At 35.5% G+C, this 524296-nt stretch overlaps 37 protein-coding genes, 1 long non-coding RNA gene and 1 other non-coding gene across 54 annotated transcripts; 15 read left to right on the forward strand and 24 right to left on the reverse strand.

The window, feature by feature from the left end:
* Positions 1-5343: 5343 nt before the first annotated feature.
* Positions 5344-11752, forward strand: LOC136418439 (uncharacterized). The gene is made up of 4 exons (XM_066404509.1): positions 5344-6203; positions 10431-10637; positions 10997-11188; positions 11241-11752. The coding sequence occupies exons 1-4, from the start codon at positions 5351-5353 to the stop codon at positions 11450-11452; spliced, it is 1464 nt and encodes a 487-aa protein (XP_066260606.1). The 5' UTR covers positions 5344-5350; the 3' UTR covers positions 11453-11752.
* Positions 11753-15217: 3465 nt separating this feature from the next.
* Positions 15218-16836, forward strand: LOC136418440 (arylalkylamine N-acetyltransferase 1-like). The gene is made up of 5 exons (XM_066404510.1): positions 15218-15343; positions 15407-15590; positions 15644-15840; positions 16470-16600; positions 16647-16836. The coding sequence occupies exons 1-5, from the start codon at positions 15230-15232 to the stop codon at positions 16834-16836; spliced, it is 816 nt and encodes a 271-aa protein (XP_066260607.1). The 5' UTR covers positions 15218-15229.
* A 3639-nt stretch (positions 16837-20475) lies between these two features.
* On the reverse strand, positions 20476-25251 carry LOC136418513 (protein Malvolio-like). The gene is made up of 10 exons (XM_066404594.1): positions 24861-25251; positions 23958-24062; positions 23382-23571; positions 23169-23328; positions 22922-23116; positions 22595-22853; positions 22482-22541; positions 22224-22383; positions 21089-21311; positions 20476-21034 (listed from the first exon to the last, which is right to left on the reverse strand). Exons 1-10 carry the CDS (start codon positions 24897-24899, stop codon positions 20776-20778), a joined length of 1650 nt encoding a protein of 549 aa, XP_066260691.1. The 5' UTR covers positions 24900-25251; the 3' UTR covers positions 20476-20775.
* Positions 25252-27367: 2116 nt separating this feature from the next.
* On the reverse strand, positions 27368-32890 carry LOC136418474 (uncharacterized). The gene is made up of 6 exons (XM_066404539.1): positions 32781-32890; positions 30725-30915; positions 30289-30525; positions 29282-29336; positions 28297-28451; positions 27368-27810 (listed from the first exon to the last, which is right to left on the reverse strand). The coding sequence occupies exons 2-6, from the start codon at positions 30888-30890 to the stop codon at positions 27713-27715; spliced, it is 711 nt and encodes a 236-aa protein (XP_066260636.1). The 5' UTR covers positions 30891-30915; positions 32781-32890; the 3' UTR covers positions 27368-27712.
* TRNAI-AAU (transfer RNA isoleucine (anticodon AAU)) lies at positions 28764-28837 on the reverse strand. Its single transcript has one exon. It is a non-coding gene; the product is annotated as a tRNA-Ile (tRNA).
* Positions 32891-36695: 3805 nt separating the features above from the next.
* LOC136418520 (beta-1,4-glucuronyltransferase 1) lies at positions 36696-43227 on the forward strand. Of its 2 annotated transcripts, XM_066404603.1 has the most exons (8): positions 36696-36853; positions 40276-40444; positions 40642-40920; positions 40969-41216; positions 41271-41421; positions 41472-41646; positions 41708-41861; positions 41914-43227. In XM_066404603.1, the coding sequence occupies exons 1-8, from the start codon at positions 36743-36745 to the stop codon at positions 42112-42114; spliced, it is 1488 nt and encodes a 495-aa protein (XP_066260700.1). In that variant the 5' UTR covers positions 36696-36742; the 3' UTR covers positions 42115-43227. The 2 variants fall into 2 exon arrangements, with proteins under 2 accessions (XP_066260700.1, XP_066260699.1); XM_066404602.1 differs by having other exon boundaries at positions 40969-41421.
* A 1920-nt stretch (positions 43228-45147) lies between these two features.
* LOC136418552 (tyrosine-protein phosphatase non-receptor type 11-like) lies at positions 45148-68034 on the reverse strand. 3 transcript variants are annotated; one of them, XR_010752936.1, is made up of 11 exons: positions 67889-68034; positions 67364-67486; positions 66926-67120; positions 52850-53015; positions 52411-52587; positions 51589-51739; positions 49854-50118; positions 49292-49802; positions 48546-48757; positions 47911-48019; positions 45148-46586 (listed from the first exon to the last, which is right to left on the reverse strand). XR_010752936.1 is itself a non-coding variant. In XM_066404647.1 (10 exons), the coding sequence occupies exons 1-10, from the start codon at positions 67900-67902 to the stop codon at positions 46484-46486; spliced, it is 1917 nt and encodes a 638-aa protein (XP_066260744.1). In that variant the 5' UTR covers positions 67903-68034; the 3' UTR covers positions 45148-46483. The 3 variants fall into 3 exon arrangements, 2 of the variants coding, with proteins under 2 accessions (XP_066260744.1, XP_066260745.1); XM_066404647.1 differs by lacking the exon at positions 47911-48019; XM_066404648.1 differs by lacking the exons at positions 47911-48019; positions 66926-67120; positions 67364-67486; positions 67889-68034 and adding an exon at positions 58939-59193.
* A 663-nt stretch (positions 68035-68697) lies between these two features.
* On the forward strand, positions 68698-69908 carry RpL8 (ribosomal protein L8). The gene is made up of 3 exons (XM_066404554.1): positions 68698-68788; positions 68898-69406; positions 69594-69908. Exons 2-3 carry the CDS (start codon positions 68908-68910, stop codon positions 69866-69868), a joined length of 774 nt encoding a protein of 257 aa, XP_066260651.1. The 5' UTR covers positions 68698-68788; positions 68898-68907; the 3' UTR covers positions 69869-69908.
* Positions 69909-70401: 493 nt separating this feature from the next.
* LOC136418485 (sorting nexin-13-like) lies at positions 70402-76370 on the reverse strand. 2 transcript variants are annotated; one of them, XM_066404552.1, is made up of 13 exons: positions 75994-76370; positions 75613-75936; positions 75307-75548; positions 74464-74613; positions 74242-74414; positions 74075-74191; positions 73748-74021; positions 73064-73699; positions 72858-73000; positions 72584-72802; positions 71224-71391; positions 70949-71163; positions 70402-70895 (listed from the first exon to the last, which is right to left on the reverse strand). In XM_066404552.1, exons 1-13 carry the CDS (start codon positions 76104-76106, stop codon positions 70565-70567), a joined length of 3105 nt encoding a protein of 1034 aa, XP_066260649.1. In that variant the 5' UTR covers positions 76107-76370; the 3' UTR covers positions 70402-70564. The 2 variants fall into 2 exon arrangements, with proteins under 2 accessions (XP_066260649.1, XP_066260650.1); XM_066404553.1 differs by lacking the exon at positions 75613-75936.
* Positions 76371-77223: 853 nt separating this feature from the next.
* Positions 77224-83901, forward strand: LOC136418534 (transmembrane protein 26). The gene is made up of 7 exons (XM_066404623.1): positions 77224-77417; positions 78034-78196; positions 78431-78587; positions 79225-79318; positions 79391-79480; positions 82998-83366; positions 83423-83901. The coding sequence occupies exons 1-7, from the start codon at positions 77224-77226 to the stop codon at positions 83736-83738; spliced, it is 1383 nt and encodes a 460-aa protein (XP_066260720.1). The 3' UTR covers positions 83739-83901.
* Positions 83902-84154: 253 nt separating this feature from the next.
* On the reverse strand, positions 84155-94628 carry LOC136418475 (uncharacterized). Of its 2 annotated transcripts, none has more exons than XM_066404541.1 (3): positions 94453-94628; positions 84613-85428; positions 84155-84548 (listed from the first exon to the last, which is right to left on the reverse strand). In XM_066404541.1, the coding sequence occupies exons 2-3, from the start codon at positions 85393-85395 to the stop codon at positions 84231-84233; spliced, it is 1101 nt and encodes a 366-aa protein (XP_066260638.1). In that variant the 5' UTR covers positions 85396-85428; positions 94453-94628; the 3' UTR covers positions 84155-84230. The 2 variants fall into 2 exon arrangements, with proteins under 2 accessions (XP_066260638.1, XP_066260637.1); XM_066404540.1 differs by lacking the exon at positions 94453-94628 and adding an exon at positions 93169-93262.
* On the forward strand, positions 92273-96129 carry LOC136418476 (actin-binding Rho-activating protein-like). Its single transcript, XM_066404542.1, has 5 exons — positions 92273-92464; positions 94744-94889; positions 94942-95113; positions 95179-95271; positions 95331-96129. The coding sequence occupies exons 1-5, from the start codon at positions 92432-92434 to the stop codon at positions 95475-95477; spliced, it is 591 nt and encodes a 196-aa protein (XP_066260639.1). The 5' UTR covers positions 92273-92431; the 3' UTR covers positions 95478-96129.
* Positions 96130-99340: 3211 nt separating this feature from the next.
* On the reverse strand, positions 99341-103789 carry Cdc42 (Cell division cycle 42). The gene is made up of 5 exons (XM_066404521.1): positions 103604-103789; positions 103320-103398; positions 103073-103185; positions 99965-100074; positions 99341-99903 (listed from the first exon to the last, which is right to left on the reverse strand). Exons 2-5 carry the CDS (start codon positions 103382-103384, stop codon positions 99616-99618), a joined length of 576 nt encoding a protein of 191 aa, XP_066260618.1. The 5' UTR covers positions 103385-103398; positions 103604-103789; the 3' UTR covers positions 99341-99615.
* A 1264-nt stretch (positions 103790-105053) lies between these two features.
* On the forward strand, positions 105054-110687 carry LOC136418550 (integral membrane protein 2C). 2 transcript variants are annotated; one of them, XM_066404644.1, is made up of 6 exons: positions 105055-105254; positions 105712-105947; positions 106611-106697; positions 107812-107996; positions 108122-108355; positions 108407-110687. In XM_066404644.1, exons 1-6 carry the CDS (start codon positions 105171-105173, stop codon positions 108547-108549), a joined length of 969 nt encoding a protein of 322 aa, XP_066260741.1. In that variant the 5' UTR covers positions 105055-105170; the 3' UTR covers positions 108550-110687. The 2 variants fall into 2 exon arrangements, with proteins under 2 accessions (XP_066260742.1, XP_066260741.1); XM_066404645.1 differs by lacking the exon at positions 106611-106697 and having other exon boundaries at positions 105054-105254.
* Positions 110688-110745: 58 nt separating this feature from the next.
* On the reverse strand, positions 110746-115259 carry Arglu1 (Arginine and glutamate rich 1). The gene is made up of 4 exons (XM_066404646.1): positions 114955-115259; positions 114525-114885; positions 112692-112775; positions 110746-111121 (listed from the first exon to the last, which is right to left on the reverse strand). Exons 1-4 carry the CDS (start codon positions 115110-115112, stop codon positions 110957-110959), a joined length of 768 nt encoding a protein of 255 aa, XP_066260743.1. The 5' UTR covers positions 115113-115259; the 3' UTR covers positions 110746-110956.
* Positions 115260-115648: 389 nt separating this feature from the next.
* dock (SH2/SH3 adaptor protein dock) lies at positions 115649-123908 on the forward strand. 2 transcript variants are annotated; one of them, XM_066404473.1, is made up of 7 exons: positions 115651-115811; positions 118109-118274; positions 119970-120190; positions 120248-120684; positions 120740-120878; positions 121065-121199; positions 121956-123908. In XM_066404473.1, the coding sequence occupies exons 2-7, from the start codon at positions 118163-118165 to the stop codon at positions 122157-122159; spliced, it is 1248 nt and encodes a 415-aa protein (XP_066260570.1). In that variant the 5' UTR covers positions 115651-115811; positions 118109-118162; the 3' UTR covers positions 122160-123908. The 2 variants fall into 2 exon arrangements, with proteins under 2 accessions (XP_066260571.1, XP_066260570.1); XM_066404474.1 differs by lacking the exon at positions 118109-118274 and having other exon boundaries at positions 115649-115811.
* A 40-nt stretch (positions 123909-123948) lies between these two features.
* Arr1 (arrestin 1) lies at positions 123949-125641 on the reverse strand. Its single transcript, XM_066404475.1, has 7 exons — positions 125461-125641; positions 125023-125295; positions 124740-124963; positions 124528-124685; positions 124326-124469; positions 124143-124272; positions 123949-124090 (listed from the first exon to the last, which is right to left on the reverse strand). The coding sequence occupies exons 1-7, from the start codon at positions 125567-125569 to the stop codon at positions 123989-123991; spliced, it is 1140 nt and encodes a 379-aa protein (XP_066260572.1). The 5' UTR covers positions 125570-125641; the 3' UTR covers positions 123949-123988.
* Positions 125642-125807: 166 nt separating this feature from the next.
* Positions 125808-154891, reverse strand: kis (kismet). 4 transcript variants are annotated; one of them, XM_066404606.1, is made up of 15 exons: positions 154698-154891; positions 141317-148136; positions 138894-139180; positions 138617-138706; positions 136689-136910; positions 135758-136043; positions 135322-135480; positions 132247-133976; positions 131345-131495; positions 130873-131265; positions 129930-130305; positions 128164-129105; positions 127457-127884; positions 126819-127050; positions 125808-126752 (listed from the first exon to the last, which is right to left on the reverse strand). In XM_066404606.1, the coding sequence occupies exons 2-15, from the start codon at positions 148082-148084 to the stop codon at positions 126595-126597; spliced, it is 12222 nt and encodes a 4073-aa protein (XP_066260703.1). In that variant the 5' UTR covers positions 148085-148136; positions 154698-154891; the 3' UTR covers positions 125808-126594. The 4 variants fall into 4 exon arrangements, with proteins under 4 accessions (XP_066260703.1, XP_066260701.1, XP_066260702.1 ...); XM_066404604.1 differs by having other exon boundaries at positions 132247-133979; XM_066404605.1 differs by lacking the exon at positions 154698-154891 and adding an exon at positions 153998-154290 and having other exon boundaries at positions 132247-133979.
* Positions 154892-155496: 605 nt separating this feature from the next.
* On the reverse strand, positions 155497-156740 carry LOC136418511 (divergent protein kinase domain 2A). The gene is made up of 4 exons (XM_066404592.1): positions 156453-156740; positions 155989-156391; positions 155810-155922; positions 155497-155739 (listed from the first exon to the last, which is right to left on the reverse strand). The coding sequence occupies exons 1-4, from the start codon at positions 156738-156740 to the stop codon at positions 155530-155532; spliced, it is 1014 nt and encodes a 337-aa protein (XP_066260689.1). The 3' UTR covers positions 155497-155529.
* Positions 156627-157924, reverse strand: LOC136418512 (serine/Arginine-related protein 53-like). Its single transcript, XM_066404593.1, has 5 exons — positions 157770-157924; positions 157595-157693; positions 157260-157537; positions 156967-157202; positions 156627-156901 (listed from the first exon to the last, which is right to left on the reverse strand). Exons 1-5 carry the CDS (start codon positions 157841-157843, stop codon positions 156803-156805), a joined length of 786 nt encoding a protein of 261 aa, XP_066260690.1. The 5' UTR covers positions 157844-157924; the 3' UTR covers positions 156627-156802.
* Positions 157925-159535: 1611 nt separating this feature from the next.
* On the reverse strand, positions 159536-163104 carry LOC136418532 (uncharacterized). The gene is made up of 4 exons (XM_066404621.1): positions 162600-163104; positions 162339-162544; positions 162076-162277; positions 159536-160464 (listed from the first exon to the last, which is right to left on the reverse strand). Exons 1-4 carry the CDS (start codon positions 162953-162955, stop codon positions 159687-159689), a joined length of 1542 nt encoding a protein of 513 aa, XP_066260718.1. The 5' UTR covers positions 162956-163104; the 3' UTR covers positions 159536-159686.
* A 3919-nt stretch (positions 163105-167023) lies between these two features.
* On the reverse strand, positions 167024-174547 carry Kap-alpha3 (karyopherin alpha3). The gene is made up of 7 exons (XM_066404624.1): positions 174288-174547; positions 170278-170638; positions 169886-170223; positions 169499-169829; positions 169259-169443; positions 168247-168423; positions 167024-168191 (listed from the first exon to the last, which is right to left on the reverse strand). The coding sequence occupies exons 1-7, from the start codon at positions 174348-174350 to the stop codon at positions 168096-168098; spliced, it is 1551 nt and encodes a 516-aa protein (XP_066260721.1). The 5' UTR covers positions 174351-174547; the 3' UTR covers positions 167024-168095.
* Positions 174548-174702: 155 nt separating this feature from the next.
* GatA (glutamyl-tRNA(Gln) amidotransferase subunit A, mitochondrial) lies at positions 174703-176720 on the forward strand. Its single transcript, XM_066404625.1, has 7 exons — positions 174703-174875; positions 174949-175436; positions 175487-175726; positions 175778-175925; positions 175975-176192; positions 176268-176470; positions 176557-176720. The coding sequence occupies exons 1-7, from the start codon at positions 174843-174845 to the stop codon at positions 176715-176717; spliced, it is 1491 nt and encodes a 496-aa protein (XP_066260722.1). The 5' UTR covers positions 174703-174842; the 3' UTR covers positions 176718-176720.
* Positions 176533-177516, reverse strand: LOC136418540 (uncharacterized). The gene is made up of 2 exons (XR_010752933.1): positions 177293-177516; positions 176533-177211 (listed from the first exon to the last, which is right to left on the reverse strand). It is a non-coding gene; the product is annotated as an uncharacterized lncRNA (long non-coding RNA).
* A 526-nt stretch (positions 177517-178042) lies between these two features.
* On the reverse strand, positions 178043-185764 carry LOC136418539 (protein RCC2 homolog). Its single transcript, XM_066404626.1, has 7 exons — positions 185620-185764; positions 181061-181245; positions 180495-180708; positions 179984-180435; positions 179061-179195; positions 178785-178964; positions 178043-178730 (listed from the first exon to the last, which is right to left on the reverse strand). Exons 1-7 carry the CDS (start codon positions 185762-185764, stop codon positions 178602-178604), a joined length of 1440 nt encoding a protein of 479 aa, XP_066260723.1. The 3' UTR covers positions 178043-178601.
* A 658-nt stretch (positions 185765-186422) lies between these two features.
* Positions 186423-282070, forward strand: Pi4KIIIalpha (phosphatidylinositol 4-kinase III alpha). 5 transcript variants are annotated; one of them, XR_010752925.1, is made up of 27 exons: positions 186423-186624; positions 188023-188236; positions 188362-188629; positions 188677-189248; positions 189306-189470; positions 189542-189595; positions 189781-190035; positions 190089-190287; positions 190341-190460; positions 190883-191047; positions 192832-192980; positions 193504-193674; positions 193727-194309; positions 195203-195459; positions 195834-196012; positions 196536-196920; positions 196976-197183; positions 197236-197465; positions 197522-197786; positions 197839-198148; positions 198501-198759; positions 198811-199178; positions 199234-199413; positions 199461-199707; positions 199775-199934; positions 199989-200339; positions 282060-282070. XR_010752925.1 is itself a non-coding variant. In XM_066404579.1 (26 exons), exons 1-26 carry the CDS (start codon positions 186535-186537, stop codon positions 200212-200214), a joined length of 6279 nt encoding a protein of 2092 aa, XP_066260676.1. In that variant the 5' UTR covers positions 186423-186534; the 3' UTR covers positions 200215-200392. The 5 variants fall into 5 exon arrangements, 4 of the variants coding, with proteins under 4 accessions (XP_066260676.1, XP_066260677.1, XP_066260678.1 ...); XM_066404579.1 differs by lacking the exon at positions 282060-282070 and having other exon boundaries at positions 199989-200392; XM_066404580.1 differs by lacking the exon at positions 282060-282070 and having other exon boundaries at positions 198814-199178; positions 199989-200392.
* Glo1 (Glyoxalase 1) lies at positions 201050-201973 on the reverse strand. The gene is made up of 4 exons (XM_066404590.1): positions 201833-201973; positions 201474-201697; positions 201353-201423; positions 201050-201304 (listed from the first exon to the last, which is right to left on the reverse strand). The coding sequence occupies exons 1-4, from the start codon at positions 201902-201904 to the stop codon at positions 201126-201128; spliced, it is 546 nt and encodes a 181-aa protein (XP_066260687.1). The 5' UTR covers positions 201905-201973; the 3' UTR covers positions 201050-201125.
* RpII18 (RNA polymerase II subunit RpII18) lies at positions 202082-202819 on the reverse strand. The gene is made up of 2 exons (XM_066404537.1): positions 202469-202819; positions 202082-202389 (listed from the first exon to the last, which is right to left on the reverse strand). The coding sequence occupies exons 1-2, from the start codon at positions 202593-202595 to the stop codon at positions 202121-202123; spliced, it is 396 nt and encodes a 131-aa protein (XP_066260634.1). The 5' UTR covers positions 202596-202819; the 3' UTR covers positions 202082-202120.
* On the forward strand, positions 203003-203817 carry LOC136418498 (calcium load-activated calcium channel). Its single transcript, XM_066404569.1, has 3 exons — positions 203003-203251; positions 203304-203478; positions 203531-203817. Exons 1-3 carry the CDS (start codon positions 203113-203115, stop codon positions 203766-203768), a joined length of 552 nt encoding a protein of 183 aa, XP_066260666.1. The 5' UTR covers positions 203003-203112; the 3' UTR covers positions 203769-203817.
* Positions 203846-205246, reverse strand: mRpL3 (mitochondrial ribosomal protein L3). The gene is made up of 5 exons (XM_066404568.1): positions 205098-205246; positions 204948-205038; positions 204677-204892; positions 204336-204625; positions 203846-204283 (listed from the first exon to the last, which is right to left on the reverse strand). Exons 1-5 carry the CDS (start codon positions 205169-205171, stop codon positions 203860-203862), a joined length of 1095 nt encoding a protein of 364 aa, XP_066260665.1. The 5' UTR covers positions 205172-205246; the 3' UTR covers positions 203846-203859.
* Set2 (SET domain containing 2) lies at positions 205931-213436 on the reverse strand. The gene is made up of 12 exons (XM_066404465.1): positions 210530-213436; positions 209699-209852; positions 209236-209566; positions 208698-209185; positions 208430-208636; positions 208022-208320; positions 207691-207780; positions 207407-207552; positions 207155-207353; positions 206723-207099; positions 206321-206674; positions 205931-206270 (listed from the first exon to the last, which is right to left on the reverse strand). Exons 1-12 carry the CDS (start codon positions 213342-213344, stop codon positions 206103-206105), a joined length of 5628 nt encoding a protein of 1875 aa, XP_066260562.1. The 5' UTR covers positions 213345-213436; the 3' UTR covers positions 205931-206102.
* neb (nebbish) lies at positions 214176-217597 on the reverse strand. Its single transcript, XM_066404578.1, has 2 exons — positions 216273-217597; positions 214176-215950 (listed from the first exon to the last, which is right to left on the reverse strand). Exons 1-2 carry the CDS (start codon positions 217407-217409, stop codon positions 215027-215029), a joined length of 2061 nt encoding a protein of 686 aa, XP_066260675.1. The 5' UTR covers positions 217410-217597; the 3' UTR covers positions 214176-215026.
* Positions 219643-221203, forward strand: shv (DnaJ homolog shv). Its single transcript, XM_066404573.1, has 4 exons — positions 219643-220407; positions 220462-220619; positions 220671-220881; positions 220936-221203. Exons 1-4 carry the CDS (start codon positions 219771-219773, stop codon positions 220998-221000), a joined length of 1071 nt encoding a protein of 356 aa, XP_066260670.1. The 5' UTR covers positions 219643-219770; the 3' UTR covers positions 221001-221203.
* RpL35 (Ribosomal protein L35) lies at positions 221956-223076 on the forward strand. Its single transcript, XM_066404511.1, has 3 exons — positions 221956-221985; positions 222513-222649; positions 222812-223076. Exons 1-3 carry the CDS (start codon positions 221956-221958, stop codon positions 223041-223043), a joined length of 399 nt encoding a protein of 132 aa, XP_066260608.1. The 3' UTR covers positions 223044-223076.
* Positions 223131-224555, reverse strand: Pyroxd1 (pyridine nucleotide-disulfide oxidoreductase domain 1). The gene has a single exon (XM_066404532.1). The coding sequence runs from the start codon at positions 224553-224555 to the stop codon at positions 223173-223175; it is 1383 nt and encodes a 460-aa protein (XP_066260629.1). The 3' UTR covers positions 223131-223172.
* On the reverse strand, positions 224555-225188 carry mRpS18B (mitochondrial ribosomal protein S18B). Its single transcript, XM_066404533.1, has one exon. The coding sequence runs from the start codon at positions 225104-225106 to the stop codon at positions 224555-224557; it is 552 nt and encodes a 183-aa protein (XP_066260630.1). The 5' UTR covers positions 225107-225188.
* PNUTS (Phosphatase 1 nuclear targeting subunit) lies at positions 226458-251452 on the forward strand. The gene is made up of 5 exons (XM_066404586.1): positions 226458-226870; positions 230058-230155; positions 236693-236967; positions 237102-238172; positions 249739-251452. Exons 1-5 carry the CDS (start codon positions 226868-226870, stop codon positions 251205-251207), a joined length of 2916 nt encoding a protein of 971 aa, XP_066260683.1. The 5' UTR covers positions 226458-226867; the 3' UTR covers positions 251208-251452.
* Positions 253315-259607, forward strand: LOC136418479 (glycerophosphocholine phosphodiesterase GPCPD1). 2 transcript variants are annotated; one of them, XM_066404546.1, is made up of 5 exons: positions 253315-254844; positions 255080-255309; positions 255367-255604; positions 256215-256412; positions 257106-259607. In XM_066404546.1, exons 1-5 carry the CDS (start codon positions 253513-253515, stop codon positions 257283-257285), a joined length of 2178 nt encoding a protein of 725 aa, XP_066260643.1. In that variant the 5' UTR covers positions 253315-253512; the 3' UTR covers positions 257286-259607. The 2 variants fall into 2 exon arrangements, with proteins under 2 accessions (XP_066260643.1, XP_066260644.1); XM_066404547.1 differs by lacking the exon at positions 257106-259607 and adding an exon at positions 256550-256996.
* Positions 259652-261082, reverse strand: LOC136418480 (uncharacterized). Its single transcript, XM_066404548.1, has 4 exons — positions 260934-261082; positions 260657-260787; positions 260332-260529; positions 259652-260093 (listed from the first exon to the last, which is right to left on the reverse strand). The coding sequence occupies exons 1-4, from the start codon at positions 261056-261058 to the stop codon at positions 259780-259782; spliced, it is 768 nt and encodes a 255-aa protein (XP_066260645.1). The 5' UTR covers positions 261059-261082; the 3' UTR covers positions 259652-259779.
* Positions 282071-524296: the final 242226 nt, after the last annotated feature.

The following is a 524296-nucleotide window of genomic DNA, read 5'->3' on the forward strand; positions in this document are numbered from 1 at the left end:
GCAGAAAATAGTAAAAATTATATCAAATAAAGTAAAATAATACGTTTTGTAAATGAGTTTTTATGCGAACGCAATTTATGTTATTTAACAAACAGGGCTTAATCCCAAAATTTCAAAATAAAATTTTAAAATTTTTAGTCCACCTTTTGTGACATCAATCGGGGAACACCCGATATAACGCGATACCAGTTCATTGTGAATATTCACAAATTTAATCATGGCTTAGTATAATAAAAGGTATCGTCAAAATGAACTCTTAACCACCAATTTTTTTGAACAGCGTTAAAGCACATTTTTTTTTCGATTTAATAGCTTAGCCTCTAATGTATTTTTTTTTAATGAATGGCTTCTAGAAAAATTGACGATAATAAAAAAAGTTTAAAACTAAACTTGTTATAAAACTAGTGTACCTTAATTGTAAATTAAGTTAAAGTTAAAAATATTCATAGAATTTTAACAATAATCCACCCCAAGCCATCTTTTCATGAACTGGCGCTCACTTCCAGCTTTTAACAACTAAAGATATCAATAAAAGAAAAATATTTTTTTAATTTGGTTGGTTTATGTTAGGGCACTACTGAACTACATAGTTTTTTTAAATTTTTTAAGACATCTTTAGAGGTCAATACCTCAGCAACCATAGGGATGAACGAAAAAATCATGCAAAAAAATCGACTTGTTTTGAGATGCCTTGCACGAACTTGTTCTGTGTGCATTGCATTGCGAATCGCTCTGTATAGCAATAGGTTTTTTATTTTACATGAAAGCCAATTTTAAGCATTTTTTATGCCTTGGCAGTCTTTAATTCGCAATCCTTCTAGCAATTTTTACCTGAATTTGATATTACCACACTTAACTTACTCCTTAACATTCATAAATGAAATTATCGAATTTTCTTCTCTGGACTAATAGAATTAGAAAAAATATATATTCGGCATGTTTTCTGAGAAGCTGATTAGTCACAACAGTGAGCAAAAACTCACTGACTTTTAGAATCCACGCCCATATCAATCAAAAGCGAGGCCGTGATGAGTCATCACGTGTAGGCAACAGTTTAAGGTTGGAATTAAACAAAGTATAAAGTAATTTAAGTAAGTGCAATGAATTAATTGTCTCTAAAATACTGCGTAAACGTTAAAGTAGGCAATAATTGTTGCGTCTGTTAATTATTATTCTTTGGTTTTTGTTAGATTTCCGGCAAGCAACACAGTCACACGTGCTTTATCTACGCCCCAGAAATTGACTAGACTGAGGCGAGATATTTCCAATTTTCTAATTGCAAATCTGAATTAGTTAATGTTAAACCCGCGAAAGGTTATGATAAGAACGATGTGACGAGTATTGAATTAGAAATTTCTTTTGAAATTTCAAAAACGCCCTTATTGGGAAATAAATGGGCGACAAATGTACTAAACCTCTGGTTTTTGGTTCTGTTAATCGCAGTCAAGGTTAAAATGTTTAGGTAACTTAAAGGCAGTGTTCCTAATTTTTTTTTTGTTTTTACGTGATATATCAATGAAGTAAACGATACATTCCTGCAGATGAATTACAAAATTGCAGATTACAACAGATCCCAAAACCGTTTGAATTTCAAATAGTTTTGATTGAGACTTCAAGGTCCCATGATAATAAGGGAGGTCGATATGGTCTGGTTCCTTTGGTATGCGGCAACATGTTTCACTTAAAAATATGTGCTTTCAGTTAATATGCGAGAATAAAATAATAGAAATAAAAGAAATTTAAATAGGGCTGCTTGAAGGTACCATCATTACACAAAGGACCCCGTTAAAATTATGCAGGTTAGTCCAGGTTAGTGCTTTGAATTAATCATTTTTTGTTATTTGAGAAACGGCGGAGTTGCAAGGTTGATTAAAATAAACGAAAGTTACTGTTTTGCACAGCTTATTTAGAGTCAAGTTATTAATGTGCTGTTAACTTCAAGGGAACGTTTGCATGTAGCCCACACTTGTACTGAACAGACGCTGTGAAATGTAGATTCTATCTTTGAAAACTAGTTTGAGGTTAAAGTTAACAGGACATTAATAATTTGGCCCTTACGAAACCCTAACAGTATTGCCACATTTTGAGCGATTCCTCGGATTGAGATATTTGGGGAAATAGTTTGCGAAACCGGCAGGGGCATAAAAAGCAGTGTGCGGAATGTTTGAGATTTCTTCATGAGGTGCGTCATACTTCTCGCAAATGATTTCCTCAAATCTCTAAGAAAATTCTCGACGTTTGGCAACGTTGCGAAAATTTTCTAAGAGCCGAATTATGAATGTGCCAGCAAATTTAACAGCAGCATAAAATTGTTATTCACTTGGAATTATCTCATGGTGGGTCTAAAGTCTTACCTTTGGTTCAGTGCGCCATTTCCAAGGAAATTACCTGTCTGTTAAACTTACCAGCATTATAACAATTTGACTACTAATTGAAATTAACTCTATAAACGGCAACTGTTGTCTAATTTATCCAACCTTATAACTCTAGCGTTTCGGAAATATATCAATAGTAAACATATGGACTAAAAAAATACACTTAATGCAGAGTTATTGGTAATTTGACGTATCCCTTTGGGGAGGTGATAGGGCATGAGATTAGGAATAAATTGAACTTATACTATATGCATATTTAAAAACTCACTAAATTTTGAGTAATTTATTTTTTTTTAATTCGGGGTCATAATGATTTCAGAGTGATTTTTCAAGAAATCCTTTTTGGATTTTTTTACTTTGGCTACTCGATCACTTGTCTAACGTTACGATTTTCGGTATAGAATGAAATGTATCCGGAAACATTTGCATTGTGTGAAGATTTTGAGTAAAAATTTCATAAAATAATCTTTGAAGATTAACTATTTCAAGGTCTCGTGATCAGTTTTCAAAAAATGTTCAAGGTAACATTCGTACAAATAGCTCTAAAAACCTCTCAATTTCAATAGCCATCCAATGAGGTATTACATGTTCAATAAATCATTTGCGGTTTCAAAAAAAAAATAGTCGAAATGCTTTAGATGAACGATTCAACTTAAATTTGTAATTGGACAATTTACAAAAAAATGTTGTGCCTTTAAAACTAAACACATAAAAACAATACAAGAAAGACATTTAAATTGAATTACTGTTTATTCTCAATGTGAACACCTCTGTTCCTAATGCACCTTCGACATCTTCTTCTATTTGCCATTCTTGATACTTTTGTCGTTAATGTATTTCTCAATTTGTTAGCTGCTTTAATGATTCTCTGCCTTAGAACATCAATATTTGCTATAGCTCCAAGAATATCACTATACACTAACGCTTCTATTTGTCCCAAATGAAAAAGTCCATGGGTCTCAAGTCTGAGCTTATTATTTTATGAAACTTTTTACTGAAAATCTTCACATATGTAAATGTTTCCAAACATATTTCATTTCGTAGGGAAGATCATAATGTTAGACAAGTGATCGAGTAGCCAAAGTGAAAAAATCCAAAAAGGATTTTTCGAAAAATCACTCTGAAATCATTAAGACCGCGAATTAAAAAAAAATTAATAACTCAAAATTTAGTGAGTTTTGGACTATGCATATATAGGTTTAATTTTCTCCTTATCTCATGCCCTATCATTTCTCCAAAAGAATACATCGAATAATCAGTAACCCTGTATATAGAACTTTCTGGTCGGAGAGGACTGGCGTTCGTCCGCTTCTTGGAGAGACCATATGGTTTGTGGTCATCAGGCAGTAAATTCATGTCAAGGTCTTCGCCCTGTTACCCGTTTAGGGGCGATAGGGAGAATTCACGAGCAATGCTCGCGGTTCCCCGACAAGAACCAGACCAGCTATAGATATTGGTTTAGCCAACCCTCTGCCACACAGCACAATTACATCACGACACCCTCACGTCCGAGTCGCCCTTCAATGGAGGATAACCGCCCGCGGAGCTGGGACTTCTCCCAGTCATTGGTGCAGCGTTGCATTGTCCGGCCCCATTGTCGACCGGTGCACCAACTAAACCTTGGATCTCCATTTCAAGAGTAGAGAGTGTCTAGCGTGCCTACCGGGAGTAGGAAATGCCTCCTGGGGTCCTGTGCTCGTCAGTCGTTTTCCAAGAAGGACTGCCATCTTAGCTAATTTTTCTTGGAAGATCCTGGGAAAAGCTCTGTTTTTTAGGGATAACTCGGATTTTCTTGGACAAAGTGGTGAATGGGATTTATTCACTGAATCCACGAAATTCGGGAAAATTAACAAGTATAGGGAAGAACCGAAATTGCGAGGTCCTGGAAGGGGTCGAACTGGAACCAGAGACGACGAATTTCGAAGATTTAGCAACTAGATGCCTCTGAAAATTCCTAAGAAACTCGGCAGGACCCCGAAACCGAATAGGGCTAAAACTGATCAGTGGAGCTAAGATTTCTTCTGGATGTTGAGGCATACTGGAAAAACGGCTTAGGGAAAAAAACATTCGACAAGTCAAGTGAGAAGTAAAGATTGCAGCACGGAGGTTCAGTAGCCCGATCGGTGGTGTTAAAAAAAAAAAGCTCTGCTGATAGATGGAAAAATTCGCAAAAAAATAAACCGGGAAAAGTCAAATGAAATCGCTTTCGTTTTTCTTTTCGCGAATTTGATTACGAATTCAACTACCGCGTCGGGAATCGAGACAAAGACACCGAAACCTCCGATGACATCGATGTTATATCTCTCGGGACAGTTCCGGGTTGGGTCAGGATAAGTGGAGTCCGAGGTTTTTTAGTGGGTAGGCGCAGTAGGCGGATTCCACATTATTCAGCCGCCAGGACAACAGGCTGGATGTCTTTTGAAGATTTTTCCTCGAAAAAAAAGTAATCCTGTATAGGTACTTATATTGAGTAGGTACTCTTCTGAAATCCAAAATTGAATTAAATTTATAAGCTATATTTGTATAGATTTTAATAAAGAACGATATTCTTTTATTTGATATCAAATAATTACGATGTACCATGATAACGAAAATTTACAATTCAAACCATTAACCACAAACTAAATTGGCCTTCCTCGATCCTTGTGCTTGCTGTTCCAGCGAATTCAGAGAATTTCCAACTATCTAGACTCATTGATTCTATAAGTTTTTCTATTATTTTTTGACTAAAATTTCGTCTGATAAAAACATTAATTTTAGGTAGCTAAAAGTGCGTAATTAGCAAATAACTATCAAAATGCTCAAAACACAAATTAATTGTTCTCCAGCGGAACCAAATCCTTTCATTTCTGTCGCCTGTATAGTACCGACGCCGAGTACTTAAGATGTTGCGACAAGCTCCATGCGGTTTTTCTCATTTTAGTTCTTCTCCTGTGCAGTATTACATCGACTAGAGTTTCACTATGTACCGGTTAATGGTTCCGACCTACTACGTGCTCTTTATCCTATTGTACGGTGGTACCTCCGCCGTGGAGCGACCTTACGCGACCTTCCAACCTGGAGAGTATTTCGACCCTTTCACGGAAAACACGGTGGCGGAAACTCAGGCTGTTGTAGATGTACAACCCGCATTTGCGCCAGGAAGTCTACATAGGACTTCTTCGAAACAATCTAATAGAGAGAGGAGAGTACCACTGAAGCCTGTAGCTTCAGTTTTACACCCTAATCATCAGCATAAGCAATCAGGGGTGGCTCCCCCGCCCAATGTTCTTTATGCAAATTTGAACCAACCGAGACCAAGGTCTATAGGGCACACCAGTGGTACTGCTCAACAGTTCAACCCTCAGCTATTCAACCCTATGGCATTCCTGGGAGAATTGGAGGCTTTAGCTAAGCAAGTGGATAAAATTAGGAGACCGCGTTTGGAAAGTAGGAAATTTGAGGTTCCGCAGCACCGCACTCAGTTACAGAAACCTCAGCTCACTCCGCATACTCAGCCTCACCTGGTTTTAAATCCTTTGGCTGCAATCGCGGAGAGAGCACGGAAACAGAATATAAGGAGGATCATTCCCAATAGACCTGTAACTCGAGTTAATACTCCTAAACCCCAGTTGAGTGTGCTCAATGAGAGATTTCCCTCGAGTGCTGATATAAGTGCTTTGCCTCTAACATTGCAAAAGTTCTATCCTCCTCAAGACTCAAGTAAACTTTTGAGTAGTACAAGTGCCGCGAGTGTACAACCGAGTACTGTTATAGAACCTCCGACTGCGGGTAGTAGTGATGTGCATACTCATCATCCAAACTCACATCATTCATCAAGGCATTCAGGTGAGTAGCAAATAAGAGGATGAAGGATAAAAAAAAATCTAAATCTTTCCTAGAATTGTGGATTTCAGTTATTGTCTTGAACATTGTTAACTTGCTTTATTTTCATTCAGATGCGACTATTTTGTCTTATTTTTAAGTTTTCGAGGGATTTTTTTTATTGGTAGTTTCCAAATTTGTGTTCGGAACGTATTTTTTTTAATATTATGAAGTATTGGTACCATATAACGTGTACTTTAAAATCAAGTGGAGGTTCGGACTAAAATTTTCATACAGAAATTTGATGATGGCTTTTTTCCCAATGGAACGTTACACCCGCTCAAGTAAAGAAGTGTTATACGAGGTGTCTCTGAACATAGTACCATAAATTCAATCAAGTATTCTAGGTCCAAAATATGACGAAAACTCTATATAAATATATACTGGAAACTTCTTTGTTTTCAATATACAGGGTGCGAAAGATTGGTTTATGAAGATGGTTTTTTATTAATATTTCGGAAACGTTTAGAGATAAATTTATGAAATTTTGTACTTTATTATAACTTTTTATGCTCTTCCTGAGTCTCTATAAAAAAATTGCCACAATTTTTCCAGATGCGAGTAAAACAAGGGAGAAGCATTTACAAAGTACATAAATTTTTTTGTACTAAATTTTATTGACTATTTTATAAAAAAGAATATTAAATTTAAAGATTTTTATAAAAAAAGGTACTTTTGTTAAAAGTGGAAATCTCTAAGAGTTATCGAGAAAATTGAAATTTAACAAATCTGTGGATATTATTGCTTGTTTTATTAAATAAACGTCAGATTTAAAACCCTTTTTTGTTCTTTTTCTTTAACAATATTCGTATTTAAACACTGTTTCAGTAACAATAAAAAACCACCAGACTTCATTGTATAAATGTAAAAAATGTTGACATATACGCAAATTTAAAAAAAAAATCAGTTCAAGACCAACTGAGTTTTAAACCTGATGTTAATTTTTTATTACACCAATTTGTTAAATCTCAATTTTCTCGAAAAGTACTGGAGATTTCGACTTTCAACAACAGTACCCTTTTTTATATAAAGTTTAATATTTTTCCTTTAAAATCGTTAATAAAATTAAGTACAAAAAAGTTTAGGTACTTTTTAAGACCTACCTCCCCGTATTACCCGCCTCTAAAGAATGTGGAAATTTCTTCATAGAGATCCAAAAAGAACACAAAAAGTTATAATAAAGTACAAAATTTCATTAATTTATTTCGAAAAGTTTCGCAAATATTAATAAAAAAAACCATCTTCAGGAACCAACCATTCATACCCAGTAGATCGAAAATGAAGCGCATTTCGGTATATGTTTATATGAAATTTTCTTCATATTTTGGGCCTTGAATATGTGTTTTAATTTATAGTACTATCTTCAGAGACACCTTGTATTATAAGAAAGCATCTAAATAGTTACGCAGATTTAGCAGAAAACGGCAATAGGATCACCTTATATGTATATAGAAAATTGTCAATTTAAACGCCGCTTAAGTTTTAAGTTCTGCTTTAGCCTACGGAGGACACGGATGTTCGTGAAGAATTCGTGGATGATCAATAATGGATTCAATCCACATTTTTATAGGGTAGGATGACGATTGTCCAATTGGTAAATAATCGCAAACATATTTAACCAAAACGGCAAGTTATATTGAATTTGTCCAGACATTTTTGAATATGACCGTCATCTTCAATGATGACAAAATAAGTGATATATGTGATGCAAATGACAAGAACAGTTGACACTTTTGACAAATAAAATAAAATTGAGCGGTAAATTACTGTATAAATATGTGGACAAGTAAAATATATTTTCCTAACGGGACATTTTACAACGCTACGTTTTTGGAATTTCAAAACCTCTTTGTTGCTTTCTAAAACAACATTAAACGCGCAGTTTTAAACATTCCAATATCACACAACAGAAAGTCAATATTATAAGGTTGTTTTGTCAAAAAAAGATAGGAAAAAATTAAAATGGTTTTGCAAATTTTCGGATATAGTCAGATATCTCAGAAATCGCTCAGAATTTTTTTACTCTCAACAAGGCATTTTGTCGAATGACGAATTGTGCAACTTGGTCATAACTTACATAGTTGACACTAGATATCTTATAATTTCCGAGATCCCAATCGTCAATCTCTAATTTAAACGGTCCAGTGAAAGAGATGGGAAATTGTGAGGAAAATTTTAAAGGTGATTTTCGAAAATTGTAAATTATGATTAGACCAAAACTTTTTTATTTTCGGCAACTCTTATTTAAGTGCCATCAGATTCTTTCAAGGTGCTTTAGATTCTGGGCAATTAATCATAATAGGACTCATTTTATTTAGAACACCTTGTATATGAATGTCCTGGGTTGTAATAGTAGTAAAATGGAGGCTGGAGCCCCACAATTACCTCTTAAAAATCTGTTTTCATTCTCCAAACCGGCTCTTCTCCTTCCATACGGGTTCCCTTTCACACCGCAAAACACCTCAACCTCTTTATGGAGACGACTGTCTTATCTCATTCATGAGTTGGAAGTTTCTCCTGGAGGAGAAAGGCTGCTTTGAAAACTTTGTATCTAAGGGGTGTCCACGTATTCCCACACTCCTTGGGGGGTAATAGGCGGTCTGTTATTCTTGAACTGCTCTGTATTTTACTACTAGGAAAAAGTGGTTTACCTATAAAAGGTACCAGAAAACACACAGTCAATATTATTTTTCGGACTGTTAATTTTTTAATTAATTAACAAATTGTTACTTCAGATTTGTTAATTCTTATTCCAAAATTGTTACTTGTTATTTTGGTTTTTATGAAATAGGTATTTGTTGTGTTAATTAACAAAATTTGTACTTGCCATCGTTTAGTAGATATCAGCTTCAAGTAGTCAATTTTTCTATTGAGTTTCCTAAGTTATTACGTGTTTTCTTTCATTATAACACTGATGCTGATTTATATAGACAAAAAAGCGATTGCTTCTCACACATATTCACTTAAAAGTTACTTTTTACCTAAGAATAAACTAAACTTTCAGACCCATTTAATTCAAATTTGAGAAACAATTTCAATCGCAAAAACGTCACTTGCAAAACACACAACACGTCTGCAATTGTCTTTTTTTATCCGACACATTAGAGAGAGATAGAGCTAAGGTAGGCCGACTTGATATTTTCTCGAAGCCGCGCTTCCGGTTTCCCTGCAACGATCTATTATAGGCAACTAAAAATACATTCTTCATTCACTGTTTAAAATTAAGGTTTCCAAGGTGTTTATGGAGAAGATGCGTTCACAAATTGGTGACAAAATCCACATAATGATGCTGCATTTGGTTTTAATCTTAATTGTATGACTAAGAAACAATTTAATTCAGAATAATTTTGCCTCAGACCGCCTATAATGCACCTTGAGACCTCTGCAAGAGCAAGAGCGAATTATATCATGCTGAAAAATTCACCAAAGGTGTTCATTATTTGATTCGCTTGTTAGCTATTTAGTTACGGATTCCTCCATTTTGCCTCGCCACTTTTACTGACGCACAGACTTCTTTAAGCGACCAATTATTGCATTACGGGATGGCAATAAACCCAAATAGCACCGATTGTCCGGATATTAGAAACATTAGGCGAAAATGAGACAATGTACTTTTCGCCACACAACATTCCATTTTCTCCGAAAAAAGCTCCTCACTACGACTAAAAAACTCCCCCGAAAGCTGGCTAATTGCTTTTAGCAACATTCGTTTCCTACACACTTTTTGACCTACCAAATAGAGGTTTTTTAAGCCACAAACCCTATTTTTGTAAGAACTAGATTCCTCAGAACTGGCCGCAAAAAGCGAATGTATTTCTGCTGGAACAATATCTGTATGATGTTAAATAATAGTGCATTCATTTTTGTTCCAGTTGATAATGATACTCACGGCTTGGCAAAAAGCTGATAGTTTTATAGGTGACTTAACATTTATGATTTGCTTGACTGACCATTAGGTAATAGGGCGAAAGTGAGGAACCAGACTTCTGTGACTTTACTTTAGGATGTTGACGGTTCCTGGGTTTTTGCGGTTTTTGCCCAGTTTTGAGAGGAAATGAGTATTGCGGTTATTTATTAAAATTTTGATCAGACAAGCGCATCGAAGTTACCACGATTTATTCAAAGAAGGCATTTAAATACGGCATTTGACTTAAACAGACTTTGTTTGATTTAACTTCTCAATGGTTTCAGATTCCGGCGGTGGGCACGAACATAAAAAAGAACACCACAAATCTCATGGGGGAAAAGAGGACAAAGGCTACAAAGAGAACCTGAGCCATTATGAGGCTGGGTATAAGAAACACGAAGATCACCAAGACAAATCGCACCGTGAGGAAGACGGCAATACGCATCAGAAGCATCACGATGAGGCCGAGCACTATAAGAAATTCCAAGCAGGTAGGGGATAAATGTCTGAAGGTTTCTTTCCCGTCAATGATTTCAGTTCGGAAGTGTATTTAAACTTAATATTTACTTAAAGAAAAATCATATCCTAAGCGAGAAAGTTTCCGTTGGTGCAAGGAGAATTAAGTGTATGTAGGATTGCCTATATCAAGGTAAAAGCTGTTGAAGTTGCCGTGTTGACGTCCATTTTTAGAGTCACTTTTTTAATGGGGCTGACCTGGTTGATGACGTTCCACAGCAACGAAAAGAGATAGACTATACAAAATTTCGGTTTTAAGACAAGAACAGCTATAATACCAGAAACTCTGCACCCCATTTTGTTGAAAATTTTTTATGAAAGGAACTTCTTGCAGCTGAGAAATCTCGAAAATCCGGCAAATTTGGGGAAAAGAAAGGTCACAAACGAGGCCACAAAACCAAAGGCTATCACAATAAATTCCACAGAGACGAATATCACAGGGAGCACAAATATTACGACGACTTCCATAAGGAAGGATTCCATGAGAAAAATGGCGATAAGCAATCCTACTACAAAAAGAAAAAAGGTAACATTTGTTGTACAGCTGTTTTTGTCTTAACGCTAAATTCCCTTTGCAGGTGGTTACAAGAAGGGCAGAAGTGGCAAATCGGGCAACGATCATGACAAACACGGGAAAAAGGGTTTCTCTAAAAAAGGACGCTTGGAAGAAGAACATAAAGGGTTCTCTACAAAGGGAGGAAAGGAGAACCATCATGCTCATCATCGCGATTATCACACGAAAGGAGGAGGTGTTAAGGGAAAGCATTATGGGTACAAAAGTGGGCACTGATCTTGGTGTTGGGAAGGGGGATGGGAAAATTTTATGAAGACTAGTCATTGGTCTGTTGTTAGGTTCTGGCAGACTTACATGAACTTGTGCACCCATTGGTTCTAAACTCAGAAGGGCGATAAAAGAATATATACTTATTTACATCCAATTTTTGTATTGTTTGGACATGTTTCCTGATTAGTACAAAAATAATGAAGAATAAGTTCTTTATTTGTCGTCAAGTGTTGATATGTTTTTATAGATATAAATGAGTTTAAAGTTATTTTTATACGTCTTTCTTGATCGTCGGTATTCTTATAAAATAGCACCCTAGTAAACAATCTTTGTGGTTTGTTTCCCTGTTTACTTATATCTTGACTCAGAACTAAGTCCTCAGCAGCTTAAGATCGTTGAAAAATAAGCGAGAAGATGGTAATATGCCTAACAAGGCGCTTCGTGAGCGCTCACAAAAAAATCACCTTTTTCTTTTAAGCAAGGAGTAGTAACTGTAAGAAAAGCGTACAAAGCGGCCTGGCTATATACTCGATATTGCTGGATTTCCCACTTCATGACACAGCCTATTTTACATAGAACGCTTAGCTATTTGTAGAAGCGAAATTGATTTTTTTCTCTTATTTTTGTGAATTTTTCACTGTTGGTACGTTAGTAGAACGCTTTTGATTTGGGATGAAATTGGGTCATGGTACATCTGTAATTGTTTCTTGACAAAATTCATTCATGTGATGGCTGTGAATTTAGAAGTACCACGGCCTTTTCGAAAAAAAAATCACTAATCGCAGCGTGGCCATTTTCCGATTTATGACTATTGTTGGAAATTGGGCACCTGTTTGCAGGCAATTCCGTGAAATTATAATTTTGCATAAAACAGAAAACGCTTTCAACTTACATTATCTTCTATTACGAATTTTATCGTTTTTGCGCAAATTTTTCCTCTATTAAGCTCAACAGACAAAAGCCTTATCCAGTTGCTTAAAATATTTCAGAAAATGCAGTATGAAAATTTTTTTATTTCACATTAACGCTATGGTTGCAGTTGCTTTAATGCGATTTTCTCAGTATCTGCACCTTTGCCAAAACGGTTAAAAAAGCATTGCGCTACAGTCGAGCTGTTAAGTAACTGCGCTGTCACCACACAAGTGCAATAACAGTATTTTTAGTGACGTATTAATACCGCAAACACCCCCATTCTTGTTAATTTTTCTTGCAGAACGCATTTCACTTGACCCTGTTAATTTGGCAGGAAAAGCTGTATTTTTTTAGGAGGCATAAACAACTTTTACTCTGCTGAATTATTTTGTTTCTATTGTAGTTCGGACTTAAGTAAGTAGGAAGAAGTAATTTCATGCTTCGAAAACCAGTGGTATAAGGAAACCATCGAAAAAAGTATATATTGTATAGTGAAAGTGTTATTACAACTGATTGTAAAATAAGCTTTTCTTATTATAATCATATTAGTAGTTAACCGTACCTTAATGTTATAACGTATTATTGTGGTCTAGCGTGTTGGCTAAAACGAAATAAGGATTTGAGCAAGTTAAATTTGCATGTAATGGACCTATTTTTTCATCGAAGTTGATAAATTCATTATAATGCTGGAAAACCATTTAATAAACTTTTTGCATCCCTATTGATGCAAATTCCGGCAAAACCGCAACCATTTCGCTAACCAGCACGATATTTCCCAAAGCGCAAGCCATATATTGTTTTTATACGATGAAACTTTTCTTTAAAATAAATAATAATGTATTTATTTTGAAACGGTTTGTTTTAATTCGACCGCACAATCACCGAAATTGATCTACTTATTGTCTGGCCCAACCGCAAAGGATAATGATAATTAACCTGGTTTTGCACAATCCTCAGGTTAATAGTAAATATCTGTTTACCTAATAATTTGCTGAAACTTCTACAATTCAGTTGTTTGGAAAATTGCCATAATCGTAGGTAATCTGAGGGAGTGACGAATTCTGAGTTGTGCGAAAGACTTTTTTCGATGTTTCCAAATCGCTCTGCTATATCATATTTTTGTGCCATTAAAGCCATAAAGGAGCCGATTTCAGATTATTAAACCATCAAGTGCCGGTAACAGTGAGGCGAGACTGAAAAAAAATCTGTTTTGGTTATTGTCAATTCGTGGTCTGCAGAATTTGATCTTTTAATCGTAAATAGCGAAATAGCTGACGATTTTTTAAGTGTTTCATTTATCGGTAAATTTGTTGATCGATTTTGATTGTTTTTTAAATTTTCATTAATATTGATTGAAAGCACGTAATCTTAGAACTTTTTTCTCGAGGAAAACCATGAAAAAGACACCCGATTTGTTGTTCTTTAGACCGGATAGCGTAGGATTCGCCTACGCGCCTACCCACTGAGAATCTCGGAAATTCCTGTCCAAACCTGTAACAACTCCGAGGAGAACCTCTCCCCGGGGGATAAAAAAGGTTGGAGTTGGAGAGGCGTGAATTCAATGGTTCTGTTTTACTATTGTCTTATTGTGATGGTTGAATTTATATTACTCCATAACATTAGGAACTTTGAATGCTGCGTTCCATCCTCTCCTTTTCTTCGATCATTACAGAAATAGCATTGCCGCATAGATTCTATTGGATTTTGCTTTCAAGCATTCCTTTGAGTAATGGTTCGCGGTGTCAACACGCTCACGTGAACGTTTAATTTTTCCCTTTAGTTCTTAGTCTTGGAACTGGAATATACGGTGTTTCGCAGAATCGATAACTCCACAGGTTCTGCATTTCGACACAATTTTCCCTATTCAGGGCGGGAACTCTCTGAAGCTTCCGTGATTGCTAACCGCCTGAGTTAACTAATAATTCAGGTGTCTGTGTTTGCTCGAAGTCCAGATTTCTAGGTCCGAGATCAGTGTCTTAGTCCACTGGCCCTTGTCTTCTAGCTTCGCCCATCGTTCATGCCATTTCCGAATGTTCGTTCTTGTGACCGCTTTCTTATGTCTGTTTCCGGCACCCGTAGAAGAACATTGAAATGCGTTTTTTCTTCCGGTAGAAAATTGATGTGGGAAGTGTCCGTTAATACTTGCACTGCTTCGAAAGACACGCGATACGCATATACAGGGGATGCTGGATACATATCTTTAGCCATAGATAACAACTTTGTTATTTTAAATGAAATTACTATGTTTTTTTATTTTTTTATGATTTCATGTTGAATTTCAAGTCAACTTTACCTAACATACTGTGAACCTAAATACTTCTAATGGGCACTCGGCTAAAGTCACCCTGTATAACCCACCATAGGATTTTCTTTTATGTGCTCAGCATCATGCGTCTGTACTTTTTGATCCTCATCATCTAACCCCAATATAGGGGCGACGTAGAGTAGCGTTTACTGTATCACCCGGTAGAACAGTTACCTCTTTGGAGTAGATGGATCTTCGATTGTGGGTATAATTCTTTGAAATGGGCCTAGTTTTTTTAAGCTTTTGCTGCAAATGTTCTTTACATGATTCACGTGAAAGAAGTTTGAACCACACTGGCCGCCCAAATATCTGATAGATTTTTGGGTTTGATCATAATGTCACTGACCAGAAACAATATTTCTCTCCTGTCCCTCATCCCGCTTAGGATGATCGCTTCAGTTTTTTCTGAGCTAGTCACAGTGAATGGTCCATCAGTCCTTGTTCGCATCTGCAAATGGCGGCATCGGCTTTGCATAATTATGGAACTATCACTCGACGGGTAGTATTGAGTAACCTGGGTCTACCTCCAGTTCCTCCAACGTCATCATGTCCAAATTCCAGTCAAAATGTCACTCACATTCGGCCCATCCATCTTCAAAATTCTCTCCGTCTCTATACGATGCAGCATAAACCAACACGCCCACAACACCAGGTGTTTCTCTTTATTTCGTAGAAAACAGGTAACGCTTCTATGCAAGTTTTAAAAAATATTCAAAAGAGTCCAACTCTCAATCACTCTTTAGGATATAAAAGAAGTTTCACCTTACTTAATCATGCGAGCCAACAAAGACGACTTCGACGAAGTCCTCAAAGTCATGCATGAGGGGTACTTTGATGGGGAACCCACTATAAACGGCCTCGATATCTCCCCTAATCTCGTAATGGATGAGCGGGTTCGACATGCAATGTCTGAAGGATACACTCTAGGTAAAACCCTGTTTTATTTGAAAAATTCTCTTCAATTTCCCTATGTTTCTTAGTGGCGAAATGCAAACATAATGGCTGCATAGTCGGAGCCTGCATCAATGAATCAACAAATCCGTGGGACCCCGACTTGGAGGAAAAACTGGCCCGTAAAATACAGTCTGAAAACATGAGGAAACTGCTAATGTTCTACGCCCACACAATGAGAGTTCCTGACCTTTGGAAGTATCTAGGAGTGCAGAAAGTATATGAGGTGAGCTTTATACAGGGTGTCCCTAAAATGACTACAACACTTGATTAAAAATTTCTTGATCGAAAATAGGGTGTTTTAAGCAAACTCACCTATATTCAATGTTGCCTCATTCTGTCGCTACAGAGCTCAAAAATTCTCAAATTAATCTCGTTCGTTCGAAATGGTTACTAAACGCTTTTATCGATTTTTACTAATTTTTGAATTAAGAGTCCCTACATGAATTGGCCAGTTTTGACGTAAGCGGGGCCATTTTTTAATATGGGGAAATATTAAAAATGCCGCGTGGTTCGTAAATATTATAAGTTTTAATTTTTGTTACCCCCTGCATGAATGACTTTAAATGTTCTCTGCCACTAGCTGACTTTATTTTAAAACCTTTTTGTCTCTTGCAATATTTTCGCCAGACACACAACTTATTAAAAAATTATTTACAATATCTCGCAATTCATTTGAGAACTTCGGCACTCGATAGCAGGAAAACGAGGCAGCATTGGATTTTAGGTAAGTTTGCCTAAAACGCATTATTTTTAATTAAGGAATTTTCGGTCAAGCGTTACATAGTCTCTTCAGGGACACCCTGTATGACAAAAACCCCTATATAGGGTGTATAACAAAGCTTTCCTTGCAAGATGGCTTATGTGTTCGTAAAGAGACCTTACCGCAAGAAGGGTCTAGCCTATCGCCTTTTGGATCATTCCAAAGCTTTAGGGATGGATGCAGGTTTTCCTGTAGTGAGATGCGACGCTACAAGCGTGCATACGTGAGTTGGATCCTAAGTTTTCACCCGTTACAAACCACCTTATTAGGGCAAGAATCTGCAATCGTTTGGGGATGCAAAAAATAGCCGAGATTCCCTATCGCACCTACTTGGACCAGAATTTAAAACCTATTTTCAAACCTCCATGTTCTCACGAGAGTGTGAAGATTTATTGCGATTGTTCGCCTCACTATCACCGACTGAAGAAGAAAATTGTTGAAAAGAGCAAGTCTTGTTAGTCTCAAGTTTAAAAAACAACATAAAAATATGCCCAAGAAAGAGGAATTTCTATTTTGATATGCTCAAAATCATTGAGATAGTTTTGTACAGAAACTGGTGAAATAAATGAAAAAGTAAGTATTTGAGATGTTTTGGTATAAAGAGTAAACTTACCTTTGTTTTCTCAAGTTGTCTTCAGTTGTGTAAATATAACTCTCCTGTCAAAGTATTAGTAAAGGCGCTTTGACTGTCAACAGTCAGCCGACACTTTCGTTGGATCGGGGTGCATCCTCATGTGTGCATTTATCGGTCAATTTAGAAGAAGTATGTTTTTATGTCAATAACTAAGCAACCGACTGAACTGGCAGCCAACCAAAGGTCAATAGTCTGCAGGGGCCCTTTATATTATAAGGTAAGAGTTCCAGACATGCAGGTATTTTTCAAATGTAAGCTCCCCCTTTGCAAACATTTTCTTCATTTGTTTTTCCACTTTCTTATACATATCTTGATTAAAAGAATGTTTTTCAAATCCAAAGAAATCAATGTTAGGAGTATCAAAAACGTCTGAGAAACCTCAAACCTGTGGGAAATACTCGAGTGGTCAGGGGTTAAAACCTGTTTTTTATAAATCGTTTGGAAAGCACTCAAAAGATCCAAAAAATTCCGGGCTTGAAGCATAAAATGGCCGACCGTTCTACTTCGGCGTTGCCGCATTTCTTATTCACTGTTTACACAGCGATATAGAACTCTATTGTAATTGAACAGACATGCAATAAGCAAAATCGACTTTGCTTTCAATTTTTGCAACATTCGATATGTTGAATTTTAAATCAAAGTTGTTGTTTCGGAAATTTGCCCATGGAACTTCTGGATTGGTTCTTTAATACTTTGTTAAGAGTCGATGGGGGAAGATTGAAGCGGCGTAAATTTTGAAGTTTACGGCCATTTTGGAAAACAAACTCTAATCGCAGTGTTGTCAGTTTCTGATTTATCGGTACGCAGGCTGAATTTTCTGAAATTTAAAATCTACGAAAAATAAATCATTTTTTTAATCCACAACCCTCAGCTGCCTTTATTAGGTGATTACTGTCTTTGCGCAAGTTTTTTTTTAAATAAAACTTCAATAAGTCATTTAATGGTGATTCAAAAACACATTAAAATTTTGTTTTAATTTAATATTTATATTATGATGGCAATGGCTTTAATGTAATTTTCTCAGCATCTGCACAGTCGAGCTGTTATAGGAATCTTGTCACAACATAAGTGCAATACAATGCATTATTGCAGTATTTCTAGTAGTGTATTAATCACATACCTCTTAGGTAATATACGGATAGCGTTAATCCTTCGCAATAGGTCGAAAGTGAAGTATCTCGGTTGGTATAAAAATCTCTCGAAAGGTCAAAACAGTTTTGTGGTGCATTTTTACTGGTCACCACGTGCTATTTCAAGAATACCAGGTAGTTTCGAAAATTTGTAATTTTTTAATTAATTACCTAGAAAAGTACCTAAAAAATCCTCATTTAAACCTCATTTAAACAAAATAAATTGTGTCTGAAAGATCATTTCTTGCCGAATCTGTGGTGTTGGCTAACTTACATAAAAAAAAACCTTTTTAATATCCTACGAAGTCAAAAACAAAAAATGTAATGCACAACTGTTACGTTTATATCAATTTTCCTTGCATAATTGCATAAATCAAAAATAGAACTTTCATCGTAATAACATTTAGGGACTTTGGTGAAGATCTCGGGACGTATTTGAGAGTTTTTTGAACTTTGGCCTACAAGAAAAATTATAGGGGTTTTCATAAAGTTTCTATTTTTTATGAAAGTTTAGCAAAAGTAAAAATATCTACGGTTCTAAAGTAGCGCTTAATGCCGTTTCGGAAAATCGAATTGCAATTGAGTTAATTTTCAATAAACAATACCTTTTTGGTGCTACAACAATTGTTCATTATATTTTTATTATTTTAGTTCATGCGATACTGAAAAGATTATTTTATTATAAACCATTCTTTGCCACTCATTCTTCAAGAAATAATTTTCCATACACTATTTTTTTTAAATAATGGCGCGTTTCGTAGATATAGAGTAATTAAATATAAAATTTGAAAATACCCTGTAATTTTTTTAATTGTACAAAAAACGAAAATTCGCAGCACAGGTCCTGAGATATCGATCAAAGCCAGTATATGACATTTCATTGAGAGCACTGAAATAATAGTAGCCACCAAATGCCCTGGATTGAAAATTAACAACTTTGTATGGCATATCTCTTTACTCTGTATGGCATGGAGAAAATGTATTTTTCATAATGAATAATTGTCGATGATTCTCAAATAAATTGATTTTCAGAATCTTTTTTGTTCATGAAAATCGACTGAAAAAACAACTGAAAAATATAGTGTATTAACCATTTTTGTGAACAGTTTGATGTAATCTAAAGCCGGATTCATATCAATAAAAAATTGCGTTGTGCACTGTGCTTTGAAAATGTGACAAAAATATTTGCGGTGTAAATTTCATTCTGGTCAAGTGTTTATCGACGAAAATATTTGCGCTGTGCGTTAAGCAATTGAATCCGGGTGCGTGTGGCATCTGCGTTCTGCGATTTTCGATCTTTTCTCGTAATTCTCGGTCCAACCAGGTTAAGAAGTACTTGAAAGTCTGCTGTCCGAATGTCTCATCAGTGGCTAAAATCTTCAATATTTTTCACCATCATTTTACCGTCTATGTAGAAGAAGCTGGGTCGTCCAACAGCGCTGGTGTTTGTTAATCTCATTTATTCTTTTTGTTCGGTGTAAATACTGTGATTATAAACAAAGCACATTTCTTTTTTCATAGAGGAGACATATTCTTCCACTAACAAATATTCAAGTAGTAAATCGAAGCAGGGTTCAGATGAACTAACAATCAAATTCATATTGGCATGGCTGTGCAACATCTTTGATCATCTTTTTGAAGTTGAGTAGGGAGTTGATAGTATCGCAGATTGCGTACATTATTCGTCAAAAGCAGGTCTAAGTGCAAATCAAATTTCGACGATCATACAAAAATGCGTATCGATTTCAACGCACAACGTCATTGCACAATGCAACGTTATTTCAATGCACAAGCACAATATTATTGATGTGGACCTGGTTTTATGTACCTTCGCCTGGGAATTACCTTTTACTAATAACACTTACCTCTTACCTAATATTGAGCACTCAAGATTATTGTTTCTATCGGTGTTTAAATTTCAATATCCAAAGTTATGATGATCGATAACAGCAATAACACTCATGTCAAATGTAATTGTAAAAGAATATGAGGTTCCAGACCTCTTTTAAGGATATAAGTAATGAATTTTGGCCACTTTAGTCAAATAAGCTGTAAGGAAGAGTGAGAGCAAATCAAGTACTTTGAGGGATACCTAGTGTCAAACCTTCCTTAAACCCAACTTAACGGGTGCTAGGGATGTGGGTAGTGGACGCATGCGCAACTACTCTGCTTACGTCATTTGTGACGTCGGTCATCAGCAGTTTTGGGATTCATTTTTAACATTTACATTATTTTTATCTCTCCCATTTATCTATTCTTTTCTTAACTGCATAACGCGCTTCATCAGAGGATAAAAAGAAACTGAAAAAAGAGTAGTAGATGTTTAATGAAAAGCTTTTATGAGATAACTGAAAAGTAAAATGCAAAAACAAGTGTTTTATATATAAAGAAATTCTTACAAAACATAAATTAAACACTATATGACAAACATTATCAAGTACAACTAACATTTTTATGTGGATTGGAAACTAATACATAACTTTGACTAGACTTGAAGTAGGTATAATTGAAATGAGTCACGTTTCAGATAAAACACTCTCCTCAATAGAATATATTGTTAAGATCAATCCTTCAAACTAGGATCAAAAATTTTTCAAACTAACGCTTGTAATAGGAATGTGTAGGCTGACTTGTTTAATTAATATATTGCCTGTTGTTCTCGTCCAAAGGAACAGTGAAATACTTCTGTACCCACCCTATATGGTTGTACTTATCACCTCCAAAACTAAGGATCATGTGCACCGCGACGTAGACTACAAATATAATGTAGAAAACTGCATAAATGTAGACTAAAACCAGCACAATGATGTTTTTCCCGATTTCACTTATGACGAAGAACACGTTGATGGCTATTATTGCCACTGCCAGTAGAATTGAAACTGTCTTATATCCTCTGGAAAATAATGATTTTTAAAGCAAAATTTTTTGAAGGTTTTTAGATGCTTACATTCCATTTACGAATTTTCCCATTAGCCGAGGATTGCTGGTAAAGGCAATGGTGGGGATCAGTGCGAATGGTAGCTGAAGACTCATAATGGCATTGAGCAAGTCGTTGAGAGTTGAGAGTTGATCCAGGGTGCTGAAGAAGGCGGTAAGGAAAGTGGGTACCATGGCAATGCTTCTTGTGAAGAGAACCCTCTTCCATTTCGGCCATTGCAAATTCAAGAATCCTGCAATTGCAAAAAAATCATTGAAGTAATGAACAGAATGATTTCGTGATTAACGAATATTTTTCAGTAGATGTTCAGAATTTAATTAAAAAGAAGCACTTTTTTGACTTTAATAACGGTCTTGAGTATTAAATAATTTCCATCTTCAATCATGGAATCACAACATTAGAGCATCGTTCTGACATCACGAGTGGCTCTGCAACACCGCTTCTGTGTGCATTAGACAAAAACAGCAATATATTCTGAGCAACATTGGAGCCGACCGTATTTTGTTTTTGGTTATGTCTCTGTGAAAAGTGAACGATGGCTACCATTTCAGGCAAAACGTGTTTTTTTCGATTATTTTTATTAATTAAGTGCGAATTTAATAACGAGTGCGAAATAAATTCTAGAGGAAAAGGTAAGCAAACGATTTCGGTTTAGTATTTGGCGAAGTGATTGTGAATTCTTGCTATAAAACTCGAAAATGCACCATTTCCGGGAACCCCTTTCATTGATCCATTTTTAGTAAGAAATTATGCGTATTTTCAGTTTTTTTAGACTCACTTTGGGATTTAGGATAAACCTGGCAGAAAAGATCATGACAAAGCAAGTCCCCATCGGACAAACTAAATTTCCTGGATTTACAGAATTTTATTACTGCATTATGAGAAATTCCTCTGAGATTTTAAGTGACTAAAATTCATTTTCGCCCTATATGTAATTTGATTAAATTGGAACTAATGTGATAAAAAAATAAACACGATGAAGCATTCCAAATTCCAAAATCGTGTCGTTCGTTCGTGTAGGTTTATTGTGAGGTGAAGAAAATTAGAAATGTGTGAATAACTGAAATTCATCTTCATGTGCTAAACAGAGTGGCTGTTTTAGTGTTAGCTTAAGTATTTTCATTAGAAAAGGATCAGAACTTGCCTTCCATAGAAAACTGCCCAGCATAAGTACCAGTCATGGTAGAACTTTGTCCGGCAGCTAAAATTCCAATTGCCCAAATAATCATTGCAGCCATCGTATATGTGCACCCCAAGAAAACTCCTCCTTTATAAATGTCGGGATCCACTATTTCGTCATTTGCCTTAAAATTAAAAACTCAGATTTTAAATTTAAATTATGAAGTTTAAAATAATTTAGAGTTAGAAAGAGAAATATTCAGAAAGCGGGAAATATACATACATCAAATGCATCCTTAGCTATGTCAAACATTTTGTCACTTTGATTTCTGCAAACATCCAACTGAAACATTAAGAAACGATTTTTTGATTCAGTTTTTTTCAATTTTCTCTTACCAGCTCATTGTTAGTTTTTTCAAACATGCCAAATGCAAATACACCAACAACAAAAATGTTGATAACCAGACTGACAAGCAGAGCAATAGCACTTTCAATGGCAAAGTACAAGTTGGCCTCGGAGATTTTTTCTGGCTTTTTCCTGTCCACGTTTCTGGACTTTACCAAAGCTGAGTGAAGGTAAAGATTGTGAGGCATAATGACAGCCCCCACAACCCCTACGGCTTGCAGTAAAATTTCGGAATCACAGTTGTGACATCTAAAAGTTTGAATTCAATTATATACATATATTCTATTCAGAAAAATTTTAGTTTAAGTGCAACTTACACAGGGTAAAAGAGACCCTTAGTGACTTCTCCGGAAGGTGGAGCAGACACTACATATTCATATCCGAAGGTTACCCCCATTATTCCAATCAAGAGACAGAAAAACAGTTCCAACTTCCTCAAACCGTACTTATCTAGAAACAGGAATGTGAATGTGTCGATGATTGTTATCAGGCAGCCACCCCACAATGGAATTCTAATACAACGTAACATTGCAGTTTTATTTAAGAAAGTGAAGGATCTCTTACACTTTATTTGATAACATGTAAATTGCAATGGCAGTTCCTATAACTTCTTGCATGTCTGACCCAATAACCGCAATTTCGATCATGAGCCATAAGAGTATCCTTGGTAATTTTTTGTATTGTCTATGGCACATTTCGGCCAAATGCAGCCCTGTTACCACTCCTAGAAGTTTTACGTGAGTGAGTTTTTGATGGGGCATTTTGTTATTAAATTACCAAGTTTTGCTGCTAAGCATTGCATTACAAAACCAAGAATTGTGGAGGCAAATAGTACCCATAGTAACCGGTATTGAGCAATTGCCCCTGATTGCAGATCACTTTCAATGTTTCCTGGATCTAGGTATGCTATGGACATGAGAAATCCAGGTCCGGTGAAGGCCCATAGTTTTCTGAAGCTGAATCCAGTCTTGGGAGGAGCAAAAATTTAATCAGCAAGTTGACAATACAGTGTATTTGTTAGTCTTGATTAAGTAATTTTTATTAATAATAAATCTGATGTAAATAAGATAGTCAAACAATATTGGTATTTCAAGAACGAAATACATATTTATACTAGAGATTATTGTCTTATTGCTGTGAATGTTACAATATAAAGAGTGATCGTTAAAACAATTCTTGAAGAAGTCAGTGAGTATTAAACGTAGGGCGTGAATTAAGCCACTTGCTGGCTGAGGAATGTATCCAAGACATACCTCTCATATTTCAACGGCTCCTTGAAATTTTTTAAATCCAATGTTAGTTGCTTAATGATCCCCCTGTACCTTAATTAGTTGTTAAAGAGTGTATTCTTACCGATTCTGTTTCTGGAATGTCAATTTTGTTATTAGAGAAGTAGGTTTCCAGATCCCCATTGTGTTCATAGTAATAAGAGTCTTTGTAATTTTTCTTCTGACTGGCCTGTAAAGTTAAATGTAATTGAATGGAAAAAAATTAAAGTTACGAGACTAAAACATGCATCAGGAAGCTCACATTACGTAGTAATAGGTGCTATTTCCCATGGTTATGTATAAAATTAATGTGGAAAACAGGAATTTAACTATTAATGGTCATTAAATTATGGGTATTGGATTGATTCTCCCATGACTTACGTTATTAGTTACTATTTGAACGGTGTGATATGTTAAAACTAATAAAAATAAATGTAAATTGGATGATGCTCGTACATATATTACGCACTTTAAATGGTTATTGTGTAATTTTAGTTTCATTTGATGCACCCAATTTACATTTAATACAAAATTAATGCATTTCACGTTATTCTATTGCGCAAAAGAAATACATATAGTGGCTTTGTTTGTTGCACGAATTGGAATTTTCATGTCAAGTATTGAAAATCAGATTCGTTCCACTTAGCAAGGTAACATCGTTAAATGTGTTGTGATATTTATGATTAGAGATTTTTAATTTAAAAATCGACAAAAATAATGTTTTTTATATTAAATAAGATGCCCTGCATGTTATTTTGGATATTTACACATCAAAATTACTGGTCGAATGTTCTAAAATATGTGTCTATATGCTCTAGAGAAGCCCTTCTCTAACAAAAGTTTCAGAAGCTTAAAGAGAATATTTCTGCTTTAAAAATTGATTTTAAAAACGACTTTTAAAACGAGAACAAAAATCATTAAAAACTTCTTGTAATCTACATTAATTATCAGTAATCATGACCTAGGTGTGCCACATGATTTTAGTCACCTCCTTATCTTCAGCCTTGTCTTGTCCCCCAGCAGTCATTTTGATGATTACTCCTCACTATTATTGCTAGCTGACCACTACTTATTTACGTGTAAATTTGATCTAATTAATCACCGACACAGATTAATTGGCACTGATGTATTATGCAAAAACAATATTTTATTTACAAGTACTTTTAGGAACTACACAGGTGTTGTTATCACAAACCGGCGACGTTGACCGAACGAAATTCTGCAACAATGGAAAAATTAAAACGTCCGTGTTGACGATTTTTCCTAACGATTGACTACTGCGACGAGATTTTTTACCATTATTGCGACCGTCCGCATGTGCGACTTTACCTATAAGTCGTTGATAAAGAACCTGAGCGGGGTTTATATAAGTTCCTAAAACAATAATCTTCAAGTGGACATTATAAAGAGCATCTCGTAGAGCCGATTACCGTAGCTGTTAAACTATTAGAAATAATAATAATGCGCTTACTACATTTATAGTTTGGTCGCTTTTCGCGTTTGGATTTGAGGGAATTTGGCGATCAAATGTTTCGTTACTGGACAAGATACGAAATTCCATTATGCCTTTATTTTTTTGCTTGTTTTGAACGTTAATAGAGCGGAATAAAGTGTCTCGGACATAATGAGTGTGTGGATAAAAGTCTTCATATTACACTTCACACTTGATTATAAATTGCATATTTCCAACGTAATAATAATCACAATATGAGTGCACTTTGCAATGAAATTAAGCTTTTTATCGAAAATGCTATTCTCAAACCCATCCATAAATAGAAATCTTGTAAGTTTTCAAAATCCAATAATTGACAACAATGCACTGTTCTTTTGATTTTTTGAAATAATCTATGTTGTCTACCCTCTTCATAAGTTTCCCTGCAGATTGAATTTTAAGTAAGTTTAAGTAATTTTTAAAAATAGTTTTTATTCCTTATTATGCCACTCCCATAGAATTTGCAGTTTTCTCATTTTATCTTGGCAAAATGGCAGTTTTCATCAAGATGTGCCTATAAGACGAAGGGAACTACGTAATTAATGATTAGCGAGATCAAGATTATGGATATTCCAGTGATTTCTCTTTTATTTGGGTCTCATGTTTTGAAAAAGACTATTGCGTAGTTTCTAGGAAAATTAGTGTATTGAAGAAGTTTGAGGATTTATTGCCATGATAATGGAAATGGGCCAAGAAATAAATTGGAAATATGGTGGGAGGTCCAGAGGACCCCTAGCATGCAATCTGGTCATGAGACCACTCATCTTGTGATTAGAGGAAGGAAAATTTGGAAAAGCAATTAGTGGTTTTAGAGTGCGTTTCTATTTCATAGCAATTCGACTCTTTATATAAAGAGTGTCTCACGAGATATGGTCTCATTATTTCACTCTCACTAGTCCATTATTATATCTATTGGGCAGTCAGCTACGAAATGCAATTTACAAGTAGCAATAACGCACAAATCTTTGAAATTCAACTGACAAGCAACCAGTAATACACTTCCAATGGCCGTATCGTTCTGCTTAAACTGTTGCTTTATGAATCATACTTTACACTTCAAAATGTTTTATTAGAACTTACTACCAGTATAAACCTTAAACACAACATTTCCAAAATACTTTCTTGTTTGCAACTTCTCAGAACGGACCAACCACAATAGATATCTACGGAAATATTACCATGGACCTCTTGGATGAATTTCGTATTGATGGAAATATTTTGGATCATTCCATAAAGTGGCAGAGATGTTACTTGACTATTTTACTTTCTTCAGTTTTTAAATTTTTTTGGTATTTACCGGGAGCTAACAATGTTTGGAAGCTGCTAAAAACTAAAGGTTTGAGATATTAACACTCAAATTTTGAATTGGCGTTTTTCCAAAAAATGAAAACAGTAGTACTTTGTATGCTCTCACGCTCATATGAGTGAAGAATCGAATTTCAAAAAGCAAGGAAAAGAAAATGTTTGTTGATTTCTTTATTCTTGCAATTCAGTCCTAATCTGCTTACAGCACTAGTAGATTATTATCACAAATTATTATACCATGCATGGTAATACAAGCGAAAAGTAGACAGGCAATCAACAATACACTTGCACTAGTTGATATTAGACGATATTAATGTTATTACTTCTAAACCCTATGAATGTATGAATATTCATATTTTCAATTGACCTGAAAATATATTTTTTTTTAGTCAAGGATTATATTGCAGATGTTCCACATTTTCTATCAACTGTTCAACACGCCATAGAATACTTTTATTTGAAAGAGTCATTTAGAATTGAATACTTCTTTATCCAATCATTATATCATGAGTCTGCATTAATGGATTAATCAAAAATTCCACAGTGATCACACACTGCAGATAATATGTTTTTTAGTGCGAATGGAACACAAAAAGTCAAACACTAATATTTTCTTTGATCAAAACGACCGTTTAATAATTAAAATTATAAGTCTTTTTATTGTCATAATAAGTTTCAAATAAAATATCTATAACATATGCTATTAACAATACTATATATTACTATGGGCATAACAAGAAACAACAGATTTATCACAGAGAAGAGATGAGAGATTTTTAGAGGTAATTAGTAAGTAACTACTGATGTGAGATGAATTGAATTAGTGGAAACTCTACATAGAGCAGGCTACTACAGAAAAATTATGTTAGTATATGAAAAGAAGTCGTTAGTATTGAAATATAGAAGATAATGTAAAGAAGATCAAAAAGCGTTTGTTAAAGAGAGTTGTATACGTAGAAATGAGGGGATGAGTTATGTAACAACATAATAACGAACGAAGTATTTGGTATGAAAAAGCCAGAGACTGTTGGGGATCTATAGAGTTAATAGTCATTTTCTTCTTCACCTCCTTCTCCATCTCCTTCTTCTGACTCCTCACTGTATTCCTCTTTTTCTTCTCCATCGCCACCGCCTTCGCCTCCTAAACAAACAAATATGGTGTTTAATGTTAGATGTGAAAAAGATTTAACATCAAAGCAAAGCAATTTGATAAAATATTTTGGAACCTCCCATGTAAACAGAATGTATTCGCTCACATTTAATTCAATACGGCATTAACGAGGTTAAAAAAACAATAAACCCTAACAAATTATTTATAAATAGTTGTTTCTGAAGGGTGATCAACTGATTAAGTAGATTTTCCGATTAAATCAACAAACAACAAGCGAACTCGAGTGGTCGGAAACTTTTGTTATCTTATATGTTTCTTACGAAATAATCTATACGTGCTGATCGTGGTGTTCTGCATTCGGTAGATACGTAATAAATAGTTGAATATAAAAAAAAGCGGATATCTATGAGAACATAATTTTCCTATCCCAATTTTTCGATATTTGTTATTGTTGTATTTAAAAAGTTATTTTAGTTATTTATGTGGAGGTGTTGATCGTTACCGCCACTTACTTACCTTCAGACGATTCGGCGTTTTCGCCTCCTTCACCCTCACCTTCCGAAGAGGATCCTTCACCATAATAGCTACCACCGCTATCACCTCCATCACCATCTTCTCCGAAGTAGTTGAACTCAGCTTCTACCTTCTTTTTGGGTTGTTTCTTGTTTTCACTATAACCGCAATAATTATGCTTTTAATACGTTGCTGTAAAATATTTTACAAAATTGTAAAATACCCTTATATGTAACCATAACAGCTTATAAATATAAGGATTATGTCTTATTCTGTTAATTCTGTAGGTGGGTGAAAATTATAGGCAAATAATATTGTTCAAATCGTTAAAAAAAATAGTGTTACCATGAAAATGGCAATTTCCACGGTTTTTCCACTAATCCATAAACTAGAAGATACTGAAAACAACGACATTTGAATTTTATACTATTTTTCAGGGAATTAAGTCATTAAAAAATAAAAAAGCTAATTGGCCCATGAGGGGATCGAACCCGCGACCTTCGCGTTATTAGCACGACGCTCTAACCAACTGAGCTAATGGGCCATATAACCGTTTGCTTTTATTTCCGCAATACATAGTACAATTTCGATTATGTTTAATGTAGACAAAGTAGAAATCATTTCCCTTAAAAACAAACAAAGCTTTATTTCATAGATGAATTAAAATATTAATGCTAATTTAAAATGGCAATCAAAAATAGCACTATTAGAGCTTAAATGACTTATGGGATCAGGTAATACTGCAACAGAATTCAATTGCGGGCATTTCAATCACGAGAACTATTCTAAAGTTATTATTGATCTGCCAAGAAATATTGCCTTCGGAACCCGCATTTAGAGATAGAGACTATTATTCTGTTGACTGATTTTACTACTTGTTTCGCAGTTATGTAGGTCTTACGTATTGTCCTCTAAAATTACAAATATTCCAAGGTAAAGTCAAAAAGATGGAAATTCATATAGTAGTAAAATATTGAGTAGTTCTTACCCGTCTTCGAAAACGGAATATTCCTTCCTGGATTCCTCCCCAGAAGCTCCTTTAGCTAAATAAAATTAAGAAAGAAATCACATTAACAGAGATTTATAAAATTCAATAAGGATAATTTCAATTTAATACATTTATATTCATAATAGTGGTGGACCTGGAATGTGACCAGATAGATTTAATGATCTGTAGCCATTTGATGAAAACATGAATTATTTAATAAGGCTTTTTCATTCTTGTAAATCCCTATTTTTTACAAGTGGATGAAATTGTGTTTGTTGAATGGGGACATAAACAGTTTAAAGTTCTCCCAAATCTAAAGTCTAAGTTCCCAAATATTTTTCGATTAATTTCAAATCATATTGACCTTATTATATTATTTCCTTTATATATTATATATCATTTCCTTGCAAAAAAAATACAGAAGTCGACAGTTTTTATTAAACTGTACAGGAGGCAACGTCGCGTTTTGCTTTTGTTTTTAAATCGCCTTTTCATTTAGTAAAAATGTGTACTTTTTAACAGGCAATGTTGCCAAGTGTATTAAAAATTAATTAATACATATTCATTTATTTTAGGTTGATTCTTGAATATGTGTTCTCCATTAAATGGTGAGATTGACTGAATAGTAGGGGAATATATAAATGACTGAGTTTTACCTCGCAGCTCAGAATATTTACAATGATTTTAATGGTTAATGATAATTGTATAATCAGCATGTTATGATGAACGTTATATTAGGCGTGTCCAAATGAAATATCCATTTGACTGTTCTCTTGCAAACACAGTCAGTGAAATGTTATACATTGATTTTATGAGTAATTACAGACGATTCCATTTATCCAATAATCCCATTGTGTGCCATATTTTTTTCTATCTACAGTTTCCTCTTCCTGCTACTTCTTCGTGCACATATTAATCCTTTTCCTCTCTCTTTTATTCTGTTAGTTCTGGTCCCATGCATAACAATTAAATATACTTCTACGGTGTTTCTTTTTTACAATATGTACCTTCTTCTAGGACCTTCTTAATGCCTTCGGCATTCAAATTGTCAATTTTGGCTTTGTTTTCCTGCCCATACTCGGAGTGAATTTCATATGCATACTTGTCTCCGTCCTTCTTATGGAACTTGTCCCTATGCAAGTACCCATCTTGCCCTTTATTATTCATGGTTTTAGAGTAACCATGGAACTCTCCATCGTCATTCTCAGCGTCGCCGTAGGTGTAGAGAAAAGCGTCCTTTACACCTAATGAAGGATGAGAAGTTGTCCTTTTTATCACGTTACAGAATTTGAAACACGATTTTCCAAATTGAGTCATGATTATAAATATTTTACAGCGATAGTTCTTTGCACGTAGCTGATAAATTTGCGATCAGAAAGTATGTTCAAGAGTCTTATTTATAGGACTTCGTAAAGTGGACTCTAATGACGTAAATCTAAATACCTGGCTTGATTAGATCTCCTATGTGCTTGGGTGCGGCCCTGGCCTCCCTCACAGTACTTTCCACTGTAGCTGTATCATCTGGCCCTTCAAACATCAGCTCGTCTTTTACGGGGATAGCTAAACTACCCACCAGCAACATAGATAAACAGATGAATACTTTCGCCATTTCGAAATAGGACTTGTTGAAAACCCTGAAAGCAACCAATTTATACTTAAAATTAAAGCAATTCCGACAAGAAAAAAACTTTAACAATGCATGATATGGTCAATTTAAATCTGAGGATACGCCTACGTACTAGTGAGTGTTTTGTAGGAATTATGCCCAATAAGTGTGATTTATTTCTTCTTTAATTGTAGGCAAGCATTAGCATGGCAAAGCTCCGCCATATACCTAATTGTTGTATTTCGGGTTGCCTACATTAAGAAGGTCTAGTTATTGGAGAATGAGCGTTTACATGATTCACCAAATTGATAAGCTTAAATTCAAGGTAGTTCAGGTTCAGATAATGCTAATGAGACAACGTACGCTACTGCTTTTCCTAAAATTTAATGCCTCAAATTTACTCTCTAAGCTTTAGTGGTTTGTCAGGAAGAATAAATTTCGTCATAAAAATTTACTAATTTACAACTGCCCTTATAGGTAAGACGCACCGTTCATTCTTTAACATTTTCACTTTCCAAGTTTCCATTACTTTATTTAAAATTTTGCTCTTTATCTGTTAGAAACCAGAGTCGTACCACATGGAGCTCCAAAGTCAGAAATAAAGTCATCAGTTAAAACTTGTTTTGAAGATTCAGTTATCCTTTAGTGAAGTGAACTTGCAACTGTATAATGGATTGCCTGCATTAAGGAACCAATTATCCTAGAATTAGCTGAATTGGTTACGTTTACATGGTTCATTAAACTGAGATTAACTTAAATTATTTCAGATCAGATTAGTTATATTGTACTTAATGACGCCACTTGGTTCTCGATAATTTAATGCTTCAACTTCACATTCTAAACTTTCGATAGGATAAACCAAAGTTGTATCAGAGACTATTGCTTAAAATTAGCTTTCAAGATCTTAGTTGTCCTCGATTTCATGGGATCAGCCTAGAAAAACCTTTGAAGGTATCTATATGTATTTTCGACGTTTCAACCTTTGTTTTCACTATGGAGTCATCCTAAGAACAAAAAAACGAACAAAACTAAAAAAAGCCGAATAAAAACAAACAAACAAACAAACAAACAAACAACAAAACAAAAAAGATATTAACTGTTATCCCCGCGTTCTTAATGAATGTTCAACTAAGCGCGTCCCGCCATCAGAGTGTATTATCCACAAAAAAGAAAACGACACCATAGACGTTGATTGTTATCTTTCTACCTATTTCCCTTCCTAATCTGTCTTCTCTCAAGTGTTAGTTGTTATACATTACATAATGAAGGAAGCAATACTAACTAAATACATAATTGTCCTGAGGATGACTTTGTAGAGGTCGAAACGTCGACAATAAATAGTACAAATATATAAAATATGTCTAAGGATTTTTGGCCTATTCCCACATACTCTCAGACCTATTGACTAGAATCTAGATCCAAAAAATGATAGAGAAGTCACTGTCGTTCTTTGTGTCTCGTAGTATGATATTGTACTTCCAGTGTTGTATGGCGGGTTGCCAGCATTAATAAGTAATTAGTTATCCTAGATTTGTTTAAGTTAATTTAATTAATTCGTCGTTCATTGAAAAGAAGCTCGCTTGTGGAAACCGACATAAATGCTACAATTTGACGGGATTTTTTTTGGCAAAATTCAATTTTCTTATGCCTATTTGTGCAGTTGAAAATAGTTTTGAGTTAAAAGGGGGGTGAAAGTGCACGAGAATTAAGGGGCTAATAAAAGGATTGACGGCATTACATGCGATCTAAGATAAGCGAAAAGTTAATAAGTGCCACTCAACTGTAGAAACAAACACTGAAGTGATCATCACATTTAATGACATGGAACTCATTGTCTGATTTTCCCTTGCATGAATGACTATCTAAGATACAGTTATACTGACGGAAACCTACCGAAATTTCCACTGAAAAATCACACAAACACTTCCCGGTCGAAAAATGACCAAAACTGATGTACAACCTTGTCTTAATACCTTTGTCCAACAGTTTGATTGACTACACAAAGACGCTACAACAAAACGACTCTCTTATAAACTGTTTTTTTTTGTGAATCGCGCGAGGTAGGAGGGCAAATCGCCGATTTTATGCGGTTTTTACGAGTTAGATAATAAATTTAGTTGCACAGTAGCCGTTTTTGTAACATTACTCAAAGAAACGGTGTTAAATAAATATATTGCAAAACGCTACGATTTATTCGAATTGATTGATAATCGGAAAAAATCTCCCAGTCTAACACAATAGTGGAATTTCGTGGTTTGTAACGTATAAAATTCGATTTTTCGATTGGTTGGAGCCAAGTCACATAAGGGAATTCTTACAGATACGTTATTTAGTTTTTGTTGGAAATTTATATAGTTTGTGACCTAGATATTGCCACATGACGTCGCGGTTAAGCGACCTATACATAATTTTACTGAAAGTCATTAGTGCTGATTAAAATAAGTTCGACGCACCTTTTAATTACTCTATTTTTATTAATATTCCCGTATACACACTCCTCAAATTCACCTTACATGCAAATACCAGAACAAATTGTCGTTCCTGATTAATTATTTTAATTCAACCTTAATTTAGTATGTAGGCTAAGCACGTATGTAAGCCTTAATTGCTTTTCCATTTTCTATCATGCTCATGTGTGGTGACTTTTTGATTAAATAAACGATGTAAACGTAAACACTTTTAAGGTAATTAGTTCCTTAGTTCAGGCATCCCAAAGTCTAACCGCGCATTACGCTTAGTTACGTTTGTGAATAGCTAGGTTTACTGCGGAGACTTTCTAAGGTAATGATTTAAACTATTAAAACTCTTGCTTGACTCGATTAATGCGGAAAAGGTTAAGTACAATTTGACATGTACTCGTTAGATATTTAGACTTCAGAAAGCCATTTTTTATGAACAGCTACCCTCTTCGAATTTGCATAAAAACCCCGATTTGAAAGTCATTCTCGGGCATATGAACTTTAGCTATATTCGTGTAGCATTACAAGTAAGACATTAAAAATCTCATTTTGAATCATTAGCCCAAACCTTCTTTGAAACGGCTCCAAATTTCCAATTTAGGGGCTGTGAAAGGCGCATTTTCACATTTTTCGTCGTTTAACTCACTCTAATAAAACATTAGCCATATTCGTGTAGAGAAGAAGAATGGAGCTTCGTCATTGAACTCTTTGGAACTTTCTTTTTCCATTAATACTTTTTCTACAAGAGCACGTGCCTTAACTTTTCAGGCGTCTAGACGTTTAATTAACCATTAGCGTGCGGTAAAATCTTTACAGGCACACATTTTTACACACGCCAATTAGATTTGCGTGCGTTAAAGCTGGTAAACGCGTAAAATTTCAACTCGCAAATGCGTGCGGTAAAGCCAATGTATCGCATCCTTGTAGGAAAATGCGCAAACACAACTCGTAATGTTAGTTAATGAATATAAGCATTCTATAACTTTATCAAAGAATTTCAGGACCTCCAAGTGTCGCAACTAATCTCGAATAAGCTCAAGTGTATGGCAAAATATTTTCTCTCGCACATACCACACACATAAGTATTCCTATTTTTAACTACCAACCAAAGAGGCGTATTTTTATCTTTTTCCTCATTGAATTTGTTCCAAAGAATGATTAAATATTATTTACTTAATAAGGTTAATTAAAGTAGAACGAAAATCTCTTTAATGATAATTTGGTATCGCTTTATTTTTATGTACTTATTTGAATTATTTTTAAGCTTTAATAATTAAATTGCGACAATCTAGGAAAGGCGATTCGTCTTTTTTTAGAAAACTAGCTTGAACTTTATTTCTCTAGATTTTGGATGTCTCTAGTCTAGACCTCACATTTCCCTAAATTGAATGTAGAAAAATCGTACAAAGAGAAGTTTTTAACTTATGATATATAGGATGACGTCGTGGCATATGCAGGAATTAGATAAAAAGAGTTAGGCATATGTATATGCAGCAATCTTGATATGCAGAATGGTTCAATAAGACGTGATGATAAAATGAATAATTTTTTTTCTGCTATCCTGCTTTTTCGCTATGTGGAAGCAAGGGGTCCCGAAATTCTCTGCCATGGAGATTTATACGGTACAACTCTTATATTAGGCTTGTTATTTAACCTTTTCCCTCTTGAGGTCTCTTTGTGGTCTCTGATGATTCATCCTGTAGCTATCGAAGGCGACTAGCTAGAAATATGGAAAAATGTCCATTGATGCTCTATACAGGATGAGTCAGAAAGAACACCAACACTAACATTAAACTAGAGATACTCGACACAATAATATTGTGACTGAGCTCAAATTAGCTTATACCAAAATCGCTGACTTCAGGTGGAAATGAGCAGTTTTTGTTCTGGAGCAGTTTTTGCCCAAAGCTGTATTATTTTCTCGTCGACACTAAAAGACATCGATATTTAAGTAATTTTCATTAAAGACAACGTGAGACAAAATAAACACGTGTATCTCTCTTGATAAGTTTTTTATCAGCTACAAGGCCCGACGCAATATTGGTAAAAATTGATTTTATTCAGGATCGCGCCGAATTGAGTGTTTCATATTTTACGATAATTTTGCTTCTAAATTGTTGAAACGGTCCAATTTACCTCTGAAGAGTATGCAGTTTTGCATCTTATTTATAGCGAAGCAGGATGCAACGCTAGAGAAGCTGAGAGTCTTTATGCTGAGCTTGCCTCCATTATTTCTGCGTTGTCCAGTAAAAATGACTTAAATATCGATGTTTTCAGTGTCAACGAGAAAACATTACATTTTTGGATAAAAATTCTTCCAGAGCCAAAAGGCTCATTGTCGACTAAGGGCTTATATGGAAAAATTTTCTACCGCAACGTCCCCTACAACCTCCCCGAGTATGGCACCAACTTTTTGAAGTGCTCTGTATGCTAAACTGGGCGTATAATAAGTGGCATTTTCCTGTTTAAATCGTAAATTTAGATATTCATTATTAATAATCAATTTACTCTCTAACAAATAAATGATAATACAAATATTTAATATTGTTTTTGGTCCACTGAAACGTGTTGAAACGCTTCGAAACAAGCCGCGAAGTGGTTATCATTGATGAAATGAAAGGAGAGAGAATTAACCAGATGAATCAATTTTAAATCGTGTTTGTTTTTTACTTATATTCATAATTTTCAAGATATTATCTAACAGAGTTTTTGAAGATGGAAATTTCCTAAGACCCTCGATCGCAATCTAACATGTTGCGCCGTGACGAATGGATTATTGAAAGGCTTTTTGAATTTAAAATTTTGCCTACTGGAGAGGCAGCAATGTTAGTTCTTCGCCTTATTTGATAACGATCCACTCAAATCCAAAAACATGCCGATGTATCAGTTTTTCCACAGCTGTTCCATTTCCACGGCATGCAAATTATTTGCATCCCTAGGGAATTTCATTCATGAAATTAGCCAAACCGGGATCAATAAGGACGGTCCCACACACGTGTTGCTCATGCGCACTTCCCACCTAGAAATAGACTAGAGGATCTCACCTTCACATCGAAGGACATTATTTATTGTAATTTACCCATTCACTCAGTCACACGGGAGACATTTAAAAGTGACGCTTTCGTTACAGATCATCTAACTTCCTCCGGACCGACTTCTGCCCTGCTCATGCGGCAAACTAGAGCCGAATTTGCTAGTCTAAAGAGGGAGGAAAACCTATAGAGTGAACCTGCCAATGCAGCTAAAATCATACAAGTCATACAGGAGTCTCGCGTCGCCCAAGGCGGAACGTATGAAGTTTTCATAGCTGATAAGCCCACAATTGAGGTGTTAGATAACGAGATATATCCAAAAACAATCTGTGTCACACGCAGTTTGCATTCACGTGAAAAATGAATGGAAAACTGGCGGTGCCTGACCCGAACTGTTTCAGAAAGAGGTGAATTGCAAGCAGTGTATAGCTGTGGGGTCAAGGTGGCTGACTTTGTAAAAAAACTAATGTTTCAGGTATGTCAATGCTGTTTCAACATTGAGAATTGCAACAATAATACCCTGCTAACTATTTGTTCTTTGCTTCAATTTTTTTGCATTTCTTTGCCTAAATTTATTTAGATTTTAATATTAGGAAATGCTCGTTTCAATATGGTAAGTTCACTTGAACTACATTTTGTCAGGGTTTTAATGTGAAATAAGTGCTCTTTTGCAACTTAGTTGTGATTAATATAATTTCAATGACAGAAGAGAGCGGGCTTACAATCCGAAGAAAATTCCCATCGACATAAAGACAATTCTCATAATATTGTAACATAGCTTACAGATGTTCTATCATAACTAAAACCAATGATCGGTGGCTAGTTGCAGTTTTGAGATCACCAATTTGTTTCAGAAAATAGATTTATTTCAGAATTACAATCATCTATCAGACTGTGAAAACAACAAATTTCTCTTAAATTTTATAATCGATTTACCTTTTCCACAATCTAGTACATGAAAATTATACTGAAGTGAAGTATAATTACTTAATAAACGCGCCTTTGCAGCAAAGGCTATTGACTTCATTTTAAAGATATCAAAAATCTCAATAAAATTTCCCTAACTCTAAAGAAAGTTCTTACAATATGGCAACACCGGTCACAGTTTGATAGCTATGTCGTGCCTTCTCTTCGAACTTCGGCCCTACAACATGCCATTCTGCAATAAAACTAATGCTATTTGTTATCATTTTCACGGATGACTGTGTTTTTCAAGAAATTGGTCTATGAAATTTACTAATAAATGCAGTAAAAAAGGGACGGACCGATCCACCCAACGGAGCCTAATAGAGCCCTTTGAGGCAACCAATTTGATTTGTATTTTAAATGAAATTACTGTTCGGGTTCCCAAGATATCGGCTCTTAAAATTTGAAAAGTGATTACAATTGGGCACCTCCCGTGTTTTTGAAAATTTTTAAGTTAGTTCAGGTTCGTTTCAAGAGACCTTTTCTACCAAATTCAAGAACAGACTCAAAGAAACTCGTCCAATGCGGGCTGATAAAACTCGTCGAGGCTATTAATTTGACTTGGGTTTCTAATACAGTTGCTCATCTGGTTCCCAAAAAATCATCGCTTAAATTTAAAAAAGTGGATCAAAATCAGTACGTATCGCCAATTTGTAAATTTTCAGAAAAAAATTTAATCTTTTGGTCTAATGCTTATCACCTCAATCAACAGAAAATAGATCCTACGTTGATCCTGGATGCTTCGATTGAGGCTCTGGAAGCTTAAAAGTACAATTTGAAGAACCTTAATTTCGTGAGACTTTCAAAATTGCGAAAGTCTATATGAATGTTCCTCCATATCTCAGGAACTAAAAGAGACAGAATAGCCCGCTTACTGTAGGCCGATAGAGTTAATCGGGCTATTAATTTGACAGAGGTTTTTAATGCAATTACCCTTCGGGTTCCCAGAAGATCGATACTTACATTTTGAAAAGTGGGTCAAAATGGATATGCCCCATCATTTTCATGTTTATTTTTCTGATCAGCAGATATGGATCCTATGTTGACCCCCCCATTAAGACTCTGAAACTTTAAAAATGTGATTTAAATGGCGTTCGTTTGGAGGGACTGACAAGATCGGGAAAAATTTGCACGCAGAGAAATTCAGTGCTGTGCCCAAGAACTCACTTACACCTGAGTCTGTTACTGACTAAAAAATAGCTAAATTCTTCTGTGATTCGAAAATTTGTAGAAATTCTGAGAAATCATGTAAGTACGACAATGGTTTTCGGAAATATTGAAATTTCGTACTTTTGAGTTTTATAAATCATTTGAAAAAAGTCAGGAGCGTACCTATATGAAATTCAAAATCATCAAAATGTGAAAGAATGAGTTGCTTATCATATAAATTTCATGAATTTGTAGAAACTTCGGGAAACCACATTGGTCAATATAGGCGTTCATAAAAATTTCAATATATTGAGCGCTGTAAAAGTTCCTTGTCAATTAAATATCGTCCATTTGAAGCTAATAAAGACTAGGGTGCACAGGTCATCATTTTCTTCAAACAAGCCATCGATCCAAATGGAAAAAACTAAAATTGCTTAATCTTAAATGGTACGCGAATGATGATTAAAGTGTAGTATCCTCGCAAATTTCAATATTTTGAGATTTTCAATACATTTTTTAAAATTCCAAATTAAAGCCTCCAATAGCGTTTTATTTATTATAGACGATTTTATTATTTTTTCCAACTTGTAAAATAATTTTGACTTATTCTAAGCCCTGCTTTAGGCATTTTATGGCAAAATAAAATTAGGCTATTAATCCCGATAAGTTATTTCGATATATCTAACAATATTTTTTACAGTAATCCAGTTGCACGGTTATTTTAGGATATAGCAGATAGCATCTGATGAAAAGCATCAAATTCGTTTTTCTGTTCACAAACAGAAGAATACTCCAAATCGAAGTAACAGAGTACCCTCTTGCGAAAACATCGCAGTCAATTGCGCAAAAAGTCGCAGAATAACTCAAAAGCCCTTCTTCGTAGACAGAGATTTCTTCATAGATCAATCCCAAGTCAGTATATCCTAACCCAGACACAGAATCCCTCCAAGGAAGCCAACGTAGTTCCTGACTCTGGAGTCAGGATGATAAACTGCCTTTTCGATGTCCTGTACGCAGCCAGTGATATACTCCCAATTCCGCTGTTTACAAAATGAGATCAAAACGAAAATCAGTCACAATTTCCACTCCAGGTGCAGTGGGTATCCATTCATTTTCGTACCTTAGGGGAGACGCCACTGGGGCAGTCTTGAACGCAGTAGCTCCACCTCAACAATATTTATACAGACATTCTCCCTCCTTGTTGAGATGAACTTCCCTAGTTGGTCGCTAGGCAGGCGGAACTGAGTTTACTATGAACTCTCTACTCTTTCTTGAAGTTCTTTTATAACTGCCGATTGCTTCTTCAGTGCTTGCTTAAAATATTCCTTCATATTGGCGACCTCATGTTGAAATGCAGGAGATCATTTTCGGATCCCCGCATAGTAGACTTCGTTTTCACGTAGCTCTTCTCATCAGTGTCTGCAGGTCTTCGTCCATATAATATCTTTAATCTTTAGAGAAAGCGCGCCTAGAAGTAGTATATGGTGTGTCCTTAAATGTGGATTCAGCTCTTATTCTTGCTTCAACAGGATCTGTGCACTATGGACCTGCAAATGGCACAGCAAAATATTCTTAGTTTCTGTTCTTTGTGGCGGCAACAGGCTTAGTTAAAGTGCCATGTCTAGATTGAAAATAGACACTTTCCTCTAAATTATATCCCCGATCATATCAAGCTCTCGTGAACGACCACTGACCCCGCAGTGGCTACGGACCTCATTCCTTGAGGTCCTAGCAAAACTACGTTTATCATCTTCCGTAATATACCTACTCTGGTTTTTTCAGGGAAAATGGCGGCTTTGGAAACTAAGCATTGCAGTGCTGATCTTTTTAACCATCTACAACGTGTTTTTGACGGTGAGGCTCATGTACGCTTCATTGTGTAAGCAAAATTCTGAAGTTATCATAGCCCGTGCTGAAACTCCACTAAGGACAGATTGTAATGATGTAAGCAGTAAGTATCCGAAAATTGGTATATCATGATGTGTACATTGATTAATCAGAGAAAAATGTATTTGTTCTCAAATTGCACTAAAGCAGGTATTAATTTCATCACCTGAGCCTCCGTAAATACCCCCAATTGAACATTAAATACCTCGCATTATCTGGGATTTAGTGGGTGCATGATTCATTTCTTTGGTATCTCCATAGGAAATCAGGCAAAGCCGGCGACAAACAAGGTTCCTAATAAGACCCTGGGAAATAATGTCCTGGAGGAAGGTCGCAAAAATCCAGCTGGGAATGGAAAATATGCGTTAAATCTGAACTTAAGCCTAGGAAGGTCAGATGCCAGACTTGGGTATAAGCTTTTTGATAATGTCCTCGTTGGCGAAAAGTACATTCAGCTCTCTGAGACTTACGAGACTTGTCTAGCTACACAAAGTTCCTTGGATAAGATTGCTTCGCTTATAGAGAGCAGCCTTTACTGGGGTAAGTTGCTGAAAAGGTTTGATTGTAACTATCACTACGTTCCAACAGGGGGTCCTATATCATTGGCAGCATTCGCAGGCTCTGAAAAAGAATTGGGTAATCTCCTATTGTATATTCTATATTTGAGAAAGTGTAACATAAGGATTAGAGAGAAAGTTACGTTTCATATAGCAATAAATAGAGGTAGTAAGGGGCCAAAAAACTATGACGTAGACGAGGGAGTTTTGGAGAAGCTTGACTGCGGAAATCCTATGGCAGTTTTGAAAAGCCTCGCAATTCAGGAGACTATTAGAAGGGTATATGAGGAGCCTCTTTATTTGAGAAATAATTACGTGGATTTTTTAAAGCAGAATATTCGCTCGTGGAGAGGCAAATTGCCCTATCCTCAGAATCTACTCAGAAATCTTGCCCGGAAAAATTGTCAAAGCAAATACGTTTTCTTAACTGATGTCGATATCATTCCTAGTAAGGGTATGGCTGAAAGTTTGAATAAATTCTATGGCAAGTTTCTTTACACCAGCAAGCTATTATTACTAAAATTTGCAATTTAGAAAACCAGAAATGCTCTGGTAAATGTGCTTACGTTGTGCCAACTTACGAGCTAGATGAGAGGGTGTATTTCCCACCGAATAAGACTGATTTGGTAAGGATGGCCAATAAGGGTCTCGCCAGACCTTTCCACCACAAAGTATTTATTTATAATCAATATGCCACAAATTTCAGCAGGTAATTGTTAATACTGGATGCAATAATCAAATGGAACATTGCGTGTTACTTAAAAATGCAGGTGGCAGCAATACAAAGACCCAGATGACCGAGTGAGAATTAGCCACCCAGTAACTAATTTCGAGTTCCTTTATGAGCCTTTTTACATATCTACCGACAACGTGCCACCCCACGATGAGCGATTTGTCGGATATGGCTATACCAGGAATAGTCAGGTGGAATACTCAATTAATGTGATGCTTCAAGAAACGAATTTTTGTCTTGCAGGTATATGAGATGTTTGTAGCGGGCTATGAGTTTTTCGTCCTCTCACCGATCTTCACTTGCCATTGGGGTCTTCAAGTGAAGAAAAGTCGACCTCCTTGGAGGGAGCACCAGAATAATTTAAACAGGAAGCAATTCGATAACTTCAAAAAGGAAATTTTCGCCCGCTACAATAAAGATCCCTTAAATATGATCAAACATTGACGTTGGTAACTCCATTATGTGCGAATTTATTTCACATATACATATATAGGGTGGCCTAAATCCATGTGACACTATTGCTATCTTCAAAACCATAAGACATTGTTTAAATTAGAGAAAAACTGTCATTTTTGAAGTCTTTTAATTTGTCACGTAAAGTTATGTAAATTTGTCATGTATGTTGCCATACAGTTTTCAGTTTTTGCGAAATTGAAAAAAATATAAAATTAGAACTGAAATTTTTATTGATTTTTGTTTTTAAAACTACAAGTCTAATAAAAAAACATTTAACATAGGAAAATTTTAAATTCTTCAATTTTATACGAGGAACGAATTCACTTTTTCCAAATAGTACTTAACGCCCGAAATACCGGTACCACAACACTTACTTTTTTTTATATAGACATACATTTTTCATATATATTATTGCCTTTAAAGCAGGGCCCATTAAACTAGCACTACAACTATGCAGTAAGTGTGTGGTTTTCAACGTTTTATGGACAAAAAATCCATCATCAGTGTTTTTTAATTGGGCTTTTTTTCACGGTTTTGTTGAGTGTGGTCTACGATATACAGACAGATATACGACATTTCAGAAAATACTTGATTGTTCATTTTTATTCCACCAAATGAAAAAAAGATTTGGGAATTTAATTGCAACAAATAAATAGGACAATAAATATCACAACTGATCGTAGCAAGGGATATTCCATTCCTACAGCTCTCGTTTTAAAAGAAAACTTGACTAGAAAGAAATCTGCTATAGAATGGATTTTCCATAGATCCACTAAAAAAATTTCAATAGTCACATTAATTAATGGTGAAGGAAAATTAAAGGCGTGGGGCATGGAAGTAAACAGAACAAAACGAATGTTTTCAGCTACAAAGACAAAAAAATCCAGGTCCGTATTTCAAAAAACTGCGATGGTACCAATATTTCGGGCGTTAACCGCTATTTTGAAAAATTAATATGTTGTGATAAACTTTATAGCAACGCTATATGTATATAGCAAACTAAAGATTCGAAAAATTTCACGTACATTCTAATTTAACTAACTTCGTATTTTACCGTTTCGAAGATTGCAATAGTTCTAGATGACATTTAGGACACCCTGTATAAATATTGATTTTGTAATATAGTTTTTTTAGACTATAATAAAGGTTTTTATTTTATGTAATTTACCTTCAGTTCGTGTTCGTGTCAATCAGTGGCAACTCCAAATTAGAGTATTCAGCTCTCTATACATTCCAACACCCATTTAATTTCTCAACGAAAACTTGCTTAAAATCGAATTTAACTTAGAGCAAAATTACCCCGAGGAATTATTTCAAAGCACAATAAAATGCAAAGTACAGACATTGTACCCAAAATCATTTAATAATGTTTGTTAAGCTTATTATATGAGTCAAATTTCAATAGTAATCAAATAAAAGTAATTCATCATTCCTGCGGTTTTTATACTCTTCAGCAGATAAAAAAAGCAGTGTTCTATAAACCGTAAGATTGCCAGTTTTCAAGGCGTGTGACATTCTTCATCACAGGATGTTATCAAAGGAAGTTGCAGCTAAGGGAATTTTCCCGATAACTGCAAATTTATAGTTACAACCATTTCTTCCTTCAGTTGTGTATAGTAAATGTAGCGATTTTAATGATAATAAAAAAAATCATATTCCCGGTTTTATTTGCTAAACAGTCTCCCAATCTGACCAATTCAAAATAGCTGTATTAAGGTAACGACGGTATTTTGATGCACTTTTTGAAGTTTAATATACATTTTTCTTAATTCCTGGATTTGTTAAGGTTTTGAAAGTATAGTAAAAACATACAAGAATTTATTAGTTTATTTCGAAAACTTTTCGAATCTTTAAGTCTTTAAAATAGTGCGTTGAAAATTTTTTAATTAAGCACTATAATTAAGCAAAAAATAGGGTACTTACAATGTTAACTATTTTTCCCTGTAATATTAACATCAAAATTGTACAAAAATTATATAAAAGAAATCGGGTGTTTATTGAACTTTTCTGACACAATCCAATAAACAATGTCAGCACTACCTAAACCACCTTAATAGATAACAAATTCTTAGGTAATTTCGGTTATAGCTCGCTTAAAAAAAAACAGTGAAATGCATTGCACTTTAATTCTTATGGCTCGTGAACAAAAATATCCTGTATGTAGTGTTTATGTTTCAAGACAAATATTTTTGGATTTGAAAAAACTGAAATTTTTCGAGTCCATATGTTCATGATTTATACGAATATTTGGCATGCATAAAACCAGGGACGTAGATGACAATTTTAACCAAAAAATAGAGTAAAGATTAAGATATTTCGATTCCAACGATATTTAGCTTCGCGGTAGACATAGTGTTAATACACTAAGGTCAAAACTCGAATTAGACAACTTCAATTTTTTAATCCGGAAAATACCATGGATAATGTATCAAGAAAATTTTTAACTCAAAAAACCGTAATTGTCCAATTAAAAGTTTGACCTTATCACATCAACACTGTAGCGTACTTTGAAGCCAAATATTTTTGAAATCGAAGCAACTCGAGAGACAAAATTGTCATGTACGTTACTGGTTTTTTGGTGACCATATTAGCGAATTATTAGGGTGCGAAAGGATCACATTGTATTTATTACGTTAAAACCGCAAAAAATATATCAGACAAGAAAGATATAATTAAACTTGGAAAAGTGCATCACAATTCCGTCGTTTTTTATTTATTGCGTCACCTTCAAGCAATGCTAAGCACTACATGCTACACACAGGTAAAATTCTTCCGCCACACAATTTTTAGTTTAACTACTCACGCTTAGAAGGCGAAACATAAGAGTTACCGATTTCGTTCTATTGGAAAGGCCTACTTAGCATAGTGATGTATAAATGGCGGTGTGTTAAGGTGTTTTCTAAACTTTTAAAATTACGTCAAAAATCTTACTCACCATTGTCAAGCAATTATTCCAATTACGCTGCAAAATTTGCATTTTACCTTCGCTGTCGAAATTAAAGGTAAAGCAAACTTCAGGCGTTATTTGACATATTTTATTTAACATATTTCTATTCTCCATAAAAACTTAAACACTTTTCGCGTATCATTTTCTTTTACATATAAATACACACTTGAATTCACATATCGAAAAAACGTCAAAAATTTACAAATATAAAAACTTTCAATGGTCAATATAATATAATGCAAGAATAGAACTAGATAAAAACTAGATAAAAATCACGAAAAATTATCACTTTTACAACTTACATCGTACTGAACGTTTCAGCTTGGTAATATAACATCCACATGCTCTTTAGATTCGTATTTTACAATAATTATTATTACCAATTATTCACAGTGATCAGAATATATATTCGATTATGTTATGCGTAACGTGAAAATAATGTTAACTACATTTTTAATAATACGTACACATTCAGTTCTAAAATATTAAAAAGACACATTTAGGTATTAACGACTACTTACTTAAATACTCTTTTTTTGACAAACAACATATACAGACATTTTAACAAAAATCAAAACTTCTTATTAATATATTTTGACTCGGGGTTATTGTCCCTTTATATCTGACTCCCGTTCTAACACAAAGAGAAACTATTATGTTCCTTGATAGTCGATTCAGATTTCGTATTATTGTACTTTTATCAATTTTATACTGGTGGCAAAGAGCAGCATGCAAAATCGAGGACTCAAAAAAAAGGGATTTATTTTAATGTGGCTAAATTAAAAAAATTTCTGTCACTTCTAAATGTGTCTCTCTCTCTCTCTCTCTCTCTCTTCTTCCCTTCCTTCCTCTTTCTCGCTCGCTTTCTCTCTCTCTTTCGCTCGCTTTATCTCTCTCTCTCTCTCTCTCTCGTTTTATCTCCCTTTTTCTCTCTTTATCTCCTCTCTCACTCTCTCGCTTTCTCTCTCTGCATAAGCTGCAACGTAACAAAAGCACTTATTGTCAACATCTGGCGGGATGAAGCATTATCATTAAAAGCATGGGCGCAGTTACGTCAGTCTCATAAAAAGCAGCAGCGCGGAATTGTACACAGGAGTTCGCTAACCTGAAATCACCCTGTATACTTCCATAATTTATTATCAGTGAAGCGTTGCCTCATAATGTTGTATAGACATTGGGACACAGTATACAGTATAATACAACTTAAACACTTATCAGATCAGCAGCACCAATAACAGTAGTAAAATCCCATCAACCAGGTTGTGGAACTATGTCCGATCACGCGCACTATAATATTTTGACCTTAATATTTGACTCTGGCTACAGTGTTCACATCTCACTGTTAATATTCTATCACATGTAGCTTTATTTGGATAACCGGAAACATCGGCTTTAAAAGAAGCTCTGACGTCATGTCTTCCTTGGAGGCGGCGGTGGGGCGGGGCACGGATGAGAGGCCGAGTTACTTGGAATGTTCTCGTACAGCATTGGCTTTACCATTTCTTCTGGAGGTCTGAAAGAAGACAAGGTTCGATTTGAGAAATGTATTAGTAACATATATGCAATTAGAAGAGCACCACAGAAATCTATGAAAGTTGGCGTTTGCAAAAGTTATGTTCACAGTTATTGATTTTATGGCAAAATTCTCATTAACAAGGCCATTTTTTTCTGATAAACTAAAAGAGGTTACTTCTAATCAATTCTACATAATTACATTGAAAAGTGAACAAGTAAAGATGCAACTCGTTCTATAGTTTGGAAAAACAAAAGACATTAGTTGAAGTTCATTTATTTTATTTTGAAGAAAAGTTTGAAGTAAATTTTAAAGTAAATTATAAAAGTTAAAAAACAGGTTTCCAACTTTTTAACAACCCTGTTATACATGTAAAACAAGAAAATAGTTATAGAGTTTCCATATAGCGGAAAGTTTCACCTCAACTTAATGAAAGTCGACAAACACTATAAATGTTTACATAGCAACTTCGAAAATGTTTTCCTCTGATGCCTGGAAAAATAGTTATTGCTAAAATTTATAAATGCATTATAAATTTGAAACCCCATTAAACATTGATCAGAAACCGAAAGGGTAATGCACTATTATCATTTTCTTTAAGAGTAGGTTTTGAAGTGACTTTTTTTCCAATTTGTTCATTTAATTCAAACTTATAAAAGGGTTTGACTTTAGAAAACTCCTTTCCCTGATCGCTTTGAAAGAACTATCAGTATTAGAATTAAGAAACAAATTCCAAATTTGACAACCTTGTTCTCCATTTGATGCAAATGTCAATTACGCCAAAAAACATCGCAACATTATTTAATTTGATGTCTATCGATGAAGGGAAATTAAATTCATAAAAGTAGTTTTTCCTGAAAATTTTCTCGACTTCTGGAAAAAAGTCGAAATAAAAAGCAAATTTCTTAAATTTTACATGCTTGTTCAACATTTTATGAAAAATAAAAGAAAGTTGCACCATTTCCATCAATTTCACGGTAAATTTTCCTATTTTGACTACAGTGTTCAGCTTTAAACAGAAAAAAAAACAATAGAGGCAACCTTCCATCTGAGACAATTTTTCTGGAACACTCCAGAAAGTATTTCAATCTATAACAAATCCGGGTTAGTAAACACATACCCCTTCCTATATACCTTGGATAAACATTGATAAAAGGGAAAATACCCCACAAGGAATTTGACGACTTAGCCGTGATGGTACCGCGCACCAAATGAAACGATTAATCAAACGTCTACATATGGCTTCTTTTGTTAAACATTGCAATAATGACGTCGTGTTAGCTCTGAGGTGACCGATGAGATGACGGGAGTATTGTCAACTTACAAATGACACATTTTGACAGCTCACCACCGCAGCTCAGTCGTCAAACGAAGGTCTACAGTCTCTATTAAGTAGAATGTGCTACACGCTACACTGAACGTCTAATGTCAGCCTGAAACAATGGGATTTTGGGTGAAGATAAGATTAGTGTCGATTGATTTTTAAAAAAACCTATGGATTAAACCCATATTACAGACTCCAACAGAGAAATAAGATGAGTAGTTCCATCTCTTATAGGTTATGCATATTCAGAAAAATTTACATATTCAAATGTTAAGAGTATCAGTACAATGTATACAAACTAGTGTTAGAGTGACAGGGTAACTGACATTTTAACTGAAAACAAGTCATTTCATTGATTTTGAAAACTTTAAAAGTATCAATGTTCCAATAAAATTGTGTTACATTTGTTATTATTTCGCCCATTATATGCCGTAGTAAAAAAATTTGAATATGTCGTTTCTGTTATGGGAGTGTCATACCATTTACAGAGTTTCTGACATTGAAAAATTGAACTCACAACTGAATATAAAGTAATACATTATTATCGGTTTGATGAAGGTTTTTCAGTGGGATGGGACAGAAATATGATTGGTTAAACCCATAGAAATGTTATTCTCTATAAAATGAACACTTACCTTGGCAAGGGGATTTCCGACACTGCACGTGAAGGTTTCTTGGCTTCCGGCCTCAATATGGTGGCAATGGGTGTTTGAGGGAAATGGGACACACTAGTAGGCCTACTGAGGGATCCAGTGCTGTTGAGGTTACCCGTAAGAGTAGTTCCCAAATTCCCCATGTCACTGCTGTAGCGGATGTTCGTATATTCCCTTCCCGACAGTAGTGACTTCTGGTGGCATAAAAATGAACCCTTGACATAATTGGTCACTTTGATAAAACTGGCTTGAAATATGAAGAGCTACATATCCCTCTAAAAAGGAATAGAGTTATTTTGAGATCAATAAATGCAATACTACAAACACATTAATTCATTATGACTTAGTTTGAATTCCTTTGTTACCTTAAAGTATAGTTTAGTTACTAACTAACTGATCAAGTAACTGTCCAGAAATTATTACGAATTTTACCCAAACACAACTTCTATCTACTTCACTTTCTGTTAATTTTCAAGCTTAGAGTGGTTTATTTTTTGTACATTTACTCATGTCCTCTGGTGCACGTAGTGGTAGAAAATCAACCGTAGCCGCCATACACAAAAAATCTTTATAGGGCGCATGTCAATGTCAATTGCCTGATTGTTTAAACATGAACATTCATGGTGACAGTTTTCAACAAATGTTTACGACACTGTCATTTCGAGTTTCAGTCCTATGTTGTCAAGCAGCGTTAAATTTGATATGACCAGTATCAATAATTAACTCACCTGTTCAGCCTTGAACCTCTCCGTAACTATCTCGATATGATGTTGTACCGCCAAATAAACAAATTTGTATTGGGCCTCTGTCTGTACCATCCCCGATCGCTGAGACCGGACCATTTGTATTGTACGCTGTATATCAATCTCGCAGTCCAAGCCGTACTTCTTGAGTTGATCCAGGATCATGTCAATGACAATAAACGTGCCAGTTCGTCCGATTCCTGCTGAACAATGCACTAAAATGGCGCCTGGAGGTTGGCTGGGAGGTAACTCTTTTTGTAGCTCTTCCTGTCGGATATTGACTTCGTAGAGGAAGTTGAGGACGCAGCCGGGGTCGGAGGGAACACCATGATCGGGCCACGCAGTGAAATGATAGTGATAAACTTTCCTCTCGATACTGGTTCCTTCCATGCTAACTAGAAACTCCCTAAGCGTATAATGCGGGGTTGAGGATTCAATTAGATTTTTCACTACGATCTTCCCGTACTCTTTTGATCCGTTTTGATCGGGCCAATACCTAAATTTGAACCTTTACATAACTTATATTCATAACTTTGCAAATCCTCACCTGGCACACTTATTCTTTAAGCGTTCAGTCTCTTTGGTGGTCATAACAATAACCCGGCAATTGTCCTGCCAAACCATCTGCCAAAAATCAGCAACAGTAGAAGGTAGACAACCCTGGGTTGCTATGTAAACTTTCCCGCTGGGGTCGTTACCCATCTCGTTGCCCACAGAATCATCAGACTTCCAGCGGATGTAGTTGGCATTGATGTAATCGGCTCCTGCCACCGTGGGATCCACGTTTTTTAATTTCACCCTTGTATCGTCAACTAAGAAAAGTTATTCTTATTATAATATTGTGGATTGGAATGTGGAATATATGGAATGGGAATTATAATTATGCAGTTTCTTAGCCAGACCGCCAAAAAAAGATTTTCTGAGGTTTTGCTGATACATACGAAAATTGACAAAATAATATGAACACTATGTAATAAAGTATATTTTCTTATAAGCTGTTTCTGTATAAATAATGCAACGCGTATGTGTTGCACAGTTTAAGTATCAAGTCTTGTAGGTTATATTTCAATATATTACACGCTTTGCTTTACAACGGTAAAAAGAAAGATCTCTCAAACTTCGAAGGAGACAAATCATTGGTGTTCGATTAGCAGGAGTGTCTGTGACGAAGGCAGCTGAATTGTTTGATGTTTCATGAGTAACAGTATACACTAAACATAATGATAAGCATACACAAAACATGGTAAAACATTGGCGAAGAGGAATAGTGGACAAAACCCAAAGTTAAGTGACAAAGACCGACGAACATTAAAAAGGATTGTGGCCAGACAACATGAAACTACCGCAGCGAAAATGACAGCAGAACGTAACACTCACTTGAGTAATACTGTTTCGACAAAAACAGTATGGCGGCAACTCCACAAAGCCAACATTCATGGAAGGGCTGCAATTGCGAAACCCTTTATAACGGAAACCAACTCTAAGCTGCGAAAAAAATGGTGCTACGATCATAAAACATGGACACTTGATGATTGGAAGAATATGGATGGTATGGTTCGATAAGTCATCGTTTACATTATTCCCTACAAGTGGCTGGGTTTATGTTTGGAGAAGCCCAAAAGAAACCTATGATCCGGACTGCATGCTTCCTACAGCCAACCATGGGGAAGGTTCCGTTATGATTTGGACGATTATATCATAGTATTCAGCTTGCCCTCTTAAGTAGAAATTTTCCCATTTGTTCGGAGAACAGACAAATATAAAAAATGTGTAAAATATTTCTAAATGTACTAATAATTAGCGTACAAAATAACGTAAAGTAAAAAAAATCCAACTGATTCAAAAATTATTGAGATACTAGAGCTTTAGATTATTTTTTAAGCGATAAAAAGCCTTAAAATTCCTTTCAATACATACCATTAAATGAATTCGTAAGAGTAAGGAGTTGTTAAACAAAATCCACCACTCAGACAACAATAGGTATCTATGTAAGGTTCCGCAACAATTAACGCATTTAAATGGCCAGTTAAAAGTATTATCATTTGCTTTATTTGAACGAAAATAGATTTTAATTAAAGTGCAAATTGGTACCATTTTTTCCAATCGAAGTCCTCATTTTTTTTCTCATATATTTCCTCAAAAATCAAGGGCAAGGAGACAAAGTTGTTTCCACAAATTCTTATTATCTTGGTTAACTCAATGACAAATTATTGGGCAAAATCCTATTTATTTTACGAAGATAACGGTGAAATGAAAAATAATTAAAGTTGCTAAATACTTACAAGGTAAAATATTCTTGTAGCGGTTCTTGTTCCTGTTTTCCGGCTTGCTACCCTCTTTCCGGGAATACAGGTGTTTGAACTCTTGTTGCTGCAAAGATTCGAATTCCTCCCAGAAACCCGCTTTGCCGAACCCATTGGGACCATTTTCAGACTAAAAAGATAAGTAAATTGTGAACAAACGGGCACAGAAAATGTCCGGATATGAAATACTGAGGAAAAAACAATTTGTAGATCATTCCTACGCTCAAAAACGATCTGCTTAATCTGGCAACACAAGGTAGAATATTACGCTATGGTTACTCTACAGCGATGGTAATTTTAGAACAAACGAATGGAGCCGTTGGCCATTACTATACGACACCTCAAAAAATGGGTATGTTGAATATTTGTGTATTTAACGAAAAATATAACTGATTCGTATCTGAGAGACTTCTGTGAAATATTTTCAAACGATGCAACTTCTAGTATGAACTACAGAGTGATCCAGATAAGGGGTGACTACAAATGATATTGTAAATGATGAATTCTATTCACTTTGTTTTTATAGTTTCCTAAATATATTTCACTATATCAAATAAAACGAAAACAATTTTACATTTCCATTTCAGTCACGCAGCACTCATTCTCCTTTCATAAGATGTTGTACTTGAATTTCTGATGCAATGCCTCAAGGCCTTGGCCGAAATCAACTTTATTTTGTGAAAAACCGGGACATTTTCTTGTCATCTTTTAATTGGTTTCGACATAAAACTTCTTAAAAGAATCTCCATTGCATTTCCATCACCACGAAGACTTCACACCTAACTTCAAAAATTCCCTTACCTGAAGTTGTTTTACTCTGGAATGTATCCCTGATGCGTTTATCCTGGTGGCGTTGAAGGGCTGCTTTAAATGCACCACCGTTCCTGACGTTTCCACCATTGGGTTCTTCTTGTAATGCTCTATTAGCTCAGCTAAGGTATTAAATTTTTCACCACCGCCAACATCATATTTATTATCCTAAAAAAAAAAAATTACCATCTGAGCAGAGCTGACGCGAAATGAATAAGAAATTAATTGCAACCTCGCTAATGCTGTTCACAATTACTTAAGTTAATAGCACTCAAAATGCATTTAAAGAGCGATTAATTCATTAACGCACCTAATGGATAAATCTACTTGAAAGTGACACAAAACAATGGAGACTTCACGCCTTTATGAGCTTGTAATTAGAAATTTACATCCGATTTAATGAGTTATGAAAAAATCGTAAGTTACTAACCTGCGTACACCTAATCATAACGTGGGTAACTTTATCATCAGTCCTGACGGAAAGCACAAAATCTCCAGGTTTAGACTGGCTCTCTCGAACTAAAAAGCTACCGTTCTTGCCTCTATCTAGAATAAGCTTCTCCGCGTCTCTGCCTGATAAATGTCCATGGAACCATCTGAAACACAAATTGAACGTCGATATTGTTTTTCCACTGACGCTGAATCACGTGCGCATTTACAGTTTATAGAAGAATTTACTCGTTTCCTTAAACGACGACTTAGTTATTTACCATAATGAGTTATGGTTTTGGCGTACATGTGGCGGTACTCGGAATGACAAGGATTTTTCAAGGTGTTAAACAATAATGCTGCTATTGTGAATCCCTGGAAATCGTCTATGCCCGGTTTCTATTTTTAGGGCAAAAATGCTCGAATTCCCAGAAAATCAGAAAATACCTCCATTACAATAAGATATAAAATCCTTGACACCGTGAATAAGCAAGACGGCACAAAGTAGTTAATTAACCAACGCCTCGGGCTCTCTTTCATTATCCAAATTAAATAACTAACCCATTAGCATTTTTTTATGTCAATTTAGCTTTGTCTAATCTGAGTTTACCATAGATTGGTGAGTCAAAAAAAAAACACCACCGGATGCCACAATTAATATCGACATTAATCCACTTAAATGTCCACATCGTTATATGATTATTGATCATGCGATATCAAGGTCGGCAATGTACGCACCGTTGCATCAAATTAGGACGCTAAAGTTGGATTTAATTTAAGAACGATGCGGTAAAAACGCTAATTGATTGGTTTTTGTGTTTCACATGTGTTAATGGGGTGAGGCTAGAACGAAAGGAAATTAATATATTCAATGAGAAGTTGAAGCGTGAGTTAAAAATGTATGTGACTTCTCTTAATTCGGAATTTTATAGGAAAGTGTTCATTTTTAAAAATAGTGGCTTCACAAATCAACTGATTCAGGTCATAAGAGGCGGCCAAAATTGCAATAGCGAAACTTCAGACAGGTGCTAGACGTTGAAAAAGAATAATAGACTGCTATACGGGATATCCTATAGCTGACAATACCCACCTAACCAAACAACATATTGATTATGCAAAAATATTAAAATTTATGTTCTTAAATGCTTCGAGGAAAATAATTAAATGTGGAACTAAACTTACTTTAAAAGGTTTTCATTTCGAACTTTTATCATTTATAGTTTCCGAGTTATAGCCGATCACCTCTACGAGTATTGACGAGACTCTTGTACGTATTTATTTGCAGGTAAGCGTCTTAGATCCTCACACTTCTGCCGAGTTTATATAAGGAAAATTGATTCTTTCACCATCAAACCTCTCATTTGCGACCACTGTGCCGATATGTCATCAAATCATATCTCCGCCACATTACCCTACGTCATATAGCCGTCTTTGTTTTTTGTATGACCTTAGACGAAGATGAAAGCTATGGCATTGATGCTGCTATTCTAACACTAGTAAAGTCCATATACGTTACATCTTCTGTTCTCACTTAAGCGAAATACCAGAAAAGGATAGTTATTTGCTAAATAGGAGTAAACTAGATTTGAATCATACGTCGATACGAATAGTGGTGGTAAATGAGAATTTGAACGGGGAAAAATATATTTTTCTTTAATTTTCTCAGTTGAATGTCGAATGATTTTGAAATAATTTTTAAGAATAAGTTTCACATTTGCATTTTGTTTAGAAACTATTACTTCAGATTGTTTTTGCTAGTACTTATTCAAAATCCAACGATTGCAGCTTCAATGAAGAAAGAAACCGATGGTAAAAAAGGGGAATTTTACATAAGAGAAAATATCTTGAGTTTTTGAAAGTTCAAGTCCAAATTTGCCTTGCATAATATCCTATTTAAATATATAATTCGAAAAATCTCTCGATTATCAAAATGTTCAAGGTACTTCATTATAACTAATCTTTAACTAATGGGGTCCATAGAATTTTCAATTACTTACAAATTTTGCGCCAAATCAAACCGACCCTGGTACTATACCGAATGATAACGCATTTCAGGTTTTTACGACACCGAAACACGTCCAACAATAGACGCGAAATTAGCTAAAAATGCGATGTCGCCGCAAAACTAATTAGTTATTCGGTCGCGATAACGATCCATTAGAGACTGAACGCTCGGTATGGAAAAAATGGCAAACTGCGATGTTGGAAATGGTTTATGGCCATACCCGTTTACATTTTTATGATTTCCATTAAATTGTAAATTAACGATAAGAGCTACCTGTCTGTTTGCGAAAGATAGTAATAATAATTAATAAGGTTCTTTTTATTCATGCCATTTTTGCTGGCATTCTAGGCGTGTGCGTTGACATAGATTGCGATCTAAAGTTTCAACCAAATCTAAAAACACCGAGCTGAATCGTTTTTACAAGACGCTAATTTATCTGATATACCTCGTAAAACATGCTTTAGAGGTCAGTCCGACAAAGATAATAAATAATCTGAATTACTTTTACAGACAACGCTTAGGATTTCCCATATGGGCATTTAATTTCTAGGCACATACCTCGAATTCTATTCTAATAGCATAACCACCATCCCCAGCAATCGCTTAAATTTACACTCCTATGAATTGGCACATAACGCAAATCAGAGGCAACTCAAATCATAGTGATGACCTAATTGGCTCAGAAAACTCCAGCAAAACAAAAGGCCCATTATAATTATTGACAGGTTAATAACCGCATTATGGGCAACACCCTAAAAAAATGCGAACAATAGCTGGCTAATTTGGCATTAAGGCTCATTATACAACAGAGGACAGATCAAAGACGATTTGGTTTATGGGTTACGATGGGCAAACAACGCTGGTATTCTAATCGGATTAATATCAAAACTGGTCTTTGTTACTGACGCCCACATGGTCAGGAGGACATGAATGAGTTGTATAACGCGCAATTTTGAGCTGTTGATCGACGATTCTCCCACGCGGTTTACAACGCTATAGGAAATCTTAATGACTTTTCCATCTTTTCATTCAAATCCAGTTCTTCTATGCATGCCCGTGTTGTTGTTTTGAATTCCTAAAGATATTTACTCATTTTTTCATCTCGCATCTATAAAGAAGATGTGGTAGGTTGGATGGTCGTATGTACAAGGTGGTCCAAACTCGAAAATTACCCTTGAGATCTCGGAAACCGGTAGAGATACGGGGTCGCTTCAATTCCATTTGTATCTTTCGCCAAAAGATAATGGGTTTTATAAAGAAAAAGTTGTGTGACGAAAACAGTGTGCACGAACGGGATCGATATATTCATGAGTTTCAACACGTTAAGCGCCAGACTCAATGTTAAGAATTCTATCAAGGAGACGCCTAGCAAAATAGCTATGAGACATTGGTGTCTGCCATAGCCCTATTACGCCTATGATGTAAACTTCCACCAGAGAACTAGAGCAGACGAGAGTTTCACTGATACACATATATGAAGAGTTAGAGGCCGTGCCAGCCGTCTTAGACGATTTCAATCAAACAGGTATGAATTTGCACAATGGAGAACTTCGTCTTTGTGTTTTCTGTAGCTCTTTCATAACTTTGAGCTGGAGTATCTGTTCCATGTGAGACAAATCAAAGAGACAAACTTGATTACAGAGCTCAGCGGTCACCATAAGAATGGAGATCTACAAAATGTTTTCCCCAACCCAGATGGGGGATTTACGTTTACACTAACAATTTGAATCCGTACCGTCCACACAGCAAAATATTAGCAGATACCGGTATGTGTTGTCGCCCTATGAAGCAAACCTGAAACAAAGACCACTATGTGCCATGGTGCTAATTGTTATTTTTTATAATTTCTGTTATTTAACATTTACAGAACTTGAATGCTTCGTTACAGGTTCAAGGGGCCTTTTAGAGGACAACCCAGTAATGTGGTACATGATACTTGAGTTTTTCTTGCACACGCCAGTTTTAATGTTTTTTTGTACAGGGTGAGGCACTAACGGAACGCTTTCATGCGAAAGAAAACCGCATTTTAAGTTTAGAATGTCATATAAACCTAATATCTCAAAAAATGGTTAGTTTTTTAGTTGCAGGATGGCTCGAGCGTTAAGATGAAGAAAAAGTCTCGGGTTTTTTTTAGTATTCCCACAGGGCATCACTGCTTCGCAGATATTTAGCTCCAATTTGGACCGTCGTTGGCCTTTGACGGTTAGCGATTTTTTACGGCTTAATGGTATATCCTTAAGATAATATCAAAAACTCGTTGAGGAAATTTTAAAATGCCGCGAAACCACACAATTAGAGGTCAATTCCAAAATGTTCAATTAAATAAAAAGACACTCTGTATCTCGGTAGATTTTGAAAACGGGACAGTGTGATTTTTGCCAATGAAAATTTCCCAAAATTTGAGCCTATAAGGACAAAGTCGGACTTTCTCTGTTTACTCCCAATATGTGACCAATTTGGAGATGTGGGCGAATAACACATCTAATAGCAGCAGGAATGAAAAAATTCCCCGCGAAATTCTCCATTTTTAGTGTTTTTTGCCCGCTAATATTTCGTCGTTTATTTTCACATTCGTGCAAACCAGTGAAAATGTTCCTCGACATTTGGACGTGATCGTACCACATGGACTACATCAACCGATGGCCAATATTTGAATACACCACCCCACGTCGAACGTGATTTAATGCGTTCAATTAATCAACCCGCACGTCACATCAAACGTAATTTTTTATGCAAAGAGCCCATAAAGAGGCCGTTGTAGCCATCACGCGCCAATCTCGAAGGAAGTTCCGAATACCCTGCCTTGTCTCCACTACGGGACAACCTCAGCGAAATCGTCCACTTCAGGGAATCATCGTTCATTTTCTATCATCTTTTATGTCGGATTCGGGGTTGAAGCTTGATTGAAAGCAATACTTCACGGACCAGAAACCGATGAAGGCTGCATTAACTGTACAAGACCATTCAAAAAACCGATGATGGTTAATAAAGTGTTTACAAACAGGATGCGAATGCTTAATTGAAGAAACTAAATTACGATTAGACTATTGCGTCTGTAATCGAAACGGCTTCTTTCTAATGGAAATGATCCGATTTATAAATGAACCGATGACATGTGCGTGCAGTAAGCGGATATGCATTTCATTACACGTGGGATGCGATATTGCGGTTTTTGTTTGAAATGACGCTGATTGATAAAGCGTATTGTGGGGAGTTATCGATTGTAGAAAACTAATTGGTTATTTAGGTCATTTATGGTTGGAAAAGCGATTAACCTATTAATGTCCGAGAGGCAGCAGTCACCAGTCGACGATTACGTTACGTGATCTATTGGCGATTTTGACACTCGTCATCTGTGGTCAAATGACGTAACCATCGTCAGACGTATTCGGAGTGGCAAGATTTAACGCGCGATTACCAGGAAGACCACAAGGACCAGCCCGGTTTCAAGTTTCCCGCCTTTGTTCGAGGAGTCCTGTACTTCCCTGTATCATGTTCAGGTTAGTTCAGGTTAGTTCAGATTAAGTTCAGGTTAGTTCAGATTAAGTTCAGGTTAGTTCAGGTTAAGTTCAGGTTAGTTCAGATTAAGTTCAGGTTAGTTCAGATTAAGTTCAGATTAAGTTCAGGTTAGTTCAAATTAAGTTCAGGTTAGTTCAGGTTAGTTCAGATTAAGTTCAGGTTAGTTACCCGTGTGCTCTTACGACCCGAACGGTCCGTGACGTTCCGTCTTGACTGATATTTATCGTGCCACGTCAGTCGATCAAGTCACTCCTGGCGAGAGGTGACCAACGAAAGTGCCCATTTTCCTCGCCACACCGCTACCTGGGTAAAACGTTTCATGAATGGGTCCGTGAATTAAAAAACTAAAAAGAGTGTTCGCAACGACAAGCCCATAAAAAAAAACTAAAACGCAGACACAGAAATGTGGGTCAAACGCAAATACATTTTCAATGCCGCCAGGAAGTTGTAGACTGGTAAAAATGGCTATAGCATGCACTACCTAAAGGACATTCACTCTATTAACTAAAATGAATCGGCATGAAATCCGTTGAAAAATCCAACGGTTCGGTAATGAATCGACTTACTTGTATCCGAAATAAACAAACGCTTTCCTAAATTCGTTCAAAGCCGTTGAGATGATAACAGCGGTGGGCACCGTGCTGATGATCGAAGTACCCTCGGCGACCCTCGAGGAATTCCTGGTAACTCTCATCGCACAGGACACTTTAATCAACCGAATTCTATCTGCCAAAGCGCTCTGATTCTCCAACCCCCAGCAGAAATTAACTCGTAAGATAAGTTCTTTCGATCACCGCAAAAATTCGACTAAAGCCGGCAAAGTAGACGAATACTATCAACAGGTATTGTTTATAATCTTCTAAGGAAAGTGGGGGCACCGGTGTCTCGTTAATATGGAAGACAAATGCCGGACAACACAAGATGGACCGTGGGCACGTCGGACACGCTCCGAATATGTCGTCTCCGAAGGATAAGGTCAGGAATTCCGAAGGTGGGCGGTTTCTAAGCCGTAATTGTTTGAGAACTTCCAGACCAACGAAACTCGAAAAGTGCACTGATTAAGGCGCGAATGAAGATATGGTCAAAAAAGTGCACCTTGCACCGCGAAATGGGAGAGTGGGCGACCCTTAAAGAAACACGTTTCGACGAAGGATAATGTCAGAGGACGTGGGCGCAGGATTTCGGGCTAAATATAGATAATATTCGAATGAATATGAGGAATACCGAAGAGGTAGTGTAAACACGGTGACTAAGTGCATTAAGCATGGTTTCTTAGTGACCGTGGGCTGTATCTAAATATCGATAATGGCAATTAATAGTATCTGGGACGTGGCAGTCCTAGCTTAAAGCCAAAACATGGGAAAATTTTGGTCCTTCGGATACCTCTGATGATCCTAGACACATGGCCGCCTAATCTATTACGTGGCCTGCCGCACCCGACCATTAATCTTCACATTACTCACACTTTTTTAGGCAAACAGTGCACGCCTTGAATATTATTTAGTGGATGCCAGACGGCTGACAGATCTTAAGTACAACAAACCATTACACGATAAATCCTTTAAGATTACCTCATAAAGGTAATATCCTACAAAACGCTATTAGTCACGGGATTTTAGGTCATACGTTATACGCACAAGTATACACTTAGATTGTAGTGAATCATTTATGCGTCTCCAAACTGAGAATTTTTCGAAACGGAAATAATGAAATAACGTTATTTAACATTCTAAACTCGAAATTTTTAGAATTAGAATTAGAAAAGGCGCATTTGATTCACACGATTCGATTCATTCGAATTGACTTAAGTGATGCGATCAGTGTCTTATTCACGGAAATTGTTAATTGAATCATTTTATCCCCAACTCCATTTTAATGGGATGAACCGCTTTAAACTGGTCCAGCAGTAACGTTTAAAGCATAATATTTCAACAAAGTAATTTGTATAATTTTGGCATGATTCTTACATTTGACTAGTTTTTCAGTGATTTCTTCTTCTGCGCCCATTAGTAAAATCATTAAAAAAAATAAATCACTTTAACACTAACACGACAATAAAAAGCCAATAAAACAGAAATAATAAGTTACCAACAAAAACAGTTCAACCGCGAACATTTGGTCAACAAACTCAAAAAGTTCACTTACACTAACGGCCAAAACTAAGGAAACCTTCGATATTGCTGTCTTTTTAATACTTCCGTTGAAATAACGTGGTTTTATATACGTATAATAATGTCCATGAGTCAAGAAAAGAAGCATACTAACATATATTACGTACAGTTTGTATTGGAAAGAAAATAGTAAATTATTCTATAAAAAAGCAGTTGGATAAAACTAAAGAAACTCGGGAAAAACTAAAAATAAATAACAGGTGTGGTAAAACAAAATCCACCATAATAATAAAGCGTAGCACACCCTATATTCTTAATAGCCTCTGCACTCTAGGGCATTGATTCAAGAAGAGTATTTATTTTGGACATATCCATATTTTCCACATGTTTTGAATGAATTGCTTGAAATCTTAGTTACTTGTGACACTTTGTTTTCGTAATTTGCACTTTTAATTAATTCCATAAATTTTCAATTGGATTCAAGTCTGGGCTTTGCGCTGGCCAATTCAAAACGACGATTTTTTGATTCCCTGAACAAATTGATAACGATTGTTGCTTTGTTTTTGATCGTTGTCATGCTGGAATATCCAATTAACTGATAGATTGTCGTCACAAAATCGTTCCATTATATTTTTCCAAATATTTAAGAACACGCACCATTTTTCCTTCAATAAAGTAGATTGGACCTATTTTGTAGGACGAAAAGTCTCCTTGTAGAAGCATAGAATCTCCACCATGCCTAATTGTGAGTAAAGTATACTTTGGGGTCATACCGTTTACCCACTGGACTATGCTACTCCTTTAGATCCAAAAAGATCTATTTCGGTCTCGTTACTAAATAAGACTTTTTTTTCAAAATACTAGCTCGCAATGTAAGCACTTTTGGGCCAAAGCAAGCCGGGCTTTTCTATTTTTCGGAAAAATCAATGGTGTTTTGCTACTCGTCTGCTGACAAGCCCTACCTCATTACAACGCCTTTGTACAGTCTTATAACTAAAATCCTCGACTACGAATTCGCGAAGAATGCCCCTTGCAGACAAATTCGGTTGTGTCCCAGCAATCATTTGTATACACCTCTCTAGGTGTTTGTTCGTTTATTTTTTGGCCTGTTACCACAACGTCTGTTAGTAATAACATTTCCTGGTATCCTGTACCTCTTCAATATTTTGGATACCATGGATTTATGTAAAGAAAAAATGTTTGCGATGTCTTTTTGTCTCGTTCCATCCTGAAACGCTTTAACAATTTTTGATTGCAAGTCTCCGGATAAATATCTTCTGGCAGGCATTTCCGCAACGCTTTGCACTAAATTCGTATGTGTATTTTATACAAAACAGAGGTTTAAACTAATAAAAGTTGACACAAACCGCAGTTTCATTAGCTTTATCCCAATACAAATCATAAATCAGCAAAAAAAAGATCGATAAGAACAATAAAAAATGATACTGCGTACATTAAACGAACACTTCTTTATAAATAAGACATAGTGTATATGAACGTTTTACAAGATCAAATTAAAATTATTTCTGAAAATTTCAGAAGTTTTTTTAGTTTCGCCCATTAGTGTACGTTACTTCAGTTCATCCGCCATAAGTGAAGTGAATTGATTTGATTCAATTTTAAAATGCGTCAAACAAATAAGTTTAGACATAGGGATGAAGTTTCCCATAGCAATGCTAAAATTTCTTGAAAACATCGCTCAGACAAGTGAGCTCTACCCCGGGAAAAAATGATCTACGCATGTGCCAGCTATGACCTTATTAAACCAAGCCATGGAATAGGAAAAGCGACAACGTCAAGGTTAAATTGATGGTGGGCCATTTTAAACATATACTTCGTATGTTTACATGGCAAGGTCACAAAATCTTAAACTTTGAGCATTAAAATTGATTATTTCTATATAAATATTATAATTATTGCTTATAATTCAACTTAATTTTAGAGTGGGAGCCAATTTAAATTTCAGGGCTCCAAATCAGTTATTTTCGTACGAACTGAGACAACTAGTTAGCAGAAAGTTGAATGCAGGACGGGGCTTCGACAAATCCTGTCAAGGTTCTTGCGGAAGGACGCAAACTAGTCAGCATTTCTGAGACTCTCATTTATTACGCACAAATCTTAATATCGCTCTAATTCCACGTTTTTACCCGCATCTTTCCACTCCTTGCCAAATACCTACATATTTCCAGTTTCAAAAGCTCACATTCCTGGAAACTGATACTACATTCAATGAATGAATCCAGGTAGAATATAACCGAAACGTTGACTATAATGTGGTGATGGCATTGATGACGAGATGCAAATTTCGATAAGAAAAATTTGGTGAATAGATCACAAATCTAAAACTCACTGAAATAATCATGACCAAGGAATACGTGGAAAGAAACGAGGAGTTCATTAATGGAAGTTAAACTAAATAAATAGAGGAATATGTGACAATTGAGGATAAATGGAGCTTCAATAGAAATATTGCACAATTTCAATGTCGTGCTCTGTGATCCCAAGATTATTTGCCAAAGTTTAAAATTACATAATTATCTCTACTAAGGGCCATATCCTTGATCTTGGGGAGTACAACCCTTCCCAGGAATGGTGTCAAAGTGACGTGTGTTTCTTAGCCTTCAGCCTTGTATATGTCGAACCTTGAACCAGACCTGTATTGATGTATCATTTTAACGTCTTTCCCTGGGGAACGTTTTACACTCGAGATCACAGAATTAGGCCCCAGAAGGTCATTCCATCTACCCAGTGTCGTCAGATACTCAGTGAGAGAGTAGTATACTCCGATGACAAATTGTCTAAATTGTGACAGGCATGGCTCCTTCCTCGCCCCATCTGGTGTAAGATTTTGTCGTTTTTTCCCATTATGTATGACAGATCGCTTTACTGTCTCGCTATGGGGAACAGACAAATGAAACAAAATCAAAGACATGTAAGATCCTCAGCTGCTATAGTGTTTGGATAAGATAATATGTGAGTGTGCTTTCTAACCATTTCAAGGATATGCTCAGAGAGTCAGAATATTCTGCCCAACAAACAAAGGGTGGCAGGGCTACCGAAAACGATCCCCACAGACAAATCTGACAGCTCTTTTTTGAATCATAAAATAACATATTGAACAATCTAGAAGAGTCCCCAGAAGAATACGAGCACTAAATGCAGATATCATATTGGGGATGTAATTCGACCGGCACAAATTAAGCCTGACAGGCAATTAAAGATCCAAGATCATTAAGGCTCAGGCGAATCACGTAGCCACTCTGCCGCACGACATGGCCCTCGAACTTCAGCCCGTTGTCTAGAGTAAGCTCCAGAAATCTGGTTGCATTAAGAACGGTAAATAAAATTGCCCTCTAAGTTAAAAAAAAAAAGTAAATCAATGCCACATCAGAACTCCAGAATATCCGTTTTAGATTCATTGAATGATAGTTGATTGGAGCCCCCCCCCCCCCCACCATTATTTAATCATGGCAAATAGTCCACGGATTCTACACGGTCAGCATCAGTACCGTGCCCCAAGATTGTGAGGTCCTCAGCAAACACGGCGATCACACCCCTAAGATACTGACAACACGAATCATTTGTATAAATTGGATACAGTGAGAGCCCAAGAACCTAGCCATGAAACACTCCAGCAGTAACCCCGAATGGGGTGCTATTAACAACCACGGCCGGGATGCGTCTATCAACATATGAACGAAATCAGTGCTGTGGCACCCCGATAAAAATAGCTTCTGCAGAAGCAGTTAATGGTTAACACAATGAAAGGCTTTTGTGAGATCACAGAACACGGTCGCGCAGACCTCACGGTTGTTCAGGCGAGTGTAAAAGTGCTCTAGAAATGAAAACAAGGCACGGGCAAGGCAAATTACCCGCGCAAAATATACTTTAACTTCATATGACGATCAGCAGAAAATGTTGCTTTAAATTGCACAAGCTAAACAATTCAGTGCATATTCACAACGACTAATCTATTAAAAATAAAAAAAACTTAATCTTTTGGATCTCAACCCTGCACAGCTGCAACTAAAACCTTATGTGATGTCAACCTTCCCTTCTCATCAATGCCACCGCTCGTTTCCTGCTAAAGCTTCTTAGCTCCAACTTAACCCAAGAAAACAATCCTTGAAAAAGGCCGAGTACCATTGTTTTCATCGCTTCCTCCCAGGTTAAGGCCGAAATAGGTGTGACCTGAATTCTCTATGATCAAAACCCGATCTTTAAGCGGTGAAAATCAATACGAAAGTCCTTAGAAGATCATTAAAGATGGAAGTGGGCAAACTTCCGTTTGGAGCTATGACAAATCGGAACAAGCAAGTCCCTATTACAGGCATTCAAAGGATGTGACTAATGGGCCTCATATCACGTGCCATATCGCTTGCACCTTGCCGGTTAATGTTTTATTGTCTTTATTGTTTTCGGCTAAGTCTTTTCCTTTGTATCCTCGATATGTAAATAGGCGATTGTTTTAATCGATAAGTGATGATTTAGCTACGTGACCAATTCAAGAGCGCTTTGATCAGGAAAAAATTGCGGCGTTAACGACCGCTGGGCATTTTTTCGTCCGCGTTAAATTTTGGTGAAGTCAACATTAACATTAACACTAGAGTGACGAAAAGCGCAGAACCGAAGTGGAAAACAGATTATTTATCACCAATGAGAGTTAATTGCCTTAAAAATGTTTAAACAGCATTTTAGCAAGTGTCTGATGATTTAAACGCGCCATACGGCTACATGCCATAAATCCAATACCATAAACAAGAAAACAATGGAAATCTAAGTACCCGTTGCATAACCAGCATAATTCATCTGCAAGTAGCATCGATTCGATTTTAGCCGACCACTCTCAAGGACAAAAAATAAATTAAGCATATGCACAATAGTGCAATAATTTTCAAATGTAAATCCTCGACAACTGAAATTGCCTCTTCTTGAAACGAAGAATTGCGTAAAGGTAATGGAAATGCTATAATAAAAAAGCCTCAAAATCTACATAATGTTTAGTCACTACTTATTTTTAATGCAAGAGCCACACAACAGCAGTCGACTAATTTGTTTATCACCGCAAGAGATCTGCTTGGAATATAAATAATTGTGTCCTTTAAAGTTTACGAGCCGGCCTGACTAAAGTCACGTTAATTTTCTTCCTTATATGATGTTAAGTGTGATTTTTTTATCTTCCTGTCTCGGTTTAAGTTTGGCCTTTTTGAGGAATGTGGTATTTCGGGTGTGGAGTCATGTATTAAGTACCCAAATATGTGTAAGAATGATTAATAATCGTTTTTAGCACTATGAAAAAATTAAAGGAGCAGCAATAGTTTGCTGGTTATGCGGGATGTTTCTAAATTATGGCGAATGATTTTACCGGCGTATTTTGCCTATATACTGCAAAAGTTTACATAAAAACATAATTGGGAAAAGGCTCCACTGCCGGGATACAGGGCGTGAATAACCGTAACGTGTGTACGTTTTTCCAATGGCAGAATATTTCTACATTGCAACTTAGCAGCTACCTCTTTGTGTTTTTCACACTTTAACGATATCTTTACATCATGTACATGCATACGAGTCGGCAGTAACGCTGATATTTTTCTTGCGTTGCTTATGGCCGCTGTAGGACTAACTTGGCAATAAAAGTAGAGTAGATCATTCACAGCTTGAAGTTTTTGCTCGCAACTGCCCTTTAATAGATGGGACAGAGCCAAGCCCATTGAAAAGCCAGCTCAGGCAATTTAAGGCTACTTCAGGTCTTTTTGCATCAAAAAGATTTTACATTTTACACATTTTACAATTTACATTACAACTTGATGTTAGCGCTTGTGACTACCTTATTCCACACATGGATAGCTTTGGAAGTTACATTAAAATAATTAGATTAGATTAAAAAGGATAATACGATACTGTAAGATGCAACCTTAATATTAGCATTATTCATTTGGAGCTAGGATGGGCAAATTCTTTCCCTAAGGCGACTATATAATGGTCTTTCAAGTCATCAAGATTTTCCCAAGTTGGCAATGCATAAAGGTATCAGTAGAAGTCCTCACAGGTCATTGCAGACTAAACAGACATATGCATCTCCTGGGAACTGAAGACAGCCCACTCTGTAAATGGTATGGTACTCGAGAGGAAGCCTCACATCACTTCCTAAGAGTGTGCAATAGGTGAGGCGCATCTTAGACATAGGATTTTTAGAGTTTTCCTTTTTTGTTTTACTATTTTTAGTACTACTTCAATACGAAATATAACATTTTTCAGAATTTATTCTGAATAATGAAGATTTTGCATGTACAATATATTGCTAAAATATTTCAGTTTCACTCTTAAATAACCAGTATAGCATATCACTGTTATTGCTCAAATGTGAAAAACTGTTGACTTGTTACAGTAGCCACAGCTTCTTCTTCAAGACCAAGGGATTAAAACCAATAAAATAGCTTACCTTTCTGTTGTAGGCCCATCACAGTTTAATGGATACTTCAGCTCAATAACATCTCCATTCTTCTCTTTCAATTGGCCCTGCTTTTCCATGTAGTATTGGACGAGCTCAGAAAGGGTAGCAAATTTCTCTCCACCATACAAATCGTAAAAATCCCCTGAGTTCTGGATTTTGATGTGGGTAACCTCCCCATTTCGCCTAATACAGAAATTTGTCATTCAGCTTATTTATCCATCTATATACATACTTTAAATCAAAAAAAAAAAAGTCAGCAATTTTAGACAAGAACCAGTCTGAAAATAAAGCAAGGGTCTTATCAAGGCAAAGCATATGGCATTGTTAGTAATAAAAACCTCTAAATCTGGTAATAAATTAATATCCTAAAGTAGTAGTATTAAGCTATTATTTACTGAATTTTTGAAAAAGTAATCATTGACTTACCTAACTGATAAGGTAAAATCGCCTGGAACTGAGGAACTAGGACGGGCCAAAAAGCTGCAATCGACACCCCTCTCCATCAACACCCTTTCAGCCTCAATTCCACTGATTGTAGGCCAAAACCACCTGTAGCAAATCAATAACAACAAAAATCACATTGGATGGCCATTACGGAGTACAAAACAGCGGTTTCGGTACCGGATTTGTGAGTGTCGTTACGACTAGTATAAATTACAGAAGGGTCTTTAGGGAGGGCCATAAACTTGAGCCAATTTTTGCCTCTTATGAGACTCAATTGAAGGAATTGTAGAAATTTCATTAGGGTTAGATATATAGCTTCTGTTCTAAGGGTGAAGGAAAGTGCGGAAGGAAAACTTGCAAGGGATAAGGACTGAGAAAGTTGCCAATAATGGGGCCCATTTAAAATCCAGTACTCGCACACATATCAATGGTAAACAAAGCGGCACAGAGCATGCAAATGGAGATCAATGAATTATGACTAGGTAATTGGAGAACAAGTAAATTTACCTTCTAGAGCTCATTTTTCAGTATCTAACATTGAGAAAAAGGCAATTAATGGTAAATAAAAATGCCCTAAATTAAAAAAGGGAGGTCCAATTTTCTTTCCACGACGTTTACTACCGCCATCTTGCAGATTCCAGAATAACCTATAACCAGCATTTGTCTTGCTGAAAGATAATTTCATCAAAAGTAATTTTTAGTTTATAACGTATCTTTTATCTCTTATCGGTGCTTAAGTAGAAAAGACATAGAAACATGATTGGGCTGAAATTGCGCAAATTTGATCATAGCCACGGAGTAAATAAGGAGTATTCGCTTTCAATACTCTTATATGTCACTCTAGTCACATCTCAAAAGAATAGTTTTGTCTATTTCCATGAAGGAAACAATGTAAAAAATGTTTCTTTTACTTGTAAAAAAAATATGGAAATAGCGTCATATTAAAATAGTGACGTAAGTTAATAATAGAATTAATCGGAGTCTCCATATGGTATTCACATGGTACCAGGTTCTATTATTCCAAATGAGGAAAAGTTCTAGTTTTCTTCTACCTACCGTCAAATGTGCAGATTACTGAATCTGTTATCATTTTGGATGGTAAATTGTTTGTCAGCCCACGTAAAAAAGAGATAAATGACCTCTTCAGTAATTTTTTAGGGTGGCAGTTTAAACTTTAAAGCAAAAATTTACATATTTTGCAACTTCTGGTTCATAACTGCAAGTGACCAACACTTTCAAATTTTGAACATACCTACTTTACTGATCTGGATAAGGTACACTTTCCTCTATCATCCATTTTACATTTTTGCTGTTAAGTCATTGATTTTTGAAGTAATGACAAGTGATTGACATTTACATTTGACAGCAACAGTTCTTCCTAAAGTTGTTTTCGTGAGGAACAACTCGGTATGTTTTAAATCCTAAGTTTTTATTACCATCTAAAGGGATTTTCACTATTTAAAACAACAAACTAACGCCTAAAACCCCCAAGCAATAACTCATAATTCTATTTCAGACTTAAAACCATGGGTAGGGTCATACGAGCCCAAAGAAAGGGTGCCGGGTCTGTGTTCAAATCGCACACCAAAAAACGTAAAGGAGCCCCCAAGTTGCGTTACTTGGACTTCGCAGAACGCCATGGCTACATCAAAGGAGTAGTGAAAGACATTATTCATGACCCCGGTCGTGGAGCTCCTTTGGCGTGTGTACACTTCCGAGACCCCTACAAGTTTAAGACCCGCAAGGAACTGTTCATTGCCCCTGAAGGAATGTACACTGGTCAGTTTGTTTATTGTGGAAAGAAGGCCAATTTGCAAATTGGAAATGTTTTACCTGTGGGAACTATGCCTGAGGGTACCATTGTTTGCAATTTGGAAGAGAAGACTGGAGATCGAGGTCGCTTGGCCAGGGCCTCTGGAAATTATGCCACAGTTATCGCCCATAATCATGACACGAAAAAGACCAGGGTTAAACTGCCTTCAGGGGCTAAAAAAGTCATTCCTTCAAATAACAGAGCTATGGTTGGTAAGTGCATTTTTTAAAATAATTTAAAAACTAAGGTTTCCAATATCAATATGATGATTTCTACATACCTACACTCTGACAAAATCAATGTTGAACATTTAGAGGCTCTTTCTGATGGAACAATTTTTTTTATCCACATTAATAAGTTTCAAACATTGGTCCTAAACAGTCTTAATTAATTTTCAAGGTATTGTTGCCGGTGGTGGAAGAATTGACAAACCAATTTTGAAAGCTGGTAGGGCATACCACAAATATAAGGTAAAAAGGAATTGCTGGCCTAAGGTGCGTGGTGTTGCTATGAACCCTGTGGAGCATCCTCATGGAGGTGGTAACCATCAACACATTGGTAAGGCTTCGACAGTTAAGAGGGGTACCTCAGCTGGTCGTAAAGTGGGTCTCATCGCCGCCAGAAGAACTGGACGTATTCGTGGTGGTAAAGTGGAGAGCAAAAAAGAAGATTAGAGTGTATTTCTGGCAAATATACTTTGATATTTTTAAAGTTTTTAATGGATTTTTATTTGCCCTAAATATTGTGAAATATTGATGGAAATAAATTAGAAATTTTAAGGGCGTTTTATCAAAGAAATTATTAACACTGAAAACTTTGGTATTAGTGATACTTTAGTGAAAATGTAAAACAATCACTTCTCACAAAATCTACCAAATTTCTCAAAAAGGGAGTTATATAAAATCAGACGCCAGATTTTCTCAGACTTCAAAATATTTTAGAAACAATCAAAAAATTCGATGTCTTCACTGATCCAAAAAAGGTGACATTGCAATTAAAATGAAAATAGAAAAACTTTAATTATCATAAGAAAACTACAACCTTCATCCAACAATACGGATTCTGATAAAAAAACAAATTCTTTAGCGATCAAATTCCAGAACGGAAGTTTTTCTAGGACTACTTCTGGTGGATTCCCATAGTAATACCATTATGTATTCCTACTTGCAGAAAAGGAAAATGATTAATAGCCATAAATATTGTTTACTTATACCATATTTTTATATTAAAATAAAAATGGAAAAATAGAAACTAAACAAATATGACTTAAATCTTTCTTCAACAATAAAAAATAATAGAACGATCGAGTGTGCTAAAATCCTTATTGCAGCTTTGTCTCTCGAATATTCTATCACTAAACGTAAAAAATATTATCTTTTTATACTATTCTGTACATTAAGCCTTTTGGATTTTGAGTGCAATTTTTTAAAAAGAGTAAGTAAATCTTTCTCGGGGAACAAAGTACACATAACTCCTTCTAACAGCATGTAAAGTAATCTGCGATTCAGTACGGGCCGCTGGAACAGATCGAAAATGGTCAGCAACCCTCTTCTGGTTGTTTCCGAGCCGATGACGTGTTTCAATTCGTCTGAAAGACAAGATAGTAGGGCTGCTTTGGCTGCAACGCGCGTTCGGTTTTTCGTGTCGATAGTTCTATCTGATTTCTTGTCGTTTCTAACACCATTGGGCCAGAAGGATTGCCTAGAAATGAATTTAGGCAATATAATCAGACAGTCATTCAATATTGAACTCACTTGAAAATATAAAGATAATAGGCCACATTTTTTGGGCTTGTAATATAGGAAACATAATCTAAGATTCGCCTATTTACAATATCACCGAACATTGTTCTGACTATTTGTCTTAAAATCGTGACTATTCGTCGACGTAACCATTGGTTTCTGGATTTTAAATCGAATACCTCATCCATTAAAAGCAGCATTATTCTTAGTGGAATGTTGTCGTCGGTCTAAAACTCATGGAAGCACAATAAGAATAATTATTTTATTAAATATTGTCTTAATATTACCTCTTCTATGGAAGCTCCAACTTTACTAGTTTCAGGTGGTTTTCCAGATTTACTGTGAAACACTTTGGTTAATCCCCCTACCACTTCATCTACAGTATTAATTAGCTGTTCAGGCATGTTTTTTATGCTCTTCATGCCGGATTTTATAGGATTGACAAGCGTGTTTATCTAGTAATGAAATAAAATATATGTAATAACTATTTTTTAGATGTTCTTAAGCATAATTGTTAAATACATTAGGTGCATAAGGGCGGAATTCAAAAGAGCCTTCTACCGACCAACTATAGGGAGTAAGATGGATATGCTGAGACCCGTAAACAATTTAAGAGGAAATTAAGGCGCCTGTTCTGTGACATGTTAACTTATGTTTGTTACATTAAAGGATATCGCATAAGACATCACAGCTTTAATGTCGTCGTGATCTCTTTATTTAACATAGAGTATACTTTGTATAACAATGTTCGATATCATTTTCATCTCACTGACATCTTTGAATCACTAGCAGGTTACAACGTAATTTTGAAGCAATTAGGACAGACGTTATTGCAATATAATATGTAATTCAATATACGGATACATTTTGATGTTTTATTAATGCACAAGGTGTTTGAACTTGAAAATTTTAAGCTCTTTCGATCAATTTAAGTTTGAGTCGATCTAGATATTTTCGGTACTTCAGTTAATTTTAGGAGTATAATTATGTCTCGCCTTTTATTTCCTTAGCGAAGTTAATTTAAATTACAGGGCTATACCTCCACAAAAAAAAATGAGAAGGATTTAGGAATTGATAGCAATTTTACTTGCAATCTAAGTCTTAAAATCAAAAGTCAAAATAAAAATAAGGGCACGGACTGAACATTTGACAACGATATCGGCAGGACTTGGGATGTTTGAACGGAGAGTAGGTCTCAACACACAATCAAAAGTTATACTGATTTACACATAATGCACTTTGAGTGTACTTTTTAACTTATTTAACATTAAATTGCTAAATAACCAACAACACAGTTTATGATATCTTGACGTAATGGTGATGACCCTGTCTCATTGCGGTAGTAATCGCGAAATTCAATCAAGAACTTTCAAATTCAAGACCATAGTTTAATATCTATAGAAACTTGATATTTGAGACTTGCTAAATGCCCTGGCAGCTGTCATGCATTTGAAAATTTTATTAGGTCTATTCCGGAGGGATACGTATTATATTTGCCGGTTTTGAGCGTGATACAAAAATATCTTCTAGCACGCTCGATAGCATTTGTTGCACTGTAGGTATTAATAGACCTTGCCAGATCTTCCCAAACAGACGTAAAACTCTAATCCTAGAGAGCTCTGGATAAAAAATATTCTCGAAACTTACTGTGGTAGAAATAGGCCCTCCAGTCACCCGGTCATAATCGCCTTGCTCTAGAAACGTCATCAGCAACTCCCTAAGACCGTAATGCGCGTTTATCACATGACTTTGGCACAATTCACTCATGTAATAACCCAACATCTTCATGCGACGTTCTAATACTGCTCGGTCCATATTGTGGAATGTCTTTTTGCCCGGAAAGGCGATTTTTGAGAGGCCCGAATACTGAAAAAATATTTCCTCTTCATGCAATAATATCTCATAACTCTAGCAACATTACTTTTTCTTTTATTTTAGTATGTAGGTCATAGAAGTCACTATATCGCCTATAAATATGCCACTCTTCTAAATATCCTGTAGAATATTGCCTGCTCACTCTTACTGCATATATGCCGAAGGTTTTGCCTTTTTCGCACACAATTCCTGGGAATAAATTTAAGAAAAAACGTTAATCTCATTATATCTATCTTTGGCCACCTTATGTACCTGTTTCAATAATATTCACATTTAAAACAAAATCGCCAGTCTTCAACTCGAGATTTTTCTCCTCCTCCACTCTGGATTCAATATTTTCTTTACAAGTATGAGGATTAAACACAGAACCCCCATTTTCATTCTTAAACATTGTGACATCGCTCAAGGACCTCACATGCTTCACTGATGATGCCAGCTTTGATGAAGGTTCCACTGTTAAAAAATTATTGTTGTACTTGGCACTACCTTCCCCCACTTCCAAATTTTCCACGCTATTTAAGCTGAGATTATCTTCTTCAGCGAAACCTTGAGGGACCAAATCCAGCTCGTGCAAAAGCTTCACATAAATTTTGCTTTTTTTAAAGGGTTGCAGACACTCCCTCTCCATTTTCTCCAGCAGAGCTTCATGTACGTTATCAAACCAATGTTCCGAAGGTCTTTCACTAAGATTTCTAATTTTGAAATGCAAATTTTGCGATAAGTGTTCATTTATTTGAACGCGCTCCTCTTTTTTTCCTCCCAGGAATTGGTCGTAGATGCTGAGGGCTGTGGAACGCACCCACTCATAAATCGCCGAAGAATGTTCTGAAGATTTATTAAATGAAGCTTTTAATTCCGCAAGTTCTTTGCCTACCGACTTCTTCCAGCCTAAAAAAATGTCTTAGAAGACTTTTTAAATCATATTTAATGATTTACCTTCAATATTGAGGTAGAAAAATAAATCTAGCTGTTTCTCTTGACTAGACACAAAATCTATGAAATATGACAGCCCCAAGTTATCTTTAAGTATCTGCTCCAGACTTAAATCTATAGTTTTAATTTTATCTATAGGAATGTTTTCAAGTGAGTCTATAGAATCTGACGAATGCTCGACTTTAGACAGACGAGCATTTATTAGTTTTATCACATAAGAAAGACTACCCAGTTGTTGTTTAATTGCGAGGTCTTCACCTCCAGCATCACGAGACCTCTGAATGAAAAAGATTAAATGACCTTTTAGCCAATGATTTGCAGAGAACTTACCAAATTATGAACCTCACTTTCAACTAAGTCTTTAGTGCTTTTGAGTTCTTCCTCACTTTCAGTTAATCTTAGGGTTGTTAGGAACACTTCACTTGAAATTTGAGTATTTCTTAAACACTGATAAAATCTCATTAAATGAAATAAGGTTTTGTAGAGAATGTACTTACAATAGAGAAAATAACCTGATTAATATAATCAGGGTCTGTGACTAAATTGAACAAAGGCAAAATGACCCCGTTAGAAAATATGTCCCTCAGCAAAAATCTGAGGGGTTTGCATTGAAAATCCTCATCTGGTAGCAAAATATAAAGAAGAACTTCCATGATTTCAGATAAAAATTCTAAAAATGTTTATTGCATATTTGAGTGTAGACTCATGTGAATTGGTACCTTTTTCATTGGTAACATCAGTGCAAATTGCATCTCGACAAATCTCAGTTTTTTCCATTTGAAATTCTAGATCAAAAAAATGGTCCTCAAGGGAGTAATTTTTGGTCTCTGGTGAGTACAATTTTGAGTTACCCACAGTTTTATCAGTATCTAGAAGTGAAGAATTTTTATATAAGACAAGATATTCAGGTTCATCAGAAAAAGATAAGTAAATTGAGCTGTAAGTACAAAGTGATTTAACGTAATTATAACCAATTTTCCTTATTACTTTTGAGAAATATTTTAAATATGTATAAGTAGCAACGTTTCAATTAATTACACTACTTCTATTAGGATTTCTGTGGACCACTTTGTCATGGCATAAATCACTTGTAACAACGATTTTGTCGTGTCACTTAGTCGCGCCACAGAGTGGTTCATGTAGAAAAACATCAAGGAAATAAAATGTAATACAAGACAATGAATTCTGGCAAGGAAATTTTACATTTAATCCTTCTACAAAGCAAGCCTTTTTAAAGGAGATATTGACTTACATTGATCTAATTCTATTCATTCATACTAGTTAGTAAAACCGACGTCACAAACCTCGCGTGTGTGGATAGGCAGGCGTTTCTAGTGAATGTCACTTGAAGCTGGGACTTACTTTTTATGACTGTCGTGTGCAATGTTAGCTTGTCTGGACAGATTAGTAGAAAAACAACGGATTTGAGTCAGAGGAATTTCACAGCAATGAAGTGGCATTACTCGGTGGCGCAACCAAGTTATGTGGGTCTCTTACTCCTTTATCTATCTATCTATGGGAGCCCTTACTTCTTTATCTAATAAGTTTAGTCTAATACTTACCTCTCTTAAATTCAGTATTTTTCCCCATATACCAAAAAATATCAGTTTCACTTTTATTCCTTTTATGCCCACTCTTTCTGCTTGGTGAAGACTTTGTCTCTCTAACTGGAGAGTTTTTCATATCTCGGTTCTTTTCATGCAATTTTATCTTTGTCCTTGCCTGCTTGTATAACCGTAAATGAGTAGCTGCATCATCAACTAATTGTTGGGTTAAGTAAGGTATCCAATCAACCTCCTTTATTCTTCAAAAAACAAAACACAGCTAGCTCCATAGTCAAATAAGACATTAAAACCAAATATAACTACCTGTTAGAAATGTTAATTGCAAAAGTTTGTGCTGTTTGTCGAACTGTAACCTGAGGGAACTCTGTATTAACCGAAATTAAACTATACCAAGGTTGCACATAGTCTCTGACAATGTACCCTAAGATTTCTTGCAAGGAACTATCAATTAACTCACTTCCAGTAACGCGACTATCTGTTTTTGGTGCTCTCTTTGGGCTTGTTAGTAAGGCTTTAATTGATTTTAAACCACCCTCATTCTGATAGTTAGTTGTGAGTGGATTCCCTGCACACTTACTGTAGAATTTGTCTACGTTGCCTAGTTTTAAATAAAGGAGTGAGAAAGCTCTGGAATAATTATTGAGTTGCATTTAATAAGCATTTAATTAATATCGAAGGACTTACCCGAGAATAAAAACTATTAGGCAAGAGATACTTATCAGCTGACCTAAAATACTAAAAGTACTTATAAAGACTATCACAATCAGGCCAATCCAGCCAGTAATTTGGGGTTCCATCTCCCATAGAGTATCACATTAAAATTTTAAAAATATATTCTCTGTAATATCGCTGTCGAGTATGAAGGTTGTCTAATTTACCGAATGATTCGTATTAATAGGTAACTAAATTGGTTGCCGCCTATCATGATTAACATACCTAATTTAAATAAGTGAAATTATATTAGTTTAAATTGTTTATTATCTTTTATTTGTTATTAAATTAAATTATTGTTATTATTATTTTAACATCAAAATAAGCAAATGTCAAAGTCGAATTGACATTTAAAAGTAAATAAAACAATAGAAACAGCTGCTTACCATCAATCATAAGTCATTAATAGAAGTTTATCACAAAATGGGAGAAACGACAACATCGCACATACTGCAATTAATCGCCATTTAAAATATATATACATTTCTTAAATTGAATTTAAAGAAATATTATGAGTTTTAAATATAATTTCGTTTAATTTTAAATTTGCCTATTTTTTTCATAAAAAAAGATATTCAAAATTTTTATGAAGATGTCTTCACTCTAAAAGTGTACGTTTCATCGTTAATAATTCACTGCGCTTATTCGCACATAAGAATTTCAATCAAAATAGCGCGAAAACTATTTTTGCCTTCAAATTCAACAAAAATATTTTTCATTTCATTGATTTTATTCGAGGGTATTTTCACAAGTACAGTAATAAATTATTATCAGGAAGGCAAGTGGTACGATTTAAACTTACCAAAGAAGTTCTATTTATCTATAAAAAGAAAAATAACACATTTATTTCAGCTTTTTTTATGTAAGCTACGAAGTGGTATTCATGGGAACCCTGCAGGGAATGCAATAAAACACCATTTTTCTTCGGTTTTTGTAACAAAATTCCCAAAAATTTCGTAGCTTATTTAGTTTTTAATTTCTTTCTATAAAAAGGCATTTTTAAGCACGTTTAGTACATTCAAAAGTTCTTTTTTCATGTTTTTCGTTTTCGCAAAACATGCGAATTAAAATTAAGCAAAACTATCTTTCACGCACCCTCCATTTCAACCGGATTTTCCCCGAAAAGGTGCGCACCGACGCCCATAAAACGTGCAAAAACGCCGAAATGGTCAATTCATAATGGGGTGAAGCGTCGATTATACCATGGCGAGATTCATCGCTACCATTAAGGCTATAATCACGCGGGTGGTTTTTGCGGCCCACGGTTTTATCGGCATTTGGCAAGTGACCATTTTCAAGAAAAATTCGTTTTACTGGTACCTGAGTTCGCCCATTTTGCTGCTTTTCTTCGAGGGTATATTCACTTTGACTATAAAGAAGAATCAGGAATGGAAGTGGTAAGAAGTAAAGTTACGGAAGATGATCGTGTTAGAGATGTAAATTATGGTTTGGGAGAACTTTTTGAGTGTTGAAGGTGATTGATAACAATCTTTTCGCGCGTTAGCGAAAGTACATTTTTGAAGGTTTAATGTCGTCATGCTTATGCACACGTGTGTTGTTGCCAAAAACCATTAAAACGTATCTGAAATATAGAATAATATATGAATAATAGTAATATCCATTCTCGACTAAGGCCTCAATGAACTTGCGGTAGTAGTGCTTTTGGCGTCCCTGTCCCATGACCCTTTGAAGGAAATTTTTGGCTTAATACATTAAATATATTAGCTGAGTTTTGTGTTCGTTCCTACAAAAATTCAATGAACATAATATTTCACATTTGTTAAACATGCATAGCTGCTATGATTAACGATCTCCTAATGGAGACCTCGCGAATTTTGTCCCCAATAAAGCAATTTCCGGCCCATTTGCGCCTCATTTTAAGTTTGACTTCTCCTTTTCATAGCTTTCTAATGGCCTCACGCATATCAGCCCATTTAGGTATACAGGGAGATCAATATATTTAGGCCTAATTTAAAATTGAACCAGGAATGTCTCTAGAGGATTTTTCTCTAGGTTTTGCCCGTCGGTCTTTTTGTACCTGGCCAGTATAGTGCCGGCCATATGGCTCCTCGAACTGGACAAAGTGGACAAGAGAATGAAAGCAAAAGAAGAGCTGGATTTACCCATGAATTTTACTGCGGATAGTCAACTTAAAGATTTACACAATTTAATCGGCGTAAGGACTTAATCATCCTTTTATTCGTTCATAAATATGTGGGTTAAAGCTGTGTGAACCCGCATTTGCATCATCTTTATTCAGGATCATTTATCCAATAATAAATTAGTTATAGAATTATTTTTGTACTAATGGCATAAACAATTATACTCGCATTATGACAACACAAATTTGTGTTGTTCCTAGTTTAATAATGGATTATTTTTAGAGCTACTTACAATTTTAATGTTTCAGGTAGGAATAAAGCTGCCAGAGATATCTCTAAGTACAGAAACGTGGATAACATTAATCGAGCAGTTTTTAATGCTAATCTTGATTATTGGCAGATGGATGCTGCCAAAAGGTGACCTCACCCGGGATCAGTTAAGCCAATTGTTGTTGGTTTATATCGGTAGGTAAACTACAGTAACTGATCAATGATAAACATACATAATAACTCAAGGGTATTTTAGCTCTCGCAACGATCTCGTCAAAATGGTGACTAAATTTAATTCAAAATACCTGCGTTACGTAATATAAAGTACTTAATATTTAAATCGTCAACAAATTCTCAGACGGTTTTTTTTTAATTTTTCACTTAAAAATAACCGTAAAAACCACTAACCAATTTCACGCACCATCGGCTAAAGTTCGTTTTAAAACTATTTATAAAATTTTGAAATTATTCACGTAATGAAGGCCGACCGGTGCCAAAATTTTTTTCTCGCTCGTTATTTATGAGCAGAACGGAAGTGAGAAATTCCCGTCGGATCAACAACTAAAATTACTTTTTGTTTACCGATCTCATTGCAAATCGCCTTTCGCATAACCTGAGTCAGTTTCCAACAATTTTTTTGCTGGTACCCACGCTGAAATCCCCTCTGACCATGACGCTGATAAATTTAACCGAAGAATTCTATAACTCTAATTATAGAACGTTTAAGGAGAAATTAATGTTGAAAAACACAACATTTTCCCTAAATTTAACTTTACAAAATATGATTTGGATCTTTATTTTTAGCCATCAGGCAATAACATTTTTGTTTCAGGAACTGCGGCTGATATAATCGAGTTCTTCGACTCCTTTAAAGACGACAAAATCGCTAGTGAGCCCATTTTGGTACTGCTCACTTTGGCCATTTGGTATCTACTTTAATTTAGAAATAACTAGCTTTTATTCGGATGTCTATATGTATGGAATATTGTTGGTTTTAGGTCATGGAGTTTAATGCAATTTACGGTGGTGCTCACAGCCACAAAATCAAGAAAATCGAGATTGATGTCTACAAGATCTACTATAAAGAAGTGAGTTGTTTTGTAGTTTCTGTGAGCGATATCTTAGAGCTTGATTCGTGGGACTTAAGTCACTTGATTGGCATCAATTATTGATGAGCTGTTCTGTTATTTCGTTGCAATTTTATTCTATTTGTTGTATATGCGGAGGAAAATTTTTTTTCATCATTTATACTCGATTTTCCTCAAAGGTTCAAGAAATTTCTCTTTTTTTATTCCTGAATTTTTTCCAGAATTGAAACTGTGACCGTAAGCTTGTCGATAATAATAAGTATTAGTGGCAGCAATCTGAAGTAAATTGGCTCAAAAACGAAAAATAAACATCCGTCTTTAAGCTACAAAAACATTCAATATCAAACTCTAAAAACTAAAGAAAAATCTCAAATTTTGTCCGTTAAAATCGTTTTCGCCTCCACTATTCGTATCGTCTTAAGGTTTGAAGGCAACGTTAAATGCTGCGTGGCAAATAACCGTTTTTTCTGGTGCATGCTCTTAAATTAAGACATACATAGAAATTGCATTCAGAGCTTACTATAGTAAAGTAAAGATGTCTTAAATATAAGGCATCAGGATCACTATCGTAGCTCTTGTCTGTGTTTAAGCTCATATAATAAATAAAGATGGCTATATGATGCGGCGTAAGTGTTATAGATGGCATTGAATAGAATTTGCCCAATGGTTGTGGCACGATGGTGGGAAATAAGAGTTTAAATAAGAGTAAGAGTAAAAAATAAGAGTTTAAAGCATAAATACTTCTCATATTATAAATTCGTGTCTACGCATGAGAACCTCGAAAACTGCTAGAGAGACCAATTTTACTTCGAATACTTACTTGTTTCCAAATAAAAAATGGTCAGCGCATGCAAAAAATTGTGAATTCGAGTTTCCTTTATGATATTTCTCATCTGGCCCATATTAACTTCGGGTAGGCGTTTTCATTTACGTACAAAGAAAACAAACACGATTATTTCCGTGAGGTATAACTGGTAATGAGAACGTTGTTTGTTACGCACTTTCATTCAAGTTTTCGGGAAAATTTTCGGAAATAAGAATAATAATAATAACGTGAAATGTTATGGACTTGGCAGCTTAAACAAATAACTTTTCTGGGAAACTGAATTTTGTGCGGGAATATTCAAAAAATGTATGCCGCGGAACGCACGAACGTTGTTTTTCATCGAACAATATTTTTGGGAAATTTCAAATTTACCGTCACAACAGAGCTTTCCTGAGAATATTTTTAGACATAACCGAATATAGCTTACAATAATAATTGTGAATAAATCCATGTACGGACCCTTTGTCCCGCTTGATTTTAAACAAATTAAATGACCTCAACTGTTACATCGAATGTATCAATTTCCTCGTTCTCAGGTAGAACCACCAAATAAAGGAAAAAAGCTTCAAAACAAATCCTCCTATTTGCGCCAAAGTTTTTTTTATGACTACTAGCAATGCATGCCATATAGCTAATATAAGTTACTGTTGAACGCTATGTATAGACGACTCTGGACATGAATATATAACTTGTTCATTACAAGCCGGACAGTGGGCGGACAGTTATAGGTATAAATAACAAATGAGCCATTTTCCTGTTTGAAAAAAATCAGCATTGAGACAAATTCCATTTCAATTTTGTTTGAAATGCACGGCTGCACTTCTCTCCGATCTCAAAAAATGACTGTGAGGAGTGGAATAATACATAAAATACCGATGTGAAGAACATCATTTAACTTCAGTGGGAAGTTGTGGCAGGAATAAGGCCATCACTGAGACTAAAATGTATACTCGAGGATTCAAGCAAGTTTAAAAACGTGTAGTTTTCAAGCGAAGCGCTTTAGACTATCCCTTTTCCATAGAAGATAGTCTTCATATTTACAGCAGGAATACTCAAAATACAAGCTAATTTCTCTTTTTTCGTTAGAAGTATTGGCGGCAGTAACAGAAGTTCACCAAGACGCCAAATGCATATCCTAAGATTCGAAGAAATTTAAAAATATACCGGGTGTCCCAGAATGAGGGGGTTAACGCTTAACCATATCTTCCTTGGTCAGAAACATATCGATTCACTTATACACGAAATTGTTTCCTTCTGGAGATAGAGCTTCTCAAAGTCTCACTTTTTTTTAAGTTTTGCAGATAGGTCGAAAACGGCTATATGAAATTTGGTGTATAATCTTTCTGCTTCTTGGAGTACATTTGACAGGGATTATTATCCTAAAACCATTATGGGTACTGGTCAATTGTTAGAAGGTCGAATGTTAAATGAACCAGAACGTTTCTATTCGCTTATGAAGACGGTTGTTTTTTTTTTAAATCAAATTCCCGGTGTCTCATGCAACTTTTTTCTCTTTTATTGAATTTTGATTTGGAGCCTCAATTAGACGGGAAAAAATGTAATTTTTCATTTCGATTTCTGGAAAACAAGCTACAAGGGATGTGATGCCATTGTGGAGTAATTGACAAAAACACCGTCACTGACTCAGCTCATTGTTGGCAATGCCGGTGAACGACCTATCTGCAAAACTTAAAAAAATGGAGACTGAGAAGTTCTGACTCCAGAAGGAAACAATTTCGTACATATATAAATATTACACATTACGATGAATCGATCTATTTTTGACCAAGAAATATTTGGTTAAACGTTCATTAACCCCTCATTCTGGAACACCCTGTATAACTTCGAAACAAAGATTTTAAAATATTCTTTTTTAGTAGAAATAAACCAGTACATCTATTAACAGAGCACTGGAAATACGACCTGAATTCGCCACCTTAACAGGAAGGCATTGGCAGTAATAATAAGGCATCACCAATGTCCAAAATGTGCATTCGAAGGTTCAAGCAGGTGGAAAAATTTGTAACGAAATAAGACTTTAGAAGGCCTCTTCCAGGTGGAGATAAGTCTCAATATCTACCCTTAACATACTGAAGATATTACTTCAAATACCAAATTTAGCTGGAGGTTGGGGGTAGGTTCCTTATGGGGAACCTTCTAGAGCCGAGAAGAAGGGCCTGAGTACGCATATTGAGTTAGAAATTATTGGTAACTACAATAGGGTGTATCACCAAAATTTCACATATCTTGTGGAAAGCTCACGCAAATTTAAGAATTTGTAACTTCGAAATAAAAACCTCTAGATTTCTTATTGAGAGAGATAAGCCTCGACATTTGTCATTGAAATAATGAGTAACGACCGTACAGATTTCCAGATTTGAGCCTCGTCATCAGACTAAAATTCTGGCATTCAATATCTGTGTCGTCAATAGCGATACTCATATTTAAAAAACCTTTGAGTGCTGTCGCGTAAACAGCATTATACGAAAAATTAAAATTGTTTCCCGAATATTTACATTTTTCCACCATGAATAATCAATCTCATATCTTAAAATAGCTCCGAACGGCTTTTCCTAACTTCAACGACCGTCACGAAAGATTGAAATAATAGTAAAGCCTACTATTTATACGTAAATCTTTTGAGTGGAATTTTGGAAAACCCGAATTTTCCGGAATTGAGAAATTTTCCAGGTCAGAGAGCTGTTGCACTATCGACGTATGGGGCATCGCTCTCAATATCACCCTCCAAGACGCCCCTTTCCTAGTCTTCAGGCTATTGTTGATAACCCACTTCAAAATCATCTCCTATATGAACGTTTTCTTCACCTGCAAGAACACTTTGGTGATCCTGCTGCAGCTCTATCGGCTCTATGTGGTGCACAGTGAGCACACCAAAAAAAAAAGCGCCGATGAGGAACTGACTAATATCGCCATAATCTCTAAGGGGGATATGTGTGGAAAAGGAAGTAAGAGGAGCAAGAGTAGGGGTAGGAAGATTGGTGATTTTGATAGGTTTGCTGAAGGGGAAGAGGAGAGCGATGGTGCGCCTAAAGCTAAAAGGTACTTAAGTGAGAAATCCATATCTAAGGTATTTTAAAGTGTTTGGTGTTTTGCAGGAAAATCAAAAGCTTAAGAAAGGACACCGGATACTCCACCGGTAGTTCGCATACCAGCAACAAACGTCATCAAAAGAAAGCGCGTACCAAAAGCCGTGACTTAGAAGAATCAGCCAAGAAGCCGAAGAAATTAAAGAGAACGGACAATGAAACACGTGGACGCAAGAAACTTGAAGAAATTCTATCAGAGGGGTCCGAGAGCGAAGAATATTGGCCATCGAAGAACAAAGAACGCTCCAGAAGTTTCGATAAGGCACGCAAGTACTCCCGCGAAGTCACGCTCTCAGTGACCACGAGTGACCCTTCATCCGAATGACGCCATCAGTTGGCCATTATGGCGATCTTTTGCTTATATATTTTCATATTTATTTGCTGTCTGTTTTTCATTTATTGCGGGGTGGCTTCGGAGGGGCTTATTATAGCGAAAGTCAATAGAACTAATAGGACTGTAATTTAGGACTAGGTGGAGGAATAGAAATCTTGTTCTGTACGACAAAGTTTTTTTTATATGATAATTCCTTATCTATTTTCAAATGTACAAGGTGTTCCATTTAAAAAATATGAAGTTTGAGTTTACTAAATATTTTAACACCCTGTAGTGTAGAAATATATACTTACATCACACTTGGTTAGTGCTGATGCGTCTCAAAATTTCTTATTAACAGTAGGTATACCTAATTTTATATTTTTTGACAATTCTATAAGAAATAAACAATGTTCGCAAGCAACAATGTTACGAAGTGTAACGCAAACTACATATTGACTTCTCAAAAAAAAAAAAAAAATACATGCTTCTACAATAAAAAAATCAGCTTTGCTTTAAAGCGTTCTTAACTGTCTCAGTCACCTTTTTGTGGTCGAAATCGCCATTGACTAAGGCCATTAAAATGGCCTGATTTCCAATCAGAATGTTGAAATTGCTTTTGGAGCCTCCCTGTAGGTTTTCCCTGTTATCTCTTAAAAATCCGCCAACCATATGAAAAGTGGTAGTAACTAAGTCAGATAGTTGCTGGACAGGCACTTTCTCCACTGGTTTGTTCGCTTTGGGTCTCCGTATTCTGGTGAAGTATTTCTTTTTGGACTTTTTGGGTTTGATACAAGTTTCCACCCGTGGCTTCTTTTTAACCTAAAAAACGGAAGCCCATTTTCGATAAGTACCTCTAAGTGAATTAATAGAATTTCATCGCTACCTGCTTATTCTGTATCTCCCTGATGGTATAGTCAAAGGGCTGGATTTTGTTGGTTAGCGGATTATACTCGGGCCTTTCAAATACATTAATAGGCCATTCTTTGGGTGGCTTCTTCTCTGTCGCACCCTCTCCCCCCTCGTCTTTTTGCTTGCCCGTCTTGTCCAAGCGCTCCACAAAACTCTCCTCTTCCAACACGTCCAAAACAGCAAAATCCTCCTCCAGCAAGTGCTCCTTTTTCAAAAAGCTGTTCCCAGCTTCGCTTCTTGCTTTCCTCACTGGATTACGTCGATATTTCGGCGAAGCATACTTAAACTCCTTAGACTTTGCGTTTTCTTCTTCGATTTCGTTTTTGTCTTTCTGGGGATGCAAGTCCTTTTTGTACTCCTTGACGAAGATTACCTCTTCGTCACTAGCCGAAATATTATCGTTCTTTCCAACCTGAGGCGTCTGATGTTCATGAAGCGTCAAATTGTCACCCAAGGTCGACTGGTTGTTCAGTACGGTGAGATTACAGGGAAATGTGCTGTTTTGTTGAAAACTGCTGCTGGTCTCGTTGAGGGGGTAAAGAGGTGGTAGATGGAAGGCTAAATTCAATGCTTGTGCTATAGAGATTTGGTGGTAGTAATTGGGATCGACCACTACAGAGGGATTGCCCATTAGAGGATCGATTCTAAACTGCCAATTTGGAAGTAAATTCGCTTCTGGATGGTAGAGCATTAGGTTGTCATACGGGACCAAGACTTCCGGATGGGTCCAATGGTCTGGAGCAGTAGGCTTGGACATGCTTGAATAGTGGAAGGGTCACTGAGTGGGGTCCTGAAAGGAAACTGAACAATAACAGTTAGTAGTCAATAATACAAAGCTTAACACACATGGGAAATTGAGATTTGAAGCGATCGAAGGCATAGTTAAGTTACCTAATGAAGATTTCCAGCTTATACGCGTTTTAATGAGAAAATCAAGGTGTAAACGGACAGTTAGAACTTTTCGGCAATTACCGATTGTTGTAATGGAGTGACAGGTTAATTGCCATTGTTGCGTGTTGCCGTTTTGATTGAAGTGAAAACAATTTGGAAACTTACGAGCATTCAAAAGCGAAATTTTCATTTTATAAAATCAATGATTTTTACTTTAATAGAGAGTTTTCATAAGACACATATCTTAAACATGTAGAGAACCATAATAGGTAAAGGCAACTCTGTTGCAATTTTTTTCAAGAAAGCCCCTAAATCGAATAATTGTTGACAAACCCAATAAGGGGCCAAATTTTAAAAAGTTTTGTTTTTTGTTATAAAAACATCTATAACAGTACAGAAATTGTATTTGTTAATACATAGAGTTTTCTCCGATACTAACCGTGAACGAAATAAACGTATTCAACATTGTGATATGTGGATCTCGAAAACAATTAGAGATACCTCTCAAATCAGTTAAATGGCAGCAAAGTTTTCCTCTAAACCGGAATAATTCCAATTACTTGTGAAATTAACAAAAAAATCAAAACATATTTATTTATGTGAGATTCTTAGGTCAAGTAGATCTAAGCCTTTTGTACATATGTAAAGACTTCTCCATTTTTACGATGAAGTCGAGGCACAATCGAAAATCTTTGAGTTGTAAATAATGATAGTGCTAATACTGTTAATCAGGTTAGGTCTGTTAATTTGAGATGAAAGAGTTGTGAGGGGGCTGATGTTGCCCCTATAGGACGCCTATGTATGTTGCTACTTGGTTAGAAGTATTTTCGTCAATTATGAGGGTTTCGCAATCGTTATCTTGACGCGATTTTGCTATTTTATGATTAACGTCTAACCACCCTTTGTCGGTACTTGTGGGAAAGGATGGCCGCCCTTTGTCGGCGCGGATGAGAAGCGCGGCCGCGCTTTGTCGGCATCTCTGGAAATGTACCGACAAAGTGTTATCAGTACCACGGTAACGACTCAGGTGGTGTCATAAGTCGGTAATTGCTTTCTAGCCAGGGTACGACACTGTTTTAATTACCCTTAGTTTAGTACTTAAGAGCGCCCCGAATCTAGAGGGTCCTCTTCCTTTTCGAGTGGCTCACCAGAACTGTTATCCGCAAGCAGAATCCAAAGTGCACCCGTTAATATCAATTAACCCTAATTATTCAAAAACCCTAGACAACTTTAGAAAAACCTATATTTATATATTTTTGATAACTAATGTGATAAAGCAAATAGAAATTATTGCTGGAACTTTTTTCAAGGCTTCAACATAATTTTTTTCCCTTTTCCAATAACGTATCAACTATGATTTGCTAGTGCCGACTTAATAGGGGCTATTTTAACTCATTCTGTTAGCCATTGATGATTAAAATCATGTATGTACCTAGACGTGATCCCATACTTCGCAGCTTCTTATTATTATATCCTAAAATTTGCTTTCATTTCTGTAGTACAATTTTGCCTCCATTTTATTGATCCACATATCTAATAGTTTTCGGGATTCCTGTGCTGAGGGTTAAATCACTGAATGCGTTAATTAAATAATACATTAATGATAGTTATTAACAATAACCAGCTAACAAAGTTGAAGACATTAACCGATCGTTAATATACGTCTCAGACAACATTTTTCCATCGAAAAACTAAAGTACAACATTTCTATTTTAAATTTGAAATGCACTCTTCTTACTCTAAACATTTTCGTCTGAGTTAGAGATTGAAAACCACTATATCAAGAATTGAGGCTTTTCACAAGTGAAATAATAATGACGTGCTCATAGACGTTGTGACCGGCCAGATGCAAGAAATGATGACCGCAGTGGCCTTCAAAAACAAGTTACAACCCGCACAATCATCTATTAATATATGATTTTGAGCATATTAAAAAAGTTTGTATTTACACTCAACAAACAGGAAAAATACATAAACATTGCCAATGGGACATTGGTCAGTGGAATGTGTGTGAAACAGTGGAAATGGAAGCGGTCATCACAGGCAACAATTGGACAGTTTTATCTAAGAACGACAATTCAATTCCACTCTACATCATTTATCGTAATCCGTAAAAAGAAAGTTTTGATGGCGACAAGCGATCTAATGATCATTAGAGCAGTGTAAGCCAAATTGATTGAGGCATCATTGCGCACGCAGTGCGGAAATATGGTTGGCACAAGCTATGTGCGTTTATCTAGAGTAACGTGTATTACTAAACATCATAATAAACCAAGAGGCGATTTCAGCCGGTGATTTGGTACGTGTCTAGTACCTCAAATTGGTAAATGTTCTTTCTTCATTTCGTTCAGGACAAAACATGCCGATTTGGAGTACCAAACACATACCACTCACAAAGGAAAATCCGGGCATATTTCCGCACTGAGTGCCCACTGCTAGGTTCTAGTATAGTTTATAGTATGTCTCAATCTCACATGTTTCTATAAAATCTGAGTATCGACAGTCTATTCGAGACTCTTCGGCGAGCCTGAATCCGCCTAATATGACCAACCTTTTTGGCGACGTTGATTGGTCAAAAAGTTTTACTCTCACTCTCACGTGCTCCTAGAGAATTAGACCTGGTGCGATTGCCTTAATTCGACATTAAAAGGAGACCCATTTTTGAACATTTGAAAATTTCAATGGGGGTCAAATATGGCACATGACCATATGGGTTACTTTACAGCTTTGATTTCTCATTTAAATTTAACTGGCATATTTTTTGGTAATAAGCTTAAGCAGTTTAATCTTAACACATATATTTACTGGAAGTATCTGCCATGCAAATTCCAAAGGTCTTTTGGCAAATTTACGATTCAGACACTAATTAAAGCCTAAAATTAGCGAACTATGTACATGGGCCAGACATCAGTCATCGATGAGCGGTCAGCAAATAAATTTGAACACCATAAAACGTCATAAAACTGGAAAATACCATATAGCGATCATCGTCGACATTGAGTGAGAGATAAATTTGTACCACCCAATTTAATCGTTTTAAAAACTATATTTTTTAAGCTGAAAAACTGAAATTTGATTAGAATAACCGAGGACTTCGATATTGTGACGATTATACCTACATATACCTAAAAGTACAGGGCGTTCCAAAAAGGTTGTGCCAAACTTAAAAAGATTACGGGGGCATTGCGGTGAATAATTTTTGCATAGAAACAGTGAAAAACAAGCTATTTTGACTCCAGAGTCATTTTCGTCTAAAAACATAATGTTAGTTCGTTGACACCAAAAAATTTCGATATTTAATTCATTCTTAATGAAGATGACGCAAAAAAATATCACAAAAGGTCAAAATGACGACCCCTAACCTGGTCAGATAAATTTATTTCTCGATATCGTCTCGATATAATATCGATTTAATGTTTTTGGATCTGATGGATGCATAAAAGTGTGGCGAAAGTCAAATACGGCATTGAGTCCAAGCAACACTATTAAAACCGTGAAACATGGAGGTGGCGGTGTCATGGTTTGGGGTTGTATGTCAGCAGCTGGAGTCGGTAATATTTATATAATAGAGGGAATCATGGATCATAAAGTGTATCTCAACATTTTAAAGACAAATTTAAAGCAAAAGTTAGGGCTTGCTGAGGATGTTTACTTCCAGCAAGACATCGACCCCAAACATAAGGCATACAATGTACGTCAATGGCTCATATATAATACCCTTCATTTGTTGGAAACACCTCCTCAGAGTCCAGACTTAAACCCGATTGAACATTTATGGAGTGTTTTAGAGTCTAAAATTCGTCAGCACCATATTCAAAATAAAGAATGTCTAAAACGGATTATTTTGGAGGAATGGTCTAAGATAACCGCTGATGTAACAAAAAAACTTGTTCATTCAATGCCAAATAGGCTATTACAAGTTATAAAATTAAAGGGGTACCCAACAGGGTACTAATAATTATATGTACCATAAATATAACTTTACTCTGTTATAGGTACCAAGACTTTTGCGAGGTTGTATTTTGCCCGCCGGACGAAAATGTATTTTTTTCTTAACATGCCGATAATTATATCTTTAATTAGTTATATTATTTAATGTAGCAGAAGTGTATGAATTAATATGTAAAGTGTAAATAAAAATTATACTAGTTGTTAAAAAGAAATAGGCAATAATATACGTTTGATAGAAGGGTACCAAGACTATTGCGGGCCAGTGTATGTATGGTATTGCCCGCGCAAAAATTCCTGAGCCAAAATATCAAATACCCAGAAACCCGAATTTATAACGAATTATCCAAACCGACCAAATTAATTATCTACAACTGCAGGAAATATTTTGGGTTTGCAAACCTTGGTACGGAGTTCAAATTCCGCACATTCAAAGTCGAGACTTCCTCCAAAGTCTTGCCAAGATCCACTCGTATTTCAAAAGACCTCGCGGTTTTGATGTTTACTTGATCGGACCAGAGGGTTTTACGGCCACTTTTTATTCTAAATGAACTAATGTGTTCAAAGAACCGGCAAGGATGTACGTTATTGGATCCAGTGTTCGCTTCCAGATTTAATTTATCAATGAAAACAGCCGTAAAGGCTAATTTTAGACAGAGATGAACTTGAGCAATTAAATGCGCAACACACGGAAAAGTACTCTAGGATAATATGTTATTGTAGGATGTTTCACATTGCGCCGAGATTTTTTAAGATTTAGAAAACCGTGTTAAAACTTTCCCATACTTGTACTTTTAAGTTGTTGCTTTCTCTCGCGAAACGATGGATTTTTTAAATTCCACACCCGAGTATTTTGACGAAAAAACTCCTAATTTTAAATTTGTGGAGACCTCGACTGGCGCCAGAGCGTTCGAATAGCACATATAAATCAAAACATCCAGATTCCCGCTTTAATAGCTGATTATTTGTATTCAAATATTTGATTCTTGGCATTAACAACGTTCTCATTAGAATTTGCAACGCATAAGCGAGCATCAATGAGATTTTAAGCGAGAACCTGTTCCAACAAAGAACTGGACCTTTTTAAAAAAGGTCATTTTTAGACGCGACCACAATCGGGGCATACAGAGTGTTTGGTAAACGATTTAACAAAATTTTTTTGCTGACAGAGGAAATCATTTGGAACTGATTTACTCTAATTCACCTCTATACAAAACCTCATAATTTCTTCATTTCCTTCTAACTTACTACTTCTTTTTTGTCATTATTTTTAGGTTTTAATTTTCTTAACTTATTCATAACAAAAAGGGCATATACTCACCTTACAGAATAAATTCAGTTCAATCCGATAGCACTATTAAAAATAAAGCTATTCAAACCAAAATTTCAAATTTTGTGAAAAATCACAAAAAAATCGTGCCTTGGAAACTGTGAGGTTTTACACATACAGAGTGAGTCGTAACGGAACTGACACAGAACAAGTGTGCATAGGGGACCTCAAAATATTATAACGATTTATTGAATTTCTTTCTACGGTTTATAGTTGAGAAGATATTGACCTCCGTAGTTGGCTTATAAATTTCTAAAAAACGGCACTCAATATCTTTAATTGGTAGAAATATGAACGCAATAGAGGTTGGATTAGGAGTAAGGTAAGGTCTAAAAGAGTTGGATTTTTTTATCTGAAAAGCAACTTACAAACGAGCAGTGCTATTTAATAGCAGATTTAATTCTAAAACATTTATTCCCGTTCAAAATTTGTCGAAAACGTAATAATTTTTGGTAAGATCATAGTCTTGTCAGCCTGGACCAAATCAAATTTAAGGGAATTTAAAGGGATTATCAACCAAATGTAATGTAATTATGTAATGTAATTATATAATGCCACATTTAGGATCACTGTGATTTGCACGACTTTAGCAAATTACAAATAGTTTACCAGTCAAAAACGATGTGGTCTCTTAAATCTCTTTAAATCCTTTTAAATTTGCTCTGGTTCTTTCCCACAAAACTGCGATTTTGTTAAAAATAATAAAGTTTTCGACAAATTTTGAAGGGTAATAAAAGTTTTAGATTAAATTTGCTATTAAAAGGTACTGTCCATTGTTAGTTACTTTACGGATAAAAAAATCCCAACTCTTTTAAACTTTACTCATAATTCAACTTTTGTTGAGCATCTATCGATTTCATATTTCTACCAATTAAAGATGTTGGCAAAAATAAAACATGTTCCAAATTTGGTTGCGTTGTGATGACGCACTACCGAAATATGGTGTTTTTGAGAAATTTACAAGCCAACTTCGAAGGTCAATATCTCCTCAACTATCAACGGTAGAAAAAATTCAATAGTCACGTTTTGAGGCCCCCTACACACACCTGCTCTGTGTCGGTTCCATTACGACTCACCCTGTACAAATCTAAATCAGGTTAAATCGGTTCCAAAAGATTTCCCTTGTCGCCCAGAAAATTTTATCAAACCGCCTACCAAACACCCTATATAATTTATATGTTCATTACACACATGATTCACGGTTAACATTTATAGCAATATCTTGCATCCAACCACTAAGTAACATCATAATGGAATCAAGAGAATAACAGCCATTACACGCATAACAAACCAATCATCACCCATCAGGCACGTTTTTGGCAAGTTGCGTTCAAAAAATTTTGGGTAAATACCGCGACGAGCAAAACTGAATTAGCAGGCGTGACGTCAGGGGACGCCTCTACTGACGTCGCGACGCTAATCTGCCACAATTTCAAACATTCCGCGTCTATATTAAAAGCCAAATGTCCTAATCGGGTTTACAACATTCGCAACTCGCGCCAGAGAAAGGTCAGAAAAGCGGAAAAGTTGAGTATATTTAGTAGAAGTTGAGTTAAGGCAGAGTTTGGTTCCGGAGGTTCAAGTTGTGGGTTTTGTGTGTTTTTGGATAACTGCAGACTCGAACATGTCCGCCTGCGTTAACGAAAGAGTCTATAGGGTGAGTATCGTGCTGTTTTGGCGGTAAAAAGGGACTTTAACGGGCGATCGTGCCAGCCGATTAAACCTCACGATAAGGCTAAAGGACAATTTTTATTTTAATTTGATAAAAATTTTATTTTACCCGAATATTGTAACGAAACATAAAGCACATGGAAAAATCATATTCATAAGCACCTGCCCACTTAAACACGAGATAATTTCAGGTCAAGCGCCATTCTTTGAAAGTGATAGGTAGTTTTGAGTGTTTGTTAAACATGCCAACTAATTGCATTTTGTGCGATTTCAGATGAACAATCAAGTGATAATTTCCAATTTTGAAAGTGTCCTAATAACGATACAATGTGGCGCATCTAAGAGCATTTTGCAATTGTGATTAGTTGTAATTCTCGAGTGCGGAATTCCGCCCAAAGTTTTTCATTAAAAAAATGCCAAATTTGAACGTTAAAAACTCCGTAAACATGTTATTTTCGTGATATCTGGTTTGGCACCCATTCATGCTACTTTACGCGACTGAGCGCGTCAGAATTGTATAACTTTTTGCATGTTTATATGAACTTTATTGCATACACACGTCTTAAAGTTAAGGTAGTTATAGTTGTTTCTAGGCGAAACTTTATTCAGAATTTATTTATTTATCATCGGCATAACGTTTCGATACGCATAAAATTGAAGATAACCATTATTAATTGACAACATTCTCACCTTTTATCAGCTACTTTGGAACTAATCGTAATCTTCCGATGAGCGAATTTGACTTCTTTAGGACTCACCCCTTTAGCTGTTCTTAGCGTCACAGCCTTGTAAAGCGAATTGTTGAACTGTCAAAGGCAGAGGCAGGGTTGCCTAATTGCTTCAAGCTAATTTATGTACGTCATTTTGCTACTCTAATGAGGTCCTAATCATACATGATGGGCCTTTTCGCGAAGAATTACCTCCAAAAATGATCAGAAGGCACTAATTAATGAAATGTTAACTAAATCGGGAGAAAAATATCGACAAATGTAACAAGTGTCAACTGACAACGTCGCAAAACACTGTAGTGACAAATTCCTAAATATGGCGGTCAATTTCTGGTTTTGAGACATTCAAAAGCTCTCGTGATTTTTAACTCGCCGTCAGGTTATTAATAGCCCGGTAAGATAAGAATATTTAATTTAATACATGTTGAGAATTGTCTAAGAATAATTATTAGCCTAACAACCTACAACTAGTGAGAAAGTTTCCGTTTCTCAAAACTTTCATTTAAACCTAAAGCGCGCTTAATCTGGTTATTTCCATGTCGTTTAAATTGAATGCTAATAAGGGCCACTAGATCGTTGTACTGGCAACTTTACCTGGAAGAATTTCCATGAAAACTCACCAATCCCGTGTCTTTATTTCGACGTGCTCATGGTTGTGGTGAAGTTTCCAGGACTCCGCGAAAGTGGTAATAATTTGTCAGAAGGGTCATTGCAGACGTCACGGATACCAATGACTTTTAGGTAGTGTGATGTCACAATGAGTCTTGGGACTTCTCGCTTAGGCTTCGAGATGATATTGTTTGAGCTTACTTTTCATTCCATAAATATTATTTTAATTTTCATTAATTTCTTTTATAATCTAGAGTCCAAAATTTAACAAGGTTAAGAATTGCTGATTAAAAATCCAACAGATGGAACTCGCTAAATTCTGCATTACATGTATTTTCATAAGGTAAAACTTGCAATAATATGCAACAATTTTCTGAGGATTGCAAGATATCTGCAGTGCGCCCCAATCAGGTCAGAGGCGTCAAAATCGCATCAAAAGATTAAACGGATCAGAACCTTTTTGTCGCAATAACGGAGCGTGATTCTCATAGCAATAATAATGTGTTACATAAGACACCTACATATTTACGCGAATATTTCCCTGTAATAATCGCCCAGATTGATGATACCCCGGTCCTGACTCAGACTCGATGATTATAAATTGCTCGCAATGATGAATATTTTGAAAAATATTTACCGTTATGACGCCCGTAGTCGTCGCCTATATAGAAAACGGGACAAGTGTCTGGACGCGATCCAAATTCGCAAATTCCCCAGCTTTTGAAAATAGATCAAACTTTCAATGTTAGAACGGGAGCACGGGTCACTGTCAATGATCACCTTCTGAAAACCGAAAGATTTCATCAACAAGTCCGGTTCATTGGCTGGCATTGTCTATTGTTGCACTAAGCTCAGGTGCAGGTCAGTTACACCGACTGACCTTAGCCAGTTGTTTCGTTTAACTCATTGCTATTGCCAAATCTTGCAGCAAGAGGCCGGCTTGAAGTCCAAGGTTGCCCTCTTCAACAACTTTGCCGACAACCACACCAAGAAACAGGCAGTCAATCCTTTTTCCAATGACAAATGTGTTTCGAATCTACCTAAGCCTAAAATCTCCAAAGAAGATTATGGACGGTAAGGCTTCCTCTGTATTAATTAGTAGCGGTTCTAATAAAGTCGGGATCAGGCCTGCTAAGGGATCCCTCTCCGAGCAAAGGGCATTCAAGGCTACCATCCAAGTTTGTAAGGAAATGCTACAGTTGTGCGAAGTGATTGAGCAATGTGGGGAACCTCTGTTTTTGCCCCACGAGAAGGACAATGACGGCAGGAAAGTGATTAGTTTTGGAAATCTTTTCTCCGTAAGTCCCTGCTTCAGGTTGCAGAACAAGTAATCTGAACTATAATTTGCTTCTTTCCGTTGCAGATTTACCAGGGAATTTCCGATAAAGTAGTGGGAATGTTGATCAGAGCTAGAAAACATCAGTTGGTGGACTTCGAGGGAGAGTGTTTATTCCAAGTAAGTCTATATTTCCACCTCCCGGTGAACTGGGAATTTGACCAACATTCCTATTGCAGAGGAGAGACGACCACGTTCCAATCATCACTCTAAAATCCTATAAGCAAATCTATCAAATCCTGAAAGAGAAAATCGACACAGCCGCCCAACAGCTCAAAGAAAGCATAGCGACTTATGGTGAATTGGACACTGGAAACTATTTTTAATGCTAAATTTAAAGCACTTTATTTAGCAAATTGATCTAACTGCAATCTTAAAATAAGTGCGAGGACCACACATTAACTATTACTGTAACTTCTCTGGCCACCAGGTTTTAATCGTCGAAACATGATCAGAGTAATTCCATGATAAGACACTTTAGGGCCAAATTACCAATGTTCTGACGAGATTTCTATAGCTGAAAAATCACAGAAAACGGTTTTCAATACGTTCATAATTTGGTCCTAAAACGTTGTGCTAGTGCAAAAGAGTTGTTTTTGCAATAACACAGAGCATGTTTAGAATATGTGTATTCACTATTAATAATCTTATTAAGCTCGGTATTGAATAAATCACGGTGTCTCAAAAATAATTTATAATCAGTTTGGGATGCCCTGTATTACATTTTTTGGAAATCAAGACAAGGGTCAACAGTGATATAGGTTTAGAATATGATTAGGTTATTATATAGTTAGCAGTTGTACATACATTTTCTGATCGTCAGTTATTAGCAAATTATTTATTAATTATCTTGTTTTTTATACGTTTCCTTTTCGTTCCTCACTACAATAATTATTTATTTAGACTAACGTACTTAAATAGATACTTTTATTTATTTTTTATTTTATTTTTACGTCGAAATAAAGTAAATCAATAATTTAGTCTTTCGTTTGTCCTCAGTTGCCTATCATCTAATTTTTTCTGCTAACTTCTGGACGCCACGTACATACATGGTGAGTAGTATAGGAAAATAGTATAAGTATTTTTTTGCCCCGAAGTACAACTACCCGTCCATACCCAGGAACACGGTTCGTAAAATAAAAGACTTCGAGAAATTTAAAACAAATATACCCTTTATTTTATAATAACTGGATAAAGTCCGAGGGAGTTTCGGCCTTACAAATAACTGGTAAATATACGTATGTTAGTGAATGTGCGTTCACAGCCGGATTCAAAAAGTGACCGACTCCAAAAAGGTCTTGTATGGAGGCGATTAAGACTCACGGCTCAGGCTCCTTTTTCGGGTGCACCAATGAAGACACTTCTAGGCAAATTCTCACACTCGAAGATTCTGTTTTTGTCAATAATTTGGGAAAACTAAAACCTTAAAAGGTTTTCGCAATTAGTGTCTGATTACAATAACCACTGCAAGGGCCTGGTCAACGTAATAGACCTCCGGACGGTCTGAGGGCCACGTGTGGAATCCACCTGTGGTTTTTCATGGTAACACCTAGATGACCCTCGGGTTGAATTATTTACAGGTACTGATTATCAGTCAGTACCTATCCTGATATCAGAAATCTGGTGAAACGAGTTTTCCACATGGCTCTGACAATTTTTATTGTCACATACTATATTTTCTTTCAGTGTTCAGATTTATCACTGTCCTAACTTTACAGTCCTAATTTGCAACAGGCGTGTCAAACTAAATGGCCCACAGTAGGTTTCCGTTCGTTATGTATGACTGTTCAGTCCGCTCCATTCGGTACAAGTAATAGGAATTAATCTAAAACATACTTGGAGAATCTCAAAAATAGATATACTTAGTTAAACAATGGTTCAAATATACCACTACACTATTTCTCCATACTACTTTTTCGACCCATCCTATAGCATTGAAAATAACTTTTCACGTATTTTCGGACGAGTCTTTCCCACAAACCGATACCTACGACTAAGTTACAATATCCACTATTCTATGATGCTAGGAAAGCACAAAAGGGTACAGCAGGATAAGCATGGCATGGAATCGGCTTATAAATGGGAATTCAAATATTTTTGCACAAAATAGATGTATTCGGTTATAAAACAACATTTCTTTTGACTTTGGGTAGATTTTTCAAAGCAGCCTTGAAATATGTCGAAAAGGTCGCGTAAATACCTTTATTACTTTAAGCTCAAATATTTCAGGAACTAAAAGAGATACAAAAACAAATTTGTAACTGAGACTCTGGAGAATATTTATGTATTTTTTTATAATTTTTAGAGGGTCGCAATATTTTCAAAAACTTTTAAGTGCTATTTTTTCATTTCGGTTTTTGAGTGACAATCACAAATTTAATATATCGTATTTTTCGGACTATAAGACGCATCGGACGATAAGACGCATTTCAAATTTAGAGACGGTTTATTGAAAAAAAAAACTTTAATGTTATCTTCGGACCATAAAACGCACCCAAAATTTTGAGTCCATTTTTCTATGTAAAAAGGTGCGTCTTATAGTCCGAAAAATAGGATATGTCATAATATAGTCCAAATACCACCTCCTGTTTTCAGTTCAAATTTTAAAAAGTGTCGCAACACATGCAAATAAATAAAAAACGAAGAGCGTGTCATCAATGATTTGTATTCATTAATGTTACGAGTATAAAATGGAAACTAATACAAAACATTATTCTATTTTACAATTTAATCAACTATGGATAATCAATCTTCATCACTATTTTCCTTAATAACCACAGGAATCTTAGTTTTTTCAAAAATGTGATATTTAAAATATGTGTTAATTATTATTATCCTTTGGTGTTTGTTTGCTATTGTATGACTTTGGTCCGATGGTACAATACTAAATAAGGAATCGTTTGGTGCGAAATTAACAAAATGATCAAAAATTGAAGTTAGAGGTTTTATATTATTAACCGACGATATGCTAAAATAAGCAAACCTTTATCTTGAATTAGTTCCATTATTTTGAGTTTGTTACGGCTTGAGTCTTATTAGACCAACGTTTTTGATTCTATCGTTATATAGTTCAGCTTAGTTTTTTAGTTAACTATTAGACCTATATTCCGCGCTTGGGTATATCCTTCAATCTAGTGATGTTCCGTCAGGATCAATTGTAAATCCAATTATGTTCCCACAAGCAGTTATTTAGGGCTGGAAATTCCCAGCTTTAAGAATTTAGCGAGAAAAACTCTAGCTAAATTTAAAAGAAAACTTAGCAAGAAAAACTGAGAAATTAGGGAGATAAGCCTAGACAACATAACACTGAGCTTCCTAGCAGACATATGTATGACGGGTTGCCTACAATCGAGCTTTAGTTCTTGCAATATTAACTGCGTTCGTACCGTTGTAAGATCTTACAGAAATCGGTTACTCAATTGACTTTTCTGAATATGAAATCTCTTTAAATAAAACCCAGTATTGAGCTTACATATCTTTTATTTTAGTATTAAATATTAAATTAGGTATATAAATTGAAAACTCAATCACAAAAACACTCAGTTCTCTATACACACGCTTAAAAACGGAGTAACAGATATTAATGTTAGTAAGTTGTAAAAAATAAAACTTCCAAGTAAATTTGGATACCCTTTAAATGCACTTTACATATAGGTAGGCCTCGTGATTAAAACTCCGACAGTCACCCCTTTCTCTCCAGACTTACTATAAAGGACGAGCATTAATCACCCAGTATATTCTGTGACGATCGCAGTTTCCTCGCTGTGCCATTTACAATACTTCATATTCTTTAATAAATCTGCCTCCATTCTCTCATCGTTATTACTATTAATATTAAACAATACATGCACAGGATGCGTCAAACAAATCGTCTGGCGATTATGGGTTTTGCAACATAGAAAATTTTTGACACACCCTGTAGTTATAGCGGCTATATACAGGGGTTGTTAATTGTTCAAATGGATAACAGAGAATTATTGTTGTTCATCGAGAGTTTGACTATTTAGAGTTTTTGGCTGCTTCTTCAATAATGATCAAGGAACTCTTGTTACATCTGACCATTAAGACTTTTTAAGTTGATATTTCTATTCATATCATAATATAAGAAAGCATCCTCGCTTGAAATCATCAAAACTTTTGTCTTTCCATCGCATTTTGAGTGTTATTAAAGAAGAATTTTGTGGTCCTCGTGCTTCCCTTAATGCTGAAAAATAAGGCGTTATAACAGTGTCAAAATCTCGACTCAAATAAACCGGACGAAAGTCTTTTTATTTCACATTTTAGTGCTTAAATTACCCTTTTACCAGGCTGGTTTCGACATTATTAGTGTGAAAAAATAACTATTTTTCTTAAACCTAAACAATTAAGATTGACCGCCAAATGAAAATCCGAACCGCTCCGGCTCCACACTCCTCCTCAGTTTAGTTGTCGCAATACTTCCTTCATTTGTGATTTTTCTGAAATTTATAGAATGATGCACTTTTTGCGCTTTACCGGTTCTGGCGGTTCGAGGGCCGCCAAAATGGCCTCATCAAACACGTTCTTTAGCCCTTTCTGAGTCAAAGCCGAACACTCTACGTATTTGACGGCTTTGAGTTCTTTGGCCAGCTTTTCTCCCGCCTCTATCGAAATCGGTTTTTGCTTGTTTTTTGCTAGTTTCTCAACGGTGGCGCCGTCGTCGCGCAAGTCCACTTGGGTACCCACCAGCAGAAACGGTGTCTTTTGACAATGATGGGTTATTTCAGGGACCCACTGAACATCATTAAAACTATCATTGAAAGCTGTATTTGAACAGTGAATGATGGAAAGTTACCTTTTCTTTTACGTTTTCAAATGACGATGGACTGACCACTGAAAAACACACAAGGAAAACGTCCGTTTGTGGGTAGCTCAGGGGCCGGAGTCTATCGTAGTCTTCCTGACCTAAATGGAAATTAAAATGTTATGAATTTGATATGTATTCTGGGTGAATTAATGAAAATGTTTTTATACAAATATTACTAGAAACACGAGATGGAAAAATGTTAGTCAGAAGTTTAACAGGTTTAAAGTCGGGTCTGCATGAAGTTCTCAGGTGAAACTTAGTATACATTTCTGTGTAGCAAATTAATATTAACAAATTACTAAACATCTGTCAATCCTTTTTTGTGATATTCCGATTAGTAAAGAATTAAACCATTAAATAAAGGTAGACCATTTAAAAAAAAACGTTAAGAAGACGTAGAAACATTACAGGCACGTGTATCAACTCATCTGTTAAGTATCGTCGATGTCAAATGTTTAATGCTAAATAGTAACAGGCTAATCAACGCCCTGCGTTCACAATTCACTGTCTACTGCGAGTTTCTTTTAAAGAATCATTCCTTAAATTGTAAGCATCTACTGGATCCCCAGGGAATAATGCTATATGAAATGATTCACTGCGCCCCAGCATGGTATATTTGGAATATAACTAACTTTTTTTAATTTATGATGAGTCTGTACATCTGTCTGTACATCCTTCACAATTTTCCTGAAATGTAATGTGTTTTGATTTAATTGAACGCTTTGAAGTATTTTCGCTATCAAAGAGAGTACTTTGACAGCGATGATAGCTTCTTGATCAAGTGGTTTACGTGAATATCACATTTAATCAAAATCTAATCCTTGGTACTACAATTTCTTCAAATTGAAAATTTCCATTTTGTAATTTCATTAAATTGTATCTACTTCTGTATAAACGCTAAAAATTAAAAACCTAAACCCCACTTTTGTTTTAATTATGGTTGCTATAGAAATGCTATGTCAAATGAAATGTCACTTTTGACATTAAGATTCAAGGCGCGTTGTTTTTGTTTTGAATTTAATTATATTATGTTTAATTAATTCTGCTCAATTTAAATGAATATTTGTAATTTTATAAAATCTAGTGTAATCTAATCGTGAAAAAAAAACAACCATTGATACACCGCAATTTAAATTTGACGTTCAATTGATAATAATATACTTCATAACCTTGGTGTATAATATATTATTGTTTACAACCACATTTTAATGAAAATAAAATGGAATTATTTAAACAAGCTCAGTTGCATGTTGTGTTTATAGCTGTAAACAAAAAAGTTTCCAAGGTTATTTGACATGTCAAACTACATAAGCCCTTAAAAATACAAAACTTTGACGGAACGTCTGGAGAAACCTTAACACACTGTACAGAATTTTCTATGGTAGGGGAAAACTGTTTTTAACATCACCAGAATTAAATTAAAAATAGCCATGTGGTATACTTTTAGACATAGAATCTATAATGTTAAAAAATTATTCAACTTCAAACTAAAAGGCTACAATGTAATAAAACTTCAATTTTTATAATGGAATATTCTTCTTTATGTTGATTTCAAATACAGGGTGTTTTTTTAAATAAATGTCCGATATTTCCCAGGACGATTCCTCGGGTATTTTTTAGATAAAAATTCCATATAAGCATGGGTGCGAAAGGCCTTATCGAGCTATAAGGTGTTAAAAATTATTTTTTTATATTTGTTTTTTCTAAGTAATTTTTGAAATAGTATCGAATTTAGACGAAATTTGGTACTTAGGGGATTTGTAACATGAGAGAGGAATCGTCCTGTGAAATATTGGACATTTATTAAAATACCACCCAGTATATGAATAGGGTGTTGTAGTATTATCGCAAATTTTTTTCACTCAAACTATTAGTATTTGTGTTCCAAAACTAATATGTAGGACAACAAATTTACCTTAAGTTATATATAATAAATGTGATATTAAGATGATTTATTGGACTTACACATTATCTTATAGAACACAAATAATTGATTTGTTGACAAGCTACTCCTTGTGGTGTTTTTCTTGCCTTTTGAAGACCTACCCATCCAACAGCTCCACAAAATGTCATTAAGATGAAGAAATAATATGAAACCATGAAAAATTACTAAAACACCACTGAACAATTGAAATTTTTCCTAATTCCATGTAAGTGACCCCACTCTGTAATGCTTTTGCCTTCAGGGATGCAAAATTGCAAAATATTAATATTTTCTACTTATTAGGGCAAATAATAAGAGTTTCCAGAGTCCGCTCATTACCATAAAACCCTGTGATGTCTCTGTCAATAGATAATCTCAAGACTATTTCAATTAGTAAAAATTACTTTACAATGATGAAATTTCAAATAAAAGACAAACTCACTGAACCTTTTAAGAAGTCTCAATATCTAGGAAGAATAACAATTTCAGCAATATTTTCATTACAAATACCAGCACAAGATAAAACATTAAAATGAACAAAAATTGCTACGAATTGCCAAAGATACCCCACTGAAAATTTAGCTGTTTCATTTTCCATTCTAATATTTATCCTTATTAATATTTATTGAAAACAATTTTTTATCTTAAGTGTATCAATTTAAAAAAATTAAATTATTTATTTCTCCAGTTCAAAAAGGTAATTTTACCCAATTTAAAACACAAGAATTTGCCCAGAAGATAATGTTGGATATATCTTCTAAATAAAGTTTAAGGGTTTGATGCCATTAGTCTAAATATACAGTAATTAACTAGGCCATACTTTAATAGCCTGATACATAGGGAAAAGCTTGTTGATTAAGTGAAAAATAACAAATTGGGTAGTCATTACTTATATATTTATGAGACCTTTATTATCATCTAATAATTCATCTTATTATGGTCTCATAAGCCTAGATCACACCTTCCTAAAAGTAAATCCATACTATGTTATATGAATCATATATCCAGCTCTTATCACTGACCTATTGCTGTATAAACATTATTTTATGTGAAAAGATAACTTTTTCTTTCTATGAGTAATACTATCTGTACAACCTCAATTTGAGGCTGTAGAAGCAGCATTTTCACATCCTCAAAAGTCAACAAAAAGTATAAATGGAAATGGAAATTACCTGCAGTATCAAATAATCCCAATGTGTAAGGTTCTCCACCAATCATTACTGTTACAGCATAGTTATCGAACACAGTGGGCACATATTCTGAAGGGAATTTATTTGTTGTGTAACTAGAAATAAGCAAATAAATTGATTATAAACAGATTTATGAGAATTCCTTAATGAATAATACATGGGTTTGTCCCCAAAAACTATGTTGATAATAACTGTTCAGAAATTTGTTTTTAAGCTAATCAAAACTTACCTAATAAGCAAACAAGTTTTACCGACAGCACCATCGCCGACTACCACACACTTAATAGTCTGCATCTTCAATAGGACTCCTAAAAACACCACATTTAAAGTAGACTATCTGAGCCACTACTTCAAGCAATATGCTAGGTGAAGTGTTACTGCAATGCGAAGATAATTACACGTAAAAAACACCGTAAGTGGCATAATTTGGGTCCTATTATGCAGTTATTTTCATCGTATTGCTGCCATTTTTACGTTTGTTAAGAGTCGAATCGAGGGGTTAAAAAAACCTACCTTGTAGCAGTGTGCGGTTTAAATTATGTCTTTTGTAACACTAACAGTACTTGTAGCAGGATAATTAATAAATTGCAACTGAGTTGTTGCTGTAAAAAATGAAATTCTAAAGTTTTGGGTTGGGTTCGTTTTCTTTATAATTCACGTATTCTATCATGAAACTTCAAAATTACGTTGAAATAAGCGACATCTGTGAGGATACGATGATATTGATTGACTTTTGAAGTCGATTGATTGACAGGCAATTGCCTTCCTAGCATTGATTACGTCGTAGAAAATGTAGAGTACAAAGATACGTAAAAGTTCTGATTTTTTTAGGTTAATTTCATTACTAATTCAAATCCTACAAAAAAAATCTTAATCTCGTTAAGTTTTAACTCCTATTAATGCAATGCAATGAAACATTAAATTGATACCGCTTGCCTTTACAAGAAAATACCTATCACAACTTATTCAACAACCAAGATGCTGAAAAAAAGTCGCAAACAAACCAAGTCAGTGTTGGATCTTCTCCACAAAAGTTTTGTCCTTACCTGTGTGGGGGCGACAGTCCTATCAACAGCTTATTTGGGTTACCGGTTTTACATTTACATGGCTGTAAGCAGACCGCAATTCATCGAACAGAAGAAGCTGATTGAGCAGAAATTGCTAGCAGAAGGAGCACATGAAAACCTCCAAGATACTGCACCAAATATTTCATAGAGGAATTGTAATGTTATGTAAGAAATGTAGTAAGTGTAAATTTGTCCGACAGAGTTTGAAAGGTGTTGTATTATATGCCTTATGAGTTATAAAACTGGTTATAAGTTTTTTGCATGTCTGTCCTATTCGAAGTTTCAGATGAGGGGTGTAGAGCTGAGAGGTATAGAAAAAAGTCCATAAGTATTTGCATTAGCAATACATTTCTACTGCACTAGGTAGGTAGTCTACTTTTATTGGATCACCTATTTATTTACTTTTGATTTTTCACGCAACTAGGGCGAAAATAACAGTTTTTGTCGCGCAAATTTTCTAACAAATTCATGTATGTCAGTTTAAGTAATTAATTAAACGTTTTATTATGTTTAATAACTAGTTTTATGTATTAAATTCTTGTTAAAAAATTAAAATTTCCATTAAAAGTACAGTAGTTCGTCTATATAAATCGCTAACCTCTTTCCGAACTCCGAACATGAAATGTGTTCTAAATGTTCTGAATAAAAGGTTTAGAACACATTCTCGTCATTTTGAATTGTTATGTTTAGGCTTTTTCGAAAACAATGATCTGGATCAAAATGATGTCTTTCGGCTGATTTTTAACCATTCGGATTGGTTGACTGTCATCAGGATTAATCTGATTGGTTGAAAATCGGCTGGTAGGGATTAATCTGAACCTGATCATCGTTTCCGAAAAGGTCTTTTGTCACTTTTATCAATGTCAAAGTCAAAACATAAAGGTGTTTGACGGATTCACCATTTCTTGCCATTCCTCCCTCGTCCTTTCTATTGATTTTTGTATCAATTTAGAAAAAAAATCAGTGTGTACGGGTTAAAATCGGCCCACAAAATCCAGAATCATTAAAGGAAAATGACGATTCTCACGAAGCCATTTTCCGAAAAAAAGGACAAATTAGTGGTGCCCCTAGTGCACGATGACGCATTAAATGTGGAGGTAAGAGTTGACTAAATGCACCTTTCATCAATGTTTGGGTTCCGTCTTTCGTCGCAGTAAAATCAATAAATATGGGGATTTTCATTCTACATTTATTTAGTGCCTTGAGGGCTATTTTAGCCCTAATTTGGTTGATCTAGACCCTACTACAGACAATTCACTATTCCATTCTAAATTTATCTCAGACAGGTACTTTATCTGTTTTTCCTGATATCTTTAAATCCTTTTTATCATAATAACATAAGAAAGAAAGCTTCCTTTTGTAGTTAATGACATGAGGATCAAAAATCTAAGAAATTCTAGAAAAAAGTTGTTTTGTTTTCCACTCACGTTTTGCAACACAAATGCAATTTGATAACAGTTTATTATAATAGTTGATTATACCAACTTATATTTGCATACATAAACATTAATTAGGTAGATATGAGATCACTTAGTAACAGAGCGAAATTTTCAGGCATCTGCCCCATCAGGAGATGTAGAGTCTCAAAACATCCATCGCCGGATTATCATTCTTCCAGGCCATGCCAGAAGAGTTTCATCCTCTACAATCCTCTGCCTGTTGATTGTTGCATTGGCAGTGGTCAGTGTAGGCATAATTGGGGGCAAAATCCTTTACAATGAATATCTCAGTGTCACCAGAAGGATGCATGAACCTTATGAGAGATCTGAAGGTTGGGTGAGAATCCCCATGTAAGTAAATGTGCTGTTGTAGTAAGGATGTAGTTTTTCAATATACTGAAAGTTTTGGACATTCCACCTTATAAATTATATTGAAACCTTCAAATTATATTATGACACTTATGATGCTCTCTTATGTTGCAACTACCTCTGTTACTTACCATTATAGAATGCTAAGACCTTGAAAGTGATATGTTTAATCTGAATGGATTAATTTCTTGTTTTCACAGCTAACAAACTTTTTTGTCATAGTTCAAAAATATATCAATTTAAGTTAATTGTTTAACAATTTATATTCTAAAATCAGTTGAAAGATGTAAGGTTTATGCAATAAATTCAGCAATTTTTTCTGCATGTAAAACTGTTATAATCAAAACATTTAACAACTTCTGAAAGGTGGTGTTTATATTTGACAAGGCTACATAAAACAGACTGTAAAGTGCCACTTTTAATGCCCAGGTAGTAAAAGTATGGGCTTGTGGCATTAGTATTAAAAAATATACTTTACAACCTGTTTTATGTTAATAAAAGGAAACTTTTTTGCAATTGAAAAAAACAGTTTAACGAGAATTTGTTTATTTCGCTCTTCCACGCACTACTTAACAATATCTGTTTAGTTCATCATTTAACGCACTGTAATTGAAATTAGTGAATTTATAAAACTCATTTTTTTAGTGCTGATTTGGATGACAATGATTATGATTCTACTGAGGATGATGAAGTGTCGATGAAAATGATAAGTGATGATAATTTAAAGAAGTGGTAAGCAAATACTGTTTATTATTAAATAATTTATTATTGAAAGTAATAACCTTGGAGACAACTATTGGATAAACTAATAAGCTAAGTTTAGAGTGACTATAGAATTTGTCATCTATGCATAAACCAAAAGAAAACATTGTCACCTATTTTATACTCTTCTTATTATGTACCCATATAATTGGAGTTAAGTTGGAATTAATTTTACTTAATTAGTAACACTTTTATGAAATGTTTCCAGATATTTGACCAGTATGCATTTAAAAATAACTTTCCAGGGAAGCATCTCTTACTAGAGCCTATTTAGGTTCATTTTGAATTTAATAATAAATGAATCACTGCCTGGGAAACTCAAATAATTGAAGAACCTCATAAAAAGTGTCAGTAGTCAATGGGACATATTTTTCTGGTACATAGCATATGTAATGAAACTTTTGAGACAATCTTCAACAAATTCAATATATTTTAAGAATAAATTGATTTCAAAACTAGTTTGACATCTTAATTCACATGAATTAAAATTCATAAGCTTATATTGAATGATTGATAAAGGTCTATTGTCTTTGATATACTGCATTTTGATAAAGCTCAAAAATTCTCAGTGGATCTTGTTTGAGACATATTTGTGATGTTAACCTTTTTTGTACATATTAGACAATTTACTGTTCTAATCAGTTCGTTGTGATTCTGGCACAATGGCAAGAAGTTAAGCCTGACTAAACAACTATTTCATTATTGGCACAATGCTGGTTGATGAAATCAACTAATTTTGGCAGATCACATCATGTCATTAAGTTACAATCATAAGGCACTATTAGAATATTCCATATATGTATTCCATATTTGGGCTTTACTGGATCACAGTAATGTCTACCAAAATCTACCAAATAATCAATAAAATTGAAGTTGCCTCCAACCAAAACATTATAACGCAAGTTAGAACTAACTACGTATAAACTGCGAGGTCAGCAAGGACAATGAACCTTTTTTTAATTATTCATTTAACATAGGTTTAGGAATTTTAATTTGTGTACGATTGAAAATGTTAACCCGGTTTTAAAATAAATTTGTTCTTAAAACTTTTGTTCTATATATATTAATTGTTCCTTTACTCTAGGAATGGTAATATGGATAATGAAGGCTGGAAGAGAATCTTAAGCGGAAAATTCTTCCAAGAAAATTTTGAAATCGACGCCGCCAACAAATACGAAAAAATCGATGTCCCAGATTTCAAGAACGGCCGCAATGGCAGGTTCATTCATGACTTCAATACAAATTATACTGGAATTATCGACGTTACTGGTATGAGATTAACTATGTTTTATATAATTGCTGGGAATCTTCAGTGTATCTCTATTATTTTCAATAAAAATTAAAAAAAACAAAAAAAAACAGGATAAAAACTTCAATTTACATCTCTCCTTTAGGAGGCAGGTGCTTCGTAATGCCTCTTAATAGGGGCAATGTACTACCGCCCAGCTCCCTCTTTGATTTGGTTCACAAAATGTGGGACGGCTACTACAAGGTTGACACTAAAGTGGTGCGAGAAACCATGAGGGTTGTCACTCCACCTGTTACTGACACCACTGATATTGGACAATATATCGCCACCGAATGTCAAGCTATGCCAATATATCGATTGGAGAAATATGTTGGTGGAAGTAAGTTTGTTTCAGTTAATATGTAAATTTTCTGCAATTTTTTTTTCTTAGTTTCCAAACGGTCTGCTAATCCAGACTCTGAGGTGAAATTTGGCCAATTTGCCGGTAAAGGCATTTGGGAGCTCGATATCGTCAATTTAGATGACGTGCTTGACTATGAAAAGCAATACAGTGGCGGTCACGCTTCTCAATAAATAAACTTCTCAATGTCAAGTGTATCATATTAAATACATTGAAGTTATTAATTAGGAACTTTTCATGTTTTCTGGGAATGTTTCTTGCAAAATCAGCTCATTCGCAGTATATTTGCGTTAAGGATTTACCACCCTTGTAAAATTTTTATTTCTTGGCTGATTTTGACATTGTTTTTTGCTAATTAGACATTCAAAATGAGCATTTGTCTAGTAGGTATAATGACTCTTCACTCATACTCATGGTCAAATGCGTGCATTTTTATGGAATTAAATTTCAAAAACTACTATTAGGGCTTTTTTAACATAAAGATAAAAGCAAATTCTCAATTAGAATAACCTAAAGCTCATCTATAGCAATTTTCATTTTTCTACCATATAAAGTGTTAGGGAAAATCAATAAAATATGTTTTTTTTGTAAACAAGTTTCAAAATTGGCAAAAAAATTATTTTAACAATAAAACTGATTGACGGTCATTCAAGAAAAAATGTATTACTAGTATTGAAGAACTTTGAAATATTTAAAAATATTAAAATTTAACCTTTTTACAATAAATTAATGTTAAATTCGATTTACTCAATTCACACAGACAAAGCAGTTTTTTGGGTTAAATATTAGTATTTTCAATTAACCCACCAAATTCTCTTATACAATTTTTAACACGTCGATGATTATTTCCCAATACGTCACTTAGTTGGTGTTAATTTATACTTCGACAAACTTCTCTAATACGTGCACAAAACTTTACGTAGGTTCAGGATTTGTGGCATGAACCTTATTTTTTTATTGTTTCTCAAAGGAAAAAGTCAATGGGTGTAATACCCGAACGTTGTGGCGGCCAACGAATAAGAGGACTATTTCATCCGATCCAGCGTTTGAGATAATTAACATTTAACCAATTTTTTACATTAACTGCATTATAAATAGGTGCTCCATCAAGTGCGTCACTGAACTCATTTTGTAGAAATCTCACAAAACGAGCTACATTCAAATTTACGTCGAAAAAATACGGTCCAATAATCTTTTGATTTACAATACCACAGAAAACATTTACTTTTGAGGAGTATTATTCTTTAAATTTAATTATCCAATTTGGGTTCCATATTCTACTATTTTGTGCCGACACTACACCGCTTGTTATAAACGTAGCTTCATCAGTGTATAAGATGTTTTTTAAAAAGTTAAGATCTTGATACATACCCTGCAGCCATAAACAGAACTTCATTCTGATTTTGATCTCCAACTTCAAGTGTATGAATAAATTTGGGTTTAAAAGGTTTCTTACCACTTTTTATATATATTTTATTGATTTTCTTGAACACCCTGTATAGCAGAAAACTGAAAATCGGTACAGATGGGTTTTAGGTAATTCTAATTGAGAATTTGCCTTTATCTTCATGCTAAAAAAGCCCTAATAGTAGTTTTTGAAATTTGATCCCATAAAAATGCACGCAGTAGACCAAGAATATAGGTGAAGAGTCATCATACTTATTACTAGACAAATGCGATTTTGAATAGCTAATTAATAAAAAAAAAACACGTCAAAATCGACTAAGAAATAAAGATTTTATAAGGATGGTAAGTCCTTAAAGCGGACACATTGTATGTAAAGCGTGATTATAAACAAAACTCAAGGAAACGTTGAAATATTAGGGGTATGTCCTAGATATATTCTTCTGTTAATCTAACGAGTCAGATATTTGATGGTAAATAGTAAATGATTTGATCAACGCCCTACGGTTCACCTATTATTTCGATGTTTTTTTTGTAAACGGTCACCGGTTACTATGATCTGTTTTTGCTATAGCTCTACTAATAATATGAAATTACGAGTAGAATAAAAATATCTATAATAGATAATTTTAATTATCCATTTTAAACCTCTGTCTCGCCGTTAAAAAAATTTGCTCCACAAGGTGAAGGCAATTTGGCTTCGGCTTGATGCTTAAATAACGTTAAAAATTGCGTTTTATTACTCCAACACTCGTAGAAGAGAGTGCAATTATTGTAGAATTTACATGCAATTTTAAATGTATAGTAGTGATATTTCTATTTGTTAGTAAGGCTCATATTAGTTATAAATAAGTATGTTATGTTATAATGTCTAAATTGATAATAAATTGACTCGTTTTTAAATTAATTAACGTTTTCCTCATTAACAAACAACATTCTACAAAAGAATAAATAAAACAAAGCCATTTGTACTATTGTATTGATTATATACACATACATCCGTTTTTACTTTGAATAGTAAATGAATACCTCACCTACCGTAATTCTTAAAGCTTATCTACTATTAATTCCACGTCGGTTCATCCTTTTGTTGGTGCTAAATATATAGTTGATTTAATTATATCATAATAAATTTTAATTATCAATGTTACTGGTCACTTGCACTAAAAATATGTACTACAAAACTGGTTTTAGCGAGAACGAAAGTTTCGGTCTCGAATTGTTTTTTCCCAAAATTTTTTTTTGCTCTTCCTTCATTCTTCGTTCTTGTTCTTTCTCCAACCGTCGCCTTTCTTCATCAATTTTCCTTTGTTCTTCAACCATCGCCAAACGCTCTTCCGCCTATAAGAAAACGTTAAATAATGACTTCAAGGCAATAAAATCGAACTAAGTAATAATTAAAATTCCAATGTCTGCCTAAATTTGATGACCAAAACATATCGGACCTATTTTAAATGACGGTTTATCTGAAAATCATTGGAATGGTAGGGACTTATAAATTTAATTTTGGACGTATCTTGAAAATTTTCCAATGCTTTGCATACTAGTTTGACTAATTCAGTTTTAGTCGTTAATTGGTAGGTACCATTAATCAAAATTCTCAAAAAGATCAAATCTTATTTTGAAAATAAGCAATAGTTCCAATTTGAGCACACTTAGCCTGCATCTATATTCCATTTGAATGGACTTCAGTGAAGATTTTCAATGTTCTGAAAATTGACCGTTATACACAAGACCTAAAAGCTCTCATATCCATATACATATAAGTCAAGATATTTCAATCAAGTTTATAATTTCTTATAAAGAGTTTGGCAAAGCTACTGGATAGGTACCTAACGGTGGGAGGCTTCAGAGCCCCTTCCCGTGGGGCCGAACAGTATGCCTACCAGAGCAACAAATCAACTAAATTGACACTCCATAAACTTAACGGCAAAGATCGGTCAATCCTTGAATTCGAAGGGCTTGATAGAGCTGATATTCCAGGAGTACTGGAACGACCCAGGTGTGGTACAATCCTAAAGGTTCCTGACGGCGCCACCGAAGGAGAGCGCCCAATTTCTTATTCATTTAAGCAGGACAAGAAGTAACAACTTTCATGGCGGTTTATACAAGGTGGTCCAAAACTAAAGATACATAGGACAACAACTGGTTCATGATATCAAAATAGTACCATCTAGTTTGGTATTGCATATACTTTTATCATATATCAAGGTGTGTCCACAGGCTTAGATCAAAATGATCTAAAAACCTTTGGTTTTAGAGCAAGAGGTTCTTCCTCTACCTGACCGAATCCTAAATGATGTTTTGATAACTATTTTTTCTCTAATCAGCTCCTTCAGGTTCTCAATTACAAAAATATCTTTGATGCTGGTAAAATCCGCGTAAATATATTTAGAAACCTTCTATTATTAGAACACAAACAGAAAATCCCATGATGAAGTGACTAGTGGAAACGGAGATATAGCTCTAGTAAAATGAATGGATAATCGATCAATGATACTCATAATATATAACTTTGTGGGGAGTGGATATTAAAATGTGGTATCACGATGCGACAAAAGCGCGAAGAAGTGTATCACCAGTTCAAGTGAAAACATAAGAATTATGCAAGTGGAAGAAAGACTACACAAGGTTTAATATGCCTCCGACAAAGATCGCGAAATCGACATCAATCTAAACATCGAAGTAGAGACGCTGGCCAGACTGACTCAGCTCATTTCGTTATTGCTCTTTGTCAAAGGCATATTAAACCGTATGTGCTCCTTTTCCCACTTGCACAATCTTTATGTTTCTATTTAAATTGGTGATACCTGTATAATCAAATAATAAATATAGAGGATTTGAGCTATCTAGCACTATATTGGATTTATATAGATTAGAGAAACAGTTACCATAAAAAGGGGATACTTACCAAACGTCGTTGGGCTTCTTCGATTTTCCTCTGGTTCTCTTCTAGAATTCTCTGCACCTCTTCATGCTTTCTCCTCTCTTCCTCCTATAAACCATGTGGTTTAGTTAATAACCTAATTGAACACAGCTCTTCACCAGTTCCACCTCAGAAGCAGACATAATTTTGGCCAGTTTTACTTCTTGTAATGATTTATTTGTAAAACCACCATAATCACATAGTTTTTATATTTAATTTGTAAAAATGTCAAGAAGTAAAAGTAGTCCTAAATTCACATTCACACACTATAAAAAAAGGATTAAAAAGCTGCATCTGGTCCAAATGCTTTTGTTCAAATCTTGTTAATGATGAACTAGATTTGGTGTTAATTTTGTTGGATGCAACTTTTTCTGAATAACTTGAGAATTTAGAGTTAATGAAGGAGCAAATCAGCTTTCCATTAAGTTCTCCATTTATAAGTATGGAATAATTGATATTGGTTTAACAATAGAGATGAGCAAGGAAGACTAAACACTTATTGCAATATAACAAATAAATTGACTAAGACTGAATTATATGACAGTCGACTCAACTGAATGAGAATTGGTATAACTTGAACCATCACGTAAATGTATAGTATTGTTGTTACTAAACCAAGTGCACCAAATGAAATTAATTTGCCTGTGATAGCATTTTTAAGGTATTAAGGGTATCTCATATACCAGTTCTAGTACAGCTGAACTGACTTTCATACAACTGAGCCTAAGTAGAGTAATAAACTGCTCTTTCATACAGAAATTTACTCTAGTAAAATGAAGTTTTATTTCTGCACAACTGAAGGGATAATTGAATTAAATCAGTGGCGTGAGTTTAACGTGGGTACACATAACAGAGCACACTGGCTAAGAACCGATACCTTTAAAATCAAATAACACATTCATCAATTTTTAATACTGTTTCCCACTACATAGACGCAATGAAGAAGGAGATGCAATTTTTACTAATTTTACTAAAGTAACCTTTACCTAAACTCCAATTATTTCAACCTGTTAAAAATCTCTACTGCATTCACAGGTGGAACTAGTTTGACAACCAAAAAAAAGGGCCTTGGGGGCATGAAAACACTCCCAGTCCCCAACATTGGAGGGGGGTAGACATAATGGATAAAAGTAATACAAAATTGACTAAAAAAAAATGTTGGATAATACCTGCTCATAAGAGGTCTGCGCGTCCTCTAAAGCTGGTCCCACTTTCGGTCGCCATGCGCGTGGCCTGCCTTAATATTTCAGCTAATGGCATATAATTTACAACATAACTTGAGGAAAGTCTGATCTACATGCTACCACATCTAGGGGGCTATGAGAGGTATTGAACCTCTGATTTTAGCCATGTGTGGAGCTCAGGTTGAATTTTTCATACAAGTTTAGTTGAATATTAAATGAAGAAAAGAAAAAATGTAGTTTAAGGAATCAATACAATAAATATAATGAAGCGTTTGTATTGGAAGACTTAGAAAAATGTTATACAGTATGCTATATAAATATCAACTATTTGATATTCATTCCCTTGAAAAACCATTGGAAAATCTTGTTTTACAAATTATTTTTTGCAAATTTACACAATAATCAAACTGAAGCTGAAACTTAGCAGTGGTAGCAAATGCAGGCCCTTTTGTTCAACATCTATGATTCTGATTGAAATAAATACATTCAATAACTAAAAATTAATTGAAACAAAGCTTGAAATCACTTAATCATATTATCTATTCCATTCTAATAACATTCAAATATACACTCACTGAAGTTTTATTTATTGATAAAAAAACAAATAATATCCTGGATCAGACTTGACTCTTACCTGCCTCTTGCGCTCCTCTTCCTTCTGCTTCTCCCTTCTCCTTTCCAAATCCTCCATCAGTTCTTTCTCCATTATTTGCTTGGCTTCCTCCACTCTTTTTGCCACTTCACGTTCAATTTCTTCTCTTCGTTTTTCCAGTTCCTCTTCCACTCTTTTTTTAACTAAATCTTCTATCCGTTTTGCAGTCTCTTCTTTAATTATTCTCTGTTCTGCCTCCCGCAGTCGTCTCTGTCTCTCCATTTCTGCCAGTCTTTCCACTTCATCCATTTTTCTATGCTTATGTTTGCGGGATGAGTGTTTCTCTATTCTATCAACTAAGACATCACTACCTGAGTTGGAAGACAAGGAAGCTGAGCGTTTACTGAAATTTATTAAATAATTGCAGCATTGTAATATTGAGATTGAGTTCATGTTTAGATTAGGTACTTACCGACTTTTGGGTATTTTCTCTTTGATTCTTTCCGAACTCTTGTCTCTATGTCTTTTATGAGAACTCACTTCAGTCCTATCTCTCGATTTGCTTCTTTTGTGATGTTTGCTTTTATGATGCTTTTTGGGAGTTCTGCTTCTAGATCTAGATCGTCCCATATTGAAGATATCACTAGGGTTTAGGTGAACAATGTATATAACTGTAATTAAATGTTTATCACAAAACCACTCACAAACCACAAAGGGAAAATTTATCAAAAATCCTAATGCAGAAATTTGTAGGAAGGAAAGTAAAAAGAAAATGGCTGCCCACTATAATGATATGACATATGACATATATACATGTGACACATACCTATAAAACAATAATTGCTCTTCAAATCAAGTAATGGCAACATAACCGTTAGGCAGTAGGGCGATCTAAAATAACTTGGGAAGAATTATAGATAACGGGCTTTTGGAAGGAAACATATAATTATTAGGATAATATTGAGAAAGATCTGTAAATAAAAACTTTAAAAATCTGAAACTTTCGCACTTTGTATATTTGAAAATTTGGATTTGGCTTTACTTCGTACAATATGAGAGCTCATCTGGCCTCGACGTTGCCATGTTGTTCAATATGGTTTGTATAATAATAAAGTTAGATTTTGCAGCGCCACCTTAAATTCCCATAATGCAATTTTGACATTGACATTGCGCTTTATTCGCTTTCCGTTTTCAATAAAATTAGTAAATATCCCAAGACATTTTTAATAAAAATTCAATCAAAACCTCCCATTTTCCTGTATTTAGTGATTTATGGTGCTCATATATTTACTTATGGTTGATTTAAGAATATGTCTAGCCTAAAAACTGGTAAGTTTGGCGTTTTATAGGCCATTAATCCTGGATGTGTTACAGTGGTCCCACCCCCAGGTGAAGATCTGCCTGTGGGTATCGTTATTTGTGTTCCAGGAATATTCATTAGTTTATTATTTTCGATTTAGTGGTTTGAAATGCATGAGAAGTGTCATTTTAGACTATTTCCAGAATGAATGTGATTCATTTTATGGAGTTTTCCATATAGATGCTCCCAGTATAATCCCCAACTGACCCCAAGTATTTCATATTGCTCTATACCCCATATAATTTTCTCAAAAAGTCAGTTCAAGTGGAATTCTTTAGACTTTTCTAGAAAGTTATTTGAATCACTTAAGTGAATAATTGTCAGTGTGTTAGTCGTTTCAGGTTACTCATCTTCGTACATTTTAAATTTGAGTAAACCAACATCCCAAAATTCACTAGTTTTCTAGTAAATCTAAGTGACTTTCCCAAAAAGTCTTATGGAGACTCACAGATGACAGTTTTGTAGCTTCAAATCTATAAACTTGCTTTTTTTAAGTAACCTCATAATAATCTATCACAGCTATTTACAGCTCAAAGAGAGCAAATTTCCTATTTAATATAAAATCCAACTCTTTGAGCACTCATATTTTTTCCCATAAGGTAAATTAGCCCATTTTTAAAATAAAGTTTTTATAGTGTTTAGGTAAATATTGCTCTTTGTTTTTCTGTATTAAATACCAATTTCCTGATTTCCACAGTTCCAAATATGCCAAGGACTTTAAATATTTAAGTAAGTTTCTTTTGGGATAACTTTCCTCAAGAAATCCACATAGCAATTTCCACATAATTTCATGCATATCATGAAACAATGGCAGTCATTCAACTTTATTCTAATTAAATAGATAATTAGCCTAAAATCAGGTGTCTTAACCAGTGTGATGTTGCGAAAGAAACCATTGTAGGTCCTTGTGTTTACAAAATGCAAGAGACCTTAAATAAGATGTGTTTATTTTTGTATAGAACCATATATAGTTTGCCCAAAAGATAAGTAAACTGCTTCATAATGTTTGGAAAGTTAAGGTAAAGATAAATTATGTTTTTCAGTCAAATTGGGGAGGAGTCAAAATGTCTTTCTTAGATATATCCTATGCAGTATGTATATCCCTGCAACTATCTGCCAAAAACAGAGTTCAAATTGAGGGAAAATTATCCAATTTTTCAGTTACATTATTCTTATGCCTTGTCATAAGTTTTCTGCTGTCATATGTAATGTTATTTTCATTATTATTTTAACTGTTCTTACCTAATATATTTTAAATATCTCTTTTCTTTCTCTTCGCCAACAACCATAATATGTGATTTCCACAAGATTGCCATTTCCCTAATATTTTTTGTGAAGGTAAATCCCTATTTGGTCATATATCATATAAAGGGTGTTTCTTAAACATATAACATAATTTCAAACAGATATTTCTTGTATTAATATAAGAAAAGGGGTCTTACAAACATATGTCTGAAATCACTTCATTTCCAAATTTTAGAGTGTCGAAGTTTAAAAAAAGTTTTTAAATTATTTTTTGCATATTTCAATTTGTAAAAAATAATTACAATTTCCATTATTTAATGACAATATTTTGAAATGTTTTTTAGGTATATCAAAGTTTGTTCAGAAATTTCAGGGGCATACCCACAGAGCCAGGTTTTTCAAATACACCATAGTACACAAAAATGGTATCATGCAATAGATTTTTTCTACTTGCATAATTATTTAAGATTGATTAACTAAAAATACAACTTTTTTGTCCATTAATGTTTTCTTGTATCTTATTTCAGTTTCAAGAATTAAATTAGTGTTTTAATTCTTGTACATACCTGAATAAATGTAGTACAACTCAACTTATAAAAATAAAAAGAAATCGCCTTTTAAAATCCACAAAAATGATTTAAAGTGACTACCACCAAATTGGATACATTAATTGAAACTACTTCTAAGTGACTGTCAAACTCTTGAAAACATCAGGGTGGTTTTTTAACTCCCTGTATTTAGAAAATGGAATGATTTCAGACATATGTTTATATTAACTTTTTTCCTATCGTGACACGAGGAATAGCCTCTTGATGTTGTGCAATATGTGCTTAAGAAACACCCTGTATGTCAATAAAAATATAAATACAAAAAATACATTTCTAATTAAGGTCCCTTTATAGGTAGTTTATTACTCATTAGCTCATTATTGACTCATTGATTTTACGTCTCATAACAGCATGTAAATGTTTGTAACAAAAACTCCTCTCATGTAAATTTATTCCAAGACTTATTGTTATAGTGTAGAAGCATGTGTGTTGGCTAGCTGCACTTGGTAGTGTTGTGGTTTGTGGTCATGTTGGAGACTCAGTCTGTGCGACCATTACCACGCAGCCCTTGGCAAACTAGCAGTGGTTACGCAACTAAGATCACTTCCGAACAAATGGCCGCACCTAGTTATCGATATGGTATGTTGGTTGGTTGAGTTTAATTGAGGTGTAAATTGCAGATCAAGAACAGAATACCTAAAAATATTACAACTAATTGCTTTAATGCTCAGGTTGAGACCACTTTAGAAAATGTTACCTTTGGGGGCTCATCTGAAATGCCAAGTTTTGAGTGGTTTTTAAAATATCTGGGAAAGTATGAAAATATGATGCTGGACCAGAATTTGTGATCTTTTTTTTTTCTTAATAAAACGAACGACTTGTGTTAATAAAAGTTTTTAAATCACGTGGAGCCAAATGATATGTCAATTAGTAGATGTTATCTCAGAAACTATAAGAGATTATGTTTATCATGATTGGGCCTGAAATGGCCCTTGCATCGCAACCTCTAAGATCTATTTCACCTCAATATCCATAACAATTTTATGGTACTAATGCGAAATCCGATTATCAATAGGGAGGCCTATTGACATGTGGGGTTTTGCTTTAAGGCCATAGAGTCCACTTAGATTCACTAGGGTGTGATTTCTGGCACAAACTTGGACCTAAATTTTTTTGCCGCAATATAAAACCAATTTTTAGCGAGGTGTTTGCATGTCCAAAAGAATAGCTTCACTTTGTTGATCATTTTTTTCAAGGATGTGTTTCACTGCACACTTGGTCTTTTATCCAGGGTTATACATAAATTTTTAGCCTCTGTTGTAAATATAATAATCTTGCTCGGAAGTAATGATCGCTCTAAATGATCCAGTTTTTCTTTGTTTTGTAAAGAGGACTATTACTGTTTTGCCAGAGTTCACAGACAACTGCTCCCCGAAGAACCATTTATATTTGGTACCAAGTATCTCCTCGAGTAAATTGATTTCCTTTCACTCACCATGGGATCTACGAAAAAGGATGGCGAGGTTGTTGGCATAGACCTGAGCAACTACCTCCTACAGTTTATTCACACTTGGCAAATCATCGACTACTACAGACCATAATATTTTATAAGGAAATGGTGCCCAGTGCCGCTCTGTAAGCGTGCCTCAACCCATCTATCCTATGCCACAGATCCTCTGTTCCAACCCTCTTGCACCAAGTGCATTGTGGAGAAAAACAAGAAGAACGTTATTGAACGCCCGTTCAATATATAGGAATTTTTCAGATGTTGTGCAATTTTCCCAATTAGATTATTTTGCAGTTCCAAATCAATCAGTTTTTCGCTCTGGTGTGCGTATATTGGTACGTGTTAAGGATGCGCCCTACCATTGCAGCTTGTTTGATGTGTAAACCTTTGGACGAGTGCAGGAAACTATAGTGCTAGAATATAAATTTTGGGTCCAGAAAATCAAAAACCCTAGAGAATAATTAAATTGGGGCACAACAGAGACAGAAAACCAAATTCTGTAATTTGAATTTTACCGGATAAAAAATTCTCAAAAATTACACACGGCAGGTTATAACGACTTGGCAACAATTTAACCAAAACTGTGTCTGTTATAGTTTCTGAGATCCCAATGATGAGCTTCGACTTTGAATCACCCTATATCTACCTGTTATCGTTTATCTCAGTTCTGTATTTCTAATTTGCTCATAATTACATATACTCGTATGTACAATACATTACATATCCATATGTACAAATACTTCTGCGGTTTACCCCTCAGGTTTAAATATTTCACATAAGACTTGTGAGGGAATTTGAGTACCTATTGTGAATGCATTTCACTGCAGGCAAAGCCAATCAAGATGACGTTTGCTACGTGGTCGCCAAGTACGACTACGAGCACCAAGGCCCGCAAGAGTTAGATTTACGCAAAAACGAACGTTACGTCCTTCTAGACGATTCGAAGCACTGGTGGAAAGTACAGAATTCGCGCAATCAGGCCGGATATGTTCCCAGCAATTACGTCAAAAAAGAGAAACCATCTCTTTTCGATAGCATAAAGAAAAAGGCAAGTTCGGGATGATCTTCGATTTTCTGAATTTAGTTATTTGTGATTCCATATTAGGTAAAAAAAGGCTCGGGTTCCAAAACGCTCCCCTCAAACACCTCTCCCTCGCGCAACACCGACTCACCTAGCATGGCGCGGCGAGCCGCCCCTGACCCGTCCGAAGCTATCGGTGTAGCAGTGGTCAAATACAACTACCAGGCGCAACAACCGGATGAACTGTCGCTAGTAAAAGGTTCCAGAATTTTGATTCTGGAAAAGAGCAATGACGGGTGGTGGAGGGGACAAAGCAGCAACATAACAGGGTGGTTTCCTTCAAACTACACCCAAGAAGAGGGGGATTTAGATGATACCATGCACACCTATGCTATGGCCGAAAATGTACTGGATATTGTGGTAGCTTTATACTCGTTTTCCAGTTCAAACGAACAGGAATTGTCGTTTGAGAAAGGAGATAGACTAGAAATTTTGGATAGGCCGCCAAGTGATCCAGAATGGTCAGTTTTAGATAAAAATGATTTGTAACAATTAATAATTTTCATGATTATGAAGGTATAAAGCAAGGAACGCACAAGGACAAATAGGACTGGTACCGAGGAACTACTTGCAAGAACTCTCGGATTATATGGATAGGCCGTTCCAGGATAAGGCCAAGTCGGAAAGGCTGGAGTCGTCAATGGTTAGCTCTCAAGTAAGTTTCCTGTTTAAATAACTTTATACTGTTTTCTATTGGCAAATTTAGTGTAAAACTAACTGCCTCACTATTTTTAATAGATAGGAATAATAACACTTTTGCACAATTACAATTATTTTTGTATTAATTTTCTCAACAGATAACGGTATTAGAATTTTAGAAGGTTCATAACATGGATTTCAGGTCTCGATGATCGACAAACCACACTTAATCGACAGACCCTGGTACTACGGATGCATCACGCGCAGCGTTTGTGATAATTTATTGAACCAATACGGCCATGACGGGGATTTCCTGATCAGAGATAGTGAGACAAATGTAAGTGATTTTTTTAATAAAAGAAAAGGAGTTGTCCTAAGGGTTTTTAATCTGCCTGGAATGTTAGAGGGATGGCAAGTTATAAATTACAACAAGTCTACAAATTCAATATAAGATGTTGTGTGGGTAGTGTCTTTGAGTGCATTCACCAAAACGTCGAGAAATAAGCCAAATTAGTACAATTTCTGAACAAAATTAGAATTTCAATTTATAAATCATGAGTAAGTATTGCGGGCAAAATTTCTTGAAACTAAAATTAATACAGAAGTATATATATATATATATATATCGACGTTCATCACTGCGATCTCAGTAATCATAAGAGGTACGAGGTCGGTTAAATTGGGGCAAAGTTGCGCCAAATAAAATGCCTTTTCAAAATTTGAAAAAATTCGATTACTTGAGGAGATATCCGTAAAAAACTTTTCTTTTCTTTATTGAGGTTATTTAAAGAGGTAATTAAAAACGAATGACACATAATTATATATGTATATATAAATATCTTAATTTCTTCATATAGTTCTTTTTATTTTTGCAAAGTAAGTTACAGAGTATTTACAAAATATGCCAAGGATATTAAAAAGCTGGTCACACTGCATCAGACAGACTATCTCCAGACACATCAAAAAAATTATTAACCAATTTAGTTGGACAAAAGTTTCATTCGCACTCTCACATGTATCCTATAGAATAGCATACCAATGAACAGATGCCAGGATTGTATTTTTGTAATTTTGAATTTATTGTTTTCAATAGGTGGGAGACTACTCTGTTTCTCTCAAAGCTCCGGGCCGAAACAAACACTTTAGGGTGCACGTAGAGGGTGCCCTCTACTGCATCGGACAACGAAAATTCCACACTCTGGACCAACTGGTCGACCATTACCAGAGGGCGCCCATTTACACGAACAAACAGGGCGAGAAGCTCTATCTCGTCCGACCTCTACCCAAAACAAAATAAGCTTTTCTCTGCTTTCTCTTTGATTGTAAAAAAATTGGCTTTTCTTCCCGGGGAAATTGGTTTTTCAGTGAAACCTCCGGAACAACCATCATTTACATTATAGGTAGATAATATGGCGTGTGAGTGTTATTCGTTTTCTTTTTAAAATTGCGAGTGATTTTGAGTAATTTATGATAAGTAGAAGGAGGAAGTGAGTTTGAGGAAAATGCCAATGACAAAAATAGAATCGAGTGAGTTTAGGATGAATAATATTTGAACTTTTGTAAAAAGGTCAGTCTAGCAACATGACTTCCCTTTTGTTTCCATAACGTTGAATTTATTGATAAAAATAGTTTTATTTGGTTTGTAAACACTACATTACTTCTGTAAAATCTGTCTGTCTGTTTATAAAGGGTGAGCATTAAAAAAAATGTATAGTACATAACTTAACGCGTTTATACAGGTTATAACGCATAAAAATTTCATAGAAAGTTAAAGATACGAACTTTCTATGCTATTTTCTATGTAAATGTTATGTGCTGCATAAACGGTAATAGGTATAACTATAAAGTAAACTTTGTATGTTAATCACTATGTAACCCAGGCTAATTGAGCCTGTATCTAATCTGATTAATCGACGTCAACACATAAGTCATTTTTGAAAGAGTTTATCGTATTCAGTAAAAATGTATCGCAAAAGTGTTTTTTACCTTTTGCGAAATTTCCCTGACCAACTGACACACATTCGATCTATTGTTAGGAATTAATGTTATTTGTATATTATTTAAAAGCTTTGTGCTATTGTAAGTTTTTTTTTAATGATCACCCATTATAAATTTAAAATGCCTGTTTTGTTCGTTATATTTTCTTTTGTCATATTTATTTCTGCTCTGCCAACATTATTGCAATACAATTTGTTAATTAGTGAATTACAACGTCTCAGTGTTGATCTGAAATTTAAGTAGGGATTACTTAATTGAGAAAAATTTGAACATCTTTGGCATTTTCCCGTATTTTACTAATGTATATCTGGTCATACTTATACAGAGTTTTGTTCATTTTTGTAAATAATCCATAAGTTATTATTTTCGTAGTTAAGGCATAAATCATAAGATAAGGATCTAAAGAATCTGAATTATTTCCAATACTAGTTCGGTAAGGATGTCGAATTTTTGTTAGTTGACTTTTAAAGCATGTGAATGTAAATCAATGGCGGGGTGGTTTTAATAAGGAAACATCACTGTCAGTCCCTGTATGTGCTTCCAAATACAAGGTGTGAATTAACGAAGAAATCAGTATGATAATTATACTCAGTTTTTTAATGTTGCTTATTGCAATTTTCCAGCATGTGAGCTTCTCCTGCTTTGTCGTTCATATACACCTTGTATTCTCGAAATGATTACTGTGCTAATTAAGGCTTCAAGTCAAGGGTAAGATGTATCTTTAAGTAAACAGTTCCCGTCCTAAAAGAAACACATTAATTTTAGTCAAGAGAATCCTTTATATGACGTTTCAAACGTCTGAAAGTTATTTTTGTTTATGAATCCAGCAGTGAATTGAGTAAAAATACATAAATTTACAGATCCAAATACCTATACCCGCTAAAAGTCGTATGTATAAAATAATTCATATTCTTAAACTCAAATGTAATCAGAGGCATTGTGCGGCTTTGAACCCAATACTCGTATTATGGAGCTGACCTACTTCAGATTAAAGTTTCATAATACTTATAGCGTACTATGATTTTATAAGTAAAAGTCATGCGAAATAGTTTTTATAGTTTTATTTTTCCTTGAATATTCGTTGAAGTTTTCCACAAAGTTGTTAATGATAAATTTTGTATAACCAGTTTAATCGTATTTATAATTATCAATGTCTGGATCGATAGTGTCTTGCCTGAAGGTTTCTACCTCAGCTTGACTGTCTGCTTGCACCAATTTTTTCCCACTCGGCTAAACATTACAAGCTATAAGCTATTAAAATACATAATTTTTGTTTAGCTACCTTGGGGTGCATTAAAACGAAAGGCAATTCCGCGCTTAGCTCCCCTCCTAAAGCTCCAAGATAAAGCTTCACTTTCACTGCATAGGAAACGATTATCCCGAAAGCGTCTCTTTGGTCAGGGGTAGCCAACCTGAATGTTTAATCGTAACTAACAAATTAGGTGAGCTTAAAACCGGCACTTACAAAGTAGTGGAAGCTAAATTGGTGTCCTGCTTTTTAATCTGACCATCCAAAGCTATTCCTCTTCTATCTTTATTTGATGACAATAATGGCATTAAATGAATAACCTTTTGTAGGCTTGAACCTGGATTTATAGGACAACCCTCCCTACGAAAAATGTCCAGCTTCTATTAATAATCACAAACAGCGTTTAAATAACTTCTACTGAGTTTCCAAACTAGCCACAGTGGTTCTATATTGCCCATTCTGGAAGAGAACCACATCGACGCCTTGTTGCACCATCCCTTTAATTTTCTTCACCACTTTATTGCTGTTATTCCGTACGCAAATATTCACGGCAATTTTCTCACCATGATGGTACACCTAAAAATATTTTATTTCCAAAAATTAGTGGTGGAAGACTAGCTATGGTTAAACCTGTTTATCCAAAGTAACCTCCAGTTCCAATTCCCCAGGACTCATCATGAAATCCTTGCGCACAACAGTGCAAGGTTGCCTGCCCTGTTTCGAAGGTGCATATTGCACCTTTCTTATACCCATAGATATAGTGCTTCTCTTGTGAGTTCGATCAGTTTCGTTATCACCCACGAATAATTTGATGTAGTAGTGAACTCCGCAAGGTTGACCCTCATCCTCTTGTCCTATAAAGTTTTGATTCTAGTTAAAAAATTTTGGGTAATTACGAAAGAGTAAATTATACCTGGTTGAAGAGAAACAGAAGCTGGTGCACTCGGTGCTAAAACGAACCTAAAGGGATAGCAATTGCGGCCCAGTTTTCTTTGAAGACGGTCCTGCAGTTTGGTTGTTTCAAGTTTTTCTGGAGGGGGATATACCTGCTGGGAAGCAAGGTAAAGATCCTTCTGGAAATTGAGGCCCATCACCTCGTCCTCTTCGCGTCCGTAGCGAAAGCTGCAAACCACTTGACCGAAGATTTTGCGGTCTCTGTAGTCTTCGTCTATGGCTACCACACCATCTATGAAGAGAATTTTAATGCTTTGAGGATTAGATGTAATGGCGGTAGTCTTAATGTTGTAGGCTGTACTAAAACCGCAATGAAATATTTTGACAAATAACTACAACCCTAATTAGTAACTTTTGACTCTTTACTATAATTAAATACCACAATTTCCTTCCTTACCGATAGGTTCAACTCCTGAAATATGGTCCACGAAGTCCCTCTTACCCAAATACATGGTAAGTTTGCCATTTGGCGATTGTTTCTTGAAAACTCTCAAATTGAAAACCATTTTGATTATTTAGAAGCACTTAAATCAGTGTTTAAATGTAAAATTCTGAATGCAGAGCTTCTCCAATTTTTCTTATATATGGGATTTTCTAAGGATTCATCCTATAATCTGATTAGGCATTATTCCTTGCACTCGTTAACAACCTTCTACACACGGGGATTAGGCTTTAATTGAATTAAAGCATGTTTTCAGGTGATGTAAATTGTTTCTAAAATGGGGAGATTTATGAAAACCCAAATTTCTTCAGTACTTTTATATTTATCACTTATAATAACGCCATAATAATAATAAATGAGAGTGAGAGAGAGCTACCATATACACGATTACAATTGGCGTCGTCATTGGTTACAATACGACTAACATTTAAACTTTAGTCCGGTATTAGTCTACGCGAATCGAAGAACAAAATAAACAGAAAATAAAAAAGTATAATTGGTAATATAATAGGCTATTTACAGACAAACGTACAAGAAAGACACTCTACAGGGTTTGCTGTATGTACATGTTTTTAAATACTTAAAACACTTAATTAAAAACTTCGTAAAAGGGCAATTTGCCGGAGAAACGATTTTTTTTTACTTAAGGCTAATGTTTTATACTTATTAAACAACTACATAATTGTTAATTCGAGTCTTTTTAACTCATAATCGCTTATACGTATATGTTATCAAACAACAGTTAAGCTTAAAAACGACAGTCCTTAAAGAGTTAAATTTAATAATGTACTGGGTGTCTAGATTAAGTTTTAACCAGTGTAATTATTCTCATGTGTTGTCCCTCATTTGATACAATTACTCAATAACATATCTCGGAAACAAGACACCCTATACATCAAATAAAAGCGTAATATAAATCAGTTCCAATAAAATGTATACATTATGCGACCATGTATTTTTTACACTTCCAAAACCATCGGCACAAACATGTCCTGTCATTTTCATTTCTTTAATTAGTAGATATTTGTATCACAGTTCACCGAATTTTAATACTCGTTGCGTATGCATTTATCAGTCCTTTCTTTTAATTTAAGATGCGTTTTCACTGTTTTCTTTTTGTGCGTTTTCGGCCTCTCGTTGATGCCGTGCAGCGGCAGCTGCGGCGGACCGACTTGCGCTCGAACGCAAATTCTTCTTTTCCATCACTGCTTCAGGATCCAACAAGATTTCACCGGATTTTCGTTTCCCTGTATCGAGAAAAATGTCAAAAATTACATTCAATGGTCTTTCTTCAGAGAATAGTTTTTACTTACCTCTCCGCTTCGTACTTTTCTTTGGTGCGGCATCGGCACTTTCACCTTCGCCGTCTTTGGTGGCTTCGTCTTTGGATGTAGGTGCCTCAGACACAGTCATTTCTTCGGCGGCGGTGGAGGCATTATCTGTAGAGGCAATTTCCTCCAATGTTTCCGTAGATTCGCCCTTTTCAGGAGTCGATCCAGAAGTCACCACTGAGGATGGCAGCAGGGTTTCGATGTCTACTCCTTCCTATATTTAAAAAATAAACACATGGCATCATTGGAAGGGCCGATATCTTGATTTGAAGGAATATGGTTTACAGATAATCAAAAAATGACTTAATCTGGTTATAAAAACCCAAGTATGTACTATTAATCTATGATTGAAATAAATAAATAATAACAAAAGCTTTTAATAGATATATTTGTTTGAAACAGTTTTGATGGTGCTAATCGAGTCTATAAGCTGCTCATCCTGAATTGTTTTAATTTGAAGACACTTCGGAGAAAGCGTATTTGTGGACAATTCTAAAACTCGTAATATTGACGCGAAACAATTATCCATTATTCACGAATATTTTATATCTTCGTTTCAAAACAATCGCAATTTACAACGCGTCTCTTCAGGAACATCACAATTTAAATCATACACTTACATTCTCAGAAGGTCCTTTTTCAGCTACTTCTGGTTCCCCCGGAGTCGGCTGCACTTCATTCTCCCCCCCTGCCAATTCTTCTTTTCCCATCTCCACCTTTCCCTTCTTTGCCGAAAGTTCTTCACGTTCCTCCACCTTCTCCAAGCTAACGTCCGACTCAACAGACTCTCTGGCCCGTTTACTGGAAATGATGGGAGTACTACTCAACCCCGTAGGCATATGCAGACGGGCCTTTTCCTCAGCCAGCGCTTTGGCCACCAAATCAGCGTTCGATTTGGTTAGGTGCTCCAAAGGACTTTTTTCTAAATGTTCCTGAGATTTTTTCGTCACTTGAGTCACTTGGGCTTCCAGAAGCTTCGTGAAATCAGCTAGACCAGGTAGAGATGGGGTGCGCTTGTCTTTTGAGGTGAAATCAGTAGGAAGCATTCCTAGATCATTAAACATTGATAATTAAGAGAATAGATATTCTTCCACCCTATCAGCAAAATAGTGATAAAGTGTTACTGATAAGTTGTTAACGGTCCAATACCTGAGAATCACGAAATTTTTCATTATTGCTTTTGTTGTATTGGACCGTTAAAACATTCATTAGCGATATTGTATAAATTTAATACTTAATAATACATAAGACTATTATGCAGAATGTTTCGAAATTAGAATAAAAGATTGTGAATAAATTTCAAATGACAAATTTAAATTGTACAAACCTCTCAAACTCTCCAACGCCTTCCGTTTGTCTTCTTTCTTATCGAACTTCCCCCTGTCTTTCATCCCCATATCCAAACCTTTAGAGATTCCCTCCAAAATCTGCGTGTCAGGGGGCAAAAGTAAAGCGGCGCTATGGGCATCCTTGCTCGACGGCCTGCTTTGGTGTTTCATACTACTAGAAACCATACCACTGGATGATGTCGTTGTAGTGCTACTAGAAGAAGGTCTGGGGCTGGGAGCACTGCCCGACTTCATTTTGCCCGAACTCTGCGTTCCAAGACCTCCGCCGTTAAGTAAACCCAAACTGTCATAGGCCGACATTCCCGGCTGGAGGGCAAACGGGTTTAAACCCCCAAGACCCAACGGGGTATACAACAAGCTCGGATTGGGGAAGAAAAATGGGAACGAGTTAGTTGTGGGTATGGAAGACGACGAAGAGGATGAACCCTTGGTCGAGGCATGCGCTTCTTGTGGTTTCTCTGCGTGTTTCGCATTCGAAGAGCTAGAAGACGATTTTGTATTCGAGCTTTTCGGGCCAGAACTAGCTGCCGCTGCTGTGGCACTGGCCAGGACAGCTGGATCCATGCCGCCCAATCCGGGTAATCCTAGCCCAGCTAGATTAGCAAATAAGTTCATGTTGGAGAGATTTCCTAAGCCAGCCATGGAACTCATGGGCAAACCAGCGAATGGCATCAACAGGGGATTAGTTTTGGGGTCAAACTGCCCGAGATTTGACAAACCGGACAGCAAGGAACTGTTCAGATTTGATAATGATGGAAACGACATATTGGAGGGAAGGGAAGTAACCACTGAGGCCGAGCTAACACTAGACGTGGATCCTGTGGGACTGGACAGAACTGGAGGCCTGCCGGAGGAAGCCGATTTTTGTTTGGAGCCGCCGGCTAAAACACTGCTGCTGGATAATCCTGAGAGACCAGATCCTGGAAAATTAGAAAATACTGATATTATACATTACACAGCATGACCCATCTAAGAATAAACAGCATGACGGTTTTGGAAATGATAAATGATGTATTTTAAAGTCTAGCAAAATGATATTTTAACATTTGGTAAAATATTTTCATTTTTCTCAGACTTTATTTAACCCATGAGCGTCGAGACATTTTTAAAACTTTTATTCGTTTTTTTTTATAATTTCACGGAAATTAGAAATATTGTAATAAATATATTGCAAGTATGCCCATTTTAGTGTTACAATAAAATACTGATACCATTTGATATCGCAGGGTATTTAGGAACATTTTTATTAAGAAAAGATCAATTAAATTAATTAATATGTAAGTAATTTAGATGTAAGGCGAAGCAATTATTACAAATGCTTACGTTACCCTTTCGATAGATTGTTCTGCTAAAAGCCTTACAACCTATCCCAGTAGATCCATGTCTGTTATACATAAATAGTTTATCCTATCAAATCGTGCACCTTGAATTACATTCTATATAAAACTTCTCTATCCAGTAACTTTTGCAGGAGCCTTGTATTTTGTCAAGTACAATTGGTACATCTATCTGACCAACAGATTACCGTCATCAACTTTATTTTTATCCTTGTTTATTATAGTCACTATTAGAGCGTAATAAATACACATTCTCTCACGTTCGATATCATTTGTTGAATTACTGGTACTAATAAGCCTTATCGTGTATGTGGAAACAGATGCAAAATTGCTACATTTTTATAGAACCGTGAACAAAAGAACATAAGGAATCACGGAATTATTACGTGACAATCAAAATTACTTACCGCTAGTCTGCACCCTCTTATGCAGCTCGGACCCCAAGTTGCCCCGCTCCTTCACCAATTCCGACCATTTTGGGTCGATGTCGTACATGGGGTTCTCCATAAGCCAGGGACCTAATCTTTTCAAAGTGGGGGCTTTAGGCCCCGTGAGCTTCTTCCCAGTTACCCGATGAACAACCGACACATTCTCGTCTCCAGTCAATTTTTTCCAATCGAGTAAAGTGGGGTCAACACGTGGTCTGCGTCTACGTGTAGAGAGATAATCTGCCCCTAATGGCTGCTCAGCTAATGCAATGTTCTGTTCTGCCAGCCATTTGTTCACTTTCGCCTCGTGGGAGTAAGCATTAGATACTTTGGAGCCAATGTCTGCTATCATTGCCTAGAAGAAAGAAAATCAGAGATTTAAAGGGAAAACAGTTAATTTTATTATTAAATTTGATGAGGGTGCTGCGCGATGTCAATATATCATGGAAAGATGAAGGTTGATGTGACAATGGCCTGTCTCGAAATGTGCACTTACAATGATGACTTTTTTGGAAGCATGCATTATTTTTCGTCCTTTTTCCTGTCCAACATTTCATTGCTTAAGGCTGTATACGAACCATCGGTTCATTTTATCATCTGAATATCTCCCACTACTTGCTTGGCATATTTGTGACTTTATCGCAGAATAATTTTCAGAACTCTCTCTTAGCCTTCCCAATTGCTGTATTATACTCCTCGAGAATCGATCGATATTCTTATCAGTCGCCTTGCTCGGTTAAAAAAGTTTCCGAACTATTTTCCTTTTATTGGCCTTTTATTGGACTTCTTCTACCAGGGATTTATTATATAAAGGATGGTTTGCATTTGTGAATTTATCCGTAAACTATTACAATGATTCTTTCATTATTACTTTTAAATTTGAATTGTCAAACTATCAATATTTACTACAAACAAAGCTTACCTCGTAACTCTTTCTTTGCTGTTGTTGCTGCTGCTGTTGCTGTTTTTTCAGCAACAAATTCTGCTGTTCCGCCTGCGCCAAGAAACTGGAAAAACTGTCTTTGGACGACATTCCCGGCAAAAGACCACTCAAAGGGTTATTTGCCCGGCTACTTTGGCTTTGAGAGCTGGACGGAACCGAAGTTACGGTTATCGTGAATGGTTTTTGCGATGGACCATGCGAAGTAGTCACGGGCGCAGAAGTGGGAGTTACTGTGACGCTGGGTGTCACGGGTTGCTTTTTGGTGATGGGTTCAGGGAAAAGCGATTGTTCCTTTGCAGCCGACAGGCCGAGAACTATCTCGTCAAGTTTGCGTCTCTTCTTTTCTTTGCCAATTACAGGCTCTGGTTCAGGCTGAAAATCATATCCTATTTATTTATTCTATCACAACCACTTATAAATGTGGAATTGCATAAGTGAGTTCCATACTTACGCAATTTTTCCTTTTCATCAGCTTTGACAACGTATCATCAAGTTTGGTGCCTGCCTTTGATGAACCCATTGACACTGAAGATTTCTTGATTGAGAAGTCTTGAACTTCATTTTGAATGTCAATTGAAAGTTTGTCCTGAGGTTTGGATATGCTGGAGTAAAAGAGAAAACACATTGAAATATACGCTTATGACAATTCATTTAAAGCAACTCTTATAGGATGTATATTGAACAAAAAAAATGCACACGTACAGTAATGCAGACCCGAACTGTAGTTTCGTACAATAAAAGCTTTCAACTTCTTGAGCTATAAAGATATTTTGTTTTAAGATAGATTTAATCTCAAATTAATGGCATCTTTATCATTTAATTTCTGCTATTGATCAGGATATCCTAATTAATTACATTTTGCACATGGCTTTATTGAAAACAATGCAACAACGTTTCCACATCTTAACTTATCTTAAACACACTATATACGTACATAGATCATATTATAGTAATATTGTACCTATTTATCTAGAGATTGCGTAATTTCATATAAAAAAACTATCAAAATCAGACTTCACCCATTCTCCTGATGAGGCACATAGACAGATTTTACAGCACGCAATACCTCAACGAACAAAAATGGTAACGTTACGTTGTTCTTTCGTTTTAAGATTATCATGGCTGCACATTGAGAAACGCATATCAGAACGTACCACCTGCGTTGTCATTTTTTAGAATTGTATACAGATTTAGGAAAATTATATCCAATGTTTTCACTTTCTTCACTACAAAGTAAATTTTAGATCCATCCTCTCAAGAATATCCTACATTTCTTTCAATTTCGAGTTCAACGAATTAATGAGGTAAAAATTAAACCGCAATAGACTCACAACACACGAAAAGAACACTTACCCAGAACTCAAATCAATAGGTGTCAAAGTGCTGCTTGTGCCAGGAATCACAGTGGTCTGGCCTATAGTTTTGGGCGTCATGGATGACTGATATTTGCTCGAAAAATCAAACGGCATCCCCATTCCCATGCTACTCAACGAGGAAGCCCTGTGTTGATGAGCCGGAGGCGGCTGCAAGCTTCCCTGAGGAGTAGATCGCCTGGAATCTTCTGAATCGTCCTCCCACTGACCTTTCATCGAAGCACCCATGTGACTGCTATTTAACAAAGCGTGTAACTTGGCTCTTTCCGTCTCCACATCAATGGCTATATGTCTTTTGCGTTTGTCCATTTTTTTCCCCAGGGAAATGTCAATATCGGGGGTTGAGACCTCGCGTTTGGGAGGATCATTGGGCAGCTCGTGAATGGGCACATCAAACTCGTTTCCGATTCCAGTGGCATAAGCGGAAAATGATTTTGGTGCCGGCCATTCGTTGGACTCAACTGCAAATATGATGTGTTGCAAACGAACTTGTATGGCGTATTCCTTAGGCCATTTAACTACGTTATTGAATAGTTGGGCAACCGTGGTCTCGCTGAAATCTAAAGCTTGTCCTGATGCGGGTTTATCTTTAAGGACGAAGGTGTCTACTTGGGAAAGTCGAGATAAGGGTTGAATCACTTCTAGATCCGGAAACATGGCTTTGAGCTGCGCGGCCTGCTTGTTGGCTGACAACTCTTCTTCTGATAACTTCGGAGAAGGTTCCTTCTCCTTTTTAACCGGCTCAGGTTCTTTTTTCACTTCTTCTTCAACTTCCTCTTTAGTAGCTGGAGCCTCAGTTTCTTTAATCTCTTCAGGAACTGCTTCACTCTGCGCCAGAGGCGCCTCTTTAATTTCTTTCACAACACTCTCTTCTTTAACTTCTTCTTTCAGATCTTTATCCTTTTTCTCTTCTTCCGTGTGAACAGGCTTGCTGTCAACTTTCTCGGCAGTGTCGTCACACACAGGCGAAACCTTCTTCTCAGTTTCAATGTTTTCCTTCTTAGGAATAACCTTCTCGATCTTCAAAGTGCCCTCTCCTTTTTCCAATTTGACCAAAATCTCGTCTTTATCAAACTTCAAAATATCCTCGTGACTTTCCAGCTTAATAGCGTCTTTCGATTCCGGTGGTTCAGAATTAACTTTCTTGCGTAGAATCTCGTGAAATGAAAATTCAGGGTCATTTAACAGACAATGGTCAGTTTTGCCTAGTCCATATTTGGCTACTCCAATGAGTAACTCCCGGTCGTGTTTCCCGGGTACCCACCAATCTGGCATATCTGCCGACGTCACACACAATTGAAGCCTTTCTTCCAGTTTGGGGTGCGTTAAAATTTCTTCACGAATTCTAGACAACAACTCCAACCTCTCCAGAGTTCGCCGGGCTTTCTCTTCATTTATATGCTCTATCGTCGAGTCGTAACTGCCATCTTCAACGTTCGTCCCAGTTTGTTTCTTGCACATTATTACGAAATGTTTGTAATATTCGGTAAGTTCTTCGTCGGACTTCTTCTCCAGCTTGGCAAGCTGTTTAAACTTGGACCAATCGTATTTTTTGGTTTTTCGGTTGTAAATAATCCCGAATGACGAAGTAACGCGGAAGAAATCGCTCTCTTCTCGCTTGGTCCAGCGTTTGGAAATGGTGGGTCGTTCGTAGGACTTTGAGGAATCCTTTAAGGCTTGTTCTAAAGCTTGCTTGCCTTGACGTTCCATCTTCTGAAACATGAAAATTTAAGTTTTGCCTTTGGGTTAAGGTCGAGAGGCAAATTTAATTCAAAGTGAAATCTAAAGTGAACTTTAGATTTTCCCTAATAGGTTAACACGGAATAAAACAGTGGAAATTAACTTGGAAAATCTCCAAATGCGCATGCGCGATTACTACATTTGAAATGTGTTTTAATCTTCTAGATAATGAAATTCATAACTTTTTGGTCCAAATTGGTTCTGAGGATGGATTTTTTCGATCAAACTTGAAAAATTCACTATTTTATCAATCCCTGATGAAACACAACAGTATATGCTAATGCTTCATTTGATTTGTTATGTTACTACCTCGATTAACATTTATTTTTTTAATTTTTGATAGGCATTTTGAAAGATGTTTGAGAATTTTCAAAGAACTTCAAAGAGATCTGAGAACCTGTCAAAAAATTAGAAAAAGGACAAATTTTGCACATGTGCAAATGAATTTATCCAGGAGAAGAATTACCTCAAAACTGACCTTAAACAACAATTGAGTTCACGCTTGTTTATTTTTTGGGGTGCCTTCCTCACATATTTAGCATTAACATAGCTTTTATGGGGATGGCTTTGTAATCTACAGTCATTATATATTGACTTATGTGCTACCGATCTTATTCGAAGACATTAAAAAGTCGCAAATAAAAAATATTTGTATTTTTAACTAGATTTTCCTTAAAAAACATCACATTAAAATTTTTTTATCGAAAATGCAATATTTTTGCATTACTGACATATTTTTAATGGAACACCCTGTATATTATTATATATTCGAAAATATTTCAATTTCTAAATTCCAATATAAATAGTTCTGCTTCTTTCCAATTAGCCGCTGTGTCATTATTACAATTTAAACAATTTTAAAACTGCATATACTACTGTACTCTCTGATAGTCACTTTCTACATATTCACGGCTACCTCATCCTATGATTCAATACAAATTTTGTAACTTTTAAATCCATATAACAAATATATAAAAGTATACATATTTGAAAAAAAAAAAAAGATCTTTCCGAAAATTTACTAATATGTATACAGATGTATTAATATATTTAACAGTTTTCCATTTTAAAAAAATGTTAAAAATACAAATGTTTTGTATTTATGACTTTATAATACCTTTTCACATAAGCCCGGTAGTCCATGGGTTAAAATACATATAATATATGCCCCTAAACATATTTGGTATTGACGCCACACATGGAATGTAACAGACAAAAAAAATTGTCGTGTATACTAAAACATCAACCTGACAAAAATTAATGCAGGAGGGTCAAATAACGAAATAAATCATGCCTGACGGAAATGATAACTTACCAATAAATAGAGAGCTAACTGTTGCAAATCCCATCCTTGCAACCCCATGGCGGCCGTTGGGTCTCGGGAGTCGAATTGTTGCGACACTTGTGCGAGAGCAGCTAGGGGAGAAGTGAGGCTACTCAGGGTGGAAGCCTCCAGTTGCTGTTGCTGCTGTTGCTATAGAGACACATACAAATTCTAATCTACCCACCAACAACCACGACCCACATGCGATCAGGATCGGATTATCCTGAGATAAAACATTTTTCCTCACGCATTTTGGAAATTAACAAGAGAAAATAGAACAAACACGCAATTTCCAAACTCAATCCGAACCTGCATGCAAAGGGAGTGCGCGATTAAGAGAGGGGTGTAAGGGGGGTAGATACTGACAAAAAACACAATAATAAACAGTACAATGAATATACTTTTGTATTATTTTACTTGAACATACCTTTGCTTTGCTTGCCTGCAACTTCTGCTCTTCTTTTCGGTAATTTCTTTGATACGACGTAATGACTCGTCTAAGCCGCGTATTCAAGTCAGTGATAGTGGGCCACGTCTTATCGTCTCCAGTATCATCCTTCATGTCGCCCTCTTCGAGCTGTTGACTTTCGGAACAAGCAGAAGGCCCCGGAGAAGGCTCTGCCACCTCTGAATTAACTTCCGAATTGTCCCGATTGCGCGATTTGAGGCTGGATTCCTCGTTGGTATCCTCATCGTCCATGTCGTCCTCGTTGCTGCGAAAAAATTTTTGTTCGATAGGAAAGAAGTTCGGAAAGCAATAAGTGTTTGATGACTGAATTTTATACGGAGGTTTCATTTCAAAATCAACCACCCTAAATGTCTTTTTAATTGTGTTTAAAATTTGTTTTGAGAAAAAACCGTCCAATTTAAGTCCACGTAACAGAATTTTCTTACTCACCTTTTGTTGTTCTGCTAGTGGTGTCAAACTAAGAATCGAACATTTCATTTTTGTAAACTGCATAAACTTTCCTTTTCTCTCTCCAAATCTCGATAGACGTGTTTTTTTTTCTCAAATAAAATCTTTCACAGACTCAAAAGTTATTTAAATGTGGTTTGCTTTGATATGAAAGCCCCGTATGTTCCTAACGTAGGTTCCTAACCGGTTCTGCTGGGAGCATTATGGACGACAAAAATATGAGGTTAAACCCTGCAACAGGAGGTGATGCGTGGCATTATGGCCGCAATAAAAAAAATGATGAAAATCCCAGCAATAGATAATATAAAATACAAGCAGCAAAAGTGCCGCGAATGCCGAAGCATGCGCGACACCCTCGTTAAGCACATAAAAGAGTTAAAAAAACAAACCTAACTCTACCGTAAGCCCTGGCCTGGCAAAAAGTGACGCTCAAAGTACTTACTTGTGCCCTTGACTGGGGGTTGCGGGTTGCATATGCATCAGAATCTCCTTGTCAGAGGGGGGCCCGCACCGAGCCAGGAAACACAGGGCCGGATCCTGGCGCATCGCGGTGTAATTCTCGTAGCCGTGTTTCCAAGTTCCGATCAGCAACGACTTGTCGAACTCCGAGTCCCACCAGGGGGCGGGCAATTGCTCCGTAACCGGGGGGTATATCGGCAGGGCACTGTGTCGGTAGGCGCGCGCGCACACACATGGAATTAATTCGCCAATTGTTAATTTTGATTGGTAATGCTTTCTTTGATTTGCTATTGTTTCTTTCTTTGAACAGTATCATCGCGAGCTTGAGTGAACTTCAGGTGGACAAGAATCTGTCTAAAATTTAATCAATAGGTTCTTTGGGTATTTCAGTTGATGACTTTATAAAAACCGTACTATACGGACCTAAATAGGGTGCCACAAGTTCACATCAAAGTACTTTGTAATGGATAAAAGCAATATCTCAGATATTAAATTAAATTGTGAACGCGGTTTGCAAAAATATATGATCTCTAATATATGCCAACCGTCAATTGCTTAGGAGATCTGCGTTCGAAGACCCTTCTTCTTTTGATAAGAGTTCTTTCTGAAATTTTTTTAATTTTCTACTCGTTTATTGATTTTCCATGAAGGTCCGATGTGAGAACATGACATTTTTTGACCTTGCGAAAATTTAATAGAATTTGTCTTTAAAAAAAGCCCTTTCCTGCTGACTCCGACACGTGAAAATAAATATGGCACCCATAAAACAAAAAATTTGTGCATCTTACAGGCTGCAAAAAATTATATAACACCGGGTGTTGCGGGGTGAGCGGTGTAGCCACTTTGTCTTCTATTTACTCAATTTGCATTATTATTTTAGGTGAGTAGGTTAGATTTAAATCTATTATCCTGCGTTTTCAGGTGTTTTCTTCAGAACTATACGATTGTTAATCATGAGTGTGTGAAAGTCCTTTTCATTTACATAATTCCATTTAAACATCAAGAATTGCCCAATATCCTGTTAGCAACTTCAAATAATCCAAAGATGACCTTTATCACTCAAAACAAGGCACCAAATTTGATGATTTAAAAAGTCTCGGCCTGAAAAATATTTACCAAATCCCGTCAAATGGCAAAATTTCTTTTTTCTCTCATTTACTGGCATCGACAAGTCCACCTAAAGTGTCTACAAAAGCTCAATTGAAGAGTTTCTCAAAAATAATAATTTGGTTTCGAGTGCCGTACCGCTTACATTTTCACTCTTACATATGAGAATGAACCTTCAACGTAATTTTTGAGCGTCCTACAGTGTCTAGTGTCAAGCACGGTTAAGCTACTTCCACCGAAGAACCCTCAAAAACGAATCAGAATGTGACGCGATGGGCGAGTCAAACGCGCTCGGCACTAAGTCAATTATTATTTTTGAAAAACTTCATTCTCATATATAAAGGGGGGTAGGGGCGTTGGGACCCACAATATATATTAGTGTTAAAACGAGAATGTAAAAGCGATAAGCTGTGATAAAAGGGTAATGATACGAGTTAAAATAGTCTGGATGCAAAAAGCTGTCTGGCATGACCTCGGGAAGCATCATGCATAAATATACTGGAAGGTCATCTGGAATGCAGCGGTACTGTTTTAATAGAAAATATTTCAAATCCACTGCATTCCGGATAAACGAATTTAAGGTAAGCTGGAATCCCAACCTTGGAGATTAAATAAATGCTTATAAATATAAAAAATAGAACATGAAACAGAAACTCTTACCTTAAGACTTAGGCAATTAGTTATATTTCCTTTGCCTCTTATTTTAGGTTAAAGATTAATAAGTTGAGTAAAAAATGATAAAAACAAAGTGACCAAAGGCTACTTATGATGAGACAAAATTGCAGCAACTAGTTAAAGACTCACCTGGCTTGCACTCCGTCAGTAATGTGCTGGACCAAGTCTCCAATGATTTCATGCTTAATGTAATACAGCATGCGAACTCGAAGAAGCACCCTGGAATTAAAAACAAAATCTTCAAACGTCGCTTCAAAAGAAATAAAATAATACGTAAATCTCCAAATAAATCAGAGTTTGAGAAGTTGTTTTTCTCATTGAATACCTACGTATTCTCTAAATTAGCATGAAAATCATCATTAAAACTGAATTCAATGTATTCGACGAAATCAAACCAGAAACTTACTTGTTGGCGTGCCTGCCCAAATGCTTTTTATAATTGTTCTCTAAAAATATGTCCCCATCGTACTTCTCGTCTTTGCTCCAATGATTCGGATCGGTTAAGGCGGCGTGCCTAGTATCTTTGCTCGGTTTTCTTTTGTGTTTATTCCGAATTCCTCTGGGAACAGGATCTTTCAGACCTTGATGATTCCTAGATATTTTTTGCTCGCCACCTTCAGTGGGAGCAATCAAGTCCCAAATGAAGTTGCGAATTTTCTCATCCCCTCTATAGAATCTTAGACAGAAGAGCAGCTGTAAATTAAAAAAATATATACTGAGGGAGTCCCGAAATTAGTTCTCCATAATTACGGGACATTCTACTTGTCCACAATCCAATATTCCATGTGTCTAAATACAATAAAAAGTTCCGAATATCAACACAGCTCTGAAAATGCTTCGTTACTGAGATATAGGGTGTTAGAGGTTATTTAATTCGGACTTAATTTATAGGGTCACACGTTCACAAGTTAGTTAAGAGACGTTAAACTCGATATACTGGAAAATGTAGAATGGAATGTTGACACACACATATTGCATGTTAATTCTGGAAATCAAACAGGATAAAGATTCCACAAAGAGATCAGAAATATAAATAATCATGACAAAAACTTGGAATAATCACAGACAATCACGAAAAGTAATAGAATCTGCCTGCTCAAATACACTACTGTTTCTACACTACTAACGGTTTGGTACCCCTATCAGGTACAATCTGGTCTCACATATTTTTATACTGCCATAGAGAAAATAGTGCCTTCCGGACCGTGTTAGTCATGTGGATGTTCAATATGAGCGAATATGATAAGTCCTAGGTGCTTTACTTCTGTTGAAAACGGAATTACAACACCAAAAAGGAAAAGCTAGTTCAGGAGGTCCAGTTTCTTTTTTTTTGCTAAACGCAACAATAACTATTTCTTGAGATCAATTGCCAGGTTTTCTTTTTCGCGCCAGTTGCACACTACTGTTATCCAACGCCTCCTAAATGGTACTTAAAACTAGTACTATGTCGCCTGCATAGGCTTGCACTTTTACTTCCTATAAAGCAAGAATGGTCAACCAATAGGTCAGCCACAAGGGGTGAAAAGGAAAAGAATCCCCCTGCGGAATATTCCTGGCCGCCCTAAATTTAACTGTGCCTCCATGCAGAGTGTCAACACTCATTATGGATTTCAAACATGTTGTGAATCCAGTTGATTATTATTTCAATTTCTCATGCTTTAGCAGTATCAAGTAGTGAGTCTGGTGGCGTACTGTTAAATCCACTTGCTATGCCTACGAAGATTTCCAACGTCAATTCTTTGGCGGTCAGAAAAGTACTTTAAGATATATTTAAGCAACAATTGAAATTTGGAATCAGGCACAAATGCGCCTGGCGAAAGTTACCGGCAGTAAGTACATAGGCCTGGATATGAATTTTGCAAGGTAAAGATGATTAATGAGTCCAAAACCAATTCACAGGACTTAAAGACAGTTTTCGCTATTTCGGTCAATAAAGAGTCACTGCTGTTGTTCACAGAATTCTCAAAGAGAAAGTGCCTTTCAGTGACAAATGATTTTTGTATTCATCGAAATATCGAAAATTATCAAATAGTATGCTTAATTTACATATCTGTAAGCTTTCTGAGTCCATATTATGGTTCTTTACCTTCAATTATAATTATCTTGCAAAATTCATATGGGGATCTGTATATTCGCTACCAGTAACATTTAACAGGTACATTTGTGCCCGATTCTGAACTCCATATTACTTAAATATGTTGAAAAAAATCCCCCTCTGTACTTTCTACTTTTTGATCAGAATTAGCCCTCTTACTTTCAATGATTATCGGTGGTCAAGTTCTTGTTGCGAATATTTGTATTTCTGACCTCTGCAATTTCTAATGATATCTCAAGTGATATCCCAATAAGTAACAAAACCGAATTAAAGTCACCTGCTACATTTCTCTTACATTTTCAGGAGACATGCTGACAAATTATACCTTCAGGCATTTGTTTGTCTTGAAGCATTAAGCATTAAGTCTCGATTTTGTGACACTAGCAACCATTACCCAATTGTTTCAAATATCATGAAATTTCAATTACTTTAACGATTTCTTGTATGCAAACAAACCCACCTAAACAGGTTCATTTATATAATGGTTTAAACAAATTATAGAATGTTGGAATAATGTATTTTAAATTCATTATGTTGTTTGTGTTGTTAGATTTAGATGAGTTCTAAAGATCTAGAAGTAGCATTAAGGAACGGTTTTTTCATAAAAATTATAGATCGTTCGAGTATTTATAGTTGTTAGAGCTCTAATTTATAGAAGTGTATAAATGAATAAAGTTCCAACAGTGCGATTTCGGACAACTTGTAGTTTTTGACCATTGCTAAAAGATACTTACAATCACTCTGGCGCAATCCTCAATATCTTGCTCTCTCCATCCTTTCCTCAATTGCGAATTTTGAAGAATCTCCGTCCAACGTCCCCAGCCAAAGGTCAATAATCCCCGCTCAACCATAAAACATTCCCTTCTGGACCAACTTCCATACACCATCTCCCCTTTCTCCCCTTCCCTCGGGTAATAATCATCACCTCTCAGTCTCTTTTTCCTAAGTTTGTTTCTCTTACTCCTCAAACCCATAGGGTCATTCTCAGGATCGGAATCAGAGGAGCTTTCCAATTCTGACATATCCAAGGCACTCTCATCATGCCCATATCTCTTGATTTGGGTTCTGCGTCGCGGCTCAGCAATCACTAAATCTTCCGTCTCGTCCTTTTCTGTTGTATCTATATCAGCCTTCCTCGCCCACTTGTTCCAGAAATCTGGATCATCCAAGTCAATATCTGATCTGCTGGCGCTGGAAGCGAAGCTAGCTTTGGAAAAAGTTGACCCTTTCTCAGACTCCATTGTTATAACTTGAGTCCTTCTCGCTAGAATCACATCAATGTCTTCTTCGCAAAATTTATCTCCATCATTTTCTTCATCAAGTAAAGCCCCATAAGCTCCCTTTTTAAGCAAATCTTCAATCTCTTTTTTACTCAACTGTCTATGACCCGATCCTTTATCCCCTTGACTAGTATTCATGCTCTGCAAAACAGCTTTATCTAGCCCGAGCTTCAAAGATGCTTTATCAAACATTTCCCGCTCGTAGGTATTTCTACATAACAATCTGTAAATTTTAACCATCTTCTGTTGGCCTATCCTATGACATCTTGCCTGGGCTTGCAAGTCGTTCTGCGGGTTCCAGTCACTGTCGTATATAATTACTGTGTCCGCTGCTGTGAGGTTAATTCCCAAACCTCCAGCTTTAGTGCATAATAAGAACACAAATCTATCAGAATCGGGTTTTGAGAAACGATCAATTGCAGCTTGTCTAAGATTTCCCCTAATCCTCCCATCAATTCTCTCATAGGGATACTTTCGATACATAAGGTAATCCTCCAGGATGTCTAGACATTTAACCATCTGACTGAAAACCAAAACTCTATGGCCATTGGCCTTCAATTTGGCTAGCAGTTTATCGATTAGCACCATCTTACCACTTGAATTTATCAACGCCTTGTAATACGCATCTGGATCTTCTCCATTCTGCTGTTTGAAGTCATACTGGATTTGATCCTCAGCTCCATTGAGCAAGTAAGGATGGATACAACATTTCCTCAACTCCATCATTGTATTCATCAAATTAGGAATGTTTGAGTAAGTAGTTCCTTTAGTGAGAAAAGAAAAGTTTCTCTCCAAAATTCCTCTATAGTACTTCTTCTGGATATTAGTCAGTTCAACTTCAACCACAGTCTCCTCCTTGGGAGCTAAGGATTTTTCAACATCCTCTTTAAGCCTTCTAAGCATCATGGGCTTCAACAAACACTGTAATTTGTGCACTTCTTGTTCGGTCTTCAAAGACCCAAATTCCTTCAAAAACACATCTGATTTTGAAAACTGAGTAGGTTCCAAAAAGTTTAGCAACGAAAACAATTCATTCACATTATTCTGCAGTGGGGTTCCAGATAGGAGCACTCGGTGCTCCAAAGACAGTTGCCGTAAGCCTTCCAGAAGTTTGCAATTGCGGTTCTTAAGTCTGTGCGCTTCGTCAATGACGCACAACCTCCAACTAAAACCTTTTAAATCGGCAAAATCGTTGACGATAATCTCAAAGGTTGTGATTAGGATATTGAACTTTGTGAGATCCCTTATATGTTGACCTTTATCGTTTTTATAATACATTTCATACTCTTGAATCATGTTTCTGCTGGTGGCAGAGCCATGGTAAACAATCACATTCATATCAGTCCAGCTTTCTATTTCTCTCTGCCAGTTGGGAATAGTGGAGAGTGGAGCAATTACCAAAAAAGGTCCCCTGATTCCGTACTCCCAAACTGAATGGATAAAAGTCAAACTTTGTATAGTTTTGCCCAATCCCATCTCATCTGCCAAAATACAATTCCGTCCATTGTACCAAGAAAAGAGAAGCCAATTTAAACCTTCCAGCTGATACTCTCTTAGGCTATTACTCCCTTTGTACACAGGAGATTCATCTAATTTACACCAGGCCTCTGGGGTAGGTCTCTTCTTAGGTTTCCATTTATCTTTTGAAGGTATTTTAGCAAATTTCTCGTACTGTTCAATTTTGATGGGATCGACGTCTTCTTCAAGTTCCCAAGTGCAATCCTCATATTGAAGAGAACGCCACTTCACCAAGTAATGTCTTACAGTTTCCTCTGTGGCTGGATCCATGTGTTCCGAAACATCCAATACTCTATCCACCTCGACGTAATCGGGGTTAAACGGCTCTTCATCGAGAGTTTCAAAGATATTAAGCATCTGAGATTGCTTCTGCTTGAAGCGCTTTATCTTATTCCCAATACGCTTATCTCCTTTGAACAACTCATCTTCAGTCTTCCACTCACAGTGCAAATAAGAAAAATTCCGATATTTAACGAAATACTCTTCGATTTCAACCAACTCCGTTTTTTCTTCCTCCTCTTTAACTTTCTCCTCCGCAACATTCTTGTCCTCTCCCTCTTTCTCCTCTTCTTTCACTTTGTCTTTTTCCTCCTCTTCTTCTTCATTATCCTCCTCTTCCTTCTTGACACCTTCAACTTTCACCTCCTTCTTCACAATTCTTGAAGCAAGGACATATTGAACTACCATTGAATCATCATCTGTGGTGTTAACATAGACATAATTCATTCCTTTGGCTGAATCTCCAGCTCCATGAGAGGGTAAATCTTCTGATTCGGTCTCATGAGGGGTTGATGATGAAGATGCTTGTGCGCCTAGTGTTGGTATAGGTAAAATGGGTTTATCAGGAACTAAAGGTTTTCTGCTTCTTGGGGTTGGTGGGGCATCATCGTCTGAGAATCTGAGCATTACGTCATCGATATATTTCTTTCGTTGAGTATTCCTCGCAGACCTTCGCTTGTTTGAGTTATCATCCTCCGGAGGCGAAGGAGGTGGAGTGGTGATGAAATCTTCACCTTCTCCATCCGATTCATTTTGAGCGGCTTTTTTACGTCCACGTTTAGACCCTGATCTACCTCGGGGTTTATTTGCAGCAGAAACTGTTTTCTTTGGAGCTGCTCGTGGTCTTTTAATCTTCTTAGGCATTTCCCCAATTTCCTCGTCCACTTGAGACTCGTCAAAGGCATATTCGTCTTTTTTCGTCTCGTCACTGGATTCGGGCAAAGGGGGTCCATCAGCAGGAGTCTGTGAGTCTGCCTGCATCTCCTGAGGTTCATCTTTCTCCTCGCTTTTCAAATTTTTTTCCGGAGTGGAAGACTCTGGCTCGTCACCAGCTTCTGCCTTAGCCTCAGCTTCCTCGGAAGATCTATTCTCATGAGAAAAAGAATCGTGAGAACTATCAGCTGACTTAAGAATCGATTCTTCCAGGAAACCATCGTCTTGCTCCTCCAGCAGCTTTTTCTTCCTGACATACTTCCGTTTTACTCTTGGTTGGTCGGGAGAGTCTTTAGCCTCCCTCTTCTTGCGCTCTTTGGGCTTCTTTGAATCTTTGGGCTTCCTACCCCTCTTCTTTTCCTCGACCACTTGTTCCAAAGCGAAATCGGTGAATTCTGACATTTCGCTGTTTAATCCAGCACCTGGTGTGACGAAATCTTCAGAAACAGGTAGCAATTGTTGCGGTTGAGGTGTTAGGGGTGATTGAGTTATTTCAGCATAAGCGCCCTTTTCCCCCTTCTTCGATCGAGGTTTTCTAGGTTTCCCTGCACTTTTGCCTCTCCCTCTACCAGTAGTACTTGTAACTTGAGGGCTATCAATCATAGCCGATGAGGAAAACATCGGGCTTTGGAGAATGCACGCAGAACCACCGTTGCACTGATCACTAGCCTCATGTTGGCTAAGAATGTTCAATTTTTCTTGAAGATTTATAATCTTTTCCTGCAATTCCGGAGCTGGAGGCATGCAGTATAATTCCTGCAATTGCTGCTGCAATGCCGCCCTTTCCTGTTGATGGCTTATAGGGGGCTGATACGCACTCATGTCTTGATTAGGCATAATTCCCATGTGGTTTAAATTCTGCATCATTGGAATACCAGCGTGGGGTACTTGTCGCGGGTAACTGTGCTGCTCATAGGGCATATTTGAACTAACCTGAACATTTTGTACATTAGGAGTAACCATCGGGTATTGATTCGGAATTGATGGTTGTTGAGTGGGAGGTGCAGTGCCACCTATTGGTACTGGGGTCTGATTGGAGTGAGAAGCCACCGTTTCAGTGAAACTGTTGTTTAAACCATCTTGAGAGTTCTGATTGTTGGAGTTTCCCATTATATTGGAAATTGAATGCAGATCTGTTGTATTGTGTTCTGTTGAAGGTAAACTGACAGCTGGTTCTACCTGCCTTGCGCTTGGCGGCTGAGGTGTGCTTGAGGGGGAATTCACAGCCTGATCCAAGTTGACCATATTTGACTCCACTTGGTTCACATTCAGACTCGTTAAAGAATGAGATTGCGTCGGAGATGATGGTGACTTCTCTTCAGTTATTTTAACTTCACCTTCTTGCGCAGGTTTCGAGAAAGAGTAACCAAGATTCTGGAAATTAGGACTAGATTCTGAATGATTCGACTCAGCCACTGACTCCTGCGATAATGAGTTTTCTTGATTGTAGGTAAAAACACTAGGCTGAGTCAGATCATCTATTTTAAATCCTTTAGGAGTCTCCGGTCGACTTTGCCCTGGATAAGTAGGTGTTGTGGTACGAACGAAGTTTCCAGAATCAAAGGGCCTACTTTGAGTAGGAGTATGAGGGTTCGAAGTGGAATTAGCCATATTAGGTTCTCCACTCTCTCTACTAAGAGGCTGTAAATTGTGTTCTTGAATAGCATTAGGTAAATTATCATCAGTAGTGGAAGTGGGAGTAGGTGTCGAGGGATGAGATACAGTCGGTTGCCCTATAGGGAGATGGGTAGGTTCCACGTTAGTAGTGCTACTAGGAATTTTGTCAGGCATACTAGTAGTTGGAGACTGAATCGGTGGAAATTCCGACTGAGGTCTTGACGGCAGGTTATGTGAGATTTCCTGGGTGTTTTGCTCAACCATTACTCTGTGCTCCTCAATTTTCTCATTAATTTGTTTAGTAGGAGGGGGCTCTTCTCCATACATGTTTACAGGATTAGGTATAGTAGTAGCAGCTGATGTTGGTAGTTGAGATGGCATTAATGACTGACTGGCTGGAATAGAAGCATTATTAGTGACCTGATCCATTATGTTGATTCCTCCTAAATTTGTTAAATGGGGTCTCGGTGATTGAGGTGGCGGCCACTGTTCAGATAGCTGCTGATTCCTCATGACATTTCCCATAGAAGGGGTTTGAGGCAGACCTAATGAGTTTCGAGACTGGTATGACGGGTACTCAGCCATTCCCGTATTCAAGGGGGGCATCACCATTTGCTCTAAAGCCTGTAAGGTACTTTGTTGCGAATATGACGGCATTGGTCCCGGTGCTGCGTTTTTCGGAGGTAAACTCGGTAAACTAGCTGCAGGCCGAGGACTCATGTTGCTCTGCTGCATCTGCGGATGCTGTTGATGCGGAGACATATTTGGTTTGGCAGGAGACACTACGGGCCTAGGAGAAACTTGAGGCCCTTGGGGTCTTGGAGACATTTGAGGCCTTGGAGACATTTGTGGTGATAATTGGGGGAATGGAGCCCTATATTGGGGACTTGAATTGCCCCCTAATTGACTGGGGTGCTTTGCCCCATATTGTTGCTGTTGGTGAGATTGATTATATCCAACAATTCCAGCAGGATGCTGCGCAATAGGGTTCTGAGTCGGAGGTTGCGGTTGTTGTTGCTGCTGCTGTTGCTGTTGCTGCTGTTGAGGTGGATGAGGCACTGAATGGCCTTGGCCCATATGGCCTGAACTAGGAACGCTCCCTGGATGAGGAAGAGATTGATGTCCCATTTGTCCGTACTGTTGACTCTGCATTGGATCCAGCTGATGATGACTTTGAGGATACTGGTGAGGCATTCTTTGGTGCATGTAACCCCCATACCCTTGATTGGGAGCCGTAGTTGGATAGCTAGGAGCCTGGGGATACCCGTGAGGATGCGGGGCGTGCCTCTGAGGAATTTGGTATGGAGTTTGATGCGTTTGTTGCATTATCCCAGGGAATTGCTGTTGCTTCTGCTCCGGGTATCCTGCCATGGGCTGCTGTCTATACTGACTCATTTGCGGGTAGCGATGCATTGCCGGATAGTGCTGCCCCCAGCCGGCCTGCATGGCATTAGCGTCATTCATAGGTACTTGTTGCATGTCACTCATAGAATACATGGTGTCAGCAGTCGGCTGATAGGAGTACTGATTCGGTGTTGGCGGCGCTACAGGCGGCCTGGGTACTTGTCGAGGGTGGCCGTAGGCGCCTCCGGGCGGACCCATCGGGGGACGACCGTCGGCGGGTGTACCGTAACCTTGCGCGTACACGTTTTGAGGGTTATTGGGATCCATGTGGGAAAACGAGGTAGTATTTGAACCGAATGAGGCCAATTTTTGAAGAGGAGTCTCCTGATGTGAGTAAATTGGCTGAGAGTAAGCCGTTGGCGCATTTCTGTCACCAGTCACCGCCGGATCGAGGTGTACCGCGCCCAACTCGGGCAAATTTTCCAACATGCCACCAGTTCCATCTTCGCCGAACAAGTCGTATGAGTCCATCGCTTTAGGTGGGACATAGCGTTTCTTTGATGCTCATCTCATAGGACCATCTCTGAAAATTAATAGTGCTTATGATAATCAAAACAATATATTCAAATTGTGAACAATAAATGTTTCAATAATCTTTTGAGCATATTTTTTTGTTTTTTTCTCACTAAAAACAACAGTGTTTGAGTATATGTTCACAGGGTGCTACAAATTTACGGAAATGTACGGGAATCTTCTAAACCATAAGATATATGGATATAGGATCAACGTACGTAGAATCCATTTTAAGATTGTAAAAACTTCGATTACTTTCGAACATATTGACATAAAATTGGACATTTCCAATTTCATATTCCATAATTGTTATAAAATTTACTCATTCTGGCAAAAAGAAACTAGGGCATTAAGACATGTTTTATAGGAAATCTAAATATGTAGCAAAATATTTCCTAAGATGCAATGCAAAGTTTGATAAAAGAGAGTAGCGCCTTAATGATACTTCATAACTCTCAGCAACTTTGTAATGTTTTCTAAACAATGTTCTTAATTCAAATGAAACGCTCCGTATATTATTGCATTGATGGATTTGCCTTGTAATCCTAAAAAAATTACATAAAAAACGCTATCCCCATTTTCTACCGTTTTTGAGATATTTATATTCATATAGAAAACAGTTTTGTAACTTCAAGAACAGTTCCGAACAGTTTAAGACTTTTATTTATCATATACGTGAATGACCTTTTCCGAGATGATTCGTCTTCGTAACTGCAGTTAATTCCTCAGAAGACCAGCCCGATATTGTTTTCTGAATGGGAAGGTAGCGAGCTGATTGGGTACCTCTAGTTTTGTTGCAAAATGTGTAAAGTTGTTTGGGGTCCACCTAGACCCCTGTTGAAAGTAGGAGAAACACAAACAAACTCAACTTGAAGTTGAATAGAATATGCTGCCTTTGTATTAAATATAGCATGTCACTGCACTGCCTATTTGTTTATTATCTTTCTCATGCACAGTCCGCAACAAGTTACGGAATTTCCTTTTAGGGCTCATCGCCGGATGCAACTTGAATTTCTATATTTTAGAAACATCTGATCAGAAGAACTCTTGTTTACACCCTAGAGCGCGTTTTGTAGGAGGTAGATCCAAGACTTACAGCTAATAACACTGCCCCCCTGTATTTTGTGCAGCTTCTCTTGATTCTTAATGTTCTCAGAAAGGCTGTAATTAGATGCGCTCTGAAGAGGGTATTTTACTGATTTTAATTCGAATAGGGAGTTTATTAAATAGGTTCAATATCCATATTTCAAGAAAAATTAAATTAAATACATTTTTGATGTGAATGGGTACTACATGAATGTAATGTACTACATATGAACTATTTCTATCGTAGAGAATAATAATTCATTGTACAGAGTGGTCCAAATTCGAAGGGCATCATTAGAATCTCAGAAACTATAAGATTCGAGGTCGCTCAAATTGGAAAAAAGTTGCATAATTTACTGTTCAAGAAAATGCCACTTCGAACTCGGAAAAAATCTAAATACTTTCGGAGATATTCAGGAAAAACTAAAATTTTGCTTCTCTAAAACTAAAATAATTTTTACTTTTTCCTGGCTTATTTTAAAGAGATATTTCAAAACAAATGTCGCTTCATTATCACCACTTTTCCATCCCTATAAGATGACGTTGTGAATATTGAAATCCGACATTTCGTCTTTGAGTCACCACCAACTCATTTTTTTTAATACGGACCTGGATTTTTTATCTTGCCTTCTATTACCTTTCGCCCTACTTTTTAATAACAATGACGTACAACAACCACCAAAAAAAAAGTAGTAGATATGATAAAAATGCCTTCTTAAAAAATGCATTTATCTATCACTCTCCCATGTATCGTTTTTAGACAGAAATAGTTTGAAGAAAATAAAAATTATATAGCAAAATTTCGGTTTTTTCTAGGTATCTCCGAAAGTATTCGGAATTTTTCCGAGCTCGAAATAACATTTACTTGAGCACTAAATTGTGTGACTTTGCCCCAATTTGAGTGACCTCGTATGTCTTATACTTTCTGAGATCCCAATGACACGTCTCGAATTTGGACCACCCTGTACTTTAAATTTTTTTAATTTTAGGAATTTCAATCTCAAATTAGATTATATTTTTGTATTCTGTTCACATTGTTATAGTTTAATTTAAACTGTCCTAACAATAAAGGAGACTGTTGAGCATTGAGAAAAACAAATGTGTATTCCTCATTTCTACTATAAATTTTCCAAAGAACTCTTTTGTTAGCTTACTGCCTTACTTTGACGTGCAGCTTACTATACAAAGTAACCACCTTTCGAGGATACTTGCCTGGAGTGGTATGTACAATACATCTCTATCTAAATATTAAAAGCAAGTGAAATAAATGGTGACTTATCATTTGTGCTGATTTTTTTGTCAGTTTTAAAGTAATCATTGCAGCTTATTATGACAAGATGCATCCACAGCAAATTTTAGCGTTAAGACCGCTTAAATCTCATATTTTATACATCTCTATAGTATATCAAAGAGTAGGGCATTAGAATATATAAAGTATGTAAGTAAAATATTCATAAAATGAAGTTCTCCACAATTTTATGAAAACTATGTTAGCTTTTAGTATTACCACAAATTCGCTTGACGTGTTTCTCCGTTTTTACACTACTACATATTACACTATTTTACATTACATTCATTTTTATATGAGAAAATAATAATAAGAAATGTCCTTTATTCGAGGCACCCAATACCTCTGCAATTTTGTGACGTAATAGCCCTCAGCCTCTGGTTATCACTCTTCGTAGTAAAAACGGTAAATATCACCTGAGGGAAACCGAATAGCTGAAAGCTTTTTCGGGATTACTGCATATTGGCTCTGTTGCTAAGCAAGAAATGTTACCACTAATTTTCATAAAATTCCTTAAAGATATAAATTCTTTTTCTTTAGATTTAATGTCGCATTTGAAATTAAAGTTCAGTAAATAGATCGTATTATGGGTAAAAATATAAAAAGTATGTTATCCCATGCTGTGTGAACAGCAGTGGAGTAGAGATCATCCAAACAAGTCTTTTTGGGCTGCACCAAAAGAAATGGATATAAACCGTGGATGTAGCTGTGTACGACTATAAAAGAAACAACTCTACTACATGCACATAAAATTTGACGACCATTTCAATGTCAGTCTGTATGGTCCTTGTTTTTTGGTCAATAAATAGATACTTTTTGTAGGTAGAAAGGTATAGTTACACTTAAACCATGGGGTTAGTAACACTACTAATCCAGATGTGGTCCCACTTAAAAACGTAACTGTTATTTCAATTAGTGACCCAGGTGAAGTGTCTAATCCTCGATTAAGTTAGTTCACCGATTCAGCAGGAACACGAAAACCTGAATTCATATTATGAGAGAGCCCAAACAAATATAAACAGAAAAGTAAGGAACTTTCTTATACAAACCATGTTTATTGAACGTCCACTTACTCCTCCAAATTATTACAAAATAAACAATTATTTAGCAGTTTCTCCATTCGGGTCTACTAAAAGACAACGCACGTCTACTGTTGGGATGAAAGTAGGGCTAATGTTACAACAAATACTTTAAATAAAACAGATCTCCAATGTAGAAGTAAATGCATCAAGGTATAGTTCATCCCACGTAAAACACTCAGTAACTAGTTGGTACATTGAATAAAACCATTCGATTTAATTCAATGGAATATTCTATTGAGAGTAATTCAAAACTGCAATACTACCGAGCGTTCCATTTAAAAGAAGAAAGTTGATGTGAAATACAAACAGGTCGATATTATTCCGAGGCGCTAAATATGATACCTTGACGGCTAAAGTAAGGTACTTGAGGGCTAAAGTAAAGAGAGTACCATATAAGTCGTACTTTTATAGAAACGCAAATCAATTGACTTGAATAAGGTAGGAAAATGCATTGAAAGTTTATTAAGAAATTCAATAATCATCATCCTGACTAAGTAACTAATAAAACCTACGAATAGATCAATCTTGATTTAGTGTGGAGTATAAGTTTTTGTACTTTTAGATTTTGCAGGGTCCTATTTACTGGCTTTTAAAAGGTGAACAAACTTATTTATTTCTATATTATATTTGCTAATAGATCTAGGTAAGTATTTGTGAATTACAAGGTACTATGCATCCCCTAAATATTTGAAGATGGATACAAAATAACCTTTTCAATAAAGTATCGCCCTCTGATATTCAGATTTCAAATGGCGGTGCAGTTACACTAAAAACAATTGTGGCAAAGTCAAAATTATAGCTCCATTATACAAGCTGTCCCGGATAAGGAGGTATTCTACAGGGATCTCATAAATCTTAAGAGATAGATAAATGAAGAAATAGAACAAAGGTGGGCCTTAATGATCACTAGCATATTATGTTTTCAAATTAAAGGAGGTCCGATTATTTTCGAATATATTTGGGTAGATTTGAATTTTCATAACCTGGTTTTTTAGTTTCTTGACTTTAATTGAACAGATAAAGCAAAATAGCAGATTACACATCCAGATGGAAAGTGTTTCTTTGTTGAGAACAAAATATAGCCAATAAAGGCGCTTAGCACTTCAACTATTTTAGATTAAAATGCTTCACCCCCTATTTGTATTTTTAACGAAAGTTGAAATGGGAAAGTTACAAAATCGAAATTATAAAAATATATGTTATAACTATGCGCATTTTTACTTTAAAACACCTAGGTATCAACAAATTCAGACAAATATTTTAAATAGAACTAGGAACACTACTTATGCCATATTCTCTACATCACCAGGTATAAAACAATTTTTTACCCATTACATAAAAATACTGAAAAAAGTCTTAACAGTCACCCTCTACACTTCCGTCAAGTTTGATTTTAATAGAAAAATTACTTTCACAGAATATGCACAATCTAAAAAAATATATCATAATTGGGCAGATATTTTCTTCTTATGTTAACAGAATGCTGCATTCCGATGAGTTATGATCAAAGCCAAAGGGGAAAAGCTATACGCTTATGTGTTCTTCATACCATAAGCTGTACAACTTCTCACCCTATGGATTGAATCAGACTTCTGAACCAAAAAAACTTCTAAATCAGGCCGTATCCTTTAACCCACATTCAACTAGGTATATATTTTAGTGTTGTAAAGTAAGATTTAGGTTTAATCAACTTTAATGATGTTTACCAATAAATATCTGATAAAAATGTATGGAATTATACTAATATAATATATAATAAATAATACTAATTTTGAAATATTAAAAAATGCATAAATGAATGTTCTCGATAAGACTAAAATGTAGTCACACAGTTATTCCTTTCACATATCTGCTCATATCAACTATTCTGATAAATACCTATATTGGGTGATAAAAGCAAAACCTGAAATTAATACTTAAATTCTCATATTGTACCTGGAGAGAAGTAGGATTTCAACAATCCACAGATTCATTCCATCAACTAGGAAGTCATTGAATTCTGATATTAGAAACAGTAAGAAATATTGTCAGTATGCCTGCATTAGTGACTTCTTGCAAATACTTGTGTCGGGAGGATAGAGAATGTGCTCAGTTCTCTGTTAAAGAGCGACCATAATGTGATAATACAATGTCATATTGGCCTTGAAAATTAAGACATTTTGATGGTCTCTATACCTGCCAGGCGCATGCAAGAGGAAGATTGCTATGAGGGTAACATTTTTTCCTCGTTGTTTTTGTCCGTATGAGATACACAATTGCATTACAAACTTATGCTACGTTGCTTATGTAATAATAACTACAGTCCCCAATACTAACCAAAGACGTCTGTACAGTCGTACATTGGAAATTTGGAGAGGAAAGTGTACGCAAACAATTAATATTAATTTTGTTTCAATATTAATACATACAACGTACGGATAATTGAAAACGGATATTTGAGGCTTCTAGACAGTGCATGCATCTTCAATTAGATGTTGGCAGCGTTTCGTACACTGTTAAAAAGATCGTTCATTAGCCGTTCGCCATCAATATACACATAACTCGATAAAACTGCTCCAAGATAGGCACCTAGGCAATTAAAAGCACGGAGAGAACAATGAACTTTGGCGACGCCATTCTTTTAATTCTCACCGCTTTTCAAATCGAATTTAGACGGATCACGTTTCAAAGCAACACACGAGGCAAACCCCTAAAATATCGGGGCGAAAACCTGTTTTTAGGACTTTAATCGATATTTCGCCGATATATCCCACGAATCCCTGAAATTCGGAAGCAAAATGTCTGCAATTATTTGAGACGGGCACATTTTAATTGGTCAAAAATAACAGCACGTCGCCCTCGATCTAGTTTGTTCTTTTTCTAATTACTCGTGGTAAACAAGGACGGATATGATCCTGGCGCTGATTTGATTATTGAATACGGCTAGGTATTTAACCATCGCCGAACAGGACCAATCAGGTGATGTATTTTATCCAAATTTATTTTACATTTTTCGTAAATTGGCTATATGCGAAAAAGAAACATCCTCCATACAGCTCAACGAACAGTCGGTCAAACGTTACTCTGCCGACTTATCACCTGGATAAACAGGGGCCGACATCAACAAACAACTTACCATGGGCAGTCGAACTTTCGTACCGATTTCTTCGTAAAATGCACCGTTTTCGCTTAAGAATTTTTGATTAATCACTGAATAGGACTTTCGTCTACGTTTTGGTTAACTAACAATTATTTAAACGACTTTGTTTCGGAAATATTCGCGTACAAACCGCACTATAATCGTCGGCCCGACTCCATCTTGCCATTTTCGATGGCTTGTGCTACACGTTGCGAGATTGTCACTAAACGTTTTCAAGCCGCGAGCGACATGTATTGCATTATACATTTCTTGTTCGATCTAAACTTTAAAATACCTCCAAAGAAGTTAAATATGGAATTCTATTAAGGCCCTAGTAGTATTTTTTCCAAAAAATTCTTTTCAGATTACCAATAAACACTCTGCTATTAAAGCATTTCTCTGAAGATAGGGGGAATAATGCAAAACTTGGCAATATTGATCATGATGACATGAATTGATGGATGAGCGCGCCACCCGCTGACCCGTCATGAGGGCGGGCTATTTAAATCAGTTATAAGTAGATCAAAATTTTAAATATAGATGTTTGGTTCATGAAATCCCACATTTCAATCGTTATTTTTTTTACAGATGCTTTAAATATAATATGATTATAGAAGAATTTTAATTATAAATAATATTAATTTTAGACTTTTCAATGCAAAATTATATTGAAAAGTCAACAATTCAATGAACTAATCAAGTACACTATTACTCATTAGATATTTAAATAACTGTAAAAACGTGGCTAAAAAAATCCGAGGAAGGGGATAATTAGGTACAAAACACGGAACAAATCCCTAGATGCACAATTTATTACCAATTTACATTGTTAATGTTTGTTATAATAATCAACTTTATGCAGCTGTGAGGTAATTAATTCCTCGATTTGTTTAACAATTAAAAATCTTGAAACATGATTCGTTGAGTACACACATAATTCGATCTGCGCAAATAATCTTGAAGCATCAACTGTTGAAGGGGGTGAATGAAGGAGACCTCCGCTCATCATCGGGTAAGGAGCCGATGGAGACAACAGTAACTAAATCGTTGATATAAAAATAATAAATTAGATTCTCAGTAAAAAACCTATCTTGCTATGATATACTCACCATACAAACGGAGTAGATATTGTGGTCACTAATAGTTCTGCTACATATTTCTGACTTGGAAAACGCATATTCTCCATAACTACTATGTTGAGTATAATGAAATGTATCCATTCCTTGAAAGACAACAAAAACAAAATAAATATTTGAACTTTATTGATACTCTAACTGTCTCAACCTACTTTCAACCTTCCTCTGCAAAACTGCATTTTCTAAGTCCACAACAGATACCTTTAAGCTGGACACATTCACTGCAATATTATCTGGCGAAATATCAGTCAAATATAGCCTATACTTTGCATGCTCGAAGGTGAACTTAAGTGAAACTTCTAGCAGTTGAAGAGCCACATATGCACGGTCGTGCCAACTTAAATTTTCTATATCGTTCAGATGTGCTCCGCAATTTTCTTCTATGACTGTACGCCCACAGTAACCCAGTAGATGTGGCACAGGCCAATTTTCTTGTTTAGGGAAGATTTCCAGTAAGAGAGGCTCTACATTAGTGTTGAGAAGAGTCCAGAGGTGGGAAAAAATTTTGTGGGAGAAGTCTTTTAGAAAAATTTGGGCAGTTTCAAGGCTGCATACCTGGGAGAACATTGGAATTTTGTTACAATAAGTAAAAATTTAATTTTCCATAAAATCAAACCTGGAAATTCCTCAATTTCTCATCTACTAAGAAATCAATCAAATCTTCACTTTTTACTTCACTCCTAATGCCAGTGAAGTCATCACCTTTATCAATCAATTTTTTAATTACCACGTCAGTCTCCCCACTTCGCGCAAAATATACGTTTTTAACACTGAACAAATTAAAAACAACTTTATTTAAAGAGTCATACTGAAAAGTTGTATTGTTTTGAAGTTCTGCACAATAGTTCAAACCAAAACACCAAGGACAAGTATCAATTTCACTCAAATCCCAAGCAGTTTTCATGAAAATGGCAAGCGAAACAGACAAAACTATCACCAGAAGCGAGCAGAGAAAAGCACGCCAACTCATGGTTCGTTTTTTGTGCCTTGTTGAAGAGCTTTCTGACGGTAAGTGCATAAATCTTTAATCCATTTCTCCATGCGGGCCTCCTGGCTGATAAATAACTGAAATATAAGATTATTATTAAGGAATGTAAACACCCATCTTATACTGAATTTGCCTAACTTACAGTATGATGAAAAATACTATCATCTGGCTCTATATCTGGAACATCAGGTACCTTAATAATCTGCTTATTTAAATCAATCACAATATTATCCAAAGCTTTGTTTGCCTTTTTTGAAGAGAATGGTTTTGAAACAAATTTATCCTCATTTATTAACTCTAGTGTTTTACTATCAATTACTACAATTTCTCCACTATCCTCTGATGGCTTATCAGTCTTCCCTTTACTCCTTGCTGCAGCTAGAATTCTCCACTATGAGTCCAACTTCATGTCAAATACTACTAGTCAAAACCTACCGCTACTAATTGACTTGTTTTTTAAATCAGCTTTCCTACATTTATCTTTACTGTTACTCCCCTCAGAACTAGAACTGACAGATGAAGATCGTGCCTTTGGCTTTGAAACATACTCTTTAATATATGACTTAGATCTGGATCTTCTGGATCTGTATCTATCCCTTGACTTTGACCTACGATATCTTTCCCTAGAGGAACTCTGTCTGTATTTTGACCTTTCACGAGATGTTGATCTGCGTGATTTCGATTTAGATGTATAAGAACTGCTTCTTGACCGTCTATCGGGTTAAAAGGTTTTAAGGATTATTATGAAATTGGAGTTCATGTTCACTCACCGAGATCTTGAATAATGTTCTTTACTTCTGGACCTCCTGTAGGATTTCTTGGTGGAGCGACGAGCCCTTCTTGAGTCGGCTGAATCACTAGATGATGATCTGGGAGATGAGGGTAGTTTTTTAAGAGAAAAGTAGAGAAATGCGGTTCGATTGTGTTTTTCTTTAGAAGAAATACCTGTGACGTGATTTGATTTTGGATGTTTTATTAGAGCGTTTGTCGTCTTCAGAATCGCTCGAGTATCTTCCCATAATTTATTCCAGTAATTGATTATTTCACATCCACTTGCGGTACCTTATTTCACAGAAAAAAACTTTATCAATTAAAGAAAGTTAAATCAAATCAACCTTCTCAGCACTCCAGTCAGAATAATATAACCTACAAAAATATTTTCTCCAATAATAAAATCAAACTTCCTGCTCTTCGTAATACTTCGTCTTTTATATAGCCATAGAATGAGATAAAGATAGAAGCCGACGTCTTTCCCACAAAAATTAACATACACGATTGCCAGTATTGCCGCTTTGCTCAGGAGATTCATTATTAATGTTCATTCACTACTCTCGGGCAATCCGAGATCACTCGATGAGTGAATCGCGTGTTCGACTTCCAAAGATCAATTACTCGCAATTCGGATTTCGTTTTAGGCTTTGAAAACTGCTTTGAAATCTAATTTCAAGTGATCTTTCGTCCTGCGAACATTTTTAAAGTATTAAAGTAACATATTTCTCTTCAATTCTTCAGAATCTATTATCAAATTGAACAGATAAGCATCGCGAATCTGTCAAAATGACAGCACATTTGGTTTTTTCAATGGATTAACCTATATCTTTTTGCTGGCTGAAAAGATCTATATTTCTTTTTTCAAAAGCACAATCATTTATATATTTTCTCTAGTTGTTTCTCAGATATCAAATCTAAACATTCGGTAAGTAACGAATTAATAATTATTATTGAAAGTATAGCTTCCTATCTGCTTAGGTCTGATAACGTAGATGTATAAATCTAAGCTTTGGGCTTATGCTAAAATTTTTTAAAGTTAACTTAGCTTTCCACTATGCTTTGAGAATCAAATATAAAAAGTCTTAGCAATAGTCAAAAAGCTTAGATTTGTACATTCACGTTATCAGACCTGAGCAGGTAGGAAATTATACCTTCAATGATAATTATTAATTCGTTGTTTACCAAATATTTAGTCTAATATCTAAAAAACGACTAGAGAAAATATATGTATAAATTATTACATTTTTTGAAATCGGGAAAAAGATCTTTGCATTTGCGCAGAAATATCAGAGTGACAATTTTGAGAAAAATATGAGTTAATTTAAAAATTCATAGAAGCTATAATAACAGAAATATTCATGTGATCAAATACAGTGAATCACTCTGTACATTAATACCTAACTGTTTAATTTGAATTAAATTATTTTTTTTATTAATTAAGAAAGGATAACAATGAAATTTAGATAATTTTTCTCAGTATTAGAGTTAAAGAAAATAAAAGTTTAAATAATAAAAAAGAAAGGAGTTTTATCTTTGTCAATGGGGTATGAACCCACTACTAAAGTTTTTGATATTTTAGGAAATAGTTTAAATCTATTAAACATAACTTATAACTATTAATTTAAATTAGAAAATCTAAAAATTGCCAATACAGCAATATTGCGCTAAATTATGAGGTTTTATATTTAAACCAGGTGTTAAAACTTAACAATACATATATTGTGGACACCGAGTGATTATCATTACTTTTTTGTATTTATATTAACCATTATAAATCATTTATGCTAAATGACTAGGGGTCAATAAGTATCCTGTTACAGAATTATTTAGTTAGTTATGATAGTGAATAAAATAGAGAAACCCAGAGGAAGAGGTTGCCGATGATGCGATCCATGCATCCTAAGATTTTAAGAGTAGTTAAGATTTTTTAAGAATAAAGGACGTAAAGTATATTGTCGTGCGTAACACAGGGCAATTAAGAACTGCATCTGATGTCTAAACCTGGTTCTAACTAGAAAAACATTTTATTAAATCAATACAAAAAACATAAATATAAATCATTAGTTAAGAAAACAGTTAAAAGTAGGTAATCTAAGAGGCAACTCTTATAGCTACTGACTTAGGTCTTGTAAGAATGTAATAAAAGATCATAGCCGATAAGCTGAGCACATGCGAAGCCACAATAACATAGAAAATATACCTATACCAATAGTCATTCTCCAACGACTCTATTTCTTTACAATACCACACCAGACACATAACGAAGTTTTCTAAGTACATAAGTCCAAAGTACCCTAAATAAATCCATTTCACTTTTTTAAATCGAATTTTAAATTCTATAATGCAGAACACGTACACCACCCCTATGAAGACGAAAAAGGCAGATTTGTCCCGTCTGATTTTATCCGTTTTCACATCGTAGACTAGAGCCGCAATTACAATAAGTATATGGGTAATCAGCAGGCCAACACAGGTGCTAAAGAAGAAATAAGCAAACGCGGATATCGCCAAAACGCGACTCAGCAGGAATGTAAACCACCATAAAAACGCTGTTATTCTCCCAGCTAAATCATCCTCTTCAAGCCCTTTTACATAGCTGACACGAGCTATTCTAAAATTCGCTGAGGAGCTGCCGTCAACGGCCAAATGGGGCTCCACTTTATTGCGCAACATAATAGACAATCTGGAGATGTATGAAACGCTTCTTTCCCAAGGGTTTGTCGAGTTTTGACGCCGCACCACTGTATCGTCCTCAATAAGGGGATCAGGTTCTAGATAAATGTCACTACTGCGCCTGCGTTCTGTTTTAATTGCCGGCTGTATGTCATAGAGATGTGAGATGTCGTCATTTGGACGACTTTCAATGGCCCTAAAATATAAGTTTAATGGTGAAAAACCTTTTTATTTTCGTTTGTTTGAACATATATGACGAAAAGGTACCTCTACACCGAATGTTGTTTGTGAAGTGAGTTTTTGTTAAAAACTTTGCTCCAAATATCCAATGGACTGTCTCATGAAAAACGGGTGAAGCTATAACTCAGTTCTTTATGAACTTAAGACCAAATATAATTATATTGTTCACACTACTAAATAACGTCAAAGTTGATTTTTTTAAATTCAACTTCTGCTTCAGGTGTAACTTCAGGATGTTAAACAGAACTCAACATTTTTTGATAGAAAGTATTTTTCTGAATTTGATGATGTTTGCCAAGTTAACGTTAAAATAATTTTTAACTGAAAAAATTGAAAAATTTGATTTCTTTGAGTACTAATACATTGTCTTGAATATTAAAATAGGATTTATCTTCTGCGTCTAACAACCTGTTTCTCCATAGTTTTCACAAAATACTATTCCTAAAGATATTGTTCAAATTGGCTACCACTGCGTTGTACATGTCGGAGATTTATTAGTCCTTAAGTTTTCTAAATGTTACATTAGAGCTGATAAGAAGGCGAGGAGCAGGCTTACAGAGCCATCTTAAGATAAGGCACTGTCGAGTGAAGTCATCAATACCACGACGCACCTAAGTGGCCATGTGTGCAAATTATTTAAGGAACATTAAACAGGAACTAGCGGATACTTTTCTCATGGTTTCTAAGGACCCTCCAGAACTGGGAAAGTTGAGACAACAGAGATAAAGAACAGGCAGTTAATAGATAGGTAGGAGGAGCGGTCGTGGGGTAGTGAATTCGCTAATCTGCCTCTCCATTCTTTTTTTACTATCAATGAACACCTTCGATTAAACATGGAAAACGTGTCTAATGTTACTTCGACATACACATTCTTGACATCTTCTGATCACACCATGTGTAGCATCTATAACAGCATTTGGTGCAATTTCCTGGCAAGCATTTACGATTTTTTCTCTTAAAACATCGACATTTTCTGGCTGGGCAGCATAAATTTGATCTTGAAGGTAGCCCCATGGCCAGAAATTCAGGGGATAAGTGTTCAGTGAACGATCCGGCCTTATCTTGTCCCTTTCATTGGGGTCTAATGGGCTCCGCTCGTCCATGGCGTCCGGCGCCTTTGCACAGGATAATACAATGGGAGAAGATGGGATGAAATGCGGATGACCACAAGGCAGCACAGATGGCCCCATGACGGTACAGATGGCTACATAACTCACATTGTTCAAATTTTTCAATTATTTTTGAGTAAAAATTGCTTTAACATTAACTTGTAATACATCATCAAATTCAGAAAAAATACTTGCTATCAAAAAATGTGAAAAAAATACGAGTTCTATTTCAAAATTCTGAGGTTACACCCAAGAGAGTCACCCCCCAAGAAGTTGAGTTAAAAAAATCAACTTTGGCGCTTTTAGTAGCCTGAACAATATCATTATTCGGTTTTTAGTTCATCAAAATCCGTTTATAAATAACTGGTCTATAGCTTCGCCCGTTTTTTATGAGACTGCCGGTAAAAAGTACTAAAATACCAGGTACACACATCTAAAATATCATTTTCACTACAAACCTCTTCTGACTCGAAATGGTTCTTCTCAGCAACAAATTTTGCCCATCCACCTCTGAGCCCATCTTAGAGCGCATAACTTTCTTAGGCTTCAGCCATGGATATTCCGATCCTGTGAACTTCTGAGCCTTAAACCTTTGATAATAAGTGGTGGTGACCGCGACTTTTGATAAATTTATTAAAATGCTCAAGGTCTGGGTGATTTCTGCAATAGTGAAAAATGTTTTATATGCGGTCATTGACCGGTATTTAATTCACATACATACTCGATTCTTTGTCGATGTCGCTGTTGTGTCTCATAAGAATGTGAAGCTGAAGCAGCACTTGAGGTAGTGAATGCAGGTACGCTTGCAGAAATACGTATAATTCAATGAGGCGTGGCTCTGTGAGTTTCCCTAAAGCCTCATCCAAGCGCTGATCGTTGTTGGTATTCATAACTGCTTCTATTGTCCAAAAGATCCTCTCAGCAAATCTTCATGCAGAAAAAACCTTTTAAAAACACACAAAAAATAACTTAGCCAATATACCTCCACATACTCCACACAGGAAACAACAAATGTCCTAAAATCTTCTTGATCATCCAAACAAAATTTTCTTTGGTCATATTTTCCGGGTCAGGCCAGTAGTCCGCGTCAGTCAGTATGATCACTAAGCTTCCAAGAGCAGGAAGATACATGCAGAACAATGTGAGCGAAGCCCAAATGGGGTCATCATCTTTATAGTGTCGAAAAATGACCCCAATATCTGCGGCTATGATGAAGATGAAGAGTAATGAGGCCAGGACAGATGGGAGGAGGTGGTTGAGAAGTAGGTTCTGTCGAGGTGTTAGTTCATACCCGAAAAGTGTTTTGGTTTTCTCCCGTATAATGGAGTCACTTTCCATGTTTGCGGCGATAGGTTTGAACTTGTTGGTTTTACATTACTGGATTTTTTAACAAACACTCGGTTGAAAATATAACTTTCATGGTAAACAATGTACATTTGTGGGTTGTTGAGATAAGATAAGATTAGGGAAACTGTTGATGAATCAGGCAAAAATGCGCGATGAGGTTCTCTGACCGACACACCTCGTGTTAAAATGAAAGTACCATTGAACGATCAGTTTTCTCGCACTCCAGTGAGTACTCCGTTGATCGCTCTATACTGATTTTTAGGCTAAAAATGGATAATTGAAAATAGAAATTGAAACCGGGTGATTTTTTGAAAACTTATAATCCAATTAATGTCGCAGCATTTATTTTGGAATTTAACCGCATACTGCAGCGAAAATCGTACAGAGTGAGTCAGAAATGAATTAACTTCATTTGATCCCTTATGTCTTTTATTAACTTTTTTGCTTCTTCAGCTTTTTTATTAGGAACAATAGTTTAAGAGATGTTTTCAAAAGTATCTAACCATGTTCACCCCTATTGACCTAAGGACAACGACAAGCAAGGCAACGGCAAGCAGGACAACGGCAAGGTAATGAATGCTCCAATTAGGTATAGTAAGCTGTGGAATATGGAAAACATGGAAGAACTGTCAAAGTAATATTCAAATACAACAACTGAAAATTCTACAGCTTAGTTTGCCCAATTGGAGCATTCACTACCTTGCTGTTGTCCTGCTTGCCGTTGTCGGTAGCAGGACAACGGTCAGCAGGACAACAAGTCGTAGGTCAATCGGGGTGAACATGGTTAGATACTTTTGAAAACATCTCTTAAACTATTGTTCCTAATAAAAAAGCTGAAGAAGCAAAAAAGTTAATAAAAGACATAAAGGATTAAATGAAGTTATTGAGTAAAATCTAAAAATGTCATAGAAAAAGTTCTGATATAATATATTGAGAGCGACCACGAGAAATGTAACGTTCTGTGGAATATTTTAAATAATTGTTATTTCACTTTGTTCGTAATGCTAAAATGATCGATATTACTAATTTTGAGTTAATTATCTTTACAGCTAACAGAGAAATTAATGAAAATCGAAAAAAAAAATGAAACTTCAACACCCTGTAAATAAAAGTGGAGGCAATTTAGGACATGCCTTTATATGGAGTTTTTATCTTAAAATAAATTCACGATCCACCCATTTCATTTTTTACCATCAATTAAGAAAAACCCTATATAGGGCCGAATACCGACCGAAAATTTTTCAACGAAGTTTTCTGCCTTATGATTTAGAAAACACGAAAACGCTCGAACCCGTCAACTTTAGCTTCAAGGGGATCATATTTCTTCGATATGATCATTTTTTACAGGTTAACCTCTAAGCGGGGGTAATTTTCACTCTAAAAATGGAAAGAAACATCATGTTAATCATCCTTTTAAAGGACATTCAATTACCTTTTCAATGTCACCTTATTTTAAAATTTTGGATGACCAGTTCTTGAGAAACTAAGGTTTAAAAGCGATGTTATCAGTTTAACTTACAAATTATTTTAATTTATTAGATGGTGAAAATGACCACAACCGACCTCCATACAGTGATAGAGACATTGTTTAAAGCACTTCTGACAATACTGAGCATTTCTGTAGTTATAAGATTACATTCGTGTATAACACGTCGCTGCAAGTTTTCAAGCGATGAAGGTTGTATTGCATAAATTTTCGATTTTGAATAGCCTCATGGAAAAGTCCAACGAAGGCAAATCTGGAGAATGTGCAGGCCATTCAATAGGCCCTCTTCTCCCAACCCCTTGTTAAGGAAATCTTTCGTCTAAAAACTGCCTTACAGGGGCCGCGTAGCGCGGAGAAGCCCCATCTTGTTGAAAAATGATGTCTTCCGAGCGATTACGGTAATTTTACTCAATTATTTTGTTAATGCTGGGTCAGTGACATTTTCTAATAAATCCAAGTAGATTTTTCCGTTCAGATTTCCAGATAAAAATAATGGATCAATAATATAATCTCCAAAAATTTCTAGGGAAATATTTGATTCCTCTGGATGTTGGGTGTGAATTTTACAAAAAAGTCTTGGATTGTTGGACGACCAACAACGGCAGTTATAGCAGTTCACTTCGCTATTTAGGAGGAACGAACACTCACCAGAAAAACAAATATTATAAAAATATGCTTAATTGTTAATAATTTGGCGACTAGTGATCTCATAAAATTCCAAAATTCGATCCCTATCATCTTCGGTTAGTTCTTGAACTAACTTAATTTTATAAAGGTGAAATTTATGTAACTTTAAATCCCTCTGGGTAGTTGTACGCCGAACACCTTACACATCTGATAATTTTCTAGTGCTTAGAGTATAACATGATACCCCTTTCCATTTAAGATTTTTTAGGGTGAAAGTCAACCCCCTCCCCCCTCAAGTTAAACCTGGGAAAAATGATTTTATCAAAGAAATATAGCCCCCTCGAACTTAAAGTTGCTGGGTCCGAGTGTTTTCGTGTTTTTTACATCATAAGACAGAAAACTTCGGTGGACCACTCTGGTTATCTACCGTACAATTATCAGGAAATTTCTTTCAACATGTTATGGATGACTCGTGCAAGGATCCTACAATAATAGTCTTTGGACCTGTGCAATGAGAGAATTGATTTATACAGGCGGAAATGACTAACTTAATTATATTGATAAAGAGTGATTTCAGATATGTTGGGATGGCGGAGTACATGAGCGAATATATGGTAATGGAGGATGACGACATGCTTATAGCCCTTGCAGGAGATGTGTTAGATGGAGAAACGAAGCGGGGGAGCATCAATATACCCTTAGTTGGAGCTACCTGTATCGGATCTACAAACAGCGTTGTGAGAGGCCAAAACAGAAGCAAATTGCTACCGTACTGATGATGAGAAGAAAGAAACTGCGAAAACATGATGACTATTTCATGTTATTAAAGTAAGGTGGAAAAGGGAAAATCAGTTACGTTTGACGGTGAGTTTGAGTCTTCCAGAAATATGAGATATTAGGCGGATTCAGGTACTCGAAGTGGCTACGACGCGCCAATAGTAGGTTTTACACTGGCGAAACATTACTTAAGAAAGCATTTTTCTGACAGCATTGAGTTCTTTTCTTTCTATAATATAGACGGGTTTATAGGTATTGAATTCGGATGGTCAAAACGAGGGAACAAATCTACCTAGTATTTTTCCTTTCCTTTCGCATTTTAAAATCTAACAATCGTAACCCTTTTTCTATCTAAGCCTCTCAGAGAATGTCTTGCATTATCATAACAAATACGTTTGTTGTGCTGTATTGGTATTTGATAAACATCTTGCATATGCAGAACAACACATCTACTTAATTAATCACTAGTTAATTAAACATAATCAGAATTTTTATTGTTTCAAACCACCTTATTAAAATGTATAGCCTAATTATTCGTTTTTGGCCTTACTGAATCCATAACTCTGCAAACATAAAGACATTCTCGTTATTACTTTGATATTGTTTTAAGCATTCATTGAAGTAGATCACTAAAAACATCATTACTTTCTAATTTTCTTTTGATAAAACGTTGAACTACAATTCACACGTTCTGATTATTATCAACAATGATGCTAATTTGCATTTTTAATCCACGAACATTAGAAAAAATAAAATACTATTCGTAAAATATAAAGACAATACAACAAATAAAATAGCTGAACGCCAATACTGTCTTTCTTCCTCCATTTAACCGATTTTGCAACTTGCTGTTTCGGAGATAGTAATAGTGCCTGCAGCTATATATTATGTATTATTTACTATTTTCAACGTTTTGATAGCCTAATTTAATTGTAGTTGACTAGTTTTTATTTGTTGTGAATATCTAATTCACTAGTTTTAATTGTTAGCTTTGTCGACAAGATGTAAAACTCCTTTTATATCTCGAGAAATTAAGCTACAATTAGCCTAAAAAATGTCCAAAGTGTGAAAAGTACGATTAGCTATACAGTAAGTGGGTCTTGAGCAACAGTATTCCTTCTTGATTTTTATGTTTATTAGAGGTTAATTCCCTAAATAAAAATGCTCAATAAATTCCAAAATAAATGTATTTGACGAAGCCAACCGATATTAATCACCGTTCACGCCAATGACGAGCTTATCTATTCAAAATGAAAGGTTAAAAAAATCATAATATCCTAAAAAATCTCGGTAACGACAATGTCATATAATGTGTAATAATTATAAGGTTAGTCCGACAATAAATTACTCTTTTCAGCAGTAACAACGAAAACATTTAATGTTCGCACCATCCAAATCTTTGGAGTACAATTACCTATACAATGTCATTCTTCCAATCACGGACGTAATGAGGCAGAAACCTGTGTGTTTATTTATGGAAATTAGTAAACAGCGATACCCTTTTTGATTGTTTGGGAAACGTTTTTTGTTTATTACAGATGTCAGTTATTTCACAAAAATGAGATAAATCTAAGTGTATACTCATTATAAATTATATTGACAGATCCTAAAAAGAGGTCTGCACATGGCCACTGCTTGGAACTCTAACCAAATAAAAATTATAAACATCTCCCATCTCAAATTACGCAATTTCAATTTTTCTTAAAAAGAAATTTGTATTATGTTCGACACGGCACTTATTTTCGAAGTAGCCACGCCCAGATTTCATTAGTTATAAATTATGAGGTTGTACGGTCATTTTAAACATGCCCGAAAGCCTCTTATATACAAAAAAAATAGTCAACCTCCGTGCGTGCGTCATCAGATATTTACCTAATTCAATTTCCGAGCACATTTTGTCTTAACCGGCAGTCTTAACAATATAAAATACAAGGAGTAGGTACAGCCTCAATAAATGTGTCAAATTAAATAAATATCCGTCGTAAAACCTTCGCTTGGGGACACTGTTTAAAATACCTAGATATATACAGAAGAAAAATACAGTGATAGTCTAAAGAGTTGTCCACACCCTCCACTAGATGCTTATTTCTTTAAGCAATTAACGAAGCTGGCCTGAACGGAGGTAGGAGGCAACTCTGACGTGCTCTGTATGTATTAAAAAATCTGTTAAAATGAACGTACACTTGTGGATCCTAATAAGGGGGAAGCGAAATTTGCTGCGATTGCTCAAGCGCCTACCGATCAAAATTTAAATCCTTCGTTCGGGACGTTCGTCGAGGGATCGAAATTGAATTCACCTTCGCTCGCTGATGGGACCAGGTTAGGATCATCTTCAGCCTAAATCACCCCATTTTATCCATCTTTGTTTAAACTAACAAAAACAATCACTTACATCGCCACTGAAATATTGCTCGATGATATCGTAAGCGAGCTTGTAAATCTCGATGTTATCATGGTTCTGCAGAGCTTCGATTTTGTCAAGGCCACTGCATTCCTCGATCATCGTGCAAATTTGCTCCACCTGAGGGCCGGCCATTTTCAGCATGTTGTTTATACCATCCAGGACTACCTGAAAGGGAGATATAAAATACAATGATGAAAAAAATAGTGGAAAATAATCTCGGTACCGATATTTCATAGAATGGTGATAGTAAATGCACTTTGCGTAAATATTATTTTACATTTTAAGCCTTATTGTGCGAACCATATACATTTTAGACAATATACGGGTAATGTCAATTCTTCTCAATAAGTCGAAAGTAAAACATCTCAGTTGTCTATAAGAATCTTTCAAGAGGTTGAAACAGTTTAGCGGCGCATTTCTACTGCATACCATGTACTGAATCAAAAATTACTAGTTTTTTGACGTCGACTAGACCCGTACACAATTACTCCGCTTGGAGCATTCGTGAATGCTGATGTCAACAGTTTTGGATTTCACTTCTACGAGATACATTATTTTTATATTCCTCTCATTTATCAAGGAATGACTGCCCGGGCCTTGCCATTCACAGACATATATTTTAGGACCCCTTCAGAACAACACAAGAGGCCTGTTAAAAATAACAAATGCGAGCTGTCATAGAATTGGATGCTATGCACTATTAACTGCAATCGATCTGGTGAATAACGTTGAATGCAGACCCTACATAGAGGATGCCGAAACAATTAGGGCTACCCTGTAAACATACAATTATTAAAAAACTAAGAGTTACTATACAAGTCTTTTAGAAACATCAAATATACTTTGGGATGGACCGTATTTTTGGTAGTCAATTTAAAAGTTCCAAAATATTCGGGCAAAGCAATGATCAAATTTTCACGAACATTTGGAATCTTCATTTAGAAACATTCGCCACTCACATCTCTAAACCTCCGTACTTAACCTCGTCCCAGGAACTGACCTGAATAACAGTGGCATCTTTACAATTGAGTAAGTCGCAAAAAGGGGGAATAACGCCATCTTGAATCAGCTTAGCCACTTGGTCCTTGTTTCCACCGATAGTAAGGTTGGCAATCGCCCAAGCAGCCTCTTTCTGTGTTTGGAAGTCGCCTTTACTTAAATTATGGATAATTTTCGGCAACAAACCTAACAATAAAGTAACTATTAAAGTACGCTTTTATTAGAACGATGGCAATCATACCAGCATTAATAACCGCCTGAACTTGCCGCTGATTACCGGCCGTAATGTTCGACAAGAACCACACGGCTTCTTTGCAAATTTTATCTTTGGGATGAACCAGTAGAGCTGGAAAGTGTGATAGAGCGTCGCAGTTTAGTACTACTTGAGTCTGTTCATCTGTTCCCGTCACAATATTGCCCACGGCCCTCAAGGCTGCTGTTTGGACCTTCACTTCTTTGTGACTCAGCAATGGGATTAATTTGGGAACTACCCCACTGTCTATTACCATTTGGATTTGTTCGTTTCCTCCGTCCGTTAGGTAACTTAATGCCCACACTGTGTCGACCAAAATCTGCACACACATTTTTTATGTATGAAGAATAATTTTCAATAGTATATAATATTTACGTTTATATCAGTATGGTGGATGAGAGCGCTCAGGGCAGGCAATAGCTCCTCTATTGTGCGGATCGGTGGAGGAGGATCCTTATTCCTACATAAATTCACGATAACCCACGTGACATTCCTCAAAAATGAAATCGGGATATCCGGTTTAATGAACGATAACAGTGGCTCAACGACGCCCAATTCAATAACGTAGTCCCTCAGCACTGGACCGTCGCCGATTATATTTCCTAAAGCCCATACGGCCTGTTCGCAGACATTTTGATGAGGAGAGTGCAAGAGCATTAGAAACAGAGGGACAGCTCCTGCAGAGACTACTTTGTTGGTTTGAGCGGAAGTACCTAGTAAAGAGGAAAAAATTATTCATGAATCCATTGCAAATCATTAGATCTTGCCGGAAGCGATATTTGTCAATGCCCATGCGGCTTCAAATTGTAAAGGTGGATTATCGTGTCTTTCCAAACACTGCACTAAAATTGGTAAAACCCCGCTAAGGATCAGGGCGTCTATGGGCGGATTTCTATCTGAGGACAATAGCTTCCGGGCCGACTGAACTGCAATTAGTTGCATATTTGGATTGTCCACAGCTGCCGCTTGGGCTACCAATTGCTCCAAATTGGTATTCGACAGGTTTTTCTCTAATTCATCCTCGTCGGTGGAGTCCGCCACTGGGACGTTACGACGTTTCTGCAACGTCTCTTCGCGCTTGTTTTTGCGCAATTCGACGGTGACTTCGTTGCGACGTCTACGCATTTCCTAGTTTGGAAAAAAAAACAATAATAAAATTTGTTGAAAAGATTAAGGAAGAATGGGGTTAAAAACATTATTCATTCTTTAAAACATATAAATAACTTTATTACATTTGAAGGGCTTTTATAGAATTTTGCAGCTGGCACCAAAACATGCAGGATCAACTGGTATAAAAACGAGACAGTATTTAAAAGGTGTTTTTTTTGTATGAACAATTCACGGTAGATCCTTCAAGTCCTTTTTTGCTACGAGCCTGTGGTAAAATGGCTTTGCCACATGTGTTTGCGAACTAAAAGTAAGATTCTACCGAGCATAAACGGTGAAAATTTTAAACGTGCTCATGTCAAATTAACATGTGTCATGTGACAGGGCCAAAAATGTTCGAATCTATTTGACAATTTTATAACACTTTTTACCGCACGTGTGCGTGTAAAGACATTATCCCACGCTAATATTTAATTTAACTTTACAGAAGACGATGTTTGGGCAAAAATGGGACTCCGAAGTTATAAGCAAGATATCGGTTTTCCTATTAGTGCCATTGTCCGTTAAATATGAGATGTAGTGGGATAAAACCTTGAAATAAATAAATTTATTTTTTAAGAGAAAATTCCCACATAATCATTTTTTTCTGTATTGTTCCCCGCCTTTATTAGCATGCTCCGTACGCGAACAGTTAGTCTGATCGACTTGACCCTGGCAATTCAAGTTTTCAGCCGTTGAAAACCGCTCGATATATAATAGATTCTTAATTTATTAAAGTAACGATATAGGCTTATTTGGTATCCATTAATATTTAGTTTATTAAAAAAACAACTACGTCTTAGTTTTTCACCCACATTTAGGCTGCCTCCTTTTTACAGCACCTGACCCTTTATTTAACAATGGAATTATCTGCGCAGAATAGAGAATTAACTAGTTTTATATACAGGATTCATGAATGACTTCCGCCTAACCCATAGCTCCGTGAATATGCACTATTCATTTATTATTAAGGAACGTAAGAACGTTCATGTTCCTTCTTGGAAATGCGGGTAATCATTAAAAAAAAACCGCAATTCGCAGTGAACCGCAAACAAAAGGCATTGATTAAGCCGTTTTGCCAGTTACTATCAAATATCTCACCGTCAAAAGATAACATATGAACTTGACCAAGACATGTTATGCATCTGATATTTCAAAATGTACTTGAGGATATTTCTAATGATCACCCTCAAAATTTTACTCAAAGTGTTAATACTGTCTCATGGTACATAATTAATAATAACTAAAAGTTAGGACAAAAAATTTTTCAGAAAAATCTTATCTTTTCAAAATCTACCTGAAAGAATAATTTTTCAATTTGACAAATGTTAATTTTTTTTACTTTCATCCATTGGTATTAAGTTTCGTGCAAATTTCAATAGTTTATTGTCATAGTTCATTGACGCTGGTTAAAAACGGACGTGAATATGCATAAATCGTTTATTCCACTACTAGATTTAAAACACACCATTATTGGGCATGTTGAAGGACTGTGGAGTGTAGTTTCTTACATTTTTTCTAAAACAGTTGAAAATAAGGTTTAAAATTGCACGTATATGATTCATTATTTACCTAGAGCTAATGAGAAGTTCGTCTTAATGACGTCTTCATCTTCAATATTGTCTTATTTATGATTACCATGGAAACAAATGTAAAAAGGAAAGATGCATTGCCTTTTTGACCTTACTTAATTTATACTTAATTTGGGTAAGCTTATATCAGTTTTATCAAATCCAATAGTTAAAAAAATTGGGTACAGGGTGCCCGTTTTACGAGTCTCATTATTGGAATCTTGGTTATCTTAAGAGACACAAAGGTCGATTGAATTAGGGCAAAGTTGCGCAAATTTAAGCTTAATAAGGCTACATTTTTACATTGGCAGTGTTGTCAATACTTTTCTCAATATCGATGAAAAAATCAATTTTTTTTCTTTTTTGGTTTATAAATTAGAAATAGCACATTGTTAATTGGTTTAACCAGAACAATCAAAAGGACCATTTCGGAGAATTTTTTAACAGTATGGTCAGTTTTCTTTTATTGCATTAATTTTCCAACACATGAAGTTCAACTTTAGTTTTTGGCTAATTCTACTTATTCTAAATTCACTGAGAATAATATTTACTATGTTTTCATATTAGTTAAAACAAGAAATTTTCTCTTTTGGCAAGATTGTCATAAAGCGACAAAATCAAAAAATGTTTCACTCTCTAGTTTTCAACCTCTTAGTTACAGAATTGATGTTTTTAAAATTCCAAATCATAACATCTTTTGACCTTTCCCAGAAAAATTCTGTAACTGGTTGGCAAATGCAGTTGTTTATTTTTAATTTTAGAAACGACAAATCTGTAATCAAACTGTGAAAAACTAGACGATCAAACGGTTTTTTTTACTTTGCTGCGTGGCAATTTTAGCAAAAAGGGAAATTTTTTGTTTTAATTACTATGAAAACATAAACTATGATATATGTCATATCAACAAATTTAGAAAAAGTATGCTTACTCAAATATGTAACAATCAAACATGGTAGCAATAAGAAAAACTAAAGTTGAACTTCAATACTGGAAACTTGGTGCCATAGAAAAACATGACAACTGTTTAAAAGCACTCTGAAAAGGCTCCTTGGAATATTTTAGTTAAATCCTGTTAAAATAATATGCCACTTCTGATTTACAAACAAGAAATGGAAAATAAAACTTCAGTTTTTCGTGGATACTGAGAAAAGTATTGGCAAAACTATCAATTAAAATTGAGCACCTTTATCCAAAATTAATCAACTAATTGTGGTTGTAAAGTACCTATGTCCCTCATATCTCATCAGTCCTTTAGGTCTGAGTGTTTTGGTACTTAAACTTTACATTTGGGCCATAATAATGTACTTTACAACTTTGGTTTATAAACGAATCTCAACAACTGATTTAAGGAAATTAAACAATAGTTATAATTTTCAATGTAGTTTTCAATTCATTATTAACTTATGAATGCAATAAAAAAACAATTGATTTAGTATGCGATAGTAAGGAATTTGATTATTAGATCAACAAAAATTTAAAAATCACCTAAATCTGCCCAAACTGAATTTGGAATATTTTTCTCCTAATTTCTGTAGAATTTTTGATAACTATAGTGAAATCATTAGCTAAATATAAGGCAAAGTAACCCTTATCATTCACTATTTTTGATGTTCTGTATTTCAATTAAGTAGTTAGCCACACTACAAAAAAAGGTTGAAAAGAAGTTAACATCAACCATTGTATAATAATTGGTCAGGGTAAATCCTCACCAGTCAGGGGGAACTAAATTAAATAGGAAATTGAGGCAAACTTTTGATAAACCTTGACCCTGAATTGGAGACTCAATATTGCTAAATAAAATGTGTACGGCTGCATAACTATGGTGATGAAATGCTACACCGAATTAAGAAAAAATAACTCCATTGGGAATAACATTAGACCTTCGGTGAAGTTATGGAACAATGTACTTAAATTATGTGACCTAAGTAACCTGATGCAATTAACCAGGTCTTTGTGACCCTCAGACCAACGCCCTGAAGCAGGGACATATGTCCTGTAAACTATTTAAAATGATAAAGTACATCATCTTGAGATATTTGATAAAGAAAAGGTGCACTTACATCTTGGTCTTTGCCTTTGTTCTTGAAATTTTGCAAACGACTCTTGTAGTTAGGGTCCGCCATTTTTGGTTGCTGATTTGACAACTAAAAACACGAGGAAAAAGCCGGTGATAAATCACGGAGAAATGTGTGTTTCTGCTGGAGTATGCAGGGATTCGAACGCGTATCTATCGAAGTTTTATGATATCAATACATTTGCTCATGATATTTGAGAAATACGAAAGTATTTTAATTTATATCGAAGGAAGTTTCTAGGCGCCCGTTGGACGTGGTTTTTACGCTGTCAAAGTCAACTTCACGGACATGGAAAGTCGGGAGTGTCTACGATCATTGTCTACCAATTAGGAAAATAAACGTTTTGGGATTTAACCTTGTTTTTGAATTATTGAATTTTATATTAAATTAAATACAAAAAGTTAATAGGAATAAAAGTAATTATAACACTCGTACATATACACACCCATGCCCTGTACTGTATCGAGAGTTAATTGTTAGTTTTAATACAAAAATAGTAGATTGTACCCCCCAACTTGGAACCCCATTGCATTGTTTTAAATGGAAAAAGTATTAAATACCAGTATTAAAAACGTAGGTATTTCTGTACAATGCACAGCACAAACCGTTTCTTTTTGTTTACTATATTAAGTAATATTACCATCAGGTCTACAAATTATTAACCAACAACATAATAACGTCCCCAACTCTCGCAGACGCCGCTCTAAACCGCGCTAAAACCTTCCAAAACTACAATGCCTTCATAACATTAACTGAAACTCTAGCTGAAGCCCAGGCCGACCAGTCTTTGAAACGTTACAATGACAGCGAACCTTTATCTGAACTTGATGGAGTCCCCATTGCAATCAAAGACAATTTTTGCACAAAGCACAGCAAAACGACGTGTGCTGCAAAGATGTTGGAAAATTTTCAACCACATTACAATGCTACTGTGGTTGAGAGACTTGAAAATGCTGGGGCAGTTTTAATAGGAAAAACTAATTTAGACCAATTTGCTATGGGGTCTGGTACTGTGGACTCAATATTTGGACCCACAAGGAATGTTTGGGGCTATGATAGTGAAGATCATTTTCGAATTGTAGGTGGAAGTAGTGGGGGGAGTGCTGTGGCTGTAGCTGCAGGAATATGTTTTGGGTAGTTACTATCTAAATTCATGTAATGTGTGATGATCCTAATGATTTCAGGGCAATAGGGTCAGACACGGGGGGATCCACAAGAAACCCTGCTTCATATTGTGGACTAATAGGCCTTAAGCCAACTTATGGGCTTGTGTCAAGGTGGGGTCTAATACCTCTTGTAAATTCAATGGATGTGCCTGGAATCTTAACTCGTACTGTTGATGATTGTGTTAGTATATTAAATGCAGTGGCAGGATTTGATAGCAAGGATTCCACATCGCTTACAAAGCCCTATAAAAAAATTAGGTACTTATTTGTATGATTAATACTATGTGTAAGTAATTTTTGAAACTGCAGACTTCCTGGAGCTAATCAAATGTCAATAAAAGACCTAAAAATTGGCATCCCTGTTGAATATTTTAATGGTCTTTTAAGTTCTGAAGTACACCAGGCTTGGAATGAAATTGCAAATGTCTTAGAGGGAGATGGGGCCATAGTCAAACAGGTCTGTGTACTAATTTGAGAAATTTTCTCTATTGAAAATTTTCAAATAGGTCTCATTGCCTAATACAGAGCACAGTATTGTATGCTATTCAGTTCTGAATCAGTGTGAAGTAGCCAGCAATATGGCCAGATATGATGGTATAGAATTTGGGTTTAGGGCTAATGAAAATACATCAACAGAAAAATTATTTGCTACCAGCAGGAGTTTAGGGTTTAATGAGGTGGTGCGCAATAGAATTCTTACTGGGAATTATTTTCTTTTGGGCAGGTAAAGATTTGTGTGCAATGAAAAGAATATCTAATCATTTTTAGTTTAAAATTTGATCTAAAATTTATTTATCAGAAATTATGAGAAATATTTCAATCAAGCCTTAAAAGTCAGAAGACTGATATCTGATGATTTCCACAAAGCTTGGGAAGATGTTCAGATTTTATTGACTCCCACTACACTAACCACTGCACCTTATTATAAAGATTTTGTGCAGAAAACTAATCGTGATCAGTGTGCTTTGCAGGATTACTGCACGCAACCCGCAAATATGGCAGGTAAAATTGTGCTTGTGTTGTAAAAACTATGGTTTTTGTATATGGTATACATATGGTATGACATTTTGTAAAATTTAATTTTATAGGGGTTCCAGCAGTATCGGTTCCAATAAAATTGTCAAGCGAGGGACTTCCTATTAGTCTTCAGCTTATAGGAAGAAATTTAAGTGAGCCCATGTTACTGGCAGTTGCGAAATATATAGAAAGTATTGTACAGTTTCCACATTTTGTACATAGAGTATCTTAAGTCAACATTTTTCTTTATTAATTCATTCATCATGAGTCAGCTCTAAGGGTGACTGGCTCATCTTGCATTACACAAAATCTGGTTAATGGGGGGCAATGTCTATTTCAAGGATGTTAAGAATTGAGGCCCAAACTGACTGAACTTTAGGAGAGCTCTAAAAGGTCTGACTCTAGCTAAAACCTCAGAGAGAAATCGCGAGTGCTATTGCGGTTATTTCGAGAACTATAACAGTGACTATCCAGAGAACATCGTGAGCGACCTGAATCCAATCTTCTTCTATACACTTTTTTGTTCTTTGAAGTTATCGGGAAACATCACTTCACTCCAGTTAATAGGAACAAGAGCTCTGGTCTTAATTGGATTGTCTTTGACATTTCTTAAAAATTGTGAAGGCTCACGGCTTGGTCAATTATGTCACATTTTCCAGCTTAAGAAAGATGATTTTCCTTCTGCCTGGAAACGTTCTTGGATTGTCCCAATTTTTAAGTCTGGATCTAAAAAGAATATTAAAAATCATAAAAAGCTTTTATTGCTTTTGATTTTGATAAAGCTATTTCAATTAATAATTACACGACCTTTTTGAAACCGTCAATTGCGGGTATCTCCTGGTTAGCATGAATTCTTTCAGAGTATGTAGACTGGAACGAATCTAGGAGTGATTAAGAACCGCATTGTGAAGTGTCGAAACTGACTCATAGGTAGCTGTGGCGATCTAAAAGGATTCCACAAAGGTCTTTGCTCGATTCTCTAATAGGCTCCTGGTCAGAAAGGTGCAAGCTCTTGGAATTGCTATGCTCTATGTTTGAAGGATCTCATCAGATCGGAAACAATGTGCCTAGATCCAGAAAACTATCGTGAGATTTCCAAATTTTCAAGAATAGAATTAAAGATTATTAATGATTGTTGGTTGTGTTTTGCCGATTTGATTCCCTTTTTGTCTTTCGTCGTAGACATAATTTTTTTCAATACGTATTGTGCAATTTAGAGTTGTTTTTATCACACTAAGTACCAAGAAATAAAATATATGAAAAAAAATTTACCATCAAATGTCGGAGGCCTGGTGTAAACAGCTTTCATAACCAAAAGTGGCACTATCTTGAAAATAGAAATTTTATTTTCTTTGTTCTCTTCATATTACGTAAAGGGTAAAACTTTTAAATTTTCTTCAAGAATGGAGTCCCCCATTTATTTTAGAACGGCATCGAATTTTATGCTCTCAAAGAAATGTCATGTGGTTAAATTTGAGACTATTAAACTTCAGCTATCTTGAAATCAGTGGAAATCTCGACTACCTAAGCAGGAATTTGACATATAAAACCATCAGCTTACTTCATACAAATTGTTTATTAATTTATTTACCTGAAAAATTCCTTGGAAAAAACAAAAAACAGTACTTACATTATGTAGAAAGGAGACAAACGCGTGGAAAGTCCTGCTTCTGCCATTTAATGCACAAACACCAGTTATAAATTACGAACTAAAAATACATTTAAGTTAAAAACGAAAATACTGTAAACCGTTAAAATCCGATCGGGCTAAATCTAAACGCTTAAACCTACAGAGCAGTACATAGTCGAGGATTGTTATACCTAAATATTATCCATATGTATGATGTATGATACATTCTCACATAAATGAATTATTATTCAAACTCAGATTATTAATTATAGATGTTAAATCCAGGCATACGCAGTGTTATTCTGACAAAAATATAATAACAACCTTGAGCCTTGAACAGAGACAAAAATCACGCAATTATTAACCAAATATGTAATGATCTTTATAAAGAATAGTGGTTCTGACAAAAATTATTTCTATATTTGAATATGAATGGAGCTGGTTCGATCTCGAAATGAAATGAAATAGCGAAACGTACAAAGAGACTTAAGGTTCGTAAATTTTCATGGACTCAACTTTGGCTTTATGCTCGGGTGTGTCCTCAGAAGCGATGACCAAAGTATGCCAATAACCCATGCTCAAGCCGGTTACCTTAACTCCTTGCATGCGGGTGACCTGGTTAAGAACCAATATAAAACAGTGTATACTAGTTTAGGGAATGTTTCTTACTTCTTTGGGAGTGGTGCTGCTCTTCTGCATATCACCCAAACCCAGCTCACCGTAAGTAGGAGAAGCTCCCCACGCTATGCAAGTCTCGTCAGCCGCAATCACTATTGAAGTGTAGCTGGTGCCGACGTGACTGATGGTCCAACCCGCTAAATCTTGAACAGGTTTCGGGTACATATTAGCCTGAAAAAAAAAAGAGTTTAAAAACAATGATCTTAGAAAATCTTGCACTTAAAAACACTAGAAACCATCAAAGATGTTTGTGGTCGAATAACTTACGTCACCAGTACGCTTGGTCTGACCAAAAAGGAATAATCCGTTGTGCTCTGTTATTGCGAGAGTGTAGGTGGATCCGCAATGCACCGAACGCACCCCTCTAGATTGACTATCAAAATATTTAATCAGTCGAGGTACCTGTAAATAAGTATTTGAATTCCATTATTTGACTAGAATGATGCTGTAATCACTGCCTATACAGCGTTATACAAAAGGTTGTTCACAGAATACTAGGACATTAGCTACGTTTACATATCCCAAAAACTTCCTTACAAATAAAACTAAATATTGAAAATGATTCCGAATCTTTTCTTTACAGCTTTTAGAGTTTGTTTAGTTCCAATTTGGTTCCAATTTGGTGTAGAATCTAAATTCTATTCTTAAAGACACAAATAATATGATTAGATAGAACTTAGCGGAAAAAATACGACCTAATTGATATTGACAACCTACAGAGTGATAAGTGTATTTGGGTCAGACCTCATTTTACTTTCCTATGGTCACAACAACAAACATTCTGTTACATATTAAAAATATTGATGAAACTTGGTGCGAATCTACCCTAGAAGCTTGTAAACAACTTTTTAGCAATATCCTGTATACGTCTAGTCAGATATTTGAAAAGATGACAGAATATACGACAAAGTTTGTTCCCCCGTCGTATAATGTATAATGGAAGTTTAGCAAAAATAACTTTGTCTATAATCACAACATTTTTATATAAACTTTTTTTATTTCTTTTTGTCATGTGCTTCTTTTCGCTCGTCCCTTTTTAATATCTTATGATTCTATTTTTATTTAACCATTATAAACCTCTTGATTAGTTTTAGGTCCTTTTATAATATAAGCATCCTAGATATTGTCACTTAAAATATCTGATTAGACTGCTTTTATTATTCAGAAATTGGTTTATCTCCAGATCTTACCATTTCGTCCTTTTGTTCCGCATGTCCCAGTCTCCCGAACCCTCCAAATCCCCAAGAGAACGCCCTCTTACGGCTATCAATGGCCACTGTGTGATTAGGGCCGCAACCGAAATCCACAATCTCCGTGACGTCTACAGGAGACACGTGCCCGTCCTTACTTTTCTCGATATACAAAACGACCCTCTTGGGACTGGTCTCGAAATTGAAGCACAACTTTGTGGCCGTCTTGAAGTACTTTCCATCAGTGTTGTGGCCCAACTGACCGTATTCTGGCAAGCCGAAGGTGTAAAGCCCCCCTTTGACGTCGAGGATGACGGAAAATTCGGCTCCACACCCGATTTTCACGATAGGGGGGCCACGGTAATTGATGCGCGTTGGGGTAAGGATTTGAGGCTGCAAATTTCCCACCCCGCATTGGCCGGATTTATTGTCCCCGCATGCGTACACCGTTCCTAATGAATATAATTAATGTATGTCTTTGTTATAAGACTAATGTTAAGTTTATACTAACCAGTATCAGTTAAAAACAGCGTGTGATGTCTTCCGCAAGCCGCACTAATAACGTTCATTTTCTCCAGTGCTGGTACCAAAGTTGGCTTGGATACAGACGTGGTGTTGTCCAGTCCCAATTGGCCTTGAGGGTTGCGGCCAAAGGTATAAGTCTTACCTTCACCATCTACCAGGACATTGTGAGCAGACGTACAGCCGCTTACTGCTAAGCGTACCTATTAAGGAGCGGCTTTTAAACCTCCAGGGCGACATTGAGCCAACACCTATAAGGTTTATTAACAGATAGAACCAAACTACCAAACTACTTGATTAGACCACACAACTTCTGCTATACTACCTCCTAAACTATTCCAAGAACAGTTATTTCAACGCTTATAATAATTTCAACCATTGATTCCAACCAAGTAAACCAAACCAGTGAATCATGAAAATAACACACCCTTTTCTATAACTTAAATAGTTAACATAAATAGAAACAAACATTTGGCCTCCAACCCCCTACTTTTGAGGGATTTGGGTGCAACTAAATTTGAAGTAGAAACAACCAGTGAGGTCTTAAAAACTCACCTTCCAATCACCAAATCGGTGAGGAGACCAGAGGTTGGGAACCATTTTGATGCCCTTAAAGTCTCGTTTTCCGGCCGCATCCCAATTCACGCCTCCAAAAATGAGCAATTGTCCCACTGGTTTGAGGAGGGTATTAAGCAATTCTTTCGGTAAAGGGCTCATATCGTCCAGAACATCCCCATGACCTTAATATTGAAACGAATGAAATTGACCCTTGTAAAGTAACCAAGACATTATTGTCAATTAAGAACGCAATTATTTTTGAATACATTGTTTTCTCAAATATTTTTAAGCTAAGCATTGATATTGGTCTTTAGTTTTGAGAGACCTGTTTATCATCCTTTTCATATACGAATATTGACTTAGGTTGTTTAGTTTTTGTGGGTAATTACCCGGAGGGAATACTACAATTTATCTTGTACGAAACAATATCGCAGACCACCTTACCTATGTATTTCAGAATGTCCACCGGAACATTATTCATTACCCTTCACTACTTGTTTCGGAGACTCAAACTCTAAACATCTGCTGAGCATTCATCAGTACCAGGAACATCATAGGGATATCCCCCCTCCCTTTTGCATGACCAAGTCGTGGTGCCTGTTGTACGTATTATGCACTGAAGCTGGTTCGACTAATCGCGGAGAGATGTGTCATTTTGTTTTTTACTTTTTTAGACTCGGTATTTAATTCATTTTTATTAAAGATAACGCAAAAAAAAATTATAACAAAGATTCAAAATGACAACTAACCAAGTTAGTTGTATAAATTTGTTCTTTGAATCATTAAATCGCGCACCCGTTGTAAGGTGTGAGGATCTTGCTCTTCAAAGAGAGAGGCTACCATCACTCTTCCCAAAAGTTCCTCTTGGGTGGCTACAGGAGTTTTATACATCAACGACTTGATGTAATCTCAGAGAAAAATATCCACTGGGCTTAAATCGAGACTTCATGCTGGCCACCTGATAACCCCACCTATTCCGATCCATTACTCACAAAAATATTTATTTATATGATCCTGCACAGTACAAGCAAAATGTGCAAGTGTACCGTCTTGATGGAACCACGTTCTATCCCGCATACCCAGAGGAACGTGTGCAGTAGCTAATAGCTCTGAAAGTATGCCTTGCAGAAAATTTAGATAGGTGTTACCAGTTAGCCAAGGTAGAAGCAGGAACGGATCAACTAAAAAGTTTTAATGAGCTCTGATCCACGCGGCTTGAGGATTGTGATCAGCCCATATTGCACCAAAAGATAAAAAAAGTGTTTATTTCATTTATTTTTATTTTACTCACTTAACTATCGAAATCTTTTGAATAAAAATGACTCTCGAGCCAAAACGGCTCATTTCTGACTAGAAGTTTCTATGCAAAAATTGTTCACCGCAGTCCCCTATAAGCTCCTTAAGTTTGCCAATTTCTTTGCAATAGGAAATGTATTTTTTTATTCCGTCGGGGTATGTTTGCATAATGAAACTATTGCCTCGAATTCGCAACTTTTCCCCCATTTTAGCTTCACAGAAGGCAGGTTGCAAATTTTTTTATAAGTTTTCGTAGCGATGTCATTTTGTAGGTAATTCATTCGAATGGTAATGCGAGGATGAATAAGGTATTGGCAATGCGCCCTGTGCTTATAATTGAAATAAACGAGTTTTCTTTTGTTCTAAAGGCTTGTGTTAGTATATCTTAGTGAATAAAAGTGAGCAGTGTTTAACTGCCATTTTGTGAGTGAAACGGAACGTTCCTGAAGTGATTCTGGCTCACGCTTTAGGTGTTCAGGGGTGGGGTCTGATTGTTATTTCTTGTAGTTTACATTTAAGTTTTGTCAGGTCGAGAACGACGTATTAAAATTTCCGTTTAAAGCCGAAATTATTTACAATTTTAGCTCCTATGGAAGGTACTCGAGACTATCTTTGGACGTGGCCGAAGAATGATATCGCAACTTGAGCTGTTTCGAAGATTTTAAAAACATTTTTCAGGAATTAATACTGTTTTTTTTGTGATTCATGTCTCAACTGCGTATGCCTCTGCTTCGAGTCGAAATAAATTCGAAACTTTAACTGTTTTAAAGATTTTTTTTCATGAGTTACTATTGAACTTTTTTCAAGAAGAAAACATTAAATTTTTTCAAGGATATTGATTTTTTTTGTGTTTTAGGTTTCAACTGTATACATGTCTGCTTCTAGTCGAAATTAATTCAAGACTCGAACTGTTTCGCAGATTAATTTTTTTTTTTAATATTAATACTACATTTTTTTGTTTTCTTAGATTAATTGGATCAGTTGTAATGTAAAATCGGTGAAATAGGGACAACTATTTACTCTTCTTGCAAAACACTTTACCCCATTTATTGGAGGCTCTTCCATTATAACTTCGTAACGGAATGTGGTTTATGTACTGCGGGGCATCACCCCACTTTATTGTAAATGTTCGTAGATCTTTAAATGAAGCATATCCTAATAGAAGGATCGGAACAGACTACCGTGCATTTTTCATTTAACGCCTCTAGACTTTTTCCTGATAGCTATTAAATCAACAGTATATGCTTCTCCTGCTACGGAAGCTGAGCTACTGCAAAGAATTTTCAACGCTGCAGATTATTTTACAGGCGGTAACAATAATACAACTTTTATTTGCGAACCACGCTCCATTTTTAATATTTCTACGCATTAAAAAAAAGATCTCGCTCACATCAAAACACGCCAATTTATGTAGTAGCACTTAGTTCCAAAATTAGTAAAAATCTATAAAAGCGTTTAGCAATAATTTCAAAAAAACGATATTAACTTAAATACTTTGGGGCAGTGTAGCGGTAAAATAAAGCCACATTGGATATAGGTAAGTTTGCCTTAACGCCCTATTTTTGATTCGGGAATTTTTGGGCAAGCATTTTACATTGTCATGTCATGTGGTACATGTCACTTCAAGAACACCCTGTATATTTTCCGGTAATTTGTCTATTGGTTTTGTGATACTTATATCGCAATTTGAGATGTTTGCGTATAACGCATATATACATGGTTGATATACGCAGATTACTGTTTAATTTTTCTATTTATCCAATACACAGATGTCCCGCGAACGTTTGATGTAGATGTACAAACGAAAAAAGAGAGCAAACAAAAATTCGCTGTGCTATAGGAAAATATTTTGATATGCAGTATATTTGTAATTTATATTCTCCGCCGCGTAGACTGTTGCCCAATGCTCTGCCAATCTTTAAGGTTCGCTCAGAAATCCTAAATGTAATTATTTGACCATTACAGCCTGAAATCTCAGTAATGTATATTTAATATCTGATCAGATCCTCTTGGAAAGATTATCACATTGTCATCCAACTCCGTAACACGATCATCGGTGTCAGCCGAGCGATATCATTAATATTAGTTTTGAAACAATATTTTCTCTCCACGAATTATACCTGAGAAGATTAACATTGAAGCCCCTAGTAGCTACAAGGTGCTCCATAAATTGTGGCAATTACAAACTTTCTATTACATATTAGAAACTCTGAGACATAAAACGCACAAAGACTTTGAATCAATCCTATTTTCATTTTCAAGTATTTGACGTTTATGTTACATTTGATAAAAATTGCTGTCCCTCCACCCCTACCTCCTATTCTTGCTGAATGGCTACTTAGATTACTCGCTGAATAGTCACTTAGATTAAAATTTTTAAAGTAAACATTCTATAATGTATTCTCCTGAAGGCTTGTCATTTAATATATAAATGGTTTGTCCAGCTAGTGCAGAGCTTCTAATTCCAGGTTTTGTTAGGGAGGCTCTTTGTGTTCAAGCAAAAAATGGTAAACTATTTCATGCTTTGGTTCTAATTTTTTTTTAATTTTGGTTCTACACCCTTTTTTTCAGTTTTGTCTGCCCTCAGGAGAGTTGTGAAGAAATTTATGAAAAGTTCTTTTTACTTTTGTCCAAAAATTCATGGTACTTGCTAAAGTCTAATTTGAGCATAGCAACATTTTGCAGCCAGGCATTGCTGTTACATAACTCATCTTTTTTGTCCAGGGGGGAAACAATAGCAAATGTCTCAAGTTAGTTTTTTGAAGCAGCCAGCTGTTTTGCAGTAAGATTCAAATCATTATAACCCGCCTTGCTTGCTATGCGTTTATAAATAATTGATTCTTTAACATTCTCGTTAACTCTAAATTTGTTTATAAACAATAGTTGCTAAAACTGACAATGAACTTGAAATTTTATATACCAGTTCTGGAAGCTTAAAGACAGCATAAAACCAACTGATTTCATGAATAAATTTCTGAAGAAATAATAAAAAAGGGAGGTTTATTTACACAAGGGACAAACATTCACTTTCGATGGCAAGTTAGCCTTCTTAATAAGTTGGAATAGGAGGGTGCACGATGGTAATAGGCATAAAATAATTGAAATTGAAGGCCTTAAGTTTTAGCATCAACTGATATCAAACCACAAGCAACAGAGAACTGCATATAAAACAAATTACTATCAACTTGGCTCTCTATTTCACTGTTGAACTGTTTCCCGAAATCGAGAATGATTAGAGAAGGGGAAACAAGGCAACTTACCAACAATAAGCACTTCATCAGGTTGGGGAGCATCCCCATCTCTACTATCACTTAAATCCGACTCATCAGTCTCATCTTTGCGTTTGGCCCTTTTGGCATTCAGCTTCTTCGGAGGCGCCTTCTTTCTTTTAATGGACGTCGACATTCTATTGTCTAGCAAGCCTAAGGAAAAAACAAAATGAACGTAGCCTCCTAACCTTCCTTTTGTTTTCTTTGAACCGATCAAGCAAGCCGGCTTTCCCTAATCGATACAGGTGGTTCCGGTGGTGAACTTACCGAAAAATTACAGCAAAATAGCGTTTTTTTAAAATTGTTTTCAGAAAAACGCGTTGATTTGAAGGACGCGAACTGCCCTTGCGTCCTAAATCATCTATCAAAAAGGCAAAATTACGTTCTCTCCCTTCCCTACCTAAATGTCTTTACGGTTACTTTTACATTAACGGTAAATCGGTAATAGCAACAGCAAACAGAAATTGACAGATATGTGCGACTGTTGCCATCTGTAGCTAACCGCCAATTGTAGGCATGGGGTAGGACTCAGAAGCGAAATCTCCATCCCACTCCCGACTTCGGCAACTTCGACGTTGTTTAACGCTTTATGTTAAAAATTTACAGTGCCTTACGTTTATGTACAATAAAAAATACAATGATATATTAAAAATAAAAATGAAATAAATAATTTATTAATTATGCTAGACTTAATAACTAATACATCCCTATTGATCTTTACGTGAAACAAACGACCCTCTACAGAATGTCATAATGACATTAACCACCGATGATGACAGTGACAGTAACTTTTGTTTTGATGTTGTAATTTATGTTCGTTTTTCAGCTGTGATGAAAAGTTTGAAATAAAAGTTTATTCATTCTGTTTAAACAATTATATAAAGCAAAATAAGGCTATTTGCAATCATGATGAAAGACGACAAACTATTTTTCCACAAGACAGTTATGCATTTAGCCCGATCTTTGGCCAGCATTAAGAGCAGTCCGTGGGACAAGGTAAGTGCCCCCACAAAAAAAAGTCTTTAGTTTAGTTACCTAATTGTTACTCACTTATTTCGCGGAGTAAAAGTCCAAGTTTTAATTACCTTACTACGTTTGATGTCATAGAGATAAATGATTCCAATGTCACATTTATGTTACTTAATATTTGATACAAGACTGTACTTAACTGAAATAAGTTACAACCAGTCACACACATGTTTCCTGTCAAAAATGTACTTATGGACTGTTAATTAAATCATATAGGTGCTTTTAACTTTTTAGCTGCTTTTGGTGAATATCCTTATTGTATGCTAAGCTGTTCTGGACAAATATACTTGCAAAGGCAAAAGAAATAGATATTTGCTGTTGTAACTGGCTATATTTGTATCAATTACCTCTTGCCCCTAGCTACATCAAATACATTTTGAAGCAAATATTCCCATCATCAGCTGTAAACCACTCTTAGTTATATTATGAGTGAACATCTAATTGTCCTTACATCACTACTTAAGAGATTCATTGTGTCTGTTATGGTATTATATTATGTGCCAAGCGACTTCACAACTTTTCTATTTGGACATCATTTTAATTTTATTACTCTACTGCTGATAATAGAAAAAATTACCCTATAGTAATAAAACCACCTCTCCAAGTCCAAATTTCCCATTAGAAATTTTTAAATGAATATAAGATTTATTTTTAACTACAGATATTTTAAGTTTAAAATTTTTCACATTTAAACAGATGTAGGTACAATGAATATGAAGTAAATAATGAAATTATAAAATGGAAACTTGCAAACAAATCTGTTTTGTGGTCATTCCTTTGATAGTAAAAATCAGCATAAATATTTGACTATAGCTTTTGAAAATTAATGTCTGAGCTAAACTGTCTAGATTAAAGAAATTATATTTTATGTATGATTCAATAAAATATATAGATTAATCTGTGGGATTGTCATATAGGAACAGTAAAAGGGTTAATGATCCTGTGTCTACCCTAAAGAGGTAAATATTTACAAATCCAATGTTCAAATGATTCAAATATACAGATATGAACTGATTTTTCTTTTTATTTACCTCATCATTTTCAATTTATTGGATATATGTAATTCATTTTCAGTCAGGATGTTCTTGATTTCATAAATAAACAAATGTATGTGCTTGGCCTTGTTCTGCCAATAAATATTGGATCTGATCCTTTTACCATGATACCTGAAGAATAATCTTTATGTAGTTGCTTAATTTAATTTTCACTTCATTATCAATTTCATCTTCTCTAAATATTCTGACAAACAGGTTTAATTAATATCTAAAAATTCTTTTAAAATTTTCTTTTACAAACTTTTTCTCCATGAATTCACTTATTGCAAACTCTTACATTTACTAGTTAAAACTTTCATTCCCATTTTAGGTGCTACCTTTATATAACATGTGTCCCACAGAATCTCAACATGGGGGTATATCTATTAGTTGCCGTCATCAAGATGCTGTCATTGCATTGGGGATATATTTGCTGGAGTCTAGACTCCAGCACAAAGACAAAATTGTCAACTATCTATTACAATTGGCCAAAGTTTTAGATAAAGCAACTTGGCCTGATGAAATGAAATATAATCCTTCTGATAGTGAGTTTCTATTATGATTTATCAAATTATTTTTACTATTTATTTTTATTTACTAAATATATTAAAGAAATTTAGTTTCCATGTTAGTTTTGTTACTAACAGAATTAGCATAATTTTATCCTTAGGGGTTCCAATGGCAGAAAAATTTAGCTTCAGCTTACACTCCCTCTTAAGTGATGTTGCAGTTAGGTGTGAGGATTATAGAGAAGAAATTATCAATGTGCAGATTGATAGTATGGTAACTTTGACAAGTAACATTTTAAAAATGCAAGACCCTAATAACTGCAATAGTTCGTCAAAATTGTTTTTATGCAAAACTACTTTGCCTGTTCTGATTGGTTTATCCAGAGCTATGGGAAGGTTTTGCACAAGCGACCCACCTTTGATTTGCAGGTAGTAATAATTGATTTAAAATTTATTTTTCAAGAAATTATTTTTAGACTCTATCCTAAACCTGAGCCTCCATTAGGAAAAAAATCAGTTACTAAAGCTCCATATAGTAGAAGCTTCAGTAGTTTCAGGAGTATAATTCCCAGAAGTCTCTCAGGCAACTTAACTGCTACTTTCGATATTTTGGCTATCACACAAGGATATGACACACCTGACGTAGCCTATACCTCAAACTCCCTCAAACGGGGCACCACCATAAATCAACATTCCACTACATATGACCCAACCACTTACTTTTTCGCTAAATTTGGGTCAAGCTTCAATCAATTTCCTCAACTCCGCGTAAGCGACCCTAACGACAAGAAAAACGCCATTATCTTCCCTGAGAGACATTTGGCCACGATTTTAGCGCTCAATAAAAATCTATTGACTAAGGATACATTGTCTTTAATTGATGAACAATCATTGGAAGTTTATACTACAGGGAAGATTCAAATTTTTCCTTACAAAACATTTTCTGAAACGCTTAATTTGGTTATGGTGACGTTAATGAGAGAATTGTTGCAACCTCAGCAGAGCCTTCCAGTGCCGTTCACAAAGGAGGTGCAAGAGTTTGTTAAAAGTAATATAGTTTATAAGAGCAATAATATAGGTTTGATTTACAATGGTGTTAATTTAGGTTTGTATTTGAATGGTCAAACTGAGCTGCAGAGCCGACATCACGACGCCAGCGAAAAAGAAGACCGAGAAAGCAATTTTTCTTTAGTAAATAAATTTAAGGTGAATGTTATGGCTAATGCTGCTTGTGTTGATTTGTTGGTTTGGGCCATTGGGGATGAAACTGGTAAGTTCCATAATAATTATTTCTTAATAAATATGTCTTAGTCTCTTATTAGCTATGTCTATTTCTTGCAGTGGACCTGGAATATAACTTTTCAACTTTGGTGCAATTTTTAACAACCACATTAGGTGACAAGAGGTTTCAGTTTTGGGTTTCTCTTTTCTCATTTATAACCATAAAAGACATTTTTCAGAATGTTTTATTTTAACCAGTTTTTGTAGCTTTAAGTAATTGTGTAGTTCCCTGTCCCGTTTTTCTGCTTAACAAATCATTTAATGGGCAAATAACAGTTTTTTTATTTTGATGCATATAGGTGCAGATAGTTTGTGTGGCAGACTCTCAGAGAAAATCAACACCAATCATGGCTATAGGTTAGTTTTGGCTCACATGCCCCTGCTTATGGTCTGCCTGGAAGGTTTGGGCAAATTAGGGCAAAAATTCCCTAATATAGCCTCAACTTCTATCTACTGTTTGAGAGAGTTTCTCATAGCTCCCTCCCCAATATTATCAAAGCTCCACAAGCAGGCCAATGACAAAAATCAGGGCAAGGACAGTTTAAAAATTATCAGTGAGTTTGCGTCTCCCTGCAATTAACCCTGAATAATTAATCACACTTTAAAGCGTCAACAAATCAATTGAACAAAGATGATTCAATGAAGCCTGTTTCACCAATTCAGAGCTCCTTCGAGAAACTTCGAGATGCTGCTATTGAAAACTTGTGTTACGCCCTTGAAGCTTCACATACATTGGATCCTGAATGTGTTCGAGCTCTTGTAGCGCAGGTCTCCAACAAACTTTTCACTATAGAGAAAAACGATAGGTTATTTTCTTTTTTTGTGGTCCAAATGTATTTTTTTAATTTTTCACTTGTAGTGAATCCACTTTAATTTCGACTAATATTGTCATCATGTTGGGACATGTAGCTGTATCAATGAAAGGTACTCCCAGGACAACTGACACGATTTTGCAATTTTTCCAACAGAGATTTTGCAGGTATAACCAAGGAAACGTGTACTTTTATCTATAATTTATTGCATCTTAGTTATGCCAATTGCCTTTGAGATATATGAATGAAAATTTTAAAGGACTTAGATCATTTTTTGCGTTAAATTGTCTCTAACAGGTTATTAATGAAGCTACGTTAAATTGAATTAAAAATTTAAAGCAATGTTAAAACAGGTAACTGCATGAGTACTAAAGGCTTTCAACATAAGAGTTAACGGAACGTTGAAGTCAAACATGCTGGATTCAGACAACTCTTTATGTCGAACCAATTTCGGGGAGCGATCCTGTAACTCCCGGAGACCAACATTACTGCAATAACAATAATTCTCCTCTGTCTACATTCTTTAACATTAGTTCAGCGTACGATTTTATATCTGTTCAAAGGTAATTTTTAATATAAATTTTGACAGAGGACCATCAGCCTTGGATACCCTGATTGTGGATCAATTAGGATGTATGATTATTGCCCAATGTGAGCCTCATGTGTACGAAGTGGTTATGAAGATGTTTACAATGATCACTGTAGAAAGTGGTAGCGCTACATACGGCAATACAAATGACAAGACCCAATATAGGTAAGTTTTTGTTGCAATTTGAGTTGAGCAATTTCCGAAACAAAAATGTTTTATTTAGTATTTGGAGGATTAAGTGTACCGAGCCTTCAGAAACGTGGTTTCCCCTTATTTTCTTCATTAATTTTTATGGCGTGGTATATTTTCAAATTTTTGCATTTCTTACGATTTCTGTTTTTTAATCAACAGTAACGTCATTTTCACTAATTTAATTAAAAGGTCCCACATATTTGAAAATAACATAAAATTTCTATTTCAACCATGTGTAGGTATCACAAGTTAATCTTTGGAATGAAAATGGAGCCAAAACAAGTTTTTTGTCAAAAAATCAACATGCCGTTATAGTTTTCGAAATAGTCGAATGTTTGACAGATTTTATAGATGATCAATTATTCAGTTGTTTTTTGGACAATTAAAAAATATTGTATAAATGTCATCAAAACCCACTGTTGTTGTAGATTGATACGAGTTGTTCAGGAAAATACAGTATAAAATTATGTAACGATACGTCTGTAGATTTTTCTGCGTAAAATAGTGAATCTGATTTTACTGAAAAAAAAAAAAGGTGAACTCAGTCATTCCTTGAAGAAGCCCGAACTGATTTTAAAGAGATGCTCAGAAAATTTAGAAGAGAAGTAAAAACAAGTAAGCCATAGATGGCTCATGAAGTTGTCAGATAAAAAAGAAGAAAGAAAAGAACCCTGTCTGTTCCTCAAAAATTTCAAGTGATTTTAAAATTCAGAACTAGCTTCAGCAAACAATTTTTTAACAATGCAAATATACCAATTAACGAGAACACGTAATGTTTTTTGTCTTGCGTTTCCAAAGTCTTTGAGAGGCTAAAAAAAGTAAATGGCTACTTAGAAGTACTCGATTTGGATCTAGATCCGGAAGATCCACTGAATTGACGATATTTAACACTATCAAACTTAATTTTGCAAAACTGGATTTAGAGCCACTGGGGTGTTCTTTAAGTTATCCGAAGCTTTGGACATAACACCTTGTTGGAGCGTCTTTACCATTGCAATGTACGCGATTTGTATGTTGAACTATTATAATTATATTTCTCCGAAAAAGAGCAAACCGTTTGTAAAGGGTGTGTTAAAAAATTACTGGCCAAGAATTCCTTGGAAAAATTTGCATACATGACTTATATGTCTAAGTTTAATTCATTATTTACAGGTGGAATGTGTTAATGTTATATTCAAATTTATTGCTGGACTTCTCTACAACATCCATGCAGGAAACAAACTGTTTCAAAGTATTTTTGATCAAGAAATTTTTGACACATCAGTTATTTTGGGAAATACACACGCAAGGTGTAGAGTTTCAGTCTTCGACCCACATATCGTCAATTTCAACGTTCAGTGACCTTAAAATTTAACACTCTAAATTTTTTTGCTTGAGATACTAAGAAGAGCAAGAAACTAAAGTTAGAATCTTGACTTTGAGAAAGAAATTGACAAAGACACTTATTAGCAAAAAGAATTCACTATAAAATTGAACCCTGTCTTCTCTATCGCTTGCGCTTGACTTATGAAATTTGGAAATGAAATGAAAAGAGAAGATAAATTCAATAAAATAACGTTGATTTTAAAGAAGTTCACTTCTAGTTAACTTCCGGTAAAAAGTCGGAAGATACATACAACACGGAAAATTTTGGACATATTACAGCACAAAAATAAATCAAATTTGTATTTTAAAGATTTTAGAAAAACGTAAAGGGGGCATTGGGGAAACCATCTCTTAGTAAAACCCGGTTTTAGTGTACTGATAAATAATTTCAGACATGTATCTCGGTCCGTAATCAATGCTCTAGCTAATATTGCGGACAATATACAGGGAGAAAAGCAAATGAACGAGTTATTAGGGAGGTTACTTGAGCTCTTCGTGCAATTGGGTCTGGAAGGCAAACGTGCAAGCGACAAATCACCTGGTAAGTCTCAGTTCTATGCAGTTTTTGTTTTTCACCTTTAAGACAGTTATTTGTAGTCAAGCGGAGTGTTTTCCAAATTTTGTATTTTAAGAATTAATTAATAGTTATAAACAAATGTAGTAAATAACATAACATACCATAATTGTTCTAATACCTAATATTTTTGTGTAGTTTTAGAAGCAGCTCCATTTAAGATTAAAGAGTCAATGATGGGTATGATACCATTAAGTTGAAACAATTACATAAGTTTTTGCACTCAGCTTTGCATACTAATTCCACATCTAATGCGTTTTAATTAGCAACTTTCCGTTTGGGAATAATTTACAGCAGAGTTCTCTGATAATTAAAAAGTCAAACTTTACAGCAAATAAAAATCGATTATTCCCAACTTCATTAAATTCAATAAAAATCACCTCTAGAGTCTTTAATTTAACAACACTAATACGTAACGTTTCAGTGTATACAGTAAAAAGCAATAAATCCATTTATTTTCCACCTTCTACTATTATTTTTCCTTGATTAGGTGCCTTAAAGGCGTCCAGCTCCGCAGGTAATTTAGGCGTCCTTATTCCTGTAATCGCAGTTTTGTTGCGCAGACTGCCCCCCATCAAAAACCCAAAACCGCGCATCCACAAACTGTTCAGAGACTTTTGGCTGTACTGTGTCATCATGGGCTTCACCGCCTCCGATTCAGGTCTCCCAAGAACCTCTCTTAGCGTTACAAATACTAACTAATTATTCTTCAGGTCTGTGGCCTCAAGAATGGTACGAAGGGGTAAAAGAAATCGCAGTAAAATCTCCGGCTTTAATATCTCCAACATCCAGTCGTTCAGAGATGAGAGAACTACAGTACACTAGCGCTGTTAGAAATGACAGTGTGTCAATCACAGAGCTGCAGGAGTTAAAAAACCAAATACTAGAACTTCTAAAACACCCAGCGGATGTCACTGCGATCGTCAATAACAAGCTAACTTTTGCCCAATGCACGTTTTTACTAAGCGTTTATTGGGTGGAGACTCTACGAGTGCAGCATTCAGGGGAACCCAGTTTGGTACCGATAATATCAGATTATCTGAGCGACTCAGCGTTGCAAAAAGATAAAGCCGGCATGTGGAACTGCGTGGCGTCGGTCAGCGACAGGGTGTTTGAGAAATTTTTGAACGTAATGAAGAATAAACCGAAAGATGAGGCTCGAGAGGCGGACTTGGAACAACACGCGCAGTTTCTGCTGGTGAATTTCAACCACACACATAAACAGATACGGAGGGTGTCGGATAAATTTCTGGCCAGTTTGGTGGATAAGTTTCCGCATTTGCTGTGGAGTAGAAGGTGAGTTTAAGTTAAAACTTTGAAAATCATTTTATCGTCACGATTTGAAAGGTGTAGTTAGGCGAATCATTGGACATATCCATTTATTAAATATTCACAATTTAAGATAGTCGCTGGATATCTGCTGACAAAATTTTACATTAAAGCTAGCTACTTGACAGCACTCAGTTGTACATTAAATATACATAAGCAAGGCAGCCATTTAGTTTTAATATTAACTGTAAATTTTAAAGAAAAAATTAAAAGGTTTAATTAAAGAAAGTTCAGAACATGTAACTAAATTGCATAAGAAACCGTTATAAAACTCGATGAAATATAAAATAACAATAGGGTTCTGCTTTTGTCATTATTGTAGCTAGAATTAGTTCATATATCGAGACAAATGGCACTGCAATCTTAATGTGAATCGCGAATAATATGACATGAATCATGGAAATGCATATTTGCATATGATACTTCTTTATAGCTCTAAAATTCGATATTTCATTCTCAAACTTTTCTTTAATGGACTGGATATAATATATTTTAGGTCATTTTTAATTAACTCTATTCTTGGAAATGAGCATTATTTTCTTAAAGAATGTTTTAATAAAAAAAAGAAAATATTCTCTAGAAGAACTGGCAACACCCTTTGATATAAAACATAATGGTATATGATGGGTTGCTTATCCTTAACGATAAACCTTCCGCAAGCTTGAAAAGTAGCGTTGCCGATGTTAAATTTAAGTTTACATATTCCCATGATTTTGAGGCAGTTTGTTAGTGGCGACTGTGAATGAAAACCAAAACATTATTCACTCTGAGATAATTCGTCGATTAATAAATTTCAAATTCTAAACAAAAAAATATGTATCATCTTCATCTAATTATTGTCTTTAATAATATTAACACAGAGTCTTGTGGACCATGTTGGATATCCTTCAAGTATTGTCTTATTCCTTGGAAATTGACCCAAACCAAGAAACGCCCACTTTGAGGATACCGCAAACTCCCTATTCGATACAGTTGATGGATACTTTGGAAGCCAGAGAGTCGATTGTGAAGGATTTTGCTGCTAATTCTGAAAGAATTATCAAAGAAGCCATGAGGTGGGCTCCACAATGGACTAGGTCACACATCCAGGAGTATATTAACCAAATTCCTACTTCGGGTAAGTTGATATTGTATTTAAAGGTTAAGAAAAGAAAATGGTTTTAAAACACCTCAATAAAGGGTTTGTTTTCACTAATAATTAGATTTTTGGCCCTTAACGATATCGAAAAATATTTTCTTTTGCGCTACAAAATATTAAAATGTTGAATAATAGTGCATTAATTTCAAAATTCCACAAGTTTGAGGGCAGTTTTGACTTATAAAAGCACTCACTCTTAGCTCATGTTTGTAGTTTTTAGTTAACTCTTCCTCTTCAATTTGCTTAGCATATATCTTTAATATCACTAAGGTGTTTTATAACCTGAGAAGTTTTGTTGTGTTGTTACACCTCCTACAGAGTAAGAAGGTACGTGGATATATAACTTATTTCAGGCATGTGGCATCACACCGGTCTCTCAATGGCATTAGAATCCATCCTTCAATTCGGTCCTTTAAATTTATACAGCGCCCCTTTGAGCGTGAGCACCTTGGAGAAGCGCCCAAAATGCGTGAAAAGCGATTCAAGCAAGATTATTTCCACATCTGCCATGCGGTCCAAGTACATCGGAGAGGTAGGAATATTCAAATTACTTGAAATATGTTTTTCAAATCTATGATGCTATGTGGTACCTAATACCCAGTTTCATTGATGGGTCTTTATTTTAATTTGTCGTGTAAGAATCTTCTAGGAAACTATGTATTGTTAATTAAGAAAGAACTAGTGAAATTTCGTCTCGTCTGGTTCGAACCAAGGGAAATAATCTCTCCGAAGATAGAATAAAGAAGACAGGCGCGTAGAAATTCGATTCTATAAAAATATGAGAGGGTTAAAAATGTCATTCTAACTCTACCATGTTCCCATAGAATTAGGGCCCTGTAAGTTGCTTGTCTGATAATATTTACCCATGAGAATTCGCCATTAATAATATATTCGATTATCTACTAGCTTTCTTCGATCGATTTTTTCCTACTCGAATTCGTAGTAATTTCTGAAGATCCTATTTTTTTTTTGCACTCTGCCTACCGTATGCTTCATGTCAAACACGCCTTAGTATATAATGATTTTCCATGGCCTTTAATGCGTAAAAATTTTAGGTGATCGGCATGCTAACGATATATGGTGAGGACCGTAAAATGGATCTAGTGTCAACCATCCTCAATAAAGTATGGAGCGCCTGCAAGCAGCAATCCGACTCCCTGCATCGCGACGCTCTCTGGCAGGCTACTGCCCTCGTGATTCACACCTCAGTGTTTGACCGGAAGTTGCTGCACGCCATTGCCTGGTCACAAGTCGAACTTTTCAGCGTGGAAGCTATGCGTACTGCCATGGAATGTTGGCAGTGGCTGATCACCTCAAAGCCAGACCTGGAAATGCGCTTTCTGCAGGAAATGGTGGCCGCTTGGAAATGTACTATTCACAAAAAGTTAGGGCTGTTTTCAGTTACGTATCCACAAACCAGCCCCTTGGCTGTGCACGAAGGTTTGGTTCACAGGAATGTATTTACGAGCTTTCTATTTCATTAAGGGTTATTTAGGTTGTGTTCTTGAGCCGGACAATCCTTTTGTAAAGCCCCATGTAATTTGGGTGCAATTTATCTGCGAGCTGGTAGAGACCATTAAGTATAGTAGCTATGAAAAAGTAGAAATGATTGCCAGTTTGATTCACCATTCTTTGCCTATGTCTGTGGGTTCAGAACCTGCGGTTATCACGAGGCACACATCAGCGATTGGAGTGCGTTTTAAGTAAGTGATTAAATTTCATTCTTTGCGGATTTCATTTGCTTTTTTCGCACAGGCTTCTCGCTTGTGGATTATCACTTCTCCAAGGAGATATCCTCCCTAAAAGCCTGGCCAAAAACGTCCTACGAGAACGAATTTATTGCAGTTGTCTAGACTATTTTTGTAAACCGCTTAAATGCCCCACGCAAAATAACAATGATCTGAGAGAGGATATCACCACTCTAGTGAAATTCTGGCAAACTTTGCATTCGGACAAAAAATATTTGAAAGTCAGCGATGTGGGAGGTAAGACGGCAATCTGTGAACAATTTTAGAACGTATTGAAATTTTGGTTATTTCAGACTTAGGCCCAACCACTCCGATATCTGTAACCAATCAGGAGTTAGTGAAACCCAGTGACTTTGCCCGCCCCACTACCGGCTGGATTAACACAGTTCCCTTATCCACAAGCACGGCAACTTTGAGCAAACGCTCTGCAAAATCCGCCAGAAAAGTGCCGATGGCTGATAATTTCGTCAAATGCTACCTCAAGAAGCGGAATTTGATTCTAGAGCTGCTGGCAGTTGAAATCGAGTTTTTGGTGGCCTGGCACAATCCCACATCAAGGTATTAAAATGCTTTAGCTACAAAAAGCACTCTTGTAATGAAATATTTTTAGGCCAGAACTATTTATCCCGGGTGAAGAGCACATCGCCTCATGGAGAGCCAAAACCATCACAGATAAACAATGGCATGATTACACTCGTCTTGCTTGGGATATTTCCCCCGTTTTAGCGGTTTATCTACCTAATAGATTTAAGATAAACGAGGCTATCATCCACGAGGTTAAGAATTTGGTGCATATGAACCCGACTTCGGTCACTCATGTGCCGGAGGCTTTACAGTACCTCGCCACCACTGAAGCAATTTTAGCGGACAGTCCGAAGTTAGTGCATATGCTTACTTGGGCTAGAGTCTCACCGATTCAGGTAAAAATCGCTTTTCCTCCTGTAGGGTTTAAAAAATTTCAGTTTGAAATTTAGACAATAAGAAATAATAATATTCTCGACATATCAAAGAAATATCCCTGTTTCTGACGATTTACAAAACAGTTTGTAGGCTTCAATAATTTAAATCAACTGCACGTCAGTTAAATTCCTTTAATCTCTAAATTATTTTCCTGCCTTGCTCTCCTAATTGATGATGCAATGCATATCTATCCAGTCTGCTTCTAAAGTTGGGAAAATCTTTTTACCAACAAATAATAATATGCTTATGGAACACAAATAGTTGGTTTGACTAAAAACAATTACAGATAATACACAAAACTTCCAATTCCAGGCACTTGCCTACTTTAGCAGACAATTCCCCTCTCATCCAATATCAGCTCAATACGCAGTAAGAGTCCTGAGCTCCTACCAAGCAGACGCAGTGCTCTTCTATATTCCCCAGCTCGTGCAAAGCTTGCGGCACGATAAAATGGGTTACGTCACCGAGTTCATCAAGTGGATTGCCAAGAAATCTCAAATCGTCGCTCACCAGCTTATTTGGAACATGAAAACTAACATGTATACCGACGAAGAGATGCAAATAAAAGATCGTAAGTATTTCTCTTGATTTCGGAATCAACCTAATTGTAATAAATATTCAGCAGTTTTATTTGAAATACTGGAATCTCTGGTAAACAGCATCGTGAGCGAACTCTCGGGCCCTGCAAAAATGTTCTACGAACGCGAGTTTGATTTCTTCGAAAAAATCACTAATATTTCGGGTGAAATTAGACCATATCCCAAAGGGCCTGAGCGTAGACAGGCATGTTTGAGTGCTCTGAGTCGGATAAAAGCACAGCCTGGCTGTTATCTGCCCAGCAATCCTGAGGCTATGGTGTTGGATATAGATCACAAGAGTGGAGTTCCCATGCAGAGTGCAGCCAAAGCCCCGTATTTGGCCCGTTTTAAGGTTGTTCGGGTCGGAATTCAGGAGCTTGAAAACATCGCTATGGCAGTGTCGATTAATGAGGTTCTAGGATTTATGGACGTTCAATTAAGATGTGCTTGATGGTACTTTTATATAGAGTTACGAGCCTTCTTCAATGGGTCCGGAAATGTGGCAAGCAGCCATTTTTAAGGTAGGCGACGATGTTAGACAGGACATGCTGGCTCTTCAGGTGATCGGCATATTTAAAAACGTCTTCCAAACTGTCGGTTTAGAATTGTATTTGTTTCCTTATCGGGTGGTGGCCACTGCTCCAGGGGTACGTAGACTGGGATCAAATTTTCTTGTAATTAATCGAGGTTTTAGTGCGGCGTGATTGAGTGCGTGCCCAATGCCAAATCACGGGATCAATTAGGGCGTCAAACGGATATAGGAATGTACGAGTATTTCCTTAAAACCTTTGGAGACGAAAGCACTAAGGAGTTTCAAAATGCACGCAGGAATTTTATAGTCTCCATGGCTGCTTACAGTGTCGTAGGATTTCTTTTGCAGATCAAAGATCGTCATAATGGGAATATTATGCTCGACACTGAAGGGCATATAATTCATATTGGTAAAAAAAAGTCCATCATAAGGTAATAAAAAGGATCAAATTAAAAAATGAAAATGTTAAATTTCAGATTTTGGATTCATGTTCGAGTCTTCTCCTGGGGGCAACTTGGGTTTTGAGCCGGATATTAAATTAACAGACGAAATGGTGATGATTATGGGTGGCAAAATGGAAGCTGCGCCCTTTAAGTGGTTTTCAGATTTGTGTGTGCAAGCCTACTTGGCTGTCAGGTACTATATTTTACCATTCTTACTTCAACTTCTTTTCAATAATAACCCTTACAGACCTTATCAAGAAGCGATAATATCCCTGGTGTCGCTGATGTTGGACACAGGATTGCCATGCTTCCGAGGCCAAACTATCAAGCTTCTGCGAGGGCGCTTCAATCCCAGTGCAAATGATAAAGAAGCGGCCAACTATATGTTGCAAATCATAAGAAATAGTTTCCTGAACTTTAGGACACGTACTTACGACATGATCCAGTATTATCAGAATCAAATTCCGTATTAATGGAGGTAGTAAATCAATTAGTGATAGGATAATTTGTCCCTCAGCTGTTTAACGGTGATATGGTTGATTTGAACTACTATAATGTATGGCGTTTTCTAGTCAAATTCTCGTTAGTGTTATTTATGGTTATAGTTGTTTTGTAAATAAGTTGAGGAGGAATGAAGGAAGTTAAGTTGGACTTTTTTAAGTTTTTTTTGTTGTGGATGCCATAAACAAAAACACATCCTTCTTGGAATCTAATATATTCAGCGCCAGACTTTAGTCTTGTTCTGTCAAATAAATGCCTGTCACTATGTGGTAAGATTTTTAGCCAAGAGGCCAGAGCAAACATATTTTCAGTCATTTGCGTTATAGTAAACGACACATTTGAGCTTTTTGTAACACTCATGTTTTTTAGCTGGAATGTCTGTTATGACTCTATGATGCAAATAATAGAAATAGAATAAAATACAGGGCCGACCGTGATAGTCATCATAAAAGTTCGAGCCTTTCGATAAGGTTTACTCAACCTCGATCTATTTATTGACTAAACCGTGACAAATGTCCCAAGTAGTTTTACACTTACAATAGGTATCTCTGTAATCTAACATAAGAAAATATTAGCAGATACTTATGTCTTTTGTGCATCTGTCTTGGTATCGAATGTGTTAAATTCGGTGGAAGGACGTAAAGAGTTCTAAATACAATTTTACAATGTCGAAATGGCGAAGAAAACATCATGGACAATTTTTTTAATCCGCAAAATTTTCTCTACATCTAAAAGGAATAAATTTCTATGTATGTAAGAAAAAGTTTACTTGTGAAACAGTTTTTAAAGATATCTTAAATCATAACAAACAAAACTTTCTGATATGCTGTAGTCTCACGTTTATTTCCTGTAGCATTACGTTTGCCTCAATTCAAGCGCATTTCTACGACATGGCGGCGACAGTTTTATTATTTAAAATCTCAATCCAATAACCATCTGGGTCAGTAATAAAGGCAATCCCTTTCATTTTACCATCATCAGGCTTTTTTATAAAATTAACTCCCAATTTCTCAAACCGCGCGCATGCTGCATAGACATCCGGAACCACCACCCCTATATGACCTGAAAAACACTTCACAACTTCTCATCAAACAGCTAATTAACACCTACCAAATCCTCTAGGATCTTGATTTCCATTATGGTATTTAACGTCATCAGAAGCATTTTCAGTACCCCAATTACTAAAAGAATAAACATTTTGTTTTGCAACATATTGAGAAATAATACTTACTGAGTAAGTTCGATAGTAGCTTTTCGACTTAAAGCCCATTCAGAACGAGCAGCACTGCCCAACTCACCAGGAGTAGTGTCCTCATAGCCCATGAAATATAGTGAGAATTTCATAGCAGGAAAATCAAATTTTGTCAACAATTTCATTCCTAGGACTTGAGCATAGAAAGGGAGAGTTATTTTAGGGTCTTTAATTCGGTACATAGTTTGTTGCATGATGAAATCCTAAGATATGACATTATTACTATGAAATCTTGGAATGTTAGATATCGTAGGTTTTAAAAGGAAGTAACGTAAAATAGTGTTTTATTTAAAGCACTTTTAAGATAATGAAGAAGTCCCTAAAAATTTTCCACCTACCTTCGTTTCATCAGGATTTTGCCCGCATAATTTCAAGGCTTCTTGATGAGACAATGGAGCGCTATCCGCCATACTAGTGGTATAGAAGAGGAAATTTTACTGAAAATTGCTTTTTACTTGGCTTTTTAACTCTAAATTCTTCTGAAAAAAAACCAAGGTTATGATTAGGATATTTTTGAGGTTAAACTTTAAACATTCGATTCTTCAAAAATTCGTCGTTTCCCTCAATAACAAAACAAAAAAATACTTTAAAAAATCTATATATTTAAATCCAAATTTATAACATATCTAATGATCGATAATAATCAGCTCGTCAATGCCCCAATCCTCATAAGAATGATCAGGTAAATATCTTCGAATAATAATAGGTATCTTCCTCTGTTTTAGTTCCTTCATTGCTATCTGCAAAGGATCTGTTTCCCCGTCTAATTCCACCATAACTGGGGCGCACATGGCTATTTGCAGAGCTCTGGTGCCCAATACTCTCGCTCTTTCATATTTGGTCATGTACTTGGTTGTTATGCGCTTGTTTTTAGGTACTCCACCACCAGCTTGACCTTAGATAAAGTTATATTTGTTTATGCTTATAATAATAGATGAGCAAAAAGGCTTGAGGGAATTTGTTGTGAAATTCACCTGGCTGTAAAATATCGATGTTATCACCCTCTTCTTCAGGTTGATCTAGTTCTTCAATGTTGTCATCTTCTACATCGTCGTCGAAATCGTCCCCAACATCGTTATCTTCATATTCTTCATCTGCCATGCTTTCCTTCTCCAAAACTCAATGGAGAAGGCCTCTGTTTTCAACTATAAAATTGGAGGTGGCAGAATATTTTCTTTTCTATAACCTGTATCCTCTTTTATGATTTTTATTTTACTTGAGACGATAATTTTAGTTAGAAATTATTATCAACAAATATTAATAAAATAATAGTTTTTAAAGTTCGTTTACTTTGCTTATAAAATTAAATAACACACCGTATGACAAAACAGGCAGACGTCATAATGTGTACACATTGAGAGAAAAGCTTACAAAAGCTAAGAATAGATTTTCTGTTTCCTTTTATTGAGTGGGTGTAGAGCAGGATGACAATACATAAAGAAGAATATAGCGGCATCCTTGTGATTCCAAGAATTAAGGTTATGTTATTTGGTAAAATGAATGACGTCGAACTGTACCTGAGAGGGAGGTTAGGATATATTGGCCAAAAATTATATGAAAATTATTACATCGTGAAAATTGGCGATTAATTACTCTTTAATAACAAAAAGTAACGAAAATGTGGGTCGACACATTACTGATAGTCTTCATATCAATTTGCACTGCATTTCTGGGGGAAGGCCTAACGTGGTTGATGGTATACCGAACTGAAAGGTACCAAAAATTAAAAGCTGAAGTGGAGAAACAAAGTAAAAAACGTAAGTATTATTTTCATCATGTACTGATCCTATAAGGCACACTGTATTTCAGTTGAAAAACGGAAAGAAACTCATGGAGACACATTAGACAAGCAACAGAAGAAAAAAATTGAACGGGAAGAGGATAGACTCAAACACAACAATCGAGATCTTTCATTTGTGAAAATGAAATCCATGTTTGCCATTGGGTTCGCCTTTACTGCCCTTCTCAGTATGTTTAATAACATGTAAGTGTTAAGAATATACTTCTGTAAAAAATTAAATAAATGCAAATTTTAGCTTTGATGGCAGAGTGGTTGCCAGACTCCCATTTTTGCCATTAACATGGATTCAAGGGCTTAGCCATAGAAATTTACCTGGGGATGATTACTATGATTGTTCATTCATATTTTTATACATTTTGTGCACTATGTCCATTAGGCAAAATATACAGAAACTGTTAGGTTTTGCACCCTCAAGAGCTGCCTCAAAACAAGGCAATAGCCTCTTTGGGCCTACACCGGGGCAATTTAAATAAACCTGTTTCATATTAGCATTTATTTAAGACAATTATATTATTATTATTACCGTTATTAAGGGACTTAAACCACAATCAAATCCCATAAAATTTATTTCTCATCATACAAAATAGTCTGGTCTGAAAACTGATGAATTTGATCATCATAAATATCTTCAGCAACATCCTCATTATCAACATCAAAAAAAGTAGGGAAAGGCAACTCTTTTTGGGGCCTCTTTAAAGGTAAGATTGTATCATAAATGTAAACAATTGAGTTGGTTTCTCCAGGTATAGCTTGACCAGACACCCATAAAATGTTGTATTTGGTATTAATTCTCCACACTTTCAAACCTTTGGTGATTCTGTACCTATTCCCCATATGCCCTGGCATTTTAGTGCCAGGCCAAACTCGTCCTTTTTCTCCACCCCCTCCAATATTACCACCCCTCCTATGAGTTTTTGTAACACCATGACTGGCTGGCATACCACTGAATCCATGCCTTTTCATGACACCTTGGAATCCTCTGTCTATACTACAAATTTATTCATAAATTTGTAATTTCAAAAATTCAGATTTAGACTTACGTTTTGCCACGAACATCAACAAAATTCCCTACTTGAAAGTGCTGGGCACTGATAGTAGTACCTACAGGTAAAGCTGCATCAGGACTAACAAAAAATCTGGCTAAATACTTTGTTGGCAGAACTCCTGAATTCTTAAACAACCCACAATATTCTTTGGTAAAACCGGTAGGATCACCTATTTCAGCACCTATTAACAAGCATCCTTTTTTGTTTTTAATTGTGGTTCTCAATTCCCTTGGAGACTCGTACGAGTCAGGAGTAAAATATTTTACTACATAATTATCTAACACCTACAGTTGTTTTAATTATTTTTTGGTACATTTTATATTGGTTAAATTTACTTGTAGCAAAGTAGTAGAAATTTTAGTTCCATTCTTCAACCACATAGGATAAATCCCAATTTTTTTTGCAATTACCCCTGTTCTTGCCATATCTCGCCTCCATAAAATTTTGTTGGGGGTAATTTGTTTTACTTGTTCTGTACATTTTGCCACCTGGTCCTGTAGAACTTCTTTGATAAATTCCGAATTTTCAGGGCTCAATTGATCGTCACTGCGCTGTAATTTAATAGAGATAAATGTTTGATTTCATAGTATATTTGGTCAAATTTACTTTTCTAATTTTTGGTATCCACCAGGTAGGATTTCTAAGTTTAGGTGGTGGACCCAAATATTTTTCTCGTTTGAAATCGAGGGATGCCACGCTAAAATAGATTTTAGAGCTTATCTAGAATGGACATAAGGAAGAATGTGAGAAATTCACCTAACAAGTCGAAGTTTTTCTTTGAGAAATCTCCCGCTACAGCACGTTTTTGTGATATTTAAACTTAAGGCCATGTTTATTAATTTTAATGTTCGAATACTGAAACACTCGTACAATTATTATTTTATTAACAATTAAATGAATAATAAATTTTTATATTGTAATTATTTAAAAATTGTTTGAATTTTCTAACCTAACAATTTTAATAATTTTGACAGATTGACAGTTCGGTGGGATATGGCTGTCAAAAGTAATGGTTAATACAATAGGGCCGCTGGATGCAAAGTAAGGAGGCAAGTAGGATGTGAATCATCAATACACGGCGTTGATCGGGTCACTTATCATTAAACATCTGATAAGTAAAGCCGATGAATTTATCATAGACACTCTTCCAGTATTTCCACTATTAAGCCTTATTTTCCTTAGTGTTAATATTTTTCTAAATTTTCTGCCCTTTTAACAATATTGTGTTATAACTGGAGACTAAACTCACGTTCTAGAAATAAATAAAACATTCTTATTAGCCAAGAACAAAAAAAGTATATTTTGAAAAATTAAAAACATTAAGAATAGTCACTTAGCCAAATAAATTGCTTCGGTACCCATTATAGTATACATAAACTTTTTGCATCCATAGCGTAAGAACAATATTTAATCCTTATTTCTACAATGACGAGTCTATATCATATTAAAATTTCAACACAAAACCCTAGAAAAGCTACAATAATAACCAAATATTGATGATCGTCAAAATTGCCACGCATTTTCAAACGCAAAGGCTGCTTTATGCATGAAAAATGTGTTTACAGATAAGTAAAAAAAACCATTGCACATCCACAAAACCTCCATTTAATACTTTATAATATTGAATATACAAATTTCCACATTTGACCTCATAACATTAAAACCAAAGTGACAAAAAAGGAGTAAAGCCCCAATAAAAAAGCATTAATTAAAGTGAAAATAATTGAAACTTTAAAGTGAATCTTATCGCTAAAAGCTGATTTAATCTTTAAAATCAGGCTCATCATGCCTCTTTTGATAAACGTCCCCAAATTTACTCATGTATTTCCTGATATACTCCTTAGCCTTTGCTTTCACGTTATCCGAACAAACCAAATCGTCTATGGTAGGGATGTGCTTCATTTCTTTGAGCATTACAAAATGGGTCAGCTAAAAAATTAATTAAAGTAAATTGAAGAAAAATGGATTGATACACAAACCTTTCTGGCTAAATGCTTAAAATCCTCAGTATTGGTGATTCTCGCTTCCAGACAATCAGGCTTTCTATAAGCATTTAATACCCCCACTACTGTGTGAGCCATCGTAGAGCGAAAAACTTCTTTGATTTTCTTTGCGTGTTCGTCATTCCATTCTTTCATTTCCTTTATTTTTGTTTTAACTGTTACTTTTGGCGTTTTTTTCTCTTTAGGCCCCTTGAATAGCTCACTAGCGGAAGAAGTTTTCAGCTTTTTCTTGGCTTGAAGCAGCTCTTTTTGTCTTTTCAATTTCTCTTTAGTTGCTTTGTATCGCTTGAGATCTTCTTTCGACTGAATACGATCGGCTTCAGTTCGAGGCTGCAAAATACTTGTGTTTCAGTGTTTCATAACTATGATTTTACTTACACTAATAATGATTTCTTGGCACAAGCCTGTCCGCTTTTTCTTTTTAGGCACTTCAGTGGCATCCACGTTGAATTGTTCCTTCAATCTGATGTCGATTGACGATATTTGATCAGGTTCTGGTTTAACGTCCAAGTTCTGGTCTTCTTCATCATCAGATTCGGTCTGGACCTTTATTTCTGGGCTTGGAGTTATTGATACGCTCCCCTCCTTCTTGATGTGATCAGGAATAGCAGATTTAACGGGGGCCTTTGACGGAGTCCCCTTCATTTGCTTTCGCACTTCCTGCAATAATCTACTATCGTCAAGATCGTCATCGCTATAAGACTCCGAACTTGATTCTGAAGTGCTACTGCTGGTAGTATCGGAACTCGTCGAATCTGTGGTTGAAAAAATCTTTAAATTTATGTTGAAAAAGCTTTTTTGATTAGTTACATTCTTCTAAAGGCTCAACAGGTTCGGGAAATAGCGGTGGTTCCCATTGGCTCTTTCTGATTTTCACGTGATAATAGTAAGGGCGTCCATATTTGTCTTTTGCGCACTTCCACTTAGGAGGGAGCTTCGCCGGAGGTGGAATTGGACCGGCGAATTTAACTTGAGTTGTGTCTTCCTTTGATTCTTGATAGGGCGGCAACTAAGAAAAAAAATGTGAATTTATATTTTCTGGTTATATATTTGGTGGTCTACCCCGGCATGGTTGATTCCAGGCAAAACGGTCATAGGATTGGGCAAAGTGGTCGAGATTACAGGTAATGATGCCGCAACACCGGGCACAGGATTCGGTAGAGATGAGGCTATACCAGGCACCATTGCAGGCAAATTTGGTTGCAGACCTTAAAAAAAAACATTTATTTTTGCCTATAAAATTACTTTGACTAGATTGAAACCATTGAAGAATAAAGATCTCTTGAGGAACACAAAATAGTACAAAATTTTGGGAATTGTTCAAAACAAAAAATACACCTACTTACCTGGATATTGAGGAGTACCAGGGATAGAACCAGGAACACTTATCATAGGAGAGGCAAATGAATTCAGTACATGCTGTTTGGTTGGAGTTCCTGCAGAAAATATATCTTATAAATACGTATTACAGGTGTTGTACATACACGATGGGCCACCAAAAACGTACTAAAAGATATAATTGTTACGATATCTTGTCGAACGAAAACGTCTTGAAGCACTTCAAGTTTATTTATGGACGATGGGCCAAAATTTTTTGAGTAAAATCGATTTATTTTTTCGGGAAATATGTACGGTTTCCACGGACCACCTTGTATGATAACTGCAGTCGTTATTTACCTTGCGAGTTGGTCGCAGGTGACCCAAATGCTCTCTGACTTTGAGAGGAGGGCAAAGCTTGCCACTGACCCAAAGAAGGGTTCCAGATATATTGGAACCCTTTGCTAGGGTCAAAAGGAGCAGTAAATCGAGGGTCGGCACCGATAAGCATGCAGTTAATCTCATGCTGACGCCAAAGTTCCCGCTGTTTCATTCTTCTTTCTTCTTCGCGCAGCTCCATTTGAAGGGCAAACAATTTCCGTCTTTCATGTTTACTGATTTTCAAGAATTCAGCCGAAGGCCTGTCTCTCTCTTCCACTCTAGAGTTGATTGGGATAATATTAAATAATTCTTAGCAATTTGAACGAAAAATTTACAAAAAACTTAAATTACTTTTGACTGCTTCAATTAATTTTTGGAAGTACCTACCTGGAGCTTCTCTTGTTCGTCTCTCTCTCTGATTTATACCGTGACCAAGATCGGTAGCGTTGATGATCATTTTTTCTGGAAGACTCTTTCTCTTGCGAATAAGCTTCTTTGCCTTCCATGTATTTCTTATTCGCCTCTTTCTCATGTTCTTTCATTTGCTCGATTCTCTGCCTTTTGGGAATTCTGAAGATTTCTTTTAAGTTCATCCTCAAAATTAAAACGAAAACTTTAGAATATTAATAACGATAAAATAATTACGGTCACCTACCACTCCTCCAAAAGCTTACTCGCCAAAAACTTGATCTCATCAATTATCTCCTTGACCTGTGGCTCTCCATCACCATCCATTCTACTTCCACCTTCATGCTTCGTTTCCCCATCTTCCTCAATATCCTCGTTTGTGGACCATTTTGTCACGGCCGGTAAAACTTTGCTCTCAATCAGCATCGTTTTGTTTTGAATGGGCAGAACAGCCAACGTCTGAAGAACTTCCAGTTTGGTTTGCATGACTTCCAGGGAGGCTTTTGCATTGTTTTTAAGCTGCTGAGCGTCGATCATGTAACCATGCATTAATCTTAATCCATGATAATCCAAAAACAGTCTGCGACAAGCCAGTTCGCCGCGGCGTAAAGTGCGCAGCAACTTTTTGCGCTGTTCTAAATCTTTCGCTCTGACCATCAATCTGCTAAGTTTGAGGGTGTGCGTTTGATTCTTGAGGCCTGTCGTTAGCAACATCTCAATATCCTCATTGAGTTGCTAAAACAAATCCCTAAGCTACCACTAATAAATAATATTTACCTACTTACATCAATTTCTTCATATAAAACCTCTTTTCTAGACTTCTTTTTAGATGTTTTCTTGAGGGGTTCTACTGTTTGAGGCGTTTCAACTGCAGTTATTTCAGTTGGATGAAGTTGTGGGGTGATTTCGACTTCCATATTCTCAGGCTCTGTTTGAATTTCGGCTTGAGGTTTAGGAATGTCGGAAGACAATTCAGTTTCTGCATTTGCCAGTTCTGATGAAAGTTTGTTAGCCTCGTCTTCTTCCTCATCCTCCTCATCCTCTGATTCGCTGGGGCCATCGCCAAGCCAGCCTCGGCACGTTGTAGCTTCGCAGTAACACCTTTGAGCTTCCTTGCTACATGAAGAGAAAAATTTAAGCAATATATTTCCATTGAAACTCATTTTACCATAAATTTTTAATACACAATTCTTGATCTTTTTTCGATTAAATCCTAAAACACCAATCGAATTGAAATAATCTTTTTACCCATATCTTTGAAAACGGTAATCAAAAGTGATTTCCTCTCCAGCTAAGATCGTCCTGGTGCTAAAAAATCCTATTCGCAATTCCCCATTTACAGTCCATTTTTCGGTCTCAGCATTAGGATCACAGGAATGGTTGATAAACCTCGAAATATTCCCTGAAACCAGAGAGATAAACAACTGAAACGATGTAGTATATAAGGGGAAGAAAATGCAAAAGCTATGCAAACACATAGTAATAATATGGAAAGAGTGCAGGTTACTGGAGATTTCCCAAAATTTTAATTTTTGATTTTGGATTGTCCACTTAGATCTATCTCATTTGAAGATTCTTAATTTGGAAATCTTTGTAGAGATTAGACATTTTTTCGGCCACCTGAAACCTTATTGAAAACATGATGCATCCTGGAAGAATTTATATTATATTTATAGAATGGGTTTTTCCTATAGAGCCTTTTAGGCTTACAAATGGACCTTGTTCACTCTGAGCTGGAACGTCCTATTAACTGTCATCACCTCTTTTAAACTTTTCAATAGAAACGACGTAATTTATAGACCTAATGCAGTAATTCACTGTGAGCTGTTTTTGGTATATTATAGTAAGCATATATTCAAAAATTGCCACTGGAGAATGTTCCAAAAAACATTTTTTTGAGAATTTTTTCCCCCCATATTACTATCATCAACGTTTCTGCCTGATTCTCTTCTCTAAAGCATTGTTCAGGAGCTAGTGAATTCTCAGTAAATTTGGGATATCTTCAGCAAAATGTCAAATTTATTAATAAACACTCCTGAAACACAACTTGCACAATAAATCTTGTAAATTGTTACGTACCTTTGGTTGTAGCATCAATAATTGCATCAGCCCTCAAGGACATGAAATAGAAATGTATGTTCTTGTCCTTAGAGTAAACTTCTGCCCTCTTATCAAACTCTTCAGGATTTACAACCTCCCCTACATATTCAATAATAAATTCTCCATATGCGATGTTGGCTGCTGCCCTCAGTCCCAAACCTTTCTTCTCAGTTTTAAATACCTCAACTGGGGCAAAAAGGCTTTTCTGGAACCTCTTGTTGGTGCATCTATTCCTCACTTGACACAAGTCTCCGCACTCTATCATTAGCAATCGATTCAAACAATCATCCCCACATCCAAATTCGTTGTTTTGAATATCTTCCTCAGCTAAGTAACAATCACATACCATTTCTTTGGCCTCTTTACATGTTTGTCTATCTGTTTTAAACACATTTTCCTTGAGGTGCACAAAAGTCTTTAGCCGAGCTTCAATTTCTGCTTTGGCAGATTTTTCCTTCTTTAATGCAATAACTTTTGGATCTGTAGAAGTTAGAAGACCCCCAATTTCCAAGTTATCAGATGATTTTGATTTTAATTTGGATTTATCAGTTTTAGTTAATGGAGGAAAGCTTGTAGGGGATGATTTGTCATGTATTGAATTACTATCAGAATTCTCAGCATCGAGGCTCAGTTCTGATTTTGATTTTACCAAACCATATGATTTCTTTTTTATTCGAGGAATGGTTTTGATTCTGTCAGATCTCCGAACTTCTTCTGAAGCTTCATCTTTTTTACCTTTGCCCTCTTTTTTGGATTTATTTTTCTTTTTTGAGTCGCTGCTCTTCTTGATTTTGCTTTCCTTTGCTACCTTACCTTTAGAACCACCAACATTCTTCTGACTTGTTCCTACTCCCTCCTGACTCAAAGTTTGCTCATTTAAAGTACTTTTCGGACTTGGAGAGGTATTTGAAAATGAACTACATTGATTAAATGTGCTCTTCTGGCTTGAAGTGCTTGGTTGGCTTGAAATTTCATCCTGTTGACTGTGATATAGACTTGATATTGGGTCTACAGCGATTGAAGAAATCAAAGAGTTTGACGTGTTTGTTTCTTGCTGATCATCACAAGCATATTTCTGAAGCACTTCATCTATAGTCTCGTCAATAAGTTGCAAATTCATGCTACTAGGACCTCTTCTAAAGTTTTTTGGAGGTTTTACAAACCAACAGTCGGCAATTTTGGTTTCTCTCTTGGGCGAATCTTGAGGAATCCTCCATATTATGACATTTTCATCATCATCATTTGGTCTGGGAGTTTCAGAAATTGATTCTTCTTCCTTGATTTCAGTTGTCTTTGTTTCAGGTTTTGCTGAACTTTCAGACTCAACATCCATTTGCTCTGTTGTCTCACATAAGGCTTCAAGTTTCACTTTAATATCTGATAGTTTCATTGGAGCTAATTTGAATTCAACAATATTTTCTGATGATGTTGAAGAGGATATTTTCATCTCATCTTGATATGCTGTTGGACTTTCAATAGTTTCTGGGCAACTAGACATAGAAATCGCACTTTCTTTGAAAGGAATTGGAGAAACATTGGAACACTTTGTTTTACCCAGTAATATATCTGAACTAACTAATATTATATGCTTTTCAGATGGAGTAGCTTCAATGTCTTTAACTTGATTTTCTAGTGATAGATCTTGCAGGTTACCTTTAAAGCTAGTAAGAGAGCTCTCCTGATTCTGTATTGAATCTTGCTCTATGTTTTTAAGGGACATTTTTGACATTTCATCATTTAAAATACTGCCTGTGATACAAGAAGCATCCACTGATTCGTCTTGCATATTTTTTCCATCCGATTCCTGGCTAAAATCTTTAGTCTGTTCTTGAGTTGAGATTTGCATTGATTCTAACATTTTTTCACACAAACTATCTTCCACTGAGTGATCAATAGGATTAACACTTTTGCTTTGAGAAGTTTCATGTTCAGTGTTTATACATGATGACTCTGTAACATCTTCTGTTATGATTTGCTCACCAAGAGGATCACCAGGAAGGTTCATTTCAAAATTAGAAACATTTTCATTGCAGATTATTGTGGTTCCTGATGGCTCAGCTTTATTAATCTGAGTTTCATCTTCCATCATTTCACTTGGATAACTAGTCTCAGATTTCATTTCTATACCTTTCGAGACATTTCCACATTCCAGTGCCTCAATATTCTTCTCAATGCTCTGAGTGGATTCTGATGCAACATTTGAAGTGTCAAAGCTTTTGTCATCGATCAGGTTTGGCTCCACATTTGACGATTGCCCCTCAGGACTTTCAATGATAAAACTGTTATCCTCAACTACACATTCCTCTATTATATCTGATTCATCCACTTTTGGGCTGTCAATGTTTACTATTGGATTCTCAGTTAATATATCCTTCTTAATGACTGACCTATTAAGAACTGCAAGAATTGGATTCTGATCGCCTTCAATTTTCATAGATAAATCGTCGGATTGCTTTCCTTCTAAAATATCTATTAATGATTGTTCATCTTCAGCCACCTGCATTGGGGACATAGTCCTTATTTTGTCTGCTGTTACTGCTTCATTTTTACTGGAATCGTCATCAGACCAGTCCTTTAAAATTTGAACAATTTCGGGGTCGGTTTCAGCAGTTTTATGTTCAGTTTCGTGATTGGGATTTACTATAGATGCACTAGCTTGTGTTGTTTTCTTTATTAATGACTTTTTACTGGCTCGTGGGATGATTTCTACATTAACAATACTCTCTCTTCTTGTAGACCTGGTTGATACTGTGCCCACCACTACAGGGAGGGTCTTTTTCTTTTTTGGGGGCATGGTTTGAGGGACCCAAACCAAAAAGTATAAGATACTTTTATTTCGGGATCAAATGTGACGTTCCTGCCTGCAAGAGGACAATGTTTATTATGTGGGAGGTTAAAATAACGAAATAAATGAAATATTAAATGTACACACAGCTTACCTGATCATCATTAATCTAATTTAAAAAACATTAACTTTGAAAAGAAATTTCCACACGGAAATAAACTTACTTGATATTACAAAAAATTGACATTTTACAAATCATAACCTATTCTTTTATACCAATATGGCTGCTGGGGGTAAGTAATACCGCTCCGATGGGTGCTTAAATTCGTATCGCTGAATGCTAAATTCAGTACAACAATAATTATTGTCTAATTTTAACCTCTGTTTCCTAATATCCACCTTTCTAGGATACAGCAATCAGCAATAATAAGAAAAGACACATTATTAGTTAAAAAATCTATTAGTTTCCACTCAGCGTTCACATAAATTAGAATTTTTAAAATCTGCAATTTATCACCGAAATAGCTTAACCTACTCTACTACTTTGTTACACTGCCTTGCATATTAAGTGAGACAGAGACACAAATATACCAAGTTGCCGTGACTAAACCACAACTACATCAATATGGTGGAAATTTTAAATTATTTCCCTCACTTTTTGTCTGAAAAACGCTTAAATTGTAATGCAAACTGTGTAAAGAATCCTATAAACTAAAAGGCGTTTAGGTAAAAACTGTATTCGTTCTTACTATTTATAACTAGATTTAAACATTAAGATATTATTTAAATATGAATGAAAGTTACGACCTCTTGGCAAGTAATTCCATGGAGAATAGGGTACAAATATGGGTCATTTTATTGTTATAAATTAAATATCTACTGTTTCTACATCTTCCGGTCTAGAAATAAGTAGACAAGCGAACAAAGCACATAGTTAACAAGGATAATGGAATATCTACACACAGGGTGTCTTTTTAAATATGCTTACTATTTGTATTTACGAAACAATGAGAGTTAAAAAATTAGTTGAAGAACGAGAAAAAGTTGCAATTTTTAAAAACTTTTGATATGCCGTAAACGGCATTACCAAAATGGTTTTCGGATTCCCAGAGGTAGTTCGCAATAAACATATAATCGAAAATATTTCACAAACGATGACTTTGGCCGAAAAAATTTAGTACTCTTTTATACCAATTCATTTATTTAAAATACGGACCTGGAATTTTTATTTTATGTTTGGAAAGTGGTTTTAATTCTTGAAAAATTAATGTATTATTTCAGAATTTAATATTTTATTAAGCTTATTTTTCCACTATCAATATTTTCTGATGTGGGAAAAATTAGAGTTACATTGAAAGAATTAGGAGAATAAGTTTAAGCTGTAGAAAAAAACTGACATTAAAAGTATTTAATATTTTTTGATCAGACAATTTTTCAAATGTTTTCAATTTAAATTTTTCATCAATTTCATCAATTAGGTTTTGGAAAACTAGGAAACTACAAGCCATTTGGAGGGGCTTTTTATGCCAAATTAAAAAAAGCCTTCAAAAATAGCAACTTTTTTCATATTTAACCTATTTTGTAACACTCTATGTTGCGGAGATGGCTACAGAGGACACCCTTAAAAAAAGACACCTTGCAACACATCAGAAATTCCCATTAAAAACACATATACACAATATAAATAAAAATTAAGTGTCTAAATTAAAGGTTACAGCCTTTGGTTGTTTAACACTATTCAGTAGAGCGGTTTCAAACTTTTGCAATGCCTTATTGACTTTGGCATACAACAGACATAGATTATTATCATTTTCCACTGGTTCAAGGTTCCCTAAAAGCCGATAAATTTGGTTCATTGTTGAAACCATCTCAGCCCTTAAAGGCCCTTTCACTGAGTTATTATTTTCCAGCCAATGCAAGTCACTTAAAAAATCCCTAATATTCTCATAACCATTAACACTTAAACTGTCCAATGATACTAAAGCATGTTTTCCTTTAACATGATCCACGATTTTTAACTTATTTAAGTTAAAAGTACATACAAGTCCATTGTCATTGCACCATTGCTTTAACTTGTCAATAGAGTCTTCATTTTTTCCTGATTTTGTCAGCACTCCCTCAAGTTCTTCTAGAAAATTGCTCCTAAATGGGGACAAATTGACATCTTCATTAACAGTCTTCAAAACCCTAACTTTTGACTCCAATTCTGCCCTGTATTTTTCAGCTTCAGCAAGCTCCTTTAACTGACTCTGCCTACTTTCCATGAATCGTTGCTCCCAAACTTCTTGAGCTTCAAACAATTTACTTTCTGTTTCGGAGAGTTTGGCTTTAATTTCTTCGACTTCTGAAGCATTATTACTGCCATTCAAACTAAGAGAAGAACAGCCATAAGAGCTTCGTCTTTCATAATCCATTCGCAAGGCTCTCAGCCTTTCCACTTCTAATCGAAGTTCCCGTATAAGACGATCATGGGGGCTTTCATTTATCCTTGCTCTGTTTATTATAGTTCTTGCTTGGCAGGCATATCTTAAAGTGGACAGGGTTTCTTCTAAATGTGTGCTTGCTGGGGATATTGTGGCTAGCATGCAGGTTAGAGAATTACCTCCCAAGCTTTCCTGAAAATAAAATAAAGTATCTATAAGACAGGTCATTTGGAATGAATAAAATTAAAAAGGATACAAAGATGGATATCTGAATACACATGAGATTGGCCATAAGTTAGGAGCGAAATAATGGAAACTAAACAGCACTGAAGGAAAATTAAATTTCACAGTTGGTATATCTTTTTCTGAAATTTACTTGAGTCACCTATTTAAGCTAACAGTAATCTCACTAATACATTTAAATTCTAAAGTAAATGAAAATCACAGAGCTGATATGTTGATTTAATTAATACAAATAACTTTAAAAAAGCCTGTGTTAGATAGCCCAACTTACCCTCAATAGCCAAGTTAACACTGAATCCCTATAGGGAATAAACTGATTTTTCCTCCTTTCAGCTAATGCACTAATGCATTTGCCCAAGGTAAGCAATGACTTGTTAATGGAAACCCCTTGTTTCATCCTTTCCTCCCCATTAAAAGTACCCCCTAATCTCTCACTTCCTGCCAAATCTACTAAGCTAACTTTACTCCTTCGACTATTGTCAGTATCATTCAAACTTTTACTCTGGCCTATTTCTATTGAAAATATGCTGTGTGATCTGGATGAAAACTCATTCATTGAAGTACTGGCGACAGCTCTATTTTTATTACCCATAATGAGGAAACTGCGAAGTTCTGCATAGGAATTTACAGTATGTGTTGTTAGATCTACAATGTAGGGTCCTAAGATTGGGTGCTCCCTAACTTTAAGAGGAACTCTAACGGAATTTTGAACAGGGGCTGCTAGCAAGTCATGTATTTTCTCATTGTATATTTCAAAGTAGCTCACTTCAATACTGATAACATATTCATTTTTAAGTTCCAAAGCTCTTTTAAAAAGCTCTCTACAAAATCTTGGAGTCACCCCAGAAAAAACTTCTGAATCAATATCACTTATATCACACATATTTTTTCCCATCATACTATAGCTTTTGCCAGAACCAGTTTGTCCATAAGCAAACAGACATGCATTAAACCCTTTGAAGGCACTGTTCAACAATGGGACTCCAATAGTCATAAAGACATCCTCCTGTTTGGCACACAATGGGTGAGTTTCATCTACAGACCAAAACACATGATCATAATTGAATGTATGATCTATAGCTGTATATTGATTAATATGTTTGGGAGGACAAACTATAATTTGCTTCTCTTTAACACGAACCATATCCTCAGAGCCCACAACTGCGAGTTCCAAAGCATTCATAGGGCGAATTCTCACTGCAACTGTTAAGTTGGATTCTTCATCAATTCTCTCTTTGGTACTCTTTGACTGAGTTTTAGGGGTTTCTAGAACAACTCGGGAGAAACACTCAGGGGTACCCGCAGAAGGTTGTTGGGACCTTGGAGTTTTGGGGGTTGAGAATAGACTGGAAGGAGTGGACAAAACGCGTTTTCTTGGAGTAAAACTTTTTGCGGGTGAAGTGGACATGACTGACGGCTGAGATTTGCAGAAAATTGCTGAATTTAAAATTTATAGCAATTGTAAAAAACGTTGAAAATACATTATTATTATTATAAAATTACTAAAATTATTTGAATTTTTAAAAACGTCCGTTAATTTAACCAAATACTTCCAAAGTGTACTGCTCATGACCATTGGGTTACGTCGGTGACATTGAATTGTAGAAGTAGAGGGGATAAGAACATCGATATTGTCGTTACAGGTATTTTGTAAGTTCGGCGCAGGACGAAAATAAGGCGCATTTTCAAAATTACACATCTTTAGGCATTCGGCATATTGCACATAGGGACCCTAACTGTACTATATCGATGCTTTATTCTTAGCACTATCGATACTTAGCACCGATACTCTGTTACATTTCAGTGGCATCGATACTATCAAAATTTATTTTAGAATAACTTTCGGTCAAATTTACGTAAGATTTATTCTCTTGGTCCCCTTTTTCCCGCTTCCTTATGAACACCTTTCTCTCAGTTTGCATTAAGACTGTTTTCCTTAATGTATTTGACCAAAATGGAAGTCGCCTACTCCGATGGTTTACTGATGAACTTCTACCCTAATTGATGCACCGTCACGCTACTATTTTTTTGTAGCTATTGGTTTTACGGAGGTCTTGTGAGCACTAAAAAATTAGATGATTAACTTCACTTCACATTCACGCATTTCATTATTGTTGATACCTATTTTGGCGAGGTGTTCGGGGGTTAAGCGGCATGCAAATATCACGCGAGACAGAATATTTCTCTATAGTATGTTTGTTTATATGCGTATTTACAATCGTATTGATTTTTTGATTGAGGCCAGATTTTCTTCTTTACTACTTGTAAGGAAATCTCAGTAGTATTTTCAAGCTTTCAATTGAGCATATTTTGTTCTTTCTTTACGCCGTCAAGTCATCACCGTTTTCATTACCTTTATTTCCAAAGAGGCGTGGGGGACAGGATTTTGATTTCCACTCCTTCATTTCTTTTTCTTAGTCATATTTGTTCCCAGTCTTCAATACCACATAATTCGTTTTTATCCTGATCGGCGACTTGTAACATCTGAACTGCTTTTTGCAAGTTCACAATTGAAAAAAAAACAAATGAAAGAGCAATACACGCAAATGCGGCATTCAAATAAGAAACAAGTAATATGATTGGTAAGTTTATAGTCGCAGCTTACTTGACTTTATTTAACCCTATCAAAACAACCAGATATGCTGACTCATACGTCATATTATGGAAATAATTATGAATTAACTATTAGTGTAATGCACATTTTCATTATTTATCTATAAAATCATTTTATGAATGAATTAGTTACTAAAATCTTTATTATTAAAACTACAATATATGTATATATGTGAACATTCCTTATTTATGTTAAAACCATTAAGTAATACTATATGAAAATGATATGGGAATTAGCCGTAAATTCCTTCTAAGATAAGCGTGGGAAAACGATAGAGGGTTATTTCTAAATTCCTTTAACATAGGCGAGAGAAAAATTGATGATGGGTCAGGTAATCATGGGAAAAAGCCTGGAATGTTACTTATCAATGCTCTGAAAAAAAAATGATGCGCTCGGGGGTGGATAGGACGTGTGTATCGGGGTGCATTCTGGCCTTGGTTCTTGAGAAGTAAAGAAATGCCTCAAAACTTGTATTGTTTCATTTTTCCCTAACCGCATCTAAATCTTACATATATACATATTTAATATATAATATATGTATACATAATAAATGTATAATACTCTTGAATATTCTAGCAGATTGTGATACAGGAGGCCAAATCGGCTAATTTAAAAAAGAAAAATATTCTGTCTCTAAAAGATGACTTTCTTTTGACGAATCTATTCAGGTAAAGTATTGTAAATTCTAACTGTTCAATTTGCAAATTTAATGAATTAGTGTGCTAAAATTATTTATCCTTGTAGACGATTAAGAATGCACATTTTTTATTTCCTCAATTGCTTGTTATTAGCGGGTTAAATTAAAAATAAACTTGAAAATTAAACTGCTACAGGAGGAAAATGATAGAAAGAGCAGATCTATAATTCGAGTCATAAAGAAAACCTTCTAACGCTGTATTAATTGTCGATATTTGATTCAGTGTTAAATCAGCTGATTTAAAAATATCTCTTCGTTGATTGGCTGTCCTATTTGCATCTCTATCAAATTTCCACCAATGAGAGGTTTCCACATGCTTTTCGGTTGTCTTCATTTGACGTTAATAAAATACATTTTCGTATATAAATTTCTTACATCAAAATTTATCATTTATTCAATAAAACCTTTTATAAATTACTATGAGTTTTTAAAGTAAAGTCACTTGAAGTCCAATTAAGATGAACTTAACGTGGCACTTTATATTCCTGTTTCATATCTTGCTTGTAGGGGTTGTTTTTGCTGGAAGGGACTTCTACAACATCTTAGGAGTCTCAAAGTCTGCTAGTTTACATGATATTAAAAAAGCTTATCGGCGACTGGCCAAGGAATTGCACCCTGATAAAAATCAAGATGACCCTGAAGCGTCTCAGAAATTCCAGGACCTTGGGGCAGCCTATGAAGTGCTCTCTGACGAAGAAAAACGTAAAAAGTATGACCGTTGCGGGGAAGACTGCTTACAGAAAGATGGGATGATGGATGGAGGCATGGATCCTTTTGCCAGCTTTTTTGGGGACTTTGGTTTCCACTTCGGAGGTTCGGATCAGAGAAATGAAGCACCTCGAGGGGCGGATCTTGTCATGGACATTTTTGTTACACTGGAGGATTTGTATACTGGGAATTTCATTGAAATAACTAGAAATAAGCCTGTAATGAAGCCAACCCATGGAACAAGGCAGTGCAACTGCAGACAAGAAATGATTACAAAGAGCTTAGGACCTGGACGGTTCCAAATGATGCAGCAAACTGTATGTGATGAATGTCCAAATGTTAAGCTTGTGAATGAGGAACGAACTTTGGAAATGGAGGTGGAGCCTGGTGGGTTTTTGAATTTCGGTTAATGTATTGTTTATAAATTGGATTACTCTTTAGGCATGATTGATGGCCAAGAAACTAAATTTACCGCTGAGGGAGAACCTCATCTTGATGGAGAACCTGGCAACCTTGTGTTAAAAATCAAGACACAACCTCATCCAATATTTGAAAGGAGAGGTGATGACCTCTATACTAACATTACAATTACCCTTCAAGTAAGTTAAATTTTTAATAAAACCAATAAATGTCAAATAATCTCTCTCTAGGATGCATTGGTGGGATTCACCATTGAGTTACAACATCTTGATGGTCACATGGTCTCAGTAACCAGAGATAAGATTACTTGGCCTGGTGCCAGGATCAGGAAGAAAGGGGAAGGGATGCCCAATTACGAAAACAATAACCTCCATGGCACTCTTTTTATTACCTTTGATGTGGAGTTTCCTAAGCAGGAGCTTAGCACAGAGGAAAAAGACTGTAAGACATTATTTTATGGCCCTAGTAATTTATATATTTTTATTTTTTTTTTAGCCATAAAGAAAATCCTAAATCAAAGTTCCAATAATCGAGTGTACAATGGGCTTAATGGACACTGAAGGCAGTGTTGAATATTTTAGATTATACTTAGTTTGTGGTTGATTTGAGCCCCCTCCTGTATATAAAATGTATGCATTTCTGTATGTGTGAGCTAGTTGATTTTTTATTTATTTAATTATAAGTATAAGCACCTAAGAGGATTTAAAATCGTTGCAACAATTTTATTTGTAAATTATTTGTATAATACAGTTACTAAATTATTGTGTTGTGTTTTGCTAATTGTTACTGATGGGAAAGATATTGGCAAAATATTTCTCCATATTTTCTATAGTATGTATTTTGAAAGACTTCAACATGGTTTTGGTCTTATGAGTCAAAAAAATATAGCGTTATTAATATATTTTTTGGTAAGACGTTCGGCAAATTTGCATTTTTTTTTCTTAACACTCAATAACTTTTCGTACAGCAACGTAACTCAATAGTACAAAGTACTTCACATATTTTTGGTCCCTCATCTTATATCTGTTTGACGAAGTTGCATGTTTAGTTGTTTCAAACCTCATAAAATTTTCACATTTCTGAGTCCTTTGACCTTTCTTAAACTTTTATTAGTTTCAATGCAATGGAATGCAAATGATGTTAACTGAGAACAGCATGCAATTCCATCACTCAAATAACCCCTGCTTATGTGTGTGATGCTTTATTCTCAAATAACATACAGGAAAAATAATAATTCGCTTAAAAAATACAGATAACTAATAAAATAAAGCGCTATTTAGAATAATATCTACAAGTACAGCAACTTTGCAAGTAGTGAATACTTTTAGGTCTCAAGAAATGCTATGAATTTATAAACAATAGTTAGACATACTGAAATTGAAATGTTCATAATATTGTTTTCCTAGCATGTACAAATGTCTCGTTTTATGCAAATTGTAATATACGTTAAAAGTCGATGATTTTATTAGAACTAAATTTTATACAAGGCGACAAAAAACAGACGCATTTTTAAAAATGACCAACCTAGCACTTTACAACAAAAATGTAGAATGATTCAGATTTGTCACCTCAAAAAATTGCTGTAGAAAGAGTTTGTTCATTTACTGCCATGAGAAAAGAGATTTTAAATTTAATGTTTTTTATTTCTAAAATGTGAATGAAGGCAACTTCAGTTAAATCATCGTATTTCGACAATTGTAATAGAGTTGTCCCTCATTTAAGGACATTCTATATTGCATACTAGTTGTTGACATTATTTACTTTGTTCTTAGAGCGTGTGAAGTGCAAGTGCAGTATAATTTGACAGTGACAAGCGTCAACTGATTTAGCACAGAGGTACCGAAACAAAATAAAAGTTCTTCATCGTTTTTCAACTAACCAAAATGGTGGGTTTTTAAATAATCTTGAAATATTTATCTTAATTTAATCAATCTTGAATGAATCTTTACCTTAAATTCTCCCTTTTAAGGATCACTATGCGGTTCAATTGATATTTAATCAATTTTCTCGTTTATTTAACTATCAATGGTCAGATTTAGTTTTCAGGTTATATTTTGGTTTATTTTTTCTAGGGTAAGGTAAAGTGTTCGGAATTGCGAAACAAAGACAAAAAAGAGCTGACCAAGCAGCTCGAAGACTTGAAGAAAGAACTGACAAGTCTGAGGGTGGCCAAGGTCACTGGTGGGGCTCCTTCTAAGCTCTCAAAGATGTAAGTATTTCTAGAAGTAACTTCAGAATTCTTGTTTAAATCCCAATTTTGCCCTCTTTCAAGGGTTTCTATGTAATCCTAATTAGTTATTCCTAAACAAGTGTTTACTGTTCAGATCTAATTTTGTTAATTTTTATTAATTTAAACACAATTTTTTTTTAGCCGCGTTGTGAGGAAAGCTATTGCCCGTGTGTACATTGTTATGCACCAGAAGCAAAAGGAGAACTTAAGGAAGCTCTACAAAAATAAAAAATACAAGCCTTTAGACTTGAGGCCCAAGAAGACCCGCGCCATCCGTCGCGCACTCTCATCACATGAGAGCAAAATCAAGACTCCTAAGGAAATCAGGAAATTGTCAGCCTTCCCACCACGAAAATTTGCACTTAAGGCTTAAATTTTTAGTTTAATAAAATATGTTCTAAAATTTGTTTTCTTTGACATATCAAATGAATTGAGGAGGAAAATAGTAGGCAGTATTGCATTTACCTTTTAATTCTTAGAAACAATGTTATAAAGTACATAACTAATCAAAATAGTCCTCTATATCAATATCAGGGTTCAAAATATCATCTCCATATGGCTCTAAATTAATTTGATTCAATACAAGATTCTCACACATTTCTTCCAAATCTGTTTCCCCAATCAGAACAGCACCCTGCAGCTTGTGATCTTGAATAATGAATTTTATATACTCCATTCCTTTTGTGGTTCTCAATAGCACCTCATATTTATTGTCTAGCTTTTGTCCATTGTAAAGTCCCAACAAAATGACCTTGTACCCAAACAATTTAGTTGAATGTGTGAAGATCTCAAAGCAGAAATCTTGTAAGATTTGCTCTTTATTTAAATCCCCTGACATGCATTTGGCTGCATAGCAGCCCATTTGTCTGGCCTGAGTCCACAGTTTCATTTGAAACCAATGTTTAGCTAAATCCCAGTTAGCACTACAGATATCTCCAGCAGCATAAATCTTGTCCAGATTAGTTTTCATGTACTGGTCCACTTTAATCCCTTCATCTAAGGCAATATCAAGTTTCTTTGCAGTTTGGAAGTTTGTTCTTGGACTAACCCCTGTTGCAGATACTATTAAATCACAAAAAATTTTTTGACCATTGGTTAGTGAAACTTCTAAAGGATGATTTTGCTCTTGCATTAGTGAAACTGAAGCAACTTCACATTTATAATGTACACAAACATTTTTTTTAGCACAGCCAGACATTAGTAAATTCATGTACCAATCTGGCCCAAGAGCAGCCCCTGATTTGAGGGTATCTTCTTCCTGATACCGCATTCTCTTGCTGGTAATCTCAGTTAGGACTCCATCTTTTTTCAGCATATCTTGAAAGAATTCTGCAGCTCCAGGGTCCACGAAGGTTGCAGATATATGATTATCCCTAACAACCCATGCAACTTCAGTGTTTATTATTTTATACACAATTTCTGAAGCAATTCCTCCATTACCAACTACCAATATTTTGCTGCAATTTTTCAGTTTACCTATGAATGACTCTGCAGAATCTGTATCTCTGATGCCAATGATGTAATCTGGGAGTTCTAATGATTGGGGAATGAGTTTAGGTTCTGCACCCATACAAAGACACAAGTAACTATATTTTATGTTTAAGCCGCTTTTTGTTGTTATAAAATATTGGTCATCTTTCACTTCAGTCATGGTATCACGCACCACAGTGACATTCTTATGCTTATCACTAAGGCTACTACTAGAAGCTTCTTCTATATCAAAGGAAACTATTGTTTTTGTGATGGCATGTAAATTTGTAACTGTTTTTATTAAAGTAGATTCACTCAACAGAATAATGGATTTGTCAGGCTGAAGATAGGCGAGAGTTTCAGCACAAGAAACCCCTGCAATCCCTCCACCAACTATCACAAAAACCGCATTCATTATTGCTTCTTTGGATAATATTGGGAATAATCGTACTTGCGGAAAGGAACGTCGTAGGTTAACAATCCCTTATCGTAAGCTCTTCTAATGCAAATTTCCAATTGCTCCTGACGTTTCCTGCAGAGCCCTGTTTTGTCATACCATAATATTCCTCCAGTTTGTGGTGAAATGAAATGTTTAAGTAACTCAACATTCTCTTCATGTAAAACAAGGTACTCATCACGGCAAATGGGGCAAGGACTACCAGTTGAAATTTGACCTCCTCTTATGCAGGTTTTGCGAGTCTTTTTCGGAGGCAAGGCCCCTTTATGATTCCTCCTATATGGGACCCAAACGGGCTCGTCTCCGTATGTTTGTTTGAATGCAGCGCTTTTTAAGTAGCGAATGCTGGTTTCTACCGGGATTACTTCGGTGCGATCTTTAGTGATTTCACGAGTCTCTACGTGAGATGCTTTGGTATCTCCGTGTGAATAAATAGAGGTGACACTTAAAGGTCTTCTGCGAAACACATTTGGGAGAACGTTTTTTAATGTTAATGCTCTGGAGAACATTTCTATTCTTAAATAAAAAAGACTTATTAAATTTATTAATGGATAACTTAGGTTAGGGTTATCGTTTTGTCATTTGTCTTGACGTCACTTAGCCACTGTTTACGAGATATTGTCCCAGGATTATTCTTTAGCGGGACTGGATCGTCGAATGCCTTCTCAACCTCTCGACTTTTAGTATAATTATATTAATTATGAGATGATTAAATTATTAGATTCTCAGTTTCACTATCAAATGAGAATTCATTACTATTTATATAAAGGAGGAACACAAGGTGGGTCACGCACCTAGCGTTGAACCTGTCATGCTGAAAATTTCATATTCAGTCTATCTAATCAAATAATAAGTTTATGGAGGTTCAAAAACTTCGCAAGAATACTGATTGTTTTTTCCGTTCAGTGGTTAAGAATTAAGTCAATTTTCATCAGCGTTTGTACGCCATTTTTAATTAATCCCTAGTAGATATCAAAGGACGGTACGGTATGTATTGCACATTCAAAATTCAGGTAATTTACATAGATCGTTCGCGAAACCGCCACCACAAAGCGAATCATCCCTGACCCCTATTCTATAGAGATGCTGTCTATTAATTAAGGCCAAGTTTTCACTCTAATGGTATTAGTGATGTACTTCTAGTTCTATAGAGAAATTTGGAAACATTTTGATTTTGCGAATTATGTATACTAGGTTTTGCTGTAAAGAAATATGCTACCATACTTCGTCCTCCAATCACCGTAAATTTACAGTTTAATTGCATTAACAATATCGCCCATGTTGGCCGTAACATCCATAACTACGTTGACCCCACAACTTACATTTTCCAGTCTATCCGTAATCTTGTTTCTTGAATGATTCGGAATCTAACGCACCAGAAGTTCTTTATTCTCGTGGTAAATAATCTCTAACATTAACCTTTTGGTTTCCAAACTGGTATTTGTTCTCGCTTTTTCACCATGTTTTGCGAGTCTGGTAAAAACGATTGTATTACCTGCTTCACCATCATTTTCGATGTGTTTATAAATAGTTCTTTGTTGGATTTGAACGAAAATTTTAAGTTGTGATACTAAAATCTAAATTTGCCAGCTTCAGAAAATTATAACTTGTAGTCTTTTTGAGTTTTATCGGAAATATGAGAGTAATATAGTGGCTCTTATATTGTAATAAATTTAAAAAATTTAAAGAAACTTTTTTTACAAAGTTTCGATATTTGCTACATCTCTAGTGACCGTTGCTTACATGTTCTAACTGCTCTGTTCGATCGTATTACCGGAAGTTATGTCAGTGGAACGCATGCGTATTATGATAAGACGGTCCTGCTCAAACTCGTAATATTTCACTTCCGTCTTCTTCAGAATTCAACTCTCGTTTACCGATTGATTTATCACGTTATAAGGTCGTTTTTGAAGTAGGGTTTTCATAAATTCCCATATTTTCGGTGAAAAGCCTATATAATTTGTAAATCGGTTAATTTCAGCTTAGCTACTTATAATAGACTGTACATTGGTAGTCGAAATATATTGCAAATACTTGCTAGTTAGATCTAAAGTTCAAGCTCCCATTACTATTGCTAGGTTTAGATAACAGCAATGGTGGGCTCGGGCGTTGGCTCGATAGTTCGGGACTTTTTTGACATTTGTAAAGACGATTTGCTATCGTAGATGCGTTTCTGCAACGAGCGAAGATCTAACAATACCACGTTTTAAGGCGCTTAATTTTGGAGGAACTTTGTGCTGCGAAGGAAACTAGCGGATAGCTGCCGCAATATGGTAAGATTCAACGAGAGATTACTCGTACTGTATTTACAATAAACAGATTTTCTATGAGTTTATATTATTTTTGTCGTGAACCCACATTTTTTCAATTGTAAAACACATAAGACATGAAATTTTATTTAACAAGAGTTAAGTGTCCATTGTAAATTCTTCGGCCATCTTAGTTTTTGTCATGGTATTGACGTCATGGCAATAATTGGAATAGTTCCAGCGTTTTTACGAATTTGAAAGAAATTCGTTCGTTTATTCATCCTCAACTTAAGCAAATTGTTAACATTTCTATAAATTAAATCTGTGCCAAGGCCTTTTAACATTAGATTTAGCCATCCCCCTTCTATCTTCCATTATGGTTTCGAATTCGTGATATCACGCTTCGTTCGCGTGCCTAGACATTGTTGCCAAAAATGGCAAGTTTTCTAGAAACTCTTATTTAGAAGTTATCTGCAAATACATGTTACTAATTTCTGAGCGCTAGGGGTTTTAATACGTTTCAATTTAAATTCATGCGTTCTTGGGTGGTGTTTGTTTTCGCTACTTCTATGAGAAAAATCCCAGAATACCAGAAGGACTCCAAACCGTATGCGTGAACCCCGCCCTATTTTGTTTATTGTCGGCAGAGAGAAATAAGTATGGCTATTCCATGATCCGTTTCTATATGTTATAGAATCAAGAAGTCTGATGGATTGTTTCCTCAACATTTACCTTTATCAAATATTACATATGTGAATTTCATATTTTTTGGATATATGCCATGTATCAAGGTTCTAAGGTGGTAGGATTTTTTCTGATTTTCACTGGCAACAATGAGATGCTGCAGATTTCCTTCTGTTGCGTCACTGCCATTTGCGCTTAATGTGATATTTATCTGTTGAGTCATCCACTTTCATTTCTCTTCTGTTCATTTATGAATTACCCACATTTCCCTCAACTTCTGCTTTCATATCTCATATTGACTTTTGTTTAAATTTTTTTGCCTATGCCAAATACCTAAATAAGATTTCATACATTTTTCCTATTCTCATATAATATTGTAAGTATATATGTTTTAGGTAAAAAAATGGGTGTTAACTTTCATAGCCACTGCATTCTGAGTTATTATTTTCTTTATCTTTTCCTTTACGTGTGATTTACATGAGTGTTGATTTTGGCTTTTGTATAGGAAGGAAGATTTCATGAAAATTTACACAGTTTGACATCCACCTTTTTTTTAGCGTTTTATCCGGATGGAGAATGCATGAACTGAATCCTTTTAAATACTTCTTGACTCGCGATATAATACGGGAGCACGGTCCTGAACTAAAAACGAATTCCCGACTCTATATTGACGTGGTGAATGTGAGATTTCTCGGCTTCTCAATCTTCTCTCAATTGAAGGCTTTTGTGAGAGATGATCAGATTTAAATTGTCCATTAACATTGGATACATGTGGTGTCCCAGAATCATTGGGCCACCAGTTATCTCAAAATCTTGTATACATATGTATATAGAAGAATGGTTTAAAAATAAAAGTTATGAGATGAACGCAAATCTATAGGTTGTACATAATTTTAAACGTATTTTTTGTTTTTGGGAATAACCTGACATACCAACAGAAGTTTTTGTAGGGGCGGCATTGCAGACTTAACACTTTTGTTAACATTTTGATGAGAAATCCATCACCGTCTTCAGATTCTGGGAAGAGTAGAAAAAGTACAATAAACGGTAAAATAAAATATATGAGAGGTGAATATATCGGTTGAGTGAAACCCTCTAAAATTTTTCTATACCATCGATGAGGACTGGCATTCTACGCTTTTGTCCTAGATTCGGAAGAGGGCGGTAGATCTGCTACCGAAACGTTAATAAGAGTGTGCGTCGTCCAAGATTTGAATAAAAAGTGATTTGTTATTCTCGGATAATTTTAAGTGAGAATAGTGTGGAATTTCACTGCTACCACAGTCCCTATTGGTGTGTGAGTTATTTCTCTCAAAAATTGAAAAAAACGAACAGTTTGCTCAAATATATAGATTATGTTTAAACATATTGACTCAAAAAAGTGTATTACGATTTAATTTTTTGTAATGGTAGTAGTTTCAAAAGTCCAATTTCCAAATAGTTTGAGTTATGGTGAAATGGCTTTTATATTTTTATCTTAATTTTGCAAGACAAATTTAGTACGATTTATCTTGGACAACCCTAAAGATGTAAAAGCGAAACATCGATACTTTGAAACTGTTGAAAACTGGAATGTTCGATTTTAAACAAAATAATCTTTAATGCTCGTCACTATAGCTATTTTCGAAACGGCGAGAGTTACAAAATTGTTTAAATAGGAAAAAGCCATCATTTATCAAGACTTTTAACATGATAAAGACGGCGTCGTTAAATTCTTTTTCGTTTCTGAGATTTACGAAAAATGCATAATTACTCAGTGTTAGGTCTAAATTTTTTTTTACTTTTCGTTGTTTTTGTTGCTTCTTCCTCTCTGTAACATAGCCTCTTTATAATCCCAAGATGACACTTTATATTTAAGATATCGATAGAAATTCAGTTTTTTTTTTAAATACCAGCCTGGCAGTTTTCTTTCATATTTTTAAAGCGTTTTTTATTCCTCAAGAAGCAATATATATTTGCGTTTTTTTGTTTAGCCAACATGGGATCAATGTCATAATGTTGGTGGTGTTTTTTGGTAGTGTTTGATAGTTATCTAATTCCTCAAGAAAGAAAAAAAACATTAGTCATTGGAATCGTTGAGAGAACTGGGTGATTAACTTAAAGAAATTGTACAAATCATACTTTGACCTTTCAGGTATAAAAAAAAAACATCAAAATATGAAATAAAAACGATGTGCCCATATAAAAAAAGGGATTTGGTATTAATATTTTGAACGTCACTTAGAATTTTACCTAGAAATAGATATTAATGTTGTGGACCAGAAGAAAATAAAAGAATGTTTTTTCCCATTTAATGGATTTTGTAACTCTCATCGTTTCAGAGCTAGCAATAATGAGTTCATCTAAATAAGACACTCTGTATAGGGCATCCTATTTAAAATGAAAAAATTGATTTCTATGGCACTTTCTTGAGCTACTCTATATGTTTAAAATTGTGCCCAGTCTATACATTCGCTTTCATCTTAAACGTTTGTATTTAAACACATATAAATGTGTACAAATAAATTAATTTCCATTTGTTTTTCAGCCGCGAATTGACCCTCTTCAACTCCTGACATGTCTCTGTGTACTCCTGGGACCCGAAGGAGGAATATTGTCACGGGACGAAGTACCAAGATTAGTCAAGTAAGTTAATGTTATATTTTCGCCTTCAAATAGTCATTTTGCTCCCAACTTTAGTTGAAAATAGAGGGGAGAAATTGAGGAAAGTTTTTTATTCATTCATTTTGTTTGTTTTTAAAGCACAAATATTAAGGCTTATATATAAAGCAAAATTATCCCTCTTTTGTAGATATTTGAAGGTCTATATTTCTCTGTTTTCTATGTTTTATTCCAGTTCTATCTTATTATCTCATTGTGAGAAAATTATTGGATAAAGGTTTAAAGGTTGTTTTTTTTATTAGAAGTTCTACTGTTGCTCCCATCACAACTGTCACTGACATCAATTACGTCTCTTATTTTTCTATTGGGAAATCGATTGAGAGTATTGAGTAGTGAGTGCTTTTAAATTTGACCAAATCCCAACATATTGGGGACACAGAAATTACTATCCAGCAATTACTGTGGTATAAAAAAATTAAAGATTTGAAATTTTAGGAGTGAAAATACCGACAATTTGTACATATGGAGGCCTAATTTGCATTTTGGGTTTCATGGGAAGTGATCAATGTTATTATTTCAATTAAACATCCTGTACATTTGCTCATTTTTGGACTCTACATTAAATTCTAAGTAACTAACACGTAACATTACCTATATCTATTTTTTGTCGTTTATGAGAAAACGGCTTTCAAATTTGCCGTATCAATAATTTTTTTTCGAAATAAATGCATATCGATTGATTCCGATTTCATAAACTTCTATTTATATTAGGTTTTCATTAAGGGTTCGGGCATAGAATGGGTTCTTATGGAAAAATTCAAAGTTGTTTTTTAAAAAACATTTATTTCCATAACATTTTATTCTGACCATTTGAAATCGCTTTGCAATTTTAAATATACTTAGAATTTAAAGTTTTTTCCAAACAACCTACTAATTTATTGATATTATACTATAATTAAAAAGTAAGTAAGTTTTTCTAACAAACTGTCTTGTGGACTGATAGTTGAAAATACATTGACCCCTGAAAACAATTAAATCAAATTTTATCCAGACAACTACATAATACATGAACAACAATAATAAATGTGTATTTGTTATGGCTAATTCCCACTCCGTTTTTTTTTGAAAACTAAGCTTAGGTATAGGTCATGTCACATGTTAATTGCTTAGAATATGACCTAGAATTTGAAAACGATGAGCAAATGTACAGGGTGGTTTATTGGAAATACGGAAATTGATCTTTCTTTACAATTACTTGATTAAATTTAAATTACTGTTTTTGTCGCTAAAAACCCTGCATTGTCAACAAGAATATTGTAAGTACTTAAGGCAATAAAGCGCGTTGCTTGTTTAAGACTAAGAATCCGTCATTATCGCCTATCGTTATTGTAGCCACGTTTTATGTTAGTGTATCTCGATTCAATGAAGAATTATAAGTGAATTTCATAATGGACTGAATACTAAATCTATTAATACTGACCGCGTATACGCCCTAAAAGGTGCTCTCGATATGTATATCCCTTATTTCTTACATATACAATATTAAATAAATACGTCCTTCAAAGTGTTATTAATATAAATATACATATTTTGTATGGCGATTCTAAAGGGTGATCTCAAATTGAGTTTAGGCAGATTGCGAATGGATGGCCCTAAATATCAAAACGCATTCACTTCAATTAATTTTTAATGTTTACACGTTTTCATTAACTAAATGTCAGATCAGGACATAATAAAATAATATACAATTATGTATTGTAACGTTTAAACGTTGTTACCTGGATTCTTGAGCCCTTATGATACTGTGAAGGTTTGTTTTTGGGTTGTGATCCTTTTTGTTTTGAAATTTAAAATTTTAAACTGACCATTTCAAACTAAATTCCAAAAATCTTTCAAAAATCCTGCATTACTGAAATCCATTATTCAAATTTTAGGTAAAAAAATCATTTCATATTTCTTTCAGTTTTTGAAATATTAAGTCGAAATTTTGTAGCTACAGGGTGGTCCCCATTCGTCAGGAGTTACGTTTTTTTTTCAGAATATGAAAGTGATATTAAAAAACCAATATAGGTTTCCCAGGTTTGATTTTTTAGAAAAAAAAACTATTGATGCAACGCGCATTTTTCTATTGCTTTTATAGTTCTGTTGTCATGGGAGGTTGCTCAAACCTTGCTGTTCATAAGAAAGTCAGACAGTATGACAACCCAAGGTAATTCGTTCTTAAGTAGAGTCCAATTCTAAAAAAAAATTTTAATCATAGCCTTTTTTATATGAAATATCTGTTACTTTTAAGAGCATTCAATGAAATTTTTAAAGACAAATTGATCCATATGAAGTGAGCCCAATTTTCCTTATTCGTTTGTATAACTTAAAAAATTCAAAAAAAAGTAGTAAAAGGTAAGGTGATAAAGGGTAATATATTACTGAAATATTTTATTGAATCTGGGAAAAATTTTGTATATAACTCCTTAACTCTATTTTAACAGGCAAATTTGTAATAAATAAATATTTATTTTTGCTTTAAAATTAATAAAATCTAATAGGAAACGTGTTCGTTCTGTTTATTATATTTCTTCCGGATTTTAAGAAAACCTTAATTCTCTATCAAATTTCTATCACAAGAATAATGATAAGCTATATATAAATGATAAAACCTGTAATCCAACTTTTTTAAAAATTAGTTCCATTCAGAAAATGCCTTAAGAAATAAATAATCGTTTCGTGACTCAATACTGGGTTACTAAGTTATTGGAGTTCTATGAGGATTAAGTTTTGAGAAACGCTTCCCTGAGCGAGATAACTAAAAAGGATGGCAGAATATGGTTTCAGGCCTAAGAAACATGTATTAGTTTTTTTAGTACCTTCTCCAGATTGTAATAAAATCTGAAATCCCATCGAATTTAGACCATCTTGTACATTACTCTTTACAATTTACATAACTAAGATTCACAATCTTTTACCACCCTGATTTATTTGCAAAGGTTGCTAGAAATGCATTTTCTCATAAGAAGTGTATTATGTTTCCTGTGTTACCATTTTTTTAGATGTGTAATACATTGTGGTAAAAATAATGTTAATAATCTAATTGGACCACCTTATTTTTAATATAATTTATTATGTATTTGGAAATCTAAACGAAAACGCTTGAAACATTTCTTTTTATTCCTAGATACTTTTTCAAATACACAGATACGAAAACAATGTAAGGAAAGGAAAGCTTTCTAAATTGAACAGGGACTTCAAGCTTTAAAAAATAGTTGGCCAATAGCATACGTCAGAAAAGTTCAAAGTAGTAAAAAGGAATCTCATCTTCGAAAAAGTACCACCCTGGAGATTGTTAACAAATTATGAAATGTAGTCATGTAATAGTCTAAAGAAAGGTGTGGATACAGTTTCCGCTTGATATCTCAAAAACTGAAGGGGTTCTGAAATAAAATTTTAAAAATAATATTTGGAACTTTTAATACATTATATTTCGGTAACGAGACGTTTCTAGAATATAGTTTATATAGTAAATTATTATTATTTGTAATTTAAGATTTCGCTGTTTAACTTTGGCCTCTTAATTTCGGAACACCTACGTATTTAGACGTTTCGACACTGATTGTTATGCTGCAAGTTTAGGAGCGCAAAGCAGTAATTTTTTTTGGCTTGTTATTATTGATTTGCATTCAAAATTTTGTAGTACCTTGATGAGAAGTCAATAAGCGTCGAAACGTCTAAATTTATTATAGCCTTTGAGGCCTTTACCAAATGAGATAAGTGCGACAATTTTCGTAGAAATTCGGGAAATCCAAATTATAATTGTATTACAAAATATACTAAATTAAAATAACATTAATTTGTTTACTGAATGTAAGTTAGGCTTTCTTAAAGACCAAGAGTTTCTTCCAAGTTTCTTAAACCAAAGACTTATAAGTCTAATATTCGAAAAATCATATTTTAATTTGACTTTGTACATTTGAACAAAAACACTTCGTACATTTGGCGTTTTTTATTTATCTCAAAAATTTGTTTGAACTGTTCTTCGAAATAGAAGAAAGAGGTCCTTATTATCACAATATTTCCTAATTATAATTTTTCCATAATTAGTATATCGGCTTCCGCAGGTAGAGACACTAATTATATGAGATGTTCCAAAAAGGTTGTGCTAATCTTAAGGTTAAAAGTACGTTGCGGTAAACTATTTTTGCATAGAAACCCGTAGCCAAAAATGAGCCATTCCAACTCTAGCGTAATTTTTATTCAAAAACGTAATGTTAGCTCGTTAACACCAAAATACTTTGATATTTAATTCATTTTTATTAAAGATAAAGTACAAATATGTAACAAAGATTCAAACTGACAACCTCCAACTTGGTTACATGAAGTCAGTTTTTAAATAATTGAATGGAGCACTCGTTGTAAGATGTGCGAATCTTGCTGCATGAAAAGAATAGTTGCCATCACTCTTCCTAGTCGTTCCGCTTGGGTGGTTGTAGAAATTTCATACACCAACGATTTCATGTAACCCCATAGGAAAAAATCCAAAGCGCTTAAATCGAGATTTCATGCTGTCCACTTGATAGGTTCGTCTCTTCCGATTCATTGTCCATAAAAATGTTTGTTTAGATGATCATGCACGGTACGCGCATGATGTGCAGATGCACCGTCATGTTGTAACCACATCCTATCCTGTATACTTGTTTGTTTTTACTTTATTCACTTAAGTTGAATATCGAAGTCTTTTAAACAAAAGTTATTCTGAAGGTGAAACGATTCATTTTTCACTAGGGGTTTCTATGCAAAAATTGTTTACTGCAATATCCTTTATAACCTCCTTAAGTACAGCACATATTTTTTGGAACACCCTGTAAATAATATAGATGGAGAAGCATCTATAACAGACCCGAGTGATTATATTTTAAAAATCGTTAAAAAAATATATAAAATTTCAAAAAAGAAAGTCTGGAAATGTCGGAATATTTCCTTAAATAATTTGTTCTTGTCAAAAAGCCAGAAAAATGTCAGATGATTTACTATATTGTTTATATTAATTTTTTGACACCTGTCAACGTTGTGTTGTCGTTATACTTTTTTTGAGGTAAGATAGGTCTTGTAATATCCTCAATAGGTGTTTTAATTCCGAATACATACGCTTGTAATATTTCATTGAATTTGGTTGATCTTAATTTATATGGTATCATGGGATATTAATAATTGACAATTTTCACGGTAACGAAAAAATCGCCAGAAGTCCGTAGAAGTCGGTGCTAGTAGGATAAATGTTGTTTCCGGAGCCTAGTGATAATACTTATGTCCACTTAGCTTCTTATAATACTGTTTGCGGAATTGAATCTTTATTTAGAATAATAAAAATAAGGTAGGTAACATACAGGGTATTTTCCTTAATTAGCCAAAGGAATTTTAATGCAATGTATTTCATTGTTGCTTTTGAAATGGGTTATAGGCAAAGTTACCTAACACGTATTAGGAATTATTAATGAAGGTGGTTTAGGCCGTGTTTTTTAGTAGACGTTACCAAATGTGTTGTGATAAAATTCCATTAAAACTTGAAACCATGTTATACATATAAGTGGCCTGTTACTTGATCTTAAGGAGTGTAAAAAAAACATGAATTAACTGAGCGTTCCTATTAGAATCCCATAAGTAATGTTATTTGTAATTTTCAACCAAAACCACATTCATGAATAAGGACTTTAGCTGCTAGATAAATTTGCCTCTGGTTCGTTAAAAAAGAAATAAAATGTATTGCACGAAATCCTTTGCGCATTTAAAAATTTGTAATAGCATCCTGTTTGTATTTAGTGTGAAACTGATACTCGCCCCTTCAACAGAGCATAAATGTTACCCAACCAGGCTTATTACAGGTAAATTTATTGGGATTTCCATGTAATATACCTGTAACACGATTGTTAATTCAATATACTTTTTTTACAGGCGATAAGGCATTTCGCAGGTATCTTAATTTTGACTTAGAAATTTACTTATTAGAAAATTAATATGTCTATAATATGTACGTAATGAGGTTTTATTTCACTCATTTATTTGTGGACTTGCTTGGCTATGAATTGATTTGTTTCATAACACTTTGCATTCCGTACTAATTACATCAAAATTACTATAGAATTTTATGGATTGTTTTCGATAGCTGAGAAAATTGGCAATAATTATTGAAGTATTAGGAAAGTTTGATACACTGCCATGTATGTTAGCTCAATCAAATTGAATGGAATTTTGCAGGCATATTCTGAATTGAAAGACATTTCATTAAATACATTACATCTGTCCATTCGTTGTATTCTATGAAATTTAAGATGCATTTCATATTATAATTAGGGGTTAAATTAAGGGTGAATGTGAGTTTTGCCAATGTTTGCAAAAATTAAAAGACTTAAAAAAAACTTAGGCCATAGCTAGTTTCTGACATACGCTATGTATACTAAGACATAATCTCACATATGTTATTGAATCATTGACCTCATTTCTCCACCTTTGTCTGCAACGTGAATTGTCCCACTCTATTTAAATGTATAATAAATATTTATCCCTTCTTTTCAGTCTAATGACGAAATTTTCGAAGAAACTGGTGAGCAAATGCGTATACATCCTCATTCTGAAAAGCACCGAGACTAGCCTTGTGGACATGTTCATGGCTGAGGGAGGATGGACCCTGATACAGACGTGGCTGCAGGATGCTGCCCAATCGGGAAATTGGGTTCTTGTCAAGGAAATCCTTGAACTTCTTCTCGTCACACCCGTCGATGTAGAACGGCTCAAGATGAATTGTCTGCCGAAGGTCATCAAGAACTTGTCGCGCAGAGAAGATCTTGGCGGTAATAATAATACTCATTATTATATATGTATATAATAAGTATTGTTTTGCTGGGATTACTAAAACATTTTCTGATATGGACCCTTATTTTCGCTTTTCCGAAATTATAATTCTATTCTTTGTGTTTCGTTTCAGATGTCGCCACTTTGTCAAATCAGATAGTTCAAAACTGGTTGAGAATAGTGAAAGGATCTACTCATAACTCAGCAAGCTCCTCCATTCCAGGTCCCTCACAATCAGAAGGCACAGTTATCCCAACTTCTGAAGCTTCCAGTGTTGCTAATGGCATTTCAATGGGCTCATCTGAATCAAAGGAAGATACTCAAGAAACTACGGAAACAGCTATTGAAAACAATCAAGCTATTAATATTTCTACATTCTATAAATTGTCACTGAAGGATGGGAAACAAGTGATAAGAAAGCTCTCTGTGAATTCTGATTCTAGTAAAAAAGAGGAACTTAAGAAAGGCGAAGATGCCAAGAGCAAAGAATTGGATAAAGACAAGTCTAAGTCAAGTTCTTCGTCATCAAGGACTAAATCAAGTAAAGAATCGAGTAAAGAAAAAGACCGGGAAAAAGACAGGAAAAAATCTAGCTACTCTAGTAGTAGTAGTAGTAGGAGTAAATCGAGTAGCAGGGATAAAGATAAGAGAGATAAGGACAAGGAGCGAGATAGAAGCAAACACAGCTCTTCAAAATCGAGCAAAAGCAGCAGCAGCAAAGAAAGAAACGATTCTAAGGATAAGAAGAGCAGCTCTAGCGACTCGAAAGAAAAACGAACGGAACTAGATAAAGATACCTTAGATAAGTTAAAAGCTCAGTCATTGGATAAATTAGGACGCATTCCAAAAAAATTGAATTCCGATGATAAGCAAAAGGACAACAAGGCTGTTGAAGCAGAAAAGAAAAAACCGTCGTTTTCAATACTAAATCGCAGGGCCAATGGCGAGGAAAGGTCCAAAACTGTGAAAGTTTTCAATTCCAAAATGCGCTCAACAGGTTTGGAGGAGGAGGCCAAACCTCCTCCACCACGATCTTCAGTGAAAAAATCCACTTCTTCTATACAGCTACCCACAATTCCTCCTAAGAGGCCTTCACCACCACGAGATATTTCATCAGTGCCTCCAGAGAAGAAGTTGAAAATTGATAAAGTGGATATTCCAGACAGACCTGGAGCTATTAAACTTATTCCTCCAAAGCCCAAACGTAAGTTAAATTCTGACACTTATTTAATTCAGTATCTATTTTTTAGGTTCTACTGGGAGAGGAAACAGTTTACATCTTCGTCAGAAGACAAGAATTCTACTGAAATTGATATATTTAAAAGTGGCAGAGTTGTTGTCCCCCCCCCCCCCTGCATTTTTTTCTTTTTTTTTGTTTTGAATTTGATTGGATATTTTCGTTTATATGAGCGCCATTTCAGCAGTGTTAGTGAATTTTCCCGCGAGTTGCAGACATTTCGGTGTTAAGTGTTTTCGGTCCTGATCCTTGTCCACACTGAACTTTTTTCGAGTTTTCAGGTATTTTTGCCTAGATGACCCAGGGTAAGTTTTTGGATTTTAAATATTAGATTTATGTGATGGTTCGTAGTCTTAAAAATGTGTTAATTCAAAATGAGTTTACATTTTTGCTGTTTTCTAATTATTTTTTCAAAGACAATTCGAAAATAAAGCGAAATTAGGCTTTATTATTTCATTGTTTATGAGTAATGAGCTCGGTAAGTATATTTTACATCACACTATTTGCCTTAAATTTTAACTGATTGGTAACTGAAGAAATAAGCGAGCTACTAGAGAGCTCAAATAATAATAGCCAACATGCACTATCAAAATATAAAAGGTTTTCCATCAAATTTTTGCGTCAGAGCTTACATCTTTCATTTTCTCAACTATGGCTACGTTCAGCAGATTCAATAGTTGTGCAACTGCTAATTTCATTTTTATTTCGAATTTCAAATTGTTGCACAACTAACTTTTGCCTTACGACTATAGGGAGTTCACAGTTCGCTATTGACGTCGCAAGCGTTTCGGATATCAGCTCACCTTTCTAACGTATTATTAACATTCATGGCGAATTGAAAAATATTTCCTCTGTGCTCTTCCAGCTTAATACCGATTGCTCTCAGCAATAGAGCGGTTTCTACTCAACAAAACTCTATTCAACAATTCAGCACGAAGTTTTTATAAGAATTTCTATATTGCCAATTAACTTTCATCAGCCATACTGTTGCACTGAATGTGAGCAATTATTTTCACTTAATGCTTCATACATATCGTTATTTTTGGCGTTATTCCTTACTCACATGTATGTCTGTACATTTCGCATGCTTTGCTTATAGAAATAATGTTAAAAAAATTACTCAACATGGCCGCTAGGGGCAATGCCACTGTAACTATCAAAAAGTGTGACGACAGTAAAATTGATCTCATTATATACGTATTTTGATGGCTTTCCTTCACGAGAGTGCCTTGTACACATTTAAATAAATAAACATTTACATATGCAAATCGTGTTGTTTTATTTACCCAGGGGACAGTTACAAGGAACTACAAAGGAACCTTCCAATTTGGACGCTTAGATAAGAGAGGTTTAGATTCCGGGCTAAATGATTCCTTTAGGTGGAAATTTTGAAATCAGAATTAAGAAAATCACTTTAATTCCGACCTGAATGAACACCTTTTGTAATTAACATTCTTAATCAACAATCTATTGACGATTATTTATTTATTGCATATTTATTGAGGCATATGAAATATGTGCACGACAATAACACAAAAGTGCCAACGTTAACATTATACTGACGCAGATAGCTTTTATGGGGTATTCGGTCACTCTTATCAGTTTGTTTTATAATGACTTATGGTAATATGTTAGACAGACGCAAATTGCATTTGATCGCCCATATTGACGAGTTCAGCGCGCACTTTTTGGACACTCTGAGCTATAAACAGGAATTTAAGATAAAATGTGCGGTCTAGCAAGCATGATAGAAAATGTCAGTTAATTTCATCTAAATTAGTTGGCCCAAACAAATTTACCAAGATATTAAAATGAAAATACAGCGTTTGTTAGTTTATTATGTTTTAGAGAATGAGTTTATTGTCTATTAGAGAATTTGCACAACATGTTTTTAAAATAGGGTATACACTGACACGTCTATTTCAAATTAGAGATATTCTACTATTTCAATATGCACACTTTATTTACACTTACTGTTAAGCAAAATTAGTAAAAGCTTTCTAGGAAAATCGAAAGATTTGTATATCAAGTTTTCATTAACTTGAAAATACAGTGTGGGTACTAGCAATAAAAAAAACTATAGCGAAATTCTCAATATAGTACAATTCAAATAACCGTGAGTTTGATACATATAGCAGTTTTATGTATTATTTATAGTCTTAATGCCTAGTGTCAAGACCTTTGTTTTGGAATTGTATAAGGTGCTTTCTACTATTGTGCAATAGTTATCACAGAAATAGTAAGGTTTTTTCCCCGTCATAATGTTACACCTTGTAACTGTTACCCATGGTGAATGAAATTACTCATTTAGACATGAATAAATGTGATGTAGTATCTTTATTTGCAATAATACATTAATTTTTTAGAGTTTCATGTATATTTCTGTTCACAGATCCATTAACTGCAGGTGCACCGGTTCCTGATTGTTGGTCCAATTTCTGCCAATCTAAGATTTTAGGTTTCCATTGCTGGGCAGTCCTTTAATCAATTTTTGAAGACCCGATACTACGGTGCACTCTTTAGAAGTGATTGCGTCCATATTGTGAATCGCATCTAGAAAAATCCTCGGGGCCAAAAGAAAACGTCGTTGGACGCGAGTAAACTGGTATATTCAAAAAAATTCTTTAAAAAAATCCTTATTTCAGGTACTTATATAGCTTTAAGGGTGTGGAAAGACTCTGTTAAATCTTTTTAATGCCAAAGGCCCTTCAATAATTCTCACTACACATTCTCTGACTGTATTAATATGAGTGCTTGTTGAAATGCCTTTAGGGCGAACTTCAACTAACATTTATTTAGGTATACACTTGCCTATAAGAAAATGATCTGCATGAGCTTAAAAGTCTTTATATTAGGCCACAAGTGAACCTACATAGATGCGTAATAGGTGATAGGTTTATAAAAGTAGTGCTGTAAGTATATGACATGTACATTTCTAGCGATATACCATCTGCAATGTTAACAGTTGAAATTAGGTTGGTTGGTAGGTAATCGGATAAAGTTGCTGATGGTAATTTCCTCGAAAGTGTTAAAATTTGGGTGGGATTGTATTTCAGTGCGGGGGCAGCATATAGAGACGTTGAAACGGTTGGTAGTAAGATATGTCTTCAGTGTATCAATTACATGGAATATTCAGAATAAACGACAACACTGCCATCCCTGGTTTTATTCGTACGTCTATAAACACGCATAACGGTTAAAACTAGGGTAGGATGACAATTGTTCGATTGATAAATTACCACAGAAATATTTGACTGAAACAACCAAGTCATATTGAATTTGCCTGGATATATTTGAATTTGACCGTCAACTTCAATAATGCAAAAATGAGTAACGTCTGTGACATAACTGACAATGACAGTTGACTCTTGACATATAAAGTGAAATAGACCGGTAATTTACCGGACAAATATGTGGACAAGTAAAATATTTTTTCCCACTGTTTGAAATTAACCAAATTGTCCGGTAATATACTAGTCAAATTTTTGATAAGTAAAACATATTTCCTTGACTGGAAATTTTACAACCCTAGTCAAAACATACTTTTAAAATCTCTTTGATGTTAAGTACAGGCGTATTCATAAAGAAGAAATATCTGAGTACCACCACGGTGGCCTAAGTTCTGACAGTTCATTTAAACACAGTTTGTATGCTTGTGGATTTCACATTTCTGGATGCCCCTGTACCTGATCATTTAAGTTGAAACAAAGTATTTTTGTTTCTGAGCATTGAGCAGGCGGGAATTTAGAAATCGGCGTTTTTTTTCATACAAAGTCATCAAATTGTATTTAAGCAATTTGAGGGTCATACAGATATCGTTTCACTCACCTCTAAATTTATTGGTTGCGGACAAAATGGCGAATGCAGACTATATGTTTGTTTTCTTTGTTGGGCACGTTTCGTTTCGTTAAATCTCCACTAAAATTACATGGGAGAAATATTACTTGTTAATTAATTTTCTAAACACGCATATTGCGTTTAACTTTACGCGCCATCAGTGTCTTAATTACACGCAGGAAAAATCTCTTAAAATTTTGCTATTCTGGTTTGCAGTTTGTCTATATTTTCGATCCAGCATGGGGATGGAAGAGCAGCGAGGTTGGAAGACCATTAGACCAATATGCGAAATGGTGGTAAATGGCAGTAATAATTTATACCATGCAGAAAATCGTCCATACTAAAGATAGCAGATTCGTATTGTCCCATAAATTGATGAGTATGGAGTATGGACAAGGGGTGGAGAGAATGGGATGCTGTATTGCCATTTTATCTGATGAGCTAGAACAATAGAAGAGAAACCTCGACTTTACAAATTATATTAGTAGAAAAAAAAACAATTTTATTAGTAGAAATTGCCCATTTTTTGCGTAAGTGGGCTACTTTATAGTGGTAAACTATGATCCCACTGAAAGTCATTTTAGTAATCTATAATTAAGTAGCCATAAGTTACTTACATGAATTTCAATTGTCATAATGGGCATATTCACTAAAATTATACAGGGTGTTTCAAAACATGTATAGAAATATGAAGGGTGTGATTCTTTGGCTTATTTTAAGAAAAAAAGTTCCTATTAACATGGGTCCGCAAACGCACCGTTTTCAAGATACGGGGTGTCAAAAAACAGTCTTTTTTTCTGTGTTTTAATGATATCTCAGGAATCTTTTGACATACAGAAGTCACTTTTTATCGAGAAAAATGACATTTTGTGATGAAAAACATATAAAAAATTAGCAACATGAATAAACATGAAAATCTCACGCAACCCTAAAATGTCCGCCTTTGGCATATGGGATAATTGAAGTAGCGCTCAAAACGTTACTAATATTAATGATAATAGGTGTACAAAATGTGACTTCTGTATGTCAAGAGATTCCTGAGATATAGTTAAAAAATTGAAAAAAAACTGTTGAAACCCTTTATCTCGAAAACGGTGCATTTACGGACCCATGTTAATAGGAACGTTTTTCTTAAAATTAGCCAAAGAATAACATCCTTCATTTTTCGACACATGTTTTGAAACACCCTGTATATTAATAAGTCGTTCAAACAATATACAATTTGAATTTGCGATGCGTTAATAGAAAGAAAATTGGGAAGGTCAGAAATTAACATGTAAAAAACGCCACTAATGTATTAGTAGGCTGCTATGTGTTACTGACTATTAACATCTTCCATTGGGTAATTTTAAGTTAGTAGGAACCTAATGGAGTGAAAATGGCTACTTAAATTGTCTATAAATAAGACCGCAAATGCTTTAGGGCAAAATTATTCATGTTCTGTCAATTTTATCACCAAGGCTGATTTCTAGTCGAACGCTGAGAGGACGCTTAAATCTTGATGAAATTGCATGGAAATCAATTTGTTGTTAACGTTAACAATATATTATTCATTTTGCCGTTAGTCCATGTGATTAGATAAAGTGGATAGGCAGTCTAGATCGTATGTAAATAAGCCGGTTATCAAATAATCAACGATTACTATGTGAATGCAGTTATAATTTGAATATTTTATAACCATAAGGCAAAGACATATGAGCTTTCAACGGTAACCAGAAGTAGGTAGCGCAAAAAATATCGTTAAGCAAAATACCAAATTAAGGGAAAGGTTTTGAATGACTTTGAGAAAATAAGTAACAGGAAGAAATAATAAATCTTGGGAAGCACGTAAAAATAACCAAACTGCAGAGGTGTTTATTATAATGATCAGTTTAGACAAGTTAAATTTCTAGATTTAAAGTATAAATTAAATTGACAAATTAACAAAAATGATTTAGCCCAGAGATTCATATAGCATCCTACAGGTTTATCATGCCCTCAATAGTTGTTTCTCCTTAATAATTTCACACAAAAATTATTGCGGAGAAAATTGAGCACTCTTGAAAACCGACTGACAGACACAATCAAATATTGATCACGATTTTGATCCATCTAAATGAGGCTCCTAATAGAAATATTTTTATGACACAGTTTTCTCAAGATCTGTAGAGTGCTTTTCCTCCCAGTAAGGCATCCTTCCTCTAGTGTGTCTTGACAGTTTCACAAAGAATTATAATCCTCATTTTTATGTTATAGTCAAGTTAACACCCACGAAGGATATTTTATACATTCTAGAAAAATAGCCATGGTAGACGTTTTCGTGCGGGTATAATTGTTTTAACTTGTTGAAAAAAATGTTAACATCGTGCCGGACTTAGGATTAATCTATTAAAGCAGATGCTTTTGTGTTAACATAACACAATACATTATAATTCAAGTTAGGGTAAGCAATTGAATGTTTTTAATCTCCTGGTCATGTGATAAGTCAGATATTATTTAATAATGTATATGCACGCCATGTCTGAAGGATTTCTTTGTTGAAATGAGTAGATTCTATCTGTGATAACTACTAGTAGTACAGTAGAGCTTGCACTTTGTCAATAGTGTGACTAGGTACTTTTTATACTTGATGATAAGATTAGATAAACCGACATCAGGCAATTACTCATCAACAGACCAAGATCAAATATTTGTCGAACATTTGATTGTTTCACGTAGTTGGATCATGCCTATCTACTTCGTTGTAAGTACATATATGAGTTAGGAAATCCGCAGTCAACGCTGAGACTGAGATTTCAAAACATGTCCTAAAAGGCCCTACATACTATATTAACATACTATATGCTAAAACTATGAATTGACGTTATAGCTTTAACATTATGCGCATTAAAACTATAATATTGTAATTTTAAATGCATAGACTCGCAAGTGCGGCAATTTCAACAACTTTTTCAATACCAATGAGTGGTACGCAACGCAATTGATCAGTTTATATTAGAAGAGATACGTAAGACTGAATCGCATTCTAATAGGGAAGAAAATCAAAATGTAGGTGTAGCTTCAGCACTGGGAGACAAAATTCCATTTAAACTTCTAAAATTGAAGCGCAGAAAGTGACAAAAGTTTATGTCGCTCGATAAAATTGTCACTTTCTATGAAAGATAGTTTAAGGGCCATTTTCACTGCTTCTTAAATAAGTCAAGGCGGATTTGTTCCACAGCAATCTATTTTAGATGTAAGACTTGTCCATCTTAGAAATCATCTTTAATTTTAAACGTTAGTGCAAATGGGGCGAAAGTTTTTCGTGCTCTCGCAGAAGTATATTTACATATTAATGAAAATAACAGTGAAATTAAACAAATATATAAACGAAGAGAATTGCACAATTGAGATTTGTTTCGCGGTTATTCCATTGATTGTAATTGCTTATTGAAGATGGAAAGATAATCAAGTTGAGCATAAAGAGCTCCAAAGTAAGGCAAATAATTGCAGAATTACGCTGGAAATTTCGAGATTCGGTCCTGGATTGTGATTCACTTTTTACATGAGTGACGGTAGAATCAATGCTGGTCAAAGGAAGAGACCTGGGATTTTTGCTAGCTGGTGTGAAGGCCAGAGAGAGAACGCATTCGGAGGAAAAGAGACGAGATAAGCAAGACGCGAATTATGACTATCCAGCCACATTACCTTATTTAAGCGAACTTGTTTCACTGTACAAAACTAGATTGCCTGAACTGTGGTCTCTCACAAAGGCACAAGCACTATCTACCGCGCATCGAGTATAGGTGAGTCGAAATATGATAAGCCACGGTTTCTTCCTACATTTGACGAGCTGTACTTTGCAGGTGACCATTGAGGAGCTTTGGAAGTCTTATTTTTTTAATCGAGTTAGCATCAAGCATCGCTTCACTTCGTTATTGAAGCAAAGGATATAAAGTACCTAGCACTTAGCAAAATCAAATAAATCCATGTAAATTGCAGGGTTAAAATGGATGCTTCCGTACGAAGTCGAACAAGTCGGTTTTCAAGATCGAAACTGAAGAAATTCAAAAATCGTTTTAGTGTATTTATTCAGTTTTGCTTAAAAGTTTCTCAGTTATTGCCCATCTTTCCTTTATCATTGACTTATTTGCCATTATATTCGCTTTCTCTTCAATTCAAAGCCCTTTGATAGAAATGCCAAAAATTCTTAAAGCGTACCCAGGGTGATTTATCAGCGATAGGAAATCCAAAAGCCGAAGAGATTCTATACACGTCAAATGGTCACCACTGGCGCAAACGTGCCATATTTGAAAATTGATCATTTCTCAAATACATAGGGTGTCGAAAGTTAAAATTTTAATTGCTTTTTTGCAATTATTCTCAACGTATCTAGGTTAGGGACTTGATTATTAGATTATAAGACGCAGTTTAGTTTGTTTCGCTTTTAATTTCTTATATTGACAAAATGTTGTCAGCGTGTTGCCGTTGCAGATAATAGGTTTCTGGGTATGTTTGTGTTAATTTTTCCATGTTGGGAGTAAAATAGTAATTTATTAGTGAACGATTAATTGGCGAATACCAGTTGTATTTGTTTCGTCATGTGTTCGTCGTGTGCTCGTCGTCGAGTTAGCAAATAATATTCACTTTGAAAATGAGCATGCTGGAATTCTTTGAATCTCGGAAATCGCAACAATATAGTGTTCCTTAAATCGATTTTCGTCGCAAAAGAATCGAGATTCGGAAATGAAACAAGGATACATTATTATTGTAAAAATGACCGCGCTCTTTCAGGTTTTGATTCAAATCCATGTTAGACATGTAGGGTAAAAAGTTATTAAGTGTGAGTGTTAGCGAAATTGGCTGGCGGGCTCTACGAGCAACGCGCAATTTGCGCCGCGTATTTTATTCGTCGCTTATAAAAATAAGGTTCACAAATTTACAAGGAATAATGGTAAACAAACCAATCTAAATTGTAATTTTCAACGCCCTGCATTTCCGCCAATTTACAGATAAAAGCCATGTTTCTGCCAATGGTTACCTTTTAACGTGCGGTATCTCCGGTTTTCGAATTTACAGACAAGTGCGATGTAACGCACCTTGATCCTGTTATCTAATGCGAATGCACACAGCTAGCAGTTTATTTCTACTAATGTCTTATTGTTTCCTTGACGATCACGTCTGTTGGAATTTCCGAATAGAATCAAAGCAAACGTCATTTCTGAAGATTGACGAATTTGAAATTCCTACAAGTTTATGGTGCCAGCGGGAAGTTGTAAAGAAACTTGTGTACAGCTCGAAAGTAAGGACATTACTTCACTCGCCAAAGTTACTGACTTCTGCTGTTCGGTAACAAACTTTCGTCTCGCTTGTAATATACTTTTCACTACTCTCGTAATGCAACATACTTTACCATAAAAATTACAAACCAAAAAAAAAAGAAAAATATTGAACCTTGAAAAATTTATATAAAAAAATTGGGGTGATGATGACACACGCAGAAAAAGTATGTCATTTTCTTAATTTCCACAATAATTAATTAAGCCGTCGAATTAAATATCTCAAAAATAGTAGGAGGGAAAAAGAGAATTATGAACGCCGAAAATATCGGAAACGAAGTATTCGTGGTCGTTTCGATTTTTGAGTTACTATATATAGCATGTAATCTTGAGGCCTTTTCACATAGAATTATGGAAAATGAAAAAAGTTCCCACATGCTGCACCTACATAGTCGTAAAGCTTCGGTCATTCCTTGCATGATGTAAATACTACTGCTATTTGTATACTCATAGGTGATGTCACATTGTTGAAAATATGCCTAATAAAATATGATAAATTTAAATGATACTTACTCTTGAATCTCATTTGATCATAGAGACAAGGTGATCAAATTTCACAAAAGTTCTTTTAGTTATTTGAATCTCAAAATATGGGCGGAAATCGATGGAATTATTATTTCAAACTGATTGTGCAATATTTGAACATTTAGTGCTGTTATAAGTTTACATGCTCCATTGTAGATGAAAAAAACATGGAAAATATTGATTTGTTAATTTATAATTTTTTTTATTGCACCGGGCTCAATAAGTAATGATGACCTACAGCGTTTTATGTCGAAATTATAACTTTTCTTTCAGAGACCAATGCATGCTTAACAAGTTTTGTGTTATTACCCTTGTAATATCTGCCTTTATTAAAAAAATCTTGTCTAGGTCAGTTCCCATGGTAATTTAGAAAATTTCAAGTATGATTCAGTATTCAGTGTAGTCAAATGTAGTTTCGAAAGTTTCAAATGTAATTTGGTGTAGTCAATTGTGCAAAAGAGTTGAGAGAAAGTTTTTGGAATTGTCAAGTGTATGTAATTCAGAAAGTACCATCGGTCATTTGAATTGCAAACTATAGATCTATTATATTTGGGCATTAAAGAGAATAAAATTATCATACGTCATAATAAAAATCATTAAAAAGCGAAATTAAGGGTGCTACACACCGAAAATGTTTAACATTTCAAGCTGAAAAACCAACTACTTCCGAGGCGTTGCCCTTAAAAAAGTAGAATTGCAACATGGTTTTAGATGTTTCTGGATCTAGTGCAATTTGCAAAATAAATATTTCTTTTAAGCTCATGGTAGTTAATCATGATAAAACGTTAAATTTGATATTATGATTATTCCGTGAAACCCATAAATCGGATATGATAATCCGCGTAGATAAAAGTTGCCCAATAGGACAACTAGAGTTTTTAAGCTCCCCATATCTTCCAAAAAGTCTATTTACCATTAACAGCCATTACCATCAGTCTAACTCGTGCCACACCATTCTGATCTTTAGGTTCTTCGAGTAAATGATCTTGGAAAATTATTATAGTAAATAGTTTAGTTACTACAAAATATCGGGGATTACTCACGTGCCTATCTACTACTAGTCTACTATCTACTATACTAGCCTATCTACTTTGAATCAATGGTGCTGACATTCGCTTCACAGTAGAATGAATATTGATTATAATTAATGTGGTCCTTTTTTCTGGGGTCTTTTGAGTCGACAATTCAAGATTCTACGGGTGATCCTGTGGGCCATTCCAGCTAAATGGGGATTTTAGCTATATGTCATCGTGATTTATCAGTTAATGTAACATTTTATTACAGGTTGGCCATTAGGAGAAAAGATCATTCATAGATTCATACATAATTGTTTTACCAAAGGAGATGAACAACAATGTGATAAAAATTAAGATGCAGTTGGGGAAAAATCGATTTGATATTAAGTGGCTGTTATCCAACTAAAGATGGTTATTCTTGTAGATTATTCGTGCTGTAAATTGTTATTTTAGTGTTTTACTAACACCAAAAACTGGAAAAGAACTACTGACAGATAAAACAAGAAAAGAATAATAAAAACTAGAATTTTCATTGTTATTGTTGATGTTGAACGTTTTATGAACCAAGGAGGATCAATTACTTAAAATATAAAAGTAAAGGCCAGACACAGACTTACAGAGAAGGAAATTCAATCAATGAAACTAACTCCTGAAAACTAGTGACCTGTTAAAATGATCTAGAAAATTTTATAGTAATATCACAATAATCCTACAGATTTTATATTAACCGGATTTTCTCCCTTCGTCAAAACTCTGCCACTATATTATTGTTTCCTCTTCCATAGTCTAATAATTGTTAATAAATAACTTAATTTACAGACTCTACGTTTAAATCTAAAATTCTCATTTTTATTGCAGCTGCTGTTCTACAAGAGAGTGACATGTTCATGGACGCCCTGATGACGGCTTCGGTCCCCAAGAAAGACGCCAAAAAGCGAAAACGAAGACTCAGTGTGACTAAAGAGGGAAATAGTGCTACAGCCGAGACTCCTGTCACGAATGAAGTGGCTGCAGTGCTTGGATCTCCCACAAGCCCCACTATAGGGCTTAAATCCATGGCGCCCATCAATTTTTACCAGGACACTTTAACAGAAGAATCTGAAAAAAATGTTGAAGCTGCTTGTGATGAGAAGAACACTACTATAGATTCAGAAACTATTGATCAAGACTTAGAAACACCAGCAAGTCCTCCCACGCCTACAGACACGACTAACCAAATAGAAACTGATGATATTCCTACAACACCAAGAATGAATGGAGGGCTTAAAGGAGTTCTTTTATATTCCAAGAAAAAGGGGCCTAAAAGATCGATTAAATGGAAGGCTGAGGATGATTTAGTAGAAATACGATACTTTGAACTAGACGAGACTGAGCGAGTTAATGTAACAAAGACCTTCAATGATATGGCCAAAATGGAGGTCAGTAGTGAGAGAGAAGCTTTGATGTCCAGAAAGTTGGCTAATGAGGACGTCATGGAGCCTCAAATGACATGGAGGATATTGTATATTTGCGAACAAACTGAGCCTCTTATTGCCCCTGGATATAAAAGTCTGGAAAAGGATATTCAGTTTGCTCGAGAAAAAACTGTGCTTCCAGCTTTGTACTATGATAAAAGAAGAATACCTGATAGTGCGGAAGAGCCAATTCCTGAAAATCATCAAATTAGCGATCCAGTTATTATTCCTCTGGAAGACCCTGAGAGTCAAGAAATAGATTTAAGGCAAACGCCATGGCCGGAACCTAAAGGCAACGTGCCCCAAATCGAACCTCAGGCACCAGCGATGTTCCCCAATATGCCCTTCAATCCGAATTTCAACGCTATGGGAAATGTAACTCCTGGAGCGGTCCCATACATGGGTGTCCCTAATAGGTTCCCAGGCCCCCACGGCCCGATACCGCAAGTACCAGGGAATTTCATGCCACCAAACATGATGCACAACAACATGATGGGACCTTCAATGCAAATGAACCAGCCGGATATGATGAACCCAGTGGGCCCAATGAACCCCGCAATGTACGGCCCTGGTACCGATGGTTTCATGCCACATGGAAACATGGATCCCAACTTCCCGATGCAACAGCCGTTCAATGGCCCACCCGGCCCTAACATGAACATGTATGGTCATAATAATTTTAACAATCGAGGAGGTCGTGGAGGCTTCCCCCGAGGTGGAGGACACAATAACGGCGGATGGGTGCAAATGAATTTGGGACCGAGAAATTGGAATAAGAGAGGCGGGGGTGCACCAAGGGGTGGTAGGTTATGCAAGAACAAACAGAATCACGGTTATTGCAGAAACGAACCCAACTGTCCCTTTGTGCATTAACCGTTGTTGTAAATTTACAAAAACATGTGATATTAGAGGTAATCGTTAATTTATGAGATTCTAGCACAGGTCTTCGGATGTTCTTGAGGCTAAAGCTAAAAATCGACCATGTTAGTTAGTGCGAGCCCTAATGGCAACAATGTGATATTAATTTTACTGGAGCGACTTTTTTGAACGTTGATAGTTTTTGATAATTAAAACTTTTTAATAATAAAGGTATATGGATCAAAGGATTTTGCAGAAGACGAAGTTTTGTTTTATTTGAACCAAAATGCAAAATGTTTGATAATTAAGATTCTAATTTATTAATATCTTTCTCGATCGTGTCGAACTGAAAGTTTTGATTTTTGCAAATCCAGTCTATGTTAAGAGTCATTAAATAGGACTCGGCAACTCTTGTAAAGGTACTAAATTTCATTCCCCACAGGAACACAAGATCAACCAGTTGGTAGGTACCACCAGTACCTATTTATGTTAGGACGATAATGGAATTTAGTTTTCTTTTTAATAGATTAATAAAGGATTTTCTGTAAAATTTGTATTTTCTAATATACGAGGCACCGTATTTTAGGTCTCGATATAACACTTTAAGGAGCCTGTAAATAATAAATATTATCCTTAGTTAAGTATTTGCTTTGTACATAGGTATTTAGATGCTGATCTTTTCTTTTATAATCCGTTTTAATAAAAAAACTGGTTATTATTTCGGTTTGTTTATTTAGTTTACTGGAAGTGCTGGCGTACTGAACATTTACACTGGAAATGACTATAAAGTTAGCATACCAATTATCTTCTTGACAAAAATTCAAAAATTTGAGGATCAAATTGTGAATACAGGGTTAACTTTAGCTTGAAGCTAACTAGGTTTTTTGTCAGTTAAAATTGCCAGCACAATAATAAATTTGGATCTTAGTCTTCTTCGAGATGATTTATCAACCACCCTTTTCCGCAGTTTATTGCATCACTTATCGCAACGTAGTTTAAGTTCATGACTTGTCTTTTCAGATTTGTTCGCTTCAATTCTCTTGCAAATTGCATGCAAAAGCATATGGGTACACGATTTTTTACTCATTTTGATCCAAAAATTTGCAGGTTGACTGCTATCAGAAGATGTGAACTGCTAAGAGAAGAACTATAAGAGTTGGAAATGAGAAAATAAGAAGTGAAAGGAGCCTTTATCCGTGTCCTTTCAAGGTGTCTTTGTGGGTCTCTCTGTGTGGACTGGAAGACATGTAGTTACTCGGTATCAGTGTAAGTAATAATCACTTATCATTCTCTTCTTTTAATAATTTATGGATTTTCAACAATTTTTAATGATTAAAACCCAATTAAGTAAGTCGAGATGAGTCTAAAAAGTTTCAAGATCGCATAGTTAATTAGTCAAATGCGCATTTCGGCATGCGTTAAATTTCATTCACCCTTGTCAAGAAATTCTCGTGTCTTGGGTTCTATTTTCCAATTTTTTAATACTCTTTGTATATTTGAGGTAACTAAACGAATATAAAAAGAAATAAAGGAGTATAAAGCGGATTATTTTTTTTGAAATAATAATTATTTGCTTGTGCATAACTTGACTGATTAAAGAACTTCTTGAAAATCATTTTTTTCGTATCTCTCCCAAATAATCCTCATCAGAAAATAGTTTAAATCTGTTCCTGTTCCTTCCAAATCATAAAGGTACGCTCATATGACACCACTTTTGAGAAAATCTTTGCAAAAAAAGATCTTATATTAATTTTCAAATTTTCCTTCTTATTAATTTCTGTACATTAATTAGAAATTTGATAGTTTCCTTGCATCCAGGCAAAAGCAGTTCGTTCTAGTTTTAATTAATACCTTTATAAATATTGTAAATAGTCCTATAACTGTGGTGAAGACCTAAAAATGTATTGTAAGAACCCAAAAGCATAATCTTTAATTATTAACAAGTAATTGAAAAAGTCTACATAGTCTACAGAACCTGTTTTCTGTTTTCGAACAGTCTCACATGTCAAAGATCAAAGTCAAATTCAATACGACTGAGATATGACGTCACTGCAATTTGCATTTTCCATATGATCTACGTCAAATAATTTAAATATAAATTACCCAATCATAATTATTATTATTTGTTTGAATAATTGATTTTATTTTTTATCTTTGTTATCTGCCAGTATAAGTTAAACTGTGTCCTGATAAGTTCGTGAGTGCTTGAGTTTGTGAACGTTAGTTGACATATTATATCCAATTTATCTTTAAAGTTCAGCAATAGCTCAAATGCACAATATTTCATTTTTCTAGCTTTGTGAGTATCTCTTGAGCGATAATGCAACGTTGGTTTTCTCTCTCAGAAAATCCGCACAATGTAGGTATAAGAATAGGCAAAGGGGACTCAGCCAGCACTAGCCCCTTAGTAACTTCTAATAAGTATGCATCCTGTAATTGGAAGTTTCGAGTCAAAGCTCCATCACTAAAACAGGATGAAACTGTATGTGTTGTCGGTAATTTTAAAGAACTAGGCTCATGGATGCCCGAGAGATGTGTGCCTTTAGAACAGGAAGGGGATTCTGATATTTGGTCTGCAGTGATAGAAATACCAGATAAGAGGAAAGCTCAGTATCGCTACTGTATTTGTGTGATTATCGAAAGTGGAATACAGGTGATTGTTCGGAGTTGGGAGACCAATATCAAGCCTAGAGTAATAGACTTTTCAGAAGTTTCTTCTAATTCGGATAGTAATATACAAATTTATGGAAGTTATGATGAAAATGAGCATTATGATAGGGGATGGCTGTGCAAAGAGTCTGTAGTCCAATTGAAGCTCTGCAATAACCCACTCACTCTTTGGAAACCTAAATATTCTTCCTGCCAAGTCTTCATCAAAGTAACTCCAATTAATTTGAGGTCCCACAGCTCTAATTCTCCATTATCTATGTCTGAAGCTTTAGAAGAGTCTTTGAGTGATACTCAGGAGGGTATAGAAAGTGCTAAATTTTCTTTCACTGAAGCTGCAGTGTTAAATGATGATGATCCAACTTTCAAACCTCAAAACCAGTTTGGCACCAACATCACTAAAGATGGCATGATAATTTTTCAGAGCACAGTTTTATTTCCTCATAACACGGCTTATTTATTTGACTTTTATGTCTATTCGCCTCGAGCTCAGGAAAATGAACTCCCTCATCATGCAGGCTTCAGTTATTTACTCCCCACAGCCCTGTCTTCTTCTGAAGGCAATATTGTAATGCCAGTAACAAGTACAAAACACAGACCATTAGGAGAATTGAGAGTAGACTATTTATTAATAGGAGCAATGCCCAATTACAAATGTGATATGAGCATTTCTTATGCTAGACACTGGAAAAAGACCAGGTCAGGATTGGATGTGGGGCATCGGGGATCTGGATCTAGCTTTAAAACCAAAGTGCAGAATTGTGCTGAAGTTAGAGAAAATACTATTGCTTCAATGAAAAATGCAATTGAGCATGGGGCTGATTTTGTTGAGTTTGATGTGCAGTTAAGTAAAGATTTGGTGCCGATTATTTACCATGACTTTCATGTATGCATTTCAATGAAAAAGAAGAAGGACATTGAAACATTGGATATGTTGGAGATTCCATTGAAAGAACTTACTCTAGAGCAGCTGAGGTTGTTGAAAGTAAGTAATTTTTTGGAAAAAAAATAAAAATTCACAAGAGTATCTTGGCAATGGTAAACACACAATTTAGGCAAGGTCTGTAATATTTGATTATCAGGTAAGTAAAAGTGCAATTTTATTTGATAAAGTCGCTTTAGGAAGTTTTGGCTTGAAATAACTCCATTATACAGTTTGCGGCATCATACATTCACAAAACTATTCTATAATTATTAAAGCATATTTTACTAACTTTCAGGTTTATCACCTAACAGAAGGCAAATCTAAAAACCCTAAATTTTTTGATGAAGAACTAGAAGACCATCAACCTTTCCCAACTTTGCAACAAGTTCTTGAAACTTTGACTCCTCATGTAGGCTTCAATATTGAAATAAAGTGGACTATGAAGCTTGCTGATGGCTCATATGAACTGTATCATCCAACAGATTTAAATTTGTATTTGGATACCATTTTGGAAGTGGTCTTACGGTAAAAGAAACTTTTATTTACTGTTGTAATATCTGAAGATTTATTGCCTCTCCTCAGACATGGTGGAGATCGGAGAATTATATTCTCCTGTTTCAACCCAGATATCTGTCAGGTAATTCGATTCAAACAAAATAAGTATCCTGTGATCTTTTTGACTATAGGGGAGAGTGAGATTTACCCGAGATATGCCGATCCAAGGTGTTGGTCCATAAAGTCAGCGACTCAGTATGCAATTATGACCGAGATTTTGGGCATTAATGTGCATACAGAAGATGTGTTGCGTCATCCACCATTGGTAAGTCTTTAGTATGTTTTGTGTTCAGTAATGTAATTTCATAAAAGGACCTTAAAAGTTATGTTCAGTGATTTTGTATTTGTCCTAAAATAAATTATCAAAACAAAGTAAATTCCCAAAAATACATGTTCTACAATAAATAAACAGAAGGTACTGTTCTTGTATTGCATAATAATTATAGCTCTAGATTTAGTGAGAGACTGTGTTGATACGTATTGCCAACATTGCATTCTTATATCGCAAAACTTTCATTTGTAAAGGTTAATTTTAAATACTATTGGCTCTCATATCTGAGTTCATAGCACCCAAATAAACATCTAACAAATAAAGTTATTATTCGTTTTAGTCGAATTAAAAATAGGGTGACAAAATGCGGATGTCCTCTTTTATACCTTTGTTCTCATTATCTGCTTCTTTCCACTGACAATTAGTGTTTTTCTGGTCAACATTGGCCTTGATCCAGTTTGCATGGTTGTAAATATCGTTCAATAACTCAAAGTTCAATTAAATTACGAGGTAGTAGAGACCATTTTGTTGATTGAGATTGCAATTTTACATTACTTTGGCTCTAATTGATAGCAAACCATTCTATTCTGTCTTGCTTTTGTAGATTCAAATAGCGAAAAATGCCAATTTAATAATATTCTGTTGGGGCGATCAAAACGCTGACCCAACTACCATAAAGTTCCTTAAGCAACTGGGCCTACATGGGGTAATTTACGACAAAATCCATGAGTATTCTAGTAAGGAAGTGAAGGAGAGCATTTTCCTTCTTAAAGCAAGAGAATCGCAGAAAGAGCTTATTCAGGTAGGAGTGTTGGAATTTCTGTTATGTAAATTAAAGCAGATATTATTTGGGGTTTGAAATTTAATAATTTTGAACTAAAAAATGATTTTTTTTAGCATTTGACTAATGACTAATTAAGAATTTACTTGTTTTTGTAGGGTTGCCAACGTGTGCAACTTTAAAACCGATTTACATTTTTCTTCTTTTTACAAAATAATATCCCAGTTAAGTATTTGCTCGTGGGAAGAGAGATAAGGTGGCATGCTGCTTTTATCAACCAATCTAGACATTTATTGTTGTTTGTGCATGCTTTTCATTTAAACCTATTGTTAGGTGTTATTACTAGTAATAGGGCATGTTACGAAACTTCCCACTTAAGTATGTTGCCGCACCATAAATGATTGTTTTAAGCTCATATAATCACAAGAATTGTGCCTTGATAAGTAATAATTATTGCGTTAATAAAACTGATTAATTTTATGTCTAAAAATTGGGTGAGAATGAGATACTGGAAGCTTAAATCGTTTATGATTTTTGATCAAGATTTACTTGAAAACTTTTTGGTTCCGTAATTTTATTTTAATTTATCAACAGCTTTGATATGCATCTTGCAGCACAAAACATATGTCATATCTTTCAATAGGCACTGCAGCGATCATAATATAAAATTTTTCCAACATTGAAATATTATATCTATTTTTATTCCGACTTTAGCTGGCAGCATTACAAGCCGAAACCGAATTCTCATCACCACATTCTCTTCATCCAAATCAACCCACTCCAGAAGTCGGAATGGTTTTGCCAGGTGAAATTTCAACTGCCACATCTATGGGTAGTCTGGAGAATACCACTTCGGATTACAAAAAACCGCCTGGCTCCAAAGCTGGGGGTTAGGTAACTGATATAAGTTTGTTTGTAAATAAAAAAGATGCTGAATGCAGAGTTATGATTGTTAAAAGTTATTGTTGTTTATGTTTCTGGATTTGTTTATTTGCTCGGAGATGACGTATTATGAAGGCTACATTTTTAACAGGCCGAGAAGTAGTTATCAGTTAGTAATGATGCTTTGACCCATTTGAGCGCATAAAAGGGTGGACCGCATTGAAGTGAAGTTAAAGCATAATTTATTAAACCGATATTTGAATGCAACTGTTCCCCCATTTATTTATTGAGTAAATAAAGATTTATTATTATTAAAGCAACCGTAAACTCTCCTCTATGTGGTTCATTCCTTTATGTTGACAAATGGGTCAAATGTAGGGCCAAATCTGACAAATACTTCACGACTTGTTAAATAGAGCTTATTTGACTTTATATATTTAGGTTGTTATTTTAAATTGGTGACACTATTACTTATGCTGTTTTAATTTTTGTCTGAGATTTCTAGTGTGGTGGTCATCGTTTTATCCATAAACTTGCCCTGTCACAGATATGAAGACATGTTTAACTTGTTTTCAACTATGCTCAACTTATACTCTTTCACTATGAATTTTTTTGTGAAATCAAATGATTTAGTTCAGGCTTTAAAATTAATTATATGCTATAAGTTTTACAATAATTTAAGTTTGCTCAAAATGAAAGACGAGTAGACGGTATATTTCCACTATAACTATTTGCCTTCCCACTTTTTTCTAACTCTTACAAAACTAATTCTTGTTTGTTCCATATAAATCACTCAGAAAACGTGTCTTGCTTTCTTCTAATAAACCACAAATTCTTTGTCAAACTTTTCTTACATTTTGAGAATTTATTAAAAACTTGAAATTGCAGCTAATATCAAATTTGAATAAATACCGCCTCAATGACGTATTAAGAGCTGCGAGAATTTCATTGGATGGGATAGAAATACACAAGACGTGGAAATTTTATTATCATTTCTATTGTCTTGCATATTAAGATAGACAGAGAAGGGAGTATACACGTGTGTCTACCTACTGCCGCTGTTAGCTTGTGATATTATACAAATTGGTCATTCAAAAAGCCATGATATTAAAACTGGCAATAGGGCTTATCAATAACGTCTTCCATTTTCTTTTTTATTAAAATTGGTTAATTGTTTCTTCCCAGGTTTGATTGTGGAAACACTTTAAATTCAAAAAAATGGACATTCATTGTGTTTTAATTACATGAATATGAATCTATTTTACAATAGTCTTTGTGGATAGGCCCATATATAATTCTTGAAAAAAGGATTAACACATTTTTAATAAGACACAATCTACGGTGATATAAGTTTAATGTTTTGTTTTTAAATGTATTTTTATGTTCAGAGATAAGTCACTTTTGCCAGCTATTTCTTCACTAAAAAAACTAAACAATTGTTCAATAATTAAATCTAATCGGATCTTAATACAAGTTTTAAAAAATCCATAGGTTTTTAATAATATGTAAAGTTTTTTGTTATTATATAAGTATTTTTAGGTTGTTAATTTATTCACTGCCTTTTACATATATTCCTTAAGATTTGTTTTATGCTCAATATTGGTCACTTTTTCATATACTTTTATCAAACTTATGTATTCTTGCCGTATTAAATATGGGTAAATACTTTTTTTCACAACCCCCTACGAAAACAGACATAACAAACGGAATTGGTATTCGCAATAATAAATGTGAACACACGCGTGTGTTAGATAGAACGAGAGCATAATGGACATGGCGCAATTAACCACTCTGGCGAAAAGAAATATTTATAGTAATACGGTATTGTATTAGTCAATTAATCAAGCTACCAATCACCTAGCTACATCCCATGTGTCTTTAAAATAGCAAAAATATGTTAATTTCGATAACAATATTCAATAAAATATCACTAAGTGTGAAAAATATCGCCTAGTTGGTCATTATAAAACTTGCGCAGATCTGAATTGATGAAGTAGTGTCGTATTTTTACTGTAATGACTCGGGTTCGAGTACCGGTCACGTAAACATTTTTTTTTTGTATTTGGTCCATGGTCGTGGGAAAAAATGGAGCACACAACTCGGAATAAAATAATTGTTCATAATAACTTTCTTTGCTTGTTATGCAAATACCTACAATAAAACTCGGTAGATTCAATTTCAAAAAATGTCCTTAAAATACATTCTTGCTTCTCGCTGCAAATTCGTTTCTGTATTTGCAGATTAAAATATTTATTCTTTAAAATTGATTGTGTTGTCTGTCCCAGGAATGTTAATAATTTATTTCCGGAATCAGAATTTCCGCTTTAACATTTTGTCTTGATTCAGTACCTAATTGCATAGGTCAAAAAACTAAGACTGAGTTGTGTACAATGTAAACATTCATCTTAGGGCTGTTTACCAGGAACACTTCGTGGGAAAATATTTAATGAATTACAAATAAATAAATAAATAAATAAATAAACATTACAAAACTAATTACAACAATTTACGTATTCTCTCTAGCTACATTGCCCTTATAATATTCGTCATAATACCCAGCATAAGGACTATTTTGACCTTTACCATAATTCTCATAGCCATATCCCGATAACCCATATCTGAAAATTCTGTCATGGTCATCGTCATCATGGTTAATAGTGTGCACTTTAACCGCAGGTTCTGCAGTATGGTCTTTTTCAAATAGCTTTTTCAGTGCTACAGATCCAACAATGATTAAAGCAGCTTTAGCAGCCAAGATGGATTTGGCAGCCATTAGGGCCAGGACTTTCATTACGAGTGGTCCAGTTAGACCAAAAATGCCTAGAAGAAAATGAGGAAAACTTGCTTAAACACCATCAAATTAAAACATTGGTCTTTCTCGACCGAGAAACTCCATGACTCCCCGGTTTACAAAAGTGAAGTCAGTTTTCTTTTAGTTTGTAAAAACGACCATCAATGATATGAACTTAGAGCACTATATTGGAAATGAATTAAATTTATCTTGGAAATGTTTAATGGACACGGTCATTAAAATTTATAATTCGTTCATAATTGTTACCTAAAAGCACCATAAAAGCGTAGTTGACGTATCTTCCCTCTTTCCTTATGGCCTTTTTGTTAAAGAATCCCCCTCCAAAGCCTCCCCCCACCCCACCGCCATCTCCTTTCCTACCCAGATTGGTAGCTCCTCCAAGTTCCAAAGATATTACATGAGTTTGGAAAAAATGCTTAATTGCTTGGCTGAGATGATCAAAACCTGCAAGAAATGTTGTATTTGCTATATTATTTTGTTTATGTACCTATTTATTTATGGTATATAGATTGATTTAGGGCGGAACATTTTACGGTAAATTTAGTATTTGAGTTTTAATTAAAAAATATACCTAATAACCTTGCTTGTCGATGGCTAATTGATTGGTTATTTCGTAATAAAGTCATTCCGTCTATTAACGGTACGTTCCAGTCCATAGCTTTTTCCAGTGCTGTCGCAGCTTTTTCCGATAAACAGGAAAAACTAAAATCAAACGTATCCTCTATTTAGATTACCTTTAATTAGGTTGATAGTCATAGTAGCTGGTAAACTTTAAAAATATGAGATTTCTACAGCCGACAATGGGATTATTTAAAAATAAAATAAAATATAAACAATTCAATCTCCACCTTTCTTTTCCTCGAAAACACTCATCGAAAGTACGTTGCACAATATCGAGTCTTTTAGAGTTCGCATATTCACAATACACACTGATACAAATTGCACAAATCACAAGAACTTTCATAATCCACATGGCTGAGGTATATTTCCGGTCAGACGAACGGGCGAAAAATGCAAAAATATTCACTCGCTATTTGTTAAATAGCTATTTAAGGCTAATTAAGAATTCATCTTGCATGCAACATACAACTCATTACACATGTAGGTACTCGCATCGTTTTGACTTGAAATTTCTCACTTTTGCCAAGATATCCGCCAAGATAGAAAACAAACCGCACGTGAACTTGCTCAATGACCGAGTTTTTACGTTAATGAAAATGATCAGTTTATTGGAGATTTTTCAAATTCTTTGTCTGTGTAGAAAGTTTTTCTAATAGATTTTAATCAGTCATGAAAGACGGAACAAAAGCTATTTAAAAATCAGCAAAAGGCCCAATAGGCGCTTGAAGGCGTTTGGTAGCAAGTATATTGACTTTACTAAATGATTTGTTTTCAAATTTTCTTTACCCCAATTCTTAAATATTATGTATGGATAATATTTCACCATTCTGTCAAGACTTTTTGCTGCAGGCAAAAGTACAAAATCGTAAAAATATAATCAGCTTTAAATTAATTTTGCATCATGTGCCAAGATACAGCAAAATTTCGCATTTTCTTAATTATTTGTTGTTTCCGTTTGTTAAAATTATAATTTTCGTGGTTTTAATATAAATTTTTTTGCGTGTATTTTTGATTGCCCATGCTTCATTAAGTCGCGATAATGGTCCCACTTCCCAAATTGGTGATCTTTTTCCAGTAAAAATGCACATTAGCTATATTTCATCTAGAGTTCCGTTATTAATCATGAAATTGGTTTTTTGAGAAAATTTCTTAGTTTATGACGTGTGAGGCCAGGGCTCCGAATTGACATCACGCAGTGGAAGGAAATGTTTATGCCATAGGTGAACATTATAATTTTTGTTTCAGTTTCATATGGTTTTGAATTACAGCAGTTGAGTCTATAGATCCCTGGATAAAGTTTACGTTTTTACGTAACTGCAGTCTCCTTAATCACCGAAGAAGCTATTGGAGAGCAAGAAAGACTGGAGTGATATCTTGGAACTAGCTCTCTGGAACCAACAAACCGACTACTCACGTAGCTTTAGTGTATCAAGAAGAATACGAATACTACGTCATAGCTTGAATAATCTCCGTAGTCTACTCCCTTCTTGCTATAGTGGTCTTCGTCATTAAACCCCTGTCAGGACCACAAAACGGGCGATTTTTCATAGGAATCTATCAATCACCCTACCGGTTAGGAACATTAAAAACATCTTTCTGAAGCAGTTGCTACTTATTAACGCCCTTTTACTAGCTCAAACTCATGGCGTCATGGAGACCAACTCTCAGGACTTTGCCCTTTTTCTCCAGTCCTGTCCAGTTTATGCCTGCATGTTAATGGACGGGTACTGCTTGTACAAGATCATGGACATCAAGACCTTTGCAAAGGAACCACATATAGTCATCATTAGTGTGGTGATTGCAGGCTGGAGCGAAACAACTTTCCTTTGGGTTTAGCCCTTATTTTTGAGGTTGTCGTTCTAACACCCCTGCACTCGTTAATATGGGCAACAATCCTTGAGGTAAGACAAAGAGCTTCCTGCTGGGTGGTAAATGTCAGTGGGGAGCAATGGTCAGTGGATAGTTTCAGGCTATTGATACTGGCCATACATGCAGTCTTGCTGCTGGTCAGTTAATTTCGAACATTTCCGCGATCTGTTACACTTCTTCTCCACGTGCCCCAACTGCACCTGAGTTTTATTCCATTTTGGTAAAATCGGAAAAATTACCATACCGACAAATAGCAATTTAGATGTAAAATTTGCTAATTGCTCTTGAAACCAGCGTTTAATAGCCCATATTTGTTTTATATGCGCATTAAATGAGATTATTGTATAAATTCAAGCGAAGCGAAAGCATCGTATTTCACAATTAAAATAAATAATTCGCTCAAACTGGGTAAACGTGTTTAATTGTCCGACTTATTTATGTCTTATAGTTTTGCTGAAACAATACAATTAAACCATATTGCTTCTTGTGTATGGTTATTTAATAATGACCATTACAGTGGTGACATTCAAAAAGTCGGTTAGTGTGGATGAGCTCGGATTGGTTTCTGTTAGCTTCTGGATGCATCTAGTGTTAAGCGCTTGAAGGATGTGGTAAATGGTGTTATACACAACTATATTATTATTATGTATAATTATCATACAATAGTCCTTTCTAAAGCTCGTTGTAGCGGAATAAAGTAGAAAATACGTAATTCTGGCAAAATTTGATTTTCGTTTGATATGACGAGAGCATTCATTTGCGGTCGCGTATTAAGCTGAAATAAGTGGAATGCAGACTGAGCGCTGTAAAGCGTTCAATTACGTTCTGTTAAAATTTAATTTGTACCGACGAAATGTAACTTTGTTTTGAACGAGTTCAAAACGGATGTAACGGGAGCGCTGAACCGATCCTTGCGGGAGATGATTTTCTGTTATTTCTATGCGATATGTTCTGTATAGGGTGTCTGTAGCATGTCTAATCCCTATAACCACTTAGCTCCCTGCATTCACGGAAAACTGGCAATCTGAATGTGATACTCAAAAAACTGTACTTACTTATCTTCTCACATCTTTGTCTTGGAGCGACGGTGAAACCAAAGGATTCAGCTTACATTTACTTTTAGAATCAAACACTGTCCGCCCTATACAGTGAATCCTTTAATATAATTTTCTGAAGCGTGGTTTTATCCAATCCCTTCGGAATTTCCACGTGCGTGCGCTCCGCTCATCTGCCAATTTCCCATCGAAATGATGTGCTTGAAAATTCCGAAGATGAGTTGGTTTGATATTTAATTAGAGTTCTAAAATTTCTCTATTTTATAGCCCACTCATAAATGAATCTATAACGTTGAACGAAGGATTTCTCATAGGTGCCATTTGAGATAAAATAGTGATGTCCGGTGTGACCCTAACAATCCAATTTCAGCCATTATCCGCGCCTTTATGGCCTAACATTTATCCACTTCGTGTTTGTCTTAAGCTATTGAAGTTACGGTTGTTTTCAGTGTAAGAATGATGCCTGTGTTGCTGAAAATACGACGTCTTATTTCATCAATCGAACATTCGATTCGATTCGAAATCGAAATAATTGAAGCTATTCACTTTGTAGCATTCACCTTATTGTCAACAAACTATGGTAGCCTTAGATTTGTGCCGGAATATTCCCAAATTCACAAATATGTATAATTAGCTTGATGCAAATTAGTATCATTTTCTCTATTTTGTTTTGGTTGTCGTAATTTCCTTTTATTTTCTTCCGATATTAAAATACGTAAAATAATAACTTTCAATTTTGTTTCAAATTGTTCAATTCAAGTTTGCTGTAAATATAAATTTTAAAGCTTTAGAATTTGTTTCTCGTTAGTGTATAAATTACTAATTTTCTCCCTGTATAGGTGATATATATGGGGTGATTCCTCAATAATAGAAACATTTCACTATAAATTTCTATTCCCTGAATCGACATACCATCACTAGTCACCAAATTGTCAATAAACTGCCATGAATGCGTAAATATTTAAATATAATTAATTATATAGGTATTAGTATCAACTTTAAAAAAAAAGACGAGTTGAAACATTTCATCTTAATAAAACAACAGTAGCGTAATTTGTATTGTAACCGAAGTTATATAATTTTTTTTTAATATGACTTTTCAGTTCGGCTTGTATAGTTTGTATAATCATCAGTGCTTTAATAGATTTGTAAGTAGCAATAGTAGGCAGCAACTGCACCTATCAATGTTTTAAAACAAGCCTTTCCAGATTAAACTTAAATCCAGATTTTCGCCTCGCTTGAATTTATCTCTGCTCCTTCTCTGTACTTTTTTCACTGAGAATTGTTTTAATTTATGTTGCTGCAAAGCAAATTTTAAGGTTTTCGAATTGCGCGAAAAAATGGGCGTAACATGCTTTTAGCTACAAGGTAAAACCTAAACTTCCTTTCTCTTTTAAATTTAAGCTTTTGTATTTCATTTTAGGAACAGTAGACGAAATTTAGATGTTTCCAACTGTTAAAAATCAGTAGCGTGGCGAATTCTTCGACGCAATTATTTGATTTAAAATTTTCAAGTTGAAATTTTCATTTCATTTTCGACTATAGATCAATATTTCATGGGTACACTCTGTGATTTTACATTTTTTTTGCTATTACAAGGGAAGTTTTATAATTTCCTGCTTACAATTGAAAGCAAAAAGATGAGAGGCGTACCTTATCGTGTTTAGATGAACCTAACTATATCAATTTTGAAATTAGTCAAATTTTACCCTGTTCTGTTAGTCTGATACACCATTTGGTCTTCACAAGGCAGTTCTTAAACTTATTCTTTCACCGTTTATCTGCATGATACACCTCTGCATTATACGCTACTGGATCATCAGGAAGCGTAAGTAATTTCTAAGCTCAGATTTTTAAAATTTTATTCTGTTTGTGCACCATTTAAATGTACACCGGACACGCCACTGGGTTTTAACAATGGTTTTATTAGGTTCTGTTATGGAGAAGGAAATTTGAGTTCGGTCCAAGATCCACATTAATTTACTTTGCACCAAGGTCCACTTACTCCTAGATTTGCTATGGATTGTCAGAGGGTTCTTTGAAATTTGAAAAACATTTATAATCCAGTAAAGACAAGGGCGTACAGATCAAAATTTTCAAATAATAACTAGCAAAAAAACATACGCGCGAGATAATAATTTGGAAAATTGCTAGAGTATAAATGGCTGTAAAAGGAGTGTTAAAGTAGAGGCGCTCAGCATACAATATTCAAGTAAGAAGCAGTCGACAAAACAGGCTGTGACGCCGCTGATTTAGCAGATACTCAATGTTAGTAAGGTTCTCAATTTTAATTTGCAACAGAGACGTAGGTACTGGAGGTAATTCTGAAATTAAGAACGAGGCGAAACAACAAGAAAACAAGAAATGGAAGAATTAATTTTTAAAAATTGGAGGTTCTAAAATATTGTCTGCGACATTGTAATGAGTTAATGGTTTGCTGCTTCTTGAATACTGAAGAAGTTGAACGTAATTTGAAAAACATGCATTTTTGGCCAATAACCGAACACAATTTTTAAGTAAGAATTCGCCAGAAAGTGAGGAACCAGAAAAAAGTGGAAATGGATTAAATGATTTTTTTAATTGCTGGATTCAAAAACATCATGATACGTCAATGACAAATGTTTATAGGAAAATGCATTGGGGGAAAATCGACCATGTTACTGGATTCTGCGCAAATACGTGTTTTCTCAAACGTGTTTTGAACGATATCAATTTTCAGCGCGTTAAGAAATACAGGGGGTATAATGTATATGTATACATATATAACGAAATGTTCAATTTATAGAAACACCCTGTATATTCTACTTCAATCCGCATGCTTCCATCGTAATTAATATCCGAGATACTTACGAAATACGTCCAAAAAGGGAAACACTCTACAGAAAGAATTTTGATTTGTACGATTTTTTACTGGAATTGGACTTGGATCGATAGGAACAGTGACCCTACAGTGAAAACTTGAAGGGATATTGAAAACTGGCAACCTCGCAACTAGTCTTCGGTCAAATCGTCATGGACTCAGGACTTGGAGTTAACTTCAGATATGGCAGCTGTCAGAGCAAGGCAGTGTTGCTAAACTTCGTTTTTTTTTGCAACATCCTGTCGAGGAAATTATGGCATATTACAGAATTTCTGACCACCATTTTTGAACCTGTGGAACCTCAAATTGGGTCCTAATCTCTATGTCATATTCAGCGCTATTTGTCCCCATTGCATTTGAGCTTCGCGAATATTTTGTTGAAAACTCTAAAGCATAACGATCATAAATTTGAGGTTTATCTACTTTAAATAAAACGGCTTTTGACTGCATTGAGCCTCATAAGAAACTAGGTCATCCGGCATTCCCTTAATTAATGATCAAGGTTGTTCTTGAGGTTGGAGTAGGTGAAGATGTAGAAACATATGTCGAAACCAAGCGCGCTCTCCCACCGAGCACGTGTTCGTCGCGACACTGCTCTAGCTGACGCTCTATTGATTACAGTGTGCATGCTAATGTCGAGTGGCGACAGTGTGTGTCCGCGTAGTTCCCATTTTTCCCCGAAATTCCAACCCCTCTTATCAAATTCTTCCTGCAGGACGTCTCGCCGGAAACCGGTAAGTCCCTTGTAGGTGTGGAAGACGCGTTCGACGCTTGCCGGCGTCGTTATGAGATCTCCAATGACGATATACAATATGATATGAGTCTCACGTGGTTATTGATCGCGAGCGCTGTTGCCGTCCTTCGGGGATGAAACCGCGCTAAGGGTCGCGTGGAGCTTGATTTGTTTGTTTACGTTGGAAGGGTATAATTAGAATTCGTGTTTATTCTGGGAGAGTTATTTAAGGAAGGGAGTCGTCATTTCTGGTGATGAAGTTCAATCATTCGCGATCCATGTCGCAGAACGATGACGCACTTTTAACAGCCGGCCTATCATATATTATCAAATTATGTTACTCATCAATACCACATAGGGGCAGATGGATGTTATAGGAGAGTTTAGAAATATGGATGTTTCTGGCAACGCCGTAAGGGCAGCGCCGACGCCAAGGCGTCGGGGACGTCCAACCCTTGGGCTTATAATTTCATATTTTGAACTGGATTGGTGGGAGGGGAAAGAAAACAGACCAATAAAGAGGAGTTTATGAAAATTCATATCGCAGATATGATTGGTAGAGATGATCTTGGGAAAGCTGCACATCAGAGGGGGGATTTACGATTTGGGGGTCGCCATCGTGTTTTGAGGTTTTTGGGAGATGAGTTCACATTTATATAATTAATGCTCGGTTTAAAAGTTGCGATATCCATTGGAAATCTATCATGCAGTCAAGAGATCTACATATGTTCATATAATATGATATCGGATTGTCGAGTTAGTCGCTCGACAACCTCCATAAGTGTTCCCTTTCAATCCAATCCAAACTTCAAATCTGAAGAAATTCTTAGACTTGCCTATTTCTGGTGTTTAAAGTAATGACAGTGCCAATCAAGACTGAATCCAACATTAAATATGGAAGAAGTTAGAGCTTGGATTCAGGTATCTTAATTTTATAAATTCTTGATGAAACTCCAGAAGGGCTCCAGATTGCTCTTTATGCTGCTCGTCTTGAAATTTCAATTTTTACCCCTGTTGTACATATATGCAGTTATGAGTGTGAGTTAGACGAAGGTAGCTAGAAATTAGGGGTTGAGAATTCCGAATTCTTTTAAAACATTGAAGGTGTTGAAGAGTTTGTTGTTTATCATTTCTGAGCCTCGCAAATGCTCAGTTTTATTAATTTTGAAATATTGCGTTAAAGTTAGATAAGATGAAATGTGGAATAATTATAGAGCTTGAATTCGTTCCAAATCAATATATTTCTGATGGAGTGCTAGAGTGGCTCGCGATCTCTTTCATTTATTACAAAATATAAAATGCAAGGAACAACGTATGTTATGTACTTTCGTATCTTTATCGGCTCTCCAGTAGTATCAGGCCATGGTTACGAAAATTGTAAAGCAATTTTCAGTATATTTGGGAAGCTGAAACTTCATTTTTATATCGAACGCTCTGTATATTTTGTGATTTTTCGACTTCATTAAAGATAATTATTACACACGTTTTTAATGATTTTTAAATGGAGTTTTTGGAATGACTGACATGATACGATTTTAAGTCTCGAAAGCGCGTCCTAGAAGGGGCATGCTTTAGACCTATACTTAAGTAGTAACTTGAACTGACTTAGCCCTTTTCTCTTCTATAAATTTATAATGTCTTGCATCTTATTTCTGACCCTCTTAATGCAATAACCCACCAAGCACGGTTGCATCGATGCATACAGCTCAGGTAGGGATAATTAACAATGATAATTAGGAACACAACAGGTTAAAAAAATTACCTGTTGGTTTTCTCCTCATTGTGATTGTTAAATGTCCCTACATGACGCTGTATGCAACAATGCAATCGTAATTGGTGTGTTATTGGATTAGGAGGGTCAGATATAAAGTGCAAGTACATTATAAATTTTTAGAGGAGAAAAGTACTAAATCAGTTCAAGTTCCTACGTAAGTACGAAGAAAAAAACGAATTCATCCTGTGTCTGGGGTGGATGGTCAATGGGGGGTCAATCACCCCTACAAAAAAGGATTTTTTCCCAGTATTGTGGGAATCACTTCAAAAAATATATGCATGGTGTATTGCATCATGTTAATTAAAAAAAACACAGTTTTTCATTGATTCTCTATTTAGTTTGATGTTGCTACGCAATTCGCCTAATACATATTTCTGCTGTTTCTGAGATACAGGATGATAAGGTTTAAAAAATAATAGTTTTCGAAAAACTGTGGCGATATCCGATTCTTCGAGCCAGACCAAATTTTTATGATTTTTATGATTGGGGCTGTGAACATTAATCTATGATTGATGTTCACAGTCCCAACACCTGCAACCGCTTTAGGGACAATAAATCAGAAAAATTAAGTTTATCAAGCAATGGTAACGGTTAGAAAAAAATATATTAAGGCCCATAATTGAAGGCTCCAAGTCTTTCTCCTCTTGCGATGAAAATACCTACGATTATACTTAGTTGAAAAATAAATAAATTTGGAAACGCTCTAATAGAGCAGTTGCAGGAAAAAGGAGGCGAGATTGTCTTGTAAAGTAAAGTGGGTTTAACATGGTTCAATTATGACGGTGTCTTTCCATTTCGCCTGAATATGTAGTAGATTTTCAGTTTCTTGCTATACAGGGTGGCGTAACGAAAACTTTACACAACGATTTTCAGTGTTTAAAATGAAAATGTGTAAAAACGCTAGGGCGCGTCGATTTTTGATTCGAGGAGAACAATTTTTTATTGTATTTTCAACTCTTCAATTTCAACCCCTGAACAAAGGTGACAGTTACCCTAAAAATTTTTAATGGGAAGGGGTGTCGAGTGATACCCCATTTTAAAGGTAGTTGTACCTTGATTCTAACCTCCAAGTCTGAAGCCACTGTCATTATCTCCGTTGACTTGACAGCTTGTCAAAGTCTGTGGTAATTTCTCATAATAAGAGCTGCAGACTTCAATATGACGGTAGGAAGGCCTTTAATTGTGAGATGTCACTGAATCGTTTTGAAGGAAATGAGTTTTATCTCTAATCGTATAATTCATGAATGGGAAAATGGCAGTGACTTCAAATTTGGAGGTCATATTCAGGATGCAACTACCTTTAAAATATTACCTAGCACCTCTTCCCATTAAAATTTTTATGGGGTAACTATCATCTTTGTTCAGTGTTTGAAGTTGAACGGTTGAAAGTACAATAAAATATTATTCTCCTTGAATCAAAATCGACAAATCCGAGCGTTTTTACATGTTTTCATTCTAAATACTGAAAATCGAGATGTGAAAATTTTCGTTGAGCCACCCTGTATGTGTTCATTTGTATACTTTGAATGGTATGAGAATATTAGTACTCAATACAAAGCAACCTAAGAAATTCCACTAACCCGAATGATTAGCACAAAGGATTTCACTCCCGTGTTGAGGAACGTTCCACGTTACAGCAATGGACACGGAATTCCAGGCCGTTATCGGTTTCGAGCTTGTTAGTGTTCATCAGGCGGCCATAGGTAAATATCCTGGTGTGGGACGTTATTCAAAATTAGAAAAACGGCAATAACTATTCCGAGAGCGGATACGACTACTGTCGGCATTGAACTGAATTGAAATTCTCGGTGACTCCTTGGGGTAATCCTTGAATTCTAACAAATTCCACTCCTATGATCAGCACAGGAGATTTCGTTCTCGTGTTGAGACATATTCCACATTGTATTAATAGACATAGAATCTTAGGCAAGTGGTGTGTTTCTCAAGATCGGAGTCAAATCTCATGTGCTGATTGTTACTTTTAGTGGAATTTTTCTCTTTCATTCCCGCATCTGCGCAACATCGTTTATTTCTCCGATATTCTATAGGGGCATTCTGTGTATTGAATTTGATTGGAGACGCTTTAAGAGTTCGGAAAAATTACAGTGATACTTTTATGAACACTTTCGCACTCTGTAGCTCAGAAATTCAGGAAATTCGGGCCTATGTTTGTGTGAGCAATCAAACCTTAAAATGTGTGTTTTAAACTATTCCTGAAGTCCTGATTTTAATACCTGCGACACCCTGTATATTATTAATGTTTTTGATGGATATCTGTTGTTGAATACATTTGTAATGAGCCCCCCTAGGATTATGAATTACTAGTTGCAGATTCAGCGGTGCAAATGGAAAAATGCAACATTCCTGTTGATAATTATTAGTGAACGGCTTATTGTTCACATTCCCTTACCTCTAAGGAGAGACTTCTTTTCTTGTAACACAAACCACGCGGTTGTAAAGAGAAAACTTCCCGAAAAAATGTGTTTGATGGAAATCGCCTCGATCGATTGACTCCACCCTGTTTGCCGATAATTTTTAAATTTTTCATAAATGCGAATGCGGCAATGAATTCTGCCTGAAATTCTGCGGTTCCTTGTCATTTAATTGAATTCGCATTTTAATTAATAAAAAATTTCCCATACGACGAAATGGATAATGGCCCTGTATTTGATATTTCCCCCTTCGGCGCGTGTGATAATTTTTTTTTAATAACTCTGTACTATTCGACACGATTTTAAAACGTCCCCCTAAAATAGACGACGAGGCAGCCCCTCCGAAACGTAAATCAAAATTTTCCTTTGACCGTCCTGTATATTCGAAGGTGGGAAAGGGTTGTCGCTTATTGAGAAACAGCGCATTTTTATTTATCTTTTTTTGTCCGATGAAGGCTAGTCGGGGCACAGACGTTGACTCTCACGGTATGTTCATAATCCTTTGAAAACACGCGTTTTGTCCCGTGCTGTTTATACCGACTAGCCAGCAATAGAACATTATTATCATCCCACAAAGGAGATGCGCGTTAAGAAAAAGGGATCAACGAGGGGTGAATCATACGGAGACAAAGAGAATTCGGGGTGTGAAATGAGCTTTTGGTCAATTTTCGCTATCAGATGTATTAGTCCAGCTGGAAAATCTATACGATGATTAAATTTCCACTTCAGACATGCCTCCTTGTTTCGTGGCAAACGAAACGCGGGTTGTGTTGCAGAGGAGCGAATTTATTTTATTCAATAAATAACGATTAAAAACACGTTTCTTTTCATTATCGCGGGTTTCCTTCGAAGGCATCTCTGCTTAATGGAATAAAATCAAAAACGACAACTGAAATTTATCGTACGACTATAACGAAAAAACGTCTTATTGCTGAGATTTAGCGCGGTGTTGGAGCACAGAAAAATCCATCGGACCTTATTGGCCAATGCGTTTTAATTTTCATTCCTTGAGTGACATTTATTGCTTGTAAGAGTTATTAAATTTACGAGTTATTGTGCCATTTGCATATCGATTAGCCTTTTCATTCGCGCCAGGAACAATAGACATTTACATAAGAACGTCCCAGAATTAAAATATTTACATCTCATCTCTGCTGATTACATTTCCAATTCCGACATTAATTTTCCCCGGCCAAAATGCAAAATCACCGAGCAATCTCGACGTCTAAAAACGAAATTATTTTCTCCCGAGTTTACTTTGTGTCTCCCAAATACTCAATCATTCATGGAAATGACGGATTTTAATGTTACAAAAGTTCTAATTCACGGAGTTGAGGCGGAATGCCATTAGAAAACTCTGGAACTCAGAACCGGATTCAGGATATTTTAAAAAGGAATTCAGCGAGTTTTTGGGAAAATCGTAGCATGCACACCAGAGGGCGGAAGCCGGACGCAATTTGGGAGATTCGCAGATGAGATGGAGCTTTGAGGCTCTATAAAGCTGCCGTACCGTCGAAGGTATTTCCGGTTAGGCACAGGAATGAACCCGGACCTGACCAAGATGATGAATGTAAATGTAACAAAGTTTTAATTCCAGAAGTGGAAACGGTATGTCTTCGGCAATATCTTCACATTTCCATTTAAATGTATTCGAGGTCCGCAGTTGAAAGTGGAATTACTCCCGGTTTTTATATCTCCGCCGAGAACAGTATCAGAAGTTAATTTGTGGTAAAATCTGAGAAGCGAGCTTTTGACTTGTCGTTTAATGACTAAGTGGTCCCTTATATTCCCCCGTCTTCGCTGAAACATCTGAAGAAATTATTAAAACTTTAACCATGTCTGAAACATCCGAAACCCCACGGAGCCAATTACCCCATAAAACATCATCTAATTGAGAATAATTCCGGAGTACGATAGTACAGTTGTCAATACTAGTTATATATCGATTGGGGGCGAGCATTTGTCATAGTGTGGCGGTTGGTCGGCGGCCGACGGTGGTCAGCGGACCCCCCGGGGGCGGCGGGGGGCCGGGAGGGAACGTAAAGGGGGAGCTCCTGATCAATACTCAGGTCTACCACCGGAGTGCCAACAAAGCAACTATAACAGATTCTGGGCTATTGTTCATCAGGAGATAAAATGAGAAAATGAATTTTGCTCGCCCGAGAGCGAGAGAGGAACTGGACAGCGGCGCGCTGGCCATTCCTTCACACCGGTCAATACACATATTGTATAATATATTGAGCAGGGTCGGATTTTAGGGGTGGCAAATCGCCTGGAGGCGCCCAGAATCCCCCCTCCCACGTGGACGTGTATGAAATGAAAAAAGAATCGAGGCAGGCCCCTAATATATACATATACGCAGTTCCAAATCTGCGGCCCTGTTGACCATTCGATAGTAGTTGAACAGAGAACAATAATTGGAAATTCCTGCAAAATGTGCTTAGTTTCGATGATGGAGGACTCAAAAACAGTTAAAGATGGGTATAAATCCATGTATAGCGCGAGTAATACCCCTGGTTTGAGGCTTATAAATATTAAGGTACATAAGGGGTGTACAGTTGAAAAAGTCGGTTTTTCTGAATAGATAAGCGACTTCTTGCAGTTTCGCCAATAACACTCAGTTTCGAGGCTTCGGAACTATAAAACGGGAAGAAAAGTATATGGGAACCTGCATACTAGAAATAATCGTCTTGATTTGAAGTTTCTACATATCAAATAAAATAGGGGATTTTCGGTTCAAAATAGTCTACTTTTCAACGGTTAAAAGGAGGAGTGCCTGAATTGGAGATTTCTTGCGAAGTTCTTAATAATACTCAGTTTCGTGGCTCCACTAAACGGGGGAAGATTTCTATGTATCAAATAATATAGGGGACCTTCGGTTGAAAAAAAATCCTTTTGGGGGCCGAATAGAGACCTAACTGAAATTGAGATATCTTGCAATCTTCCTGATAATACTCGGCTTTGAGGCTTCAGGCTTCAGAACTCTAATACGGAGATAGATAAATATGGTTTTTCTAATTTTGGGACGTAACGGGTTTAATTTCGTAATTAGTTACATAATGAGCAAAATTAGGAAAAATTATGTATGAAACTCATTAGAAAATGCTATTTTTTGTAAATCGTGCCCTATTGCCGGATAAAAGGGGATAAAATTGAACATTCTCTAACTGGTTACGTAAATAGCAATTATATTCTTATAGTGTTAACGCTTGAGGAGAATGAACCAGTTAAATTAAATTCGCACGTCGATGAAAAGCGCGATTTTTGAACATTTTTGGACGAACTGATCTTTCTACTGAGTATTTTTTTATCAAATTAAAGAAAATGAATTAAGAAACTGGTGTTCCCATAAGTGCATTTTTTTTCAATTTTAATTATTGGAAAAATTGTAAATCTAAAATTTATATTCTTAAAAAAAATCTATTTCTTAAAGTTAGGTGGTGGGTGGTGGGTCTGATTGACTGATTGAAAATCTTAGCATTTGCACCCATTTTAGCGCCCCAAGGTTCAATGTTTTGTTGAGAAATAAATTCAAGACAGTAAGAAAAAACATTTTCCTTTCTGGCCATTGACCGGAGTGACATTTGAACTCGGTTTAACGTTAACGTTAAGGAAGGAAGATGTTTGGATTATTTCCAACGAAGTCGGTTTCCCGAAACTTTCGTTTTTCCAATGCCATTCCCTATGCGCAACTAATAATGTCTCTTCACCATAGTGATGTTTAGATCAAGCGTGCTCTCCAATTTCCGATTTCGAGGTCATTCTTCCGTACATCTAGGTTTCCTCTAATTGTATGAGTCCCTGTTCTTGAACTCGTACCTGCAAAGGAAGCCTGGTTCCTTCTATGTGTGATGAGTTTTGTTGATTGAGATTTTCCGGCTTTGACTTGTGGAGTACATATCTCAATGTGTTTGGAGGGTTTTTCGGTAAGAAGGTGTATTTGTTCGTAGTTATTCTGACCTGTGGTTTCTACCTCCGACATTTCAGAAACGCCTTCGATATATACCAGGTGTCCCAATGGAAATTTTGCACCTCGATTTTCAGTATTTAAAATGGAATTGTGTACAAATGTCGGACCCGTCGATTTTTTATTCAAAGAAGATAATTTTTTATTGTATTTTTACTTTAACTTCAACTTCAACTTCAATTTCAACTTCAACTTCAACTTCAACTTTAACGTAAACTTTAACTTCAACTCCTCAATAAGGGTAAAGGGTTACCCCCAAAAATGTCTAAAGGGAAGGGGTGTCTAGTGATATCCCACTTTAAAGGTAGCTGTACCGTGATTATAACTTTCACGTTTGAAGTCACTGCCATTATCCCCGTTAATATGACAGCTAGTTAAAGTCTTTGGGGAAAAAACTTTTAGTTAATAATTAATTTATCATAATAAGAGTTCCAGACTTCAAAATGAGTGCAGAAAGACTTTTAAACGTGAGATATCACTGAATCGTTTTGACGGAGGCGAGCTTTACTCCTGAAGTTTAAAAGCATACGATTGTTTATTTGTAATTTTTTTCTTAAAAAAGACGGATAAATGAAAAGTGTTCACGTTATTTTTGCGATAAGCATATAAATGCTGAAAATAATCGCCATTTACCTCCACACCATAAGTAAATTTTGTTCAAAGCGTTGTCTTACGTTACGTAACATTTCAGGTGTAATTTGGTGGCCTCCATAAATTATACGATTAGATGTAAAATTTACCTCCGTCAAAATGATTCAGTGATATTGCACTTTTAAAGATCTTCTTACCATCATTCTGGAAGCTGCAGCTCTTATCGTGATAAAAATCATTAATTAAAAGCCTTTTCCTCATCGACTTTGACAAGCTGTCGCCCGCATCAGCGGGGATGATGACAGTGACTTCAAACTTAGAGGTTATAATCAGGGTGTAGCTACCTTTAAAATGAGGTATTACTCGACATCCCTTCCCAATAAAAATTTTGAGGGGTAACTTTCACCCCTGTTTAGGAGTTGAAGTTGACTAGTTGAAAATACAGTAAAAAATTGTTCCTCTCGAATCAAAAATTTGACGAGTTCGAGCGTTTTTACACTTTTTCATTAGGCCACCTTGTGTTGTGTTCTGTACCATGTCTTTTCTAACATTTTCTACTTTGTCACACTTTTGCCACTTAATATTGTTGTGGCACGCTTATACGCGCATCCAAAATGCCCAAACTCTTCAATTCATTATGAAAACTTCACTCATGACGTATTGAAGGCCCATTATTATCGTTGTCAAGTTCATTTTATTGATGTGTTTAACAAACTAAATAGTTTAAGTTACATCAAAAATAAATGTACTTCTGCGATGTTATAACGTTAAAATGTCATTTGTTGATTGAAAATGATATAGCGACTTATCCATTCATGGAATATTCTGCTGTCTGAAAAAAACACTGCGAAATGAAGAAGTTTCGTTTTCAAAGTTGGATCTTTACAGCGAGAGCAGCAGTCGAATTATTTTTAGATTATTTGTAGAGCTCACAGAAAGTTTTCTAAAACGCATTGAAGAGTTCGGGCGCTATTTGAAATAACCCTCATACAAAGTTTTGATTATTCCTATTTTTTGACACAGAATGGTTTGAAAGATAGTTTAGACACTATTCCGGGTGTAAAAAAAACTATAGAATTCATGTCGGGCGATTTGGGAGGCCATCCACGCGGTCCTTCTATTCCTAACCACCAATTAGGGTAGCTAATGTTTAGAACTGGAGGCGCAACTAAAATAAAATGTAATGGTGCACTATCGTGCATGAATGGCTGGTTCTAAATATTCAGGAAGACGTACTTCAAAAACCTTCCATTAAATCTTTGTGGAAGAAGCACTAATAATTTCAACTAAAATTTTGAGAGAAAATTTTAATTGAGGATGACTTTCTGCGAGAGCACGTGAATTTTTTGCAGCACAAATATGCCTATTGTGAAAATTAGCGAAGAACACATTACTTAGAAAATTCGTGGTCGTTGCTAATTGAGTATATAATCAAGCAAATCTATTCTGAAAATAGGGCCTACACAGTTCGCAAATGATAGGGGCAAAGTTACCGAGCTTTTAAAATTTGTCATAGAGTTTCATGTGTAATAATTCAATTCACTGGCATTTTTTCATGTATTAATTTGAGGGGTATTCGATTTTATTCATAGTAGCTTCTTCAAATTTCAACTGTTCGGATTGCTGTAAGCTTTCCTGGGATATGTGTTGCCCTGTTGAAATTGCCGGTTTCATCAAATCTTGCGTGTATATTAGCTAAAGTTTGCCTGTTTGGGGACCCTCTGTGCGGAAATCTCGCTTCATATGTACATTTGTCTTGCAGTTTGAGCACCCTTTCTCGTGAACCATTTTGTTGAGCAAATGTACGTCTGGCATTTCTGTGTTAGTAAATTGAAAAAAGTCTACATTAGAAAATAAAAAAAAAACATACATTAAATTTAGCTTTTGATAACTAATATTAAAATTTAAAAATCTATTAATTGCAATAAGCTTTCTAATTTTGCCGCCATGGAAACATGTGCATTGTTTTCCAAGAATAATTATTCAATATTGCGACATTGTCTACCATCTTCAAGGACATTGGGGCATTTTCTTGTGATTTCTTCATCGTACAGTAAAATTAGAAAAAAAAACTGTTCGCTTCATCTTGCTTTAAAAATAATGAGAAATCGTAGGTTGTGTTCATCAGGTTTTTGAACACTTTCATTATTTTAAGCATAACAAATTTCAAATTCAAATTCAAATTTAAAATTTAAAAATTTTAAATTTCAATAATTGTTTTCAAAAATGTTTTCAGATATTTTTCTTTATTCTTTAATAGTTTATAAAAATGTGCTAATTTTTCAGTAATTTCAAATTTATTTCGTCAATTTATGCCAAATAGCTTTGTAGTTAATTGGGCTTTAGTAAAGCTCTACAAGTGCTGAAAAATTCGTAAAAACAAAATAAGTTAAAAATAGTCGAGAATCGGTACTATGTTGTATTATAAAACTTATATTTATTTTCTATAAAAAATCAACTTTCAAAAATTGTCATGTTGCATTTAAAAAAATGAAGTAAGGGTGAGTTTCCGGTTTGACCGGAAGTCATATCAGGATGAAAATATTTTTACAATTTTAGGATTTTTCCAGAAAATGAAAATGCACACTTCAAAAACACATTAAACTTGCAATTTTCCATATACGGATTGTGTCAGCTCCGAAAAGTGAACCCTGCATGTGGCCAACGAGGCAAATTACCGACATATTTTCGGGAAAAGACGAGACAATAAGATTAGTAAATGTGCAAACGAGAGCTAGAACCTAAGACAAAAATATGGTACCCCCATTAGAAGACAATGAGGATGTAAAAGAGCGAAATGTTACGTAGTGGGATGAATGTTAAAGAAAAAATTATGTATTTGGAATGTTGAACGTTTGTCGACTGAGTCAAATAAGAACAGCTCAAGCTAATGCATGCTTCTTTGAGTTAACACTTCAAACTGAACTAGGACTACACCATTGAGTTGAGGCTTCTAGTATCAAATGAAGCAGCCGATGTTCGATACAAAAAAATCGATTTTCTGGCGGCTGAACAGGGAAGTGAATGAAATTAAAGATTTCTTCAATTTGTTTCAAGGCTGCAGATCTAGACAGGAATGGGAGTCTTCGTTCCTCCAAGTGGGCCTGTTATTAATTCTGTACGGGAGTGAATGTTTTTTTAGGTTTTTGAGAGTTTCAGTGACGTTTTCGATTACTGATGCTCTAAAACTCTCCGACATAAATTCGACCTCCAGAGCTCATAGACATAAGAAAGAATCCTCAGATTTTCAATTTGTCTGTGAATAAAAGGAAAAGCGAAAGATAAAACAAACATTTCGTATTGATTCGGGTCCCATCGGGGAGGAGTCCGGCCGGCAATAGAAATTCTCCTGTTGCATTAAAAAGAATGAGAAATGCAATATCAACATCTTATCCCGAGTCCATCTCGGACAATTCCTTTGACTGGACTTCTAAAACCATCTAAAGCGGTCCATTTTTCTCTGCTTTGTCGGATCCCCAGAGGGAGCACGAGGAGGTGCTCACACAGGACTACGTTAAGTGCTTTCGACAACTTTACTCTATTACTATTTTCTTATTTGGACATCACAGAGAGTTTCTTTTGTGGTGATTTTTCGAAAAAGTGCTCCGTCCGTCCATATGTTTATTTTATTTAGTTGCTTTTCACTTACATGTTTACGGAAATCAGTATTCGTTTTGAACTTGGACATTCAATCTACGGCGAGCCACGGAGAGCATCTCCTGTGGTTTTTTGTCTTCGCTCTGGATAATTACGGGTGGATTAAGGGCGGAAGGCAACGAGTCGTAGCTATTTTCATTTTTTGAGACATCGGCGAGAAACAATACCTCCTTAAACGTGTTCCTCGAACGGCTCACCTCGGCTCCGGAACGACACCAGGAAAGATTACCTCCGAGGGCGGGGCATGACCCCGCATATGGCAAGCGTAAAATATGAATATCAGATTCCCCAACTCGGGGGGGATCCGGCCAATGAACGCGTGGCCCTTTATTACTTCCATAAATCTGTCATAATCATAGCTGGAGGCTTAACGTCCACGGCGCTATTGGCCTGCTTGGCGCAATGCGGAGATGTTTCTCTCCGCCCTGCCTCATCGGATATTAATATCGGATTTTTGTGTGTATGTGCGGGTCTGAAGTCGCGAAATGCTGCCCGCGCACTCTGTCGGACAGCACCGGACCTTATCATAGAGGGAAAGAAACGACCCTTTACTTCCTGGGGCATGACTCGGGCATTTGCCAGAGGAATTGCACCAGGGCAATTTTATGTTTTGTATCAAATTTTCACTTTTATAGACACCTGCCGTGCCCTAGCTGCGGCATAGAAACAATAATCTGAAGAAGCAACCCCTAAATGCAGCCGTCCGTTAAAAATGTGCACCGTCAATGTCCGAAACAAGAAGTTTCCCGGAACGGCGTGCCATGCATTGTCCATTTGCGGCCGTAATGGCCATGGAGCAGCATCTCGCCGGCCAACACACGACTTGAAAATCAATATCATCTTTGAACGAATACTTGGTAGCGCACACACGCATAGCTTTCCCAGGGGTTATGAGGAAAATCAACCCCCTCCCGTTGTCCATCCCTGATGGGTGGTTGCAGCCGGAAATGCCTTTAGTATAAATAAAAACCAGTGGCGGACCGCCGTGAAGTCCATGGACGAGCATATTTGTCGTTTGTATTCCATACTCAGGGGATAAACAGGACTTTGACTAACCTCAGCATTTTACTAAGACATGTGCAAAGGGTTGATGATGAATTTTCTGCTTTTCGCAATATTCATAAAATTCTCAATACTTAAGGAGGCATGGCTGGAAGATAAGTTTACCGAGAGGTTAAGTCGCTCATGGAATTTAATTTTTCTTGTAGGACTTAAGCTATAACCCTGATTTTATACAGTTTAAGTGTATGCAAAAGTTCTCAGAAATCCGGTAAGTTTATTTTCCAAAAATCTAGTGGCGTTCTGAAGGTTTTTAAAATTAGCGAATAAGATAAGTTCCAAGATCCTACAAGCCTGATGATCTTACAACGCCAACTAATTTTATGAAACTTCCGAAGATTAGCGTAACCAATCGTTTAGTGGTTCCTAAAAATCGACAACAATCGGGCTTAGTTATGCATGGAAAAGTAGTTATGAAAAGATACTTAGTTGTTCAAAAAAGTTCCAGAGGCAGTACCATATTTTTACTTTGCGGTACGTCTCTTTTACTCCACTTTTCCACAATGGTTGAGACTTTTATGCATATTTTTCACAAACCAAAGCCCTGCAAAACGAGTTTCAAACTGTCCGAACAAGAGTAAAACAGTAAATGATTTGAAAAGTCCGTAAAAAAGTTTGAAACGCAGCAATGCCTCTGATCTTGGTTAGTTGTAGAAACCAAAACTGTGTCTATTAAAGTTGAGATTTCGAGTTTATTTCTCAAAATCCAGGGACAGATCGAATTCCAAGCGACTAATAAATTTGCAAAACCAGCGTTTTAACTTTCAATTAATTAAAAATTTGTACACATTTTTAAAATCGACCTAAACGTCTGAAAGTTGCTAAGTTCAAAGACCAATACTGTATCGTTGAATCTTGCAAACTTCGAGATTATGTCCCAAAAACCTGGGACATACTGAACGAATTTAAAAACTGGTGAAAGCTCTTAAGACCAGAACTCTATTGAAGCTGCAAATTTCTAGTCAAGTTCGAAATTTTCAGGGACGTACAAAATGAGTTTCAACCGTCCAAAAATAAGCACAAACAGAGGTTTGATGGTTAATATATAGGGTGTTACGAAAGTAATGAGGAATCGTTTAGCAGCAAATTTTTCGTTTGAGAGTATAACAAAAAGCTCGGTAGGTCCTACCTATTAAGATTTAATTATTTTTGCTTCATAACTTATACAACTTTTGAAATGTTTCCTCCAAATTTCAGATCAACAATCAAAAATCACATTTTAGTAAAATTCTAATGTCGTTTTTTTATATTCAACTGAATTAATTTTATATAAACTCATCTCCTTTTGAACACTCAACCACTTACCAACTTACCACCATTTTGTGGAATATTTCTTATCAGAATATTAGAGCTGAGCGATTATAGCTAGACATACTTTTGATTACCTCTGGGGGAGAATCTGATTTTTCCTCTTTGCTGACTGCCACGCGATAAACAATGATGGCTTTATCGTCTGGCATTTGGAGTAGTTGCCATTGTGTACCATGATAAATGGTGGAACAGTTGTGATAATTACAAAACTTGACAGGCGAAGTAACTTTTAATTGTTTCTAATATAATAAGACATCACATGTTCCGGTAAGCAATAAAATCGCAGTAATTATTCGAGGATGTCTCCTTGCAGGCAGAAAGTTATCCAGAGAGATATTGGATTGAAATAGGATGGGCCAGTAGTCGTCATTTGCCTTTCCGGCGTCAAAGACGATGGCGGTTATTTCCCTTCGACCGGAACTAAAGACGATCTTACGGCCTGTCCGCTTCAAACGGATAAAGCTTTGTTGGGGCAGTCCGGATGATTTGAATAACCACTGTCGAACCTGGTTTAATTGAGACGGAGAGGATGAGGACAAGACAATTTCGGGCTTATTGGCCGGATTTTGAAATCGAAGATTTTCATTAGGTTCCTACAAGACACGCTGCAAAACTTCGGTATCTAATGGTCATGGCATAATTGGGTAAAAACTTTAATTATGACTAAAGACTTCAAATTACTCAAAATTTAGTCTTGAAAATGCTATAATTAATTTAGACTCGTCCGTAGGATAAAAAGGACACAAAATGCGTTAAAATTATCATAAAGAAGACTAACATTGTAGCCGGACTTTTGAACCATTATTTTTTTAAAGTTAGCAATAGTGCCCCGTGGTATTTGGGTCACTCTGTATAATATAATTTAATACCTATAAATAGCGCAGATCGCCGAAAACGATAGATATATGTAAAATATTGAATTTAGAGATGTATTACTTTCATAAACAGAGAACGAATAATGCTAAAAGACGTCTAAAAAACTCTACTAGTAATTTTATACTATAAATTATAAATACCAACGTTTAATCATTCAGAACTTCCGTGCAATCAGTCCCCGCACACGACGTTCGGCTACGTCAACGTCAACCATAATGCTCCCGAAAATACACGAAAGTCCGCAACTCGGGTAAAGATGCGGGGTTGACATCGGAAAATATACAAACTGCACCGTGTCTATTTCTTAATCTTATTCCAAGTAAAATTATAATGGTGGTAAGCCTTTAAACAGCTTGGATTCTTACTTGGATTTTTAACATTCATAGTAGAATCATAATTTAATATTTTCAGTCTGAAATTTTCTATATTAAATGAAAGTCACATATACAAATGTTTGGTTGTAGGCTGGGCAGGTGTAAATGGTATTTATCACGATTTTTTTTTATAAAATGACTTAAATTTAGTTTCTTATTCAGTGAAGTTCCAAGTGTGGAAACCTATGATGGTGCCTGTTCTTCGATTCGATCTACTATATATTGTACATTATCCCATAAAAGTAGGCCTTCTATCGAATCTGAAGTACTTATATCAAGTATATACTTTTTAATTGTATTTTCGAATTTTAAGATGTTCATTAATGAAGTACTTTAATTCAGTTTAACAGCGCCATTATCACGGTATGAGAAGGCAACAACGAACGTAAAATATTGAAACAAGCACTTTAGGTTTTGTAGAAAGAGACCCCGTTCCATCAAAAAGAGCGCAACCAAAATTCCAAAGAACCCCTTGAATTCCAGCAGGAATTTTTTATGGATTATCATTATTATTGCCTTTTTGTCCATCGGTGCGATAACTATTTGTTCTGAATCTAACGATACCGTGAAATGCTGATAGCGTCGCACCAACACCTGAGAAATTCCTGCAACATATTAATTGGCAAAGATGTGGCACCGGGGCTGATGTGAAGCTTGTCACGTGAATAAAAAGTTACGCGATTTGCATCATAACGATTTCGCCTTTTTTACTTGTGTTTAAGAGGGCGATGTTTAAAATTTCCCCACCCCTCAATTAAGCGAACACAAAAGCTCCATTTTTCCATCTCGCTTCGAATTCTGACCGCATAAAACATAAAACTTTGCTTTTGCGAGGACAGCAAAAAGCTCCGAAAGTCAGCATTAAACCGTGATTCAAAATGGACGCTTTTTCGTGACTGTTCTGGATCAAGAACATTAATCATTATTAGACGAGTCGGGGAGGAACGCTTTATATCGTTCCAGAATCATAATTCCTACTTAGCCGAGACAGGGGGCCGGGCCTAAAGTTTCCTGGAAAATATCATATCGGTCGATATAAAGTTTGCCGGCTGGTTTTTCCTCCCGGTTATGAGCTTATTGTCGGAAGCAAAAAGCGTTGGCATCGAAATAAATGGAGGAGAGGGAAATAAAAAGTCAGCCCTAAAAGACAAAGACAAATCAACAAACGTGGGTCTTATCCAGAGGAGCGCACATGCGGTATAACCGAAATGAGTTTAAAAATTGAGAGAATGGAACTGACATTCTGAGACTGCTCTCCTACAAAATTACGTACAAATCGACCGTGTTCACTTGGCATACACCATCTATTAATAAACTCATGATTCGGGCTTGTCTCTCTGTTTCTGACAGGATTAATTTACCTTTGAAAAGGTTGGCTTTCATGAGACTTAATTTACCTGAACGTAAAAGTGAGCAACTTGGGTCCTTTGCTTTTTATAGGGACGTGCATTTTTTATTCGGGGAGAACTTGATGCCTGTTTGTTTAAACGGGTAGTCGATCGTGTAATCAAGGGGTGGCTTTTTCCTATACGTTCGCAAATTAACTGCATTGCAACCCTACTTAACGGCCTGATTATCCATCAGAATCGCACACAAAACCTGATGACATTACACATCCGGAAACGGCCCCGAGGACGATTTATCACGGTAAACGTCAAAGTTTTAATAATGTTGCCATAGTGGTAGTTTCTCAAACGGGAGATTTGTTAATGGCATATCTCGTGTGCAGTCCTGTTGTGTTATTATCCCGTAAGTTGAGAGATTAAGCAATAACATAGGGGAGTCGTTAGGCGGGGAGAAACTGACCGGTGGTCAGTCTGCTGAATGTTATCGCTTTCGGGATGCTGTAGTTCGGCCTCTACGTAGCTCCAAAATTAGTTAATTTGCGTCCAGAAAGCGTTTTCGGGGGGGGCCTCGGGTACTAACCGGCGCTCAAGCACCGAACTACCATCGCAGGTCTCCCGTTTACGGTCATTGCTTTACTGGCATGTAGCTTCACTTAATTCAATTTTATGACGTAGAGGCAAAAACAGCAGCATAGCAGCAATTGCAGTAAATTCCAGAAATAAAAGGACAATCCCTTTATTTCTTCGGCCTTTTGCAGTCGGCCACAGATGTTGGGTCGGAAATATATATTATTCATTACAGTTCTTGTCTCGTTGCAATGAATAATGTCTAATTGGATTTCGTAACGATTTATGGCCACATTTTTGCTTCTGACGAGGAAAGTATATTAGCCGGCAAAACTCCCAACTTCTAAATTTCATTTATTTTAATGAATTTACGGCTTCTGGTCTGTCGAGTTTCCTTTTTAATGTTTTTAATAACAGCAGCAGGTTTCCGTTTTCTATTTTGGAATAAAATACGTCTACCGGGTGTAGCAGAAATGAGGTATAGTGACTATCTCCTTAAGATAATTAATGTAGTTCGTGTCCTAGAATGTCGAACTTAATTATTAAAAAAATGTGTCTAAATTATACGGTTGGCTCATGATAGTATGTCAGTGCTTAACGTGGCGTAAACTTCTTTGATTTTATGCAAAAAAGTGCATATAAATTTATGCCCGCAAATGTTTCGTTAGCTAGTTGCAGTGGGTTTCTTCAAAAAATCCCCCTAGTACGCTTCTGATTTTCAAACGTTCAAATGCAGGCATCTGTTAGCACAAAAGATATTTCATTAGAATTATAATAGAAGCAGTGCCGGAGCATTGCTTATTTGGCCCCGGTTAATTTTTTCAGTGTTGGAAATTGAAATATTTGTACAAATTTTAGATTTTCAAAAAAGAAAATTACTCGTTTTTGTGCTTGTAAAGGATATGCTCACTTATGACACTTAAAGCAGTGGCAGAGTATTCGTTGTTCGAGCTCCATAATTTTTTAAAAGTTCAAGTTTTTTAAATTGTCAACCACATTTTGCAAATTTGCTTGGTACGCCTCTGATTTCAAATAGGTAAAATTCTAAATTTTTGTAGGCACAAAGGATGCTCGATGTTCACGTATGGCGCTTAAAGCAGTGGCTTGAAAAGCTTTTTTCAAGATTCCGAAATTTCAAAGTTTTCAGGTTTTCGAAATTGAAATATTCGCCTGCGAAAACTGACTAGTACGCCTTTGATTTTCAAGGAATTTAATTATAAATTTCTATAGTCATAAAGCATACTTGATGCTGACATATGGCACTTAAAGCAGTGGCATAGCATGCGTTTTTCAAGATTAATTTTTTAAAATTCCAAGTTGTAAAAATCGAAAAATTCATTTGCAAAACTTTGTAATTCAGGCTAGAACACCTTAGAGGTTTTAGAGCAATAAAATTGAAAATTTCTGTAGTCATGAAGAATATTTGGTGTTCGTATTTGACAGGTAAAACAGTGGCGTCGCATAGGTTGTTCAAGTAATGGGTTCTTCATCTCCAAACATTTTTTGTATTGGAATAAGCGTGGGTACGAATCGGTGATATATAGAATTTCATTTAACCTGCATGATTCAATATATAGTTCTTTCTTAATGGTTTTGCAAAAGACCAAGTTCCAAGTTCTGAAACTATCTAGATATATTTTGAATTAATGCTAGATGTCGGTTTAACGCGATAAAGACTAAAGCTCAAATATCCACATTAGAAAGTATTGAATTTATAGGTATTGCACTTCTTATATCGTATCCTATGTAGACGAAATGATGCACTGCGTTAACCTGACGAAACACATAATTAAAACTACAAATTCAAGACCTCGTTCCAGTCTCTGGAAATCACTAAATTCCTTTTCTGCACCTTTCTTGTCGAAACCAAATACCAGCCTCTCAAAGATTTAAAGTTAAAAATGGATCTTAAGAAAAGATAACTTGTTTGAATCCCTAGCAATATAATCTGCCTTCAAACCCCCAACCATGCCCGATTATTTGGTTCACGCCTGTAGACAGGCAATGAAGGACCATTTTTCCAAAAAGATCAGTCTCGATTTGAACTTCCCTCCCACTCACAAGCATGTCTTAAACAGAGATTGAGATGCCGATTTTGGAGCCATTTGGAGCCATTTGGAGCCACCAGTCATCCACTGAGTAAGGTTAACTAATACTATTAGGTTTGGTGCTTCTTGTACGCCATTGTCCTATTCTCCAACACATACGACTGCCCTCACGAAAATCAACATCGAGTCTCTTTAAGAGCTACTGAGGATGAAGTATATTGAGCTCCCCAAAATTAAAAAGTTGCAACTCAAACATTTATTCCAAACTTACTTTATTGCTCTGATCATATCAGATGGTCCATTTTTTGAGAATCGGTCGGATTAAAATGAGAACTATTATTGCTGGAAAATAACCTTATTGACAGTAATTAGAAGAAGAAAGCGGAATTCTTTGGAAACTTTAGAAAATCAATGACAATAATGAAAATCTCATTAGATTTTAAAATTCGGAAATACCGTTTGTTCTTTGGAAATTTATTTCTTGGAATACCAAAAATCTCGAATTATTGATAGAAACAGAGAAATATTTGGTGTATATTAAAATTTCGCCATATTCTTCCTGATTAAGAACAATGATTGTCATTGGGTGCATTAATGTAAGCTCATGTTTCAGAGGAGATTATAAGGGTGATGAGTATTTCTATGAATTAAAATTGAGAACCATTACTGAATGACCGACAGAAATAACGATGATTTCGTCCCAATTTAGAGTTCTGCAATACCTTCCTTTTCTCCTTTTATTAAGAATGAGAAAGTAGTACAGCCTTTCTACGAATTGAATATTTTTCGTTAAATTCAAATTTTTTCTTTTTTCTTTACTTATCTCGCTTTTAAATATTTAAATTTAGCGTATTTTTGCCAATAAAATAATACCTAAATAAAAAGATTTCAATTTTCCAGGGTGATTCGAAATTTATTAGAAATTGAGGAAAATTGGGTCTATGGTAGAATTCAGACCTGAAATTCAAACATCGCCACTTTGACCTTTTAACTTTTTCTGCTTGAACCTGCTTTTTTGAGAATTGGAGGACAAAATTGAGAATTACTACTGAAAGGATTGACAGAAATGAGACAAATTCGGTTTTATTTTAGGATCTTGTAACATTTTTTCTTTTATAGATCCTTTTTTTTGATAATCACAGGTATTAAAATGTTTGTAATTATAGGAAACCTGACATAAGTAAAAGAGTATTAGATCTCTTCTCGTATTCAAATTTCTTTATTGAGAATCAGAGGGGAACATCAATGGGGCAATTGGGCAAAATCGGCGAGTAAACTTTAGAATTCAACAAATCATTGCTGTTTCGGAATTAATTTTTTCCGAGAATTAAATGACCTGAAATTCCTAATAGAATTCGAGGAAAATTCGGCCTAAATTAAAATTTCGACGCGACGATTCCTCCTTCCTCATTGAGAACCGCCGTCTTGAGAATCGACGGACAAAAACAAGGAGAGAGACATTTTCTCTCTAAACTCTTTAGTTTTGGAATATTTTATTGTTGAGGATATATACTCACCAAAAAGGTAAGGGGGATGACGGGAAACACACGAACATGACGGGTAAATTTATTCCATTTTAAAACTTTGCTATACGATTCTTTTCACGTACCTTCATCTTTCAGATTGAATTCACCCAAATGCTTTCTTTGTATTCTCATTTCTATTTTCACACCATTTTTGGAAAAAAATTCACAAATCCCTGTCCGTTCAGACAATAAAGACCATTTGGCAATGCTGCTGTTCATTACACACACATATCAACTCTCTGGCCGTTTCGCGGTCCCTAATTGGAAAACTTCTTTAATATAAAAATCCCAATTACTCCCTAGTGATTTCGATACAAAGGTCTTCGTCGGAGGTCCGGTTATCTCTCAGCTTCGAGGGCGGCATAATCAGCATCGGATTAAACTCAATCTAACCTGATCAGACATAGACCGGTCATTATGTGGACAATATTGAATTACTTGCTGCATATTCATGAATTTAGAGTTTATAGTGTTAGGATATACCTAGTCTCAATGAGGTATCTGTAGTCAGACAGTTTTGTAATGTCTGGTTGCCCGATTCGCTGCCTGAGCTGGCATCATGCAGTGAGAGGAATTTCCCATCTCGCAGGTCAATATATTTCCCTTATTCATCTACATATGAACCCTTTGATATAAGCCCTAAAGCGGGTGAAGTAATGTTATCATGGATTGTAAGCTCGCCAGTTGTAAATCTTCCAGGACCAAATTATATTTTTGTACGGAAACACGTTTTATGTTTTTTCATTTCCTGGGAAATGGATCCGATTCATATTTTATGAGATGGCTGACGAAGCAAATTTATTGCCCAATAAAGCTATATTTACTGTGATAATACATTCAGCACTATAAACTTTATATCCAATATTTTCCCGAAATGGCGAATATTCCGGGTTTAAGGGGGGGTTGCACCTCGACTGGCCCTTTGCAGGTGGGGCCTCGCTATTGTATTATATATCTCAGCTGCCTCTGTACTCGGAAGAAAAGCACTTTCATAAATCTGGGCCGAGATATATGTGCTCACAATTTCCGGGATCCGGCCATTAAGCTACGGAGCGGGAGCGGCGCAGCTTCAGTGTTAGATTTCTCGATTTTGTTTTATTCTATTTGATATTTGATTTCGCTTGAGAAACGTTATATTTCATACGAAGGTTAGACGATATCATGTATGGGCTATAATCGATATTATGCAGGGTTTTGATTTTTGCTTGTGAAGAGACTGTTGACAAAATGGTGAGTGCAAAAATGGGGTTTGTTACACAAAAATATCATAAAATCAAAAAAGTTTTTAAATAACATTGCCAGAAGTTTTATTTCCATGAAATGGGCGAAATTGATGCACCACAATCGCCAGGATTTGGTTCAAATTCCACTCTGCTAGAAGATGAATATTTGTTTCTTTCTGTTTTTGGCGTCATAGAACTTCTGATCTCCTGCCAGAATCTCCAAAATGTGTTTCGAAAATGACTGAGCGTACTTTGCTTTAGATTCCCTGTAAATTTGACCCTTGTAACAACCGCTAATTGAACAGTGCGAATTTTTAAGCAAAGGCTGTTCAAATTGACAAGAGAAAAGGGATTTTTCAAATTTTGTCTTGAAATTTGAGCGCTGTAAGAAATCCTTAATCGACCCCTGCCAATTCCGAACTAAAATAAGTTCAATTCAACGATAAATGATTTTTGGAACTTTCTGCTTTTAGAGGCATGGAGCTTCTGATCTGCCATAAGAACCCTCATGGTTACGGAGCGCATTTCGTTTCGCATTCCCTGCAAATTTGCGTAATGCAACAATTCTCCATTGAACTCTGCCAATTCCCGAGCGAAATATTGCCGAATCGAAAAAAATGATTATTTTCATATTTTAACTTTTAGAGGCACGAAACTTCGGATATCCTGCCAGAATAGCTACGAGGTACTTTTAACATGGCAACGTACGTCAAAACCGGTGAAACGCGAAAACTTATACGAGGAGACGATTTAAAGTCCACTTAGCAAAGAGATATGAGTAGTGAATCAGAGACCGAGGGTTCTCTCGTATCCGGCAAATTAATAGCCGCAATATAAGTCGTCCGAGCGGGGTGGTTTAGTGCCGTTGCAACCCCGCCATGCCAGAAATTACGTCGAGGTGACCATTGATTAATTTTCTCCAGTTATGCTTCGCAATTTATCCTCGACCAGTACAGCCATATTCGTGCCCTAACCAGGAGATCCGGGCCAAATTAATGGTTTCTATATAAATGTCAGTTTTAGACGTGTATAGGGGCTGAAACAATGGACCGTGTACTGTTTTATATATTAGAGTGCCCAGTAAAAGATTGCCTTATATGACCGCTTCCATTTTCTGCTCTTTGTTTATTATTCGGCTATATTTTATTTTCACTAAATTAAAAGAAATTCTTTTAAGCGGGTGAATTCAGTGTAACGTTGATGAGTGTTTTAGCTAAGCGGTAACTTATCCAATTAACCCTGGAGCAATCAAATCCAAAAACAAAAAAACATAAACATTTCATAGCGTAACTGCACCTGTACCGTGCATGGATCGGATAAGCCCTTTTATTTAGAGCTGTTCCTATCTACCTGTAAGCGTGGTAAACTTTTCCAATTTAATTTCGCCGCCATGGAAATGTGATTTTATCAATTCATTCGGAAAGCCGTTATTCAAAAATTAAAATGCCACGATTATAGTCACGAATCGCGAATATTTTATGAACGAGCTAATTCATTTTGTAATGGTGATTCAGCAATACGTTTTTCGGTATCAATAAAGCTTAAAAATTTAATTAAACGAGATATATCTCGTTGTAGAGTTTTTACTGACTAGAAAAATAAGATCCAAAGCAGGGGCAATGTTGCTCTTTTGTCGGCAGCATTCAATTGTAGGCACTTTGTATGTTTTCCGAGAGGAGATGCTCAAAATCAAAATTAAATAACTTTTTTAGTAATTCTTCCCACTCCAAAATATGGCCGAAGTCAAAAATGGACCAAGTCTCCCTTCGCGTCTATCATCAAGCCCGGGCACTTTTTTCCTCTGGAATATCAAACAATTAAGTCTCGAAAGAAAAATGCCCGAATTTTGAAATGGTTGTAACTTCCATATACGGATTTCCAATGTTTCCATGTCATTGTTATTTGGAATCCTGGCGAGGACGAGCCTCACGATTTCCTGAGATACCCTGATTAGAAAAATCCAAAAATTCAGTTCGCTATGGGACTCTAGAAGGAAGAATTCGTTATTTTTAAATATTTTGGTATTCATCGAAACCCAACTGACTCATTCAGGGTGCAGAAAATCGACTTACACGCCAAGCGATACCTCAACAAATGATTAACCTTTCAAACCGTCATCCCAGGCAAAAACGAGCCAGAAAAACTCTGTATAAACTATCCTAAAGGATTTGTGGACCATCTGCACTGGAAAGGGAAATTAAATATTTAGCAAGAGCCTCTAATTCGAATAGATAGAGCTAGCAAGAGTTCAATATAGCAATTCGCTCGAGAAATAATGAAGATTCTCAAGGAAAAAACTATGGGTTAGATTCACAGATACCATCGACAGACTGTTGGAAAAGTACAAGATAAAAACCATTTCGAAGTCGACTGGGACCATCCACCAGAGCCTCAGATCCTTTAAGAACAAACGAAATCCTTTGCCAGGACCATAAGTTTGAGTGCCATACAGTTGCTGTTCTGCCTACATTACAGAACAGAGCATAAACCCTAGAAGCATGGAGCATAAAATAAGCTGCAGATTGGAGCAAACAGAAAAGTCAGCAGTGCGGAATTTACATTCCCAAAAGGCCATCACATTTTTTACAGGGGGATATCTCACACCAATCAAAATAGTACCACCCTAGATTAGCCAGGGAGATCATACAGATTTTCAAACACGGTAGTAACTTCAATAGGAAAAATGAAGTTACGGCCCTAGATTCAGATTGGAAGCTTGTGCATTCAAGCTCCTCCTACCAATGCGCACGCATGAACGTGTACACAGTATAAATATGACGGGCGATTAAGTTACCGTCTCAGTCATCGTCGAAAAATGTGGATGTGTCGCATCGCTTTTGATAATGTTTGACGTCTTAGTAATGTTTAATAAAAAAGTCGAAAAATTTGGTTACATACAAGGTATATTGACGTATCTAAGAGAAAAGAAAATGTGACCAAGTTTTCTTAGTTTATCCGGAGTTTTTAGTCATTAACACGAACTAAATATACATTTTTTCTCCATGAATATTAAATGAAGTTAGCGAAAACAAGAGAAATTCAATTTTAAAATTGACTGAAGTTTTTTTGCTTTATGTCGGTTTTTTATAAGAATATTTCTTATATTTTTATATTTGTGACTTTTAATTAAAATTGTCGTATTTGTTGCAACGGCAATAATATAATTCAATCCGCAAAAGAGACAAAGGGCTTCATTTCCCTAATTTATCCAGTAATCCCAGTTACCTACTATGGTTCTCTGACTTTCTACTTCCTCAAATTCCTGCCAGTGCACGAATGATAGTTTAAACTCCAAATGGGGAAAAATATCCATCATTTTAAAGGTAATTTTAAAAGAGACGACAATATACTTAATTCCTGTACGTTTTCCAGTAATTCGAGACATTTTATCTGGTTGAATATCAAACATTAAAATTCGTGAGAAGGAAAGAATTGGTTGAATTATAAAATAGACGAAAGTTTCACTCGTTTCTTTCAGTTTTCCTGTAATTCCAAATACATTTCTTTGTGAGATTCTAAATTCCCTTCAGTAGTAGTAGTAGTAGTAGTAGAAGTAAAGGGGTGTTTCCAAAACACTGACATTAAGTGCTTAGGGACAATTTTCGCTCCCCAATCACCAATATCTTAATTTCATACTGGTCCCTTCTTCTCCGCAAAACGACCCGTCCTCTTTATGAAGGAGAGGATCCTATCCCATTCAAAAGTCGGAAATTCCCCTCGGAGGAAAAGGCTGACCTCTGAAACTTTATGCCTGAAGTATGTCTTCCATTTACACACATAATACAGTCATATAGTAAGGGATATGAGGATCTTCTCCTTCACCGCAGTGTATACAAAGCGGATTGTTTTCCATTACCAGAGGAGATGAATATGTCTGTTCAGTCCACAATGATCTATGAGGATTCCCATGAGTACCTAATTTAGACTAACCTGTAGGACCAAGGTGCCTTTTATTACCTGGGACTCAGCCCAGGGTCACTGTGTGTGTCTGCTATCTTCATTATTTTACAGACAGCAAGAAGGGCTACTTGCCTGTCTGAATAGCTGTAAATTTCCAGCTTCGTTCCTTGTCTGACTTCATCTCTAATGGCCACCTCAAGTGCCACGAAAATCTCCTCCTGAAAGACCATTGAGGCCCAAAGGAATTCGCCTCTCTCGCAGCCAGCTCTGTATATTTCAGCTTCCAATGACTGTATATTATACAGGTATCACCAGTTTAAATAGGCACATAGGCATTGTGCGAGTGGGAGAAGGATCGCATAAGTTTTAATATGCCTCCGATAAAGACCAACGAAGTGGCTTGAGAGACTAGCGGCTGAAGTGGGCGGAGTCAGTCCGGTCAGCGTGTCCATTTCGATGTTCAGATTAGTATCTATTTCGCTGCATTCGCGGAAATGGATTTTTTTTAATATCAGCGCAAAAAGCAGCAATGTAAATAAATAAAAAAAAAGATTAATTCGTCACTAGAAATTATATTAGTAAAAATTCTGAAACAGTGAGAGATCTGGTGACTTTAGGCTGGCTCCGCCTACTTCAACTGCTTGTCTCTCAACCCGCTTCGTTGGTCTTTGTCGAAGGTATATTAAAACTAATGCGGTCCTTCTCCCATCTGCGAAATTCCTATGTCCTGACTTGAAGTGGTGATACCTAGACTATACCAAACCGCACACTATACCTGATTGTTGTTCTATAGCGACCGAAGAAATTCTATCGTAAATTTCTATATTTTTGAAATGTTCACTCCAAATAATTGTTTCAATTTTGAGGTGGTAAATCTGTGGGCAAATCGAGCATTCCTTCCTGGATAGTGCGACTGCAATATCTCTTCGAATGGGACCAGTAATCCTCGAGTAACCGGTTTCATCTGGTGTTTGCGTCCAGTGCGCGCAGGCCTCAATTCTCCTGTTGTCTTAATTGTTACAAATTTTCTTAGTTCCTATTAGTTTTCCAGTAATTTCTGATAATTTTTTTTGCAAAAGTTTTTCCAAAACATACATTAGAGGGATGAGTTTCTTCAATTATTCCAAACATTTTATCTGCATGATTTTTGGCCTCGTGAGACAGAGACTGAGATCGAGATTTCTGTGGTCTCGGGTTTTATTCTGCAATTAAGTTTCGATCTCAGTCTTGGTCTCGTCGGGACAATAATCGACTCTCGATCTGGGTCTCGACCTCGATCAAATGTGAGGGTCAATCTCGTCTTACATCACAGACTTGATCGGCAAGTAAAAACTAATCATTTCATATCTACATCACGCTAAGAGGTTGAATAAAAATGTATTTTAGGTAGGTTTGCATGAAGTATTAGTAAAATACCTTGCCTGAAGAATATTATCTGTTGGAGACTTGGCTTTCTGAAACTCTCGATTTACAGTCACAGGCTCATATCTCAGACACAGATCAAGGAAGTCTCGGACTCTGTTTGGGAAAGGGCATTCAAGTTTTTGTCTCGGTGTAAGTCTCGTATGAGATCAAGACTGGTCTCGGGGCCTCGCGAAGCTCTAGCTTGACTACTGAAAGAGGAGAGAAATAATTGGATTCCAAATTAAATAGAAGTTTTCTCAATTTCCTCAATTTCCTTCAATTTTCCGGTTCCGGTTTCTAAATATCGTTCTCAATTTCCTCATTCTTTATCAGAAGGTTAAAGATACAACTGATTCCCAGAAGGAAATTTTCTTCGTTTCTCTAACCTTTTCAGCACTAATGATTTTTACGTCATTACCTGAAATTGAAGTTCGCGAACAAGAAAGAAATCATTTAATTCTCAAACAGACCGAAGTTTCCTTAGTGTCTCAGCTTTCCAGTAGTTCCAGATACTTTCGTTTCAATGATTCTAATCGATAATGGGAAAGACAGAACTGAATCCTAAAAGAGACGGAAACCTTCTTCATTTCTGAAACTTTTCCGGTAATTCCAAACATTTTACTTTATTTTAAAAACTTGAAGTTCGTGAAGCGAAATCATTCAATTATAAAGAAGTTTCCATAGTTCACCTGTATTGTGATCCGTTCAAGAGAATCTTTTTTCTCATACAGAATCTTCAGCTTTATACAGTGTTCCTTGGTGTAATGCTGATATTTTAGGGTGTGGTTCCTTAGATTATTTCATGAAGGAAAATTCATGTGAACATGTATTCGCAAAGCGTTAAATTTTTAACTACAGGGTGTTGATATTTTTCTTTTTAAATCTTTATTTTTAAATTTCTTAGAAAGCTCTTTAGATATCGCTTTCAATTTTGCTGTATGTTAATAGGACATAAAAGCCTGTATTTTAATAAAAAAAGTAATTCTATTGTTCACCTAGTGGTCTCTTTACATACATTCCTTTCGATATTATTTCCGAAAAAAGTGGTGCGCCACTGACATTTTTTCACAGGAATGTTTTTCCTGATTAAGCTCGTCAATTTTGCATGAAAAAGGTGTCTTATAATAAACTGTAAAATATATAATATTTAATATAAAAAATTACTTATAATCAACTCTTAAAATAAATAAATTAAGACGATTTTTATTGGTTAAGAACTGCTCGTCTAACGGGAAAAGCGCAAGAGACTTTTCTCGTGTCGAATTGACCAGCCAAATCAGAAAAAACATTCCCGCGAAAAAATGTCAGTGGCGTACCACTTTTTTCGGAAATAATATCGGAAGGCATGTGCGCCATTGGTTGAGCAATATAATTACTTTTCTTACATCAAAACTGAAAGCAATATCTAAAGCACTTCCTGAGAAATGAAAAAATAACTGCTTGAAGAGAAAGATCTCACAGGACACCCTGCAGTTAAAAATTTGGGCCGTGACATATGTTCATATGAATTTTTCTCCATAAAATGACCTGGGAATCAAATCCTGAAGTATCAGCACGATTTTAAGGAATGCCCCGTATATTCGTCCATATGACAACATTAGTTCCGAACTATCTTAAAAAAATCGACAAATTTAGCATTATTATTGGACCTGGTTTTTTGTCGGTTTAATTTAGAGAAAGCCTCGTTTTCCAGCAGACTTGGGTCATTTTATTATATTCACCAGCAAGTTGTTATCGACAAATTGTTGTTAGCAAAACCGTCAAAGAAGTATCTCCAAGCTTAACTCTCCGAGAGAATAATGCAGTAATCCGTTAGTCTCTGATGAATATTTAACTTTATCGCTATTATTTGAGTATTAAAGCTGAATTAATTAGCTCTAAGACTTCCAGACAGTATCGAACCAGATATATAAGCTAATTTATTTGCCTCAGTTTATTACCTCCCTAAATTTTAATATCAGGGACGTTGCTACCCGGGAAATTATCTTCATTAATCTTTCTTACACTTTTCGTAACTCTTTATTGCTAAATAGAAAGGCGGAATTAAATTATTTTGTCGAGGATTTAAGGTCCGGTGTTAATAGTTAATTGTTTTATTTATTATAAAACCATTCCCAATCAATAAAGCATCGCCCATTCCCGAGAAAATGAATAGACGGCATATATCACGCGCTTGCAAAAACCGGATTCGGAGTCCAGAACGTACATGCAGTCCATCAGTTTTCGGCTGGTCTATCGTCGGTCGTAATTCCTTGAGGAAACAAAGGAAACAAGAGCTGCGTAGATTGAAAACGAGAGAAAAATGACCGCTGTCCATCGGAGCCCGAAGCGCTTCATTCCTTCAGCAAAACTTATCAAACTTTGATGGCCGCGCCCGAGGCCCTTCTAACTCTACTTTCTTGATAAAAGAACAAATAACTGAAACAAAACTTTTCCTCGTAGTTTCGTCTCTTTCTTTCGCTCCCTTCTTATCGTAACCGGATTTTTATTTCTGTAAATAATGATCAAAGGGGCGTAGATTTCCCTTAGTTTTATAACCTTTTGTTGGAAGTTTGTTGTTAATATGAAAGGATTTTTTATCTTATTCGAATGCAGTCTGGGCTCGTCCATCGAAGCGGACAAATGAGGACAAATCTAGGCACATCCGATCCTCCCGTATCATCGTTGATGTCATAGGCCGTGGTATCGCGAGGAATGTGCATCGCATAGGCCAAAATTTGAAATTTTCGTTTTAGAAATAGTGAAAAATTCCCATTTGCGCGATGGGCCAACCAAACCGAAACCCATCGCACCATTAGCTCCATGTTAAAAAATAGTTTTAGCCTCACGGGTTCATCACCCCTTTACAGGAATATTAAAAAATCATCGGGCTGTCCTTTATAATTAGCAACCCTTATTTATTTTGCCATCTTCCCCGATTAATGTAAATCTTAATCCGGAGCAAAAGACATGAATTAGGCATTATATCAATTTTGCGCGTGACAGGCCAGCTAAAGTGACAGAAGGTCAAATGACGGTGCAGGGATGAGGGACCTCACCCCTGATATCCTCTATTATGAAGGGGGATGGTAATAGTTCCGGGATTCCAATTAAAACAATTACAGTTACCATCGATTTTTCAAAGAAGAGATTTATCGCATGCATCCGATAATGTATAGCCAGGTTGGGAAACTAAGGGTAGAGCGGTAAAAAGCAATGGTTTTGGTTGTAATGGTTAAAACCAGTGGTGAAAATCGCCTGGGTCGAAATTAATTTGTGGAAAGTAGTGGGATCTGGTCCCAGAAACGTATTTTTCTGAAATTTCATAAATATCCCATAACCTAAAGCTTTTTCAGTTTGGGACAAATTGGGACTTGTTTGACGAATGTCCCTAGATGTTAAGCACAATTTTAGGATGTTTCCGTCCCAGATACATTGCTAATATTTAGGGCAGCTTTGGGTTTCAAACTTGGAATGACCTTCAATTGAGTTCTTCGACGTGGGCTTCTTAAAATTTAAGAATATTTCAAAATCTTGAGACTAATTTCTCAAATTCAAAATCGCAGAAATGCTGAAACATCCCAAAAATTTAGGGCAAAATTCGGATTTGGGAGATTCGACTATTCCAAAAAAAATCAGGAACAGATTTCGATTTTATAGGTTTGCGATGTAACTTGTTTCAAGTTAAAAAAAAATTAAAGGCAGTTTTTGATTTCTGTAAGTGGGCAAATCTCGGTTTTCAGCAGTTCGAGAGAGATACCAGATTCCATAAATAAAGTTTATCTCAATTTTAGAACCAAACTGTATTTCCGACATGCAAAAAGTTTCGCTGGATTTTGAAGTTGGGCCCTTCGAATTTCAGAAATATGAAAATGTAGGAACAAATTTGGATTTGACTCTTCGGGAAAGTGTCTCAATTAGAGGAACATTATCCTGAACTAACTTAAACACGAGTTTGAACATTAAAGATACATTTTAATTTATGTAGCCGAAGAAATTCTCCAGACTTTGACAACTAATTTGGAATTTGCAACCATTTTGGGAAAGCCCCAAAGCTTTTAGCAGCAGCAGACAGCAAGCACGGTTTAATCTTAACGACTGTAATGTAAGCTGAAGGGAGCCATCTCTTCCATAACAGTTTTGGAAAATATCCATTTATTTTTGGGACAGTCTATTTTTTGACCAGTCAGTTTTGGTTGTTTATGACCAGTTTTAACTGGTTACTTCCACATGCCTGGATATTCTACTTGCCTTCCCGTGACCGCCTCATTTCATTTGTAAATAAAATCATATAACTTTCTAATGTCTAAGAATGGCTCCTGGCCATCCCTTTTCAGTTGAACAGTTTTATGTTTTATATGGGATGCGGTTTCTTTTCTAGGACAGCGGCGCTTCGAGTTATTGGATACGGCCCGGATCCGCCAATACCGAACATCATATAAATTCCGGGTAGAGCCCGGAATAACCGTCAATATTCCAAATTATGGGGGGACGTGCGGTAAGGGAGCAACAAAGTGGACAGTCCATTTCTGCAAAGCGGACGATGGTCCCGCCCTCTGACCGTTGTCCGAGAGAGACACAAATCATGCCTTGCAGGACAGCGTAAATAGAGAGATCTTTCCCATTTTCGTGGATAAGCGTTTTTTAAAGTAAGAATCCTTTATAATCTGCAATTGTATTATAAATGCAAATCGAATGCGTTGCTATAGCAAATCCCTGGATAAGCCAGTTTAATTGAAACGTTCCGGTATCGTCAAAATAATCTTCTGAGCCATTAAGTAAATTTCAAATTAAATTACATAATGCGCGAATCAAGTAACCCTAAGTAACGAGTAGTCGATTAGAGGACACATTAAGCACGCTTTCGCTTATGCATAACATAGGCAGAGTGCCATGAATTATGCTCCCTAGGGTGGTGTCTTTTCAGGGGGTGCAAACTTTTGAATATCGGCATATTCTCCATTAGTTTAGGTTTTATCTGCAACTGGTAAAGTTTAATTTCAGTGAAGGTGTTCATCAAAATTCGACAATAGCGACATTTGCATAGAGAGGGGGTTCGATCGGATTTATCTCAGTTTGGGGACGATAAATCCCTGCAACTTTATTAGATATCGACTAATTTATGGCCGTTGCCTCAGCCCGCCAAACGAAATCGAACATCGTTTATAAAATATCGAGGTGGTAATGCTGGGATGTTTATTGGAAACAATATTGTACGCTCCAACCGACATGGCGAGATTTACAAGTGTATATGTTGGGTACAGAAATTTCTATTTCGGCACATAATGTTAAAAATATAACGATTCACAGTGAGAGTTACGTTCGAATTATCTGAACGACATCTGTCGGGTGTTATCCTAAGTTTTAGAACAAAACTGTAACTAATGAAAACAATTGTTTTACGGAGCGTCATTGTCGTCACTTTGTGTCATGTCACAAATTGTCAAGAGAATTCGAATTTGCACCACAGCAGCGCATTCATTAGGCTGGTGGTGGTTATCCAAACTACAGGTACTATTGTATTGTCGGTTGCTCAAAACAGCAAGACCTCCATGTTTACGTGTTAGTTACTTATGTAGACCTCGCACTGGATATAAATAATACTTCTTAATCATGCACAAATCATGAACGAAAGTGCTTGGTTCAATTCCAAAAAGGTTTCCGTTCTAGCTAATTGTTGCAAATGCTTTTCCAAGTTTCTTCAAGGCACTTAAATTAATCTTCTTTGCATATTCTTGATCTGAATGTTTTAGTTCGCGTTAATTCAGGTTAAATATTTTAGGAAAATAAAACAAATTATATCTAACAGTGGAGGACTTTTGAGTGATTTTTTTCTTACTTTTCACCCCCCTTTTTTACCTTTTAGAATTGAGGCGGAGAAAAAAGATAATGCAGAAATTGCAATTCTGACTTGCGAACAATCGCGTATAGTTTTATATTCCATTCGATACCTCCCTGACTTCTGGAAATTAATTTGCATCTATCAAGATGCGAATCTTCGGAGAGCCAACTCGCCTTAAGTTAGTGGATAATTTTTTTTTAGGGAAGTTAGATACATCTTTTATATAATAGCTCGAGTTCCTGGACATTTTGATCATCATTTTTTAGACCCTCCTCTGTGTGATCCTGACTTCTGGAATCACTCTTGAATGTTTTAAAATTTGAAAAAGAATCCTTGGCGATTCAAATGGTGAATAAAATACTCTAAAGTCAATAATGAAGCTTTCTGCAGGAAAATCAACCAAATTTTTAACATTTGAATGCTGGCATCCTTTTTATACCCCATTTGGTACTACTCGGGCTTATTGCGGTTTTTGGGATATTTTACTGGAGGTTCAAGCCCATATTTACGCTCTACTACGACTTTTTCGTACTTGTAGATCTCAAGACTTCAAGTAGAATCTTCGAAACCTCTAAAGCGACGGGCGTGGTTTTTCCTAGCGAAAATACTAACAAATAAATAAATATATTGTTTTTTCTCATTTTGACAAACAAAGTGAGTTTTTGTAATACAAAGAGGTGACTAAATGGCTTTCATTTTGCAACTAGTTACATAATAAAAGCAGATACCTTCATTTCATAACCGAATTAAAAAATGGGATTAGTAACAGCAATGGACGCTGTCGGTCTAAAGATATGGGGCGTAATTCAACTAATTCGGCCAAATCATTAAACTGGGCGTTGTATAAGTTCAAACATGGAAATTTGTCTCTAAATGAATCAAAATTATCGAAACAGATGATTTTACGTAAATTTAGATAAATCGACTCAATTGATCATATTAAGCTTTAAATAAATTAAAACAGTAGGAATTCTGTGTTCCAGAACCATCAGAAGTTCAAAATTTGCCAGAAATTATTAAAAATTGTTAAATTCAACCAATTCATCCAAATTAATCAATGTAGGCTTCATGTAAGTTCAAACATCAAAAAGTGACTGAAAAAAATTATTGAAAACGATAATTTGGATGTGAAATGTTCAAATGTTATAAATTTCTATCTCATTCTGCTGATCTCTTCATCGTACAGTGAAATTAGAAAAAGTAACTTATGAAACTCACCAGGAAACGTTATTTTGTGTAATTTGTGTCATATTACAGGTCCTCGCGTGTCTCCTCCCGTAAAATACCAATAGTAAAATGTTGCATTTTTTAGTTGGTTACATCAATAGTTATTACAGCATTTTGGATGGTTCTATTAGGTATTCTAGCCAATAACTTTGTAAATTATTCGATACGGCCGTGTGCAATGTGGCATTGGTGAAAAGTGATGAGAGCGGCTTCTTGAGCCCGGCGGAAAACCGGGGCATCGGACTATATCTTGGGAATGTGTTTAATGTTGCCACAAAATTCCTTTTTCCATCCTGCAACATTTGCAAAGCTAAGACGCTGGAATGCGCGGCCGGTTCCCATCGGTTGACTAAATTTTTGGCGACGTTCAACAGCACTGATGAAGACAACGAACCGAAATCTCCGTAAGTTGGAAGCAAGGAAAATTTGTCGGCAATATTAAGAAAGATCAGGGAGACTTTTTTGGAACCTCGGAGCATATGAGAGCGTTAAATGTCCAGGGAGTACGTGGGAATACGACCGCCTCTTGTTAATAGGATCGCAGAGTAGCTATTAGTATTAACATTAGTTATTGGTCCTATTTTCTGAGTTCTTCGGGCTCGGATCAGTGCAGAACATTTTTTTGGGGTGGGGGCCGCTTCGGCGGAAAGCACCAATCAGAAGGCGCGAACAGCAACTGTCCTTTATTAGCACACCACTGTGTCCGTGACACTTTCCATAAGCGATTATTTTATTGGTATTTCGAATCTTAGCGAAGAAGATGGCGAAAACAAAAAGGCCCCTCTTTTCAAGTTTGGCGAAGTTTTATCTTCCAATAAAGCCTCGGCAATAATAAAACTGTTAAATCAGAGATAAACCAAATGTGCAGCAATTTATATAAGGAATGTTTCGTTTTTTGCTGGTAAGCTTAGGGCGCGATTTGTCTCCCTAAGACTCTCGCTTGACGAATCATATTTTTCGTATTCTCGAGGTAGGTGGGCTCTCGAGATGACTCTACATCGATCACGTTGATCCACACGGTGGCAGATCTTTCCGGGGCGAGATGATGGAACTGAGCCGCTACAACATTTCTGATAAGAGGCGACGCAAAAAGCCCTTAGTGGATGTGTCTCGAAATACTTTATGTAGAAAAGAAAACGACGAATCTCTCGCAGATCGAGCAAAAGCTTCACATTTATAACTAACCTCATCCATCTTCCTCCGTCTCTGTGTCGCCATCCACCGGGGGACTCAAATGCAGCTCAATTTGTCAGAAAATGTAATCAGCAGTGGCGCTCCCTGTCGCCGACAATGACAAAAATCGAATTATGAACGCTGCCACCCGGGAATTTCTAATAGCCCATATTGCGTTAAAACGGGGAAAAGACAGTTCGGCAAGACGTTATTTGGTACCCTCCTCATGGACAACCCTTTAAAATGTTCGCTTCTTCGTTGGGCTCGAGATGGCGCCACCTCCGGCTGCGTCGCTCGGTTATGACCACCCTGTATATTATTACTTTTTTTTTTTATGCCGGCGACGCACGTATAAATAGGTTCCTTTATTATCGCCATAAAACAGAACCGAATGAAACTCCGAAACCATTTGCGAAAAGTTCGATTCGCGGACGTTTAAGCCAATAAACTTTTATGAATTTCCCCTCTAGCGAGAATAAATTGCGTTTGAAATTGTTTTCAAAAACTGATATCGTCCTGGGCCCGCTTGCGCGCCTTCATACCGCTCGATAATAAAACGGCATTTTAAAGAAATTGTTTCAACCAGGGTTTTTGAATTGCCAGAATACGATAATAATAGTAAAATAAGTCATGGATTGTGAGAGCTGGAAACGCAAGGTGGGATCGGTATCCAGCTTTATGGCTACATTTTCGCGCGTAATTCTATGTATTGTGCTTCTCCGAGGGGATGTAGCAGAGCAGGGGCGTAACTCTTCCTTTGACTGTCCCAAGTTTTCGGAATAAAGATAAATTTCGTGTATCGTAGATTTACACTTTGTTTCCATCTTACATTTAATTATATGGGATTTATAGACATCTAATGAACGTCTAATGAAACATACGGTAGAGGAATTCCCGCGATATGACAAATCGAGAGGGTCCCTCATTGTTAATTTTCGACCGCTACAAAAGTTATATTTACGACCTCACATGTGTGTCTAGAAAATAAACCCTTTAATGTATGGAAAACTCAGTTGAAATTTGATTAAAATTTAACTATAAGTAAGGCTTACAATGAGCACAAAAGAACAAAATCGTTTTTTCCTTGAGTACTCTTATGGTGTATCAGATTGAATTTGAGGTGGTTGTTGAGTTTGTTAAAGTCGAAGATCCATGCAAATATATTTTTAACGCCATTACTGTTATTTCAGTATTTCGAAACGTATTATGCAGATTTTCCCCTAGCATCTCTACTATCAAATATCTATAACCGGACTATACCGGGTGATTCAGGAAGATGGCTCGCCCTTTAAGTTTTTTGTTTTTAAACTAAGAAAGTTGAAAGTTTTTCCCATTTATTATTTCTTTTTAAAAACTGTTTTTCGATATTTAAAATTCTTATAAAAGAAAAAGTACTCAATGAAATGACAAATTAGTATTTTTCCCCATAATTCTGACCTAAAATTGTGCCTAATACGTATATCTTAGTGGTGTAGCTCGACACGAAAAAACCACAAACATTTTTTTTTTTAAATGACATCTTTTTAGACTAAAAATGACCTCTAGATTCCAAAAATAAATAAATTATAGGGCATTACATTTAAAAATAAAAAGTTAAGGTCATTTCCGGTTACACCGGAAGTGCTAGATAAACGTCGTTAATGTCAATCAATCGACTCTATTATGTATATATATATATATATATATATATATATATATACTATAAGAGCGAGCCACTTTCTTGAATCACCCGGTATGTTGTTCATATTTATTAAAAATCTTGAGGCAATGCAAACCGTCTCTGTAATTGACAGGGATACTTTGACTGATTTTTAACTTTAGCTCATGTTACTTGACATTCAGTTTAGCAGAACTTTGAAAAACCGGCATTAAGAAACTAATTAAAAAACTCTTAATTGGGAATAACGGGGCAACCTGTCAAGATCTCCATGTGTCTAGGAGAGATTCAGTAGATGCAGATTTTGTCTTAATTGTATTTTAAGACTTCTCCACTTTACATGCGCACTTCGCTTAATGTCATATAGCGAACATTTGATGTTCGGCATACGTCAACTAGACTGAATGGTTCGCTTTAGGCAAATATTCGCTGTTCGTGGTAGAAATTTGCCATTTTCAAATTTGTATTTTTTAAAATAAGCTTTAACGCCCCGCATCTCAGCAACGAGCCTTTTACGGATCTATTTATACAGTGTGTTTATTTAAGTTGGAATCATAGGGGAAATTTAATTTTGATTCTTTTTACCAAAGAAAGTTATTCTTTATAAAAAAATTCTGTATAGTCTCACCTCTAAAATGACATCACATTTTGGGAGTCCAGTTTTCTTAAAAATATGAATTTTGCTCAAGAAAATTTTGTTATTGTTAGTTTCGATAATGTATATTTATCACTTGTTTATTAATATCATAATAATTTTTGCGCTTTTTAATATGTTTTCATAACAATTGGGCAATTTAAATAAGTAATTAATGCATAACAATAATTTATTTTGCTAATAGAAAAAGACAAGAAGTTAATAATTTGTGTAACTATGTAGGATTTTATTTACTGTAATATTAAGTAATTCCACTAGTGCCTCAACAAAGCTATTCTCTTTTTCGAAACATTTAATCGTTACTTAGTCATATGCCCTTAATACATTTATTATCATATTTGGAGTAACTTCTTAATATCCTTTCCAAATGGTTTATACCTTGAAGTGGCTTGTGCTAGTAGACTTTCTGTATTAAGTAACCCAATAAGAAATAATCCATAGGGGTTCAATCAGGAGATCTAGCAGGCCAAAAAATATTTCAAGACTTGTGAGTTACTTTTTCATTGAAAATATTTTGAAGATATTTTCTAACAGCTAACGTTCTGAGGGATTAGGTCCTGTCTTTCTAGAACCAAATTTGCTGATGTTCTTGGAATGGCTAAATATTCTAACACATATCAAATTTTACTGGCAAAGAACGATTAAATGTTTTGAAGGAGAGGGTAGCTAGGTCGAGATATTAGTGGAATGACATGAAACTACAGTAAATAATCCTAAATAATTACACAGATTATTAACTCTTCGTTTTTTCTTATTAGCAAAATACATTATGTTATGCATCACTTATCTATTTAAATTACTTAATTGTTATAAAAACGTATTAAGAGACGAAAAGTTTGTTTGTTTTCAATAAATCAGAGATATATGTATGTGCGTTAATCAAATTTTCTTAAGCAAAATTCATATTTTTGAGAAAGTTGGTGTGCGACTATAAAATGTGAGATTTGATTATTTCATTTTAGGTTTAAGACCGTGGAGAATTTTTTATGAAGAACAATCTTCTTTCGTAAAATTGATAATAAAAACGTTTCCCATATAATTCCAATATAAGTAGAAACACGGCAATTGATTTTCTTCATACTAAGTCAAAGCCTATTTGCCCTTGAATTTACGCTATTTACCTCCGTGACAGTCTGTATATCTGGGTTCTTAGATGATTTTAATTAGATTAAAAAGAAAACTTTTTTCTTTTTAACATAAGATTTCTTTGAGAAATATAACTTGAAGACTGCATTGTTCACAGACTAAATTCAAATTAAAGTAAGTTCTCTCTCTGAACATCTTGAAATTTGATTAGGGCTATAGGCTAAAGTACGTTGATAGTTTTATCTGGAAGATGAATGGAAAAAATGACAGTGACGATATATTAATATATCGCGGATAGTATGGCATTAAACGAAACTGGTTTGATATAGGCTGTTAATTTTAAAAAAAATGTATTCGGGAATAGTCACACGCAAATAGGGATTGTTTGGGGCGGTGGAATTCACTCTATTCTCAGTTAAAACTAACTCGGAATAACATTTCTTGGGCTCGGAGGAGAGCTCTCGTTAATGTTTCGGACGCAAACCTGCCACCGTCTTTGGAACCTAGAAAAAAATTATTATGGAACCGGAAAAAGATGAGAACCAAAGTGTGTAGATTGCGAACGTGTAAAAGATGTGAAACGTTCTCAAATTCTCCATCTCAGTGGCTGAGCAGTGACAGTTAAATAATCGCCATTGCCACTACTGCACAATAGACTTTTTTGAACTGTCATTCCTCAGCGACTGAGACGGAGAATTTTGAGAAATACTCACGTATTTTACACGTTCGCAATCTGCACACTTTGGTTCTATAATAATTTTTTCTCGACTCTAAAGACGGTGACAGGTTTGTGACCGGAACATTAGCGAAGCTTTCCGCCCGCGCCCGAGAAACGTTATTCCGAGTCAGTTTTAGCCGAGGACGGTGTGCAATTCCGCCGCTTCAAAAACACTTAGCTGCGTCTTCTCGTACGAAATAGGGAAGGGAAAAAATATGAATTTACAGCTGAACTTGGTTGCGGAGAGGCGTCCCTTCCGACCGACCCGGTATGTGTACGAAAAGCGGTATGTAAACCGTTAAATTAAAAAGTCAAGCATTTTTCCCCGCATTGTAATAAAACCAATTATCCGGCACGCAATATCAATAAAATATGAATGGTACTCATATAGGTAGCCCTTCCTCCTTTGACTTATTAATAGCGATCAACGAAACTAGAGTTGCGTGATCGGATACGAGGCCTTGACGTCTCGGCTATTGACAGTTATCACGCTATTCGCCCCTAAAGTGCTTACACAATAAACCAGAACAATATGTTTTTCCATTTATCATGCACGATCAGTTGCGGCACGCGTCTCAAATTATCCTTGCGGCATATATGAATTTTTAACTGGAACGCGTTTTTTACTTTCGCCCATTTAAAATTGGAACGTTGCGAAGCATATAATCCCCGGGCAGATAACAGCCGTCATTACATTTCGATCAGACGACCTCAGGGCTGCGACATTCTTACAGTCGACTGACCTGATCCCACCCCGAAACCAGCCCTGGTCTTATTACCCCTCTTTTCTTTGGGGATTAATATTTGTACGATTCTACAGCAGCGTGTAATCTGTTCCATTAGGATTGTGTCACCGCTTTTATTGAAAACCAAAACAGAAAACTGATTCCGACCGTGTTCACGGATCTGCGAAATAGGTTCGTGTGTCTGCGCGACCATATGGGAAATGAAAATTTGATATACCACCAGCTGGTTAAATAGCCGGATTCGGTAAAAAAGTGAAGAGCAATTAGAGCGTGTTTGCTGTGCGGTGTGAATTTGAGCATATTTTGTTTGACGACGGGAGCGAAAAGGGGCAAATAAACTTCGGGGGCAAATTCATCCTCCTAGTAATATTACTTTATTTCCAGATAGTTCCGGACGAAAACGGGCAGAACAGAGGAAATACGAAGACAAATGAAAGCCCGGCCTGGCACTCCCGATTCTCTTATGATATTACTCGACTTCACAAAGTTGGCCTGTACTGAAGCCAAGTTCTCCGGGACGTGTCCGGCATTTCCAGTGGCCACAATCAGCGAGGCCCGTGACGGCAATGATGATAACCGGGCCCCTGGATGCAGAAGGGAGAACGTGATAACAGGGTCCGAATCTGAATTTGCACCGTAGTCATTCGTTTCATGGGAAACAGGTTTATGCACTATTTGCAGCAGAGACATATTTTCCAAGCACGGGCAAAAAGGCGAAAATCGCGGAACGAGTTCATATTTGAGGGCGGTGGTAGATTTATGGGACCGTGTATGGTCGTAAAAGCATCAGCCGGTGTCGCGTGGATGGACGCTATGTCTAATCCACATTTTGCTGCCGCTATGCCTGCATATGGCAAACTGTTTTCGATGGCAATCCAATAAATGTGTTACCAGATTTTTTCTTATCCGTACGCGTCGGTTTTTTCCGAGGCCCTCCTTGTGCTGGGCCGCCCGTGAAGTGCGCGTCATATGTGAAATTTTTTTACTTAGGAATTTGGGCGCATTTCGACTTTACCCTCGGGTTGGGTTTCGCTAACGAGGATAGATGACGCGCAAATTGAAAAACAAATGACTGCCTACGGCTGTCAAATTGCATTTTTTTTTTCAAAAAATGTTCAAAATTTTGACAAAATTTCGAAGGAAAAAGTTTCTTAGTTTCCCATTTCCTGCCCATGTGCCCATTCTCGACTTTCTCAGACAATTTGAAATATTTTAATTTTTTTAGCGTTTCTGAATTTCCGAGATATTCAAATCGGCCAGGAACCCTGTGAGAATAATAATTATAGTATTTCAAAGTAATTATCTGAATGAGTATTCATTAGTTAAAGTTGCAGTAAATATATATTTTTAAATAAAACGTAAAAATTATTAAAAACGCTACGTATGCCTTGATGCAAAGCGATTCAGTTTATTAATAACAAGGTTAGCTTATTGCAGTATTTTTATAAAGCTGATTAACATAGAATCAGATATACAGAAAGAACCAAAAGTCACGTATAAATTCATTAAAAATTGAAGAATATTTTTCACACAACACGTCAAATATTGTTTTTAGCTGTGCATTTTTTTACGCATCCCATATGTATATAGGGTTAACCATGTAGTAGATAAAGATACTTTGTAACTTTTTTTCGTTTGGAACCTCATGTATATTATGACAGTTTTGAGATCCTTGAGAAATTCTGAACTTATTTCATGTACATACCCATTCTAAATTCGACAGTTTTCGAAAAAAATTACAACAAATAGCAATAATTATATAACTATTAAAACTTAAAAAATAACAATACAAGCTACTATAATCTAATATAAATAATAAATGTTCGAAATCTGCCTAGTTGACTTCTTAAGTGGACAAGCCGCAATTTAAATTGCTTAAGAATTTTTCTTATCATTTGAGGAGGTATTTACTGAGCATCTTGAGTAATTTTATTTTTTAACTCTTCTATATTATTAGCCTTATTTAAATACACCCTACATTTCGTACGTTACCCTAAGTATAAAAAAAGTCTGTAGGGATGGGGTCAGGCAATCTGACAGGCCACTTAATTGTATATATTTCAACTGTTGAATTTAGCCATGGGTATGTTATATGAAATATGTTCCGAATTTTTCAAAAAAATCAAAAACGTCATAATATACATGAGATTTCATAAGAAAAACATGAAAAAGTACATATATCTACTACATGGGTAATCCTATTTACATGTTTGTTACGTCGAAAAATGCACAACTAAAAACAATATTTAGTTAAACGAATAATGATTCTTACAAGGTTGCTGACTTGTTTGCATACCTCAGAAATGCGGAAATATAAAAAAAAATAATGAAAATCGTCTGAGAAAGCTGGAATGGGGATTTGAGTAAAAAATGAATAACTAAGAAACTTTTTCCTTTATGATTTTTTAAAATTTGGAGAAACAATGGTAGATTTTGAATGTTTTTGGAAAAAATGAAATTTGACAGTTATAGACATTAATTTGTTTTTTAACTTATATGTAACTTGCCATCATTTGTGAAGCACAACCCGAAGATAAAATTTACCTAAATTCATGACTAAAAAAATTTCCTATTTGATACGGTCTTTATGGGTGACATGTAATTTATGGTTAGGATTCCAGTCATAAGTATGTAATGACCAAGTGCGTGCTCTCAGAGACATAATCAATACGAAAGTTGAATCAAAATGAATGCTTCATTACTTTTAATATAATTTCTGGATATATTCTTAACTTCGTTGCAGATCTAAGAAGAGTGGTACGCCACTCTCCTTCGTCGGTTATGAAAAAAGCTGGAGATGTCTACCAAAATTTTAAATTTAGGACAATGTTTCATCAAGCAGTGACGTAGCAAAAGGGTTTGATAAGGAAATAAAAATAGCAAACATGTTTATTTTTTATTTTTCTACTTCATAAGGTGGTGACCATCATTCTTAGACAATGAAATCTTTCGAAAAAATCTCTCCATTTGAATGCCGGAGGGCATTTGAAAATAATCGAAAATGAGAAAAATATTTGATTTGAACAGTTTGGACCAGCTCGGAAAAAAGAGGTACGCTACTTTTTTTCTTAGACTGTAAAAAACATATAGAGGTTTTAAAAAAAAATTAATTTAGGGCAGCGTTGCGTAAATCGAGGACGTGCAAAAGTGGTTTTAAAAAGAGATAAAAAATGGATAAATGTTTATTTCATTTCTTGAAGTTATTAAGAGCTCTCTCTGAGAACCCAGATACGCTACTGTTTTTCTTAGACCATGAAAACTCATAGAGATTTCTAAAATATTTGTTGTATTGTTGATACATAAGAGTGTGGGTTTGAAAAGCTAACGAAATTCAGGAAAACTTTTTATCTTTCAATTTGAAAACTTCGTGAGAGTGTCGGAAAGAGAGATACGCCACTGTTTTTATTGAATGGGAAAAGTTACAGGGATTTCTATATGCATTTTTTCAATTTAAGACGGTATTGCATATGAGACGTGTCAAACAGAGTTGGAAAGAGGACAAATAAATTATAATCGTATAGTCGATTTGTTTGGTTCTGGATAATTGCTAGGAACTCTCGGAACCTAAATAAACCACTGCTATTGTTAACCTATGAAATTTCATAGATTTCTCTGAAAAACCCCTTCATTTTAAGGCAAAATTGCAATAATCAGGAGCGTACAAGGGAAGGGCGGCCCTCATCTGCCGGATCATCCCTCATCTCTCATTAGATCGTTGCCCTCTCACAGGTCGGACAAATTTCATTTGTGAGCGTAACAGTCGAGTTTTACGCCCTTGGTATAAAAATAACTGTTTTAGATTTATTTATTCGTACAAGGAAACCGTCAAGTTATAAATCACCTTGCGTAATAATCTTATACGTACTAGTACCTTTGTCGTTTTTGGTTAGGACCCCTATCTGATCGCTCCAACTATTTTATAGTTTTCTGCGTTATTCAAATAAGTATACAGTTTCAGAACTATGGGGTCACACTTCTAGGGATTGTACAGTGTAGCAATATAAGACATCTGAGTATGAGAACCAGAGACTTTATATGTCTTCACAGAAAGAAATTTAAAGGTGTTAGATCGGGTGACCTAGGGGGCCATGGGATTGGACCACTTCTGCCGATCCAATGTTTTCCGAACTAACGATCCAAATACTGACGTGCTTGAACGGAAAAGTGTGCATCATCATGTTGCAGCGATATTTGCTCTCGAACGTTTAATGGAATGTTTTCAAGAAGTTCTGGCAGGACGTCTTGTAGAAAACGCTTGTAGATAGGCCCCGTTAAACCATTGGGAAGCAAGTACAGCCCAACTAAATGGTCGTCAACAATATGGCCCACACGTGAACAAACCAACGTTGCTGATGACTTCTGGAAAATATCGTGTGTGAATTTTCTTCGGTCCAAGCCTGGCTGTTCCTATTGTTGAATATGCCATCTTGTGTGAAACTGGCTTCATCCATCCATAAAGCAAAATGTAAAAATTGGGTTGCTCGACAATCTGATGAAACAGTCACTGACAAAACTGAACTCTTAGATAATAATCGGCTGGAGTCAAACCTGGGACTTTTTGTAAATGGTATAGGTAAAGTTTTTGTCATGTAATACCCGCCAAATGGAAACGTGAGTTGCACCCATAGCCTGAGTAACTTGATGAGCGCCAGTCGAAGGTTCATCTGCAACTTGGTAAAGAACCTCTTCCTCAAAATGGACCGTTCTTGCTGTTTTTTCTACACCGGTATCGTGCATGTTAGGTTTCAAAGTGCCAGTCTTGGTAAGTCGTCGATGAATTGCAATAAACTTTTTGCGTCCAGGATGTTGCCTTACGGGATAACGTTCTTGATAAAGCCGTGCAGCAGCTTTTACGTTGCAATTTGTTGCTCCATGTGCCAGATGCATAAGTGCCAATTCTTGATTGGTGTAGTTCTCGGTAAAGATCAATTACTTTGCGAACTTTCTAAAATTTAAAATTAACGAGCGAATGGGTCGAATTAACCATCAAGAATTTCTGCTGTCAGCATTGGCTAGGATAAACATTTAGCAAAAAGTACTTAACAGGTCCGTTCAAGTTCAAGACATTTTTAACAATTTCTGTAGTGTTATCTTGTGCAAATAAAACGTACTAAAACTTGATAAAACACATTTTTGCACATAGCTGTCTTAGAGCATCATACGGCCGTAGCGCCTTAGGGAGACACCTGCGGACACGGGCTCTTATACCCAGATGTCCTCGATCGTTGCGCTGAACAATCCCCGGAAGTTCCGAAACACCCCGTATAGAGCGTTTCTGGATCACAGTAATAAAATAATGACGAACCTTCCATACAAGATTGCCTACGTGGCACCAAATCCAGCTCCTCTTTTATAAACCATTCGAGAAATTCAATCAAAAGTTCTTTCTCGCAAAATACATATTCAGATCTCTCCCCCGAGGATTTCCAATCGAAAGTCCTATTTATTTTGATACCTCAACAAAAGCCATTTAAAGAAAAAAGCCGTTCGAAGGGAAAGCCCTTATCAGAGAAAAGAGGCGGTATATGTGGAAAAATATACATTATATAAAAGAGGCGCATATCTGGATCGAATGATCGTTCGCTACGTGGAGTTTTCTGGGCTCGGGCGGGCCATAACTGTGCGGTGGAGATGCTGCTACATCATTGAATAATAATAAGATCCCGGGTGCGTGCTCCAGAAATGAATTGCCTCTGTTTTATGTTATTGCCTCTCCTGCTGCTGCCTGCCACCATCCTCTTTTCCTAACGCCAAATCGTGCTCTTCTTTTTAATAGAAAAAGGGAAATGGAATATAAATTCCTTCCCATGTTGGTATCGTTCACATACCTAGTCTTTGTTCCCCTTATTTAGAAGTATTATCAACAAAAGACAGAGTGAAACGGTAGTAAAGGGATGAATTGTCTATTAGCGAAATACCATTAAAACTCCGAAAGCAAATAAAAGGTCATAAATCTTCGGGAGTTGCTTGAAGGAAACTGCAGCAGCAAATATATAAAAGTGTCGGGAAGAAGTTGTTCCATCATGAAAATTAATGTTCCCCAAAGTATAATTTGTGGAGACGAGTTGGCCGGAGTCTGCTGTATTGCTAGGACGCTTCGCTGCCTGTAATATGCCGCTTAATTGTCTCGAAATGAGAAATTCGTCGAGAAGTTATAATTGGATACGCGCCACCCAAACTCCCACAAAATGTCTTGGTAAAATCTTACACAGATTCCCTATCCACTTTCGAAAAATGTGACTTGCTGGAAATAGTTGGGAGTTTTGGGAAGCGACGTGTATAGCGGTACTCCAATAAATCTTTGTTGTGGGGCTTAACAGCTTGGAAAAATATTTTGCAGGAACTTAAATTTGAACTTCTACACCATTTTAGCATCATAGGTATTACATATTAAGACAGAGATGGCTTCAAATAGCTCATTCATCAGGCGAAGTTTGTCTCAATACTTATACAGGGTGCTGCAAAAGTACGGGCCGCTCCTTCAGGGACGTATTCTATACATGAATATAAGATAAAAGTTCAAATACTTTTTTTTTCTAAATCGTTTCCTAAGAAAGTTATGACGATTTAAAAATGGTGTCGGTAAAGCATACTGTACCTGGTATACTGTTATTGTTGTTGTTGTTTACTAGAGTTACCTATTTTACTTGAACATGTTCCTATAATGACAAGAGAACTAATGTGGATAATGCACGACGGTGCACCTGCACATTTTTCCATAAGCTAGACAACTTTTAAATGAAAATTATGAGCACGAAATGGATAGGTCGAGAAAGTCCAGTATCTTGGCCAGCTAGATCACCAGACCTTAATCCTTTAGATTTTTACATATGGGGTCATATAAGACAAATTGTCTACTCCACACCTATTCACGATATTAACGACCTTCGCATACGAATTGAAAATGGATTTAATCAGATTCGTAACATACCAAGTATTTACGAACGAATAAGAAGAACTTTTAGAAAACGCTCAGAAAAGTGTATTGAGGTAGGAGAAAACCATTTTAAAAATTTTCTGTGATTTTTTACCTTTCTAATTTTTCATTAATTTTGTTAATTATGTTATTAAAATGATACTCTTTCCTTTTATTTCTTTTTTCTCTTTTTTTAATTTTATTTTTTTATACTCGTTTTCAAAACCCAATTTTATCGCTTCTTACCAAATTTCAACACTTTGTGATTTCCCGTTCACCAATTACGGTCAAAAAATCACTTTACCGGCATCATCTTTAAATCATCATAACTTTGTTAGGAAACGATTAAAAAAAAGCATTTGAACTTTTATCTTATATTAATGTATAAAATACGCCCCTGAAGTAGTGGCCCGTACTTTTGAAACACCTTGAATACAGGGTGGCCCAACGAAAACTTCACACTTCGATTTTAAGTATTTAAAATGAAAGCGTGTAAAAACGCTCAGACACATCAACTTTAATTCGAGGGGGGCAATTTTTTATTGTATTTTCAACCCTTGAACAAGGGTAACAGTCATCCCTAAAATTTCTAATGGGAAGGGGTGTCGAGTGACACCTTATTTTAGATGTAGCTGTACCCTGATTACAATCTCCAAGTTAGAAATCGCTGCCATTATCCCCGTTGATATGACAGCTTATCAAAGTCTAGGAGGAAAAAACCTTTAAGTTAATAATTAATTCATCATAAGAGCTGTAGACTGAGAAATGAGGATAAGAACACTTTTAAATGTGAAATATCCCTGACTCGTTTTGAAGGAGGTGGGTTTTACCCCTCAACTTTGAAAGGGTACATTTTGTTATTTGTAATTTTTTTCTTAAAAAAATGGGTAAATAAAAAAAGTGTTCACATTAATTTTATGATCAGTTTATAATATTAAATGCTGAAAATTACCGCTATTTACATGTATACAATAAAATTAATTTTGTTTAATCCGTGATTTTACATTATGTAATATTTTGGGTGTAATTTGATAGCATTTATGAATTATACGATTAGAGGTAAAACTCACTTCCATCAAAACGATTCAGTGATATCTCACTTTTAAAGGTCTTTTTAGCCTCATTTTGAAGCCTGCAGCTCTTATCATGATGAATTCCTCACAGATTTTGACAAGCTGTCATATTAACGGGGATAATGGCAGTGACTTCTAACTTGGAGGTTATAATCAGGGTACAACTACCTTTAAAAAGAGGTACCACTCGACATTTCTTTGCGTTAGAAATTTTGGGAATCACTGTCGCCCTTGTTCAGGGGTTGAAAATCCAATAGAAAATTGTTTTCCTCGAAGCGAAAATTGACGGGTCCGAGCGTTGTTACCCATTTTCATTTTAAATACTGAAAATCGGAGTGCAAAGTTTTCGTTGGGCCACTCTGAATCAATATTTCAGTTAAATTTTTAGAAAAAACCTGCAGATTAATTTAAAATACGAAAATTGACTCTCATCCATAATCCTCCTACCAGAATGTTGACCACCTCAAAAGAAATCAGTTTTAGGGCAGAATAGATTTAATTAAGTTAGTTCAGGTTCTGTTTAAAGCTAATTAGCCCGATTTGCTTGGAGAACTTGGTACTATTTTTTGCAAGTAACCAATGAGCATTTGACTGTTTTCCATAAAATGATGTCTGAAAAGCTCGATCGATTTAAGTTCAGAGATAGCGTTCTGGGATGGTTTAGATCATATTATTTCCCTTAAGCAAAATATTAGAATCCCACAGCAATTTCTTGCTGGATAGAAATGATATAAGGAGGATTAAGCGGTGGCATAAAGCTTGTCTTCGTAGTTTTAATCAAAGTATGATGGATAATTCTACACGTGGAGTCACTATTATATTGGAGGATGAGGATTAGCGAAAGATCAAGATTTATTATTATCAAGAACTTGTGTCTAGAAGATGTCTCTATATTTTGGGACTGTCTTGCCAATGAAAGCGATTTAGAAATCAGGGGTGACATGTCGGAATTTCCCACTTAATTGCCTTGTTTAAGAACTAGATGATATTAGAATTGTTTGGTTTTTGTATGGTATTTGGTTTTATATGAAAAAAATATCAGCGGTATACCGCTTATGGTAGGATTTCCACTGGTACTACCTTAACTGGCACTACCATTGACGGTCGCCATAATGTCAAGAACCTCGCGACACCAGTGGCGCCAAGTAGACAACTTTAACTATAACGGTTGTTTTCTTTGGTTTGATTTCGACCCAGTTTTTCGAACTCCTGATAACTTGCCAGCAAGATAATTTCCATAGAAATGAAGAAATTGACCAATACCCTGCTTTGACGTTGTCGTATCTATGGAAATTATTTTGTCCTCAGCGCCAAAGTTCTGGCAATTTCACCAAGATAATCCACCCATGGAAACATTGAAATAAAGTAAAAACATTGGTGAGTTTCAGGTTTCCCTGGAAAATATTTTCCAGGTAAAATTGCTAGTTTACCAATCTAGTGGTCATGGGGGGCTAAATGTCTAGATAGTTAGGATTCAGATATTCGGGTCTTTAAGGCTTTTGAAAGTTACAGATTTGTAACTCTAAATGTTCATAAATTTCATTTTACACCACATTGTTGCTTTGGTGTCTATCCACAAAGCAACAATGGGAAACATCCTGTCTTCATCAAAGTAACTGAAGTTAGCGATATTTCAGTATAGTTTTTTGTTAATTTGTATAGGGAAACACCCTATATCCATGGAGGCATCCATTAAAGAAATTTAGTGTATTATTACTTAGTAACGAAACATGGAGGAGTACTGACGGGATGACTGAGCGCTTCCATCTCAGCAGCAACAAATTGCAATTTTAAAACGTTTTAGCAAGTTTCAGTTCACTTTTTCGGTTCGAATGGAAACATTGGGATCTGTTGCAGTAACGAGAAGAAACATTTTAGAACATTTTGATATACTGAGAACAAAAACATGAAAATTCCTCTATGTTTCTTTGGTAGATACGCAGCTTGATTTGATATAGAACGCCGAAATTTCTGCTTAATTTAGTATCTTGAACCGGTCTTAAGAACTGAATTTCTGATGTTAAAGAACTTGATTCAAATGTTGAAGGTACCTACGCATCCAGAAATGGTCTGAAAGATCTGTACTTCCCGTTAAAGCGGTTAATAATGTATTAAGGAGTGTAGAGATTTTCCATGGATTTTCATAGATATTATAGGTCGCTTCAGAAGATCTCGGATCTCGTCTAGTGTTTTTAGCAACACAAATTTCTTTTTCCAAAATTGTCAAAGGCACTACTGGAAAAGAAGTGTTCTTGATACATCTCGATAATTTTTCCAAGAACTTTTTATGGAGGTATCTCGCATTCGGTTGTCTCCTAAAGTTCTTTCAGCGATGTTTCTTGGGAAATCTCCTTCTAAATTTAGCCATATTATGTTTACGTTTTATGGTTAGATCATCCTCTACATTAAAGCTTCGCTGCAGCTATCTTACTGCAGCTTTATCCAACCAAAACCAACGTATCATCCCCGATAAAATTATGAACAAATCCCAACCTCGCCAAGTCTTTCCGTCCTTTATTGGGGCAACTGCACCGTGGCTAGATATAGAAATCGCATATATCGAATACAGTCAACCACCCCGCCGAGCCGCCCCCGACCCCGATGACAAACGCGAAGTGGCGGCGGTGGCGGTGACCAAAGATGGCCGGGGTCGGCTCGGCGGTTATGATAAGGCGATGGTTTAATGACGAGAGGTGGTCGTCATGGAGACGGCGGGCACTGGGCAGGGCCGGTCAGCAGGTGGCCGAGGGTGGTTGCGGGGGAGGATGGCCATCACGCAATCTCAAGCGCCGCCGGCCGGCGGCATCAGCCGTCCCGCTGCTGTTGTTGATGCTTCTGTCGATACGACGCGTTTCTTGAGCAGTTTATCTGCAGAATCTTGAGATTCGCCTTTATTACACCCCTATAAGGGCTTCTGGGGAAATCCATGTACTTTAAAAAGCTTGTGCAAATTAATCATTCCCCGCTTGTACAATGGTGTTTGAATAAAGTAATACAGCAATATAAAAGGGCTAAGTTATGGCTATTAATCATGAACGGGCTGTGCCCTCCAAAGTACGAATCGTTGTCGGTGATTTGTTTCCGGCAAAACTGAATGGGAATTGAAAAGGGTCCCAATATACCTGCGCATTATTAAGCAATTCGAAAAGTGTCGGTTTGTGAATTCTTACAATTGCTTCAATCATTTATATTCAAATCTACAACGGAAATACATTTATAAGTCGACCAAAGATAAATGATTTTCCGAGGAAAGTTTTCTCTTGTTATCGGGGAGAGCGATTTAAATATTTAATATGCCCTTTTTAGACTGCCAGGGCGGAGCATACGCACGATGAGTTGATTTGTTTATTTCAGTTTTCGCTTAAACAAAAACTCAAACGATCATTACATGTCCCCTAGTTTAAAAACTTAATTAACGAAGTTTAATTTACTTTGAAAAACAAAACCGAGGCGGACGTAAAAAAGGAAAAAACAAAAAGATATATAAGCATCCCTTTTGGAGGGAATTTTATGCAAACTGCCAAGATAATAACCAGTGCATAAATTAACCATTTTCTTTTACGGCCAAAATAACTGCAGAGTTACGGGGGCCTAAAAGCTATTTTGTTAAAAGCAACTCCCCTGAAATTAAAATTGTGAGATTTGCGTTTCCCCGGCAAACACTGAAAAATTTATTGTTACGGATATAAAAATGGAAAGCTTAGGCAGCCTAAAAGAACTTCAGAGGAGGAATAAAACATTTTCGTGCAAGGAAATTATCGTTAGGCCGAGGAATCTTCAATATTTCAGGTGAAGAAGCGCAGGAACTTTAGGGATGAGTTAAGATTGCTGGAACAAATCCTGGAAAATTACGCCAAAATGCCCAGTTCAAACACCGGTACAGACAATGTCAACAAACTTAGGCCACTTACCGTCATTTCTTCGGTGCATTGACTCTTCGGATTCAAGAAAAGTCAAGAGCTTTACCCGCGTGTCAATTTTCCTCTCTCTGCTAGACATAGACACTATGCACGTCAGCTGCAATTACAGTTTCAGAACGTGCAATAAATGAAAATACTTCTTGGATTTGTAGGATTTCAATAATTGTTAATCGGCAACGCCGCGCTCAAGCGTCCGCTCCTAAATGTCGACGTCAAATTTTGACAGCCACACACTTCCATTTCAGAGAGAAGACAACGTTGCCCGATTGGGCATCAAGACATATTTTTTGGTTTGAAATTTGCAGACAGTGATTCTCAGTGCACTAAAAATTCTTGCAAAAACTAAGGATTATTGGTAGGTACGGCGTTAGAGAGTTGACAAAACATTCATCCAAATGCTGTAAGCTCTATTTGTTGGAGTTATCTTTATCCAGAAAAATGACGAAGAAACGGTTAACATTTATTTTCGGAGACGTGTAATTACTTCCCGGATTTTAAAAAATGTCTTACCATGTAATCACGTAGACAAACGGTTGCTGGATGTAATAAGAATTCAGACATTTTTGAGGTTTAATTTGTAGAAAGTTGTCAAATAAAATAGGTCGAGGGTCTGGGTTTATACCGCTTGTGGCATATACCTATGTAACCAAAGATGTAGTAAGTTCATCTCTTTTTAAATTTTTATGCAATTTTTACGCATTACTTTATGTATTATGCACCACATAAACCCGGCGTAACTTTTTGCGCCCCATATTTGATTCTTGAGTTTTTTCGGGGTTGAAGGACTTTTGAGGGTTTTTTAAGGAGTTTACGATATCATAGTACCCAAGAGATTTTTATTGATCATTTCCAGTTCTTTTTGAAGTCCCTAGGAGCTTATTCTGTAAATACTCAAAGAATTTCAGTTTCAGTAACGTATTAAATTTTTTATTATTTAGTCAGGTGTGGAAAATTTTTGAGAAAACTATAATGCCTTTCTTTCGTTTTTCTGAAAGACTTCTAAATCGTTTTTAACATTTCAGTAATCAGAATATTTTTTTGAGCTCTTTCCCCGCGATTCTCTAAAAAGTTGTCCCATCAATAAAATATTTAATTAAATTTTTTTTTCTTTCTTAAAGAATTTTTAATGGTACGGTCTTTGTTGTTCGGCTTTTGACAACTTTTTTGAAGGAATTCTTGACATTGCAGGATTTATGAATCTTTTCCGCTTTTTTACCACAACACCGAGATGTCTGTTTGGAACTTAAAGAATCTCTGTTTTTTAGCGACTCTAAAACAGGTATTTCATGAAAAAAGGCCCATAGTTAAAGATCAAGTTCTGATTTCAGTTCTTCCAGCAGTGTAGACATCAGTGCAAAGCACGTTCATATGGGACTCGACAGGTCCCAGGCATAGTACCTGTATTGTCCACTGTTCGCAGTAATCAGTGTGCAGTACGTTTGGGGGGTACCTCAATGTTCCCGCTCCTTTTGGTTCATTTTGTTTTCTCTAACTTATTTGCCTCTCTAATGAGAGTCCGGTAGCTTTCGTTTAAATTCAATTGATTTAAAATTATAGAGAACATAAGCTATTATAGTTGGTGCTTGTTCTTTATAATTAAAAATTATGTTCTGCATGTCCCTATGTTTAACCGATTCAAATTCATGTGCTCATCAACATTGAGGGTTATTAGTGGTCTCATAAGAAGGTTCATGTTATATCTGCAATTCAATTAAATTCCAATTCAAAAATTCCAAAATGTAGAAAACTGGAAATTGCTATATGGTCTACAGATGTTTTTTCAAAATTTTGTCGATTTTTGAGTGTCTGCTTCAGATCGAAAAGCTGTGGATATTGCCCATCAGGATTGTCAATATCCTTGATGGATGGACTTGATTACTGCAAATTCTTAGCATTTCCAGTATTTCAACGGTAAATTCCACCTAAACCTTCTGCAGAATTGTTGTAGTGTTTAAAGTGACATGGTCGCAAATGCGAATTATTTTCTCACATATAAAATTTATTGATCTATGCAGGAAAAGTCCATATTTTTCGGCATGATGAGGAATAATTAGGGTGCTCTTTGGCAAATATAAAATACCTGACAAGCCCATACTATTTGAAATAATTTACGATTAAACAGTGTAAAGTGCACTGATTGTTTTCATAAAATGCGCAAGAAAGTTATTTTTCGAACGAGTGCAGAAAGTGTCCGGGACAGACATTTTCCACAAGAGTTATAATATTTTTATATTGTTACCTCAAATACTTTGATGAATAGACGTCGTAATCACATTCAGGTAATCAGTGCGAAATAGTAACTGTCAATGTCATTGTTGCAGGAAAATAGCACCCGAAACTTCAACTTTTCGCACTCACATGTGTGCAAAAAAGTATGCTTTTCCACACGCGAATAAAAAATAATTATTGCCCTATATTGTATAAAAAAAACCATTTTGTTCAATAAAAATAATGGTGTGCAATATATGTATATATATATATATATTTTTTTTTTTGTTTTGATAATAACAAATTTGAATTTTTAGAAAAACGCTTAATGCACCATCGTTTTACACCTAAATATTGCGACCTTCGCTGAAAAGAAAAACAATTATAACCCTCTAATGCCAATCAGTTGTGCAAAATACTTTTACCCTCACCCCCTAGACCAAAAAACCCTTAAACCGCCATTTTCTCAATTATAATTTTTAACTTGAAAACCGGTTTTTCGAAAAATCTGAAAAAAATCACACATAGAAAACCCTCGCTCATTCGCCACATTTTTTCGTTTTTTTCCTGCTGATTCTAACCTAAAATCGATTTTTAAATTTTCAAAATGGAATAACTTTTTTTCAGAATGGACTCCAGCCTGCAGGTTCAGCTTTTTCTGCTGATGAGGGACATTTTGATGGCAAATCTAAGTGTATATAAAATGTGAAATTTTTTAGGCTGCGCCATATTGAAAAATGCAAAAAACTCAATTTTTTGGCATTTTTTTCAGTATCGAATTAAGCGTTTTGGCTTTTTTGGACATTTTATGCATTTTTTATGATCCAATAGTATCTATTTATCGCATTTTATGCTGAAATTTCTTAATTTGGCATTAAAAAAAAAAGCCAAATAATTGAGTTTTTTGCATTTTTTAATGTGGTGCAGTCTAAAATGTGACACATTTTATATACACTTAGATTTGCTATAAAAATGTCCATCATTAGAAGAAAAAACCGGACCTGCAGCCCATTCTGAAAATAAGTTATTCCATTTTGAAATTTTAAAAATTGTTTTTAGATTAGAATTAGCAGGAAAAAAAACGAAAAAAATATGGCGAATTTGTAATTTTTTTCAGATTTTTCGAAAAACCAACTTTTAACAACAAAAATTATAATTGAGAAAGTGGCGGTTTAAAGGTTTTTTTGGTCTAGGGGGTGGGGGCAAGGATATTTTGTACAACTAACTGGCATTAGAGAGTCATAACTTATGTACTTATATGCCCATTTAGTTAGGTTTTCAATTTAGATCAAGGAGAGTTTTGACTATCTTAATGTGGGGTACTCTTTATGATAATTTTATTGAAGCCATGAAATGCGGGATTATTTGAAGTAAAACTGATTATTGTCCATTTGTCTCGAATAAGCAGGTGCGTACCAGAGAAAAGCATAGAACAAATTAGATGCCCCAAGAGATCACCTCGAGATCAATACGCGACCGTGTCTTTGCAGTGAAACAGATGTATGAGGTTGTCCTGCCGTAATCTAGAATAGACTTTGCCATTACATATGTTTTAATTAGCAGGATGGATGGTAGTGCCTTCGAGATTTGTAGGGCCATCTCCCTGCCAACCGAGTCGCATCGAACGGCGAACTTATGGGTTCGATGGCGATTTAAATTTCAAGCCAAAAGTCAAAAATCCCTTCCTGCACAATCAACGATCCACCCTTTTCGTTTTGCAGTCGCTCAAGAGGAAGTCAAACAATATCGTTCCCAATTTTGCCTTATGAAGCGCACCCTCTTAATTTGTCACGTAAATATATCAAATATGCATGAACTGAGAATATGGATAGTTTCTACGTTCAGTACAGTGGCCCAAGCAAATAAGGGAAAAATAGGGCTGCAGGGAGGACCGACCGACTCACTTGGGTTGTTGGTGTAGGGTTAACAAGGAACAATTGAATTGTATAGCGACAATTCTATTCCCAAATGCTATTCAATATGATATTCAGGCTCCCCTAACTGACTGTATTGTGTGTACATTTACCATATGATGTTCCTCCACTTGTCCTATTTCTATAGTCGTGTGTGGAATCGTATAGATTTGAAAATGGGGTATAAATCATTTAAATGGACTCGGCTTTGGGGACATTCGAAAATCGCCTTTTAAACTTCAAGGAAGGCAGTTTCCAGAATGTGCGGAGTAGATTAAATTGGATTTTGACATGACAAGTTTTGAGCTTATTAAGGGCCGAAAAATCAAACTCATCTTTACCCAAAAAATATCTTCTGTAAAAACGTTGAAGTACTGATCATTGAAAATCATGAAAATTCTCTTCGAAGATTGTCAGGACTTCGATCGATTGGCCTTTAAAGAATTTTTCATAAGAGCGCGGTTGACGGTGCGCAGTTGCGAACAGAAAGTAGTACTTCACCTCCGCACATGCGCTGTAACGATTTTTGCAGCATGATAAACAGCAGCTTCGCGTCATTTGTTCAACGTAAGTACAAATCAATAATACGATAAACATTTCGAAATTCTTGTTGAGATGTTATTTAAGTGCTAAATAACGCGAATTATAGGATTTCACGATGGTTGTTATTTTCTTGAAGGAAAACTTCAGTTCTAAAATTCTATAAATAGATTTTCAATAATTCGTCACATGTCTCAAAAATGCCTTAGTGGTTCCTAGAGCTTTTGAAAAATTCTAATCAATCCAGAACTTTCTCACATTGACACTCCCAAAAGCTTTTTTCAAATCCTTATAAATCGCGCTGCAGTCAAAGTGCTTACGGAATTGCTAAGATAGAAAAAAAGCATTATAAATATACATCTAAAGAATCAAAATATAATTCGGTCAAACTCGACATTGCTGTATAGTTAATCCAAATCCAGAGCTTAAATTTTAAAGGTAAGATTGGTCTTGCGGATCTCTTCTATTAGGAGGAAATGTACATCAACCGATTCAGATTCGCTTAGTCGTCGTCTTAATCCAACCATCTGTGAGTCCCCAGTAGGTTCTCTGTAATTAATGATTTTTCCTTTGTGCCTACGTTTTTCAAGATGTAGATTTTAACATCAGGTGTCTTGTCTCCATGTTCGCCTAATTGAACAGCATGACAAAATGACCCAGATCCATATAATAAACCAGAAAAATTATTACCCGTCTGTTGATGGTTACTAAGGCTCCATTACAATATAAACTGTTAAAAGTCCCACAAATTAGTTAAGGGAGAATTTTAAAATTTGAAAGGACACGCATGTAGGGGATAGTCGGCTGTATTGAACCATTTTTGTTAAATCTATTTCTTTTCGGAATAATTTAGATCTGGCCAAATTCTCCATTACAGTACATGAAACGACAGATATTATATAAATCAACACAATTTTTATATATTTCTCAATACCGGACAATATTTGAGACCAAAACTTTGTTCCAAATTAGCAGACCAGTTGTATTTATTGGACCACAGGGTGGCTAAATTGGACTTTGATACAAGCGAAGAAAAAAATAAAAAACAAATGTTTTTCTCAAAAAATACCTTGAAACAACAATAGTAGAAAGTTAAGCATTAATGATTGCAAATATAAGAAGTAACATTTAAAAAAACAATTATCGCATATGTAGGGATTGCTGGTGCAAGTTTCATGATTTCAATCATGGCAACACACATACTGCAACCAATCTATTTTAGGTATTTTTTTATCAAAATAATAAAGTTTACCTTTGGCACATTCATTTTTTTAGTCTTCTGACATGCAGCTGTTTGAATCATCTAAAATGAAGATTTTTTTTCGTAATCTGATTTTTCACCAGTGCTTTCTTTCATCATTTTCCTACGCTTCTTTACACGCATCTCTTTCGTATTCTGTTTTCCTCTATTTTCTATTTTACAAATCGATCTGTTTCCTTTATTTTTTTGAGGTTTATTTATTTTTTTCGCTGATTTTATTTTTATGTTGTTTCGTGAAACCGCAATACCGAGCTTTGCCTGCCATTCCTTTTATGTAATTAAAATTGTGAGCAGTAGAATACTTTTTTGCAATTTGGTAAACTAATCTACGAACAGCTGTAATTGTTAAGCCGAACATATGTTGTTCCAGCTTTAATATGTGCTCAACTGTAATATTTTCAAATTCTTCTCTGAAAATAGTCGGCCTTCCTTTATTTATTTCCGCACTTTCGCTTGTATCGCCCTTATCTAAATGTCTTTTGAAGGTAGCTTTAGGAACTTTGTGCAATCTTGCGCGCTCATTTAGATCAATACCTCCATTTTTATAATTATGTATTGCATTTTGTAAATCTTCAGGTTTCTACTTATAATGCTTATTTTCCGTCATTTGTAAAGAAAACCATTCGCATGAGTTAAATTGGACCGGTCCATTTTACTCTACTTCCTGCGGTCCAATTCATCAGACTGCACAATAATGTAATAAAAGAAAAATTACAACATAACCTATAAAAGCCGATATTTGTATCACTGCGGTAAATCATTGATGAATGTAAATTTTAAATACAAGGATTGTAAGCTTACCATCAACTTTACTACGCTTTTAGAACAAAACACTAAAAATTACACTAAAACATTCGAAATTAGTGTCTTGCAAACAACACGTGATCGCGTCAGTTTAAGTGAGAAAATAAAATGGCTGACCAACGTGAAGTTGTCCTTAATCGTGTGGTGCTGCCAACTCATAAAAATAAAAACTACAATTGGAGATGGACAGCATAGCAAACAGCATAGTGGTCCAACATACCCTACCTTCCCCTAATAAGCGTGGCTTAAAACATAGGAGAATCCCGTTCTAACGCGTTATTTTTTTTATTGCTATGACAACCCTCTATTGCCTTTCTTAATCCACCTTTACCCTCTTGACTGAACCTGAAAATTATTCAGGCAAGAAAAAAAGCGAAAAAATCCAACAACATAGGACCGTTTTCCTGGATTAATTGGCCTAATTTTAGAGATCCAGTTCGGTTTTTGCGGGTTTTTCCCGAAGCTTGCGTGCTTTTTGCTGGTAGGTAATGAGTATGGGTCTGTCTAGCACTTCTCGAATCTAACCTGTTGCAACCGAGAGGGCCAATCTATTGAACAATGCTTATTTAAGTCAGAGTACCCTTAAACAGCTATTTTACTTACTGGAGAGTGGGAAAAAATGAGAGAAGTATTAAAGGCCAACGCAAGCAAGAACAGGCAATATCCCCTCTTTTTCATTTCTGTACTTTTCCGCATGGACAAACCCCATCAATAGCCATTGTCCCTTTCTCGAGATACGATGTATCCACAAAGAAAATATTTATTACAGGTCTTTTATTTTAAGGGAATTTATTTAAGGAATTTAGAAAATGGACGTGCCACTAGCTTAGGAAGCTCTTATTTGAACAAGCGTAAAATAATACCTTGGAACCTCAGAAAGTGGAACTTCTGGGACCCTCTAAGCTGTCATTGAAAACAATTTGCAATACCCGTGTTACGATACCATTTGAAGGTATTTACGACCCCTCAGGGTTTAATTACACACTTAACCATAAAAAGAGACCCGTCATGTAAAAATGAAATCCAATAAACCATGCACTGATCCAATTAAAACTGTATAGTTTAAAAAATGAGCCCCATTAAAGTGTCCGACAAAGAATCGCGTACTCGCAACACATAAAACTAACGTTACCTCAATTACTTATATACATAAGGCATTGCAAAGCATCAATCTAGAATTTTATAGAAATGTTAATTACCTTATAGACGGCCAAATAAAGAGTGTCATCTTCGTTATGGGTTTGTATTTATTACAGAAGATTCCGATATGTCTTTGAAACTAGTGCTTTTAAATCGTCTCGATATATTCCGTGAAATATATGCGCTTTTTGCTATCTGATCTTCATTAAGTACGGTTAGAATTGATGCAGAAAAAGGCCTCGGTGCTACGTGTAAGAGTGCTAATTACTCACAGAGACTGGGAAGAATTTTTAATGTTAATTTGAAAAAATGCGTAAATTTAAATATGGATTCAGTCGCCTCAGTCCTGCCCTGCGTTTTCGCACATATCTGCAAGACGAATATTCCACCAAAAGATAATCGATACGTTGAAATGGAAACCAGATATGCAAATGCAAGAAGAAATAAACGACATCTTTTCATTCGAGGCGTATTTTTCATAAGACGTCTAAGCGGAGCAAGGAAAACATTTTCTTTTGGAAAATGCGAGACGTTTTAATATCGACTCCTCCACTCCTACAATTTTTGAAATCATTTAAATTTTAAGTAGGAAACTGACATTTGAGCAGGTCGTTAATGCAAATTTTCATGCATTTTTCTTCGGTTTGTAATTATAAAACAGGAGTAGACTTCCCGGTAATTATCATAATTTAATTTTGGATCTGCGGATGGCCTCTTTTCCCGCTTTCGTGGTAACGCGAGGCGACAAAGCCGGAGTGGTTTCCGATTTAAGTGTTAAACAAAAAAAATTTTTGCAATTGCACGAAATAGTTGCGAGATCACACATTTGATATTTTTGCACCACCATGGCGATAACTGTTGAGTTAGAAGGGCTTTCGTCAATATGTGTAACAATACAGGCGCACCCATACGTTAAAAACCTTCATTGCCTCGTCTTTTTCTGCTGAAAATAGGCACCCTTAAAACTTCACAAATACTAGTTGGGTTGTGCATATATAGAAAAGACATGGTTAATTCGAGGCGCGTTATGGGTGTCTCATGAGATAATCTGATGGAAGCACAGCTAAAGCTTCATATAGTGTAAGAATTCAGGTTTCCCTTGAGAAGAAAAATCAACAATGGCAAGAATGATTTATGAAGCACATTATATGGGATATGGAAAACACAATTCCAAACAGAAATCAATCAAAAAATTTAGAAAATCACTCAATTTGGCTCTAGCTTCCTTCATGATTGTACAAGTAAGGCTTAAGCCATGGTCAACTTAAGCTTCAGCTTACTTGAGCCCTCTCATAAACCTAACGTTGTTGCTAGAAATGAAGTTGATTTGACAGTAACAGATTTCTTATAGGGGCGTTCAAGGGAGCTAAAGCTTAAGTTGTACAAGGTGGTCCACGTAAGATGGTCCACTACCTAACTCACAAACCGTAAGGCTTAGAAAAAAAGTTTAATATGAAGGTTATTCAATTTTTCATGAATTTTTCTGGACCACCCTGTAACTTCGAAAATATGAAAAAATAAAAATGAATGAAAAACTGAGTACCTTTTATAGAAAACTTTTTTCTAAACCTTACACTTTTTGAGATAAGGTAGTGGACCATCTTAGGTGGACCACTCTGTACAATCAGGTCTAAATAAAACGATGGAAAATTAGATTAGGTTATACAGAATTAGAGCTTCGTAAGGCGCTAAACTGAAGATTTATTTGAAGAGGCAAATCAAAATAACAAAAGTTAATGGACTGCGTTATTCAGTGCATGAAATGAGGAAGTTTGAGAATAATTAAAGAAAGAGAATAAAGAGAATATTTTTTTTTAAATAGCGATATGGTTGAATTTAGGCAAAAAGCAGATTGCCATAGCTTTATAAAGGGAGTGGCTGAAGGTTAGTTGATTTAAGCACTTTTATAGAACATCAAAATTGACCTCTTTTTTAAAGAGAAAAACCACATAGAGGCAGACATTCGTGATTTAAAGCAAAAAACAAAAGACCGTACATAGAAGTAACTCAACTAACATTAGTTTAGGTTAGTTCAGGTTAGTGTAGACAGAGTTAAACAAAGAGAACAAACCAAAAAAAGGTTCCATTCCCCCTCTGAAGTAATATTAATCTAACGGTCCCAGGAGGGGGACTTCCGAGTGAGGCGAGGAAAAGGGTTTTAGTGGGTATTTGGGATTAGGCTGGGAGGGAGCCCCACACTCCTAGACCGAGTAAGATCTAAACAACCAATGGTCTGGCGTGCGTAAATGGAGTACTTCCCCAAGCTCTATAAAAAAAAGTTTCTTGGGATAGAGGGGGAAAGTTACCTTAATTAAATTGTAGATAGAACTTCATAGAGCGCAAAAAATTATGTTTTCTGCTAGAAAAAAATCAAGATTGCAGGAATATTTAAATTGTGTTGCTCAGAATTTGGGAAGCAGAACCTTAAAAATACACTAAATTACAAAAAATATGTGGAATTAAAATAAAAACCAGGCGACAGCTTCATTAAAGAAGGTGGTAAAGCAAATTAGGAGTACAACTTTGTAGAGGATAAATTACAAAAAAAAAACAAATCAAACAATCGGGTTAAATTTTTTTTAGAATTGAGGTACTAATAATCTAGAAAAACTGGGCATACCATTGTTTTTATAGTTTTGACTCTCCCCCTTTTTTTGATTAATGAAACAGTAATCCATGGTGGGAACTTGGGAAGAGTGAATGCTGGACACCCCTCTTTGCAAAACAATCACGAGGACACTAATATATGGCGGCCTTCTGGCTACCACAATGGGACCAATTTTAACGGAATGCTGGCAGTCGTTCGATGCATCCAGTTCTTTTTAGGTCATCGGCAAGTACCCACACACATCAGGGCGATTGGTAAACGTCTGGTACTTCAAATCGGTATGTTCTTTTTTCGTTCCATTCATGGGGTTGATTACGAATAAAGCGTGCCCAACCGAAATTGCTTGTGGGCTACGTTGTAAGGACATAAATGAGACCTAATCTAACCCGACGTTCATTGAAAAACCTCCATCACGAGCCATCAAGAATTAAATATTTCGAGAGTAGATTTTCCTCTGAGGATTTCCTCAGGTAGGCCTACAAACGTTTTCCGTTGGTTTCTTCCATTCAAATAGGTATGTAACATTTATCCCCCGAGATGGAAAGCTGCTGGAAGTCAATATCGAGAAGTGGCATCATCTCTAATGAAAGCCACGTGCTTTCACTCAACTCGGTGAGAAATATGCTTTCGCCTTTAGGGGATGATCATTAAAACCTTGTCAGCTCATCCCTCCAAAAACATCCCGTGCCGCAAGGTTACACGGTATTAAAATAATATTTATTATCATTATCAGGGGCCTTATTGTCGTTGTCAACATGAGTAATAACAATCATAATTCCCGGCACGCGTCGCTTGGATTGCGCCCGGGGCTGATAACGGCCGTTTATTCACGGAGGGGGGATGGAAAATAACGCGGCCTACGCTCGCTATCTCCAACCCTCTGTGAAATACGCTCATCAAGGATTATAATAACGAGATAGCTTTGCATATCTCTACAGCGATTATCCTCGGCTTCCATCTTGTTTACGCCGGGAAGCCCGTTTTGAAATTGTGCGCTATTGTTTCAGTTGTCTCAGACAAAGCGCTGTTAGCTGAGGAGAAATTCACATTTTTTTCATTTAATCAAAACGTCGGACTAATTATTATGCCGAAAGTAAACAAAATCCATTATCGAATTTTGCTTTCCATTATCGACGATTATCGGGAGCTTCCTTCCACAGCCAAAGCTCGACGTAACAAATTGTATTATTCGGAAACCCCAGCTTTCCTGCCACCTCGCATTCGTGGGTCCTAGCATTTGAATTTTAAACAGTCATAAAATGGCTGATGTTAATTTTTCTTCAGAACGTAATATCGCTCCGGGTAGATACGTGACATGAAATTCGGATGCTTCCGGGCTGAGAGCTGATTGGTGGGAATTGAAAACGTCTAATATGATACCTGTTCCAATTGGAACTCTGGATTATTTCAAACGATTCCACGCTTCGGAACTAACGTGAGAGTTTCTTATCTGATGCATTAGAACATCGCAAACTTGATGCTAAGGGAGGAATCAAACTCAGGGCAGAGAGCAAGGAAAATCATTTTTTCCACGTCTCTACACGATTCTAATCATTTTACGTGTGTTTGTGAACACGTGATCACCTCTCGAGCGTGATAGAATGCGTATTCTATCACGCTCCATTAGTAATAAAGATGGGATACCCCGAGCCCCCGCAAAGGCATGTCTCCCTCCGAAATAAGCCTAAAGAAATTTCCATACGCTTAACGGCCGCCAGAGTGACGACACGATGACGCGCCAGCAATCGTGATGTAACAAAATATTATAAATTTTGGTGCTAATTGAATTTTTAGTTCAACAGCGATTTAAAGCTAAATCGGTTAGGAGTTTCACTGAAAATGAATTATGCGTAAATCAATGAAGTCTTAGACCTAAACCGGGAGACAAGAAAGTCCTTCGCAAATCAAGAACAGTTGATTATTTGTGGCCTGTTTAAACATTTGGATTTGATGTAATACCAATGAATTATTTTAATGAAACTATTTAAATGAGATTTTGAGCTAATTTCGGACAGTACGGATGTTTAGCCCTGAACAAAACATAATATTGTATTCGCAAATAATGAGCATCCCTTGAGGGGAAATACGCCACTCGCTTCGCTCGTGACGCAAACTTTTCCTGCGGGGATAATAGCCTTTGTTATAAGCTTTTCCAATAATATATTTTCCCTTCAAATTGAATGTTATGTGCACCATATTCAGATATACAAGATGTCTCTGAACATGGTGCCATAAATTCAACCACGTATTCTAGCTCTTAAAATATGACGAATCATATAAACATACATCGGAAGGCGCATCGCTTTCGATATACAGGGTGTGAAACGTTAGTTTCTGAGGACGCTTTTTCATCAATATTTTCGAAATGTTTCGAGATAAATTAATGACATTTTGTCTTAAGAAACAAAGCTTTCACACCCTGTATATCGAAAACGAAACGTCTTTTGATATATGTTGATACAAAGTTTTCGACATATTTTGGGATTTAGAATATGTGGCTGAATTTATGGTACTATGTTCAGAATCCCTTTTTGGTTCAGAATATTTCACGTTCATTTTAAAAATCGTCACCTGAATTTCAAAAATATCACTTTTATATTCTTATTATTGTACTTTATTTCGGAAGACTTCAAATTCAGTTCGGAATACTAAATTATCGATATATTATTTCTTGAATTGGAACTTTCCTTCAAAGCTTCCCCGACACAGTCAGAATATTGCAAATATGCTAATTTTCCATATTTTTATTCAGATACAAAGTATTCGATATGAAAAGTTTTAATTTATCTCAATAACTCTGAAAATATTGCTTTTTATAAAATGCAATTTACATCGTTTAAAATGACTTAAAAAAAACTTTGAAGATGAAATAAAAGAATAAAAGAGTGGGAGGGAGAAAATTGGAAAATGCGTCGATTGGTTTTGCTTTCGGGTTAGGTGCTTTAAAATCCCATTACCTACGTTCTTGAATATTTATAGGTCAATTTGTTATTTTAAAGTTTATAGGAAACATAATATGGCTTCAAGCCATTGGAGTATCCAGTGTCTTGCAGCAAATAGAAAATTTAAAAATGTATATAAAATGGAGCAATTTTGGATTTCGGTTCTAAGCCGTCGTAGAGTTTGCAATTGCTCGAAAAATATCGAACAATTTTTGAAATACGTATATTACGATTATATGAAAATTTCTTACTTACTTTAACCTGAATTCACTTTTAATTTGGGTTTTTGCCCCTACTCAGAAATACAATGAACATACAAGGTGTTCCAAATCCGATGTGCTATCATTGCTATCTTTTAAACGGTAAGAGTTACAGGGTCAGTTAAATTAGAAAAAATGCGCCAAATTTAATACCCTCCCAAGAACTGGTATCAACGTTGTCAAATGATTTTTAAAAACTAAAATTTGGTCAAATATAATTTTCTAAATAAATCGAAAACTAAAAGTTTTTCAGTAAAAGGTTTGATACAAAAATTTTATGATTTTCTTATGTCTACAAACAAGTAAATTTCTAAATTGTAGGCATTGCTTAGTTTTTGAGATGACAACTTGAGTTTTTTAAATACGGACCTGTATACTTTGACAGATTTTTAAAAATTATAAATAGCCCCTTTACGATAATGTATCGCATGATAGAAGTTTTTAACGTATAGTTTAAAAAAGGTATCTTCATTTTTTTCTCAATAAGCTAAACCGGCCCTGGAGTTTTTAATAAAAAATGCATTATTATGTTGCTAAAAAATGTTGTGTAGGCCAATAAATGATCAATAAAGCCATAGGTAATCTGTAATAATAGACTTTTAATTTAGAATATATCCAAATTTGAAAGCACAATAGATTATAAAAAGCGGAAAAATACGATCTGAATAGATATCAATAGTTATTTTAATACTTTCATCCACTTACAAATCCCATTTCTAATCTGTAATAAAACTGTTCACAAATATTTTCCTTAATACCTTAATAAAATAAAATTGTATTTGGCGAAATTTTAGTTTTTCCATAATACTTTGGAAACTAAAAATCGTTCGGGAACGTTGTTTTCGGTTTTTGAAAGAGCATTAAATTTAGTATATTTTTTAAAATTTAACCGATCCTGTAACTCGTACTGTTTAGGAGATTGTAATGATCGGATTTGGAACACCCTGTACAGGCGGCGAAAATTACAAAATTGAAATTTGCAAGCAAATCTGCTGTGCAGCTATTCGGCTGATTGTAATTTATTGCCAGAGGTAGATAAGAATAAAATTGAGTACAGCTGCTCACCAAATAGACCAGCGTGTAGAATAAATTAAGCAAAAGCGAGATTTACTGAATTATGAGTCAAAGTTAAAATGAGGAAAAAAACGTCAGTTGAGCAGCGCTCACCCTTAACTCAGGGGGGCGTCTAGAAGAAGTTTAACATTTGTGAGTACAAAACAGGGACATTCTTGTTCGCTCCGTGAGTATGAGTCTTGCAATAAAATTAGTCTTCCAAGGGTTTTTCTCTGAAATTCTACGTTTAAACATAGCTCACCTGGGCTTTTAATGGAAGAACATGGCCTAGTTTGTTATTCAGGGCATTCATACAGCTTATCTGTAATTCTCGCGAGCGAGCGGCCTTACGCGCCAAAGTGCGAATTTATTCATAGAGTGGCATAATGAGAAACAGTAAAAATGAACATTTTCGCAGCTTGCCTGACGGTTTTATATGTTTTGATAAGGATGGAAACATGGCGTTTTGCCCGACAGGCTGTTACGATGCGAGTCGAATGGGGTCCCGGTGCGTTTGCCAGGTTCGCACTTTGAATAATGAATCGCAGCTTACGAAACAAGGCCCACCGTGAATTTATATCGTGTTTACATGTTTTATCAGTGGAGAGCTTTACTGCCACAGAAGTTATATAAATATTTTGCTAGGACAGTGTCCGGCCGCCCTGACCCTCGGCCGAGAGTAAGACGGTCCCCTTCGATGCTTTGAGATATTGATTGCCAGCTCAAAACTCCATTACTTCGAGCAGAGTGCCGTGTAAATACACGAATACGGAGCCATTAATTAACGGTTAATTGAATTAATTACGCTCATTATTTTACATTGGGCATTCTAGTACGAAGACACCGAACGGCTAAGCCCTGATTGAGACTAACGGCCAAAAAGGTCATTCCGCCAAATTGGTTTTTATTCCGCTGAGCCGCCATCGTCAAACGGGCCATCTCTATTTTCTTGCAAGTTTAATAAGCAGGCCTCACCGCACTCTAACTTCTCTGGACCATCGTAGAGCTCCCCCCCCCCCCCCCCCCTTCCAATCCGAGGGCCGAGGACTAACACAAATATAATATCGCCTCCAATATTTTCGTTATTTTTCCGAGTCATTGATTCAGGAAGTGAGTCTGCAGTATCATGACATCCCCCTTCAATAATAACCCTAACCAGGAAGCGACTAGTGAAACTTGTATAAACAACTTTCAGATATCTTTAAATCACTCCCCCATCATAACTGATTTTCGAACTTCCGGTAGATTCCGGAAACTTGCTCCGGGTGATTAGGCAATTCTCATTATGGCCGAGCTGGAATTGCCTTTGTGCACGAAAACTGCTTTACATTATCCCATAAACGAATTAATATTTTATGCCGGAAAGGGGAAAATTTTAAATCAAATTCAATCAACTTAAGTATGGATCCCCAGACGCGAAAATTCGATGTAAAACATAGAGAAAAACTCGTTAAACTGAACAAAAGTGCACAGTTGTACATAATGTATAAATGTATGAAGGCGATTGTGTCGTAACGCGTAGAGCAATCAATTTGGGCATTATATGGGGAGAATCCTCAAGAGCATACAGGACCCGTCTGCTGACCGATGGCCGATTTAGAGGACCCTGAAATGGATGTTTTCTGACTTTGGACCCCTGTCCTGCAATAATGCAGAGCATTTCGAGAATATTACTTCCTTTGATGTGTGAAATGGGGCTGTATTATGCCTTAAATGTTTCGAATTTATAAAACGAACCAATAGGTCGTTTATGGCCTTGCGAAAAAAAACGAAAAACTCATTGAAACTAGAAACGTGGAAATGTGGCTTGAGGGACTTCAAATGCCCAAGCACTTAAAAGAGATATTACAACCCGGTTTGAATAGGCTTATAAACTACATTGAGACGATCGATTTTAGGTGCTTTTTAGGAAAATTGGTTGAGGAATCCCTGAAATGTTGGTCATCATAGTACTCCTACTTTCAAAATTTTCAGAAAAAATTCAAAAGTCTCCCTGCTTTTTTGTCTGAAACGGATCCTCTAACGAACCTGAATACTTAAATGAAAACGGGGAAATGCATTGTGAGTTCTTTCTTCTAGAGCTATACATTTTAAAAATCGCGAAAGTAGGTATCCGCATGACTCCGTATCTCAGAAACTAAAAGAGACATTACAAAACGGTTCCTCAAGCAATATGGAGGTTAAAGACGATTAATATAATTTATTTTTTAGGATGATTACTCCACGAACCCCTGAGATATCGACGCTTAAAGTTTAAAAAGTGGTTAAAAGTAGGTATTTTCCTCTTTTTGGAAATTTTCGGGAAAGTTTCGCAGCTCAACTGATAGGAATCCTAGATCGAATCTAGATCTTTTTCTCCATTTTCAAAAATAAATCTAATAAAGAACATAAAAATCACAGTTCTGGTGTTCTTTAAACCGCAAATTCAAAACCGCCGAAATGCGCAAATTGGCACCAATTTTGACCTGAATTTTGAAGCCCATAAACCTCAAGCAAGACCGATTCTTAAAATTTGTATTAATCAAAAAATCATTTACAAAACCGCAAGAGGGCACCGAAATAACAAACGTATGTCTTGGATAAATGTCATGTTTTGTCATTCAGATATTTTACGGCAAATACCAAATGGCTTAATCAACGACCTACGTTTTCGGTTCACCGCCTACTGCGAGGTTTTCTATGATCACCCGTTAGATACGTCATTGATTTTATGCCGTGTGTCTTCCGCAATTGATAAACAAATTTGAAAGCATTCATCAGGGGCATATGGGATTATTTCGTGAAAAAAATAGTCAGCCCATAAAAGGGCAACAAGACATCGTTTATTTGTTTTATGGTAAAATGGGCGGATTCAGCAAACAGCGGCACTTTATAGTAGCGCTTGCATTTTGCAGCAGCGCTGACTACCGCTGACTTAAAGCAGTAAAGTGTGTTATAAGCGTGCGTTATATATAACGAGTGCTATGTATAAGCTAGAATTTGAAGTTTGCTATTTTTACTATGTCAAACTTGTCAACAACGCAAATTGTCAGACCAAAAGCAATACCATGCGCCTAATGTGGCAGCCATTTTATTACGAAATAAAAAAATGCTCAAAAAATTCTGTAACGTGGCTGTTAATGTGTGCTGTCCTCTTTCACCGTGTTGTCAAAATGTTTTTTAAGTCGGGGTAAATGTTTTTCAGGCTGGAGGCACTCTTTGCTGCCATTAAATTACATGGATCCCATTTATATTGTAAAGCTGCACTTATTAGTAAATATGTCCATGTCCCGTTTTGCCGAAAAAAGTGTGTTATCCCCGAAAATGACAAGGAGCACACGACGCGTAGCTGTCAAAGAGTGATCCGTGTTGTCATGTTGTGAGAATTTTCTTTATATTTAGGGAAGTGCTGTCGAGGTTACAAGCACCTTCTTGATGTTTTTGAAATTACATAAAGCAAAACCTTAGCAACACTATTAAATATTAAAAAAATGTATAAAATAAAATATTGAAAAAAGGCATACCTAAGGAAATAATCAAGTGGAGTTTACAAAATAGACATTTTCACAGGCAAATATTATTCGGAAATTATCCACATCAGGATCCTATTTCCTGAAAAAACTGAGTGATACTAGAGAAGGGCAACTATTCACTTATTTTGTGATAGCATGGTTGCAACACCTTGTTGCCACGTTGTGAGAGTTGTTGTTAGGTTAGGGAAAACTTGAGGATAGTTGGCAATAATATGCAGAATAAGGCGCAGTGGTATATGATGGGTTGCCTCCTTCTATCCTAAATCTGCCGTGATCTTTAAAGAGAGCAGTCGCTTGTGATTGTGTGATTTAATAATCTTTACCGTTTAACTGCCCCCTCTGGCTAGAACAATAGAGCACTTTCCCATTCTTTACGTAGCAAAAGTCCACCAATTACACGCTTCAGTACATTATTACAATGTTCTTATTTGCCCTATCGGGCATTTTGCATCGGCATAGAACACCATGGCGTGCGAACTAAGCCAGTATTAAAATAATTATGTATAATTTTACAAAATGGCAAGCACAGTATGAATAGTGGGCGTACTAACCTGAACCGACTTTCTTATCCAATGAGGAAGGAAATTGTTCGTCACACACCTTGTATATAAGCGATTTTCCTGCAGGACCGTCTTCGGGGTTTTGCAGCCAGGCTTGCGCAGGCGTGCGATTTTCCCTAAGGAGGAGCCGAGTACGCATCTGTGCATCAACTTACCCACACATCTCCTGAGTTTGACGTGGTAATTGAGAGGTCTTTCCTCTTCATTTTTGATTTGTCTAGCGGAAGACCATAATTTGTGGCACACCATGTAAGACATGTTCCACAGTGAAATGATAATGCTCGGTTCGGGCCGATCTTTGCACGATATCTCCTCCACTTCTTGCATTCAACGTCGCATTGTTAAAAAATTAATAGCCCCTATAATTAGATTTATATCTTGATCGCTTTCAGATTTGTCGTGAGCACTGTTTATTAATCAGATAAGTTTAGATATGTGGCTTCTTTGTATCGAAGTTTCCCAGTCCCAGCTCGATGTATCTATATCTCGTTCTGCATAATGGCTTTGATAAATCCAACGGTACGGAGAAAGAAACCGTTGAGTGGGCTTTTTTCTTTGGAGAGTGATTGAAATAAAACTCGTAAAAGTACATTCAGGAATAAATGGAAAGCGATAGTCTAACATTATAGATGGAGGGGCATTCATTACGGCCCGCTCTACGTTTGGTTTCTTAAATGGGAAACTTTTTCCCGGCTACGTATATTTATAAGTCTCCTCCCCCAACTAGGAGAAAGAAATAGGTGATGTCAAGACTTATGGGATGTTCGATAAGATTCATTTTGGGCCCGTTTCGCTAACTTAAATGGCTGGAGAGGTGTTTTTATAACCGGTCTCTACCTCGGGCAAGTGAATTTATTACTGACGATGTAGCGAAATAAAGTACTCCATAGATTAAAATACTTCGTTGTTAAGGCCAGATCGAAGGAAAAAAGAAAGAAAATTATATTTATTTGAGAATCACAATAGTTTTCCCTCTTTTTACGTCCCCCTTTGTGATACTCTTATTCCCCAATATTCATAACCACTGCGACGGCGAGAGAAGGAGCTTTCACAATTTTGAAAAAAACTATCGTCTCTCCCAAATGAGGAGAGTCTAAGCAAGCCATGTGAAATGCGAAGATCCAAACTCGGAAGGACAATCAAGAGAAAAACTGATATTGTCCGTGGTCCTGAAGGATATAATTCGAAATTCGCTATCTTAGGTGAGTCGTTAAGGGCCCAACCGCAATTAATTAATGCAAAAATTACGGTTTTCCTCAACATTCTTCTTCGTTCGATAATTGCGGTACTTTTGTGAAATTATTTGCAGGTTTGATGTCTTTAGGAGGTTGTTCGCTGATTGTGAGATAAAATGTCCAATCCACGAAGGCACTATAGACTTCAAGTGATTTGTAGGGACCTTACAAATGCTTCAAGTCCAACAATTTTTTTCCTAAACTGAGCTTACAGACGAATCCTAGATTATTTGATAATTGATTGAATGATTATTTGAGTGATCGAAACTCTTTCTGAAAGTTCTAAATAAAATTTCCGGCTGTTCAATAAACTTTCTTCTCGCTTGAAGAAATCGAGAGATCGATCACATTAATTTCATCAAATTTGGCTTAAATAGTAATTTTGGCAAACTCTGAAATATTATTTTTCCTAAAAAAATTTTTTTTTTTTGAAGAAATTTTCGGTATTTATTGGCAACTTTTGGAACCATTTAACACAAAATAACGCAATTTCTGTAGGCTTAAGGATTTTTGATGAGAAAAAATCTTTTTAGGACGTTTTTAGACTCACTTATTTTCCGTGAAGAATACTTAATGAAATTGTGAATATATCAAATATTCAAAAATATTTTTGTGTTCCGCAGAAAAAGACGCTTTTCCTAAAAATGTGCAGCTTTGTCCCATAGAAACATATTTTGATCTGGATAAAGTCTTGGCTTAGCGTCAGAAAATTCTATTGTTTTGCACAAATAAAAAATTTTCTGGAAAAATTCAAATTTCAAAGAATACTGGGTGATGCGTAAAAAATATTACTGTTCCGAGAAGCTCGTGGTTTTTTGTTTATATATCATACATTTTTGTGGATAGCTTAGATAATATTTGGACTCTGGGAGAGAATAACGTAAATAAACGAAATTTTTGTAGGCTTAATGTGTCTTGTTGAAAAAAATCCAGTTGCAGAGCGCCCTGAATTAACAATAATTGAAAACTTAATTATTTTTGGAAAAAATTACGTAAGAAGGACCCGAAAATATTAAATTTTCAAAAATATGCCAAAAGTTCCACAGAATATAATGCTATTCTATTGCTTATTGTTCTAAAAACACATTTTTTTCGATAAAATCTTGGCTAATTGATAGGGCAACTTATGTGTTTTCGGTAAAAAAAACTTACTTGAGGATTAGAGAAGTTTTAAAATTAAAAAAAGAAATCAATTTTTGGATGATTTTGAACAGAAGTCTTAGGGAACTCACTTAGTTTAGTAAACTAATATTCCAAAATATGTGGGGGTTCCATGGAACCCACCAAAATAATACTAGAAGAATACTATTTCTATGCCATGGAAAATGGCTATTCATAGGGACTAGATGATTAAAGAGCAAAGGACATTTTTTGAGGATGTTTTAGATGAAATTTTAAAGTAGTGTTAGGAAACACGCTTATGTAGTTTTGTTAAAAAATACTTAAAGAGGAATTGAATGTGCCAATATTTTAAAAATTTGCTTAATGTTTCATAAACATAACACTATGTTTGTTCTCTGAAAAATAATGATATTTCTAAAAGCTGAATAGTTCATGAGCTGGAGGCGTTTTTTGAGGATGCCGTGAGTAAAATCATAATGCATTGATAGAAACTAATCAGATGTTGGTAAAAAATAGTTCAACCGGATTATGGAAGTTAGAAAATTTTAATAAAATACTGGGTATTCTATTGAAAATAACGCAATTCCTTGGTGCTTAATTATTTTTGATAATAAAGGATTTTTTGAGAATGTTTAGAATAAAATTCTGAAGCAGTGATGGAAATTCATGAGTTTGGGAAATACGGGTCAAGGAAATTTACGTAAAGTGATCAGAAGACTTTTTTGGACTTTTTTGAATAAAACCTTGACAAAGTGGCTGGAAGCTCGATGAATGATTTTTCCCAAGTGAGGAACTTTGAGGAAATTTTGTGTTTCTTAGAAAATTAAACATTTTTTAGAAACAATTTCTGAAGAATAACTGACATAAAATTTCCAAAGGAACGAACTCTACAAATGTCTATTTGACTCTGAGTACCTGTGTCATCAATAATGCACTGCATCCAATCTGATACATTTCCAGAATGTGAATCACCAGTTTTGTAAAGGGGCAGCGACGACCATACATGCCCTGTGTGTGATGTCCACTTCAGCTCCTTTGTATGCCGAGAGAGGGTTCTAAATGTGTATAAATGAGATATTTCGATTATTCTTTTCAAATCTGAAAATAGCATTTGCTTTATAGAATGGCCTTAGATGTTAAGGGGATTGATTTTTATCTCAAAGTAGTTCAACCCAAGTATCGCGACAAATTAATAAAAATTAAAAGGACAGTTTCGGTGTCTTGCTACAGCTGCCGAGTACTCCATAAACCGATCCCCTCCTCGCCCCCGAAAGACATACTGCCGATTCCCTAAGGGACAGTATTTCATTAAAACTAGCGGGGACAAGTGGCTCATAGGCGTCAAATAATCGGAATAATCGTCACACCTAAAAAGTCCAAAGTGCACCAGCGATTGTCCTGGCTGTCAAATTATTCCAAGGGGGCGCGACCCCATGTTACGGGGTAACACGAGATGTATTCAATTTTCGATCAAGTATGTATGAACACTTATGATTACGTAGGGGGTGGAATTGAACATTATTATGCTTATGCGATTCAATATTAATCGCGTAAATTTGCCGCTTCAAGGGGAGCACTTAGTTATTTACGCTTGTTTTGAGACATTGGGGATAAGATGTTCCGTGGGGGATGATTTTTTGAGGAGGGGGAAGAGCCATATTGTTTATAGATTATGGAAAGGACGTTTGCACCTCAGTGCGTTCTGAATTGTGGCAAAATCTGCCACATCTGCTGCAGTAGAAAGATTTGTGGAAATTTGATTTTCAAAATTTTTGTCCAGTCGTTTTCAAAATTTTTAACCATTACTTTAGAGTTTTTTAGACGCTTTAGTAAGTCAAGATGCAGCAAGTACATCCCCAAACTGAAAATTTCATGATAAAACTCTGATAATTTCAGAATCAGGTTCTTCAGAATCTGTAACTTCATAAAAAGCATCATTGAGGTGAAACAAATTCTGAAGTGCTTTGAAAAATATCAGGAAAAAGAGAAATTTTCCAAAAAAAAATTCCCGCCACTTCAGAAGGCTTCAACTTATTAAAACACCTACAATTAGGTCAGATTCATATAAAAAGTTTCAATTAGGATATTCTAGGTTAATCAAATTCTTAAAAAGTTGTTACAGGTCATTTTGCGCCACATAGAACACTGCTTGTTACTAATCAAATTTTATTCAGATCAGTCTAGGTTAGCCAAGACATTCCAGGTGGTTCAAGTTACCTTATGTTAATAAGATTTTTTTTTTGAAAAATGTTTCCTACGTCTAAGTAAAAAATCAAGCAAAATAAAAAAAAAGTAAAAAGTCTAAGCAAAATATCCCGAAAAGAAATTATCTTATGAAGAAACATAAAACATCCAGGAAAGGTGTTATTTTCAATGGAATATTCATCATTTTTTGAAAAATTTAATACTTTTGGAGTCATTATTTCCTACAAATCACGAAAAATTAAGATATTATCCAAAACATCCGCAAAAGACGTTTTTGTAGCAACACGCCTCTAGGAAAGCATTTCTTTACGTGGAATATCTTTGAGCGTTTTTGTCCAAAAGTAACTGAGTGTTCCATCACGGTAACAAGATGTATTCAAACTATTCCTAAAAGAGGTCTTAGGTCAAAACCCATTAGGCATTCAGAAATTGCTTTACTTTGAATGGTTCTTCTCGAGTGATTTTTTACAAAGAACTACCGAATTTTCGATAATGTTTTTCAAAGTATCCTTAAAAGACTTTTCTGACAGGAATGTTAAGTTTCTAAGAACGGCATCATTTACAGCACCCACCAAATTTTTGAATTTTCGAATTTTGGTATTGCAATATTTTTTCCAAAAAGATCTAGATCAAAATTTTATCCAAAATGTTCGAAAAGGAATTCTTCTCCTCTTCCCAACATGTTGTGAAAGTTTAAAACTTCAGGTATTTTCTTAAATCGCTTTTTAACGCTTAATCACTTCTAATCTCTCTTTAATTTACTTCACTCTGCCAACGATTTTTCCAAGACATTCACAAAAGGTGGTTTCTAGAGTTAAAGAAAGGTGAAATCTCTAGGAATAAAATAGTTTTCATGGAACTCGTGGCATACTTTTGAAACTTTGGTACGTTCAGAATTTCTGTGAATTACATTTCACCCAAAATTACTGATTTTTTATTTCTGCGTCAAAATTTTGTCCAAAAAAGACGTTTAACGACGATTCAGAAAGTACGTATAGTCATGTTTCACCTATATGTATAAACATCCACAATATACAGGGTGGCCGTTTGAAAACTAAACACGCGCAGTTCTGAAATGAATTTATAAAAAAACATTTGGACACGCAAAACTTATTTTTAAAAGAGAAACATTTTAGGTTAATTTGAACTCCCCTATTCGCAACCTTTTAAGCGGGATGGTCGTCAAAATTTTAAATCAAAAAGGAGTCGAGTAACATCTCGTTTTGAAGGTAATTTAATGTATTTTATAACCCTCGAGTTTTAAGCCTCTGCTGTCCACCCATTCAAGATGGCGGCTTCTCAAAGATGTACAAATTGAATAATTTACGTTCAGTTATTTTACCTGTTTCACTTTACTACGGTAATAAAAAATATTCGGGTCAAAGTTAGATAACGCAGTAGAAAACAGAGGTCTTTTCGCATGCTTAATAAAAATGTACTTAACAATTTACAACAATTTTACTTAACTTTAATTGAATTTTATCGCAAAATAGAGCTTACGATTAACATTTTATAAATAAAAATGAAGTTATTACCAGTCAATTAAGTAATTGTTGGAAATGCCATACAATAGAATCCAACAGTAGAAAAGATTTTGTTCAAACTGATGTCGAGCATTTTGAAGTTTCCCTGGAGTGATTTGATTACATTTGTTAATGATCCGTTGACGTAAGTTGCCTAAAAACGTAGGCTCGGTGACGTAGATTCTACTTTTTAAGCGACATAAAAAGAAATCCAATGGACTTAAATCTGGAAAATGCGAAGGTCACTCCATGGACCTTTTCCTTCCAATCTAATGCCCAGGAAACGTTTGATCTAAATATTGACTCATACTGAGTGGGTAATGAGGTGCCACACCGTCTTGCTGGAACATCAACTGACTTTCCATGTATTGGTCATGGTTTGCAATTATCTCTATTGACACAGGATAAATGATGTATTCCAGTAACTCAATATACATTTCCCCTGTCAAATTGCCAAAAGGCGTATCAGATGGTCACCAAATTATTCCCTCCCAAATATTCAGTTTTTGTGAATATTGCGTATGAACCTGTATGCGTATTAAAATCAGTATGCAAAGTGCATTCATGTTACATGCAGCGGTAGCGCAGGAAGAGTGAAGGTTATTTCTGTATGGTACGTGCCATAAAAATATTCCACTCGTGCGAAAAGTGCCATTTTCCGCGCTAGTTGCACCGCTACTGTGTCATATGCCATTACGGCGTATTTGAGTCGAGTTATTTCTCTTCCCGAATCGCGAAGGAGAAAATTTATTAGGAAGCCGCTGGCGTATAATGAAAGAGGGTTTATATCGAAATTTGCATAAAACAAACGTTTCCTTTGATCGGAGGTGGTGGTGTAGGAGACAGAATTCTGTCACGTAATATCGGGGGATGTCGTTCCCGTTCCTTTTTAATATCGCCGCCTCGCCGTATAAACATTTACTCTATGGTCTTCAGATACAACTCCCTTGCTATAAAATGATTCGCCGGGATAACACCGTACATATTAATAACGCTTCTTAGGAACGAAAAACAATAAAAGGGGCCCTTATGTACACAAAATGGCTTCCAAATTGCTTTTCTTAATTTTCTTACATTATTTACCGTATCGTCTCCTTGCTTATTAGAGTCAGGTTTAAACGTTTTTCTTCCTGTTTCTTAACGTTTATGTTTTTCATTAGGAATCGATTTTCGACCTACACTTTAAGAAACTTTAGTAGTTTTAATCCAGCAGCGTTGCCCAGTCCATTATCGATGCCTAATCCAATAAGTCTCATGGTCGATACTAATTTAGGAGCGAGTGCAATAAAGCCCATAATATGGGTCGACTAAAAAGAGTCTATAAGCTTGGCATGGCACTTTTTAATGAATTTCTATCCAGCACGGACCCTCGCTGGAACTAATCGTCTTCCAGGGTCCAGAGGACCACCCGCGGCCTTTATTGCTGTTTTCTCTTCGTGTTTTCCCAGTAAATCAGATGCGGATCCGGAAGAGCGACCCGGATTCCTCCGGATTGACAATTTGTATTAGCCCCGGTACGACAAATTAGTGGATTATTAGTCCCGTGATCAATAGAACGGTGTAAATTTGGACGCCTTAGGAGGTATTTAGGAGCCTGCGGAGCGCTAGAGTTTTCCAGATAAAGTCCGCTCAAAGTGTTTCTAGACCGATCTTATCTGCGAGAGTTTGACATATTGTCATGTATACAGGGTGTTTCTTAAACTTACAGCACAACTTTAAGGTAATATTCCTTGGGTCAGAATAATAAAACAAGTTCTTATAGAGATATGTCCAAAAGCACTTCATTTTCAATATACAGGGCGTTAAAAACAAACCTAGTATTTTCAAAAGAGTTCGGCAGCCACTTAAAGAAGGTTGATTCTAGCGAAAAGACTAGATTTAGGTTACTTTATTTCCCTCAACGTCTTTTACCTATAACTGTGCGGTAAGTAGCATTTACCACACTGATTGAAGATTGTAAGAAGTACATTACAGCACGCCGTACGTTACTGACATTACTGCATGACTTTCCTGTGACATTGTTTCATCCTGTGCCATTTTATTATTGAAGTTGATGCGGCGGCATGGTTGTAGATAAAACATTGTACACAGGGTGTTTTCTGGATATGCAACGCAAATTTAACGGGCTTTAAAGATAATTCCGGTAAATATATATTCGGAATTGCTTCATTTCTGAAATGACATTGGGGAAAGGGGTGAGTGTGGAAGGGGTAGAAAGGGGGAGGGGTGAAGGGTCAAGTGAAGATTTTTTAAGACGCAAGGGTACGTATACACAAATGTATTTTTTTTTTTTAAGTGAAATGTTATGAATTTGTCAAAGTGTCTAGACATACGGAAAGTGAGAGTTGTGATATTGTTTCCCGAGGAACCATCCAGGCATCATAAAAACCGTTTTAAGAACGTTACAGCGTGCATAAAACGTCAATTACAATGCATGCGTAATAAAAAACTTTATTTTCTGTGTTGGTGATTACTCTAAGTGGTATTTGTTAGTGTTTTTTAGTAGTTTTGTTTTATGTATCTGCGGTTGACCTCTTGTTCAAGCATAGGTATAATCGAACGTTAAATTGGCTCAAAAAACTTACTTGAGAAATGAAAAATTTGCTGTTTACTGTTACCAATTATTACTTAAAAATATTTTCAAAATGGAAACCTCTAGATTCTATGCATTCAGCTCAACAATGGTAAAAACAAGTTTTCTTTTTCTTTTCTCTCGTTATTTTAATTTTAAAATGTTATGTGTGTGTCAAATCATTTTTTCCATTACGATTCCACTAAATGTTGCAGTCTTGCGTTTTGTTATTAATTGTAATATTTGATTTTCAAATACAATGTATTAAAGATAAGTATGGTAAGTATATCTAAATGTCCAAAACTGTAGCATTTTCGTAAACTTCGTTTTTTTACAAAGCGGTGAGGTGTGTGACAAATTGATTGCCTGGGTGTAACTATTAGTTCACCTAAACTTTAGCAAATTTGCATAGCGCTTTTTTGAAAATTCGTATACAGGGTGATTGTTTGGTCTGCAGAAAATCTACTAAATTTTATGAAGACGGTCTTGAATTTTTTGAACTGTGAATACGTGATTTTACTCATGCACAACGGTGTATTCATTCACCGGGAAATGAAGAGAAAGCGAACTGGTATTACAAAGTTAAAGCAAAAACTATTTTTCAACAAAATGTGTAAAACTCCCTGTATAATAACAATAAAAAATGCGAGCAGCTTTTTAACGCTCATTCGATATTCCGGTTAGTAATCTTGTTTCGTGCCAGAAGTATGCACAGTTCCTCATGACTCACCCTGTATAATTAAGGGTGGTGTGCAATTCCACCAAAGGTAACAGAAAAATGAACCAATCAGTTTCAAACGTATAAAAGATATTTTAAAAACGTCATCATTTTTCGTTTTGGAGAACTCGGTTCCACACACAAAACACGGTGTCGGAGCAAGTTTCTCTCATTTTTTTACTTTAATTGGGATTAGTATTGATATGGAACAACCTCTACCACCCTTCATTCACTTACCATTTGACCCTATAAAATGTCCGGACAATGATTAAACGAGAGTCTGTCATTTATATCGTTTGGTGGAGTGTCACTACTACCCTGAGGGGTCGCTTGAATAGAGTGACGATCTAAAAAATTATATTTCCGTATATTTTGACTTAATAGACAATTGTGGACGGTCAATTTGGTAGAATTAATTTACTACACTAGGAGGGTTTACTTTCCAGGGTTGATTGACTAAAATAAGTGCCCTGTAATGTCGCATATGGCCCAAGTTTGCGAGGTAGAAAATTTCTAAAGAATGCTCAATCCACCCAGCCCCTCGGAGCGACGCTACTGTGTGCAAATTTATTATTTTCGGCATGGGACTAGTATTTCGCAAATCTGACAGGAAAGTGTCTAGAGAACGGAATAAATGAATTATTCATTTGAATATTAACTGTGCGCCATGCCTCATAAAACTGCCATAAAAATGCCAATGAAATTGATTTTTATAGAAATTACGTTCGGTTTCAGAATGTTCATGATATGTATTTGATCGACGCCTTCTTCAGTCGCATAAAGCGTCTTCGAAGTGTCAACTTGTATGTGCTGCTAATTAAGCCTGTAAAACGCATTCAGCAATCACTTTCAAAGGTTAATGTTGTGATTTCTTTCGCTTGTGCGTCTATCGGGCCATTAGAGAAGTGCCAAATACCACCCATGAAATGCGACCGAATCGATCTTTTCGATGGAAAGTTTTAAGATTCTATACACAAATGGTCTATTTAATATAACTGGTTGCAATAAACGGAGCCGACTTTAATCTCGTCAGTGTTTATTGTATCTTCTTAAATATTTCATGTCGCGTAGAAACAGGGGGCATGTGGAAGGATAATTCATGTCACTTAACGGCATCGACGGAGCTTTGCGATGGCAGTTTTATTGGTGCCCCTAAATTGGCTACGCGAACGACGCCCAGGATTTTGATTACCCCCCAGGGGTGGCGTTGATTATTGGACTAAAAATAGCGAAAATGTGATCCTTTGCTGCTTAGCGTGTGAAAAGTGCACTTTGCATACTCATACGCCTCCTAATTTTGTCCGGAATTTTTATTCGGGTCCCGAGACAACCGGACGGCCGGCGAAAAAAAATTTAATGTAATAATAATCATTCTCTAATTGAGCGGGTTTGAGACATGGCATAAACAGACATCGCCTCTAAAGCATAACGCGGATTCCAGGCCTTTGGGCCGCCGCCGTTGTGGTTCCGAATTATGGCGGGTACCTCAAAAGTAGACAGATTGAAAGGTTCTAGGAACCGCAGACGTGATCGACAGGTCCATTGCGATCGACGATTTGTTTTAGAGACAGGGCTGAATTAGGCCATCAGACGTTGACAAAGCTAATAATGAGCTTTTTGCCACATAACAAAAATGTTGGAAGTAATTCCTCTTGAAAATTGTCTTAATTTTGCTCATAGCAAATTGTCCAGAGCGCCGTTTAGCAGTGTCTTTGATTGTCCTAGAATTGTGTATGAAAGAAATACATTCACTTTATAATGTGAATTAATTTTTTCTTCAGTATCTTTCATCGGCTAATTGAGCACTTTAGAATTAATTCTTCAACGTGCTGCATTCGTCTTAGTTTATCAGATTTTCTTCAATCACGTCGATAATTTGATATTTACTTGTTCGTTCATATTTGTACTTTTTTCTTCTATTTGCTCTTTTGCCTTATTGACATCTAGTTTCATTTGCAAACAAATTTTCGCCAATTACAGATTCAATTGCTGGTCGTTCTTTAGTTTCTATAATATACAATTTCTATAGTGAATGTTTAATTTCTATAATGAATTTCTATAATGAATGTTAATTTTCTACGATTTTTCTAAATTCTCTTCTTAGTAATAAAGCAACAAAGTGCTCTAGAGCGGTTCCGTCCTCGGCTGTAAAATCTTCTTCTAAATAGTATTTCTAGTTATTTTTCACTTCTTACTCAGTTTATCGGCAAATGACTTCCACAACACCTTCAAACCCGTTAGCTTTGATAACCTTATCGAATCTAATTTCTTTTTTCATACCTTTATGATCCTCTACTTGCTGTCTCTTCTTGGAAATGTTTTCCTCTCTCTACAATTGGAAGTTGGAAATTATTCAATGAGTTAAATCTTAACTGTTTTCCTTAGGATACTTCATTTGTTCTTATGTTTTAATTTGGAGTTTTTCTGATTTTCTTCTCCTCTAGTCTGTTTGCCCTAAATATTCTTTAATATTGTATTTCTGTGATGATTTGCCCTTTGGCGCACCTTCTTAATTTTTTTTGTCGATTTCTGAATTGTATTTTTCATTATCTTTAGTAAATCCCAACTAATTTCTGCCTTTTTGTCATAGTTCATTTTGAGGCAAATTACTAGTTTGTTGATTTTAGACTTTCTGAGCATTTTCGATACTTCTTTTTGCTTGACCTTCACTCTGGTCTTTTTAAATTACTTACAATTACCAAATGGAGTATCTTATATCATTTCGAGAGTTGAACGTTACTCCCGGAGGAGAAAGGCGGCACCGAAAATCTTATGCCTATCTTTTCCACATTTCTAGGAATTAAATTACCCGTGAGGTCTTCTACTAAATTTCTTTGCATAATCTCCTTGAAGTGATGTATGACGAATAGCGCTTTAAAACTAAATATGTCAAAATTTTACACTGAGTTCTAAATTTGAAAGTCTGACAACATTGTCTTTAATGTCACGTTTGACAGACGTTGATCTGAAACAATAGAATATCGCAGTGTTATCATTTAATTTTCCCCATTTGACACATAGATGTTTTTTAATCATGCAAATGTATTTACACATTATTTTCCCCTTTAGCTATTTTTTGTCTCTTTTATCTACTTTTATTCAATCAATGTTTCAACCATAATTGGAGAAAAAATGTGCTATCAAATTATTTAATTTCCGTGTTTTAATGTTTTTAATTTGGAGTGTTTTGTATCTAATCCTTTTAACGAATCTGTCTTGTTGATTTTTCAAGATTCACATTGAACTGGTAAGTCCGACAATACTGCCCTTTGACAGATTCCGTCTCAGCGGAAACTGTCAAAGGACGAAACAAAGGAATTGCGCAACTCTGCTACTGATACTTCCAGTCCATTCCATTTTGTGGTTAGATTCCATATATCTAGCTACAAAACTGGCCTTAGTTTTTGAGCCTTTTTAATATCAAATGGTGTACTCAGCTTTCAATTCATCTCTGGAATTCAAGTCAATCAACATAATTTGAGTTTGGTTTGGACTAAAGTTGTTAATCAGGCAACATCGCATTTGACATTAAGTTTGACAGATATGTTGAGAAAGTACAATTGCCACGATGTTACTTGTAGTTCATTTCTTTTGATTATTAGACAGTCTTGTGTGTCATTTGAGTACATTCTTTCCAATGATTCATTCTCTTTTTGAATGTCAAATAATGTTTGACATGTTGACGTTAGAAATTCAGCACATGCCTGCTAACATTTCCTCCTGGACTAACTTAAAGTGTTAGCTCGGCTGGACATCAAACACATCTATAAAGGTGGTAGGAACATTTATTAACACAATTCCGTCTTCGCTTAATCCAGTACAATCGAATGGGCACATGCACACCACGAACACGGATGCTTCTAGCGATAAATGTGTCCTCGGTGTGTATGTTCCCATTCTATTGTACTGGTTTATTTGAAGATAGAATTGTTTGGCATCTCCTGCTAGGTCCATTATGATCGATTTCAGGGTAGAGGTGAAAAAACGATATTTTCTAAATGTATGATTAATAAAAATGATTGACGTAAATTTATAAAGAATAGTTGAACATTGCACGAGAATATGTTGATACTCAAAAACGTAGAATTTATTATCTAATCGAATGTAAGGCCTTAACCCATCTAAGACGTCGCTTACGAAAATGTCTTAACAGGTTAACACTTTAGACCGCCGATTTGACATTTGTTAGATTTCTTACCTCATCCAGCTGTCAAATTCGGTTTCTGTTACTACTTATGCAATTGTTTTCCATGGCACTGCATATTTTTAATAACAGGGAATATCATATGGGCCACTGACTTAAACTGAAGCCATCAACACTATGAAGGAAATAAACTCTTTAGTAAAGTAATTCATGATATTCTGAGGAATTTCTTTCTGAATCATTCACCAAAGCTCATCAGAGACTTTGATTGGGGGCAGTTGCAGTTGAGATGAATCGAAATCATCACTTCTTTCTTTATAGGTGCAAGAAAAATCTATTGTTATATGTTCATTATTACATTGTCGTATAACCTACTTACGTGTGATTTTAATCAATTTGAAGAACTTTTAAATCAATGCAGAGATAGTAGAGCATTTTTGAAATTATTTTAGGTGTTAAGATCTCGTAAAAAGGATGTTCCATCTAATTTTCTATGTATATATATATAAATTTCAGTAACTTTTTCAAAACGACCATTAGTGCCTGTAGAGATCCAGATGCTTTTACGGCAATTAACGAACTGGAAGAGTTTTTGTGCCCAAGGAAGTATTATAGCAACGAGAATTTGATTCTCTGCGACCGCTCCCTCGAACTACGAGGGTCGTCTTGGTGGACATATCCTCTAGAGATTAGATATTACAGTTGTTTCGTGTAGGCAATTGGCAATTTCTTTCTTAATCTTCGTTAACCTTTCTCTCCTTTTTAACCTGTGAAGTAGAGGTTCTTGACGGTGAGAATGCAGGCCTCCTTTTTTGACCTTCCAGGCAGTTGCAGCACCTTCGTTTGAAGCCCAGATTCGATTTTTTTACGTTTTACGGCTATTCGCGGATAGAATGGTAGAATTAGAAGACAATAAATTAAGTGCCTAAAAATGCGGTGCGTTTCTGAGTTGCCAAAATCCGTCCCTGTAGGGTCGGAAATATTTCGGTGGGAACGGCCCGTGCGGGCTCCACCAGAGCGCCGTCTGCATTCGCACCTGATTTATAGTAGGAAAAACTATAATAAACATTCCGGTGCTCCCGAAGAAATTTAATTAATTATTTCAAATATACCTCAATAAGAATCTAAAGAAAAAGTCCGGTGTGGTACTCGGAACTGTTAAATTTTATAGGCAGCATTTTTTAATTGCTGGTCCAAAAGTTCTGCGAAACAGACGACGTCTTTGCCAAATGAGATGGGGATAAGTTTAATACATGCCGAAAGCGCTTCATGAATGCCTCTTTACCGACTGGGCTTATTAAGTGGCAATTTCGACAATGAAACTTTCTGGCATTCCTAATCAATAAAATTTTATGGCAGCTTTTTAATACCGCTGCTCCTGCTTGGAAGTCATTAGTCATTATTATCTGAATTAACTCCTATGTTATTTTTATGATCTCTAATGTCGTCTTATTTAGCGAAGCCCAGAGCTGCAACGTGATTTCTCTTTGGGTCGACAGTTTTAGCTGCTGGAAGGTGGAAATGCTAAATGAAAGAACATCAGTGACAATAAGTTTTAATTGCCTCGAAGCGGGGAATAATCGTTGCAGGAGCACCAGCAACAGGGGACGCAGTAATGAAAACAAAGAGCCAATTTAAACGGTTCCATCTTTTGCATGTATGCAAAGATGGTGAGATAGCGACCGAAAGCGCCAGCTTGGCTACCGGACGGCCTATCACCGGTTCCTCATCGTTCCGGGAATACAACGTCTTTGATTTATTCATCTCGATGATGGCTTTTGCCTCTTGCCTATTAGATTAGCCACTGACGATGCTTCTGGTTTTGCATACTTGGTGCTAATTAACCTCGAAGGTCTTTTGTTTGCTCTGTCGATTGTCTACCTCTTCGACCGTGCAGAAACAACATCCTAGGAAGTATCAAATCGGTCGATGACTGAGTCGATGGGAAGACTTAAGTCGTTAGCCCGATCTGCATATGGACATCAAAGCATACTTTCCGTCCATGACATTTCTCAATTTCACTGAAACCAAAATCGTTATTTTACGCCTTCCAACTCGTCACTGTGTCCTCGCTGCACCACATAGTTTCTTTCGCAAGTAATGTCGCATATTCACGCACCACTTTCTCACTTACCATAAAATACTTCTGGGTCTCTCCACGTCTAAGAGCCTCATAAACTGATCATCATGATCTAAGGACATTTACACTTTTTTGAAACATAGCCCATTAGGGCTTCGATATGCTGGTATGAGTTTGCCACTTTCAAAGTACAGGGTTCATTCTTGGGAGTTGACACGATCCGCGTATGGAAAATTATATTGAGTTTAGTGTATTTTTGAAGTTTGTATTTTTTTGTAGGAAAAACCAGACATTAAAAAAATATTTTCAATCTAATATGACTTCCGGTTAAACCGGAAACTGAGTCTTACTTTGTTTTTTCAATGGAACATGGCAGTTTTTTTCAATGAAAATTGTTTTCCACTGAAAATAAACTTTGTCGAAAATAAACATAAGTTTCATAATTCAACATAGTGCCGATTTTCAACTGTTTTCGATTTATTTTAATTTTTACGACTTTTTCGACCGTTTTAGAGCTTTACTAAAACTCCCCTACCTACAAAACGATTTGACATAAATTGATAGAACAAATTTTAAGTTATTGGAAATTGAACAAATTTTTATAAAGAATTAAAGAGTTAAGAAAAATATTTGAAAAAGCTTTTGAAAAAATGATTAAAATTTAGAATTTTTAAATGCAAAAAAGTTATTTTTCAAATAACGCCCTACAGTTATTTTTTGCATTATTAGACTGGTAAAAAAATGAACAAATATGAATATACCACAAGTATCAAAAATGAATATTTTTTGAGTAAATCGAAAAAACTATAAACTAATTTACACTGCGTTGGTAATATACATCAGCGCACCTTTACACGATCAAGTTTCTTAACGTTTGTTTTGCTTTTTTTACAATATCAGGTTTTTTCCACAAAACACCCAAGGCGAATCCTGTATATCACACCAGTCTGAGGCCGAAGGCTCAAAAGAGACTGGTGTCACCTCGGTTTCACTCATTGCACGCCAAAAAAATGTGGTTGTCGTCTTCCCTCGCATTATAAAGATTTTCCATTTTACAGGTTTACGTTGTGACTATTGACCATAGCTGAAGATAAACGAGGAAGGCGGTCTTTGTCGGGTCCCTCATTGGCGGGGTTCAGCAGGGTCAACAGTTGTGCAACTGTCGGGAATTCTTCTTGGATAATATGCAATTTTGTTTTGTTTGCACGTCTTTGAAGAAAAACATTCAATATAGCTAACATCGTTTTCACGTCGCATTTCAGTCGCACAGCACCGGCCTCTGCTGAACACTGTTTATGAAAAAAAGGTGGCCGAATTTTGGTGAATATACAAATATTTCGGAATAAAACTCGACAATAGAATCCAATTATCAGAAACAAAACGAAAAATAAAAAATGGCGATAATAAATTTTAATTAATAACACATTAGCCATCGGTTAATAAAAATGCGTCTCGGCCACGGAATGCGTCGCTATTTTGTATAATTAATGAATTGGCAGTGGCGAAGCCAATGTTAATTGGTGGTAAAGGTGTGGCGAAGTTGCTTGTCGATGGCTGTCCATACAACAACTTGTAATTGTGACTTACGACTCAGAATATGAAGAAGACACGCTACTGATAGTCATACTCGGTTGGCTGATAGCCATCCTGATATCCAACCACTGTATGTTGACTTTTAATTGACTTTCTCACGATTTTTCTCTTTTTGTTTCTTCTAAGAATTGCGTAAGAGGATTTGAAAATTAATCGCAAAAATATTGCTATTTTATTGCGAAACCGCAACATTGCCGAGAGTCATCCCTGGTCGATCGGTTTTTCTGAAATATTCCCCATTTTTTTTTTTTGTTCATATCGAAAACAAAGCAACATTAATATACTGAGACATGGATGAATCTGTAATCAGGCATGAAGCATATTTATAAGAACGCGTCCCCACCGGATATTGAGTATTCTTGCGAGTGTGGCATTAAGATTTTTCATTATAAAAGTCATTCGTGTTTGACAAACCGTGACTCATTACACACAATTTACACTATTTACTAAACGATTTCGCTTTTTTCCACTTTTGTTGAACTCTTTTGTCGATTTTTTAGGAAGCCGGTTTACTTACTTTTCGACGAACTGAGACTGGGGCAAGAAGGCGAAACCACATTCTTTATGCAGAGTGGAAGTTTTGACTAGAACGAAATCAGTTTGTTAGATATTAGCGATTTTATTACGGATTAGAAAACGCGGCTGAGAATGCTTATCTTAACTGAACAATTTTTGGGAGAACTTCAACTTGAAATAGTGAGAAGCACGAAGTAAGAAATTAGCTATTCCTGCTTAACTGGCACTTACCAATGAAAGAACATGTTCAATGTGAAGCTATTTGGAAATAGAGAATTTAAAAATGTTTCTCAGACTTGGGGAAAGTGGCTCGTCGACTGAAATAAACTAATATTGGACGAATTGGCTGTGAACACATCATTCACGTATGAGACAATTTTTACTATTCTGAAATGAAATTTATCGTTGAAGTAACTGAGCAACAAATCAATGAACCAACATTTCGGGTCAAGCCGTTTTTATTATGGTCAAAGAGGACATTCCGGAACAGAAAATACGAATCACTCCTGGAACTTCTGGAGTCGGTTGTCGAGTTCCATGGAAATAACGTCAGAATAACGTTTCGAATCAACATTACTATCTGCAACGTTAGAAAAACTTACATCAAAATGATGTCATTTTACTTCGCTTACAGATCTCAGGATATATCGTCCATATGACCAGACAACTTTATTATTGCATGTTAATTTCGCAAAGGCGCAATTTTTCTATCACAATCGGAATTGGCTAAACGGATTTCAGAATCGGAATCTTTAAATCGCCTTTAGATTAGAAACACAGGTGTCTTGTTGTTGTTTCTGCGTTGCATCACATGCATAAAACATTCAAAATGACTGAGTTAATAAATTGTTTAAATCAGATTTAAATAATATGAATAATACGAATGTAACAAAGTTTCAATTTTTAATACCGGTAATATCTTTAGCTATTCATTTGTGTTCTCGCATATTTCTACATTTGAGCTTATCGGTCTCACTTTGTAGTTCTTTTTTCGATTTTATCAGTCCCTTCCTTCGTTTTTTGTATTTATTTAGTGTTGTCGAGCTTCTCCACTTGTTTTTTGTACCTGGTGATTCGTTTTGTCATTTTCTTTTTTTTTGCTTTGTAAATTCTACATTGGTTTAATTCAATTAATGGAAAATGACAATCAACGAGTCTTTTAATTAGTAGCAAATGTGGCGGGGAGAGAAATGGGAGTGCCTGGCTCAATTTCAAAATACAACAATTGCAGAAACCAGAAAATGTCCGTTCAGCAGCATGGACTAACCCAGGAAAACTTGCTCACATGTTCCTTCTCGGTATTTTCAAATATGACTTTGTTAAAAGATTTTTTCTGTAATCTAGAAGGCTCACAGTAAATCTAGTTCCAACATACAGGGTCGGCCAATGAAAACGTGACTCACCTTAATCTTAAAAAATAAGGTCTTTTCGGAAAATTCCTAAAATACGTCCAAATAGTTTTTAAGGAGGCCGAATTTTTATATAACATTCAACCCCCAAACTTCGTTCTTATGTACGTTACAGCAACCCTCTTAAAAATTTTAGATGGCACGGGGGGCCATGTGACAGCTCAAATTCAAAGTCTTTCAAAATTATGTTCAATGTTGTTATACGATGCAAAATATATTGATTAGTTTTTAAAGAAAACAGCTATAAATTTTGTAAAAAATGCAATAAAAATTCAGTAAAATAGTACGTAGCCAATAAAAAATCTTTTTTGTTGATAGGAAATTGATTTGTTTTCGATTTGGTGCTCACAAACAGTCTGCTTAAAAAATAAAAAACCAAAAATAAAACAAATAAATAAATAAAAATAACTATTTTATTTCTATTGTTTTTTAAAAAAATTTTTAACCAAAAACTGTTTGGGAGCACAAAATCGAAAACAAATCAATTTCTTATCAACAAACAAATTTTTTCATTGTTCACGTACTATTTAATTTAGTTTGTATTGCATTTTTTACGAAATTTATAGTTTTTTTTTTAAATTAATCGATAGATGTTAAGTCGCAGTATCTCATTGAATGTAATGTTAAAAAATCTTTGATTTGAGACGTCATATGATCCCTTGTGCCATTTATAATTTTTGTAAGGGTTGCTGTGATGCGCATAAGGGTGATCTCTGGGAGTTGAATATTATGGAAAAATTCACCCCGTTCAAAAACTGTTTTGACTATTTTGGAAATTTTTCGGAAAGTTCTTACTTTTTAAGATTAAGGGGGGGTCAAGTTCTCATTGGACGACCCTGTATAATATTGGAGGGTTTCATACCTACTATGCCTATTCCCTTTTTCACTTTAGGCAAGCTAACATTTTAATATGTCTAGATGAGATGCAAAGTTGATGTATTATTAATAAAACCCCAGTTGTTGAAAGCAATACAGAGTAAATCTACTAAATAAGATATTTAGACGAGTTTTCAGGTAGGAGAAGAGTTATTTCTAGTCGACTGATACAAAACGGGGAATTCCTTTCAGTCCAATAATTGGGCAAATTAAATCTGAAAAAGAGCGATAAAGCTCGTTTTTCCTTGGTTAACAAATCCTTTTACTTATTCAATTACAATTTGAGTAACTCTCATCTACTATCTTAGGTGATCATTCCTACCTTCCTTCAGATAATTATCCGCGTGCGTTGATTTCTTTTTATACTGGGTGTCTTATTTTTATTTGATCTTCTAGATGCGAGAACATCTGAGAAGTGTAACAATATGGTTCAATAGGTGAAATTTCTGGTAGGTTTTGCCACCAGTAGTTTGATGAAACAGGACCTCATGTTCAAAATTGGACTATTTCAGAAATGTGACTGAATTGCTAAGGTTAGCTCTTCTATCAAAATCTTGCTTGTCACAATCTAAAACTTCTATTCTTTATTACTGGCTCAGCGAAATGGCTTCAGAAATGATGCCCATAGCGCCAGATATTTCTACTTGGCTCAAACAAGATTCATCATGAAAAATGAGTTTTATAATGCCATGTTCAGCGTTTTTTTTAGCAAAGTTTATGATTTTCCAAAGTAACCTCAAGATGCACAAATCCATAATAGAAATTCTTGGCACTACATTTTTGACTTCGCAAGAAGACTTTCTTATCAGTTAAATGGAAAATTGGTACTGAAAAAAGTAAAAAATACGGCTTCTCTTTGATAAAAAAAAGTGAAAGGTGGCTAGAAGGATTCTTACGTTTTAAAAATAACTTTATTGGTAATTAAATCCAGCACTTCAATGATTTCCACCTGGGAAAAATATAAAGGCAGAATAAATATAAAAGTTTTTCGTAATTAAATTTTTCCACTACATTTCTGACTTGACAGAATAGCCTGAAAAATGCAGCCAAAATGAGAAAATCTGTTATTTTCGAAATACTTAAAATTTGCTTTATTTTTACTCCTCGAAACGGGCTAAAAATGATTCTAAAAAGCACAAGTTCCGCTTTTTTCCAGCTTTTTGTCGGCTTTGAAGACCTCATGGCTGACTCTCAATAATTACTTTTATGGTACTAAATTAAAATGCGGTTTTAGTTTACTGAGAATTTAAAAAATGTTCGGGTTAACCCTTCAGACCAGGCGACTCTTGTTTCCTCCTCGTTTTCTAATGAAGTTGCCTTGAAATTTTATCTTCGGGTTAGACCCCCTATAGTGATACTTTTCACGCTCATTTCCGCGATAAAAAATCCATTCAGGCTTCGAATTTTTCTCAGTATAATTCACGTAATGTGTGTTTAAACCTCTTTTCCCCATAATAAATTTAACATTTACAGTGTATCACGTTTTAATTGGTTGCGGTACGAGTGACAATTTTCTGTAACTCTCCTGTTTAAGAATTTTTATGATGAGGTTGATATTTACGGTTATTACTCGACATACTTCTTTACTGAAACTGAACTGATATTATTTTTAATTAGATCTGTTTGATCGGGAGTTTTAATTGGCTAAAACGCTTTTTAACGCGAATCGAGGCCGCGCTAAAGAGTTTATATCTTCAAGCTTGTGTCATGTGACCGAATCACCCTCCTTGTCCATGAGATCAAGATAAGGGCGGATGCATGTAATAACGCATAATGGGGCGTTTAATAACATATAATAGGCGCATATAATACAATGTGTAAACAAGCCCAGATAGTATCTTTCGCGTGGTTATTACGAAGAGTGACGTATAACTGATAATTTTCTGCAAAAGGGTGCCTCCGGGGGCCGGATTTACGGGGGCTATTTTGATTAATGAGGGTGCGATAAAATCGCTTGGGGATTTGAATTTTAATTCTCGGACACAGCTCCGGAGTTCATTCATTAGAAAAAAATGTGCTCACAGGTCTCTAAATGCAGTGTCAGATAAGAGAAATCCCAGGTGACTGGCGCCTGGTTCATGATTTAGTGTGACAGCGCGAAAAAGAGCTCTGGGCCACGATTTTGTGGCCGTAGAGAGACGCCACGCCAAAGGACTAGGACAATCACACACTTTAGATTTATGGGACGTCCCTGGATTGTCGATCTTTTAACTTTGGTTTAAAAGATAAAAAAACATTCAAATATGTCACGGTGAGGTAGATTGCCCTGATTGGCAACCATCGCCTTCCCACGTTTAATACAGCTATTTTGTAATAGTTATACGTATATGTTCCAAAAACATATTAAACCCCCACAAAAGAAACTGATTATGCCTTATTTAACTCAACAACTTCATTATAAAGCGACGGACTCAGCAAACATAGCGTAGGGCAACAACAAAATATTCGACAAAAGAAAATTCCTTTTTGGTGAATTATAAACGTAATCGAATAATTTTCTTTTGAAAGAAACTTGTTAATTTTGGAGAAGCGTTTATAAAGTCACTCATATAAAATATGGGAGGTCACAAAAGACCCCGTGACTTGCGGTTGTCTTTGTGTTTAAACCACATGACAGGGTGATGAGCAAAGCTACCATGTGCAGACTTTATTAAACTGTTGTGTGTACAGGATGTCCCATATTCCACTCTTAACGTGGGTATCTCGGAAACCGTAGGAAATACAAAGTCGGTTAAATGGAGATAAAGGTGCATTTTTATAAGAGGAGTAATTTGCCTTTTTAATTGTTTAAAAATTTCTATTATTTCTAAAGATATCCGGAAAAAACCGAAAATTGCTATTTTCTTTTCATTTTTTGTCTGCCTTGAACTGCGGAGAAACTTAAGAATGGAGAACTCTTTCTTAAGGCACTTTTTCCCGCGCCACAATACGAAAATAGTTTTTCGGAAATACGACGTTTCAGTTTTTCAATACCATCATTAAATTTTTTTTTCAAATAAAGATCTGACCGTTTTTTTGCGAATTCGACTGGAGTCATTTATAATTGACAAACAACCATGTATCGCACTTGCCGATTTGCAACGTCTAGATCAAAAATATGAATTGTCAGGATTTAAAAAATATATTTTAAACATTTTGATTGTTGATTCAAGTCTGGACTGCGCGCAGGCCAATGAGCCGCAGCACGGTTACCCATCCACTTATTTGGAAATATTCGGTTTAGCAATAATAATATAAATAAAATAGACAAGTAGGCAGCGCCAATCGCTATGCCTGTCATGTGATCAATATCCGATATTTATTGAGTTATTCATTTTGTTATACAAGTTTCCAATTTCTATCATGAAAGTGGAGTAAGTAGGATGCACTAATGAAGAATGTGAAAATGTTCATGTATTGTTTTTCCTGATAATGAATGTTTTCGATCTAGACCCCGCAAATTGGCAAGTGTGACATATGATTGGTTTTCAATCATCAGTGATTAGTTGAGTTCATAAAAAAATGGTCAGGTCCCTATTTGGAAAAAAAAGTTGGTGATGATATTGAAAAACCGAAACGTCGTATTTCCGAAAAACTATTTTCATGTTGTAGTGCGGGAAAGAGTGCCCTGAAAAAACGTTTTCCATTTTCATGTTTCTTTGTAATTTAACGCAGGAAAAAAAAATAAAAAGAAAATAGCAATGTTCGCCTTTTTTCTGAAGTAACCGAAATTTTTAAAAAATTAAAAAGACAAAGTACTTCTCTCATAAAGACACAACTTTGCCTCCATTTAATCGGCTCTGTATGTTTTATCCGAGATCCTCATGTTGAGAATCGAATATGGGGCACCCTGTATGCGTTGTGTCCTAAAAGCTTACGGAGCTTAGCTCTTCAATAAGTGATCTTTTTTTTCCACGACGAACCGAAAAAAGCAATAAAAGCAGCTGCTACAAAGGATTCCTAATAATTGGAAGTTGTTGGCGCCAAGGAAGTCATATCAGTCAAAGTTTATGACAGAAGAGTATCCGAACATTGGACCATTGTAATATGAGTAAATTGAAATAAAGTATGTGTAGAGTTTATTGGTTAATAAAGCTAAAATGTAAACATGTGTTGGATGCTGCATGAATGAATGTCTTAAGAATTTTTATTTTTGGGTAAACGTTTAATAGTTTCCATTTGCATACAAAGTGCTCATTTCATCATTTCAGACGTTTTTAATTGTGCACACTGAATACAAGGCTTCAATGAAAAGTACAGTTTTAAAATTGAAGAAATGTTGCACGACAACTCTTTCTAAACTCGTTGAAATTGGTTTAAAGCCATTTTTAAGGTTTGCTCGGGTTATTTCGGTTGTTTCATGATATTTAAAGGATGTTTTAAGGCTTTTTTCAAAAGGTTAGTTCAGATTGTTTTCGATTATCTCGATTTTGTCGTGAAGTTAATTATTTTTTGTTTTAAGTGATTCATGGATATTTGAAGCCACGGCCAAGGCACATTTCTGCTGATTTTCCATTAAATTGAAAGGCGTTTTGGTTTAAAACTGTACTAAGAAGGAGTATTAAGTTGTCCGCTATTAACGAGGGGACACTCGTTTTCTTTAACAAGGATCTTACCAGGGAACATTCAGAGAAAACATAAAACTATCAGATAAAGTTTTTATTTGCCTCTCAGGATTTTTTCAAAAAGTTGATGATTAGTTCAGTTTTTGCACAGATAAATTCTAGATTTTCGTTAAATTAAAAGGCATATTTCAGGTTCATATAAGAAATTTGGTGAATTTTGATGCCTTTTTTAAGAAAATTGCAGGATTTTTCGAGATTTTTTGAAAAAATTTGTTTAGGTTCTACGCAAATTTTCGCATGAAATTTAGGAAATATTTGAGGTTCTATCATTTCACCAATAATAGCAAAATTGAAGGATATTTTAGGATTGAAAACAACTCCGGAAATTGGAATATAATTTTACGATATTTCAGTTCCCTTGTAAAACTTAGAAGATATTTTTAGGATTTATTGAAACATTCTAAAGGTTGCATCAAGGTTCTTTGAAGAAAATTAAAAGATACTTATTTTAGAATTTTCTACAGACATTTTTGTTCAGTCAGTTCGATTTTATCATAAAATTTAGGGGTATTTTCGAGTTATGACTAGATCAGGTGTGCCTTAAGAAAATTCAAGACTATTATGAAGTGAAGGGAAGTTTGCATTCCCCAACAAATCTGGATGCTTTTTGGTCGAGCTAATTAATGGCTCGTTCAGGTGATGAATTCAATTTTTTCGTGAAATTTGGATGAAATTCTAGGTTGTATCTGGGATTTCTCTTAAGACATCTGGACAGCAAATTTGGTTTTACTCAAGGCATTTGAAGCAGATTTCAAGTCACTTTAGATTTTCTATGAACACAATAAATTCATGATTAAACTAAGAGGGTTGTGTAGATTTGATTCTGAAACTGAAGGTTTAGAATACTCCAAGATACTTCAAGTTTCCCTAAAGAACTTCAATTGGTTTTCATAAAAAATGTTTTAAAATGTTTCAGCTTTCACAAATCAACGCGTTTTTCTTGGAAGTTAGCAAATATTTCAATTTGGTTTAAATCGCATAATTCTAATTAGGTCGAAGCCAAGAAAAATTCGGGTGATTGATGGAAATGTCGTTTGAGATGCGTGCTGGATTATACAGTTTCTGTGAGCTATCAATACTCTTGCAAACCTAATAAAAAGAAGCTTTTAGCTAGGCCAAGGCAATTAAAAGTCTTTGGATAATTACAACACTGAGTTGGTCTGCAGTACAAATGAGCAATATCTATTCCAAACGCGATCTTCTGTCATCTGCAAGAAGCCGACGAATTTATCAGAAGACCGAATTATAATTTAAACGTTTACTCTCAAGTCCACTTTATCCATTGACGATGACAAGAATCATTCTTCCAAAGCGGAGCTTCTTAGCTTACTTACACTTATAGAGTAAGAAGCATATTTAAACAAAAAGTATGATTTTTTTGCTACTTCAAAACGTGTTGCCACAAAATCGGAATTAACTAATTATCTCACCGGCATTACATTAACCATCGTAAAAACAGTATCTTTCTTGGGGAATGACCCATGCGAGTTGTCCAAAGGAATTACAACATGTCTTGCAATGTATATCGACAAGTTTCTGTTGCTGACATAGAATTTTGATTAATTGGAAATGCATTTTTCATAAACCTTGTTACGTTCGTATAGTTCTTATTAATTAAATCCAATCTGGCTGATTTATGAACTCGGTGATTTTGAATGTCTTATGAATAAAAAGGAAAGTATGATTTATGGCACATCTGAGGTAATGTACAGGCAAAGATAACATGACATGAATGTTTTGAAAACTTGAACTGCCGGAGACCAGCGGAAAACTACTCACTTTGTTAACGTTTTGCATATTCAAAAGTGTGGGAAAGGAACGGGGAATTTCAACGATTTAAAATTTATTCATGAGACTCTCAAATATGTTGACATAAATTGGGAAATTGCAAGACATTTTTGAGGTTCTCCTGAGTAATCAAAAACGTTAAATGAGAGCGCGGAATTGCGGCATCCAGCGTGCCATTTTGGGGGTAGGTTTGACCGTTCCAAAATATACAGGGTGTCCATTTAATTGCAGCTCGAACCACTCTGAGCTCATTTGTGACTTCGTAAAGCAATCATTTATGGGGATGTATGGTGCCGGCGAAAAGTGGTGAAACTTTTGAATTTAAAAAACCACTCCACAAGTACATTCATTATCGATATTTCAAGTGTACCATCATGTTTAGATGTTAGTAGTTAATAAAAAAAAACAAAACATTGAATATTTTCGTGAAAGTATACTGATAAAAAAATGTTTACTTTTATGGAGACATAAATGGAGAAGCCTTTTGGTGTTTTTAGTGTAAAACAAATGTTGCTTGTCTAAAAAAGCTGATATTTTAGCAGTATTTTTGTAGTTTGTCTTCAATAAGCCACGAGGTATTAATTTGTCAAATTATATAACGAATTTTATTATTAAAAAGTATCGCTAATGGTAACCGAAAGACGAAACATCGGATCGCAAATCTGAATATGCCATGGCGTAGCTGAGAAAAAGTGGCAATGAAAATGTGCTTACGGATTTAACCTTCTTTGTCAAATAACACTAAGAAAAATAAAAATGGTTTCTCCAATTTTTAGTTTTTCTCGAATACCTTCGGAAGTCCTCGGAAAATTAAAATTTTGAAAATGGTATTCGATCAAGTGCTAGATTGCGCAACTTTGCCCCCATTTAAACTTCTTCGTATCTCCTTTAGTTTCCGAGATCCCAATGGTGAGGGTCGAATTTGAAATATCCTGTATATATTGAACAAGTTGTTATAAAGTATAAATAAATTTTTAAAAAAATGCAATAATATTTTATATACTTATCAATCAAAAAAGAGTAACCAGTATTAATTGGTTTTCTGTCTATATTGTTTTCATGAAAAATTGGCGTACCCCTTTTGCAATGATAATAGTAATAAATTGGAATATGTTTATGACGGGCATGGTTTCTATGATTTCTGCAGTTCTGTTCTTAAGTTGAAGTAAAGTTCTATATTTGCACTTATACGGCAATATTAAGGTTTTATCGCTGCCCAGTTAAAAGTAACGAGTGAAAGGAGTTTTGAGCCATTGCCGACATAAACTCATATTATAAAATGTGACTATTCATTTAATTCATTTACTTGGAGTTTTGTTTATTCCCTGTATAAGACGGCAGAGCCACTTTTAAATTTGAGGAACCCAATTGGTGATATCACAAGATGCAGAAAAATACACAAAATTCAGAAGAAAAAAAAAATTTTTTCTAAGGTTTTTCAAATGTCCCTATGATGACCCTCAAACATTTGGGCTCTGAAGAACGAAGAACTGAGATCTGGGCGAACCGAGAGAGAAGAAGTATTAAAAAGAGAACAAAACGGAAAGTTAAACTACAGAAACACAGCTACAAAGTAAATAAAAAGTAAACTTGTGTTTAATCATACTTCTGATCAAGACTTTCCTGAAGTTTTTGAGACTGATTCTAACGAAGATGCCAGGCACTTACTTTGAATAGAATTATTTTCATACATATGAAAGTCGATTAGGTTAAACAAGTTAATAAAAAAATCATTGAAATTTTACTATGTAGCCCATCAATGGCATATTAGTAGTCACATACTAGATTCCCTGACAGTTTTTTAAAAGTTCATGAATAATATTATAAAAAACATTTTATAAAAAAAACTATACCGCATAAAGCTACTTTATGAAACGAATGTATGGGCCCAACAGGGATTCCAATGATTCAGAACATAACGGCATGATTAAGGGCTAAAATTAAGGGGGCCATGACAGGCAAGTCTCTCGTATATTTAGGAGTCCGAGGTTTATAAGGTGAGGTGAAATATACTTACAAGAAAAAGGAGAAGAAATAAAGCAAGAGGAGGAAAAGTTATTTAAAAAAATCGGAACTATCTTGCATATTTTCAGCGTTAAGTTAAGCTAATTCAATGGGAAAAAGTACTACTTCACTGATCCTTGTTCTATTAGAGTACCTGACGACCCCGAAGAAGGTCGTTCTTTCAACGGTACTTTCATGTGACAATAGAAAAATTCCACGTACTTTTAATCGATTTACGATGCGTACTGCGTGCGACAAGAACCTGACGTTAAACGGGAGTGCCCATGCAAATATCATAAGCAGAAATATGTCATTCATATTTTCGCACGGTCTTGATATTTACTAGCGCATACCTGCTTTAAACATCGCGTTGTCATATTAATATGAATGAATAAGGAATGAATGGCGATGCATGTCAATCGATTAGATTTACAGTAATCGCTTATTGGGACGTTTTGAGGCCATGTCGCTCATAAACGTAACTCATACCTGCAATTCTGCGCATTAATCATTCGCAGGAAAAGCGCTTATGGTAATGCAACGGTTTGTTTGTTTACCATTTGCAGCAGTTTTCCTCAAATCTCAGTTTTTCCAATCATAAAATAAATGGCCAATAAAATTATCTTGAAACGTTATAAATAGGCTTAAAAGAAAACCGTTTAATAGTGTTTGGAATATGTATTGACATTTAATACTGTTATAAAACGAGGATTTATCGCAAAACAATTTTTAATGTAAATATGATTGGAATATAAGCCGCAAAGGAACGTGGGCGGTCCCAATTTAGAATGGGCATTCGCCTAACAAATGCCTACTGTATACCTCAAGATTTACCTACCCATTATAAAATAGTGTAACATTAAACAGAACAATAATACAACGACTATGGATTTATTTTAGTTGGGAAATTTCGGCGGCCTCATCCATTTGTTTTCGAGATTCTTGAGAAAAGCAGTATCCCATTATAAATTCAAAAGCACGCGAACGTAAAATTGACCCATAAATCTAGGAAATCACATAAATAAGTAGGAAATCGCATAAGTTAATAGCCCATCTAACTAAACACCTCCGCTATACAAAGAAAATCATTCCCGAAATGAGTTTGTTTGCGGTTGGGAAATGTTGGTGAGAGATTGACAAACAGTCCACGTTCCTCCAAAAGCGTCAAATTTTGTCCGAAACACGATATATTGGCTGGACTTGGTCATATTACTTATTCTGGGTGGTTGCAAATTGGTAGCAAAATATTCTGAGTTATTCAGGCCGCATAGGTAAACATATTGGTATTTCCAAAAGCAGGAACCCGTTTTGTATACCAACTGCTCTCAGATGTGATTCAGGTTTTGATTGACAGGTTTCAGGCATGATGTAAATCGCTGGTGTATTAAGGAGTTACGTGCGTCCATAATTCTGCCCAGAGACATGGGCAGCAGTCTTAATTTTACTTATGAGGATTCGAAGCGTGTAGGAAGAGCCAACAGCTCGTGGTTAACTTTCTTTCATTACCATGTGGGCACCGCAGTCCCAGCTTAGTACTGCGCGCTGTTCTGGGTAGGAGCCACTCTCCTCCTAAGCAAAGACCAAATCCTAGTGACCACCACGGATCGTAGATTTTGGTTGCAGCACCTTGTTGTTTGTCAAATCACGGAATAATAGCAGAATTCTATTACCGCATTAGCCACAATTTCGCGTTAAATGCCATTCTGGTCGCCTGATTCCATTATAGGCACCACACAATATGGTCCTACGAAAGGTGCTCTGTACGGAATAGATGTTTTAATGGGGAGGACACATTTGTAATATAGTGGAGGACATTAATCTAGATAATTTACCATCATAAAGCGACAAATTCGTGCGATAACTTTCTTGCTCACTGAAATTTTTGCTTTCGAAAATGACTTAGAGAATGACAATCGATAGGCTAAAATTCTTACTTCTACACAGCCTGTTTTGCTAGCTGACTCAAGAAGTGCTTGAAGACACTTCAGCTGAATGAATTTGATCCTAAATAAATTCCTGTAAATCTTTCAAAAACTTCTCCCAGTTCTTTTTGAAAAAAAAAACTGGGATTAACCTTTAGCAGTTTTTTCACAAATTCCTGTTAAAATAATTTGTATTTCACTGCAATTCTTCTAATCGCTCTCAAATTACTGTTACAGTAATTTTTTCATCTACAGGGTGGCCCAAACTTGAAGTGTCAAACTTCACCAGCGCATTGTATATTTGAAAATATAAAAAAAACTCTATACAACATTGGTCAAAAAATGCTTCGTAAAAAAATACAGAGTGTCAATTTTTCTCTCTGATGCATCATTCTCCAGTTAAAAAATAAAAACAGTTCAAAGTGCATTTTTTACTGTCTGATAAATAAAAAAAATAAACATAGGTAAAAAATCGAAGATCATAGAAATCTAGTTATGTTGCAGTAATTCATCACGAAGAAAACAATCTAGACATTTGTTTTTTAGAAAAAATGCCTCAATTCAGGTTATCCTTCCAAGTCAAGGCGGTTCAAATCCACACAAATCATATTTAGGACATTCTTTATAAATACCTTCTACAAATCTTTGTTGCAAAAACGTAACTTTACCTTTCGAAAAACTCTTCACAACTTTCTTAACATTATCTGTAATTAATATTTTTTAAATTAATATTTTCGAACTAACCTGAAATGATTAACCTAAGTTAACCTTTCTGGAATCTTCTAGAGGGTTATGCCAACTTCTTTCTGCCCCATTTCAGATGTCACTTTTTAACATTTTGGTTCTTAAAAAGCTGACCTTTGCTACTTAATTATGAACGAACTTAAACTAACCTTCCTTCAGTCTGTTAATGATAGGAGTTTCTTGTCGTTCTCTGTCAAGTTCTAATTATTTAGTTTTTTTAATGCTTTAAGTTTTCACTACTATTTTGTTACGGTAAAATTTCTATCATCATCTAATCTGAATGAATGTTTCTACATATACATATATTCTTTAAGCTCGTTTCAGCTGGAGGTTTCTTAATTTTAGAAGCATTGTTTCAAGCTCTCTTTGAGGGAAACCTGTAATATTTAAGTGGAGTACCACCAATGGCGTCCTTTAATGGCATCTGGAAATGCTGAGACTAATTTAGTTTGAAATGACATGGTCCTGTTTGTCGTCTAAGAGCCAAATTATTCATGTACCGTCAACTATAACCGCAAGTTACTTAGTTTTGGCTTTGAAATTAAAAAGCATTAATCGTTTGACCAATAATTCCTAGAAAAACTTTACTATATATTATTATCTAATAAAGTTCATTTATATATTATTTTAATATATATATATTACTTTAATGTATATACTATTTTTATTGGAGACATGTGACCGTGTCAGCGTGGATGTGTTACGCCTTTGGTTTATCTGTTATTTCCATCATATTCGGCAACCACGAAGGTGACCCTAAAACTCCATATTTTATATCATTCGTCACTTGTATTGAAAATAATTCCTCAATCTCACATGTATATCTTCGAAATACTTTTTAATCATACGTGTGACTATTGTGAGTTCTGCCATTGGCGTAGATTAAAAATTTGTACCGAAAATAGTTCGTCAAAATTGCGTCTCTATTTGAATTGTTTTATATCTATTTTAGAGCGAGGTTGACGTGCCAAGTTCCTCGTTTTTCTATTATTTCCGTGATATTTTCTGCTCGTGAGAGTAATTATTAGGAGTACTGCCCTGAGATACCATGGGCGTAGTTTATAAATTTGCACGAAAAATTATTCCTTAAAGTTACCTTTACATTATTTCTACGATTATTTTATGTCTGAGTTCGTCTGTGGTTTTTATATTTCTTCCGTGGTATTTCCTAATCAAAAGTAACTTAAAAAGTTTACTTCAGTTTGAGCCTATACCAATTAGTAAATGACAAAATAAAGAGGTACAATTTTGATTTTTTAGGGAAACCTGGATAGATGATATCTAAGGTGGGTAATACTAATGACTAAATAACCTTAAGAAATGTTGATATTAAAATGAATTTATCGCGGAAGACAAAATATAGATTCAAATTGAAAAAAAACAAATTTGGATGAATTTTAATATTTTTGGTAACTTTCAGGAAGATGAAATGTGAGTAGACTGCTAATGATAGTTTTCTAAAATACCAAGGAATTTTTCTAAAATATTAGGGATTGCTGAAATTAATTTGGTGTGAAAGAGCTTTACCTCATTTAAAGTCTAAACTAAGCAGAATTAGAATGCATACTGACAGATCGTATAAAAATATAGATTTGATTTTTTGAGGGAATTCTAGAAGCATGCCAAAATGTGGAATCCTTTAGAAACTCATGGCAACTACAGAGTGAGTCTTCGGTAATAGTACACAGAGCAAAGACAGATTCTCCATATTAAAATAGTCCCATTCAATCCTTTTTTTCTTAGCCTAAAATAATAATATTTGACGAATATACAGGTGGTTAAAGTTAAAACGTCATTTTGATTTTGACCTTTTAACTTTTTCGGAAATTGGGAAAATTTCACAAAAATTGGTAAATTCGGGGATTTTTAACATGAGGAATTAAAATATAATTTTACTTTCATTTTTGTTCATAGATGGTGCCACTTAAGTTACATGGATTATGTTTAAAGTCTTGTAACTTTTTTGTCGGTTAGTACTTCTATATTTTATTAAATGTCTGTATTTTTTCAAGTTTTCTACTTGAAAGAGATGTACCTCGTAAATATTGCCCGAACAATTCAGCTTACAGGAGATTTTCATTAAAGAATCTGGAGTACAGTAAATTTAAAAAAAGTTTGATTAAGTCCGTTACTGCAACCGCCAACGATACTATAAAAAAGTATTATGGTCTTATAGTTTTGCACTTAAATGATATAAGTGGAAGGGAGGTGAATTGATCTACGAATAAAAGCTATTTTATTAAATGGAACCGTCTCACAACCAGAACGCAAAGCTATGCATTTTTACGTAAAAAAATGAAATAATACTGATATTTAAAAAAAAAATTATTTAATGAAATTTGAATTTGATTTAATGAAACTTGAATTTACTGACCGACAAAAAAAGGAGGGACAAGGGGGTTATTTTAATATAATCCATGTGTTACAGGCGGCGCCATCTACGAGTAAGAAACAAATCAGTGATCCTATCTGTATTTTAAAAAAATTAAAAAGCCAAAACCAAAACTATTTTAACGTGTTAAATTGCTCTGTGTAGCATTAGGCTCACCCTGTATAATCACTGAAGTAACCTGTATGTAGCAATCTATACATAGGTCCTGCAATTATTGAAGCATAATATCCTTGGTTGAATATATCCCTTATACGTATAACGAACTTTTGCAACAGTTCTGACTTCTTTCTGAAAGTGTTCAGCTTAAAGAAAAACAAAAAATAAATTTTACCAGAAATATTCACGACTCCTTGACACTCTAATGACCGAATATGATACGGGGCCCTGATTACACAAAATGTGTATAATATTCCCTTTAAAATTCGCCAAAGGCCCCAAGCGTCAATTATCAAACTTCCTAAATTGCTACTAAAATAATTTTAATTATTGTGAGATCAGATCTGTTTTTCGTCCTAATTAATAGCTCCAGTCCATTTAAAACAAGGGTCTTATAAATGAGAAGGGTAATAATTAACTTCAGGCCTAAAGTTAAATTGTAATAAGATACTTCAAGAAGTTCACTTCTTTAAAACGAGTGTAGATCGAGTATGAGGCCAAAATTAATTTATAAGCAAAACTTTCTCATCTTCAAGCTTTAAACGACTTATTAAGTGACTTCCCGAGGAAAAGTAGAAAGGTCTCGTGCCATTAAACAGAAATAAACAAATGTCGTGCCTAACGAGACACAAAACAGATGCCGAAATAGAAATTCATCTTTATCAGGCGTGGATTCGTATTAAAAATGTTTTCTTTTCGGAAAAAGTTCCGAGCTCCCATCGCATTTTAAAAGTTCGGTAATTTGGACAAAAATAAACCGAAAACGAAAATACTTTTTATTCCACCCTCCTGAATTTTTTCGGAGTAATTTAAACTTAAATAATGCCCCGAAAGAAATTAAAAAAGAACGCACAGGTTTTAGCTAATATTAGTTTTTTCGACTTCCTGTGTCGTTGGGAAATTTAATTAGGGATGAGACGTTTCGTTTCGGGGATTGGTTGCTATGAAGTTAATTGATAAACTTTCCAAAGAACAGGGTTTTATAGCAGTTAGGCGAAATTCCCGCTTGAAATAACATAAATAATATGAAGGTGTGTTTCGGTTAGGGAAAGTTTCGCAGTCTCAGCCGCAACACCTTAATCCGACACTTTCCAGGGAGTAAACTTTCCTAACTACGTGTAAACTTGTTCGTATCTTTGCAAACAACTCCTCACCGCAGACCTGTAATTTGAGACTAATTACGAACAACGGCCATTCGGTGCTCAAGTGTTTTAGTTATGTGAAGTTACGCCTTTGAGCAAAGTCTTTTGTAAACACAGCACTATATGTATTCATAAGTGTATGACTTTCTGAAGTTCCCAAATTTTCATGAAGGCGACCAATTCGCTTTTCCCGGATCTTCCTTTTTATTCCCTGTTTTGGCAACATTGCACCGTTCAATTGTTTTTTATCGTTATGAAGCTTAGTGGCGTCGGTTGTCAACCCATGTTGCCGGATTTTCGGAATTGTCCGTTTTTTCAGGCCTCTTCATTCACAATAGGTTCATGAAGAAAATTTAAGTTAAACATTTAACAAAAATTTTAATATTTAAGTTTTCCCTTTCGAGCTTTGTCTTGCTGTCTGTAACTTGCCAGTTTCTACTTTTGGATTAAACGTTTGATGAATTAATTTAATGCCGAAATCTGGAGCTACAGGTTATCGGAGAAGCATTGTCCACAATAATCGAAACCTTTGCATGCACAACGGAACTCAAATTAAATATTGCAAAAAATTAAAAATTGGGACTTCTCTCTCTTCAATTGTTCATAATTTAAAATTTCCCAACTTGAAAAAAAGCCGTGGAACCCCATGGAGTGAATACAGAATTATCTAGTAACCATAGAAAAGGTTATGCAGAAGTGTTTCAGTTATTCACTTTTCAGTGGCGGCACTAGTTTTTGTATTGTTGCGGCTGGCGTGCGGCTGCTGTAGGTAAAAGACGAAGGCAAAAAGGGGTTTATCGTGGGCGTTGAACCGAGTGATTTATTGTTTTCTGTTGTATATGTCGAATATTCTGGTATGTTTGTTTATATTAATATTTCCAGATTTGTAAGAAAATTGTGGAATCTCCTAGTAATAGTATCTTTAGCTATATAAGGAGACCATTGTTAAGAATAAGTTAATCTAAGACTAGCACAGCTATAAGAACGAAGCGATTAAAATAAGCGATATTAAAATACATATAACTTCAAAAGTTTTGCATTACCTTAATTTTTGTGATACTTTGTTATATAGTGTAAAAAATATATGACATATTTATTAATTAACGAATTTGGATTAAAAATCAGTTAGTTTGTGCCATAATTATTTTACTATTAAATTTTAAACAATAAAAAACATTTCAAAAGAATAAAAGAAATTAATAACGTGTATTTCTGCCCTTAGCATTAATACAAGCTTGAAGACGTTGCTGCATGGTTTGAACAAGGTTAGTTTTAAGACTTTAAGGAATATGTTTTAATTTTTCTACAGCAGCAATGATAAGCTCCTAGATGGTTCTGGGAAGATTTCCCGAGAGTTCATCGCTCTAGAAAATATATCTCAAACATATTCCATAGGGTTCATGTCTGGCGACAAAGGAGGTCAATCTAAACGGTTGATTCACTCAATTCCAATCAATTATCTGAGCAGCTACTTTTAAGCCAAAATTTAGGACTGTAAAGTCATGTAAAAAATTTTTACAAATAAAATATACAGTGAGCAAAATTTTTCCATAAACAAAGGTCAATTGGAACATTTTAGAAAATGTTTTTTTTTTTATTTAGCTTTATTATTATTACTTATTAGTTTTTTTTTTCATTAAACATTTGATTTCAATTCAAAACCAGTGATTTGTTAGGCCACGTAAAAATATGGGACGCATTGCATGGTCAAAAAAGCTTTTGTAAAAAGACCACCATACCTCAAACTCTTGAGCGGTGTACAACTCCCCTGTATCTAATTTTTACTAAAGAATCTGAGCACGTAATTTGAGGTTGAAATCTGGGACCATTTCCATAAATTTTAAATAAGCAAAATTCAAGTTAAACATTTCAAAGGAAAGTAAAACTTTGTATCTCTCCCTCTTGAACTTCCTATAAGTCGTCTGTTGATAATTTTGCCTTATACATCTGAAGAGTTAATTTGAAGCCGAAATCTGGAACTGTCACGCATTTAAATTAACATTCCAGAAAATTCAAATATTTATATTTTTTCTTTTTAAGTTATTTGTAAATGTCCTTTCTATAATCCATTAAATATCTAAGAAGGGAATTTGAAGTCGAAATCTGGGACTATAAACTCACGTAAAGAAATGTGGAAAACATTCCAGAAAGATAAAACATTTCAATGTTTCCATGTTGAGTTGTCTGTTAATTGTCCTTTTATAATTTTCTAACAAACATATATCCATTGTACATAGTGAGCGTAATAATTGTGTCGCAAAAGGTAAATTTAACAATATTTAACAACATTTAGACCTCTCCCACTTAAACGTAGAATTCGCATGTTCCTAATTTCGCTTTGCTATTTTGATGAGGTGATTTTTACGTCGAAATTAGGACATTCTAAGCTATAGTTCATCTAAATATTGAAGACATTAGTCATCATGGTAGGTCACACGAAAAATGGGTCAGAGATAAACATGCATTGTGATTACGGTGGTTCACAATGTGGCTGAATGGTCAAAATTAAAACCACATTAACTATTATACCGGGTGTTTCCTAACTGCGTGTAGAAAATTTAAGAACGTAATACTGGATGCATTTCAAGTGGAAAATGTTTAATAAACAAATGTCCGCAAATGCTTCGTTTTCAAAATACAGGGTGTTAAAATATACCAAAAAAAATGTTCCTTGAATATTTCTAATACGGCTCAAATTGGATTTTTGAATTTTAGCATGCGAATGGGTAGTAAAGAACTCTATATTTACATGTACTCAGATTTTTTCCATGTGACAGTGGCGTACACTTGGGATATCTTTATTATACTACTTACATGCGAAATGTACGAAGTTCTGTTTACTGTTGGTTAATTTTTATGTTTTTTGTTCCAAACAGAATCGAAAAAATTGCAGGAACGCTTTATTAATAATCGATCAGGGCAATGTTTATTTATTTCAAAAGCAAGAAAAAAAATAACCTAATTGAATATTATATGAACTGTTGAAAATGACCACCATTACTTATAATACATCTGTCTTAAGTAAACCTTGCACTGATTATAAACTAGCTGCCACTTTAAACGTCAGTAAAAAATAATATTTATATAATTTTATATATCAGTAAGAAATCCAATTTGAGCTATATTGGAAATATTTAAGAAAAAAGTATTTTTTTTTAGTATATTTTAATATCCAGCAGCAGAGATAATATTTGTGAAGTTGATACTAATGATCCCGATCAAATCTAAATCTGAATCTAATATATGTTTATATAGTTATTTAGATTCCACGCTCATCATTGGGATTTCAGTAACTATAAGAGATACGAGGTCAGTTAAATTGGCGCAAAGTTGCGCAATTTGGAGCTCAATAAAATGCCTTTTCAAAATTTGGAAAATTCCGATTACTTCAGGAGATACCCGTAAAAAAACGTTTCATTTCTTTACTGAAGTTACTTGAAAAAATAATTAAAAACAAAAGACACATACAGGGTGTCCCAGAAATAAGTGCCATAATTTGAATCAATAATAAAACTCGTAAAAAGCAACATTTTTTGCGTAAGAGGTGTAGTTTTCAAGTTCGATTCATTAAAAGGTTGATTACAATTCCGTTGCCGCCTATGGCATTTAAAATTGTTTATCCTATTTCGGATCCTTCGCATAAATACCTACAGTTAGATTTGGATTTGTGCAAATTTGTTTTTTAAAAAAACTTTATTACATAAATCGAAGCGAGTACACTGAAGCAAACTTAATAACTAACTTGCATCTGGGCGATCCAGTATTTATAATTAAAGAAACTGCTGAGCTGGATTCAGCTACATCGTACAAGATGCGTCATAAAAAAATAACAAAGACCATGGAAGTGACCATATAACTCTACCGAATTTTCTGCCTGCTTTCTGATGTCTTTTTTTGCGAATAGTCAATAAAAGCGTACAGCTAAGTTACGAGGAGTTACTGGGGTTATTGGGGTTTTACGTTATTTACTGTTAAAATAATTTAAATTTTTGACTTACCTACAAAAGAGGTTACATTAAGTGTTCTTCCGGAGTTGTCTGCCGCGATCTTGATATGCACCTGCAAAAGTTCCACTATTTCGAAGTCTTTGAATAACACGAACAAACGTGCGCCTATTGGGTGTAGGACGATCCGGGGAACGATGTGTATAAGTCCTACGAGTCCGATTAGAATTTCCACGGGTTTCCCTATAAACCAGGATCACGTCAGGGTATTCATTATTTGTAAAACGCGGCATTTCACACGAAAATTTCTCGATAATTTCAATAACAGACAATAACAGAAACGACACGTATCAATCGTGAGCAATACAAGCCTTGCGGTGCATCGAGCTTGACTCACGGTTAGTAAAAAAACTTTACGATAAGAAAACATCAACAAAATATCCAGTGTGTATTTGGATTTTTTTTTAAACCCATAAGCGGTGCCATAGAGTGGTTTTAATGGGTAAAAATGCCGGAAGAAAATGTGACTTAAAAAAAACTTCTTCGACAAAAGTTGTTACTATTGATGAGTTCTGTTACTTGTTGAAATTATGGCACTTATTTCTGGGACACCCTGTATATAGTAATACATATACGGTATCTAGCAATCCTGTTCGTACACATGGATTTGTCAAAGAAAATACCCGATTTTCGCTATCAAAAAATGATTTATTTTTCTGTTTTTTATTATTATTAACAAGAAATGTATTTTAAATATACGTACTTATGCCCAAAGCCTTCAAAGAATAAATAACAAAACTAATCAATAAATTTACCAAAAATACCTCATCTTCATACAACATTTATGTTCGTACACTTAAATTTAAATATAAAACTAAACAAGATTTTCGATTAAACACTAATTGATGAATACTTTGTCGAGTAGCTCTTTGCTGTGATGACCGCTTGACATCTTCTATTTGTAGAATAAACAAATTTTTTCTATATTTCACGACTGATTTTTTCCATTTTTATGACACAATGTTTTTTAAATCTGTTTTTGATTAAATTTTATGTTTTCTTATATGTTTCTTTAAAATTGCCCACAAATGTTCAATTGGGTTTAAGTCTGCTGAGGGTGGAGACGTTTTTAACAATTTTGGAACACTCTAAATTAGCCATTCTTTGTTGATTAAAGCCGTGCATTAGGATCGTTATCCTGTTGAAATCTATAAACATTTGGCATACCTAATTTTCGCGCACTTTGACGTTGTTTTTAGAATATCGTTATAAACATGTTTATCCATAATACCATCTATAAAATGGATATTTTCAACCCCATTTGAGGACATGCAGCCCCAAATCATTAGGAATCCACCTCCATGCTTTGCAGTCGGAAGTGTATTACAAGGATTATTATCTTCACTAGCTTTTCTCCACACCCTATGGATACCATCTAACTGAAAAAGATGAATTTTTGTACATAAGTACGTATATCTCAAGTACGTTTCTTGTTAATAATAAAAAAAACAGTAAAATAAATCATTTTTTTGACAGCGAAAATTTAGTATTTTCTTTAACAAATCCATGTGTACAAACAAGATTGTTAGGTACTGTATACAGGGTGGGCCACGAGTAACGCCTCGGAATCTCATGACAAAGCCAAGAGATTTTTTAACTGTTTCTTTTTTGAGATGTATACAGACTAACTAGAGCTACATTTTAAAATTATTTTCGAAGTATACAGAGTGTCCCAAACACATGTAATTGATCAAAGTTGCATTTTTTTAAATGGGATCCCCTGTATATTATATAATTTTTGAACTCAACCATTAAAATAAAATTAAGTTGTATTAAGGTTTATGGTATCTAACTCTAGCAGTTTTTGAAATAATTCAGTTTTTGTCAAGATACAAGATAATTTTCAACACCCAATCTCTCATCCCATATTTAAGTTTTTAAAACAAAATTTTAATAGGAAGCCGTCAAGGGACCAAATTTTATACTGTAAGTTTCAAAAAGTCGGCGAACTGTACAGGGTGTTCTAAAAATAGCGCCAAATTCGTTCAACTTTTAACTGTTAATAACTTCTTTAATTTAAATGGGACACCCGGTATGTTGTGTTACTGTTAGATGCCAAATTTACTTATCTATTTTAAAATGTAGCTCTAGTTAGTCTGTATACATCTCAAAACAGAAACAGTTAAAAAATCTCTTGGCTTTGTCGTGAGATTCCGAGGCGTTACTCGTGGCCCACCCTGTATATATAATTATTTTATTTATTTACTCAGGCTATATACGTATATTATATAAAAATTTTTACGATTTACGATTAACAAGACATTTTGACATTTTTAATATATTGGACCACTGGACGGTTTATCAGGCATCTAGGGATTTTTTGGTGCTTTTTGTGTGGCCTGCGGCGATGGCTAATTTCATCCATATCCAGATGAACTACACTCTGTATAAGATTTTTGAGCCTCTGCGACTTTTCCAATTTTGCCGAACACATTGCCGCGCCAGCGAAGTAGCCGGGGTGTCCTTCTGGGTTATTCCGGATTATCCAAAATCTGAAAATTTGTCAAAACAATGATGGCAACTTAGGAAGTAATAAATCATGCTGGGGGTGGAAACTGGAGGGCGAGTGGCGAAGCCAAGGGAGGTCGAGCTTATTTACTGATAACTTCATGTCATGCTGATGAATGGAAATTTAATGCTAATTCTAGCTTAGTTTGCTCGTTTAATAAATAAGGTTACGTATAATACGGAAGGGAACAAAGCAAACTGCTTTAGATATTCTAATTTTCCACTTATATTCGCTCATAACTTTAGGGGAAGCTATGTTCCGGGTGGCAACCTTATTACGTTATCAAGGAGAAAATAAATATCACCACGGTGCGAAATGAATCTGTTTTGTGTCGGTATATTTTACGTTTCCAGTTTATGGGACACCTGGCTTAAGTTATTTAGATTAAACTTGTGAGTTAGGAAATGCATGGTGGAAGGGTTATGTTGCCTTCGAAGCTTTGCGCTGACTAAATGGTGGTCGGAGCGAAATTATGTAAAACATAAAGTCCTTGGTTTTGGTCTGAAAAAAGCATTTTCTACCTGAGGTGTGGGAATAGCATTTGATTTATGTTACGATCTATGGGACCTCACTCATTAAATCCGACTTATGTCGCCTTTAATCAATGTCATATTAAAACTTTTAATAAGAATATTTCACATTTCGGCCTTGCGGCAAGAGCGACGACGACGCTTTGTTTAGGCCCTGATCTGATATGAGGACTGGAAGAAGTTTCGTATTATAAAATGCCTTTTTTTTTTTGTTGTTGGCACGGACATAATTAAATACTTCTCAACAGACAAATGAAGTTTTAACACCCATAATGCGTTTCAAGAAACATAACTTTTTTCAACACGATCTCATATCGCCCACCATTTAAAAGAAACACAAGCACATTTGTCGGGAAACCATTTATTTTGAGCCTTTTATCTCTGAAATCATCTTTAGTCCGCCGCATACTTTCAGATCTTGGATCTTTTTAATATACAGATTTTTACAGTTTTGTACGCTAATGATCAAGTGAAGTTCCTATTCATTCATTGTCTCTTGCGGCGGATCATTCATTTCAGGGCACCTACGTTAGCTGAAATTCCCTCACTTAACCTTATAGGATTTACGCAGGTAGTTTTTTACCTATTTTCTCGGAGATAATTTGTGTCGATGTTTGTTATGAAATACAGCTTCTGTCATATTATTAATGTGGTGGTATAATTTGACCGAAGATAAGACATGTAAAACTGCAGTTTATGAGCGGTCCGTCTAGATCTTGCGGATAACATTTTACCTGCGTTAAGGTAATAATTTTGAAATTTGAGGATTAAAGGATTAAGGCAATTGATAGGCAGAAACGCGTCTCGGAAACGTTTTTTTCCGGCAGAAAGATGGAGGAATTGAAGGAAAAGCGCTGGTGAAGAACTGACACGCTAATTGCCACGTGAAGCAAGTGGATTTCACAGACCATAGATTCAATCGGGCCATGTGAATCGTCCATGCTCCTCTCGCACGGGGTGGTCCACGTAAGATCTAGAAGAAAAGGTTTCACATAAAAGCTATTCAATTTTTCATGATTTTTTAAATTTTTTTATATTTTCGAAGCTACAAGGTGGTTCAGAAAACCGGGGCGTGACAAAAATGTATTCTGACATACGGATACTATCATAGTTCCGTTTGTAACTATAAACATTTTTTGTTACTACACAATATGAGAAATTTTTAGCAGTTTTTGAGTGAATTCAATTTAGTTAAGATTGAAGGAAAAATAAGCTTCTGAAAATTCTCAATAAATTCATGAAGTATTAATGGGGTCATTTGGAAAATTGTGCAGTTAAAGAAAAGGAACTTTTATATTGGGTATTTAAAAAAATCTCCAAACTTTTCACATTTCAAGTGCTTCAAACTCGATTTTTAAACTGAACACCTTCTACTTATTTTCAAAACGAATTCTTTTTATTTACTTTCAAATGATATACAGTATGTCCACAGATAGAGGGCCCATGAGGACAAATGGATAAAAAATGTCGTTTTTCGACAAAAAGTCATTCTTGATAAAAGTCTCTGCTTCTCGAAAAAATACGATTTACAAAGATAACTTTGAACTTTTTTGTACAGAGTGCCCAAAAACTACAAACACATGAAATGCTATCCAGAGTAAACTACCTTTATTTCTGATTTTAGAGCAAAATGGTAAATAAAAAATAGATTTCAAATCCTATCCAAAGTTTACATACAAAATTCCACTATTTCAAAATAGTTTATAAATAATTCAAAATAAAAGTTAGCAGATATTACTTATTCAAACACACCTCTCCCGTATTCGACGCATTTTTTAAATTTAATATTGTGACATTTGTTGTCATGCTTGTTGTGAATACATAAAATGAAGTGAAAAAGATAAAATTAGAAATTGTTTGAATTAAAAAAAAATAAAACTTGGAATACTCAGTTAAAATGTTGTATGCAAACTTTGGATAGGATTTGAAATCTGTTTTTTATTTACCATTTTGCTCTAAAATCAGAAATAAAAGTAGTATATTCTTGATAGTATTTCATGTGTTGATAGTTTTTGGGCACCCTGTATAAAAAAGTTCAAAGTTATTTTCGTTAATCGTATTTTTTCAAGCAGCAGAAACTTTTATCAAGAATGACTTTTTGTCGAAAAACTACATTTTTGGTTCATTTGTCCTCTTGGGCCCTCTATCTGTGGACATACTGTATACAATGTGACCCATAAAGTCCGCATCACATGGGAAATTCTTTTACTTATGATTTTGGGTAAATTTTGATTTTGCCTTCGAGTTGTCCTTCAAAAATGACGAGAAATGACATACAAATCGAAAAACAAACTGTCAAATTGCAATTTTTTTTCAAAAACATTCCAAATCTCCTATTATTTCTCAAAATTTTAAAAAATCCCAATGGAAAAAGTTTCCCAGCTTCTTATTCTCTACCCATATGTCAATTCTCAACGTTCTTGGACGAGTTTCATTTTTGTAAAATTTTTTTGAATTCTTGCATTTTCGAATTTTGCATTTGCGTCAATAAAATTTATAAAAATACTGGAATAAAGTGACCTGACCATTTTCTTTACAAACTAAGCCAACTTTGCATCAAGGCATACATAGCGTCTTTAATAATGTTTACGTTTTATTTAAAAAAGATATACATATTTATTACAACTTTAACTAATGAATTCTCATTCAGACAATTACTTTGACATTGTGTAATTATTTTCACAAGGTTACCTAATAAGTTAGATAGAATTAGAATTTAATGACAAATAAATATATACCTAATTAGTATATTAGGTAGAAAAAATAGTGATTAATGATATTAATCAACTAAGTATGCAAGATTTCTTCAGTTTAGATATTTCACACTGTTTGAAAATGAATTAAAAAAATAATTCATTTTCAAAGAAACAACTGAATGCCCCATTTAAAAAAATCGGGTTTGAAGCGCTTCATATGTGAAGACTTTTGATTTTTTTCACACTCTGTGTAAAATTTCTTGAAAATTAAAAATATGTTTATTCTAGTAGAACGATTTTGTTTTTACTGGACAAGTCTTCAAACAATTTAATTTATACTATGTGAATTTGTTGAGAATTAAAAAAAACGTATTGTTCCTTCGATCTTTACTTCAAATTGAATTACCTCAAAAACTGCTAAATTTTTTAAATATTTAGTAATAATAAAAAATGCTTATAGTTACAAGCAGAATTAGTATCCGCGAAAAATGTAGGGTATGATACAGCCTGTAATCTCGAAAATATGAAAAAATAACAATTCATGAAAAACTGAAGAAGTTTCATATTAAATTTTTAATAACCTCACGGTTACGGTTTTTAAGATAAGGCAGTGGACCATCTCACACGGACCATCCAGCACGTATACAGGGTCGTCAATTACATATCGCCACCAGCTCTACCCCTTCGTTACCGTCAACTCCCACCAATGAAAACCTAATTGACGCTTTAATTAGTACAAGAGAGTAATGTACCCTTTGATGTACTTCTCCCAAAAAAGCAGCAGAAAAACAATGCAAATACCTCGAACGTCCAGAAAGGCCGAATGTTGCCTTCGGTTGTATACGTCACGTCAAAATGAGGCATGTTTAAAAATGGAAACAATGAGACAGGTACGATTTGTGAGTCTGAACTTGATTCGTACCAGCTGTCATTTAGGTGAAAACATAAAGTTGGATGATCGCCAGCTTGCTGTTTCTTCGCTACATCCGACCCTTTGTTTTGAATGTGACGTACGGTGTGTCGTTATTATGATTTTGTGTGGTCAAATGTTTGTTACCGTTTTCAAAACATCAAACAATGTTGTCGCTTTAATTTGGAGATGATTTCAATAATGGGTTACAGTCCAAAAACGCAAGCTCATACCAAAATGCCACCGGTCAAAAAAACCCTCGGTATATATGTATAATATCATCGAAGTAATATGGACCTTTAACATTTTTACAAAGGATATGCTGAGTTGCATTTTTTCCGAAAATACCCGGTGTCACGGTGGATTTACTATGACGATCGTTCCTTTTAATTTTTCAGCCCCCAATTTAACCGTGGACAATTTTTTAATTGGTTTTCTCCAACAGTTATTGAAGTGACATAACAGGGTTCGAATATATGAAAACCTGCCACCTTTAATCACTAAAGTTGACGTTTTTCGACCTGCAGAAATTGTGGAGATCGGAATGAAGTACTGGGCGATTATTATACAGAGCGTCCCAAACTTACTTAGAAGTTCAGAATTTTGTTAGATTTAAATTAGTCGCCTAAACCTTACTTTTGTTAATACTATTTTTAAAAAAATTTTCCAAAAACTTAATATTAGACTCAGTTAACTACGCTGCTCCTAAATCTATTGGGTTACTCGGAAAGTTAATGCTGATTTTGAAGGAAAATTGGAACGCGATTTAAATTTCAGTTTGCATTTCTTAAATTATACAGGATGTCTTATAATTAGGTGCCGACCCTTAAACAGCGGAATCTACGTGCAGAAATAATACCAAATTGGTAAATAAACTTATGTCCAGAAGTGTCCCCTAATGGAGATACAGCCCCTTGAAGCGGGCCCCAATGGGATTACTTTTGCTACATAACTCCTAAACTACTTAACATAAATCTATGAAATTTAGATATTCTCATAATTTTGACGTGCTCAATTTAAATCTCTGATCAAAGTAGCTGATTGTGAATCATAGACCTGTCATTGAGAGGGTTTGTTTTACAAAAACAGCTATATTCTTTTAGTGAATGCGAATTTTATACTTCTTTACTAAAAATATGTAAACTTAGACTTTTTACTTAAAAAAGGTACTCTTGCATAATATGTCTAGCTGTCCCCGTTTTTGGGAAAAATGCAATTTAATGTTCTGCATACTTTCCATATTACGAGGGCCGTTTGATAAGTCAGTGCCTTTTTGAATTTCTCGCGTAACACTCCCGTCAACTGTCATCTGTTAGTAGACTACTGTCAAATTTTAAGCAAGCTACGTCATTTAGTTTGTGTTTAACAGCCACTGAAAGCAGACGATCTCGTGAATTTCGACGAAAATGGAAAAAAGTGAATTTTAAGTGCCGATCAAGTATTATTTTTTACGTAAAAAACCGTGATCGACATTAAAGAAAAGCTTGATAAATACTATGGGGACTCTGCACCATCAATTTCAATGGTTAAAAAGTGGTTTATTGAGTTTCGTTGTGGTCGTACCAGCGCAAGTGACGCAGAACGTTCAGGTCGTCCAAATGAGGTACTCACGCCAGAAATTATTGATAAAATCCATGGAACGATTCTGGACGATTGAAGAATGAAAGTGCGTGAGATGGCTGAGGCTGTAAGCATCTCAACTGAGCGGGTACATCACATTTTACGTGAATATTCGGATATGAAAAAGCTATCCGCGCAATGAGTGCCGCGATTGCTCACATTCGACCATAAGCGCTCCCGTGTGACCATTTCAAAAGAGTGTTTAGCGATGTTCAGCCGCAATTCGAACGAGTTTTTGCGCCGTTTCGTAACCGTTGACGAAACGTGGATCCATCACAACACACCAGAGACCAAGGAACAATCGAAACAGTGGGTTTTTCCAGGTGAACTTGCACCAAAAAAGGCCAACAGTTTTTTGGGATGCACGCGGTGTCATTCACATCGATTACCTTCAAAAGGGTAAAATGATCACTGGTGAATAATATTCAGAGCATTTGGACAGATTCGATATTGAATTGAAAGAAAAACGATCGTATTTAGCGAGGAAAAAAAGTGCTGTTTCATTAAGAAAATGCACGGATTCACACGTGTGTAGTCGCCATGGCAAAAGTCCATAAATTAGGCTACGAACTGCTATCCCACCCAGCATATTCTCCAGATTTAGCCCTCTGCGACTATTTCCTGTTTCCAAACCTGAAGAAATGATTGAGCGGTAAGAGATTTGGGTCGAATGAAGAGGTCATCACTGATACAAATTTTTGAGGACTATTTTCAAGACTTGGATAAAACCTATTTTTTTGGAAGGGACAAAAAATGAGAAAAACGCTGGACTAAATGTATGGAGTTAAAAGAAGACTATGTTGAGAAATAAAACGTTTTTTGGCCGAAAAAAAATTTTTCATTCAAAAAGTCACTGACTTATCAAACGGCCCTCGTAATACGAAAAGTATGCAGAACATTAAATTGCATTTTTCTCAAAAACGGTAACAGCTAGAGATATTATGCAAAAGTACCTTTTTTGAGTGAAAATATTCCAGGTTTACGTATTTTTAGCAAAGAAATATAAAATTCGCATTCACTAAAAAAATATATCTGTTTTTGTAAAACAAACCCTCTCAATGATAGGTCTATGATACACAGTCAACTACTTTGATTAGATATTTGAATTGAGCACGTCAAAATTATGAGAATATCAAAATTTCATGGATTTATGTTGTGTAGTTTAGAATTTATGTAGCAAAAGTAATTTCATTGGGGCCCCCTTCAAGGGCCTGTATCTCCATTAGGGGACACTTCTGGACATATGTTTATTTACCAATTTGGTATTATTTTTGCACGTAGATTCCTCTGTTTAAGGGTTGGCACTTAATTATGGGACACCCTACATAGGTGTGCTTTACAACTTCTCCATCTCTCAAGCAACTTGAAAATTCCGCTTTCCCAGTATCTTTCAAATTTTTCAGCGAAAAACTTCACCTCGACGAAAACTTTATCTCGACTAAATTGTTGAAGTTTTTTCCACTAAGGGAATTTTGTAATTATCGAAGTAGGTGGAAATCAGAGGGCTCGAAGTCTGGTGAATATGGTGGCTGGGATAGAACATCTCAATCGACCTCCAATAACTTGTGCCGAGCTAACAAAGGTACATGAGGTCACGCATTGTCATGGCGAAACTCTTCGGTAGTTCTGAAGGTTTTTGTTCAATTTCTGTCTTTAATTCATCCAATTAGGGTCAACGCTTTTCTGAATTTATCATTTCGTTGTTTGGCAAAAGCTCATAACACGGGATCTCTTTCTAATCCTACCAGGCACAGAGCATGACCTTTGGACGAAGACTGACTTTTAGTAAAGGTGGTTCATTGCGCTTTCCCTTTCTTGTTTGCCGCTGGTGTGGCTTTTTTGCCTTTCAGGTAAAAGAAAAGCGTTAGATACCTAAAAAGCACTTTGTCTTCTTTCATATTCGAGGGCGTATAAAGTTGACAAAAATGAACGTATCGTAACCAATCTTTTCCGAATACGCCTGAACTGTCCTGGTATGTTCCGACCTGTCCTTAGGCCCCCTATCAAGAATCCGCACGAACTTTCCGGACAACCGAAGAGTTGTTTTGGGAATATTGCACTGCGACACAGCTTAGACTGCTTAGAAGCTGCGGCCGCATCGGAAAGTGCAAGAAACGGCCGCATTTCAGTGCAATATCTAAAAAACGGTTAGAACCAAGTATGACGGCCGGTGGGACAGACACTTGGGATCTTGCGAAGAATCTGAAAGAATATTGTGCGTTGTATTTCACATAATCAAATTTAAGTAGCTTTGGGACGTCCTGCGCCAGCGAGAGTACATTTCAGACGCAGCAAGCAAAAACTAATTAGTCTTGCGTTCAAAAGCTATGATTATTTCATCCTCCGCCCGCACGCCATCGGGCCACCCCGTATATCCCTGAACCTAAAACCTAACCTTTGCTTTGGCTTTAAACTGATTCATCGCGGATAAATAAATCTGCAGAGTCAACATATTAATTGAGTGCATCGTCGAAGAAGAGATCATTAAGTCATCGGAATCCATGTCGAAATGAAAAGGACGTATCGCCACCGATAAGGCAAAAACTGCGGCCGGCATATAAAATCTGCAAAACAGTAATTAAGGTTAAATAATTACCTCTACGTGGCAATTTTTCAAATGCGCATTTCGCCAACAATAATTGAATTAATGGTCGACGTGTGTGGCCATCTTTTTGTAGTACGCCTCTAAAAGGAAATATTATTCTTATTCGTTTCTTATATTGTCCACGGAATGGTCATTGCTCAACTGTACAGCGGCTCAAGATGTTTTGAAAAACTATGTACGTCGAACTTTTTTTCCCTCATTCAGGCACAAACGGTATATGGCGAGGATTATAAATTTCAATGGTGGCATTCTTTTTAGTAAAAATGTTTAGCTATAAAGAGAGCGCCAGTCGTTTCACGTTTGTTTTTACTTTAAATGCGTTTAATTTGTTACGTTTAATGACTGGCTGACATAGGCCATTGGGCTTGGTAAAAACCGGCGGATCGGGGTAAATAAAGCAGTATGGTGTTGATGGACGAAACTGCCAATTATACCTACCTACCTCGCTGCCTTAGCTTCGCCAATCACTTGGGAGAGATCGTGACATCCACTTACTCTTTATCGACAGGTAACATACCCTTAATGGGAATATTTACCAGCTCTCTTTTGGCAAAACTTCCTCGAAATATTATTAGCCGCAAATGTTCCTCGGGTTTCATCCAGAGAATGAAAACTGCAGCCCTATCGAATTTATCCTCGGGGATAAAAAACGGAAAGGCGCGGGAAGGTTTGTGGTCCGGTCCAGAGATGGCAATACCTGTTTTCTGGAAAAGCTGGATACTGGAAATACCACTCGGGCTGAAACTTTCTAAGTGTTGTTCTATTGGGAAAAATATGAAAGCGCATTTACGGTTTATTTTCGACTCGGTAAAATGGAAGCAAGCTTAGCCCGCACCGCTAATGGTCTGGGATTAGTCCCAACAGCCATTAAAGGTAGAATTCAGCGATTGTCTCATGTCTCATCTCGTGTAGTCATATTTTCCTCATGTTTATACCTCGATATTTTAACTACTTTTCAGCTGAATTACAATTTATGTTTCTATTTTGGCCCTCGCAACATCGGCGCTGGATGCATGAAACTCTTCAGCTCATTCGAGAAGACCTTTTGCTTACCAATTATTCAGTTTTTTCTAACTTCCATGAGTCGTGGGAACAAAACTGAACCATAACCGAGTCCTAGGGACTCCTTGAGTATAACCGCGGTGGAACTTTTGACTATCATGTGGACAGTAGCTGTGATAATATAACTGGAGATACTGCAACCCCGGTTATGAAACGGCGAATTTGCCAATTGAAATCGAGACGAGGGTTTTTGTTCAGATGAGCTCAAGTTCAGCAACCATCCACCAGTTATCAATTCTTCAGTGTCCACACACCTAAGGAAAACCTCTATGTGAACACTGTGACCATCTCGCGTCATCCTCTAGATAAAAACCCAATACTTTACTAAATTGATTGAAACAAAAAAGCAGACAGATACATTTTATAATACCTAGATATAGAGACTTGGGTGGAAACTTTAAACTCTTAAGTCTCCAAGTCCCAACCTAAATCTCAAAAATCTACGGACATAGGTCTAAGAACACATATAACACATCTCCATAAAATTTCCCTTTTAAACGTCTAATAATACACTGGATGTGGCATTTACAAATGCTCAGGTTTGGATAGCTCGATAATGAAGTCACCGAGTCCTATTTTTTAAATTTCTTTTAGCAGGCTTTTTTGCGGACTTGAAAGACAACCAAGGAAGAGAAAGTGTAACAGAAAATAAACCTATTTTTCACATAACCAAATATATACAGAGTGTTCCAATAAACAGACGACTTTTGGTAGACGAAGAGAGCAAAATTGAGATTTTTTGCAGTTTCTTCTAGATCTCTTTTGAGGCTTGGGAACTACGAGAGTGGCAAAGATAGGTGTAGGAGCACATGCCAGGACGTGTGCTTAATTGAAATATCCAAAGTATATCGGAAGTTCAAAGGTGTTGGATAATAAGATGGGAATCTGGGATTATATAGTTGACACTGAAATAGGGTTTGCGTTCAGAAGAATCTTATCCATTTCAAAATGTTTAAAGTACGCATTTTGCTGTCACACATTGAGCATCAGATACTTTCTTTTATGTCATGAAGATATGTTTATTGAAAAAAAGTATTAAAAAACCGTATTGTTGCCCATGAGCTTAACTCGCAGGATAATTTCCTATAATTTTGAGGCAAATTGTAGCCGGAAGACATAATCAATGAGCAATGAGAAAATTACCTCATCTCTATAAATCTAACGGTCAAAAATAGCCCTGATTTCTCCATCGATTTTTTCTCCAGCGACCGATCATACACACGCATAAATGTTCGATGGGATTTAGATCAGGGCTTCTTGCTGGCCAAGGCGGCGTTTGAATTTCCACATCTTGAAGGTAATTTTGAACTACTCATGCCACGCGTGGACATATATTATCGTGCATCAATAAAAATTCCTCACCGATAAATGGGGCATATGGCACTACATGGGGTCCTAAAATATCTGTTATGTATCGGTGGGGTGTCAAAGCATTGTCTTAAAGCACAACTAACTCCCTGCGACCTTCCAAATTAATGCCTCCCCATATCGACCTCCATCGCTCACACTGCTGCCAATGTTGCACTGGGCGTATCGCTCTCCAGGACGTCTATACACTCTCCTACGACAACCTTCACTGAAAAGGTAAAATCGACTCATCCCAAAAGAGTACGTTGCCCCATTGACGATCTCCCCACTCTTGGTGCTCTCGAGCAAATTGAAGATGCTGTCTTCGACGTTTTACGGTTAATAGAGGACCGTTTGCCTCCTCATAGGGAGTAACATTCCTTCCTGCTAACCTTCTCGTTGTATCTTAACTGATACAAAATACGTACCGACGAGAAAACTCCTCTTGCAGCGCAGTGCTTGTAATGAATCAACTTCGTTAAGCTTTCGCTGCAAAAATTGATCTTTGTCATTGTCACTGTTTGTCGTTCTTCTTTGACCACTACCAGTCTTTCGAAACTTTGCGAGTGCTTTGAAGCCCGTAGATTGTGCCACTTCCGCAAGTGCCATAGCAACTGCACATTCTTCCGGCAAACGATTTTTCCTCTCATGAAAATTTTGAGCCATTTTCTTTGGGAACAAAATTATAAATTCACAAAACGCACTAAAAACACAATTTAAACGAAGTTAAATGAGGAGCGACTAATTAAAACGAATTATATATGTCCACTTTTGGGCCAAATTGAATTTGATGTGGATTTCATAAGCTAGTTAGGTGTTTTATAGACCTACATTTAATATACGTATCAATCTGCATTTCTTCCATGTTAAAACCAAGGGAGAAATACGACCAACGGATCAAAAAGTATGTTTATACATATACAGGGTGTATGTGAAGTATGAAATAAATGATTTTTTTCGATCTGAAATTAAAATAATAAAAAATACTGGAATGACTCGACATTAGTTTAAAATCTCACACATTTTATTTAGATAATATTCGCGGTGACGTCATCATTGTTCCAGATATGACGTCAGTGTTAATTTTATTTAATGATAATCCCCGTTTTTGATCATTTCATGTGAAAAGGCACACTTTTCATGTACAAGACCTAAACTTTTTTCTGTGTTTTCATAACAAATTTTTTGATAAATTCTCAAAAACATGTTTTTCTTTTTAGGGTGAATAACAGTAGAGCCATCCGCCAAACGGATTGGGGTAGTATTTTGTTGATTTATTTCCATTGAAAAGGTATTTTTATTCGTTCAATTTCAAATAAAAGTTGCATTACAACGCTTTTATCCATAATACAAAGGATTGAAATTCTTATGATTATTGGCTATGACGATAGAGTGCGAATACAACAGGAGGTGCGTGTTTTATTTTATGAATATCTGGTTAGGCCGGGTTCGGATAGAAAATATGTTTTTGAGAATTTATCAAAAATTTGCAATGTAACAGTAAAAAAGTTCTTGACCTGTACGCCCTTTCACATAAAATTATTAAAAACAGGGATTACTATTAAGAAAATTTAACACTGACGTCATATCTGGAACAATGATGACGTCACAGCTAATATTGTCCAACCAAAATATGTGCAATTTTAAACTAAAATCGGTGTGTCCAAGAATTTTTTTATTATTTTCATTCCAGATCGAGAAAATTAATAAATCATGTTTTTTATGTAAACAAGTTTTAAAATTGGCAAAAAATTAATTTTAACAATAAAACTGATTGGCGATTGTTCAAGAAAAAATGTGGTATTAGTATTAAAGAACTTTGAATGGTTTAAATACTAAAAATGAACTTTTTTACAATAAATTAATGTTAATTTCAATTTAATATGGAATAATAAATTATTAACTGAGACAAAACAATTTTTTGGGTTAAATATTAATATTTTCAATTAACCCCCCAAATTCTTTTATATATTTTTAATTCGTTGACGGTTATTTCTCAATACGTCATTTAGTTGAAGTCAAATTATGCTCCGAGAAACTTCTCTAATGCATGCACAAAGCTCTTCGCGGGTTCAGGATTTTGTGGCATAAACTTTTTTTTTTATTGTTCCCCAAAGGAAAAAGTCCATAGGCGTAATATCCACAGATCGCGGCGGCCAACGCAAAAGAGGACTATTTCGTCCGATCTAGCGCTTGGGAAAATTATCATTTAACCAATTTCTCACATTAACTGCATTATGAATGGGCGCTCCATCAAGTTGGAAATGTAAATTGTAGTGATAATCAAGAGGAAGCTCATCAAGTGCGTCACTAAACTCATCTTGTAGAAATCTCACAAAACGAGCAGCATTCAAACTTTAGTTGAAAAAATGTGGCCCAATAATATTTTGATTTGCAATACCACATAAAACGTTTACTCTTGAGGAGTATTGAAGTTTACATTCGATTATTCTGTGCGGGTTATGATCGCCCCACATTCTACTATTTTGTGCCGACACTGTTTGTCATAAACGTTGCTTCATCGGTGTATGAAATATTTCAAAAAAAAAGTAAGGATCTTTTTGGTACATATCTTGCAGTCATAAACAGAACTCCATTCTTAGGTTTTAACCTCCAGCTTCAAGGGTATGAAGAAATGTTGGTTTGAAGGGTTTCTTACCACTTTTTTCGCAACATGGTTTATTGATTTTCTCGAACACTCTGTATAGCAGAAAAATGAGGCGGGTTTTATGTCATTCTATTTGTCTGAGGATCTGTCTTCGTTTTTATCGTAAAAAGGGCCTAATGGCGCTTTTTGAAATTTGATCCCATAAAAACGCACGCACTTGGCCCTGACTATGGGTGAAAAGCCATCGCATCCCCTAGGCAAATGCGCATTTTGAGTATCTAATTAATTAAAAAAAAAGTCAAAATCGGCTAGGAAGTAAAGATTTTAAAAGGGCGGTAACTGCTTAACCCGGACACACTGTAGGTCGCTGCAAAAAAGCTCTCGAGTGCTTCCTCACGTGTCCCGAGCGTTTGAAAAGATGCTAATAAAACTATCAGTTTGAACCTCTTCGTGATGCTCGCATTAAATTATCGCACAATGTCTATGCTTAAATATATCCCAATTTCGTGTACAAAGTTTACTCACGATTACCCCTGCTTTCCCAGCATTATCCTGGTAAGTCACTATTTACACGATGTGAGATTTGCAGACAAAACACGAAAGCCACACATGAAGTAGAACAAAGGGATTTATCTTTATACAATTATGTCTCGCGTCAGATTATAACATGCTGTGGGCAAAGCCAATTAGCAATCAACTCAGCGGAATAGGGAACGTTGCTGAAGATGTGACGTATTGATTGGTTCTCATGTGAAACAATCAGTGGTTACTAGGTGTCGTAAAGAATGTTAACAATATCGAAATTTATGGGCAATGCGACTAGGCTGTATCTTCGAATCTAAACAGGTTTAGCGAAAACATCAAATGGCATTTATCGGCAGCATCTGTAATATTTTTGTTTGAATTTCACAGCCCATATTTTCCATACCAGCTTATCTGCGACCGCATCTTTAATTTAAAGTCACACCACAATGGCCATTAAAATTATTGAGGTATAGCCTTAACGGCGTGTCGGTGTTGGTTTTAGTAAAAAGCCAAACAAAAGTGGTATTACCATAGGCATATAAATAGCCATAAAGCGACGAAAAGAAAAGAAAAATGCCCACAACTCGATTCTCACAAAATTTGAATTGAATGCCGCATATTATATAGAATATTCTACCTCTCGCCAACATTCTGAAGGTGTCGTTTAAGATATATGCGTTCTTTTCGAATTCCTCTCTTACAGCCTGCTCGACCATTAACTAAAATAGCTGCTTAAGATACGAGGCTCTCTGTGTGTCCACCTCCTAAAGCGATCTGATTAATAATTAAAAGCCATTGGAAACAATTAAGGTGAGTTAAAATTTATTGAAAATTATGCAGCACTCAACGGACTTAAGTATGAATAACAATCGACAATATTTAACTCAATCCGGCGAACGTTTAGAAAGTATTATTTCTTGAGATATGTTACCATTCATTATTCGCGGTTCGTAGTGCGCACGAATATATTATAAATTAAGGATAATAATTTACATTTAAATAGACAAGCTCCCGTTGTCGCTTACAAGCATAAATAAATATGAAACACTACGGACAAACGATAATAAACAAAGCCGTCATTACTCATTATAGTCGCGGAAAGTGCATAATAAGCCTAAATCATATACAATGCAATAGCTCTTTAAATCGCGCAGTTTCAGGTTTCACTGTACTTCGTGTGGTGCAACCCATGAAAGCACGTTTCAAATTAATTATAAATTTTGGATCAATTTACTATTGCAGACTGTCGGCAGCGTCCATCTTCTTAATTAGTGTGGACGTACACTGAGAAAAAAAAATCGACTGTTGTTTTAACGTGACTTTGCTGGGCGATCTAGTATCGCCATCGATTCGATTCAATTCAGGCACATCTTCCTTTAATTCGACTTATTTTAGCATTCCTCTCGATACTCCCAGTTGCTTTACTTCACACCGTAAATCACTTCATGTACACTGCTTCTGTGTTCCCATAAATGCTTCGATCCAGGCTTCGTGTTTCTGCTCCCGTACTAAATTCTGTTCTTACGAAAGCCAAATCATTTTCTGTAGATAATTGTATCATGACATCGATTTGCTGCCTCTAAGTCGTTATCATTAGCCCTTTGGGGAATTTCTCTTTTGCCCCATATGACCATGAGGCGACAGTTGTTAGAAGGTAGGTTAACGGTTTTAGTGCATTCCTAGGAATACGGTTATTTTCATGTTTCGATATGGAATGGTAATACGGTATGTCCCTGGATGAGGTTGTCAAGAGGAGAAAGTATTTGATTTTCCATTTTTACAAAAAATGATATTTTTCATGAAAATTTTTGCTTATTCCAAAACTACTGGATCAATTCCCATTATTTCAATGTTCCTTTTAGCTACAGAGAAATGTCGAAAAATAAGTCTCGAAAATTTTCCAAATCCAAAAAATTAATCTTCGTTCCTACGGCAACCGCCTTTTATTTATTAAGTTCTTCATTGCAATAATTCAACGAAAAAGAGGACACAATACAAGTAAAAATTCCACACAAAAAAAAATGGTGCAATTATACCATGGTAAGAAATACCGCAGCATCCATTCACTTTAGCTAAATGTTACCCATTACGAACGATTCGAGAATAGGAATTGTGTTGGCTCCAGTACCTTCTTACAGGTTAAGATGAAACAGTACCATTGGTGGAAAACGTGGTTTCATGAGAGAACATAATGTCTCGATCAACATATTGATAATCCATGACTGGATCGCCCATCTACAAACAGAAAACTAAACGTTTTGCTTGATCTTCGAATTCTAAAACGTGACTAAAAATTGGTTTGAAGGGATGAATTTTTGATAATTTTAACGTTTCTTGAATATGCATTTTACTTATTCCTAACTGAAGCGACATTCTCCTTAAAAAAATTTTAGGATTATTTTGAACCGAATCCATTACAATAAGAGTCGCAGCGTCATTTTCCTCTTGAGCTATCTTAAATTTCTTTCCGTCAAATACGGAGTCAGAAATTGACAATTTTTCTATCGATTTTTGTGCACCAAATTTTGAAATTTAAAACATTCGCAAACTTTTGATTAAATTTCTCGGTAACTCGATTGCGTTATCACCTTTGCCATAGCGCTGTATCGGGTAAATTCGTTCTTCTTTCAACAACAATATCATTTAATTTAAGTTTTGTTTACGGTTGCCATGAAAACGAGGATAGATTTTTAGAATTTAGAAAAATTTTGAATTAAGTGGACCTATTTTTCGACATTTTCCGGTAACGAAAAGGAAAATTGAAACGCTAAGGACTGATTCAATTGTTTTAGAAGTAGGAAAAACTTTCGTGAAGAATACATTTTTCTCGCAAAATGAAAAATAAGAAACTTTCTCCTTTTGGCAACCTCATCCGGCGACATACTGTATGTTGAACTCGGGATGCCAGAAAGCTGAGCGGACGAGAAAGCTATACTTTTTCCACTACTAGTTTTAATCACCATTATCGTTCGATTTCCAATTGAGTAAACTTTTTATTTCAATTAATGTTAAATAGTGTGGATAACTCGCAAGAATGTTTCTTAATTCACTCGCCTGATTGGTGCCTTCACCTGCAGCTCGCGCGCAACATTTCAGGCTCGTGAATTAAAAGTTACTTTACTCGGTTGTTATGTAAATGACTAGTTCTCGCCTTTTTCGAATACACTTGAATAACCAGTTAATAATAACACGCATATGACCTCTTATTTACCTAACAACTTAATCAGCCCCAATGTCATCATCTCCTTATTGCTGTTATATTATATTTATGGTGGCCGTGGAAATGTATCTCAAAGGCGACACCCTGTTGATGTTTCGATTTGGGATGCGTTCCCTTTTTGTGCTTCGGATTTAATTTATACTTCTCATAGGTACTTTTATTGTAATTTTATAAAATCTAGTTAAATTTAGTGTGTACACCGCAATTGTGAAAGACTTATGGTACTTAAGTTTTAGATTGTCCAACGCTGCGTACTTCCGATTTAAATTTAACGTTTGGGTCCTAATAAATTACTTTACAACCTTGGTGTTGTACTATTTTAAGCTTTTTCGAAGTCTAAAGTAACGACTTTACTCCCCCTGAGGCGGAACTAAAGTGAATCATTTACTTCCAAGGGAGTAAAAAATTAATTAATTTGTTATTGAATTTTCCTGAATGATTGCGTTAGGGGGAGTAAAAGCATTTTTTGCTCCCTTTTTGCTCCCCACAAATTAATAAGCGACAAAAGAACACAAAAAAGCATTTTTTTACTACTTTGCTTTGTTTGTAATTCCCGCATCTATTTATGTGCCCAAATTAGTATTTTGTATGCGGGAAATATTTTTATCCCGCGCTCATACTGTATTTTTTGTATATGTAAATTGTATCTTATTTTTTACATGTATCAAGCTCTGTTACCTTCTTCATGGGCATAGATAGATAAACTATTTCGAACGTGCGGTAATTTTAATTTTTAAATGAAAAATAACATGGAAATAAAAGCAGTTTTTTTATCCAGTTTATATATTTATTCGTGGTAGTGAAAAAAACATCGTTTATCACCCTTGTGAAAAATCTTTCCCTCACTTCAAAGCTTGCCGGCAACGCAGAGGCAGTCGCGTGCGGGAAAGTATCACTCTCCGCACTCCTTAGGAAAATAACTATTTCCTACAGGTTGATTAAGACATGCTATTACCGCATGTCAAAAAAATCGATTTTTTCGTGGATCTACCTGGTCCCTCAATTCAACGTACCATGTACAGCACCTTACCATGTCAATATCATTCTCCAAATTAGAAATGTTAACCGCAAATGATTGATCCACATAATTGGTCATATTTTTATAGTAACAATTATAGTAGAACCATGACCAGAGGTAACATTAGTCGATAATTGGCAGAGGTCACATCTTCGACCTGTGTTTACCACATCACAACCGTTAATCTTCATTAATAGATAGCAATAGTTAGGAGCATTCAGTAGGAATTTAGTGATTTGACCAACATTCATCATTTTTGACTTTTCCGGCTTGTAAGCTCTAAGTTCCCTGTTCAGAAATACCAAAAACTTCTTGTATTTTGATATGTCCAAATTCTTCATAGCGATAAAGAATATCTTCAGAATGGAGTGTTTGGGCGAAAGAGGCGATGGCTGCAGTTATTTCGATTCTCCAAAAAAATATACCAGGGACACGCTTTTGATGCAATTTTCACTTACTTCTGTGTCTTCACTCCATTCTTTGAAGTCCACACATAATTTTTTGAAATATCGATGTTTCGGTAAAAGTGCTGCGGTGACCTCTTCTGCTGCGGCTTTTGAAATGGTGAAATTCAGGCATTCGGACTTAATTTTCCCATTATTTAATCGATTTCATGGTGTCTATATTAGGTCATACTTGGCACTTAATCGTAGTTTACGTGAAAATAGTGAAAATATCCGTATTTTGAAGTGCAAAAAGTACCGTATATACCTCAAAGCTAAAATGTCTTTGAATCCCTTAGGGAGGGTGGCAAATCGCCTTCCCTGCGGTCGGCAGCAAACTTCGCCGCAGGATTAATAGATTTACTTTAGTCTTTTCTTGTATAATATAATATATCTTCCAGTTTTTCGTCAATGTTCCGTCTCTCATGTTTTTGAAAAGATTCAAAACTGACAAAGATTATAACCCATATAAAATAAATTTTCGTCATCATATTTACTTTAAATATTTTTAAAAAATGTTATAGGTGGTGACCCATTAAAAAAACGATTTCAAATGGCAAAAGGACAAAGAGGCAAAAACGGGCATTTTTTACATTTATTTCTTCCAGAAAAAAGTTCTCTTGAAGGTTTTATAATTCGAAAAACACCAAAGATTGGAAAAGGAGTGCAGGGTATCAGAAAACTTCGATCTGAAATGCCCTTTTTTAATATCGAAAAAAAAACTTAAGATGACCTATAAAAAAATTATTTTAGTGAATCTATTCCTCATGAATCGTCGTATACAGGACTTTTTAATAAGTTCCCCTAGCTGTCATGTTCAAATAGGGTGCCCAGTGAAGTTAAACGTACAATTAAGAACCACATTGCCACTGCACCTGGCCCCTCAGTAGTCAGTACACCTAGAAAATATACGTGACAAGGGGGCAAAGGAAGAGTTCGAAGCAATGCACCTAGGAATTGCAAAACTTTCAAAAAGAACGTGGTTGCCTCTAAATACATCTTAGTACCGAACTGAAAGAGTGGTGATTGAAGACCATGTGGAAAGTATTGCGTTCTTAACGTTAGGACCACTCCAACCATCACCAAATCAGTTTTCTAAACCACAGATCTCGTCAGAGTTTTCAACCAAATTCCTGTCGCCCCAGAAGAGGTTTCAAAAACAGCAATAAACACATCATTTGGATTGTTTCAATTCGTGATGTCTGGATTACGCAATGCAGCTCAAACCTCCTAAGTGTTTATTGCAGAGGTATAAACTGCGGCTTAACTTTTGACATGTCTACATGAACGACACACTGGTAGCATTGATATCACCGGAGGAACATGTTCGACATTACTCGATTTAGTCTTTGAACACTTTAAACAATTTGGAGTTGCTATCAAAAGCCTCAAAATAAGCCTTTGGCCAATAAAATTCCTTGGATGTCTGGTGAGAAAATTAGGTATAATTATTCTTCCAGAAGATGCTGAAATGATTCGAGTTTACTCCCGGTCAGACAGTGCTGAAAAACTCCGCCAATTACTAAGTGTGTTGAACTTCTATACATAGAAAGTTCCCATTTAAGGCAGTAGAACTCAAAGCACACCTTTACGAGTTTCTGAAAAGGAACATAAAAGAGAGAACCTTTGTTAGGGTGGTCCACGTAAAACGGTCCATTGCCTTATCTCAAAAACCGTAAAGTTTAGAAAAAAATTTAATAGAAAAGTTCCATTAATTCTTTAATTCTTCAAATTGAAACTTACAATTTCATTATTCAAATTCAATTTTTCATGAATTTTTTATTTTTTAATATTTTCGAAGTTGCAGGGTGGTCCAGAAAACTCTGGCACACACAAAAATACATGTTTTTAATGGAGTACCCTATATTTTGTTACACATAATAATTTTGCCTATAACTATAAGTATTTTTTGTTATTACATTATATTTTTTAGCAATTTTTGAGTCAATTTAATTTACACTGAAGATCGAAGGAAAAATGAGCTTTTTAAAATTATTAATAAATTCATACAGTATTACTAGAATCGTTTGAAAACTTGTCCAGTTAACAACAGAGGATCGTCCTACTAGACTGTGTTTTTAATTTTCGATAAATTCTTTTTAGTAATGAATCCAAATACAACCTTATTTCCAGTGACGGTATAGTCTATGTAAGGCGTCCAAAGGGCCAAAGACTAAATAACAAATATATAAAACTTACCGATAAGTATGGTTGGGGAAGTGTGTTAGTATTGGGGATACTTTTCTTGGTATGGTATGGACCTCACTCATCGAATTATTGGAAAAATGGATAGATTCATGCATTGCGATATATTGAGAAACATAAGGGAATTCTATTCATTTGAATAATTGTCAGTCAACTTTATTTTCCAAGACGATAATGATCCCAAACATTTTGCAAAATTAGTATAAGAGCAGTTAGAGCAAGAATAAGTGTGTACCATGAAGTGGCCTGCCCAAAATCCGGATTTAAATCCAATCGAGAATTTATAAGATCTTGTAGATCGTATGATCCCAACAGGGCATCCCATTAAAAATGGAAATGAACTGTCTGAGAGGTTCATACAAGTCTGGCATCAAGTTGATCGGCGACTAATTGAAGAATTAATAGAATTAATGCCTAGAAGCGTGGCAGAAGTAACCAAACCAAAGGAATATTGCATCAAATACTAAAGCTTTTTTAGTTCCTATTTTTAACAATAAGATTTTCTATTAAATTAATTAGGTTCTAACAATTTTGTTCAGTTATTATTGAATTTTTTGCATAAACAACGTTTCAAGTATTTTGACCCATACTGTATCATATGTTATATATGAGTATCTAAACTGAAAAAAATTTACATATTTAGCTGATTAATACTTTCAGTATTATTTCTATTTAACTTATTAAGCAATGTATCACTCTAGAATGTATTTAAAGAATATAATTGTATAATTGAAAGTTAATTTAATAATAAATATGTAATGAGTAATTTAAATAGAAAAAATGGTGATTAATAATCTGAATTAGCTAAATATGTAAGATCTTTTCAGTTTAGGTTATAATATTTATTAATTAATATATAATATTTATATATATAATATTATTTATATATATAATATTATTTATATATATAATATTATTTATATATATAATATTATTTATATATATAATATTATTATATGTATATAATATTTATTTATTGTTTAATATATCATTTGAAAGTGAAATAAAAAAAGAATTCATTTTCAAGAAAAATACAGGGTGTTCCATTTAAAAAATCGAGTTTGAAATACTTAGAATGTGAAAATGTTGACATTTTTTTTTCATACCCGGTATAAAAATTCCTCTTTTTCTTAACTGCACAAGTTTTCAAACGATTCTATTAATACTTTGTAAATTTATTGAGAATTTTCAGAAGCATATTTTCCCTTCAATCTTCATTTTAAATTAAATGAACTCAAAAACTGCTAAAATGTTTTCATATTTTGTAGTAATAAAAATTCATGAAAAACTAAATAACTTTTATATTAAACTTTTTTCTAGACCTTACAGTTTTTGAGATAAGGCAGTGGACCGTCCTATGTGGATCGCCCAGTACATCTGAAGCAATAAAAATGTCTAACGCCTGCAACAAATGTTTAGAAAAAACTCATCTATTGGCACTGGATTTTGAAGTAGGTGCGACATTGCAATAATTTTTTATGTTATTTTATCCTGGCAAGCGCTAGAAATCTTCTGTAAAAGATTTAGTCCTATTGAAAAGAAGTAGGGAGTTTATGGTAGAAAAATCCTCACCATATTCTTGGCTCTAAAGCATTGCGTATATATGGCAAAAGGACGGAAATGTACAGTGAGCACCCATTAGAAACCCATGATATTCTCGTTTCGGAAAAAAATCAGTACACACCATGCCACTTTACGCACCCAGATTTTCTAAGACATTTTACCATGGACATGCAACATATTTTTGAAATAAACAACATTATTGCAGATACATTATCCAGGATAAAAAAAAAGAAATCTAAGAGGTCATAAACTACAAATATCGAGATCACGCTCAAAAAGATAATAATAAGCTCCAGAGGCTCACAAAGAAGGAAACGGGCCCTTAAATGAAGTTCATGGAAGTTCCTGGACCCAAAGCAGATATCAGTCTTGTGACGTTTCCATCCGTACCGGAAGACTATTTCTTTGACCAAAGGTTTTAGAAAATCTGCTTTTTAGTCGATGCATGGCCTCTCCCATCCCGGCAAAATCAAATGGTTATGCTTGGCCATCAATGAAATCAGATATCGGGTAATGAGCCCGAGAATGTGTACAGGGCCAAAAATCAAAGATATCATGCTACGTATCAGCTCCAATAGGAACGTTTCCGCAAGCATCAGCTACATTTTAACAAATTCATATAGACATTGTTATCTTACCATCATAGGCAGACATTTTTTAATTTTGGTAGATTTTTACGCTGGCCAGAAAGTGTTCCGGCACCCGGTCAAGCTTACAGTGAAGAAAGTGATCGTAAACTCACAATTTTTGTGCGAGAAAAAAATGATACATTTTGTAAAAAATTTTCTGCGAAATTTTTTTATTGCTTTATTAGGGCATTTCTTTTATTTTTTTTGCAATTTTCTAATGTCGTGTGAATTGACGAAGTGAAATTCCAACAATAATTTACGTAAAAAATAGTAATAATTAAATTTACATTTCTCTGTGAAAATACATCCGTTTTGAGGTAATTTGATTGGACATAATTTGGTTTGAGTTAAAAGGGAAAAAGTGTGTTTTCATGAAATTCAAAACATTTCTCTTTTTTCGAGGGGTTTGCAGACATGCAAGAGTTTGGCATTAAATTTTATCTGGAAAACGCAGCGAGCCACAAAAAAACCAAGGAAAACGGTATATTTGGTTAGTTCCATTGTTAAATTATAATTAAAAAAAATTATAAATGAAATTGAATTGAAATAAAAAATGATAAAAAAAAATCGTTATTAAATTCTGACATGTCTAAAAGACACACCACAATGCTGTTATAAATGGTTGAGGCACCTCTATTTTGTATGTACACCATCCCTGCGGAACGTGGGCCCTTAATAACAAACGGGGTGGCATGGCGTGAGAAATAAAGTCGTTCTGTGCATGCAATAATAATAATTAGGAGAGAGCCATCAAATTTGTGGGAAATCATTTCGGCCCAAGTGGTTTAATTAATAAAGTCCCCCTTTGCTCGAGTAAACAGAAATTATTTCTCGCACGTGAAGTCCTGAAGATTTCAATATAACGCCAGAAATGCGTTGTACGAAGGAAAATCCATTAAAGTCTTTAGTCCATTAAAGCAATAACGCGTCCTTTGTTCATCTCAGCGAGAAAGGGTTATATAGGGGCATTAAATCAATTTAAATAACTCTGAGCTGATATTTCGTACACGCACAAGCCGATTCAAGTGCACAAAAGCCGTTCTAGTATAAAATAGGGAAATTCGCCGAATTACATGATAAATTAACTAATCTCTTTCCCTCTCGGCTTTCAATTTTAAACAATGCGGACTAATGAAATTAAGTTTCGGCAACGGGTTGAATAGTAATAAATTTATATGTACGTGTCTCGCTTGTTAAAATTAAAAGAAAAGCTCCGAAACGACGGCGCAAAACGACGTATAAACACCCTGGGAATTAAAAAAAGGCCGGAGATGAATAAAAATTGAGGGTTTAAGCGGTTTTATTTATTCATTTTCGGGGGCAGAGTGAATACTAATCTTGGTACCAGGTTGTAGGTGGTAGGGGATGCTTTGATTTACAAGAAACTGAACACCTGGCTCGGCGAAATCAAGAAATTTAAAAAAGCTCTTTAATTTGAATCTAAAACTAGTAAATAAAAAAGCGGAAGTGAGGAAACTTTGTGCTACCGAGAAAAACATTTGCCCTCACGGAATATAAATTAAGAAAAAAAATACAGGGTGTTTCGTAAACACACCGATAAAGTTTCAGGGGATTTAGAGCTCATAAAAACAAATATTTAGGTCAAATAAAGTCAGGTCCGAAACCGCTTCGTTTCTAAGATACAGAATGTTTAATTCTTTTTTTTTAATTATTATTTTTTAAATATTTCAAAAACAGTTTGGAATACAGACATGAAATTAGGAACACGCTATAGCGAGATAAATGTGCATGTTTTGGAGTAGGCAAAATATTTCCACCTACACCAGTGGCGCCGTGGGGCCATTTAGTGCAATGTTTTTAATTGGAAAAATGGTACACCACTGACTTTTTTTAATGCAAACATATTTTTTTAATATTCCATTAATTCTCAATTTAAAAAAATCCTCTTAGCGTTTCGAGTAGTCGTTTTCAAGATTAAAAAAAAATCCTTATTCCTGACGTACCAAAAAACCGATATAGGTTTCCCAGTGCGATTTTTTTTAAATTCTTTAGGAAAAATGAATTTAATTTCCTTTTAGTAGAGATAAAAAACATGAACATACCTCATTGCAAGATATTTCTGTTCTTCCAAAGTATGGTTCCATTAAATTTTAAGCCATTTATACATGTACAAAGATTTTTATGCGTCATAATGCTGCGCCATAGTCAAGTCACTTGTTTTATCATTGTCATGAAAATTCAATTTACTTTAGTTTTAAATATGTATATGAAGCAATTTAAGTATAAGTTTGCCCATAAATAACCGTTTATTTTCTATCGTTAATTTGCAAAAATATTTTATTACGCAAAAAGTGCTTATCTTCATGGTCTCTTCCTCTACTAAAAGAAAATTAAATTCATTTCTCCTAAAGAATTTTTTAAAAATCACACTGGGAAACCTATACCGGTTTTTTGGTAGGCACAGGAATGAAAAATTATTTTTTATCTTGAAAACGGCTACTTGAGCAACAAAACACTAAGGGGCCTTTTTTATTAAGAATTGATGAAATATTTAAAAAAATATATTCGTATTAAAAAAGTCAGTGACGTACCATTTTTTAAATTAAAAACATCTCATTGAATGGCCGCACGGACGCTACTGGTGTAGGTGGAAACATTCTGCTTACTCCAGAACTTGTATGTTTATCTTGCCATAGCGTGACCCTAGTTTCATAACCGTATCTGAAACCGTTTTTGAGATATTTAAAAAATATAAAAAATAACAAATGAAACACTGTATCTTGGAAACGAAGCGATTTCGAGCCCAACTTGATTCGATCTAAATATTTGTTTTTATGAGCTCTACGTCCCCTGAAAGTTTGTTGGTATGTTTATGAAACACCCTGTAAATAATACAGAACATTTTTCTATAGCTGCTTCTGCGAATTTTCAAGTAATTCGAAGTTTTATAGAGCCTGATTGCAAATGTTCGAAAAATTATTATTGTTTAGTTTGGGACACCAGGTTAAAGCTTCACTTTTCATAAAGAACTCTCTGTGCATTATTAGATTTTGTCAATCTGTTGTTTACTAGATTAATACGAGAGCATTTGCGACGCATTTTAACTGAGAGCTCCTGCTTTTGTTCTCTGTAACTCTTGGAAATTCTATATTGTCCAAACACCCTATATATTATTAAATATTACGACTTTAGGTAATGCAGGGGACAACTCCTCTATGGAACCTTCTATAGCTTTATTGGCTTTCGTTTAGTTTAACTTGAATCTTCAGAAGGCTCCGTTTTTCAATTTTTGATACGCGTTTTCTCCATTGCTGCACAGATAATAATTGTTATTCCCGGGAAAATCAGACGCTCGGAGAAGAAGAATTTGAGATAAACCTACTCATTCAACACCATCTTATGATATCCGTGTAAATGATCGTGTACCTTTACCGCAATCCGGGGCTGGTTGTCGTGACTGCATTTACTTCGTTGACATTAGTTTGGGCGAAAACACAAAAATCAAAACTTGACCATTTATGTCATCTTTAATCAATTTTCACCGACTTGAGTGTTCGCGAATTATTATTTAAGCAGTGTAATCAGTATAAAAGCTGATTGTCTGTTTTTGCACTGAAGACTCCAAGGCACTCCAAGATTATTTCCAAAAAAGAAAAGAAGGAATTCTAAAAGTTTACTTAATGGTTCTCTTTAATTTATTTTTATTAAACAAACTGTGTTTATCTCGTGAAAGTAAAAGCGTATTTGCTATTAAATACCTTATCAAATTTACATACATATATATTGCTATATCAGTTCGACAAAAAACAGGTAGGGGATAACATAACTTTTTATTTTGTGATGTGCGTCAGCTTCCATGAAATCCATAAAGGTTTAATTAAAAGAGACGCAATCAAAACGCTACGGTAGTTTATTTTGCAAATTTGTTTGAATTTTAAATGGAAGCAGTTCAAACATTAAAAATGTCGAAAATATTTTATACGACTGCGGGAATTTAAAAGCCGGAAGTTTTATTTTTTCCCATTGATACCGTGTATTATTCAAATGGCCGACGGTTTTTCAATTTTAGTCGTAAATTTGAAACGGTTTTTTAGTATTCGGCAGATTTTTTTTAACACTGCCGGTCAAGCAATCGATATCCGAGGTTGAAGCAATATCACTTTATATACCGAGTGGATTGTGTCTGGGAATGCTCAACAGAGCAAGTAATTGCATGGAGAACTTAATGAGCAGGAACTTATTAAAGTTTACTAGCACCTAATTCAGCAATTTGACTGTGCAACAATATCAAAGAAATCAGAGATCTCCTGTATGTATTTTCCTGCCTCCATCTATGTTGATAATGGAGTTCAATGGACGTCTCAAAGAAACCTTCATGTCGTATGCCAGAAAGGAACGACATTAGACTGTTTTAATTTTTTAAATCGGTATTCCTTTCAACTTTTAGAGAGGGTGGTTTAGAAGGATATTTTCTGATTTATGTGTTCATATACCTACATCTGTTGGTACTGAAGTTACAGAAGATCAAAGAGGATTTTCTCTGAAAAAATCCAAAAATGTTCATATTTTTAAAACTAATTTTTAATGAAATTCGATCATTTTAATTTCTTTAATGAAGTTGGAAACCGATGCACTTTGTTAAACCTTTTCAATGGATATACCAAACTCAGGAAGAACTACCCTGTAGAAACCCTATACACGAGGCAAAAATTAAATGAAACGATCGCATGATCAATCCTTTAGTAAATCTCTCTATCGAGCAGCATTGCAAATAATGTATGAAATAAAAATGCCAAAAACGCAAAAATTACAACATTCCGCTATCACCGAATGAATTTAGTGATTTATGAACCCCACCGCATATAGGTAAATAGAGATTTGGGAGGTGTAGGGGTATTATGATGGAGATCTTGATTGTCATGGTAAACGTCTCTGGGACGTCATTAGAGAAGTTCAGAATTCATACGGGAGTGTCCTGGAGGATCGTGGGCCCCATAGGCAAATGCCTACCTCAAAATCCCGAATTCGATTCTACAGATTCTGTTGAGAGATTAGAAGAAGGTATTACGAGCATTTATTCAATTAACTGGATTTTTGTTTATTAATAATCATAAAACTCTTTTATTTTTTCTTTTTCAGAAACTGCCCAAATTTCATGAATGACGTAATTTCCATCACGAAATTTCAGCAACTTTCAGTGGAATTTAGATATAAGTAAATAGTTTTAAAATAAGGTAGTACCCCACCCTCGATTCCACTTTAAAGTTCAGGGTAGGTATCGGCCTCGCCAGAGGGTTGACATAGGTATGTAAAAAGCCTCCCTCGTTAAGACAAGAATCGATGTGCCCGAGCGGTTACCTTCAAACACCATGATTTGTTGCGTATAGCAAATGGTTGCCATGGAGTTTATCAAACTCATTATCAACAATTTTCAGCCAGGGTCCACCTAACAAACACAACAAAAATATATATCGTGATGGAAGAAACTCTGAGGAAGAAAACGCATAACTCTGATTATGCCATTAACGATCTCCCAAGTATTAAAGATTAAACTCAAATTAGACCACCGAACTAAAGAACCCATCATCGACTAAATGAGCATTAATATTACCAAACCGACTACTCGTGTGGCGAGATCATTTGTGACCGAGCCAGTCTGATTTGTCTCGGCTGCGAAGACCCAGCATGAGGCCCAGCGGGGTACCTTTTCCCTTTTAGTTATGATATTATGAGGCGAATGTTCAATTACCCCACCCCCTATCACATTAGCGTCGCTACTGTGTTACTCACGGGGTCCGATTTAATTTAATTATTTTAATCTGATGGGACGCAATAATTGCTCGGAGAGTTCTTACCATGGAAGTACCATTATGTTCCGCCCCGTTATGCTCTGCGTTATATTGAATTTAATGCGTTCTTACATCCTTACAAGTGTCATAAAACAATTACCGGTTCATATAAGAGGTTAGTGCGAAGCCGCCTAATGCAGGAAATTATGTGAAATAATACCGTGTGAAGTGAAAAAAATTAACGATTAAACGGAAGGAAGGGGATCATATTCCTATCAGTGGATTCGTACAATATAAACGTTGCGGTTTTGTGGGAATTGTCCTATTGTTCTTCTGCAACGAAGTCACCAAGTATTTTGTTACCGAAGAGGATTCAGGCGCAACTACGGGGGTGAAATCATAAACAAATTGAGGTAGGGCGATATTCGAACTAAACTGCAGGGCTTCTAAATCTAATCAAAACTGATTACTATGGTGTTTTGACTCGACGTGTGTTGTGTTTGTTCTATGCAATGCTCTGATTAAAGCCTTTGTGCATTAGCACATACGCAGAGGTCACCAGGCGCAATGCAGCGAGTACGGTAAATACTATGATGGACACACGAAAATTCGACTAAACCATTTGCCCGACTGTCCTTCGAAAGGAACAACCTTATATTGGCAAAAAGAAAATTGATATTGCATATCAATTACGCGCTGCACTCGTATAAATAAGTATGTAATTTCAGCAGTTACATACAATGATTATTCCTGAAACTGGACGAATTTGTGTGTGCAATTTCGTGGGAACGTTGAACAATTTACCCAATCTGGCTGTTCAAAATCTGAATTTGGATTCCAAAGGCCTACAATATAGGATCGAATTTGCATTATGCTCAATAATTGATGGATACACAGAATATTCTCAATGTTCCGACGAGGGTAGCAGCAAATCTGGATGGATGCACATAAATTACTAAATTAGTGCTGGACGTGAGGCCTTTGAAATTTGGTTTTCGTTGCACTTTGCGCAGTCAAATGTGTTAATGTTTGGTTCATACAGAGGCACTCTTTGTTCAAACTCTAAAATACGCGAACTTCCTGATTAGGGCGAGTTGAACAGTTCCCATCGATGACGTTTACAATGTCATGTGTTTCTCGACGTGGCAGGTCTTGACAGACGTTTTGACGTAAAATGCTGTATGACAGTCATGTGAATGACAGTCATCCAAATTCTGAAAATTTGCAGTTGACGTTCTAGCCTTCATTCTGGTTTTGAGAGAACTAAAAGGTTATAATTTGTAGTCCAATACACAATATGAAACAGGATTATTTCTACCCAAGGAACACAGGATTGATCTGGCAACATCGCGTTATTCTTCTGTTTCTTGCAGCTAGGCAATCAACGTTGCCATATTTTGGTTTTAGTCAACAACCTTAGTATCTATTTCCTTTCAGTATGTGTCGGCGTCTTAATTTACTTTCAAACCTGTTGAAGAATTTTTTCGAAAATTTGAATATCGAGCCACATAACTTTTGATTAGGATTTATGAAACCTTCTGTTCTAATTTTTAACAAATTTGTTTATAAATTCTAGAATTTCATGAATACACTTCGTCATTCTTATTTTTAAAATATTACTGACTAAGCTAATTTTAAGTTGCTCCTAAAATATGTCAAATACTTTCCAAAATATCAGTGGTGAACTATGTGCCAAATTCCTGTAGTTCTCGTCATAAATAACATCGGTACGACTTTAACTCTTTAGAAATATACCTTAAAAGTTCAAAAATTGACAGATAAATTTAGCCCATTACAATTTGCTGTTAACATAGGCTGTTAACATTTTTGGAAATTTTAGTGGTAAGCTAATATACTTACATTTTCCATCATTTCTTGTTCTACACCTTATTTCTCCTCCATTTTCTTTGAATTTTTGTATTCTTTCTTGTTGTTTCCACTGTTTTGATTTTTCGAAAAGCTGCCTTCAAATCGAATCCAAATTTGCACAGTAGTAGAAGCTTATTTCAACCTTTAAATAATTAAAATTAAATTAAAATTGATGATGTCATAACAATGAGACGTAAGAGCGTTTAACACGTAAAACTTCATTGGCGAAATACGATTGTTATTTCTGGATTTTTAGATTTTTTTCAAGGAAACCCTGGTGAAATGAAACATTTTTTAATGTTAAAGATTCGTATGATTCTAATTTTAAAACCTTTCAAACTCAAAAAGTAACCGAATTGAAACCCAACTTAAAGAGCCATTGACTTGTAAAAGTTCACTAGCGTAACGCAGTAATTACTCCTGCAATTTTAGATTTTTCAAAGAAAACTCGATTAAGCTAGAAAAATTTCAATTTCCAAGCCTACCCTTCTGATTTTCGATTCTCTCAACTCCAAATTGACCAAATTAAAACGCAACTTAGAGAGCTTGTGACTCGTAAATGTCCATCGGAGTAACAAAATAATTGTTTTTAGAATCTGCTGATATTGAGATAAATCCAAAAAAATAAATAAATAAAATAAATACAAAACCTCTCAGCGTTATTCATAGGGATAAAAACTACACCCTTAAAGATGATAAATCTCATTTTAGAAAAATAGGAAGTGTGTTCCAGGTCAAGTCTGGCGGTGGTTATCATCCTGGAACATGGAAGTGCTTTATGGAAACGGACGTGTCCGGTTAGGATTAATGAGGACGTATCTCAGAGAGAAATGGGAATTTATCGCGGCGCGTACGCCCGCTTTATTAAGATTTATACAGGAGCTGCGCAGCTCTGGAACACCACCAAGCATATTCGCATTTGAGTATATGTAACCAGAAATATTGAGGGCGAATACTCGGCTTGAAACGCGTATAAGGCTAATTTGAGCAGGACCATAATCGTGCGACGTCCTGCTGAAAGCCCCATACGGATTTATGATTATTATGGCCGTCTAACTGGACGTAATCGTTTCCAGTGATTTTATGGGCTTTTATGAATTCCGCGAATAATAAAAAGTAACGAGAGCTTGTTCGACTCATCTCTTCCTGCATTATACTAGACGTCATAAACAACAGAATACTGTTTCCATATCTAAAATGGGATTTATTTACCGTGCTGCATCACGGCTACTGCATAACGGATGCCGATGGTCATATATGGGTTATATTTTCCAACCTTCTCGAAGAAAATAAATTATGCCTTAAGGCCTAATTAAGCCCATAATTTGCTTAAATTCACTTAAGGGAAAATTAATATCTTGATAAGAAACAAGTTTATTGTATGCTCTCTGTTGATGGTTCCATAGGCGGTGCCTTACTGCAGTCCTGTAAAATGGCTTCGACCCCGCTTCGCAGCTCAAGAAAACCACAAAAACATTGACGATTCCATTTAAAATTGTCTTGGAAGTTGGGCATCTCTGTCTCAATCGCTCTCAATGGTTTTTCGCAAATTTCCCTCGCTTCGCCACCACTGCCCAGGTACCCGACGCGCAAACTGAAGATATGGATATTTTATTTTGCGACTGGCAGAAGTAACAAAGCTCCCTATCTCGACCATAATTCGCGATGCTATGAGAATTTATGGATCTTTATTTCGTGAGCCAATTAATTAATTCCTATTCTCCTCGTTTCGCTGTCTGGAAGCAGCAGGATCTCGGAATAATTACCCCAAATTCGGCGAGATTAAGATATATATTTGTTGCTTTTTTTTAGTTTAATGCGCCTATTTATTTCTGAGATGTTCCATGAAATTTATTCCAGTTGAGATATTGAGAAACGGCGGTTTTGTCGGGAATATGCACTAGAAGATAGAGAGATTCTAAATCACATCCATTCTATCTACTGGAAGCAATCTGTTAATTCTTAAACGGCCTGCAAGAACCTTAAAAATTACCATTGTTTAATTATGTACAATTTTGTTAAAATTATGTTTTAAATACAATACAATTGCTTCTATATTCATTCTATATCATTCTTTTATGTTCACGCACACCTAATAAGCGTTAAAACCATTGGAATATAAATAAGAAAAAGTTAGCTTTCACCCAGATTAGAGAACCCGGGACTTTTTACTTACAAGGAAATGTCACACTCAATACACTATCAACAATTTCACTAAAGATTCTGGCAGTGACACTGACAGCCAGTGCAACGCCAGACGAGCCATGATTGGCCAGTTTCAACATCTGCAGGCTGCCATTGGCCCGTTTGAAGCTGAGCATTCTTTCTTATGCCATTATATCTACACTGAGAGAAACTCCTTAATTGGGCGTGTGGCGCAACAACTGAACGCTCTACACGGAGAAAAAGGCAAGATATGAATTTTGTGCATTATTTTAAAGTATTTTGGCATCCTTTTCTTTATAGCCATAATAATTCTGGTCCCTAAACCTAAATCACATCCGTGACTAATTATTAAATCTGTACTTTTAAACCTAAAAGGGTCGTGTAGACCTTGAAAATGTTTTAAAAGCGTCGGATGAAAGTGTTCCATAAGAGAAACCATTCACATGTCTGTTTAATGGTTATCTTTGCGGATTAAACATTAAAAGCCGAAGTTCTGATGCGTGCATATTCCTATGATTTGCATACAATATGAGCGTAGTCGTAGGCGGAAGCCGCCCCTTGTCTGCCCTAATGATAAATTTTCGTTTTCAGTAACAAATTATAAAAGCACCAGCTGCGTTCATGTTTATTACTTTGGGCTATCATATCTTCAATCTGTTGCCTGTTTATTACGTACACATCTAAGTTTCCTAAGCCTTCACGCTAGAAGTAATCTATCCAGCTCTCTCTGGGGTACGCCATTGAAGAAAGAAAGAAGCACTAATTTATGAAAATTATATATGTGTAGCAATAATATGGACGATGGTTTCTGGCGTAACACCAATCCGCTTGCTCGGTTTTAAAGTTGTAAATTAAAGATGGAAGATATCTGGGATAATTATAAAGTAATTAGAATCGCATTAAGCGGGAGGTACAATATGAAATAGGATAAATTAAAGTTGATAGCAAAATATCCGCCAAAATAATGCGGTAACGTTGAGGTTTTTTGTCGATTAGTAAGAAAACGGGATCTTTGTGCGAGAATTAAGAAATAGCATTTAATTAATGTTTGTATTGGCAGAAAGCGCTAGTAAGTGTTTCCGTCGATTGTCCGGGGCTCGATTTCGTACAAGAAAGTGGAGGAATCGCACTTTGTGAGCATGACGAACCGGTCAAATTAAAGTACGAAACAATGAAAATAACGAGTTATTGGTTTTGGGTACTAATATAAGCAAGCTTATTAGACTCTCATTTCGATGAAAATTAAATTTAATATATCGAATAAGGCATAATCTTAAAAAGAAAATCCAATCTCGTTTCGTCCATTTCTGATTGAACTAGATCGCGTTATTTAAATTTTCGTATTTGCAATTATTAGAACACGATTGAAATATTGTAGTGTAATTAATGTTTTGCCGGGCGAGCCTCGCCTGCGGCTCGCCCTTCAAACTTGGAGAGCCCTGCTAAACACATTTTCGGTTGCTTGACCATATTTTAGGACCAATTTAGCTAATACTTTAGTCGTTTTTCACATATTATATTTACTTTAACGAAACAATGATATAAGCATATTTCACGTAGAACAGTGATACAAGCAAGGACATTGATATTTATCTAACTTTTACAGTATTATTTTAGAGTTTAGAAAATAGTCAATTTTCCGGTCGGGACCGGTAAAACGTCACTTTCAGGTAGAAAAGTTAAACGGAAAATATTTATTTCCTAGACGGTCGTCAAAAAAGCTCTAGAATACTTTTGATTGATATTCCACTTCGGCGTGCCCGCCGAAAAAATCATACAAATAAATAATTTTTCACACAAAATATTCGGGAGACCCTTAGGAGCCTCATTTAGGGCGCGCCACACTACAAGTTTAAAAGAGTCACTCTTTTTGCGTTGCTTAATGTACAGTTTGAGGAATTTTCTTAGTATTCATGTGCCTAGTTTTAGGGGTCAGGTAAAAATTTAGTGCATTAGACCCAAATTTAAAGATGTACATAGAAAGAAGCAGAGTGGAACCAAACTTTATGAGCCTAGATTTAATTATTACCTCCTATTCTTTGCCCTGCGAATTAAAAAAAATCTTCTAAAAAACCCAGGGGCGTATCATGGGCACATCCAAGGAGGTATAGGCATGTTAAAATATGTCTTCAAAGGTCTACCGTAAAAAAATTAATTCCTGCATCCGATTAGAGGCAAGAGACGCTTTGATTTTTTATTCAAATTCCGCAATCTAGAATGCTTTTTAGAATATGCAAATTTTCAAAAAATTTTTTGTAAACACCCAGGATCTATCGGTCGCGGACCTAAAGAGGTGACCACAATATCAGATCCTGGGTATAAATAAGCAAATTATTGGTGCATACGTTTAAACCTGCTGCTGTAAAGCTGATTTCCTCTCTACTTACAGAGGTTTAAGACTTCTTATTCAAAAAATTAACTACCAAAACTCAGCTTCTCCATTTATGAATGTTAACCCTTTTAAGAGCCGAAAACATCTTCTCTTGGGAGAGAACTTAAAGAAACCATTTGTAAATTACTGGAAGGCACCGGGCAAATTTATGCGAAGGATTTTAGTAATTTCCACTTTTCCTTTAGCAAATTGTAATAAACCCCAAAAGGTGGAACTCATTATAAGCGGTTTTTTGTGCATTTGAAACTAATTTATTATTAAAACCAGAACAATGGAAAACGATAGGTCATTCAAAGTACGGCTTTACCGGATATAGAAACAATTTACAACTTGTCCCATAATGTCTCTTTCATAAAACCATCTGAACCTATTTTATGGTTAGTTTGATGCGCTGCACTGGGATTGGCATTTTTATTATTATACGATTTGTTAACAATTTAACCATCCCATCTCGGAACAATGGCAAACATACTATTGTATATTATTTTTATTAAATCATTCCACTATTAAAAAAAAAAGACCGGATATCCCCGGGCTTTATTATACATATACCGGAACCGTAAACTGTTTTGTTTCATATCGATGCTGCTGATGTGCAAGGCCATTTTGCCAGGTGTAATATTACGGTGGGTGCCGCACTTGCCTAATTTGCTATTCTATTATTGTTTGATATGATAATTTGTTTAATATGTCGTGCGTAATAGTTTCATCCCAACGACTCTAATACCATTAATTTTCGGAATGGCTGAGCATAATAATGGATATCCTTTTGGAATTCATTGTTATTATGCATAATCCCGCCGCCTTATCTGATTAATGTGTCATAATGCTTTATAATGATTAACTGGGGTTTTAAAGGCTAAAGCAAGTTTCTCAATCAACATCCGTAAATTTAGATTTTCTTTCAACAAAGGCCAATACTCTCGCCCTTAATCTCGGAATAAGTTCGATGTTGGCTTTTAGCATTCTACTCTCGAACGGTATTGTTTAGTTTTATTGTGCATGTTTCACCTTAACGTATATAAATGGCTCCAGAAATAAAATTATACCGATTGTTTTATTTTATTGGCTTTCTCCAACAAATGCGCAGCTTCGAGGGATTACTGCCTAAACTGAATTAAGGGGTGATACAGCAGACCAGGCCCTTGGAAGAGAGGATAACAGTAATTATTATTAAAAGGCGAGGAAAACATTTCAGGGCGTTTGAATCCTGCTTTGCATTCGTCTGAGCAGCTCCGTCTATCGTGCATCCATCAACTTTCTATTGTCTGTTAATTACCCAAAGATAGGGCTCATTCAACGTGCATCGGAGACAACAATATTTCGAGAAATGTACTAAATTTAGCTCTCTCGGATAAGCAAATCTAACGGTTCGGAATTAAAAATTCCGAAGGTGTAATAACGGCTACCGTTGGCGAACAATAGCAGAATGTATCGAATTATGAGATCAGCAGCTTTAATGGCGGCAATTCGACGTAATGAGCTTCACATGTTTTACATTTTATTTGCATTAATTTCAGTTTCCTAATCGCCGTTTTATGGATACTTATAAAGTGTGTACTTTCTTTTAAAACCTTTTTTGAAAATCAGTACGCGTATCGGAAATGGAAGATAATCCCTTGTGGCTGGCGTTAGTTGCACCAACGCTGCCTGTTCGGCCAATCTTCAACGGTTCTAGTTTGCTCAAGAAGTCAAACGTTCGGACCTCTCGTTCCAGTAAAACAGAACCAAACTGCCCCCTTCTTTCGGATTTTCTCATCTAGCTACGGCTTTCTGGGCTTTCCCCAGCTTCGTTTTTACTAAAACCATCTACGATAAGTTCATCAGTCCACGGCGATTGTTGCGCCAATGGTGTTAAGCATCCACCGGAAACTAATGGCAGACCTTCAGCGGATCGTAGTATTTTTCATCCAATACCTACATTAGCGGTCATAGAAATAACTTTACTGAAATTGGAGTATATTGAGAAAATCTGGCAACGTTGCAAGAATCTACCTTCTCAAGGTATCTGTGGGAACCCCGAAGCTTTTATTCCATAAGAAGTTAGAGGATTCCCATGTGTTATGAAAATGTTAAATCAATCAATCAGTGTATTTTAAATGTTGATAGAGAACGGACACTAAATTAAGAACGCTGTGTATCTGTCAATTTAGCACATCCACTGTTGATAATTTCTGAGAGTTTTTATAATTTTTAGATTTTGCGAACTAATTCAGAAAACAATGGAAAGATTAAAAAGCGGCACATCATAATTTAGGGAATGAATTATTAATTTGAAGCCTTCTGGGGTGTCGCACAAGAATATTGCAACGAGGCTAAAATGCTCTAAAACAATGGTTTTTTCATGCGATTAAGCATTTTAAAGAACATGGAACTGCACAAAACCTACCACGCAAAAAAATCTTGAAAACCGGATCCTGGAACCGATAGACAAATTGTGAGATTTTCTCGTCGAAATCTCATGTTGGTTGATAGCCAGAAAGATGTCTTTCCAAAAAATTGTGAAAATAAAAACTCAGTGCTATCCGTTCGAACTTCGAAATTAGACTTCGTTTGAATGCAGTCAATTTATATGGACGACTTTCGCGTAAAAAACTGATTATTTAAAAAAAATCAAACGACTAGAATACAATTTGCTAAGGATCATAAAGCATGGGCCTTGTTCCAGTGGAAGTACGTTCTTTGGTCCGATGAAACAAAAATCAATTGGATAGGATCAGATGGGCGCAAGTATATGCGGCATCCTCTAAATCAGGAATACAACCCTAAATACACCACAATCACAGTGAAACATGGAGGTGGATTAATTCAAGTTTGGGGCTGTTTTCCTTGTCTGGTGTAAGCCTCATTCATAAAGTTGAGGAGATTATAAATCACGTCCAATATAAGAATATTATAGAGACCGTAATGCTACAGTATGTCAAAGGAAACTTGTCGCTTGTTGTAATTTGGAAATTTCAACAAGACAACGATCCGAAGTATACAACATCTAGTATTCGTGTTTGATTTGACCTTAATTCTGGGTCTGTTTTAAAATGGCCTTCCTATAGTCCGGATCTTGATCCTATTGAATATTTGTGGTACGATGTAAAAAAGATTTTGATACAACAAGACATAAAAAATATTCCAGATTTATTCGACGCTGTTAAGCATGTGTGGTATTCTATTCCTAAGGAATGTTGTCTGGCACTCATTAAGTATATGCCAAATCGTTGTTTGGAAGTAGAGAAGAATAAAGACTACCCGACTCATTAGTAGTTATTTTAAGTTTTATTTTGTTAATATTAATTTTTTAAATACATCGCTCTTAATTCTATGGCAGTCACTGTGCAGCACTTATCTACTGAAGGTACTTAGCGAACAAGATCACCACAAACAGGCTTAACAATAAGTCAGGCCGAAATTTACTATTTGATTTTTCTGAATAATGGTGTCGTCGTGCTCCATTAGACATGTTTAGCATCTTCTTGTTTTCTAAGGATTTACAGTTCCATATTTATATATATTACGAATCACCACATTCCCTTGACAGAGTTGTTGCGGCGTACCAAATATTCCAAATCGTGAACCTTAAGGCTGATCGTCATTTGAAGGTTTCTTTAGACGCAGAGTTGGCACGCCAATGATTTTAGTTAATGTTATTCGCTCAGCAACTATATCGTTGAATCAAGTCCATACTAACATGAAGGTACGGATTCACATCATGGTACTCATAGTCGCAATTTTCAAGCTGAGGAGGATGTTATAATCGAGCTGCGAAATAGTGAATGTATCGATACCAACATCCTTAATTTAGTTAAAAACTGTTCCGCGGAGGTTCAAGTTGGAAATGATGTTGATTCCCGGCATTTTAATCAAATCTGGAAAGGTCACACGCTTCACATTGACAATGCTCAAGATACTAATTTTTATTATCGGTTATTGCCAAGTTCTTTTGGATCGATGCCAACTAAACAAAAATTTTAAATCGATATCAAGCCCCATAGGGAACTTCTGGAAGTACCTACTCAAAGCTTCTTAAACGTATATTTTTATAGAAACTTCACTCAATCGCGGCACCTTGATTTAATCCGATCAAAGCAACACTGATAGATCCGGAAAAAGCCAGGTGTATTCACGACTTAATCCTTTACTTGTGCTCACTCCTATCATTAGATATCATGCTGAAATATAAGTACATAAAGTTGTTGCTGTTTTTGCTTCCAGTGGGGGCGTAAGGCAAGACATAGAAGCGAGTTGAGTCAAATGATTTTTCTGTGGCAAACGTGTTCGGTAACGAAACTTAATAATATCAGATAACAAGGGTTAAAACCAGTATTATAGTTACGTTGTTGCAAGGAAGTGGTCGACTCTACTTTTGCTAGATATCTTTGCACAAAGCAAATTTTAGTGGGGAGAAATTTTGAGGATAAAGGGTGGATTTTTCAGGTGAAGCGCCTATTTTTGCCTGTTTTAGGCCAAGTTGAAGTGAGTTATCAGTGTTCTGCTTTATTATAAAAAATGTTGTACCATTAAAACCCACATTTCTAGTAGTTTTTTTTTACGGCACAACATCAATTCAATTTTGACTAAAAACAGACTTAAAAAAAAGCTAAGTATAAAGAAAATCCTGGATTAGTGGTTGATTAACTTACAAGTTAAAGTTTTAATATCCAACAAAAATAATATGAATATTCAAAGAATTAGTTATATCTCCTCCGTCAAAGTGCAAAAATTCTTCACTTCTCATGCATATTTTTGACTAAGCAAAATAACGTAAAAAATTGTTCTCTCAATTCTCAAGACCTCCAAAGTCTTTCAAACTGTTTAGGTTTCCCATTGGTCAGCAACATTTTACACTGCTCAGAAAAACGTCAGAATAACAGTCAAAATGCTTAAAATTTATAGTTATTACCAACATTTTTTACTGCGTTACTTTTCCTCCAAAAAGAGTCTCAAAGTGGTGAATTGTTCCAGAAGAACTCTATTTTCAAGAAGACGTCCTAGAATGGTCCAACCAAGAATGACACTCAAATTAATATTAAAATTCACCATTTTTGATAACTGGGAATGACCTCCAGAATGGCTCTCCAAAACCTTAAACGCACCTTTTGAGATGATTTTTCCTAACTAAACTGCATTTCCAGAGTTTTTCTAAAATTCGAAAAATATTTTCTAGAATGACTCTTATAATGCTGGATTCTTTACGTTTCAAGAATGTTTCTGGTGTTTCAGAACGATGCTGTATATCATTAGAGTAAAATGTAATTATTTCCATTTAAAGTTATTGAGTGCTAAGAAATTCCTCAAGAATGATTTTCCATGATTTGTTGAATTTTTCTCTAGTTGGAGATTCACTTCTCCAAAAAACTCACCCACATAAGATCACATCTTACATCACAAAAAGTTTTAAAAAATACCATTCTTTCACACATAGCATAACGTGAATTTTGATAAGCGAAAAACAAGTGATAAACCAGTTATTTCGGTAGTTAGTTATTCAATTTCAGACTCACATTGTTGATGGTACTCTCCCATGCATCCGTCATCCGAAAACGTACTCTGCTTAAAATACAACCTTGCAGCCAATCAGAGTGCTTGTCGTGTCGGAGGATGATGGATGACAGATGCACGGATCAAAAGCTTGTTTCAATCTTGTTGCTTAAAATGTATTTGATAGCTTCCCATTTTTCATGAAAACTTGAGATTCTCATAAAAATGCGGAATTGAAGATGAAACTGGCTAGAGGAACAAATTGCTTTAGGTTAATATCAGTTTGTCTGATATTGTCAGCATCAAATTCCTAAACTGTTGTCAAGTTTTATGGAAACAAAATTTAATTTCAGGTACACCCATTAATTTATAAGTAAAAGCTGATAATGGAGTTTCCATGGAAGCTATGCTCTTCTTAAACATTTCCCTAATTTGGGCGTCAGTTCGTGTTATTATTCGTACATCATACTTTATTTCAATGATGAATGATTATTGAGGTTTTTTTGACCACAATTTCGTACATGTTTTGAAGAAATTTTAGAGTCCTCGTTTGTAGCTCTCTTGCTGTGCCACTCTTTCGTTTCTTTTTCTAGATTTTTTTCTGTAGTTCAGTAACCTATCTGATAACCATCGAAACCTATTTAAATCCCTTTTTCTAATTTTGACAAATAAAGTGACAATTTCATAATCGAAACGGAAGGCTAAAGAGGTTCGATTTCATATCTAGTTATGAAATAAGAGCAGATGTCTTCATTCGTAGCTCGGTTATCAAATGGGACCAGTAAGAACAATGATAGTTGTACTTTGCCAGATATAGGGAGTACCTCATAAAATAAAATGTTATCATCACTTTTCTGCTAATTCATTACGTTGCAACAAAATTGGAAAAATTGCGTATGAAATCCGTATGAAAATGCTATTTTATGCAAGTTTTATGACACTGAGAGACCTCATTTTGCTTCTCCGTAAAAGCCCACTCGTTACACAAAACAGTACGTTTCCTAATTGATTACATGAATCGCTATTTTAACACACTTATTTCTCGCAATTGAAGCAAAATGGGACTCATTGGTGCAGATAACATGTTTCGGTGACCATAAATTTCTTTTGCGATACATCACTTTGCTATCGCTGGCAATTAAAAATGGTACTACGACTACAACCAAATAATTGAAATTGAATAAAAGCTATTGTCCTCTAACGGTACTCAACCCCAGGCATTTTATGGTGGGAACTCCATTGAATCCTTCAATGATGTTTTAAACTTCGGTTATCTGGGAACGTGATAATCTTTCGGAAATAGGCAATATTCCTTTGTCAAGGCAGACAGTTTTTTCAGTGGTGACCCATAAAATTCTTTGGTGTATTTTTTGCCCTTTTACCCATTGGTCAAACCACTTGCTACCTGCCGAAACCACAGCTTATAATATCTTCAATATTTCATGATTTGCAGTTTCGTTCTAAGGCAAGCCGCCCAAATACACTGTTAAATTAAATAACGCCCTTTCCTAATCGAGAGGGCCGACTCTTGTGATTAGGTTTTTGTGGGCATGTTACGGCAATATGGAGGCAGGCGCTTTAAATGGTTTAAAATTTACAAAATAGAGAAGGAATTCCCCGGAAATAATTGGCTCTAAATCAGAAAAATTCCTGGATTTTCCTAATTTCCGGTCCGTGGCAGCAGCTGACGAAGCCGGTGTATAAATAGGATTTGTCCAGCGGACGGTCAGCCCTTACTTGCACCCATTAGCGACTACAAATGGCAAATCTCTCACTACACGATTCACACATTCCCAAAGAAGCTCCGGATAATCCGTATTATCTCGCAAAAACTTTAACATATTATACACCTTCTGTTCCATTAACGGTCTCCCTGCTCGCCCTTCTGTTTTCATTTTATAAAAGGAAATTTAATTTACGGGGGCCCTTCGGACTCCATCAGTTTCATTGTGTTTTCGAGACGTTGTTGATTGAGTTTTAAACCGCTCATTTTTCACACCCTAGTTGAGTCTAAATTCCATTTGAAACAGACAAAAATTATTTATTAATGCGACGCAAATTCAATGCCGACTCGAAAACATATTTCCATGTAATAATGTCACTGATAAATGTGGTAAAATATGAGATTAATATTAATGTAGGCAATATTTCCATAGCTTCCTCTCATCTTAGCCGTACATCCTAAGTCATCACGGCCCAGTTCTTGGTGCTTGTTTTATTCAGGACCGTATTAAGCGTCCCCCAGGAAATCTGCTAAATAAATATGAAAAACCCCATACACTGCTCTTTTTCAATTTCCCTTGACAAGGTTCGTTTCATTAATGCCCGTCGTGGAGGACAAGACCCTTGTGAAAGCCGAATTACGTAAAAACGACACATCACTGAATATTTCGCATGAGACATCCTACATGACTGGACCGTGTCTGAGTGCCCCTGAATTATTAACATCATTTTTGCGATATGCCTTTTGAGGTCCCAAAGGGGACATTTTGATTTTGGTTTTGTCGAATATCGAATGGCCGGAGTTTATTTTAAGCCTTCGGGTGTAAAAAGCGAGGAATCTGTTTCCCGGCGTTCAAGCAACCGTAATTCTGATTGCTTTACGCATCTAGGATAATAAAAAATAGTTCAATTAAATATTTACCTTTTAAATTTAAGCTTTATTATTGTATTATTGACATCTACAATGTGAGAAATAATGGAAGTCAGAAGGTGCAGGTAGAGCTTATTAACTTGATTTATTTTTTGATTGGAAGTTTGACAAACATGCCTGGTTTTATAAAACACAGAGGCGGGACTATGAGTCAGTTTACTGGTTTTTCTTGGAGAAACCAGATAATAAAAATTCAACAAATGCCTAAATTAAGTATACAGGATGATTCACGTAACTGTTTCATTAGAAACTTTTGGATTTGTAACGATTTTTAATTTTTCATATTTTGGGGCTAAACTAATATAGATACATTCAATTTTTTAAAATATTTTGAAGGTCATACTATTTCCGGTTATACCGGAAGTGAATGTCAACTTCCTTATTTCAAATACAACACCCGGTATATTTTTACATTTTTGGAATTTAAAGATTAACCTGATTAAATTCTTATTAGATATCTTTACACTTAAACTTAGCCGCATCGAAGATATTTTGATTTAAAAGAAAACTCTTTCTAAAATGCCATTTCTTCAAAATGTAAAATTCTCAGCTATTGTTGAAGCTGGTTTTATGAAAATTTATTGACATTATTAACCAGACATGGTAGATTAGGTTAACGAGAAAAGTTTTTACAAATATTATACAGGGTCTCCAAAAAATAATGTAAAATTTAAAGAACTTCGAAGGCAAAAAAGTCGCTTATTTTAAATGGAATACCCCATATATTTTTACATGTTTAGATTCTAAATTTAATTCTGAATCGATTTCTATTAAGGGTCCCTATACCTAAAATTAACGCTTTTGCTGTAATTTGCGATTTTTTATTATTAGACACTAATAATAATAAAAAATATCATAGTTGGCTTTGAAAAGAATATGGCTGTTTCTTGCCAAAAAAAAAAACGCTGATGTAATTGTCATATACTGACAGTGGAAGTTCGCTCAACAGTTTAGAACTATGAACTTTAATAGTAATTATTCAAATGGGAATATTTTAAATTTATTCTTCATTCATGGAGAGTGTAACAAACACACCATAAATTTAGGAAATTCGAGCCAAATTTTAAATTGGAATAAAATTAAATTAAAACAAATTTCCAACATGACCCCCATAAACTTTTAAACACTTCAAAATTCTTTTTTTAACTTCATGTTGGGTAACGTTATTAATTGTAACGGGGTGAAGTTCTTCAAAAGCTCCTCGAATTTGATCACAAAGATCTGCAGCAGTTTAACCCCAAAATATGAAGAACAAAAAATAGTTACAAGTCCAAGAGTTTTTAATGAAACAGTTACGTGAAATATCCTATTGTATATATAAAATCACCGAAGTTCAAGAAGAATTTAATAACTTCTCAGCCATTTATGGACTTGCAACAACGATAAGTTGCACAGAGTGAATAATTTTGGTGGTATTATAAATTCCAGTTTGTCGCCACAAACCAACGCTCCAGAAGGGCTGGATGCAGCAAACAATTGTTGGAATTTGTCTAAAATTGCTCCTACTAATTCAGCGGAAGGTTCTAGCGTAGTACACTTATGACGTCATTTTTCACCAGAAATGAGTCATGCGCGGGCGAAATCGCGCACACATAAGATCTAGGATTGCATATACAGTATGTCCCTAGACGAGGTTGCAAAGAGGAGAAAGTTTTTTATTGTTCATTTTACGAGAAAAATGTATTCTTCACGAATGTTCCTATTCGTTTCAAAACGGTTCAATCAGTTTTAACCATTTTAAATTTCCATTTCGTTAGCGAGAAATATTGAAAAACAGGTTTATTTAGTTGAAAATTTTTTTGAGCCCCAAAAATTAATTCTTATTTTCATAGCAGCCGTAATCAAAACTTTCGTTTATTAAGTTTTTATTACGATAATTCAACAAATAAAACTACAAACTACAAATAAAAATTCCACTCGATCCATTCATCACCTTCTTAAACGCACAGCTCAAGTCTTCGATGCAGTTCACCATAATTTGTTTGGATCTTTTCGAGCCGTAAAGGCGTCACAGCACCTCTTATGCTCTCTTTCAAATGTTCTGCACTCGAAGGAAGATCATTCGCATAAAAGACAAAAGTCTGCTATAGTCAAATCAGGGCTCCTTGAGGGTCATAAAAGAGGATCATTTCGACCGATCCGACTCTCTCAAAATTGTTAATTTGATTATTTCATAATTATTTGTACATAGTGGGAAGGACAACCATCTTGTTGAAAGTACCATCTCGCGCGATAATTAATCGACCAAGTCATCACGTCTAAGACCCCGAGATGCTGACTCACTCATCTTAAAGAAACATTTTCTTTCAGTCGCCGAAAGTGCTCTGCAGAAGTCTCCTCCTGCCTTGGTGACACTGAACGTGCTCCAATTTAATGCTCATTATTTGCAACGTATGCAAGCAAAATTCCCTACTTGAAATTTCAAATTCATGCAGTTGGAGTCATCCAGTTTGAAGTTTGAGATTTCCATAGATGAAATCTAATTTTCTCGTAAGGTATGAGTACTCAAGCTCAAGATGTTGTGCCTCACCCAGTACTATTTTCAGCTGATTTTTCTGCATGATCTTAAGCACACCAACACCTTTCAAAGGGATTGGTTAGGGTTATTTCTTGGTGTTTGGCGTGTCGTTCGTTGAGCCTCTCTGAATGACCACAAATACTAGGCCACAATTAGGCATCTAGAATGTGTTCCCTCCTTTCCAATTTGGAACTCATTTTGAGAACTTTTCACCGCATCCTTCATTGCCCTCACTATTCACCAAATAGGTCTTTATATTTTGAAGAGTGGTACTTGGTGTAAAACCGGACACAAAAATATTTAGGACATATTCATAGGCTCTGCATTCAACAGATTAGGCACTTTCCCTTTCGACCTATAAATTGGTTCTGGACGCGGAGGGCTAAGACTTTCGGACATCCTCGATTTTCCTTCAAAAATCTTCCAATCGTTTTTGCACTGTGCAGACTCCTTATATGCCAGGTTTTCCTCATTTTGGGTTAATTCATTGGTCGGTGGGTACTATTTATTGGTCCCTAGTGTTTGAGGCATTACCAAGAGTAACCACTTCAGCCATATAGCTTGTCTTCACAGATTAAAGCCCTAAGACGGAAAACTAATACAAAATTCAGCATGAGAATTACCGTTTCAGCAAGCTTAACAATCTCCCTGGCACTCTGCTGAACTGCGTTTATTGCTCTTCCCACTTAATTCAAGATAAATTTAGCTAGTGGCTAAGAGTCAGGCATCATTGATGTTTCCTAGAGTGTGGTCTTCATTAGATAATGTCGCATCAGGATTATCCACTGTAGTTTTTATTATTGATGATATTATTTCCTTATCGGAGGTAATTCCATCAACATCGTTAAATTCCTCACCGGATTGCTTTTTGATGGTTTTACTTTCGCCTTCTTTTATTTATATAGCTTTCAGTTTGATCTTCAATAGATTTATTTGCGTCCTTGATTTTCCCGCATATTTTCGTCTTTTGTAGGTTAGAGTTTAGTTCTTCGTCGTTACTTTCCAATTTTTCACATTTTTACGTAGAACGAGGCAGTTTTATTCAAAAAGAATTCGCTCCTCCTGGATTATGTAATGGTTTGTTTATACTGCGTTAATGTCACCCGATGTAACTTGAATATTAACACGACATATACAGGGTGTCCCATAACAGTATGTCAGAAAATTCAAGAGATGAATCTGTCTATGATAAACATAGTTCATATGAACATCGGCCCGTTTTCACTTTCTGTCTAAAATACAGGGAGGTAATTTTGTTTTCAGTTTTTCCTAATAAGTCCGTTCCGACATTAAATATTTTTATGAAAATTGAGGAGCGTAAAATAAGTGTAGAGACTCATCTTTTAAGGGGAAAGAAATGTTTCTAATTTCATCAAAAGCGTTCTCATTAATGTGACTTTGAACATTTTAATCGAAAAATATGATACGACATTGTTTTTTTAATTAAAAACAAATTCTGAATGATCCAGATTTCAGTGAAAAAAAGATCTCTTGAATGTTTTTCATAGAATCGCATCAATGAAGACGTCTCTGATGAAATTACAAACACTCTTTTCCCTATAATGATGTGTATTTACACTTATTTTGCGCTCCTCAATTTTTATAAAAAATATTTAATATCGAAATGGAATTATTAAAAAAAATTTTTTTAAAGTTCTTTATTACCCTGTTTTTTAGACAGGAAGCGAAAACAAAACCCATGTTCATATAAACTTTTTTCTCTAAAATTATCCACAGATTCATATTCAGAATTTTTGACATACTATTATGAAATACCCTATATAAGAAGCCCAATATTTTTTATGATTTTTTAAAGTAAATATTATTTGAAATGAAGATACTAGAGTATTGTCGTTTTTTTTTGGGCAGCCAAATTTTGAAAATCACCAACAGGTGAGGATTAAATTTGGACGTTAAACCTTGATAAACCCCTTACCAAATTCTATGCACTTTCAGAATCTTTTTCACTTTTTTGAAGCAGAAGTATCCGAATGACCTCTTTTCTGTTCTTGGTGCAATTTTTAGAATTTCCACGAGGGTTGCTCTGACATTGCTTAATTCTGTTTCTACCCAAAGACTCAATATAGCGCTCACTAAATTATTTTCAGGTGATATAACTTTTACGCTATGGGTTAAAACATTTCCTCATGCTATTTTTGCCCAAAAATTTTACAAAACATCAAATATTACATAATTTCTGATTACCTTATTTCTTTTGGAGTGGAGGTATTCAGTGGAGCGGATATAGCAGCCAAATGAATTATGTTGCCTCTAAGTGGTTCCATTTTGGGTATACCATGAGAATACCTAGATGAAGGTACTAAACTTTGACCGCTTTTAAGATAAATTTGTAATTTTCTGATGTAACTGGGGCTCAAAAATTTGACTAAACACTCACTAAATATTATGCATATCTGAAAATTTTTCACTTCTTTTGGAGTGGAAATAGGTCTTTAATTGAGAGGGGAAATTCGAATGTTTTTCCTTCTCATAAATGGTGCAGTTGTGAAAAAAGTGCTCCCACGGGAGTTGATTTTAAAGCAATTTTTACCCCAAAAATGAGGCAAATCATCCCAACAATTCTATGCAATTTCTGAAAAATTCTAATTTCCTTTGGAACACTAATTCTCATGGAACCATTTCGCCTAGTTGCAAGTGGCGCAATTTTTGATTTTGGTATGAGGATACTTTGACATTTCCTGATGCAACAAACAGTAAAGTTTATGTGCTAAAGGATTTAAACCTGTGAACTTCACGAAAGGTTTAAATACCCAAAAAAACTAAAAAGCTCAGCTTCAAGAAAATTTGCTTTTTAATCCAGCTTGACTTGCACCACCGTTGCAATCCTCAAGTCCTGGAATTACATTATTCATAAAGATTTCATCTTCGGGGAAAACTGAATTTCCTTTACTTTCGATTTTCGCGGTACATGTGATATTTGTTATTTATGAAGATAGACCTTGGATTTTAAATGTTTGGTTCTCGGAAAATCCCAACCATGTCGTGCAAACATCACGATTAACCTCTGGAATGCCTAATTCAAAGATGCAGCAAATGCATTAAGGAATATGTGAATCGGAACGAACCTTCATCGTGTTTGATAACCTTTTTGAAATCACACTTCTCCACAAACATTAACGCAACGTCTCTGGTAAAATTAGTTAATTGCACATCCCAAAGTTAAAAGAGATCGCATCTCTGCATCTCATATATAAATGATACCCAATTTAATGGAATCAAAAGACTTTATCCAGAAATCCATATGTTTTTGTATGTTTATCAAACATTTCAGCATTCGAAAGGTTCGTGTTTGTGGTACGTGTTCCATCCGAGTCTATTTACCGACTTCATAACACAAGCAGTTAAGATATAATCGTTCTCTGAATAAATACACGGAATCGGAACTCCTTTTGATTGATTTCCATTAATGTTGATTTTTATGATTTTAAACATACAGGAGAGATTTAAACAGATGATCTAAACCTATTAACCTGCGTTCGGCTCGATGGATGGAATTCGTTTATTTGGAAAAGCGCATATATTATTAGGTCATTGCATTCTTCCCACAGGAGGTATCCTCTGCAATCAAGAGCTAATCTCGAATGCGTTATTCACGCGATCGATGTAGGAATATTGAACATAAAAGCATCGTTCTTCTTATTTTAGCGCGAGATACAAAAAAGGACCGTATCTTAAACCACGTCTCGAAAACAATAAACATGTCCGCGGAAACATGATACCGCAGCATTAAAAGTAATTATAATAATAATTTAACAGGTCTGACGTCCACACTTTGTTGGCTATGATATAGGATGCGTCCTGAAACCAGTTTATGGCGAAAACCTCCTTTATCGCCATATTATGGGCCGCTTCCCTCAAAGGTCCGGCTCTGCCCTATACTTTATTAATGACTCTAGATCCCAAGTAAACATTTAACTGTCGAGCACGGCCACGCGCGATGAAAAATGATGCTTCATATTCCCCAACGGCATATGAGCCCAAATCTACCATTATAATGCCATTAATCAAGGGTTAGGTCGAAACAAGGGACTAACACATTAGATTAATAGTTTTTGACAAATGGTGATTTACTGCCTCCTTTGTGGATACATGTGTGTTAACACTTTGTGAAGATCGCTTTCCCCAGATAAGCGTTGCGTCCCCATTTGCCATTACATCAAAATTATCAACCCGAATTGAGACATTAAACCAAATGTCGGAGGATCAAAAACCGTAAAAAACCCACGTTGAATTAAATTTAATGAATTCACCGAGTACCTCAACGTACCTATTCTAATTTGTGTGTTTTGCCTTTGCCTGTCCGAAACGAAATTTATCGCCCTAATTTTCATAATTTAGGCATATTACTTATTCTTATTTAAATGGGCCTGTCCGTATGTACCATTAATGTTTAAACATGTCTAATATTTTATAAATTTAACGGTTAAACAGCGGAAACATTTTAATATAATGATAAGTGATGAAAATGTTACGATAACAGGGTAGAAATTAGAATGCCCAGCGGAGATCTGCTGATTGCAGCGTTACCCCCTAGGTGTTGGAAGGATATATTTTTTAACAGGCGAGTAAGTAGCTGTTTTATTTAATGTGTAGTAAGGCATAACGTTCTAGGGGTGAAATTAAGTGTAATTTGTTAATGTCAAATGACGCAATCAGTTTCTCTTGGTTCTAGAGCAATGGTTCGGGACAAACCATTGGGCCAGACCAAAGGGCAATCTCCCTCTGGTCTGAAACTTTGCACGAAAAAAAACGGAAGACGGTAATTGAACTGAATGTCTGACGTAGCAAGATTTAAAAAGCGAGTTGGCAGGAAGTTGGGTCTGTCCGATATCGATGAGTGAGAAAAGTAGCACATTGAGCCACTAGTGTGGAAAACAGCACTTTTCACGGGAGTAAAAGAGTTTGATGATGCAGAACGAAAGCGGATAGGACGATTTCTTGCGAGTGTTGATATTGACTTTGACAGGTGTCAAATGAAATAAGAAGGAAAACATTATATGTTTAAATACGTGAAAAATTCCTGAGACAAAAAGTGCAAGAACGCCTTAACCTTCCTGATTGGACATTTGAATTTGCCAAAAAAACAACATTATTATTGTTAACAGTGTAGTTTTTACAATCGTGTAAATGAGAAAAATTGCAATTAACTGAACTCCACAACAGTACTGCACCTATTAAGTACAATACTTTTTGTACAAGAGCATGTGTGTTAACTTTATTGCCTTCTATAACTTCAAGTGAGCGATTGCCTATATAGATTTTTGACATTGACATCTGTCACTTTTATTTGTGTGCGATTAACCTTTTCCCTAACACGTGCGGTAAAGTGCTAATTTAAAAACTGAAAATTTTACTGCTTATTGGAGATATTCAAAAACTCTGCAATTATCTAGTGCAGAACGTCTATTTAGCACATAAAACTCTTGCAAAATCTGTCAAATATGCTTTGTAGCATGTTTTTCATATAAGTTTCCTTTATTTTGTTGCCACAGGAGCAACTAAGCTGCAAATTTGATGCTTATTCACAATAATTATTAGGAATGTTCAATCTGGGATTCATTAGCGTAGATCGCCAACTTAAAAAAAAATCCGTTTCTTTTGAGTTTTTTGATATGTGCTTCACCTCGCATCATCGGAATTTAAAGACATTTTTGAGTTAAAAAATTTCGTTTTTATGTGAGGTTTCTCGCATATTCGGATGAGGCTCCATTATTTCAAAACCGTCAATCCAGGTTTTATTTTAAAAAGTCTATTTCTGTTTTTTCCAAATACAGAGACAGTTTTGTTGGTCAAAACCCGTGACTAAATGCATTTCATTTTGTAAGCTGTTACAGAATGAAAGCAGTTACTTTAATTTATTAATTTAAACAATAAATGGGATCAATAACAACAATGGTTACTTTAGTTCGCAAATACGGGCCGCAACTTGAATAAGTACAAGTTTCTGTCTTTTCCTCCTGCGTCCCACAGTAAAATTAGAAAAAACCATCAGTCTTGTCATATTTGCGGGACATCGCTTCGCCTGTCCCGTAAAATCCCACAAAGTTTTGTGTAACGTTGCATGCATAGTGCATTTCCTAACTGGTTACATAAATAGCTATTTAAACGCAACCGTGCGTCTTTATTCTTCTTCTAGCCCTTGCAGGTGTTTCCTACCATTTATGCAAATATCAGTGTTGAAGCTTGATAAATATTACACAAACACAAGAAATTCCGTAACATTCCCTTTGGGTAATCGTGGGCGAGGGCTCACGTAAGGTGCACCGTGCACCCACCTAGTGATAAGTGCCATATAAAATTCACCTGTACCCCTTAAGGTCCCACTGGCACGTGGGTGGTGAGTATGGGGCAGGTGCCTACTGACACTGCGCTCGCTCGTATGACTTATGGTGAGCCGGTACAATGCAAATGGTATTCCGTAATAAATCGATGCCCTAAAAACCCATGGGGAGGAATGAAGATACCACTTGATAAGCTCGGAGCGTGAAATTAATCATTTCGTTATCGGGTTGTTATAAGTGTAAGGGTGCTCATTATTATGCTTTTAATCGTCGGTGTACGGTGGAGAAGGATAATAGCATATTATAAGTGTTATACGCGAAGCGGTCTTTTGTAAGGGCGAGGGCTTATACATGAATGCAACACAGTATTTTTTGCAGCAATAATGCAAATAATCGTCGAATTTGTTCAAGTGTTGGTTTTCCGGGCAATCATACATGCCTGGTAAAACGTCGATTATGAGTCATGAGCAATAAAAATTTCCTTATGCGTTCGTTTAGGACAAAAACCCGACTTACAAGCGACAATTAATTATGTTTGAGTTTTTCGCATTCAGGTACTTCCAGCGAGCTCTTTATGATCAAAAACCATTATAATATGCAATGCAAGACACACTCTCGCATGTCTGTCGACCCTACCCGTACCGGATTATGGCCGCCTCAACTTCTTTTTCTCTCGATTGCCGTGTTGGGAAAAGATAATAACAAGCCGACGGCACTTATGTTCTTGACTTCTTACTTGTTAGCTTGCTTGTAGCTTGTCATACCTGTCGATGTACCTTCAATAGGTGTCGAAAAAATAATTTATAGGGCTCAATTTGACAGCATTGAGGCCTCAAGCCCACCTCTTCTCATAATAGCATAAATACATCACACCCATGTACTCTTCTTCGTCTTTTTGCCAAGGCGAATCCCCTCGATTGAAATAGCTTGATTTTCGCAACCGCTTCCACATCACTTCCTACTTTAACCTACTTATTACAGAGGAGCGCTTCGACGTAGGAATGAGGGAATATCTCTCTCGTTTCAAGTTTTATGGTTTGCTATGAATATTTTAAGCTGAGGTTTAAATACTTCGAGGAAGAAAGAAGGAGAATCTTAGCAGGCAAATTGAATTTCTAGAGTAAACCTTACAAAAACTACCCTCCATCAAAACTCATACAGACAGCGCTTTTACCGGTTGCCGCCATCCAAATGGAATTTGATAAATTTTAATCGGCAGCAGTATTCCATGTATTTCAAATTAATTTAAACGATCCAAATTAATTTTCCGTTGGTTTATGAGCCACCTGCTTTTTGCGCCTCATTGTCCGGTGGTCACACAAAAGGTGCTAAAACATTTTGTTTTTAAGTATGGCTGACATGTTTTTGATGTTGCTGAATTTATACCTATAATGGATAATTAATTGGGCTTCGATATTAATTTGTCAATAAGGAAATGTGTTTCAATTTGTCCGCGTTAAACAATCGATTATTTCGATGCGATAATGAGGACGAAATGTGCTCGGGCCTTTCAAAGAAGTGTGCATAGATGTCCGATAATAAGTATTATTGATTTGTTGTGTTTTGCGGTCAGGAACACACGAATGCGACTCATGATTCAACAATGCAGATGGATGTACAGTGCGAGCAAGAATCACTGAAGTGTGCCGCGCTCTACTGAAATTCGGCTTCAATACTTTTTTCCGCTAATTCTCAAAGTCGAAAACTAAAACGTTGACCAGCTGGGCTCCAGTGACGTACTTGCTTTATTTTCCCCCTTCTGGGAAAGATTTGTCTATTTTCACTTAAAATAAATTATTATTTATTATTCTTGGCATTGCGTTGGCTATTTCCGAAATACGCTTCAGTTAGAAAAGTTCCTCTTTCTCGTCTTAAATGCATTTTTTCCCGCGAAGATGTAAATTTTTTAGTAAAAACGTTTAATTGCAAATTTACTTATGGTTTATCAAACAAGCGATCGCAAGTTAGTGCTGAAAAACACGACTGGTCGTAAAAATCCGAAAACTTTAGAGAATTAAGTAGAGAATTAATCCAAATCAAATATGGTTAAAAAACGCTCTGTACGCAGCTGATTAATGACTGTTGTTTGACAGTGGACGAAAAAACTTTTGACAATCTTTCGACTATTGGTCCACTATTTCAATAAAGCGGACGCTACAATCATTGTTGCTCGCACTGTAGAAAAAGTGCTTTAAATCGTTGTCCATGGCAAGTCCTAAACCTACGACCATTATTAGGTCAAATCCTGCAAATTGGCAAACGTTCACAAATTTTTATTCTTTGGGTAACGTCCCTCTACTAAGGGGGAAATGATGACAACAGGAGGTGACAGACGTATCATGTATCATTATACCGGGTGTCCCTGAAATTACTGTACAACGCTGGATTAAAAATTCCTTAACCAAAAATAAGGCGTTCTAAGCGAACTTACCCCAATGTTGCTTCGTTTTGCCGCTACAGGATATAAAATTTCTCAAATTAACATCGCTTTTTCGAAATAAGTGTTAAACGCTTTTATAAATTTTCAGAAATTTTGGAACTAAAATTCACGACGTAAAACCACTTACTACGTGTTTTGACGTATTTTTTAATTGACATTTTTTAATGTGTGGAAATAATTAAAATGGCTCGTGCTTCGGAAATAAAATTTTGTATTTTTGTTACCCCCTGTGCGAATGACTTTAATTTTTTCCTGCCATTAGCTGATTTTATTTTGAAACTTTTTGTCTCTTGTAAGATTTTCGCCAGACATACAGTTTCTCTGTAAAAAAAAATTATTTACAATGCCTTGCAATTCATCATTATTTTCCTTTTCATGTAGACTTGACCCGAGTAATCAGAAAAAATATTCCCTCGAAAATATATCAGTGGCGTAACGATTTTTTCGTAAATAATATTGGAAAACATGTATGCAGTACATCACTGGTTGAGCATAAAATTACTCTTCTTACATCAAAATTGAAAATAATATCTAAATTGCTTTCTGAAAAATTTAAAAATAACGATTTGAAAACGAAACATTCCAACACTCTGTAGCGACAAATTTGGGCCGTTGTGGAGATATGTTCATATGAACTTTTCTTTGCGAAATGACCTGAGGAATCACACCCTGAAATATTAGCACGACACAAGGAACACCCTGTATAGTATCTGCTTGGTGTCTGATCGGTTTAGATTCCTCGTATCTCTCCTCTATGTCTCGTGGCTCTTCTGTATATAAGAACTATGCGTAGATAATAGCCATTTGTCCATTATTTACCCTCAACAAGTAGTCCCTATTGCGAATCACAATTCGAGTACTTATCATAACTTAGCGGTGTCCAGTAACGATTTTTTTCTGCTCAGAGGTCTCGAATGAAAAAATGTTCTTGTTTCATATTTGGTAACTTAATGAATATCTTTAAACATCGGATTGGAATAACTGCAATTCGTGAGGAACTAAGAGACATACCGCAAATAACCGACATGAAGCAGAAGTAGCGGTGGAATCTGTTCCAATCCACCTGCTCTGACAAGTTGCGTGCTGCACTTAAAGCTTAAAATAATTAATAACCCGCTAACAACTCGGTGAATAATTTTAATAAATTGCCACCCAAAGGCGAACCTCTGCATATGAAGCCATATGGTATGGCTTAATTGCTTACAAAGCGGGTATCGCTTAATCACAAGATGCCAGTGGGGTTATAACAATATTAATAACACGGGACAGGCCATTACCTTTCCGAATTAATAAGGTGTTGGTGTTGATGGAATCGCTTTTTCGGTAAATACTCATAATTTCTGATGTTTGTGCTTGGAAATTAATTAAGAGATTAACGGGACTTTGACGACGTAATTCCATCAGTGATTTTTCTCTTCTTCATAACGATTTGCCTGGATTCCACAACAAAGCAAGTTAGGACGGAGTGTCATTATTTAATGAATTTGTGATTTCATTGTGTTGTCGTATTGTGCTGGTTGAACAATCTGAGAATCACTAGCCACTGACATTTCCGATGCCAATGCTAAAGCAAATGTGAATATCGTGTTAGTCCACTCAGCTGAGACGTTTCCTCTTGCGATTTTACGTCAAGAATAACGATTGATTGTGTGTGGGAATGGTCTGGTTCGTCACCTTTTAATCACTCTTTTTTACTGTATTTCGAACTATAGAATTCAAGAAATGGTCGGTAAGTATGTAAGTCAGTAGCGGTCCCCGCAGCGCAGCACAGAACTATTTTTGTGCCCGCCACTCCTGACATGCAGTATGACAATGGCGTATCACGATGTTGTGGGACGTTGGATTGTTATTCCCCCTGGATCTAAACAATGATAAAGCTAACTTTTAAAATTTGTCGCGATTTCGAAGATAAGATTTTGCTTTCACAGGACCAGTTTTGTTACATCTAATCTGAAATATTTACTTAAATGCATAGAGGCGCAAATAAGAAATACATGAAGTTTTCCAGAATATGTGGGCTCGGATTCATAAAGAATGCATCAAAATAATATGACAAGTTCCTCTAAAAGTTTTTTCTACAGACCCTCCCTACAGAGATTGGACGCCTCTGGAAATCAGTTTTTCTTGAATAAGTTTTAAATTGGTTAATCTAATTAAACAGTTTTCTAGTATAAAGGATCTAAGACGGGGATTTGACTTGTTTAGTTTGTCAAGCTTTAACTCAAAAATCGTTATTTTTCTACACCCTTTATCAATAAAGGCAACAAAATAACTTTTTTAGATAGCCTCTACCTTAAACTAAAAAAAGGTATTCTTGTTCGTTATCGTTAAAATGAACCGTTTTCGAGAAAAAAACAATTTTTACTGAATATGGTTTGTGTGCTAGCGTCAGTTAATAATTTATAGTACCTTAAGTTTGCAATAATTTTTATTAAACAATAGGGAAAACTTATTGGAAAGAATTGTTTTTCAGTGTGATGACATAAGAAACAATTTTGGAATATTGTAAAGAGTTCAACAATCTTCAGTTCTTAGAGTCAGCGAGTGCATACGATTAGAGATTCCATATTGAACCAACGTACAAAATACATAATTTAAGAAAAACCATATTTGGTAATTTTTTTTCTCGAAAACTGTTCATTTTTGCGATAACGAGCAAGAATAGTTTTTCTTTTAGTTTAAGATAGAGGCTATCTAAAGAAGTTAGTTTGATGCCTTCATTGATGCAGAGTGTAGAAAAATTACGATTTTTCTGTTAAAGCTGGTCACTTCCTTTCAAACTAAACAAGTTAAATGTGTTTAAATTATATAATTTTAAGGAACCGCATCTAACATCCATCATACTAAAAAATTATTTAATTGCACGAAGTTTAAAACTTATTTAAGAAAAATGAATTTCCAAAAGCGTTCTTCAGGAGCTTTTATCTCCGTAGGGAGGATCTGGAGAAAAAACTTTTATAGGAATATGTCATATTATTTTCATGCATTTTCTATGAATCCAAGAGATTGCCCACATATTCCGGGACACCCTGTATGCATTAGAGACTAAGTAAAAAACATTCAAATTCCAACTTAACGAGTAACACGTGAACAAATATAGAAGACTACAACCATTCTTGGTTTTTTTATTCTCCACTTCTTGTGTTCGAAAGAAATCCTTTCTAAAAAATCAATTCTTTTTTGGCATTCGACTATCAAAGGCGTCCAGCACGTCCCTGCTTTAACTCCATTTAAATGTAAATTTTTCATATTCTAGAGAATTTCTATTTCACTCAACAAACATACTCTGAATATCATCGAGGAAATTTTTCTCTTCATCCAAATGTCTTTCGTCCATTCGATTTGTTGACCGGTTCTTACCTGAAAAAGGCAATTTGCCCGCTCTTCCTTTTACTGGGTTGATTTGTATGTTTTTCCAATTCGAACTATTACGAAGAAAAAGAAAACATACGTACTGCATATTATGCATATCTGGGGCGTTTAGTCGACTAATACAAATGAATAGCAGGAAAAAATGGCGACCGGAAAGGCCTCCATAGGGCTATGTGGGAGTGCGTTATCTGAAAGACCGTGACGTACCTTAGATTACTATCTGCTTGGAAAAGAATATATTACAATTTCGTAAGCTTAATTATACCTATACACACAAATAACCATTACTTGAAAATTTAAGGTTATTCCTGTTGGGGTGAAACAAATTCAAAGAAAACCGATAACGGCTCGAATAAAACCTCCCTCAATACGTGCAAAAATAGCTGTCGTCTCAAATATTGTGTTTTAGAGAGTGGGTATATGAAAAAAGGCCTCAAGGGGAAAACCAGTGATTTTGGACAGTGGAAACTGAGTGCAATCGACCCCGGGGACCGGCAAACACCCTCCAGGACAAGTTATTGAATATTCGTGTCTACCCCGATAAAATCGGTATCGGTATCCTTTTTATGCAAAGAATATCCTGTTATGCGGAGAATTATTTATGAGCCTTGGAAAATATACTCTATGCCGGCGGTTTGAAAGCAGAATATTCGATAAAACTTTCACGAGAATCGAAATTGTTGACACAAAGAAGTCTGTTACCTTTGTCGATGTCATAACTTAAAACGCCAGCTTTCAACGTTGCCTCAAAACTATGGATATATAAGTTCGAGAACTGACGCTGTAGCTGAGTAGATGGTACCGTTGATTCATCATAGTTCGGACCACGTTCGAACCTTAGCGAAGACACCTGTAAATTATGCAGGGTGTTATTTAAGTACTTGGCCAAGCTTTAAGGGGTGGTTCTTTGAGTGGGTCTAAGTAAGACGAAAAGTTTATATCAACATAGGCCTGGTAATGCTCCGTTTTCAAGATATAGGGTGTAAAACTTTTTTTTTTAAATCGTTTTTTTCGTAAAAATTTGAATAATCATTTAACCGATTTTGTTAAAATTTGGCATTTACTTATTGTTAAATTTTTTTTTTTATTTAAAAAAATTGCCATTTAAGTGTAGTACAGTAAAGCGTTTTTCTTGTTTGATTTTTCTTAAATTTCCGGCGTTACCCCTATGCACACAACTAGCAAAAGGACACAAACAATTTATAGCTCAAAAGATTCCTTAGTACTACATTAAAAATTGCCACCAAAGCTGCAACGTGATATTAATTTGTGTCTTGTTATTTAGGAGTTTTTTCTTAATATACACATAGGGTGTAACAAATCATCATAGATATATTTCAGGGGGCGATAGCCTCTCCAAAATAAAACAAAATGCGAATAGACCCATAGTTAAAAACGTACCAGTTTTGATATACAGGCTGGCAAAGTTTCACATTTTTTCTCATATTTTGCGTTTTTATCACGTATGCCTTGAGTTAAATTTTTGAAATTTCGTACACCTATTTTCTTTAAAACCCTCTGCAACAAAGTATCAAAATCGTCACTAGCCACATACAAAGTGCTATATTTCTGTGGGTCATGCACTATTTTATGCTTTGCATCTTTTTTTTTGGAACACCCTATATGAATTCTGATACCAAATTTAAATTTCTTTTTCAATTGTTTAGTTTTTAGTCTCTTGCAGTATTTTCATATTTTTTACCGTTTTCGTAGAATTTGCAAAAACATCTATCGACGCAAATCGAAAAAAAGAATGTAAAAGAGGTAAAGGAAAAGTAACCGTCCGGCTCAGTTATCCACTATCTAAAGTGATTCGTAACACTTAATCAAATTTCTAAAAATAAAAATGAATCTAAATTAAAGTAAAATTATAAAAACTGTTGAAAATGTGCTATCCTGCATATCGAAAATGGTACGTTTTTGCTCATGGGTCTATTAGCATTTTTTCATTATTTTGCAGAATACCATCGCTCCTTGAAATATCTCCATGATAATATGTTACGCCCTGTATAACGATAAAAAAGTTTGACACCATGTATCTCGAAAACGAAGCATTACCGGGCCTGTGTGCATATAGACTTTTTGCCTTCGAATCACTCAAAGAATCACCCCTTGAAATTTGGCCACGTACTGAAATAACACCCTATATAGCGCTCAAATGAGCATCTACCAAATAAGAAAAGGCCGATAAAAAGCTAAAAACATCCTAAACTTTTGACAGATGAGTTTTAAAGTGGCCTCTCCGAGAATCATAACTTTCCGGGGTCGAATATTACAGTAAGCCCCAGGGGTGATATCAATAAGTCCTCCAGAAATGGATTTTTCATCCCAGGATAAATGGCCCCTCGGACTTTGCCATCACCCTAGACAATTCACCTATAAAATACTTCCTCAAATCAATATTTATATGTATGTCTGTTCTTAAGTTCCTAAGAAGGAGAACAAGCCCTGAAACTGGAAATTACATAAATGCATAATTAATTCTCATCCCCTCCATATTAATCAGTTGATGAGTTAGTCCTCGGGATCGGAATACTAAACCCCTCAATTATTCAAAATTTTGTCTGTGCACTATTCGTAATTTTCTACACAGGTACTGAATCGAATGCGGGGATCCGAATGTTAATTTGCGGTAGGACTCGTCTAGCAAAATTTTCAATAATATTCAAATGCCTCGGTAATGTACGGGAAATTTCCTACCCCTCCGGAACGATTTAAAGAATAATTTCCGTTGAATATGCCCCTAATGATTACCGACAGACGAGCGGCGATGTTCATTTGCAAATGACTTCATTTCAAACTTCTCTCGAACCCATCAATTCGAGCAATCTTCGTATTAAAAGGGTAGCCTGAATATGTCCCGATCGACGCAATAATACGAATTTAAGGGTATAATTTTGACAGACATTGGGGGTTGATTCGGCGGAAGAGAAAAGGACCACCGGCAAACAGTCGTTCTTTAATTTAGACGTCCGTTCGACGGGGTTTGAGACAAAGGAGTTTGGCTTTAAAAAGAAAATATTTTAGGTAAGGTTTGATTAAGCTCTTTTTTCAGGCTCGTTCCAGGCTTGGTTGCAAATTAGGAACCATATTCCGGGCGGGTTAGTCCACTGCGTGAGACTTGTCATGTCTCATCTGCTAATGTGGGAATTGAATGTGTGGAACCTTTTATGGTGTCAAATGCACCGTAAAAATCACTTTTCTAATGGTTAATAAAGTGACAGTTTTGCTGGTCAAAACGGGTCACTAAGCAAGTTTCATTTCGCAACAAGTTACATAATGAAAGCTGGGATCTTCACCTTAGAGCTCAGTTAGGAAATAAGGCCAGCAACAACAATGGTTGATCAAACACGGGACGCAGCTTAAATATCTCTTCTCCCTATAATTGCTTCATTGTACAGCAAAATTAGGAAAAAAATCGTGTATGGAACTCATTATGGAATTTTCTGTAACGAGTGGAATTTTGCCACGTTACTCGAGTCTAACTAGAGTGCTGGTTATCTAAATAGCTATTCTCGAGCGTCCTTGATTTGAGAAATTCAATGGATGAATTTCATGGGATTTTCTTAATTTCGTTTTTACCTTTTAAGATTTTTCAAGACATAAGAAAACCATACAAGAGACTGAGAATAAATTCCAGCAAAGCCAAATTACTCTCTGCGTATACCTTAAAAAATGTATCAATAATTATTAAAATAATTCAATATCAATTAATACAATCTTCAGGAACTAAATAACAATTTGCCAAACCTAATTTAAAGATTACTGAGAAACTGGTGATCTACACCAGAGGTCCCCAAACTTTTTAGTGATAGAGCCGTATGTGAATACGTAGAATTATGAGCGGGCCGGATATAAAGTTTCATACGAAAACAATATTAATAAAATGACTTGTTGAACCTTTTATTATTTATGAAGATATATAGAATTGTCAAACAAAAAATGCAAATAAGCACAAATATTTAATGTGATTAATGTGGTTGTTTTGTGGATTTTTTAATTATTTTATTTATATTTGTTGCTGATTTAGAAGCAACAATAGTTAAAAAATCTTTCAAATGACTATCAGTCAGTTTTGAACGGTTTTTTGATTTTATATATTTCAATATGGAAAAATTTTGTTCACAGACATAAATTGTTCCAAATCATTTTTCTAGCAAAATTTCTAACATTGCTATAATTAGTTTTTGATAACAAAAAATAAAACCCAATCAAATTATCATTTTTGAACAAAAAATTCAAAGTATTGTTAAATTGCAAATCTATCAATTTTAATTACATATTGACATCAACCTCATCAGGATCTATTTCGAATGCATTTTGGAACAAAATGAACATTTTTTCATGTTCATAAAAATCCGTAAACCGCATATGTAACTGGATTTCTAACATAATTTTTTTAATGCAACTTTAAGTTGAAAATGTAAATTTCTTTTACACAATTTTATGCAAATTTTCGCAAGACTGAAAATGTGAAAAATGATTTTGTTGCAGCTGTTAATTAAAAAAAAGTAATTTCAGTCGAAATGATTTAATATGGAAAAAGAGTTCATGTACAAGTTTTCCTTTTCCTTGTAAGTTTACATTAAGGAAGTTAGGATGTTCGGTTATGTCGGTCAAAAGCGCTAGATCCCACAACCACATGGGACCTGAAAGTTCTGGAATTGGCTTTAATTTTTCCATCCTAGGTATATCAATTTCATTTCCTAACTCAAAGAAGCGTTTTAGCACTTTTCCACTTCTTAACCATCGCACTTCAATGTGATACAATAAATCGCTATATTCAGATTCAACATGTTTAAGAAAACTGTTTATGATTAAATTCAGCTTTTCTTATAAAATCTGCAACAGAAACGACGATAGAGATCATGTGCTTTAAATTGAACAATTTTCCACATTAAGTCTGCTGATTGAAAATTTCCGATGCTCTTTTATATGATATTAAGATTTAATATGAATGACCGTGAGTTTTTTTTGCCCATGCGGCCCATGGTAGTAGTTTGAGAGCCACTGATCCACACCAATGAACCTCACTTTCAAATCTTTTAAACCTGTATATCTGAAACATGTCTGCATTGAACATTATCTGAGCAGAACTGAAATGGGCACAAACAGGTCATTTACAGGATGGGCAAGAAGACATGTGGAAAATTAAAGAAGTTGAAAACCTTTCTTATATTGTGAATATCAAAGATAAAAAAAGCAAAGGCGGAATATCTAACGAATTGAAGAAAACATTAGTTGATGATTCACATATTAGCTAATAAGTAAGATTTATAAAAAGGGCAAAGTCTTTTGTTTTTACTAAGTAAAGCATTTGCTTTAAGTCATGTCCACAAGAAAAGCGGAGACAGGTGAGATAAGACATTTTGCCTCAAAGCAAAAGGTTTTACTTTTTTCAGATTTATGAAGAGAAGCTTTTGCTGGAAAAGGGAAGAAATCCCCACCCAACTAATGCATCTAGTTTGATGGCAGCTTCTTCACGAATTTCAGTTTTCACTATGCTGTTAGCGAACCAACATACAGCGTGGATAGTTAAATATGTGTGTTTTTGTTAAGCTTTCAAGTCGATTGTGTGGTTTCAGTGTTAATGATGCGGCTCATTTACGAGCAAGAAAATATTACAAACCATGGCATGCACCCCTGAAATCACAATATTAAAACATCATCTAGATCTGAATAGGTCCATTTGATGTGGTTAGCAATTCTCGGAGAAGATTTAGAAACCTAGGAAGCAGCCCCGTCGACTGTTTAATAACATGAAAGTATTTCCAGGCCATTGTGCAGATGCAGGATTTCTAGATTGGAGTGAAATAAAATTGGTGAAGCATTGGGATGGACGCAACCAACCGTGTCTAGAATGAGGTGCTTGAGTGCGTTGTCTAAAAGACTGGCGAATGGATTCGGTTTCCAAGAAGAGAAAATCAAATTATACAAACCAAAGAAAACTGGCTAACCAGATTCCACGTCCCCACAGCTGTGAGGGTTGTTCAAAGCGCACATACGCGTATTGGAAAGCAACCCCAATTTGGAGGCAAATGTGTTAATAGAAAGTGATTTGCCAGCTGCAACGTCCAGGCCACATGCGACCAAAATCACGTCACAACCAATATTGAAGCCGAGTGACTTGTATCATTTGATGATTCAGTCATGAGAAGGTTTACCAAGACTATCTTGCGAAGGAACAGTGGATGTGGTATAACGCCATGTCCCATGACTCCCTGTGCCAACCTTCCATGGGAGCACCAGAATCTCTTCAACATGTTGCTTAAATCAGAGCGAGTTGTAATTGAGCTGCAATCTGGAAAACTGGAAACGCGATTCCCTATTTTCAAATATAGGGCAACATGGTACATCATGCCTAATTGCCTAAGGGGTGTGTGAGAACGAGACAAAGAGTGAGGACGAGAAAAAGAGCGAAAACAACCGTTGCACATATAGATGAAGGATACGAAGATTGTTCGGACCCAAGGTAAGAGGTGATAAGAAGAACTGGCTTATCCACAATAAGAACATTGATATGTAGGTATTACAACCATACGTTTACAATAGTTTATAGCCTCACCAAGTGCCGATGCAGAGGGACCTGAGTCTTGCAAGCTATGAGTGATATTAGGAAACAGCGCTCATGGGTTGAAAATGGGATCTCCATTAAGGTGTTCACAACGGTGCTGTGGGATCATGAGCTGAATCTACACCCGTGTGTCTTTTATACAGGGGGATTTCCCTCAATTCCTGCAAGATGCAGCTGTGAATCCGGGATATAAAAGTGGAGGGACAGGCGTTATAGACTATAGGAATAAATATCGCTATAGACCCTTGTTCATGAAAAGTAGAGTAATGCCTCTGGCATGTCTTTTCATTTTGGAATCTACAACCATGATGTTACTGCAGTTTTAGGAAATCATACGCGATGCGAATGATCGGGTTTGCAAAAGGGCAGTGCTTCCTTGCATAAGATTCCTTCGTCTATATCTATCTGTTTTCAATGTCTAGTTGCTTGATCTTATAGAGCAAAAGTTTTCAATCTTCTTTCGTTGAACCTAAAGAGCATTATTAATGTAGTACGTATTATTAAAAGGATGTTGAGGTCCCTTTTGTTGGATCGACTATACTACTTTGTAGAAAAATACTCAAGCGGCAGCTTCTGAAGCTATCTGTGTTTTTTTGCACGAACTGACGCATTCGTCTTGATCCTGTACAATGAATAGTTATTTATGTTTTGTCTAGTGGAGTAAATCTATTGAGTATCCTCGTGCCAAAAGTTGAAGAAAATATCTGAAAAACTGATGGAGCTGTGGGCAAAATTGGGAAAGCTGAGTGAAATTTGATACCTAGAAGCGTTTTTGTATAATACAAATTGGGCCAAATCGCTCTGCTCTGCAGGAATAACATGTGGGTGAACTTTGGACCCAATAGATGCGGAACACCCTGTATAAATTTGAGGGGCAAAATTATTTTTTACCATATAGTTATTTCCTTCGAAAAGGTTGTAGATCCAAAGTCGGTTAAATTAGCCAATGCCAAATTTTCTTATTGGTTTTTAAAATATTTAGGAAATATATGAAGCTGAATATCATCTTCATCCTCATTATTTCGTAAACCATTTGTGATATCGAACTTTAGATTTTAGTTTTTACAAAAAATTCATATTGATTAGCTCAGTGATACACTTAACAATCAAGTGAGTTGCATGATTTTTAATTCTAAGCACGGAAATGTTATTACATCTTTTGTAAGAATTTTTGATTGTGTATTATCAATATTAATCTCTTTTAATAGACCATTTGCATCAATCGAACCTTAACTGAATTCATATCCCCCTCAAGTAATATGAATAAAAAATCAAATTTGCTGGTTAAACACTCTTGAAAAAATCGACAAAAGAGAGCCATTTAAAGGACGACTAAGCCTACTGTTAAAATCTCACAAGAAAGACAATTTTGAAAAATTGCAATACTCGAAATAGACCATCTACATCAATTTATTCCGAGACGCTTATTCCCCGTATTTAGTATTGCTACAAAAACAATAAGATTTGCAGCTTCATTGGACTTCAGATAATGGAGTTTTAGGGGACCCTCATTTGTAAACAGGAGCGGAAACAACGTTAAAAATGTTGAAAAAGTTTCACTTCCCAAATAGGCTCTCAGCACTAGTGGATTTCGACTTAAATAGCTCCTGAAATATGACGAATAAACAGAAAAATTTGGAAGTTGATTGCTTTTGAAAAAATAGGGTAATGGAGTCTCATTTGAAGACGCGACAAGGAGCAATTCATTTGAGAGCAAGAAAACATTATATGAAAACCTGACAAAAAAAGAAAATTTTTTAAATATGATATTCCCCAAATAGACTTTCGGCACCAATTTTCTTTCCAACATCGAACTAAAGAAGTCTTAAATTGTTATATTTATAACAATTACCAAATTACCAGCTTAGTTAATTGAAAAAGTGTGGTATAATCGAAACTCACCCTAGTGTTCGCATTTTGAAAAATTGTAATTTCCCAAATTAGAAATTTGCACCAGTGAATTTCCCACTAAATAAACTTTCAATTATTTTGAATCAACACAGTGAAATTTGCATCTTTGTCGCTTTTGCATGAAACGAGTAATTAGCATTATATGGAAACATCACTAGGTACACTAACAAAACCTCTGAAGAAAACAAATTTTGAAAATTGTAACTTTCAATAAAGACTTTCTGCCCGAAAGAATTCGTGGTTAAATGAACATTATAAGATTAACAATTAGAAAATTAGCAAGTCGATTGGTCTTAAAACCATAATATAGTGGTATATCAATTGAGGCCATATATGTTAAAAATGTGCCTTTCTAAATAGATCTCCTGCACCATTGATTTCGAACTGAAAATTCTTGAAGAATAGTGCGAGAAATGTATAAATTTATTATTCCCATAGACATTCGATCCTTAATAGGCAAACGTTTTTAACAAGGGCGTCGGGCGTGAAATGACGTCGATGGACGCCCTCCCGTCGGCGTCGTTCTATTAACGGATTAAGCGTAAGGGCAATCCGATCTCCATACAGCTAAGCCGCTTTGCCCTTCTGCTACTACTCCTGCTTTTATACAGTGTACAATATGCAGGATTCAAAATTTTATAGTCCAGCAAAGTTCGCCAGCGATTAAACTTAATCTTGAACCCTCAAAATCCCCGGAATGATTATTTTTCTCCAACTGACAAAAAGTGACCTTTGAATGACATAAAACAAGTTTTAAACTGTTTTTGGCGTGGGATGTAAATTAATACTTTTACGTCCTAGGTATTAAAAGTGACATTTGACAGTTAGAGTTGCTATTGGTCACTTTTCATCGAAACGCTTCTTTGTGGATCAGAGAAAAACGGCTCCATCAATACCGGTTGGAAAAAATATGATGTATTTTATTCGGCGAAAACGAAAATTTGCTGCCTTACCTTATTTCATGTGCCCATTTCTATGGCGGTGCGTTAGCTGTGGCAGTAAATTTGCAGTAAAGTGAAACAAATAACTCGTTTCTCCGACTGACATAAAAGTGACCTATTAATGACACAGAAGAAGGCGTAAAGTGTCAGTTCGAATACTTAAGCTGTAAAGTAGCACATTTATTGCCTAGACATTAAAAGTGATGCTTTGCCGCCAAATGTTTTGCGCCATTGCCACTTTTTCAGTCAAACTTTTATTTTGCCGATCGGCGAAAAACAGATCAAGATACTAATTAAAGAAAAATATGTATTTTACTCGGCTTGTTTAGGTTCATGTTAAAATATCTGTGATTCGGCTACGAATCGGTAAATTTGCTACTTTTTCTCCTCATGAAAGAAATTACTATCACAACCTCGCCAGAAAAATTTTTACAATCCAGGCGGGAAAAGTTGTCTTTGACTTCCACGACCGTAAACGTGACATTTTACTGTGCACTTATGTCAATAAAATGCCACTTTTCAACCAATGGAGATGACGGTTTAAACTTGGAAATGAAGCTACAAACCGAGTTCTAAACTCAATCCTTTCGATACTTATTTAGGCCCTATTCTGCTGGACTATATTAGATCCTAAAACACGCAAAATTGGCTCCTATGTACAGGTCCCGGGGCGTTCAATAAAATAATTAATAGGGTGCCCTGGGGGGCCGCTGTGAAGCCTTAACGCCGCTTATATTCAAATTTCCTACGTGCGTATTCGGCGCGCTTTCGACATAGCAGGATTATGTCGTTTAAAGCGATTAACTTAATGTGGATATCCAGGGATATTAAGGCAAATTGATTTATATGTAGGTGTGCAGAGGAGGGAAAGTAACGGAATATAAAGGACACTTCCTGTAAGAACCATATTAAATTCAGTAGACTTGTCGTTTACTATGATATCGTCATGCTTGTCGGTTGTTTTCATTAACATAAAGGGCTTTTTAATAGCTTCTATTCAAATAAAGGCTTTCTCGGAAAGTGAGGGTGGTCAATTAGGACGTATTGAAAAAACCGTCACGTTTGGGCGTACATAAACCAACTAAAGATGACAGAAAATCTCAAACGATATAACCGAAAGGGCAATCTCAATTTATAAAAGAATTTTTCGCAATATTTCCTGAGTCAACAAAAAATGTATCCCATATGAAAAAGCTTTCCTCAATTTGAGTAATATGTTTATGATATCCCGGAGCTGACCCTCGGAAGTCGGGCATATTGCTTATGGGAATAGTAAGGGCGGAAATCTTGTAAAATCGATCTTTTAGTGTAAATCTTGAGTTGTTTCGCTTACCACTAAACACCTCAAGGAATCGCGGGTCTCAAAAGAAATTTTTAAAAGATTCGAAATTTTCGAAAATTTTTGGGAAAAATTAAGGGTCTATGTGACATATAAAGGACATAGGGACTCGCACTAAATCAGTGGGCGCATATGGGTTATTGAATCAACATTTACGACTTTATAGGCTGACCGGTCATATCATAACTCAAGCCGATAGGTCTACCTCTTAGGTGATTAGGGCCATCTTTCTCAGATATCGCCCCCACGTCAAAACCCACTGAAATATAGATACGCGAATAAACGTCAGAGGGATATATACGACCAATATTTTTTGAAAAACGTATCAGTTCTTGAGATTTATGCTTTCCATTAAGCGGAAGTGCTGCAACTTAATCAATCCCCCTGGATATTTTTTCCATGGTTCCTTGCTAATTTTCTGGTGTCTTCTCCATCGCATTTATGCGGCAAAACGAGCTTAAGTAGTTCAATTGTCGAGGGGCTAATACAGTTCTAACTGAACTTATGTGCTGCACCCAAATAATAAATTGTCCTAATTCATCAAGAGGAAGAAACCGTGCCTTTGCGGGCTTTTGTCTAGGCTACTAAATATAGACTAGACAAAACACACTTATTTTATCATACTCCCAGTTTCCCTAAATATGTAAATAAGAATATTATTTCCCCGGCTTTTAGAGGTGGAACATAAATTACTAATGATCTCTCAAAGTGGTATGGGACGGTGTACAGATGGTGGGTAAGATTCCTCCCACAAATAAGGAAAGGCTTGTAGACAGAATTTTTTATGCTTGCTTGAACCTTCCATGAGAGGAAATGAATAATAAAAGTCAAGAAATGTCCCTACTTTTGCCGCTTTCAATCTTAACGGTGAAGTCTGAGAAGACAAGATAATGATAATCCCTAATTGGGATGCACTGAGATTGAAAAGTGTATATTTACAACATGGGAAAGTCGATTTATCTGTAGAAACTCATGGACAACTTCCTTAAAAACAAGACTTCTCAATCATGGTATAATAAATTCCAGAATCTGCATCTCGCGCCAGCGAAAATAGTATGGTGTCCAGGAAGTCGAAACCCGATATGAAAAGGACAGTCAAGCGGTTGTAAGTGGCTTAACACTTACACTGCCGGGTTGAATTTCAGTATTCATGGTATCTACCAAGATTAATGGTATTTTTGGCATTTCTTTATTTTGCATACGGGTATTACTGATATTCTGTAAATTGCAACAAATTTGAGTCGGTGGTACACGGTGGACACCACCGGCTTTTCGCCGCTGGTGGTACACACCGTGCACCTCGATACACAATGTATACCGCCGGCATTTAACGTGTTAAACAGAGCGATCGACAATTGGACACTAAAATGTTGAGTCCAGTTTCTGAATTCATCAAAGGTGTTCCTTCCATGAGCACTACTGGTAAGCAGTTAGATCTAGATAGAATGAAAGAAGTGCCGGTTGGTTTAGATCGGTTCTGGACGGATGGAATTTGTGAGGAGGAGCTTCTAAATTCAAATAAAAAGTGAGGGGGGTAATATCCACATAGGAATAATCTAAAAAGGAGGACAAATAATAACACTTGGAAAAGTAGTGAAGGTTATTTCAGAAATTAAAAAAAACATTGAGGATGTGTGCTGGCAATATAGTAGATGGCTAGAATGGCCATAAAAAGTAACTCATTTTAACGTTGAATAGATCAACTTTGTAAGACAGAGAGACTAAATTTAGTAGGAATATTGGTGAATAAAATATTAAAGTAGATGAAAAAATTATTTACTAATATTGCCTAAATTGAAGACGGAGTGCCAATAATGACCCTGAAACAGGTAAAGATTGATTCGAGTTACTTCTGGAAAAAAGAAAATTTAAGGCAGCCGTTCCAAAATCAGAAAGCATATTGAAGAATAGAAGGTGGTAATTCCTGGGTTGGTGATATTGACTAAATTAAGGAAAATGGTAAATGGTAAAAAAAGGTAATAATATTTGGCGATAAATGAGGTTCAATTAGGCCAACTTATGTTAGTTGCGGAATATAATAAGAACCTGAAGAATTTATTTTAAAAAATTTTAAAGAATTAAATATAACTAAATATACAGGGTTAACTACGCAATCCATTCATTAGAAAATTTCTGACTTTCCACTGTCATAGCGCAATGAAATTTGGTTTCAGACTAGAATCGATCATTTTGAATCCAAATAAAATATTTTCAAAATGGCGACACTTCCGGTTATATCGGAAGTGGTTACTAACTTCATTATTTTAAATTAAATACCCTGATTTTTTGTCATTTTTGGATTTCTCGTTAATTTTTAAGGTCTGTTTACGCAAAGTATCTTATGGCTAACATTCACCGTTTCCGGGTCATACCGGAAAATTTTAAAATTTTGACAGCTGCAAAATCCCACGGAAGTCGGTATTATGCGTTAACCACTGCGAATTTCTAAATCGATGATCTGGGGCTCAAGGAGGACTAAATATGCTACATTTCAATGTATTTCAATTTGACAAAAAGTCTTCCACAACAACCGAAATATACCTTCGAATTTGCGCCACTTCAAACCCCAACAACTGGCTTATTTCAAATCGGACACCCTGTCCAGAATCAGTCCAGGAACCTTTATAATTCTTGATACAAAATTAAAGTCTATTTTAGAAAAGGTTATAAGAAACAGGGTGTCCTACTTGAAATAAGTACCTTATTGAGATTTGAACTCATGCAAGTTCAGAGACACGTTTATGGAAGTTATGCAAAGCTTTTAACCTTGTCTAAAATGAAATAGCAGCAACTTTTGCTTAAGGCAAGTTTCGCTGAATCGCTTCATTTTTTAACCCTCTAACACCCAATACTCATTTATGCCATTCATTTTGGGACACCCTGCATTTACTTTTTGCTTCTATTCACTTATTTTTGGTTTTCGTATAGCTGTTCATAAAATGCATAAAAAGCAAAAGAAAAAAATTATATTTGGAAATCTTCCAATAGAATGGTTGAAGACAAAAAGAAGCGGAAATGTCGCGTTTGTCGTGTAAGACAAAGAGGATTTAGAATGGTCCAGTTGTGACGATTGTCTTTCCGTTTCTCCATCTTACCTGAATATGTTGTAGTGTTTCAGTTATTCTTGTCTTGTGTGCATTCGTGCACCACGAGTGTGACATTGGCATAATTCGTGTTTAACGTGGGACAATTTCTTGTTCATCTTGCGCATCTACTTCTAGATTATTTGTGCCAGAAGAGAGGTTTGTAAAAGATATTTCTGACAATGCTTTGGCAGCAACAAGAAGAAATAGCCATTCAGGTCGAGGACAGAAAAGGTGTTTCTGATGTAATAATCCGGGACATGTTAGGAGAGATTGTCGCAGTGCCAGAACAGATTTTAGAAATACAGGCTCGAATCCAGTTAAATGCAACTTTTGCCGTAAAGTTCGGCATCTGAGGAACATGATGAACACAGGCATGTTCAAAGAAAAGTGGGAGCCCTAGAGGAAAACCAGAGGATGTTGTTAATGCATTTATAAGTCTTGCAGATATGGCTGATCAACCTGAGGCTTCCGCATTGATCCAGCATTTAAAATTAAATAACTGAAACTGGAATCTCGATAGTGGAACAAATGACCACATGAGCAATAAGGATTAATAAGGGAGATTTTGCTAAGTATTAGTAATAGGTCTGTGATAATCGATGGTGTATAATTTTTTCAGGTTAGGAGTTGGAGTTCTTTATTGTTGCCGTTCTGTGATTTAATCCCTCTAAAAATAGTTAAATAAATAAATGGTTTAAATGTATTTATTAGTTTAACTGAGTCCCAAAAACAACCTAAGTCTTCCACAATCTAACTTGAGCTTACCTTTTTTTTATAGAGGAGGAAACTTTCATAGGAATCCAATCGAGCTACGTGGGATTCGCTAATTTTTTTAACGCTTATCCACTAGAACCTCCCCTCTTCACCGTAATCCGCATCAGGGACCTTCCTTCTGGCATTACTTCTGATAGGGAATGGAAGTTTCCATTTGTGCTTTAATTGTGCGCTCCTGTTATTCTGTTGTTAGTCTCTACATTCTTCTTGTGTTGACATTCACACCTCTTTTGAGTATGGCCGAAATTGAGAGTTTTGGCCCTTCATCTTCTTTTGATCTTTTATTCTCTTTCCGATTTCTCTGACAGTTTCCGATGTATTCCTATCCTATTTGCCCTGAAGAGCTAGTTTCTAATGTTGCAATGGATCCCTTTTTCATCCGTTGCTTTTCCAACCTTTGGTCTTACATGTTCGTTACCTTTCGCTCCTCCAGGTTGGTTATTCGGAGTCTTCGAAGGAGCCATCCAGAGGTTACCATGTGGAGGTGCGTGTAAGTTTTTGATCTCCAACCTGAATAATTTTTTCTATTTCTCAGAAAACGATGGTCACTTCGGGAGCATTGAGGTGGAAGAAGAGTAGTTTCTTTGCCGGTTATTGTAAATGACAGTTCCTTAATCTGAACCCAATAGAGCAACTCTTGCGATCCCTCTATGAAACAAAACAAAAATGATTATATTAGGTAGTCCGGAAATAAACGCAGATTCAAAAGCTTAAACTACAAAAATTAAAATGTAGGTTTTAAAAATTACTTAATCAGTCACAATAGGCTCCATTATAATCAATACATATTTTCCGTATTGATGATCCGTCTTACAAGCTTTTCTAGGCCTTCAGAATAAAAATTTATCATTTTAAAATTTAATGATTCCAAAAAGTCGTTTTTCACTGCCTGCTGGTCACTAATTTTGTTTCCTTTCATGAAGTTATCTAAATGGCTAAAGAATTGATAATCCGTCGGTGAAAGGTCTGGAGAGTACGGTGGGTGAGGCAGGATCTCATATTCAAATTCTCGTAATTTTTGTAAAGTGAGGCTTGCGATATGGGGTTAAGTGTTATCATCCAACAGAACCGGTCCTTTCCGACTGACTAAAGCAGGTTTGAGAATAGCAAGTTTGCGATGCATTTTATCAATTTCAGAATAACATTGTTGGACCGTAATGGTTTCATCAGATTTCAAAAAGCTGCAGTGTATTTTTCCAAACGATGCCCACTATCGGTTACCATTGCATTTTTTTAATGAATAACCGGTCTTAGAAAAAGGTCGAGGCGTTTTTCCTTCGTTCAGCCACTGTCCAGATAGTCTACTATTGTTATAGAGTATCCACGTTTTTTCGAAAGTTATAATTCTGTTCAGAAAAGGTTCGTTATTTGACGGCCAAGGAGAGTAGCGTTACCTTCATATCGAATCGAAGATTTTTTCCTCAGTCGTTCGATTCGTGAGGGATTCATTTTTCAGTCTTTTGACCTTACCGATCGCCGCAGGCTGACCAGCAACGGTTGATGTACTAACTGACAATTTTTCTATAAGCTTCCTAACCGCTGTTATGGGACTTTCTTCAGCTAGATGCTGCAGATCCTCAACATCAAGGCAAGATTTGCTTCTACGGCTTTTTGTTGTCTTCGAGCCTTAAATCCCCTTCTCGAAATTTTCTGAATCATCGTTGAATGGTGCTCTACCCCACACTGGTACCACTTCAAACTTCATTGATATAGTGGGCTGCTTGTGCTGTGCTTCGACTGAGTTTAACCTCGTATAAGGAAATGATCCCAAAAATTTCGGTTTGACAAAATACTGAGCAAAACCGAATTATTGGAAGGTAACAAAAAGCAACCAAGGTAAACAAATATACAGGGTGTCGTTAGTTGAGTATCCATTAGAAGTATTTAGAGACTCGCGAAAGCTGCAAAAAATCACAATTTTGTATGCAACCATTTAAGTCCAAGCTCTTTTCATTGAAAATATTTTCAAAATGGCGGGACTTCCAGGAGTATCGGAAATTGACAACAACTTTGTTATTTTAAATGGAATGACTATGTTTTTTATGATTCCACGATGAATTTCAAGTTAACTTTATATAACATACTGCCAACATAAACTGTCAACTTTCGGAGATAAAAATTGTTTTATGTTAAAATTGGCTCAAATCTTCTGCGTACAAAAATTTATTATAGGGGAACTAACAAATGTAGAACATCAAAATTTTGCCTGTAAAAAATCAAAACACTGCACTTAATTTTTCTCAATTTCAATTTTGATGATCATCTATAAGGTAGTCTGCAAAGTAAATTGAACTAGACCAACACAAAAATGCCAAAAAGTCATTATGTCTATTTTAGTTAAATTTAATTTTTCGAGGATTTCGTTTATGAGGGACGATAAACAAATACAAGGGAGAGTCAAAAGAAAACTTTAAAAACGATATTAATCTTAATTTACTGAAACAATGTCAAAAACGCATATGTCATTTTTAAATGTAGTCCCCATTACGTTCAATATACTTTCTCCATCGTTTTCGAAGTGCTTGAATACCCGACGAAAAAAAATCTTTTGGCAATGTGCACAGCCACTCATGCACTGTCTAAATTACTTCATCATTAGTTTGAAATTTCTTCCCACCTAAAGCCTATTCAAGGCGACCATATATATGATAGTCGCTGGAGGCGAGGTCAGGAGAATATGGAGGATGTGGTAAACATTCAAATTTCAAGTCTTGGGTGACTGCCGCCGTTGTGAGCGCAGTATGTGCTCGCGCATTACTGCGTTGCAAAAGAACGCCATTACTCAGAGATCCTCGCCTTTTGGTTCTGATAGCAGCTTTAAAGCGGTGTTTCAGAAACTTTGAGAATGTAGCACTAGTAACTATACCCCCATAAGGTATATAGTGTTCTAAAATTACCCCTTTAGCATGCCAAACAGGGTTCTTTCCTGCCCAGAGCTGAGTGCGAAATTTTTTCGTCTTTGGTGAAGAAACGTGACGCCATTCTTTACTTACTTGTTTGGTCTTAGGTTGATGATAGTATACCTAGGACTCATCTGCAGTGATAATCCTTGTCAAAAAAGCATCTCCTTCTGCTTCATACCGACGCAAGGATTCCTCATAAGTATCAATAAGTTGTTTCAATTTTGGGGTCAATTGCTTTGGAACCCACTCTGCTGACTCTTCATGGAACTGGAGAATGTCATGCCTAACTTGGTGCACGGAGCCATGGCTCATATTTGAAATTTCAGCGATTTCTTTAAGAATAATACGACAATTTTCTTTCACCAACACTTCAACTGCTGAAATCGACTCAGGCGTGACAACGCGATTTGCATGACCAGGTCGGGGAGAATCAGGTGCGGAAGTTACCCCATTTTTGAAATTGTTGCTCCATTCCTGCACTTGCTGGAGCGACAGACATGAATTTCCATACTGTAACTTCATTCTACGGCGATTATCAATGGGTTTCACCCCTTCACTTCGCAAAAAACGAATAACAGAACGTTGCTCCTCCTCAGCTCAATGCTCTAGCGGAGTTGCCATTTTGGAACTGTCAACTTCATTTGTTCCTACGTCACGATTCTTCCAAGGCCTTCTGCGTTTGAAAAATGATACTTCTACCAATTTATAACGCGCGTGATTCTTTCTCGGGCGCTTTGACGGTTTTCATGCGACTCACATTATTTTTTGAAAAGAGACTAATTAATGTTGGCATGCGTATGAGTAAGCGACAAATCAAACCTCACCGCACAATGATTCAGAGGATCGAAACGAAGACGATCTGAAATCCTGCATTCATTTCCGGACGACCCAATAGGACCAAACGCGAAAACGGAAGGCGGCGCGAGAATTGCTGCTAAATGTTCAGGTGACTGCTCTGAATCATATCTGCAAGAATAACCATGAAGCTATAATTGGGGGCTTTCAGAATGCCGCAGTATAAAGAAACATCCCCGGAGCACTGCGGCACGGATCGTGAGGGTGGGCTCCTTTAGGTGTCCAAGAGAGTTTGCGGCGAATTGCGAATCACTCGAAATCCACAGTGCGGGAAATTGGAGTCGTATTTAATGTTGTTATTTGGATTAGTTCGAGCTGTTATCTCTACTCTGCCGCTAGGCAGCGGCTCTTAATCTCTCCAGTTGAGACACAACATCTTTTCGCCAGTCCGGACATATTGGTATTGTTTATCATCCAGAAAAGTTAAAGATAACAGTCTATGAGGATTACTGAACGAAATTGCTTCGGGATTTGCTTTATTACTTGGATTAAGCGAGTGCACAGATTCGGTGCTATCACACATGAGGAGGAAATATGAAGGAGCGTAAAAAGTCGGATGAAGCTGCCGGTGACAGGGGAGATTGAAACGTATAGCCGCGATGGGCCAAGGACTCTTTCTTCTTAGACAACTGATATTAGTTGATGTATCACGGTCACTTCGCCGGGGGACCTGATGACCCTCTGGAAAAAACTAATGTAATAGTTTTATTACAGCTAAAAAATGCTGCGGGAAGATACTCTAGAGACAAAAACAACCAGTTCCCCTTCACGTTCGTTTTTATTCGAAAAAGGGAAACGACAGGAAGGTGAATGAATAACTTCTCTTTTTATGCATAATCTAACAGATGTTGGGACTTAATTTTAGTTTTTCGTGTCATTTGTTCTGGAAGTGATAAAAATAAATGGCAGCCGTAAGAATGCGTATTTTTAACCTGCAATCGCCCTCCTCCAATTTCAACGCATTGTGAAGCACCTTTAATTTTTATGGGGAAAGTAATGTGCTTTATAAGCAATTACTCACAGAGCGCAAACTAAAAATTATAATGCCCAAGAGCCATTAATTCTAAATGTTAATTATTACGACTCCTGCAGCTAGCTTTTCTCGCAATAACAAATTTTAGATTAGTCTTAATTAAATCTAATTTATACTTTTGCGAGTTATTGCTGGCTGCTAATATCCAGCTTAGCATGAAGATAAGGAGCAGGGAAATTGGAATTAATGGATGATTTTTCTATCACAGAACATAAATGAAAAAGGGTGTGTCTAGCAAGAATGAACATTGTACATTATCCACTGATAAATTCTAGTGAGCAATTGCAAATTTTCAAAGAGGAGGTTCGGTAAGAACAGGTTAGTTCTGGTTAAATCAAACTAATTGAGGTAGGTTAACTACAGTAGCATGACCTAACTCCCTCCACTTTGAGGAGTATAAAATTTTTTTATGCTCTATATTTTCGTTGTTCTCGTCAGAAAATCTTCAAAGTATTAAGAGAATCGTGTAATGTTAAAGAATCCATATTTTCCGCAAAATTTCTCTGAGTCTTAAAAACCTGAACCAAATTTTGTCCAAACTGCATTAACAGAAATTAACGTAATATCGCTTTGACTAATACAAAAATCCCATTTTTCTACATCTCATCGACTTTATAGTCAAGTAATCTTTTTTTCAATCTCAAAAGAATTTTTGAAGGTTAGATGACCCATATCTCTACCATAATCTGAGTTAACTTCGCTTTATTTTAAACAATGGAATCTTCACTTTTCGACTTTTATATATTTTTTTTTTCTGGAAATCCCTAATGTCTAGAAATTGAAAAATCGGTACATAAATTATTATAATTAAATATAGGAGATTTTTAGTTTTCCTGCATCTTCCTTTACTTCTATTAAAAGTCTTGGAAGATTAAAGAAAATTCCTTAATTTTATCTCAGAATGGGCCTTCCCTTACTTGCATTTTGGACTGTATTAGTGAAATTGATTTTTTTAAGAGAAGAGAAATTTAAAAAACTACAGAGTTTTACTCTGTACCCTGTGTCCTGTTTCCTTTTTAAACTAAAATTTGGTTTCGTTTTTTAAAGATTTAATGTACTAACTTAAGATTATCGTGAAAAAGCTCAAACATTTTAGAAAAAACTGATTTAACATCTATTGACAGATGATAGAAAATCCTCGAAGAAGAAGACTAGTGGATGTTTCAGCAGCTTAAGGTCAGTTTTGTGTGAAAAACGTTGTACGCTCACCTTTTGTAGGTGAGTAAGAGCGCCTGCTCCATCATCGTCTTTTCTATAACTAAATTTGGCTAGTAAAATTTTTAATTATGTTTGATCCTTTTCTAATATGAATTAAAGTTAAGATATGGGGCAGAAATTAATATGAAGAAAGTATAGTTACAAGATGGAAACTTACAAGCATATCAGCCTTGCGGTTATTCTATTGACAGCACTAAAAGATCGGGCAGAAAATAATTTGAGGAGAGACACAGAAAAAAGTATAAAAATATTTTAATTAAACTAGATTTTTCTTATAGAAAAACCACAAAATCTTAAAATAGCCTGGTTTAAAACTGATTAAAGACTAGTGAAAATCTATTAAAAATCCATGAAAAACCCTTTGAGGATTATAATAAAAAAATGAAATCATTCAAACAAAAATAGAGGTTTCTATTATTTACTGAATTCTAAGAAATCTGGAACTTTGAGGCAATTGTAGATACCTGAGAAAGTAAACATATTCAGAATTTCTTAAGAATCTGGCAAATGTCTGAATGCCGTTCAATTTATAAAAATGTCTGGCTTTCCCAAAATTTAAAAGATTTACTTCTCCACAGTACACTTTTTAATTGAAACACTTATTCTTCCTTTATCCTGAAATAATTAATTCGATTGAATTCAATTGTGATTATTTTAGATAAAATATTTTTTCAATAGAGTTTCATGGTAGATTCAAGCTTTGTTTAAAGACTTTTTAGAATGATGGTAATTAAAAATCTTAAGAAAATTTTTAAATGCTTTCAACTGTCATTTTTTTTGTAAACCGAAGCTTGAATTTTATTATTTTTTTAATTTTTACAATATCAAGTGAATGGTCAAGTATTGATAAGTGAAATTTGATGAACATCGCTCCATTTTGTTAGCAAAAAATTCTTCGAAATTCCAAAAGAATGGTTTAACGTTAAGAATAACGTTGATGAAATAACGTTAAGAATAATGTTGATGAAATAACGTTAACGTTGAAGATTAGAAGACTTAAATGCAAAAAGATTGACGACTCATATCTTCTTCAAATAACTTTAAACTAAATCCAGTAATGGAAAAAAGATCAAGTTTTAGCCTAGCCGATTTTGCACAATATACCCAAATACCAAGGCCGTGGTTGGTCTTATTAAACTCATCACTGTTAACCACACACTGGAGAGTTAAAGTTAGCAATTCGGATAAATAAGATCTTATGAAAATTCATAAATCAGATTCGATTCAATATCTAATCCTGTGACAAATGGTACAGGTGCTCGTGATAAATCTTGCAAGATTCAACTTGGAAAATCTAGAAGAACAAAATTTTTAATTAATAAAAAAAGTAGTTTTCTTTCAAATGGAGTTACCTATAAACAACCCAATGCCATAAAAAGGAGATCAAAGGCTTGTCCGACAAATTCAGCGAACTAAACACATAATGCAAACCTTAATTAGTTAATGAATTGAATTTGAAAAGATGATCAACGAGTGCAGAAAAAGCAGCATCTTTTTGGGGAAAGGTAGCGAAATGACGTCCGTGCGGCTTTTACTTCATTAAGGCCTGTTAATTAGAAATCGGGCAGATGGATGATTCGTTTAATTTATAAATGGACTGGGTTTTAACAGAGATTTTTAGGATTTTAAACATAAAGAGTGAGGCGTTGTCTTTTTGTTTCAATCCTGCTATTCGGACGTTTGCTTTAATTACGTTGCTGCCATTTCGCGAGCCGATTTGTTTCAATCGTTTAGGCAACATTGGTATTTGAATACAGGGTGAATTGAGATATACAGGTTCCATATGGGAGTTCCGAAAATCTCATGGTGCACGGCATATCGACAGTGAGGTTAACTCATATGCATACAACCATTAAACTCTTATAGCACTAGGGCCTCCTCTATTTTATGTGTGTGAGGAAACGGCGCCCCTTCCCAGTTTCCCATTAAGTTAGTGAGTTTAAAATTTGAATTGTTTACCATAAAAATTCCTTCTTCAAAATTAATCTAAATTCACCATTACAGAGCTTTCTGGAACAGCAATACCCAAACTTGCAGGCGATTTTATTACCTTTGCCGATTTCCCGGGAAATTCTCCTCGAAAGCCAGCTCGTAACGTTTTCGGTATTATTTTTGCGGCTCTCTATTTTACGGTGTTTCTCGGCTTTTAAAGAAACGCACCGACCAACATTACGATTATGTTCTGTACCTGACAGGATTCATCCATCCGGCTTTATACACCCAGCACGTGAGAGATAGGACTCTCATATTTCGCCCCGTCTCTGGAGTAATATTCGCATCTCTTCCACTGCCAATCCGGCTCTTTATGTGCCTGGATTGCCATTTGTTATCGATGATTATTGCTTGTCGATATGCCCCAAATGTGTTTCTGGAACTGAATTATTGACTGGAGCGGCTCTAGCAGGAATATCTTCAGAGTGCAGGATAGCTAACGTTTAGTAATAATAATAATAATAACAATCATAGAAGTACCAATATTAATATAAATAATAATGGTAATAAATTTTATTTGAAAGGCTGTGAAGGGACTTTTTGATATCTAACATCTGGCAAATATTAGATATTTAGATACGCATTTAATAGGTGAGACACGAACGTAAAAGTTGAGTTGAAGGGTATAGAGGCTTCGGCTCTACAAAGTGGCAAAAAGCGGCCGTCTTTCCATTGCAATATCCCGGAAACTACATGAGATGATTTAAGTGAGATACTCGTAAAAATTTAAAATTAAGCAAACAAAATTTTAATTTTACAATTTTCTTTTAAGTTTCCTTCTTCAAATCTCAAGTCCTCTCCTCTTAAGTTTTCTTCCCGGTTCTTTATAATGATGAATTTAGGGTATTATTCTTTCGCCAAAATGCTATAAGATATATACAGTTGGATGGAATAGTCCATATAACTAAGATGCCGAATATATGCGACCAAACTCCTCGGACACGTCGATTTTTATTTTTTCTTGCGGTTTTTTTTATGGTAAATTAACATATACAGGGTAATCCAAAAATCAGGTACGACCACCAACTTTATTTTTTTAAATGAAAACACCTATTTTTTATTTCATTTTTTAATCCTACGCAAAATTCTAAGTGTGTTTCATGTACCATGTATGGGTCTTGAGAAATTTACAATTGCACATATTAAAAACTAATACTTTTGATTTCTTTTAAAATTTCTTTGGTCCTGAAAAGGACCGATTTAATACAAAATAAAACAAGCAACAATGAAATTAAATGTTCAAATTGGATCCCACCCACTTCTTGACAGTAAGCAAGACGAGTGAACTCCTGTTTGACATTTCGAAGCATTGCTGGGGTAATTGTTCTTATTTCATTACGGATTCTTTCTTTTAAGGCTCCGACAGTTGCTGGTTGGTTAAAGTATACCTTACTCTTAAGATAACCCCATAGAAAGTAATCGAGAGGCGTGAGGTCAGGTGATCGTGCCGGCCATTCAATTATCCCTCGTCTCCCAATCCAGCGTTCAAGAAAAATGTCATTTAAATAAGCCCTAACATCAAGTGATAATGAGGGTGTGCTCCATCATGTTGAAATCATAAAGTATCACTGGCAACATCAGGCTGATTCTCATTTGGATATAGCTCAAGAAGAGCAGCAACAAGATCTATGAGCAATTCTAAATACTTTTCACCTGCTAATGTTCCGTCAATGAAATAGGGTCCTAAAATTCTGTTGTCAACTATTCCAGCCCAAAAATTTACCTTTTTTGGAAATTGAGTATGGGCCTCTATCATTCAATGAGGATTCTGGGGCGCCCAATAGCGACAGTTTTGTCTATTGACTGTACCGTTAAGTATAAAAGTAGCTTCATCAGAAAAGATAATATGGTTGACAAAAGTAGCATCAGTATTGCACCTCTCCATCATGTTAGCACAGAATTCAACTCTACGATCAGGATCATCTGCATTTAACTCGTGGGCCAACCAACTCGTGGTAATTTGTATGGATGCCATTTATAAGTTTTCTAATATTTTAGAACAAAAGTGTGGCTGACATCATTATTAACAGCCACTGCTCGCGAGGTATTATGCGGATTTTCTTGTAGCTGCAATAAAACGTTTAATTGCACTTCTTCGGGTACTTTAAACTGATGCTGTAAACTGTCTCTAACATGTCCCAGTTCAGAAAACTTATTTAAAATTTTAGAAACTGCGGAGTACACTAAAGGACTATCATCTGGATATTTATTGTTAAATAAAACACATACTTCTTGATGTATACGTTGCCTATTACCACATCCTTTCATAATCAGAATTTTGATTCTCTGTTTTTCTGTTAAATAACGAACCATTTAGCAATAAATCAATCAAAAGCAACGAAGAACACTATTTGACATAAACAGAAACTAATAAAAAATAAACAATAAAAAAAAAGACTTGCGGGTTCGCGTTCAAATAATTCCATGATCTACTTGACTAGAAATTTTTTGGGACACACGGTAAATAAATGACGTCAACGATGTTTAATCGTAAATTTCTCGAGACCTGTTGCGTTTAGGTATAGGACATGGTATATGAAATATACTGAGAATTTTAGGTAGAATTCAAAAATGAAATAAAAAATAGATGTTTCCATTTGAAAAAATAAGTTGGTGGTTGTACCTGATTTTTGGACTACCCTGTATACATGAATTTACCATCAAAAAAACCGCAAGAAAAAATAAAAATCGACGTGTCCGAGGATTTTGGCCGCATATGTTCGGAATCTTAGTTATATGGACTGTTCCATCCAAAACTTCCACACTGTATAATAGGTACTTACTGAAAACCCATAATTTCCTAATCCCTAATATTCGTTTCCGACATAAAAGACACGTTAGAAATTCTTACAATTTACATGCACAGAGTGATTCATTAATACTGGGACAACCGAAACTTGTTCAAAGTATTGTCGGACATTCTGAAGTACTTTAGACGTTATTTAGCGGCATTTATGTATAGTACGCTAACGTAAGTCTTTTAAGGAATTTGGCTGTGTACAATAAATGAAATAATACATTTAAAAAAATTATATATAAAAAAAGGATGTTTCACAACATTTTAAACAGGTTCTATATTGTTGTATGGAGATTGGTGGTGGCTATTTTCAACATTTACTGGCCAAAAAATGGTAAGACATTTAATTTTTTTTTTCTCGAAAACTACTAATCCAAATTACGAAAAATTGGTGTCGTTGAAAAGAGAATTTAGAGCGTTTTAAAACGAGGTGCCACTCGACCCTTTCCATTTAAAATTTTCAAAGTCACTGACATCCTTGCCAGATAGTGACATTTATTTCCATAATAATATGAAAGGAACGTTGTGCCCCCCTTAAATCTAAAATTGACGATTCCAAGCGTTTTTCAATTTTCTCTGGCAAACGCTCAAAAAATCAACTGGAAAGTTTTCGATGGTTCACCCAGTATATCCCCAACTACAAACTTTCGAACAAGGCATATTTTCCCCAATCGTCGCCATTTGTTAGGTTTACATAATTTTTGAAGCAAAAAACGAACAGAACCACTCAAAAAACAAGGGGTCGCAAATTTTCATGAAATTGAATCGGTCACAATTTGACATAATCGATTTTTTTCGCTCTGGATGGTCCCAAGTCCTAAGGGTGGCGTTTTAGGACACAGGTTTATAGGAAGAAACAAACCACAAAAATACTCTCTTAAAATTTTTGCCCTCAATGATAAATCATCCTGTGTAACAATCCTGTTGATTTATCTTTACCAAATATGGCGATTAAAACTATCGTTTCATTTGGTGCTATTGATAATTTGGCCATTTGTAAATTAATCCGAAAAAAATATATTTAACAAAAATGGCGCAATGTAACCGACTTTCCCCTAGATGGTGAGTGGAGTTGAACGGCTTGGCTTGGTTGAAGAGTTAATAGTTTTTTGCCATTAGGCAGGAAACCGATATTAAAATCGCCGGCAACGAGTACAATTTTCACCTCTAAATCGCAACCTGAAAAGAGTAATTTTTTGCTTTATTAACATATTTAAATTAAATTGAAGGCATCGTGACAATCCAGACTCGTTGGCGTTCTTCTCACACGAAGCCATCGCTCGCATGTCCTGTGATCATATCGTCACAACATAACTGTTCCCCCGTACGTGCCTGGCCGCTGTTTGAATATATTGGCACCTTGTGCTGCTACTGATTCCTCAATGTCTTTATCGAGACTTATTGGACTTTTGCTCGGGAGTTTGTAGTTCAAAGGTTGAATTTTTCTCAGAAAGAAAGTCAAACGTTCGTCAAATAATACAGCAGGCATCTTGGGACGTGGTACGAAACCGCTTACGCGAATCGTTCGAGTCGCCGTTATGGGAAAACCGAAGCTGCCGTAAAGGAGGACGTGGCAAATGCCAGTCTGAGCCGCACCAGATCAAATAGCAAACAAGATAAGTATAATGCACCGAACAACGTAAATCCATAAAATATTTATGCGAGTGTTCCCCTGGAGAATCAGATTATGACGGGACGACGGAGCAGGACAACACGAGAGCGAAATTGAGTTGGAGTGTGGACGTATGCAGGATATAAGCCGATATTTTCCCTGCGGTCCGGCCCGCACAGATTTTGCTGAATTGGAATAAGCTGCTAAGTGCCTTTTAACCTTTGTTCACTGTTTTGTAATTTTTGTCCTTCTATGTTAACAAAACGTGGTGGACATTTGTGGAAAATAAAGAGTCATGACAACTCGTTTACTCAGAGCAATCAACTTGATTTCGATGAAGCTTTGCAGGATTACCGATGAATAATCCACGTAATGGAAATTAACTGCACCCAGTACGTACAGCGGGAACTGAAAACCCTCTTCTAATGGGGCGTCCTGTATATTTAATTATTTCGGAAATTATTCGATATTTTACTATACCGGGTGTCCACAGAAAATTGATACTCCCTATAAATGCATCATGCGAAAACTTATAATTTGAATCGCTTGTATTATAATTTTTTTTTGAAAATTTTGAAAGTTATTTCCGGTTTGATGGGAAGCGCCTCTAATTTTTTATTTTTAAATGAGACTTCCAGCATTTTCCTCATATTTTTGACCTCAGCTGATAAATACATCGAGCGAGTTTTTTAAAACTCTCGAGTGAAACTATCCAATTTGAGATAACTCAGTACGGATTATTATTATAAAAGTTAAAGAAAAAATGTAGGTATGTATCGAAGGGCCTAATCCCTGTTTATTTAAATGAATGAAAACGAAACCTTGTTATTTATTTTCAACTATACAATACTGACATACTGACATATGACATATGACACTGACGTATTTGTCTATTTATTGAACTATTATAAGCAACTGACTGAAACTGCATCAAAAGGGACTTAAACTTTCTTGACTCAGCTGGAAAATTCTTACGCAGCCAAGAAAACTCTGCCTGTTGATTGAAAATTTCAGTTAGCATTGGATACATTACATGAAGAATATTCAAGTACACTTTTAAATGGTTTTCAAAAAATAATACACTTTTCTCGCTAGAAATTATTAGATTTTGTCTACAAACATGTATAGCGTCGATTTATACATAATCTCTGGACAGTAAGGAAAAATTTCCCATCTCGTGTTGTAATATACATACCGTCAAGTATGAAATTTGGGTGCAGTAGTAGTTATACGAGAGGGCACATTTGAGTATTTTTAACGTTCTTCCCTACTAAGGCTTTTAGGGGGGTTGAGAGGTAACTTTGAAATACTATACGGATTGTACTATGTAAAAAAACTGTTGAAATCAAGAAACTATAGAAATGCAAACATTATTTGAATTCTTCGGTGAATTACGACATAATTCGCTAAACTTTGATAAAAAAAAAATACATTTTTGCATGTCGAAGATTGTACGAAATTAATTCGAATTCTTGTGCGGAATTCATATTACTTAAGCAAATCGACCTCAACTTCCGCAGTAAAGTAGGCGCAACAACAATATGGGACTCGCTATTCGATCCGTTGTAATTTCATATTCAATTGACAAGTAAAAAAACTTGTTTGTTGATAGGAAATGGTTTTTTTTTCGATTTTGTGCTCACAAACAGTCTTTGGTAATAAATAAATAAATAAAAATAACCAACAAACAACAACGAAATTTAAGAAAAATCAAACGAAAAAAACGCTTTGTAAAAACCACACTTAAACAAGAGTTACACAATTTTTTTTTTTGTAAAAAAACATTTAACAATATGTAAGTGTCAAATATCAACAAAATCGGCTCAAGGATTATTAAGATTTTTACGAAAAAAGGATTTAAAAAATCGTGTTACACTCTGTATCTTGAAAACGAAATATTACCAGACTCACGTTTCTATAAGCTATTCGTCTTAGAATCACTCAAAGAATCACCTCTTGAAGTTTGACCACGCATTTGAATGACACCTTGTATAGTTTCAGGAATCTTGAATAATGAATTCTTCATCGAGACCACTTGAAACGATTTTTCAAATTCTTCAACCTGTGATGTATTCAGTTCAGAAACAGGACATTTATTGCCCTTTACCTTGACCAATTGATTGATGCAATAATGCGGTTCGAGTATCATAAATCTCGTCCTTGGAGACCTCCGGAATGCACTTCAGATCATATCGACTCAAGTCCCGTTCCGCCAGGCTTCCAATATTTAATAGTCATAATCTCGTAATCTTAACAGTAGTTCGCTAGACAGACACTCGAAGACATTTATAATATTCGAAATGAATGCCGAGGTATTTTTAAGTAAATTTGAGAAATGCCGACGTGCTTGACCTCTTTAAAGCCCAATGTTTTGACGACCGCCGGAGTTATGGGCAAGAAATGAGAATCGAAAATAACGTCCGCTTTGTTTTTTTCCAGACAATAAAATCCAGAACGAACGCTCTTAAGAGCTAATCAGGAATCAGCGTTTTTATTAATATGCAAAACCCAACGACAATGCCATGTCCCGAAACGAGAATTATGGGTTTCCCTTGGCATGGGATTTAAAAATGCGGGCATTATGGTATTTTTACGCGCCACAAAAAATAACTTTCTTGCATTTATATTATGCCCGCAAGGAGCGAGGAAACAGTGACACAATCAATAAAACTTAGATACGAAGCAGACTACACGATCGTAATTAAAATCTTGATCCAAGACAGACTTCGCATGTAGGTATTGTTTGAAAAGAGAGGATTTACGGGAAACCTCGTAATGTCCGTACCTACATTAATCCAGGGTATTATAAAATAATTCGTAATCGTATGTTATGGGGCCTAATAAATATTTATATGTGCGTTAATTAACATGCTTCCTAGTTTTCGTAAACATTATTGCAATAAATATGCTTTGTTTCGGAGTTTCGTGTATTTTAATTTCGGCCTTACCGACCGAATAAAGATGTCAGAACGAACATATTGCCGTTAGGCTGCAACATAAAAACGAAGCACTCTTCCTCAAATGAGATTTTAACGTAAGTTTAATTACGAGCAGCCTTCTGGACCACTAAATCAAGCCCTAAATCGTTGTCTAGGGACGCTTGCCCTTAAAAGCAAGATATTATTATTAGGTAAGGGTCGTTATTGCTGCCAGTGGACAAACTTAATTTCACGCAGAGGTTATACTCCTAATAATTAACCGGCATTTACATAAAAATTGGGCACTCGCATCAAATTAGAGAAAAGGCAGGTTCCGACCCCTGCGCGCCCCGTGCAAGGCCTTACAGCCAGAAAATTTAATTTAAGTGGAAATTTACAGTGACAAAATCCATTTATCCTTCGTAATAACTAAATTAAATCCGTCAATTGCAAATATCTGGTAATCCCCTGTCCCCTTATAAAATATAAATCTGTATATGGAATGGAATGTGACGAGGTTCACAGCGGGATTTGAGGGAAAGCTCTGCAACCCCTGTCGGCGGTATATGGAGGTGTTCAGTTAACACTGCCTTAAGCCGATAATAAAATTTTATTTAGTCCATCTCGCACCGTCGATCAATCATTTCGCAGGGAATTTAATGGAGTAATTGCGGCGAATATGCCGGGATTTAGAGCCGCAAATAAGTACAGAGTATCTCATCGGGAATTAATTAATTTTGTTGCTTCTTTCTTCGGCGCTCTAATAAACCCTTCTACGTCATTTCTCATGGCCCGTCGGATTGTGCAAAATTTCGTGACTTGAATGATCATGAAATGATCGCGGAGTGGATCATCGCCGGGCTCGCCTCGCATTGTCCGAGTTTCGATTTTTGCGGCCCCGAAGTTGATGAGGGTTGAGTGCGTGCAACGTCAACGCTGTTCCAGACGTTTTGAGTAAAAAACGCATCAAAAATGCACGAGGTCAGATCAGCCTGGACTCCAAGGGTTGAGCGTTTTAATAACCGCCGAATCAACCGGCGAACCGCGTGAAAATGCGATTTTCCTCGTTTGTTGTTAGCGCGCTTTTCAAATACGAATCGACTATAAAGCCCATGCTGCTATAAGAAACGCTCGATCGCTTTAGACAGGGAAAACCTCTGCCAGCAATAAATCAAAGACAAAACTCCTTTCATTATTGATATTAACGTTCCTCTCATAGAGCGAAAAATATTTTTCCATTACATTTTTTATCGGGCAATCAATTTCGGCAGCCCAATAAATCAGACTTTGAATCTCGATATGTGGGGATATGTTGCTGCAGCCATTGACCGTATATGCGAGTGTGTAGCAAACCGACGGGCATTTCGGCCATAACCTTTCAACTTTTTATATATAAAAGCTGCAATAAAGTTCACCTTACTGAATCGAAAACGATCCATCAAACGATATTATCGGTCAGCTATTATAACTTTTCCAGACGCTGTTAGAGTTTATGTTTCACAATATAAAATGAGGTGATTCATCATACAGATAGTAATTTTTCCGAGAAGGTCGCTAATGGATGGCTCTCGTAAAAATAGTTGTCGTTATTAGGAAGTGTACTAGAGGACTTATTGCACTAATGTTGTTCACCAATATTCAAGAGCTCGTCTGAAAGAATTCCTGAAAGCGTGAAAAATATCCATCACTAAAATCTGAGGATTTTCTCGTGTCATCTCACAAGCCTTTTGATAACCCATAAATGTTGGAAAATCTCGCAAAATCTGCCGGAATTAGCCAATTTTAGTAGGATTAGAGAAAATGAAGTTGACAAAAAATTACTCCCAAAATCGCTAAACTCACAAAGGAAGAATTGGAACTCTCTCGAAAAATTAACAGAAACTTCATAAGAACTTTTAAAAAGTTCCAGGGAAATTTCTGTGAAACTTCAACAAAACCTTCGCCAACCGAAAATGATTATAGAAAAATTTTGGAAACTCTAAATAATAAAAACCTAAAAAATCTAATTCTGTGAAACAAGGAGAATCTTAATTCGATAATTGAAAGCATCCCCTTTAGAAAAGGAAAAGCTTTTGTTAAAAAACTCCACAAAATATCACAAAGAAATTCAAAATTTCAAAACTTCAGAAAATTATTGTAGAGAAGCATTCTACTGAGAAACATTGTAGAGGAAATATCTAATATTTTCTTAAAATTCAAAAATTACCCGAAATATCAAAAACTCAGAAAATTAGAAATATGGCCAGAAATATTTCCAAATAGTATATTTAGTTCCGCCAAAAAAAGGCGTAAATAATTAGAAAATGCATTTCCGATAGCCTAACGTCTGTTATATTCTCAAGACAAATGTTCAGGAAAGAAATCTTCCAGAGCTCCAAGAACTTATCTCAGCTCAGCTATTAATTAGATAGAAAACTGAAGTTTTTTTTTGAAATTGAGTATCTTAAAATTCCCATGATTTTCTCTCACTTCTAATTAAATCTTCTTTAAAACTTAAGAAACCTTTTACAAGCTAAATATTAATGCATGACATTGAGCATTCTTAATTTTAAATATCCGAAGGATGATATGTTTTCTCGAATTCAGAAATAAAATTTTTTCTTTGTATGATAAACTCAAAAATATTTCAAAAACAAGTTTTCGAAAAAGGTCAAGAACGTTTAAACAAATCCCCTGAAAATACCAAGAATCTCTCACTACCTAAAAGTAACCAATAAACCCTTAGAAACGCGCTAAACCCATAATATGTTGCGCAAAAAGCATCACATAGGAATACAAGAATGAATAAAATACGAATTTTCGTGATTAATGCCGGAAAAAAGGCCGAAACGCAATTAAACCATAAAACGTAATACATCGTTAAATTCGGCATAAAAAAGGCTTTCAGAATCTGATATCAGAACATCCGGATCGTATTTAAAAATGAAGTTAATGATGGTTTTGCAAACATGAAACGTCGGATTAAAAAACTAACAATATGTAAAATCCAAAAGTCCAATTTTTTCAAAATGTCTCAAAAACCAAAAAATATTTCGAGGATTTCTAAATACAATTTTGTTAGTCTTTTGATTAGGCAATTGTTCTTCAATTTAACCGAATCTTTATCTCTTACCGCCTCCAAGATCCCTAATGGAGCCTTCTCTATCTCGAACACAGTGTACGCAAAAGCGGGACATTTGTTTCCAGTTATCCAGGAACTAATATTTTCAGAAATGTCATCATCATATTTCTCTTATCCTTCATCCCTCGTAAGTAAATATGAAATAACCACGAAACCATATTCAACCACAAAACATAAGTTATTGCCACTCAGATCCCCTCGATATGATGTTTCACCAATCCCTTCACCTGTAGAACCTCATAGATGTCAGGAAGTATTTTCAATATTCTCTGGCAAACAAAGCATATTCCTTAAGATGTGTCATTCTTATGTCCTTTTCAGCATGGGATTTCTTTAAATTGTTTTAGTAGAAACTCTTTATAAACTCTGAAGAAAAATACTCAAGATGGGGTAGTTAAATAATCTGGAGAGGGTCGTCAAGAGATGATTTGTTGTGGGTGCATTTCTAAGGGAATATTCCATATTCGCCTCCAAGACGTTCTATTCACGCAGGATTTGGAGGTGATAGAAAGAAGCTGTCGAAAATGATTGAAAGCATTGACGGACTATAACATCATATTACGGCAAGTTGGGGGAAAATGATAAGTGGGCTGTCAGCTAGAAGCAACAGGGGAATATCTGCCCGTGTGTGCCATACTTACCGTTATCACGATAACATCATTTTTGTCAAAGCTGATGTATAGGGTTTATTTTAAGGGAAAGTTTAAAACAGATTGTAGTCCAAATAATGATGGAAAGGAAGGTGGTGTTTCTTATTACCTGTTTAAGGGATTTGAAAAGCGGAAAGGAAGTTTGAAAGTGGGATAAGAAATGCTGGTAGTTGGTAATTACGTCAGGAAGTTGTAAATGTGTGAAAGAAAGTACGGATGACTGAGAATGTGGATAAGCAAAATCCCACCTGGATATAGTAGAACTCATAAGTCTGTTCCAACAGCGAGGAAATCCGATCCTCTGGAGAAACATATGGACAGTGTACCGGTCGGGACTGCTTGCAGATATTGCTCACTGTTTCTGACAATCCGAAATTGGTTTTCCTTCTTGTTGGTAGAGCTTATGTAGGCTCTCTTCTCCTCCCCACTCTTTTTTCTCTTACGTGATTTCGCACTATTGGTCAGACTCATTTTAACCCATAAGTACTAAGCGTCATCCTATGTACGTGATACCTGACCATGGGCCAGATTGATCCAGATCGTTTATTTTTACTAAAAATTAAAAGTAGGAAAAACTGCTAATACATATGATATGTAATGGCATTTATGGTTAATTTAAATATTAAATAATGAACTTCAAACAAAAAATATAAACGACTCTTTAGTGATGCTCAGTAAAATGTGGCACCTCCTTGGAACGCAAACCTCAACAAATTCATAAAATAAACACATTTACATCTGTGACTGAAATTTATTACTTCAAATTTCAAATTATAAAACAACAAAATAGAGCCATATACAAACAAAAAAAATTAATTCTAAAATAAATAAACCAACAAGGCTCCTTGATAGAATTAATTTTTTTATGACATTTTTTGCAAAATTTTTATTACTTCTGTGTGATATAATTATTGCAAATATTTGAACGAATCACTTCGAACATTTTCCACATGCGTTAGATGTTTTTCCATCTTTTTTGCTTAGACAGAGATACACCTTTTTCGTTTGAGCAAATTTGAAACTGACAAAATCGTCCTTTTGAGGAACACTTACTGATACCACGCACACATTTATTATTTCATCTGTGAATAAACATGCTTATATTTACTCCAGTTCAAATTTAGATGCTGATCCTAGGAATTTAGCCGGACCTCTCAATCCGGATAAGTGAATAGTTATATTTTCAGCCCTGGTCCTTACTTAGCTCCTGGGTGGCTGTTTCGACCACTTCGTCCTATTTTTCCCATAGAAATAAATAGCTCAGGTACTGAATTGATCGTTGGTGTCTTCAGCACCAGAATTATGACCATTTTGAACAATGTCATGTTCTGGAATGACCTCTGAATTTTCATCAGCCGACTGTTCTTCGGACGACTCATGTTCACTTATGAGGATGGTTGCAGAAATGTCCGACCTAACGTTAAAAAAAAGTTGGAAAATATTACATTAGTTCTCGACATAGCCTCCTTTGAGATTAACGCACTTTTTCCAGCGATGTTCTATTAGCTTCTCCACTTTGTTTATAGTAAGAAGCTTCAAATGTTTCAAAATAGGCATCAACCTCTTCATTATTGGCAAATCTCTTTCCACCGAACTATTTTTTCAAGTTTGGAAATAGAAAATAATCTGAGGGAGCTAAATCTGGCGAATAGGGTGGGTGAGAAAAAAGTTCGAAAACAAGTTGATTGATTTTGGCTATCGCGATGATGGAAGTGTAGACTGGTGCGTTGTCTTAATGAAACAAGACTTTCTTTTTCGCCAAATGCGATCGCTTTTTCGTAAATTCTTTACTCAAACGCTGCAATAAATTTGTATAATATTCTCCATTTATTGTTTTTCTTTTAGGGAGATAGTCAATGAAAATTATCCCACGTGCATCCCAAAAAAGTGATGCCATCACCTTTCCTGCAGATGGAACGGTTTTAGTTTTCTTTAGAGCCGCTTCTCCCCTTTGAGTCCATTGTTTTGACTGCTCTTTCGTCTTAGGTGTGAAATGATGGACCCATGTTTCATCACTCCCTTGAAACTTCCTCACAGCGCTATTTTTATTCAATTGTGAGCAATCGCGGCACCCATCTTGCGCACATCTTTCTCATATCCAATTGTTCGATCAAAACGCGACACGTGCGCGATACAGTTTTGTGGATTTTCACTACGGTTTCTGGAGTGGTCACCTCATTGCCTGCCACACATTTTACAGTTGTTAACGAAGAACAAAATTCCCCGAGAGTAGAATCTAATTCCGCTACGATGTTGGATGGACTAAGACGTTTCAAATGAAAGTACTGAATCGCGTATTGATGACAAATTTTTTCCATCTTTACAAGATCTCTAAAAACGGCTCCAAAAGAAGCATAATCAACTTTAGACAACTTTAGACATAAGCTTTTTAAGGTTAGGTCGTTGTCCTGTAGGCAAATTTTTAACAAACAAATCGCCGTCTACATGTCAGGTTGGGTACTTTTAGGACTGCCCTCGTAAAACATAAAAGTCTGGTTCTAATGCGGCATCTTCCACATCACTAGTTTCTTCCTCATTTTCTTGGCATCATTTTAATATTGTATTTTCCAAATTAGGGTTACCCGGATGAACTCTTTCTTTCGCATTTATACTGATCATGGGTTAAATTGGCCCGTGTAAGCGAATTTTACGAAAAGTAAATAGCACGAAAAATGCGCATATCAGATTCGACAGACAACTAGTGCCTAATTAATAGCTATTGTGACTGAGAAGGGGCGGGGATGCTCATACCAGCAAGTATGTACTTGTCAAATCCTGAACGGGTCATATTGACCCGTGGTTACTAGTTGAGGGTTAAAGCTCTACATAAATACAGGGAGTTCAAATTGAACGTTTCTCGTGGTCGAAGAATAAGGAGCGATGAGCGGTAAGAAAATACTTTACAAATCTAAATCTTAGAAGGAGCAGCCATTTGCAGAGCTAAAATCAACTATGCAATTGCGACATTCTCACCTGAAAACGATCAAAAATAGGGTATTTCAAGCTGCTAATTTTGTGATTTGTCTAAAACAGTTTAAGGTTTGTTTAGCCGGGAATTCACTAATGGAAAAGAGCTATTTGCGAAAAAAGAGGTTTTGTTAGAGTGCTTTCTAACATTCTCAAATTAGTCTCCACAACATCTTTTCAGGGTCCATATACCAAGCCGTAAATTTTAACGTTTATTCGCAATACTTGAGGGATTATTCAGTAGGAAAATTACCAGTGGAGCTCCTGCATTTGGTAAGTTGCAATTTTGCAAAAATTCGAGCCGCGGAGTGTGACTGGGACTTCTCCATTCGGCAAGCAAACTTCGTACATCCAGGAATGTCCCAAATTTTTAATTAAGTCCTTAGAAGTAGTAGAGCAGAGGAGGGCCCACGAGACGAAAGTTTGATAGTTCTGACAGTTTTCTGGATGGAAACGTAGGTAGCACTCTAATCTATGCAAATGATAGAGTTAAGTTACGGCGACTGAAATACCTTTAGTACGGCAGGTATTACATATTACAGAAAAAAGTGAAAGGAAATCATAAAGTCGAGCTTTCCAAACCCTCGACCATTAAAAAACTAGTCTTTTACAACACGAGGGGCCTGGCATGTTTACAGCCTCGACTTTCGACTTGATTCATTATTATGATGCGATCGAATCGCGGGAGACACCAAAGCTGTTAGAAGTGATTCCAATTATTTTAACAATATATAAGTGCCTGTTTGCGGATTCCATAACACCGAAATAACGATAGAAAAACCGAGGACGGGATCGAGAGCAATGGTTCAAACTGTCGTTATTAACATTCACGTCAATAGCTATGACAAGGAAAAAGTCGTGTTCGGCAATGTTTAAGCTCGTGACAATTTTCATTGCTGCACTTCTTGCTGTCAGATTTAACACGTCCTCATCACATATAAATATCTGCCTTTTTGTCCGCGCCGAAGTGCGAAAAAGTATGGACGAACACTTATGTATTTTAATTGATCCATGAATCGAGTTTTATTCTCTCATTTCTCTTCGAAACGCAAGAGAAACAATCGAATTTTCTCACACCAGTAGAAATATAAATAACATATTATAATACTAACACCATTCCGAGGCATCAATTCTTTTAAATTGGATGTGTATATGTATTCGAAGCGAATGCCCGTGATATATGGATATAAGAATGTGATAGACAATTATAAGGATAAACCTTATTACTATTCTTGTCGGTGTCATCGGTTCTGTTATGTATAACGTACTACTACTGCTGTTTTCTATGGGAAATAATTTTCAAATTGCGTACTTTAAGGCGTTTATTACACTTGCGGGGCCGATACGTAGCTACCGTTATGCGTGAGGTTTATTAATGGCTGGAGGAGTGCAGTAATGGCAATAGTATCAAATTAATAGATTATATCCGCGATACGAACCATTATTGACCTCCAGCATTGATGATTCCTCTATTCCACGGAGGAGGAGGGGGTCTATGCTGGGAGTGCCGTTCGAGCAATTCCGCACGCGAATGCCCTCAAAGTGACCTTTGTTGAATCTAGTTAAGTTTTTGTCAATTCAAGTAGCGAATTGTCTCATTCGCATTTTAAGAATTCGATGCGTGCGCACATCAATCCAAGCTTAATTTCTAGTTAAAACCAAAGATTTATCTTCGGATAATTGATGCTTCGGCGCAGAAAAACGGCCAACCCGACGTTTTGTGATGCTTACGTAGTACAGAAAGAGATGAATAGGTAACGGCGTGTCTTTACTAAACGCTTCCTAGGTGTGAGTCGAGCGAATTGCGTGAATTCTCTTGGCCTGAAATCACGCGGTATTTCGAAATATCGATAATTGCTTTAAGTTGGATTAAACTTAGGGAAATGGTTTTAGTCGCTATTGTAAAACTTGATGTGTCAAGTTTTGATGTGTCAAGTTTTGATATGTCAAGTTGTTTTGATGTGTCAAGTTTTGATGTACACGTGTCGATTAAGTTTACTGTCAAGTTTCCCGGATACCGTCACGTTGATTTCCGTGCAAAAAATTTGAACTTTCTGTTCAACGATTTTTGTCGGGGTCATTTGTCACTGTTCCTATTAATAATTCTAATTATGATCAACAATCTCCTTTTCACTTTAATCAAATTATTCTCTGAACAAAAATACATACTACGAGGAAATAAGTATCCCTTTTTTACACCAGGACGAGTAAAAAGGGGGATGGAACGAGAATTATAGGGAATGTCCGGCGGTCGCCTGATCGAAGAACAATCTACTGTCTGTCAATAAATGCCCTCTGTCCGCCGGTTTAGTAATATTTCCCTGGGGCCATCTGTGACATATTGCAGTTTCACAAACGTCACTACTTTGAATACGAAATCGGTCGCCTCTGAAATTGCGAAGATTTATTGTTAATAACGGAAATACTCCTAAATTTTTATGGACACTTTCTGTTTTGGGAGTTTGGGAATACAAACCCGAATCGGAGGGCCAGAGAGAGAGAGACGAGACACGATTTAACTAAAAAAGGGAAATGTTCCTTTGAAAAGTCTTGCTATAATGCATTTCTCAAATATCACTTTCATTATCGAGAAAGCCGAATATAAGTTAAAGGGGAACGTAATTTCATTTTCTCCATAAAATCTAAGTCGGTCTAAATCTACGATACCGAGGGGTAGCATATGCGGCACGATCCAGAGAATATAGTTCACAGAGTTTCCCATTAAATATGAGCTTACTGAAATGTAAAACAGTCGGGGTTTTGCATTTTGGGGCATAAACTGCCGACAAAACGGCTCGGGGATTCGTTTTATATGCGACGGAGGAGCAGGTTCTATCTCTTTTTATTCGCACCTTGCTCTGCCGTTTTAGTTGATTTGATTAGGGTAATAAACTGGAAATATATGGAAGGGAATGGGTCTGCTGGTTAGAGGAGGTGCGATTTTAGAGGTTATTACATTTAGGAGAGGCAATGGATATGCTGTTCGTGTAAATAAGTCGACTCGACATGCGTTAAATTGACCGGACTTTAACATAACTATAAGAGCCATAAGGTGTTTTGCAGAGATCATGAAAGAACACCCTGCACTATGTTGTGGATATGCCCGCCATACCACCAAATTCCGCAATAACTAATAGGTTCGATGAAGTTGGAAAAGTTTCGTCGTTACTGATGAGACGGCTTAACCCATTCAGACCTGACCTTTTAACTTTCGTTTCTACAGTGCCAAAGGTACATACTTTTTTTCACGATTCGACACCTTTTGTACTAAGTTAAACCTAATATTTTAAGACCGATATGTCTCCTTAAATTTGCTTTTTTTAGGAGGATTTTTCCTTCTCAAAATTGAGAGAGAGTCGCATATCTACGTGTTGAAACTCCTCCCTATTGTACCAAAAGATTTTTTTTTTCACCGTTTTTAGGGCTGTATCACAAGAGTTTATCCTCCGGACCGGCTCGTTTTCTAAAATCTGCATTTTCAGGCTGAATTCTCTTTCTCAAAAATGAGAGATTACCGGATTGTGTATATTGAATAACCAGTAGCATTTCCAGGTTTCGAAACTCGTTTCTATTGTTCCAGTCCTAGAAGAGTATTTCTTTTCAATAGATTGGAAGTACAGTGGATTCCGTCTATAACGTACATGGGATATAACATACCTCCGGTCATTAAGTACGTATTTTATTAGTCCCACCGAAATATTCTTGAATTTTTGCCGGTTATAACGTATCATATATAATATTAACTCCCTTTATAGCGTCCTTTATTTTCTCTTTATTTCGTTGCCAACTCCGGGTGTAAAGTACGTTTGTACGTTACAGCCGGATGGTGGTCCGGTGGTTCCCCTAAGGCGCCGAGGATTTACAATACTCGATGTGAATTCTATGTACAAATGGCAGGTGGACATGTAAAACATCTTTAAGTAAGAGAAAAAAATTAAAACTGTTTTTGATCGTGTTTTTTTTGAGAAATCTTTTTTTTGACACCCTGTATCTCGAAAACGATACATTTGCGGTTCCATGTTAATAGAATTTTTTTTCTTAGAAAGGGCCAAGGAATCACTCCCTTCATTTCTGAATCCTTTTTTTAAAACACCCTGTATACATAAGTACATAATACGTACTATGAACATACGTACATATTTACTATGTACATACATATGAATCAGCATTTTTTTGTATTAACTTATATGCATTTGTATTACATTTAAATGTTTATAATATGTATCTAAATCACTATGTGTCATTAGATTTGTTCGGATTTTTAGGTAAATAAGGGCCTATGTGCGTAACATACATAACATGTAAAAAATATGAATTTTTTAATTGTATTTTTTATGGCGTACCTTCGGTTATAGAGTACCCTATTTTTGCCCCCTAGAGAGTACTTTAAAAATGAAATGCACTGTACTTTGAAAAAAGTTAATTTATAGTTAAATTATAGTTAATGTTATATCAAAACTAGTTTGTCTTTTGAAATTTTTTAACGCTCAATTTTCTTGAAGATGTAACGATTTCTATGTCATATCTAAACCTAATTAGTATTAGTCGCATATTTCCAGATTGTAACATTCCTTTTTCTTGAGACAAAAATTCTCATTTTCAATCCGCTATGAACTTTTCGAGGAAAGTAGCATTCAGTTCTTATGATTCTAGGTCGGTTTGTTTATACAAGATTGTCATTTTTCAAGTTGAATTTCTTCTCTAAAAATAGAGACATTTCCGAATTATACCCACTCCAGTCGCATTTCCAGGCCTCTACGCTCGTTTTAATTGCGCCAGAAATTCGCCACCGCTTTTGAAGCTTACCAAACGTATCGAGAATCCTCATCTTTCCAGACCTTCTCAAGACTGGATTACATCTAATTTCCAGTTGCACAAAGGTCACATTTTTTTAACCATCAGCTTCGTACTACTTTCATAAGAGCTTTAACCGAATACCAAATCGTCTTCTCAAATTTGAGATTTTCCGGGCTGAATTTTCTTTTTCAAAATTTTGCATTTTCTCGCTGAGTCGTTCGCTTGATCTTTACTTTGATTATTTCATACTCCCGATTAACGCTGCAGCAGTCGTTTTAACTCTAAATTGAAGATGTTTCGTCAAGCCATTTGTTTACACAGATGTTCAGACATGTTCTTCCACCGTCCAATTGTTGGGACGTCACAATATAACTCGAGAATCGAATATAAATTTAAAATTGTTTTGAAATTTTCCCACGAAGGCGAAATAAATTTTTGGTGATTAATGCTATTTGGAATTGTGTACTGTAGGATTCCCTACGGCGCATTGTGTATTATAATTAGAGTTGTTTTTAAAACGCCTCTTTTGTATTATTTAACGACGTGTTTAGATATTTATACCCACCAATTATAATAACCGATGTCAAAGGTCTAAAGTTGCAAAGTCACCACTTTCCAATTCGCCGATTTACAAGTTAATTCCAATCAGAGCCCCTATGTAGGAGCGACGCCAAGGCCACCCCCTTTCATCCCCCATGTCATGTCGGCGTTTTAATATTCAGATTGGTTACACCTTTTATGTGTATAGGAAATAATTTCGAGCTATATTTACCCAGATCCCGACCCCTGTTTGTTTTTACACTTGTCTCTTTGATATAGACATTATTAGGAGACCGAAACGTCGACGTGGATATAAATTGAAATTGTATTCAAATTATTCCCCAAGATAAACAAAAACGAAATGGGGATGTTTTAGCATATTTTTCTTTGGGATCGAGGGATGAGTAAATGTCGTGTTGTTGGCGTTTTGGAAAGAAGGGTTTTTAATCCGCCGCACATAAGATTAAGGTGGTAATTCATCGCTTAGTGTCTGGAGCGCGAGTCCTGACACGAAATTGCAATCAGCAAATTAAAATTTAACACTAATCCCCAAAACAGTGGAAATAAAACATAAACTGAGCACCTAATATATCCTGCTAATACAGCTGCCAGTATTAAAATATGCAAATGAAAACTGCGAATTAGTCGCACCATAAAAATCAATTTGATTGAAAGCGTAGAAAGAAGCAGCTGGCTCGAACCACCCCTAAAATAATCGCTGCGACAAGTTGATGAATAAAATGTTGCAGAACGGATGGTGAACGGATGATTAACTGCACCATGGACAGGTCCATGTTTTGGGGTGTTGAACGGGGAATCATATAAATCTTACATGTGGAAAAAAGGGGAAATGGAAAATTTTATGAGGAATTTTACCTCCAAATGTCTGAAGGTTGGGTGTTCGACTTGAGTCGAGGTGGGGTTGTTGGGGCGTCATATGGATGTACACTTCCTCCCAGATGAGGACGATCAGCACAGGGGTCTCGGAAAGGGTAATAGATGCAAAATCGCTTAAGTTAGGAAAAAGTTGCGCAATTTAATAGTCTGTTTTTATGCCGGCTAAGTTCTAAACAGTTACAAAGATATCCGAAAAAAAACAAATTTGGCGGTTTTGGGTTTTTGCAAATAACTCCTATACGGTTGTAGTTAGAGGAAGTTTTACATTATTAAGACACTCTTTCGAGAACTTCTTAGCAATATTCCCAGTTTTCTTCTTCTTAAGCCCCCACTTTCAAAGATAAATTGTTGAACTTTGGATTTTCATAAAGGCGCAACATAGAGCATTAACATTTTAAAAATCGTCATAAGATTCCCTTTTCAGCCACGTATTGCATTTGGCATTTTTCTCAATAATTCTATGAGCCATTACATTGAATTACATTACATTACATTGAGCCATTAAAACGTTTTTTTTTAAATCGGCTATGATTTTGAGTTAGAGCAATGGTACAGAATAAATAAATAAATGCTATGGAACCGTCAAAAGTGTTTTAAAGTTGTAAAATCTTAAATTTCTTTAACGTGTTCATAGTTATGTTTACTTCTGCATATTCCTGAAATCAGCATACAATAAAAAAAAATCAATTAAATTAAATTAGGATTTTAATAACAACAAGGCGGCCAAATTTGGATTGAATAGAAGTTTCAAATTATGACAAATGTTCAAATAAAACACCGTTATTGTCCAAACATAAATATGCTCTTTTCACTGTCTCCATAGCATTTGTTTATTTATTGTGTGCCATTGCTACAAGTCAAAATCATAGCTGACTTATCAAAAAATGTGTCAATAGCTATAACTCACAGGGTTCCTGAGAAAAATACCAAATGTAATACATAGCTGAATAGGGAATTTTATAGCGATTTTAAAGATGTAAATATTCGATATTGCGCCTATATGAAAATCACAAGTTTAACAATTTATCCTCGAAAATAGGGACTTAACAAGAAAACTGGCAACATCGCTAAGAAGTCAAAAAAATGTCTTAATAACGTAAAACTTTCTTTCCTCTAACTGTAGCCATATAAGAGTTTTTTTATAGAAAACCAAAAGCGCCAAATTCGTTTCTTTTCGGATATCTTCGCGACCATTTGGAATTTACCCAGTATAAAAACAGACTATTAATTTGCTTTAAATTGAGCAACTCTCTCCTAATTTAAACCATTTTATATCTATTAGCGTTTCCGAGATCTCCATGCTGTTTACCCTTTTCTGGGACAAACTGTATGTCGAATGTCTTGAAACGTGCATAGCAGTAGGATATTTGCAATTTTGCGAAACAAAAATACATAACTTAAATTCAGTGCCAGACGAGTGAGTTTTGCTCAAATACAAAATTTACACAATTTTTACCAGTACACTCTTTGTTCGCTTTCAATCGAACACTTTCCTGATATTAATAGAAAGTGTCATGTTGATTTGTGTACTGAGAGCAGATCAACGCCAGAAGAAAGAACACTGTTTGAAGGAAAATATGTTTAAAAATCGAAAGCTCGTTTTAAATCACTTACGCAATTTTGTGTACAAAAGATTGATAAATTTTTTTATGTAAGTCACGTGTCCTCTATTTTTTCAGTAGAAAACGTTACATACTAGATATGTTGAGTTAAGGAACAACAATTTTACAATACAGGTTTCTGAATAGGTGGTAGAAATTTTAATGAGTAAATCTTGAGCCAAATTTGAGATGAAAAGTTCATATAAAGCCATGTCCAAAAATGCTTCGCCTTCGATCTACAGGGAGTTAAAAAACACTTCTTTTTTTTTTTCGTTTTTTTTATCGAAATTGTTAAATAATTACTTTTTTTATCGAAACTTGCTAAAAATTTGTACACATCATATGCGGAGTGTTTTCAACAAACGGACATTTTCGTACTTCGATTTCATACACAGAGTGATGCGGATTGACGGATCTTAAGCTCTCATTTATCGTATTTTTTTCTGTTAATATTTTGTTTCTTTTAGACAAGTTTCTGAAATCTGCATTGATTTTTCGCATTTTTTAGTCTTTGCAAAATTTCGCTTAAATCGATGATTTAGGTAATATTCGCGACAATAGCCAAAGGTGTTCACATCAATCAATTGAAACAATAAAGTAATACTTAGTGAAGTTGGCCATGATTGTTTGCTGCATTTTTGGACATATCTTTATATGAAATTTTCGTCTTAAATTCGGTCTAGGATTCACCCATTAAAAATTTTACCATGTCTTCAGAAACACCCTGTATGTTGTATAGGAAAGGGAATAATATAAAACGGGTTTAAACTTGAAATAAAAGTATTGAACGCTGATGTGTTTTTTAAGCTCGATATTACGCAAATTTCTTCTATTCAGCGGGTGTCTAATAGTAATGAGCAAAACAACACCTATACCGAGACGAGACTGCTCTCGGTTTTGTTCCCGCATGGAAAGTCTGATCGTGGTCTTGCATTATGTGGAAGACCAAAACCAAGAATGATGTTTCACAAAGAAAGTCGTAAATAGTTTTAGGTATAAAAAATGAACTTTCTAGAATGCTCTAAAATGAAGTTCATCTCATTACTACTTAATGTAATAAAAGCTTGTGAAGTTGATACGACAAAGTAGTCAAGCACTTCTGGCACAAACAAAATGTGTTTTACGTTAATGTGAAGTGGAAGGAAACGGTAATCAAATGTCTCCTCTATATCTATATGAATAAAAATTGCCAACTCAATTTGACAATAAACAGTGGCGTACTGTTTCAAATTATTCAAAGTTTCTTGTAAAAGGAAAGAGCATTCAACAGGTAGGCTGTAAACCGAGCTGCGGCCATTTCTCTATTGCTCGTATCCAAATTAAAATTGTCAATTTGATGTAACAAGAAACAGGGGCGTACTGAGCTCTGATGAGCCGTAGCGACCGCGCTTCGAAAAAAAACGTTAAAATTTTCTAGTATAATTAAAATGAATTTGTAACGGTAATATACTGTGAAACAGATTGAGTTACACTTATTCGTACATAAAAAAGGAACATTTGTCAAAAATCTGCAATAACTTCAATTAAAGCAAATTCGCCTTCTACAAGAATGAAATTTCTCAGTTTAATACAACTATTCACGTTGGCATACTGAATCCTGTCCCAAGAGAGACGCAATTCGAAAGGGAAAGTTGCAAAAATTTCTTGAAAAATAATCGTAGAGCAATATACTACGAAACAAAGTGAGACTCATTTATTTTATATTTAAATAAAAGTTGTTGAGCTGATGTTACAGGATCAGTGGCGTTCTGCGCCCTGGTTCAACACCAATAACGGCAAGACAAGTTCACTTTCAACAAGAATGGTGTTAAACAAATCTGGTACCCATAAAGAAAAATTATTATAAAGTATATATATGTATATACATTTTTTTGTTTTTTTTTCCATGATTAGTGAAAGGATCTCGGAAAGTAGCGGTATTACGAAGTCGGTTAAACGGGGAAAGAGTTGCAGTTTTAGGGGACCAACTTAAAGCCATGTTTGGTTTCTTAAAATAATCCATGGCTTACTAGATGTTTAGCAAAAACAAAATTTTGTTGATTTTTTCAATCGATCTAGCCGTGTAATTATTAGTTCTAGAGAAATTATATAAATACGAATATTTTAAAGAATTTTGTCCTGAAAAAGATGGACTAATCAGATTTTTTCTAATAGATGTCATTTTTGAGTTACAGCATAAACTTATTGTTTTTAACGGAAAGCATAGTAGGTTATGAATTATTTAAAAAGCTTTTTCAAGCTTTTAAATGATACCAATAAGTAGACAGTTATTTACCAAAATGGGGAGCTTACAGCTTTTTTTTAAATCTGATGTTGCAATTTTAAGATAGTTAGCCACGAAATTGTTCATAATGATTTAATATTTGTTTGATATTGACAGCTCTTATTATTTAAATTAGATGTAAATTCAAGTTTTTGAACTGCTTTGATAAAAAAATCTAATATCTATATATAAATATTTATTTATCAATTACTTAATTCATTATTAATAAAACATATGTTAAAAAAGCCTTCCATCGTTATTTCCACATGTGTTGCATCGCTTCAAAACTGAAATTGCAGCTTTTCTAATTGACCGTCCATTGGTAATGTTGAAAGTTTCCTCAATCGTTTCTCTAAAAGCTTCTACTGGTTCATAATTTTTTCTGTAAGCTTCGTTTTTCATTGTTCCTCATAGAAAAAGTCATTTGAAAAACTTATGCACATTTAATAATTCGTCGATTTGAAAAATTCTAGAATCAAATGTGTCAACTTCATATAATACGAGTAAGAAACATTGGCGTATTGAGTCCTGAGTCAACACTATCAGCGATAAGAGAAAAACATTTAAATAATAAAGTCTAATAAATAAACAAAAAGCATTCTTCTTTTTCCTGTAATTTGGTGTGATGTAACTATTTAGGCATAAGTGCTAATACATTATGAAATAGAATATGAATATTTGATAACTTAAGAGCTTGAGGGAGAAACATCCTATATGCCTTAATGGTCTTATGCTGGATATTCCAAACTTCTCCATTTTGGAAACTCAAAAGGGAGAATTCGGTATTAGAATAATACAAATATTGTATCAAATTCTAGATACTATTTGACAATAAAAACTCTCTAAGATGAGTCGTTTTGACTTCAATAAAATATAGGTCCACCCATTCGAGTACCTGAGTTATGTGCAAGAAAATCGTCGTTCCCAAACCATTAGATGGGATCTTACAGAGTAACAAGGTACGATTTTTCATGCTTTTACGATAAATATCAATTATAACGTGTTCGTCGAATTCGGAAAGTTCTCTAAGAAAAGCTGAAAAATGCCCTTTCGTTGTATGTGGTTGCAAGAAGTTAGTAGTGAAGAGGAAATTTTATAGCGCCTTCTTATGGACTGCTTTCTCCGAAGGAAGAGTAACAAATGAAGTTTGGTACATATTTTTGTGTTTTTTTTTTTATAATAGCATTTAACTTTTGAGAAAAGTGATCGAGTGGCAATTGAGCGGAGCAGTCCGTTCGTAGGACTCATTAAATCATAAAAAAAATCGCATTATTTGACTTATTTCAGCGTGGTCAGTTTTCCTCCGGTGTACATGTATCAAAGTTGATAGCCACAAATCATCTTCTGGAATTAAAGAGGATTATCGCTATGACTATCGCTGTGACTATCGCTGTGACTATCGCTGTGACTATCGCTGTGACTACCGCTGTGACCAGCGCTGTGACTATCGCTGTGATTATCGCTGTGACTATCGCTATAACTATCGCTGTGACTATCGCTGACTTCGCACATGTAGATGAATATGTAGAACAATTCGTCTAGTAATTCATGTCCTTTAATATTGTTCATTTCACGGTGTGCACAGAAAGTTCAGAAAGATCTCCCGTACGCCTATGTGTCAACTAGCATCTTTACGACCATACAAGACACAAACACACATAGATTTTTGCACGTGAACTCATGAACATGCAGCCCAGATCTGACTACATCTGTTTTTGTTCGATTTTCCGCCCGCTTTGGTTCTATGAACACGAGCGCTCATCCTATTTGTTGTTCGATTGCTTCACTTTTTCCGATAGGAAATTGATCTCCCTGTTATCCGACAGATAATTTTGTTCCGACGCGACTTTGCGACGCACTATTTCAATAAGTTTTTGCCAGTTTGTCTCTTAAGGCATTGAAACGTGGGCCGATCTTGTAAAACTTTCGCTTTAGTAAAAAGGCTTCGTATCGGTGATCTTATCAGGAGATTTTATCCACGCCGCAAATCCACAAAGAAGGTGCCTCATAAATACCTAGAGTATCCCAAGGGAGTATTTTGCTGATACAGAAAAGTTTCCAGATAAAGAACACATTGTTCCCACCGATGAAATAGTAACCTTACGGCCTTTCGGTGGGATTTAGTTGTGCAAAACACACTAAACACGTCCGGGATAGCCAAAAGTCGGGCAATAACGCCAAATTCCATCAACCATAAAGGGAGATTTAATTGCAGCTTCTTCGCCGTGATTGGAAACATCGAAGGGATATAGAACTTCTGACTAAGACTGGCTAAAATCAGATAGGTTTTTACCCTGGGGAATCTGATAATTGTTGACTTATAGCCCGCCTTCTCCTAGGGCCTTCCGAATTATTTCCTCTTGCCATTAAACTGTGATCTAATATTGATGTTGCTCATTAACGCTTATAAATCTGACGTTTGATATGGGGGATAATACTGAAGCTTGTGGAAACATTCATTAAGCTTCTTAAGTTTCATCGATAATCCACTCACCACTGTCCGGCCAACTATTGATATGTGTCTGCTCCTGTCGCATATCCCGTTTGATTTTATACTAATTATTCATGTCGGGAAATATTTTCTTCGGTAAAAACGACACATTTGACTAGTTCGTCATCTAAATAGATGATTTCCATTAGTGTGCAAAGAACAGAGGTATGAAGGAACGGGAAGACCAATCGAATTCGTGAACCTTTGCTTGTGTAGTAATTACGTATTCAGGATGTCCTTGAAATGACCATATAACGCTTGACCAAACATATCTTAAGCAAACATAAGGCGTTCTAGGCAAACTTATCTAAATCCAATATTGCTCCGTTTTGCAGCTACAGGGCGCCAAACTTTTCAAGTTTATAACGTTTTTTCGAAATAGTTACTACACGGTCTTATCGATTTTCATTAATTTTGGAACTAAGGGCTACTACATAAATTAACGTGTTTTGATGTGAGTGGGATTTTTTTAATGCGTGGAAATATTAAAAATAGCGTGTACTCCGTAAAAAAAATTCGTATTTTTGCTACCCCCTGTATCAACAGCTTTAATTTTTCTCTGTCACTAGCTGATTTTGTTTTGAATTTTTTTTACCTCTTAAAAAATTTTCACCAGACGTACAGTTTCTCTACAAAAAAATTATTTACGATATCTTGCAATTCATCATTGTTGCGAAAACAATGTTAAAAAAAAGCCCGACACGATACTCAAAGTACAGATTAATTTTTTTGAAAAGAGTTTATCTATTCAATAAAATGGTCAACATTTTCAACATTTGTTATAAGAGTTCAACTAAGTTGGTGGTCATTTAGAATTAAAACTTTTTTCACGTTTTTGCTCCGACCAAAGAACAACTTGAAATGAATTTTGGTAAAAAAATGTATTATTTTTAGTTTGAATAATGCATATTTATGTCTTGTTTATTGAAAACATGATAACTCTTCCCCTCTTAATATGTTTTCATAACAATTGGGTAACTTAAATACGTAATTAATGCATAACAATCATTTATTTTCATACCAGAAAAGACAAAGTGTTAATAATTTGTGTAGCTGTAGAATTATTTACTTTAGTTTTAAGTCATTCCATTAGTGCCTCTACATAACCACCCTCTCTTTCAAAACATTTGATCGTTCTTTGAAAGTAAAGTTTGATATGTGTCAGAATATTTAATTCTTACAAGAACGTTTGCAAATTGGATTCTAACAAGACGATGCTTGATGCCACAGCACTTTAGCTTATAGACCATATTTTCAAAATACTTTCAATGGAAAAGTAATCCACAGACGTTTAATTTATATATTTTTTGGCCTGCTAAATCTCCTGACTTAACCCCTATGGATTATGCCTTATAGGGTTACTTAAAACAGAAAGTCTATCAGTACAGGTCGTTTCAAGATGTTAACCATTTGGAGAGGATCATTTCGGAAGCATGTCAGGAAAATACTAAAAAATATGATATATGATATATATCACATTTAAAAATAATATGAATATGATATGTGATGAATATATTAAGGACATTTGGCGAAAGAACGAATCTATTTTTAAGAAACCTGGTATAAGAGTCCAAAAATGTGATGTTTGATTATTTCATTTTAGGTTTAAGACCAAGGAGAATTTTTTATGAACAATTACTTTTTTTCGTAAAATTAATAATAAAAAAGTTTCCCATATGATTCCAACTTAAGTAGATGCATAGTATTATGGGCCTCATAGACTAAAATAGAGTGCCGCACTGTAACAAATGAGAGGAGCAAGACAAATCTATGAAGATATTAAAAAGCAGTTACATCATAAATTCTTTGGCGTAAATATGGTATATTTTTTGTCGTCTGAATTTGGCAACCCATATAAAGAAAACACCACCTCGTCGGCATATACACAACCCCTTAAACTCCAGAGGGAACCTCTAAAGAAATACTCGATCTACGACTTTCCGATTTGTAACATCGTCAACAAGAAGTTCACGAAAGTTGGAAACTTTTGGCTTCTCTGCTATATGTTTTATATTATGGCCCTTCTTATTGTTGTTGTGCTCTATGACAATATCGATTTAGCAGTTTCCATACCTAGACCAAGGACAAAACGATAATTTTCCTCCAAAACAAAGAGCTTCACTGCACTGAACTAATAAACTTAAAGGAGTTGTTGATGATACTGCACGCCATTTAGCAATGCCTCACCAAACAGGTCTAATCCAAAAGTTCTTTTCTAAGTTTAAACTGACGAAATAATAACATCGGCAAAGAATTGAATATTTGGAGCAAAAATGATTTTGTTTTATGAAAGGGGATCATCGCGGTCTGGAAACCAACAGTTTAAAGTCCCATGGGAACAGGACTGACGTACATCAATGCGATAGCGCAAGCCAAAATTAAATTTTGAATTAAATATTAGATAATGGACGTCAGGTGCACGTGGGAATACGACACATCCGACTTATTCTTTTCATATATTTGGGAACTCTCTGAGAATATCTTCCCGATAAAATGAGCAAATCGTCGGATGCCCCTTGAGAACATGGCTTATTAATACCCTGGGGAAAGTAAGTTGTGGCTCTCTCGCCAGACATTCGTTCACGGTGTAGGCCTTGCACCGAACAACTAGACATTATGTTACGACCGGGAGGCACAGGTACGTGGGAACCTGGCACATTCGCATCATTATGTTCACGTATGTCGCAGATTCCAAGATGGCGCGGACGCTCAAGGTCCTCATCCCCCATAATCCGTTGGCTCTGTGTGAATACTCTTTGCTCTGAATAACGAACTTTGGTCTGGAATGTCCCGAACTGAGAGCCGCTTAGCATATCGGCCGAGAACAATAAGACTGGTGGCGATATAATGCACTGGCGCACAAAATAAAAAGAATCCAAAATATATATTTGTATGCGATTTTTTCGTCACCGTCCTCGTTGGTATTTCATGTTTATATTCGCCGGTGTCGGGGTATAAATATCGACCTTTTTCAGCGGCCGTTTTGTAGCTCGAAGATATGCGGACGGCGCATCTTTATTGCCACAATTAGAGGACGCTCCGTAGTGTCACCGCCATTACTGCCCAAAGCTAAATGAATATTATACCTCGTTGTATATTATGTGACATAAACAAGGCTTCAATTAAACCTTTACGGCGGGACGTAAAAAGTTAATCTCGGCTTGAATGATACAACCCTTTTTATCGTCGAAATGTGTGTCAGACGCAATGACATTATAACGCCTGATTATCATTGCTGCCCTTATAGTTAAATATTTTTCTCATGGAAAATCCTAATGATGAATCTCCGAAGGGCATTAGTAGATACTTGCATTTTTGGTAAAATCGCGCTTGGTGTCATTGGTACAAGAACTTCTTAACCCTCGAATGGTCGCGTGAGTGTTAATAACAGCATTAGTCACGTTGCATACCACGGTTGCAGGGAGGAAGGGTGAAATGGAATAAATTCAATATCTGCATATTTCTGCATATTTAAAAAAAATACTGAAACACGCCAATTTGAGGTTCTGAAATTACATTCTGTAACGTAAAAATTTCATCTCTAAATTCAACTCCCCTTGCGTGACAATTGCAACCTCCAAATTTTTTAATTGAAAGTATTGTGACACCTCATTTGAATAGTTATTTTCTATTCAAAATTGCTATGGTTTTAAACTTTATTTGAAAGAATAATAAAAAGTAATTGATGTAAAAGTAATCATGTAATTGATGAAATTCTCTCCAATAAATTAAAAATGTATTAACTAATACAGCTTCGTTATTGATAATGTAACAAAATATCAAAAGAAATCAATCTCAATTTACCTCGACTTAACTTTTTCAAATGGGCGGATAGGGAAGCGAGGATCGCTAAAATGGCCAGCACGATCACCTGATCTTACTCCATTAGAGTTCTTCTTATAGGTATATATAAAGAGTATAATGTACAAAACTATACCACGCGATCTAGTTGACTTAAAAAGAAGAATAACACTTGCGATTAGATCTGTTACCCTTAAGATGTTGATAAATGTTAGAAGATGTTTTTATTTACGGTTAGAGTACTGCCAAGAGGTTCGAGGCGTGCATTTTGAACATCTCATAGAAGACTGAGATTAATTTGTTTTATTACATTATCAATAACTAAATAATATTAGTTATTATTAAGTTTTAAGCTTATTGTAAAGAATGCCGTCAATTACATGAATTAATTTTTTTCTATTATTCGTTGCAATAAAGGTTAAAACCACAACAGTTTTGAACAGAGAATGAAAAGACTTTTAAATTGAGGTATCACAAACCCACGCTTCTAATTTAAACATTTGGGGATTGCAATTGTCACGCAAAGGGGGTTAAATTCAGGGATAAAATTTTTACGTTACCGGATGTAATTTTAGAATCTAAAATTAACGTGGTTCGATATTTTTTTCACATATGTCGCAATATGCAGAAATTGAATTTATTCCATATGGCTGTTCCACACTGTACGTGTAGCACATTATTGCTTTTTTTCGAAATAATTATTTAGAGAGTCAATAAATAGGTTTTTTGACACTTTTTTGTTAAAATAAATTTACAACATTAATTAATTAAATTAATTCAAAACGTAAAATACAAAATAAAGATAAAAAAAACTACTCAGAAATATCATCACTCTCTCTACTTCCAAATTCAAGCAGTTGTAGCATATTGTGTTTGCGTGCAACTTTAAACATAAATACATTCTTTGCAATTCTTTTTATTTAAATAACATGGCTGACATCTTTTTCTTTTTTTGCTTATACCTATTGAAGGGCTGGTAAAGAGTCTCCTACTACCAGAGGTGTTTTGGACTGCTTATGTTCCTCCAATTTATTTTTGATGTCTCTTGGCAGATTTGTTATGCTCTTCTTCTTAGTTGTTGATCTAACCCAAATGCTAAATCCAATTTTTGCAGATATTCTCGCCGTGCCCAAAATTCGTTTTGATTCCCCAAAAAAATCAATCTAAAATTGACACCTGCAACATTGATCAAATGAAAAATATCACCTTGAGCTCTTGGTAGATCTCTCAAATATATGTGGCACTAAGTTTGTCCACGACATCAACTCCTTACTTTGTTGAATTGCAAAATTTTATGATAATAGAAGGGAAACGTACTGTTTGGACTACTGTGCAAGTATACCGAGTTTCAAAAAAATATCGCCATTTTGAAAATATGAAGGAAAATATTTAATTTTTCTTAATATTGAACACCCTGTATACTAAGCATGCCCCTCTTAGATACATACGCGACTAACGAAGGGTTCATCGCAAATAAATAATCATGAATGAGCTACTGCGATGATGATAAACGTATCTTCGCTGATATAGAAGTCAGGAAATTTCAGGGAAATTCGTGGTCCGGTTCTTAAAGTCTAAATCGCATAAACTGCTAATGTACAGAACAAATAGATTTTTTAATGATTTGTTCGGACGTTTAGATAAGAGAAACTTGTAGATCAGTAACTCTGCGTTAAAAAACATTGACTTAGGCATCATCCTCATGAGATTGATGGTGTTAGAAAGAAACGTTGACCTTTTGATGGCAAATTTCAATTTGTTAGTTCAAGAATAAACGTATTTGAAGCTTCTCAAAGAACGTAGTTAGTAACGATTACTTCAAGTTACTTATCGTTTTTTCTTCTATTGTGTATGGGAATTACACCTCATATGGAAGTCTCGGGACGGTGGAATTGCACACTCAATTAAAACTAACTGGAAACAATATTCACCCTTTGCTAAGGGTCCGGGCAAAAACCCTTTTCAAAACAAATTATTAGAAAAGCGAAAAATAACTGAATTAAAGTGTATGAATGGTGAATAAGTGAAATACTCTAAAAATTGCTCATTTCAATCCTTGGCGAATGCTTTTTTTTTACATAAATGGTATCATAATCCTAACAAGTTGATTTGAAATAAATGATTGATTTTTAATCATTTGTACCTAATTTAACCTGCCTTTTTTAAATTCCATTTTCTGTGATTATTCCAAATGGTATTTGTTAGTGCTTGAGTTCTTTTTGTATGTCCGAGGTTGACCTCTTACTCAAGCATAGTAACCAAGAATTCCATGCTTCTAAACAAGAAGCCACGCCTCGGTTTTTATCAAGTAAAATATATGCACTTCCTTTGATTTTACGCTTCTTTGATAGTGGTTCCTTGGTATTGATACAAGAATCGTTCCATATCATTCTGAGACTTTTATCAAAGGCATGCTTGGAATATTTGACTTTTAGAACTCTCTACTTTTTATATTTTAATTTTTTAATCCTCTTTTACAGATATTTAGAAGTTTTGCCAATATAAAATTCCTCACATTTGTAAGAAATTTTATGCATATCATTTTTTGGTGGGTACATTTTTGTTTTGCGCTTTTTTCGTTGTAAGTTTTAAAGTTAGGGGTTTTTTGCCCTAAAAACTGTTCTAACATCGAATTCATTTCCTTTTATTATTTAGTTTGGGTCTGATATTCCTGCTCTGCATAAAAAATTTGCGATTTGTCTGTTTTTTTGATTTTACCCCATTATAAGTTGTTCAAAATATTGAAAACTCTAAAATTACTGGGATAATTATTTTTACTTAAAAAAAATTATAAACAAAATTTTATATTGGTGAAACCTCTAGATCATTAATCATTATGAATTAACAAACACGACAAAACTCTATTTAAAATAGAGAAATTACAAAATAGTACCCCCTCATTACCACGTTGATATTAAGGCTTATTTAAATGACATTTTTCCTGAACGCTGGATTGGGAAACGAGAGGTAATTGAATGGCCGGCACGATTACCTGACCTCACGCCTTTAGATTACTTTCTATGGGGTTATCTTAAGATTAAGGTATACTTTAACCAACCAGCAACTACCGAAGCCTTAAAAGAAAGAATCCGTAATGAAATAAGAACAATTACCCCAGCAATGTTTCAAAATGTCAAACAGGAGTTCATTCATTGTCTTGCTTACTGTCAAGAAGTAGGTGGAATCCAATTTGAACATTTAATTTAATTGTTGCTTGTTTTATTTTGTATTAAATCGGTCCTCTTCAGGACCAAAGAAATTTTAAAAGAAATCAAAAGTATTAGTTTTTAATATGTTCAATTGTAAATTTCTCAAGACTTGTTGCGTTTAGGTATAGGACATGATACATGAAACACACTTAGAATTTTGCGTAAAATTAAAAAATGAAATAAAAAATAGGTGTTTCCGTTTGAAAAACAAAATTGGTGGTTGTACCTGATTTTTGGACTACCCTGTATACATGGATTTTCCATTAAAAAAAAACCGCAAGAAAAAATAAAAATCGACATGTCCGAAGATTTTAGCCGCATATGTTCGGCATCTTAGTTATATGGACTGTTTCATCCAAAACTTCCACTCTGTATAATCAATAAAGCATAAAATCAAAGAAAGCGAACGCATTTTCATTAATTTAAGTTAGAAAGGTTAAATGACATAAACCAGTCATTTACTCCAAATTAACCTTTTTTTTTGTCAAAAAATTGTCATTCGTCAGTGATTGAGACGAGGAATTTTCAGAGTGTTTCATGTATTTTTCATACTGATTTTCATCTTAATTGTGTTAATTTTTGTTTTTAAAATTTTTTTTCTAGTTTCTAAAGACCGTGATAGATTTGTCACCAAGACATTAACAAGGGGTTTCCGTCCGTGCCCTTAGTAAAAAGTGAATTATTCTCAATCAATAAACAAGAAGAATGTGCAACTCTACCGCTCCAACAATCCCTTTATGAGAAGTTATTCCCAAGCAAAAAAAAATTATCAATCCGTCTCAAACTCATAAAACATATTTACTTCTCCTTGTCCGAGTTTCATGTTTCAAAGAAGATACCTATACGGGTTAGCTTAAGTTACCCCAAGTTTTTGAGAAACAAATTTAGGTTGATTTAGGAAAGTTCCTCAGTCGGAAAAAAGAGCTGTCCCCAAATGAACCCTAACCATTGAAAGTGCCTTTTGCCAAAAATTCGGCACCAAATTCCATTCTTCTTCAGGACTGTAATATTGGAATAGTGCTTCTTGTATAATCCACTAAACGAGGTCTATTGTAGAAACGCGATAGTTTAAATTTAGCACTACAAAGTGTCGAAAATTAATGATCAGCTATTTATAATAATATCAAGTATATCAAAGTCACCGGTTGTCATCAGTCAATTTTCATTTGACGTTTGACTTGACAGAGAAAGTGAGTTTAGACCAATAGGTTAAATCACTATTATTGATATGCATCTTTGTTATGTATTTTTGGGAATTTTCGAATGCAACGTGTTATATACATATACAATAGAAAATTTAAGTTTTTATTAGAAACTTCTCTACACTGAGAACAATTTTATAGGCACATCTGTCCAACCTAAACTGACATAAATTAATTTTAGGAAAATTTAAAGGGGTTTGGGAGAGTCCCAAATCGCCTAATTAATTTTGTTGGTTCAGGTTGGTTCAGGTTAAATCAAAGGTAAAAGGATTTCAAAATCAACTGGTGACGTAGACACAAATAAAACTACTACTCCATGTGCACCTAGGAACCTGCTGGTCAACTGCTGAATGCACAAATGGTCAATTTCTTTGGAATAAGAGAAGTACAGAAAGCAGCAAAATGAATGAATGTTAAAAAAGAAAAAGGTGAAATCCTATCTTGTGTGGTGAAGAAAATCGTTTAGGTCTTGATGAAAAACCAAAGAGTGGAGATTGCCAACGAAACAACCCATGAAAACCAATCTGCCTCTTGAATAGAATAGAAAAAGTTCTGTAAACTCTAATAACATTTTATTTGGGGAGGAAATGCTCGAAAGAAATGTGATTCATGAAAACCACTTTCGACAATTCGCAAAAGGAAAAATTTTATGCAAACAAGAAAGTTTTAAGTACTCCAGATAACATAAGGCAAAAGGCTCCTACCTGACAAAAAGACCTCTATGCCTTGACATCAGTTGCTATAAAAAAGGCCTTCGACTCACGACCCTACGCGAAGATCTTAGCAGCAGTAGAAAGATAGAGTACCAGTGGTATACTATCTTCCAGTATATTCTATCATACCTGAAAGGTGGAAAAAAAACTTACCGAGTATAGTAAAGAATTCCACAAAATTTCGTTTTGACCCGGCCCTGTGAAACGTCTTCTACAACGAAATGCTAAAGACGAAATGAAGGCCGGATTCCACTGGTGGCAATCGTAAACGATTTGACGATCGTCACAATAGGATACTCAAAATCAGAGTCGTAAAATAGAGCACAGTACTCACTAATGAAATAGTCGACAAAATAGAGAACATAGGTGTTACGGTTACTCCTCACAAGACCGAACTCATGCCACTTGCTGAAAGAAGGAAAGTTTCATTGAACTCTACATGTTCACCTGGCTGAACATGTTTGGGAAATAAACAACCGGGCTAATATCGTAACATACTTTTCAAGGCCGATACCAAATATTAAGGACCAAACTGGACAAAAAGAGAGCGCAATTGCTGCTACAGGTATATCATCTATGTGATACAGGGTGTTTCTTAATGGCGTGCTAATATTTCAGGGTGTGATTCCTCAGGCCATTTTATGAAAAAAAAATCATATGAACATATTTCCGCAATGGCCCAAATTTTTCGCTACAGGGTGTTGAAATGTTTTCTTTTTAAATCGTTATTTTTCAAATTTTTCAGAAAGTACTTTAGATACTACCTTCAATTTTGATGTAAAGAAAGTCATTCTATTGCTTAACCAGTAGCGTCCCTACATACATGTCTCCTGATATTATTTACGAAAAAATGGTACACCACTGACTTTTTTCAGGGGAATATTTTTTCTGATCAGCCTGATCAATTTTACATAAAAAGAGTCTCTTATAATAAGCTATAAAATATACAATATTTAATATAAAATAGTAACTTATAATAAATCCTTAAACCAAACAAATTAAGTAAGATGATTTTTAATATTTTAAATAAGAACGGTTCATCTGACGAGAAAAACGTAAGAGACCTTTTTCGTGTAGAATTGATCTGAATGAAGAGACGTTGAAGGAAATGATGCAGACACAGAATAATAAAGATTCTTGAACGTGGAGGATTATCGAAAGAAAAAACTTCAAAAAAAATTCTATCCGCCTCTTGAAGGAATGTTTTTTAGTAGTTTTGGGGTGATCTAGGGTAAAGAAGATCGAAATTGAAAGTATATTGCCTATAGTTCATCTAAATATTGAAGAAATTAATCATCACGAAAGGTTACATAAAAAATTGGTCAGAAATAGACATGTATTACGATTACAGTGGTTCATTATGTTGATGAATAGTCAAAATTAAAGAAAAGAATATATATATGTATATATACATATACAGTGTATCCCAGAATAAATGTAACAAGAGGACAAATGGAAATTTTTTAATGATGATTGGGAGTTGAGTCTTATTTATATCTATTAAATTTAATCAAAATCATTGATATAAAATTAAAAAATATCATCGCTGCTACTATCATTGTTGGTTTGAATGATGAGAGGCTTTATTATCGTATCAATAAAATTATCCTTGCTCCACATTCCTTCCTCTTCTTTTAATACATGTTTTAGTATATTTTGCCATGATAAAGGCGTAACTTCCTTTAAAGCACATTCAAATTTACGATTAATAAAATATTTTAACATTTTCAATATATTGGACCACTGGACAGTTTATCTGGAGTCTACACATTTTTTGCTGCTTTTTTTGTGTGGGCTTTGGCGACGACTAATTTCTTCAATATTTAGATGAACTCTAGTGCAGAATGCATAAACTGGACATTACATATATTCAGCAAATCACCAATCCCTGTAACACCAATAGCGTCTGGTAAATGCGTAAATATGTAGCTTTAACTTAATCCTAATAAATCGCTATATCTAAAAAAGAGTGGGTATTGCTAAAATAGGGATTCTAATCCGAAACTTAGGTAACCTGTCTTTAACTCATTTTAAGGAAAATTCTAAGGGTCCTAATACCTGATGTAGAGTTAGTTTCAATTAATACAGATTAAGAGTATATTTAGTGCCTGAAAGGGAGTTTTAAGCTAGACAGATGTAAACTGGTTCTAGCAGACATTAAGGAGGATTTTGAAGGTTTATTATTAGTGATTTCTGTGCAGACAGAAAAACGGAATTTTTGAATCGCCCTCTTTAACAGTCTTTAATGATTTTAAAATTTCATATTTCTTAAGGCCAGTTCGAATTAATTCACATCACTTCAATTAGATAAACTAAAATTGACCTTTGAAGCGAACTTTGAATTCTGATTTATAACTGCATAAAACTGACTTTAAGTAGGAGTTTAAAAATCTTAAACATTTTAAAGGAGCTTTTAAAGGTACATCTAAGGCAGGCCGATCAAACTATACCTACTAATCGTGGAAATTAATCAGTCAAGCCTGAACTAATCTGATTTTAGCAAGCTCGAAAAGTCAAAGTATTTTGAACCCTTTTCCATTTGAACTAGCCTGAACTAATCTAAATTTCTATTGCAAAATGGTCAGTTTTTTTCAATAGATTAGGAAGAACATCTGGTCAAACGTAATAAATCGTAAAAAAGTAAAAAAAGGTCAAAACGTAATAAATCTAAACTAATCTAATTTTCGCGAATTGAAATAGTTGAAGTTCTAGAAAGATTCAACATGACTCTGGGATACGGAAAACCGCAAACTGCAACTAATCTGATTATCAAGCCAAAATATTCAAGGTTCTAGGAACTTTCTGGAAAATATTCTGGAGATTGAAAACTAACTGAGCAAACCTGAACTAATTTGAATTAAATAAATACTACGCAGTCAATTAAAAAAACTTAAAAATAAAAAAGAAAACGAGGAAAATTCCCAAGCAAAACTAAGTTGAGCGGTTTTGTAGCATTCAGCGCTCAATGCCATGAAATTAGTAATAAATAATTTATTAGTAATTAGTTTCTCAAGCATGTCACAGCTTCCAAGGCACGATCCAAACTGCACCATTAACACGGTTTTTCACCAAAATTTCCCCGGGGTTTCGATGCCGTTGTGACGAATTTATGCGCATAGACAAATTGGTATGGAAACACCAAAATCGCACAACGAATATTTAAAACACAGACAAAGGGCAGAGAAGCAAAACGTCGGTGTGTCAATATATCACAACAGATTTTTCAATTTAAAAAATGATTACGAGCAGGGAGGGTGGATAAGAAATACCCTATACATTTTTGCCCGTGATAAATGTCAGTATCGACGTAACATATACAGAGCTTGTCAGTAAAGCCAAGACTTGATTGACATTGATTACGGACTTTATAGACGTCTATCTGCGGGGCTAATTAATCTCAAAGTTCATAAATAAAAGTCGACTTTAATTTCACTTTTGTTTAACCTGAAATTTATTTCTATCGATCATGCGGTGCAATATAAATAGAAATATAAAATGTGAAACTGGGCTAATTGTGTCACATGTAGGTAAAGAGAGTATTTAGCTCAGTCATGCGCGAGCTGTTCCGCAGATACCTGGAAAAATATAATCCTCGAGGTTCCTGAATAGGTGGCGAAGTGGCGGCCTTTTTTGATTTTTCCCGTGCAGCTTAGGATATTGTGAGCCCGGGATTATCTTTCTTTCGTGCCTTTCAAGAGTGTGTCCGCACACTGCTTTGGACAGCATATGATTTTTGTGCCGCATTTATTTCGCACATAAAACACATTTTTCCACTTAAAGAGCCATTGCATAGGACCGTATAAAACATACACCCCGAGCAAGTACAGAAATCATCCAAGTGTATCACCTTACATGCGTGGGAGCTTAAGCTTTGATAGAAATAATAATAAGCAGGTGTTTAGCCGCGTTTTTCATCGGGAAACAATGGAAATCGTATAATTATTGCGTCATTAGAGTGCGAGACACAAAGTGACATTTCATGTCGCCTTTCGATTTATATGCGCAAAGAAATCGTGCTAATGCGGATACAAGAAGTTATTTTCATAATACGGATGCACTAGAGCAGTTACTTTGCTGCTTTTGCTTGCTTCTACTAAAGCGCAACCCCCCAACGGACCGGAGGTCTAAATGCGGCACTGCATAAGCGAAATTAGGGAAAATGGCATTCTCTCTTTCACGCAGAAGATCTAATTGCCCCATTCTCATGAGGGTCCAGTTTAAGTAAAAAGATGGGTGATTGTACGAAGTCGGGGGATCAGGTTATGACCCCGTCCAAGCAAACGAGCGTTCTCGTGTTGTTCCCGGTCTATCATTATATAAATACACCACTGGGAACTGACATATTCGGTTCGGCCTGTCACTCATTTATCTAAGACACCCCACTATTTAATCACTGCTATCATTATTCCTTGTTCTCGTGCTTCGAAGAACAGATACATAATCGTTACTAGCCGATTACGGCCGTACAATCATTATTATTATTATTATTCCCCATACGTTCGCGAGGAACAAATAATTGCTCTTGCAGAAAATTGGGGAAAGGTTTCGATACCTCTTATGACCCTAAAGGGCCAGGATATGACTAGACGTTTCTAGAAGTTTTTTTGCCCTGCTCTAAAATTAAGGAAATTAAAGCCACGCTAAGCGGGTATAGTGTGGGTACACGCTACAATAAGCCCTTTTTGGTACAATCTAAAGCTATAAAGGGTTGTTTCCTTTAACAATTTCTACTCAATTTCTGCTGATGTAGGGTCGAGTTGCTGGAGAAGGTGATGATATAGAACAAATTTCGAATTTATCTTTAGATCTTCGTCCATCCATGTCGCTCATAATCAGTTGAAATCTGGAAGTCACTTGGTAAAAGGAGCGCTGCTCTTTTCTATGTCTTCCCTGGTCAGCATTGACTCAATTTCTCTCAATCGACCCTCACACGTTCGGTTCAGTTCTTGAGGAAAGAAGTGAAGAAACCATTTTTCTGCTTCTTTCCTAAATCTCTTACCTTGTTCTCATGATCGAATAAAATTTCATAGCTACTTGGTAAGTAAAATACCAACTTCTCACACCCAGTTCAATTCTTTGGTAAGAAAAGCATTTCGGCCTGTGACTAACATTCTGTGAGTTCTTCATTTCTCTTCATGAATTAATGCAATTTTGAAACCTTTTGCCTTTATTTATTTAATCCCACTTGGACTCAATTCCTCCTCCCGTTCAGTTCAGTTCCTGAACAAGAAAATAAAAAGATAATATTTCCGGTTTGCGACTATCACTCTGTGAGTTCTTCTTTCTTCATTTCTTCTCATATCTGGGCTTTCAATTATGTCAAATGTGTCTCCCAGTTTGACAGTCTGTTTCGAAACAAAAGAATAATGTTGTGTTGCGAACTGTCAAATTCTACCAACGTGAATCGAATAATAAAATAAAAACATTATTTTGTTACTGTTTTATTTGTCTCTGTTTCGATTTAATTTAATTTCCTTCAGGGTCGGTGTGCATTAGGAGCTCTGGCAATATCGCGTCCCATTTTCAGTTTGACGGTTCCATCTCTGTTTCGAAACATGGGGAAAAGCTTTCTTGCCAGTTGTCACATTGGACCGTCCGAGCAATGAAAAATAGGAATGTTTTATTTCGTCGCCGTTTAGTTTCTCCTCTTGTTTGCATTTGCTTTTGCTCAAATATTTAATATTTAATCACCCTGACTCCAGTTTTACGAGACAATATCGGCATCAAATGAAAAGAACACTGCTGCGTTGCCTGTGTCAAATTTTGCCAACTTGAAATTAAAAAAATATAATTTCATTACTGTTTTATCTATTTTTTCTGGTTTGATCGAAGTTCCTGGGTTAATTCAGGTCAGTTTTGGCAACATCCCATTCAGTTTTCTGTTCGATAATAACGCGTCTGTTTCGAAACAAGAGATTAAGACTAGGTTCCCATTCGCCCAATTAGTAATCTGTGGATTTTTTTCAAAATAGATCGATTCTGCCTATTTTGACAAATTAATTTTTTGCTGACTCTGTTTTTTTCGTTTCTGTTTCTATATTATTTATTTCTCCCCTGATTTAGATGCTCGTTTTGAAACTTTCTTTACTTTGAAACAAAGAAATTGCGACGTTGCCGTTTCCTAAGGCAAACGTTACATTGCATACTTGATACAGTGAAAAACAGGTTGAGGGCAATTCTATTTTTTTTCTCCAAATTACTTATAGTCGGCTGTATTTTTAGTTCGGTTTAATTGCGTAAATCTGACAACATTGCCTCCACATTTTCTTTAAATTTATATGTTTTCCAAATTTTTCAATTTTATACACTAAAAATCAAATTAAAAAAAAAACAAGTTTTTCGACGCTCTTTTTTTTTACTTATCTCCAAAACAATTACGAAGATGGCCAGCCAGCTCTTCGCTTGTACGCATTGGAGGTGGTTAAAGGGACTACGTGGGTGCTTGAAATGATCAAAAAAGAGCCCCCCAAGAGCTTCACACGTTTTTTCAAGATAAATAGTTTTTCGTTTTCTTTAAATGTATCGAAACGGGCGATGTTAAAATGTACTAACCTTCTTCGCTGTATCTATTAAGGCCATTAACTTTGGGACAGTTTTGGTATCGACATTAATATATTACGTCGTCAATGTACTTGCAATTTGAAGGCAGCAAGAGCAAATAAGAAGAAAGTTCTTTCCGGTCCCAAGGCTGGTTATCTGTTTTCGTTTACGGACAGGCCGCCAGGTATATTGGCCATTATTTATGTCCCTTTCCACAGACAATCTGATATTATCACACAAAATCCTAATCAATGTTAATTTATAGCGGTCTTTTTCCAATAAACATATGAACCCTTTGTTTCACCAATCCCTTTGGTAACAGACCGAAAAATGACAGTCATTAAAAACGGAAGGTTTAAAATTTCACGGCGTCATTTTACCCACAAAATAATTTTTTTCTTTCTAATTTAATGAGCTATGATTAACATAAACGACCATTTCTAACCATCCCGATTATAAGAGGAGTTAAGAGCCAAACCATGTCGGGTGTCATTTTTAATATGTCGGGTTGTTTCTGTTTGTAAATTATTATTAAACACTTGTCTCTTTTATTGTTTTAGGAAGGCAAAGGTATTTCGATACCTGTCAAGAGTGGTTAACAATTAAAATTGAAGAAGGGACCATCGCCGATGGTTGCATTGGCGTTATGTAAGTCAAACCTACTTTTCATATCGATTTACATTCCTTCGTGCATTGCGAATCCTGAATACCGTTTTTATCAGATCTGATCAATATCTCTCGATCGTCAAGCCCAAAACGAGTATCATCACAAATTTAGATCAAAACTACTTTTGCGAAGCAATGACATTTTTCTTCATGCAGAGACAGTCTCATTAGGCACAAAGGCCAAACTTGGAGAGCGCACGTGTGCCAGTCGACTGATCATTGCACAGAAACGTTATGCCGAAGAAATTCCAATAAACTATTAAAACTGTTGACAAACACTTTACAAGCTTAAATCATGATGGTTTATGAGATACATAATTAATTTACTAATACAGCTAAGTATGGCTAGTTTCCTTGTTTCGCGGGAAGCCATTGTAACAGTATATTCCCCGTATAGATATGCGAATATGCCTTATGTCTATCTTGGTCTTCAGATTCGCGGAAATTATTACTGCACGAACGCAGCTGGAAAATATGGTTATGGCTAACATTATACCTGCAGAATAGAAATGATACGTATTAAAGACCATTATGTGTACATCACTTCTTGGCAATTAGGTCGGTGCGGTTCCTGGTTCTTCGTCGTAAACACCTGCTTATAGGGGAGAGGTGACATAATAACTCACCGATTAAACATGTTGAAATCTACGATGTGTGGTCTGCAAATATAATAACAAATAGCATAACAGATATCAACTGCCACAGAAGTATGCAGACATTGTTTGCCGCGCTAATTAGCCATAACAGATCAACATTTCAAGCGAGAAAATAAGAAGCAGAGAAGACAAAACTGCACCAGAGGCTGATTAAGAAGGGAGTTTTCGCCTTATGATCCCATAATCCATTGGATACTTGATTTAAACCTACTTTAAACACCCGCTTTTATCTGAAAATAATGAAGCTGGGTGAGTATCTACAAAAATGTTAATAAGCTGCCAACAAGATATTATAATTACGACTTTAATTGGGTCACTAATTTATGAGGAGCAAGAAAAGAGCTTAGTTTAAGTCTGATTCTCCTCAATCATTGCTCAGCATCAAGTTCATTATTGGACAACAGATTGGAAGGAGGGCAGATACAAGAAGTGAATGAATGAATCCCTACATGAGAAATGATCGATTGCGAAAAACCTCTTCAAATTGTATTGCAGAACAGAACGGCGAGGTTTGTTTATAAGCTATTACCAACTCAATTTTATTTATTATTGGTTCAAAAAATTGTTACTGAGACACAATGATAAGCAACAGCTCACGTGATATTCACTGTAAGACTTAGGCAATATATGTACCTGTTTAATGTTGAATAAATCATCAGAGAGGCCATAGATATGCCCCGCTACAGATCACCCAAAACAACAGAACATAACCCCATACTAAAGTCTAAAGAAACTACTGTATGGTCATGTTACTATTTAACACTGTCCAGTAGAATCGTGCATAAATTTGAACACTGGAGAGGCTAAGAGAAGAGGTAACTGTCGTACCACTTGCATCCAACCAGAGCGTCCATCAATGACCAATAAAGGTAAAGAGGACTTACAGAACAAAACTGGAAACGTTGTTTTTTGAATAGCCGAATAGCTTCTATGATTTCCAGAAAGATGATGTTGAGTATTCCTTCGTTACCGCACCCAACGAGGAAAGAGGATATAAATAGAAGATTTCCACGGTAATTAATAAGGCTCCTATGCCTTGTCTGTATTTCATCGCAACGAAAAATCTCCTGTTAAAGTTAGATAGATCTTGAGTTTTTAGCACTTAATATTAAATTTTTGTAGTCTTTTAAATTCTTAGACTTTCATACCCCTTTACTAAGCCACATGTTCTGATGTAATTTAATGTTGCAGCTGAACACCGAAAATTTCTAATCTGTTACAGGATAGATGCGGTTAATTCAAGTTAGTACATCTCCAAATCTCAATAATATATGAAAAATTCTAGTATGTCGTTTAGACGTTTATATTCGTCCTAAAAATTAAATCTAAAAATCATATATGTTCTGGTTGGATGAAGACATTAGTAAGGCCTACACAGAAATTTCCGTATGTTGTGTTGAATCATTAATTATTTAACCCGAAAACAATGTTGAACGATTTTCTGAAAATTTCCGATCGTATGCAGATCTTCTTAGTGAAGAACAAATTTCTATGAGTTTTGAAGATTTCCTTACGGATAAATAGTAAAATATTCATTGACATTTTCTCGGCACGCAAAATATTTAATCATGTCCAAGCTAAAGAAGATTAATTCAGGCTTGCCAGTGCTGAAGATCTCCTTACTAATTCACAAATGTCTGACAATTTTGTAAGCTTTCAGAATTTCTAATCTGGATATACATATACGAGGCTAATTCAGGTTAACACGTCTCCGTATGTATTTATTAAATCACACATTTAAATAAGATAATTCTTAGACTTACGACGAAAACAGGGTTTAAAAAGTCATTAAAAAAATCATCATATCCGAGCTAAAATTTTTAATTAAACTTAGTGAAAATTTCCTTGCTAATCTACAAACTATTGGTTTTGTAAACCTTTAAATTCCTTCCTAAAATAGTGAAGAGCGACTGCCTAAAGATTTCTTGGCAACTTCAGGTTAATAATATCTCTTTCAAGTTGTCTTACTAAATTATAAATTCTAGTAAATTTTGTAGGCTCCTAGATCCGTTCCGAAAAGTGCATCTGATGAAGAATAAGTAAGGTCAATTCAAGTCAGTACGCATGCCTCTAAATCTCCTTACTAAATCACATATTCTTTTAATGGGTTTCGTAGATTTGATGAATACTCCCAAAAATATGTTAAAACAATTTTAAGAAAATAACAAGAGGTTAGTAAGGTATACAGATATCCTAAAGATTTCACAAATTTTCGTCCATTCCATCCAAGCCATGTCAATCCAAAAAACAATGTTGAAAAATGTATTGAAAATATCCAATCTGACGCAGAACAGGTTAATTCAAGTTAGTAGGCGTATGCAGATCTTCTTTCTAAATCACAAATTTCTATCAGTTTCAAAGATTTTTAGATTTACTTGGAATACAATGCTCAATCAACACTTTGAAATTTTCGAGGCATGTTGAGTCTTTCAGATCGCCTCGCTAAATCACAAATCTTAGTGAGATTTGCAGACTCGTGAATTCTGGTCCTCATAGATTTAATGTAATATATTTACATAGAATAGATGATATTTAATCCGTACTTAATCACAAATTTATAATACAGTCCGTAAATTCTTATATTCACACTCTATGAGTAAAGTTTGAATCATATTAAGGCTAGACGAGGTTCGTTAGATAAGTTTTTGTCAGTTTTGAAGTGTTTGAAGTCCGATTTATTAAGAAGATCTAGACATACTAACCTACATTAATCGCATCTATAATGTACCAAATTGGATACTTTCAGTGAGTCTTCATTATTGTTGACCATTCTACCACAAAATAGTCTTGAAAAATGAAAATGCCGTTCAATACTCCAACTAGTTTTTCTATGATGGAACTTCAGTCTATCCAAGAACAAGAAATAGTGTGGTTCCTGGTTCTATTTACCTAAGAAGTAATGTCTAAAGATTCTCTGCTTCACATCTTCACGCGCCGGATCGATCCAAATACCTCAATCTCTATTAACCACGTGTAGGTTTCTCTTTCTTTCCACCATTAAAATTTTCGGGACACCCATCTGTTCTTTTTTGAAATTTCGAACCAATTTAGAATCAAAGTTATTTGTAAATGTAATTTCATTGCTGGCGAAAAAGGGGCATTCAGGGGCTGCAAGCGATGTAATCCTGTGAAGAAGTCATGAAAATTCCTAAGTTGAGAAACACCTTCAATAGGTTCATGCAGAGGATTCATTGTAAATGATGATCGAATTGGAGCTGAATAGCTTGGAATAACTTGTAACGACATTTAAAGATGGAATAATGGGCAAACTGATGTTGTGGTTGAGAGATAAATTGGAGGAGCAATTACAGAAAAACGTGTTGAAAAAATACGTACGAAAACGACGACAAGGCACATAAAATTAACAGTCCCAGATAACTTAACAAGCTCTTAGTCTGAAAGATCGAAAATATGGGGCACTGCTCGAAATCCTCTATGAGAGGAATGCTATCGCTAAAGCCAGGATGGCTCAAAGTATTACGTTAAGCTTAAGGTCAATAATACATTGTTAGTAGCAATTGTGTTTGGATTTGAGAGGTGTAATATACGACCAAATCCACACAATATAAGGGCTTCCGAACTGAAACTTCACGATCCACCAAGAATTACTGAGGGCCTATATGGGAATTAAACTGATGCAAATGGTATGTTGGGTTTCCATACAAGCAAGAAGTGTTGAGAAACTCTCATTTAAATCTCCTTGACTGCTTAAATTGATAAACGGTGAAATTTATTTATTCTTTGTTTCATTTTAATAAGACTAAATCCATTTAAAGAGTGGTTTATGAAGGCGAGAGACGGCAAGCTGAACCGTCAATTTACATGAACTCTCGCCATAAAGCTAACAGTGATGGATGTCTGTTCATTCAAATGTGGTTTCTATACATACAAATTATGCGTAACGCATTTTGCGTTAAGTGGCTGTATTTACATGTGAAAAATTCCTAGTTAATTAAGGATTGATTTTTGGTTTGAAACAAAGGAAAACCAAACCGTGTATGGTTCCAGGCCTGTTGCTCCAAGTCAGGGTCGTTCATTTTTGCACGCCAAACGTAAAAAAGCGGTGAGAATGCATAAAATGCCTTTGATAATCTTGCAAAAGCCAACTCACCGACAATACCAATAAATAAATTACCCTGTATAGGCCATTTCGATCCGCCAATGATCGTAACTTTCCTACAGGGAATTTGTGCCCGTTTTACATTTTGCACATGAATTAGCAAAAAATATTTTTCTGCGTATACGCGATAAAATCCGTAAACGGGGATAATGACGATATTTTATCAATTAAATTGTTAATTTGGACTTAACGAGTTTAAATGCCCTTCTCGTACTTTCTCATATTAACGGGTTTAGGTTTTTCCTTTATTGGACCGCCACTGACTGTTAACGTTCTAAATTTGACTATATGAAACGCTAATTAGCGGGAGACATACATTTATAATTTTAATTTTCTAATTAAACCATATTACATCGATAATCAATTTGAAACCTATTGTGATGTTCTAAAAATAATGGACTACAAATTACAGGCCATTACGTTATTAAAATAAGGCGATTTACAAAAAAAATTACTTACATTTATTCAATAACATGTTTTTTACTTAACAAGGACCTCAATCTCATTATTACCATGTCTTATTATAATTATATAATTATAACATTTACAACAATAAGTATTCCCTATTAAGACATTGAATTTTACAAGATTAGCACACTCTTTGGATGAGCAATGACCCTGAATTTTTAAAAAACTGCCTAATTAGTTCCAATTAGGTGTCAATAAAAACTTCGAAATTGATCATTGAGGTATTTCCCTGCTTAGCTTTCCAGATACAACTCCATTTGAATACTTACTTTCGTGCTTTTGAAGGGGCGTTTTTAAATTAAAATGGCTTCAACTGCATTTTTCAGAATGTAGACTGGTGGAACTTCGAAGCTTATTAGGAATCTTTGTAGCTGTGTTTATAAAACCACAAATAATGCACTTTTTTTTTAATTTGAGCGGTCCCATTTGATCCTAAATTTAAGTTTTCTTCTTATCTGGCTTTTAACCGAAGTAGTAGGAAGTTGACTAAGTTAAAAATATTCAAAAATGTACACTGTGTTCACTTTATTTTTGTATACTTAATCGATTGTAAAATCATAATTTTTTTAGAAAGAGGTGCCATGCAAAAAGCAAAATCAGATTGTTTTATAATATACAGGATGTTCTGTATGAAACCAAAAAGTTTTAGCATTCCGAAAACTGCCGAAAAACATTTTTCAAAATTTTGAAAATAATTTTTTAATAAGTTAATAAGTTTTTAAAATAAATCGATTTTTTCCGCATATTTTCGAAACTAATCGGAATTTTCCAAATTTCAGTAAGGCATTTTATTAAACGCCAACTTACTTACGCAGATTTGTCCTAATTTAACCTCCTTCGTAACTATTCAAATAACTAAAATCTCCACGTTTAAATTTAAAAAACAATCACCCATACACAGTATATGGCAAATATACTCTTATTAAATGATACACTTTTCGAAAAATGAGCTAAAAATATTAAAAATAATCACACAGGGTGCTCCATAGAAAAAAATCATGCTTTGAGTACTCAAAAGAAACTTCCTTTAAAAGTATCGCAAATCTACTGTTATTAAACGACACACTTCTTGAAAATTGAAGTAAAATGGAAATAGAGTTTTTCAAAAGTATAAATCAAATTTAACGAGTAACGAATTTAAAAAAATACATAATACACAGCGTGTTTTACGTGCAAATGTCGCCTTTTACGTTTTGAAATATTCCTAAAATAGTTAACTAACATTTTGGAAACATCACCTAATGAAGAGAGAAACCGAAACCATAGACATCTGTAAAAAGATATTAAGGAATAGGTGTCTTATTAGGATTGGTAGCTCAATAGGATTCACAATAGATGAAATATTCTATAGAAAAAATCATGTTTGAGAGTACTCAAACTTGAGAGAATCGCATTAAAATCTTCCTTTAAAAACATTGGAAACATGCTTTTGTGAATTATTGTGGATACTTAATATCCGAGAACTAAGAGATGGATGGATTTTGAGAGTGCCATTTTTAGATAAAATTAAAATGAATTAATAACCATAATAAAATATCGTATAACATGCAGGATGTTTATTATGAAGAAATAAAGTTTTCGCATTCCAAATTACGTGAAAATAATTTCTAGAAATTTTGGAAACATAATTTATGAAGCTTCAAATTTCTAAAAAACTGATGGATAGCTCTAGAAATGTGAAGAAAGTTGCATGAGATTGGTATGTAGATTTAAAACACTTAAACACACACAGAGGATGATGCTTGAAGAAAATTTTGACACTTAATCAGGATTAAAGCTATAAAATATTAAATTTAGATGTGTCCAACAAATATCCGGTTAAGCCAAATATTTTTATCCGCGATACACAATTTATAATAATTACGAATACACAGAGTGTTTCCAAAAACGTGGGTATTATCTCGGAAATGAAAAGTTCTTGTCAAAAGGTTGTACTTATACTTATAAATTGTTTTCCGAAAAACTTACCCTTACGGAAATACAGGTCTTCAAAATTTGATAGCGAAAATGGTATTTTCTAAATAACTTTTCTTCCAGTTGATGAAATGTATTGAATTGTATTTCACTCGTTAGTTAATAAAATAAAACCTAACACTGCTTTCTACGTCGTAAGGGAGGCGAAGGGGAGGCTACCCTCAACTTTTTTATCCCTAAACTTTTAAGGTCTTGGGGTTTTTTAACTGTTGTGTGGTTTATTAGATTTCCGGCGTACCTAAGAAAAAAAGGTACTCTTGGTTGATGTATGTAAACCGAACCGTTTTTGCAGAAAAACATCATCTTGTCAAAGGGTATATTTTACAAAAGTAATGAAATTTTGCCTGTATTTTTTACTCTACCATCTAAATATCAAAATAAACAACATTTTTTTATTAAAATTGTTAAAAATAAATGTATTACTTTGAAGCAAATTAATTAAATTTCATCAACTGGAAGAAAAGTTATTTAGAAAATATAGTACATCTAGAAAGTATCTGGAAAAAAAGCTCAATTGTAATTATTCAATATATACTACTTCTAATTATAAAATTACCATAATTAATTCAACATATTCACTTACACAACCTCCATTCAACCCTTTACTAAACGTTTAACACTTTACTAAACGTCCAGGTACACCCCAAACTAGATGACCGCCACAATGTTCTGCGATGGTGATCCAAGCCAGTGAAACCGACCAAGTCAAATCTTCTTTATTTCGTGAAGCATTTCGTTCAACTTTAACCTTTTTCCAATGTTTTAAATGAGACTAAGATCTGGTGAAGTTGCTGGCCATGGAGTTGTTGCCAATTGGTATTCTTGCATCCAAACTTGAGCATAAGCAGAAGTATGGCATCTTGTATTATCCTGCTGAAAACGCCACTCCTCTGGGTATAAAGTTTGAGTCGTTTCAAGAAGAAAGCCATTTGAAATATCACAACACTGTGTTTCAATTTTAATTAAATTTATATAATATATATAAATGATTTAATTTAAATTAACGGTGCCATCATCTATAGAGAGAGGTGTAGCATCGCGCTGAGATATTGCTCTGCAAACTATTATTCTAGTGGGAAATTTGGAAATTTAAACGGTAACATTTTCTTTTGATGGGATTTTTAGGGTATTTGCACCGGGCTGGAAACAATTTGCGTCAGATGTACAACGGATACTAAAATTATCTTTTCAAAAACGTGGAAAAAAATCTATTCTTCGTTGCCTTTGCAGAGGTATCATTACAGAGATTTTTTTTGTTTCTTTGTTATGTAACCTTATCTTTATAGTGACATGCGGACAGTATCTGGACACACTTTTATTCTTCGTGGATTTTCAAATCTGTTAGCCAATTCTCGAAGCTCTAGACGCGGATTTTGTCGTCCTAAGGCCCCTAAAGCGTTAAATTTTTTTCCGTTAATCTTACACAATCTTTCCAAAACTGGTCCAAGTTTCATGTCTGTGCCATTGTTTATCTTTTTTATTGTCTCATATAGTGCACTTTTTCCGAGTTCAGGCAATTGTACTAAATTTTTAACGTTTCGAAAACCTTTTCCGTGCAAATATTCCACCTCTTTTCTTTTTTTCTACTTTCGACATTATTTACAACAAGATTTGACAGATGGAGTTGTCATGCGACTTTGACATTAGATCATTGTCGACATAGTTTGCTTGATACATCGCTTCTGTCGTAGAATGTTGCAGCAAAAATATATTAAAATTAGGAAAAATATAAAATTCCGGATACTTTCTAGACGGACCATTTTCGCTACCAAATTCTGAAGAGCTGCATTTCCGTAAGGGTAAGTTTTTGGAAAACAATTTACAAGCATAAGTGCAATCGTGCAACTCTTCGTTGGGCGGCCGCATTTCTGGAAACACTCCGTATAATTCTGAGGAAGAGATTCAAAAATCATGAAGACTATGGTGGAAAACTATAAGTGTCTCTCTAAATAAATAACCAGCCTTCCCCCAATTGAAATTCGCCGGAGCGATAATAGGGTTTTCCTCCCTTGCTGCGCAAATTCTATCGCTGTCGACAAAAATTTTTATATGCGAAATGAAGTATTCAAACCCAATTAAATCACCTCCATACATTTTCCTTCCTCTGCAAACACGAATTCAATCCGAATATCGGGCGCATTTGTCAAGTTACCTGCACCTGACACCTTCTGGTCACATTGTGCCGTCCAGTGAATCGATTCATGCCGACAATATTACAAAGTACACGTGAAGCTAGATGTGAAGCATGGAGATAGATCCGTTTTACGTACGACTCTAACGCATCGTCTTTTTGCATGTATTTGCCTAAAATGGCCGTTTTTCCATGCCGTTAAACGCTGACAGTTAAATAGATGATTGACCGGAGTTACGATCTATCGCGGACGTAAATTTTATTCGTTTATGGAAAGTGTGCCCCAATTTTTACGACCAATTTATTCTCGACCTTTCAGGTCCTCGTTGATGTCCCATTACCAATTTCGCTCACCGAGCAATGCAAATTTATAATATCACCAGCTCTGCAATATAATGCATTTACCAGCTCCGTGTTTGCTAATGAACTATATCTCTAAAAGCACACACACACATAAGTACAAGCTGCCGCATTGTGCAGAAACATAAATCTGCTAGTATTGCTTGTTATATCCAACCACACAACGTACCCTCTCTATGTATTGAAGATAATTAATCCGCCATGTTTCGCATATAATATTGTTTCGGCATAATTACCATCCGTGTTCTTGTGCTATGGCTGCTGAAAGTGAATTATTATGCGAGAACCGCTTTTACAGTAAATCACCTTACGAGCTGCTAGTTACGGCCAATTAGAATAAGTAGAGTTTAATGCCCTGTTATTGTTTTCAAATTTCAAATCGCTTGTGAAAACCGAGAAAAGTCTTAATTGATCGGGGGATTAATTAGCTGGAACAAGGGGCCCCTAATAATAACACTCGGTGACGCGTAAGGTAAATAACACTGACGACCCAAGTTAGTAATCTTAGTTAAGTTGGTAGCAAGCAAGGTCCAACAACTTCATTAATCTACCCGGATACTATTAATGTTCGAATTGCGGAGCTTTACTTGTGAATTTAATTGGAAATAACTCGAGAGTCGATTCGAATAAGGATTATCAAATTTTGGCCATAAACTTCGAACGGCGCAACTTTGTACCATTAAATTCTCAAATTAACTAATCTGTTATTCGACACTCGAATCAAATGATATTTTACCCGGGATTTTATTACTACCTCTGGTTTCTGTAAGCCAACTATCTCTTATGCATAAATTCAGCTACGTCGACATTATTTTCACCTGATGCATTAAAGGTTCTCGGGGTTTCAATGGGGAAGACCTATTCATTTCGGCTACATCGTGTTAATCTAGTTGTTTTAAATGTTCCATCAGAGACGTCTCTACCTGGGATCTCTAACAGGGTTTGCCTACATCTGCGCCTACAGTGTGTTTTATTTGCTCTATACTAACCGACCATACGCAATCCTACGCCACGACCCAGAATGAGTGGACGTAGCGTGGCTTTTTTCCTCCCTTTTTGGCAAAAAAGCAAATACTTGTTTTGAATATCTAAATCCGCAGGTAGTTTTACATTTAAATTAAGAGAAAGTAATAGAACATTTATTTCAAATAAAAGACCAATTCAAGTAGTGCCTATTATACACCTTAAATGTACTGTACGAGGCATGAAAAATTGCTCGATGCAATTTGGAGCTTTAACTCGATACCATATTTACGTAATAGAAATATGGATTCTCCATGTGGCACATCGATATCTAACTCAGGAATTTAGACCGTGTGGAGCCCTTCTGTTCTAAAAATGAGACCAATTTTATCGTCCATTTCTTCTAGGTAATTGAGTGAACTTCACCTTTTTGTTCTTTTAGTTCTGTATTCCATGTTTGATTCTACCCTGAGGAGGAAAGCTGTACCGAGAACAGATTTTCTTTCTCCCGCTTTCGAAACCACTCTCGATACTACCGAAACTGAACATTTGCACCAATACATTTCCAGAGAAAAAATCTTTCAAATGTAGTGTACAAACAGTAAAATTTCTTGCTTGATTGGCCCTTCGTGGTAGGGGGGCTTCACATTTTTACACACAAGAAAATGCAGTAACTGAATCTTTTAATAAACCAAAATTTGCACAAATTGTTACTGCTTAAACAGACCTTCTGCACCACTATATTTCGGGCTGAAAAGTCTCTGACGTGTTATGTGTAAACAGCAAAATTTGCAACTTGATTGATGTAGGAAAAGTAACGCAGAGGGATAACAGTTTCCAACCCGCCAAAGCATAGTTTTAGTTCAAAAAAGTTTTCGAAGTTTTAAAAAATAGTTACTACCAAAATACACTATCTGCACCAATATATTTCCAATGAAAAATCTCTTAGATATGCCGTATAAGCAATAAAGCTTCGTACTTGATTAATTCATCATAGAGATGAAGCATTCTAGACATGAGAAAGTACGCCAGGTACTGACGGATTTTCAAAAAACCGACTTTTTTTTTATCTTTTCGGTTCGTATACGAAACAGACCTTCAACGCTATTGTGGCAATCTGTAGACTTAAGTATTCTGCATAAAAGTCAAATTTTTAGTTTGACGTAAAGAAAATACGGTCAAGGCATAGTCTCGGGGCTAAAAACTTTTTAAATTTTGAAAAATTCTTACTACTAAAATAAACCATCTGGACCAACATATTTCCAGTAAAAAAACCTCTCGAATAGAGAAAAACTACTTTGTTAAAATTTTGACTGACTTTGAAATATTTAATTTTATTTTCAAGTAGCTTTCTAGACATAAGTATTTATCAGATCTTTAGAAACATTCAATTGATTTTAAAGAGACTTTTGATTCATTAATGATTTTCAAGTCATCTTTGGACATTTTATAAGATTTTCTCAATATTATTTGAGATTTTTTGAAACTGTTAAGTGAATGTAAAATAATGTAAGGGAGTTTCTTGGTGACTTTCAGAGGATCTTTTGGAAATCTTATTTGAGATTATTTTCAAGGGATCTGAGGAGATTACTTTAATTTCTCGATATTTTCGATTTCATTTTAGAAATTATTCAGAACTTTGCAGATATTTTTTAAGGTTTTTTGGGGAACTTTAAAAATCCCCGTAAATCGTTTATCATTTTCAAGGTATTTTAACAGATTTCTTATTATTTCCCTTGTACATTTTTTTCAGTGATTTTTCGCAAAAGCCTCTTATATTCCGGTATCACAAACTTTTCAGTGACACCCGAATTAATTATCATTCGGATCATAAGACATTTAAAAAAAATGATAAAAAGAGAAATTTTGTATTATTTTCAAGGTGTTGGATCAAGTTGCTGCATCTGGATATCGCGAAGCCTCTTTTTAAAGTAATTTTAGTCTACCTCAATTTTCCAAATTTTTTTCTGTTCCCTGAAAATTGACATTCGCAACTACGGTAATGCATTTTAAACATCTAAATGCAAATTTCGATGTAAATGGGACCAGCAGGTGACCGTTTTGCCACCGGAGCCAGTCTGATCTATTCCGTCCCTGATGGTAACCACAAAACGAGACTTCCCGCAACGAAGGATTTTAGACTAAGATATTTCTCAAGAATTGTCTATTAATTTAATGCTTGATGACTTTTAAATATACAAGAAGGCACTATTAGAAAACCCTACTATAACAAAGAGTTTTGAAAAATTATAACTGCCAAAGGCACTTTCTGCACCAATGTATTTTTAAACGGAACAATCCTGCTAATAAGCACTGAAACACCGGAGTAGTAGAATCGCAGCAGCTCATAAGAAGTCCTGATGCAAGACTCTACAAGAGAAAAAATTTTAAAAATTTGACTAATAAACATAGACTTTCTGCACCAATTGCTTTTTATTTGAAAAACCTCTAAAGTGTTGTGAAGAAACGACATTTACAGACAGAAGAGAATACTCTCACCACCACACAAGACCAGACATGTTTTTACAAAATGCATAAGTGAATATCCTCTTTCCAATATCAAATTTCCCAACGCTTTTTTTCAGTTTCTTAACTCCTTTCTAGATCTCAATACACAAAGAGGAAACCACGATTCAGCTCGCCAAACCCCTTGCCAGTCCGAGGTTTCTCCCCTGAGGCAAAGAGGGTGCTTTCCGCCAGATATAGTCACACTTTCATGTTTACATTGGTATAAATAGATGGTTTTGTCCGATGCAGTGGTTCAATATACACTTAGCCGTTTATTAATATTGGGGGACGGCTTTAATACGCTTCGCACTTCCCTTTGCCTTTGTGATTCAGATTTTATTAATATGACGACAGTTTCCAATTTATCTAAGTAAATACAGGGTAGGAGATAAAAGCTGTCGCTGATTTGCAAATTAAGTGGAACATCTGATGGGGCAGACGCGACGATTTGGAAGTTAGTATTCTTCCCGTGGTGTCCTATAGGGATGCCTTTTTTACTTGCATGCAAACAATATCGAGATATTTAATAAACATCCATAATTTATAAGGATGGGATGTTATGTTCGGAGTTGTTGTTTGGAATGTGTTTTTCGAGCCATTCGAACAAGAATTATGTCACGGCTCGGCGGGAATATCAGCACCGACAGATCTCTGAAACACAGGTGTTCGCGCTTCAAATCATCATAACCTTCAGATATGAGCAGATTGGTGTCACAAAAACACCGAAATGCCTCCCTTGTGCGAATTTTGCCGCCTGTTACACAGCAGCTCCTCATGAGAAATATTTCAAAGAGATAAATCTCTTGACGGCCATTTTAAACGATATAAAATATCACTTTGAGTTTTTCTCAAACCCATCCATCGGAGTTTTTCCAACATGTTCTTAGCATCGCTTCTCGAAAGGGCAAAGGGAATAACCGCCAATTTCGGTTTTACAAAATAAAGCAATTTAAATTTCCACAAATTAATAGTAGAGAATTTGCCGTTAAATTTGGGCTACCTAATGTTTTATTTAATATTCTATTTATGGGAAAACCTGAGAGGGTGAGGGAAAATGTATAGAAGGAATCCAAGGGGAAGAACGTCGCTTTTAGCAGTTGTAGCAGTTCTGCATAGAATTTTTTTCCCTATTGTCCTTTCATTTGATTACTTATTTTTTCTTAAATTATGCTCCAAGTGTCTTTTCCCAACCCTATAATCAAAGACAGGTACTTAAGCAGTAGTGCATGAACCCACAAAGGGCACTTAAGCAAATAGGCACTGCCTAAGTATCTATAGATTTTTTGGAAAATATTTTTCTGAAATTAGAATCAAATTACAATAGTGATTTTTTTATAATTTGGTGTCCCAACGGAACCTGATTGGTGTAATGAAGGGCAGTAGTTAACTTGAACTTGCTTGCAATTTGCTACTAAATTATTTGAATATACTTTAACTTTTTATAGTACTTGGCCCCAAGTTCGTTGAGTTCTGACGTTTACGGCCTGATTCATGTAATAACAGGGCAGTACTTAGCATGCACGTACAAAGAGGCATTTATGCCTAAAATGGATTGTAGTATTATCTTAAATTGTTTATAAATTTTCATACCGGATTTAGAAGCAATTACGCTATTAATTTTTCAAAATAATTGAATTCCGCAAATTTCTCTGATTTACACCGAAATTTGGGGATTTATTTACGGAATCCCAGGGCAGTACTTAACATAAAACTGCAAAGATTCATTTATAGAGTAAGTGAAAACTTGAATATTTACAGAACAATAACCAACTGCACGATTGATTTTTTTTTTCTCAAGATGTCTCTGAATTTTAAAGCCTGATCCATGTAACAAAGCAGTACTTAACACAAACCTACAAAGAGGGATTTACATCTAAAAATAGACTTCTTTAATTTTTTGCAAATTTTTTTACTAAGTATAGAAACAAATTTTGCCAGTGACTTTTTGTATGATTGAGTTTCCCAGCTTTCCTTTATTTGCGCTGAAGTTTACAACGCAATTTATAAAATTCCACACCAGTACTTAACATAAAACTAGAAACGTTCATTTACGGAGGAAAAACTTTAACTTTTATAAAACGAAGCAAAGAGCGCCAGTGATTTTTCCCAAAAAAAAATCCTCAAGCTTCTTCTGTTTATCCTGAAATTCGCAGCCTGATTCAAGCAACAAAAAGGCAGAACTTAATATGAACCTACCAAAGGGCATTTACTCAGAAAAAATCCACCTTATCTGATTTTTTTTCAATTTTGCTACTGGATTTTTGGCCTTGTTTTTTTGAGTAATTCTATGCTTCAAGTTTTCAGGTATTTCCTATGAAATTCATAGCCCGATTCATGGAATAAAGGGGCAGTATTACATGAAACTATAAAAAGACATAAACTCAGAAAAATAGGCTTTTTCTTAGGATTGCTTAGGTCTTTTGCCGTTTTATTTAGAATCGAACTACGATACTGATTTTCTTAGAATTGCACGCTATAGAATTTCTTTATCTCTCCTCGAATTTAGAGCCCGATTCATGGAAAAACAAGGGAATACTTAACATAGTAATTTTCTGGGAACTTCTCTAATGAATTTGGAGGCTTACTTTCTACTAATTATTTTGTTAATTCCTGACACGTTTCTCCTTAGTCCTATGGTCATTCCACGAAAGCAAACTTCTCATTTTCGTCGTTCAATTTGAATCGTAGAGCTGTGTTCTGAAATAGATGTTCTCGATATTAATTTCTGCAGTTTCGGTGCTCACCTAATGATTCACCACATCTTTATGCCGCTCACCGACGGAACAAAACAATGCAACAAGAACAGGACGAGCAAGAAGCCGAAGCTCAAATACAAAAAACAATAGTCACTAAATTTATGCCCATCAACCAACTGTGAACAAACCAGAAATCATCTGCGATGCCTCAAACAGTTGCGTCGCGTCATAGCCGTTCTTAGATTTATGCTTCCTTTATTCTCGGTCCTATATTAATATTTCCATAACAATATTATGTATCTGTCATCGGAATTGCCCGGTGGGTCCTTTATGCGAGCCGCCGCCCATTTGTTACGACTGTATCCAGACATCCATCGGCGGCGCAGACAACCGTCACCAAGACATGACTCTACTGAAAAATAATACTGAAAAATTTTCAGATGTATCATATATGCGAGCATTTGCATGTCTTGGGCCTGCTGACGCCGATGACAGATTTATTGGAGACCTTCTCCGGGAGCAGTTGCGGTATTAAAATCCCTTATTGTTGAACTGTCACTGTATGAAGTGCTTTTCATGTTGAATCGCGTGTATCGAGGACGAATTTGCTTATTATTCTTTTATATTTGTGGGAGAATAAGTGAATGTATTCGCGAGTAAATACGTACGTTCTTAAGTCGAAATTAAACTTTGAATGCTCCCAAATTTAAGCTCTAGCTCGTAAATTTCTCCGTACTAAGACAAAGGCGATGAAAAATTACTTAAAATGAGATACAAAATTGCGCTACAGTGATAATGAGTTAGAAGTTCTGGTCTCCAGTGATCGCACGTTTAATGATGATGCTTAATGAACCGAGCCTGGAATTAAAACGATATCATTTTTGATTGGAGTTCTGCAGGATTAACATAAATTTTCTTTAAAATTTACCATTAGCCTGAAGCGATTGGGCTCTTTTCATAACTTTCCAGAAATGCATCCGAACTTTTTTCAAAATTTTTAACCACCTGGATTCTTCACAGAACGATCCCTAAAGTGTACAGGAAACAAATCACCCTGTAGCTATTTCAATTACTTATTTTCATATTTCTCCAGAAAAGTATCTGAATTTTTATATTTGCCGCATACCTGAATTCTTTTCTTCCCGGAACTTGAAATAATCTTTTCAGAATTTTCCTAAAATAGCAACTTTTTTAAAATTTTTGTTCAATCCTGAATTTTCGTAGGTACCATTCAACATATACCAGGAGCAATCTGATTTTGTAACAAATTTTCTCATTGAATATTTACTTATTCTCCAAATTTGCATGAAAACCATCACCCAAAAATAAAATCAAATAACTAAATAAAATGATGTGAAAGTGATCAGTATTTGCGTACAAAGTTAGATGTTCTTGTCCACATTTTACCAAACTTTCACATTTTAAACCCCTAATGAAACTCTAAAATTAAATTTAAAAATTTTTGCGGCCCAAATTGAAACCACAGAATTCAGATTTCGGCGTCGAACTATGGATTTTTTCCATATATTATATAAATTTTTTCGAATTCATGCCACAGCGTTTGTGTTCGCGATGCGAATTCTTAAATTGATTTTACTCTAAGTGATAGTGCAGGATTCAAATTATTTTACATAAATTGTTGAATTTTTTAACCCTGTAATTTCATTACAAAATCAAAACCTTTTGTCCAAATTTTAAGATATATTGAAATCCTATAATTTGAATTTCTACTCAAATTTTCAAGTTCCCTTAAATTTTATGTGAAAAAGTAAATAATTTTAATTTTTGACCACAAATTGAAACCACCGAATTTCAATTTACTTTCAGAATTGAAGCCGCTGAATTGTAATCTTTTGTAATGAATTTTTAATGCTGATTTTTTTATGTTTTGTATTTGAATCGATTTCGAATTGATTTACAGACTTGATTTCTCGTTCATAACACCGCTCAGAATTTAAAAATTCATTGGGTTTGAAAAAATCGCAGTATAATTTTTTAATGTACAATTATTTTCCCAAATTTCGGAAAATCTTGATATTTTGAACTGAAATCAGAAAACTTCATGTTCAATTCGAAATTTTATGTTTTTTTATTTTTTGGCATTAAATCGAAACCGCAAAATTTATATTTTTGTCTCGACCTTGGGATATTTTTAACTTTTTGGATCCCGAACTGAAACTACATATTTAGACTTCACACTCATAATCTAGAAATCTATTGGACTTGACATGAAATCGTACTATTTAGATTTTTTATTGATTGCGAAAATTTTTAAATTTTTAACTTAGTGATTTTACTACAATACAACGTTCGGGATGTTTGCTTAGATTTTCGGATAATTTGATATTTTGAATCTTGAATTGAAATCTCAAACACTTCTTCTTCACTCATTTGTTTCTACTCTCAGTGTGAATGAAAATAGTCCGTCTTCTCGAAATATTCCCCTATTTCAGTTAAATAGGCGGACGGTGAAGTCACGGTCAAAACAACACAAACTAAATATTACAATATTTAATTCAACCGTAACTAGACCATGACCCGGACGATAATGTGAATCGTCCTTTGGCATATAAGATGCAAAAGATCATGTCATTTTCTCCGAATTCGCCGCCATGAATTAGTGCCTCATTTGCCATAAAAACGAGGTCAAAACTGTAAAAACAAGGCTGCGTCAAGTTCTTCTAGGTCGTTGTTCATTAAGATGGAATATTGAGGACTTCGAAACTGTCCATTATTTTTGGTAAGCTCGTCCTGTCCATGACGTGGACAGCCGAACTGATGCCTTACATAGAAATAGCAAACCACAAGTAACTTCTTTTAAATGTCCACATTAAGAAAACCTAATTGGAAAGCCACAAATCACCGCAATCCACTTCTGCCCCAAAACTGTCCATAAATCTATATTATATCTGTTTGGGTCCTAATTAGATAAAGTTTTCGTAGTTTTGGGCCTGCCAGTGACACAAAGGCAGACCTGGGGCTGGACTTGTCTCCGAATTTCTTTGTACTCGGGCTAACCAATATTTATTATATCGATACTGTCATAAAACTTTTCGGGACGCGCATGAGAAACTGGTCGGCGCATTGTGATTGTGCCGAAAAAAGGTGAGGAAATTTAAAATTCATTTTTTAATCCTTTTTTAGTCTGAATAAAATGTCTCAAATCTTGTTGATGTTGATATATGCCCGAAGGTCATTAAAATAATTATTCTCCAATTAAACCGGTACCCACCGACAAAAATCTCATCATTTTCAAACGCGACTCACTTCTTGGAGACAAGGTGGAAACATCTGGTATAATCTACCATAAACCAATAAAACTGACTGGTTGTACTCTGTTTGCTTGTATTTGGCGTGCGATAAATAAATTAGATACTGTCGCGCCGCCATTGTATGGTATAAAAGCTACGCGACCGCACAGAGAGCAATTTACTTGTCAATAGCCATTAACATTATGCTTATTAATCTTTAAAATGAGTGATTGATTGATGATGGCAGACGAGTTTCGATTGGATACTAAAATAGGCCAATAGGGTTTGCATCATGTGCATGCTGACGCCGGATGATAAGGCGGAGAAATCTTATTGGTTCAGCATTCGCAATCACTTGACGCTGCCTAAATGTTGTGATTATGTGAACGAAAGACTTATTTAGGTTTTTAACGAAGGAAAAGGTAGTAAGTAAGTTAATTATCTATGGTCTAGAGGTTTTCGAAATTTCAAATTTAAAAATTATTTTTGCGACTCCTTAAAAATACAGCTTGATTCGCTTTTGATTTTCGATCAGTCAAAGTGCAAGCACTTTAAATAACCAGTGGCTTAACTTGGCGTTTTTAAAGGAGCAATTCGGAGAAAAATTCGTTTTTCCAAACTTCAAATTTTACTTTTTATTTCTTCAAAATCCAGGTTGATATGCCTCTGATTTACATAAAGCTTAGATGCAAATTTTTATGGAAAAGACATAATCCTGTAAAGGCATTAACACCAGTGACGCAGCGCAGTTTTTTGAGTAATCATTCAAAGAAAAGCTCTGTTTTCGCAAATTTAAAAGAAAACTTTCGAAACGTTCAAGGTACAGCTTGATACTCCTATAATTTTCAAAAAAATTAAGGTCAAAGTTTTTATGCAAACGATCCACAGAGATTTAAAACTTTTCTACCTTTAATAATCAGTGACGTAACAAAGTTTTTTAAGTACCTAATAATTCGAAGAAAAATTCGGTTTTTGATCATTTAGAATCTAATAATTTTTATGTTCTAATTTTCGAAGAGCCAAGGTAAGAATTCTCATAGGGACAACGTTCTCGTAATAATAAGAAAAGAAACTCTAGTAAGTCTTTTTTGATTTGTTCAAAATACAGCGTGACATGCCTCTGTTGTTTCGAAAAGCCACAGTCCATGTATTTTAACGTACATGTTAATTGTCGCAATCGACGCGCTCTTAAGAGCTTTGCTATCTTCAATATTCAGTGACGTGACATTTTTTCTTCAATAATAATTCGAAAAAAACTTTATTTTGAAAATTTTAAAATTTTGTATGTTCAAGAGCCAAAGCCTCTGGTTTTCGCACAGCTAAAGAGAGAATATTTTGGTAATTAATGCTATTCTAAACCCATTGTTCATCTTACTAACCAGCGAGATAACACAACTTTTTTCTAGCAAATAACTTTCTGTAAAAGGAGGTTCGGTTCTTGGAAACTTATAAATTAAATATCATCTGTTTGTTATTTGGGTTCATATGCCTCCGAATCTAGTGCAGCTTAATTC

Source organism: Euwallacea similis, chromosome 35, assembly GCF_039881205.1.
Source record: "Euwallacea similis isolate ESF13 chromosome 35, ESF131.1, whole genome shotgun sequence".
Lineage (NCBI taxonomy): Eukaryota > Metazoa > Arthropoda > Insecta > Coleoptera > Curculionidae > Euwallacea > Euwallacea similis.

Bases quoted from the DNA above. Each gene is read 5' to 3' on its own strand.
- dock (XM_066404473.1), top strand. From the start codon at position 118,163: ATGTTGGAGACTCAGTCTGTGCGACCATTACCACGCAGCCCTTGGCAA. The intron at 120,879-121,064 runs GTAAGTTTCCTG...CATGGATTTCAG, and splicing joins CGTCAATGGTTAGCTCTCAA to GTCTCGATGATCGACAAACC. The intron at 121,200-121,955 runs GTAAGTGATTTT...TGTTTTCAATAG, and splicing joins TCAGAGATAGTGAGACAAAT to GTGGGAGACTACTCTGTTTC.
- mRpL3 (XM_066404568.1), bottom strand. From the start codon at position 205,171: ATGGCCTTAAGTTTAAATATCACAAAAACGTGCTGTAGCGGGAGATTT. The intron at 204,893-204,947 runs GTAAATTTGACC...ATTAAATTACAG, and splicing joins GGATACCAAAAATTAGAAAA to CGCAGTGACGATCAATTGAG. The intron at 204,284-204,335 runs GTAAGTCTAAAT...ATAAATTTGTAG, and splicing joins GTTGATGTTCGTGGCAAAAC to TATAGACAGAGGATTCCAAG.
- LOC136418498 (XM_066404569.1), top strand. From the start codon at position 203,113: ATGTGGGTCGACACATTACTGATAGTCTTCATATCAATTTGCACTGCA. The intron at 203,252-203,303 runs GTAAGTATTATT...ACTGTATTTCAG, and splicing joins GGAGAAACAAAGTAAAAAAC to TTGAAAAACGGAAAGAAACT. The intron at 203,479-203,530 runs GTAAGTGTTAAG...TGCAAATTTTAG, and splicing joins CTCAGTATGTTTAATAACAT to CTTTGATGGCAGAGTGGTTG.
- LOC136418534 (XM_066404623.1), top strand. From the start codon at position 77,224: ATGGCGAGATTCATCGCTACCATTAAGGCTATAATCACGCGGGTGGTT. The intron at 77,418-78,033 runs GTAAGAAGTAAA...ATTTTTCTCTAG, and splicing joins AAGAATCAGGAATGGAAGTG to GTTTTGCCCGTCGGTCTTTT. The intron at 83,367-83,422 runs GTACTTAAGTGA...GGTGTTTTGCAG, and splicing joins GGTGCGCCTAAAGCTAAAAG to GAAAATCAAAAGCTTAAGAA.
- LOC136418512 (XM_066404593.1), bottom strand. From the start codon at position 157,843: ATGGGAAGATACTCGAGCGATTCTGAAGACGACAAACGCTCTAATAAA. The intron at 157,203-157,259 runs GTAGGTTTTGAC...GGAGAATTCTAG, and splicing joins AAACAAGTCAATTAGTAGCG to CTGCAGCAAGGAGTAAAGGG. The intron at 156,902-156,966 runs GTAAGTTAGGCA...CTTATATTTCAG, and splicing joins ATAGTATTTTTCATCATACT to TTATTTATCAGCCAGGAGGC.
- LOC136418511 (XM_066404592.1), bottom strand. From the start codon at position 156,740: ATGAAAACTGCTTGGGATTTGAGTGAAATTGATACTTGTCCTTGGTGT. The intron at 156,392-156,452 runs GTTTGATTTTAT...ATGTTCTCCCAG, and splicing joins AGAAATTGAGGAATTTCCAG to GTATGCAGCCTTGAAACTGC. The intron at 155,923-155,988 runs GTAGGTTGAGAC...TTGTCTTTCAAG, and splicing joins TTTGCAGAGGAAGGTTGAAA to GAATGGATACATTTCATTAT.
- Kap-alpha3 (XM_066404624.1), bottom strand. From the start codon at position 174,350: ATGGCGGACCCTAACTACAAGAGTCGTTTGCAAAATTTCAAGAACAAA. The intron at 170,224-170,277 runs GCAAGATCTAAT...CCTCTTTACTAG, and splicing joins ATTGACAAATATCGCTTCCG to GTACTTCCGCTCAAACCAAC. The intron at 168,424-169,258 runs GTCAGTTCCTGG...TCTCCCTTTCAG, and splicing joins AAGATGCCACTGTTATTCAG to GTAGTCCTGGATGGTATAAA.
- PNUTS (XM_066404586.1), top strand. The intron at 236,968-237,101 runs GTAATAATAATA...GTTTCGTTTCAG, and splicing joins GCGCAGAGAAGATCTTGGCG to ATGTCGCCACTTTGTCAAAT. The intron at 238,173-249,738 runs GTAAGTTAAATT...TTTTTATTGCAG, and splicing joins TATTCCTCCAAAGCCCAAAC to CTGCTGTTCTACAAGAGAGT.
- RpII18 (XM_066404537.1), bottom strand. From the start codon at position 202,595: ATGGCAGATGAAGAATATGAAGATAACGATGTTGGGGACGATTTCGAC. The intron at 202,390-202,468 runs GTGAATTTCACA...ACTTTATCTAAG, and splicing joins CATCGATATTTTACAGCCAG to GTCAAGCTGGTGGTGGAGTA.
- LOC136418513 (XM_066404594.1), bottom strand. From the start codon at position 24,899: ATGACTGCTGGGGGACAAGACAAGGCTGAAGATAAGGAG. The intron at 24,063-24,860 runs GTGACTAAAATC...TTAACTTTACAG, and splicing joins ACAAGGCTGAAGATAAGGAG to GCCAGTCAGAAGAAAAATTA. The intron at 23,572-23,957 runs GTAAGAATACAC...GCTCCTCCCAAG, and splicing joins ACATTCCAGAAACAGAATCG to ACTGGATTCAGCTTCAGAAA.
- LOC136418439 (XM_066404509.1), top strand. From the start codon at position 5,351: ATGGTTCCGACCTACTACGTGCTCTTTATCCTATTGTACGGTGGTACC. The intron at 6,204-10,430 runs GTGAGTAGCAAA...CAATGGTTTCAG, and splicing joins TCATTCATCAAGGCATTCAG to ATTCCGGCGGTGGGCACGAA. The intron at 10,638-10,996 runs GTAGGGGATAAA...AACTTCTTGCAG, and splicing joins CTATAAGAAATTCCAAGCAG to CTGAGAAATCTCGAAAATCC.
- LOC136418480 (XM_066404548.1), bottom strand. From the start codon at position 261,058: ATGTGGATTATGAAAGTTCTTGTGATTTGTGCAATTTGTATCAGTGTG. The intron at 260,788-260,933 runs GTGGAGATTGAA...GTTTGATTTTAG, and splicing joins TGTTTTCGAGGAAAAGAAAG to TTTTTCCTGTTTATCGGAAA. The intron at 260,094-260,331 runs GTAACAATTATG...ATTTTCTTCTAG, and splicing joins CGCTTTTATGGTGCTTTTAG to GCATTTTTGGTCTAACTGGA.
- LOC136418440 (XM_066404510.1), top strand. From the start codon at position 15,230: ATGTCACTCACATTCGGCCCATCCATCTTCAAAATTCTCTCCGTCTCT. The intron at 15,344-15,406 runs GTAACGCTTCTA...ATCACTCTTTAG, and splicing joins CTTTATTTCGTAGAAAACAG to GATATAAAAGAAGTTTCACC. The intron at 16,601-16,646 runs GTGAGTTGGATC...CCACCTTATTAG, and splicing joins GACGCTACAAGCGTGCATAC to GGCAAGAATCTGCAATCGTT.
- LOC136418532 (XM_066404621.1), bottom strand. From the start codon at position 162,955: ATGGAAAGTGACTCCATTATACGGGAGAAAACCAAAACACTTTTCGGG. The intron at 162,278-162,338 runs GTATGTATGTGA...TCACTATTGCAG, and splicing joins CGACATCGACAAAGAATCGA to AAATCACCCAGACCTTGAGC. The intron at 160,465-162,075 runs GTTTGTAGTGAA...CTTATATTTTAG, and splicing joins ACCATTTCGAGTCAGAAGAG to GGCCATTGAAAGTCGTCCAA.
- Set2 (XM_066404465.1), bottom strand. From the start codon at position 213,344: ATGCCCCCAAAAAAGAAAAAGACCCTCCCTGTAGTGGTGGGCACAGTA. The intron at 207,100-207,154 runs GTAACTAATCAA...TTTCAACCACAG, and splicing joins TGTTGAGCCTTTAGAAGAAT to ATTCGACGAGTTCCGATACT. The intron at 206,271-206,320 runs GTTTGTGTATCA...TTAATTTTTTAG, and splicing joins TTAAGCATTTAGCCAGAAAG to CTGACCCATTTTGTAATGCT.
- Pyroxd1 (XM_066404532.1), bottom strand. From the start codon at position 224,555: ATGAATGCGGTTTTTGTGATAGTTGGTGGAGGGATTGCAGGGGTTTCT.
- RpL8 (XM_066404554.1), top strand. From the start codon at position 68,908: ATGGGTAGGGTCATACGAGCCCAAAGAAAGGGTGCCGGGTCTGTGTTC. The intron at 69,407-69,593 runs GTAAGTGCATTT...TTAATTTTCAAG, and splicing joins AAATAACAGAGCTATGGTTG to GTATTGTTGCCGGTGGTGGA.
- mRpS18B (XM_066404533.1), bottom strand. From the start codon at position 225,106: ATGTTCTCCAGAGCATTAACATTAAAAAACGTTCTCCCAAATGTGTTT.
- Glo1 (XM_066404590.1), bottom strand. From the start codon at position 201,904: ATGGCGGATAGCGCTCCATTGTCTCATCAAGAAGCCTTGAAATTATGC. The intron at 201,424-201,473 runs GTAAGTATTATT...TTATTCTTTTAG, and splicing joins GCTACTATCGAACTTACTCA to TAATTGGGGTACTGAAAATG. The intron at 201,305-201,352 runs GTAGGTGTTAAT...AGTGTTTTTCAG, and splicing joins TCAAGATCCTAGAGGATTTG to GTCATATAGGGGTGGTGGTT.
- shv (XM_066404573.1), top strand. From the start codon at position 219,771: ATGAACTTAACGTGGCACTTTATATTCCTGTTTCATATCTTGCTTGTA. The intron at 220,408-220,461 runs GTGGGTTTTTGA...ATTACTCTTTAG, and splicing joins GGAAATGGAGGTGGAGCCTG to GCATGATTGATGGCCAAGAA. The intron at 220,882-220,935 runs GTAAGACATTAT...TTTTTTTTTTAG, and splicing joins TAGCACAGAGGAAAAAGACT to CCATAAAGAAAATCCTAAAT.
- LOC136418474 (XM_066404539.1), bottom strand. From the start codon at position 30,890: ATGGCGAAAGTATTCATCTGTTTATCTATGTTGCTGGTGGGTAGTTTA. The intron at 28,452-29,281 runs GTAAGAACTACT...TTGCGGTTATAG, and splicing joins TATTCCGTTTTCGAAGACGG to TGAAAACAAGAAACAACCCA. The intron at 27,811-28,296 runs GTAAGTAAGTGG...TTGTTTGTTTAG, and splicing joins AAACGCCGAATCGTCTGAAG to GAGGCGAAGGCGGTGGCGAT.
- Pi4KIIIalpha (XM_066404579.1), top strand. From the start codon at position 186,535: ATGATGAAAGACGACAAACTATTTTTCCACAAGACAGTTATGCATTTA. The intron at 189,471-189,541 runs GTAAGTTCCATA...TATTTCTTGCAG, and splicing joins GGCCATTGGGGATGAAACTG to TGGACCTGGAATATAACTTT. The intron at 199,179-199,233 runs GTTCTAGGATTT...ACTTTTATATAG, and splicing joins TGGCAGTGTCGATTAATGAG to AGTTACGAGCCTTCTTCAAT.
- neb (XM_066404578.1), bottom strand. From the start codon at position 217,409: ATGTCCACTTCACCCGCAAAAAGTTTTACTCCAAGAAAACGCGTTTTG. The intron at 215,951-216,272 runs GTAAGTTGGGCT...TTTTATTTTCAG, and splicing joins TGTTAACTTGGCTATTGAGG to GAAAGCTTGGGAGGTAATTC.
- LOC136418485 (XM_066404552.1), bottom strand. From the start codon at position 76,106: ATGGAACCCCAAATTACTGGCTGGATTGGCCTGATTGTGATAGTCTTT. The intron at 75,937-75,993 runs GTAAGTCCTTCG...TAATTATTCCAG, and splicing joins CTAATAGTTTTTATTCTCGG to AGCTTTCTCACTCCTTTATT. The intron at 73,001-73,063 runs GTACATAAGGTG...ATTTATTCCCAG, and splicing joins TGTGAATATTATTGAAACAG to GAATTGTGTGCGAAAAAGGC.
- Arglu1 (XM_066404646.1), bottom strand. From the start codon at position 115,112: ATGGGACGATCTAGATCTAGAAGCAGAACTCCCAAAAAGCATCATAAA. The intron at 114,886-114,954 runs GTAAGTACCTAA...AATAAATTTCAG, and splicing joins GAGAAAATACCCAAAAGTCG to TAAACGCTCAGCTTCCTTGT. The intron at 111,122-112,691 runs GTAAGTATCCCC...GTTTTCTTATAG, and splicing joins AAGAAGCCCAACGACGTTTG to GCGGAAGAGCGTTTGGCGAT.
- Cdc42 (XM_066404521.1), bottom strand. From the start codon at position 103,384: ATGCAGACTATTAAGTGTGTGGTAGTCGGCGATGGTGCTGTCGGTAAA. The intron at 103,186-103,319 runs GTAAGTTTTGAT...GCTTATTTCTAG, and splicing joins AAAACTTGTTTGCTTATTAG to TTACACAACAAATAAATTCC. The intron at 100,075-103,072 runs GTAATTTCCATT...ATTTCCATTTAG, and splicing joins GGGATTATTTGATACTGCAG to GTCAGGAAGACTACGATAGA.
- LOC136418520 (XM_066404602.1), top strand. From the start codon at position 36,743: ATGGAAAACTGGCGGTGCCTGACCCGAACTGTTTCAGAAAGAGGTGAA. The intron at 36,854-40,275 runs GTATGTCAATGC...TGGTTTTTTCAG, and splicing joins TAAAAAAACTAATGTTTCAG to GGAAAATGGCGGCTTTGGAA. The intron at 41,862-41,913 runs GTGGAATACTCA...TTTGTCTTGCAG, and splicing joins GCTATACCAGGAATAGTCAG to GTATATGAGATGTTTGTAGC.
- RpL35 (XM_066404511.1), top strand. From the start codon at position 221,956: ATGACCAACCTAGCACTTTACAACAAAAAT. The intron at 221,986-222,512 runs GTAGAATGATTC...TATTTTTTCTAG, and splicing joins TAGCACTTTACAACAAAAAT to GGTAAGGTAAAGTGTTCGGA. The intron at 222,650-222,811 runs GTAAGTATTTCT...ATTTTTTTTTAG, and splicing joins CCTTCTAAGCTCTCAAAGAT to CCGCGTTGTGAGGAAAGCTA.
- Arr1 (XM_066404475.1), bottom strand. From the start codon at position 125,569: ATGGTTTTCAATTTGAGAGTTTTCAAGAAACAATCGCCAAATGGCAAA. The intron at 124,964-125,022 runs GTATAATTTACT...AAAACTTTATAG, and splicing joins TTCTGTTTCTCTTCAACCAG to GACAAGAGGATGAGGGTCAA. The intron at 124,273-124,325 runs GTAAGTGCCGGT...TTAAACATTCAG, and splicing joins AATTTAGCTTCCACTACTTT to GTTGGCTACCCCTGACCAAA.
- kis (XM_066404604.1), bottom strand. From the start codon at position 148,084: ATGGACTCATACGACTTGTTCGGCGAAGATGGAACTGGTGGCATGTTG. The intron at 130,306-130,872 runs GTAAGCTTTGTT...TCTTTCTTCTAG, and splicing joins AGCAAAGAAAGAGTTACGAG to GCAATGATAGCAGACATTGG. The intron at 126,753-126,818 runs GTAAGTAAAAAC...TTCTCGATACAG, and splicing joins GAAAAGTACGAAGCGGAGAG to GGAAACGAAAATCCGGTGAA.
- LOC136418539 (XM_066404626.1), bottom strand. From the start codon at position 185,764: ATGTCGACGTCCATTAAAAGAAAGAAGGCGCCTCCGAAGAAGCTGAAT. The intron at 181,246-185,619 runs GTAAGTTGCCTT...TTCAATATTAAG, and splicing joins TGATGAAGTGCTTATTGTTG to GTCATGGGGATGTTCTGGAC. The intron at 179,196-179,983 runs GTAAGATCTGGA...ACTTATTTACAG, and splicing joins CGGAACAAAAGGACGAAATG to GTACCTCGACTGATTAAATA.
- LOC136418550 (XM_066404644.1), top strand. From the start codon at position 105,171: ATGACGATTCTCACGAAGCCATTTTCCGAAAAAAAGGACAAATTAGTG. The intron at 106,698-107,811 runs GTAAGCAAATAC...CCTTTACTCTAG, and splicing joins GATGATAATTTAAAGAAGTG to GAATGGTAATATGGATAATG. The intron at 107,997-108,121 runs GTATGAGATTAA...TCTCTCCTTTAG, and splicing joins TGGAATTATCGACGTTACTG to GAGGCAGGTGCTTCGTAATG.
- LOC136418476 (XM_066404542.1), top strand. From the start codon at position 92,432: ATGTCCGCCTGCGTTAACGAAAGAGTCTATAGG. The intron at 94,890-94,941 runs GTAAGGCTTCCT...AGTCGGGATCAG, and splicing joins TCCAAAGAAGATTATGGACG to GCCTGCTAAGGGATCCCTCT. The intron at 95,114-95,178 runs GTAAGTCCCTGC...TTTCCGTTGCAG, and splicing joins GTTTTGGAAATCTTTTCTCC to ATTTACCAGGGAATTTCCGA.
- LOC136418475 (XM_066404541.1), bottom strand. From the start codon at position 85,395: ATGTCCAAGCCTACTGCTCCAGACCATTGGACCCATCCGGAAGTCTTG. The intron at 84,549-84,612 runs GTAGCGATGAAA...TCCGTTTTTTAG, and splicing joins GGGAGATACAGAATAAGCAG to GTTAAAAAGAAGCCACGGGT.
- LOC136418552 (XM_066404647.1), bottom strand. The intron at 67,121-67,363 runs GTAAGTCAATGA...TTTCTGTATTAG, and splicing joins GATTTTACCTTATCAGTTAG to GCGAAATGGGGAGGTTACCC. The intron at 50,119-51,588 runs GTAAGTATTTAG...AACTTTTCTTAG, and splicing joins CTACAAGAATATTTTACCTT to TTGACGATACAAGGGTGAAA.
- GatA (XM_066404625.1), top strand. From the start codon at position 174,843: ATGGAAAAAGTATTAAATACCAGTATTAAAAAC. The intron at 175,437-175,486 runs GTAGTTACTATC...TAATGATTTCAG, and splicing joins GCTGCAGGAATATGTTTTGG to GGCAATAGGGTCAGACACGG. The intron at 176,471-176,556 runs GTAAAATTGTGC...TTAATTTTATAG, and splicing joins GCAACCCGCAAATATGGCAG to GGGTTCCAGCAGTATCGGTT.
- LOC136418479 (XM_066404546.1), top strand. From the start codon at position 253,513: ATGCAACGTTGGTTTTCTCTCTCAGAAAATCCGCACAATGTAGGTATA. The intron at 255,310-255,366 runs GTAAAAGAAACT...GCCTCTCCTCAG, and splicing joins ATTTTGGAAGTGGTCTTACG to ACATGGTGGAGATCGGAGAA. The intron at 256,413-257,105 runs GTAGGAGTGTTG...TTCCGACTTTAG, and splicing joins CGCAGAAAGAGCTTATTCAG to CTGGCAGCATTACAAGCCGA.